This window comes from Dermacentor variabilis, chromosome 4, assembly GCF_050947875.1.
Source record: "Dermacentor variabilis isolate Ectoservices chromosome 4, ASM5094787v1, whole genome shotgun sequence".
In the NCBI taxonomy this organism is placed as follows: Eukaryota; Metazoa; Arthropoda; class Arachnida; order Ixodida; family Ixodidae; genus Dermacentor; species Dermacentor variabilis.
This window is the reverse complement of record NC_134571.1, coordinates 46132982-46693426: the sequence shown is the minus strand read 5'-3', so window position 1 is coordinate 46693426 and position 560445 is coordinate 46132982. Positions and strand designations below refer to the sequence as shown.

Here is a 560445-nt window from a genome sequence, read left to right as displayed (position 1 = left end):
GCTGGCAGGATGATAAGTAAGGGATAGAATCGAGCGATAAGCATCGCTTCCATATACAGATCCAGAACTAACTCATGCGGTGGTGACAATACTGACTCGGACCAGCATAGGGCCGCACAGACGCAGATTTCCAGGGCGTGATTGAATGTACTTTTAAGATGCGTGTTCTGTATTAACACTTTTCCGACGAAGCCATACTTGTCTGAACACGTTTATAAGAGGCCGTATCCAATAAGGATACTTTTCTACTGATTTTATTCATTTGTTATCGCCAGTCACTGCCGAGTGGCTGATACCGGTGGAAGCGAGGGCGGCGCTTCGTGCGAATCAATGACGAAAGGCAAAATGAATAGAAAAATAAAAAAAAACGTTTCAAAATAAAGACCCAACATCAAGGAGGAGGACACAAAGGGGAGGAAAGACAGGGAGGTTAGCCAGTGTAAGTACCGGCTGGCACCCAACATCAAAGTTATAGGAACAATTGAGCGGTGAATCATGTAGTGAGATATGTGTATTAATAGAGAAAAGCTTAGGTCCTGCTTAAATCAGTGCGCTTTAACAGATACCCGACATTGGGCCAGTGTGAGAGGAAGAGAGAATGCAGGCGATGATGATTGTGATGGAGGAGCTCACGAAATAATTCATTTTTGGTGTTTTACGAATGAAAACTAAAGGCATTCCATACTGTCGCACATTCCACTCTGCATGAAAATGAAAGATCCACAATGGCTTTTGTTTCCTAACAAGCACACCGTCTTGTCTGCGAACCTTAATTGACTCAGATGGCCGATTGTCAACCTGCGCGAGTACAGTCCCTGATGACTGACTCTCGCGAGTGAGTGAGTGAGTGAGTGAGTGAGTGAGTGAGTGAGTGAGTGAGTGAGTGAGTGAGTGAGTGAGTGAGTGAGTGAGTGAGTGAGTGAGTGAGTGAGTGAGTGAGTGAGTGAGTGAGTCGACTTTCTGTTCTTTTACTTCCATCAAGTTGAGCGGACTTCCTCGTCAAGATGTCGTTGAGAGATCGAGACAGTTTCAGTAAGTGAGCGGGATAACCTGTGAGTGAGTGAGTGAGTGAGTGAGTGAGTGAGTGAGTGAGTGAGTGAGTGAGTGAGTGAGTGAGTGAGTGAGTGAGTGAGTGAGTGAGTGAGTGAGTGAGTCCACTTCTATTACTTCCTTCAGGTTGAGCGGCACTCCTTGTAATGGGTGTATACCGGAAACACCACGTTCCCCCAAAAAGTGAAGGTGTACCTGCAAGTTCTTGTGGCGCAGAGCTCGGCGGACAGAAAGCCACATGCATACACACGCCCACATGAGAGAGACAGAGAGTCAGTCAAATCAATTAACGACAAATCTCTCGCAGCTCTCGCGGGACGACAGACTCTCCTGACGGCGCAACCATGTCCGTCAATTAAATTAATGATGTCCGCCACTTTGTTACGGCGACGGCTACGCTGAATGAGAAAGAAACATAAAGCAGTGCCCGGGCGAATCGGGCCGGGCAACGCCGATAAACGGTTCACAACACGCAAAAGCTCACCCCGAGCAAAGACAAAAGGAACAGTCGACTGAGAGGCCGGGCGGCAGGGAGGGCGGTGAAGGTATTGCATGAAAAAAAAAAAAAAAACGCTAGCGCAGCAACAGCAGCAGCAACAGCAGTGGCATTTTCGATTTTGCGTTCGCCCTTCTTTTGTTTCAGCGGGCGGCCATTTGGCGAGCGCTGCGAATGTCAAGTCGGTTCATTTCAACGGGAGCTTTTCTTCTGCAGCGCAGTCTGCCTGTCCCCTCAAACTCCTCTCCTCCCCCACACCTCTTCTTCAACCTCCGTACTTATTTTATTTCTCGGTCTCTTGCATCCTTTTCTAGGCGCGAACAAAAGGCTAACGAGGTTCGAATGTTTCCTATCTCTTTATCTCTCCCGGAGACTTCTCGTTTCCTTCTCTCTTCTTTTTACTTTTCTCTCCACTCCGCTGCTAAATGGTCGCAATTAAGAAGAACCCTTAACGCCGTTTCCGCTCGGGACACGCCCACTTCTGCGCCATTTGCGCGATGAAGAACCGACTCGGCGCTCGCAGACCCACTTTGCGTAAGCTTTATCGTAATCTTGCCGCTCTTTGTTGAAAGGATGAGTTCCTTCCGCGCTCGCGAGGACCGCCAGCGCGCCAAGCGTACACCGTAGCATGTAGTCCGATGTCAAAAAAAAAAAAAATCGCTCTCGCTCGCTTGAGTCACATTGTTTCACACTCTCGTGACAAACGACGCGGCGAAAAATAATCTGTTTGCGTGACCCTTTTCTGGAGCTCTGTACTGTAGTATGGTAAGCGCGCCTCTAAGGTCGAGCATTAACGTCCGACCAAGCACGTGACTGCATGCAGCTGCTCCCTAGAGAATACTTTAGAGTACGCGGAATTTCTGAAGCGCACGTGGCTGGGAGGCGACGAGTAATTTGGTTTAAACTAAAACTCTACTTGTGTTATGAAGGTGATTCCATATATACTCAAGAACCTCGTATGCTCCTCCGTTTATCGGCTAGAATTGGGCACGCCACATGAAACTTCTACTTTCGTACAAGTTGCTGTGCCCTGCTAGTCGATTTGCACTTAGATTGCACACTATAACCGCAATAGCGCCAAGCAAGAACCACACTCTGTTTATCCACAGTATATCCTCGTGCGCAATTCCCCATGAGAGCATGATTTTGTGAAGTTGACATTTAACACCAAGACCGCACCGTTCTACTTGCATTGCTCTCTCTAAGTCCGCGCAAGCCAACACGTTTTCCTCTTTTCTTCTTCCTAGCGTCAGTTTTCATGTTTCTACACCCTCACATTCCTGAAGAATAGGCGGGCATCGTGCCCCTTTCTGGAGCTTTTGCCAGCCTGCTTATTCCCTTTTTTGTGAAATGTATATAAGATTTCAAAACTACTACTACTACTACTACTACCACCACCACCATTAATAATAATAATAATAATAATAATAATAATAATAATAATAATAATAATAATAATAATAATAATAATAATAATAATAATAATAATAATAATAATAATAATAATAATAATAATACCGAAATACAGTGGGTGACACAATAGAGAGAGAGATAAAAAAAGAGAGAGAGAGAGAAATGAAATGGGAAAGGCACGGAGGTTAACTCGAAGACAGGCATCTGGTTTGCTACGCTACACTGGAGGAAGGGTAAGAGGTTGAAAGAAAGATGGAAAGAGTAGCGGAGAAATAAAGCGAATGCGCGAAAAAGAATAGAGGAAATGAGGAACGTCTGGGAGAATTATAGTCTATCTAATAGGTCACTGGAACGTCAAAACTTCGATCATGCCTTGACCAACTTCTAGAGTGAGGGCAGTCTAGGCCGGCATCCCGGGATTGTCTCTTCCGAAAGCAGCCAATCGTCAAGACGGGCCTACACGGTCGGGGTCGACATGGCGTCAATAAACAACTGACACTTGATGCACGTGCTGTTGGTGTGGCTTCGCGCCATGACATTGGCGCTTTTCTTTATTTCTGCAAACGTCTTAGCTCGTCAGACGGCAGACCCGGGAAACAAACAAACAAACAAACAAACAAACAAACAAACAGACAAACAAACAGACAAACAAACAAACAAACAAACAAACAAACTAATTAACTAAACAAATGAATTAATTAATTTGGTGTCAGTCAAATCACACTACGAAGCGACAATCAGAAACTGCGGGCATTTTTTTTTTTCAGACTTCTCGCTTTGCGCGTTTTCCACTCAATAGTAGTTTAGCTGCGAACTAGAAGCTGGTGCGCACCGAGAAAGCAGAGAGTAGTGCGACAATAACGCGTCCCGCATTGCCGGGAATCGTGCTTGAGCGGGACGCAGACCACGTTCTGTTCTCGCGTGATGTCTCTGTTGGCAAGCTCTGCCAGAGGGTCATTCGCGAGAGGTCGGTGACGCGGACGGCTTACCGACGCAGGGAGGTCAGTTGCCCGCCGCCACCACCGCTGCCGCTGGATTAGCTGACCGAGGGCCCGAGTGGATGACCATTTTTCATCGGTAGCCCTGATATTGCTCCGGCGCTGCGCCGGTATCTGAAAGCTCCCCAGCATGCACTGCGACGCTGCGCGAAGGACTGTTTGCGATGAGTTTTGTTCTTGCGCACGTACAGCAGCTGCGACCGATCACACGTCCGGCTCCTCTGCGTCGAGAATTCCGCGAGAGGATCGCGCATTCCCTCCGAATCCTGAAAATAAAGGCTGCTACATCTGTTGTTTGGGTCTCGGTGAGGAGGGGTGACTGTGAGACGCAGAGAAAGCGCGTAATTGGTTATTTAGTTCATCAAGCATATGGCTGCGCTATTAAATTTGTTTTAGCGACAAAGCCACGATAGGTAAAACAAACACACAGACACATGGACAGACGTTAACAAAATTTGTTGCTCGGCTTGTTGGCTCACGCTTAACGACTGAATACTGGTAAATGCAATTCCAAGACGGGAAAAAAGAGAGACACGGGAGCACAGGACAAGCGCTAACTCGCAACTAAATTTGATTCCGAAAACTTCGCCTACTTAAGTACACAGCTGACCAGGATCGTACAAGCGCACTGCCCATCAAGTCAACCAATGCATCATATCAAGAAGCATATAGATTACAGAATCATTTCTAGAAACATATTTTCTTTGCTACGCAAGACAAGCAACGTATCGCTGATACAGGACCTTCTTTTTTCTTTCTAATGTAATATGCCTCCATGATTTCTCCGGCCGAACCATTGTCACTCCTGCGTAGAATTCGAATACCGGAGAGAATTGGCTCACAGGGACAGTACGTACAATGCATAGGCAAATGAAAAGAAGCCTTGTTAGCTACAGAGCGCTCATGTTCCCGTCCCCGATCGTTTACGCATCGGCCGGTTTGCCCGATATATACCTTACCGCACGTAAGCGGGATCTCGTACACAACGTCAACGGTGCATGTGACGAACGGCTTGGTATGCTTCTTTCCACAGGCCGGTTTCCTCGGAGGTAGCGAAATGCGTGGGCACAACCCAGCAAGTTTTCGTGGCGCAGAAAACGCAATAGGCACGTCGTATCTTTTTGCCGCATTCCTCAGGTTCTGCGCAACCCTGTGAACGTAGTGCGCCACTTCCGGCTTTCTTGTTCGTATAATCTGCCCGAGGCATTTTTCTACTCTTCCGTTTTTGAACGAGGGTCTCGGACACAGCTGTCAAAATCGAACGAGGGGCGCCAGCCGCCTGTAGGCACTCAATCTGGCAATTGGAACTATCCTGAGCCAAGAGAGCGCAAGACTTCTCCAGCACCGACGCAAGACATTGTGTTGTGTTCGCTCATTTTATCACCTCACTATGTGCTGAATCAAACGGCAACAGTTCCTTGCGAGCTCGCGGAGAATGTTTCCAGCAAATGTGCAGCCCAATAAAAAACATGCTAATATCGAAAAACTGCAAGGTATCTTTGTGAGGAAGTTCATGAGCAAAAACCAAGCATTTTACATGCAGTCTAAAGAGGCTTAAAATGTCATCAACAAAACAGGTACACGTCGGGAAGGTATTAGTGTTTAAAATCACGAGGAAGTCATCTACATATCTAAAAACTCGTAGTACCTTCTCGCTGTATAAAAGGTTATACAAGTCGCGGTCAAAAAAAGCTAAAACGATAATACAAAGAACATGGAAACACACCATCGAATTCAAATACATCTTCGCTGGATATACACATCGTTTTCAAAGGAAACAAAAGTTGAGCACAACTAAAACTCTAGTAAAACTAGGAAATTGTCAACAGAAATCTCTGCACAATTTTTAAAAGCCATCTCGCCATTTTCTTCTATACAAGAGCGTACCGCAGGCAACAAGACCGCATGTGGTACTCAGTAAAACAGGTCTTCAATATCTATGAAAAACGAGAACCTACAAGAATCAAGTCAACCCAGAAAAGTTGTTACTTCTGTAGAATTTCTAACAGCGTATGGGTCATCAATGGCCAGAGCATTCAGGGGTTTTAACAAAAAGTGGATGAGCTGCTGCTGCCAGGTACTCTTCTCACTTACAATGTTCCTAAAAGGCATATTCAATTTATGCGCTTTAACGATAAAAAAATGCCGAAAGTGAAGAAGGCTTTTTAGCGTTAAAACGCATAAATCGGATATGCCTTTTAATATGATTGTGAGCGAGAAGGGTACACCGAAGCAGCAGTTCAGCCACATTTTTGTTAAAACGCCCAAATGCTCTGGTCATTGATGACCCATATATATACGCTGTTAGAAATTCTGCAGAAGCGACAACTTTTTTGGGTTCACTTGATTCTTGTAGGTTCGCGTTTTCTACAGATATTGAAGACCTGTTTTACTCAGTACTACATGTTGTTGCCTTCTATGGAAGAAAATGGCGAGATGGCTTTTCAGAATTCTGCAGGGATTTCTGTTGACAATTTTCTAGTTTTACTGGAGTTTTAGCTATGCTGAACTTTAGCCTCTTTTGAGGACGATGTGTGTATCCAGCGAAAGGGCATTTGCATTCCATAGTGTGCTGCGCATGTCCTTTGTATTACTGTTTTAGCTTCCTTTGACCCCGTCTTGAATAACCTATTAGACGCAGAGAAGGTAATGCGAGTTTTTCGATATGTAGATGACTTTCTCGAGATTTTAAACACTAATACATTCCAGACGAGTACATGTGTTGTTGATGAAATTTTAAGCCTCATTAAGCTGCATGGAAAAGGCTTAGTCTTTATTCATGAAATTCCTGACAATGACACCTTGTAGTTTTTAGATATTAACATGTGTTTTAGTGGGCTGCAATTTGCTGGAAATACTCTCCACGAGCTCGTAACGAACTCTTGCCGTTTGATTCAGAACATAGTAAGGTGATAAAACGAGCGAACGCAACAAAATGAATTGAATCGGTGCTGGCGAAGTCTTGCACTCACTTGGCTCAGGATACATTTTCAATTGACATATTGGCGCCTACAGGTGGCTGGCTTCCCTCGTTCGATTCTGACAGCGGTCCCTCCTTCAGATACTGATGGGTAGAAAAATGCCTCGGCATATTATACGAACAGGAAAGCCGGAAGTGGTGCCCTAAGTTTACAAAGTTGCCCTCAAAAGTTACGACGGGCCTATTGTGTTTTCTGCGCCACGAAAACTTGCTGGGTTGTGCCCAAGCATTTCGCTACCTCCGAGGAAACCGGCCTGTGGAAAGAAGCGTACCAAGCCATACGTCGTATGCGCCGTTGGCGTTGTGTACGAGATCTCGCTTACGTGCGGTGAGGTATATATCACACAAACCGGCCGATGCGTCAACGATCGGGGGCGGGAACATGAGCGCTCTGTAGTTAACAAGGCTTCTTTTCATTTGCCTATGGATTGTACGTACAGTCCCTGTGAGCCAATTCTTTCCGGTAATCGAATTCTACGCACGAGTGGCAATGCTTTGGCCAGAGAAATCATGGAGGCATACTATATTAGAAAGAAAAGAAGGGCATGTATTAGCAATACGTCGGTTGTTTTGCGTAGCAAAGAAAACCAGTTTTTAGAAATGATGCTGTAATTTATACGCTTCTTGATATGGTGCATTGGTTGACTTGATGGGCAGTGCGCTTGCGCGATCCTGGTCTGCTGTGTATTTAAGTATAGGCGAAGTTTTCAGAATAAAATTTAGTTGTGAGTTAGCCCTTTGCCTATGTTTCTGTGTCTATCTTCTGTCCCGTCTTCGAATTGCGCTTACCAGTATAGAGTTGTTGAGACAGACAGACAGACAGACAGACAGACAGACAGACAGACAGACAGACAGACGGACAGACGGACGGACGGACGGACGGACGGACGGACAGACAGACAGACAGACAGACAGACAGACAGACAGACAGACAGACAGACAGACGGACGGACGGACGGACGGACGGACGGACGGACGGACGGACGGACAGACAGACAGACAGACAGACAGACAGACAGACAGACAGACAGACAGACAGACAGACAGACAGACAGACAGACAGACAGACGGACGGACGGACGGACGGACGGACGCGTACGCAAAGGGCAGTGGACCCCTCCCTGTACACGTATCACTTGGGCAACTGGCGACACTTCGAAAGTATACCAGACAATCCCACGGGCTTACACTTCCGTGTATCCACTGCCGCACGCACGCACGCACGCACGCACGCACGCACACACACACGCGCCGGCGCCTGCGCGCGCGCGCGCACGCAAGCACGAACATACACACGCGCACACACTCTCAGGCACATTCCCACACGCAAACACATGCAGGCACGCGTGGACAGAAACACGCCAACGCGCGGACTTGCACCCAAACAAGCAAGCAAACACACACGTAACTGTGTACGTGCAGTGCGGACAAACTGCGCGTCGTTCTTCCCTTTGCCAGTACACGCGCTCGCGTGTCGATAACGAGTTCCGCCAACCCTGAAAGGTTTCGGGCTGCAAAGGAAACAAAGGCGACAGAAAGTAAGACGCCCGACGGTGTACCACCGACTTCTCTCTGGATTGCTTCTTTTTGTCACCGCACTGTACCCTACAGCTTTGTATAGCCAACGCATCCGTGTGAGTGTAGCACGTAGCGCACTAGCGCGCCCCAGCGAATCTCGGCCGCCGCCGCTTCGTTTGCATGATAAGCGCGCCGAGCTATATACGCTATAGCCAACTCGACGGCTTTTGAAGCGCGAGAACAGAAATAAAACTTGCCTACTGTGTAACTGGAGAGCGCGGCGCGTGATGCGGTTTACGCGCGTTTTAGCCGCGCGCGGTGCATGTACGGGCGCCTTTGTTTTTGCCTCGACGTGTACGCCTCTCGCTCGCACCGTTCCCGGCACTTGCGGAGGCGTACGGTGTTTTTGAAAAATCCTGAAAAGAGCAGGACCTTTCGCTCGCGTCGTGCTCTGAGACTGCACGCGGTGGAACGCGGAACGAGTTTGGCACGTGTGTACAGGAAGCACGAGGGAAATGAAAGGATGGAAGGAAGGAAAAGAAAAAAAGCGGCAAGCAAGTAACGGGTTTGTTAATGTTTTCGCCTTCTCGACATCGCATCATTGACACTTCTTTGTTCGTGGAGAGACGGCCCTGCGAGCGTGTCAGCTTGTACCGTTCCGTAAGCATGTAGTAAGATGTAAGAAGCGCGGAGCCGTGGCTGCTCGCGCTAAAAGTGCGAAAAAGAAGAGGGGGAGGGGGTAACTGTCATCATCTCTTGACTGAAAATGCGTTCGCGCTATGTAGTTACGTCTTTAGATTTTCAAAAGTGAAACGCCTAACGCGTGAGTTATATGCGAAAGTAGATGAGTACTTTCCTGACACCGCGAGGTAATTCGAATCGAACTATATAGATGGAAGAGCGTGACCAAAATATTTTCCGGTGGCGACACAAGTTTCATGACTAATATTGAAAGAAAGCGTTTGAGAGGCCCGGGAAAAAAAAATGAAAGGAACGCTTTGTACGTTAGAAAGAGTACGCCGCGTGATATCGAATTCGGAGGAACAAGTAGAAAGACGTATAAACCAGTGCAAAGTTTTAAAGTTTATGCTGATCACGAACCTAGTTATAATGCACTTCTCATGCATCTTACTGCCTAAGGTTATGTTATATTTGTAGACGTCTGGTTCATTTAAATATATTTTTCTTCCTTCTCACCTCTAATATTATATACATCGTATAAGCGAAATGAGTTCATTGAATATGTATCTGTCATCACTGATGATAGATACATATTCACTGAACTCATTTCGCATATACGAGATAGATAATTTTAGAGGTGAGAAGCAGTGATGATAGATACGTATTCAATGAACTCATATCGAATATACGATGTAGATTCATATTAGAGGTGAGAAGGAAGAAAATATATTTGAAGGAACCGGATGTCTACAAGTAGAACATAACTATAGGCTGTAAGATGCATAAGGAAGTGCGTTATATCTAGGTTCGTGATTATCATTAACTTTAAAACTTTACACTCCTTTGTACGTCTTTCTACTTATTCCTCTGAATTCTATAACACGCGGTGTACTCTTTCTAACGTAATAAGACTCATTAATTGCAACGCGAACAATTCCGAAACTGCTGGAATGCATTGTTCCGTTTCCGAGGTCACCAGGATTTGTAAGAATGGTTTCATTCAGACTCCAAATCGTACACATGAGAACACTCCGTGCTTGAAAACCGACTACAGAGCGATTACACGTCGCGCTTCTATGTAATTACGTGCAAAAGGTGTTATGATGAGCTATTTCGTACTGCCGTTCGATTCCTGCTGATCGTATACTGCTGCCGTAATGATCTCGTCTATTGAATTTTATTTGCGGCGACAAAGCTTGATACTCGGCGCGAGTTACGCAGGCGCCGTATGCGAAGGAGAGAGACGGAGAAATAAAAGGTGTCCTGAAGCAAGCGCCAACCAATCTGCGGAAGAGCATACCAATAATTGAAGTACAGCATTGCAATTAAACATAAAAGAGAAATGATGAGGACGTTAGAAGGCGAGCGAAAAAAAAAAAGAGAGAGAGAACATTGTTCCTGGCGGGGCGAGCTGCAGGATCGGCTCCGCCAGCAGGCAACGCCGGCCGAGAGGATTCTACGCAAAAGAACCGAGTCGGGGATCTCGCTGTACCGAGTCAAAGAAATCCGCTCGTTGCCTGGCTTTTATCTCGAGTCTCACACGCCCGTTCCTCGTGCGGCAAATAATGACCGATTATATGACCAGAAGCGCCAGCTCCGCGTGTACATACTCGCTCCCCGTCTCTTAATGCGGCGCTTATTCTTTTGCGACCCCGAGCGCTCGCCAAAGCGGCGGCTGCTGCTGCTGCTGCTACCGCTTTACCGAGCCCTCAGCTACTCCCGTTGCAGTCTCTCTCTCTCTCTCTCTCTCTCTCTCTCTCTCTCTCTATGCATGCTTCGCTGGCAGCCTTTGTTCTTTTTGATTGGCGGCTGGCAGTGTGAAAGCGGGAAGAAATCGAAGAAAAAAGCGGACGATTGAGAGACGGTGGGGCACAGCGGCTTCGCGAAAGGTGTCGTGTAGGGGCGCAGCTCCTCGCATCCCCCTTTGCTTTCCCCGTTCTGTCCCCATTCGCTCCCCTTCGGATGGTGGACGAAACGAGGAAAGAGAAAAGAAATAAAAGAACCAAGAAGAAGTAAGGGGCGCGGCTGGTCACGTGAAGCGTGTGCTCGCGGAGCTAAGCCTGTCTTTTCGACTTCACTAATCTGCGGAGAAACAATGGAACGGCGCGGCGGCCGCCCTTCGCAGAAAGAACACTCAGTTTCAATCTTCGCGCGAAATCGCGAGCTAAAGGGTTCGCGGCCCTTTGAGTCGTGCCAGCCCGGGAAAGCGAGATATGTCGATACCTCGGGAGTCCATATTTGATTTCCATTGTCGAAAGCCTCATTCCGGGATATCTGCCTTGGCCGCCCGACATATAATCGGATGTGAAAAGTCCGCCCTCGTTGCTCGGGCTTAACGAAGAGGGTTCAGCGACTTTCTCGATAGTGATTGCGACGCGCTTCGGGGACAACGCTGCACTTTCTTTTAATCATATTCGCTTTGCGTTTATCTCTGACTGCCGCCGAAACGCGCATTGCGGTACGAGTTCCGATTTTGCTTTAACTAGCTTTTACAAAGAAAGAATGCACATAAGTTTTATGTGACTCAACGCGACACTATGCGTCAGGCGGTGTGGGAAGTTACCTTCCGGTGCCTAGTAATGTTTAAAGTAATGTGTAATGCGATGTCAGTAATGCGTAATAGCACTAAAAAAGAGCTAAATTATGGGGGTTTAGGTGTCAAAAGCACTATCTGATTATGAGGCACGCCGTAGTGGGGGACTCCGAAAATTTGGACCACTTGGGGCTCTTCAACGTGCAGTTAAATCTAAGTGCACGGGTATTTTGGCAGTAATATGTATAATGCAACCCATTGAAACTTCCACGAAGTAGCTGCCGACGACACGGTAACGTGCAACATGGAAGCAAGCGTTTCTAGTCTCTGTGTCCCCATGGTTTTAATCGACACCATACTGGCGTCCGTGCGCCGAAGCACGTCTGTTTGAACAGGCCTTGTCATTACGCTGCTTCTTTCACTCACGCTCTGCAGCACGGAACGTAATTTCATCCTAACCACATTAACAGGCTCATAAGCGTTATTCGTGGAAAGCTTGCGAAAGTGAGAACTTCCAGATATGCGTAACAGGTTGTCGAAGTTTAACGTGGGGTGGCGTTCCTCTCTGTGTCTGTATGGGATGCTCAGACGGAACGCTTTTCGATGTGTATAATTCCAAGCTACGTGACCACCCCCGCAACCACCATACTAGTCGGCAGCTACCGAGCATCTGGTATCAGATGACTGTGATCACCTAAATGTGATAGTGCCTAATTTTTGTCTAAGTATTATTGGAAAACGGTGTATACGGAAGAAAGATGAACGCAAAGGTTAGCTGGCGCGTACAATCACTTGCTCCACGCGCGAGTAGGACTCCTGTGAAAGGTGCAGACAGGCGGGAAGATTATAGGTACGCGTGTCCGCTGGAGGTTAGCGTTTTTTTTTTTGTACCACAGATTTTTAGCTGGAACAGTCATTACACCAGTCCTTATTTGGACATCCACCGTCTGATGACCGTGACCAATGTCTGAAATTTCCTGCGCCTCCGTCTGTAGCGGGTTTCCACCATCTTATCTGGACATGCCCTTGGTCGATGGTGTCCGCAAATATCCAATCAGTGCTGTTAGGTTGTGAATGGAAAAATCTAAAAAACTACCGGCGAAGGCTAATGGACACTACATTTCGTAAATCACGCTTGCGGTATCTTGCATAAACCTGCATTGCGTGTTCTTATTTGGATTTTGCTTTCTTAACACCTAGAAACCAATGCGAAAAGAAAGAAAAACAATTACACCTATAACGGTTTGGGCCAGTTCATCTCAAAAATTTGACATCCATTTCAAATCCAGAGAAAATAGAAACGTTGCCATCTCCAGGAGGCTGTAGCAGCCCCAGAACAAAGCTTTATTTATTGACGAATCTAGCACGCGTCATCTTCCTCCGTAGAGCTGGCGCTTCCTGATGGTGACTGCTGGCGGCTGCAACTTTTGCAACTGTAAGCATGCGAATCAAATGTTGGGAACAAGGCAACCGCGCTGGGTTCGTTCAGTTCCGTCAGTTGGTAAACCACCAACTGTCTCTTGAAGACCGTCCCCATCGCTCGTCGGCCCACAAAGCTGTGAAGGCACTTGTGTCGTTCCTGAGGGCGACTGGCCTATGAGAATGCCTTTGGTTCTATCAGGCCCTCCGTGTGCGTGCGCGAGCTCACCGCAGCTTTCCTCCCCTTTCCCTCCCTCTATATCATCTTTGTATTCCCTCCCTCCCGTCCCCCAGAGCAAGGTAGCCAACCAGACGCATTTCTGGTTAACATCCCCGCCTTCTCTCTTTATTTCCTCCTCCTCCTCCTTATGGATAAAAGAGCAGTGAACTGTATACAGAGATTCTTTTTCTATGTAAATAGCTGTTAGCTAGACTAAAGAGCTTAGACGACTCCTAAAGCTAGCATAGATGCCTGTCAGAGGCGTTCTCGCGTATGCTTAGAACAACCATGGATGTTCTATGGGTGCTTCATGGGCAAGTGCGCATTGGAAACACTTGCGAAAGTGGAAGCATTCTTTACTTCAAATAGCGCTCTAAACAGCTCGCCGTGGAGCTGCACACGCGTCTCCGAGCGAAGCCATGTCAAGCCAAGTCGACGCACTCTCACCATGGCGTGAAAAGGATAAAGAAAGGCGAGAAAAGGAAAGTGTTTTGCCTCTTGCGGAGTGTGCGTGGGGTTCTTGTTCCGTCGTTACTCTCCTGCGCGAGGCGCTTTCCACACGAGGTGCTAAGCCGTTTGGTTCGCTCGCCGTGTGCCATAAGGCCACGGTGCCAGCGAAGCTGCAACCCTGGAACTAGAAACAACATCGCCAGCTTCCTGAACCCGACTGCGCTCGTGCCGTTCAGCTATAACGGCAACCCCGCGCTGTTGCTGCTGTTTCAGCCACTGATTTTGCGCGGGGACCGCGAGGATTGCTGCTGCTGCCTCTGTCGCAAAGCGAAGTAGTCACTGCTTGCCACGGTGTTGCGAGAGCCGCCTGGCGGTGGGGGAAAGCAGTAGCGAAAGAGGAGGGGTGAAGCGTGGACCCGGAAAAACAAAGAGCAACCAGGCCACTTGGGCAAACAAACCAGGCATAGTGGGGAAGGGGGGGGGGGCGGATGGAAGAAAGTGTTGGGAACAATCGTGGGAGGTTTTAGGGGGCGTTCTACTCTTCAGTGGAAAGAGAGATTTTCCCCGAAAGCCTTCCCCGGCGTCACTTGCTGACTTAAAAGGGGAGAAAAGGAAGAAAGAAAAGAGCCGGAGCTTCCCGCTGCTGTTTCGCTGGCAAACGCCGTTTTGATTTTGGGGAAGCCGTCTTTGATTGAGGAGAGAAGCCTTTCAGCATCCCCAGATTTCTTTGATGCCCGCATGTGACTTCCGTTCTTCTTTCTTGTTTTCTTTCTGTTTTCTTGCTTCTCCACGGACTTACTGCTTATCTCAGCTTCCTCTGGTGACTTCGCTACTGCTTGTCTTCCGCCGGCTTGAAATCACTCTTGTATTAAGCGGCGTATAAGAGTGTAATTTAAAATACTTTTTGTTCTAGCCGACTTCACAAAGCTCATGAATGTCGTTTGCCGCGTGCGGCATTTCAGGTTCTTCTCGTACGTGCCAGTGTAAAATAGCTAATTCAATAAATGCTTTGCTGAAGCAGTATGCTATTTATTGTTCTAGAATGAGAACTGACAAGAGCTTTAGTGTAGTGTGTCTGCATTAACACTACAAAATGCCGATTTTCTGCATAGGCTTGATGTAACGAAATATCATTTTTGTCTTTTATATTTATGAAAATATAGAATAATTATATCCTGCATAGCTTTTGCTTTTGTTTGAAACTTTCAGTAAATTGTGGGGGGGGGGGGGGGGAGGCGACGCAGTATCCCAGGTTTTCTCAGGCGTCCCAGATGTGCAGGAACTATTCGCCTTTGTGTAGGAAAAGGACCCCGCAGATGCGCTGAAGCATGTGACGAGAAAGCTGTAGCGTTTTGACCTAAACAATAATTCGCGTCCATAGTATTCACGACTACTTCAGGAAGCAAATGCTGGCTTTAGCTTGGTTATCGTTTGAGACGGCCCTCTGTTAAGCAGCGCTGAAGGAATCGTTAGAATGCGCTTGCAAATATCCTGAACGTAACGCCGTCATCACATGAATTCTTATGGCCCGATTGGTTGTTTTGATCGTTTCTTACTTTGAGTTGTAGTTTTACGCCAAGCAAGAGGGGAAGGACATAATAGAAAGATTTGCTAGCGCACATGCTTGTAACCTACTTAAATTACGCCATTCTTTATTGTCTGGCGCTAAGCGATTAGATTTACTCTGATGACCAAAAAAAATTAATGAAAGAAAGAAACATAGGGTCTACTGTAAGCTTACTCCTGTATTTGCAATTTAACTGCTCGACAAAATATTGTTGTGTATTGTGTTCGTGCACTTTTCATAACAGGCTTGCGAGTTATAGAACAAATATAAAGCTTATCACTACTCTGCTGGGCTACTTGGTTGAAAGCCAGCAAGGGTGCGAAACAATATAGAATTGACCGGAGCGAAAAGAGCGTCATTGGCAACTATGTTTATTCACAGAAGACAAGCACACAGTTTTTAGGGCAGGTGCCAGCGAGCCCAGGCACACTTGCGCCGAAATCATGTGCTTATTCCGTGCTTATTCCAGAATACGCGTATCTAAGAACTGATGTTCATTGCTCCTCGGTCTCACAGACGCATCACTGACGTCCTTTCCTGTCCGGTAGTTTCCTTATATGGTATCACGTCTTTATTTTCCGCCATATTAAATATGAAGCTCAAGACATTCGTATCAGGAGCGCGTGTGCGAAACAAAAACACGCACCTGAAGCACGAAAGTGCACTATCGTTGTCTCCGTGAACATTTAGGATGTCGTTTGTTACAGCAGTTGGAGATAAATATTGTATACGAGTTAAATAAATGCTACGCTCCTTGAGTTTGGAGCGCGTTGGCCATCAAAATAGAACAGATTGAACTTTGATTTAAGTTGAACAGATTGAAGTAGAACAGATTGAGAGACAGCGGAACTTGTGCAAAAGACACATCACACATTGCCGTCCGCAGTGCAGTAAGGAGCAAGTGTCACGACGCCGACGTAACTAAAGAATGTCGCAGTTTCGCCCGATAGGCGAAGCATCGATTGCGATGGCAACTTAATAGAGAGCCATAATAAGTCAGGATTGTAGTTTTATTGCCTGTATAAACTTGTAAACGCTCGCTTACTAACTAAATTAACAAACACGGTGTCAGCACGCACGTACAGGCAAACATGCACGCATCCCACTCGGTGACCGCGGACACTCGCCTTAAAAACGCCGGCGTGTGAAAGCGCGGCAGCAGCAGCGAGCAAAGTGACCTTCGTGCTGTTTATCGCTTTAACGCAAACTGAGCCGCGACAACACAGCAAACTCAAAGCTACGAGCAGTCGGCCAGCCTAGACTCTGTCCCCAAAGCAGATGGCATTCAAAATAAAGCCCGCGCGACCATGCGCAGCCGCGGCATACGCAGTTGCTGCCGCAGTACAACGCTCCCCCCCTCTCTACTTCCCCGCCACTCGGTTCCTTGCGCGCTACGGTAGACGGCGTGCTTCCTCCCTGCTTTCCTCCCTTTCCTAGGCGGATTGGGCCGCAATCGTCGGCTTCCCCTCGTAAGCTTTCACTCCGACACACAGTACACGGCGAGTGGCCACGGTGTTATCGCCCTTGGACTTTCTACGAAACATCACGGCAACGGCAACGGCGACGACGGTAAAAATGTGCCTGGAGTCTCCGTATAATAGCTACCGCAATACAAAAATAAAGTAATAATAGTTAAAGAAAGCTAAAGGCGCGGTGGCAGAGCGTGGACGCTCGCACGCTTGTTCCCGTGGAGACAGTGCGAGCGTAACTATGTTACTCCGCTCCTTCAAAATGGAAGCAGGGACCGTTTCGCCTGCCCTCTCTTGCCGACTCGGGCGGTAAGATAAAAGCACGTCACTGCATTTGGTTAATTCAGTGGGCTTATCACTGGGAGCAGAATTAATCGTACGCTATCGCGTTCAAACTAAACGTGTTTAGTCCATAGGCCAATGGAGTAAAATGGCGTCCATAGGAGTAAAATGGCGCCCATAGGTCAATGTATAGTTTCGCATTAGGACTTTCCAATGCGTTGGAATTTCGCAATACGTTTAATTAAGCGACGTCGAATTAACCTTAGTTGTGCGTGAGTGTATGACCGAAAAAATAGTGCCGCATGAAAAGTGGCACATCTCATGTTCTAATAAATGACCACATCGAGCGTACGCATACAGCACTGCGGCGGTTGTCAAGTCCCGTCCCACACGCTGGGCCTTGCAATACTACAATACAATGCCGCAGTATCGCCCGAAAGGCGAAGCATTGATTGCGATAGCAAATTAGTAGACAACTATACTAAGTAAGGATAGTAGTTTTATCGGCCGTGTAAACTTGTAAACATTCGCTTACTAACTAAGTTAACAAGCAGAGTGTCACACGCGCACAAGCAAACATGAACACATCTCACTAGATGACCGCTGAAACTCGTCAAAACGCTAGCGGGAGGAAATGCGGCAGCAGCAGCGAGCAAATCGACCTTCGTACTTCCTCGCTTAAACTGGAACTAAGCGGCGAAAACACAGAGCGCACGAATCTATCAGCACTCGGCTCTCTGTCCCCATTGCAGGTTGCTCTCAATAAAGCGCCCGCGCGGCCGCGCCGTGCGCAGCAGCCGCCCAAGTAGAACGCCTCCGGCCTCTCTCCCTCATTTCCCACCGGTACCTTGCGCGTGACGGAAGACGGCGCGCTTCGTCCCCGCTTTCCTCCCTTACGCGCGGGATTGAGCCGCCATCGTCCGCTCACCCTTGCGCGCTTTCACTCGCGCGGCGACAATTTTATCGCCCTTGGACTTTATATGGAACACCATGAAGAATGCCACCGGGCAAGTGCGTCTGGAGTGTCCACATAATTACTATCACAATAAAACATATCTCAATCAATGCATCCTTGGGGACGTCATTCTTGCTTGTGATCGGCGACCCCGACGAGTCCGCGCTGTGCTGCTCCTTTTCTTGACATCCGTCTATGCCGAGGAGACGATTGTCGCTTTTCGGTTTATGGCTGTATATCCTTCGTTAGTTGTATTTGGATCATCTGTAACTGTCTGAGCTGTTGATAAGGCTACTAACCTTTTTATGTTGGCTGTGGTTCGCTCAAGACGCTTCTTGATGTTTTTCTTCGGACTGACCGTTGAACAGATGAACAGATGAACGTGATGTGCAAAATGACTTTCAATAAGAGGTCAGTCCTCTCCCGCTTCCAGTAACCAGAAAATTTTGAGAAAGAGAAGCCTCTCTTATTTGATATCTTAATTGTTGTCGTTGAGCACAAAATTCCTTGTAGATGTTCTGCAGTTTCATCGTTGACATTTCCGTGGCTACCATACTTAGACATGGTGTAGTAACAGAGGCGAGATTCTCGCATGATCCCGTACACTGAACTTCCTGATTTACAGGTCACTTTCGCTTCACATCACTTAGGAAATTAACTGTTGGCTTAAACAAATGCACTCCATCTTTGCACCTGAGCTCCATCTTATCTATGGTGGTGCTCTGTTAAACGACAAGCCTATGAATAACAATAAAGAAAGAGCCTCGAAAGCTTGGTTGTGTAGGCTTCTTTTCCCCATGAGGTTTATGAACTGCGATACAATGTCTCGAGTAATAATATATAACAGAAATATAAAACTGATATTATTTAAAATCATAAAATAGAATTAAAGAAAATCTTGAGGTTATACGTGCGAAAAGAACGATCTGATAATGAAGCATGCAGCAGGGGGCACTCCAAATTCATTTTCAACGCCTGGGGCTCATTCAGGTGCACCCAAATCCAAGTACGGGAGCGGCGGGTTGAACATCATCAGCGAGGTTATATACTCTGTAATGAAACTTTAATGATTGCGTATCTCTGTCTCATCGTTTGCCTCGTAAATGAACGTTATTTTTCTTTGTCTTCCTGAACTACCTTCTACCTATAACAAGTGTCAGCAGAAATCACTCTCCAGGCTGAATGTATAGCGTGAACAGAAAACTAGGAATTACGAACCTGACATGCTGATGTTGGCTCGTACTTCGGAGAGCGCGTGTACACACAAATGTCAGCTTGTGTACGACAAATAAATGTTAAAAGATATAACAACAACCAAAGCAAAACCAGTTGTGGTTAAACTACCGAAATGCATTGCGCAAAGTGCAGCGACGGCTTCGCAGGGACCGAAAAGCAAGGCAAGGAAGATACTACGAGACCAGCCGCAGCAAAGCATACGAAGATTAACGACATTTTCGTTCGGGTCTATACGACGACATCCCGCCAGGCTGTGTACTCCATACACCGGGCGGGTATATATATCTATATATCCCGGGGGCGCCTACAGCGGTCTCTCGCTCACCCGCTCGACCATTTAACTTTGCGTTGCGGGCAGGTCTGCTATACTTGTCAGCCCACATCTCCCACATCCCAGCGCTCGAAGCGACACGACACGGTACATATACCTGAAACCGAAAGAAAACAAAACTCCAATCGAAATCTCGGCGTCGACCCGTAGGGGTGTTTCAGAAGAGCAGCGACAGCCTAGAAGCGAAAGCAGCAGGTCGAACGTGATTCATGCTGTGGACGCATTGTTCGAATTCTCGCGTCCTCGCTGTTATTGTTCGGCTCAGGGTTTCGATCCTTGGCAGCAGTTTGTATGCAGTGTTTCTCCCTCTCTCTCTCTATTCTTTCTTGCACTGTCGTTCTCGTGCTCTCTTGGTTTCGTGTATTATTTGGCCGGCAGTTCACAGTGATTGAACGCTTTGTTTTGTTTCACGTTCCAGTTCTCCTCCTTTCAATGCCTTTGCTCCAGCCTCCCTCGCTACCACCTCCACCCCAGTGCAGTCGCGTCCCGTCCGCTTCGCTTTGACAGTCTCTCTTGATTGCGCTTTTATTGCTGTTGCTTTGCGTGTGACTGGTTGCTCGGTTTTTTAGGGGTGGCCAGCCAGACTCGGGAGAAGTTTGTTCTCCACAACGAAGCACGTCCTCTCACCCCCCACCCCCCCCTGCGCCAACCGTCCTCCAATCAGCTCCAACGTATTCTCGTCGGCAATGCCGTGCCCCCGCTAAGCCCTTGTAAATTGGAGGCTAAATCAAGGCTATCCATCAAAATGCAATAAATCTCGCGTGCTTGTCGTCGGGCATCGAATTTCATCGGCAGGAGCGTTTTAACTTTCCTGTCGACTGCTCGCTGCGTTCCTTTCTGCAGCGCGACTTAATTTTTTTTTTTCAGAGCATTCCAGCCTTTCGCGCGCGGGTGCTACGTGTACGAATTCGAGTGCAATATCGTGATAGATTGGATGCTTCGAAAAAAATGAACAGTCGCCTCGAAGAACCCAAAACACGAACGCATAAACAAAAGAAATCGAGAGGATGTGGCTTTTTCTTTCGGCCTTAGCGGAGATATCACTGGATACTCTCATCGCCTGTTGTGCGCTCCTAAATTTGTAGGCGGAGTGAGTGGTCTACTTTTCATCATTCGCTACTGGGAAAACGCAAGAAATGGCTGTCCTAGGAGCCTCCCCATTTAGCAACACTGGCTGCACAAGCAAGGTTCAATGCCTCTAAAAGTGTGCCCAATTATGTAAGATATATTAGATGTTTAGCAGCATGGGACCGAATTCACAATGCTTTTAATTCATTAGCGATCTTTGCCAATGATCGGTCACCTTCACTAATATGTCTAGCGTTAAGAACAATGAAGAGCAATTCAAGCACAGTCGAGTTTTGTGAATAAGGGCCCTGATTTTCTTTGCGGCTTTGTCACGGCAACGGACGTATATATACGCGAGCAAAAACTAAAACCACATTTGCGAGATTCACAGGACCATTTTTGCGCATTTTGACAAATGGAAAAGGTCAGTGGCCACCTTAGCGCCGAATTTTTTAAACATTTGCCATAAATCATTCCAGCCGCGATCAAGTTGGAGATTTGGTTTCATGAAGAAAACAAAGCAAACGCCGACCAAAATGAAGAATTTATTAAAAGCTCGACTTAAAGAGTGTGAGCAAGGCCCCCGTGCGGGTGCCGATACGTCAAGCTTTTAATAACCTTTTAAGCGTGGTGGGTGTCACTTCTGTTTTCTCCAATATTCTTTCCGATTAGAGAAGATTTGGTCAGACTCTCGACTTCATTTAATTTTGTGTAACACTACGTAAAAATTACGTCCCCAGTTGGTACTTGGTTGGGCGTGCTGCGGTGAAGAAATTTAAGAAGCGTTTCCGTGTTATCTTTAGAACTGCATGAAACGCCCTGTTAGGGCCCCAATCATGTGGACTGCATCGCAATAGGAGGGTAATGCTAGATAGTGTAAAAGAGTATCAGTATTAAGACCACTCCTTTTTTTTATTAATGAAGTTCTGTCCGCTATTAGGAATTCTTCATTCCTTCTATATGCCGGAGACTTAAACATTTTAAAGAAAGTTCACACTGTTGATGACTGTCGCATTGTGCAGTCTGACCTGTTTTCTTTTTCTAAATGGCGAAAAGATAACCTTACTTTGATGCTGCTAAGACAAAAGTTATGACTTTCACGCTCAAAACAGCAAGCATTTCTTTTTCTTATTCTGTAGATTCTGTACCATTGTGTAATTTCTGTGAGATCCATGATGTCGGTGTACTTTTTGATGCAACCTTACACTTTTCAGCTTCCATGAAAAGCGTTGCAATGCGGTGTATGCTCTCTATTGGCTCTGTTCGCAAACTATCTAGAAAATTAGAAACTCCGACACCATTCAGCAAGTTGTACACAACAATCTGTCTTCCTCAATTCTAATATGCATCGGTGGTCTGGAATGGCATTTAGAGGTCCAACAATGACATTAGAGATCGGGTTCAGAAAAATTTCTAAGCATATATTAATTATCACCGCTTTGCTAACACGAACAGTTGACCTTTTTCTAACACTGTTGGATTATTAAATGCGTAAGCATTTGTATGCCTACCCAACGAGAAGACCCATCTGTCCGTCCGTCCGTCACGTAAGACGATATCGCCTTCAAGATAGGGCCCGCAGCAGCGAGCGAACTGACCTTCCTGCTGCGCCTCGCTTCAACGCCAACTAAGCGGCGAGAACACAGCGCACACGAAGCTATCAGCTCTAGGCGCACTGTGTCCCCATCGCAGATCTCTTTCAAGGCAGGGCCCGCGCGGCCGCGCCATACGCCGCCGCCGCCGGAGTACGGTTGATCGCGGTTGACAATGATTCGCATCGAGAGGAGGCAGCTTCAGCGACCACGTCTAGGAACGAGGTCTTCCAAACGTGACACTGTTCAATTACATCATGCATGCTACAGCACGCATCGACCAGTGCGCATGTTCAGCGAAGCAGCGGTATCATGCAAAACGCGCCCTCACATAGCATAAGTGAACATTGCTATATATACTATACGCGCCTCTTCTTGCCGACCCGAATCGCTTTCTTTTACATGCGCCTTTGCAAGTGGGTCAGGCCAAGTCAGCCTACTCCGTGAAGTATATGGCTGGCTCAACTCAACGTGATGCTCTGACAGACCGAAGCCTAGCATTTACATGAGTGCGACAGGCAAATATTGGCTCCTCAAGACTATTAGGCCCGCTTTTGTCGGATTCAAGCAAATTAATTAAATGATGCGACGCTGAAGTAAAATATGATACGTGGCGTCAACCATTCAGGAGCGCACGCGGTCGTGCAGATATTTAGACGACCCATGTATTAGGGCATCACAGTGTCGTCTGATAAGTCTCGAGTGCTAGCCGCATTTCCTTGAATGAAACAACGCAGCGCATCGCATTTCCTACCGCAACACCTTAACGCGTCCCGCCATTCGTTCACATGTATTTCCACACCGCTCATGCGACGACGTCGGAAACGAGCTCGAGCATCTTAGCGAGCGCATCATGCTTGGGATTAGAAGATAGCCAGACGCCAAGACTCTTATTATCGCTCTCTTCCTTTTGAAGCGATGCACTAGCCGCTTACATGAATTCGCCATAAAAACGACTTATCCCGTTGAGCAATGTTCCCTGCAGGCAAGAAGAAACACCACCCATTTCCTCCAGATGCAACATCTCTTCCTCTCTTTCCTCCTAAACTAAACCTGTGACTGGCGAATTGAGACGATGTATCTTCCTAGCGCATCATCCCCGTTAACAGGAATGCGACGCGCTACTGTAGCGTTCACGTAAACGCGGCTATACACTGGGGCATATAGAGCGCCGAAGAACGCCTACCAGCTGTAACTCCAACAGCGCGTTACCTTGAAACAGAGTATCCTACAAGAATACTCAGCATAGGTAACCATAACGACAGCCAGGTTAGGCCACACCGCAGGCGCTTCGCAGAAGCTGCAGGAGTGCTATCCGCGTCAGAGAGAGAGAGAGAGAGAAAAAAAAAAGGATTCGGTGCAAGCGGACGACCGCGCGGCGTCATTCCTGTCCCCGCGTGGCCAGTCGCTCGTCCCTCGGACATTCATCACCATCACGCGGGCGGCGCGGAGCGACTGAGTGACGCCGTCGAGACGGCCTGTCACTTGCGGACGGCGACAGAACAGCAGCAAGCGCATGCAGGGATCAGGAAACGCGAGGGAGGGGTGCTGCCCTATAAGCGTCGAGTGCCGCCTTCCACGCGCGCCGACAGAACGCCTGGCCAGACAGCAACAAGAAGAGGGTGGTTGTCGCTGCAGCATTCGGGCGACCCACAATCGCTGTGTGAGGTCCGGAAGGGGACGGCGCGTCACTCAACTGTTTCGAGAGAACGCGGTTGAGTCGCGTATGCGATGAGAGCGCTCAGACCTGAAGGTGAGCGTCATCTTAATGAGGAGACCTTGTTTTGTTTTTTATTCTTGTGTAGATCTACAGGCAGGAAGTGAGAGCGGCGGAATGTGTACCTGCGGCTGTGTACACTTTGACCACAACATGCTGCGCAACGAAGCTTGTTGCGAGCATGTTGCAGAGCTCCACTATCGTAGGTCGGCCTACTGGTGCACTCATGAGCGCATTGACTGATACTCGCTTTACACTGATTTCACAGACGTGGGATAGTGTTAGTGAATAACAAAACGTACGATTTGACGTGGCTATAAACGGGATTGGGTGCCGATGAGCTTGAGTGGACACGAGTACACCCCGTGAACTTAATGGGCACGTGCAATAAATAGGTGAACTCTTATATGTGTGTCCATGCACTCAAATTCACTGTCTCTGACTCTCGTTGATACTGACGTTAACCGACATTCACGCCTCTCCGTGTCTTTTACATTAACTGTATAGTAGCCAGTGCCATTTAGTCACAAGCTTCTCTAGAAAACCTTGTGTTAAAGAAAACAAATAAGGCCTATGTATATCATATCTCATCGCTACGAAGTCAAATTGGATCAGTTTTTCAGGCATCTTATGGAAGAAGGCGATGTACAGGCCCTTTCACTGTTGTGCACACAACGCACAAGCAGGCAGCTTCAATGTATACACTCGCGATGCCTGGCGTAGGCTGCACGGGTTCCAGCCAGCGCGCCCAGCGGCATGCGCAGTCACACAGAGGCGTGGACTGCGTCAGCATCCACGTTTGATCAGCTTCTTGTTTTGCCTAAAGGCCGTTGATGTACGGACGTGCCTTAAATCATGGACGAGCTGCAGTTCTGTCGGAGTGCACAAGGCTCGCGCGCACTGGTAAACAGTGAACCGTGTCTGTACTTTTATACTTACTTCCCATAGATCCATCGTCGTCATGCACAGGTAACGAGTGCGTGAGCCGTATCCCTGCTTTCGTCTTCAGTGTCACGCCTGTAAATGTCTGCGATTACTTGCGTGAATCGGTTCGGAGCATGGAGTAGGCATACGGGTAAGTGCATGGGTGAAAAACGACGCAAGACTTCCGTTTCCTTCCCTTTTTCTATATTTGAGCACAAGTGCTGCGCTCTGCAACTCCGTGGCGGTGTCCGCGTTGTCACGTAGTTTCATAAGCTCATCCCCAGTGGTCCCAATTACTACTAGCCAAATCAACACTGATGTCTTAGTTGGCACGGAGTTCACATAGCCCGTGGCCCGTGATGTCAGAGCATTGGATTTTTCCTTGGCAACGTAACGGCGCCAATATAGACGCATGGAAACTGGAGAAAAAGAAGGACAGCGTTGAATAATAATAAGCGAAATGCTGGGACAAAAAAAAAAGAAAAACGATTTCGCAATTCCCCAAACGTGCACGAGAGCATTCTTTTCCCTTCGCATGAGCACATCTTCTTGAGAACGCTGCGCAACACGGGCAAGAATGTGCTTTCATTTCGCACCGGAGGGATCCGGCTTCATTGTTGCTCTCTCATCGCCATACACATGTGCAAAGGAAGAAGCGACGACGAAACCAGCGGCGGTATCAACATCCAAAGCAAGACGACGCCACCGGGAGATGAGCTACAAGGTCGCCCCGGGGCTGCTCTAGGTGTCTCCGCGAAGAGCTCATAAGATTCGCAGGGGGGGTTTCACGGGGGTTCTCCAGGGATCCCCAGAGGTTGCCACGGGGGTCGGGACATGCTCGCTCTCGTCCTCTTTCTACCTCCGCATCGAGCGCGTCGGCGGATTCGGGATTCGCGTGTGTGCCGGCATATACTATACGCGTGGCACGCGCGCTTTCGCAGACCTGCGGCCGCGTGCTTCCGTGCGTGCGTTCTGCGGGCCTCGCGTTTGGCGGTGCGTTTTCTCCGTGATGGCGGGGGAGTGAGAGAGAGCTCGTGGCAGCGTAGTAGTGGGAGAAGTAGTGGAAGCTCGGAGGGGGGAGGGGGAAAGAGAGACCGAGAAGACGCGGGAAGCGCTCACACCGCCCGAGGCACGGGGAGACGACGGGAGGGGTGGGGTCCTTCTCCTCCTGGCTGCTGCTTTTTCCGGTTAATTTCAGTCGACAGAATGATGAATTGCCCCCGGTGTCCGCGGACAAAAAACGGATTTCAGGTCCGCGCGCTTCACTCATTAATCACTCCGACTGGACCCCTCGCCCTCTTTTTGGCTCTCTTGCGCGCCTCGGGGCTCGCGCGCGCCGCTCGAGTCCCGCGTCTTGGTGCGGTGGTGGAGAGGGGGGGGGGGGGGGTTCCAGGGGCGAGCATAAAACACGGCCCGTCCCTTGTGCCTTCCGACGTGTGCGGCAGCGGGGGTGGCGGGGACTGCCGTTGCTTTGCTGCCCCGCCGCAGCACAGAGAGCGTCGTCGTCGCCGCCGTCTCCGTTCACGTGTGTGCGTGCGGATGTGTGGATGTGTGCGTCCCTTCCTTTGGAGCTTTCGTCCTCGCGGCTCGTTCCTTGCCTTTGCCGAATGATGAATTGCTTCCAAGGGCTACGACTCTTCCGATTCCCTTCGCGTGTTTTCGGGGCACCGGGCCCCGGCCGAGGAGAGAGGGCCGGCCGCGCCGGTGCTTTTATTGCGTGAGGCCTTAATTCTCCGACTGCACTTGCCACGCTACTTCGGCGGGGCGTTGTGCGTTCGGAGGCAATGGAACGCGACACCGCCACGGACCGTGCCGAGAAACGTGCAGCCAAGGCTGTATAGTCTAGGGAAATAGTGGCTGCCATCCTGTCTTCTCGCCCGGCGGAACTCTTCGGTGTTTATTCACTGTTCCTGCTGGCGTCTCTTTCTTTTTTTATGTTCCGGTACGTTTCCCTGATCTCTGCTGACGTCAGGGCGATGGTTTCTCGTGCAGGGCTCGCCTCTTCGGAAAGCGCACCTTGAAAGGATATATACGCGTGCGATCGACTGAAAGCGAGCGGGGCAAAAAAAGGCGGGGGTAAATGCGACCGACGAGGGGCGCTAATGAATGATCGGTTATAGGCTCGGAAAGGATTACGCGGACCATCATCCTGGCAGGAAGAAAAAAAAAAGGATAGTGGAATCGGTGAGAGGTGGGAGAGTTAAGGGGAGGGGGGGAGCGATTTGGCTCTTCGAGGAAACCCCTCGTAGGAGGAAATTTATGCGTGAAAAGCAGTCGCTTTCTAATTACGGAGAGAGTCGGAAAACTTTTGGAAGGGGTGCCGCGTGTCCGGGCAGAAAGTTTTGCCTGGTGTCACCGATTAATGTGCGAGCTTAACGAGGCATCCTACATTTACGGATATGTGGGGGTCACGCAAGCGAATTCAGCTGAGCGTTGCTTCGTGGTCGCTTTATGGGCCATTTTATTTTAACTTTTGTTTTTCTTTGCTTTCTTTTTTTACACGTGCCTTTCACTGACAGAGATCCACCGTCACATGACGTCAATTTCTATGCGCCTGTGTGCTTGTGTGTGTGTGTGTGAGTGTGTGTGAGTGGGGGCATCCGTGGGCGCGCTGCCTCTTCTGCCTTTTGCATCACCGGTTCCGGACTACGAACCGTTAGGTTTGACGTTAACAACTTACCAATATCTTTGATTTGCCACGGCCTAGTTTCGATGTAACATTGATTTTCAAATATAATTTCGCGCTTGAGTTAATATTCCCATACACAATAATAATAACTATAATAATAAAAAAATACAGAAAGCTCAGACCGAAGATCCCATTCTGCGCAATTAGATATTCCAATAGGCGTATCGGCAAATGAAATAGCTTAATTCCCCCAATGAACACCAGAAGGACCCTATCACGCACAAATTACATTCGTCTTTCTAGCTTTTGTGTTTGCAGACTGCTTGATAAAACTATCCATCTTTGCTACATAGCTTAACTAATAGTGTCCATCATCATTTGCTCCTGCCCTGATGCCCATCATTTATCCTCTCTGGCCTGAAGCCGTCTCAAATCAAGGACCCCTTTTCTCGCACCGAAACACAGGAAGGATACTTTCCTTATGCAAAAAAGAGGTGAGGCGTGCAGACAGGACCCAAGAGTAGAGAAGTGGACAACACGAACGACGAATATCAACTGAAGGGAGCACTGAGGCGAAAAAAGAAAGACACAAAACTCATCTGCGCAAGCTCAGGAATGGTATCACCACGTGTCAGTCGCAGATGAGTTTCGTGTCTTCTTTCTTTTTTCGCCTCAATGCTCCTTTCAGTTGATAGTCGGCGTTCGTGTTGTCCATTTCTCTACTCTTGTGTCCTGTCTGCACGCCTCACCTCTTTTTTGCATAATGAATCCTTACCAACTAGCTCGGCCTTCTGTCGTTCTAATACTTTCCTTATTGCTGCTTTTTTATATCAGGGAAGAAAATGTTTTCATGGGATATCACGTGAACTAACTTATGTGATGAAGGCAACCATCTCACATCTACCGCCTAATAGGAGCTAAATTTAGTACCAATTAAAAACCACTTCACTCAGTTTAGCAAATTTCGTCGTTTGATTATTTTTTTTTCATTTATGCTTGTACAGAATTATTATAAGACTGTACGCTTTGATGGGTTTCAGCGAATCTGTTCGTTGTCCACCATCCTACTGCACAAGCATGCAGCTCGTCAGCTCCTTCTCGTCGAATAAATTGGGAGGTAGCAGTTTTTGGTTTGTTTCATCTAGCTTCGCTGAAGCTTTGTGTAGAATCGTAAATGCTTGAACGTGTCTTTATGCACTATTTCACAGCTAAAGTCCCTTTATTGCAAAGGAGCCCTTGTATGTTTACTTCGGTGACACAAAGCGATACCTTAAGAAATTGAGTGCAAAAATCCATAAAGAAAATGTAAAGAAAGGAATTCCAATCAATTTCAACTTCTCAAACCTGCAACCTGCGTAAGTACTTATCAATACATTGAGATAAAAACGCCTGTGAGAATAATTTAGACTAATTAATGAAATGACGCGTACATCCCCCCCCCCCTTTCATAAATTAATCACTTGCATTTCTAACTGCATGCACGTGTTACGCTCTCGTGTTCCATCGTTTCAGGGGCCCGTTTTCATCGTCTTCGGCGCTATCTCAGTGACCTATGCACCGCAAGATTGTTCTCTCAACGTAGAGTATAGCGCCGATTTCGATTCGAGCCTTTATTGAATGACGCCGCTGCGTTCTTCTCTGTTGTGCGCGTTTGCGTTATGTTACCTTTTGCCTTACTTTATCCATGATAAACGCCAGTCACTTTGTCTTCTCCACTGTATTCTAGGGCGTAATTATGACCCATTTTTCCCGGAATGCCACGCGCGCTTCACTTTTCAGTCACTAGATTGTCATCTCTCTACTTCTGTGGTCGCGACTTCCTGTTTGCACGCCCCCTCTTCTTTTCAGACGTAAAGGTAGGGAAGGGGGGCGAGGGTAGGCGTGGGGTCACGCGGCTACCTCTACGTACGTACATCGGCCAGGAAAAGCGGCATGTGCAGAAGCGGCACCATCAGTAGCCGATAATCGGAACATGCTTCGCTCAGCTCCGGACCATGCATGCACGCGCATACCACGGTGCGGACCGAAGACAGCGGCTACGGATGCGAAGCGGTCTGCGAAGCCGCTGTCGGAACAGACGACGACGCGACACCGGAGAACAGACGACACACCGCCTCCGGCGAGGACTCAAAACGAGGACGACGCGAAAGCAGCGCCGCCACCCTGGGAGCAGGGAACAAGAAGAGAGCGTCATCCTGGTGAGCCCACCGCGATTGAAGAGGAGCCGCTCATTTATCAATGTCACACTGCGGAGCCTTGTAAAATCCCATTTGTGACGCTCGGGGACTGATCCAATAGATAGAGAGCGCAAGAGCACGCCGCATGCGTTTTTCGTCCCGTTTCTCTTTCTCTGTGTGTGTGTCTCTCTCTCAGCTTTCTTCCTCTCCTTTGCGCGCACGCTGGATTCTGGTTCGAGTATCAAGCAGACGGATGATCAGTGGCAGGACTCCGCCGTCTGCGACAAAAATGGGGCGCCGGGGTGTCGATTCTCGGGCCCTTTGTTTAAAACTTGGTGCCTAGGGGCAAAAACAAACAAAGATTACACAATGAAGAAAACAGGAAGATTAAACTGGGGCCGCGTTTGTCTCCAAGGGTCGGTTCTTCGCTCTTTTCGCCCCTTTGACTAGGAAACGATGGCTTTTGCCGCCGTATACTTGCTGCTTCGATCGGAGATGTCCTGATGCGATCCTCTTGCCGGCACGACTGAGTGTTTGTTTTGAGTTCGGGATAATCCGACAGCATAGTATGCGATGAACCGCCGTGTGTGGGGCTGTCGTGTAGGCGGCGATTCGGGAAATTCTGTAATCATCGCTCTGCCTTGCCCACTTTCCTTCCTTTTTTTCTTTTTCGTTTCTTTCGTCATGTGATATTCCCATCGCAGTCACCGCGTTGGTTTGACGAGTGCTTTCGTTCCGCGACATGTAATCATCGACACGTAGTAGTGTCGTACCCCCTGGCTTAGTTCTGCAAAGCTACAGCGCTTTCCGTGTTTTTTTTTTTTTTTTTTTTTTGCGTTCTCTATTTCGAGATTGTGTGTTCTGTAAGACATTTGTTCGTTTTGATCTTTACTTAGTTGCGCGATTCCGGCTCGCGACCTAAGTGAAAGTTTTTTTTCCCATCTTTCTCGTGTCTACTTTAGTTATCTTTCTATTCCATTTCTTGTATTTTATTTCATTTTTGTTCAACTGTCATGTTCTTCTGTAGAGACGGGCGAATATTAGAAACTTTGAATACGAGTCGAATAATCAGTGCTATTCGATTGGCATTCGATTCTAAAATTCTTCAGTTGAAATTGTCGAAGGTGCGTTTCTCTTATAACTGCATTTATTGGAGTCTCGAGCGACAAAGACCGATGCAAGTTTGTACTGCTCCGATATATTGTGGTAAAAGTGAGACGTATTTGTTGCGCAGAGGCCAGTTTCTGAGCGAACGCACGGGGCATATGATGATGATGATGATGATGATGAGGATGATGATGAGGATGATGATTTGATTAAATTAAGGGTTGGTCAACAATGGCTCGCCGTTTAACTAGCCTACATACAATTTTTACCTATTTATTTTATTATTCTTATTTATTCAGGTATACAATGTCTGGGATGAAGAAACTACAGGCATATTCACGTTGCCTGACTAAGGTCCGTCGACGCTTACATTGGGTAAAACAATTTATTATTTTACCAGGTCCGCCATGTTTGCATCCCTTTAACAAAGCATGCTGTGTTGCAGTGTCGCATCTTCGTTCATTAAGGGACACAACAGTCTACGCGACTCTGGGGACGTTCTGTTCCCTCACTTCATTATACTGTCGTTTTCACGGTGCACAAGATAACTGAACGCAATTCTGTCTCATTTTCAAGCTGCCCAGTTAACGGGGAGGCTAATTACAAAGGACATTACATATGCACGTGTAAAATAATATAATTAAGCCGTTTTCTTTCTTTTTTTTTTTTTTTTTTGTCAGACAGACACCACCAGATCTTCATATTTCACTGTGTTTAGAAACAACAACATATTCCATATTCGAGTGAGTTGAAAAATTCCACTTTTCGAACAGCCATGCTTTCCTGCCGACTCATGTGTGACTGTTAATTGAAATTTTCTATCGCTTTCTTTCTTAAATTGTAGCTCTTGTAATTCAAATTTAGAGGCCCATCACAGCTTATGTTCCGATGACACATGATTCTTCGCCGTGCGAAAGGGAAGTGGGAAATGCGCCGTGCGCAACGTGTAGGTTCTAAAGTATTCAAATTGCACTAAAAGATACCAATTATGAATTGTATAGTAAACAAAAATTAGTTTTGGGACATTTGCTACTACAGTGTAAAACTTCTGGCGTTACAAAAAAAAAATGTGACCGGCGTTCTAAGCCAAAACGGTTGTCACGCGTCATTTTACCAGTGGGGCGAATAACCTCGCGTCTTATAGTGGCAGTAGTAGTAGTAGTAGTAGTAGTAGTAATAATAATAATAATAATAATAATAATAATAATAATAATAATAATAATAATAATAATAATCCCAACAAATCGAGAGAGTTCAGTCAGAGCCTTACGCCTTAAGCCTTAAGTTAAGGTACTACTTATTAAGAATAACTTAAACCCCACCTCCTCATTCGCTAATCGCCCCCGTCTTGGGTAAGTGCCATATCTTGGGAACAAGAACAAAACAGCGAATGACCGAAGAACGGGAAGGCGGCTCCTCCAACGAAATGAGCGAGTCTTCTGTCCTGGCGTCGTTGGAGGCATGTGACGTTGACGGCTTCCGTCGTGAACTGCAGGCATAACAGCACATGTGCGAGCTAGGAAAGAGACTGCGCCTTCGGGTGGTGCCTTCGTGGGACAGACGATTTGTCACGACAGTCGTTTTCGCCATGACGAATGAGGTTTCAGCAGACTGTCCTGCCTTGTCGCCGAGGCATGCCGCGACAGCGGCTTGCGCGAAGTGTTGCTTATAGGTTTGGTGTAGCTACCAAAAAGTGTGTACTATATATATATATATATATATATATATATATATATATATATATATATATATATATATATATATAATATTTTTAAGCAAATAGTAAAGCATTGGCATTGCACATAATTCAGCATCATCATCAGCATCAACCTACTTTTATGTCCACAGTAACGTAATTAATTTCGTGTGCTTCCTGCGTTCAAGGTGTTGCAGGAAAACAGTGAGAAGAGAAAACATGGAGGATAGGGAGTTGAACAGCAGCGTTCTCCCTGTCCTGTTCTCTTTTTTTTTTTCTTCCATTGGCTGCTTCGTTAATCTTAAGCGCTGGAAATGAATCAAATGTCGAAATTGCAACTAGCCCAACTCGCTGCAATGCATATAATTCAAGTTACGAGTGTACGAAAGTTTACTTGCAAGGGCGAATAAACTGCCGCTGTCCAAGAGAACGCCACTTTCAAGAGATGTACTTGACGAAGAAGAATGAGGAGGAGGAGGAGGAGGAGGAAGAAGAGATGATGATGATGATGATGATGATGATGATGATGATGATGATGATGATGATGATGATCTCAAACAACAGTGCATACCCATTAAGGGAGATTAACCAAGAACGAGTGGCTCTGGCAAAATGAATTAATTGAGCATAGTACATTTAAAGCTCAATATAAGAAAATGAAGGAGAGAAGAAAACAAGGAGTGTGATTGAACAGCCCGGCGCGGATTATAAAATTCCGTGTTTTAATTAAGAAGACAAAAAAACCTACCCAAATGAGACAGCGAAAGAAAAGTATTAGTTGCCGTAAGTCACAAATGAAGTTTTCTATGACATTGCATACATTCCTGTACGTGTGGCCTAGCCTCTTCCAAAAGATAGCAGCACACTAACATTTAAGTGCAGGTCAAGATGACAGCGTCAAATTTCCAACGCACTCCCCGTCAAGAAAAAGTCAGCAAAAATGTTCAATGCACTTGCTACCAGCACCAACGAAAAGGCTCGTCGGCGTCTTATTGACAACGTGCTACCGAAATCACAGACACAGAGTATGAGGTTCTAAATTAAGGCCTCTTTTACCGCGCCTACTTCACACGCGAGCAGTATTTTGCGACTTGTACAATCAAGCCATTATATATCAATCGCAAAGAAAGGCGCCCGTAAGTACAAGACAGCTTATATAATTCGATGTAAGGTACTATTTAATTCAACCACACGTAGATACCCTTCTAAGTATGTGTTTCTTAACGCGAAGCTTTTTTGTGAATGGTATAGTGTATGAACATAACAATTGCACGAAATAAAGTTGTGTGCGGTGCACAACCACATCATCATCATCATCATCATCATCATCATCGTCATCATCATCATCATCCTGATTACGCCTACTGCAGGGCAAACGCCTCTCCCATACTTCTCCAACTACCTCGGTCATGTACTAATTGTGGCCATGTTGTCCCTGCAAACTTCTTAATCTCATCCGTCCGCCTAAGTTTCTGCCGCCCCCTGCTACGCTTCCCTTCTCTTGGAATCCAGTCCGTAACCCTTAATGACCACCGGTTATCTTCCCTCCTCATTACATGTCCTGCCCATGCCCATTTCTTTTTCTTGATTTCAACTAAGATATCAGAAACTCGCGTTTGTTCCCTCACCCAATCTGCTCTCTTCTTATCCCTTAACGGTACACCCATAATTCTTCTTTCCATAGCTCATTGCGTCGTCCTCAATTTAAGTAGAACCCTTTTAGTAAGCCTCAATGTTTCTGCCCCGTAGGTGAGTACTGGTAAGACACAGCTTTTATAGACTTTTTTCTTGAGGGATAATGGCAACCTGCTGTTCATGATCTGAGAATGCCTGCCAAACGTACCCCAGCCCATTCTTATTCTTCTAATTATTTCAGTCTCATGATCCGGATCCGTGGTCACTACCTGTCCTAAGTAGATGTATTCCCTTACCACTTCCAGTGCCTCACTACCTATCGTAAACTGCTGTTCTCTTCCGAGACTGTTAAACATTACTTAAGTTTTCTGCAGACTAATTTTTAGACCCACCCTTCGGCTTTGCCTCTCCAGGTCAGTGAGCATGCATTTCAGTTGGTCCCCTGAGTTGTTAAGCAAGGCAATATCATCAGCGAATCGCAAGTTACTAAGGTATTCTCAATTAACTCTTATCCCGAATTCTTCCCAATCCAGGCCTCTGAATACCTCCTTTAAACATGCTGTGAATAGCATTGGAGAGATCGTATCTCCCTGCCTGACGCCTTTCTTTATTGCGATTTTGTTGCTTTGTTTATGGACGACTACGGTGGCTGTGGAGCCGCTATAGATATCGTTCAGTATTTTTACATACGGCTCGTCTATACACTGATTCCGCAATGCCTCCATGATTGCTGAGGTTTCGACTGAATCAAACGCTTTCTCGTAATCAATGAAAGCTATATGTAAGGGTTGGTTATATTCCGCACATTTCTCTATCACCTGATTGATAGTGTGAATATGGTCTATTGTTGAGTAGCCTTTACGGAATCCTGCCTTGTCCTTTGGTTGACTGAAGTCTAAGGTGTTCCTGATTCTATTTGCAATTACCTTAGTAAATACTTTGTAGGCAACGGACAGTAAGCTGATCGGTCTATAATTTTTCAAGTCTTTGGCGTCCCCTTTCTTATGGATTAGGATTATGTCAGCGTTCTTCCAAGATTCCGGTACGCTCGAGGTTATGAGGCATTGCGTATACAGGGTGGCCAGTGTCTCTAGAACAATCTGCCCACCATCCTTCAACAAATCTGCTGTTACCTGATCTTCCCCAGCTGCCTTCCCCCTTTGCATAGATTCCAAAGCTTTCTTTACTTCTTCCGGCGTTACTTGTGGGATTTCAGATTCCTCTAGACTATTCTCTCTTCCGTTATTGTCGTGGGTGCCACTGGTACTGTATAAATCTCTACAGAACTCCTCAGGCACTTGAACGATCCCATCCATATTAGTAACAATATTCCAGCTTTGTCTCTTAACGCATACATCTGATTCTTGCCAATTCCTAGTTTCTTCTTCACTGCTTTTAGGCTTCCTCAGTTCCTGAGACATTGTTCAATTCTATCCATATTATACTTCCTTATGTCAGCTGTCTTACGCTTGTTGATTAACTTCGGAAGTTCTGCCAGTTCTATTCTAGCTGTAGGGTTAGAGGCTTTCATATATTGGCGTTTCTTGATCAGATCTTTTGTCTCCTGCGATAGCTTACTGGTATCCTGTCTAACGGAGTTACCACCGACCGACTTCTATTGCACACTCCTTAATGATGCCCACAAGATTGTCGTTCATTGCTTCAACACTAAGGTCCTCTTCCTGAGTTAAAGCCGAATACCTGTTCTGTAGCTTGATCTGGAATTCCTCTAGTTTCCCTTTTACCGCTAACTCATTGATTGGCTTCTTATGTACCAGTTTCTTCCATTCCCTCCTCAAGTCAAGGCTAATTCGAGTTCCTACCATCCTATGGTCACTGCAGCGCACCTTGCCTAGCACGTCTACATCTTGTATGATGCCAGGGTTCGCGCAGAGTATGAAGTCGATTTCATTTCTAGTCTTGCCATTCGGGCTCCTCCTCGTCCACTTTCGTCTAACCCGCTTGCGGAAGAAGGTATTCATTATCCGCATATTATTCTGTTCCACAAACTCTACCAATAACTCTCCCCTGCTATTCCTAGTGCCTATGCCATATTCCCCTACTGCCTTGTCTCCAGCCTGCTTCTTGCCTACCTTGGCATTGAAGTCGCCCATCAGTATAGTGTATTTTGTTTTCTCTCTACCCATCGCCGATTCCACGTCTTCATAGAAGCTTTCGACCTCCTGGTCATCATGAGTGGATGTAGGGGCGTAGACCTGTACAACCTTCATTTTGTACCTCTTATTAAGTTTCACAACAAGACCTGCCACCCTCTCGTTAATGCTATAGAATTCCTGTTTGTTACCAGCTATATTCTTATTAATCAGGAATCCGACTCCTAGTTCTCGTCTCTCCGCTATGCCCTGTGTTTGGGATCCGACCGCTGGTACGATCTGTTGGGAACTCGGCGCTGACGCCCGTGGTTGTACCTGGGTCGCAAGCCCCAAGGGTAGCGTTGGCCTGGCGGCCTGGGGTACAACTGGAAGCATCCGAAGGTCCCGGCAAAGCATGAGTCGACTGGTAACAACGAAACAACTTGTTTATTTTAACATCGCAAAGAGTTGGCGGTCAGGTTGACCGAAGTAGAGAGACGGGAGAGCACTTCACTCAACAGAAGAAATCGGAGCCCTCCTTTTGGCGTCCGGGGGCAGCTGTTTTTATACTCTCGCAGTTGAGGGCAAGAAGGAACCCCTCAAAAGACGAGCACGTGAATGTACAATGGGCTAATGGTGACGCACACTGTCGTAGCGCTGCCGTAGCACCATGTTGAGCACGATCTCGTAGCACCCTGTCGTGGCGCTGCCGGTCGGACACAATGACTGTAATGAGAGGGTGGTCCCTGCTTTGGCATCGCCTGTTTCGGGCATAATGACTGGAACGAGATCCCTGCTTTGGCATCGCCTGTTTCGGGCCCAATAACTGGAATGAGATCCCTGCTTTGGCATCGCCTGTTTCGGGCACAATGACTGGAACGAGATCCCTGCTTTGGCATCGCCTGTTTCGGGCCCAATAACTGGAATGAGATCCCTGCTTTGGCATCGCCTGTTTCGGGCACAATGACTGGAATGCGAGGATGATCCCTAGGCGGTCGCATCGCCGCAGTCGCGCCTGGAAACACCTGGCGATGAGTGTTGCGGCGACGACGATCGGGCCAAAATGTCTGCCGCCCCGCCGCAGTCGCGCCGGCAAAACCACGTGTCGCAGGCGAAACGCAACAGACCGCCCCGCCGGGGGAAGGAGATCCCGATGGACAGGGGACTGCATCCGCTGTCCGGAGGGATGTCGCTCGATGATGCTCATAACCGAAGTCGGGCGTCCCTTGACGTTTCTTGAGCGCAGCGCACAGAGAAGGCCTCGTTCTCTCGTTCAGGTTCGCACGGGACACTGCAAAGTGACTTCGGGAGAGTTCACATTTTTGTTCTCGTTCCCGGCAAGCGTTAGAACTACGCTGAAACTCAACCGCTCAGTCAGCAAGCACGGCACAACCCTCACTAAGCCCTGCCAGGCTCTTCCCCCTTTTTATACCACTGCCTAGTTCCTTACAGTAGTCTAGCATCACTCAGAACGCGTCCACAAATTGAAAAATTGCACTAGAAAGCATATCATCACTTTGAAACACTAAACAAAAGCAATATGTTAAAAAAAAATCCTGCCTCAGGAAGAAAACCATCAGTAACAAACAATTTTGAGGCTGATTCCTACGTTAGGGGCTTCGACTTAAGCCATCGGCGTTACCGTTGAGACTCCCCTTTTTGTAACGCACCTCAAAGGAATATTGTTGTAAAGCGAGGCTCCAGCGCAGGAGGCGGCCATTTTTGGGAGAGATGGTCTGCAGCCATTGGAGAGGGCAGTGATCCGTCTCAATGATAAACCTCGAGCCGGCTAGATAGCATGACAATTTCTGAACGGCCCACACGAGACACGCACACTCTTTCTCGGTGGCGCTATACGCCTGCTCACGACTGGTCAGCTTACGACTAGCATACAGGACGGGGTGTTCTACTTCTCCATTTTCCCGTTGGCACAGTACAACGCCCATGCCTCGCTCACTAGCATCGCACTGAACAATGAACCCTTTTGTATAGTCTGGCGATCGTAGCACAGGCTGGCTTGTTAGGGCACTCTTTAGGGCGCTAAAAGCTCTTTCCTTTGTCTCGTCCCAGACGACTGTTTGAGGCTCTGTTTTTCTTAGAGCATCCGTCAGGGGAGCCGCGATATCAGAGTACCTAGGGATGTACCTCTGATAGTAGCCGGCGACACCCAAGAACGACCGAATATCGGTCTTGGTGCGCGGTTGCGGAAAGTCTCGCACAGCGGCCACTTTTATTTCAGAGGGGCGGCGACGACCCTGACCAATCACGTGACCGAGGTAGACAACCTCGGCCTGTGCTAACTGGCACTTAGGAGCCTTGACTGTCAAGCCCGCTTCGCGCAGGCGGGTTAGCACTGCCCGCAAGTGTGTCATATGCTCAGACCAGGATGCGGAGAATATCGCTACGTCGTCTAGATACGGTAAAGCGAATTCTTGCTGTCCCCGCAACACTTTATCCATGAGGCTTGAAAAACAGTATGGCGCGTTCTTCAAACCAAAACTCAACACTTTAGGACGGAATGTTCCCATTGGTGAAATGAACGCCGCATACCTACTAGCCTCTTCTGTAAGTGTAACCTGCCAATAACCCCTGACAAGATCTAGGGTGGAAATAAACTGAGCGCTACTAACTTTCTCAAGGCGCTCCTCGATGTTAGGGATCGGATAAATTTGATCCTTAGTGATGGAATTAAGCCTGCGGTAGTCGACGCAAGGACGAGGTTCCTTGCCCGGTACCTCAACTAAAATCAAAGGGGAGGTATAATCACTCTCACCTGCCTCAATAACACCGAGCTGTAGCATTTTCTTTACCTCAGCCTCCATAATATCGCTCTGGCGGGGTGACACCCGATACGCCTTGGATCGTACTGGCTCTGTGGAGGTAAGTTCTATATCATGAGTAAGTACAGAAGTCCTACCAGGCCTCTCAGAGAACAGACCTTGAAACTCTTGTAATAGCTGGTGTAGTTCGGTTTTCTGCTCAGGCGACAGCGGTGCTTTACTGATAAGGTCACCAATGACTTGACCGGTGTCTTCCCTGTTCGTCCCTGAGCCTAGTCCCGGAAGCTCGACCGGAAGCTCTTCAGGAACGTTTACCATCAGGCACACCACTGCTTCCCTTTGTCTATAAGGTTTGAGCAGATTACAGTGGTAAACTTGCTGTGCTTTCCGCTTTCCTGGCAGACTTACCACGTAGTTAACGTCCGACAGTTTCTGAACAATTCGCGCTGGGCCCTCCCACTGCACGTCTAGTTTGTTGTTTAGCGATGTGCGCAATATCATGACCTCATCGCCAACCTCAAAACGACGGGCCCTGGCTGTCCGATCATAATAAACCTTGGCCCTCTGCTGGGCCTTTGCCATTGCTTCACCTGACAACTCCTGTGCCCTTCTTAAGCGTTCGAGGAGCTTAAGCACGTACTCCACCACGACTGGGTCGTCGCCCCTACCTTCCCACGTTTCTCGAAGCATGCGAAGCGGAGATCGAAGCGAGCGACCGTACACCAGTTCAGCTGGCGAAAACCCCGTAGCCGCATGCGGCGCGGTCCTTAAAGCAAACATCACCCCAGGCAGACACAGCTCCCAGTCAGTTCGATGTTCAAAACACAACGCTCTCAACACGCGCTTCATGACGGAGTGGAGCTTCTCAACGGAATTCGACTGTGGGTGGTACACTGAGCTGTGTAGCAGCTTTACCCCACACCTTTCGAGAAAAGTTGTCGTCAAAGCGCTAGTAAACACTGTGCCCTGATCTGATTGAATTTCTGCAGGAAAACCAACTCGCGCAAATATGGACAGTAGTGCATTAACTATCTCAACTGAGCTGAGTTCTTTAAGCGGCACTGCCTCAGGGAACTTTGTCGCTGGGCAGATCACAGTCAAAATATGTCTGTACCCCGTGGCTGTTACCGGCAGAGGTCCCACAGTATCAATAACGAGCCGTCTAAAAGGCTCCGTAATGATAGGTACCAATTTCAACGGCGCCCTTGATTTGTCCCCTGGTTTGCCCACCCGCTGACAAGTGTCACATGTCCTCACGAAATGGTCTGCGTCCCGAAAACACCCTGGCCAATAGTACTCTTGCAAGAGACGGTCCTTAGTTTTCTTAACTCCTAGGTGTCCGGACCACGAACCCCCATGTGACAAGCGCAACAGATCCTGACGATAGCATTGAGGCACGACCAGCTGATCGAACTCCACTCCTCGGCGGTCTAGATACTTCCGGTACAGGACTCCACCCCTTTCCACAAAACGCGCAGTTTTCCTGGCGATACCTTCTTTGACATTGCAGCGCACGTTTTCCAGGCTGCCATCCTTTTTTTGCTCGGCTATCAAAGCCGACCGGCTGACTTTTAGCAACCTATCAAGTCCGTCTGACGTAGGCGCGATGAGCAAATCAGTAGATAGCTCTTCTAACTTTCCCGTGTCGGGCATTTCCTCTCCAGTATCTGGCGCCTTTAACGTTACAGACTCAAGTTTATTCAGTTCGGGCGTGCTCTGAATATCAGCTTGCTGCGCCTCTGACCCTTTTTCGTTGTTTGATAACGTCGGCCCCGCAACTACCGCCTTTGCAGCGAGCTCCCGAACCTTCGATCTGGTCAAGGCCTGAACACTAGCTTCACCAAACAAAAGCCCCTTCTCGCGCAGGAGGTGATCGGACCTGTTTGAAAATAGGTACGGGTACTGGGGTGGCAGCATAGATGACACTGCCGCCTCTGTCTCAAGCGCTCCGAAAGGTCCTTCAATAAGCACTTTTGCTACCGGCAGACACACGCTATGAGCTTCCACGGCTTGCTTGATCCATGCGCACTCGCCCGTGAACATATGGGGTTCTACATAAGACGGGTGAACTACATCCATTGTAGCTGCGGAATCGCGAAGCACTCGGCACTCTTTCCCGTTCACGAGGAGGTCTCGCATGTAAGGCTCGAGAAGCTTCATGTTCTCGTCAGTGCTGCCTATTGAAAAAAACACAACTTTTGGTGTTGTTTCCGGACACTGCGCCGAAAAGTGACCCGGCTTCTGGCACGTGTAACAAACGCGCGCTCGCCTCATCTCGAACCGCTTTCTGCGTTTGGCTGCCGCCGTCTCTTTACGTTTGGTCGGACTGCTTTCACTCGCATCCTCACTACGCGTGTCCCTTTTTAATCTCATGGGCGTGAACCTCGGCCTCTCAAACTTCGAGCCAAATTCACCCTTTTGACCGTCCTTAGCTCCGCGAGCTCGACGCGTCACAAACTCCTCGGCTAGCTCAGCGGCTCTAGCCACCGTACTCACGTCTGGCCTATCCAAGACCCAGTATCGCACGTTCTCCGGTAACCGACTATAAAACTGTTCTAGCCCGAAACACTGCAGAACTTTATCGTGGTCACCAAACGCTTTCTCTTCTTTGAGCCACTCCTGCATGTTCGACATAAGCCTATACGCAAACTCTGTATATGACTCACTTCTGCCTTTCTCATTTTCCCGAAACTTCCGACGGAACGCCTCCGCAGACAGCCGGTACTTTTTTAGCAGACTCGATTTTACTTTGTCGAAATCCTCTGCTTCCTCTCTATCCAAGCGAGCGACTACGTCGGCCGCCTCGCCGGGTAACAAAGTGAGCAAGCGCTGTGGCCACGTTTCCCGAGAGAACCCCTGCTTCTCGCACGTTCGCTCAAAGTTAACCAGGAACAAACCAATGTCCTCTCCAAGCTTAAACGGCCGCATCAGGTCAGTCATTTTGAACAATACGCGTTCTCCTGCACCGTGTGCCTGACTTCCATTACGAGCGCGTTCCATCTCTACCTCAAGACGCTTCATTTCCAAAGCGTGTTCGCGCTCTTCTTTTTTCTCTTGTTGCTCTCGCTCTTTCTGTTCTTTACGTTCACGCTCTTCTTTTTCTTTCTGTTCTTTACGTTCACGCTCTTCTTTTTCTTTCTGTTCTTTAAGTTCGCGCTCCTGTTTCTCTTTTTGCTCTTTAAGTTCGCGCTCCTGTCTTTTTGACCTCTCCTCAATAGTCTCAAGGCATTCCGACAGCTCGTCATCCTCAGCCTCTAACTCAAGAATAGCCTTTAGCAGTTCAGGTTTTCTTAGTTTGTCTGAGACATCCAGACCCAACTCTCTTGCAAGCTCCAACAATTTCGGTTTGCGCAACGACTTCAAATCCATGGCTGCTCTGAATGCTGCTTTCTCTACTGCTTACTATTGTCTTGCCGCAAACTAACCCGGCAGCAACGACAACCACAATTACCAGCTCTGTTTCTGACACTAACAAAAAGCCTGGCAAAGCTCAGAAGAAGAAAGTCCCGCACTCACCAAACCTCGCAGGCAGGAATTCCGCGCAGTCGTTCCGCTGCAGGCAACCAGTCGTCACACAGGGCTCGTTGCACTGCTCCCGGATCGTCGTTGAGCTGCTCAGCATACAGTCAACTGCATCTCTTCGCTGCTGGCCTCCGTTGTCGCGATCTCACCGCTGGCAGACAGTTGTTTGAAGTCGTAGGCGATCCCACCGCTGCCACCAGTTGTTTGAAGTCGTAGGCGATCTCACCGCTGGCAACCAGATGTTTGGGATCCGACCGCTGGTACGATCTGTTGGGAACTCGGCGCTGACGCCCGTGGTTGTACCTGGGTCGCAAGCCCCAAGGGTAGCGTTGGCCTGGCGGCCTGGGGTACAACTGGAAGCATCCGAAGGTCCCGGCAAAGCATGAGTCGACTGGTAACAACGAAACAACTTGTTTATTTTAACATCGCAAAGAGTTGGCGGTCAGGTTGACCGAAGTAGAGAGACGGGAGAGCACTTCACTCAACAGAAGAAATCGGAGCCCTCCTTTTGGCGTCCGGGGGCAGCTGTTTTTATACTCTCGCAGTTGAGGGCAAGAAGGAACCCCTCAAAAGACGAGCACGTGAATGTACAATGGGCTAATGGTGACGCACACTGTCGTAGCGCTGCCGTAGCACCATGTTGAGCACGATCTCGTAGCACCCTGTCGTGGCGCTGCCGGTCGGACACAATGACTGTAATGAGAGGGTGGTCCCTGCTTTGGCATCGCCTGTTTCGGGCATAATGACTGGAACGAGATCCCTGCTTTGGCATCGCCTGTTTCGGGCCCAATAACTGGAATGAGATCCCTGCTTTGGCATCGTCTGTTTCGGGCACAATGACTGGAACGAGATCCCTGCTTTGGCATCGCCTGTTTCGGGCCCAATAACTGGAATGAGATCCCTGCTTTGGCATCGCCTGTTTCGGGCACAATGACTGGAATGCGAGGATGATCCCTAGGCGGTCGCATCGCCGCAGTCGCGCCTGGAAACACCTGGCGATGAGTGTTGCGGCGACGACGATCGGGCCAAAATGTCTGCCGCCCCGCCGCAGTCGCGCCGGCAAAACCACGTGTCGCAGGCGAAACGCAACACCTGGTAGCACAGGACGTGCCCGCTTTTTAGCACTGTATATGTTTCTTTTGGCCTCCTGACTTCACTGAGCCCTATTATATCCCATTTACTGCCCTCTAATTCCTCCAATAGCACTGCTAGACTCGCCTCACTAGATAACGTTCTAGCGTTCGGATCGGATCGGAAAACATTTATTGGGCTCTAGAAAAGAGATCTTCGCGGCTTCTAGCGTTAAACGTTGCCAGGTTCATATTCCAATGGCGGCCTGTCCGGCCGCCATCGGAATGCATTGGTGCATAACCACAAGGGCGATCAAACGAGATTGCACGTGGCACAGGATGAAAAACACAATTTCACTCATCGCATTTACTTTTATAGCATTTATTTAGGCTGCAATAGTCATTCGATTCACATATATATTCTAACACGCGCGTTGAATCTCATCATGTTTTAAGACTTTATTTAAATTTGCCTTTCTTTCTTTGCGAAGTCGCTTATTTTTTGATACGTGAACCTTGCGACGTTATGAAATTGTTCAGGTACCGTTGCTCATGAGCCTGCGCTCGTCGCACAGAGCGATGGTGACGCGACTTTTAACGTGAAAGTGTGAAAGAACCCGTGTCGCAGAAAATCCGAAGTCGACATCCCGCGTCGGCGTCTAGCGCTTGGCGTTGGTGTCGTATCGGCAAACAGATTTTCGAACCACCCATACCCGGGCCGTCCATGTGACGCAAGAAATTTACTGAACTAATTGAATTTCTCAAGCTAAAATACGTCGAAAACTCGTAAACAACGACCTACACACAGCCTACAGACATGATAGCTGTGGCATTGTAATTTGACTATACGAGAAAACATAATTCTGTTACGCGAAAACTAAAAAAAAAATCCCTTTTCCAGCGTTTCTACAATTCACAGACCGACCGCGGCGTCCTCCATTTCTCGGGGGGCCACGGAGCGGAGCGCCCAGTTCCTTGCAATACCTCCAGCTGGCGCTCGCCTCTGCCGCATTGCGGGCCACGTAAGAGCCCGTGTTTCTACGACAAAGCCGGCCTTCGTGCATAGCGTTCGCGGCCAGCATTTCCTGCTAAACATAATAATAATATTTGGGGTTTTACGTGCCAAAACCACTTTCTGATTATGAGGCACGCCGTAGTGGAGGACTCCGGAAATTTTGACCACCTGGGGTTCTTTAAGGTGCACCTAAATCTAAGCACACGGGTGTTTTCGCATTTCGCCCCCATCGAAATGCGGCCGCCGTGGCCGGGATTCGATCCCGCGACCTCGTGCTCAGCAGCCCAACACCATAGCCTTCCTGCTAAACATTACGGTTACATACGCTCCAGTTGTCGGGAAGCCTGAGAAGGAGTCGGGGATCTTTGAATGCTATCGGCGTTCCACTCTTAATGGTGAAGCTTAAGCGTCCTCCAAATTTTTCAATGGGCTGTTGACACAGAATGTCTTGGTGCTTGGCCAGGGAGCTAGATATCAGTGTATCCTGAATGATCCCGTAAAAGAAGAAAAAAAGGGGAAAAACAGTTTCTTTCTTTCCACCTGTTTATCTTTCCTTTTTTTTCCCTATTTTTCACTTTGTCTTCTCTATGGAGAGTGTGGTAAATGCGAACACGGGCGGGAAAGCCAACTTGTACAGCTATCAGGCGCATGCTCCTAGTTGGATGTCGAACGAACATCGTATCGCGGTGCGGATGCGATCTTCGCGCAGCCTTAATCGTTCATTTCCCTGTGTGTCATCGCTGCAACTTCACGGGGATCAGAAATTTTTTCCCGATAATCCGATTTTACGATAATACGACCGGGCGCAAATATATCGGGTTCGACTTCATAGCACTAATGTAGATGCATGCCCAGTTCTGTCACTCCAGCCTTCGACATTTGCGTGCGCACCTTTTCTCTTGCGCCATATGGAATACGTGTTTGCGTCCGACGGTCCCGCTGACTCGGCCATTCTCGCTAAAGCGATACCGATAAAAAAAAAAACGAACACACAGACGCGGCGACAGCGCGCGGAACCGGATGGACGTGAGGCTGGCGTGTCTCGGAATAGTGTGTCTCGCCAGTAACAGGCAGCAGGTCCGATAGGCGACCCGCAGCGCAAACAGCCGGACGCCTCGCTGGCTGCAGTTGACTTCGGTCAACAATGAGCGCCAGATAGAGTCGGAACAAATGGCGCGTCGACAGCCGTGGCGGCTGCGCTGCGTTGTTGCGTGGCCGAGCCACTTTACTGGGCCAACGCATGACTCTTTGCGAGCGCTGTATCTCGCCCGATCGTGCTTCGCCGCCATCTGTCACACTTGGGAAGGATTGTTGGGGCCCCGTATTGGGGCCCCGTATTCTCGGTCGATCACTGGCGGATATGCTATCGCTTTCGTTCGGCGTAATGGCCAGCGCGCGAAGCCTCGCAGGAGCGACGTGCGTCCTCTCAAAGGCAAAGTGTCGAGAATCCAGCCTCTGACTTGACCCAACTCACGGAACCGCGTGCCTGTCGTAAGGGTTCAGTTACATCGGAGATGTCATTGACTATATATGGCATAAGTAATCACGCTAATATGTTTAATTAGGCTCTTGCTAACTAAAGGAACATTGGCAGTTTCACCGGAATGCGAAGCATTGAAGCGATAGCAAGGTTTACCTTTCGCTCGAGCTCCTCGGGAGGTGCTTTAACAGCGCGTGGTGGCTTTATGTTGGCGCGAATCATCGCGTGTCGAAATGCTGGCAGCTCGATGAGCAACGCATGTGTGTGTGTGTGTGTGTGTGTGTGTGCGTGCGTGCGTGCGTGCGTGCGTGCGTGCGTGCGTGCGTGCGTGCGTGCGTGCGTGCGTGCCCTGCCCTTGCTCCGCTATAGAGACGTCTGAGCGGGGCGGGACGCTGCCTCCATTGAGGTCAGTCGTTCTTGCAGCCAAGCGCGCTGCGTGCCTTTGGAGACCTCCTAAGCCTCCACGCGCGGGCCGCGGCGCATGGCCCGTAGATACCGTGAGTGAGTGAAAGAACTTTATTGGTGGTCTGGCAAAGGGGGCCGCGAACTCGTCGCGCACCCGGCTAGTCCCACGTCGGGACCGGCATGTCTAGCGCACCGGCCCTGTCGCGGGCACGCTGGACAGCCGGAACTTGCTTGTCTAGAGCGGAGCTAGCACAAGCGAGTTCCACTCCTCCTTGCTGAACGTGCGTTATCTCGACCAGCACTACCAGAGCATGTGTGCTAGAGTGGAGGTCTGCCCTCAGGACGGGAGTAAAGACCCTTCTGGACATGTAGAAGAATTTCACAACCTCGTTGTGAGTAGCGGGAGCGTCGCTGTGGTCGTAGGGGGGAAGGGAGTCCGCGCTCCTTATACAGGAAGCGTTGTCGGTGAGGTCGCGGGCAGACTTGAGAGCAGACTCACTGAGATTCGGGGGAGCACCCGCGACCGACCCTACGTGAGCGGGAAACCAGTGAATCGAATGATGCGTGAGAGCATAAGGACTCCAGACGCTAAGAAGACGAGCAGCTTGCTCGGCAATGCAACCCTTATAAAAAGCCCTAACTCGTTTTGGAATCGTTGTAGATCTCGGACCCACGACCGTCTAGCAGGGCGAGGGCGATGGTGCCTTGCTCAGCGACTTCGGGGTCTGAAGTGCGAATCAAGGCGCTATTGGAAATCTTGCCGCTGGAGTCGACTACGACGACGGTAGAGGTCTTCCCAAAGCTGTACTCCGCGGCGTTGACGAAGCTTGCTCTGATGTCTTGTTGCTTGATCTGTTCGAGGATCGCTTCTGCTCTGGCCTTGCGTCTGCCGTCATTATGGACGGGATGGACGTTTCGGGGCCCGGGATCCACTTCGAACTTGTCCCGAATGCACCTAGGGATCTGGGTAATGACCATCGAGAATCCCACAGGGTGGTAACTGAGTTCTTCGCAGATGCGTTTACCTGCCGCTGTAGTGTTCAGGCTAGCGAGATGCGGGCCTTTTTGGGCTTCGGCAATCTCCTCGGTGATGTTATGCACTCCCAGATTGAAGAGATCCTCGGTATGGGTCTTGATGGGTAGCCCGAGAGCCCTTTTGACTACATTGCGGATGAGACCGTTGAGTGGATACGTTGATTTCACTTTGATCACGTTGTTTTCATTTCCAAAAAGGTTGCCAGAGGTGTTGGCATACTAACAAGATTACGTTTCTTTTTACCACGAAACGTTAAAGTGCTACTACAAAATTCGCTATGTTTAACGCATATTAACTATTGCCACCTCGTCTGGGGTAGTACCACCACAAGTAACCTTGCTAAGCTGTTGATATTGGGAGAAAAAAAGAAAAACTGTTCGTGCACTTGATAACGCACCGCGCCTCGCTCACAAAGAACCACTTTTCATCAGCCTTCGAATAACCACCATAAATTCACTCTACTATTACTTACTATTTAAGCGATATATAGGATATGAAATAATTAGAAGAATAAGAATGGGCTGGGGTACGTTTGGCAGGCATTCTCAGATCATGAACAGCAGGTCGCCATTATCCCTCAAGAAAAAAGTCTACAACAGCTGTGTCTTACCAGTACTCACCTACGGGGCAGAAACATTGAGGCTTACTAAAAGGGTTCTACTTAAATTGAGGACGACGCAATGAGCTATGGAAAGAAGAATTATGGGTGTAACGTTAAGGGATAAGAAGAGAGCAGATTGGATGAGGGAACAAACGCGAGTTAATGACATCTTAGTTGAAATCAAGAAAAAGAAATGGGGGGGGGGGGGCATGTGCAGGACATGTAATGAGGTAGGAAGATAACCGGTGGTCATTAAGGGTTACGGACTGGATTCCAAGAGAAGGGAAGCGTAGCAGTGGGCGGCAGAAACTTAGGTGGACGGATGAGATTAGGAAGCTTGCAGGGACAACATGGTCACTATTAGCACATGAACGGGGTAGTTGGAGAAGTATGGGACAGGCCTTTGCCCTGCAGTGGGCGTAGCCAGGCTGATGATGAGGAGGAAGAAGCAGAAACAGGGCATCAGTTCGAGTCAAGAAATATCTAACCTCACAAGAAATACTAACGATTACCATACTCAGCATAACGAAACATGGTACGTTCCGAAAACAGGAACCAACTACGGTGCACAGTCACTAATTTGCAGACTACGATCATTACTTAACTCACTTGACAATGCTATGTTTATTTTCGTATCATTTTCATTTTCTCAAGGTATGCTTCTAGCTTCGGATTGCTGCTTCACATTCCTGTGTAATGCATGCTTGTGAGTGTTGTTTTTGTATTAGTAATCATTGTAATGCCAAATTTCTTTTTCTGTCTCTTCTTATTTTACACAGGTCTGTAGAACTTAACTAGCCTTTATTTAGTTGAACATGGGCCTTTGTCAAGCCGTGCTCTTTCGGCTTTTTGCTTATGTTGCTCACATCGTGTAATCATCGAATAAATTTATCTGTCTGTCTGTCTGTCTGTCTGTCTGTCTGTCTGTCTGTCTGTCTGTCTGTCTGTCTGTCTGTCTGTCTGTCTGTCTGTCTGTCTGTCTGTCTGTCTGTCTGTCTGTCTGTCTGTCTGTCTGTCTGTCTGTCTGTCTGTCTGTCTGTCTGTCTGTCTGTCTGTCTGTCTGTCTGTCTGTCTGTCTGTCTGTCTGTCTGTCTGTCTGTCTGTCTGTCTGTCTGTCTCGGGAAAGACCAGTCATACAGATCTTAAACAGTGTGCGGGAGATGATGGCACCCCGAGGAGTGCCTTGTGCTCCGAGAGGTACATCTTCGGAGCAGAAGTCTCCAATGCGAAGCTTGGCCTTCCTGTCTGTTAGCAAAGAGCTGACGTAGCTGTGGAATCTGGAACCAAGACTCAGGTCCGAAATGGTCTTGACGATGAAGGTGTGGAGCCCGTTGTCGAAAGCCTTCCCGAGGTCCAAACAGAGCAGAGCCTTGACATCTCTGGAATGGCCGTCGACGATCTGAGGCTTGATTAGTTTTATGACATCCTGCATCGACAGTCCGGCACGGAAGCCGATCATGTTGTACGTGTGAACCTTGTTGTCTTCGAGGTACCCGCTGAGCCTATTGAGGACGATGCGCTCCAGGACCTTGGCTACGTAGGATGTTAGAGAAATCAACCTGAGGTTCTCGATGTTTGAGGTCTTGCCGGGCTTGGGAATGAGCACCGTGCAGGCCGTCTTTTATTCTGCAGGAACAACGCCACTCTTACCGTGACAGCACGTCGGCGCGAATACACCCCGAAAGTTCGCACAATTGTTATCACAATGAAAAAATTATGGCATGGCTCACCTTGCGATGACTGTCGATGGTCATGCGATTAGTACTCGGACAATATAGCGACATTGTATTTATGAAGTGACGTTTATTTAGCGTCTGTAGTGGTTCACTCTGAGACTTCCGTTGTTTTGTCTGTACGCGACATACTCCGTTATCGTTCCACTTTGCTATGGCTCTTGCGGCTTAGGTCGCTCATGGCCATGACGGCATGGCTACGACACAGTGACAACCACGGAATGACGAAGAAGGAAAGGACGTTGATTGCGGTATGATAACGACGGTATGATGACTATCTATCTATCTATCTATCTATCTATCTATCTATCTATCTATCTATCTATCTATCTATCTATCTGTCTGTCTGTCTGTCTGTCTGTCTGTCTGTCTGTCTGTCTGTCTGTCTGTCTGTCTGTCTATCTATCTATCTATCTATCTATCTATCTATCTATCTATCTATCTATCTATCTATCTATCTATCTATCCGCCCGATGCCGCAAGTTATCTACCTGCTTGGGGCCCTATAGGTACGCGCCGTAATCCTGTCCTGGTCGTTCCATTATCGTCATTCTTGCTTCCTGATCTGACTCTCGTACGCCTGCTATGCCGACACAGTGGGCCGCGATGTCGAATAGCTTGGACCACTAGCTATGTGCTCGTGGTCGTGATCCCGACGTGGTCGCTGCGTCGTCATCATACCAGGTTTGTCATCCGACTCTCGTCATGCGTTCGTCGTCACGCCATCGTCGTCACGTAGTCGCCGTCATACCAGTGTCGTACGTCATGCCGTTGCCGTGGCGTTTTCGTTCTCACCACTTCGGTAACATCATCTCATTGTCATCATGGAGCTGTCGTAATACCGCCATCACTAATCAATCGCCGTCAAACCTTCGTTATTTTATTGTAATCATGCATGCGATCGTCATTCAATCATGATTGTACCGCCGTTAATTGTCGTGCAATAGTCTCCGTTTAGTCGTCGTCACTTGTCGGACAGTCGCAATCATGCATCCGTTGTCATACTGTCATCCTCATGCCGTCGTGGTCGTGCCATCGTCGTAACTCCACTCCAACTTCGTCATTCGACTCTCGTCAAGTCATATCCTCGTCACACCATCGTCGTCACGTACGCTTCGTGACGCAGTCGTTGTCCTGCCATTGTCAACATACACTTTTCGTCATCTCATTGGCGTCATGCTGTTGTCATGCCATCATCATCATATCGTCGTCGATATGTCATGCCGTCGTCGTCAGGCTATTGTCGTCTAACAGTAACCGTCATACCGTTGCCGTCATGCCCGTCGTAGTGACGCTGTCGCTTTGGCCTCATCAACACTTGAGTAACATCATCCCATTATCGTTATGCTGTCGTCCTCATACCGCCTTCGTTAGATCCATCGACGTCCTTCCTCCATCAATCTATCGTAATCCTGCTGTCGTCACTCAGTCGTGGTTATGTCGCCGCTGTCATGCCGTCGTCCTGAGTGAATCATCGTCAGAAAGTCGCTACCATGCATTCGTTGTCCTACCGTTGTTGTAATGCCGTCGTGGTCATGCCATTGTAGCCATTGCAGCTTCGTCATTCGATTGTCATCGTACCATCGTTTTCATCCCATTTCCCTTGTTAAGAATTGCAAGGGGTCACCACGTGTTTGTTACACCAGTTATTGGAGAACCGACGACACACCGCACAGAGAGAGAGAGCCAGTGAACGGACGACAGAAGCTCGGCTGCCCCGGTGGCTAGGCTTCCGTCCGGCGCCTCGACCCGCAACTTGATCCGTATCGCCGCGCTTTCGGCAAGCCGTCTCATTGCCGCCTGCTGAGTGTAAATTGCCGGAGCCTCCGAGAAAGACCAAAGCGTCGGTGCTGCAAAGTGAACCTTGCATTTTATTTCTTTTATTGCGACATCAATTATATGGACGCTGAAGGCGCATTTCTGCCGTCGCCGTCGCCGTTAGGTTCCGTATAAAGTTCCAAGGGTGATAAAAGCGTCGCCACAAGCCGTGGGCTGTATGTGCGAGTGAAAGCGAGTGAGGGTAAGACGGTGAGTGCGGCTCAATCTAGCGCACGTAAGCGCGGAAAGAAGGGAGGAAGCGCGCCGTCTTCCGTCGCGGGCAAGGATCCGGAAGGAGGGTAAGGAGGGGGCCGCATTCCATTGCGGGCGGCCCGGGCGACCGCGCGTGCGCGCCGGGTCGCTGTACTGAAAGCCATCTGCGACGGGGACAGAGTCTGGCCGCGCGCTGTGTTTTCGCGGCTTAGCTCTCGTTGGGGGGGGGGGGACGCGAGACGCCGCACGAAGGTCAATTCGCTCGCTGGTGCTTCCGCGTTTCCTCGCTCCAGCGTTTTGGCAGCGAGTTTCCGCGGTCATCGAGTGAGATGTATTAATGTTTGCTTGTGCGCCCGTGACACCATGATTGTTAGTCTAGTTAGTACTCCTATGTTTACAACGTTATACGGCCGATAAAGCTACTGTCCTTGCTTCGTATAACTAGCTGCCCACTAATTTGCTATCGCAATCACAACCGCGACTTTTTTCTCTTCCTTTTGTAAATATGTACGTGTGCTTCACCGCCATCCTAAGTCTTTTTGCAAAATAAACCAACGGTATATATATATATATATATATATATATATATATATATATATATATATATATATATATATATATATATATATATATATATATATATATATATATATCACGAGCACCTTATCATCAACTATGTGGTTCGGATGCTTGTTTTGTGCTTCTTCTTTATTGAAATGAGTGCTGTTCTGTATGTCGTATGCTTGATTCCAAAGACTATATGTACTTTTTGCGTCACATCTCATAGTGCTTGAAGCCTGCTTCACCTCCGCTGCAGGTTGGCCCCGTATTGCACTACCGCCGGGATCGGCACACATTTTTACCCAGGGACGACGACACTAAAAATTCCGACCAATTAGAGGCTAACAGCATCGCTGTAGAAAGACAGCAGATGTATGCGACCTTGGAGAATTAGAACCCATTTCCCAGCAAAGCTGTTTCTACCGAACAGTTGCAATAAATTTTTCAGTTCATTATATCGCATACTTTAAAAAGCTGCCCCTATATATATGACTGTTTGGTTCGAAAACTTGCCCACATGCAATGATTTAGAGCACTTCTTGTTGGGACTTTTTCGAAAGCCAGTAATTCAACACACATGTTACATCCCCCATAACATTTATGATGGTGTCTTCCCTCCCCCCCTTGAATTCTCCTCCCCCTCCTTCCCACTCAATTGCCGTTAGATATATCTGTTGAGTTCACAGATCTTCGAGGGCAACGGGATGAATTTATGTTCGCAAAACAGATTCATAAAGCTCCGGTTCGCTTGCATGCGTAGTTTCTACAAATGTCATAATGAGAACCCTGTCTTTGAAATTTACCTACGTATTACCCATAACGTGCCCTTTGTTTTCGCCCAATATAAACAAAATCTCTCGTTTAGTTCACCGAGGACATCGCTGAAACTAAGTCGGAACGTGTTGTGACGCTTGAAAATAAAGAACTACGGCTCAGTAATTATATTTGCAACGCTTCCAACTAGGCTAGGAACGTAGAACTTTTGTCGCACATTGCAGTTACCATGTCCCTACTTCCCTTTCCACAAAATATAAACCTGTTGTAAACTATAGCTATGTCGGGACACTGAGAAGCATAGCTGATAGTGGCCATATATCATACGCTCTAACACGTGTATGAGATTTTTTTTACAGAGGCTGTGTTTAATCCAACCGCATTTAACTTTGCAGAAAGAGTTTCCATAGGGTACCACACATTTTCGCTAAATTTGGTCTTGGCGGCTGGTATAGTTCTACCAGGGCAGCGGGCTCAATTCTTTCTTGCTCATTAGAGACGTTCAAATACTCTAGAGTGCTTGCATACGCCATTTATAGCGAAAGCTCCAACTGCCCATCTATTTTGAACTTCACCTACACATCACCCATTAGCTTAACTTGGCCTTACAGTCACCAAACGTAACGAAGCTACATCCTTTACTTCAGTGAGCACACCAGGCGAAACTAATATATCACGCATGAAAAAGTAAGAAGACAAAAGATGAGGGTCCATTAATTATTCGCAGCGCTTTAAAATAAGCCAGAAACGTTAGAACTATGCGCCACATTGCACTTAAAATGCTGCCTATTCCTTCAAAATATAAAATATTTGAAACGCGGAGTTCTCTTGGGACGTTGGGAATCCTATAGCTAATAGCAGCAGCGTGATACCTTCGAACAATTGTTTACGATTGTTTAACGCTGTATTTGATCAACACGTATTTACCATCGCACATAAACTTTAAGTATTGTTGCCCTTGTGTTCACAAAATTTGACTTCAGTTGTAGTTGTAATTATGTCAGCGCAGCCGTCTAAGTCTTACACCGCTAGTAAAACAGACTAATAACGCCATGGACCACTTGAACACGTTTTCTACTGGAAAACACGCATTGAACACACCCATTCGGTACACTTTGGCCACACCATGCCCCTCACACATTGGCCATAGCGTGCCCCTAATTTTCCCCATATAAATAAGATGCCTTGTTTAGCTCACCGACGCCGGAGAAACAAACTACGAATCAGTAATAAGCACGTAAATACACGAAAAGAACGAGGCTTTAGTATTTATCTGCGATATTTACATTTAATGCAGGAAAGTGAAAACTTCCCAACGCATTAAGCTTAAAGTTTTCCTATTTGCACGGAATTTCACGTCCGTGTCTCGTGCTGTTGTTTTAGGAGCCTGAGAAACATTCAGATTAGCGGTGTGTATGACACCCTGGAACGCTTGAATGAGTAACTTTCTACAAAGGCTGTGATGAACCTACACAGAATAAAAACACATCGCTCGTCCCTCGGGAACATTGTTCCGTACTTCGAATAAATATAAACGCCGTGCTGCGCATATTTTACCGAGGATACGGGGGGAAAACAACTAAATGCCGTTTATAACGTATAAAAATTGGGAGAAAGCGAGTATTCATTAACTGTTTTCAGAGCACATGAGCAACCTACATAATGCAAATTTTTGGTACGCGTCACTAAAGAGTGGTCTTCCTTTTTTTTTTTTTTTTACAAGATACGATATATGTGCTGTTTTTGCTTCTGCTGGGAAACAAGTAATAGTATAGCTCTTCTTCAGAAGCAGCGTGAAAATGAAATCGTCAAAGTCAGAAATGACAGGTGCCTTTAGAAAAAATTTGTCAGTGTTCTATTGGTATTGAAACGGCTCTGCGTTTTCGACCATGACCCGCCGTGGTTGCTCAGTGGCTATGGTGTTAGGCTGCTGAGCACGAGGTCGCGGGATCGAATCCCGGCCACGGCGGCCGCATTTCGATGGGGGCGAAATGCGAAAACACCCGTGTGCTTAGATTTATGTGCGCGTTAAAGAACCCCAGGTGGTCAAAATTTCCGGAGTCCTCCACTACAGCATGCCTCATAATCAGAAAGTGCTTTTTGGCACGTAAAACCCCAAATATTATTATATTATTAGTTTTCGACCATGGTCATTTTCACGAGCATATATCTACGATGAATGGTGATTACGCGATGAAATTCGACAGTTATACGTGTAAGAGGTTTGATTAGATTTTTGATGGTGATAACATACTAAGACCGCATCGCAATCTAGTTTATCTGAAGGCACAGCAGTCGCTGAGCGCGGCTGATTATAATACTTTATCAGGGCCTCCTCCTCACCTGCAGGTTAAATGTAAAAGCTGATTATGTTTTTGAATAACGATATAGCAGTTCCAAAAGAATTGGGCATGATGCAAGCTGCGCAAGATGACAGTTTGTTAGGGCGAGAATTGCCCTGCGCCAGGCGTTTCCCGCAACGCGCGCGTGTATGGCGAATCCCGTGCGTCGTCCGCTACAGGGCGTCCCGAGAAGGCACACAGGGCAATCCTCGTTGTCCTCGCAGGGATATGCGTAATAAAGAAAAGCATTACTTATCTGGTCACTCTATTAAGGAAGAAAATTTAGCGTCGGCTGTACTTTTGTTGGTCGGCGTGCAGCCGGAAGTGCCAGTCCCGGCTATCAAAAGTGTGTGTGCGCGGGGGGGGGGGGGGGGGGGGGGGGGGAATGACATACTTTGCCCTTTTCCCCCACTTTTGACATTATGGAGGCAAGAAAAGAACGTATCAACACTCATTCCAGTTTTCAGCTGTATTCTTTCCAGAGCGGAACAACACGAAACCACACCCGAAGCAGCACGCGCGCACGGAAACCAAAATCCACAACCCGGAAACGCTCGCTTCTCATTTGGAGCAAGAGGTCGCGCGTTGAGATGGGGATGACGCCGCGCGCGGGCCAAAGCGTGTCGTCGAAGACGCGTGTGCGACGCGTGCGATAATTGAAGATGTTTTCGTGGTGTGCGAGAGGGGAGAATGGGAGCCTGAAGCCTCGAGAGGGGTCCGGGAGGAGGTGGTCGTCGTCGTCCACCACTCGACACGCGGCATGATGCGAGCGTCAGCCTCGTTATCACCAGCTACAAATTGCGTCCGTGCTGCGGCTTCTCATTACGCGCAGCGCCAGTGCAACGACGTCAGAGACGCTAGAGCGCTCGCTCGGCGCCGACAGCGCTCACGCACGCATGCACGCGCTGCAAGCTCTCGTCTCGCAACCATTGAGTGGTGTGGCATGGAACCGCATAGCGCCACCTCTCACAATTGCAGTGGCGCGTCGACGAGCGCCACGCTTCTGCACGGGTTCGTTTTGTGCGCTACGCTCTGAGAGAGAGAGAGAGAGAGAGAGAGAGAGAGAGAGAGAGAGAGAGAGTCCTTTTCGCTTTCTGGTGTCGGAAGGCGTGTTGTATAGCGTGCGAGAGACGGCTGTTGCCGCTGAATTGTTTGTCGCCGAAGTCGTTGTCGCCCTGACTTGTTTTGGATACTTTTGTTTCCCATGCGCTCGTTGGAGAACGACGCACCTCTCAGCGCTGGATGAGGGCGGGGCGGCGGGTTGTGTGTCGTTAATGGAAGGCGCCTTCAGCGTATGCCTCACATCCGTACCGCGCGGGTGTCACTCAACGAGACTGCGTTCTTACGCACTTCCGCCTTCGCTCCGTCCTCTTTAGTTACGAACCTTGTGTCGAATAAGCGGAAGCAGCCCGGGGTATCTGTGTAAAAGGACAAGAGCGGACTATGGCGGCAGTTTGATTAGGTATCCAATTTAGCACGCGTCGGATGTTGAGACCGGCCCCGGAAAGTGGGATCAAATCACGTGGAAGAGGATGTGTGATTCTTAGGCCGGTGCTTAACACGCGTTTTAATGGCGTGTGTGATTACCCTGATCGCTTCAGTTCCACTTCGCGTGCAATCGATTCGCACTTTTAAGCTCTTGCATGTCGTCCGTTCATTGGAAGCTCTTTGCGCGAACGGCCGCGCAATGTTTACAAAAAAAAAAAAAAGCAGAACAAACTTTAAAATGTAAAGTTAGCGATGACTAGAAGTTCGATTGTTTACACTTATTGGATATAATTGAAGATTTTTCGCTGCTATCTTGTCCCCGACTTCTTACTAAAAGTAAGTATAGTTAAATGATTAGAAATCATGATAGCAGGAAGTTTAATAAGAGTATTCCAGCTCTGAAGCAAGATCCCCAAATCGCGATTGGTATAGAGGGCTACTTCGTCGTCTTCGCTGGACAGCCGATGTTCTAAGTCTTGTTCCAACCATGAGATTAAAGGCAAAGAAAAGTTCGAGGAAAGAGCGTCAGAGTCCGCTGCTTCGTATCAACAACTTTGCTGTCTCGCGAGCAGACGACAGAGACAAGCGATACAACGGGCATATTCTCAAAGCTTTCTGTTCCTCACGTTCGTCATTCCGATGAAACAACACCTGTACTAACGAACCGCTCTAGCGTACGAGCTATATTGTGAATACGCAACTCTTATTATTCCCCAATTGAAAGTCAGTAATATAAGAGGAAGAGAGAAAGAGAGAGAGACTATTTGGGTCTAAAAACTGAGAGGGACACTAAATGCATATACTAAGTCAACATGGACTGTTAAAAATACCATTCCATAAACCTCTCAGCACTTGTTTCGTGCCAAGAAGAGACTTACAGTTCAAGAAAAAATTGCGTCTGAAGGTTCCGCATGCCTGTAGCGCAATTCAATTCGCCCGCCCTCGAGATGGGAGATGCGAGATGGGAGATGCGGTCGGTGAGTAAAACGGCGCTCGACAGACAGCAATACGTTATTTCTTTTTCTTTTTTTTGCACATAACGCAAACGCGCGGCCGTAGAGGTACCAAGACAAGATAGAGCGTTGGATTCGCCGCTGCGGCTGCTCTTGGTCAAGTGGCGTGGATTGTTCAGGAATCCCGCGACGTCACACGGACGGGGCATTCTCCGATACTTGCACTTTGTGTGAGTTTCTCGAGCTAGCAAAACTAGGGCAGCGTAACACGATAACGAAACCATTGAAGCACAAAAATGCGGGCGGCGCAGAGGGGAGAAAACGAAACCTTTCGCCCGCCTGCGTCGTTGTCACAAGGAAATTCAACGAGTTCTCTTTAAAAAAAAAATCAAATAGAAGTAGCATTTTCTTTCGCCTTATAATGCAATAAAAAGATCTTTTTTATTACGAGTGGTTAAGTACTAGTGAAAGAACTACAATGGGGAGGACTTTCGTCATCAGGCCATTAATGTCCGGGGGAAGTTTCTAATTGTGCCCTTCATTTACCTCTCTTTCTCGATTACTAAAGCTCTGTTCTCTATAATATTGACACCTTAGATATTCTCGGGCACTAATCTATCACTTCAGCTTGACTTGATATTTGCATTTGATGTCTCTTTGAGAGGAAGGTAAGTTACCTCAGTGGGATATGCAATTTTATGGGAACAGATGAATTATCTTCCTCAATATCTACTTCAGCAATTTTAATTACGTTTGTTGCATTTAAAGGCACAATTCAAATTTGACCGACATTTGGGAGCAGATTATGTATTTAGGCCATCAAGGTTTTTGACAAGACTCTCGAAGATCGCAAGATAACCAAAATTGAAGAATCAAGTCTACAGCTGTGCTATTCAGCAATAAAAGAAAAGCGATGCCTGTAAACTCCACCTATTATGATATCTAAAGCGGACAAAATTCTCGCATTATGCAACAATCTGTAATATTCGCCTAAAGTCCGAGAACCACTTTTGTAGTACCCTTGTGAGCATTCTAACAGCTTCACTTAAACGGTGATCTGATATACCGAATTTGTCCGCTTTTTATACCTGTTCTGGTGCCCTGTACAGAACTGCGTTATCTATTTTGGTTGCAGAGTTATGGATTTGTGAGCTTTAGACATGCTTTACTGTTTCGTTCCTTTTCTGCATTTTGTTTTAATTTATCTCTCAACAACGAAATTCATCCTGATCGGATCAGGGGTTGTTTGGTGAGAGCATTTTGGGGTTCAACGTCTATCTGAATAAGAATATTGCAGGCGGCCTCGAGGCAAAGCTTCCTCTTAGCCACACTCCTATGGCACCATTTGCTTTTTGTTTTCTTGTTTTCTGTTACGTAAAACCGGATATTTTGTCTAGAAATGGCAGACCTTTTTCGTGTAACGTGCCACATATTAACGATGATGTCAGACATGCATCCTAATCGTCGTATGATGATACATTTCCTGTTTGAATGGAATCCATTAGAGAAAATAAATGTTATCGGATTTAAATCTTTATTTATTCTTTGGAAGCTTACAGTGCTTCGTTTCTTCGTTTATTTAATGCTTTGTCCTGTTTACGTGTGAGTGGTGCACCCGACGCAGACATCCAGAAAGCATTTTTTTTTTTTCGCATCAGTTGCTTCATTTGCTCTTCAGTGCGATGCTCGAGTAGTTAATACACTATAATGTCGCGCTCCATTGGCATCAAAAGCCAAATTTGAGAACGAATTTCCTCCTAGGCTTTGTCCTAAAACAAAAAGTACCCTAATTGTTACGCCAGTTAATCGCATAAGTATTAACCTTCCTACCCTTCCCTTGTTTTCGCTATACTTATCTGTACACTACATATCGGGTAATTCCACCCACGCGGCATGCGCGCAAACCAAAAGATAACAAACACTCGATGCTTAAGCGCTGAGTAAAGGGCACTCGTGAGTCCTGTCGCGTATAAAAATGCACCGACCGCAAAACCACAGGCGTGCGTCGGCAGATGCCATTAAGGGGAGGAAAAAAAGGAAAAGAGAAAGAAGTACAATAGCAGCAGGCTCTTCATTAAAAAAGAGCAAACGAGAACACACTGACAGCTCACAATGCTGAATCAGCTGTCGTTCTTCCTCCGCTAAGGTTCAAAGAGGCGCGGCGCGGGGGCTTCACACAAACAATCAACCCAGTAAACCCGAGAAGTAGAGAGACAGAGAGGGCGCTCACAAAACATTCTTTGGTGCGCTCTTGTTGTTCCGTCTCTTACAGCAGGCCCCTGTTGTTTGGATGTCATTAAACGAGAACGTCAAAGCCGGTTAACTCGTTCCAGACGCGAGGGGCCATTTGCGAGCCCTCGGGCCGGATTGGATTGTATTGGATTGCCTCGGCTCGTGAGCGGCGGGCACGGTGGTGGTGGTGGTGCCCGTCCGTCGCTTTCCCCTCTCGTTCATCCTCGAGAGTTTTTGTTTGCGACTCGTTCGAAGAGCAGGGAACCGCGAACGACGCGGTGCGCAAGGATGCATGCCCCTTCCCCCCCCCCCCCTCTACTTGGCTTCGCCCCTCTTCCCATCGGGGCCAGGAAACGTTCCTCTCGGGTTAACGCCGTTACACAACGATTGATTTAATTACTAGTTGTCCTTAATTACGAGCAATTAAAAGGCCAGTCGCGGCTAGCACTGCTGCTTTAATCCGATTTATAACGGCGCAGCGCGGTTGTTGCAGAGGGCAGTGCTGCTGTTTGGGGAGTGCGCGCTGGCTGCTGCAGCTGTGAGGCCGAGTCGCCGCGGAATTTTAATAAATAAGGAGAGCCGCGTTGGTGCAGTGACAACAAGAGTTGCCGCGCGCGCTTATTGGGGGCCGACCGCGCTCCCGCCGACCCTCCCATTGCTACGACGTTCGGCGATGGCTTGCACCTACATTCTACGCCGTGTTGTGTTTCCTAAACGCTGGCAGCTTGCAGACCGCGGCGTTGCCAGAGGAGTGGTAATGAAATTTGCGGGTCAGCTTGTTTCCTGCCGGTCGAAAAGGGAGAACGCTTTAACAGGGGCGATGCCGGAGAGAATGTTTGAACGCGTCGAATGGTTTTTTCAGGAGGTGAGCGCACATCGCGTACCACTTGCGGGTGCGGAGCGATAATGAAAGTTTTACGGCGTGTGTATACTGAAAGGGCGCGCTGGGGGTTCGGATTGCAGGTGATGTTGGCGCTTCGTGGGGCTCTTGTTTCGACTAGATTGGTCAGTGTGCGAGAACGGTTTAGGATTCTGGGACCGCGCGGAGTTTAGGCATACGTGAACAATTAAGTTCTGCGACTGCACGATCAGCGAGGCGAAGGAGATGTGAGAATGACATGCAGTGCAATCGATGGTCGACGGGCAGGCCATCATGAGCAGCATTTCCGAAGAGCCGCAGGAGCCCTGGACTTAGGCCTTCCTCCCCGCACAACCAGAAAGACACCTGTCTGACGTTTTCTTTTTTTTCAATAACTGTTTTTCCTCCTCCCCTCCTCCAGCGTCATTCGTTAGAACCAGCGCATGGATTATGGATGCTCAAGCGATTCTGCAAGCGAATTTTCAATAATTCCAACTCTACGTGCGCGCATTTTTGTCAGATCTTCACGTGAGGATGCAAAAGTGAGTCGTTAATTCATTATTCCTTCATCGATTTGGCGCAGTTTGCATATTCATTTTACTTTTCCTCTGCAGAGCATGGTAAGACTTATTTTTCAAGCTTACCGATTTCAACGCTGACGGGCCGGGTCTGTATCTTGGCATAGGGAGCCACTGCGAACTTTCAGCGATTTAGTTACTTTTAAAGCGTTCCGAAGTGTTGGGAGCCGGTCACGTGGTATAGGTAGATGAGACGAGATAGCTTAGAAGAAAGCATAAAAGCATATGTATATATATATATATATATATATATATATATATATATATATATATATATATATATATATATATATATAGTTGCACTTCGCTCCTCGAAGAGGTTGGACGTGTTGAGTGAGCTTCTCCACGACACTTTGCAATGTGGTGAAACCATTTTAAATTATTGATCCGGGACCTAAAAGACGTGCGACGTAATGCTAACGCGTTTTCTCGCATTCACCGATAAATCGCTGCGTAATATTTATTTATTTATTTATTTATTTATTTATTTATTTATTTAAGGCCGCTAATCAACTACAGCTACGATGGAGGCCATTATCGAGTGCTCCGAAAGAATGCTACCATTCTAATCATTTAACGTTCGCGTAAATTAAATCACACAACACGTTATTTTGCTTTATGCCCCCATTGGAACACGGCCATTGCGACCGGGAGTCAGACCCGCGACCCTATGTTCATCAGCAAAGCATAGGGTCGCGTCATAGCGGGCGTGTCAGTATAACATAGCACCCACTAACGCTGCGTTTTCTGATGTGCTGTAGCTGATGCTTCCTCGCGGGAGTTCTTCCGCAGATAATTAGTCGACACACAGCGAAACGCTCTGGCGACAGCGCCCAAAAACTCGCTCATCAGGCCGAACGAAAGGAAGCTATCTTTCAAATCTGCGAAGAGCGGTGTCCATCTCCAAACAAAGACGTACTTTCGACAGCTGGCTTGCCCGAACAGTTGTCGTACCGAGAACGAAAGGTCTACAACGCCCACTTGTGATCGCGACTAAGGCGTTGCACCAAAGGCGCGTAACGTACACACGACAGCAGCGTCCACGCTTAGCTCGAGCTATGGGACACGGGCGCTTCATTCGAAGTTCTGCCCGTTAGAAGAGAGAGGCGGCGAAGAGAACGTCTCGGTGGAGGTGCAAGAGTGGGGACGACGTACGGTGTGGTGGCGCGAACCGTGCTTCTCGGAGCGCATGATGCGACGACGAAAGGGAAGGACCGCGCGCGCGACCGAATCTCCGCAGTGCGCGAGAGAAAACGAAGCTCGTATGCGCAGCAGCATGCGGACTCGTGGCACCACCGTATCGTCTGCGAGGAGCAATGGTTGACCAAACCCGGTGCAGTTCCCGTTATCTCTTCTCGCGGTCCCGGTCGCGCTACTGCATACGCACCGCTGGAAGAAAAGCGTCAGTATAGGGGGTGAAGGGAGACCGGGGGCACGGGCGGGGGCCTAGCAAAAGAGCGACGCGCGGGTTGTCAGGTGATCCCATCTCGGCGCCCAGGCGTCGCGAGAGAGCCGTGCGACGACGAGTGAAAGGGAGCCGAGTCCTTGCGAGGCTGCGCGCGAGCGCTGCCCACCGGGGCGTGAGGCGCTTCTTCGCACGCGGAGGGCCTCGCGCCCGCGAAAGAGCGTCGGCGGGTGATTCTTCTCTCGCTGCGGGGTTCGGGTCGCTGGAACGCGCCCCGGAGTCCCTCTCGCTGCCTTCGCCGGCGCAAGGTAGCTGAAATTAAATCGCTCAACGCTCCGTTGCCGCGGCCGTTCTCTTCTCGTCTCCAGTTGAGTTTCCTCTTTTAATTAAAGATCTCTGCTTCTGGGGCTTAACGCGAACGCGCCGTTTTGTAGTGTTCCGCGGCAAGGAGGGAAGGCGTGCTTCCCCACGTTTGTTGGTAGCTAGGGCCGCCAGTGCTTGGGGCTCGGCGCCGCTTGACCGCGCCCCGCGCGCTTCCCTGCGTTGCGCGAAGTTTTCCTGCGCAGAGAGAGGACGCACGATACTCGACGGGCTGCACTGTTTGCGGTGCCTTCTCCGCAACACCGACGCTTTTCTTTAGAGCGTACGAGCACGGGCGCTCAGAACGACGTGCTTTATTCCCTTTTGACTGCTCATTTCTACGGCGCGCCGTGATCGCGATCACTTCGCTATTCTACAGCAAGACGGATAGCTGGTGTGTTATCACACGCTTGGTTGCAGCTAGAAAAGGCACAGACAGAGACAAGAGCGCAAGACAAGCGCTCGTGTTGTGTTCATGTCTGCACCTACGTCTTTTGTCGCTGCAGCGAAGTCTGTATGCTAGTTCTGTGGTCTTGTCAGAATAGGCTTTCTTTATCCTTTCGAATAGTCGAAACGCGCTCAAATTGGCTTCTTGTTCTAGCTTTGAACTTGGACCTGCGAAATAACGCTTTAAAATGTGTTTAAAAATATGCCGATGTACTCTGAGACGACGCGACCAAATGCATGTTGCTCACTTTTGTACGTAGTGTCTCACAGGATTTTTTTTTATTTTGTTTAATTAGATAACTAGTCAAGATTAATATACCAACTTCTGAAGCAACGAAGCTAGGCGAGAATTCCAATTGGAAAGTTATAGAGCGCTTTGTAAAACGTCAGATACGGCAGTTTCGAACTTTCTATCTATGAAGTATTAGTGATTTTCAGCTTACTGCGGATGTCCGCGAAATGCAAAAGAATACCACGTGACGTGCCCGTTTGCGAGCCGTGATTGCAGCGCTCCCAAACAGTCCACGTATAAACGAACATAGCATCTAGCAGGGCGTGCTGCCGCTTAAAAGGCGCCAGGGCAGTGACGAAGGCGTTGGCTGTGCGATTTATGCCAACGATGTGCTTCCCTCGCGGCGGTTCATGATAGCGATAAGCAGACGCAGTGGCAGCACACCCGGCTAAATGCTATGTTCGTTTGGGCGCGGAATGCTTGGGAGCATGTGCAATCTTTTCCTCTTCATCTCTCTCTCTCTCTCTCTCTCTAGAGTGCTGCTACGAAAGAGCACGGAGACGAAACATGCAAACGCTCACTAACAATAAAACACTTATTGCGCTTCAACAGAAATGTGCAAAAGCACATTGCGCATGTACCATCAGCTAAAATAATGCATACAACAAAGGTGCGTATCCCTGAACAATTATCAATGCAGTTGAACTCTTTATCAAGAAGCGGCAATGGTGGCTGCAGCTTACGAATCTGCAGCGGTATTCTTTGTAATAAGTAATCAGCATTGCTTGCGTGGTCTGGTCCCAGTGCCGGGACGGTGCCGGAACAAAATGGCTGCACGGTTTATTATGGCTTTTTGAGACGCCCCTGCCATACACCTATACTACCTCTGCAGATGTAGTGGTTAACAGTTCCGTTCTCTGCGGGATAATGCTGTGAAACAACAAACGGCAGCCTAAACATCCTCACTGCAACGAGTGTAAGCCGTCAAGCCCGGCGCTTCTTTAACAAATCGAGTATATCTTTCTTTGAAGCGTTCAGATATTCGCTTATATCGAGAATCATCGTTGATGGTTTCTGCGCAATTTCTTTTTCTCCACGTGTCTTCGTCACAGTGCTCTATTTTACCGATGGTTTTGATTTTGCTGTTTACAAACGAGGATGCATGGCGGGCTTCCGTGGTATTTTGCCACGGAAATTGAGCGGCTAAGAAAAAAAAAAGCTAGATTGGTGAACCGCAGTTGTGTGGTGAAACAGAGCTGCGCAGATTTTAAACTACTTTTGCCTCCAGGTAATGATGAAAATACAAAAAAAAATTTGCCCTATAATAAATATAAAATTGAAGTAATATGTGCGTGAAGCAGGATACGCGTTTTTTTTTTTTTTATTCGAAAACGCATAAAGGGGCGTCACCGACGTATACATAGCCCAATTGACGTTCTCTTTTTTTTTTTTTCTCGGCATAATAGAGTATTGGTCTTTAGGTGTTCTCAGCTTGTAGGACACTGGACCGGTAAGTTTCTTGGGGGCCGCAGGCTCATCGCTGCCAAGGTGCGTGCAAAATCTCGCTCTGCCATCTACACTTTACAGCCTATAGCGAAAGTTTAGAAGCCACGGTATTTGAGAAAACGTTTGATTTCCGAGCAGTCTGTGACCGTGTAGCCATTGAAACCGTCGAGGGCCACGTTGTTTGAATATACAAATACAGGCTGCATATCCGAATACAACAGGCGGCGCCACTCGATCCGAGGCTCAGGGCAGATTAGGCTTTTTCGCTGATCCAGCGGTCCGTGAACTTTTGCAGTCGAGTGTATTTTTTCCTCTTTCAGTGTAGTAATAGCACGACAGAATAGGGGCTGATAAAGAAGGCAGTTTCTGGCTGCGAAAGATCGCGCACCGTCTTAGAAACACGTGTATTACCTGGTCGAACACCCTGTCGTGTCCAGCCGCCTTGCAACACCTCCGACCGCCCTTCGATCACCGCATATAGTACATAGCCTCGGCGCTGGGAGTGCAAGCGGCCCGCGGGTTTTGAAACGCGTTTCTTATCGACAGGCCAGAGTCTGCCGCCTAACAGATTGGACGCCCTCGCTTCCTTCGTTCTTTGTGCGTGGCCCAGGCCCCCCGAGAGATTTCTTCGACTAATGGACGTCTTGTAGAGGTGTTCTAGAAGACATAACTCGCATTTCTCTCTCTCTTCTTTCTTTTTTTTTTTGTCTCGCCATTAGGACCAGTTCTTTTTTATTATTATTTATTGAATTCTCCTTTCCTCTTTTCCTTTTTTTCCGACTAACGCTAACGTTTCACATCGCCGGGTGTCACGGGATTATTTTTTTTTCTCGTTTTAACGAAACCCTGTTCGCTGTTCGGATTGGCCGCCAGTGATTCTTGCAATGCTTTCGCTATCCCCGTGTGTTACCCCCCCCCCCCCCCCCCCCCCGCCCACTCCTCCCATCTCCATGCCCCGCCAATCTCCTTACTTTTTTTTTATGCCTTCGTTTCCTCGTGGCCGATTTGTATTGTTTCTGCTGCAAACAAAAAAAGAAACAAAGAAAGAAAAATTACCCGCCCACTTCAACCCCGCGATGTTGGCACTCTTATTTTCCCCCGTGTCTCGAAGCGCAGCCGACTTTTGTTCATATTTGTCTCGGATTGAACAGGAACGCTTTTAACGGCTAGTTATGGTGGCTTAAAAAATCTGGCTTCGACCGTCTCTCCTCCTGCCCTCGTATTTTTTTTTTCTTCTACTCTCAGTCCGCAAGGGACATCACGGGCAAAAAGCAAAATCTCACGCGCCACGGAGCGCTCGTCCTAATCACAGCTGCATCGTCCGTGCGGCCAGCTATATTTGTAGCGAAGAGCTCCGACGTCGGTCGGTTCCTTTACCTTTTTTTTTTCGCTGCGCCTCCTTAAGCTGCTTCAGTGATTAGTGGCAGACAGAGATACGCAAAAATGACGTCTCAGGTGCGTTCGTTCTTGATGGGGGCATTACAAAAAGCAACCCAGATAAGAATCGCGCGAAGAGAAGGACGAGGAAGACGTGTGCGTTTAGAAGAATGCGTTCAACAATTGTTCTTGCTCCCCGCTTTATGACAGTTACCGGAAAGATTTCTTTTTAAAAAAAAGGAAGAGTGAGAGAGGTAGAAAGAGAGATTCCTTTGTGTTCTTCGTCTCTGCCTTTACCTCTGACCGTGTCAGTCTAACGTTTCTTTTTGTTTCTTTGTTTGAACTTCACCGCCTCTATCTGTTTGGAAAAAAAAAATATAAAGGGGGTGTCCTACGATCACGAAAGAAAAAAAAAGGAAAGATGAAACAAAGTGTGTGAAAGTACATAAGCCATAATCCTGCAACTCAATTAGCGTAATGTGCGTCGTATTTATAGCCTTACCCCCGCGTGTTCTCGGGGGTGGAACCGAACCTGAACGAACACAATAAGCGTCTAACATGGAGGAAAGCAAAGCATCTGAGCTGAAGATGGTTGTACGCCTGCGCGTGTGCGTTCAAGTAAGAAACGAATAGAAACACGTGAAAAGCTTTTTGCACCTGTCATTTTTTTGTTCCTTTGTTACTGTGAACAAAAAAAAAATGAAGGCGAATTACGTTCTCACGATTTTGATGCATCGAAGCGAAAAGAGTCTGTAGGGACCTGTCTCTGATGGAAAAAGAAATATTACGAGCAAGGAAGAGAAAAGAAACTAATATAGAAGACAGGAGGAAAGAAAGAAATCAGGCGTAATGGCAACAAATGTGACATGGCTTGCCCAAGAGAGCACGTGAGCATTTCGAACGTAAAAAAGTGGCCTTTACGGCCTCCTCATTAACGATTCTGTCCAGAGATGCGCAGGCAGAAAGGTTCACTAATGAAGCACTAGCTGCAAAGTAGCTTTTCTGCCTTACGCCGAGGCTATAAATCAATAATTAAACGACGAACAAGAGAAGACAACGCTTATCTTCCGAGAGTGACTTTTATCGAAGCCAAGCCGCGGGCTCTAATGGACAATGTTCATGAGTTACCTATTTATTAGTGCAGATACGAAAAAAATTTGATCTTTAATTACCTCAGATACCTAAAAACTAAATAAACAAAATACAAGTAAAGGCGTTTTCATGAAACGCACACATAGGCTTCTCTTGTCGATCACTATCTCCGTTGAGAAGCTCCTTTCTTCTGTGTGTACATCGTACATTTTAGAATTTGTACTTTAATTGTGGTCAGAAGTGACAGTGCAAATTATTTAAATAAGCTTCATTCGCACTTGCTCTGGCTTGCTCGCTAGCTCACGTTCTCACTCACTCACTCACTCACTCACTCACTCACTCACTCACTCACTCACTCACTCACTCACTCACTCACTCACTCACTCACTCACTCACTCACTCACTCACTCACCCACTCACTCACTCACTCACTCACTCACTCACTCACTCACTCAGTTTGCTTATTGACCGATTCGTTAAGTACAGCTGCAGTTCATTTCCCTCTCAGTACCTGCAGCATCTGCATCTAGCACTCGCCCCTATAGCTAAAGAACAAGCAGGAGCACCCTTGTGCTGCGGGAAAGCGCTACCACAGTGGCGACTTTTCCCAACGGCCGGGGGGAAACCGCGCTTTGTTTCGGCGAAGGACAGCGGTCACCTGTCAACAGTGGTAATCATTCCTCGAGGGAAGCGGCTGCCGAGAAAGGGGCCGAGAGGATCTTCTCCCTGTTTTCCTCCAACCTCCTCCTTTTCTCTGCTACACGTTATTTCTCTCTCTGTGCGAATCATCATTATTGTTGTTGTTTCGCCACGTGACGGGGCCCCCTTCAGCCCTCTCGCGTCCGAGCGCCCCTTATTTGGCTGTCAATCTCGGCTCGTCGCTGTCGTGTTTCTTCTTGCAGGCACGCGGAGAGTGGCCAGTTTCTGCCGGACGGTGCGGTTTACCGCGAGTCCGCCTTCTTTTTCTTTCGTCACGCTAATTCAGAGTTCTCTGTTTCCTTTGATCTGCCCGCTCAGCTTGCCAGGGTGGCTACCGGCATATTTGACCTTTCGTCTGTATGAAAATTAAAGAGGGCGTGTTAGCAAAGAGTCCCTATCAAGAAAATTTTTCAATCCGTTCGAAAAAGTTTCGAAATACATAGAGACTTTGAAACATTTGTTTGCATGTAGGCTGTATAGACACAATGGTCGACGTGAAGTTTTAGGCGCTAAGTACAGAGGCTCCTCACAGATAATCTATGAACTTGATGGAAAATTGTCTGTAGAGTTGTTTCTACTCTCTAAGCGTGTATGCATTGGCGTGCATCTTCAAATATTCCCGAATACGTCTGCACTGGTGCGTACATCGGCGCTATAAACGCTAAATCTTTAATTACCACTCCGAGTAGGTGCATTGCTCCTGCTGCTCATTTCAAGAGATTCATCCCTGGAATTTCGCATTTGATTAAATCCACACGTAATTCTTCCTCGTAATTGTCACCTTACTATCTGATAAAGTTGCAAAAGTTTGTACAGTCCGTTGCAGCGTCAACGCGGGACAGAGCTTGGCACCATGATAAAAAGCTGCGCACAGGTTTCTGGCTGTTCCAGCACTGGCACCTCTCCCGAGTGCACCGGTTCCGTTCGAGCAGTCACACCGCGTTCCAACCGAGGTGTCAACGCTGAAAGCCCCATCAACCGGACAACAGCGGTAGTCTCGTGGGACGACGTTCTTTTGCATGACGAGAACACAGCACGTATCTCCCGTCCACCTTTTATCCGTACCACCTTGTTTCTTTTCGTTAATGCCGTGTCACACATATTCTCTTTCTGCTCCTCTACAAGAGAAGTCGATGCGCTGACAAGTGCGAGAGGCACCTCTTCGAAGGCCCTTGCTGCAAGGAACCTCTAATGGCTTCGGATCATTCAGCTCTGCCTCCTGTGTGGCATCATCGTCATTGCCGAGAAAGGAAGGTGTCCGAACGAGATCAGCTGCAAAAAATAAGAAATGGTCCCACGACAGGCGTCCCGTTTGTTTATTTGAACGTGCGCTCTTCATCGTCACGATATCTTTGTCGCCTTCCGCGGCACACGCCGATGGACGTCGTCCGTTAAGCGGCAGCCTGACAAGGAGCCGAATGACCGCGATGATGATGTGGGTCCCTCGTAACGTTGCTATGGATAATGTCACGGGGATGGGCACAACTATATAGCGAGCCACGCCTCGCCTGTCTCGGTGTCCCCGCTAGGAAACACGTGTGTATATGGGCGGACGGTGTTTTACAAGACTCAACCACTCTTGTATCACCGTCTTGTAGCCTGTTACATCTAACGCTAACACCTGCGGTCTTCGAAAGAGAATCTGACAATGTATCAGAAAGCGAGAGAGCTTATTTGAAAGAAGGCAGAGAGGTCGTCCTGAGCTAGCGCGCTCTAGCCTGCAACTCTGCACTGGAAGGGGGGGGCGGGGGACGCATGAAGGTGTGATGAGGGATTACGATGACAGAGAAAGAGGGATGCGCAATGGTGAAAGCAAGTTCATCATTCTGATGATAAACATTCAGAAACGTCATTCATGAAGCCACTGCCGGGTTCCATATCTTGTCTGTAGTCACTATAGTTCAAGTGAACCTTCAGATAAAGGCGCTAAGACGAAGCTGATGTGTGGGCCTCCCGTGCGTGAGCAGCAGAGGGGCCAAGCAAAAGCTTTACAGTTTGTAAAGAGCCGCGATAAGCGGCTCCAGTACGGCGAGCACCTACAGGGCAGGACAATGTAACAATCTGCTGTTACGGTAACTCTGGTATTCCTCATATGTAAAAGGAAATGAAAACTAAAGGGGAGAGAATACCCGAGCCCATCAAGGTATCCGCGGGCCTAAAACGGATGTTAAACAATTGTCAAGCCATGATTAACCAACCTTCGTTAACCAAGCTTGCTTAACCAATGTTGTTAATCAAGCTGCCTTTACAGTATGCAATGCATAATCCTGCACTATTTGTTTGCTTACATGGTTTAGTTCTGCTTTGCCTATAGTCTACATGACCGAATCTCTTATCTCCATAGAAAACGCATCGCGCCCTTATAGAATTGCAATTGTAGGAATCTGCACACAAAAAGAATATCTTTATATTGGTACAATCTAGTGACGGACGAAAAATTAAACGCTGCCAAAAGTGGGTCGATAATTTTTACCTTTTATAGAGCTAACTTATGCCCAGAAATAAAAAAACATAAAGAACGACAGCCCTCAAAGCGCTACGATAACGGAGAATAAGGGCGCCGGCCGTCTAAATCAATCTCATGGATAAAGTCCATCCACCTTTTGTACTTCTGTCTCGGTTCATTCCAGAGTAATCGCCCGTGATTGTGTACATATATACATTCAAGAAGGTACGACCGTATTCGCGGCGTACCCACGCAATCTGATTAAACGTGACTATCTTAACATTGGCGAAAATAGTAAAAAAAAAAGCAATTCGGATACATGTATCGGTGCCTTTGCCGAGCGATAACAAGCTAACAGTGATAAACCGGTGGAAAACGGTCTCCAGACCAAATAAAAACAATGTACAGCAGCGTGGCAATATTTCCGTGCTGTGCATAGGTCCTGCATGCTCAGCTTAGACAAAGAGCACAGTTCCATTTATTAGGCTCGAGTATCAAGTATTTCACCGAGAGCATAACACCTACAAGTCTGCCTCTCTCTGTCTCTCGAGCCTGTATGCGTGTCCAAACAATTGTGGTTCTATCGGATCCGTTTTGCATCCGCGAGGCTTCCGGTCGCGTGTCAGCTATAATGGGAGCCTCGTTAGCAGCTCTGCGCGCAACCGGACTGTCGTGCCTGTGACAAATGCTCCTGCGCTGAGCCTCCGCGGGGAGTGGCGATACCGAAGGCGGTGCTGGGTGAGAAATCGGCGGCCGACGCGGAGGGGACGAAGTGGTTCTCCCGTCGCTGTGTCTAATTAATGTCGGACTGTTTCTCTCCGACGCCGTTGCCCAAAGCGAGCGAGCGGCTTCGTCCCGTGTGGCTGCTGAGGTATTTGGTTTACATGGGTCGTTAAGCGCTTGGCGGTGAGAACTCACCGCTGTACACGGGACGGCTCTAGATCGTTTGTTCTTTTCGAAGTGTTTCTCTGGATTTATATATCACCGTATTGCTCGAGCCTGCTCACTATATATATAGTTGTAATGACTGGATGTCCAAACCGCGTATCGGACAACTGTATCACGCTTGTGAAAACAAAGCACCAGTAGAGAAAGAGAGAGAGAGGGAACGACCCTTGACCGCACTATCACATGCACTAAGCTAGGTGCATCATGTCTACAGTCGGGCACTCAAGTCTGTCGCCTTCACGTATACTGAAGAAGCGCTCGAATGGCTTTTTGGGAAAAGCAATAGACTAAGCCGGTAACCTCTCACTTCTTCTCATTGTTCGTTTGGGATATGAGCCGTCTTCGCCCATGCTTTCCTTGCTCTATTCGGAAGCCTCCTGATGGCACCTCACATTGTAACCATTTCATTCGTTGCTTCGATATTACCAATAACCTACGTTAAGTTGTTCTTAAATTTTACATGTTTCGTATTTACTTTTCCTTAAGAGAGTTGCGTTTTAGAAGGTTATGCATGTTATCTATCGCTTGCCACGCATGTTCATTAAGCACAAGTGTCCCTTCACTCTGTCTGTCTGTCTGTCTGTCTGTCTGTCTGTCTGTCTGTCTGTCTGTCTGTCTGTCTGTCCGTCCGTCCGTCCGTCCGTCCGTCCGTCCGTCCGTCCGTCCGTCCGTCCGTCCGTCCGTTCATACAAACAGCGGGCAAACAACGCGCATACAGGGGTTTGACCACGCGCACAGACAGGTGTTAGGGTTGGCGTCTGACACCACGTGGCGACAGGTCATTCACCCTAACGCCTGAGCCGGAGGCCACGTGCACCGGAGGGGTCATTCAGCCGACCTTCTCTGAACTGGAGCCCACGTGCACCGGAGGGGTCATTCACCCGACCTTCTCCCCGGATTCGTCGATGAGAGGATCGACCTCTCCTTCCCGTGCTTGGTATTGCAGGAGGAGGGGCCCTCTTTCCGTGCCTGTCACGTGTCATCGATGGAAGCAAGATCCCGCCCACACTTGTAGAGAGCTATTTAAGGGACTCCGAAATGTACTTTGATATAGTTCTTACTTGAGACTTCATACTTCATGCTTTTCTTATTTTCTTTCAACTACCTTTGAATAAACCGTGCAAGTTTCGCACTAGCAAATCGTCTCGCCCCTGCTTGGTCGCCATGATCTACCGGATGCCTGCGGCCCGCCGACAACGCCACGCTACCCAATAAGTAATGTCGGTCGAGCTTCGTTAGGCAGGCGCCGCTACTTCTCGGCAGCAGTACGGTACGCTACCCTGGAGTACGCAACACAGGGCACGCGTGCGAACGAATGTGTACGAACACACGTTCGTACACACATTCGATGCCAATGTTCTTACACATGCTGGTGGTGAATCGCGCGTCAATCGACGGAAACCTTGCTCAAGAATCCCTCACCTGACACGCAAGAGGAATTCCAGCGAAGATGAAAAGCATCGATCGTTACCACGTAACCTATACCCGACCACCGGGGAAGTAATCGCGCTGCTATAGAAAGAAATGACTCAACTTTACTCAACGATGAGTTGAATTACGCTGGGGCGCGCTTCGTAGCCAGTTCAAGCCTACTGCTACTACTATAGAGGAGAAGAATCATTTATCAAACGTAAAACTGATAACGGCATAATTTGTTTCCGCCCGTCCTTCGGAAGAAGAAAAGTAAGCGTGAAAAATGAGAGAAAGTGAGGGAAGAACAAAAACAAGAGAGGAAAAGGGGAAGTAGAAACAGACGGCATAACGGCGTAACTACGAAGGGCGCAGTGCACGTGATCAGAAAAAAAAAATGGTCGCGATGAAGCTCGACTTGGTAAGCATGAAGCAGTGGCAACACATCGACCCCCAAAAAAGAGAAGGAACAGGCGTTCCACTCACTCCTCGCACCTTATTTTCGGCGCACGCGCGCGACCGTGCGACGCGAGTTGTGAACGGGAGGCGCGCCGACGACGCCGGCGCCACCGCTAACCCTTTTTAGACATTCCGAAACGCGCGGAAAATTGAGAGGAGGGATTGCGAAACGGGGCGGGAGCGCGCGGCGGCGTCGGAATCATTAATTTTGCATCCCTCTTTTCGAGCGCTGCGAAGGCGCCTTCCGGTTAGCGGACGATTCTTTCCGCCGCAGGAGCTTCATTTGTTTCGCCGCCTTTCGACGTCGGTGGAGCACAGCGCCGGTTGCCATTGGAAATTGCGCTGCATGGCGGAGGATGTGGAGCGGGATAGTCTATTATTCGGGGGTGGCACCCAGGGAACTGAAGTTTAAAACGTCATCTGAAGGGCGCGATGGGCTTGAGACTCGAGAAGCGGCGTGAAGTTGCGGGACTAATTGTATGCCCGTGGAACGGTCCAGAGGCGGAACTGGATGGACAAACAAACAACAACGCGTCCTGATCCCTGTTAGAGCGCCCATCTCAATACAGCCTACGAGCCACGGTGACGATGAAAACATGTCAACAAGCGGGTATGCACCGCTCTAAACGATTGATTGATTGATCGATTGATTGATTGATTGATTGATTGATTGATTGATTGATTGATTGATTGATTGATTGATTGATTGATTGATTGATTGATTGATTGATTGAACCCATTGAAATGTTATACCGTGCCCATTCCCCAGGGCGCACTCGTAACGTTCGCTTATTTCGTGAGCAATCAAGCTACAAGGTCCTCGTTAAACTACAAAGTGAATAATTTGTAGTGGCAGTATAGCGTCACGAAGACAGTCCACGTTTAAGGTGGTTTCTGGGAGAGGTAACGAACTGGCGCTTGTCCTGTGTCGTTCTCCCTCTCGTGACCGTCTTAGTTGGCGCTGTTCCTTCCTTATTCAAGTATGCACCATCTAGCCCAAATTAATGTTGTCCTGAACTATGTAACGAACTGCTTCGTGCATGTCAGCAATTTCCACAACCGTTGATGTTATCTTGTGGTTCACTTTGAATTTTCCCCTCCCCTCTCTCCCCAACATAGGGTAGCAAATCGGATCTGACCTCCCTGCCTTTCCCCTTTCTTCTGTCCATCTCTCTCCACAAATAGACAAGGCTGTAATGATGAAAGCAGCCGCACAGGCGGCTGATGATGTCGATCAGTCAGTGTATAGACATGCACTTAAGAGGCACGTGCTAGATAGGTGCGTGATATTAGCACGAGTTGATGATCTTCTTGATGATGTTCTTGAGCTTTTGCTGACATAAGATACTGAAAGATGCACCAGTGGTCTCGAGAACACCCAAGCTGACATGTTCGAAAATTTATTCGGAGAAGTACGCGTAGAGATATAGTGTTAATGACAAATTACGATCCATGGAAAAAACGCATGATGCATACTCGCATACGGTCGCTACTTTTTGTAACATATATATATATATATATATATATATATATATATATATATATATATATATATATATATATATATATATATATATATATATATGTGTGTGTGTGTGTGTGTGTGTGTGTGTGTGTGTGTGTGTGTGTGTGTGTGTGTGTGTGTGTGTGTGTGTGTGTGTGTGTGTGTTGAAAATCGTGATTCTAAATTTGCCATTATGTACTTAGGAGACGCGGTGTTTGAAAAAGAAATGAAGCAAAACTATTAAACCATGTTTAGTCCTTAAGAATTTTACTTCAACTAGTGCAAACAACAAATTCTTCTGTTCTTCCAAAAATTTGATGATTTTGATAAACTCCTATAGATCGCTGCGCAAGCGCTTGAACAGAACTTCGGCCGCGCATAACTCCAAGCTTTATGCGCGTATGTTTACGGACATAAGAGCCGCGCCTACCTCCTTACTTCCTTTCCAGTTAGCAGGGTGCATGGTTAGGTATGCTCGAACGGCGATTGTTTCAACGCCTGTTACAGCCTGAAGTCGCTAAAATAGTTCGTGTTCAAAATTTCGGCCTACGACGAGGCGAAATGCAAGGTCTAATGACTGATGATCGCAGTGGCTTTAGCGGAGATTAAATGCAAGCACAGTCAAAGCGCAGCCGATAATGCGCACGTGCCTGCGGGTAGGGTGAGGGAAATGAAATGGAGAGGAGGATAGAGAGAGAAATTGAAGCAAATAAACACAACTCCGGAGCCCGGCTATCGAGAAGGTACGAAACCTCGATTTCGCGGTGTCAAGAGCGGTGGCCACGTGTCCGGTCATTTGCCCAGCTTCGCAAACAGCTTAGCGCTTGGTTTCTCGTTGCATAAACGAGTTGGACAGGCTTACGGACACGCAGAGCGCCGGCGTAAGCAGCTTAGGGGGCAGCCGCTGGGGCATTTCAGACTGGCAAACCGCGCCTTGGTTCTCGACTCGTGGCTCGCAAATTAGGAGTGCCGCCCAACTTCGTGCAACCATAAATCACACGACGGTCGCGACGGGGCGGCTTAAAAAATGAACTGCGTGACCAAGGATAACGGGAAGTCAAGGAAAGCCCGCGAAACACGCACTTTTACGGCTGCGAAATCGCGGTGACCGAGATGTTGCTCAAACATTAACGCGATCGGAGTTTTATCAGCGAACTGGCCGCTTACAAACTTGCCCGCGAGCGTGTGTGTGTGTGTGTGTGTTTTAATGCGTGTGCGTGCGCGCATACCTTGTGTGAGTGTTTACGTTTGTGTGCGTGCGCTTGTGTGTTCGTGACTAAGTGACTACGCGTAGAGCGTCGGGAAGTCTGCACTTGAATCGGTAAACGTTATGCGAAGAGAAATGGGAAAAAGAAAACGGCTCTCTCACAGGGCTGCATCAGTGAGCGCTGACTCCCCGTCTGATATAAACGTAAAATTCTCGCAGAAGCATATTCAGCGTTTCTGTTTTCTCCCGGCTGAACAACGGGAAAGAGCTGCGACGCATCTTGCAGGAGTAAGTACAAACAACGAAAGGTTGTTTGTACATACTCAGTGTCATTTGTAAGCTCTTATGGTTGTTACGCGAAATAAAATATATTTAGTTACTTTCATGTCATGCGCCATTTCCGTGAGTGTATACTTCTCACCTGTTTCGTCTAACACCTTGCTTTGCTTGCCGTTCCGCTACGGCCTTTAATCAAGGCTCGTACGATCAGCCATATATACAGGAACGAACAAGAACATGCAGCGCAGCAATAAAATGCTTCGGCATATTCAGCTTTTCTTCTTTCTTTCTCATAACGCCATCTTGAATTCTCTGCTCTTCTTTCTTTTCCTCAACCCTTTTATATCCAGAAACCCATTCTCGTATCTTACATCCACGGGCACGGCACGGCCGGGGAGACGGTAATAAATCATTTCGGGCCTCGGATGAGCGATGTCTCTCCGTACGCTGCTACAATCACCGAAACGGCTGCTGGCCCGGCGCGACCGCGTAGAACCCTTTCTTCGCACCCCGCACGTGCGGCAGCTCAACAGCAGCAGCGGCGGCTACACTACAGGGCCGCTTCATTTCAGAACTTTCCATTTTTGTTTCCCCTATTCCCCATTATTCTCTTCCCCCCTTTTCTTCCCGTTTCACCCCAAAAAAATTCCACGTTCTTCCCTCCTTTTGACTTTCGCCACCTTTCTCTTGCTACGCAGCGGCAGATATCACGCGAAAGCAGCGGCGTATGTAATGGTACCGCGAGGGCGTCGCGTATTTACTGCTATACTTGTTGAACTCGGGTCTCGCGCTCGCGAGAAGAGGCTGATCTGGTAACGGCTAATGCATATTCGAGTGGCGGCGGCGGCGGTGCGTTGAGGCGACGCACGCCCTGCGAGAAGCCACCGCTACCAACGCTGAACGTTACAGCCTTTGGTCGCGCGGGAATCAACCCACCCTCTCCTCCCCGCTGCTTGCCTATACCACTGCGCTCTTGCTAATTCTTCGGGCCACCGCTTTCTACGGGTTTTCCCGCTCGCTCAAACTGTCTGGCGGCTTCGCCGCGCTACTAAGGCCAACTCGTCCCCCTTTGCCTTCAGAGAGGGAAGGAACGTAGGGAGAGAGAGAGAGAGATTCGACAGGAAAGGAAGGGAGAGATCGTAACGCGATGAAAAATGGACGCGTTGTCGGTAATAACGTCTAAAACGAACGCCCGATGTAATTTGAGTTCAATTCGCGCGGTTGGGTTTGAGAGCGTATACAGCTCCATATACCCGGCCACTTTCTACCCTCGCTTGCCAAACCTCTTTGTCTATTCCTTCTTCTTCTACACCCGTCCTATTTCTGAGCTTACGGTGGCTCACTTGCATTCATTCATTTTTTTTTTTTTTGTTAATTTGAAGGGCTCATAAGAGATTTAAAAGAGCTCTCCGTTCACTTCTTTGTGCCGTTTCCTTTTTTTGGTTCTCACTCTGCACCAAGGCGAGAAAGGTTCGGTTTCGTAGTCAGCTCGTCGTGCAACTGCGTTAATTTCCTTTTTATAGCGGGCCGCCGCTTATTCCGCTTCTCTTTCCTCGCTGTTCCCGGCTATGCCCTCCCCCCCCCCCTCCTCGTCTCATGAAAGAGCCGCGGCGGCAACTTCGTTTCCGCTCTTTTGGTCTAAATGGGAGAAAAAAGAGTCGTAAGTGGAAAACGAGAATTAATGATATTTAAATTGTTCTTGTTCTCGCTATAGGGCGTGCGCACCCTTGTGTGTAGGCCTGATTATGCCGTAAGGTTTAGATGTCTTGATTGTCTATTTCTCTCTCTTTTCTCTCTCCCTCTCTTTTGTTACTTAGGCACGGCGGCGTGAAAACGTAATTGATGAGGTTTTCTCCAAGCTCGCGAGTGCCCGCCACATGGCGAAACGACCAGCCAGCAGAAGCACAGCGGGAGCGTGTAAGACGCGGGCTGCAGTGGCTCGGGTGGGCGTTTTCGAAGTTGCGTTGTCTCTAGGATGTCTTCCTTTGTAGCACCTGAAAGACAAGATGAGGCATAGAATTTCATTGTGAAAGCATAGATGTCTGCCTGGCTGCAAGTGTGGCATGATATGCTGCTGAGGACAAGTGGAAGTATAAATTACACACGCACAATAAAGCAGAAAGCTATATAAAGCGTCAGCACTGACAACAAACAATTCTGGTGGGGTAGTCGAGGCTTTAACGAAAACTTTGCCTTTTCAGAGTGGGTCAAAGCCGTATGTTCCGGGAAGGACTCATGAACGCTCTTTCTAAGGAGGTTGTATAAGCAGGTCTATATTGGAGGTGTGTATATGGAGAGGAAGAAAAAGAGACGTAAAAAAGGTTAACCATGACTGAGCCCGGTTCGCTACTCGGCACTGGGAGAAAGGAAAAGGAGAGGGAGTCACAGGGGTCGATGCGCGATGTTGTCATTGACGTAATGGATTTCTCATCGCTCGGTCACACACGGTCTATTTGACCAACTGACCTGAGGAATCGCTGCAGCACTCTTGTGGCCATCTGCACCTCCTCTATAGCAGTATAGTGAGATTATTATCAAAGTTCGCTAGGCTGGCAATCCCTATTTGAGTGTGCTTGTGCTGTCGATCTGCGACTTCGCTTGAACCTCCAGCCATGTGTGGATCTTGCATAACATTCATTCTCTCTCCTGGCAACATATCAAACAAAGGAAGGGTAGAAATGTTAAACACAACAAAAACTACAGTTTGCTGCAGCTTATATAGACTGCGAGGTGTGGGAGGGGGACGTGGCCAGACTGTGTGCACTTGTTTCTTTCTGTCTGTCTTGCTTGAAGATGCTCGTTGGAGTTCTGCATCAGCTGCACAATGAGACGAGTTTTAGCAACGATATCTGAGCATGCAAGTTAGGCAGACAAAGCATGGGAGCCGGGTGGCTCGATATTTGTTAGCCACAGCCATATGAAGCTAACAGACAATGAAACCACGAGATCATAAATTTAGTTAACAGTGGTTTTAATTTAAATGTAGAAATAATAAGGAAAGTACAATTTGTTGTCAGTGGCAGTTGAACCGCATTACGGTTCGGCTCCCATGCATCGGTTTCAAGTTGGGCTTTCGTCCACTTCCATTTTCCTTTCACTGATTATTTTTACGTTTAATTTAATGCCGCAAGTAATTTCTCCTCTGCTTACCTTGGCTTCATTGCCTATTGTCTTCATAAAGTTGATCAGACCTATTAATAACTAGCGTTGTCCTTGCTTATTCCTAGCGTTGGTCAGCGTCTACAGGTTCCAAGCCGCCATAATGCGCATTATGGGAAGTCGCTTGGAATTAAACGGCATTTTCGGTTACCAGCAGATTCAGAACGTACGTTATTATGTTTACACGCGTGGTGTCCTGAAACGCTGACGCATTCAATCATTTCGTGGATGGAAGGGTCTGCGACCGAGAAACAACACCACGTGACCGCGTACGTATTAAGCTCAACTCGGCGACGTGACACTGACCACCTGATGCGAATAAAAAATATTTGGTTCTGTGGTACATTCGCACTGGCCATAAAGTAACTCTCGTGACTCAGTGCGCGCCTTCCACATAGCACTACACTATTGTTACACCCGAGAGGCACGTGTTTTATCACCGCGTGTTCCCATTTGGTGCTCGCGGGCGCAGCCCTAAATTTTCTGACCGCATCGCCTGAAGTTCCAATACTTGTGTAGTGCCGGCTTCAACGCGGCCGGTTCTGAATATCCCAAACCACCGCACCGCTGCTGGGGAAAACAAACGCCAGGCCTACGCTTTTAAATTCAGCCATAAGGTGCTACAACCTGCGCTACGGCAACCGCTCACGCTTATTCACTTATGGCGGGTGCGTAACGCAACACAGAGAGCCTTGTAGGGGAGATTGTTTACTACCTTGTTTGTTGTGAGGGTACGCCCGCCCGGAAACAAGGATGTAAAATTCAGTGGCTCGCGTTGGGGTGAACCTCTGCTTCTTGGGGCGTTGGGGTGAACCTCTGCACCGAGTAAATCTGTTTATCCACACTGGACTTCTCATTGTACTGAGCTCCGCTCACAAAAAGAAAGAAAAAAAAACAGAGAAAAAAAGATAAATGCTACTGATACCTACTTCTCTCGCGACGGCCGCCTGACGGCGTACAAGTAGCGCGTGCGGATAATAAACTGCAGCGTTAGAAAAAGAACAGGGTATACCGCAGTCACGTCGAGAAAAGGAAGCAACACTGCGAACATAGGCGTGCTCGGAGAAACGGCATTGATGTGTTTTACGTGACAACGTTTGTGTTGAAGCTCCTGTAGCGAGTAATCACGTGGCATCATGGTCGCCACATTGTTTTTCCTAATCACAGGTTACACATAGGTATCTACGGCTGGTCATTATCGAGCCCTCTAGGGTGCTCTGGCACGTGACTCAGTAATCAGCTCGTTGAAACGGAGCGCTCGAAACGTGTTCAGCTGGTCCCATCCGTGCGATCGGATCCTGTCGAGAGCGCTCGGAGCCGCTTTGACGAAAGAGTCGGAGCGGCTCTAATTGATCTCGCCAAGCTCCGATCACGTGGCATCCACCACTTCCGTTTGCTGAGCAGCGAAACCGGAAGTCGCCATTTTTCTCCTGTCTGCTGCAGCCGCACTGCGGTCGCATAATTGCGGAAGCTGCCCTGTGGTCCGTTTCCGCCGCACAAGGCATGTCCAGACGAAGGCGCTCTCACTCTGGGTCGGACGGACAGTGGCTCCAGATGTAGCTTCTCCGAGGCATATCCTTGGAGCGACCATCCGAAGGCATCAGGTTGGTCGCTATAGAGATGCGTGAATCGTCATAACGTGTAACGCTTCCCTGTTTGCTGTGCAAAGGACACCGATCTGAAGGTAACCCCTAAGAGATAATCAAACGATTCGTATGCCTCAGAAGTACGAGCTGGAAACGTGGCCTGATCAAATGGGTTAAAAACTTCTTGCATTCCGAAATGCGTTTCGTGGTTACTTTTCACTTCACTGCAAGACACACGGGACTAAGCAGTCTGGAACGAAAGTAGGGCGTTCCGTTTTGTTTGAGTTGTGGTGTGAATTATGGGTGGCCGCGAAGACGCCGGTGAATCTTCTCCCGTAAGAGTGGGTGAATGAGAGAGACCGTGACATGATTGCAGCGCAACGCACTTGGACCAACTCTTAAAATCGCTCTTCTAATTGAATGATAGAGAGACGGCGAGCAAGCGAGCGAGCGAGCAAGGAAGTCGCCATCTTGCATTTAATCTTTGCTCGCGAATAATTTAATCCAAAAACCATTCAGTTCTGCTATATGCTCAATTCAGTTAATTTCTGTACAAGGTTGGTACCTGTTGTAACGCCTCATGCTGCTTTTAATATTATTCCGAACATGGCGTCGCTGCTGCGGTACACGTTTTCATGTGCCGAAGAGTACGGTTTGCATGGCTGCAGTATAAGTTAAAGGATGCGATTACAGCTTATGCGCGGTATCGCATGCAAGAGAATGTTAACGCGATTCCTAATATTCCCGTCGGTATATTTTTTATCTCGTACCTTTGAATCTTCTATACATTTGCGTGCGAACGCTAACTGTCGCCTGGACGCTGTAACCTCTCCTCCCTCCACACCCCCTCATCTCCATCCCACCTTCTTTTTCTCTTGCACCTTAGTCCCTTGAGGTGGCAATAAACACAATGATCTAAAGCTCCTCCCAGTTAACGGGGTCAAGAGGACCTACGCGCGCGAGCCGAGTCTAACAATGGTTAGTTATTTGCCTCCCATTTCCAATGCGCGCTCTGCCCAGACGCAGCGAGCACGTTCAGCGCCCGCTACTGCAGTCTGGCGTGCGCGAACCCTGGTCTGAGCGGGCACGCGATGCTCGCGGTTAACAGCCGCGGGGTCACGTGACGGCGTCGTAAACCGCAGGGTGGGTCTGGGCGCCGAGCCCGCTGCTTTCTTCGCACCACACACACATACACGCCATCATCGCGGCCGTATGCCACAACCGAAGCCGCCACCACGCACCTTGCCCCCCCCCCCCCCCCACCATACGCGCCGAGCGCGAACGAGGGTCCATTCCCGATGCCGCGAGGTCACGTCTGCGCAGCGTCTCCCGCAGCGCTTCGGCTGGCTGTTGCTTCTGCTGGCGCCGCTGCTGCTGCAGCCGCTAATGCAGTTGCTGGCCGGTGGCGGCACTTTACGAGTCTTGCAGGTTTGTTTGCCCGAGGAAAGGTGAAGGTTTCTCCCGTATTGTTTTTAGGGGCGGGCGCGATGCGCGCTTTCCGAGTAGCCGGCGGTTCGGAACGAGCATTGTGTATACCTCTGTGTCTATGTACACACACGCACTGTCGGCGTTTAAAATATGCAACAGGTGGCTGGCCGCTGACGCTGGCCGCCGTTTATGGGGAGCCGATAGCTGGCGCGCAATGCTACCACGCGGCCCGCTCCTTGGTCAGCCCCGAGGCTCTCCCCACCCCCCCCCCTCCTCTTCAATCTTGCACGACCGCAGGCGCAGTGGCCGCCAGAAAAAGGCGCGCACAAAGCGTGCTAGCCGCGCGGTATTGTGCGGTCTTCACAGAATCAAAGGAAGAGCAGTTCATTTTGTGTGACCGCGCAATGGTTGCCGCGTGTTTGTGCGTGTGTGTGCGCATGTTTGCGCATGTGTTTGTCATGCTTGCATGTGTGTGCGTGTTTGCGCTGTGCTTGTGTGGGGTTAAGAAAGCGCGTGCGTGCGTGCGTGCGTGCGTGCGTGCGTGCGTGCGTGCGTGCGTGCGTGCGTGCGTGCGTGCGTTTTGCACTGCTATGCAGAGTATTCTACACAATAGCGTAGACTCTACACTCCTGCATAGTTATATTGTCTTGTATATATTCTACTCTGTTAAAAATACATGACACCCTATTACCCGTAATTTTGTTGCACAGCAATAATCGTCATCAGTCTTGTGCGCACTTCTCGTATGTTTAACCGTCAGCGCTGTAGTACGCTGAGGCAGTCAAGAGGTACCTGACCGGAAAGTACCGAGCGCACAGCGTTTAAGAATGCGAAATGCCCGCAAGATTGATGGCAGTTATTGTTGCGGAACAAAATGACGCCCTGAAGCGTGCGTGATATTACTGAGTGTAAGAACAAAGGGAGCGCCGGCTACACATTGTTGTGGGAGCTAGCAAATGCACGCAGCGCATATTTAACTTGTTTTCTGAAAGATCGCGTACTTTTTCAGGCATAGGGTGTTCACATGGCCTGGCCAGAGTGAATGTACTCCAGTGTGAGCAGTGGAACGCTTCCTGCGACTGAACTAGATTTTCGGAGCCTTTATGATTCATTCCAAAAAAGCAAAGTTCTCTAACTTTACGTCGATAAAGCCAACTTCCTAGCGTCAGTTTCCGTATTGTGCATCGGAACACGAACGCACCTAGCCATCGTTAGTTTCCTGGTGTCTAATGTTTCACGCTCAAGAGTAAGCTTTAGCTCGGGCCCGACTCCGCGGCGCGGCCGATTCAAATACATGTAAAACGCAAAAACGCTTTTCTGAGATTACCCTTGGACTCACTTTAATTACATTTGTCGCATTTGAGAGGCAAATTTAAATTCTAGTGACTGTTGGAAGCGGAATTTCGATGTAGGGCCTGAATGGTGTGAAATGAATTTTCAAAAATTCGAAAGTTCGAAACAAATAGACGCACGAAGTTTATAAATTAATACCTCTGCATCAAGAACATATATCGCGGCTCTGTAAACGGCATCCGTTAGATCATTCAAAGCGGACAAATCCTATTTGTCATTTTATATCTTACGTGAATTCGTTACGTTGTGTACAAGGGTTCTGCAAAAGCTGCATTTCCATATTATTGAATCTTTTTAGATTCCTGCGTGACATGTCAATTTTGTCCGCTTTAGATGTACTATCAGATGCAATTCACAGAATTGTGATCTCATTTGTTCTAGCTGACTTACGGAGTTGTAAACTTGATAGTTTCGTTTTCTGAGAATTCGCGATTTTCGCAAACTTTTAATAAAAGATTGACGACCTAAATCAAAAATTCAAAACAAACTATTTCGCAGGCATCAGCACTAGCGGGAAAACACTAATACCTAATAGATAAAAAGCTAGGAACTGTTTAATCGGACGTTTTGCAAAGCGCTCTACAAATTTCTAATTGGAATTCTTTGCCTAACTTCGTTGATTCAGAAGTTGGCTAATTAATCTTGACTAATTATGCAATTAAGCAGTATATAAAGACTAGTGTGACTTACTTCAAACAATATTCCGCAACATGCATTTGGTCGCGTCGCCTTAGAGCGAATCGGCATATTTTTAAACTCTGGCTAAAGTTAGCTGGGACACCCTCTATATGTTATACAGACGCAGGAACGAAACGGGCAAATAACTGTCAATCTTACCACTCACTTTCACGTCGTATACTTCTCTGTGTACATAAACCTCTCCTCTCGATTCTTACCTGGGCAAACATCAAACATCGCCGTCTTCCTCATGACATCGCTGCGTTCTCGTGTCACAGCGTGCATTTGACATAGCTTGTGAACGGTGTAGGCATAAATGTATGCGTGACATTAAAGTTGTGACCTGCGCGCAGCATAAACGTTGCATGAGATTACACATTACATAGGATGACCATAAAGGCACTTGTAGGCATCGCATTTAGTTCTGTGGCAATTAATTAACGGCCTCACGAAAGCTTCGGCTCACACGGATTCCAACGCAGACGTTGTACCTGCCTGAATCCATCCCCCTCCCCCCTTATCTTTTTAATTATTTAGAATTTCTTGCTGTGACTGGCACGGTCTATACACGTCGCTGGAACGTTTCGCCGATATATGGATAGGTCATGAGTAGAACAAATTCATCCTTATCAGCAGCCTATTTTTATGTCCACTGAAAGGGCGACCGTCTCTCCCAGCGATCTCCATATTACCGCTCTCTTGCGTTTGCTGATTCCAGCTTCCGCCTGCGAATTTCCAAGTATTATCACCCCACCCACTTTTCTGCCGTCCTCGACAGCGCTTCCCTTCCCCTGGCGCCCATTCTGTAAATCTAATGGTCCACCGTTCATCTGCTCTACGCATTATATGACCTGCCGAGCTCCATTTCATTCTCTTAATGTCAACTAGAATATCGCCTATCCCCGTTTGCTCCCTGGTTCACACCGTTCTCTTACTGTCTCTTAACGTTACGCCTAAGATTTTTCATTTCATCCCTCTTTGCACGGTCTTTAACTTGTTCTCGAGCTTCATTGTTAACCCCCAAGTGTCTGCCCCGTACGTTAGCACCGCTAGAACGCAATGATTGTACACTTTCCTTTCTAACGACAGTGGTAAGCTTCCAGTCATGATTTGGTTATGCCTAGCACCTGCACTCGCCCCCCCCCCCAACTCATTTTTATTTCTCTGTAAATTTTATTCTCATGAACAGCGTACCCTGTGAATAATTGACCTAGATAAACGTTCACCTGCACAGGCTCTATAGATGCTGACTGGCGATCATGAATTCTTGCTCCAGTGCCATGATATTGAACGAAGTACATGGTGCAAAATAAACTAATGCATAGTACTAGTGAAACATACGTGAGAAGCACAGTTGCGTTACATGTATGGTATTGCGTACATTTGTCAAGATTACTTTTCTTTATCACAAGCATGTGTCAACCAGCGTGAACACAGGTCTTTAAAAATTAAATTTAAATCATGGGGTTTTACGTGCCAAAACCACCTTCTGATTATAAAGCACGCCGTAGGGGGGACTCTGGAAATTTGGACCACCAGGGGTTCTTTAACGTGCACCTAATTCTAAGTACACGGGTGTTTTCGCATTTCGCCCCCATCGAAATGCGGCCACCGTGGCCGGGATTCGATCCCGCGACCTCGTGCTTAGCAGTCCAACACCATAGCCACTAAGCAACCACGGCGGGTAGCACAGGTCTTTCATCAGAGCTAACACAGAAGCGCAACCCCGCCTTTATGGAGACAGACAGACAGACAGACAGACAGACAGACAGACAGACAGACAGACAGACAGACAGACAGACAGACAGACAGTAGATAGATAGATAGATAGATAGATAGATAGATAGATAGATAGATAGATAGATAGATAGATAGATAGATAGATAGATAGATAGATAGATAGATAGATAGATAGATAGATAGATAGATAGATAGATAGATAGATCTGCCACATGTTGGTTATGTCCGATCATTAACATACGCCAAATCCCAACGTCCTGGAGCAACGTTTCCTGAAAGCCTCGGCGTGCAGTAAGAGCCATGCGTGCGCGCTGCACCCGAAGGTGTATATCCAGGCCGTTGCTCTGCCTAGATACGACTTCTCGTCGGCTTCCGAGTGTTTGTGTTTGGCGCCGAGGCCCAGACCCAGGAGCGCGAAGGGAGAGCGGGATCCGCCCCATAAATCGGTGAGCTGGCCACGCGCGGACCGTTATACTGCGTCGCTCCGTTTCATAAAGAAGCCGGCCGCTAATGGAAGTCGCCGATTTACACGCCTTGCTTTATGGCCGCTGCCCTCTCGCACAGGAGTGAAGAGGAGAGGAGGTGACTCCTTTTGCGGGCTTTTCTCCTTTAGGCGCCCTCACCCGCCACTCCGCGCAGCCATTCCCGACAACAGAGCCGCCGTTCGCTGCGTTTTCTGTTCTCTTCGTTAGGAGGCTCTCGTGTACGCACCGCGAGCCGGCCGGCACGTGGGGTTACCGGATATTAATCTACTTTTATTTGAGTCTCTCGCGACTATGCGATGGGGGAGGGGGTAGCGCCTTATACGACCCTGCTGCACAGGGAACGGCAGCAACACGGCCGAGTTTGCCGAGGCGCAAAGAGTTGTGCCGCGTTTTCACGCACGCCGACGGCAGCGCGGCATTGGCCCTTGGGGTCGCTGTGTGCCGTAACCCGGCTTGCACCGCACCGGAGTTTTACCCTCTCTGGCTAGTTGCTCTTTGCTCGTGGCGACCTCTTCCGAGCTGTTAGGGAAAAGAACCAAGTGGCAGGGTTGCGAAGGAAAGCAAAAAGAATGTGTGGGAAACGTGCCTGGCCACGATGGCCGTGGAGTACTTCGCGAGCGCTGTGTTTGTGGAGGACCGTTTGGCCCCGTGCGCTCTTTCCCTTTCTCTGGGGAACGAGCGCCACCTGCTGTTTCCTTTTGTTTTTCTCGCCCTTGCCCGGGAATTCTCAGCCCAGAGTGGCCGCACTGATTGTTGTTTTCTTCGGTTCCTGCTTTTCTTCTTTCCGTCAGCAGCATGAGGAAGACCGAGCTATAATGTTCGAAAGGAAAACCCAAATTTGCGAAATTTGCCAGGACTGACTGCATAGAACTGGCCCACATAACTTCCGGCAAGTTCTTTTCACTTTAGCGTACTGTGTGAAAGTATGTGCGTTGCGAAAGCCATAAGAATTAGTTTTTAACACGAGGAACGATTTTCGGTTTCACTTCTATATAGAATTCTAGAGCATTACGTGCCAAAACCACCATCATTAACATTAACGTCATTTATATTAAAGAAACAAGCGCAGCATTCGTATACCATCTTATTCTGAAGCACGCTGTAGTAGGTGACTCCTGAGTAACTTTCGCCAGCTGGGGTTCTTTAACGTGCACCTAAGTCTAAGAACACGAGGGCTTTCTTTTTTCATTTTGTCATCAAATTCCAGCCGCCGCGACCGGGATCGAACATACGACCCCGAGCCAGCAACGCAACGTCATAGCCGCTGAGCTACCATGGCGGATCTTTTTTTTTTTTTCGTTCTTTAATGACGTGTTCTGTCTCGCTATTCCTCTACAATAAACCGGTCCTGGGAATGTAGTGACCTAACTTCTAAACAATTTATGCTCTGAAAAATGAAGAATAAAGAGGCTGTGCGAGAAAACAATATTTCCCTCGTCGTTATAATTTTCGTTTGTAAAAATAGCTAGACCGCACGCTTACACGACCCGTTTCAGGGCTGCCACGGCTTGTGACGCGAAATTCTGGAAACAATAATAACCACATTAATCAGAGACTGCAATCCTGTAGTATGATGACGACGTTGCAAAAGAAAGACTGCCCTCATGCAGGCCCCTGCACTACCGATGAGATGAATACCCGAAGCAAGTGAACCTAATACACAAAGTAAGCGCATTAATACAAAGTAGTCATTTAGTTCTTTAGCAAGGATGCTTCATCACTCACTCATGTTCTTTATGATGTTATCGTCTCTCACCTCAATTTCCACGGCCGGCACTTGAGGGTTCTGCAGTACCATAATCCTTGGTTAACCCTGCATCCTAAATCATCACAGTCGCTAACCCGCTTAATACCGGATACTGCCTTGTTACTACTTCTAAATAAACTCTCTCTCTCTCTCTCTCTCTCTCTCTCTCTCTCTCTCTCTCTCTCTCTCTCTATTGCTCATTATGCGAAGCAAGGCATGTTCAACACTTTTTTTTCTGTTTGGACGTAATCACTGATCTCTTGCTCGCAAGGAGCTCGAAAGTGGTCGCGGTGAGTGCGATTGATGACGTTAGGAAGTGTTGACGTTAGCACGAAACGGCACCTGAAACTCAGTACGTATGGCAAGGTGTTTTGGTGAGGTTGAAACAGCTAGTGCTCTGCGCCGTCCTTGCAACCACCAAAGGCTTGCGACACAATCGCTATACGAACCCCTCCCTCATTATTATCTTGACCGATTTGGTACAGTGGGAAACGCTGAATGAATGCTTTCGTACAATCAAAAGGGGAATACTAAAAAGAAAACCGCGGTAGAGGCGAAAATTATGTGGCGCAGAACACCGGGAATGTTTACCTTGCCTTTTCATTTATTATTCACGCCTATGGGGGTAGGCACGAGGACGACGACGACGACGAGAATGAAGGTAGAGTGCGAAGTGCTTGTGCTTTTTAGGAGCAGAAAGGGGGCTTAACCGAGGGGCCCGATTTTTATTTGTCATATCATAAGAAGCCAACAAACACTGACACCAAGGACAACATAAGGGAAATTACTTGTGCTTAATAAGTGGAATGAAGAAACGATAAATTAATGGAAATTAAAGTGGATGGTATTTGGATCCCACCGATGGCATCGGTTGTTGGGAACTCGGCGCTGACGCCCGTGGTTGTACCTGGGTCGCAAGCCCCAAGGGTAGCGTTGGCCTGGCGGCCTGGGGTACAACTGGAAGCATCCGAAGGTCCCGGCAAAGCATGAGTCGACTGGTAACAACAAAACAACTTGTTTATTTTAACATCGCAAAGAGTTGGCGGTCAGGTTGACCGAAGTAGAGAGACGGGAGAGCACTTTACTCAACAGAAGAAATCGGAGCCCTCTTTTTGGCGTCCGGGGGCCGCTGTTTTTATACTCTCGCAGTTGAGGGCAAGAAGGAACCCCTCAATAGACGAGCACGTGATTGTACAATGGGCTAAGGTGACGCACACTGCCGCCGGTCGGGCACAAAGACTGGAAGGAGAGGGTGACCCCTGCTGTCGCATCGCCTGGTTCGGGCACAATGACTGGAAGGAGAGGGTGACCCCTGCTGTCGCATCGCCTGGTTCAGGCACAATGACTGGAAGGAGAGGGTGACCCCTGCTGTCGCATCGCCTGGTTCGGGCACAATGGCACATACACTCCCACACGCACATGAAGACACGTGGCATCGGAACATGCCTGGAAACGCCTGGCGGGGAGCGTTGCGGCGACGCCGCACGGGCCAAAATGTCTGCCGCCCCGCCGCAGTCGCGCCGGCAAAACCGCGTGTCGCAGGCGAAACGCAACAATGGAAAAGGCACCTTGCCGCAGGTGGAATTCGAAGGTGGAATGCCGCAGGTGGAATGCCACAACCTTCGCGAAATGCGAAGGTTGTGGGCCCGTTCCCCACCTGAGCAAGTAGTTTTTTCATTCAGTTTCATTTTCATTAATTTATCGTTTCTTCATTTCATTTGTTAAGCACAAGTAATTTCCCCTATGTTGTCCTTGGTGTGAGTGTTCGTTGGCTTCTTATGACATGCGCTTTATGGTTATTTAAAAACATGTTTGAGGGACACTGGCACCATTGTTCGAACACTGCTTGCTATTTCAAGGCGACACACGTGCATGGTCGATGCCAACCACTTTTCCTTACTTAGTTATGCAAGCAATATATCCTGCAGCCAGACCTTCAATTGGACTTGATACGTCTTAACGCGTGCGTACGCGTGTGCACGTCAAATTCAGGGTCAGCGTTGTTATATCGTTGTTTTTTACTAGTTCGCACACATGTCTAAACATGCTGGCAAGCCAACTTCGGAGCACTGACCTGAGAATTCGCAGTTCATCTCATTATCAGAAAAATCTCTCTTTATTTGTTGTTGTTGTTGTCATGGTAACCAGCTCGGTAAAAAAGAAAGAAAGAACGAAGGTGACGTCGAACACCCAAAACATCACACCGCATTGGCGTTGTCCATCCGACTCATTTACGCTTCTGTCAGTGGCCAGCTTATAATTACTAACACGCACTGAGACAGTCATTCCTGGAAGGTACGGACGAAGCAAACCAGTCAACCCGTTCGTAATTGTCGTGCAATACATCCGAAAAAATTTAACATATACAAATATTTTTAAAAGGGGGGATCATATTAAGTTTACGGAAATTTTTAAAAAAATCCTGAATAACATAATTCGGTCCTTGAGCTGGATTATTCGAAGAGTCGGACATGTACGACAAATCGAAACACATAATCAGCTAATCGTCCAATATTTGTGAATTGCCTACCTAATTCATTAAGTTACAGCACATATTGCAGCTGACGAATTGTGGCCGGTGAGTTTGCAAGGCATATCCAGTTGGAATGACTTTTGACGGTGGCATGGGTTTCCAGATATACGTACGCCATCAAACTGGCGGTAAAAATGCAATGTTGTTCCACTTACTTTTTTAACGAAACGATTTTATAAACATCGAAGCAGTAGAGTAACTGGAATGCCCATGTATCTAGTCTCAAACTTTGGCAATGAATATCTCGAAACTGGTGTCCTCCTGAAAATTCATATAAGCGAATAAGCCTTGCTACATCACTGGCTAAATTCATAAATTACAATATGTGCCGTGGAATAATTAATTAAGAATGTAATTAGTGTCTTTCAATAATTGGTTGAATACGTGTTTCAATTTTTCGGGCAGGCCTGCTTCTTTGAACAATCAAGCTCAAGCACTAGAATTGCTTTCTGCCACAGACGATCTTTAAAAATGTTGTAAAACTTCAAAACTATCAACGCGTATATGACTTGAATCTAGTAGGGTATCTTCGGTTGGCGCAACCATATTATTGAAGACCATGACGGGCTTCCTAATTAAAACATCTGTTTATTGTGCCGGCATTTCGACAGAAGCCAGGCCATTGTTCGGACAACGTAAATATATATAAAAAATACAACAAAATAAAAGAAGAAACGAGAGAGAAAAGCATTTATGTAGACACTCATTGAGCAGTTATTGCAGAAAGTAGAAGAATGAAAAATAACATGTCGGCGGCATGTCAGTCAGTCAGTTCCGAACGGGCGAATCGGTTCACAGCGACAAGTACCGAGCTGCAGTTCAACGAGCGCGTACTTTCAGGTTAGGAGGGCCACGTCTTAGCCTAGGAAGACGGACGCGCCTAGAAGTGATGGCACAATGGTGGCGCGATGGAGTTGTTGTTGTAAACGAAAACTTAGTTTATTTGTGCTAACAGTTTCGAGAGTGGAACGCTTCTTCACCAGGATAAAGTTTCAAAGCTTGTGTGCCCTTTGTGTTCTGCAATCCTTGTATTAATATCTATATATATTCGTAGATCTTCAGACCGTGTTTATTTTTTGCTTCTTTATATTTTGGTCACATACCGTAGCTACGTGACTGGGTCGCACCAAGAGATGATCGCCACTTCGCAGCTAGCGAACCCACGAAGTGCCGAAACAGCCCTCTGGAGGCCTGCAGTACAATGCAGTCCAGTTTTCCGAGCAACCTGTATATAATCCCTCCCCCCCTCCACCCTCCTTCTCGCGGACACCGGTGCACGTGCCTTATGGAGCAACAGACAGGTAGGCACGCACACACAGATGGGTGCGCAGTTCGTGCGCCTTGCCCTTTTTCGTAAATCAAGTTAGGCGTTTCGCGGAAAAAGAAATTCCAGCACCCCCCCCCCTCGCCTCCCTCCCCTCCCCTGGCCACTACACGCGCGAGATGAAGCTCCTTGAACGTGGCCGCGGCGTTTCTCTGCAGCGCGAGTGTTCCCGAAGGCAGAAGCGTCCACGCAGGACTAGAGTATGGTATCGCAGTGGTGTACGTATAGACTACACTTGTGCAGCGGAACCCCCTGCTGGTTGCATCGACACGTGGATGGGAGAAGCTGAGCGCTGCTAATTGTGACAGATCGGAAACTGTTTTCGCATCGTCCGCCTCCCCCATACCTCCTTGTCTTCGTGCGCGCGTCTCTCCAACCTCTTCGTGAAGCTGTGCGGTAGCCGTCGTGGAAGTTGGAGGAAAGGAAGCTTGTATAATAGCGTCGCAATCCCTACTTTTCAGCCTCGCTCCCCGAGGTGCTGTTTTGACCTCGGCGGTGGAGCGTGGGAGAGCCCGCTGGCATGGGCGCGTACACTACACGCTCTGAAAACACGTGGAGAAGGTGAACGTGCCGCCTCCGTTATGATCTTGAAGAATCGGCGGGGGGGGGGGGGGGGTTGTTTGTTTTTGAATAAATGGTTACTTTTATGTTTTTGTTGTTTTGTTCGAATATGTCACATCCTTTCTCAGTTACGTCGGTGGCCTCCTACTTATATGTATACTGCTTAGAGCCCACTTTCTGAAGGAAGGCCAGTCGCTGCTGATCCTCCGCAATCCCATCTTTCACCCACTCCTTCCCCCTCTCCCACCTTTCATTTCCCTACAATTTTTTTCTATATCTATTCTCTATCAACTTTCTGAGCCATAAGCACCTCTCTAAAATAAAGTCACCCTCTCACGTGGAAGCTGTCTCCCCCGTTGAGACAGACAGACAGACAGACAGACAGACAGACAGACAGACAGACAGACAGACAGACAGACAGACAGACAGACAGACAGACACAGACAGACACAGACAGACGGACGGACGGACGGACGGACGGACGGACGGACAGACAGACAGACAGACAGACAGACAGACAGACAGACAGACAGACAGACAGATAGATAGATAGATAGATAGATAGATAGATAGATAGATAGATAGATAGATAGATAGATAGATAGATAGATAGATAGATAGATAGATAGATAGATAGATAGATAGATAGATAGATGCGCCTTTAATGGAAGCTTAAAACTGCGAAATGGTTTGTTGTACGAAGCAATCACCAACGAAAATTTCGTCGTTCGTACTTTCCAAATCAACTAATTTCAAGAAAACAGAAACAAGGCGTCCTTGAAAGAGCGTAGCGGTTGCCATGAGCAGTCATTTCACGCATGACAGGTACCATTAGCTCTCTCTTTCTTCGGTTCTTTCTCTCTGTCATGTGGAAATGAAATCAGAAACAGCGGGACTAATTCCTGCGTTTTGACCGCGGGGGCAACCCGCCCGGATATCCTCGCACACGAGTCCTTCCGCCTGGCTTTATATATGGCATGGTGTGACGCCGCATCTAGTTGCTTTTGCCCGGCCTCTACTCCCCTTTCGTTCTCCCCCGCTGCCTTGTTTTCTTGCGTGTTGCTTCATCGTTCTTCATCAAGCTTCGGGAGAGGTGCATTGTTTCCGCGAAGATTTTTTTTTCTCCCATCACACAACCTCCCCTTCCCCAACCGTGACTCCATTTTTTTTTTTTTTGCCGCCTCTGTCCTCTCATTCATTTTCTTTTTTTATGTAGCTCCGGAATCGTTGATTTTAAGAGGAGCGTTTGTTGCTTTCTCCTTTAGTTCGGCATAGTCCGACAGGCTGAGTTGCTTTGTTTGTCGTTTACTTAAGTTATGTTTGTTTGAGGCAGCGCTGTATGGAAATAAACGAAGGGATGAATAAAAAAAAAAGAAACATAAGAAAATTGATGTTTTTGAAGTGTAGTGTGAGCGGGGTGCGTTGTAACTCGGGTTGTTTATTGTCGCCCTCTAGAGTATTTCATTCAGGGATGGGGCTATGTACAACTGGTCTGATGCGTTGCTCGTTTGATTTCTCGCTTCTTATTTACTTTATGGGTCAGGGCGTAGCCATCAAGGTTAATCGATGCAAAAGAAAGAAAAACACGCATGTACATTTACAAAAAGGGTTTTGCGATGAGGGATATACGTGTGTGAATGGAGCGTGAAGCAAGGATTCTAAAAGGTGGAAGATTTGTGTCAGGCTGGAGGGAGCGGGTTAACAGGGATATGTAGAGAGATGGCAGCAGTATAAGTGTGCATCCTGCTTCACCGGTGAGACAACGTGTGATAAAACCACGATGGCAAACGTGGCAACAGAGAGCAAAGAAAAATTTTGGAAATGGCAGAGTCTATAGCCTGCTACTCTGCGTGCAGGGATTCATGGGTTATGAGTGGTACCGATGTGGACAGAAAGGCGTCAATGGTCTATCAGGTGGCCATGTCACAGCCGAGAGTCATGCCCTGTCTTGGGCCAGGATGAAAGTAATTCCTGGATTGCTCTGCAATTGAACTTACAATTCGGTGTAGGTCTCAGTGGTGCTGTTGTAATTGTGGCAACAAAATTAAACACAAGAGACGCAATCCCGCCCCCCCCCCCCAAAAAAAGAAAAAGAAGTAGAAAAGAAATCACGGGCGCTCTTTGTTTAAATTAATATATTTCTTTATTTGTGCTTGCCCAGTTCCCTGATTTTTATAGGCTATGTATACCGGGCGTTCTTTTTTATAAGGTCCAGAATTAAAAAAAAAAGAAATTTGCCTGTGGCAGAGAGCAGAATTCTAACCCTTGATGTAAATTATTCGATGAGGCTGCCATTGTTTCTACAAAAGTCAAATAACTTAATTTAATAATTAGTACAACTATGCTAATTATTTTCTAAATTAATTACATTAGGCCACGTATTTAAATCTACTAGTTATAGCCGGCGAGTTCGCAAGGCGTATTCAGTTGAAACGAATTCCCTGGACTGCACCAGTTTCGAGATATTAATTTTCAAAGTGTCCGACGAAATGCATTGGCGTTCCAGTTACTTCTTTTAAGAAAACGCTGTTTTATGCAATGTAGCACAAAAGATTCATGCCCAGATGTGGCCAAGCTTACAGAGGTTGCTCTACAAAGGTTGTTGCTCGAAGCGGAGAGCAGTGAAAGAGTGTAAACGTTGTAAACTGCTCTTTTTGCCTGTACTATGCCTGTTTGTTTACAGGCTTGTGCATATACTGCAGCGTTTTCGATGCTTACGCGTCAGGAATGGCACCTAACTCTCAATCGGCATAAAAAAAAAGGGCGCAACACATTGATACCCATTATCGTGTGAAATATACACAAGGGTGAACAGATTAGTTTTAAGAGTAATTAACATACAGTCAGATTCTTTGATGTACGTGCTTGGATGCCTAAAGTCATCTAATTCTCGGCCGACAGTAGGCACGTTCCTGTTTCTGAAGTAATCAACCCCACCACCACCACCACCGTTATTAGAAAGAAGAAGAAGAAGAAGAAGAAGAAGAAGAACAGCCGCAGCGTGTCTTGTCATCATCATTCTCATCAGCACCTACGTACCATGTTTAAGGAGGCCTTCACATCAATGTTAAATTGAGCCTCCCGTCGAGTGTGCGCTGTCTGAATCAAAAGACGTATCAGAGAAGCTCCTCACTAATAGGCTAGCTGTTGGCTAACGCAAGCAGACGAGCCGTTACAAGAGAGCCCCGCCAGAAGCTGCATCCCTTTTGAACGGGCCCTACCGTGGAGCCGTGCCAAATCGCGCCAGAGACAGCGCGCATGGTCGCAAAACCAAACAAACGAACGCTGTGAAAAATGGCGGTGCACTCTTGTGGCCAAAGCTCGCCAAGAGCGACGGCGCGGCGACGGAGACACCGCGTATTTTTCAAGCTGCATGAGGGGAGAGGAGGGGGGAGGGAGGGCGTAAGGGAGGGTTGCGGAGGATGCGGGCAGCCCCCACTGGATCGACGCCGTTGCGACGGAGCGGCTCGAAAAAGAAACGTAATTACCGCGTAATTAAACCCGATGACATTTCTTAATGCCCCCTCGCGTTTATAATTAAAAGCGAGCGAATCAGAAGAAAGAAAAGGGCGTCGCAGTGGCGACGGCGGCGACGTGCGAAATAACGTTCGCGTCGGGCTGCAAGCGCCTCGAGAGGCGCGCACAAACAGAACAACAAACAAACAGACTAACAAAACAAGAAGGCGGAAAAGATTCTTCCGAAAGACTGCAAGGGCGAAGTGTGGAAGCGAACGACATAGAAAGCAGGGAAAAGACTGAAAAACAACAACAATCAAACAGGGCAAATGGGAAGACGAGAGAGATGCGCGAGAACTACATGCACTGTAGTGAGCCAACTAAAATAAGTTTAAACGAATGAAGACAGCAAACTAAACCAAAACAAGACAAAAGGGCTAACGGAAGGTCGGAAGCCGAAGAGTCGGCAGCCCGTCGCAGCGCAGATGGAGGGAATATATTTGCGCGCCGAACTGGAAGCAGCGAAAGCGACCGGCCGAAGCCAGCGCAGCCTGCGGATAAACAAGGCAACTAACGGCACTCCGGAAGCAAGAGAAAAGGATTCGGGGGCGGGGGCGAGGGGGCAATCCTGGCGTCGACAGCGGCGGCGGGTTTTAAACAGATGCGTTCTCGAGGACGCGAGGAACGCGAGCAAATCTCTCTCCGAGGGGTGGAGAACGGCGAAGGATGTTCGCTATTAGAACAGGCCACCACCTCCCGCCGCCGCCTCAGGCAAGCGAATGCATCGGCCCAAAGGAAATAAAGACAAAAGCTACTGCTGCTGTTCGCTATGGCGGCGAGAAGAAAAAGGATAAATCGCGGAATAAATCGCCTTCGCTGCGGGGCTCTCCTGCTTTGCGGCGGAGCCGAGCGTAAAAACAAATGGTTGAGAAAGAAAGAGGGGAAGGACGCGTTGCTGGGAAGAACGAAGCAGCGACGTCGGCATTGTCGTCGTAGCTGCTGTTTAGAATGAGAGGTCGGGTTTCTTCGAGAAGGTTCTAATAACGAGGAGGCTCTAATAAAAGCGTCCGGGAGCGTAAAATGAAAACTAGGCTGCCGAGAAGAAAAGTGAATGTGCGCCTATGGCGGTGGTGGCATAGTAGTAGTAGGATTGGAAGAAGGGTGCTGGGGGTGAGATGGATTTGAAGAGAGAGGGGGTCGCTGCGAAAACAAACGAAAACCCGATGACGAGCAAACGAGGAAGCGGTGAAGGGGGTCTTGAACGCCGACGCGCGAGCTTGAGGGAGAGCGAGAGCCCGAGTACTGGCACCCGGGAATATAAAACGTGGGCACCGTAACTCGTTAGCGCATTCGAAATTAAGACGAAGTGACGAAATTAGAACGGGCCCGACGAGCGCACGTGGGGTGGCCCCACCGAGCGAAAACACAAATACGGGCCTCCTGTAAGAGATGGAGGATAACCCTGGGTGGTAGCAGCTTCCTTTTGTTATTTTGTTTTTGTGTCGCTGGCTTTCGTTTTGTATACGGGAATTGTTTGCTCTCACTTCCTTGTCAACCTAATGAGAATCGTGGACGATACCCGCTGTTTCTCGAGGCCCGCGTCTTCAGTCGCTCGTTGTGGCCCACTCGTATAAACCCGATCGCGTTACCTCGCGTGCGCCGAGATGTAGCGAGCTGACGTGGAAGCTTTTCAGGCCTCTTTTGAAAACAAGTGTCATATGACTCGCCCTTTATAGAAATGCATCTTAAAGCTGGCCTAAGTGATTTGGACTGTTAGTACATTGGCATATCTGTCGGAGGGCGGCAGGGCGTATTGTATTATATATATGTATATATATATATATATATATATATATATATATATATATATATATATATATATATATATATATTGGCAGTATTAAAAATAAAAAGAAGAAAACAAACACAATATTTTGCGCACGTCGCTAGGTTGGTCGCCATAATTTGACTTTAAGAATGTAAACTAAAGCGGGCGTTATTTCCGCCGTCGGTCAACCGGGGTATCATGACGGAGAGCCTGGCAACGCTTGCTTTATGCTGCTCCTTTTCTATGAATGGACACATAAATGTAACGCCTAACTGAACGGAACAAATGCTGACTAGCGAAATGCACTTTATTCTATGTAATTGCGTATGCAACTTGTAACGCTAACAAGCCTGTCTAACTCTAACGTCACTCTGTAAAGCGTGACACGCACCCAGAAACCTGCCGTGGTTGCTCAGTGGCTATGGCGTTGGGCTGCTGAGCACGAGGTCGTGGGATCGAATCCCGGCCACGGCGGCCGCATTTCGATGGGGGCTAAATGCGAAAACACCAGTGTACTTACATTTAGGTGCCCGTTAAAGAACACCAGTGGTCGAAATTTCCGGAGTCCTCCACTACGGCGTGCCTCATAATCAGAAAGTGGTTTTGGCACGTAAAACCCCAAATTTTTTTTAATGCCCCCAGAAGCTCTTATTAGTGTCTGTAGTGACGCATAAACGACGGAACAACTGTACAGCGTTGAAGCGACCACACGGCGACGAGAACACTGGGCCCTACTCGGAAATTCACGCTCAGCAACATCTTTCAGCCGCCTCGCGTATCGCGTTGCGCACCAAAACAGAGAGCCCCCAAAAGAGACACAACGTGAAAAATCGCGCACTTTTATTTATTCGTTTTTTTACCTTTCTCCTTTCCTCCCTTTTCTCTACGCAGCACGCGCGCACCTCCGCCGGGCGTCGTAATTTAATCCGCATGCAAATAACTGCGCCGACGAGCTCCTGCGGTGTCGCGTTGCCGCGTGCGTGTGCGATGCAGATTTATTCCAAACAGCAAATATGGAGGGGGTCCCATATTTTTCATTTGCGCTTGAAAAATCTCACCTTCGGCTCTGCAAAAGCAAGAATGAAAAGCACTAATGAACGCGAGGAATGGGCTCGAGCACGCGTCGTGTTGGCTCGCCAGAGGGCGTACAGCGTGAGTGCGCAGAACCGAGGCCATCGGGACGCCTCGACATTTTAAAACCCGTCGGCTCGTCCAGAGCTTTCGGCGTACCTCCTCATCGGGGATACACTGATACGCATAAGATGGGAAGTGCGCGCTAATGACATGACTTCTTGCGCAATTAAAAGGAATAAGAGTTGAAATTACGTTCAATGTTAGTTGAGGGTTATTTTATCTTTATCTAAGGTTCTCAATAGGAAGTGGAAGTAGGAATTAATTCTTCCTGTGGTTCTTCCGCGCTCGGAAATAGAGAGGTATTCGATGAATTCACTGAGTGAGTGAGTGAGTGAGTGAGTAAGTGAGTGAGTGAGTGATGAGTGAGTGAGTGAGTGAGTGAGTGAGTGAGTGAGTGAGTGAGTGAGTGAGTGAGTGAGTGAGTGAGTGAGTGAGTGAGTGAGTGAGTGAGTGAGTGAGTGAGTGAGTGAGTGAGTGAGTGAGCGAGCGAGCGAGCGAACGAGCGATGTCTATATCGCACGTCCAGAGTAAGTAATCACTGAGGTGCTCGTGGCCTGCCAGCTTTGGAAACAAGTCGCAGCCTTAAACAGGTGTGAAATTATTGCCACTACGTCTCTCAAGTAACCCCTTTCGTTTAGCACTGGCAGCTTTTTTTATTTTCGCTTACGGGCGCGACAACATTTAAGGTCACAGCTTTCAGTCACCATTGATGATACAGCTTTAGTGCGCGTGTGACACCGGTATTGGAGAAGGCGAGTTATAGGCATAAGGCCTGTAAGAGTAGTGAGGGTCAGACATAGGACGAGCGAGAGAAAGAGAAGTGAAGGATAAGAACTGAAAGAAGAAGAAAGGTAATATGGAGTTCCACCAGAAGAGCATCCTATTTGCTACCCGACCCTGGGGGAAAACGAAAGGGGGAATAAAAGGAAAGAAAAGGGAAGAGAGTGCCCCAGACGATTCGTACCAAGAAGAGACTGTCACTCAGACTGGTGAACTTCAATTACTGCAGCGACGTGAGAATTGATTTCAGCGCCAGCAATCGATGTGGTCACGCTCCAAAAATCATCGTCTCTGATAACTCTCTGGAGCCCAGCCAGATTGCTTGCTATGCAAAGGAGACCAAGAAGCTCTTGTTCAAGCTACGAGGTAAGTACTGCGTTCCATTTCCTCGCAAATATGCTTTAGTGACGCCGAAAGTACAAACCATGAAAAAAGAAAAAAAAAACATCAATAGCAAGAAGTAGAAAAAAAACAGAAAGAAACCTTCTCCTTCCTTGCTTTAGGGTACCCTGCCCCCTACCAAAATTTTATATCTGCGTAACACCCCGTAATCATCGTCTTGCACTTGGCTGCTTGCTATCGGCTTGGAAAGTTTGAAAAGTTCAGTTTCGGAAGTGAAAGGCATTGTTACAACGCGAACACAACATAACGTGGCCCGGGGTTGCTCTGAACAGCCTATGCAGTGAAAAACCGTGGCACCGTGAACGCCTTAATCCAATTGTCCGGGCTTCTTGTTGTTCGCCTCCACCGTTTTGTTTGGCGCGAGGAGCGCCCCAGCCGTAGAACGTAGTAGGCCTGTCGAGCACGTCGTCAGCGGGGAAAGTGTTTTTTTTTTTTTATCCTATAATTTCTAGAAAACTCCCATTTTCTCCTCTCCTAAATTGTTCTTCTCTTGAAGAATGACTAAACATTAAGGAGAGTTATTTCCCTATTGTTGTCGCAGCATCGTCTAAGTTTGTTAGTCTTTATCGTTGCTGCTAGTGCTATACCAGCGCGGATAAAAATGCAAGCACTGTCCTGAGTCAAATGGGTGTCTGTAGCGTATGTGTGCTACGAGAAGAACCATGTTTCTGATTGTTGTTGTTACTTGGACGTGTCGTGCATACTCGAAGCCTCCAATATGTAGTGCTCAGGGTGGTATTAAAGGTTTTCACATGCCAAGCATTCGTAAAGCACAGTTACGCATTAGCTGCTGGAGGACGCAACTTATGAGAGATAAAGCTTCAAAACCACGCTGTAAAGTTAAAACAAAGAACAACAACCGATGCCTCCTGGGAATAAAGCAGCAAGATATAGGAGAGAGAACAGCAGCCATAATAAATGACCTTTTTTTTTTTTTGTAGCTCTCTCACAGAATTCTTTTTTTTTTCATTGCTCCGGTTTTTTAGGTTGATCAGTTCGTCTTTTTGTTTTCTCGCCGCGCTTCCTCGCTGATCTTGCTACGTACACGAAGCGAGAATCTTCCTTTGTGAATCAAACAGTAAAAGAAGTGGTAAAGGAAGTGCAAAACAACTAAAGGAAGAATACGGGGAAATAAAGCAAGAAAAAAATAAATATGATTGTTTTATCGCGGGGACCTCGGTAATTGCCTCTATCGCAATTAGCCCGCGGTGGCAACCAGACCGGAGAAACGTTCCCCGTTCGAACACCCAGGACGACCGCATTTGCACAGTGCGAAGGCGTGTTCTCCAAACTAAACTGAAGAAAGGAAAGGAAAATAGAAGGAAAATGAAACTGAAGAAAAAGGAGTCGGATAACTCAAAGGGGGTATACGGGATAGCAGCAGCCCTCCCTACTTCTAGAACTTAAAGCTTCCATCAAGATCCCGGGCTGTGGGCAGTTTGCTTTCCCGCATACACTTCGCCGCAGAGTATACCCGCGTCACCCCAAAGAGCGAGAGTATACGGATAGATTTTATCTTCTTCGCGCTTATTTTCCGAACAGTAATGGCGTGCGGGGTTGCATTACGTACACACTCGTGGAATTGCTGCGCAGACCGCAGATTGCGGTGCCCCATGCTTGGCTAGTGTTACGCTCTGGGTGGTGGGCATCGGCTTCAAGCAATATGATGGCCGAACTGTCTCTTATGGATACCAGGTACTGCGCCGTATTGATGCAAAGTATTCTTTGGCTCTTCTGCTCAGTTTGCGTGGACGGCCGTTCAGCCGAGTTAACGGGGCCGAGCCCGAAGACAATCTAAGCAAAGGTGGTGACTCGGTGGGCCATTCATGATACCGGTGCGCGATATGTGTGACCTCCTAAGAGTTTTAATGTGGCTTGCAGTGCGGAGGCGATCCTGGAGGCATAGTGCCACACACTTGCCCGAAAGCATTTAACCAGCGGAAGCAACCACTGAGATTCCACAGCAGCGTATCTCAGCAGGTCTACCGAGGAGATTTCGCTTGAGTTTGAAAATCGTCCTCCAACGTTTCCTCACTTAAATTTGGTCAACCAAGATTGTTCTTCTACCGACTGGTTCTACGAAGCACACCAAAGTCCCGAAAACCTATACATCTTTGGACAGTGCAGCGTCCATGAATGGAAACTAAACTAGGCAGTCCGACTAGGAGCCGCGCAATTCACATTCAATATCTCGCTTGCAATTAAATGTGATAACTATGCTTTATGTACAGTTTTGATAGGCAGGGGTAAAATGCCCCAGACAGAGCCTGGCCGATGTTTCTGTAGGTGGGCCTACCTTTGTCACAGGCAGCCTAGTCATCTTTGGCGTGTTAGGTTGAATGGTTTAGTAGAGGGACGCCACGTTGAACCGCTGTCAGTGGTAACAGTGCGTTTCTATCTGTCAGCCCGCATCTTGAACAGCTTTACGAGAGTGATTACTGCGCCCTATCCTGGTTACTGCGACTATGGTAGCATCCTCGCGACTTCCTGCTTGCTGAGCCAACGCAGGTTGGTTGTCTTCAGCTCGCCGTGTCCGTCGTTCCGGTGTCACCACGTGGCGATATCAGAAACGCGAAAAGAAGCGCGAGGACGTCCCGTAGGCTTCTGAGCAAGCACGCATGCTTTCTGGAAAAGCGCGCACTCTGTAAAGCTGTGCTGTAATGTTACTCAATGTGCCTTCCTTCGACAGCACTTCAGATGCATGTCAGGATCAGGGAATGAGAGAAAGCAACACAGTGCCCAGTTTGTCTAATAACCTTTTTTTTATTATATTGTTACGTGTAGCTGACGTACGAGTCTACAATATATTTACACGCAGACAAGCGGTGGCAATGATGGCGACGCTATATCAAGCGGTGGCCACGTCGTCTTCCTTCTCCTCAGTGCAGCCACACTGTGGCGGCTGTTCCGTAGCATCACCCCCGGCAGTAGAAGCGCCGTCCCGGTGCTGAATCTACACATCCGCGGCGAAAGGTGTGTGATATGGCTTTAGTCTCGCCACGTGAACGATGTCACTTGCAGCCGACGATGACGCTGACAGGTCGGCGGGGACGACTTCATACGTGACATCGGTCACTTGTCGCACCACACGGTATGGGCCAGTGTAGCGGGACAGCAGCTTTTCGGAAAGGCCCACACGTCGAATGGGGGTCCAGAGAAGCACCAGAGAACCCGGAGTAAACTGTACGTCGCGATGGTGGCAATCATAGAGGCGTCTCTGATGCTCCTGCGAGGCCTCGAGACGGGTGCGGGCGAGCTGGCGCGCGTGGTCGGCGTGTGCGATCGCGTCGCGGGCGTATTCAGTGGTTGAACGTGTGGCCGAGGGCAACAATGTGTCCAAGGGCAACGCGGGTTCTCGGCCATATAGGAGATAGAATGGCGAATAGCCGGCGGTGTCGTGACGCGATGAATTATACGCGAACGTCACATATGGTAAGTGAAGATCCCAGTCGTGGTGGTCGGTCGCGACGTACTTGGATAGCATGTCGGTGATGGTCCGGTTGAGGCGCTCCGTGAGGCCGTTGGTCTGTGGGTGGTAGGACGTGCTGAACTTGTGCTTAGTCGAGCAGGAGTGGAGAATGTCCTCGACGACTGCCGACAGAAAGCTGCGGCCACGGTCAGTGAGTAATTGGCGCGGGGCACCGTGCACTAAAATGATGTCATAGAGCAGAAAGTCAGCAACGTCAGTAGCACAACTTGTCGGGAGGGCTCTGGTGATTGCGTACCGCGTAGCATAATCAGTAGCGACGGCGACCCATTTATTGCCGGAGCCCGAGAGAGGGAACGGTCCAAGAAGGTCTAGACCAACACGGAAAAAGGGTTCCGGTGGGATGTCGATCGGCTGAAGACATCCAGCTGGAGGTGTTGAGGGCTTCTTCCGGCGCTGACAGGGCTCACAAGCGGCAACGTAGCGCCGCACGGAGCGAGCGAGACCCGGCCAAAAGAAGCGACGGCGTACACGGTCGTATGTGCGCGAGACGCCCAAGTGTCCAGCCACGGGAGCGTCGTGAAGTTGTTGGAGGACAGTCGACCGCAAGTGGGATGGAATTACGAGCAGAAGGTCACGGCCGTGTGGATCGAGATTGCGGCGGTATAGTGTCCCTTCCTTAAGGAGAAACATCCGGAGAGAAGCGTCGCCAGGCGTTGACTCCAGATGGTCGATGAGGGCTCGTAAGGAAGGATCGCGGCGTTGCTCATTGCCGATTTCGAGCAACTTGGACACAGAGAAAACGCAAGTGATGGTGTCCGCATCAGCCGGGTCGTCGACGGGGTAGCGGGACAAACAATCGGCATCCTGGTGCAAGCGTCCCGTCTTGTATACCACGGAGAAGGTATATTCTTGCAGGCGTAACGCCCAGCGAGCGAGTCGTCCCGAGGGGTCCTTGAGCGAGGATAGCCAGCAGAGCGCGTGGTGATCAGTGATGACACAGAAGGGGCGTCCGTACAAGTAGGGGCGAAACTTGGCAACAGCCCACACAAGAGCGAGGCACTCGCGCTCTGTGATTGAATAATTGCGCTCGGCGGGTGATAGAAGTCGGCTGGCATAGGCTATAACGCGATCATGTCCACGCTGGTGTTGTGCTAATACTGCTCCTATGCCGTGACCACTGGCATCAGTTCGAACTTCCGTTGAAGCAGACGGGTCAAAATGGGCCAGAATTGGAGGCGTGGTAAGGAGAGTAGTGAGCTGCGAAAAAGATGCGGCATGGTCAGGTCCCCAAGAAAAGAGGGCGTCTTTCTTCAAGAGGTCGGTAAGGGGACGGGCGATGGTCGCAAAATCCTTCACAAAGCGTCGGAAATATGAGCACAGCCCTACGAAACTACGAACGTCCTTGGTAGACTTCGGAACAGGAAAGTTCGTAACGGCGCGAATCTTGTCCGGGTCAGGTCGCACGCCTCTGGCGTCCACGAGGTGTCCAAGGACGGTGATTTGGCGGCGAGCGAAGTGACATTTTGACGAGTTCAACTGGAGACCGGCGCGGCGGAACACGTCAAGAATCGCTGAAAGGCGGTCTAGATGCGTGTCAAATGTGGGTGAGTAAACGATGACGTCGTCCAGATAGCACAAACAGGTGGACCACTTGAACCCCTGAAGCAAAGAGTCCATCATTCGTTCGAAGGTGGCGGGCGCGTTACAGAGACCGAAAGGCATCACCTTGAACTGATAAAGGCCGTCAGGGGTAACAAATGCAGTCTTCTCTCTGTCCATGGCGTCGACGGATATCTGCCAGTATCCGGACCGTAAGTCGATAGAAGAAAAATAAGTGGCACCGTACAGGCAGTCTAGAGCGTCATCAATACGTGGCAAAGGGTACACGTCCTTTTTTGTGATTTTGTTCAGGTGGCGATAATCGACACAAAAACGCCACGTTCCATCCTTCTTTTTGACTAGTACGACGGGAGAAGCCCAGGGATTACAGGAAGGCTCGATAATGTCCTTTGCAAGCATCTTTTTGACTTCCTGTTGGATAACAGCTCGTTCTGACGCAGAAACACGATATGGACGACGGTGAATAGGGTTCGCATCGCCAGTGTTTATGCGATGGGTCACGACGGACGTTTGACCTAAGGGTCGATTGGCAAAGTCAAAAATGTCGCGATAGCCTTCAAGAACGCGGCAAAGGGCTGCAGCTTGAGCAGGTGTAAGGTCAGAGGAGACCATCTTCTTCATGTCGACGTCAGTACTGTGCGATGACGTCACGGTATGGGCTGAGCTGTAACGATCTTCCACTGTGAATGGCTCAACCTCATCATCCTGCAAAGCGCGAATTATAGCCAAGGAGATCCCCTGAGGCAGAACTTGCGCGGTTAGCGCGAAATTGACGAGTGGAAGGCAGGTGCGGTTACCAGTAATTTTCAGCACAGTGTGCGGCACGATAACACCATGTGTAAGCATAACGGCCGGAAGTGGTGCGGCCACGTAATTGCCGTCAGGTACAGCTGGTGAGGACAACAAGTCAACGTGTGTCATAGAGTGAGGTGGTAGGCGAATAAAATCGATGCAGCTCAGATGGCCGGGAGGCGGGTCCACAGGGTCGGCAAGAAGAGGCAAGTCAAGGCGAAGTGAGCCGGCCGAACAGTCAATGAGGGCAGAATGATGGGCAAGAAAATCCAGACCGAGAATGAGTTCGTGAGGGCAATGCTCGATGACGGTGAAGAGAACGACGGTGTGTCTCTCAGCAATGGTGAGTCGGGCAGAGCACATGCCAACAATAGCGACAGTCCCTCCGTCGGCGACTTGTACAAATCGGTTCGGGGCAGGCGTCAGAACTTTCTTGAGCCGACGGCGAAGAGCAGCACTCATAATGGACACATGCGCCCCGGTGTCAATCAACGCGCACACAGGAACATTGTCGACGAGAACGTCCAAAAGATTCTGGTTCGTCGGTAAGGTGAAGCGAGGATTTTGAGCCAATGTCGTCTTTGCAGCTTCACCTCCAGAAGCTGCGCTGTCTAGTTTTCCGGTCGGGGGAGCGGCGAGTAGGTCGGAGAAGAAGCACGGCGAGACGGGGGCGAGCGAGATTGACGACGGGAGGGAGAAGGCGAGCGGGAGTAGCGGGGACGTGTCAAAGGCGTCGCAGGGTCAGATGATGGGGTGGGCATAGAAGGGGCGAAGGAAAAGGACGCACTAGAGGGGCGAGGGTGGTAATTAGGAGAATAGCGTGTGGGGGAAGTCCAGCGGCTGCGGCAGTGGCGAGCGACATGTCCAATGCGTCGGCAGTTAAAACAGATCGGCTTGTCGTCCACGGTTCGCCATTCTGAGGGGTTGCGCTGTCCATAAGAGTAAGAAGGGCGCGGTGGGGCCGTGCGTGGAGAGAGAGGTTCCGAGCATGCGGAACGAATGGAGTGCAGGCCGACGTTGGATAACTCTTGACGGACGATGGCCTGGATCAAGGAGATTGTCACCGGAGAATGATCAGGTGACGGAAAGGAAGGGGCCGCCGGTTGTGCCGCTTCGACCTCACGACGAATAATGCGGGTCAAGTTGTCACATCGCGACGGCTGGTGGAAGAGGTCGTCACAGGATGACGTAGCAGCTGTGTTGGGAAGTCGCGTGATGTGCTGGGATAACCGGCGGCTTTTAGCATGCTCAAGACGGCGGCACTCCTTGAGGATCGTATCGATGCTGGTGACGTTGGTAAACACCAGTAAATTGAAGGCGTCGTCAGCAATCCCTTTGAGGACGTGATTTACCTTATCGTCCTCAGACATGGTCGGGTCAGCCTTGGCACAAAGGGCCAAGACGTCGAGAATGTAGGACACGTAGGACTCGGTCGACGTCTGTACACGTGTGGCTAGGGCTTTCTTGGCAGTGACTTGACGACCGAAGGGATTGCCAAAAAGGTCGCGGAGCTTCTCTTTGAAGAGATCCCAGCTCGAGATCTCTTCTTCGTGAGTCTGGAACCATGCAAGTGGAGCTCCGTCGAGGTAGAAAACAACGTTCGCGAGCATAATAGTCGAATCCCACCTGTGACTGGTGCTGACACGTTCGTATAAGCGGAGCCAGTCGTCAACATCAGGACTGCCGACTCCGTTAAAAACACCAGGATCCCGAGGTGGGGAAATGGCGACGTAGGTCGGGGCTGCAGGCGGAGACGGTTGCGTAGAGGAAGTGCCGCCAGCAGGAGCCGAAGTTGCACTGTCGCCGTTGCGACCGCTGCGAAGCTCCATGACGGGTACGGGGAACGTCCACCTCCACCAAATTAATGTTACGTGTAGCTGACGTACGAGTCTACAATATATTTACACGCAGACAAGCGGTGGCAATGATGGCGACGCTATATCAAGCGGTGGCCACGTCGTCTTCCTTCTCCTCAGTGCAGCCACACTGTGGCGGCTGTTCCGTAGCAATATAAAGTGATGGCGTCGTTCGAACCGTGATCCTCTTATTGATCATTCATCATTATAAGCCTATTTTATGTGCACTGCAGGACGGAAGCCTCTCCCTGCGATATCCACTTACCCCTGTCCTGCGCTAATCAATGGTAACTTGCGCCTGCGAATTTCTTCATCTCCCCATCTAGTCTTCTGCCCACCCCGTCTGCGTTTCCCTTCTCTTGGCACCCATTCTGTAACCCCAATGGTCCACCGGTTATCTAGCATACGCATTACATGAGCTGCCCAACTCCATTTCTTTCTCTTAATGTCAATTAGAATATCGGCTATCCTCTTTTGCTCCCTGATCGACACTGCTCTCATTCTGTATTACGTTATGCATAGCATTCTTCGTCCCATCGCTCTTTGTGTGGTCCTTATCTTGTTCTCGAGCTTCTTTGTCAGTCTCCAAGTTTCTGCCCCATATGTTAACACCGGTAGAAAGCACTGATTGTACACCTTTCTTTTTAATGATAATGGTAAGCTTCCAGTCAGGAGTTCACGTTTTCTGCCGTATGCGATCCAACCCATTTTTATTCTTCTGTGAATTTCCTTCTCATGGTCAGGGTTCCCTGTGATTAGTTGACCTAGGTAAACGTACTCCTTCACAGACTCTAGAGGCTGACTAGCGATCCTGAACTCTTGTTCTCTTGCCCTGCTATTGTTCACTTTGTTTATATTCTGCATATTAATCTTCAACCCCACTCACGCTCTCTGTTAAGGTTCTCAGTCATTTGTTGTAATTCGTTCCCAGCGTTGCTGAACAGGACAATATCATCTGCAAACCGATGGTTGCTGAGATATTCGCCATTGATCCTTACTCCTAAGCCTTCCCAGTTCAATAGCTTGAATACTTCTTCCAAGCATGCAGTGAATAGCATTGAGATTGTGTCTCCTTGTCTGACCCCTTTCTTTATAGTTATCTTCCTACTTTTCTTGTGGAGAATTAAGGTATCTGTGGAATCTCTGTAGATATTTTTCAGGATATTTACGTAAGCCTCCTGTACTCCTTAATTACGTATTGCCTCTATGACTTGTGGTATCTCTACTGAATCAAATGCCGTTTCATGATCTATGAAAGCCATATAGAGAGGCTGATTGTGCTCTGCAGATTTCTCGATTACCTGATTGATTACATGGGTGCGATCCATTGTAGAGTATCCCTTCCTGAAGCTAGCCTGTTCTCTTGGTTGACTGAAGTCAAGTGTTGCCCTTATTCTATTGGAAATTATCATGGTGAATATTTTACACAATACTGGAAGTAAGCTCATGGGCGTATAATTTTTCAATTCTTTAACGTCTCCCTTCTTGTGGATTTGTATAATGTTGGCATTCTTCCAGTTCTCTAGTACTCTTGCAGTAATGGAGCATTTCGTATAAAGGGCCGCAAGCTTTTCAAGCATGATAAAGGTGTACTGATCATACACTATAAAGTAAAATAAAAGAGTACACCCTTGTATACTCGAAGAAGCAGTAAAAACTCGCCACACGTGATGCTTGGTTCTCGCTAATTTTAGTATACAATGATCTAGTTCACAACTGTTTCTACTATTAAAACAGGAATAAAGTATACTAGACTATTCGTTACACAATTTCGCAGCTCCACGTATACTAAATTATTTATTTGTCAATATAGACAGACCCATCAGGCATCATAACAGGAAGGACATCTTCGTAGGATAATTAGTTCGTACAGGCAATATACTTAATGTAAAACAGAAATGATATATATGAAATGTACATTATATAACACTTGGACAAGCCACATAAGTACAAGGTACGCAGCCAGCGTTAATGAAGGGCACGAACAGTCGGAAGACTATAAATACAAATAATTTCAGAAAAATAAAATTAAATACCGGCAGAGTACAAACACTATAGTTCAATATATTTATACTCGAAAACTCTAGCGAAAACCGTTGTCTAAATAGGGTGAAGCATTCATTCATAACAACCTTGGACACCATACATCAGTGGGAACATTGAACAAGAATTTGGCGAGAGAAAAATGCAATGAGAAAAAAATATATACAACACTTGCTATTTACAATTTTGATGCATACAACTCAAGCTCAAGGAGCGATATAAGACCATCCGAGTAGGAATTAAGAGTAGGAAACATATAAGTAGGAACTAATTCAAAACCTAGCTATGATGCTTTGTAGGTGAACCTATATCTGTGTGCGTGGTGCTCTCATTGTATAGTAAATAGCGTGTGAAATATATCAACAGAGAAGGGAGGCTTTTCATAATGAAACTCTGCCTTCCCTCTCACTTTTGCGTGACTTGTTTTACCAGCCGTTTACTTAGCTTATAGTTTCGTATACTAAATGACATGCTTGACAGGGTTTTACTATCGTTCTTAGCAAGTACCGCAATGAATTATTTGGTTTAACTGCTGCTCACATTTGCCATTCTGGTTCAGCGCAGAGTAAACGGACGTCCATGTGTATCATATTGTGTCGACTCGCTCTCCAAGATCCTCGTTGCGGACGGCTATAACTTACGTTTGCTCCACGCATTCTTTCACCAACCGAGGAAACTATTCTAACGCAATAAGTCGCAAAAATTTCTGCTACAGCGAATATGGCCAGAAACTACTGGTGAGACCAGTGACGCTTGTGTGTTTCTTTACCCCCCCATGAAGCTTCTTAACCCTGAACCAATTAGACAATCTTAACTTTGAACGGTCCTTCAGTGCTTTGTCATCTTTCAGTTTTTATGTTTCAATTCAAAGCGTCGCACATTCAAACGCGTATCATTCATGTTGTCCTCATGCACTGACCTTCTGCCTCACTCTCCCTCAGCTTAGATGGTTTCCGCGCATAACGCGCACGCGTTATTGCGAGCACTGCAACACGGACAAGTACAGCGCATGCCGGAAGTACCACCTGCTGCCGCCAGGCTTCTTTCCTCCTCTCCTTTCTTCTCGGCGGCAGCATGGCTCAGTCTGCACCGGCGGCGTCTTGCGCATGTGTATTTCTACTATAGCACTCGCGTTCCGAGCCATTAACTGCACGAAAACGGGTTTTCCAGACTGCGGCAATTATTGTCATTCATTTTTTTTCCACCACACACACGCACGCACTCTCCTTTTTTCCCCCTTGTGCGCTATCTCTGCTTCCATTTCCCGCATGTGACTTTCGACAATGGGCGGAAAGCGAGGAAAGAAGAGGTCTGCTCCCGGCGCAAGCTCGACGCAGCAGCAGCGGCGGCAGCGCGCATTATACGTCGGACGAAGCACATCCACAGACGCACACACACGCATGCTGCACCCCTTTCACTTCGCGAGAGAGCCTAACGCACGCGCTTGCTCGCGCAGCGTTGTGTGTTTTATTTTTTATTTTTTTTAGGGGGGCGTGTGCAGGAGAGCGCTCAGCTACGAGTGCACCCACAGCAGCATCTCTGTATGGTGCACCAGAGCTGGTGCTCGCGCGCGAGTGTATATGTTCTACAGCCGTATATGCCCGCCAGGCAGAGACGCTCTCTTTGGGGAACAGTTTTTTTACGCGCTAATAAACATTTACTGCGCGCAGGCGCGCACACGCACGTACCACCATTCGCGCCGCCCGCTTTTCCTTTTGTTCCTCGTCCTCCTTTCGTCCTCTGCCCACTTTTTCAACTCTTTGTCTACCTTCATTTCCGTTCGTTAGCACTTGCTTTTTTCGGGTAGTTTGGGTTACATCGGCGCAGTATGGAAGCAAGACAGAAAGGGAGCTCGGGCCTCTCTCTCTCGCTCTGTACCGTCTGCGTGCCTGCAGAGCTGCAGCTCCTGACGGTGTGTGAGGGGTTGTTTGGGAATCGCAAGTTTATATCCGTGAGATAGGCTCGAAGCAAAACCCTTTGGGGACCGATTCATCGCCTCCGTCGTACAGGGATGTGCCCAAAGCGTAGATGAACGGCGCTCGTAAGCGTATCTCTTCCGCGCCTACATACAATATGCCCTTGCGAGCTCACATATGCGTGTGTTCAACGGGGGCATACCGTACGTGCTCTCCGACTGTGCTCGGCGCGCGGCACCGCGCTCTGCATACATACACGCCGCCGTTATTGAAAGAAGCTCGATTTATGGCGACGCTCGCCGAGGGGGAAATATCGCGGGATATATATTGAGAGAGCGCGCTTTGGCAGCCTATAAACGGGTTGTTACGGCAGTTCAACCCGTCCGCGCTTCGCATTGTGTCCGTCCGCGCCTAGCGATTGGGACTGCGGCCTCTCGCCCCGTTTCGTGACACCCCCGACCCCGGCCGCGTCCCCGCGGTAACAGGGCGTCGTTACGTTTGCAATCCCGCGTAAGTTACGAGACGGTTTACACTGACCCGGGTTTTGCGTTTCGCCTTTTCAGACCCTTCAGAACGAACGAGTGAGCGTCGCGTTGCTTTTACTTTCGGCAATGTGTACAGGCTGTGTAACTTATCGGTAGAACGCCGAACCTCGGCGTGTGTTTCGTTGGGAAGGTGACTCTCAAAGGAAGCGCTCAGAACAAAAAAAAAAAAAAGAAAGAAAGCATCTTATTTTTTTTTTCCTCTTTTAAGTGTCCGTTGTGCTTGTTGACTTGGTGCCTGCTTCCTTCTTTAGACTGGTGGCGCTTCGTAGTGATGTGGCTTTGCACTCTATATACTCAAGACCCGGATTTCTGCAGCGTACAGCGATACATTCATATTACCCGTGTGACATGGCTTAAAAATCTATAGAACAAGAAGAAACCCTGGCAACACGAACGTCTGTGAGTGACATGGAGATTACACAACGGCAAGTTGCGTAATCGGTCTTCAGGCTAGAGGCTACGGAAAGCTTAGCCTAATCATGTAACACCATGTTTTGACAATCGCTGTAAAATATATATAGCAATGGCTTATCATTTCTTTTCTCAGATTTTTTTTTCTTGTTTAAACAAGCGCATGCCTTAAGGCAAGGAGAAAGAAAGCAGACACGTGGCAGGATGTCCTCTTGCTTAAACTGATTTGTATGAAGCCGCCCGCCTCCTAAGCTACATTTCTCTTTCTTCTTGATAGTTATTTCTGACATCATTTTTTTAAAGGCTGCAGCAGCTGGATCTTGATTCGTATCGCGTTCATTGTGCTTGGCCCTGCGTGCCATCTAAGGTGGTAACTGTTTACTAGATTTTTATTTTACTTTCCCCACGTGTATTTAGCGTAATATTTCCTCATAACGTTCGTAACGTTGGCACAAGCGACCGATAACACTCTTACTTAATTTTATTCATACAACTGCGGTGAAACATGGGCAATAAAACTTAAGATCTTAAGAAGGGCGGTACTGAAGTCATGTGCACCTAAAAACTACACCCGTTAGTTGACGGACTTTAAGTTTGCGCAGCCACATTACTGCAGTTTCTGCAGATTAATGCAGATTTAAAAGCTTTTATTCGATTTTGTTGTATGCCCCATATGATCCTTAAGAAAAACAAAAGAAAACAAATTCAGTTTTAGCTATGAAGCGGTACATTTGTCTCATACGATGGTAGATGTGGGATCGAGTCCCAACGCTGCCGGAAAGTCACATGATTTTAATAACGATGTCCCTCAATCCAGTGCTCGGCTGGTTGTTTTCTCATTTTGGAAGAGAACCCTAGAAAGATTTTCGCGTGTGCCTTTGTTCCGGAGTCGGCAGACTAGAGCGGCTGCCAGCCCTTAGAAAAATAATACACGAAATTAAATTGAATTTGAACAGAGAGTCTACAGAAATAACACAAACTCAATAGAAACTTAACAGAAGTTCACGATGATTTTGGTAAGGACTAGCAGCAGCGCAACGGTACAATAGGCATGGGTGCATTCTTGGCCGGATGCTTACTTAGCCAGGATCTCTCAACAAGCTAACATCGCCACCCTTTTCACATGTTTAGCATTCACGGGACTTCAGCACAGACCTCGCCATTCACTGGCGCACAATGCAGGTGAAGACGCTTTTGCATGTATTAAAATTAGTGAGCCTATATGTGATTGCCTTTCACCTCATGAAGTTTTCCTTATGTACGCCAAGTGTCAAAGAAACATTCTTTTTCACCCTGTCTTCTTTCAGACATATTTATATTTCCTTCTCCTTCTGTGTAAGAAGGAGAATAAACCGGCTATCCCTGACTATCGTGCCAAGGGCACAGAGGGAAAAAATGTTCACCCTGTGTAGGGTAGCCAACCGTGTACTTTTACGATTGGCCTTCCTAGTTTCCTCCGTTCGTATTCTTTCTCTTAAACTTGCAAAGGGCCCGGCATCCCCTAACCCTATATAGAGCTCCCTCACCAATCACATGTTTGGAACGCCACAAGTGGAAGGAAAGGAAGGAAAAAGTGGAGAAGGAAGGCAGGGAGGTTAACCAGTGTAGCCTAATCGGTTTGCTACCCTACACATGGGAGCGGGATGGGGGGGGGGGTGAAAGATGGGAGGAGAGAGAGAGGGAGCACATAACACAGCAAACGCATCGTCCACAAGTGGAAATTACCGAAATGGAAGTGGTACCAAACATTTGCTGTACTTCATAGCATTTTACGTCTTTAACGATCCCTTTGTCGTTTAGTGAACTAAATTTATTTATCTAAACTTAGTAAGAGCAAGCTGTAGGCAGCGTGTGCTATATGACACTATATCTCGATTTTTTTCCTCCTGCTGAAACCTCTTGGGCGTTATGCGTTTCGGCCTATCTCGATGCTACGAATGGTGCTCTGGTTTCGCGCTGGCTTTAAGATTTCCTCACAGCTGAAATTTTTTTACTCATACTTAGTTCATTTTCATCACGAAAAAAAAAATAAGAAGTCATGATCAGGTCTGCGATCACGTATAGCGTGTGCTGGGAAACGGCAGGCCTCCTCTCCTATATATACGCCCCACTGCGATCATCATCCCGACAGAAACGTGCTCGCATTATTTCCCCTCTGACAGCAATTGTGAGCGTTGCCTTTTGTCGGGAGACACTTAGTGACTACGCCTTTCTTTTCTTTCTCACTCACCGTATACCTATTCTTTCCCTTCACACATCAAGCCCACACACGTCCACATGTCACATACTCGAGGGCATTCGAAACTGAACCGACTCTGGTCTGTATATAAGGGACGACTCTACGCTTCCCTCTTGCAGCTTACTCGCGCGGGCGCTTATACCGTGTTTCCTCGAATGCAGTCAGATATGTTAGGGCCGAATGCAAAGCTTTGGAACCGGCCTATACGGAGTCTGAACACCTGCGTGCTTTTTTCTTTCTGATGGCCGTGCGGTTTATACGGGGAGCATGAAGACGACGAGCTAAATGACTTACCACGGGAGAGCTTTTCATGCTCGTGGCACTGACCTCAGAATGGACCATAGGATAATATCAGCCTAAATCCAATGCGTTCTTCCGTTTGCCGACTAACCTGTATTTGTAACAGATGTTTAATGCAAGTTCAGAAATGCACACTTGGTACTACTAACAGGCTGCAGAACGATTACATGTCGCACTTCTATATAATTACGTGCAGAAACTTTCTGATTAGTTATTTCCTGTCCGCCTTTCAATTTGGCGTATGGCACATGGTATGCGACGCGGCGTTCCATGCATGCGACGTGCTACAGCGCGTGTGAAAGGTGGCTGTTCCGACTGCTTAAGCCCGTGGTAATGTGTTGTAACATGTTGTGAGCATGTTCCATATCAAGCACTCGCGCTTACACGTGCCCCAAGCTTCGTGGCATTCCTAAACCGCGGCGGTGTCTTCTCTGTATACCATGCCTACACACACACACACACACACACACACACACACACACACACACACACACACACACACACACACACACACACACACACACACACACACACACACACACATATATATATATATATATATATATATATATATATATATATATATATATATATATATATGTGTGTGTGTGTGTGTGTGTGTGTGTGTGTGTGTGTGTGTATAGAAGCGTCTTCGCAGCAGGCATGGTATACAGAGAGTATACATGCTTCTTATGATATGACTATATATATATATATATATATATATATATATATATATATATATATATATATATATATATATATATATATATATATATATATATATATATATATATATATAGTCATATCATAAGAAGCCAACAAACACTGACACCAAGGACAACATTCACAACTAAAACACAACCTTCGCGAAATGCGAAGGTTGTGGGTTCGGTTCCCACATGCGGCAAGTTTTTTTTTCATCCACTTTAATTTCCATTGATTTGTCGTTTCTTTAGTTCATTTATTAAGCACAAGTAATTTCCCCTATGTTGTCCTTGGTGTCAGTGTTTGTTGGCTTCTTATTATATGACTAATAAAAATCGGGCCCCTCGGTTAACCCCCTAGATATATATATATGTATATATATATATATATATATATATATATATATATATATATATGCTGGCCTCCTGGTTAGCTCCGATAGTAGAGCTACCGCTCCGGAGAGGCGTTGGTCCTCGGTTCGAATCCTGGACCAGGAGGAATTTTTCTTCTACAGCGAAGCCTTCTTTCTGAGAAACCCGCATGGGCTTCCTTTGCAGCCGCGAGCTACATTTGGGTGGATGATAATATTTCCGTTTTATGATACTTCCTCCACCTGGCGGGATTCCGCAGAACTGATTTGCCCTATGTATGCACATTCGTATAGAATGTATTTGGCCACTCATTTCTTGAAGTATAGAAATTTAGCCTAGGAAGAAATAAAATTTCTCTACCTCAACTTGGAAGGACCGAGCTAGCCAGTACTTACTAGGTAACTATATCCCTATTTTTCTGTTTGTTAAATCTAACAGCATGAAGTTTTGACGAGGACATAAGCAGGAAAGATGACGAGGACATAAACATTGTGTTCGCGCACCCACCGTGGTTGCTTAGTGGATATGGCGTTGCGCTGGTAGGCACGATGTTGCGGGATCGAATCCCGGCCGTGGCGACCGCATTTCGAATGGGGCGAAGTGCACAAACGCCCGTGTACTGTGCATTGGGTGCATGTTAATGTTCTCCAGGTAAGTCAAAATTAAAAAAAAAGAGTTCCCCCACTACGGCGTGCCTCATAATCAGATCGTTGTTTTGGCACGTGAAACCTAAAAACTTATTATAACATTTTTTTTAAATTCCCGCATCTACATTTTGAAACATGCAGAAGCAACTAGCCCAAACTTTGACGTTACTTTTTCTTGTTTTTTTTCATTGATTTTACGACCTGCTGATTACATACTCCTACAGGCCCTGCAGACTACAGGCTGCGTATAAATACATTCGGGTAAATACGGTATATATAGCCCTGTTGGGCGGCAAGCTACAGGCGGCTGCGGGACAATGCGAAGGGAACCCGCATTGTCGCAGCGTTTTCTCCTTCTCGACCTTCCTCCTCCCCACGTTTCTCCACGGCCATCAAAGAAAGGTTGGGGGAGGTGGGCACCTTTTTTTCCCTGCCGCACAGCACTACGGTTGTCGCGGCAGCGTCGGGGCAAAAGGGAGGCCGCTACGTCACCGCGACGACGGCGGCGACGACTACGACTGCGTGCAGGAAGCGAGCCATGCCTGCCCAGAAAGATTGGCGTGCCCAATGGCTCCTGAAACGGGCATCCGCCGGTCCCCGCCAGCGCAGTTCTTCGCGCAGTTCTCGACGACTCCCGCGTGCACTCTCGTATAGGTGAAAGGGGAAAAATTAAGGCGCCCCACCCGGCACGTATAATACGATTTGTATGCGAGCGTGGTACCGCGGTAAAGCATCTGCCTACACGGACACCCGGAAAAGGCCAGCTGCAGCTGAACATGTCTTATGCGTGAACGCCGCAGTGCGTATCAAGTAGTGAAGAGTTCTAGAAATGGGGGGTGCGAATGCAACCACCTTAGAGTATACCTATAAGAGTGAAAAGATGGGCTTAGTTGGTTCTGGTTATGGCTGAAACATTGTTTTAGCAGAAAAGCGTCCTTACCTCTCCCTTCCATGATGATGATGATGATGATGATGATGATGATGGTGATGATGATGATGGTGATGATGATGATGTGCCTTTGAAACATGGCACGTACCTACAGTTGGGTAGGCGCCAAGAATCGGGTGGTTATGCGCACAGTGAAATATTTCAGAAAAAAACGTCCTTCAGAAAAACGTTTAGTAGCTAAGAAACCGTGTCAGGAACGTTCAGCGTAATCAGAACTGGAACTGTTCGGGTGTTCTTCTCCACGCTTGTGCGATAGAGATTACTAAATTAGGGCCCACCATTTTTAAAACTCCGAAATGTGTCGGGTGTTGATCTTTCCGCGGTCATAGCACCGCCCGCTGACCGAGCGAAGCTCTCATTGCAACTACTGCTGCAAATGTTATTTGACCATTTGGCTATTAGAATACATGCATGACTATATGATGGCAGCTTAGTGGTGAATTTCACGTGCCGAGGGCCACTTGCAAAACTTGACTATACGCGCTTACACCGTATTCGGCTTAACGTCGCCTTTGGAGCTGCTACTTGTTCAAACTGCAATTGTCGCCATCGGCATCCGTTTAACCTGTGCGATGCATGCGATGACGCTTCTTATGCGCGTCAACGCTGATTGCGCTGTCGAGAACCAGTCTGAAATAGGGGCCTCGATTTCGTAGCGATGCCTTTTCCGATGTCATTCCTTTTCGCGCTGTTCGTGTTTCGTCAGTGGTGAGAGCCACGCTCCGCCAGCGTTATCAATGCGATGAACCGGCCGCGGGCGGTGGATTATGACAGTGGCATAGAATCGAGCGGAAGAGAGAGAGAGAGAATAACATATTTGGATGATAATGCGAAGCCTCTTTTCGGAAGTAGCTATGGGGAAGGGCAATCCAGCAAGGTATGACTTACTGCATGTATGAGACCTTTTTTATGCAAAGCTCCGTTGTGAGATAACTCTTTCTCACGTCAGCCCTCAATCCGACCCAGTCTTCGAAAGACGTCGCTGCTTTGGGCCATTTGTTGTCCCGGAATGTGTTTAATGCAGCAGGCTGCGGTGTTGTAGTGAGCGCCTCGAATGCAACGAAGACGCTGTTTCTCTTTCGCTGATGCAGTTATAATTATATAGCTACCTGTTGGATTGTGTGCTTGTTCTTGACGGGCACACGAACTACCTAATAGTGGGTCATTTCACGTGTCACCATTGTCATCTGGAGTAGCTGGCTAGGCGTATGCAGCCAGACTAACATCTCCCGCTTCTATCGAAGAATGACTCTCTCTGTGTAGCGTTTATTTTTCCAAGATGCACTGGTGCTTTCTTGGCTGGGTCAAATTTCTAAAGATTTCCTGCGTAAGATGGAACAATTCATAGCAGGGTATTTCATAATGCATAACAGGATAATTAACAAAAATCACTGATTAACTGCGTGACTAATTACTTTACGGCACATATCCTATGATGATGATGATGATGATCATGATAATGATGATGATAATCATCATCATCATCATACTTTTTCATGTACAAGTTGTACCCAGCGAGCTTGCAAGGCGATGTAGCCACATGAAACGAATTATAAGGACCACGCAGAATTCGAGGCAATAATTTTCAAAGTGTCCGACAAAATAATTGGCGTTGTGTTTACTTTGGTGCTTCAATGCATAAAACCGCGTTTTATCCAAGACTAGATGGAACAACAGGTTATTTTGAATACAAGTTTGACGGCGCATATCTCGAAACCGGTGCGATCCTCAGAATTCATTTCATGTCCATATGTCTTGCAAGTTCACTAGCTGCAATTCGTAAATCGAAATATGTGCTCTAAATTAATTATTAAGAAACTGAATTAGCGAATTTTGTTAATAAGTCAATTATACATTTCATTGCTTTTGAGTTTCCACCTCCTCGAGTAATTTCGTTTAAGGTTTACAATTGTGTTATCTGACACAGGCGTTTGTGGTACAGGTAAAGAAAGGGGGGAAAAAAACATGTACACCCTATGGTGTCTTTGTTCCACAATATTTCTTGCATTCTTGATTTCGCTTAACGCAGCCGTCATAACGTGAATATTATCAATGAAACGTGTAAGAAGGAAGGAAATAAAGAAAGAAATGGAAACGAAAATTGCCATATCAAATAAAATAATAATTTTTTGCGTGACCTTCCTTATGTATGCGTTCATTGTACTCGGTCGCGTGCTTATCTATCTCTATCTCTCTTTCTGCATATCTATCTCGTACATGTTTATCTCTCCCGTGAAAAGTATTTCGACATTACATAAATTGGAATTACCATGAACGACAGCAGTGGAAGGCGAGGCAATTAGGATTTTTCCGTTACTCAAAGAAAAATGGCGCGAACGAACAGGGACAAGACAGAAAACAAGGACTGCGCTTGTCCGTGTTTGCTGCCTTGTCCCTGTCCGTTTGCGCCAGTCTTCTTTGAGTATATATAGATTAACAACACGTCCAGCAGTAAGTACTTCTTTTCCGTCACCTTGAATAAAAAATCTTGGTTACACGCGTCCTAGAGAAAAATAACTTACGAACGGCTCCTGAAAGCACTTCCCAAAACAACCTATATATATATACCCACTTCCCGCGCACTTTGGACTCGCATTAGCGCGAGAGCTCTCCGCAGTGGTAAGCCCACTCGGGGAAACCATTTAGACTGGAACGCTGGAAAAAATGAGCAAAGCACCAGGAAAACATTAAGCCCTATAGCAAAAAGGTATTGCATGTTTAATTTGAAAATCCACTCTGCTCGTGTGTTCTTTCCTGTTTGTGCGTATTCGTTGAGCATAACCTATAGGTTATGCCCTACGAGTGATCTTCGCTATAGCAAAAGATCACTCACGATAAACAGTCGCATTCCAACGGAGCGTCTATTGAATGCAACGAAAGGTCCTCGTAAGGACAATAGAATTTCTCAAACGGTTTCTGTGGATGCTGTAGTCTCGCCTTTGCGGCACTTAGGCTCCGTAATGAGTAATTATGCAGTCGAGAATCTCAAGTGGCGTTCCTACAGTGTTCGTTGAGTTGAAAATATATTATGGTATATTCTGGGTCCATTTCATGCTCGTCTGTGAACATACAATAAGTGTATGACGGCAGTGTAGTCAGAACAAACGGATAACAACAGTTGATCGCAATCGTTAAGACATGCAGTGCGCATGGATGCGTATATCACGACTTCAGAGGGAATGAGACGGTATACTAAATAAGACCGAAATTCGGAACTTTCGAGCTTTGGCTGAATAAGCAGGGATTTTCTATGTGACTTTTTCTTTTCTTTGCGAAAACTCGAAAATGTGAAGTCTGTAATTAACGTTGAACGTACTTTTTTAATAATTTGTTACATTTCGTTTAGAACGACAAAAAGCTGAGCTAGTTGGTAAGGATTCATTATACAAAAAAGAGGTGAGGCGTGCAGACAGCACACAAGAGCAGAGAAGTGGACAACACGAACGACATTTCATCTCAACATTTCATCTCAACGTTCTTTTTTTTTTTCGTATAACCTTAATGTCTCCTGCATTAGACATGAGTGAAAGTCATTCTATAGGTCGTGATAAATCGGGTTCTTTGGAGAATGAAACTTATACTTCATTTTTTTTTTGTTATATCATTTACTCTGCCTTTTCAATGGCGCAGCAATTAATTTATTCAACTTAGCGTTTCGAATTTGAATTCTTTCGCCTAGTTTTAATCATTGCTCACGACAGTCCCAGTAATTAGATCTGCAACAAAAATATAACATTTCGGCACTAATTAAACTAGAAATTGAGCTTTTTACGTTGGAATCCCAATACGCGAATATCTCTTGAATGAACTCCTTTGAATAACATCGCCTGCCGAAGCGCCATCGTAGTCCAGATAAAATTTTGCTTTTCAGCAGAACTACAACTTAAGAACGGGGCAAATTTCACCTGACTACATTCCCTGGGCCGCAACAGGCTCGTGTAATGGAAAGCAAGGAGGCGAAAGGCACGGAGGTCAAACAGACAAGCGCCCGATTTGCTACCCTACACTGGGGGTGAGGGAAGACGGAATAGAAAGAGCAAGAGAGGAAGAGAGTGAACACAGAGCGCACGTGGAATGATGCACAGGGGCGCTATAAGGGGTCGGTCTTTTAAACCGGTGCACTTCAAATAGCGTATTATTGCGCGGATCGCTTTTTGTGCCATCGACGGTTGTAGCCACGTTCCGAGTAAGAAGAATGGTAAAGGATAGGCAGCGTGCTTCAACTGACGGTGAGCACGTGAAATGTTATAGCCGGCCAGGGAAAGAAGAAAGGAGTACAAATGAGACACCAAAAACGGAGGAAAATGAAAATCCAGTAATGTAGCCGCGAAACTTGCAAAATATAAACAAACAAACGTGTGAAAATGCGTACATAATTTTGCAAAATTGTATAGTCGAATTAAGGAATGGATGGATGGATTGAAAAATTTTATTGAGGTCCATGAGAACGTGCACTGCAGCATGTAGCGGGCCGCTCCCACGTCGGGACAAAGAGACCTAGCCTCTCAGCCACGTCGCGATCCCGTTGGACTGCCCATAGTTGGGATTCGAAATCGGGACGGCGCAGCTAGGGCAGAGCCTCCCACTTGAACGACGCAACGTCTTCGTCGGCCCGTAACGCGGGGCGCCTCGTCAGAATCGGTGGCTCACGTACAAATTTGTATACGACCCTTGTGAGTGGGAGAATGCGGCACGCCTCGTCAGCTTTCGACCGCACTCTGAGGCAGCAAATGGCAGACAGCGTTATTAAACCGGCTCGACCTCGTGCAAGTCCGTTTTCAGAGCTAAATATCCTTTAAATATATCGCCACGAGCGTCGCTCGCGCAGAAAAAGCTGTAAGGGCAATGTGCCAGCTCCTCAACAACTGAAACTTTGTAGACGAATATCGGTGACTGTTCGCATAGACGTAATGCGCACTTCAGGCAGCGCGCATATATAGTTAGTGTCCTATCTCACTCTTCCTATTATTACTCCCTTTTCACTCCCCCTCTTCTATGAAGGGAACCAAACCAAACGTGCGCTTCGTTAACCTTTCCTCGGTTTCCCGTCTACGCCTTGTGGTATATATACATACGTTGTAAGGGCTGTCGGACTTTACTGCCGAACGCGCGCTTACTGTGATATATTCCTGATGGATTTCAATATCAATGCTATTTTCGTAGCATAAAGCAGGTTGACCTTGAAGTGGAACGCCTTTTTACGTCGCTTCCTAATCAAATAGCTGAGAAGCCAAATTTTATAACCTTGTAGTATACGGGGGGATCATTTTTGAGTTTTATGGAACTTTAAGAAATAGCCTGTTACAGATGACATAATTGTGCTCTTCGTGCTGTATTATTCGGATAGGCGGACAGTAATTGCACGAGAAATAGAAACATATATTGAAATGATTAACAGAAATCTAGTAATTATTTTTTGAATTCGTTACTTTACGGCACACATTGAAATTTACGAATTGTAGCTGGTGAGGTTCCGAGGCGTATCTACTTGGAAATAATTTCCAGAATGACGCCAGTTTCGAGATATGCGTCATCAAACTTGCCATAAAAATGCACTGTTGTTCCACCTACCTTTCTTAACAAAACGCTCTTTGACGCATTGAAGCACAAGAAGTAACTGGAATGCCCATGTATTTCGTTCCACACTTAGGGTAATAGTATTTCGAAACTGGTGTCATCCTATAAATTCATTTCAAACGGGTACGTCTTGCAAACTCAGAAGGGTACAATTCGTAAACTGCAGTATGTGCCATAAAATAATTAACTAAGAACCGAATTAGTGAAATTTCGCTATTTCGTCGGATATGTATTTCGATTTGTCGTGCTGGTAATGTCGGCTTCTTCGAATAATCCAGCTAAAGGACAAGAATTATATCTGCTGCCAAATGCGATTTTTAAAAATTTCATAAAACTTAAGATGACCACCCGGTATATCGTTACCGAAAAGTGACCATGAACAGCAGATATGACGTTCATTGCTCAAATTGTCCCCGAGATGTATACTTAATGCACAAGTCCAGAAAAACATGACACTATATTATTGAAGAGATGCTTAAGACCCGTTCACTAATAAGCCAAATGCGCTGGGCGTATTTCCATGTCACTTGGGGTTCGTTGTGGACATCTTGTTGTCTGCTCTTATCAGATCGAGTTCCTTTCTGCACGCGCGCTTCTCTGTAACTAACTTTCACTTCAGTGAGCGCTTATGGGAGGTCTCGGGAAGTTCACTGAACTAAAAATTCGCACTACAGTCGAATAACTTCCGTAAGCAAAAGACAATTTCTGAGTATTTGCCTGTGCAAAATTTATAGTGGCTGTCCTAATTCATTCAGGTCCGTAACTGACCTGATGTTTTAATGCAAAGGCCACAGACGGGAACCTGTCACATGCAGCTGTTCGCGGAGCGTAGGCATTGCTAATTTCCTAAAAAATAAACATACAATCCAGCCACGACGAATTGCTCGCGAATAGCTCTGCAGCCAAGAACGCGTTTCATCGGCACATCCGGTCGCGGTAGCTTCCGCGGGGCGCCATTAGCGACACAACCTTCACGCCCGCCGGCGTGTGCGGCTCGCGCACGTGGGCGCTCCACTTCGATCTCCCGGAAAAAAATAGAGCGCCCATCGCGGTGCCGAAATCAAAACAAACCCCTTTGCACCCCGTGCCGTGGGTGCTCTCTCCGCCGCAGGAAGAGAGCGCGCTTTTGTACGCGAGCGCCATCTCACGGCGCGCACAGCGTTCTCGGTGGCGGTGGCCTGGGGCACCGCAGCCCCGCCCGCCCTTAGCCCTGCCCACCGGACCGGCCCGCGCCGAGATGCCTGCGTCGGGCCACGCCGCCATTGGCTCGCGCGCCCTCGCTCCCCCTGTCCGGACACGGGCTGTCCGGATAAACGGGGGAGAGGGGACATGATGGCGCGCGGAGGAGGTGGGGGTGAAAGCGAAAAAGAGAGGAGAGGTGCGGTAGGGGGGGGGGCTCCGTTCCTCCCCCCCTCAATTCCGACGCCTTCTCGAAGAGCGCCTCGCCGCGGCGGCCGCTGGCGGCGAAGTCCGCGCGGTCTCGGTCGGACGGCACGGAACACGTTCGCGAGACGAGAACGACGCTGCAGCGGCAGCCGGGCCCTGAAGTTGCTGCGCGCGGCACGAGGAGGCCAATGGACGCCGGCTCTCTGGGCAGCTGCAGCAGCGGAGGCGGCACGCCGTCGCCGCCGACGCTCACGTTCGGCTCGCCGGTGGCCACCGCGCACTCGCCGTCGGCCCGCGGCGGCTCCAGCCCCAAGTCGGGCCTCGGCTCGCTAACGCCGACGCGCTCGACACCCGAGAGCCCGCTGGGCGCAACTTTGCCACCGCCCCCGCCGCCACCCAAGCAGACCGGCTACGGCGTGTTGCACGCGCTCAACGGTGGCCGTGCACTGTACGGGAGCATGCGGCCCCCGCCGTCACCGCCGGGCATCCCGTCGGACGCGTCGGCCACCGACTGTCGCCTGATCGACTATCGCGGCGCCAAGGTGGCCGCGTTCCTGGTGAGCGGCGAGTACCTGCTGTGCCTGCCGCAGGCGTTCGAGCTGTTCCTCAAGCACCTCGTGGGCGGACTACACACGGTGTACACCAAGCTCAAGCGGCTCGACATCACGCCCATCGTGTGCAACGTGGAGCAAGTGCGAATCCTGCGCGGACTGGGCGCCATCCAGCCCGGCGTGAACCGGTGCAAGCTGCTGTCGTGCAAGGACTTCGACGCCCTCTACAAGGACTGCACCACTGCCAGGTCAGCGAGGCGTTGTGCGCTTTTCTTTCTTCGGTGTCGGTGCACGCTCGCGAGCTGTGTAGAGAAGCCGCGCGTCGTGCCTCCAGGGCACCACGTGGGGGGAGGGCAGGGGGGCGAGAGCCCGTCCGTCGCGTCCCATAGAAGCGCACCGCTCGATATGCCACGCGACGCCGCATTCGCATACTCGATATCGATCGTTGTCATTGTGAATCATTGGAAGGCGACAAGCTTATGCACCGTAAACATCTGTGATCGGGGTCTTGGGACAAGCGAGTAAGAAATATTGTGCGAATGAAAACGCGAAAATGTAAGCGAGGACACTCCTGTTTTCTCGCTTTAACGTGTGTGCCAGCTGTGTGCCGCCCGAATCCACAATGTATGAGATCAGTGGCAGCCAGGGGCACTACATCTGTTATGTATATTGTGCGATATCGAGAAAGCGGCTCCTGCTGCGAAGCCGTGAACGTTACCATTGTTGCTTCGGCAAGTCTACCGATGTCAACTGCGATGTCTACCCCTGTCTGAGACGTCTATATACCGGGAGGCTCTGCGCCTGTGTGTTCTTCCTTACGATAACGAAGCAACATTCCTGCGGATAATCATGCAAACGTTTGCATCCTTCACTCGAGTACTTATTATTTCACTCCACCATATAAAAATCTCAAAAAGATGTTAACTATACTCATGGCTGGCATCCTGTCAGAAGGCTGAGGAGTGATCAGTCAAAGTGCATAGTGATTTCCCACCTGCACGAAAGCATTCCATGCGATCTGTACATATTGTTTTGTCAAGCACTTGTATGCTTGAAGCGGAAACACCAGCTGTACGCCGTCGCTAACAGGAGGGATCTGCTGGTTACTTTCGCTGTAATTGTAATTGCCTTTCACCAGCTTCAGCTGCGTTGACACTTACGATCTGCCAATAAGCAGCGCACGACTGTTTCGTGCATTAGATGCGTGTCTTATTGTGACGGGCGTTCGAAAGTGATAAGGAGCAAATGCCTGCAGGCGAAGAAACAGAAGGTATTTATGTATACAGGCTGGCACAGTGTAAGTTCTCCGGCGTATATAGCTGTATACGTGGTGAAAACCGTAAAATAAAGAACAATTGGAAAGCAGGACAGCCAAACGCCACTGTGTAGGCTGCTTTTAACACTGCAAACCACAAACACAAGGGAAAAAAAAGAAAAGAAAGAAAATTAACAACAGACAATGTAAGCGCTGACTTTCAGCACACACAACACCTTTATATCGGAAATACCTTGCATGTATATACTATAGTGTGCATGCTTACAAAAGGCATGACAACATCTTTGTGAATAACCGCGGATGGCAACTGTTTCTTTTCTCGCTCCCTGCATAATGTGTGCTTTTAAATATTCACAAACTGCCAATGAGGTGGTCTTGAAACGTAAATGGTTGATTTATTTGCATGAAATTAGAAATGTTGACAACTATTGTGGCGCCGGCTTCCTCTCTGAAAGACCGCGAAACTGCAACATGCGATGCGGAAACTTAAAGTGCTTCAGATTAAAAGTAAGTAGATACGTTACGTGAGTTGTCCCGTATACTTAATATTCAAATGTTTATGGGAAGTACTATTCTATACATTCAGCCTACAATAGTTTATGGCCACAAATCGTGAACGCACCCTTTTTTAGTAATCGAGCACCTTTTATTCCTTTGCCAGTTTGCGTCGCTGTCGCGAACAGCTCTTTGACATCTGATACAGTCACATCTGCTGAATGAATTCACTACTGTACGCTATTTGAAATTCAGTCTGTTCAGTTGTTTACTTGCGAATGGCAGCCTAATTGGGAGATAAAGCGGTAATTCTGCAAGTATTCGTGGATTCAGCACACGAACAGCACATGAAGTGTTGCTGTAACTATATCGTTTCTGCCTCCTTCACGATCTTCAGTTCCTGCTGGAGTCATTGAGAAATCACGTTTTAAACTGCGCTGCGTAATGAGCAACTTCACGCATCTCTGTTGATCAGTGTATTGACCCACTTATGTACAATCCGCGATCATGACCCCGCGAACTCTGGAGAGCAAAATCATACACAACCCAACCAAAACCAGTCGTTGACTATAGATATATATTTATTCAAAACGCTATAAGCTACCGCAAAACGGGAATATGTGGGATTACTTTTGTACCAATTTCACCTGTATAGTCACAGTGTCGAAGAAACACGCGCTACAGTTGGAGCTATAGCTTTATCAAAATTGTTTAGCTCAGTGGTTTTGTTTGCCTAAAGATCGCTTTCTACCAATGTTCCGTATTAGTGGGTAAGTGCCCATCGACCGCATGCAGACAACAACTGCAGCAATATGTATATCTATAGGACTAGCACTGCTAAAAGCTACCCGTCACCGGCTTTACTTATCAGTCCTGTTAGAGTTTAACAGGCTCGGCTTTCTTTCATTTCATTTTATAGATTTGAATCAAGCTGATCACTTTAAATGCAGCACACTATCCGCAGCCTATGCATGTGCACAGCAATCGTATCGAAGAATTCGAATGATGTACGCATGCACGCATCCTCGTCGACATTTTTCTTCCATTTATACTTCTCCTCTATAAAAACGTACTGTAAGTTTGAAGAACAACTTATTTTGCCGCAGAAATGTAGGTGGCAAACGAATCAGCTTGAACTGCGCACAAATATGCGATCGTTGGGCAGTATTGTGACATATGGTATAATGGTATAACCAGCAAACAGTTTGTTATGGTTTACTGTTTGTTTTTTGTTTGTTTGTTCTTCGAACTTGATTTTATTCAGTTATGCAGTATCCGCAGCAAGCTACACGTTTTATAACGAGTGTGTCGTGAGTGAACCATGTATATAGAAAACCTCCGCTTGTCTTTCGTTTCACCACGGATACGTGCGTGACCTCAGTATGCGGCTTTCACCTGAAACGCGTGTCATCTTCGATTATTTTACTCTGAGTCATGCAATTAACTTTGCCGATGGCGTCAGCGTTCCTCTTTTTCTTTTTTTGCCTTCTGCTTGCTTTGCGTCGAAATGCGATGGCCATTAAGAGATGGTTGCAGTAAACGATTATCTGAAATGTAATCAGTTGAAAGTCTATTTACCGAAGGGTATAATAAATATACTATTAATTCAGCAAGAATAAAATACGATTGACAAGAACTGCTCGCTGTATAAACCCAAGATTATGGCTTTGTACCTTCAAGTTGCCTATCTGGCATGCAAACGTAAGTTTAAACAAAGAGCGAGGACACCTAAATATTGTGAGAATAATCGTATCTATTCGAACATTATTTCGACATGGGGCGTACGAAATGTTAAGCTGATGGTCTGCCTATTATTCAGCTAGCATTGTTATATTGTCGTCCATAACAGTACTTGGTGATTTATGACATGCTTCCGTTAGAAATCAAGAGTTCTTTCAACTGTATCGTCATTGTTATCACAATTGTTCGCGCTTATTTTTGTTAGCGTGCAGTTGAATGTCGAACTTGGTCCAATTGACTAGTAAATATTTGTTAAATGTTTACAATTTTATTTATATATATATAGCTTTGTTTACTCATTTTAGTGCACATGTTTTTTGTTGAAGCTTTTCGAAGCCTAATAAGATGAGGCCAGTTTTCCTATGGTTGTCAGCCTTTAAATGAACTGACCAATTACTATAAACAACATAACCAATCTCGGTAAACTGTAAAACGTGTCAGACCATAATGCTCCCGTCCAAATCACTGTACCATTTGTTCCTTTTTATGGATGTGTACGTAAAAGATCTCGATATATATTAAGTGCAGTTCGCGAAGTTTGCCGTTTGCGGGACTTACGAGCGGTCATCGTGTTTATTCGGGAAACGGTTACTTTGAGAAACTTTGCTGCTGCACGCATGTTTCTTTATTCTGGTTTGCGATGTTAATTTGCTTACCGACGTTTATTACTGACACTGTGGTTTATTGCAAGAATGTCTTGACGCCATTTGCTTGTCGCGAATAGGCTTTGTCGCTAAGATTGTATGGCATATATGTTTTCCACGTTGCTTTGTGCAAGCCTCAGCGCTTTTCTGAAAGTATTAAATGTAATTTATATTTTGTTTCTTTCTAATGTATACTTCATGGGGATACGCTTTATCATCTTTATTGATTTGCCTTCCCTCTTTTTTTTCTTTCTTTCATTCTTTGATATCTCTAGTTGTGCTCACATCTGATCAGCTATCTTGGGCAGTTTCGTGTGCTTTTGAAGACAATATAGCAATTCTTGATGTCATGAGGGGGTACTAGCTGACCGTGCGTGATGTTTCTACAAAAATATTCACGTGCCATTAACTTGTAGTAATATTTGTACATCCTGATAATATGCGATAACTGTACATTCGGTTTACGCTCTAAAGTATTCACTGAAAACACGTGAACGCGTGCGCTTAACTATAATGTGCGCTGTCGACTGCGACATCTAATCGAAGATAGTTTGAAACAACCATGCAGCTGCATTTCCCGGCCTTATCCAGTAGCTTCTGCTTACGTTGCATACGTCAAGCCTTCCATCTTGCATTTATTCCTGTATTACTGTGCTTCCTTCAAATACTATAAGTGAACTACCTATGTATACGTGGTTTAGCTAGCTATATAAGTTCAAGCTATACTGCCTCAACCGAGTTTGCGTGGTGGTTCACACATAAGTGCTGTTTATCGCCTGCCTTCTATTTATCTCTTTCCCTCCTCCTATCTTTTATGCGCGGTCATCTGTCTGTACTTCACTTATGGCGCTTTTGAGGTCCCTCGGGTTCAAAACACCTCTGAGTCTTATGCATTTTATTAGGTTTTGTTGGAAATCGCGATCACGTCGCGCTGTCCCGCGAAAAATAACTTCGAGTATATATATATGTGTACGCTCTTCCCCATCTTGTGCACAGCGAAGCGGACACGCAAATGGATAGACGATCAGATGCGTCCTCTGCACAACCGACTCCTTTCCGCGTCCGCGTGAATCTATAGCTCTGGATGGCCATCGAATCAGAGCGGCTCGTCCGCACCACTGCGCAATCAGCGAAGCCGCGGGTGCGCATACCAGGGTGTATATCTCCGCGCCAACTTGAGTCGCCCGCTCGACAGAGCTGGCTGCTTCAGCGAGGCACAACAGCGAAGCATCGCATGCAGACGAACCAAAAAAGGCGTGGACAGCGGGCGCGCACGCACGAGGCTTCGCGCATACGCGTTCGCCGAAGCTATATTGCGAGAGAATAGGCGCGAGCTCCTCGTTCTCGGATTAGTTAAGCTTCGTTTACGAGTCCGCGGGGAGTGTGTGTAATTAATGGAGTTGGCGATTGTTAGTTGTGCCCTCGGCACGTATGTACTAAACCCGCCAACGCCCGCCCGCCTGCCCGCACAACAGGCGCGCTCGCCGAGTCTTTCGCCACCGCATCTCCGGGCCCGACGCCGAGACCCTGCGCGCGTTTCTCTTTGCTCGCGGGGTTTGTCACTTCGCGTGTGCGCGGAGGGCCCGAGCCACCGTAAAGGTTTTAGAGCTCGGCGCCGGCTCGTGCTCGGCGCCGGCGCGAGTGAAGCGATCCGTGAGGACAGATTCGAGATTATACGAGAGATCCATTGTGATGCTCTTTGTTCTGGCGAGACTCGGGTGCGGGCCGGCGAGACTCTCAGTATATACGGGCTCAGTATTACTGCATAGATAGAACGAGGAACGCGAGCTTCCAAAAGTGCGCGTAGCATAGGCCTGCATAGGCCCTGCACGCAGCGCCCTCGCATTGGTGCGCGAGGAAGTTGAGGAGGGAGCGGAGGTTTGATCGCCCCCGTGCGCACCGCTGGACGCTTATCGGATTAGCGGACGACGCTGTCGGTAATGAGGAAGATGGGTTTCGGCGCTCGAGGGGGAGGAGTGTGCTCACAGCCGCACGGTTTTGAGCGCACAGGCGCGCATTTGGAGTGTGAATTGCGCTGGTGTGTTATGCGCTTTATCTTTTCGTGAGTGCGATGGGGGGTATAAAGGAGTGGGGGAGGGAGCGCTGTGCGAGTTGAGAGAGCCGCAGGCATTATCGCGGTTCCACGCGGTCCTGCGGCCACTGTAATGAGCTTCTTTGTGCTCTCATATATACTTGATCGCTCGTCTGGATCGGCAACTATTGCTTGCTGCATGCGCGGGCCAAGATTAAGCCGCCTGAGAAAAAGAAGTAAAAAAGAAAGGTAAAAGGCTGGTTCCACTGCATGCAACATACACTTCTGTTTGGTAGCCGTATAGTACCATATTTACTAATATTCTCGCTTCATTCAACAGAATGAGCAGCGTTTTTCTTCCTCTCTTTTTTGTATGTATGCGCAGATCCGTACCAGGAAGCTCGCATAACCATTGGTCTTGCGTGCACAAAACCAAGTTTTCTTTCTTTTTTTTTTTTGCACCCACTCATGTCTTGTGTGACGGGGAGGTCGCGGGATGATGGCTTCGCGCGTCTACATGTACTATACGAACAACCTCCTATAGCCCTTATGTGATTCAACAGTCCTACAGTATACGTCGGTAGCGCTGTCAACTATCGTCAAGGTACGAATGTTAATAAAGTCTTGGCAAACGTTCCTGTGAGCAACGAAAAGGCACACCTGATTTCCCTCCCGTCAAACCACATTCCTATGTCTTTAATACGGTGGATCACCGGGTCGCATATACCTGTGTGTAGGGAGAATGTGTCAAAAGATACCTGTTTTGCGAGGCCGTGATTTTGGACAAAGCCGAAATTACGTTTAGATTACGGCACGCGAACAAGTCTGCATGATAGCCTTGATAGAACGGAAGCGACGACCGATAAGCGAGAGAGAGAGAGAGAGAGGAGAATTCAGGAAAGGCAGGGATGTTAACCAGTCAATAGTCTGGTTGGCTACCCTACACAGGGGGATGGGAGAAGGGGAAGAGAAAGAAGGGAGAGAGAAGGCGTAGATACGCGTACGGAGAGCACTTCAGTTAGAGTCGCTCGAGCAAACCAGAAGCGAGATGACAGATTAGACATGCAGGGTACATGCATGCGATGGAGGTGCAGGGTGCGCCTCGTGGGTTACGATTCGAAAGTTCCGCGTAATTATCGAGTCGAGCAGCCGACGGACAAGGATATGCGAAGCATCATTTGAGGATGCTCGCGCATCGAACATTATCGACGCGCTTTTGGAACGGCGCCACGTCATTAACTCGCTCGGCGCAGCCTTTTATATATACAGCTCGACAACGTACGCATGGACACATTGCTCTCACGCGCTTGACGCTTCATATGTGTACGTGGTGCGCTCGCTGGTCTTCAAGGGTGAACGCCTGTCTCTCGACCATAGGCGGCTGTCATAGCGCAGCGACAAGGCTCTATCGCAGAAAACTGTTGTCGCCTTCGCACACTTACACGTGCACACGTCCTTTGACGCCTCGCTTCCCACGAAGGCGAGTGCGATTAGAAATACAGCTACGCCTCGTAGATTTAAAAGCATGCAGTGCGGTGCAGGCAAGAGCTGGATTATTCACAGCTACATCAAGAAGTGGTGCGGTTCATTGCGTAATAAATTCCTGGTGAAAGTTTATTTCGAGAATCTATATACGGAAAGGCTATGAACATTTGCCTTGGAAGTACATGTACTGTCTATAAGCAGTTTATACATATAACGTGCCCGTATAGTCTATAACTGTTCGTAGATAATCGATGCATGCAAGTTCACATGCTCATTTACATGTTCACATCATGTAAACACGGCGGCCTATATATGTATATGTGACATTTCCCTTTATTCATTACTTCTCTCCACCTTGCGGGTTTCCGCAGAACTATTACGTCAAACCCTTGCCTATGCTTCGTGTTGTCGACAAATTCGACTTCGCCCTGCCATCTGCTAGCCGCCTGGTTAGCTCAGATGGTAGAGCGGCTGCCCCGGAAAGGCGGTGGTCCCGGGTTCGAGTCCCGGACCAGGACGAATGTTTCTTCAACTATGAGGCTTTTCTTTCGAGGAACCCGTATGGGTTTCCTTTGTAGCAATTGCTACGAACGGGTGGATGCATGATTTTCCCTTTATTTATATGTGACATATAATAACTTCTGGCATCATATAAGCTCGCCGGTCATACGTTGCTGAAGGGCAACCTATTTTACTAAAGCCACATTGTAAAAACTATGTGGCTGAAATGTCAGAGTGAAAAGGACAAGAAACAGCCCCAAAAGCGCAAATATCTACAAAATGATATATTTGTTACTTAGAGGACAAGTCCTCAGGTTGCATATGGTCTCTTTGTAAACCGCCTATTTAATACACTGCCGTATGCCTATCACTTTGAGGCATGAGTTTCACTTGTGCGAGGTGGGTGAACGAGAAAACCCATAGGAAAACGTTTATAGCGCATGATCAACGAGGTATCTGCTGCGGGATAGCTCAGTGGCTATGGCGACGCGCTGCTACACTCGAAGCCGCGGGTTCGATCTCGGCCGTGCACGGTGGCGGAATGCAAAAAAAAAAAAAACAATTTCTGTACTCAGATTTAAGTGCATGTTACATAACACCAAGAGGTCAAAGTTAATACGAAGTCTCCCACCCCACGGCGTGCCTCATAATCAGATCGTGGTTATAGCACTTACGAAACCTAGGGATTTAATTTTCATCCACGAGGCGTCTATGGGTAACTCTTTGAGCTTCCTAATTGTACATTTGTGTACTATATATAGGGAGAGTTTCGTGATTAGAAGATGTGTGGCCTATATGGCATCACTTTGCCGCGGATGTTGTTGCTCGTGAGTGCGTGGACGCAGTCTGGAGAGCCTTCTGTATATACGCGACTTCTCGCATTATTATTTTCCTGTTGTCAACCGCTAACGACCGGCCAATCCTGGTGATAAAACTGGGCAGAGTGCCGCTTCGAACCGCCGACGAGGCACGAAAAGGAAAACGAAATACAATCGTAACATTGCGCAGACCCAGCTCTCGCGCTTCCACTGTAGGCTGTACGGTTTTACAGTGAGCAAAAGTGTGCGAGGAGATTCCGACTGCGTGAGTAAGCAAATGGCTTGCGCACTCGGAATGCGCACCTGCGTTCGTGTTGCGCACGGTAATTCAGCTGGCAGCGCGTGTCACCGAGCGCTGCGGTTACAGCTTCGCGTCGGCAAAAAGGGCGGACAGCGATCACAGCCGCCGCTGACGACAGGCGAGGTCCGTTCGCTTCAGCTCGCTCTCACCGCACTGTCGACATTGACGCGCCCTTCCGGCCTCCTGCGGCAACCGTGGAATGCACATGTGGACGTCAAGACACCGATCTACACGTTCGCGCCAAGTCATGTGTTTTTTTTTCCCTTTCCGACAACCACGTGACGTCACGTTTGGGGGAATTTATAGTCGAGACCAACAGTTTTCTAGTCTGTGACATGTATTCCCAGCGCTGCCGGCCGCAAGGCAACACGTTCTGGAATAGTTTCAATGCGTAAGCGTTCTAGGGCTACTTCTCTCGGAAATCCGTCCGTGCATCCGCCTGTCTGTAACGCGTGACACGGTGCGCTCCATACAGGTATGCATGGGGTACTATGGGGATTTACATCAGAATGCCTTATGACAACGTATATGACTACTGAGATTCGCGTATCATGTTCGCGTTGCATACGTACATATAGTTATATATATGAGATATGACTGGAAAGAATGTTTGCTCACTATCTGACAAGTGCCACTAGGCAGTTTCCGCAGCAGCTTTTACTCGCCAGTTTTAAGGCAATTCTTTCACGCGTTGTTACCACACATGTAACCTTGCGTTAATGTAACGGAAGTTTTGCGAGGTCAACTCTGTAATTGAGTCTTCAATATGCCGCGTTATTTTTTCTCTCCTGGTGAGTAGAATAAGGGTTGTCGGCGGCACATGCTTCGATAGAATATTGCTCGTCTTTGGCGGTGAGTTCGCATTGCTCATCGTTCAAGCCCAAACAACACCGTGGGTGAACCACAGAAGCGCGGAATCTGAGTAGCCGCATTGGCTCAGCGAGTACATAGCGGGATCAATTACTTGCGAAAAAAAGGAGGAGAAGGCGAGTGACCAAGCACGCTCTATAGCCTGCTACTCTGCAGAACGAGATGCGAGAAGGAAGGAAGTGATAAAGATAAATGATGATGATGGCAGACAAAAAAAATTTGCACACTACGCAACTGTAAGCCAAGTCTTAAGGCTCAAATCAAGTGTACAATTCCACTAACACATTATTCAAGATGGCACACAGCGACAACGCCGCACATTTAGGGAGGTGTGAATGGCCCGAGTAATTGTCCTTAAGACATCAGTTGGTTGTTGTTGCATGTCGGAAAGGAGGCCATGCCTCGTAGAGAAATTTATGCTGCCTATATGTTGTACCTATATAGATATCTCGCATGGCGCTTTGACTTTTAAAGACTTGCCCTTGTGGCTTTCATGGATATTCCATGCCATAGACAAAAATTGCTAACAGACCTATATTTCCCTTGTTCTTCTGTGGTCCATATATACTTCAAATTCGACTGCTTGAAGAAAATGTATAGATAATGACACACAAAAACGGCAGGACCTCAAGAGCACATGATATCTGTAGACCCTGAATATACTACAGAGAAAACATGTAGGGCTTTCTATAGACTGACGAAAATATCTTTTCGAGGGGCGCTTGTCCGTATAGCTTCATCCACTCCGTTCCATCATTAAACTTACTCGTGTTCTTGGTGTTGAAATGCTTCTCGATGTAATCTTGCTACCACGACCTTCGCACAGCCTCTGCGCGGTGGACCTGTCCACTGCGGACGCTGCGGCAAAAGCTTTCGGAACCCGATAGGAACGAAAAAAAAAAACATAGTTCAATATAAATACATTTCATCGCGCTTTAGCGTGCGTAGCCTGAAATGCAGGAGTGCAGTGTGGCTGGCACCCTCACGTAGGCTCAACCAATAGAAAGGCATTCAAGAAAATGGGCGCCAATACAGATGACAATATGCATCTTCTCGACACGCTGTAGAACGCCCCCCTGACCGTTAAGTGCATGGCTCGAATAGCTGACAGCAGGTATATCATCATCATCATCATCATCAGCCTAGTTACGCCCACTGCAGGGCAAAGGCCTCTCCCATACTTCTCCAACTACCCCGGTCATGTACTAATTGTGGCCATGTTGTCCCTGCAAACGTCTTAATGTCATCCGCCCACCTAACTTTCTGCCGCCCCCTGCTACGCATCCCTTCCCTTGGAATCCAGTCCGTAACCCTTAGTGACCATCGGTTATCTTCCCTCCTCATTACATGTCCGGCCCATGCCCATTTCTTTTTCTTGATTTCAACTAAGATGTCGTTTACCCGCGTTTGTTGCCTCACCCAATCTGCTCTTTTCTTATCCCTTAATGTCACACCCATCATTCTTCTTTCCATAGCTCGTTGCGTCGTCCTCAATTTCAGCAGAACCCTTTTCGTAAGTCTCCAGGTTTCTGCCCCATATGTGAGTACTGGTAACACACAGCTGTTATACACTTTCCTTTTGAGGGATAGTGGCATCCTGCTGTTCATGATTTGAGAATGCCTGCCAAACGCACCCCAGCCCATTCTTATTCTTCTGGTTATTTCAGTCTCATGATCCGGATCCGTGGTCACTACCTGCCCTAAGTAGATGTAGTCCCTTACCCCTTCCAGTGCTTCGCTACCTATCGTAAACTGCTGTTCTCTTCCGAGCCTGTTAAACATTACTTTAGTTTTCTGCAGATTAATTTTCAGACCCACCCTTCTGCTTTGCCTCTCCAGGTCAGTGAGCATGCATTGCAATTGGTCTCCTGAGTTACTAAGCAAGGCAATATCATCAGCGAATCGCAAGTTGCTAAGGTATTCTCCATCAACTTTTATCCCCAATTCTTCCCACTCCAGGCCTCTGAATACCTCCTGTAAACATGCTGTGAATAGCATTGGAGATATCGTATCTCCCTGTCTGACGCCCTTCTTTATAGGGATTTTGTTGCTTTCTTTGTGGAGGACTACGGTGGCTGTGGAGCCGCTATAGATATCTTCCAGTATCTTTACATATGGCTCATCTACACCCTGATTCCGTAATGCCTCCATGACTGCTGAGGTTTCGACTGAATCAAACGCCTTCTCGTAATCAATGAAAGCTATATATAACGGTTGGTTATATTCTGCACATTTCTCTATCACCTGATTGATAGTGTGAATATGGTCTATTGTTGAGTAGCCTTTACGGAATCCTGCCTGGTCCTTTGGTTGACAGAAGTCTAAGGTGTTCCTGATTCTATTTGCGATTACCTTAGTAAATACTTTGTAGGCAACGGACAGTAAGCTGATCGGTCTATAATTTTTCAAGTCTTTGGCGTCCCCTTTCTTATGGATTAGGATTATGTTAGCGTTCTTCCAAGATTCCGGTACGCTCGAGGTTATGAGGCATTGCGTATACAGGGTGGCCAGTTTCTCTAGAACAATCTGACCACCATCCTTCAACAAATCTGCTGTTACCTGATCCTCCCCAGCTGCCTTCCCCCTTTGCATAGCTCCTAAGGCTTTCTTTACTTCTTCTGGCGTTACCTGTGGGATTTCGAATTCCTCTAGGCTATTCTCTCTTCCACTATCGTCGTGGGTGCCACTGGTACTATATAAATCTCTATAGAACTCCTCAGCCACTTGAACTATCTCATCCATATTAGTAACGATATTGCCGGCTTTGTCTCTTAATGCACACATCTGATTCTTGCCTATTCCTAGTTTCTTCTTCACTGTTTTTAGGCTTCCTCCGTTCCTGAGAGCCTGTTCAATTCTATCCATATTATAGTTCCTGATGTCCGCTGTCTTACGCTTGTTGATTAACTTAGAAAGTTCTGCCAGTTCTATTCTAGCTGTAGGGTCAGAGGCTTTCATACAGTGGCGTTTCTTGATCAGATCTTTCGTCTCCTGCGATAGCTTACTGGTTTCCTGTCTAACGGAGTTACCACCGACTTCTATTGCGCACTCCTTAATGGTTCCCATGAGATAGTCGTTCATTGCTTCAACACTAAGGTCCTCTTCCTGAGTTAAAGCAGGTATATATACAGCCGTAAAACGCGAGTAGCTCCGGCACGTCCCTCCTGTCGTTGCATCTGTAGAAGCCGTGCGGCGAAGCGAGGTTCTCATGCTCGCCGTGATCGCAAACAAATTGCTACGAACCGCGAAGCGGCCCATATCGCTACGTTGTGTGGGGACCCCATCGGTCATCTTTTCTGTGCGGTTAACATTATGCACGACTACTAATGCGTGCGCGGTCCGAAACACATGCTCCGCGCAGGTATATGGAGTTCGTCTCGCCAAGAACGCCGTCCGTATAGAGTCCGTGGCGCGCGTTCTTGGCCATCGCGTCTATACTGTGCGTATGCGACGCGCTCGTGAGTAAGTAAGCGCACCTATACGCGCGTACGTACGCTTTGACTGCGCGCGTCCTCAAAGAGATGTTCAGAGAGGGAGACGGGGGTGAGACGAGAATGGCGAGCACGACTTTGACCCCTGGCGACCTCTAGAGGCGCAGGACACGTATAGGTCATGAAGTTCTCCCAGAGCAACGGAGCTGGCGACGAACAAGAAGAAGAAACGACCTTCTCCGAGCACATCAGCTGCGGTCGCAATAGAATGCGTGCATGTACATTGCCTGGACTGAACGAGTGAGTGTATACGCTTGTTGTACAGCACACCTATAGAGTACAGGCGCTTTTCTCGACGGCTGGAATGGTGTACGCATACCTGTTGCCGAGGACCGTTTCCGATGTTCGGGCTAGCTTCGGGTAGAGCAACGTCGCTCGAGCACGATTCCAATAGAGAATGACCCTGCGGCGTTGATTGAGCACCGCGGGAAATGAAAAAAATAAAATAATACGAAGCGAAGAAAACGCGACTTCGCGCACCAGTTCGTTGCTCGCTGTAAGGCCTGTGTGTAACGCATGTGCTGAGAGACGCTGCGGCCGACCGTGAGAGAACACGCTTCACGAACGAGGAAATTGAATTGACCCGTTCCCACTGATCTTCGTCACGCAGAAACAACGACGAAGCGAACGTGTAGCAAACTTCAGCGGCGAATTAACATGTCACGGTATTATGCCTTGCAGGTGTGTACGTTCAAAGGAGGGTTACGATGGTGGTTGTAGCGCTCGACGCCCGAGATTCGAAATATGTGACTAAAAGAGATAAGCAAAGTAGTTCAGCACTGCTGTCTCTGAATCGATGTGGTGCAACAGCAGAAGGCTCTCTCTTAGCGGTCAACGCTGTCTTCTTAAAAGATAGCATCTTCCTCGCGATGCACACAATGTCGTCCTCAACTGCTACAATATATAGCGTCTCGTGTGTCCTCCGAAATGCACGCACAGATGCTCCCGCTGTCGGAGTCAGTGTGGGGCTCAATACCACACACGAATTACCGAGCGCCAAAGCTGAGCTATAGCGTTGTTCATCCTTTTTCTACACTTTCGTGCCCCTTTGGCGCTTGGTAATTTTTGCGTATACGTACATGCTGCAGCCGCCACATTTGGTGGCCGTGCCGGGCCAAGCATCTAAAGCACCTAAAATTTTTTTCTTGTACAGTTTTGAGGTATTTTGCATTCAATGTACAATTGTTTAGTTTGTTTGTGCTATTTGCTCTCCTGGTCTTCCGTGTATTAGAAGAAAGAAATTATGCCGAACCAACGCACATGGGGAGACCCACGTGATGCAAAAATTTTGTGAATATAGTATGGTACGAAGAACTTTATTCAGGTCCTTCAGGTCGCGCATAGTTTCCTATCCCGAAGCGGGCCGCTCCCACGTCGGCACCGAAAGGTGTAGCCTCTCGGCCGCATCGCGGGCCCGATGGACTGCCCATGGCTGTTATTCTAGTTCGGGGCCTATACGGAGAGCCGCGTCCCAACGCTCTATGGTGTGGTCCTTGTCGCTGCGTAACGTACACCCGTGTTTGTTGTTGCGGTAGCAATTATACGGACACCCAAGGCGCGTTCGCCCCGGCGGTGTAGCCGCCGCCGCTGCCGCCTTCGTGCTGTTACGCTATACCACGGGAGCGGAGATCTCCAGAGACTCGAGAGACGTGCAGCTGCCCTTGGTTGCAAAAACGATGAAGCCACGTGGACGCACTGTCGCGCTCCGCTCAATCGAATCTGCAGCGGGCCGAGGGGGGCAGGGAAGTCTGCCTTCCGCCGATGACGTCAGCGTTGCGTTGCACTAACACTACAGCGGTCCTCCTGAGCAGCTGTGTGCACATACCACACCGTGGTGCGTACACGCAGTGGTCTGAGCGGAACAGACAGTGGACAGACACTTCGAGCTACGAACGCCGACGGTTTTCCGTTGGGCTCATCCCGTGCGTCACCGAGGTGCGACGCCTGCAGCACCGCTGGCGTCGCTCCTCGTGGACGTCTTGCGAGGCGCCTGGTGTACTCGGCGTCAAACTTACTTGGCAGTGGAACCCAGAATTACGAAACTCAAACGCATCCGCTTCTTACGCGCCTCAAAATAGTTCCTCAGTTTCAGTCATAGTTTTGATGTTTCCTTATCGCAATTTACGTACTCTATAGTACATTCGCGGGCAACTTTCTGTAGCACTTAAAGGAAAGGTACGGAGTCCAACTGTGCACAAGCAAGAGATCTCATATAAATAGTTCCACATTCTCGTCTGCGCAAGTTTAAGCTGGGGAACAGAAAACACAAACATCTTATTTACTACATCTAAATAAGACAAAATACAACACCGAATGTTAAGTTCGACTTATTTTTCTGCTTTTCTCTTCCGCGTTTGGGCAAATGCGGAACTGTCGCACGTGGAATGCTGCGCTGGTTCAGTGTCCAGGACTGCCTGAGACGATGCATACGCAACGCTCATTAAATGAAAGCACAGCCTTTGGCAGTCCGGCATTGTCAGGGACGGATAATTGAAGAGCACCCCCCCCCCCCCCTCCCCAGTATCCGTTTCAAGAATGCAAGAGTCCTCTCAAGCTATGTAAAATGCGCAGTAACATAGGAATGTGCAAAAGCTCTGCCCTCGTAGCTTTCCCTTCAATGCCCCAGAAAGTTGTCCACGAGCATAGTGAACTTATTAGAAAATACGCATGAGCACAGGATGTCCGCAATACACGCACTTCGTTGCCATCAGACCGCAGGATGCCTGCATCCTGACAAAAATCGTTTTGGAGATTTAGTCGTGTTTGTATTGACCTTTTGTTGGCTCAACCTTACTTTCTACTGAGATGTAGTTGAATATCGCGCGTGTTCTTTGCATGTGTGGACAAGCTACGCGTGTACTATTCAATGCCATGACTATATACGCCGGGTGTCATATAGCCCATTCAGTCATGGTGTCAACATTTGTGGACACGCGGCAGTGCACCGCGTCGCAATGGAATGAGCCACATTTAAGAAATCCGCGACTGTACTCACTTGATCCAACATTAAGTCTTCGAGCGCCATCACAGCTTCGCCGTAGAGACGCCACGCTTTTATATCGACTTTGGTTGGGCGTTGCCTTTACTAAAGCCTATGCCTTCCGCATAGGGATGACCGACACCCCAACCTGTGACCACTGAGGCCATGAAGAATCAATTGGCCATATTTTGTGCACCTGCCCGCAGTACAGTCCACAGAGGGCATGCCTTAGCCACGAGCTTGACCAACTGGACGAGCAACCGCTATCCGAAAAAAGAATTCTGCAACATCGAAAGGACCTACCGTCACAGAAGAAGGCCGTGAAAGCACTTTTGCGCTTCTTGCGATCTACCGGCCTGTGTGAACGACTCTAACTGGAACGCCTTTTGTGTGTGTGTCTCCATGTGTGCGCGTTCGTTTTTTTTTTTACGTTTTCCTCTATGTCATCTTTCTAACCCCTATCCCCCATACCCAGTGTAGGGTAGCAAACCGGAGACTCATATCTGGTTAACCTCCCTGCCTTTCCTCTTCATTCTCTCTCTCTCTTTGTGGACACGAATTCCGTCTATAGTAGCAAGTAGAAAACCATGAAAACTGAGCTGCAGGTCGATTGATCCCTCTGTTTACACAACGCTGCTGCAGTTCACTTCAGACTGCAGAGAGAGAGATATAGGAAAGGGGAAAGGCAGGGAGGTTAACCAGAGGGGAAGATCCGGTTTGCTACCCTACGCTGGGGAGAGAGGGTAGGGGGACTGCAGAGTTACACTACGCAAACGTCCACTTTACTAAAGGCGCTACCATGTCTGACGGGACGTTTGCCGTACAGCGCTCCGCCCGCAATGGGGAAGTCGTAGTTTTTCGCTCGCCGTTATGCCTGCAGCCAATATTTAAGCGTATACATGTGGTTTGGGCCGACGATTCAAATTGTTTTGTATATACATTTAAAAAAAAAATGCGACAGGGATGAATGTGCACTGAGTCGAAATTTAGTTACTCTCAGTTACGAGGGCTCGTTAGAAAATACAGAAAAAAAAATATTCCTGCCATTTTCGCTTTCATCCAGGAGAGTGTGAAGCACCTTGAAATAAAATTATGTGGTGAAAAAAGATTATATTACTTCGACCCACTTGTCCATCGTATACATACAGTACATTTTGATTACTGACTAATGGGAATAGACTATATACCTATAAACTCCAGAGAATAGCGTTGTAGCAGTCATGCAAACTGGCAACATAAACTTTTCTTTGGGATGGGAGCGATCACGTGGTATGGGGGGAGGGAGGGGGGACAACATTCTGCCGGCCGCAAGGTACGCGCTCCTCCCGACCGGACGGCTGGCTCTCTGTGATTACGCCAGTGGCGTTGCTGGTGGTTCCTTCATCTGCGCAGCGCGGAGGAGGGAGAAAAAAAGGCGCGCTCCATTTATCACTATAGAGAGCCGCGCAGAGCGGAACCACCTTGTCGTTAGCCAGCCGCGCATTGGCGGCCGATCTTATCGACGCCGCAGCCGCCTCTTTGTTTCTCCACCGCGAGGGGCACGCATGCTGGCTGTATGGTACTTGCTCCCTTCGCGGCGCTGCAGGAGAACGTGTCTCTTCGCTGCGTGCCCGCGTCTTGCGAACTCTTTCCATTCAAGGTAGTGCAACGCGCATTGACGAGCTTCGTAAGTCAGCAACCCGGCCCGGCACCAGAACGGCACCAGAACGGCACGAACGACATGCCCAGCGTATAGTAGTCAGATGCGATAAAGAGCCAGTAGCGTTGGGGCGACAATGTTCGTTCGGTGTTCCTTGCCTACTACTGCTCGGTGCATCGTGCTTGCGTGCTTGATTGGTCGAAAGCTTGTCAAGGTTCTGGTCACTCTCAACACTGGTGGTGCTTTGTCGAAGATAGAAATGAAAACGAATATATGAAAGCAGAGATGTTAAGGGCAGAACTATCCGGCTTGCTCCTGCAGCGTCTGCAGGAGGGTGTACGGAGATGGAAAGATATATGTGTGGCACGAAGACGGGGATCGCTACAGCAGGGGCTCAGTTTTCGCGTTTATGAGTGTGACTGGTAACGTCCCAGTATGGTGTGCTTAATTGTTGTTGTTGTTGTGTTGTTGTTATTGTTTTAATGCAGGTCAGTGCGAAACCAGGTTCTCGCAATCAGAACACTGCACGTATTGTAAAACGAAAATGTTTCCTTCAAACCTCTGCAGTGGTATACTTTGGCGTACGTTCGCGTTAAGCGATCTCTTAAAAAAAATGTTTAGTTTGCCACGCTGGACAAGTTCGAAAACCGTCAGCACTCCTGTTGGTCAGCGACGTCGTTCTATAGTGACAGCAGATGTGTGGCACTACTTATTTTATTATTTTTTATGCACTGTGCGACCATGTGCGAATGGCTTTGGCTGTGAACTTTACTAGGTGCCTCACGATGTGTGAGATAGCAGCTTCCGCCTTCCCACCTTGATTTTCTACCCCTTCAATTTTTATGCACACTCTTCTTGCCCAAATGCAAGGTAGCCAAAGTGACATTTGTTCTCGTTAACCTGTCTGTCTGTCTGTCTGTCTGTCTGTCTGTCTGTCTGTCTGTCTGTCTGTCTGTCTGTCTGTCTGTCTGTCTGTCTGTCTGTCGCCACGCTTAATTACATCGCTTAATCAGGCTAATCACAAACATTACGCTTAATTTTTACCGCGACAACGAAGCAAGTAACCACAGAAATATATATCACCTCGTCTATCGCGAACATTATTTCAAAGTAATTCACTCCCAGAGCTTCGTCAGCACAAACTCCCGCGGGATCAAGGAACTGCGAATGGAGGCGACACAAGCTGGCGGATGTCATGGTCGATCCACGGTGTCGCCCGACCATCTCGGCCCGCGGCACATCGGTGCAGTGGCTTTTTTTTTTTTTTCTTCCTTTCTTATTGTGGAGGGGGGGGGGCAGCAGCGGCGAGAGAGAAATAGCGCTGCGGCCATTTCCTCTGCGCAGCCGCCGCGAACGCAGGCCGCGCTGCGATGGCTGCGTTAATTCCGCGAGGCGCTCGCTGCATCCGTTCCCAGGCTTCGTTGCCGAACAAACGAGCGGCCAGTGACAGCGAGGACAGTTCCACTCACGCTTCTCCTCCTCCTCAGCCTCCTTCCCTCTGTGTGCACGTGTGTGTGTGCGCGTGTGTCTCTGCGATACCGCATGTGCAGTTCGTCTGTCGTCGAGGCCCATTCCGCGACCGCCAATCGACCCCCGCCGGCGCTCAGCGCGACGCCAATATTCACTCTTCCTCATATACGAGGGCCTACTCGCAAACACACACGCACGTGAGCCGCACCGAGCGGAGCGGGATGCTCGCGGAGCACAGGCCAAGCGTGTACTCCGGCGCATGCGTACTCCGAGGCCCGTCTGCTTCTGTTTACATCCTGCGCATCTCTGCTGCCTTCATTGGCGAGCCATAACTCCCCTCTTCCCGTGTGCCTTTCGTTCCTCGCTAATGCTAGCTGGCGGCGCATGCGCGGGATATCGGCTCAGTATAGTGCGTGTGGCGCGTATTGACCTGTGTATATATAAGGGTTGAAGACCGCGCATATGGCGTGCTCGTCATGTCTGGGACGATCTGTAATGCGGCCTGCGTATATAGACTGTGTTTCGCTGTTCGAGAATATTGAGAATCTGCGGTTAATCTAGTATAAGCGGAGTCAACGAACGATGGAGGACGAGCTTCCGTGTCGTGGAGCCGGAAGTGATTAGACGGACAGCAATGAACTCATTATGGCTGGAAATTTTAAAAAACTTATTACGTTAAATCTAGTTAAAATACATGTATTTTTTTTTTCACACGCAGGGCTCTGAACAGTCTGTGGATTTCTGGTGTAACGTGCGTACAAGCTTGTGAATATAGCATGCTCTTACGTTCGTACTAGTGCATTTAGTTTTCTTCTTTCAGTGCGTCTGCTCGTTTGCAGTATAAAGGCTCAGCTTACACTGCAACGAAGGCTAAGGATAAAACTTTCGGAGCCTCAAATCAGCGCTACAGCGCTTAACTATTTCGACGTCACTTGATACTGGGCAGACACAGCAAGCGCATGCAAACGGAGCCACACGAAAGATCGCGCATCTTCGCGTACGTGTCGAGAGTCTTTCTGAACAAAGTAAATGTGCAGTTTGCTTTTGCTGTGACATATTTACTAGCGCTAACAAGACTAACGGAAAGAAAGTTGGGACAGGACAGAGCGCTACCGCTCTGTCCTGTCCCAACTATTTAGTAACTATATGTCACAGCAAATGCATCAACACCAGCTAGCCCAACATTCTGCGTTAATTACTCTGCAGTTTGTTGGCTGCAGTCGAAGGTCCGGATGCAGCTTTAAACGTTTGAAGGTGTGTTCGATATAACACTGCCTCGACGCTGCAGCGCAGGTTTCTCCACTGCTTGTTCTTGAAATGGCGTTTCGCTGCTCCATCCCTTATGGGCTTTCGGTTCCTAGTTCTTTATGCGAGCCTGCCTTGCTCGTCGTTTTCTCCGAGCACCGGCATGCTCGATTTTAAAACAAAGTCGTCGTAGCGAGTGTGCCTGCGCTATCCACTCGACGTATGCTCTTTAAGCTCCCACAGTGCAGTCACATTGAGCGATGCTCTGAGAAGCGAGAGGGTTTGATGTTCGATTCATGATGATGCACATTTATTTACATAGTCTCCTTTGCTACAACAACGACGCGGTGATTGCTCTCCGAAAGAACGCCCCGTAATAGTTTTTTTTCTCTCACTTGCATTTGCCTTTTCTTGTGTGCGTGTGTGCGTGTGTGTGTGTGTGTGCGTGCGTGCGTGCGTGCGTGCGTGCGTGCGTGCGTGCGTGTGTGTGTGTGTGTGTGTGTGTGTGTGTGTGTGTGTGTGTGTGTGTGTGTGTGTGTGTGTGTGTGTGTGTGTGTGTGTGTGTGTGTGTGTGTGTGTGTGTGCGTGCGTGCGTGCGTGCGTGCGTGCGTGCGTGCGTGCGTGCGTGCGTGCGTGCGTGCGTGCGTGCGTGCGTGCGTGCGTGCGTGCGTGCGTGCGTGCGTGCGTGCGTGCGTGCGTGCGTGCGTGCGTGCGTGCGTGCGTGTGTGTGTGTGTGTGTGTGTGTGTGTGTGTGTGTGTGTGTGTGTGTGTGTGTGTGTGTGTGCGTGTGTGTGCGTGCGTGTGTGTGTGTGTGTGTGTGTGTGTGTGTGTGTGTGTGTGTGTGCGTGCGTGCGTGCGTGCGTGCGTGCGTGCGTGCGTGCGTGCGTGCGTGCGTGCGTGCGTGCGTGCGTGCGTGCGTGCGTGCGTGCGTGCGTGCGTGCGTGCGTGCGTGCGTGCGTGCGTGCGTGCGTGTGTGTGTGTGTGTGTGTGTGTGTGTGTGTGTGTGTGTGTGTGTGTGTGTGTGTGTGTGTGTGTGTGTGTGTGTGTGTGTGTGTGTGTGTGTGTGTGTGTGTGTGTGTGTGTGTGTGTGTGTGTGTGTGTTTTGAGAAGTATTCAGGTACTATTAGATATACCCTCGGGAGAAAAGTTTAGACACCACAGCATCCGCAAAAAAGTTTACGTTACTTCTAGCGCAGCCGTGCAACGAGAATTGTCTCAGTCCACTGTATTGGTCAAACAGATATACTTGGATGTTGCCACATGATTTCCGCCTGCGTGCCTAAGCTGCGAAGAAGAATTTCCGAAAAAAAGAATTTTTTTTTTCGCTGCATCTATGGTTTCCGTGTTTTTGCTCGCTACTGTAAATACACGCAGTCCCTCTTCTTTTCAACTTTGGATGGCACCAGAGTTAAAGCAGCCCGTACGTGCAGCCCAGCATACAGCAATGCAGTCGCTAGCAGTAAAACGGTGTCATTTATTCACTAAATAGCGACACCGCAGGTGGCTTCACTGCAGCGCCATAACAGACGCCCGAAACATCGGGTGCAGCTTTGTACCTTTCCACAGCGAACCGGACTCAACATTGACAAGCGCCATCTTAATGCTTCGCGCATGCGAAAAGCAGGGGGTATCAGCCGGACGGTTTTCGTTCGCGTCGGTGGCACGATCGAAGCTACCCGTGATTCGAGGTGACTGGCCAAACATGCCCTCTCTCGGCGCGCCGTTTGCCAAGTGGGCCGTGAGTTATCGCTTCAAAGAGGCTCGGCTTTTAACGGTAACCAAGGCAACGCCTCGGCGGCACGCACCTCTATGCCCCCGCAAAGAAGACAACAAACAGCGAGACGCGAAGGTATATAGGTATAGATAGATAGGAGAAAGCAATAGTAATTGCCACGGCGGGCCCCAGCCGCTCGTTAGGTCGAGGATGGGGGCGTCTCTCCTCCTCCCCTCTCCTTACCTCCTTGCCCCGAGATTCCTTTCTCTCACCATCGACGAAGCCCAGTGCGCGCGCGCTTTGTACCCCCTCTCGCGCGTCACGCCACCTCCTCTCTACAGTGCCCCTCGGCTTGACCTTCTCCCCTCTAGAACTTTGCATATGCGTTGCTTTCATCCCTTCCTCGATTTCTTTAGTGTTATTTTATTTTTCATTGCGCTTCCTTATTTTAGCCTGCCCTCCAGGCCCGGCCGGCGAGCTCGAAGCGCGCAGAAAGGGTTAAGCGAGCGACCTCTGCAAACCGTGTTTCCGACCTGCGGGCGGGTGCCAAGTTTTGCGCGCTCGCAACTGACAACACCCCTATTTAGAGCTGCGTGAACGAATTTCCGTCCCGCATCTCTCTTCACCCCCTGCTCTGTTCGGCCTAGGTCGCATTCGTAATGCCGTATTTCCTCTTCTTCAGTTTTCTGTTTGCGAAGAGGACAGGCGCTTCCGCGTGTCTGTTTGTTTTCCCCAGGCGTCGATGGATGACCACGGGCGTACGGTTGATAGAGGGGCTGGGCGGTAAAGAGCGAGACCGTGCAGTCAAGCCTGTAACCAAAGCTAACGAGAACGCGGAAAGCTTGAGACTGCTGCTTGCGCCGTGTTGTATACCTCCTCCAAGTGGTAAGCCGCGTAGCGCCGGCCGTCCCAGCGGGTTGGCTGCTTCGTTCATAAGAAGGCGAAGAAAAAAAGTGCACGAGGGCTGGGAGCGCAGTCTGCCGTATGAGAGGTGCGTTAATTATAATAGCGCACTGCGTACTACGTGAGCTCGATTAAATCTTACAGCGATTGCAGGTGTATTCGCATTGTGGTCATCGGCGTTTCACGCGCTATTGCATGCTAGGGCCCTGCAGAACTGTATGGTAGAAAATGACGTTATTTCTTATCGTAGGCTTTACTTCGCAAATGGCGTTATTTTTTATTCATAGGCTTTACTTCGCAAACTATGAAGAGCATAACTTCGCAAGGCGGTTTTTGGCCTTGTCTAGTGAAGGTCGCGAGTGGAGGACTGTGCTGTTTAGCAACAATGAGAAGGGGAAGCGCTTTTGCGATAACAACGCCACCTCAACAGCTTTTCATATTACTCTGCCGAAATTAGAGGCCTTCGTAAGCTACCATTACGCACCATTTATAACAAAAAAAGAAAAAAAATAAAGTGTGCAGCCCCTCTAGTGCGGTATCACTAGAGTGTCATCCATGCCGATCATCGCCGGGGCTCTAATTCATTATCGGTGTTGTTGCACGTATGGAAAGACGCGCCAAACTTTTACGCCAAATGAGGCACCTCTATCCGCGCGCGAAGCGCTTTCGCCGCGCCAAGCATCTGTGCTGTCACGCCGCATAAATGCAACCGCACGGGGCATCGCGAAACGGGAGCACGTGCTCGGCAAAGAGCGGGCGCGCGCGCGCGCGACCGCTTACGTCAGAGACGGCGCGGCGCTCAGCACCGGCAGGGGGTTTCCCCGGCCTTCGCATTCAATCGGCGTCTACGACTGCGTCTGTGAGTCTGTCTCTCCGTCTGTACGTCTGTCTGTGCATTTCCACTGCCGACGGGCGCGGGAGAAAAGCCCCCGTGTCGCCGCCGTCTCCCGAGCGCGCGAGTCGTTCTCGCGCCGCGCGGAGGTGGAAGAGCAGGAGCGAGGAGGCGGGGGGAGTGCAGGGGTGGAGGGGGGGGGGTAGTGTAGAGGCCACACAGAGGGAATGACGACGGCTCGCGAGCAACACGTGGTTTCCTCCCGACCACAGCGCTGAGCCCCGGGGCTCGAAACCCAGGGAGAGGAGGAGGCAAGGGGATGGGGGGAGGGGGTGGCGCAGAGTGGGAGTAAGGCTTCTTCTCCCCAGGCGACCGTGGAGCAGCGGGGGGAGATTTCCGTCTGAATCACACGCTGCTGCCCGTATATCGACCGGACGAGACTCGGAATGGGATTTGGAGACCGCCGCTAAACGGTTTTCGTTTCCTTTCCCCCCCTACCGCGGAGACATCCCGCCTCAGCTCCGTCCCTCCCTCCAGAGGGTTCTGCCTGAGCGCAGCGTCTCCTCTTCGCTGTGAGTGTGGCGAGAGAGAGCTCCGACTGAAGCTCTCACTGTATTTCGATTTGGGGATCCCCGACCGCGCTCGCGACTCTCCTTTGTGGCTGCGAGAAATGACGAATGGAGGGGAAGTGTGCTGCTTAAAACCAGACCAAGAGCTTGTCGCGAGTATTTGTGCGACTTGTTTGGTAGACCATACTGCTAGTTTTGTTGATTCATTTGAGAAAAAAAAAAACACTTCATTGTGGAATCCTGGACCACTTGCTGTTCATGCGCGCAGACCGTGCTAAACGTGCTAAAGGACCCTCGAATCATATTGGAAGACACATCCGTGTCTTCTTGTCACACGCTAACTGTGTAACCTCTTTTCACTGTTTGACAAAATTTTCCCTTTGTAAGTGCCCATACCGCAGCTATCGCTTTTAACTATTAATTCGTACGGAAAATTTAGGGTGCAAGTGTCGTCATTTGCACATATATGCAAGCTGAATAGCCTGTACGTCCCCAAGTTGAATGTACGCGTCAGGCCACAAATGAACTAGAAAACCTGCCTGGAAAAAAAGGGCATGATCTAATTAATAAATGTGCATTGGGACCATTCATTTGCCGAGCGAGCCCCAAACGAAGAGCGTTACTACTGCCTTACAGCCACGCACAAGTGTCGCATCGCTGCGACATGCGTCCACTCCACTGTGGCAAAGCGCGCCTCGCAGGAGACGGGAGTGGAAAGATGGAGGGAGGATATTGCAGACAGAGTCAAGTAGCAGAATACGGTTGTGGGAAATGGACTCGGTTCCTTTCCGCCTCCATGATTGCATTTGTCTCTGCTTTTACACACTTTCTTTTGTTCCCTTTTGAGAAGGGCGGCCTGCCCCCCCCCCCCCCCGTTCTTTTTTTCCTTTTTTTTTCCTCTTTACTTTCTCGACGACATTCACTGCAGTTTGTCGCGCAGTGGTCTGGAGTATATTTATGAGGATGGAGAAAAAAAGAAATAAAATAAAGGAAGCAAATGGGAACTTAGTCGGCAGACGAAAAAGGAACGAAACCTTTGGTAGAGAAAAGAAGGTCAGTGGGCTAAAACGATAAGAGCTTTCTCTCTCTCTCTGTCTTTCTCTCTGGCCATAGTTGGATTTCTGTACTTCGCGCATTTCTTCTTCTGTGTGCGTTTGCTTGATGTTCGGCTGCTGTGCAAATGCTCTTTTACTTGGCTACTTCCGTTCACTTCCTTAGTTCGACGAGCCAGGATTTGTGCAACGCGACTAGGTCAAACTTGGAAACTATCTTGCTATCGAGACTAACGAAGCGAATAAACAACGCGATCTATAGAGCTTAAACCGCGCCTTCCGCATTCTTAAATTCGCGGTTTCTGAGTTGCAGAATTCCGATCTTTACTCGCAGTTTTCTTCTTTTTTTTTTTGTAGGGCGTAAATGTTCGAAACGTCACCTTTTAGCAATTAAGCGACTTCTGCAGGAGAAACACGGTTTGCACTGATTGCGCTGCGATCATTTTCTTGAAAAGTAAGGTATGTCTTCTTGCGGTACGCTATGTGATTCAGTGGTCCACTCTTTTGCGAAACACTGTGACCCTATTTGTATGTTCTCGGAACCTTTTCAGTATATGTTCACTCGTTTACCAAACTGCTCATGTATGTAGGTCTTCTATTCTATCTTATGCCATCCTTGAACCGTGTGTAGAACTTTCTTTGTGTCTGATTTATTAGACTGTATTCAGCGTGTTTTTACCTGTTCATTTCTCTCTATTTCCTGCATTTATTTTAAACATGCGACGAGGAATTGCCGGTGACACCTAAAGGCGCCAACCTCTCCTTTAAAATCACATAATTAAAGAAAGACAAATGAGCGCAAGACGATTTCGCACGAGTGAAGACAATGGGTCGCCACTGTCTGAAAACAAGGCTGGGACATTGGCCTCACCAATCATCGCGGCAGTGTGCAGTGTGCTCCGGCAAGCGCCGGCGCTATATGCAGCCGGCTGTGAAAGTGTAATATGGCTTCTCGTCTCTAAGGGCGCCATTACATCTTTCTTTCTTTCTTTCTTTTTTATTTCCTGCTCGCTTGTTTTTCTCTGAAGCTGCCACGCTCCTGCCCACTCCTCGTTGTCTCCGGTTCAGTACACCTACCGTGACTTAACTGTTCCAACAGTGCTCCGCCTTTTTTGAGCAAGTCACGCCTTTGTCACAGTAAGTTTGCTAACGACATTTACGTAAGAAACCCGTACGTGATGGTTCCGCCGCATTTGGAGCAGCCTTTATTGCGGTTGTGTAGTTTCCGTCTCCTATAATTACGCTGGGAAAAAAGCCGTGTTTGTATGAATCGGAACGCGTATATAGGAGAGCAGACGTGGGAACAGAAAATAACAAGTTTGGAATGAAACTACACCCCATGCAATCTCGTGCAATATGGTCATCTCTTAAGGGCAACATCCAGCCCGGTACTTTGGTATCGATAACATGCATACCGTATTTGTTTGCGTAGACTTAATTCTATCCGAGGCTTCCCGTGAGAGCGCCTTAGTCTTAGTTCAATATGATTTGAAGCACTGCTGCATGCAGCTATTATGTTCACTTTTTGTCCGTTACTTTCTTTCACACTATATTCTTTACGTTTCTTGTACGTTTTCTGTCCCTCCTCTCTATAAATTCTCTTATTTCGTGTCTTCCCCATGGCCTCGGGATAGTTAATAGTACCCAGTGAAAAGACATTTACAGTGCCCGCGTGTACTTTCTTTTTCCTTGTCGCTTTGACTCGTGTTACTATAAGTTACCGCTGTACGCCTGCTCTCACGGCTGATAAGAACGCCGCACCGCCTGTAGTGCTCGAGCAAGACCGGCTCCGGTCCTCCTCCACACTGCAGCGCATTCACTCAAACTGGATCGTTCAAATTCGAACCTTTCATCCGGCCTGCGTCCAGTCGCGCAAACCGCGACGTTTCGCCTTCCCGTCCCCGCGCAGGTCAGATTACGCAAGCTGCCCGCATCTCGTTACGTCATTCATTCGTTGGCGCAACACGGCGACAATATACCTGGGGTTGCGCGCAGAGCTGTATATGCCGTGGACACGACGTACTCATTCAACGCTGCGCGACTCTGTGGGTGCACCGCGGCATAGCGTGCAGGTCACGTGGGGGAGCACTCCGCGGCCGCGCATCTCATGTATGCCAAATGTATGCGGCCCCCGCCGCTCTTCATGCTCGTTGCTCGTCCATTATTGGTCCGAAGTCGCGGTGCGCAAACGCATAAGAACGCGGCGCGGGCGCCGAGGCAACGCACTCGCTCGAAGCCACGTCCGGTTGCGGCTGCGTGAGCGTGTCATTACGGAGTGCCACGCAACGGGGCAGAGTCCGCCTCGCCGTGTCTATTGGCGAAGCGCTCTGATGGCGGAGAGAAAGCGCTGCGGCACGACCTGGCGCAAGTGCGTGGGGCGCCATTTCATTCCCGCGCCTTGCCGGCTCGTTTCTGTTGCAGCAGCTGGCCGCCCTTCAGAGATGAACCGCTTGTAAAGCTGCTTTGCCCTTGAGAATGTCTCCGCCGTGCAGTGAGCTTGCTTCGAATTGCTCGTTGCCGTTTTATAGAAATGCACGGTTGAGGGATGTAGGACAAGACCCGCCGTGGCGGCTTAACGGCTGTATGTATAGCGTTGCGCTGTTAAGCACGAGCGCTGTGTGTGTCTCGTGTCTGTCTTCGTCTCAAGGTGCGCCTGTTCGATGCCAAAAGCTACGTAAACAGGTTTTCCTGTATAGCAGTCACAGCTGGCCATATAGATGTGCGATTAAACCTGGCAAATGTTCCAAAAGTTCCGAAGTACTGCTATTGGCTTGCCCCCATACGAAAGATACCGTGTGTGTTATACCTAACATATCTGGTAATATTCGAGTATACAGGATGTCCCACGTATCTTTAGCCAAAAGTTAAATACATGCAAATGCTACGTAGCTCGACAGAATCAAAGAATGTTGTTGCCCTCGTTCGAATATACTCAGATTACTTTTTTTTCTATTCCGCCTAATTACATAATTGGTCTTAATTAATTGGCTTCTAAAATGTTATAATTAGATAAAAAGTGTCAATGAGAAAATATTAAAGCGACATGAAAAGCTCCCGATACAGCTTTCTGTTGCTCGATACGTGCTACAGAAAAGTGTGTTTCCGAGTATGAAAGAAGCCCGCGACTGGCCGCTCGAAGCCCTTGTGTGTATTGCTGTTTTGGAGCCACTTTGTTCCTCATTTGTCAACTATGGTGAAATGACGGAAGAGGCTTCGTTGTAGACATGTCGCTGTATCACGAATTTCTGACAGGGCCATTTCTGCGACAATCTGTTTTGCGTGCGTGCCAAGCAGTGATGATTTCGCACGCTACGGTATCGCCGAAAGATTCCACTAATTTTGGCAAGGATAACTGACAATAGATCGATTACGCGAGACAGCAAAGCGATACATTGTAACGAAGCTAAAATTATACCTGCACGTTACGTAATATAGGCCAGTACCCGTCAATACAGCGAATAAGTGTACGTATACAGCGAGCATAACCATAGAAGAACATACAGTGTGCACAGTGAGTAGGACACGTGTTCTGTGTCTGGTGCTTCTTGTGTCTGCTGTGTGTACTTCTCTATGCATGAACTTGTTTCACATTATAGCTCTGTAGCTATCCACCTAGTCGTGAAAATTCATACAGCTGAGTGATCCGCCCTCACACCATGTGCTATAGAAGCCTATCTGGTGAAGCTTCTTCGTTTGAAGGATATAGTCATACTTCTGTCACGAGATTGACTTCCCCTGCTGTCTATGTACAAAAATACAAAATTTGTCGTTAGCTTAAAGGTTCACCTTTCGTGAATGGGTACCCGTCATCGCTATACCATGTAGCTTTTAGTTTTTTGCTTGCATTGGAGAGAGAGGGCGGCAGGGACACAAGTCAGCAAGAGTAAAAGCGTGCATTGATCCGGGCCAATATTCATTAAGTGCCTTCCGTAAGCATCCGACAACACAAAACAAGTGCAACGGCAACTGCTGCACAGAACGCGTGCGCCTCGGACGGTGTACAGCGGCGTGCCTCCGGCATTCTTGGGCTTCCCTCGATCGTCATATTGACGCTGTTGTGCCCGCTCATTTCCCTGCTCCACCGAGATAGCGAGCCCGGAAAGGGGAGGGAATACCTAGTGTGTCCGAAAGGAGGGGACGAGGTTCTCTAGAGGAGAGACGAGAATCGCAAATGAGCAAACAAGGAGGCGCCGCGTATGTAGTAGTGTTCCAGCCATGGCTGCCGCTATACAGCAACATCAGCAAGCAGCCAACTCTTCTGCTGCGTCATGCGGCGACACGCAGGCGTGGGATTCACTTTCGGCACAAGCATTTCTCTCTCTCTTTCACTCTTCCCCTTCCACCTCTGGCTTCTATCCGAAACATAAGCTGGTGGCAGCGATGGCGCGCATCGCTGGGAGCTGCTCTTTTCAATTTCGCGTTCGGGTGTCTTTTTCCTCTTCGAGCCGAGCAACATGGCGCTTGAAACAAAGTGGCGGAGAGTAAGCACGCACGGTTCCCTCTGACGGTCTGTGCTCGCCAGGCTCCTTCCCCCTCTCCCTTTTTCCTGAGTTCTGTTTCCAGTCGGCGCGAGTTGTTTGTCGCCTGCCTGCGCGCAGCTTTGGAGGAAGAGAGCCGTTTCCGCTTTGTTTCTTTTCCCTCGAATGAGGGAAGATTTATTTGTTTGCGCCGGCTTTGGCACGAAAGCGAAAGATAGTGCGGGGTTGGAGTGGGGAGCGCCAAAAGGGGTTGCGTGGCGTCGAGTTAAGAGTAAACAATGGAGAAGGGGAAAATGCGGTGAGGCTTGACGAGTGTTTGCGACTCCCCAAAAGTCGACGACGTGCTTTCCCTTTTTTTCTTGTTGTTGTTGTTGTCTTCCTTATTCTTTTGCGGAACAGAAGGGTTGAGTCATATTTGACGGGCAAAGCCCTTGCGGCGGGTGTCGTCTCTGCTAAGGGGACAAGCGAATGCGACGACGACAAGTCGGGCTCAAAGAGAGATGGAGATGTCATCCCAGTGAAATAGGAGAAGGGTGCAGGGTATACACAACGCAACTGTTGCCCGGAGTGATTCCTGTAGCTTTTTTTTTTTTCCTTGACAGTTAAAGTGATTGGAGTTGAAGACGTGGTAACGAGGTTTTTCGCAGCTTTCGCGTTTTCTTTCCGTTCTATACAACTCACAGCCCACTATGTTCGCTCGAAAGAGGGAGAATTGCCTGTCGAGGCTTATCTTTCAGACACGCAATGCGGCTCACGGGAACGGGTCCTTTGTAATACATCAGAACAGGGACCCTTGTACGACTTTGCAACGACGCGTATGTTGGGTGCTTGTTTGATTTGCCGCAATTAGAGTGTCTGCTAAAAAATAGGAGAAAGAGAAAGGGGGGATACGGAGATTGTAAATAAATTAAAAAAAGAAATAATTAACGAAGAGAAAGTATGGACTTATGTTCCTTCTCAGCAAGTTCTTGCAGTGAAGCCAAAGCACCTCTGCGAGCTATATCACGCTGACCAGTTTGCGAGAGATGTGTAAGTTCGCCATATAGATCAATTGGCTAGGAAACATTTACCACGCACCTGTATAGCAATCATGGAGCGCAAGCACGAATTATCTTGCGAGGGTTTTCGGTTCCGCAATTGTTTCGAGCCTCTGTGAACGAATTTCCCGTTCTGAGCAGCTGGTCCGGCCACGAATGCTGAATGATTGGAGACTGTGCCTACTCCCATGAAGGATCGTTGCTGCCTTTATGGCAGCTGAGTGTGTACCCTCGTCCCCATCGTTAAATTATTGAAACGACATGCAGATTTTGATGAATTGTGCGAGATTTATCCGTCTGATTATGCGAACTGGGGATATGCGAAGCAGTTTTGTTTTTCTTCCGTCGATTGTCTTAGGCTGCACTATTAGCTGGAATCCATCTGCAGACGGCCTGAAGCAACGTATACACACAGAGAGAGGATAGTATATTCGGAAAATGACAGAATGCCGACCTGTGATGTCATAGTCGTCTAGCCGGCTACTCTGCTCAAAGGGAAGGGGAGAAAGGCAGGGGTATGAAGAGTGATGATGAGTATAGGCAGTATCGGAATGAACGGAAGAGTCCATTTTGGGAACGTGAAAGGCAGTGGCTATGAGACAGACTGAGGACAGTGGTGAAACCGCCTTTGTTTTTTAGTTCTTTCTTCAATGTACAAGAGCGTGAGTCTCTTGAGTTACATTTGTTTCTATGTTTAGTTAACGGTTTACACAGTGGTTATGTTCATGGTTTCCACATGATTTGGCGTTTTCCTTTCTTTCTTTATTTTCTTTTGTATCCAACCGGAAAACGAACTCGCAGATCTTTCATTTCGTTAGCGCTCTTTGCCGCTGGCTGTCCACATTCGCTAATCGAACGTCCAGCATTACGATTGGTTGACATCTGCTTTTACGAACCCTTGCATATATACAGCGCAAGAGCTTTCTTTTTTATGAATGCGGTCCGAAATATCTGCCTGCCGTTTAACCTCCCTGCCTTTCCCATCTCATTTCTCTCTCTCTCTCTCTCTCTCTCTCTACATGTCTAGAAGAAGAATCCTCAATTGTTCTAGCTGAATTCAAGTTACCCGGTATAGTGACGTGTACTTATGCACCTCTCCCTTTCCTCAACTTCGAAAGAAGTGGAGCGGCAACATTGTTTACGAAAAAAATAAAAACGACTGCCTTCGCTACTCTCGCGAAATGTGAGACAGCTTAGCCGAAGAAGACTTCGTCAAGAGAGCGGCGTATCGATTCCCTCGGCACGTGCAGGAGGCACGGAAATGCGATGCCAGCGTTTCATCCTCGCGCCGATCGGGAATGGGCCTGTGCGAATGTGCGCAGCCGGGAGGAAAACACTTATGATTTATCTCGGTTACCTGACCGCCGCGGCGCGCCTGAAACTCTTATTTCGCTTCGTTAATTGGTGGTGTGTTGACCCCGAGGCAGCATATAAACAGCGCGCCTTCGCGTAAATCAAGACGAAATTTTAGTAGGAATGTGCGAGCGGGATAAGAAGTCATACTGTCTGATTATATGGCGCTGCGTGGCATAATGGCCCTCAGTTTGCTTTATAGCAGCATTTTGTTTCCCCTAAAGCGGCACTGGAAATCGCCGTTACGTGAGCTTTGCTTGTATAGCCGTCGCAGGGTGGTATCGATGATATCATCGAGCAGGCGGGCTGGCACGATGTGTTGACTGTTTGGCGGCGCGAACGGCGTGCGGCTAAATGCGTGGATGTTATTGATGTGCGAGAGCTATAGGCACGATCCCATGTGTCGACGATTCATGCATGTAGCCTGAACCTTTCAACGTGACGGCTTCAATTTGCAAACTTTTCGCAAACACTTCAGAGCGATGCGTCGGTGTGTACCGTTTCCGGAAGATCAGTGCGAACGCGAATTCGAAACACCTTTTGAAGGTTCCACGCCGGTTGCGGGCCTAGCGGAGCACGCGAGCGACTGGACGCCTGAGGATGTAATATTAGGGCAAGACATTTTATTTGTGGGCTCGTTCTTGCGTTCTCCTCGAAGGTGTGTCCGTCAATGTCGTTTTAAACACGAATGTATGCGACGTGTCTTGCGTTAAGTTTGCGGAAAAGTATAACTGCAGTTTCATTATCCCTGAAGATGCCCCATTTCTCTGTGACGCATGTAGTCACGCTGCTATGTGTAAAGCAGGACGCAAAGATATGTGAGCAGCGGTAACTCTGATAATGCTGGCAGAAGCTTTTTGAGACAAATGCCAGTCGCGTCTCCTTGTCGAACTGAGCGGGTGGTGTCGACTGCCGAGTCCGGCTGGATGAGATCAACTGGGAGGCGCAGACAGTCTGAACACGAGCCTCGCAACAGAGTGAGTTAAACGTGGAGTGAACGGGCCGGCGGCCAAAATAGCCGGGAATGCAACGGAGAAGTCTGCGTGGGCGCACTGCTTCATTTGCATATCGACATCGGCACGGGCTGCTGTTGTGATTGCCGTTTGTTTCTTTGATTGGTAACTGATTTAAGCATGCATAAAGCCAGCTGTCCTGCTTTAACATAAACCCAAGTCTCTGAGATCGCTGTTGGTCATGCAAATGATGTCAATAAGGGCTGTTTCCCTACAACTTTTGCATCGACCTACTCGCGTCGGGTTCGTAGAAAAGATGCTATAATAGACAACTGCAAAAGTGTGCAAGCATTTGAAAAACGCAGTTAGGTTTCAGCAAGTGTGACAATGACTAGATCTCAGTGTACAAGGAAGTCTCGGACGTGCAGTTCCGTCCTTCTCATATAGGGCAAACAGCTAGGAAATAATAAAAAAGGAAGCTTGGAACAAGAGGCGGAATAATAAGGAGCGATTAAGAAGAGCGCGCCCGTAGATAGTAGTGGGCGTGGCCCCTTTGTGACGTACCCTCCATCTACGTCCAATCACAAGAGGTGCCGAAAGAACAACCGATCTGCTAATGACAGGCGCCTCAGGAAAGAGAATCAAACAAAATTAAGAAAATAATGATTGCGAGAATAGGAAGTCCCGCGACTGATTGGTGCGCACATTTATTAATTTGATGTTCGAAGAACGAAAGAAAAGTGAGAAGCCGAGTGAAGATGGATGCTATGGCCGTTCAAACCAGCGGATGTGCCCGACTCGGAGCGCGCAAGTTGGACGCTAATTAGTACGGAATTAATTAGCTCCAATTAATTGCCTCGCCGTTGGAAACAGTCGCCGTGGAGGAAATTGGAGTAAAGCTGAGTCGAGCTGACTGTTCGAGAAGCTTTAAATTGGCCTTTGAGGAGTCGCAACGGACCAAATAAGTTTCATCAATAGAAAAACAAAACAAAGCAAAGAAAGGAAGAGAGACACGAAGCAAATATTCAATAGAAAACAAAGCTGCACTCTTCTGAGAAAGAAAGAATGAAAGAAAGAATACTGTAATGCTAATATCCAACGCAACGCCACTTAGCCTATAGAAACTACCTTTTCCTCGCGCACTTTTGCTTTAATTTTGTTGTTGGCAGAGTGTGCGTCGCAACTAATTCATCGAAGTTACTGCCTGATGAATTTACCCACGACCCTGCTGCAAGATGACCTAAATATCGAAACATTGTAGGGCCGTTATGCAGCAAAGGCTCGAAGTTTCAAGAGGAGCACGCGAACTGAGGTAAAGAAATAGAAGGAAAAAGAGAAGCGAAAGAAACAAGTCGGGCGCTACATTTGAAATTTTGTTTTGCTGCTGTCTCTGACAAGGCGCAACGTCAGATGAGTTCCTGTTGCTTTTTATACGCATTAATCTTGGTCGTTCAGCTTGTGTTTGTTCCGAGCTCAGGAAGAAAAAAAGAAGACAATAGCTGACACCGACAAAATAATGTTCGAGACAATGGGAGACTAAAGCTATACTTTATCGATCTGATTCTCAGAAGATGAGCGCAAAAAAAAAAAAAGTGTGCTCAGAAAAGAAAAACATTATAGCCGTAGCACCGACATCCAAGCTCATGGGAGGACATTGAAAACACACGCGAGAGAATTAATACTTTTTTTTTTTCATACACAGTCTTACTTTTGCGCTTCTTTCGAAGACTTTTAATGTGCTTTCTTTTCTTTGATTTCTTTCTTTCATAACGAACTCTTCAATTGGGAGCGCTGGCTGCACTCCTCCGCCTTACTCTGATTGGAACCGAGTGTATTATTTCGTTTATTTCGCTCGCTTCTTTGTTATTGTTGTTTTCGCGCGCCTGTTCTTCAACATTCATTTCGCGCTTCGGGAAGCCGCGCTGATACGCGCGGTCGTGTTTGTACGTGTGCGCGCGCGATTGGCGACAGTGGGAAATGGAGCGCGAGTGCGCGCCATATTTTTTTTCTCGCGGCGATTGTTTCTTCCAACCTTTCTTCTTTTGATTCTCGCCTTTCCTTTCTGTTTTGTTCTTGCGCATATCTTTTTTTTTTCTAAAGCCCTTGGGCGTATAGCGAGCCGCGTGTTTCGCCGGCGGCAATTTGCGCCAGTCATCGCAGTCGCTATACGCGCATGCGCGTGACCGGCTGGCTGGCAGGCTGCGCAAGGCTAGTCAGCCCGTGTGCGACGTCGCGAACTGCGTTTCCATTTGTCAAAGGCGTGTTTTACCGCGCGGACCTTCGGCTTGGTCCGGGCGTGTTGGCGCGGTTCGCGCGCGGCGCCGGACCGGAAAGCTCTTGAGTCCAGCTGTTGATGCGGTTCGCCTCTGTGTGTGCTCGCCCTGCGGGAGAGGAAATGAGTTTAATTACTCGAACGGAGAGGGAGAAGGTGAGCCAGAGGGACGATGCGAGGGATAGAGGCGTGGGGTGGGGTGAATCGCGTAATGGCAACGAACCAACGCACGAAGCTCCGTATAATATACGCATATGCGATGTCGTTGTCGGGTTGTTGCTTTTTCGGTTAGCGCAGCGTGGTAATTTCCTTTTTGCTTGAACTTTTTTTTTCTTTCGTTAGTCTCGCGATATGTTGGTTTTAATTAGTACGTGGAGAATTGAAAGTGAATAATGTGCTAACACGCCGGGCGGTAATAGGACGTAGAACCAACGTGCATACGGTATCTGCTGCCTCCCGGCTTTCTTATTCTTTTTTAATGTGTATATATATATATATATATATATATATATATATATATATATATATATATATATATATGTGTGTGTGTGTGTGTGTGTGTGTGTGTGTGTGTGTGTGTGTGTGTGTGTGTGTGTGTGTGTGTGTGTGTGTGTGTGTGCGCGCGTGTGTGTGTGCGCGCGCATAGCCTATATATGTCGTAGCGGTTATTGTAGAGTGCACGATCACCGATCAATCGAAAAGAGGTCATACGACGTATTAACGTGCAGGGATGGTCAGTCTTTTTCCGGAGTGGTGTCACGCATCTTTTCGAAGTCGCGTAAAGCGTGACGGTCCTTTTCATTTGCGCTTACTTGTTAAAGTGCTTGATAAGCCAGGTACACTTATTTGATGGACAGCGATTTTAGTATCTATACTGTGGTACATAACGACGCTATAAGCGCCAAGCCAAGGGAAAGTTAAAACAGCCCCGCATGGTAGAACGCATTGATTGCATACTTTTCAAAGCTAACGTTAAGCTGCAATGCAGGAATCGACAAAGCCTGAATCCACATGTGCGCTCTAACACATTTCTCATTCGCTCTCGGTGCATGTAAAGGACGCCGGATGGTCAAAAATCAGTCCGGAACACTTTACGATGACGTCGAGCATGCGTAGTTCCTGCGTTGTATAACGTATCAGTTTGGACTTGGCGATCCATTCGAGCAGTAGAGTGTTTGCGAACAAGGACAAAAGAAATCACATGACATGGGACCCTATATACAGGGTAAAAATATTTCGATATGTTTTTATTCCAATCTCCTGAGGTCATACTTACGTAACCACCGACGCACGCAGCGTGTGGTGAGCCGCAGCGTTGCCTGAACCGCCCAATCAAATACTCTGTTCGTTTAAAGGAGGTCGCTTTTGTTCGGTTTCAAAACGAATAACGGTGCCTACATTGAGCGGTTTTCCTTATCTTATTGGCTGACAATAGGCGAGGATCACGCTCAAGTGGAGAGGGTTGGTGGGGCCGAGCCACCGCAGTGAATATAGAGAAACGGATGAAAAGGGTGGCGGTGGCGTCTGCGATTGGTCCGCTTCCCCTTAGCTTGCAGTAGCTGGTCGAAAATCGCGGCGGCGTGCTACTGAAGGTTACGAATGCCGCTAATACGGATCCTCACCAAAGAAAATTTGGCAAGACGACGTCGTAAACGTGCCGAAAGCGTTCGATAATGTTATATGGCCATGGAAAAGCTTTATTATACGCAAACAAACCCATGCTTTCCGGCAGGTGCGAGTAGCCAGTGCCATAGTGGTCGGTAGGCAGCAATCTTCTACTCCCTTCAGAACGGGGCACTCAGTCTACGGCTATTCAGAAAGAAATTCAGTTTTGTTCGGCATATTAATGCAGTTAGCTCCCGTTCAATCAATTGTTTACTTTAGCGTAACGTTGCTGTTCTCATATGGTTGCCATTTCCCTCGACTGCGCATGCGCTGTCGGCGACGCTCACTGTCGGATGGTAACGATGCGGAAATACTCTCAAGAAAGTCGGTAACAAGCCGTTCGTTTTCACGGGGTTCTCACAACTGCTCGTCGGGGCGATGCAATTGGAACGGCCGATTTCGAGATCAATATCCGAGCAGTGCCGATCGGCGTGCTGTCGCGTGCGCCTCGCAGGAGCGCTCGATGCGCCCTGCACGCAGCTGCAGCGCAGCGCGCGAGCCCCGCCTCCGGCGCGCCGTCGATCCGTCGTGTCTCCGCCTTTGTCCGTCTCTACAGCTATGCGACTGTGCGAGAGTCGGACTGCGCGCGCGCGCACGCACGCGGTTTCGTTTCCGATTGCCGCTCACGCCTTGGCCGCCGCGGCTCCGGGGCCGGGCCCCGGGGCCTGGCTCTCGTGGGAGCTGGGCGGCTCCTCGCGGCGCGAGACACTCCTGCTGGGCCACCTCCGCCCTCCTTACGATTCTCCTTACGTCGTGCTCCGTCTCCTCAACCGCCGCGTTGGAACGGCAGAATAGTTTCGGGCCAGAGTAGAGGTTTAGGCTAATTTTGTTGATGACAGTTATGTGGCGCTGCGCGATTAGTAGTCTGAGGGCACAAGAAGAGACGGGAAGAGTTAAACGCAAAACTACCCGATTAAGGAGCTCTCTACGCTGGCGTTATACAGCTAGGTGTGTTTGATTTTATTGGGGTTGCAATTATACCAACGCTCAAGGAGCGTTCGCGCTGTCGGTGCCATCGTGCTGTCACAGTATCGACAGGACATGAGCGGCTCACAAAGTTAGGAAACATGTGCTCACGGCTTTTTCGTTAGTGAGGCGGTTCCAGTGTATCGTCATTGCCCTCATTGTTTACGCGTTGTCATTATACTCAGCGTTAAGACATTTGCCGGTCCCGAAGTTGCGAGTTCAGCACACAGCCGTGGTAGCAGCATCTCTCAGAAACATATCCGCACGGTCAAATCAACCCACTTAATTGGTCGCCGCTTCCTCATCTCCCCACGCGTGTAGCTTTGTGGCTTAGTTTCACGAATTATCGATAATTCGATCCTTTATTAAGCAGCTGCATATGTCAGTTAAGCGGCATATGCGCTTTCTCATGATAACGACAACCTCTCTTTCAACACGTAAGGGTTTTGGATGGCAGCGGCTGGCAGTGACTATGGTGTCCGGCCAATCGGAATTGCAAAGCGGCCCTCGGCTCTTTGTTAACCGACAGCGTACGAAGCAAGGGCGAGCGCATCAACCATTACGTCGCGAGACAAACCGTATGTCCAGAGCTCCAATAACATTTCCTCTCGCTTTCCCTCTCACCTCTCTTTGTAAGGGTATACTCTGCAGATGGTCTAGCCAGTTGGCTAGTAAACCGACGGGTGCTTAAACTCGTACAACACAAGTTAACCACGTCTGAATAGAAAGAGTCGCTCGGGCTCCGAAAGAGATCCTGCCACAGCCATTCTCTCTTTCGGCTCGCGCTTCTACGGCCGACAGCGTATGCGCGACCATGGAGCGAGACGCAGCGAGAGAGAGAGAGAGAGATCTGCATCCACGCGCGCTCAAGGTGCAGTCACCTCTCGTGTAGACGCGCTGCCTCTCTCTCTCCTGGCGCGGGTCGTTATGGCCGAGTATGCACAATGCGTCGGGAAGAAGTGCTGCCCGGCTTAAGGCGCGCATCTCCGCACTGCATGCATGCACAGCGAGCTCTCTCGTACGGAGACAGACAATGGCGCTGTACCCTCCCACAGAGCCAGCCGCATATTCGGGGCTGGAGCAGAGTCATCTTTCGGCTGGTGGAGTGTCTGTTTCCTTCGCAGAGAGAGAGAGAGAGAGAGAGGATCTGGCGCGCCTTGCACGCGTTATAATAATAACCGCGCTCGGAGCAAAACAATCCGCGCTACGGTGCCGGAAATAGAAGCGCGTCGTTCTCCTCGTTATCTTTGCCGCGCGCTCTTCTTCTTCTCCTCCTCTTCTTCCTCTCTCTCTCTCTCTCTCTCTCTTCTTCTTGTTTCATTGTTTCATGTCGCTGAGCCTTCTTGTTTCACATTGCTTTTTCGCCGGTGTTCCTGACCGCGTCGCGGCGGCTCGGAAAGTGTTTCTTCTTTGCCTCGCGCGAGGCGTTGTCGTCGCCGTGCAGTGTTTCTGAAGCGCTCTGTATCGCTCTGCGGATGTGCAGAATAGGATGGCGAATAAGGACGATGAAGCGGGGGGGCCTCTTGGCTTGCGCTGCGGCGTCTGCGTTATGCGTATAGGACGCCACGCAGCACGCGACCACGCTGTTTACTCGCTCAGCCGGCCGTCCGGCGCCGGCAACCAGCGCACGTTCGCTAATTGGAGAAACACGGGTGCTAGATGCAAATACGCCTGTTTCGCCTCTGTCTTTCGGTCGTTCGCCACTTTCCCCCTTTTCTTCCTTCCTTTTCTTTCTTCTTCCTTTTTTTTTCTTCATTTGTTCTTTTATTCACCCGTCGTGTGTCTTTCTGACTCTGCGCGCACACGCATTGCGTCGCTTTCCTTGCATACCTATATCTTCCTGTTTATGCAGTGGCGCGCGCGCGTGCTTGCGTGAACGCAATTACTCCACGGCGGCAAGGAGTGCACGGAGCCCTCGTGTGCCTCAGTGATTGCGTTGTACGGTGTAGTTTTCTTGTTAACGCGCCCAGGGCGGCATTGACGCCGCCGCGCAGCCACCGCCTTGGCGTGTGGCTGATTGTTTTTCGCGTCTGCGTGCGTTAAGCGTCTTCGCACCTTCAGCCGCGTTTGCCCCGCGTTACATCCATTCATCTCTCGGCTGCCTTTGCTGTCTCGCGATGACTGACCCCTCGTTACATTAGCGGCAGTATAGGGGGCATGGCAGGCGCATTCGTTGCGCCAGAAGGAGCGTCTCCTACTCAATCTCGCACGAATTTGCGTTGAGGGGCTTACTACCGTATTGTATGTGCTTAATATATATATATATATATATATATATATATATGTATGTATTTGTATAAAGCCAGTGTAGTGCAAGCTTAGCAATGACACTACAGAAAATACATGGACGTGAAGGACGGGACGAGGCAATTGTCCTATACTTCGTGTCCGTCTATTTTGTGCCGTGCCGTGCTTAAAATTGTGTTGCGTACCAACCAGCCTAACAGAAAGATTCAATCCATTGTAGTATACAAGGGTGTTGTTCCTTGAACGAAAGAGTTGAGTTACCGAAATAGCAAGACTAGTTAGTCATGTGTGACAGAGAGAAGCAGAGGCGAGAAAAAAATTAGCGATAGCCAGAGACATACGTCACGTGTGCTACGTGGCCTTGCTATGTCGAGAACCCGAAGCTGGTCGCAATGTTTAGTTGAGATTGACTGTGACCACGTGACTGTACTAACAACATATTAATAGTATGTGTTATAGCATGTAATGTATATCTGTCTGCTTGACTGTCGCGGAAGAAGTTTAGCTGTAAAGATCAGTATATAAAATCGGTGTTCCTTGGATGAAAGAGCCAAGTGATTAAATGGTTCTGATAAAATGCGGAGTGGGAGTTGCATTACGTCATTATACGGAAGAGGGCGGTTTCACAGGACCAACTGTGACGTCTTCGAGTGGCCTGTGCCTCGCCCCGTCTGTCAAAGGCCGCGCAAATATATGAACTGCTCGGCCGTGTCAAGAACAGGAACAATGTCCCCGAGGTGGGCTCTGCGACCACCTCTACTACTCGCAGTTTCTTGCTTTTCGTCTTTGTGATCTCTATTCCCCCTCCCCCTACCTAGACCAGCGAACCTTATAAGTATAGTTTTGGTTAAACCCCTAGGCCTTTTTCTTTTTCTCTTCCTTTCGCATTCTCTGAAACGGGCGGACCATATACCGCGCATGATGAACGCGAGTTCTTCTGGAGCAAGCCAGTCGAGCGGAAGTTAAGCGAAAGAAGACATTGACGACGTGGCTGCAATCCTTTATATGCCTATAGCTACGAGCATGCACCTGTCTCTCCGCGTGCGTTTTCGACTATAAATTCAGCATGATCAGTGACGCCCTTGAAGTACTCATTTCCACGAGTGTCCATGATAATAATGTCAGGTGGCGATATATATTCAGTGTGTTTAAGAGTGATCGTTAACCTTAACGAAGCAGTAACGCGTGACAGCCGGGCACGGCTGATGCATGTTTCGTTCTTGATTAATTTTCCTGATATCTATATATTGCGCACCCCTCCCCCTTCCCCCCTTCTTTTTTTGCACTAGGAAATGATTTAGCATCTGCAACAATAAAGGCTGGTTCTGTCTTTGTCAGAATCTACGATAGGCATGATCTGAGCAACGAATGTGCGATGCCAATCAGGTGAACTCTCCCGGTTGAGCCAGTCTATATACAGGCGAGCAAAGGCGCGGTCGTCGTTCATCGCTTCAAATGTGTTTTGGCGCAATAAAAAGTAGATGGAACTTTTGGATGAAACTGAATACGACTGTGCAGTCTTGCAAGTCACGTGAACTTGATATTTTGACTCACGGAGAAAGAAATGCAGCTCTCGGATCCTTGACGAATGTTTTACGAAGATTACTGAACTAGTTTACGTTAATATCGGAGCATCATGCATCCACGCAACATGTACCACACATTTGCCCTGTATTTGTTATACCTACGTAATAGGCCGGTTTGTGATAACTGAAGGTGACTTCCTGGTCAGATGCTGCGCAGAAATTCCCTCTCCTGTCACGAATAATTGTTCAGAGTGTCCAGTGCAATCCTGAGTCGCTTTCATGTGGCAATTGTATGGACTCTTCATAAATAACCTGTGAATTTACAAAGCATTACGGCCAGATGTAATGGCATCTGGTTTTGTCTGCAGCAGTGTTTGCCATTTTAGCGATTTTTTACCCTATATTTAGCGTCTTGTCTGTTTAGCGACAAAATGTTCAATTTAGCTACCAGCGACTTCTTTAGCGACGTGACAGAACCATTGGCGATATTTTAGAGGCTTCAACGTTAAGAATGTTGCTTAAAAACAACTTTTTGAAACGCCCTTCCATATTCGAAAGCTACTTCTGAGTGGCCGAAATTGGCTGTAGGTCGCGTAGGCTCTGTGAATATGGGGAAGCACTGGCGACCTTTAAAGGATTCAGCGTGCTCTCAAAATGGAAGTTTTCTTTTATTCTTCACGAAACTAATTATAATAGGTCTTAACGCTCCTGATTCAGCACTTTCACTAAATTCGTTCAATTGGTGTGCTTTTACAAACTTTATGTTGCGATCTCCAATGCAGCAGGTGAATAATAAGATAGATCTGCTGTAGAACAGCGTATCTATTGGCGACTCCAACTAAATTCCCTCCCCTTAGCGGCCACCCCGAGAAGCGACACATCCAGTTCCAGCTTGAAGCGAAAGACGGCCTGCGATCGCGGCGTGCGCTGAATGACTCGTGGTTCTCAAATCGTCGTGATGTCGATCGCCGCGCACATGCCCGAAAATTTTGTACGGAATGCGGATGTCGAAAGACTTGTTGTGTACCATTGTGCGTGCCATCGCGGTGAAAAGAGAGCAGTGTGGAATTTCATCTTTTCGCGGTGGAATCAGACGACGCGCATCGGAGGGCGACTTGGATAAGAAGTTTCACATTGGGAAAAGATGACGACTGATACAATGCCGGTTTATTCGAAACACTTCACTGGGGGTTCTTTCTTCCCGGGGAGCAGAACGTTGCCTTTAATATCTTGCTGGCGTTACGAATCGCGGAGTGTGCTTTGTTTAGGCAGGCGCTTTAAGAAATAATATGATGACGTACATTTAAGCTTCATTTGGTTTTGTTCGTTTATAGCTGTATGTCCCAGCATTAGTGTTATTAATGCTTTAAGCAGCAGGAAATATTCTCGCTAATCTACTTTTGTCTGCAGGCACGGTAGCAGGAATGATAACTGCCTCAGGAGGTCTGAAGTTGATAGGCTGCGCAGCGACATATCGTTTTAATAGCATGCTCTATTTTGTCGGTACAAGCGAAAGATGCTGTTTTCTCATTCAACGCCATCAGTTGTCATTTTTATTTGCTCCCAATAAATTTGAAAGCAACTGCAAACAGTGCTTGCTTAAGCTTTGGAGCATTCGGCCTGCGCACATGTGACGCTAGTTTGCTTTCTGACACTGTGCACGCACCTAAATTCTATTACGGCTGGTTCAGTTCGTGTCCAATTCATGCATTTTCATTAATACACAATAACTCAAGTACTGTCGGAGCACGTCTCTATGCCTTCTCTCTTCCCCTTCTCCCTTCCCATAGGGTAGCCAACCAGACTCTTGACTGGTTGACATCCCTGCCTTCCTTATATTCCCCCCCTCTCTCTCTCTCTTCACTAATACAAGTGACTTTGCCCAAAAGAAAACCTTTGCTAAACTTTGGAAGCCTGTCCGAAGAAACTCAACTTGGTCCGATTAGTTTTTATTCGCTTCTCGCGTTTCACTATAGAGTTTGAGAATTTCCACGGGCGGCGAGTGTCGACTGCATTCGCAAGCCCCTCGAACCCTGCATACTGCAAGCATGAACAAGCACCAGTCATCGGACGCAGACGAGCTTATCACACGTATCAGCTAACTGTAAAAGGAAAGGTTCGGCCCCGACTCACAAACGGAACTTCATTTGTTTTTATCCCAAGACACAGTGACCAAGTAACGCTACACTTTTTTAACCTGAGTACAGAATATCCGTATTTAGATTCTGAAAACAAGACAGACGTCACTACCTAAATATTGTGATATGCTTTATGTGATGTGCTACAACACGAGACGCAGTGCGGAGTTGCCTACGAAGGTGGAAAACAGTCATGTATCGTATACCTGTGCCAGTGGAGCAACATCGCGAACAAGCGCTTGTACTCCTTTCGGATGCCCGCTATATACGCACACACACCTTCCTTTTTCAAACATCCGGCTCGCTTGAAAGGCTCTTTGTCTTAAAAAAAAAAATATATGATGCGGCTCGCTGGGCAGGCCGGACGTTTTCATAGGCAGTGCAACGATTTCCTCTGTTTCGTCGCTCGAATCCTTGAGACCGATCAAAATAAGGTAATCGGCAGCAAGGACCCTTTGAGCTTCGATGCAACACCTCGATTCGACACCACGAACGAGAAACGCTTGAGCGCAGAACCGAGCCAAAGAACTACCGCAAACCTGGATGCCGTAGCTATCTTTGTTTATTTGGACCGTGTTGCCAGCACAAGGAAAGGATTCTGGAGTTGCCAATGGAAGCAACTGGGCTTGTTCACGTGAGCCTGAATAGATCTGCTTCCTTATTCGATAGATTTTTGACAAAAAATGACTGCAAAGAGCCTTCAAATAGACCAAGCCGCGGAAGCGTAGTGTTTTACCTACATAAAGGTCACATGCGACCTTGTGCGTCTCGCACAATCTTGCCATCCTTTCAGGAGCGCCGAGAACTGGGAAAATTTCAGAGTTGATGCTGACCGATTTTTTATGCGTGCTAGGGAAATGAGATTGTTTGTGTTCTTTTGAATATTGCTGCATTTGGAACCTCATAATCTGAGGGTGAACTGTCGTCATCGTCTACTGTGTAACTAAATAGTAAAGTAAAAGCCAACCACACTGCTTGTAAACTAAATGTTTATTCCTCAAGGACCCTAGAAGAACGGGACGCCTTTCGGTAAATTATATTTACGCCATGCTTAGTGCATGTCAAACTGTACCAAAACGGCTATATTGCCTAAAATTAGAGACACTGCTGAAAAATTTAGCGTAAATTTAGCGTAATTTTTGTCAAACTTTAGCTACACGGCTCAACGAATTATGCAACCCCGCCCGCAGTATTGCGATGTGCTCTCGAAAGAAGCCTTGGGGAAGGAAAGGGGAAGGAAATCGCGAAAGCAATCTTTGTCCTTACATAAGTCGTTAACAAAATTATGTTGCTTTTCTGTTTATTTTTGTTGCCTTCGATAGACTTTTCGTCGAAATGCAACTGAATGCCATGCATGATTTTTGCAAGGATACGCCTGTTGATTGTCTTCTTCCGAGGCACCAAATTGATGGACGTTCGGTGAAACTCCTGTGCTAAAAAACTTAATAGGTGCTCAGCCAGAACAATAGGCCAAGCACGCCAGGCTGACTCCGCCTGTTGCAACCCCAACATCTTCACCACCACACCACCGTACGCGTTTTGGAGAATAATGTCTGTGGGCGTTTCGCGAGCAAGCCCGTTTAGATGTTATTAGACCACAATATTTCAAAGGAAATATTTGGGAATGACGAATGGTCTATAGACAACATGCGATTTTTATACAACGAAAACAACTATGTTTACATAGAGGCAAAGCATTCTGCAACAAATCGATGGGCACCCGGAGCGGTGGCTTGTAGTAGCTACATGGCATTCTGCCGCCGAGCACAAGGTCGAAGGTTCAATGGAAGCGAAATGCAAGAATGCTCGCGTACTTATATTTAGGTGCGCGTTAAAAGTCGAAATTATTCCGTCTCACATAATCCATACTTTATGTTTGAGACGCTAAACTCCGTAATTTGATTTTTTATTAACCATAAATCAATAGGCAATCTGTGGACTGTGTGAATGTATTTTCATAAAAATCAGCCCGTGCATTCGCTTGGTACTTCTGCTATACCGAGTTTCCTGCCGCGGTCAACGATATAATTACCGCCCCCTGTATCCAAACCGTGCCCCGACGAATCGCGCTACGCGTCCAAAGTTAACTCACATTCTCCACCTGTTCCCAAACAAAAGCCGACAGGCCTCGCCGAGCCGCCCGCGGCTCACGTCTTCTGACCGGCCACAGCTGTAACAGAAGGACAAAGCAAGAGGAAAGGCGAGGGTGTGTGGGGGCCCTAATAGATTCTTTCTGCGCAGAAATTGCGCCCGCAAACGAATGCATGCGCCTGCAGCGTCCGGCCGAGTGTTTCCTCGAGGTGGCGTAATAGAACGCAGAGTCGTCGCGGGAACACGGAATTAAGCATGTTGGCGCCTCGCTCCGAGTTTCCTGGCTGTATTTATTTTGTTATTTTTTTTCCCACTCGCTTCCTTCTCTCGGTTTCCTCCGCGCAGTTTCCTCGTGAGAAGCAGGCATGTTGATTCACTCGCTCGGCTCTCTTACTTTGGTCGTCGTTATCTCTATCGTTTCTCTCTCTCTTTTCTTTCCTATTCGACTCGACTCCTCGTGACGATGTGGGCACACGACGCAGGCTTGCACACCCTGGCTGCTTCACCTGCGGCGGCCTCATCTTTTGCACGCGCTGAGTTCATTAGGCCGCTTTAGGCGCAGGAACGAGTTGTCTCTGGGAAGCTGATTAATGATGGCGTCCTTGTTCTTGGTTGGACCGGCAAGCTCTATTCTCTTTCTCTTCGCGTTTCACTTTCCGCATCTCGCGCGTTGAGGAGCCGTCTGTCTGCGCGGCGGAAAACATAAGGAGAAAAGAAAGGAGACGACCATCAGGAGAGAGGGTCGTTTCAATACTATGCATGCCGTTTCTGTGACTTTTCAGTCGGGCCTAATAGCTTTATTGTCTGCAGTTGCAGGGTCTACGCGTCCCTCGCGATTTCATATCGTGGAACAATAGCAGTCCATCATTCACGTCCACGGCTTTTCTCTCTCCTTTTTCTGTCATCTGGCTTGCTGGCTCATTTTTAATCCTTCAACGATAGACGGTGCGGTATACAGAAGTAGTTGCTTTCAACGGCGACATCGCAGAAACTCTGGCCCTGGCAAGACCAGCGCATTTCTGCTCAGTATATAGACAGACGCTTCGCCGTTGGTTACTCAGGTTAAGCTTAACAGATCACATTACATATAGTTGACTACTCCAGCGTCAAAGACAAACCTGCCTCATATGTGCGGTAGTTTCGTCAATGCTGTAACCTGTATAGGTTGCCTTCTGCCCTCTCGCGAGAGCGACAACGCAGAATATGGCTTTGTCGAATATGGCTAGGGGTGACCTTCACCAAGTCTTTTGCTTTCCGAATCGGATGGGCCGAAGATGCCTCGTGTGATGACTGTGGTAACGAGGAGAATCTTCAACACCTTCTCTGTGACTGTCCTCGCTATAATTTACAGAGACGATCGCTCGCAATCGCGATAGCGCGCTTTGACCGGAGACCTCTAACAGAGGAACTTATTTTAAAATGCCGCCATCACAAGCCATCGCAGCAGAGGGCGACGAGGGCACTGTTGCAGTTTTTAAGGGCAACAGAATTGGACAAGCGGCTGTAGCCTGTACAGATGTTTATAATGCTGCGAGTGCTACTGTGCTGTGCAGTGACAGTATGCGGCAACAGTGAACAACTATGATGATGATGATGATGATGATGATGATGATGATGAAACTTTAGGCATATGAAACATTTGGCGAACGTCACGCTGTTTATATTCCTGCCTTACACATGTCTTGCATTTTGCATTTCAGTGTCGTAGGACTGCAGCTTTGCACAATAACGAAATTTAAGATGATGTGTTAGGTCATATCCTGCAGGTGATGAGACTTTGCTGTTTAATTACCCTCACACGTCGTAATTTTTTTTCTTTTTGATTAGTACCCGCCGTGGTTGCTCAGTGGCTATGGTGTTGGGCTGCTGAGCACGAGGTCGCGGGATCGAATCCCGGCCACGGCGGCCGCATTTCGATGGGGGCGAAATGCGAAAACACCCGTGTGCTTAGATTTAGGTGCACGTTTAAAGAACCCCAGGTGGTCAAAATTTCCGGAGTCCTCCACTACGGCGTGCCTCATAATTAGAAAGTAGTTTTGGCACGTAAAACCCCAAATATTATTATTACTTTTTGATTAGTGCTGTCCGCGAAGTGTGTCATATTGGCAAGATGCAGTTACGCCTAATTAGATGAATGTACGGTATTGCATCATGCTTGCCTTTTTCTCTGACAACCTTTCCTTGCTCATGCTGCATTAACACAATCGTTCCAGCAACAAAGCTATACACCTTCATAAGTGAAACCCTAGCCTACACTCGCCAACATTCTACAGATACGCTCTTCCGGTCATTAACTGAGCAGATCTTAGTGCAACTTTTTTGTTATTTTTATTCACTCTTGCTTCGACCTTGCTCCTAACTTTTGCTACTGAGTTTTCTTCTTGCACGGGAGTGGTGGCAAAAATTTTATAACCCCCCCCCCCCCCCCTTGCAATCGCGTATGAGTACAGCTGTGATTAAAGCAGTGAGTCGCTGTCTCCACTTGCCTACTGTCACGCGGCAACTTGTACTTACAGTGCACTTCATTGCTTTTCATTTATTTATCTTAATGCGATGACAGTTAAAAATCTAATGAATACATTGTTGCGCTAACAGGAAAATAAAGGCTAAGGAGTGCAAGTAAGAAACGATAGGTCGAGCGCTGATCTTGCAACGATTTCAAGTTCTTTAAAAGAAACTGGCTAAATAGCTGCTACCACGAACCTTTCAGGCTTACGATGGCACGCAACGGAATTCTTTCCTTGTGCGATTTTTCTGTGAGAAATACTCTTAATGAAACACCTTTACATTCACTTACTGCCGTGAGTAACTTCGAAAGGTTAAGCTCTCTGCAAAGTGCTGTAGCTTGTTTCTTGAATCTTGTTGCCTTTTCGTTCACTGGGACACAGTTCTTTTCTACAGCTTGTTGTGCCTTGTCATTAAACACATCTCCTGAGAAAACCACGAAGCGTCCTTCCTTGTCAGACTGAAGAAGCTGGAGATCATTTTCTTTCAAAAAAGTTACGACGGTCCTTGTAGGGTGTCTGAACTTTGCGGACCCCACCTTTTTGGGAGCCCTACCAAGGGCATCAACACCTTCCAGCAGGCATCTCTCCTGGTCTGCACTTGTGGCTTTCTTTTATATGCGTCTATTGAAGGCCAACAGTTTATGGGATGGTTTACGTGGCTCATGGCTATACTTCGGCCCTTTGTCTAGGACACGCCGGGTGACGCTTTCTGGAATCGCAATATGGTGTTCAGGCGCCATTATTTTCCTGTTAGCGCCACAATGTATTCATGAGATCTCAGCCAACTCGCCCAGCAACAAGTTCTACTCGACAGTTAAAGGCTCGATAGCTGGTTCGACGTCCCTGTCCGCAGCCTTCCAGCTGGACTGTTCATCGCTTCGTCCCCGCCATTGGCAAGTTGTCGTCGTTACTGCGTCGCAAGGCCACTGTCCTCATCCTCAAATTCAGCCTCTCCATACGGGGAATGCGAATAAAACTTTATAGACGGCCATCACTGGGGATCGAGCTCATTCCGCTGCGCCGATGTATCCGGACGAACATAGAGAACACGAGTCGCGTTGGCTCAGTGGCTATCCGGCGTTGCACCGCTGAACACAATGTCACGTGTTCGCCTCCCGCTCGCGGCAGCCGCCTTTTGATGAGGGCTGAGTGAGAAAAAAAAAAAAAACTTCGTGTACTGTGCTCTGGGCGCGTAGTTAAGAGAACCCGGGGTGTTAAGAATTCATCCGGAGCCCACAGCGTTACGGCAACCGCCATAGTCCACTGTGCCGCTTAGAGATGCTTAAACCCCCAAATGTAATTTTAAACATTCAGATACAAACGCTCAACCAGAAAAGGGGCTTGCAGGTACACACATACAGGTATACAGAAGGCGGGGACAAGTTGCACCACGCACAATGCCGAATCAGACTGGCGTGAAAGAAACAAATAACCAGGTGTAACCAGGTGTAATAATAACCAGCTCCGGGGTATATATAGCCTTGCTTCCCGCATCCCGATTCCGTAATGAACTACACACTAGGAAGTAAACAAACAAGTAATCAACAAACTACAACAAGTAAAATGAACAGAGGAACCAACTAGCCAGCGAACGAATCAACAAACGAAACATCGGAGATATGAAAACAGAATAATTAAAAAAAAGGAGGAAAAGATAGAAATAAAAGGCTCAGAGCGGAGAGGGGAGTTGGAGAACAAGTGGCGCAGAAATGGTGCGTACGCAGGCACACCACCACCACGACCACCTGTTCCGCGCCCGACGGCGCTCTGCATATGTGTGCCACGCATTTGGGCGCGCGTATTTGCGAGCCCACATTCGTCCCCGAGTCCCTTTCCGGCGGCGCGAGCCCGCTCTCCTTGTCTCCGATTAGCTTCTCGCGGGGGCTGCCGCCTCGCAAGGGGCCGCGGCTCTTCGGCGGTGGCGGCGGCGTCCATTTATCAGTGGGCGTTCCGGTCGAGATCGTTTTGACCCGTCCGACCGTGGCGGGCGCACACCACTGCAAACGTGTTCCTCCGGAGGGGAGACCTTCGTGCGTGGCGAGCCCTTAGGGGGCCGAGTGTGGTTCGCCCCCTCTTCTTCTAGAATGCTGCACTCCTGGTGGCACTGCATTGCCACTATACGATCGCGCCTCTGCTGTTGAATATCGGCTGCCAAGCAAAGTGCACTGAAAGGCCGGCTATCGCAAAATTTTGTGACAGCCGGGCCAAGTTCTCACGTATAGAGTGTGCGAATTAGGTTCCGCATGCGTGCGGTATAGATGCCATTGCGTGTAATTATTTTTTTTTTCTTCCCTCGGTGTTTATTCTAAGTCTATATAAGTAGACTCGTTTTGTTAGTATATTGTCGCTTCCGTCCCTTCGCTCTCTGCATTTCTTTTTGCTCTTCGCGAATATTTTTTTTTCTAATGTTTCGACGTAACCACCTCCTTACTGACGATACTTCGTATATTGAGTCTGGCCGATAAGTTGAAAGGACTTTTCAATGCAGCCGTCTGACTACTGCAGCTTGGTTCATTGACGCTTCATTTATGCACTTGCGTCGAATTGAGAGCTACTGCCCCATCCTCCTGTACAGAATAGCGAACCAGACAATCAATCTGGTTAGCCCTTCCAACTTCATGATTCTCTCTCTCTCTCTCGCTCAAAAAAAAAAAAAAATTAGGATGGATGGCGTATGTGTGGTTGCGTATGGGCTGCATGTCGCTTTGGACTTCACGCGACCAAAACCGTTCATCTAGGTCTGAAATCTTTCGCAGGTTATAATTATACACTTGTCTAAACGTCTTACGAAATACGAGTGTCCACATATATAGCAGGTGCGGCGAGAACGGGATGGTAGCGCTGGAAAAACACTCGCATGTCAGTTAATTGGTTCGCAGGAACTCATACACGGAAAGCGCGATCGCCTCCGAATGCCAACGAGAGACAACGCGCACTGTACCGTACACCCGGAGACATCGCCGGAGGCGTGCCGATTGCTGAGCTCTCCCTTACCTCTGGGCGGAACGGGCACTTACACATTCGTGTGCGCGCCCGCGCAGCGTTGGGTGTTGGCTCGCCGTGGTATCGAAATGTGCCGCACGCCGAGGGAGCGCGGAACGCCGGATGTAATTGCGAGATGCGAGTGGCAGGCGCCTTACTTGCAACTGTCGACCAGCTACACAAAGCTATGTAAGCGCCGCGTTAGGGGCCGTAAATCTGCCGAGACCGAGGATGGCGCGGTGCGCATTTTCCCGAGCATGACGCGCGATACGTGCGTGTGTGTATACGACCTTCGCGAGCATCGAGAGGAAGACCGCACAGGAAGAGAGCTTGCCCACAGAAGACGATCTGCGTTGGAGCACTGTACTCAACCGCCCGTGTAAAATGCACTGCCATTTGCACGCCCCTCGATGGCGCCGCACACGCGTATACCGCGTGCATGCGTGCTTGCGTATATGTATACGAAACTTGGGGCCTCCTAAATGTGCACGCTGCAGTGGGATGCAAAACGGACTCGCTCGCATTGCTGCGATGAACGTTGATGCCGTCGATATATGTAGGTACGCAGCACCCAGTGGCTGGCCCGTAACTTCCGGCCGCGCTGTTCCTCGCGCCTGTGTATTCGTGCTTCTCAGAGAGAGAGAGAGATGGATGCAAATGCGTGCCGTTTGCCAGTTCTTAACTCTTCCGCGGATAGATCTGCGCGTGTATCAGCTCTCTTGCGCTGCCCTCTTATTGCCTCAGCACGATAATAGGGGCCGACATGCATGCAGTTCAATGGCGGCGTTCGTTAGGTTAGATTTATACGTCTCGTGCTCCGCTCCTGACAGCCATTGTGCGGCGTCGTTTCGTTGCTGCGTTTTGATCCTGTTGTTGCTTTTGAGGCCCAAGCGGCGACGTAAAGTCCTATAGCATAGCCGTTTAGTGAAGAAGCGTATAGCGGGCGCGCGTGCCTTTGTTGCTTATAGATTTGAGTATTTTGTTCCTTCTTGCACACAGTAAATGTGTTTACTCTGTTTATACCCTTAAGCGGACTTGTTTGTCTCATGGCTAACCCTTTTAGCTTCAAACTCGTAAAAAACATAATTTACTAAATGGCAGCGAATGCAAACTACGTGAGCTATATATGAGAGAAGGCTTGTTTGAAAGCTATGTGTATTAAATATGACTACCTCATGTGAACCGAGATATTTGACACGAGAAAGTGACAGTATAATAGCTATGGATGTTTACTTCATGCAGTTTTCATGTCGTAATGTCTACTCGCCACAAAAAGTCACGAAAAAAGAACACTTCATTTGTTACTATCAAAGGTTCGATCTTTAAACGAATATCCGCGCATATGAGGAACCTGCTGGTCACGCCAGTATGTAACAGTGCTTTACAGTGCGTGAAAAAATATTTACGTTTATCAGGCCTGTTATTGATTGATGTTCCACATTCAGCGAGTATATAAAGGGCTATGTCGAGGTCTTAAATAAATGCAGAGTTGTTTCAGCACTTCCAGGCTGTCTTGTCTCAGAACGCTGCTTCATTCGCAACGTGTACGTTCTTTGTGACCGATAGAGGTTTTGCGGCCGTTTCAGCCGTCGCTAAAATAATAAGACGACACATGTCGCGTTATGAGTCATATATACTGCAGGCGCGAACATAAGCGCAATCGGTTTTCACGATGCGCGATTTAGATTAAAGCGGCAAATGTATGGAACGAATTCTCCGACGTGTATACATCTGGCGCCTCGTCGCACGGCGTCGGCGCGTATACTGCATCTGCTCAACAACGTTACTTTTGTCTCGGTCCAAGAGGTGTTCCGTGAACTCATGTATCTTACGTCACGCGGAGCAGGTACTCCACGGTACGCACTTCGACCATGCAGGACACAGTCCCATACAACGGTCACATAAAGCTGGGCAACACAAGCCCAACTTTGAACCACATTGGTACTACACATTGGATAACGTTGGCCCGACATAAACCCAACATAAGCCCGACATAAGTATTATAACGGTGCGGCTTGGAGACGCGATTATCACGCCAACGACGAGGGGCGTGCGGTTCAAACCACGGCAGGGATACGTTCTTTGAAGCATCCACTAAAGGTTCGGTTGCGCGCGATGACATCGCTTGTATGTACTGCAGCCAGCATACGCGTCTCCTATGCATAGCTCCAGCAGAGGACCGCGAAACGGGCATCGGTCGATGGGCGACGGGCTGAGCGCAGGTTTCCATTTGGACGCAGAACGTTGAACCACGGATCCATTTGTCCGATTAGTCCGTTTCCGCCCCCACTGACCACCCTGATGTGCCCGTGCTATACTGCTTCTTGCACGGCGGGTGCTCTTTGGCACCGGCGCAAATAACAATTACACGGAAGCGGTTTCGGTGCGAGGTTGTGCGTTGAGCCGCGGTTAGAAAAGTACCCGTGCGCCCTCGCGTCACCCTAACTCCAGGCCTGCGAACAACACACGTGCTGGCGTGCGACCGTTGATTTGGACCGCAGATACAGGAACCTCGTTGGACAGCAGGTTCGTGACTGGGGTTTATCTCTATACGCGGCTTCAGAACGTGACGTATGTGCGCTTCCTGCTCATGGCATTGCTAATGAACTCGCTCTTTTGGATTTAATTCTGTTAAGGGACGCATTGGTGATGTGCGCCAGTGCCAACACTGGACGGCGTTAACTGCGCTATTAACTGCACTTAACCGTGCGTCGTTGACAACCGGTGTTAATCCAGGAAGAAATTTATTTCACATCGCCAGAAAATGCTCGTGTGTTGCTAGGATTGTCACAAAAGAAAAGAATTGTTAGCACTTGCGTCAACAGCTCTGCAGAGCTTGTGACGCAAATGCTAACAATTCTATGTAGTACTTGTATGCAACACGTACATGTACTTGTGTTGTAAATAGAAATTACTCTTGGTAAAACTAAGTATAACCGCTGATCTAAAAGATTGTTAAACTATGTATGCACTCTAACGACGCAGTAGCACCATGTGTTTGTGGGACAGTAAACAATATGTTTTCATTGCAAGTGATCAAGTTAGCAGGCATATACAGAGAAGTTATTGAGTTGTACTGTTAAAAAAAAAAGAAAACTTTAAAAACCTTCATTCTTTTCTCTCAAAACCAACTTTTCTATGTGGTCATCATTCTGCAAGGCCGAAAAAATATTCAAGATTTCAATATATATAGATAACTATATAACTAAATAAATAAATAAATAAATAAATAAGATTTAACGCGTGCTATCGTTCGCACTCCAGTTTTCCTGCAGATCGACAACCATGAAGCAATAAGTGAACGTAACGTATAGCGACAGTACGTTTGCTTGGCATTTAGAGGTGAGAGCGACCATTCTACTGAAATAAGACTACAATCCCCCCGGTCCCCTCCCAGCTCAGTCATTTCAATGAGCCCCTCTCAAAGAAACACCGCCTGTCCAGAAATAATTTTCAACTGCCCAGTATACCGGGCTTATTTGAAGCCGCCTATCGTCGGCGCGTTCATCGTCACTGGACGGCACAACCAGGTGTATTTCCAGAGCAGATAGCAGACGCGCCGTCACTAGCGCGAGGGTCTCGCGGGATATAAATGGTCCGGATCTCGACATGTTTGTTTTGCAGCGAAGGGGAAAACAAACAAACAAACGAACAACACAAAGTGCTGCCCTCGTGCGTGATCCGGTTTTGCCGCGCATCTCACGTCTCGCCGTTGTGCTCCCCTTTCCGCCAGTCGCGGAAGATGTATTGTTTCGGATGCGTTTCCGCGATAACTGCAGTCATGCTCGTGTTGACGCTTCGCACGCAAAAGCGCACGCACGTACGCCGGCCGCAGCCGTGGCGAGGCCTCGGTGATTACACTCCCAGCCGCGCGCTTTAACAATGCACGGCGCGTTGCTGAGGCGACGTATAAGTACGCGCCGCGGCGCTGCGAGCGCGACGGCGTGCTTTTTCCCACACGCTGCCGACGCCCTCGTCGGGCCGTTCCGGTGGCTGGCTTTGAAATGGTAAAACAAGCAATACCTCGAGCCTTCCGGAACCAGAATGTAGACGTATATATATATGGCATCGTTCGAGCCCAGTGGACGTGATTTCGATGGCCACCGATAGGCGTGACAGTACGCTGAGCAGCGCACGTATCCGGATTCACTTAACCTCGTTTTGATCAGCGGAAATCACAAATGCTTGAGCGTGAAATAGGGGGGAAAAAGTGAAAAAAGAAAGAAGCATTGTTGACCAGCAGATGCAATGCTAAGGTATGTTCTAAATACAGGGAGAAGTCTAGCTGGTGATCTCTCTCTCTCTCTCTCTCTCTCTCTCTCTCTCTCTCTCTCTCTCTCTCTCCTTTTTTTTTTTTTTACTAGCGCCGGACAGGGTTCGCGCTTACTAATAACGTCTAATTTGCTTTGATTAAAGCAAGACAGAACGAGGTGCGAATACAAATATAAGTTCTTATTGAGGTGGTACGATTCTTTCGGTAGCCACCTTGATTGGTCGTGCCTGGTTATGCGGCTCGCGTCCAGCGATCGGGAGCATCATACTGAACTCTGGTCTCTTGTTTTCAACACTTTTCCACAACCTAATCACCTATGTACCTTGCGAAAGTGAACCAAATACCGATTGCTATCATGAATGGCAAGGGCCTGAGCGCTGGCCAATGAAGAAACGCTATTACGAGTAGCAGAATTCTTGTGACCTGTGGTCTAGGGTGCTATAAGCAGGGAGCGTTACCTAACAAATGTGAAGCTAGAAGAGTTGACCCAATACGTGATTATTTCGCGTTGAAATGTCTTCCACCGCGGCACTACAGCTGCGCTCAGCTCATGCTCTTCGTAAAAGACAACGAATGAGACAGCATAGCACGCGCACGTTGCAAAGAAGGCGATAAATATACACTGCAATACTAAATGACCGGTTGACTCTTGGTATGTTGAATAAAATTCATGTCGCGTAGTAACTTCGTTATTGTTTTGTATGCCTACTGTCTTCGTTCGCGGTTCTTTCGTGACTTTCTGTGCATAGTTAGCCGAATCTGAACCATCACGTTGTCCCTGGTAAGCGTAATTATTATGTACTATGAAAAATAAATGTGACAACCTAAAATACGATTGTCGTTCTTTTTTTGCTTGGTTGTTGTTTAGCTTATGCTTTTACAATGGCATCGGTATAATATGACAGTGGAAATGGAGCTTATAAACAAACAGTCCCCACTATACTTGCTGGTAATTATAATGCTATTATGTTGGTATATAGCGGTTATTGTGCTTTGTAATTGGTAAATGAGAGCATTGTAACGGTTGCGATCCTTTTAAGCGAGTAAAATTACTCAATTACGAGCTGCATCTCACTGCCTAGGGGTTCAATATTGTGACAAACATTGCTACTTTAAATTTAGTAACTACGACCACCTTTCTCTTTTTCTAAGATTACAGCGCAGCTGCGAGCTCGGTGACTGTGCCGAAAGATATATATAAGAAAGAAAATATAGATATGCTACTTTGACGGAAAGCTTGAGACGCTTGCCTGGTTGACAGTTTAGTTTGGCATGCTACCCCGGGGTTATAGGCGCGAAATATGATATACACAATGATGAAGATGCACGCAGACGGCGAGCTAACGACAATTTGTAAGTGAAATAAATCGTTAGTGGCTATGCCATTTTGAGCACAAAGTGACGGACTGGGTCCCTGGCAGCAGCACGTATTCCTATGGCCACAAAATTAAATAAGGAAAAAAGGAAAGAAACGATCTGGTACGGAGGTTTACAGGGCACACGTAAAAGGTCACAGTCGCGCAGTATGAACCCTGATACCCTCATGTACGTGGCGTCCCTCAGAACACATTTTTATCTTTGGGACATAAAACTCAATAGCACTATCTATCTATCTATCTATCTATCTATCTATCTATCTATCTATCTATCTATCTATCTATCTATCTATCTATCTATCTATCTATCTATCTATCTATCTATCTATCTATCTATCTATCTATCTATCTATCTATCTATCTATCTATCTATCTATCTATCTATCTATCTATCTATCTATCTATCTAATAATAAAAAGCCAAACAAACAAGGACATGAAGGATAACATTGGGGAAATTACTTTCCTTATTACTTACTTTTGAGTTACTTACCAATTGAGTTAAGTGATGAATTAAGGGGGATGATAGTGGATGGAAGAATAACTGGCCGCAGGTGGGATACGAACACACGTCTTCGCATTACGCGTGCGATGATATATATATATATATATATATATATATGTATGTATGTATGTATGTATGTAATACGTGCTTAGGTCGCTTGTAGAGATGGGGCGGGGTCTGCATGGCACAGCTCCAAGCAATTCCCCCTGACTCTCTTTCGTACCGAGAGCGTCTGAAGCTCTCAGCCCTGACGGAGGACCTCATTTTTCACCCGCTGTCATGGCTGCGAAAAAGTGCACGTTCCTCGAAACGAAAACACGACTTCCAAGTGAAACTCGATATCGTCTCCCAACGCGAAATGAGCGACTGAAAGTGGGACGGCTAACCGCGGCGGAGGGCTCGCGCACTGATAAAATGCAGGTGTACATACGATATACACGCACGTCTGTCGCATTCGAAAAAGAACGTCGCGCTTAAAGAACGCCTTCGCTGTTCTCGAGAGTCCTATAGAGGGCGCTGTGCCCCGAATGCGGCACGGAGGCAGATCGGCTCTCCCAGCTGCCGCCGGAGCAGAGGCCAGCTGGTCACGCGCGAGTTGCATGGGGATGAATTTATGGAGAAAAAGGCGCCAGCTAATTCTCGGGAAGCGGCTACGGGATCGCGAGAAAAAATAAAGTGAAAGAACGGGAAATTTTTCACTGCATCTCACGTTTGTGTGAAGACCCGTCCTCGAGCCTTGTGTGTTTCATTTGTGCATGAATATACTACACGTGCATGAGTGTGTGTGTTAGTGCATGGGGGTTGCGTACGCGTACAGCGGTGCGCTTACACTCGCCCCCCTTACACAGTCTGACTATAGATTACATCTGGTTATAAATATTTAATTTGCAATCTATAAGTTGTCTATAGAATTCGTGTAGCTGGCATGTCCTTCGTCAGACTTGTCCTTCTGTCTATAGAAATTATGCAGACCTTACATGCATGGACTGAGGTCATCGACAAGATTCTATTTATTTCTTTTTCGTGTATTTGTACTCGAGAGATGTTCAAAAGGAGTTTTTGCGGAAAGTGTACTGACGCAATGTGACTTGTATTGTGATGCCGTGCTTTACACGTTGTCTATACCCACGTTGCATCGACTCTGTAGTAAGATCTCTACAGCCCGTCTGTACACTTGCCAAATTAATTTCTGACGCTGTGCACACCGCTACTTGACTTTATGTTTCGAAGTTCGGAGAATAGTGTGAATTTGCAGGTATGCTCAACTGTTACATTTCCAAAAATGGGACTCTATTTAAATTTGTTTGTAGGAAACCGATAAATGTATTAACAGCAGTTATCATTCATTTTGCTTGTTTTACAATAGTTTCTCGTCCATCTGTGTGTCTGTGTTATATCGATATTCCTACCTGTAATATTCCCTTACGCAATATTCTTGCGATTGATTACTTTCTGGCAATTCAAACAGCCACTTTTCTGGCACTTCCTGTGGTGTTTCTTGCCGATTCATAATATTTCTTCTCTCTGCTCTTCTAGCCTTAATGCGCGGCCTCTGTAAGTGCAAAGGAAGCTAACACACTGCTACATATCTATCATTCCGATTCTACCACGACTGCATCCACGCGATTCATTTTTCCCATCTTGTTTCGGGCGCTGCAAAGAAAAGAAATTGAACAAAGCGGAGCGAATCCTATGCATAGAGAACGGCGAGCAATATGGTTCTGTTCCCCCAGCGCGTCCTTCTCCATCCACTCTGGACAGGGTACCGTCCGTCTTGGAAAAGGAAAAAGACAGGCTCGCAGCAAAGACTACGCATGCCTACCCCCTTCTTCGTGCATACTGCGAGTGGGTTGCGCCGCCGCTATTATTTCGGAAGAAGATGGGCACGCTCGACGCTGTATATACCGTCCGCGTGGAACCCGCGGTTCTTCTCGCACACAGCATGCAGACACGCGCATATACACACACATTTAGTGAGCAGCCGCATCGTCATCCGAGCCTCTCTCTCTTTCTCGAGCCTGCAGCGCACGCGGCTGGTCCTGGTCCCCCTCCTCTTACAGGGGGCATAAAACACGGCCCGAGCATTGTACTGCGCGCGCGTGCGCGCGCGCTCGGCGCCAGGACTGCGGCCGTCCCGTATGCAACCCCTTCTCTCTGGCCGGGAGAGATGTTTATGTCTGACGTCGGTGGAATATATGTTCGCCATGTGAAACGAGACCGCCCTCGCGTCTGCTGCTGCATCAACGTCGAGATGGCGCGCGGCGAAGCGCACGCGGGACGCTTTCTCTGTCTTCCTTCCTGCCTTGCTGCCGCTCGGTGCGCGCCATGCTGCTAGAGAAACGTGCCAGACAAGAGCTTGCGCACGCAGTGCTCTTGCGGGCTGGCTGCCTCTTCGCCTGGAACGAATGCGAGTAATTGAAGAACAGCTATAAAGGCGGCGAGGGAGGCGCGCCGAGAATGGGCCTCGAGGAAGAAACAGCTCGCTTTGAGAGTGCGACATTCCCGCGGAAACAAAAAGGGGCTGCGCGTCTGGTTTAGACCTCGGTATAGAGGAGACCGATGTTCGTGGACAGCTCTGGCGCGAACTGTTAGATTTGAAGGAGCTAAAGAGAGAAGGGTTGATTGCTTGAAAAAATCTTGAACAAACAAAACAGCCGCAATGTATTTTCATATTCCGGTGTTTTAGACTGGCTGTAATAGCAGTATCAAACGTGGTCATGCGAATAAATGGCGAGTGGCTGCTCTTTGAAAGCTTGGAAACCAGTTGGAAGTGACGTGACATCGAGAGAATAGGGAATGCGTAGGTTACGTGCCAGTTTCCCCAAATGTCTGTCGCGGCCAAGTCAAGAATTGATGCGCTGATCTAATCAGCATGTGTGCTGGGCGCTGGTGGTTAAACATCCCGAATTAGACTCACCAGGCGAACAGTTAACAACAACAACGACATTGAAGTGAGGGTTTTGGTATTAAATATTTTCCATTTGCATCTATATTCCATAAAAAGGACGTGGTAGTATTGAAAGGAAAACAAGGCATTTTTGGCATATGGTTAAACAGAGCATATCTGGAGAATTCTGCAGAGAGCACATCAATCCACGAGCTACAGTATTCAGATTATCCCGCAGAGGTTACCGCAAAGCGATGCCACGCGGCAGGGTCCAGACGTCCAGTCTAGCGTGTTCGTAAACGGGCGAGTCAAAACTGCGAGTTCCGGTTTTCATTTGCCGCTCAAATTAAAAACCACCCTCGCGGAAACGAGGCATGCACCCGCGAGGGAACGTGAAATCAGCGGCGGTGATCCGCTAGTTAAAAAAGGAAAAGAAAAAAAAAAGAATACACCGCACAATGCTTCGTTCGCATCAGCGAAACCTTTGAATACGCAAGCGTTTCCTGCTCAGATGACTCCAAGCAAGTAAACGGGAGTGCTCGGCCTCTTTCCACCCGTCTCTTCTCCTTCTTCATTTCAGCGCGTTCATTTCGGCAGGGCCCTCACACGTCATAGCCGATCTTAACTGGCAAGAAAAAAAAAAGCGTCGGAGCTGCCTGGAACTTGACGCAGAGGAAACGTATATACACTATACACACCCTGTGCATGCGGGATGCGTGCGTATCGCGCATTCACTGATGCGGAGCAACTTAGATGCACGCGCATGGATGCGCAATCAGTGACGCCCGCGTCGCACTCCCGTTCGTGCGCCTCGGACTCCGCGTGGCGCAGCGCGTCGCCTGGACGGCTCTTTCTTGGCGCGCCGAGGAGCAGCCATCCGCGCGTCGGTAATGAGCGAAAGAGAAAGTGTAGAGCAGGGAGATAACGCGGGGTTCGATGGCTGCACGGCCCCGGCCTGCGCAGCGTGAAAATTCCGCCGTCTATAGCTCGTACCGATGCGGGCGTATAGTTGTTTACCAGTTAAACGCAGCTAATCAACTTTCTTTAATTTTTGTTTAGATGGCGACGCCCGGGAAGGTATAGGTTACGTCAAAGCTGCAGATGCCAAAATCGCAAATTCGTTGCTCGAGGGAAAATAAAACAGGGAACTAAAGAAGAAGATATCAAAAAGGTACGATACGCACGCCAGTACGAGCACACAGAGTAATAGTATTCGTTCTAAAACTCGCTATCTTTATTTTTCGGGAACCGTCACCTACGGCGTATACAGATATTTGCGTAAATAAAATCTGGGAGACTCCCCCTAACACCGGAATTGCAGCAGTGGTTTAGCGAACTTACTGTCTATAATGCCAACGACTACATAACTGTCTACTCGATCCGTTCGTAGATTGGCAGCCTTTCTCGAGTGGCTCTCGTCCCTGGGCAGAGCCACAACATGTGGTGAATGTTCGCTGTATGGAAGCTGCAGGGGCAGAACCCGTTGATCAGTTCACTGAGTCTTCGGATGACCTTGCACTGAGCTCTGGCTGTTCTGTTCGAAAAAAGAAAAACAGCTCAAATTTCTTGTCTTTTCTTTAGTTTTGCTTGGTCGAATACATGCAGTGTCATTAGGCGGTGTTTAGAATACGAAAAGTAAGATATCGCCATTTGTTGGCAGTGGCGCTGCAACAAGCACGGTCGGCCTGCCTGGCTTCAACGGCAAAAAAAATCATCACCGTGTCTTGCCCGTTTGAGACGAAGAACCCGGAGACCGGAACTCTTGATCGTTTGTGCATCACTGGGAGAAAAAAAAAAAGAAAAGAAACGCAGAGCCTCTGTTCGGCTACACGGTTACGCGAACATTTATGTTCGCATGCAGGCGCGCCCTTAGCCACGGTGTTTGTAAAGATTACAACCACCCCCAGTATTTTTGCTGAAATATTCCCCCTTTAGCATGTATAACACGCGCAAACTTGATGTTATGACCTCGACGAAACACCGGCGGTTTCGACGGATACGACGTGTATGTTGCGCATGTCCAAATGAGCAGCCGGAGTCGTCAATCATGCCATAAGAGATACCATTTTATCTAATATTAACGTGTCTGCTAGCTATACTCTTCCATCCCTTATCATATCCGCAAGTAATACCCATAATCACAATTCATGAAGTTTTAGGGCCGGCAGCAACACTTGCAGGTGTTGGGGCCAATTGGAAGGGTATAGAGGTAAATCTTAGTCACTTGTACGATTCTTTGAACGCGCTTCTACTCTGTTCACGTAAGATTATGATCTTCGTGGTCAGGCATCGAACTCGCAGCCTTTTTCTCAGCAGCACGACGTCATACTGGCGCTGAGCCACCGCGGTTGTTCAGGCGCAAGTCAAAGAAAGCCTCAGTATTTCTGTAGCTCACTCGCTCCGAGAAGATTTATAAATGTGACGAAGGAACGAAATCGAGTCAACATGGAAATAAGGACCACGAAGGAAAAGATACCACGAGCCCGAACCCATCTGCAACTGTTGGTGGCGCACGCTTTATCTCGTCCGCGAGCCGTGAAGCATCCCTCGAATGTGATGATTAATGAGCGTATACGGCTATCTCTTTCGCGTACCTCCCTCCCTCCTTGCCCTTTTTGGCATTCCTCCCCGCTTTTCCGACTGCGGAACTTTCTAGAATATCGGCCATGGATTCGAGAAAGAGGAACTGCGACGATGATGACGCCATTAATATTTCCCTCTCTCCCTCCCTTTGAGTGGTTGGCGGTGCGCGGGTCTTATCGGCCCTCACGGTTTTCATTCAAAACCACTTCTCCCTCGACCGCGCACGGCGCTTGAGCTTTCCGGTGTCGTAATTTACAGCTGTCTTTGTTCTCCCCTCCTCCTGTCGAAGTGGCTCTTGCGATGCGCAATTTCTTGGCTATCGTGGAACGAGGAGAGGGAGTGTTGGAGGCTTGGGAGAGCACGACTTTCTGTGTACACTTTATGTGTGACGTCTGTGTACATCATTTATCTGTATTACGCTTGACATTTGTACATGTGATGTGTGTGATTGAGACATGCGTATATGCACCATCTCTACATATCTTGCAGAAAATAGCGCTAGCCTTTTCTCCTTCCCCACAAGAACCACTTCTCTCTCTCTACATATCTTTCTCCGTGATAATCGGTTGGTGAAACAATTATATAACATAAAAGAAGGCAGAGGCCTTTGAAAAATACAAAAGTCAGAGGTCCTGGCGAACTCTGTTACTGCTGATAACGTTGGTGGCGCGCTATCTTCAGCCATTCGTTAAAGTGGGGCGAAAGCCAGCTTCTCAATACAGAAGCACAATTTTCGCATAGCTTTTCAGCCAAGATGTTGTATTGCCCGGTTGAATTGCCATGTCAAGATGTTTTCACCAAGTGACTTTGCCTTACTTACAAGGACACCCTTCCATCTAACGAAGACGAGTTGTTGATTCTGAAATATTGAGAATAACTGTGATTTATCTGGAAATCACTCGGTCAGTGAACGCTTGTTTCGGCTTAACCGTGTGAAATTGTCGTGCGCTCGTCATATAGAACACGCATGCACGAGTGAACTGTGTGAGCAGTTATCATTAGAGGCCCTTAAATTAGGCGCGAGATTCTTTCCGGATCTCGCGGTGCTTTCAACATCCTATTAATCACTCTCGTCGCTGCTTTGTGGTGCTCCTCCGGCGGTAACATAAAAGATCACTATAATGTCACTTCACTGGCGCACCCGAAAGCGGGAAGAAATTGTATCACACGGCTTTCCGCTGGCGTAACGATGAAGTGAGCGCAAGCACCTGATCGGACGAGTCTGTCCCTTTGCCGCAGCCATAGAGTCTCGCTAGAGTCACAGGCAGCGCGAGAAGCAACACGGATGCCCACAGCATCCGCAGGGAGTGTTCCGTATGTCTCGAAGGTCCGGTATATACTGCAGAGACGCTCTAAGTACACGTTGTCGAGAGTGCGAAGTCAACGACACGGAGAGGTAGTGGTGGTGCCCGCAGTATGATATGTATACTGTCTATGGCGAAGAGGCTTCGGAACTTTTATGGCGGGGCAGTCAGGCCGACGACGGGCGCATTGCTCGCTCGCGCAATGCGCCCGGCTTGGAACTGTTTGCCGCGCTCGCCTACAATCGGCATGGGAGTGGCAGTCGGTCGGGTCTGCGTATCTGCGCGGCGCAGCTGTGGGCGAAACGAGCCGCTCGCGCTGCCGGCCGAGCCCCCGAGTGTGGACTGGAATACTGACACGGCCGCTACAGCGGTTGCTTCGTTAGTGGGCGGTGCTGAACAGTTTGAGACGGGCGAAGCTGCTGCGGCACTTTGCGCACGCGCCATCTTGCTCCAAGCATTTGAAGTCATGAATGGCGAGAATGGATTTATGCAGTAGCGATCCGCGAGGCGTCTTCAGGCGACCCTGGTATCGCGCTACGCATCCTACCTATTCGGCAGCCCGTGTCTCGAGCATTTAGTTGGTCCGGGGCACCTGTTCGAGAGAGCATGTTTGCCTTGCACTGATGCCGTATCAGCGGTGATTGAGCGTTAGTAACACTTTGGAACCACAATTCAAGGAACCCGCAAAGCGGACCGCGGTGGATGTCGAAATATTGACTCACGTTTATACAACCGATACATGTTCCGAGACTTTCCGACGTTGAGCAGAATTCACAAGAGCTTTCCTGCGCATGCGCTGTGGCTGCAATGCTGTGTGATGAGCCCAACTGTTACCCGATTCACTGTTAATCATGGATTTTTACGGTCAGCTATGTACTACGTTGCGGAAGATCTGGCATTCTTGTTCACCACTTAGTATATAGAGCGACTGCCCGCCTTTCTAAAAACACTGAAAAAAAAAGACAAAGAAAAATCATTTGGAAGTCATTCCACTCTGTGAAGGTGGATGACCATGAGAGCTGTATATAGCTACAAATAAAATAAAATATAAAACAACAAAACAATGTGACACGAATGTGCACGTTGTTATGTTTATTTGTATTTACGTTTATCTCGCGTTCACAGTAATCATGGCTTTATGGTCGCTATGATAGACGGCCATGGGTTCTGTGACGACACTAGAGATCTCCTTAACGAACGTCAGGTCTATGCACGACCGATGGCGTGTAGTGGAGACATTGGTCGTGGTGTAACATTGATGGCCGAACCATTCCAAGAGAAACGCCAAGAACCACTTTCCGTCGGGACGAGACACATCGACGTCATAGTCACACCACAATGACAATGGGATTGGGGTCCACCCAAATGTGTCGATCATAAAGTCGCCAAGGTCCTTCTTTAACGTTCCGGGATGAACGTATACGGTGGCGACAACGATTCCATTCCCGGTATGAACGGCGCACACGTCGGCACATTCCACGCCAAGGATCTTGCCCGTCGTCGGTATAAGGCACAGGGTGCAACGGCCGCGCTATCGTTGTTTACATAGATCGCAACGCATCAAACTATCACCCATCTTCCATCACTGGCTTTGACACATCTTGCCTCAGACGCAGCTGGGACACATACGCTGATACGATTTTTCCTTATGCTTAAGTTATTTTAGTAGGTTTATAGACGCCGCCATCGTTTTCGCCTACGCATGTCACGAAACGCTGGAAACTAGTCTACGACAGCTCCGCTGGAAAAAAAAAAAAAAAAAAAAAAGAAAGAAAGAGGAGGGGGGGGGGGTGGCACTAACAGGAATTTTTAAGGCATATTACTCCTATGCAAGGTCAAACACATAACGAGTGTTCGTCATCCTTTTTAAGTGTTCGTCTCTTTCATCGCGAATTCACCTAAACAATTAAATCTAAGGACGCGCACGTTTGTGCATTCCACCCCCATCGACATGTATAGCTGCGGCAGGGAATTGAACCGTCGTGCTCGGCAGTAGAACGCAATGTCCGCCGAATTATTTTTCATTGTTCAGGTCATTCTTCTTTTTATTTTCATCCCTCGCTGTTAACCAGCTTTCTCAGGGTGTATGTACAAACTGGATTACGCCACTTGTTTTTGCTAGTCCCGCCTACTGGTGGCAATAAAAAAAAAATACGTTGAGCTTCGGCCAAACAGAGCAATAAATTCCTATGTACTCAATGTGGGGGCCCCATTTTACTTAAGTGCACCGAGTATTGTTGCAGACGACCATGTTATGCTGAAGGCGTCCAACGCCGGGACGTTGAACATGACCGACGTTCCGTCAGAAATTGCGAAAAAAATACCGTTCTCGCATTGTTTGCGATTATTAAATACTGTATGGGCTCTGAGCCGGAGATTCGATTATTTTTCTTAAAAAACAAAACCTACCATATCGCGAGCAGTAAACAGCGCTAAACAACAGGACAAAGAGAGGGACACAGACAAACAGCGCTGCGTCCCTCTCTCTGTCCTGTGGTTTAGAACTGCTTACTGCTCGTGAGGATGAACCAACCAGCCCAAATGCGTACTGTTTTAACATATTGCTCAGCAAATAGGTATTTCATCATTCTGTAAATATGGGGGCTCACTCGTAGGAGGAAGAAATGGACAAAGCATCAATTCTGCTCCCTTTGACTTTCTTTCATTGCGGGCCTTCAGCACCTTTGGAGTGCAATTATTAAATGTTTTCACATCTTTTTCGACAGCCCGTTATAATTCGTGACTAAAGGCGATATACGCGCAGCGGGGACATCAAAGAAGGCTGCGGCGCGGGGCATATCGCAACACAACAGAGAATACGAATTCACGAACAGAAGAAAGCCGATTCGTCCGGTGAGGGGACGCGTACGCATGGATATATAGCTGAGTGAAGTCTTCTTCTTCTTGTTCCTCCCACGTCCTTTTTTTTTTTCTCGCGAGAAGTGAAAAGAAAGAGACGGATTTTCGAGAACGGAGGAAACCGAAGAGCGCTAATTAGCGGCTTGTGCGCCAGAGCGGACCGGATTTGGAAGGCACATCCATCAGCGGATCCAGCTCGCTCCCAGAAGCGTGCGGTGTGGTGTGCATTCCCCCACCCCCCAACCTACCTTTCCTCCTTTTGTCTTACTATTATTTGCTTTTCCACCCTTAAAAATCTCACCTTCCATTTCTGCCATACTGCGCGCCATTAAAACGGTGCAGTATACACGACAGCTGAGATATGCGCAAAAAACGGTTACGTTATGAAATGGGAAGCTAAAGAATTAGGGTGCGCGTTTGGAAGGCGCTGTGGCACGCCTATTTCGATGTTTTACGACTGGTTAAAATTATTAATAAAATAACTGTGTTTAGGGTCACCTGCATGTCAGCTCCAGTGCGGGTCATGACTGACGCGCGTATAGTGGGGTTCTCTGGAGTAATTTCGACCGCCTGGGGTCCTTTAACGTGCACTACAAGTGCTGTACGCGAAGGCTTCCTTTTTTCTATTCCGCCCACCCGAATGCGGCAGCCTTAGCTGGAAATCGAAGCCGAGACCTTGTGCTCAGCCAGTGCAACACCAGAGGCCATTGAAAAGCGGTCAGATTTATATTTTAAAAAATTTTCCAGATGTGATTCCCCCACCGAACTTATAGAAATTAACAACCTTGAACCACTCGAACTTAGAAGAAAAAAAAAACAGGCTTGAATGCCTTAAACTGCTTCACACCAACAATTTATCCCTTGACCCATCTGAACATTTATCGCAGTTGTCGACCAGAACTACACGCCACCGCAGACATGGTGCATTAACCCCTTACTTTGGAAGAAAAAACGCATATAAGTTTTCTTTTTTTTTTTTCGAATTGTAACCGAATGGAATTGTAGAATTGAATCCACTTCCTAATCTTGTAATTTCATGGTTCTGTTTGCTTTGGCAATCTGATTTTCATTGTATGTACCATGTGTCGCCCTCCGTGCTTGGACCATGTGTCCGCAGTATCGAATAAATAAAATAAAATAAATAAATAAACCACAGCGGAGGATGTCACCTGTTCCGTACGTCATCTCAACCGAGTGATAGCAGGGTACCGTGCCGCGTGCTATGGGGGCTTCCGTGTGGTGCGAATGCCGGCGAACTTGCTTTATATAGTGTCTTTGTTCGAATGTAACGGTGCATTTGTTACTGCAGAGTGAAGTTACGCCGTTTCTACGCACTCTTCAAGTTATTTGTGCTACGGCGAGAGCTGTGGGCAGCATATAGCTAAACGACGACCATCATGTACATCTCGCCCTGCGCTTTATGTCCTCTAATAAGGATGGGAAGTAGTCTTATGGCTACCGCGTGGTACGATTTGTCACGCAGTGCATTCATTGCGTGGCGCTACGAAGTCCACTGCTGAACCCGACGATGCAGTTAGGAGGCGTTATCTCATAGCATCTCCAGCACGTTCAACTGCCTCCGACTGCGAGCAAAGCGTCTGTTTCAGCGCACAAAGAGTCAACCAAAATGCGGACGCAATTAGATGGGAAGCAACCGTGTGCGGGAAAGACGTAATGGCAGGCCCTCCTCTCCGAAGAACACCCGTCTTTTTTTCTGGCGGCAAAGAGTTGACCTCGGCGGCAGGCGAGCAGTGTGCCACACATAAGTGCTCACTAAATGCATGCAGCGCTGTGGAACGTATCGTGTGTGCTGCGGCGATTGACAAGCAAATAAATACTGCTTCGTGTGAAGAGCCTGATTAAACTTGAAGGAGGTCACCTGTGACTTAACTGGTCTGAAGGTATAAGCTGCTTTAAGTACAGTTTAATACTGGGAAACGACATAGAAATGATATGTATCGCTCCAGCTCGTATTCTTCAGCTGTTCCGTAGTCTTTAAAACAGTTACGCTGAAGAAGCGGCTACTGCGATGTCACAACACTGGCCGGCGGCACACGTTGATGTGTAGCTCGACGTTTCCACATTGCTTCAGAAATTGTAAATTTCTTGCCAAGCACGCCTAACTGCATCGAATTCGCATCGCTTTATTAGTTCTTTCTTACATTTTATTTTAGGAACGCCTGCTTTCTCTTCACGGCAGCACACGGCGCGAAGGGGAACGTGCGCGTACCACCGGTGGAGTATAGGCTGCACTAAAACACTCTCGGTCTCCCGTTGCTCGTCGACGGTTCTCTCCCGTGCAACGCTGCACCGATTTTAACGACCCCGAGTGCATGCAGCAGAGACGCGCCGTCGCCTTATCTGACGCCCGGAAGCCAGACGGCGCGCTCCGCTGAACAGGTTATCGGGCGAGATTACATCCGTGTTCCTGCGATTTCCGCTCCGCAACACACAGCGCGTTTGCCGAGCGTCTGTCTGCGCGCTTGCCACCGAGCACGGCGCACCGAGAACGTGAGCGGGACGTCCGAGAGAAGCACGTGGCCCGTCGCTCGGAGGAGCGGTGCGCTGCGCTCCTGCTCGACATGCGCGCACGAACGTCCGGTCTCCGTCTCTCGCGTAGGCGTATGCGCATCTCAATTTTCTCCGCTTGGAAACAACCTGGCGTAAGTCCTGGCGAGAATTCGCGCGGCGGTTTCTTTACATGTAGTGCGTATACAGCAGGATTAGATTACTGCGCCAGGCACAGGCATTAAGAGTGAGATCGATCATGTGAAAAAAAGAAATAAGATAAGCACTGTCCAGGGTGAGATAAGGGTTGGCCCGAAAGCAGCTGTATGGCGGTAACAGCGGCCGTTAACATTACTCTTGAGACAAGGTGACGCTTCGGGACACGTCATGAAAACTGTTCGGCAAGAGTCGCATCTGAGTGAAGATTGTTATCATCACTGAGTTAAGATTATCATCCGTTGAAAAGTGGTCCTTCAGTGATGTTCGGGAGCAGTCCAGTTAATAAAATTTTCTGCGGAGATGTTCCATTCTTGTTATAGGATGCATGAGAGGCACGTACGTATTAAGCGAACCATTCAGAAACAAAAACTTTCGTGCCTTATGGGTTCCAGTTGTCGTCAGAAATTAGGGACCAAAAAAAGTGCATGATAGTGCATGTGCACGTCAAACAGTTGATGAAAATGGAATAAAAATAACGCACGTTAAGATATTCGTGTTACTTTTGTCAAGGGTAAGTCACGCTTAAAGTATTTCGCTATGCAACTTTGTGCCTGTGCTTAGCTTGAAGCGTCAGACGCATTATACTGCCGCGTTCGTAACTGCTGTCGTTAGACACGTAATGAGTGATCCTGCAAGAGCCTCATGTGCGCCTTGAAATCGTCTTGCGCGTGACTGACACAGCGCAGCTAGGAGCTGCCCCATATGATGCAGGAGCCTCTTGATCACCGCCTAAACAGACGTAACCCATTCTCGCCGATTCTCACGTCACGACGCAAAGAAAGCGCTTTTTAGGGCGCTACAGGGCGCGTCCAATTGCTGGAAATTACGGGATAATTTATGTCATGTCTCACAGATCCCCGATCCACCCCCTTCGGGCCTCCGTCCGTTAAAAGAAGTCTGTACCATCTGCTGCGCTCAAAGCCGAGCGGTGTTCTAGATCTCCCCGTCTTCTTTGCTCCCATTATTCTCAGCGTGTAAACACATGTCAACAGGCTGCAGACGAGCGGCTCGCATACGCAGCGATAAATTGAAGCGAATCCTTAATCGATGGCCTGGTGAACACAGAATGTGTGGTGTGCAGCCCGGTCACGATTGCTACAGCTGTGCAGTTCTCGTGGTCTACGATGCATATAGTAGATGACAGCGCGGGAAAGACCCGTTGACGGTACTTTGCACTTGCCCAAATTTATTTTCTATTTCTTCACGTTTTATTTCCTCTTCTATTTTCTCAGATTACTTATCGCCGTGTTATTTGTGTCGGTGTTATTGCACCCAACTGCCCTATTTATCCTTTGTCGCTAAACAAAACCAATTGGCGAAATATCAAAGCCTGGCTAAGGTTTCATCTGCGAGCGCTATTGGGGTCACGTCTCGTGAACACTTATTAATCCCGCCATATATACAACAGTCGCCTCTCTCTGGCACGTTATTTTTCTATTCCAGTGCAATCTTTTTCGTGATAGGCCATATCTCAGACATAGTCCAGACATCTCTTCTGCCGGTAATCTTGTGAGCTCTCTCGTCAAGCATGATCGACGAGAACTCACTGGGACTCTTTCTGAACAAAAATTGAGTACTGGGCGATTTGGAACAGATTCACTTTGTACAGCGCAAAAAGGAAAAAGAAACAGCCTGTGTTCTTCGTACACAGACTTGTGCCGTCCCTACTTTTCCTTGTCTGTGTTCTTTTCGTTATTTCTTTTTTTCCCTGTATATCATGATGACTCTGACCATGCGAATATGACGTGTTAGTGGGCAATTATTAACGTGTACGCAAACCGCGACGCGAGCTTCCACAGAAGCCGCCACGCAAGCCGCAAGCAGCTTTCGTGCACTCAATTGAATATTGGGTGCTCTTCTACACTCTTTTGCTTCTGGTGCACGGTCACTAAATGTCCACAAAGAATCTAGTGTCTCGAGTCCGAGCCCAGCAGCATAAATGTCTGATGTCGCCGTTCGTCGTGTGTAATATGCCTGAAATCCGGGCTAATCGATGATACGCGAAATTCCGCAAGCCGGCTCTTCCGCGCACAGACCTTTCCTATATAGCGAACGTGAGCAACGTGTTATAGTAACACTCGTGAAGCTAGGAGGCGCGTCTTGAAAACTTCGATGGTGGGAGGAATGAAGGACAGCAGGGCTGGCCGCCACATTTCGCACTGTGGCACGTTGTTTACGTCCGAAGCGAGGTGTGTGGAAAAGCGCACTTGCGGGTTTAGCATATCGCGTATTTGCGTGCATTCATGTTATAAGAACGCAGCGCCACAGACGCAGACTACAATATAGGTAGGCAGACATCGGTTATATGCATGCCCACACCGCCTCTTCCTTGCCTGCGCGTCTATTCGTTTCCGCAGACTCCTCCGCGCTCGTCTAACACTATAGAAGCCGACATTCGGGAGGTCGAGGGCGCGTATCCATACGCACGCGCGGCGACTTGACTGCGTGCCTTCGGAATTCCATTCCTCTCTTTCATTTTCTTTCTCTGTTTCTTTGTGTCACTCGCTCGCTTCCACACACACGCGCGCGCTCGCGCAGTTTCGTCAGTAAACTGTTTACCCGTCGGTGCTGCTTCTTTGTTCTGCTTTTCTGTGTGTGTGCGTGCGTGCGTGTGTGCAGCTTCCTTCCTTCCGCAGTCGCTCGCTGAGGTCTTCCTAACGAGAAACACCGAGGCTCTAGAACGGTTCCTTAAACGCGGGGCGGTGTAGTCGAGCCTCTCTCGCTTCCTCACTCTGCAGGTGTGCGCGCAATGCGTATACCTGTCGGCCGGTGGCTGTGTACGTGCATCCACTGCTGGAGGAAGAACGAAAGGAGCGCGTTCCGCGGGACGCAGACCGCGCCCCGTGACAACTGTCAATTAGCCTAATGCCAGTGATCGGGCCCGGCGGAGGGAAAACTGTTTTTGTGTGATAATGGGTACGTGGACGAGTTTTTTTTTTTTTTTTTTTTTTTTTAACGCTGACGATCGCGAAACTGAGGTATTCTCCCTTGTTCTGCCTTCTTATTCTTTTTGGCTCTGAATGAGCGAGTTTTGCTCTTTTATACCATATTTTTTTTTTTCTTGGACTGTCCTCCAGGGCGCGCGATGCTAGGGATAAGCCAGGGGTAAACGAGCGAATGTAAAACGAAAGGAAAAGCGGAACTAAGCGTAGACAACGTTGGGTTGATTGTTTTGCCCGGGGGTGTATATTGCACGCGTGCCTGAGGGCTCGTTTATCTTCCCGTGTTAGGTGCTAGAAATGAATGAAAAAAAAAAAGCCAAACGCCTTCTTCCACGCCTTTCACCATCACTCGGACATCATCGCCTGCTTCACGCGAAGGCATGGGAAAGATGCAAACGATGAGTGTTTCATTAAATTTAGTTGGAAGCAATCAAACGTTTCTTTCTTTTGTCTTTTTTTTTTTCAGTGCGGCCATAATACGTAACAGTGTTCTTAAAGTGGGGCGTAAGCTTGCCTCGCTATTGAATTATTATTATATTTTTTGTACATGGTCACATGTAGACGTACTATAGACGGTACATTATGGATAATCATGCGAAATCAAACAATACGTTGACGGACCACATGTATCTATACTGTGCGTGAACAGTACATACCGTATCGGAATTTACTTACTGATAGTAGAATAGATATATAGTAAATAGTAGACATCCTATAGAATGACGAAACAATTTTTGTGCAGATTTTTAATGACTGAACGGTGTGCTTATCTGCACTGTCAGGGCTTCAGAAGAGAAGCTGCTGCTGCCGGTGGCAGAATCCGCGGAGCTAGCCTCAAGGCGAAGCATCCTAACAACGACGAAGTGGGTGATGATTTTGTTTATCTCCGAAATCAGCGAAAGCGAAAAAGTTTGTGGTGGCGGCTTCGACAAGTGGAGCAAGTCAATCCGCCACCGCTTAGGAAGAAAATGAATAATTGCGAAGCGGTCAGGCACGCTAAACACAGACCAACTCCAGACATTTTAAATCGATAGCCACATTTGGCGCTTTCGAGGTCGGTCGACTTCTAACCGTTTAACGCAAGCCTCTCACTGGAGGAGAGATGTGGAGTGGGTGGCGGACTGCGAAGCGTGTGTCGCAGAGTCAGCAGAGTGTTTAAAACATTTGCATGTCTTTGTGGCCTGGCTGGCATTCGTTACGCTGCAAAATCCACTGCGCAATACGAACAGGCATACGCGTCCCGCGCAACCAGATGACACAAAGCTTCAGCGATGGGAGAAAAATGTGAACTGTTGCTTGCGCGTACATAGAAATAGAGTAAAATTGAGCTAATCACGTATTTTCTTGCACAGAATCGAACTGCAATATTTCAAGAAAGCTTCGTTTAACGTCGATTTTAACAAGCGCGTTGGAACCGCCGTAAATTTACGTGCGCGTTCAAGGCTAAATGTTTCGTTACAGTATAGTAACGCCACCGGCATTCTATTCATACAAAGGCGTAGTGTATGTGGAGCAGATCGCGACTCACTAAACAGGAAGGTGCGCTCAGTGCTTCCGAGCCGTTGTTCGTCTGCGCAGGAGGAGGCTAAATGATATCAATAAAAAAAAAAAAACGAACTAGCAGATAGGGAAAGAAACGAAAACGGACTAGCAGCGACGCCGGAACGACCCGATGTGGAGAGAGGGAGGCCTATACGGGGAAACGTGTTTGCGGTGCGTCACCTGGTCGTTGTTGGGCAAACACAGCTGTCCGCCGCTCCAAGAGGCCTCGTACGACGTGTCGCCGCGCCCCCATCTCCTCCCCCCTGTTCTCGACCGGCGTCGCAGCTGCCCTGCGCTGATAAGCGAGGCGCACTTACTGCTGCTGCTGCCGCTATAGTGGCACTGCTGCTTCGCGTCGCGACTCGCTGTGCGGCGACGTTCCCCGTGCGCAAATCTCGAAATACGAGACGGGCTGACTACATGGATGCCGTATACCGTGTAGTTACACACGCGCGCTCGGGCGACGCGGCTGACGTTCGCGCTCCGGCAAACGGTGGCGGCAAACGGTCCTTGGTGGCGCCTTGTGCGTTGTCGCTCTAGAATACACTTGGCTTGGCAGCTTTCCGAATCGGTTTATTCGAGGGTGCGACTCGCATCTGTTGCGTCTCTTGCTCTCTTTTACGCAAGACCGCCCGCGTTATACTGGCACGCGCGCTGTGACGTTTTTACGACGAGGCTTTGTTGGCTGCGCGGATTTCGTAAGGAGGGGGAGAGCAACAAAAGAAAACGACCGACTTGGGATATGTCCGGCTTCCACGGCGAAGCGATCGGCGTCTGACCCGCGTTCAGCGGCTGAGACGTTTGAGCCACCACTATACACGGAAAAGCATTTTCTTTTTCTTTTCTTTTCTCTTTTTCTTCGTGATTGACACTATGGATAAACAGTGCGGGTTCTATAACACCTTCAAATTGAAAGTGAAATCTAAATCTTCGATCATGTTTATACGTGTATCGGCGAGTCCTGTGTTAGACACTACTGCACAATAATGGGACGTTGCGCCAGTCATTTTTCATGCGTACAAAGCCATCTCGCCGCAGTGTATCCTCTTACACAGTATGACCTCAGCATAGTTTCGGAAGACAATAAATGTCAGAAAAAACGTGAGCCTAGCCGCATTTGGCTTGAAAACAGGATCACAAAGCGTCCCCAACCTGTAGTGTGGTAGCAACTTCTTCCGTGGTAGTCGCATTGCCACAAAGCAGTGGATATACTGGATAAAAGAGACAGAGAGGAACCTTTCCATGTCTCAGGTCTGGGGCTGAGGGACATGCAGACAGCGTAAGGAGCTCAAGAGCGCACTTAAGGGGTCACCGTGTACCTGGTTCGCAGAACCAAAGAGGTATATACATGCGCAGCGACCGCGTAATACATCGCTTATTCTTCCGCAATTGCGGCTCAGGACAAACGACGCCGTAATCACTCGGGGACAAAGTTCGCGGACACTCTTGCGAAGCTGTTCGCGACAATTAGGCGTTCATTACGACGTGAGACGCTTAATTCATTTGTAGTCACCCCTCCCGCAGTCATCTGTTGTGCGGCGATTTTCATTGATAAATTACTGGCCGCTGCCAGCGGTGCAACAGTGACGTTCGCATACCCCTCAGGCGTCGTATGCGCGCAGCGCAGCCTGCAGCACGTCGAGTGTTTAATGAAATTGCCGTCGTGTTTAGTATAAGGACGGTTCTTACGTGACGTTCATCACTGTCATTGGTCCGCGAAATAGTTCCGCGGGCAGAGTTTCGCATTTAGAAAATTGCGCCTAAGTTCGTCGCAGTTCCTATCGCGCCTGTCATCAAATATTTACGTGGCACGTATCATCGCTGTTTCCACGCGTTTTGCATTCCTTCTCAGTTTTGCGTAGAATTCAGGAGGGAATGTGCATGGCGAGCATGCTGAAGTTCCCAGGAAAGGTTGCATTTCTTTCAAGTCTTAGTGGTCGTAGTTAGGGGTCGAAGTTGTAATATATTATACCCTGGATTACTTTTGGCTGCTTGGGTTCCGTTCGCACTTTGTCGGTGGCGATTTGAAGTATAAGCCGTTCAAGGATAGTGTTTCCTTTATAACGAATGAAAGTGCGAGCAAGCCGGTACGGATTCATGGTACTGAAAAGCAGGCGCCCAATCATGGACGCGTGAGTTGTATTTCTCGTTCTACTTGTGTGCACGCCTACACCTTCCCGTACAGCACGAAAATGTTTCTCTCTTCTTCTTCCGCATAACGTCGTACAAATCCGCGGCACCGTTGTTTCGTTTTCACTGCTATTGATATAAAAATAAACGAAAGAAATGTACTCGTCTTATAATGGTCGTTTCTCGTTGTGTAGCGTCTGGGTCTGCACTGCCCCAGCCACGGCGGCCGCAGCTAACCGTGTCACTGCTATGTATCTGTGCGCCCATTGCGACCACGTATCTCCGTAGCTTTTCAGTTCACGCCGCCGCCTCATTGCGCCCCGTTTGGGCCGGGAATCCGTGCGCAGGTTTTTTTTTCGTCGGCAAGAGCCGAGCAAGCGCGGAGTTAGTGGCCCCGGCGGTGCAGCCAACGTTGTAGCCTCTTCGGATGCTCGCAGAGGAGGCACCCCGGCGGCGTAATTACAGTGTTTACCGGCCAGAGGGGGAGGGAGCCGTGGGGCGTGTCTCGCTGATCGTTCTCTTACTCTCCGTGTCACGTGTTTGGCCCCGGGGCTTCGCCCGCTTTTCGGCACACTGCTGCACCCCCCCTCCTCTTTTTCTTTCTCTGCTTCCCGAATCTTCGCCCGTTGCCAAAAGCGCGGCCCTGCGGCTCCGGCCGCTTCATAGTACAGCAGCTCGTTCGACTTTAACGTCTCCCGTTTGTTGGCTTTTCGCGCGTTCGCAACTGCTCACCTCTATACACGGTCACTCCTCGGTGGCATGCAACTAGCTCGTCCACCTCCGCGCTTTTTTTCTCTCTTTCTTTTTCTTGATCGAAATCCACCGAAATTCCTGGAAAGCACGAGGCTATTGTTTAAAGCGAGTTTCGGGTGGTCACCGGAGATAGCGAACCGGATATATTCGTTTGGCGGTATTCGCAGAGTTGCACTGCTGCGTCGGTATTTAGTCTTCGTATATCTCTCTCCTTGTTTCTTTTGTTGGTTTTTTTGTTGTGGTTCCAAGGCAACATTTTTCGCCAACAGCAATCCTGCACGTGTTTCAGCTGCGCCGATTTTGTATTTGCGACCTCAGAAACCACCTGTGCGGAAGTAACTGTAAGGCTAGGGTTGAGGATTGGGCGAGTTGGTATTGCATTCTAAAACTGGTTCAGCGCTCTGTTCCTGTATCTGGCCGGCTCGGCTTGTTTCTTCCTTTCTATGTTGCGCTGTACCAGTTTTATAAGACGATATCAGTTGGACTGGTGATGTCTGCCCTTTATATAGTGATCTTTAAACAGGTTAAAACCAGGGGTTTACTAGCAAACCGTTATCGCGTGGTGTAGTATGGGGCTTCGCGCATAGTACCCGTCCGTGTCGACGAGGCATGCATTGGGCGACGTGGAAGCGCTTGCCTGCAAAATCGCGCCATGTTAGGGGATGAGTCGAAGGCGCTGAAGCGAACAGAATTAAGAATGAAGAACCTGTATTCTCGTTGAAGGTCAGATTAATAGCTTCGCGGCTCGGCCTTGTTTTTGGGTGTACAGTCCTCCTCGCGAGTCTCACAGCATTTATTATTAATACAACGAAAAATGGAATGTGGGATCTGTGGAGCTGGCTATCACAAAGCTTCAAATACTCGGCTCAGAAAAATAAAATAAAGTGAGAAATGAAGGTGAAATTAACAACGAAACCTGTACACAACAACGCGAAACGTGTACGGAAACATTACTTTATTACGGGCACCAGCAGCGGAAACACGACTCTGGTTGTTTGTTACAGTCACAGCATGCCTCACATGGTTATTCAGATTGTATCGGATATATATGGAAAAAATGCAAGGTATGCTTCCTTAGGGCCGCTTATTCCAAAATCCCAAATAGACTACTCAGGCAAAATTGATGAAGAAAGAAAAATAAAGAAAAACTCTGAACACGCACTAGACGCTCAAACACAAGTCACAAGACTAATAAAAATCGGGTCCTCGGTTTCCTATCTTCTCGTTCAGCCCCCAACTAGTGTCACTATATATGGGCATCATAGCACCGGTAGCATAGTCCACTACTTGAGGCTAGCTACCTCAGTGACCGTATCTGAGAAATCCGTGATGATGTGATATGAACGAAGTACGAATGTGACACCGGAACATTTACATTTTGACAAAGAGTCACACGTAGTGGCAGTCAGTGTCAAACGCGAAGCCACGGCGCTTCGAGAGACAAAAAAAGGACATGGCTATGCGATCAGCGCATCCCATCCTAGATGCGCATCAACGTCGCCCGTATATGTTTATTGGTGGCGGTGACTTTCTCCCTCCAGCTCTGAAGTCTGTCAGCCGAGACGGGAAGCACGAACGCGTCTCCAAATGGTCGGGCGGCCGCGGTCAACCGAGCGGTCAGACCCAGCTCACTGCGAAAGACTGGTGGGAGGGAAAGCGAGGGGCTGCGAAAGGCACGGGGGGCGGGGAGAGATTGGGGTAATGCAGTGTCCAGGGGTCGGCTGTGAGCCAGAGGTTGGCAGCAGCGACCGGAGCAGAGGAATCTGGAAGATTCGGACCCTGACAAATGGGGATATGATTGCGTCCGCGGCCGTGGGTGGCCGAAAGTGGGACGTGTGGTGTGGATCAGGTGAAAGAAAGACAGACCGCGCCACGCATCAGAATGACCCACCACGGGTCTCTGGCCGGGGCTCTGGGCTCCATGGAGAGAGCGATGTATATAGAGAGCGATGGCCTGGGAAGCAATAAATAAACAAAAAACAACAACAAGAAAGAAACACAAAAAGGAAAAAGAAGTACTAGATGCGTACTCATTGTTGTTGCAGTCCATTTCGTTCCCGGCTCTGGTGTGCGGTCGTCCGATGCCTCCTCGCCGTTCTGGAGCCTGGGATCTCATCCATACTTGCTTTCTTCCACTTGCTCTGACGTCGCGAAATGACGGCTTCACCTTATGACAGCTAGTGCGCGGGTGGACGAGTGCACGAACATCACACGCGTACCTGCAGTTGTTTCATTGTGGTCCGAGACAGACAGTTGATGGAGCGAGCGGTGTTTCCACGGGCGCTGCTGTCCCTTCTTGTTTGTGTCTTTTTATCACTTGTAGTCACTTTTCGCGTTTGTCGCTGTTTTACTTTTCTGCAGTCATTCCTCCCTAGTGGGTCTGTGCCAAATCAAGTTCTCCTGTCATTGTTTCAACTTATATCTTCTTTTTAGTTGTGTTTCTTTTTGAAGTGTTTAGTTTTGAACCCCATCCCCCTTTTGAACAAATAAAAATATTTCCCTACTACTACAATCTCCCTCGTAGCCAAACAACGACAACACTTTGATAAGATTTGTGTTGGATTCTCCCAGTGTAATGTAGCGGTGACTGCGCCAAATAGCTAGACCATGCTTCCGGTGAATACGCCCGCCATAAGACAGTAGCTGAGTGCTTGAAAGTTGTGTTATAATGTGTGTAGTGTTTGTTATTATGATGCGCCTTCTTTTTTACTTCTTTCTTTAAACTGGAGCTCTAATACAAAAAGGAAACACCAACAAATTTAGCACTCTTTGTAGCGCCCACTTTTTATACCGGTTAATAAAATTAATAGGAGACTTGCAATTTCTTTCCTGTTTCTAACAGATCTGCGAGTCGACTGTGGAACGCTGCCTCTCTCATGGGCGCTGGCTCTAGTCCTGCAAATGCCAGGTGAGTCACATACGCTTTCTATTTTCGACATTGATGCACTGGCTGTGCAAGAAGTACAGGCGAGTCGTCTTTCATGGCGGCGATCTTGCGCGTCACTTCTATGAGCGAGCGTATTAAAAACTAAACTCATCGAGACTTGCGCAATGAAGCGCAGTGAACCTCCAACATTCTGAAGGGCGGACGTGTCAAGTCCTGGAATATGAGACGACCGCGCAAAAGCCTTTCTTTTTTCCTTTATTTCTTCTTCTCGCTTTCTTCTGGTTTTCCCGGATCAAATTCCTCGCGTTATTGAAACACGCATGCCTATCATATGGTCTACTTCATACTGGAAACATAATATATCGAAATTCACTTTTGTTAGCGCAGTTTTTCCACATGACCTGGGTTACTTGAAAAGGCGGACATTGCCGTTTCATTGCAAATTATAGCGTGACGTAAAGTATTCACTAACATCTAGCTTCATCCTCCTGGTTAGAGTAAAAACGCAAGAAAAGACGTAACGATAGGAAGCATGCATTGAGAAGTGTTTATTTTTTCTGGAACATGCCAACAACGTATACGGAACAAAACGACGGCTTTTTGGCTATACATTGTAATAAATGCGGACATTCAATAGCGGGCGACAACCCGCTATCGAAATAATGAAGCTCAAGTAATGAAAGTCATCATACATTTCTTAAACAGAAAACAAAGGTTATGAACAAATAGTTCTCAGGCTATTGACGTCTACCGTATGTATACTGTCGATCGCGCTGCGTCTATAGGGACAGGCTACCGGGCCGATTAGTACGCTGGAGCAGACCGGCGGCTTAAATGCGACACCCGATCTCTCATGCTGGCAGCTGCAAACGATGCGAACGAGGATCTCTGTAACGGGGGGGGGGGGGGGGGGAGAAGAAGACTAAGCTTAAACGCACGAAAGTGAACGCGCCCACAGACGATATCCATGTTCGCGGTATGTATGACGAGACGTTTATGCACTCCCTGGGACGAGGGAAACTGAAACTCGATTCACAGACTGGCGTTGCCGATGTTCGGTGAAACACAAGCGTCGGTGCCAATAGCGTTTTATGTCGCTTTCGCCCACCCGTCTCTCCCGCCTAGCTAGACCTCCTTCTTACCACGCCAGCTATGCACCTCCAGCGGCTAACTCCCTTTCCCTCGGTTTCCCCTCGACGCTCCGAACCGCGCGCGTTCTGCTGCCAGATCTCGGTCTGCATGCAAGACCGGGGCAGATGCTCCTCCGGTGGGCAGACACACGACCCCGCGCGCGTATTAAACGTCACCCGTGCCCTATCGTACATTACGCATTATGCAATATGCACCACTGGGGTGAAGGGAGAGGGGTAGGAAAGGGGGGGGAGGCCACAGGCCAGCGGCGTCGCGTACCGCGCTTCCCCCCTCCCTGCCACACCCTCGTAACCGACCCCAGTAGAGAGAGACGGTCCCAGAATCATAAAGGAAAAGCGACGCCTGCTGCTCCAACGAACAGAGACAGAAGATCCCCGAGAGAGAGTGGACTGAACAGGGGAAAAAAAATGAGGAAACGAAAAGAAAGATAAGAAATAAAGAGAAAAGGAAGCTGAGAATGGAGAAAGCAAGAACCACCGCCATGTGTGCGTGCGTGTGGTGTTTTTAACGTACACAGACAGATACACGCGCACTACAGAGGCGGCATGTGGCGTGTATGAAAGTCGCCATCGGTCTTTCCTCTCGACTTTCATATTTTCCGATGCGTGCCTTTTCCTCCAACGAGATTTTTTTTTTCTCCCTTTCTTTTCTTTTTTCTCTTTCCAATAGTTTGACTGTTGTGTCGTGCGTGTGAGACTCTCTCGCCCACGATCGCGCGCTCGCGGCTTTGTTAGCGCGTCATTATTATCATTCTGATGAGACCCGTTCACGCAACGCGCATGATTCAGCCGTGGCTCCGCACTCGTCGCCACCGCCGCTGCCGTCGATTACGCCCGTCGGTCCAGGTGCAATTCCGGTGCGGGGGGCCCAGCCAGCCGTCGTCGCCGGGCACGCTGGTTGGCTCTCGACGCGAGACCAATCGTGCTTGCGCGAGGTCGTCTCGTTTCTGGCGCACATGTGATACAAATCCTGAACGAGGAGCTTTGCGAACCATACAGTATATAGGCGAGCTCATTTCCAGCGGAGATATACCCGAAAACCAAGTGAATTCGACCTGTTTCTGGCGGCAGAATTGATTCGCGTATGGATATGAATTCAAAGGAAAGGGTTGGAGTTTTCGGTGGCGCCGGCTACTCCCCCTCGCAAGGAAAACAAAACTAAAAGCATGAAGATAGATGGATAAAATTTATTGACAGGAAAGACAGAGAGGTCAACCTGAGCTAGCGTGGAACAAAAGAAACTGTAAAAACACTGAAGACAGTAAAATATCACGAACATTTGCGAAGTTTCGCATACGACCAAAAGAAGGTACAGAAGAGAGTAACAGGACACTCAGAGGCACACACGCAGTTCTACAAAGGAGTGAAACCATGCTCACATTTCGGGAGTTGGACAAAGAGCCATGAGGTTTGACAACAAGGCGAAAGACACAAAGCAGGCTAGCCAGTAAAGTCGCTGCAACAGCAGTTACAAGCTTGAAACTATATAGGGTTGGGATGTTGTAATGATTCTGTAACGATTTGACGTAGCCTGTTAGGAATTTGTCACTGGTCTAAACGGCACTTTTTTAAGTTTAATTATCACCGGGATCGGCTGGTCGTGAGTGGTGGAGACGATAAGAAAGAAATAGAATCAAGCGATAGAACTCGTTAGGTCATTCCAGCCTTTACTCCGTTTCATTCTTGGCAGGCAACGCTGTTGAACCGATATATGCGCAAGTAGTACTGTTGTATACTATAGTTTGACAGTGCAGTTTATTCTAATCTGCGACGTTTTCTACCGAATAACTACTTAATGTGTCACCACTACAACTTGTGGAGGTAAAGTACGTCAAATCACGTCTTATTTGTGCCCAGTTGCGCTTTCAGTATGGGACTCGTTATGTTTTAACGCGATAGCGTTAAGGGCACCATGTCGCAAAAAATCCGACGTCGTCGTCGGCGCCGGTGGAGTTTTCCGTGAGCGAAAATTTACAAATCTTCTTAGGTACATGTACACGGCACGCCTTGCTATATGACATGCAATATATGCGGGTTATATTGTCATACGATTCTATCACTAAAGTTGCTCATACCTTGTCTTACATTCTTGACAAAGTTATTATTGTTCGAAGTTTTGAGAATGGCAGCCCACAAACAGATGTCAAGAAACAAAACACCGACAGAGCATGCGTTTATGCTAAATCTTCTCTGACTTAACTATTAAAAATGCGAAAGAGCAACAGAAACCTCAAAAATGATATGATGTAATATTTTCTTCTTTCTTTGGGGGGGGGAGGGGGGGAGGGAAGCTTTTCACGACCTTCGGGATCGGCCTACGCAGGAGGCCGCGTTTCTACCAGAAAGTTCGCCTTCGTGCATAGCGCTCGCGGCCAGCGTTTCCCGGTAAACATTACGGTTACATGCCCTCTAGTTGCCGGGAACCGTGAGACGCAGTCAGGGATCTTTGAATGCCATCGCGTTCCACTCTTAAAGGCGTAGCTTAAGCGTCCTCCGAATTGATTGGTCGCGAGCGCAAATGCTGCGCTACGACTGCTGGTCGCAGAAACGTCTCACTCTGCTCGCTCGGTGGTAAAAAAAAAAAAAGAAGGTTCATATTTGCGTTGCCTTACATATCAAAGTTATACGTGATATTTCGTAATATAGAAGTATGATACTTAATCTTACATGGAAATATGTGACGCATACATATATATACATCTTTCTTTTCTATGTGACGCACTATTTCCTCCTCCTTCTTTTTCTTTTTATTCATAGCGAATGTTAGCAGCGAGATAAGTCTCTTTGGCCTTCGCAGCGTTGCCCTCCATGCACGAAACGGAATCCGTTCTTTCATTCGCCGCGCAATGAGCCTCACACGGTTATTCGCAATGCCCGTACACTGTCGCGCCGAGCCGCGGTGCACGAGAGCAAAGGCACGAGGAGGATGAGCAGACGACAACGCGGTATACGGCCACGTCTTCACGTGGCTAGTCCGGGCTGTGCCAACACCGGCCATGCAGGCACAGACTTTTGTTTGCCTCTTTTCCCTTCCCCCAGTGTAGGGTAGCAAACCGGACGCTCGTCTGGTTGACCTCCCTGCCTTCCCTCTCTTTGCTATCTCTCTCTCTCTCTTTCGCTGGTACGGTGGTCAAGAACAACAATAGCCAGCGCATGTGCTGCGCTTCCCAGAGCATAAATCGAATTTCCCACAGCGACATGAGTCTTCTTCTTTCTTGCAAAATTCGCCGAGAAACAATGGGTGGTGAGGCTATGGATAGGCAGGGTCGTGACCCCACCGATGAGGAGGATTATGTGCAATTACAGAAAGTGGCAGCGGGAAGTTCATTTAAGAAGAATAAAAAAGCGCGAACTGAACAGAGCATATAAAGAGACACTCGTGCGTATGGGCTATGTCTACGCTTGTGTAAAGCTTTTTTTTTTTATTATTTTCAGCGCACCGGTTGTAGAATTTTCGGCAGTCATATTAAGCAAATAAAAATTTTGTTGTATGCTTATCTTACGTGTTACGCTCTCTTATGTGTTACTATACGATTAACGCGTTCAAATTTACGGGGCATATGAAACGCTGCATAAGTTGGGCTGAAAAGCATGTTTTTCTTGTAAGCTTGCAAGAAGTCGAAGCAATATGTCAAAAGCCACGCAGCAATATGTCTTCCTATACAGTCCGGTACATTTTTTAATATTATTCACACCGCACGTGCATTGCCATACATTTGCCCTGAGGGAAATGTGCAAAAATGAAGTGAGGTATTGATAGTTCAGACATTGAATATTCATTATTACGAACATCGGCGAATGAATTTCCTTACCTGCGTTTGTAATGTTCATAAAGTCGGGCATATTTAAGTGTTTGAAGAACTGCTTCATGCATAAAACACGCCACATATAGCTGAGATACACTGTTATTACCTGTCGCACATTACAGCTGACAACTTACCCCATTTTCTTTTATGTTCTAGTGATAAAGCATCAGGTAGGGCATGTACTGGGGCGTTTCCGCCTCTCCCCTCGAAATTCTCCCGTGGCACTGTCAGGTACGCGAGTGTAACAAGCTACATAACGCACTGCATAACGCAAATGCATTAGCACGGAATTAATTTGTACTTATTCATCTTTAATTATCTATGTAATCGCAGTACCGCTTCCATGCGACTCAATATGTCAAGTAATAAAAGTGACGTGTTGCCGCAGACTTGTCACAACGGGCTATATAGAACACGTTTCCGTGCCCCTCCGCTTCGCTCGCGATCCTCCTCCGGACAGCCATCTTGGTTCACTACGCGCGTCGCCTAGAGGTCTCGGGCATCGCGAATAAGCCCTCGCAGCTATCGTTTTCAGATCGCCGCGTCGGACGCCCGCCCGGAACAAACTCCCGCAGGGCAGGGAGGTGGACGGGGGCATCACATCGGGCCCATGCTCGCTCGCGAGCATGCTTTCGTGGTTTCGCGTGCTCTCTGCGCACACGGTTCTTTCCCAGCACTCGCGAAAAACGTGCCGAAAGGCCCGCGAGCCGAGTGATGAAGGGCGCGCGCTTCCGCGAAAATGCGCCGCGCTTCTTGCTGCGGGTTACCGCTCGGGCGCGAGATGTACTGCTCCGCGAGCGCCCTTCGAGCGGAAAAAGAAAGTTCCGATTTCCCGAGGCCGCCGCAGATGTGGATGCGTTGGCTCGCGCGAAATGGACGTCGTTTCGCGGCGCGAGCGAACTCGGCCTGCCTGCCTGTCCGCTTTGCAGTACGTAGAGCTGCGTGGACCACCACAGATGGCCTCGGCCGCGGACCGTGCGTCTATATTTCTTTCTCCTTCCGCTTCGTTCGTTTCGATGCGCTGTCTTTCCCCCCCCCTCTCTTCCGTTTATTTTGATCACTTGTTCGTCGTCTTTTCGCAGTTCTTTTCTCTGTCTCTCTGTTGCCCTTCGCTTGCCTACCTTTCCTTCTTATCCTTCACCGAGTGAACGGTTGGCTATCCCTCAAACACACACACACAAAAAAAGTTTGCTTGCCTAAATTGATTCTTCCCGCTGTAAATCTCTCACCCTCCGCGTAACGCGACACCGCGTGCAACTAGACCACGCAGCGCGATAATTGTTGTTATTTGATTTGAAGACATATCTTCAAACAGATAGAACGAAATGGAGTGGAAGTAACAGGGTGGCGCCTACCACCAGAAAGGGCACAGCGCTTGTCTGCGTTTCGGGAAGCGGTAGAAAAACAGAAATAAATTACACAATGAAGGTAAGGAAAAAGGTAATAAAGAAAAAGGTGGTGGATCACGATGACCTAAATACAACAACGACAAAGAATAGAGCGGCGACCGCTAAAGAAAAAGAAATCACCGCAGGTCGCACTAATTCAAGAACGATGAGAGGAAATAAAAAAAGAAGAAAAAGAAAAAAAAGTAAAGAGAGGCTTGCGAAAAATTTATAGGCGTATTCTTTTTTTTTTCACCAAGATTCGGGGAGAACGCTTGCAGAGACGAAATAAAAGGGGAGCGATAAAGATTAAAAGATACGCGTTTTTTTTTCTTTCGCTATAACAGTAAAGTGTGTCCCGTTCGTTTCGCTGTGAGACGAATTAACGGGGTCTTCGTTATAGACGGCAGCGTGAGCTCCTTAATTTATGTCTTTCCCCATCACACCGTCACGCCACAACAAATCAGCCAAGGCGACCTGCTTGCAGCTCCTCGCGCGCGCCTCCGGTAGTCACGACTGCAGCGCAGAACGATTGTGTAGGCATAGCGTTTAGAGTGTATTATACGCTTTTGTGTGCGCGAATACAGAAAGAGGGCGTTGTCTTCCTGTCTGTCGCAATGTTTCCTTAATTTCATCCGCTTCCTCGACAGACAGCCATCTTCGCCCGGAGCGAAAAGCTTATGAACTTCGAGAAAGAGGAAAACTATCAGAAAATATATAGAAAAAATTAAAAAGAAGGACCGAAAAGGTACAAACGAAAGGAGGTTTTCTCCTTCTATTCTCCATCCTGCACGAAACGAAATAGAAGTTGCTCTCGCTTGTATACTACATAGTGGCACCACTTGCATCACAGCGCGACGAGATGCGCATGCGCAAAGCGAAGCGTGACTTTCCGCACGCTTGGGCATTTGGCAACAACACAGCGCGGTGCGCTCCAAATGCGGGTGACACGGGCGCCGTAAATCAGCTGCACTCCCTCCCCTTTCTTTTTCCCCCTTTCCCACCTTGGTCGTCGACGCCGATTCATTGCCGCCTATAGCGCTTCTATACGTGTTGTCGGGAAGGTCGGTTGAACGCTCGTGGGCAAGCAAACGGAGGTGCAAGCAGGCATGAAAGGATAAAGAGACGGATGCATGCAATGCTCCTCGTGAAACTCAGCGAGTATACTGTTTACTGGGCTTCTCACAACACCCTGCATATCGTCCGCACGTTCCAAGTCGTAGAAAAGACGTTCGGCTTTTCCTTTGTCTTGTTGTGTGGGCGCGCCGCTCTTTAGAGTGTGCCTACAAGGACGGCATGTTCTTTATCTATAGCGTGCTCCGGACGAAGTGTTCGTTTCTCTAAAGGGCAGTAGAGCAAGGATGACCAACCGGCGTTGAGATTGCGCGTGCGATCGTGGCCCCTCTTCCGGTGGCTCGGTCTCACTGACCACCTGCCATTGCTATACTGCTGGCTGCCGCTTGCTGAGTGCGGCTGTTGCGATGGCCTCAGGTTGGAGCGGTGCCCGGCACTGTGCCGCTTAATCAGCAAGAATCTGCGAACTAGAAAGAGAGAAAAAAAAGAGTATGAGAAATAACTGCTGCTTGGAATAGAAATGCTGTTTGGATAGAAAGGAGCCGCGGGTAATTAAACGGCGCCCAAGGCGTAAAACATTTGCACGTTAAACTCTTTCGGATGCATAATTCCAGCTGCAGTTTTCAGTATCCCCGGCAGTTAAGCGGTGTGTTGCTCAGAAAACGTGGACGGTCGTTGGGGCGAATTTTAGCTCCTTGCTTTATATTGTCTTCATGGAGAAAGAGAGAGAAGTCGGAAAGGAAGTAAAGGATGAAAAATCAAAGGAAAGCACGTTCATATGCGCATTCACTCACGTTATTTCCAAGGCCAACAGTTTTCCGGAAACCTTCGCAACGCACGACTGCTGTCTGATATAGCAGTGCCCTCTCCTCCTTTCAAATGCGTTGACCGACTGTTTGGTTTTCCTCGAGCGGGTCGCCTTTTGACGTGCCGTCCCTTCCGTCTGTCCAAAGGCTTGACAGACGCATTGTGGTCGGAGACTTCCCTAAACGACAGGCGAGCTTTATTGTTGCTTCTTGTGCGGTCCCAGCCGGAGCTGGTGGGCCGTGTCTCCTTTTGACGTTATTCTTGCGCTCTGCTGAGCGTCCGTATAAACAGAAAAAAAAATGCAGTATGTGTGCTGAGGCCAATAGAGTTCAGAGTTTCGGGCGCATTGGGACATCTTACGTATACAGGGCAGGGCCGGGTTCTTCCTTTCCAGCTGTTTTCGGGATCTCTGCCACCAGTCCCCGCCTTGCATCGTTCTCTTTTTCGTTTTTTTTTTAACAAGAGGTGGTGCGATCCCGAAGTGTTTAACGTTGTAAGGACACGTGCAAGAGCGCGTTCTAAGAACGCACACGATGACACAAGGGCTGCTTTGGAGAAAGGTGAAAGCTTCACGGAAGACACGGCCGGGAGGAAGCATGACGTGGTGCAAGGTTTGAGGGAGGTCGAACCGTCTTGGTTCTTTTCATTCCGTCAAAAGCCGCCCTGTGCCCGTGTGTCGACGTTCGCAAGGAGCGGCTGCACGTATTGAACGGTGGAAGAGATGCGTGACTGTCGCCACCTCGCGTTTTGACGCTCCAGCGGTCTCGACGTCGTGTTTCCCCGACATTGCCCGCCGTACATACCTGGCTGGTCGATTGCCTCACGTCGCAACGTGTGTTACTTTTTTTCTTTCTGTTAACTGCTCAAATGCACAGGAAAGGAAGTAGTGAACTATCTCAGCATTTCTTCCTTTCTTTCGTTCTTTTTGTTAACTTTTTCCCACGGCTACAAGCAACCATGTTTTCAAGTGTCACGAAGTATCACTAGCTTTCCACTGTCGGAAGTTTTGGGACCTGCGCTATAGTGTTTATAGATTGAATATCTGACCGTTGCAAGCTATCGAATGAGTGGCGTGCCACTCTCTGTCCTACCGGCATTTGGAGGTGCGCAACTAAGACTGTTTTTCAATTAAGTGCGCCATACGTTGAGTGTGTTCGTTAAAGGTACGGTTCCTCTCAAGCACAAATATACACTTGAGGACTCAGCCTTGCCAATCCGTCCGCGCAGAATAATGGCTCGTAAGTATAAACACAGGAGGCAAACACAAGGCAAATTGCTATAGCAGACGCGCTAACATACAGCGAGGACAACGGCGAATAGCGAGCAATTCTTACACAGGGAAAGCTGTGTATGTCCGATTCAAGAGGTAGAGTTTGACCAGGCGTTTTCTTTCTTTTTTTTTCATCGCCCTGAGTTTTCTTGGCACGCTTCAGGTACAATTTTAAGAAACCTAAAAAAAGAAAGGAAGTAATAAAAAATAGGTAAGCATCTTATCCAGTACGCACGCGCTGCGTGAGCGTATCCGCATGCTAACACGGTAATGACAGCAGCGAGCGACAACAGCGTATGACAGCTGGCCAACCCGATCGATCTAGAAATAAACTGCGTATGCGTGGACAAATTTAGAAGCCACTAACTGCGTGCGCTAGAGAGATCTTTCTTTCTTTCTTTCTTTCTTTCTTTCTTTCTTTCTTTCTTTCTTTCTTTCTTTCTTTCTTTCTCTTGACGCATGCCCCAAGAAAACAAGGCATCCGAAGCTCCTTCTTTCGGAAAATGACGAGTTTCGTTTGGTCTGAAAGTGGCAGCTTAATTTGCGCTCACGTTATCGACGCGGCTGAGGTGCAAACGATGGATACATCTCCGTTGTCAGGACCTAGCGCAATTTGTTTCACTTTCCTATTGAGAATACACTTTGGACAGCCATCCGTTCTTTGAGCAGACTGTCGTAGTGTCTTCTTGGTAACGAGCGGCACTTACATTGTAAGCATCGAAAACGCTTTACTTTGCCTTTTTAGAAAGTGCTCAAGATTGACAGACTGCAGACGTGTGTACGTTGCACGTTCCTCACGCATGTGTTTACATTGCTTCGGTCTTTCCTCCTTTGTGTTCCCATTCTGTATCGCATATATACAGGGCAACCAACAGAAAATTTCTCAGGTTAGCATCCCTGCTTGTCCTCTTTCTATATAGCATGCGACATCCGTTCGTGCTCTGCGACTACATAACGCAGGCGACACCATTACCTACATGCAGCTAATGAGAGACGACAACTGGCTACAAGACTTGTACAGAGATAAAACGAAAGAATGCCGTTGTTTTCTGTCTTAGTCAAACGTGAGCGGGCGCCGTCGCTTACGATATAGTAATTGAGCTGCGAAAACTTGCGTCAACAAGTGCAAGTTTGTTCAGTTAACGCCTCCATCTTTGCTTCCATAAGAATTTTCAAAAGTTGAGAAAGAATCGTTCCTTGATTGTGCGAGCCATCTTCGAAAGCAAACTCAAGTGACCGAATGCTCAATGATTGATGTTATATACAGGCAGAAAGAGTAGGAAAAGTATGAAATACGTTTTTATTATTATTTTTATTTGTACCTACCTTCTTTAGCACCTACAATTGTATTGTTTAGCACTTATTTTTCAAAGTGGCAAACACCATTGGTATGTCTTACAGGAGAAAAGAAAAACAAAACAACAAGAAACAAAACAAAAAGATCCCTAGCAAAAGTTCCTATCACACATAACCCACATATCCAATAATCTCATATGATCATATGATAACGCATATAAAACAGATGTGTTCTTATGCGATTATTGTACTTGCGGTATATGTTTGATGTGATGGTTTTCGACATGGAATAGACAAACAAACAAAACCCGGCCCCTCAGACTAGAGTTTCTTTTTGAACCCTAAATCAATCACTGAAAACAGCATTTTCTAGCTAAGCATATACAAATCCGTTAATATTGCCCGTATTTCGCTTGAACCGGCAGTTCATAGTAAGCGGGGGCGTATCGACAGATTTAAAGAACGATAAAAATCTGTGATTGGGCTCTAGAGTAGAGGAAGCGCGTCACTGCCTCCGCCTTTGTAGTACTTTTCAGCCCTCCCACTGTATCTGCATACATAAAACGAACAGAGGTGGCTCGCTTGTGATCCGGTTTCATGCTCTGCTCTCCACCATATCGCCGCACTGCGGCGACAGATGGGACCGGCCTTATCGCTGTACATCCGGTCTCCATGGGCTAAGCTCTCTCTCTCTCTCTCTCTCTCTCTCTCTCTCTCTAATACTATGAAGAAACGATGTTCCCGACAGCGACGGCTCTCCAGAGTTTTTGATATCCGAAATATCGCTTTGTTTTGAACCCTTCGCCCGGGACCGCCTATACGAACTTGCTTGTTTCTGACATTTGGCTTTGCGGGTTCAAGCGTTCCAGCTACTTCTTTCTCTTCCTCTGCATGTACTCATTCAAAGGAAGAAAAATACTTTGTGGAACTGCTCGCAAGAAATGTTCCGGCGGAATGACTGCAACCACGTCATGTGTGTGGTTGAATGTATGTGTTGTGATCGTGCGAGGAGAGGGAGAGTTGTGCTTATAGCAGTGAAACTACCGCCGCTTTTAAAGAATTTCGAAATCTTACTGCTGTATATGAAAGGTATGTGCAACTGGAAAATAACATTCGTGAGATGCACTTAATACACTAGCCGTATTTCCTGGATAGTTGGTGAATCGTCTCTGACGGTGATGGTGAATGTGGCCTGATGCATGCTGGATGATGCGTACATTCTTGGAGCGCATACCAACAAATTACCGGCCGCGAATGGAAGCACTTGGCCACCGTCGGCGTGACAAGCACCCCCACTGCCTACCCCCTTTTTTTTTCTACCGAAATTTTGACGACATATTTCCTTCCAATGCTAAACTCCTGCCAACTAGATATCCAAGCGGATTATTACAAACTCGCTTAGCACAACTCAAAATCGGTGATGTAATAGCGACGAATGCATCAATGTGTGAAGGGAAAGCGGGTGTAGGCATCTTTTTTTTTCTGAGGCGCTATCCTGGTCGTATTCAATGCGACTTCCTGATTTTACACCTAAGATATCAAGAAGAATTATTAGCTCTTCGAAAACTTCCTGCACATTCTTCGGCAGCTGTAATAGTGACCGATTCGTTGTCAGTGTGCACAGACATCACCTCATATTCAGACAGTACAGTTTTGAATGAACTACACTCTAAGAAGAAAAGGAGGAAATGGGGTATTGAGGTTACTCCTTTAGGGGAGCAACTGATCTGCCACAACCATTCCTCCCTTTAGGGGGTAAGTGCGAGGGGACGAACTGTTACTCCCCATGCCGTTACTCCTCCGAGGACTAACAGTTGCTCTTTTCCGTTGCTCCTGAAGGGAGTAACGGTCATTATTTCCGATGCTCCGCAAAGGTGGAAATAATGAAATTAGGCATTTATACCCTAATAAAAAAGATTACTGAGCTGAAAAAAAAAAAGAAAGAAAAGGTGCCCGAAAGTAGGATTCGAACTCACATCCTCGCGTTCCCAGGTCAGCTACTCTAACCACTGAACCACGGCAGATTGTTTTTCTTTATTGCATGGAATTATGGTTACTGTCAAACCGATGCAGTTACATTACATACGATCATACAAGAGAAACAAATTCACAGAAAGTATACAGTCCAATGACAGTTCAAAATTCTGGTAAACAAACACAAGCGTCCAGACGCGAAATCCATTCAGGGACGGGATGATATGTAGCCACTACACTCCTGACTTGAGCAGTCTCTTCTCGGAAGATAGACCTTGTCGAGCGAGGTGGCTCGGCATGTCTGTCGATCATTCGACTTCTCCATAATGAATAAAGTCCTAATAACATAAACAAATCATATGGTGTATTACTGGCTGTCTTTTTGAAAGGAAGGAACCGGATACCATAACATGTGAGAGGAAAGTCTTTTTTGATAGTTCGTTGTAAAATGTCCCAAAAAAGAAATGCGTCACGGCAAAGTATAAAGCAATGTTCTATTGTCTCGGGTTGATTGCAAAGCCTACAATTTGTATTCCAGGGTACATACAGTCCTTTTTCCTGAAGCCACGTTTTAACTGGCAGTGTGGAGGTGTGCAGCTTAAAGAAAAACGTTTTCGCTGCTGGCGCAATGCACATTCTACGGACACGGCAAAGAACATCTTGACCAAATAGAGACAGATACGGCTTTCGGTACAGAGGTTCAGGGAAAAGGTTATCTATAAGTGCTGCATTTAGCGACGTGCGATTAACGGTAAACAAATATTCAAGGTTGAATCTGGCTTTTAAGAATGAAATAGTGTCGACAAGTTCCTTTAAGAAGCCCCATAACGGTAGTTCTGATTGTTGACGGGGATAGGAAATTGAGACAGGTTAAGCATCGGAATGCAGGTGCGGCAATGTAAAGGCGACTCCGCATATTTTGTATGATGTGCGGGGAGAATGTAACGTGTAGTGTACTTGCAACCATAAGCGAGTGCGAAAAGAAATCTGCGTGAGTATTCTTAGGGTGCTTTAAGCTGAGGCACTACGCGATGTAAACGTGTAGCAAGCTCAAACGGGGCACCTAAGACGACAGAGACGCACAATTGCTCTGTCGCTTAGTGTGTCCCGTTTGAGCTACGCATCGCTTCAGTTAAGTTCGTAATCTCCTTGGAACGGAAAGAACTCAGGCACTATTGACCAGCAAAATCTGGCAGTTTATCAATTACTTGCGCGTTTAATGTGTATCGCTCACTTATGGTGTGCGCACGAAGGGCATATGGCTCTTCACATTCCAACTATAAATTTCACGCAATTTTCTCGGGAAGAGGCAAAGTGCTGCTTTGCATGTAGTTCAATAGACAGTGCACGAACTTCGAACTATTCGCGATTTATAGACAATACAGTTTTCGCTGCATCCCTCCACGACACAGACGAAAACAGCGGAGCGCATGGGGAGTAACTGTTGCCGTTCGTCCTCCCGTTGCTCTCTTTCCGACCAGGGACTAAACACTTACTCTCCAAAATTTGCACACGGCACGCACATCCATGCAGTTACTCCCTTGAGGGACGAAAGCGCCCTTTTTGGGACTAACTGCGCAGTTACTCCCGTTTTCCCCGGAATTCTTCTTAGAGTGTAGAAGCATCAATCCCTTCCAACTTACGTCTGGTGCGCTTAGTATGGGTACCAGGTCACCGCGGTTTCTTTTTATATGAAATCGCCGACGGACTTGCACGCACGTTCCTACATGGACCAGTCATGTATTCAGAAAACTATCTCTTTTAAAGTATACTGCAAAACTGACATTCCAAATAACAGACTTAAACCGTCTGCTTTACCTTTGGGACAATCAATGGTGTCCCACACGTAAATTGGAAATCTCCCTCACAAAATTACGATCCCGTATTCCACCCCTAAGTATTTACCTACGCAAGTCTGGTCTGGCGATGTCGCCTCTATATCATTTCTCCAAAGAGGCTGAAACCGTTGATCATTTTTTATTAACCTGCCACCGATTCGCAATCCAAAGAAACAAAAACTTCGAAATTCCATTCCGAAAATTAGGCATTAATTGCTATAGACACTGAAAACATTATCTTCTTTCGGGCAACAGATTGAGTTTAAGCCACAGGAACGCATGCAAGACCGTATGCGAGTTTCTTGGTGGCACAAGGAGAATACCTACTTAATTTACTGATTTATTATTTATTAATTTACAAAATTCCAGTTACATTGATTAAAATTTGTTACCTTCTATCTCGCTCTTCTTTCAAAAACGCACGTTTTCCTGTAACCGTTTTCCGTTTAACCACCGGCTTCTTGGCCAATGCCCCCTAGTGGTGGTACGCGCCATGGTTTATTAGGACACAAGCAAGCAAGCAATGACGTATGCGGCTGATCATTCCAGGTGGTCCTTGCAATGCTACTGAGGTTGTGCGAGATAGGTGTAAAGTTGCATTGCATGAATAAAGTGGTCGGGCATTCTGCACAGTACCGAACCTATCCATATCGCCGAAGTCCACCATGCTTGCGTTTTGAGCCAATCAGGCAGGGCGTAGCCATCATGTGAACCAATCAGAGATGAATTATGGCGGGATTTTTGCAGTGTCGACAAGGTGTTGGACCTCGTTTCGGCTGGCATAGTAAAGCTTAGTTCCTGTGTTGCGGCAGAAGTTCTTGATCTGCTCTAGAAGCACACTGACTCTGAAACGACCCGCCGAATATGCGATGAGAGCGTTAAAATTCCCAAGCATGCAAGGCCAGGGGAAAGGCGCTCATGAATTATTTCTTGCCGCAGAGACCAAATCCCTTTATTTCTTTATCTGCGTGCCATTACGATTTGACGGCCATACTGAGAACGGAAACTCAGATAGAAAGTTGCAACAAAGGTGCTTCGCGGACGTCTAAATCGTGCCCGAAAGCAGTTGCGGTGGCGGCAGCCAATGGGCAAAAGCCGAAGGAGGTGACTTCAGTAAAAATGCAGTGGGCACGAAACATCTCCCCCCGCGGTGATAAATGTTCCTCCGCGCTTCCCTAGTGTATACCGACGGAAAATTAGAGAGAAAGAAAGGAAATAACAATAAACGAAGCAAGCGAAAGCGTTGGAGAGATGAGGGGAGGTGAGCTCACGTCGCAATCACACGAGCGAGGCAGGCGACTCTCGTCCGCGGCCCAAATGGCAGCGTCACGACTTGGCTCGGGCCGAGCACGCCATTGGCGGCGAACGTGCGGGCCTTAATGGTGGCTAGCGCGATTCGTCGTCGTCGTCGACGACGCCGTATCCGTTCCTACGTGCACGAGGAAGCGCCAGGCCCTGCGTGGCGAAGCCCCGGTGAGCTCGGAGCACGTCCTCGAAGAGGAGCGGCGGTAGCGCGACTGCCACACTCATCCACGACGTCACCCCACTCGGGCCTCAACCTCGCAAGTTTCGTAGAATGTCTTGTGAAACACTGGTCGTCGCCAGTTACACCCCTTTCCCTCCGTTAGTTAAACAGAATAGTAACGAATAAGGTTAGTGCAAGAAAAAAAAATACGTCGCAAGACTTCAGTTATTCTTCCGTTTGTGAAAAACTTCGGCAGCAGGAGACTCTTTTGAAGCAGACACACGCCATCTCGGCAAGAGCAATTTCTTCTTTTTGATGCGCATGCTGCCATCTTCGTCCACCCGATGTCGACTGCGAAACACGTGTGCAGACGCCACCGCTACCGCAGAGTCTTCGTGGCACACATTGGATTGGATTGGAGTAACTTTATTGATGCCTGCAGTTGGGCGCTCGCGCGCCCCGACGAGGGCCTACGTCATCCTCGAAGGTGCCGTTACTCGGCGCGGGTCTCCGCTCGCCGTTGCCGGCTCGCTGGGTCCGTGCCTTTCGAGCGCCTCGAGGACCTGCGGGACGGCCCAGAGCTGATCGTCTCGGTCGTAGCTCTTCGCGGCTGCCTCGAGCCGCGGTGGGAGTGTTCTTGAGTTAGCGTCTTCTGGATATTTAATGCAGTCCCACAAGATGTGTGTGTAGTCTGCGGACTCCCTCCGGCAGACTCTGCACATATCTGTCGGATATGTCTCGGGGTACATGCGATTCAACAGTTGCGGGCTCGGTAGCGATCCGGTCTGGAGCTGTCTCAGTACTACCGCCTCCGCTCGACTCAGTCTCGGGTGCGGGGGTGGAAGAGTCCTGCGAGCCAAGCGGTAGGCCTTCGTGATTTCATTGTAATCCGTCATGCGGTCCTTGGTTCCGAACCACGTCGGACGGTCTGTCGCCGGGGCACACAAAAACACCGCAGTATGCGCGCCAACTCAGTGGTTAGTGCGTCCGGCCTTTGCACAATATCGCAGTTTGATTTTGCCGTTGGCGGTGGTGGGCCATGCTTTTGTTTTTCTTCTCCTTGTGCATACGATGGTTAAGCCGAGGATATGGCGAGGTGGTTTGACGACGGCAGTGACATGGCGACGACGTGCCGGAAAGCGCGCATAAATACAGCAACCCCCCTCCCCTCCTCTCTCTTTCTCTCTCTCAGCTGTTTTCGCGTTAAGGAAAGAAAACAAATGAAAAGACAGAAGTGGTGGTGTGGAGATTGACACTTTGCATTGCCACCGGAAGATCGCGAATAGAACGCGAATTGCGAGCGTTTACAGAATGCAATTTCCCTATAAGAGACGAGGCATGGAATAACTGTAGTGGATTTGACGACCCTCTGGCCATTGTCCTCGCTACATCAATGGCCCTTCTATTCGTCAATTTCAGCAGCCCTCTAGTAATGTATATTACCGAAACGCTCGTCGGTTCCTTGACGAGATGTCGCGGTTCCCGAACGCGATGGGCCATCTTGCGCGTTCTTACGACTCATGGCCGGGACACAGCGGCCGGGACTCGTACGTGCGTAACCAGAGCATTAATTTTCTGGACGCGGCTCACGAAATGCCGGTTTATCAAGAGCAAGTGAGGCTCAAAATAACGGGTTTGAACCTGCGCCACCGTAATGCATCTCGTGAATGGCGATTAGAAAAGAAACTGCCGTGCTTCCACTCTATGCAAGCTGGTCTCCGTCAGCCATACAGTCGCATCGTGAGTCCCGATCGCAGCCGCTCGCGGTGCGGCCAACGGAAACGCGGCGCGGCATAAGCTCGGCGGCCAGCAAATGACGAATCCCTCTCCTCGTCGCCGCACGGGGAAAAACGTGCCCGGGAGGAGGCAACGCACAGTCGGTGAAACAATCACACGCGCGCATTCGGGCACGCTCACGGACACACCGCGCGGCACGTATACCGCGAGCACATATGTATACTCGTACATATAGTAGACGGGGGGCGAGGGCTGCAGGCACGGCCTGCTTTCGAGGGATCCGCCGCGCGGCGGACGCGACGCATTGGGCTGGGTCGTCCAATGCTCATGCGCATGTCGGCTCGCTTCGTCGTGATGGCTCATGCGCCGGCCGGGCGTTTCAGCTGGGCGCGCGGTCGTGCGCAACCCGTAATTTTCACTCCCACGGAACTATTACCTTCTCTTTCCCTCGCCTCGTCTGGGAAAAACGGCTCTTGAAAATCCTTCTCTCACTCTCGCCAGCCATTTGGAAACGGTCGGCCCGACGAGCTGCGCGAAGTCATTTCGAAACTGTCTTTCTCTCTCTCGAACTGCTTCTCCTCTTGTGTGTACCTCTGATTCTTTCATTTCTTTCTCGCCTAGTTTTTGCGGTGCGCTGGCTCTTCAGCCATTCGTTCTTTCGTTCCTTCTTCCTTTCTTGCTTTGGTCCCGCGCGGTCGGAAATACTCGCGTTTATTGCTTTCCTTTCTCTGTATAACGAGTCTTGCTGTTTAACGCGCCACATATGGCTTTGTCTTTCTCTCAGTTCAATTCTCTCTCTCTCTCTCTCTCTCTCTCTCTCTCTCTCTCTCTCTCTCTCTCTCTCGTTTGCGGCTGCGTAGCACGTGAACCTCTTTCGTTATATGCTCATTTCATACCTGGCCAGATCACGATCGTCGTGGACGAGAGGTGCGCCATCGAGAGACCGCCGCCGCTGCGTATATATACTGCCGTGCCCGCTGAGATACGCGTTCAGCCGGCGTTTGGTGGGTTGTTTTCTCTTTCCACTGCGAAATGTCTTGTGTTACTATATTGCCGTCGGGCGAGGGCACCCATGCTCGCGATAAAGGCGCGATTCCCGTGGATATGTTTATATGTGGCTCGGATGGTTGTTCGTGAGTAGTTACTATAGACACACTACCTCCTGCTGTGTGCCGCCTTTCGTTCTTGTAGTTTAATATTCGCGTAGATTTCTGCGAGAAGTGTACGTGAAGTGCAACATGACTGTATATCGTATAAATTCGTGTGATAACCACGCTCTCAGCATAGTCGTACGCGCAACTTGGATTATCTTTTTTCAGGAATTTTGTTCGTCAATAAACCATGCCCAGGCATTAAAGCGGAATGATCGAGCTATCTTCCTGTAAACAATTTTAATTAATTCGACGATTTGAGAATAGCCATAAAGTCTAGTCATGGCCACTCGCAGCCACACACGTTCTCTGTCGTTACTTACTGACAGTTTTTATTGTCGTTACCACTCCGGTGCTCGCTGCCATCCTGTGAATGAAAATAACTTTGGTTTCATGAAGACGAAATTTAATTGAAAGAAAGCTTCGCGTTTTCCTTACTTTTATGTCTTCATTTCTTTATTTTTGTGCGTGTGTGGGGAACGAGGGAAATTTCAACATAATTACCGAATAGCGTCATTTCGAGCTAAATGGCAAAAGTAGCTGGAGAGGCCATTGAACAGTTTTACAGCCAGTTCACGCAATAGGGCACACCGGCTTATCGCTTGACTCGAACGAATACTGGTGAGTTTACATGTATTCGTAGCCACCTATAGGCAGCACTGCTGTGGACTTACACCATTTCAGTTTTCGTATAGCTCGCTCCTGGTGTCGTGAATATACTTGCTTGTTAACGTGCTCAATGTTGTGGTTGATTCTGTTCGCGAGACATTCGCGCAAGGAAAGTATTACTGTGCATCTAAAGGTGGCAATCGTTTCCTTGGCGCGAATATGTAAAATGCCAGCGCCAGTTTCGCTGCGATATGCGGTTACTCGCGTACAGCACTGATCGCTCCGCCGAGCGAAGAGCGCGGGAACGAGGTCTTGCGTGTCGTTTCCGACGGCCCTCTTTTGTTTTCCCACCGCGCTGCTCCTCGAGCACGTACGTATAACGCCGAGGAGTAACAGAACGAGAAAGCGAAACAAAGCTCGAAGGTGCGGCGCGGAGAGTTTTACGACCGGCTTGTGTTCGAAGGCGTCGCTGTTTCAGCGGATACTCGCAGAGCACGCGACGCAGGCCGAACTGCGCGCGCCTCGACGTCATGTCCCCTTAAAATTGTCCTCCCGCCCTGCCTTCTTCTTTTACGGCGCTCTTCGGCGCAAATAATACTTTCTTTTACGACTGCGGTTGTCATCGTCACTGCGGCTCTTAGCTTAACGCTTTCCAGTTCCGTTCTCGCTGCTTCTCTGTGCATAAAAAGGAGCCCTCTGCGTTTAACGTGTGTGCGTACGTGTGTGCGCGCGTGTGTGCGTGTGTGTGTGTGTGTGTGTGTGTGTGTGTGTGTGTGTGTGTGTGTGTGTGTGTGTGTGTGTGTGTGTGTGTGTGTGTGTGTGTGTGTGTGTGTGTGTGTGTGTGTGTGTGTGTGTGTGTGTGTGTGTGTGTGTGTGTGTGTGTGTGTGTGTGTGTGTGTGTGTGTGTGTGTGTGTGTGTGTGTGTGTGTGTGTGTGGAAAACTGTGAGAGGACGCTGCATGGGGGGCAGGCGTAGTTTAAGTTGAACGTTGCAAGCTGTGAGTTCTTCCATTCTCTCTGCCGGATGGGGCGTTCGAACCATCTCCGACGCTTGCGTAAGCTCGGAGGGGTCCTGGTTTAATAGTCGCTAATGCCGGCCGTTCATTTGCGTGACGTTCTGCGGTTCCGTGCACACATAAAAGGCGAGGGCGTTTTTGAGGTTGGTGGAGCCTGGATTTTTTGTCCGACTAAATTATATTAATAATAATAAAGAACAAGAAGAAGAATTAGCATAAGCATCGACACTCGAGAAGGCTTCTTGACTCATTCCCCATCACCTTCAAGTTTTATTCCTCCAAGAAAATCTGATATTATTGTTGTGAAAGCTCGCACTTTTGTATAAAATAGTTCCCCCCGCGATAAAGAAGTAAAATGCGTCGTACTAGCGAGTAATTCAGGAAAGTTTGCCTTCTTCTGATCCCGTGTTACGTATATATATATATATATATATATATATATATATATATATATATATATATATATATATATATATATATATATATATATATACAGTATCCAGTTTTTTAATGTCCCGGTCCCTGTATTATATTGCCATAGACTCCGTGAGAACTCGGATAAAGAAAGAGCCTTCTCGACGGTTCTGCACGCACAGTTCTTTGAGTCGAGAGATAGAGGGAGGAAAAGAAAGTTTTATGGAGCCTTCATTTGTGCCGCGTTTAACAAAAGAATTCCGCGGCCGCAGGCGGGCCTGTTTTGAGCCGCGCGAGGCGATTCTTCATTTCGGAAGCGACGACGGAGCCACCGGGCGAGGCCCGGTGGTCTCGGTCTGGACGCCGCCCGCTTTGTCGAAATGGGCTATAAAGCCCCGGCCACATGCACGGCGGCCTGTCTGATGCTTGTGCTGCTGCAGCGTTGAGCCGTGGGGTCATTTAATGGTCGCTGCAGAGAGATGAAAAGGGGGGCATCGAAGGTATAGAGGAAGCAAGAGAAAACAATTTGAGTCCCTCTACTGAGCAGCAAACGGTGCACACACATTAATTACCTTCTTCGGGTTGTGGTGCTCTCGCTATTAGTAGTTGTCTTTTTTCTGCTCCTTCTCTTTTTCGCTTTCGTTTACGGCTTCTGGCTCGTTCCGCATTGCAGATGCCAATTTAATAACCTCGACCCGGACTCACGGCGTCTAATCGTTCATCGCATAGAAAGTTAGGCTTGTGACGCGATTCTTGAAATTGGAAACGCCGTGAAAAGGAAGAGTTCGCATCGTACCTGAAAGGAGCAGAAAGATATATAAGGAAGTACGTGCGGATGACTGAGAAAAAAAAAACAAAAAATCTATTGATTTCATTGTTGAAGAGAAATTCTTCCTGGTCATGGTAACTAACACGGTGATAAAGACTTTCGATAGTCTCTATATAGCTACTGAGCAAATCTGGAGGACGAGGGCGAAGTAATCGATAACTTGAAGCGACGCTACTTTGAATCAACATGTGAACAGCTCGGTTGGTTAATCACAAATGCCACTGGAAACCCTGGATGCCGTCGTTCTCGCATTGGATGTATTGTTGTGAAACGTACACGTTAAGTACTGCGCCAAGAATTATGCTGCTTTTACTTTGCTTTTTACGAAGATACTTGGCAAGTTCAAGTTCCACTACAACTATCCGCACCACCCTCACCCGAGACAGGCCTGCTAATGATCAACTGCATCATTTAATCTATCTATCTATCTATCTATCTATCTATCTATCTATCTATCTATCTATCTATCTATCTATCTATCTATCTATCTATCTATCTATCTATCTATCTATCTATCTATCTATCTATCTATCTATCTATCTATCTATCTATCTATCTATCTATCTATCTATCTATCTATCTATCTATCTATCTATCTATCTATCTATCAAAAATTACGATGTTTTACGTGCCAAAATTAAGATCTGATTGTGAGGCACGCCGTAGGGGGCGACTTCGGAAATTTGGACCACCTAGGTATCTTTAACGTGCACCTAAATCGAAGTACACGGGTTTTTTAGCATTTCGTCCCCATCTAAATGCGGCTGCCGTGGCCGGTATTCGATCTCGTGACCTCGTGCTTAGCAGTTTAACACCATAGCCACTAAGCAACCATGGCGGGTCTTTCTTGCTTCCTTTCTTTGTATCTATCATTTACGTTCTCATTGCCATTCGGAGAATATAGTGGGATATGACATTATTCACTGCCAACTGCCATGTAGTGCAACAACCATACTATTACGTGATAACAATGTACAGCCGTCCCCGCTCGAATTCGCACTTGCCTTCTCAGGCTGGGTACCAATATTTGATGCTAAAATCTAAAAATAAATTTTCTAGTCGGTTTAGCTTATCATTACCATTACCGTTACCTTACCATTAAAGGGTACGGCGGTGGTTAACGGTACTCGATATGTACGGTAATGACATATAAGCTACACACTCATCCAGGATGGTGAGAAAGTGACGCAGCAGCGATGAAGAGAGCGGATCGCCTTATCACGTCGGCCAGCTGCTCTAAGCGCGCCTACAGATCCGACATGCGACAGCTGATCTAAGAAGCCCATCTGTACAGCCTGTACCCAAGCGAGTCAGTGTTGCTACTTCAGAAAAATCTCAGGCCCATTCATTGCGCCATCAGGAGCGATCAGTGGGCCGTAAACGGGGCACCAGATAGCCTGTATGCCTTTCCGATCGCCGCTGTAAAAAGTCGACGAATGTCGGCGCTTTTCCCGAATTGCTAAGCTGCATTCTTCGGTGTATATTTCGTCACCAGTGCGAAGCGGGCTCTCGCATACGGCTATACATGTAAAATAAAAATAATAATCACACAACAATGTGTTGAATGTGGTGCCCCTTATATGCACGCATGATAAGCTTTCCTGAGTCCCGTGCTCACGTTTTCTTTCCTTGTTGTTTTCTTTTTTTTTTCAATTATGTTGCGGTGCGTTTCATGTCGCTGCGAAATCCGGTTCTCAGGAACATGTGTTGCGATGGCTTGCGAGTGGTAACACTATTCTTCGAAGTGTTTTCTGGTAATAACGCGGTAAAAGAAAAGAGAAAAGAAAGCTAAAGTACGTTAAAAAATAATGAACAAAAAATCTCGAACCGGAGAATGGCACCCACGGCGGATTTCGAGGCGATCATGTGGAAGCGCCAAACACGATTTGCCGTCCGCCCCGCACACCGCCTCTTTGTGGCATGTAACAAACTCGGCGTGCCTTTCTTGATCTCTGCGTCTTTTTCTGGAGTTGATTCCTTTTTCGGACGCACCGTACGACGATCTCGGGGGGGGGGGGGGGGGGTTAAGTACGCAAAAAAGAAAAAAAAGAAGGAAAGTAGGCTAAAAATTTAGAAACGTGTGCACGTTGGTGACCTTCCTTTTATCGATACGATAGACATTTCGTTTATCCGCTATTGCGCCGAACATTTCAAGAAAAGGAGGACGGTGAGAGCAAGTCATCCGAATGTGCGGTTCTTTTCGTTTACTCCTGTTACCGAGCTTTTACGTTTCTTTTTCCTCGCAAAGCGCAATGCGACGATGAAAAGGAGAGAAAGTCGAAGTAGCGATATCGACAGTCAGGGAGTGTGAACCGAACGTACAAGTGAAAAAAAAAAAAAGGAAAATAGAGAGAGAGAAAAAGTGAGCGGGGATAAACTCACGGAAAGAAGAAGATCGAAAAAAGAATAATCGACGGGAATGGGATTTCTGAAATCGAATAAAACGCATGAGAGAGCACACAAGTTTTCTACCGCACGCCAGCAGGGTACGGCGCGGTGGCGACGGCGGCGACGGGTGCCGGTGGGGGGGGGGGGGGGGGGGCGCCATTGCCCGCTCGGCATTCGATGTCAAGCGTTTTCTCCCCGGCACCGAGCTGCTGCGTTGCATCCCGAAGGCAATGCGGACGCACTGGTGGCCATTTGTGTGGGACTCGAAAGGTGGGGTCATCCGTGACCGAGAGAGACTGCCGCACATTGACCAGGTGCGTCCTCGAATGCGCCATGTTTCGGGCCTCATGAAAGTGCCCTACTGAGTCGGTTTCTATGATCATAGATTTCTGTGTTGAGGGTACTTGATCCAGTTTTAGTGGCGAGTAGTTTGCGCGCGCCTTGTCGAGTGCTTTTGCGGGCTTCGTTCAGGCACGGAAGAAAAAAAAAGAAAACTTTTATGTAGCCTTGCATAGAGCCACACACAGAAAGATGGGTCGGAAACTTCTTATGATGGCCTACGGTTTTCAGATTGACGCTATTGCTCCGATCATAATGTTTGAGAAGTTAGTAATGAATAATAATTGATCATGCGAAATGCGTACCAAAAGAAAAAGAAAGCCTGACTTGCTCCATGCGATGGCAAACAGCTTAGCCTTGGCTCTGTCCAGCTACGTGGCACTTGCATATATTTTGCTTTCTCTTCTTAACTTGGGACAAAGGTGACGTGGGGCACCCTGTATATGTAAAGTCACAATTATATGTGACTTAGGAAAACCGGTTCCCTATGACCCTCTTCGTCTCGTTCGCTAAACATACATACATACATACATACATACATACATACATACATACATACATACATACATACATACATACATACATACATACATACATACATACATACATACATACATACATACATACATACATACATACATACATACATACATACATACATACATACATACATACATACATACATACATACATACATACATACATACATACATACATACATACATACATACATACATACATACATACATACATACATACATACATACATACATACATACATACATACATACATATATAAGGTTAACTAGAGGCCAACTAGAGTATCTCTGGTGCGAGGCCAACATAATATGAGAATTTCTACAGCTTGTTCTGTGGCGCCACCTGAATAGTTCTGTCGCGGGCATCCTTTGTACAAGCGAGCGGTAGCATGGGTGCGCCTTCACCAAGCATTTACAACAAAGCAAGAAGTAGATACGTAGATGTCGAGTTTACGGCACCAACACAAAGCGCAGTACACGGCCTCCTTTAAAGACGAGTGGAAACAAAATTCGTGAATAAACGTTAAAGAAATTTCCCAGGAAACAGACGGTCGCCTGCAGCACACTGCAGAAGGAGGGTGGGGGTGACACGCACACGTTAGTTACATCGCCGCATGTAACGATTCCGCTTCAATTGGACTGAAACCGCAGCGCTGCCATGTTCACTTCTCAGGTATACCTTTGTGTGAGCTCCAACGGAGCGCAGTTGTTCGCCCGAGTCGCCCTTTTCTTTTATCTCGATCCGTTTTTCAAGAGCCACGTCCGGGGCAGCCTCTCGCGTTCGTTCAACAGCACTGCATCTATCGTGGTTTTCCTTTTTCTGCCCCCACAAAACTTTGTCACCACTCAGACCTCGCTCGCATCCGATGGTCGGCATCGGCATTGTGCGTTTTGTCGAACGTGTTCTTGGTTTCACGAAGTAAAGCCGCGTGCGGCACAAAGCCGACAAGCTCGACTGGCAACCTTGACTCGCGCATGCGCGCATCGCGGTCGTCTCCGCGTAGCTCCCGCGGTGGTCCAATGGCTGCCACGCATTGACGCTCAAGATGGCGTGAAATCGCTTGTGATCTGCCTCCGCGTGGGTTCTTCGCGTATGCCCTGAAACCGCGAGCGATACTGAGGGGGTGCCCCCTTTCCTTCATATTTTTTTGCGGTTGTACTAGTCCTGCCCCAACTCCCCACTCCTCCCACAAAAACTTCCCTCCTATGCGAAACCGTTCCGATGTCGCGTCTCGTGGTTTCTTTTTGAGGGAGAAGAACAGCCGAGCATGAGCTACAGTTCCGCTCGAAGCGTTGCGTGGCACTGCGTAGGACGGGGCAGGTTGGCGATCTCTCCAATCAACAATGCCCGGGCGATGAACAAAGGTGGAACACCCCCCTGTATCCGCCGACGTTTCTCTCTCGGCACAGAATGAGGCCAGTCGCAACAGTTGCCGCTGCGCGTGACACGCTCGGCTGGACGCCAAAGATGGCGTCGCCACCGTCGTTCCCTCCCGCGTAACTTTCACAAGAGATGTTGTCCCCCCCCCCCCCCCTCTCCTATACAGAGGGAATGAAGCTCGCGGAACGGACTTAACTAATCCCTAATCCAACCTCCGGATTAACTGGGACTTCATGGAGAGCGAGCAGTGAATGGTTCTCGGCCATTGTGGCGCGGATGTGAATGGCCGCGTGACGCCTGTAATGAAGTGCTGCCCGGCTGGCTCTGTTCTCGACTTGGGTTCTCTGCTCGAGGTGCGGGCTCAATTAAACGGTTTCAGTTATCAAGCGGGCCTTTCTTTTTTTATCTCAATATTTTTTTCTTCAGGGTAGGAAATATTAGTGGCCCACGTCGTGTGTTGGAGTCTGCTGGCGCGACAAAGCTATCGTATAAAGCCGCAGTTCGTTTCTCTTTCTCTCGTTTTTCTTTTTTTCTCTCTTTTCTTCCCATAGCCTCTATCTCTCTCTCTTTTGTTTATGCTTATGCAATATGCTTCACTCGCGTATGTACCTTGACGCTACCAATCACGGAGTTATTGCTGTACCACCTGCGTTGTCTGCCCAAGGCTTTTTTGTCCCGAGATCGCGGTGTACTTGTATTCAGGCTCTCCAAAGGCTCGCTCGCCGCTTTTTAAGTCACAAGAAGGTAGTATTGGGGCAGTGATTTATTGTTGAGTGCACCTTCTTCATCATTACAGATACGACTTATTCTTAAAGAAAATAAATACCTGCTCTAACGCGTGAAAAAAAAAATCACCAAAGCGGTATCAAAGGGGACAACAGAAAGAACATAAGAGGAGCACACAACTACGGTTCACGAGTCTTCACTAACAAAGGACTTAATTTCCAAGCGCGTGTTCCCGAGCATGTCTCTTCCACGCATCACGAGTTTCAGTCTGAACTTTGCAGACACGCTATATACTTCGAGCTTAGAGTACAATGACCTCGTTATTAATAATCCTAAAACGCACATATGTGGTTCGCGTTTCGTCGGAGAGATAAAGAGGAATATGTGGGACGCGGTTTCTTCCGTAGGAAGGTTGTAAAACAATTTTAAATGTTGTCTCAGGCTCCTTTTCTCGGTAACTCGCTGCCCGTGTCGGTGTCCCAAAGGTCCCTCACAAATGTCTTATACAGTCTCTCTGCCTATGCGTACCGAGGGAAATTTTATCGTCACTCAGCGCAGTGTAAAGCTAGGCGAAGTACATACGGCCTCTCGAAGCTGCACCTGACTTGCCCAAGAATCGGTCATAACTTCGTTAAAGTTGGCTGCGGAAATAGCTTACAGGCAGGTTTACGTGCCCCTTCGACGGACGCTTTAGTTGATGACTACACTTCTTTAGTGCTTGGGATATACGTTTCGTGCAAAACGATTCAGTGCCGACTGCGTCCCAAGTAACGACGTGTGACGGTATATGAGACGACTTACGCGGAGCGGTAAAAGACGAGTTCCGCGGCCAAACAAATGAGAGAAATAATAAAACGTCGTAAACAGGTCGCGTGAAGAACTATACTGCAGGTCAAAGGCGATACAAGGAAGAGAGCGAAATGAAATCGCAAGGAGACCGCGCGGGGAATGTGGCTGCTGCTTTAACATCCGGTTCGACGGATCGCTCTGCCGTTGCGGCAACTCCTGGCACGGCGGCCTTTGAACATTTTTACGACCTCGAGCGCACACGTTCGTGGTAACTGGGAGCCTTCGCCGACTTCAATGTAGAGCTTGAGTGCCGGTCGCTCAGAGACATTAAGGGTTTTCGGGTAGCCTTAATTTCTCTATTCGTATATATCCTGTAGTGCAGGCCGATGCCATGTGTCTCTTTATATACGTCAGTCAGAATCTGGCGTTGCAACTTCTTCACGCGGGAAACCCCTGGAAAAAGCGTCTCCAGTAGTGCAGCCAAGCGACGCTCCCGTGTATTGAGCGAGAATTCCGGGCCAGCAAGTCGCACTGTACCAGAATGCAACTGGGCAAGTTACACGCATGTGTAAGCATGGACTGCGTCCCTGACGCTGACTGAAAAAAGGGAAAATGTTTCTGGATGCGCATGTTTGGAGGAATAGGTAGCTGTGATCATGCGGCCAACACGGGCACGTGATTGTTGTATCAGCTTTTATATTTATTTTTGTGTGTCATGCCTATGCTATATATTTCGTACACTTCCGGAAATGAACGTATAGTTGTAAGTCAGTGCACATATGTGTCGCTTTCTCGTGCTCGTCACTTCGGGCTTTTATTTGTTCGCTATGAATCAGAACCAACAAGCTTTAACAAAGCTGGCAACCTCTTATTTGTCATGATGAACGTATACGCAGCACGAACAGACCAGGGACCAAACACGACGACGATATACACGCGCACGGCTATGTACATGGGCCACGACTCAAAACCAACTAAACCACAAACAAGCCGCTGCTTTCATTGTCTCACACAGGAATTCAGTGCGGTATATATAGTATAGATGGCCAGTTATTGTTGCATATACGAGCGTTATCGCTATGTCGCCGTTTCGGTCTACCTTGTTTTTCTTTGGTGTTCCTTTTCCTTTTCCTTACATTATTATTATTATTATTACTATTTTTGCGTCGAGGAAGTGAGAATCATAGGCATAGTAAGCAAGACCATACATACTGAGGAGAGATAAGTGAATTGTAAAAGTACTTGCGGGCGCGCTTAAGTTTCATATTGTAGAGAGAAGGGAAGTTATAGCTGTCGCGTCGCCCAAAAACGATGCGTCGAACTATCGCGCATGGCGCATGTCCAGGCAGCGTTGAACGCATCGATAACGCCTACTATTCCTGCAGATAAACGTGCATAATGTCACGTTTATTCACGCTCAAAGACGAGTCGTGTGTATATACTGCACGTACGCAAAGGCAAACGCACAAACAAATGCGACAACGTGCATTTAACATCCGACGCGCCATCCTCACTCCGTCTGTATCGTGCCCGCCATAGCGCCATTGCCACGTAGAAAAAAGTTACGGAGAGACTTAGGTGTTTACACTCGGGCCTACGTATAGTGGTACGTCGAGATACGTTCAGCTGGAAAAGAAATAAGAAAGAAAGAAAGAAAGAAAGAAAGAAAGAAAGAAAGAAAGAAAGAAAGAAAGAAAGAAAGACTGGCAAAATGCACTGAAGTATTAGAAAAAGAGAAGTCGCCGACCGATGAGTCCTTTCGCCGCAGCCGGACGGGACAGCACTAATTAACGGCGCCAGTATTCGGGGCCAGGAGGGACGCTTAATGTCCCATTTTATCTACGTGCTGCGTTGCCGGCTGTGCAGTTTCGCGGGTTGTTACATTGGGGGCCAACAGCAACCATCTCGTTCTACCACGTGTATAAGTAAGTACCCGCCGGTCTTCGAGCGCGCGGCGCGGTCTCCCCCACGACTCGACAAATGTTCCTGTTCTCCATGCCAGAGTGCTCATTGGCGAAATATCATCCGACTTAAGTGCAGGGCAGGAACGAACAGATAACGTTTATTTTTACGTACTGAGACTAAAACTCTAAGACTAAAACTCTAATTCGCGAACGCGCGAGAAATTGAAAGGGCTCAAATCCTGAGTCTGCAGCTGGCTGCTCAGAGCTATGGATTTGCTTTTATTACGCGAGTCATGCTGTTTAGATTAGTTTGAGTTATCGATTCCGCATTATTGCAGGGCAGCTTTTCTTTTATCTTTTTCTTTAATTTCAGAAAGGCCGCTACTGCACTTTGAAATTCCGCTGATTAATGACTAGCGCTGTTTATTGGTTGACACTTCGTCAGTCAAATAACGATCCTGCAAAAGGCCACAGTAAGGCTGCATGCTTGTTTTGTACACTTGACTACGTCTGACTACGTGGAGATGGGAAAGGTAAAAATAGTTAAAAAAATAGAAAATATTTTTATTTTCCAATACCTTTAAGAGTAAGGCCATCCCTTTGGCATGTGGCTTACCAAACTTATGACAATGACTCATCATTGCCCATTACATCTGTGGGATGGTATCGGGACTATTTGGTTTTATTTTCCTACTTTTTCCTTGCACTGTAGTACATTTGTTTACAAGCTTATTGAGTTGTTTAAGTTGTTCTAATGTACAACTGCATGTCGTTAATGTTTCTGTAATTTTTAAGGTGTGCATCTGGCTGGTGTTGTTTCTTTTTTACCTTGATATTGTCACGAGTTTGCCACTTTTTATGTGTGTACTTGGTTCTATGCCCCCCTTACTCAATGCCCCATCTAGGGGCATTGAGTAAGGTAAGGTATCTTAAAAATAATAAATAATAATATCCTGTCCCTCAGTCTGGGCTGAACTCAGGATTGCTGATAGATCAGTGGAGCTCCGTACAATGCACGTTAAAATGAGTCTTGGCTCTTATCGTATTAGCTGATCGATTAGCGAGACACTTCACAGTAGTCTGGGCTCCAACACTCATTGTGACAGTTGAAGAGTGAGACACTGCTTGCTCTATTGTTCAAGTTGGAATTCATTTGCTTTGCCTATTATGCATTTGCATGCAAACGTTTAGATAAATAAACATTTGTTGTCCATGTAGTCTACCTCACTTCCTGTCTGCGTTTTATCATCTCTGTCGATCATCGTCCGAGAAACTTCACGTTCCAACGAAGAACGGAGGCACTAGAACAAGAACCGACATAAAACATTACTGTCACTCTCAGCAGTTCGCGCCATAATCATAATTTTTGTGTTTTGTTTATTATTATTCTTTTGTATTTTCATGTAGGAACCGCGATAGCTTTCGTGGTACCGCAGGCTAGCTTAAATGTCCACCTGTGGGTCACCGCCATCCCCAGAATGCAGCTTTAGACGTTGGAAACACTCCGGTGAAGCATCATTGTCAAACCAGAGATGCATAAGGTACCTCGAAGCCTTATATGGCGGGACGGGTTACGCGCCCACGCACCTTGTTGTTTTCTTGTTGAGTCTGGTTACAGATCCTTTCCATTAGGCAATGCTAAGAGCCGCTCAAGGAATATACAGAGTGAGCAAACGGTTCAGTTCTTGGGTCCTGTCCCATACGGGAACGCGCTGAAGACGCGATCACTTGAGGCGTGGGCATCCGAAAACCGCTGCCGTCGCGACAGGACGTCGAGTTGATTCTACGTTTTTTTTTTCTTTCTTTTATTTTCTCTTCAAACAGCGCGCTCAAACGTCAGGCGCACGCGTGGTAGCGACGCGCGGTTTCTCTTACGGCCGGGCAAATTAGACTTGGCGGCGGCGATTGATGCCTCGACCGCGCCCACGTCGCTTCCACGCTCCACCGCGGGACTCATCTGCGAGATTGTCGGCGTAGAAGTGTCGAGCTCAGCGCTGGCTCCACGCCCGAGAACTCCGAGACGAGCGCGCGTGATGGCTCTGCTGACAGCTGATGCTTCCAGAACACGTAATGAGAAGGCTTGGCCTCACTCGCTCGCTCTCTCTCGCCTGCTCGGGACTAGCATTCGTACGTTTTAAACGGAGTTAAAGAAGAAAAGAAACCAAAGAAAACTAAGGTAGCGGGAGAGAGAAGAAACGGTACGAGTCTCGCCAACGCATTTTCACTGCGCGGCGAATCGCCGCCGCTGCCTCCTGCGGTACCGTCAGAGCATCAGAAATCCCAATTTAGAAGCGTGTCATCTCTCTGTTTCGCCAGCCTTGGCAGCGGCGCATTTCAAAACCGCGTTGCCCGCCCTTCTTTTCTTTCTTTTTTTCCCGCGGAAAGGCAGCTTCTCCTGCCGCCGATACAGACCACCGTCACCGCTCTCGCTCTGTCATGAGGAGAAGCGGTCTTGCCAGTGTCTTGCTGCCACCGCACCACCGTTTCGGCGCAATCGGAGAGGAGGAAGCAGGGGATCGGGTCAAAGCGCTCGCTTCGCGCTCGTCATACTGGCTACGAAGAAACAGGCACGGAGTACGGAGGCGGGTATATGTCGAGACTGAGAGAGAAAGCGAAAATAAAAGGAATGAAACAAAAAGGTCGTGATTTGGGGAAAAAGAAAAATAAGGGATAGGCCGCTTCAAACGAAACGGCGTCAATTTCGGGCTCGCGGACCCTCCCTCACCCCGCAGTCTCTCTGGTTCTTCAAGCGACCGCGAGGTGCCGCCAGTCCCCACTATTCTCTCTCTTCGCTCACGTCCCCTCTCTTGTCTTCGCCTTCTGCTGTTATCCCCCTCACCCTTTGCTTCTCGCACTTGCGGTCAGTGCTGCTTCGTTTCGCCAATTCTTGTCTGTTTCAGCGGCGCTCTTCTCGCGGTATTTGCCGCCGATCTTTTTTCCTGGTTTGTGTCCGGCGACTGCTACACTCCGCGCTGTTGCTGCGATGATGCTCTGCGACGCTCAACGCCATCTGTGGGGAGTGGGCAACAGTTCGCGGACAGGGGGCATTTTAAAGGGCGCTTCACAGTTTGCTAGTGTTGCTTCACGGTGTGTGACCGCGTGCACTTTTCATCGAGTTCTTACCTCATCACTCCGAGCCTAATGATGGACCAGCGCCTCTCTCTCTCTCTCTCTCACTTTGTTGACATTGTCCTGCTTGCACGCCTTGTTTGTTTGCTTGCATGCCTGCATGTATACGTGCGTCTCTCTCTAACCGGTCCCTCTGCCGAAACGTCAGTAGAGGACTTCATGACGTACGTCGCTCCTTCTATTTTGTTTTCTTATATATATATATATATATATATATATATATATATATATATATATATATATATATATATATATATATATATATATATATAACTGGGATTACAAGCACCGCTCGTCTTCGCTCATCCGAGCACTGACCGCTGGATCACTCGCCTTAAATCGGATCCTTCAGTGCGAGCGGCGAATTTTATTTGCGGGCCACGCTGCGCCTCTCTTGACTGACGCCACCTGCCTGCTCGGCCTCCTGAGCGCGCCATCGCGGTGCTTCTGTTGCGAGGCGTTCACGCCCCTCAGAGCGCACGGAAATCAGACACACACCGCGCCACGTCGCTGTCAGGGTGAACGAAGCCCGTGTGCAGCGCGCGTAGGTTTAATTGGAAACTCGGGCCGTTGCCAATCACGACCACTTCGCCGCCCGTCTCGCTGACGCACCGGCGCGCCGTTGTCGTTGCACACGGCAGCGACTGCTACTGACTCGAGCGAGGCTGCCAGGCGCAACGATTAGGCTTGTCGTGTGCTTGTACTTGCTTCACTCCGTAGTAGCAGTTTGCGTTCTTCGCGTTTTCATTTAAGTTATTCCGCCTTCGTTGCGAAGTTGCGGGTGTCGTTTCGCTCGCTCTTGGTGAAATTACTTATATACGCTTGTCACTCGTCGTGGGCTGACTATTTGCGTGCTTGCGAAAACTGCTCGTGTATTTCCACGCCTGTTTTGTTTCCCGTCAGACGTTCTTATATTCTGAGCGCCGTTCCAGATATATATCTGGCCTTTTCCGCAGGTGATTCTGGCTGCGTTGTCAAGCGTCAAGAACGGCTACGCCAACGAAAAAAATAAACCTACAATTTTGATGCATATCATCTGGCAGCGCTGACTGTCCCTGTTAAAAAAAATAAGAATAAAAGACGGAAGTGCCCATAAGCTAGATTGTTCTGTTGCGGCGATCATTAGCTTGCTTTGGTTTGGTGGAACGCCTTTTTAATTACGTATATTCATGGCGGTATTGACGCCTCTTGTATGTACTAGCTCTCTAGTCGTATTCTCCGACGCGTGACAATTATTAAGATAAGAAATACTGAGCGAAGAATGAAAGTGCGACTAAGGAGAAGCCCTTAAGGGCTTGTTCATGCGAATAGCTTGCAAACTGCCATGCTCACAAAGCTTAACTGCTAAACGCGTAGACAGGGGCGCCTAAATTTAGTGTACACTGCAAGAGTTTTCTTAAACGAATTCGCAAGTATAGTGCAACAGCTTGCGCCGATGTGTCGCTAACATCGAAACTATTCCAAAGTTGCGCCTTATAACAAATGCACGGTATTCTCTATGCTATTCGTATTAAAAAAGAACTTCGACCGCGCGCTGTTCGTATAAGAGACAACAAGTGAGCAGTCTGAAACGATGAACATGAAGAAAAAGTAAAAAATATCTCGAAGTTACCACCACTGTGGAGTTACTACAATAGTTACTACGGCCATGTGGAGTGCAGCGCAGCAGACAACAGATTAAAATGAAACAGGCGCCACCGTCAATTTCGTTTACACCCACAAACGGACGCGTCTCTTCCGCGCTGGTTCCCTTTGCCAGCATATAACGCGCTCTCTCTGGCGCCTCTTTACGGCTTCGAGCTTTACGGTGCCGTATCTGTCGCGCAAGAGTCCAGCCAGGTGCTACCGCTTGTACGGCCCCGTCCCTATCGCTGCTGGAACACGGTTCCTTTGACGCCGATAGTCATTGTTTCTACCGCTGAACATTTTCTTTGCACTCTCCTTGTTTCGTTTCTTTGCGCGCTCGTTATTTCTCCATACTTTTTTTTTGCTTTTTTTTTGCACTGGCGTATAACTGCCATCACGCTTATTTGTTGCCTGCATGGCCGGCGCGCTGCAAGCGTACATTCGATGCCATCAAGTGCTTGCGCTGCCAATTTTACGAGCAACTCAGCGAGCTCGTTCTGCCGAGCTGTTGGACTCGACGATCTATTTGCCGCTGCTGTGTTCTTTGGCCGCGCTTTACGGCCGCGCTGGCTGTCAGGGACGTTGGTGGGACGATTCTAATGGAGGCCGAGTTTCTTTCCTTCTTTCAACTTCTCGGTTGTATATAGCCTCCTTGGTCGCTCCGGAGTTTTGTCAAAATTAGGCATAGCGTATTGCGAATTGGAGAAGTAATTATGTAGGCAGCGAGGTTAACTGAGACTGAGTCCGATTTGCAACCTTGCCCAGTAAAGGTTGCGCAGATGATCAGGTGAGGAAATGAGAGAGGTGGGAATGCGCGGTCGCCGATGTGCTGCCGAGTCCGCAGATATTGATAAGTATATGTATATATCTAGTGGTATATGCAGGTCTACGGAGAAGTTTAAGACCTTTGGGTCTTTTTTTGGATCTCACGATTTCTAGAAATCTGGAATATCGAAAATTATTTTTAGATAGCTCTTGTTTGAATATCGTGCAACCCGCCAAATATGCAGGCGTTTCTGTCTCTGGCTGATGAGACCGTTTTTTTGCCCGCACAAGCAATTTCAATATCCAATGATTCTAATCAGTCTTCGTGGATGACCTTTTCACTGTCGTTTTTTTTTTCTTTTGTATTTCAAGTTAACGTACCTCTAGGATTAAGCAGACCGCAGGGCAGAAGTTGTCTGATGAATGATGGAATAATGTGAGCCACTAGCTTAGTTCACTACCATCTAAGCGCCTCATTTGCATTTTTTCTTTTTTGCCATGTGATCTCCCGAAGTCATGCGTGCTATAGGTCATACGCATGTGAAGAATTCCAGCGACAGGGCTGAAATTTGAATCTCTTGCAAATTTGTGCTCATACAAACTTAGTGAAACAAAATTTTCCCTTCATTACGGCAAGCACACTTTATTGAAAAAATCAAAATAAAGTATATTTCAAATGACGATATTGCGAACGCCAGACAAGTCGCAGCCAAGCACGTAGCATCGGCCTTGCCCTTTATTTTCCGACCTTTAAATTACAAGAACGCTAGGCACCGAATGCAAGCGCAGATAGATATCAGACCGGATTGTAGCGCAACAGATATCCCGTAACCCAGCCTGTAATAATCTTCGTCCGAGCTGCGTCTGTAAGTGTGCCGGTCGATCTCAAGTTTCAAGCTCTATACAGTATAGCACAGCGGCGGCCATTGTCCGGCCATCTGGGCTATAGGCCCTCGCTCGCAGCTATGCTGTACTCCGGCGAGTATTAGCCGGGGATAAATCAAACATCGGCGACGACCGAGACAGAGAGAGAAAGGAGCTGGCCGTGGGGGACTCGTACATGGCCGTTCCCCTAAGGCGCACGAAACACGGCGACGTATACGTGTACGCGCATGCCTTCTTCCTCGGCGGGGCCCTTTTATTGGCCATTCCGAAGGACTGGGCTGCGCACTCCTTTGTTACAGCGGCGGCACTTTTTACGATCTCATCGAAAGATTGTAGACCGGGACACGGCGGTGTTAAAGCGCCCATTTTCGATTTGCCCATTGTTTGCGAGTCGGCCCGCCGAGCGAGCCTAGCTCTGCGCGGTATATATACCTACACACACGGCCGAGGCTGTGTCGTTCGCGTGTGTTTGGGGAGAACGCTCAGGCGTTCGCCCTCGTCACCGCTTGCTCAACGCAGCACGGCGGCTTAGCCACGTATTGAGACAGCGAGGAGAGACAGAGAGAGAGCGCTTTGGTTTTACTAGCTTCCTTCGCGTGGGAGGCTGTAAAGGAATTCCTGCCGTCCGTCCGCGTACGTATACGTCGGTCCAGGTCTACAATGGTTTCTTAATGCCAGCTGTTTTATGATTGGTGCGTCTGTTCCCTTCGGCTCTCCTTTTTCTATTACGAGGCTGGGCTTTGGCTCCTTCTCCCATGGCTTTCGGTATTTGCTTGGCTGTACAGTCAGGGTACGCGCACGCGCAGGCAAGCTGGTTCGAAGCTTCGGTCTTTTGTGTATCTGGGCGCGATCTCCAGCCTGGGATTTCCTGTTATTTGAGGGCCCGCGCGGGATATTGAGTAACGCTCCCGCGGTGCAGCGGATCAGTCCGGTGAGCGGCCGAGGGGCTTTCGATGGATCCCCGGAGAACGACGGGTCGCCGTCTCGTGCGGAGACGGCCGAGCGCGCGAGCCGGATGCGACGGGCCTCGATCCGGTGTCCGGGCCCGTTACGTCGACGGCAATTATTTCAGCGCAGTTCCCGTGGACTGAAGTTTTAACGACGACTACTCGGTGGTTTAGGAAAAAGCCTCAGACGTGTTCGCTGCGGCAACCTAAATAGGCGAACGCTGCCAGCTAATAAAAGAGAAATAAATTATGCGCACAATTTCGAGAAGACGAACGGCAGGCCATGCATCGTAACGGCCGAAGAAAGAAGCCGTCTCAGCTGCTTTATATACGGTATACTCTACCTGCATCAAAACTTAGTGAGTGAGTGAGTGAGTGAGTGAGTGAGTGAGTGAGTGAGTGAGTGAGTGAGTGAGTGAGTGAGTGAGTGAGTGAGTGAGTGAGTGAGTGAGTGAGTGAGTGAGTGAGTGAGTGAGTGAGTGAGTGAGTGAGTGAGTGAGTGAGTGAGTGAGTGAGTGAGTGAATAAACGTTTATTTGGTCCAGCAAAACACGATAAAGTAAATAAGGTTACTGAAAGGAAAGCAACGTTGGCTAACCAATGAAGCGAGTAAAATGCTTAAAATATTATCCTGTAAATGTCAGTAATGGCAGGCAGCGTTTTGGAGCTGCAGCTAACGTGAAGTAATCATGGTGCGAATTCGTGACAACAGTTCATTGTAGCCCCTGGCTGGCACCCGTGCACCGAGAGGGAGAGAGATAGCAAAGAGAGGAAAGGCAGGGAGGTCAGCCAGACCAGCGTCCGGTTTGCTACCCTACACTGGAAATGAGGGAACGGAAGAAGAAAAGAAGGAAGTTGTTGACTTTGTCTGTAGTGAAGCACCGTGACACCAAAGTGGAGTTCCATAGCTGGTCATCTGCGTTGATCACATCTGTGTCGACCAAAGGACCAGTGGTCGTTGCGCGAATAGGAGGCTGCGGCTGGGCTATGGGGCTTACTCGAGAGCACTGGATTAAGAGCATCCATTACTTGCACTGCGCTTCGGGCTGACGGAGTATGCAACTTGCTGAAAAGTACACGAAGGGTATTTCTGAAGGACTGAAGCCTCACAACCGCTTGCTGGTCTTTGGACAATTTATCGGGAGTTGGCGCTGTGTGGAGTTATGGCGAAGCCATCAACGGCTGGCTTAACTATAGAATAGGCAAGTCAGCGCTGGAGATGGAGACGTCCACGTCCTAGATTACACCAGTAGTGGTGTCACTCTCCAGCGGAATATACGAGCGTACCTTCATGCCGCCAAGTTCCGTAAGTTTGCTCAAAGTTCGCAGCGCAGTCTCATGTACAACGCCAATAGCCAAGACATTTTTTCGTGTGTTGACTCTGACGTCCGCGACTTGGTTTGGCGTCACTGCTTCAAGAAGCACCGAGACAGACTGTCTGTTCAGTCGCCTCAGGTTGCCGGTAGCGAGTTTTGGTACGAATAGAATTTTACTGACTGAAGTATTCGGAGTTGGCCCCGTAGTCGACATGCTTGAAGACAGGTAGGCCCTGGTGTTCCTTCGTTTCGCCTTGCGGCTCCTCGCAAGCTGGAAGTCGTCATCGGACAAGTCCTCACTGCTGAGCGTGTAGACATTGGTATCGTCGCGGTCGGAGTCGCTCTGGAGGCCAGTCCGCTTCCTAGACGCAGCCACCACTGAAGTCGCCATTCCCGGCAGAGCTGCGGGGACGTCAAGTTGCATCCGTTCCACAACCCGTGGCGGCTCCCCCGGGACATACACAGAAATCAGGCGAAAATAGCTGAGCTAGGAGAATAGTGTCCTGGCTTGCAGTCACTTCGTCTTCGTCATCCCATTCACCGACTAATAAAGAAACCCGATAAAGATAGTAGTATAATAGCCAGTCCGCCGGCCGATTACAAACGGGGCTCATGAGTGTGAATTTCATGCAGCAAAAGGTAAATACCAATCATAGCTTCTAAATTTGTCACGCTGTAATGTCAGCATGACGTTTGGTCTAACGTAAACCCCACCACGCCTGACACCTTTAAGTAAGTACAGTTACAGAGAATCAGGACATATGAGGTTGCGATGCGTTCTGAGATATGTGCACGCGCACAAATAAGCATGATGCAACGATGAGATAATTTCTTCTTTTCTGTATATATTCACTCTTTGGCTGTCGTTACTGCATGTTCAATCTTATAGTGGTTAGTCTCCGACGAAGGCCAAGCCCACATTCCGACCTTGCAGATGGCGACAGAACTATTATAATCAAAACTTTCATTACTGCACAAGAAGCTTTACATAGGTAACGCTGTAGAAAGGCAGAGGCATGTGACGAGTCGCTTAACTCGGAGCTCAATTTGTTATCAGGAAGAGGCCGCACCCAAGTATGACGTTGATGCCCAATGGATTCAGCCGTAGAAGCACGTTACGCCAGACTGCACCGCACGATGAAATTTTCGGCTTTGTTTCTTGCTCCCGTGTGGTTCACGAACTCCACAATCACACATATATTAGAGGAAATAATATATTTCTAGCGCTCTACCTCCACGCTCGGGAGTTCAGCAGCGTTCCGAGCACGACGGGAGCGAAAGACGAATAACAGGAATTGCGCAAACGGTGGCCCGCAGATTTTGTATAGTGATTCAGACGCCTATAAATTCACCGAACAATAATGAACAAAAAAATTAGAAAGAAAAGATCGCGCTCGAAAGTCGGGCTGCTCGCGGAAGACGCGAGTGGGCGCCTGCGCGCGCTCTGGTCGTAGCACGAAGGCCGCAGTCGCAGACCCGCGAATTAGGAGAGGCTATACCGTGGGAGAAAAGGACCATTGTGGCTCAGCGAGAAAGCGACCGCTCGCGCAGCGCGCAAAATGGGGCAATGCGCACAAGTACAGAATACGGCCACCGGGGCGATAAATACTCGCATCTCTGGTTTCTGTCCCCCTGAGTGTACGACGACGACCAAGACGACGACGCTGCCTTGCCAAGCGCCGCTCCGCCGAATGGGTGGCATTCGTAAATCAAGCGGTCTCCCTTTTATGCCGGCGAGGGAGGACTCCGCTCATAGTGCCTCGCCTGGCGAGTTCTGCGAGCCTTACCGGAATCATCGCTGCAACGGAACGCGACCGAAAGAGAGAAGAGAACGAAACCAGACGTATGTAGAACGGTGAGAGGGTGAACGAGAGAACCTTACGCCAGACGCACTGGCGAACACACGCACGCACACCGCCGCAGGCACAAAGGAAAGCCATGGCCGCGCGTCCCCCCGCTGCCGAACCTCAAAAACACTCCCTCGGCCGTCCTCTCCTCGGGCGAATCTCGCAATGTGGCAGACCGCGTCGCGGCATCGCGCACAAACACACAGACAGGACCAGTGGTCCTCCCCCCCGGCGTCAATATATTACCTTTATCTCTAATCGCTTTCTAAAAGAAGCTTTCTATTCGAGCCTTCACAACCGTCGCCGTGTCGCGTCTTTTCTCTTTTGAGGCCCGGGCGCAAATATATAGTGTCCTCGCTGCAACCGCAACGAGTGACAGAAAAAAAATGTAAAAAACAAATAAAATCACTCGCGGAAGCGGCGCCGCGATGCAGGAATGAAAAGTGCCCAGAACGTATGGCGCGCATATCGGACGCGGCGTCTCTTTCTGGTCGCGCAGATAGGAAGGAGCGCAGCGCGACGGGGCCTGTGTTACTGCCTGCCTTGGGAGGACGCTGCCTTGGGGCTCGGATCCTCACCTCGTGTTCTGCCGCCGCGATGCGATTACTTGGCGACTTTGGGCCCCGAGCGTTAGCCGCAGGAAGCAGAAACGGAGAGTGAGCGCCTCTTTCGCTCTATCTCTTCCTCTGTGTCCTCTTCGCTCGCTCACACTTTCCTCTCCTACGCTCGCTCGTCTCGTTGCTTCTTTTGACTCTTGAGGCTTCGCAAGCGCCGCAGCGCCTGCCGCAGGATATTTTCTTTCTTTTTTGCTGCCGCGGGAAAAAAAGTCTCTTACTGACGTGGGGCTGTTGTATCGCATGTGTGGGGGGACGAGTATTTATGTAAAGTGACGTCGGGGTGCCGAAGGCAGGCCTCGAGGCTTTTAAGCCCCGGGGCTCGGACTCTTTCCCGGCTTCTTGCTTTCTTTTTCTTTCTCGGTCTTATTTCTCTTACAGCGTCTTTTAAGGTGCGGCGTTTAAGAGGAGGCGCAAAAGAAAATGGAGCACACGCGGCCTCTATCGCGTCGTGTTGTGCAAAAAAAAAAAAAACGAAAAAAAAAAGACAAAGAAACGACGCCGTCTGCGTTGCCTTGATCTCTGACGGTGGTTTCCAAAGTTATGGTTCCTCGATGGTATTGGAGTTGAAGCACAGCGGGTAGGGCTGTCGGAGTGAAAGAAACCACGAATTCGAACAGAATCTCTGAAGCGGAAGAGAACCTGCAGACCAATACGTGACTTCCGTGAGAAGCGGCATAGAACGTCAAGCTAAAGCCAACGCATGCGGGGTAGGGCCATGAGTGAACAGTAACGTGCTGTATATTTGCGGTGCAGCGAATACAAGAAAAAACACTGATATGCCAGATTTGTAACTCGCGTTTATAGCGTCTGCAACAGCAAAGGCAGCGCATGAGTAATAGAAGTAAGCCTCGTGCGCAGTTCTCCATGAAAGCATCATACCGCGAAATTGGCACTTAACACCATGATCGCATGGTTTTTGCTCTAGCTGACTTGTTAATGTCATTGCCTCTCTCTCTCTCTCATCTTCCGCTTTCCCTGTGGGAGGCAGCCAATGGGTTGCTTTTCAATCTTCGCAATTTCTTCCTCTCTATTAAAAACAAAATCATTGGCCAGTGCACTCATTGTTGCTGCGAAGTACTGCAGATTACTTCCTCGAGTAAAATGAACGGGAAGAACAACCAAATTACTTTCCAAAAGACCGTATTGGCTCAATGTACATACACCGCATAACGTTTTCTTTTTTTTTTTAATGAGAATAAATCTTTGGCTGTAAATATATATATCTAGCCACGTATGAAACTGCCACACATAGCGAGTAATCGCTGCTTAAATTTGTGCGCCGTGGCCTATTGCTCACGAGTGTACGTGCATTTATTATCGCGTCAATCGCTACTTAGATGTAGACTCGCGCTACACAGCCTCCAACGAAATGACGCCTGCTGATAGGTGCCACGTAATATTTCTTGGAGTTAATCATTTAAACACAAGCCATGTAGGGGACTTCCCTGCTTACCCATTGACCTATGGGCAAGGCCGTTCAGCTCTTGCTTCTTCTAGTATTCAAGGTGGGGATGTAAGACGCATATGCTATACCGCATATATACGTTTAGTACCCAGATGAAGCGCAATTAAGTTGCCGCTAAGAAATACTTATACAACAGCGCTCATGGTGAGGCGTGCGACTAAATTACGCACTTATGATGCGTGTCACGTTCAGTGATGGCGAACAAACCTGAAACATTTGTATTGTGCAGTGATCGACATTAGCCGATGTGAAAAGAAGTTTTGCTATTTACTTGTTGATATCACTTTAATCACGCGATATTGAAATTGTCCGAAATTGGCTCCGCGGCAGAGCCTTGAGAAAAGCCCAGACTCGACTTCGTTTATTTATTTATATGTTCCTTTAGCGAAGTTTTCTTTGGCTCTCGCTTCCATTTTGCTTGGCGACTATCTGACCGAATGAACTCGGCTGATCTTGGAGGTAGTGCAATCCAAAGTGTAAACCAAGTGGGTGACTTGGTGGGCCGATTCCGATACACTAGGACACGATATTTGTGCCCTCGCAGTTGTTTTAATGTGCTTTGTGACGTAGGCTGCAGACGCAGTGCAACATCACAGTACGCACGTTCGCCTCTTAGCATAGCCAACCGATGAATTTCCGGAGCAGAAAAAGGGTCTTTAGATGGGCTTGTAGGTGCATATTAACTTTTGGGTGAACTGCGCGAGGACGTCCTCGCGCAGTCCAGAGCAGTGTATCTCAGCAAGTCTACGGATACGCCCTTGCTTCACTTTGACAACCGCTCTCCGACGGTGTCTGCCTAACTTTTCCTATCTTCGTGTATGGCGGCAAAAAAGAGAAGGAGCGGTTAGGAGAGAGAGAAAAGCTGCATTTAATGAAAGCATGCAGAAAGATATATATATATATATATATATATATATATATATAGAGAGAGAGAGAGAGAGAGAGAGAGAGAGAGAGGGAGGGAGGGAGGGGAGGGAGGGAGGCGGAGAGGCTAACCAGATGCGAGTTTCCAGTTTGCTACCCTGCATTGAAGTGGGAAAATAGGGGTTGAAAAAAGAGCAGAGAGAGATAGCGAGAGAAACAACAACAACAGGAACAGCTAACAGGAAAGGCGTTCCAATTACAGGCGTTCACATAGGCCGGTCGATCTCGAGAAACGCAGTAGCGCTTTGCACGGCCTTCTAATGCGATGTATAAGTCCTGCCGATGTTGTAAAATTGTTTCTTCCGACAAAGAGGCTCGTCGTCCAACTGGTTGAGCACGACGGAGAACGGTCGTTCCCGCACGCTGCACTGCGGTCACTTGTGTAGAACGTGACGAATTGTTTCGTTGTTGCCGCAATCGCCACTTACTGCCGTGTCGGCCATCCCTATGCAGAACGCGTAGACATTGGTATAAACGCGACACCCAACCATAGCCCACGCAAGTGGGAAGCCTTGGTGGAAGTCGAAGGCGCATAAGGTTGGATCCAAGGTGTATAATCGAGCATGCATAAAATCGTTTTGGCAAAATGAAAGCTGGAGATGTTTGCCTGGTTGACGGCCTGGCATGCTACTGCAGATGTTGGATGGAAGTTACGAACTTATCATGCGCACAGGGAATCAGACAAACACACAAACGGCCACATAAATACACAGATATTCACACACGTCCAACCTGCTTGTAATGTCCCATTAAGGCCGTTGATGCTCAAGCGCTCTTTCGCCAGGGGCAGTAATGTCTCTCACCTTTAAGCTAGAGTCATGTTGTGACGACAGCAAGGCATCCTTCAAAGGCTGATGCATATATCGACAGCAGTCACATGCATGCTTCAAGATAAAGAGGAGGGACTTCACTATAGCGGATGCTATAGCAGAAGCAAAGGCTGCATCAACTGTCCTGCGCTAGACCAACTCAGTGTAATCGCGCAACCGTTCGTCTACATGTGTTGTGCATCAGCGACTGCCCTGCACAGTCCAGCTCGGCGCTTTTCATTCGCGTTCACCCAAAGCCCCTGCGGCCTGCGAGCGTCCGCTTATTCAACAGTCCCAATGGAAGGGGCGTGAGGAGGGACGTTAAGCCGCGTTTTGTGTCACCTTGCGAAACGCGCAAATGTTTTCCCAGTGTGTACCGGAGGCTTAGAGTTACACAAAGCGGGACTCGGATATCGAACATGGCCGCTCAGAAAACAAGTCATATGCACCGATAGACGTGAGAATGCGTCGGTGTTGAGTGTCGCGCGCGTTTGCATGTGCGACTCGGCCGGGCCTCGCGGCCACCTCTGACGTGCGTGTTTGTGTGCGCGCACGCCTGCGCCGAGAACAATGAAACGCGGCAGGAGCGAAAGCAAAACGTTTTAAGCAGTGCGCGCGGCATTCAGACTCGCGAGGGATCATTTGTCGGATCGCCCGGTGTATCCCGACACCTCCTTTCAACCCACGTGTTGCGCGAGCACAAAAAGTCTGTCAGTCAAGTCGGAGTCCCCTCCGCAATCCCCGACCTCCGGCCGTTTCTAATGTTATCCCGGCTTTCCCTTGCTGGGAAGAGGGAGGGTTTCCGTATTCCTTTCCTCGCGAATGTGATTCTCTGTTCGGTTCCTTCTCGCGCGCTCGCGCGATCTTCAAATGCTCTCAAAATCGAATAAAGCACGCCCCGAAGGTTCTCGGGGAAAGCACGCCTGAGGATTTGAAGCAGAAGTAGCGGCAGCAACACCAATGCGCCGAAGGAGGGTGCGGCATTAAGAAGGAAGGACGCAGCAAGGGAATACAAAAAAAAAAGCAGGGCAGAAGCATAAGACGGAACGCGAACTAAACGTTGTCGAAGAAAAGAGACCGACTCGCCGTGGAAAACGCGGGCGACGCCGCTGCGATTGTGGCAGCGGTGTCGGCGCTTTGCTCAGTTGTCAGACGTGACACAATGCGCTTACACGATTCGGGACGTCCCGCGAGTCCCTAATTCCGACAGCTTTTCCCTCAAAACACCGCACGCACACACGCACGCACGGACGCCGACGCTCCACGCCACCTCGTCTGTTTTCCTCTGCAGTAGTCACCCTCGTTCACCTTCTTCGTCTGCACGCACAAAGAGCACGTCTGTTCCGCCGTTATGCCCCCCCCCCTCTCCTCCCTTTCAGGATAGGAAAAGGAAAGAAAGGAAGAAGAGCCATAGGAAGGTGCAGCTTACTAGTCCTCCTCGAGCGGAGGCGAGAAGCAAAACGGGCTGCTCAATGCGTTAAGTCCTATAAATGCCCCGATGATCGTTCCCGCTTTTCAATCCTCGAGCTTCGGGAAATACGTCTCCCGCTGTTTCTGCTGCTGCTGCTTCCGCGGCGTCGCGGGACTCGACGCAGTCGTTCATCTCCGCAGACCGCCTGCTTCTTTTCGGCGCCTCGCGTTCGTCTGTTGCGCAGTTCTTCCCGATGTGTGCGTGCCGGAGTGTGTGTGTGTGTGTGTGTGTGTTGCTCGTATTTCTTTGCTGGGAGAGTCCTTTCCACGAGAGCAGGATTGGAGAGAAGAAATACGCGGTGCAGTGTAGTCGTCGCGGGGAGGCGATTATATAGAATAGCGCGCCTCCCCGTGTACACGCCGCCCGCCCGCTCGCCCGCCCGCGCGTTTTGTTTGGTGGCGCCTCCAGCGCGTGGCACCCTTATGATCGCAGGCAGCTTTAAGGAGCTTAAGAAACAGCTGTAACGCATTTCCTTTTTACTTTTCACATTTCACGATGGAGAAAGAACGACAATATAGAACGAGCGAAGTCGTAAATTAAAAAAAAAAAAAAAACGTGGGATCCCTGACACAGGTCCGAATGTCTGTGAGGCGATATTATTTACGGGCTTCTGTCAGGCTTGGATTTTACCCAAGTCGTCTTAGTCATCTTAGCGGACGCCTGTCTTAATTGTTCAGCACAGTGGTTCGCACTGGTATCTGTATGTGGTGCCCTACTGGAAAACAAGCACCAGCAGTGAGCAGTGTCATTTGCCTTGCCCTTGCGCGTCAAGAACAAGTAATCGTCGGAACATCGTTATAACCTCTGCTTTCAATGACCATGTTTTACGTGTGTCTCCCAGCCAACGCACGTGATTTAAGTGTATGCGAAACACATCAACTAAGCTTTGATAATAACGGTGGGAGGCTTGCCGGCGTGAGCATTAGTCAGACAGTAAATATCACTTTTCGTGTGCTAGCCGTTACTGGGGCGATCATTTAGAAATGGGATTGGGCCGATCCCTAAAGCATCACGTGTTGGCGTAGGAGGAGGAAATAAAGAGAGAAGGTAGAGATGCTAGCCTGAAATGCGTCTGGTTGGCTACCCTACTCTGGGAGACGGGACATACGTTAGAGTGGGGCAAATATAAAGGAAGAATAAAATAATAAATAAATAAATAAAGATAATGACAATAATAAGAAAAGAAAAAGAAAAAAGAGGAAAAATAATGAGCCCCTCCCGTGCCACTAAGTATAACGGGATTTAAAAATTAAAAAAGTAATAATAAAGAAAAGTAGAGAAATAGGTAAGGAAAGGAGGAAGTAAAGAAAAAGAAAAAAGAAAGGGAGAGAGAGAAAAGAAAAAAAAGGAGAGAGAGAAAGATAAAAGGGGTAGAGCTACCATCCGGCTGGCCACGACCAAGGGAACGGGCAAGGAAATCAGGGGCGTTTATTGAATATCATTTGATAGGGGAGACGGGACAGATGGAATAGAAAGATGGCATAGAGGGAGGGGAGGGAGAGCTGCGGTGGGCCTGGGCGAAACAAAGGCGTTCACATAGGCCAGTCGCCCTCAAGAAAGTCATAAGTGCCTTCACAGCTTTGTGCGCGGACGAGGTCTTCAAGCAGCACCTGCACAGACAACGGCCGATCGTCCAGCCATCGCAATGCGATAGATAATGTTTGTCTTCCCGACTGAAATCTATGAAATTGGCACAACAAACGTTCGACGTTCTCTTCGACGCCGCAGTGGTCGCATGCAGCACTTTCGGTCAGTCCAATCAAAGTAGTATACGCCTTCGTGAAAACCGCTCCCAGCCACGGCTGGTACAGCTAGAAGCGACGCCTCACGTCGGTGAAGCCCGAGTGGAGGTCGGAGTTGGAGCGACGGGTTCAGTTCGTGCAACATGGTGCGTCTTATATTTGGGGTGTTCCACTCTGCTAAAGAGAGCTGGCGCGCCATGGGATGAAGCTGCCTCGCACCGTCTGTCCTGGAAAGAGGAATGCGAACGCTGTGTTGGTCTTGATGTGACTCTCGGGCAGCTTCCTCTGCTTAATCATTTCCACTGATTCTGCAATGGCCAGGTAGCCATTGGAAAATAATTTCGTGGCCTTTTTGTTTGACATCAATGACGTAAATGTTTGTTGGCGTAAATTGCGCTCGTATAGATAAACGTGAACGAATGAATTGATTGTAGTGTTTTGCGTGCCAAAACCACGATTTGAATATAAGACGCGCCGTAGTGGGGGACTACGGATTAATTTTGAGCACCGGGGAGTCTTTCACGTGCCCCCAGAGCACGGGACACGGGCGTTTTTGCATTTAGCCCCCGTCGAAATGTGGCCGCCGCGGCCGGAATTCGATCCATATCCACTAAGCCACCGCGGCGGGTTATAGCTAAACGTCGAACTTCTCGACAATATGGTTAGTGCACCGCTTAAAATACCATTGCATTGCGCTACTCTACGCAGTAAACTGACTCATGACATTATTTTTGGTTAGCGGTGTTTGTGTTTACTGTTCGGAACATTTAAAAGTAAGTCGCATCTGCATATGGATACACCATTACCGAAAGCGTTAAAACTTTGAGAGATAAGAAGAAAAAGTATTGTCGAGGCAAGAAATGAAAGCAATGTAAAAATTACAAGAAATATGTATATAATAGAAAGTTTACAAAAGCCGAGTTTCCAGTGTCGTTAAAGCTTCATGTTGGTAGTTTAAATTTCGAGAGAACTTGTGAATTCCTTTGCACTTTGTTTGTTTGTATGTTGTTTGTCTTTTTGTTATTCATCTCCTGGTAGATGATAGTAAGGACACACAGGCACGTGACGGCAGCGTGCTTTTTTCAACTTATTGCTTTTCGGTCTGGCCGTTTTCTAAAGCCACTCGGAAAGATAGTGGACCAAGGACAAAGGGGTGTGGGAGGACGCGGTGGGTGCGTAAATTTAGCCTGCATTCTAGTGTGTGTGCGCGCGTGTGTGCGTGCGTGCGTCTGTGTGTGTTTGTTTGTTTGTGTGTGTCTTTGTGCCATCCAAGTGACTCTCGTGCGATGCACATCTTGATCCTCGTATTTCTTTCTCTGTGTTTTCGTAGCTATCCGTTCCTGTCACAAGAGAAGAGGTACCCTGGAGAGGATGCATCTATCCAGTCTCGGTCTAGAAAGTATGATGTTTTTTTCTTCTATGCTTCATTTGGCATATCGCTTAGCGTATCAGCACGCTTGATTTTATTATATTATACCTGCTATAGTAGTCTTCAATGAATGCGATACACAGTCAGGGGCTAAAGTCTAGAGGCCTTGATATCAGGAAAAATCCTAATTTTTTTTCTAGCCCATATCTACAACGTGGAATTATTCCCAAGCATTACGTTGGCCGAACAGGATCGCGTAGACTGAATAACGCGTGATTTCAGCCTGCATGCCACGGCTGCGATTAGAAACAAAGCTTTAGCGGCTTCTGCAGTATCGTGAACTTAGCTCGTGACCGTCCTTATGTACGCGATGTGATCTTTTGCAATTACTTGTTTCCCACCGAACTATCCCTCATCGAACGGTGAACGTGATCCTGTACGGATGCCTTTTTTTTGTCCCCCTGTCCTTTGTCAGTGGATGGAAATGATCTAAAGAGGCTGCGTCATCAACTGCGCGAAGCGTGTACTTTAGAATATGATCTTCTTTTGTGTGTTGTTGAGAAATGTGTGCTGTACATGTAGCAAAAGGAAGCGTGAAATAGATCGTACGTTTTTTAATTGCTGGCCCCCGTTTTCCCTGTCATAAGTGCTCTATTTCCTATAATGCGCGCTGCAGTGAAACCAGGGTTAATTCCGACCCAACGACTGGTTTTCTGACATACACGCACATCCGCGTGTAACAGTGCTTTTTTTTCCTTTTTTTCTACATTCCACACCTTTCGGAATGCGGTCGGCACGGTCGGGAAACGAACCCGCGACCTACTGCTCAGCGACAGAACGCAACCGTGGCGGCAAGACCTGAAGACAGTTTTCCCGTTTTTGCTCATTTGGGGACTAGCGTGTTACTGCCACTTTGTCAAGCGTTATTCGGCGTGAATGAAGCAAGAGGAAGTGCTAAAACAGTGTGACAACTGCAAGCAGTGTGGCATCTAATATACAGCGGCAAGTGAAAAGGCCAGGACTTGCGTCAAATACCAGGCTGTGTGTTTTTTTTTTCTCCTGTGTGCGTATGCGTCGTGCAACCTTGTCTTCGCACATTGGCCTCTCAATTATGTATTAAATTTTCACACCCGTGTGCAAAGCTAGCCTGAATAACTTTACGTGTAGTGGGTGGTATCAAGAAAATTTCGAGACTATAGCTCTGATTTCAAGAAAGTAATGTATTAACGTTCATTCAAACACTGTCACCTTCGATATAGTTCCATTGCTGAGCAATACGACGTTGCAAGTGTTCTTGCCATCTTGCGAACATGTCCTGGAAGCCTTTTTTTTTTTTTTTTCATGTAGAAGCCGTGCACTTTCTGCGATTCATGCTTGATTTCAGCAGTCGTTTTAAAACGTCGACCTTTGAACTGGGTGTGTATAGTTTTAGTTTTTTTTTTTTTAAGAAAGAAGAACTATACACCGCGGTGAAGCGCACAGACAGAAACTGTGAGACTCAAGTGGGCGCACACTTCTCAATCGACCAGTGGGTGCGTAGTTAAGTTCAGCGTTATCTCTGCAGGCGGGACATAGAAACCTTTTATTCCCGAGTGTATACGTTTGCAGCGAATCACACTGCGGCAGAAGCTGTAACGTGCGCGTCTTTGACAGATTGAACAAGTTGCTAAAAGTACAGCTTCATTATAAAAAATGTCTGACAAAACTAAAGAAGTTCCACGTTTTGGTTTTTAGACATCGTACCACAAACAGTCGCGGCGTTTCAAAAAAAAATAAAAAATATTGAGGATGGCCACCATGGTGCCAGCTCCTTCTGGCAACAACCCAAGCGCCGTGCCGTGGCTATCTTTGTCACAAGCAGACTGTTTTAGCGACGGTAATTAGCGGGCTCTACTATCGGACCGAAGCGTCTTGCCCGACCTTCTACGCGTCTGCAGGCTTCTCGTGAGCACAACCGCGCCGAAAAGGCTGAAGTAAGCAAACAGGCAGAGAAGAGAGGAAAAAAAATGAAGATAGAAAGAAAGCTATAAAACGATTGTGAGCGCACAACTTCGCATCTGCTCGTCGCGGACAGACGCTGACTCCGGTATTGCCACTCCTCGGTGTTAGAAAGACGAGGGGGGAACGAAAATAAAAGATCATCGAACACCTCCGGGTGTTGCATCTCAAGGCCGTGGCGAGCGCAGACTATTTGCGGCCGAGCGCTCCTTATTTTGAGACGAGCGGGAGGCTTAGAAGAAGGCAACGCAGGGGCTTCCATCGGCCAGTGCAAGAAAGTGGGAGGGGGGGACATTAAACAAACATTAAACGCTTTTTTTTTTTTTCACAAAGGGAGAACCGGGACGCAATGGGGACGCCGTCTGTCTGTCTGCCTGGCGGGAGCAGCAGCGCGCTCTGTCGGACTCTTAACGGCTGGCGTGTTTATATAAATCGTGGACCGGCATTGTGATGATAATTTCTGGTCACCCCACGGGGAACCCGCGCTGCACCGGCGTGTCTCGCGTTTCAGCTCCTTTGTCGAACACGCTGATGCCTCGGTGGGTCGGTCGGCGGTGGCTTCGAACGCCGGCGGAGCCGTCGTGCTCGACCACTTGGAAGATTTGCTTTCTGTACGGAACCGACCGCGGCAGTCACCGGCACCGTCACCGCGGAAGCCGACAAACTGCATCGGAGTGGAAAAAAAGAAGGGAGAGAGAGAGAGAGGTTTGTTTAATCAACGCCACCCAGAATTCTAAGAACTTAAACAGTTGTAGAGGTTCTAAATAGACCCAAGCCCTTTGCCAGTCGCCACGTCGCGCTGTTAACAGAGCTCCTGCCAGCTTCTGGTTTCTCCCACAAATTCTGCGCCACAAATGAGTACGTTGTGAAATGTAAGCTCCCACCGCAAATCTACGCAACGCAGATTTGCGGCACAGAATTTGTGGGAGAAACCAGAAGGTATATATATATATATATATATATATATATATATATATATATATATATATATATATATATATATATATATATATATAAACCAGAACGGAAATAGCGTGAAGACAGCTTGTATAGCATAGCCAACTAAGCGAGCATAGTTCATTGAGCTTCCGCTTAGCCTCGCAAAAATGGAAACAATGTATGCTTCTATAATTTATCTTTATCTTATCTTCTATAATTAACGTCTTAAAAAGCGACATCTACAAGTTTACATAGAAAAGCATTGTTTGATCAGCACTTCCAATTTATTTTTAATTGATCCGCTTATTGAGTTTAATATTAATCTTGCCTTGTGAAGAAATGTGCAAACTATTATTATGAAATTGCGGGTTATTTCCGCTTACACCAAGCACTTTTTCAAGCGTAGTATTGGGTGCGCTGAGAGCCCACGGTGCGGCTTCAGCCATGAACACAAAGATGTACCCATATGTCGTACTGTTTTTGTATGCCCTCGTCATGGAGATACCAAGGCATTGACTGAAATTGTCACTAATGGCACTAGGTCGAAGTACTAGATCGACACTAAATCGACACTTGATCGACACTAGACCGATAGTAGATCGATATTAGATCGACAGACGGACACAAGCGCTAGAGCTTATGTCCGTCTGTAGTTTGTTTAAAGGAAATTATTTGGACAGTGGCCAACAAATGCGATGGCATAGTTCAGCGCCACTAGCGGATCTACGTGCACCACAGGGTCCTTTAATAAATAAATAAATAAATAAATAAATAAATAAATAAATAAATAAATAAATAAATAGAAATAAAAGACTTCCTCGTGTGTGCGTTTGGAATTTACTGTCATCTGAAGCTTTGTGTATGATAAGTGGTATTCTTTAATGTTGCACTGTTGTATTGAGAGTTTCTTTGGGATTTTGTTTTGTATGTACTGTTATGTGGAAGACATCATGTTATGTACGTATGCAGTGTTATACGTATGTCATCTATTTACGGTATGCTACACATGTTTCTTGTATATTCATGTCATATATATGCAGTACGTCTTGTGTACATGTTACATATACAGGACTATCAGAATGTATAGCGCCATATATGAAGAACACCAAATACTTATAAGACAAGGTACATCCGGTGCCGCGTACCATCTCCTGTTTATCATGCCAACAAAAACACGCTTAACTCTTAATAAGGCGAACACAACAGCAAGAGTTCTTTATCGAAATAACGGAGGATCTTACATGCAGCGTCAGAAGGTATTTTTGTAAATAAACGCAGTCTGCTGGCCTTCTGGTCGCATCTCGGTTGCAATCGATTTCGGAGCGCTAACCATCATGTTCCTTTATGGGGTGGAGCGTATTGTACGTTCCGTAATGAATGAGCTAAAGACGAAGACACAATATTTCTAAGTTTTCGGATTTAAGTAAGCAAAGAAAACCGGACTTCGAGGATCTCAAGTACCGCTCCGTATAAGCATTACCAGACACGCCGCAATAAGCCCCCCGCACGAAATATGCATGCCCCGTCGCCGTCGTCGTCGATTCATTCGCGCGAGCAATCGACGTGGAACAAAAATCAGTGTTATAAATGCTGCGCTCACACACCGTTTCTTCATATCGCGGGAAGGCTCACTTTGCAAATTGAATCATTTTTCACGCTCTAACGAAGAAAGAATATCGTCGACGGTGGCGCGGTCTCACGTTCTTGCTACCTGTGCATATATATATATATATATATATATATATATATCTTTCGTTTCTCTCTGGTTTATTCTTACGTCGCTCGTTACTGCGAAAGGGCTCGAGACATTTGCTCGCGGGCCATTAGAGCTCATGAAGAAATCGCCAGTCTAGCATGAACCGCGTGTAAGGAAATCTTAGCGGATTCGAACAAACCGCACGCACCGTGAAAGCATTTGCCTCGGCACTCGGAACGGAAAAGATTTGATTAGAAGCTCGACCGCAATGGGCGGTTTCGTGCGCTCGACTGCGCCCGTATGTTATAATACGCGCGTGTGCTATTAGTCGAGCTCGTCTTTTTAAGCGGACGGGATGTTAGTGTGGAGGAGATGCGTGTCGCAGTTAACGTACAGATTGAGCACTACTTCCGCGTTGACCAGTGTGAAACGCAGTATCTTTTTTTTTTCTTTCCATCTTGCGCCAATGAAGGAATATTGCAGCAGGCACGCCTACAGCTTTCCTTGGGGTTAAATTATTGCCGTATGGAGGGGGGGGGGAAGGGATCAACACTGTTTATGCAAATCTCAGCAAGGATGGAACGTACCTCTTAACATTATAAGTCTAGCAGTTATTTTATTTTTTGTGGACGTTGTAGGTGAATGCTCATAAAATTAGCGTCACTTGATTTTTCTTTACTTGTTGCTGAGCTAGTCGGTTCATACTGTACTATGGACCATAGCAACTATGGCCACTTAGCGCAAATCACCAAAAATAAGGGGAGGATGGGACAAGGTCAGCTCGAACTCTCGACTGTTTATTGTGCACGCAGGTACATCGACTTTATACCAAAATATCCTTCAAATCGTGCATAACAAACGCGCATTACAGCACCGGCTTTTTTTTTATCGCACATGAATACGTGACTGTTTGCGTTTGTTTTCGCATTTATGGCGACAGTGTATCAGTTTACTGTAGTGTGATTGTTCTCATTTGCTTTAATATTTATACTGTAACACATAAGTTGATTATAACGCGTATAGCTAAGCTGCGTGGTTGCTTAGTGACTATGGTGTTGGGGTGCTGTGCACGAGGTCGCGAGATCGAATCCCGGCCACGGCAGCCTTATTTTGATGGGGGGCGAAATGCGAAAACACCCATGTACGTAGATTTAGGCGTAGGCTAAAGAACCGCAAGTGATCCAAATTTCCGGAGTTCCCCCACTACGGCGTGCCTCATAATTACATCGTGGGTTTGGCACGTAAGACCCCATAACTTAACGCGAATAGCTCTAAGCGCACGGATTACAAAACTCGTCCCAACGAAGCATTCGAATGCGGCTTGACGTCACAGCACCGTCGTCATGGCTTGAGAGAGAGGACTCGTGAAAGTCGTAAGCCCGCATTTAAAACGAAGTGTGATAAAACATCATTGAGCAAGATATGTATTATTATTTTCATAATTTCTCGCTATATTCTTGAGCGATATCGCTGTTTGCATGTACAAAGAAAAATGTATAGCCCCAGAAATTACTTCACATTTACTAGTCAAAGCACACAAAGTGACTTGATGGTTGCTTTTAGGCAGCGCACAAGCTTTACCCCTTTTTCGAGGCTCTGCATCTTCTTTTTTTAATATATAGGTCTCCTTAGGTACAATAAACGGAGCTCGGCGGCTCGCGCTAATCGGCGCCGACCGCTTTGCCGAGTGACAAATGTTTCGCGCTCGCGTTCCCCTCATTCCCCGCGAGCCTGCAGGCGAAGCTCATTACACTTTTAAGTCGCCCGTCATTTCTCGACTTTCCCATCTGCATATACTACATAGATACCACGTCCGCTTCTTCGCCTTCCGGCTTTCTCGTTCTGCGTTTCGCGTTTCTAATCCTTTCTTTTTCTCGCGCGCGAAGAAAATCGCGCGCACCGCGTGTGCGTGGCTCCTCTCATATTTGCCGCTGGTATCTGTGCGACCCGCTCACGCGAGCCAGCCGGAGCGTTAAATGTCGGCGGCGTGGATTTTTCCGCGGTGACAAATGTTCCGGGCCGAAGATCCTGGCTCCGCACAGCGGCCCCTCTTCCACGTTTCCGTCGTCTCTGGCTTGGCTCGGCTCGCGAAGCTCGTCTCTAAAGGTTTTTTTTTTTTTTCCTGGCCCTTGAATGAGCCCCGCAGACTCGCATGCGCCCTGAAGAGAGAAAGGGAAAAATGGAAGGGGAGAAAAAATAAAATAAGCACCGGGCACATCTCTTCGGTGAACTAGCATTAGGCCAGCGAGTACTAGCAGAGTACTAGTTGTACTAGTGGTCTACTAGTTCGACAAGTAGTAGAACTAGTAGCAGGCCGGACACACGTTGCTCCGGCCAGAAAATGCACGAACTTGCTGCCGTGCATAGGCCAAGGATCTAGTGGTAGTGGGAAAACGGGAATGATCGATAAATATACAAAGAAAATAGAAAAAAACACACAAAAAAAAATAAAAGAATGTGGGAGTGCAGACATCTTTCCGATTTTTTTTTTTTTGCTATTCTTTCTTTTCTCCTTTTCGAACGGATAAGTTCTGTGTCCCAATTCCCAACACGCATTTCTCTGTCTTTTTGTGGCGTTTGGGATAATAATATTATAGCAATAATATTAAATTAAACGTTAGAGTATCTTAATTTGGTTTCACATTGCTCGCTATAGTAATGCCAGCGCGCGATAGCGTTGCTTCGTAATATTTATTTTTCTTTCTTTTCACAGAAATATAAGAGAGGAAGCTTTTTTTTTTTCGGCGTTCTCAAGGTATGGGCAGCGCCACGCAGGCAAACCATGCGCAGAAACCTTAAACACGCAACCTTAGGCAAGAATAAAATGTCTGGCCTTCGAGTTATTTAGTTACCTGAAAGACTCTCGAAGCGGGCATCCCCGGTTTCTTTCTGAAAACCCAAATACCGCATTTCCAGTTGCTCGCTTTCCTCGCGTTTGGCTCGTTCGCTTGTTCTTCTCAGGAAACACGAGTTCCCTGCGCCGCCTCACAACTGCGTCTGCCAAGCCCGAAGACACGGCCAGATGCAACTGTAATGAAGCGAGTCCACAGAACTCGAATCACTCGCTTGTTCTCGTCTTGAAGAATTTTTTTTTTCTTTTCGCCTCGCCTTTCTTTGGAGATATTGCAGAGACGGGAGGTCGCTGCGTCAACAAGCGGCTGGCCGCGCGCATGCGGCGGTCCCAGTCTGAGGGTGTGGGCGGGAGCGAGGCGTGGACGGGCCATGCATCACGTCACGTGACCAGCAGCGTTTTCGAGAATGAGGCATAACTGCGATGTTCACAGAACAAGGGCCGGAATGAGTGAGCAGTTTTGAATGCAGTAGTATACAGTCCATGCCTCGCCCGACGCAGTTCTGTTCTTGATTTGCCTTACGGAGAACAATTTGGTGCAACAAGCAGGAAAGGACTTAAAACGTGAATAGTTACTCTCCTGTTGAAGCGAATAAGTTTTCATTGTCAAAGGTCCATGTATTAACGCAGTCTTTGAAAATAACGAAATTCAGATTGTTTCCGTGTTTGTAGATTTATGAGACGGTGGTAGCTTTAGCGGAAGAAAGATGAAGTGAAGGCCGTTGGGGCAGGAATGTTAATAGACTTTGGTTTGTTGGCTAATCTGCTTGTGGAGAGGAGACTGGTGCAGTGAAAGTTTGAGGAAGAGAGTTACAGAGTATTCAAGAGTTTCGGGAATACACACGCACTCAATCGTCCACATTTAGAGACCTCAAAGTAACAGATCCAAGCGCCCGATTAGACACGCCGTGCTTCGTGGTGCTAGTTATATGTCCTTACGTGATCATCGCACGGCGCACGTTCTGTACTGGTTCTATGACGAACCGATTTGCTTGTCATCTTGACGATCATTTCTAATGCACCTTCTGATGATTATGTGTAGTTTCGCTTCAATTACGGATTTGCTTAGTTCTTTATAAGTATATAAAGCAACAACGGCAATGGACAAACAAAGTAAATTATTCCTGAATGCATTGACTACAATTTACCAATGCGGTAACCGCAATTACTGTGGCCGGTGTGCTCCATTTAGGCCCGTGCCATCGCTAAGAAACCATTTCGTAAATGAAGCTAAACCTTTGTTGTCAGTCTGAACATCTCTGTTGGCGGCGGACGCAGACGCTGTAGCTTTTGGTTCTCGACCAAATAGAATCGTTACAATCACGGGCCAGAGCTCGCAATTAAGCAGCCTATTGTACTGCACATTTTTCTGAGCGCGCACTGTACACATAGGCCGCCGCGCCTTTCGAGAGCAGCATTAATTACACCGGGGCGGTGCGGCGTAGCTCAGGCGCAGATGAGCGTTAACCTTCGGACGCCGACTGGAAACAATATTGCTCGCATCCGCAAACGCACAGGGTGTGTAGTAAAAGAAAAGAAACGAGGGAGGGCCGGGACTGACACGGACAAGAAACAATCAGAACACGGGGAGAGAGAAAGAGTGAAGAAGAACGCACGAAGCGACAGGCTTCTTCAACACCACCTAGCTCTGCGCGCACCCTTGACTGGGGCGTTCCTCGCTCTTTCTCTTGAAGCGGCTGTTCATTTCCAGTCCGGGTTTCGTTTGCCGGTGCGAATTGTCTGGCTCGCGCGCGCGTGGTTTTCCGTTTGCTCTGGGTTATACGTTCGAGTGGGCGGACAGCCGGGAAAGTTCTTAGGCGCTGTGTCTGTCTGTCGGTGTGGCGGTGGCCCTGGAGCTCCGGGTCTCGTCTCGGGCAGCAGATCCGGGGAGTAACCCCTCCTTCCCCCCCTCTGTATGTGTACGTATACGATTCCTGCGTGCTCGCTCGCTCGGTTGTGGTGGGTCTAAGTTTCAACCGCGGTACGGCAGGATTCCCATCTCGGCTTGCCGAACGAAGCGTGTATACGCGTGCGGATCGCTCGGTCCTTCCTGCGGCGTTCTTTTCGGCTCGCTCACTCGCGCGAGCGCTTCCTTCTGCAGTGGGCGAGACCACCTGTTAATTTCCGCTTGTCGGTCTGGGGATTCCGCGCGTGGCCGACACACCTCCCGCTTTCGCAGCGAGAGCGTACCTTTGCACTGTCTTTGCTTTTCTGGTTGCTGGCGAGGCGCGCGTGCCGGCGAGTATGACCGTTTCGCCGAACGCGTAAGACGTGTATGCTGTCCCAGTCGTTTTTCTGTTGCCAATGTGTCTGCGTGAGCGGGCTTGGGTTCTAGTCCAGGCTCGAGTGGATTGAGGGCAGAGGGAGGGGAAGTAACGCGGCATGTTAAAGCAAATGCGCGAAACATTTGACCTGGTGGGTCAGAATTGTGGCTGTTTCCCGCTGTTGCTTTCTTTCCGCTCTCTGAGCCCACGACACGCAGTGCACTCCCAGCGGCTGAGTCCACCTGTGCTTCCAGTAAAGACAGCGCATTTCGGCGCTGTAACCTTCACAAGGAGTTGTATGCGTGTGCTAGTCGAAGTCGTGCAGTAGCAGCGGAAAGAAAGAAGCAATGTAAAAATGTGGCTATGTAAACTGAATAATTAGGCCCACTTCACAGGCGCCCACCGCCGCTTTCATGACAAAGTATTTATGACAAAGTGCCTGAGTCGTAAGAGAACGCTCTGACGCTTACTTTAAAGTTTATTATAATACTATTGCCCCACAGAGCGACTTGCTCTCTGTTTTTCCCTATGTATTTAGATTTATTTACACGCTGCTTCATTTGTGTCGTGTTGCTCTCGGTAGTTGCGGTTCTCGCTTGTAATGAATCGCTCACTACATTGGAAAGCATTAACCACGTGGAATAAAAAGGCAGCGATGATAAAACATGAAATGTAGAACAAATGTGTACACCTACGGATGCCGCTCAAAAATTTTCCTTGTTTAGCAATCAATCCATTCAGTTCACACATATGGTTGGAGCTGACAAAGCAGCGCGGGTCGATCTTGAAGCATTGTTATATATAACACAAAGTGCTGACTCGAAGCGAAGTGCGCCGAACAGGGCATGCGCCTAACGAAAAGAACATCCGGTTTCGTACCTCGGACTTCGTTTGCAGCCTGCACCACGTTTGCTGTTTTATACCAAACTGCGAGCTTCCAACAGTCCACTAAACTTTTCCTCAGCACGCGGCCCACGGCATCCGTTGCAGCTGCCACCGCCAAACGTTTAATACTCCGCTCGTCAACACACAGAGACAGACCTCACAACGTGCTCTCCGCGCCCGCTTTACGCAATTCGAAGAACGGAATGGGCCGCGTGGCTGCGTACGGTGGCCAGAGCGAAGGCGATTGCTCGCTCTTGAGTGACGTTTTCATCTGGTTCCGTCAATCACGACGCTTCAAGCGCGTACGCACGCACTGCTTCTTCGTGACTGACTGACTGCGCTCTTGGTGCGTTTTCGGGGAAACCTGCTTTGGAAAAGCCGACAGGACCGGTGCGTTTGCTGCGTGCATATCTATAGTATAATGTGGCAACTTCTCGCTTCGTTTCTTATCTACGGTGGTTCTGCACTCGTATTTTGCAATGTTGTTTTCGTTACCTAGCTTCTCTCTCTCTCTCTCTCTCTCTCTCTCTCTCTCTCTCTTTCTTGACTCGCTGCACTGAATTCGTGTTTACCGGGCCTCTCTTCTGCCCGACCCATGCCGTGCCGCCAGATACTGCGTAGAGCTGGCGCGGGAAAGGGCAATGGGTTCGGCCGCAAGGTTTTGGTTTAAACGGCGCGTACGCCGCAGGCCTGCGTTGTGCCTGCCTCCCCGGCAGCCTCATCCGACTTGACGTGACGCTGGCAGCGGAAACGGTCGCAGGTGGGGCAGGAGACCTTTCCCACGCTCGGGGTCTCCGCTCGCGCCGCTCCGTGCAGCATATATGCGTATATACGTGTGCCGCGTGCGCCCTGTCGTTTGTTGTCTCACGTATATATCTGCCGCGTGTTTGTGCTGCGACTCCGAAGTGACTGGCAGGGCTCTGGTTCGTACGCCACTTGTATGCGTGCGTTTCTGACTGCGTGGCGGTGCCGTGCGGCCGAGAGTGAACGTGGCGCGTAACATGTGTGGTCGCTATAGCTCTATAGGTTATTTCGCGTGGCCTCCTTTTGATTAAACACCGACGCGTAGCTTCATCCTCTATAGTGTATATTACGACTGTCACATTGCCGCCGTGCTGAGATCACGTCGTCTATAGCTTCATCGCTCAGAGGGACGCATTGTAGTGCTGTTTATAAGAAAACTATGCATGCTCTCCTCATCACCCATCGCATAATAAGAGAATAACGATAAGGCTGTGAGCTTAGCTGGAGTCTGCATTTGTTCTCACATGGGGGCCGGTGTGTTGCAGACAACATCGTGAGCCGAATGGGAAGTGGCCTCGAGAGCAAGGTTTGGTATTGATTGATTGAGAACGTTGTCTATCTTATCGACTGCACACGGTGATTTGGTGCATTGATGTTTATGACTAGGTGTTCCTTAAATCCGTGGCGAAACGGCGACAGGAATATGTGGCGCGCGCTCGCGTATGCCTGCTGCATCCGGCCGTTCTTCATTATCGGCCTCAGAACCCCCTACACCGCTTCACTCCTTTTCGTGACAAAATTCTTCCCACAGAGCGCTTTATTTGCGAAATCGTAACTTGTAGCGCTAATCACATATAATCCATGGGTACAGTTATCGAAAATGCTGCTTGACATTCTGCGTTATACATGACCTTTCCTTGTGACAAACGCCGAAGGTATAAGTTCTGCATTTATCTTGAAGGAGGAAAAAAGCAATCATAGCCCCCATATATACGAGCGATAAAGCATTAAAAAAGCAAATAGAGTCATGGTCCACACGCGTTTACTTTCGGGAGGGCGAGTCGCTGCTTGATATTTATTTCGCTGAAAACGAAGCATAGCTCAGCCCATTGCTACACCGAGACTGCTAAAGCGACCGCGGAAGAGGCGAGGCATTCTGCCAGACAGAATACGTCAAATGAATCTAAGAAACAAATTGAATGAAGTGCAGCGAATTGCGATACCGGGAGGACTACTGCAGAAATCTCTGGCCATGTCCCACCAGCTCGAGGCGGCGTCGGGCTGCGGCACCTCGGCCCGGCGCGCTTTCTCAGGCCCGGCTGCACACAATGAATCAATCAATCGCACTCGGGGTCCCCGCGCAACTTTCTCTTGTCAGATACACGAGCGCTCGCTCGCGCGCTCAAGTGGCCCATAGCGGCGATGCCAACCTGCCGCGCGGACAACGGAAGGGAGAAGCTGCTCTTTCGAGTGGGCAAGCGCTTATGCGCGCGGGAAGAAAAAGAAAACGAAGAAGGAAGATGAAAATAAACGAGGCGAGGACACGACGAAGCACAAAAGCTGCGGTGCCGGAGGCCGGTGCATCGCAGCCCTTTGCGAAGAGGCCGCTCGAAGGGTGGAGGAGGGGGGGGGGGGGGTGTATGGACGACCAGCGGTGGCCGGGCGGCGGCGTATACGCGCTTGACCCCCAGCGCGATCGGTCTTGACCGGACCCGACCTCCAGCTGCGCCATTCACAGCCGTGCTGACAGTAGAGTGAGAAACGCGCTCTGCAGGCGCAGCAATAGCCGAAAAAAGGGCGCCGTTTTGACACTTGTTTTTTTCTCTGGCGGCCACCGATTCGCGTACCACGTGTACTGGAAGGCGACGGCTCGAGATCGCGTACGTCTTACGAACTGAGCTTCAGGACGTGTAAAGGTGTAATGCGGGAGTTTCATCAGCGTTGGTACTGACATTGAGGGGAGAGATTGAGAGGTTGGCCTTACGGCGAGAAGCTGGAGAGAAAGAGAGAAAGCAATCGAAGCGGGGAGGTTAACCAGACGCACGTTCTGTTTGCTACCCTGCACTGGGGGAAGGGGATATAGGGAGAGATAGAGATAGAGAGGACTATAGGAAGGCAGGGATGTTAACCAGTCAAGGGTCTGGTTGGCCACTCTACGCTGGGGGAAAGGAGAAGGAGAGGAGAGAGAAGGGAGAGAAAGGTGTAGATACGTGTACGGACAGTACTGGAGTTAAAGCCGCTCTCGCAAACCAGACGTTCTGAGAAAGCACAAAAGTGCATTCACCGCCTTCTGAGCCGATGATCGGTGGGGATAGTGCTCTAGTAATGTCTGTTCACTCAGAAGACGATCATCGAATTTCCTGAATGCGTTGGACAAAGATTGTCCTTGTGTTTGAAATTGAGGACAATGGCACAATAAGTGGTCAATGTTCTCCTCGCATCCGCAAACATCACACGTAGGGCTATGAGTCATTCTAATTAGTGCTGAGTAGGCATTCGTGAAGGCAACTCCAAGCCACATCCGACACAGAAGAGACGCTTCGCGTCGGTGCAGACCGGCCGGAGGTCTCAGTTGAAGTGACGGGTTTAGCCTGTGCAGTCTTGTGCGCCTTGCATGTGCGCTATTCCACTCTGCTAAGGAGATCTTGCGAGCTAGATTGCGAAGTTGTCTCGTGGCGTCGGTCCTTGAGAGAGCAATGGAGACGCAGCGGTCTTCTTGGTTTGACATCCGAGTTGCTTTATCTGCCTCACCATTTCCTATGATACCGCAATGACCTGGTATCCACTGAAAAGATATATCATGGTCTTTTTCTCCTAAATGATGGACAAGTTCTACGGTTTCGTACGTGAGCTGATTGGGAGTTCTATGTCGGAGAAACTACTGCACACATTGCAAGGCCGTCATTGAATCGCAGAAGGCTGCCCATTTCCTAGCTCTTTCAGCACTTATCACATGAAGCGCGTCGCGGAGAGCCGCGAACTCTGCAGCTGTAGACGTAGTGACATGGGAAGTCTTGAACCGCTGGGTTATTCTCATTGTTGGTATAACTACAGCGCCACCGGAACTAGTTGATGTAGTTGATCCATCAGTATAGATGTGTGTGCAGTCGCTGTATTTCTCGTACAAAAGAAGTAAAGTTAGTTGCTTTAGTGCTGATGACGGCAAGCCCGACTTTTTCTGAAGGCTTGAGATTGTAAGATTTACTTGAGTACGGCGCACACACCATGGAGGAATGGAAGGTCTTGCCGGAGGTGTGCAACCTGACCTGACAGAAGCACGGTGCGCGAAGACAGTCGCACTGAATGTCGTGTGGGGCCTCTCTACTGGGAGACTTGCGAGGTGGTGGTAGGGGTCCGGGCGAAGTGTGTTACGTGTACACGCATTGTTTCAATGCTAATGTGCGTTCTAAGAGTGAAATCATGAGCGGCTGCAATAACTTCAGTCGTTGACGCACTCCGCGGTAGGCCAAGGCATATCTTGAAGGCTTCGGCTTGGGTGCTTTGGATTATATTCAGGTTAGTTCTGCAGGTGTTGGACATGACCGGTAGGCTGTACCGCAGTGAGAGAGAAAGAGAGAGTAGAATTCAGGAAGGCAGGGATGTTAACCAGTCAATAGTCTGGTTGGCTACCCTACACTGCTGTACCGCAGGAATCCGATAAAGAGGACACTGTACAGTTGCAGCATAGAGTGTATTGGCACTCCCCGGGTCTTTCCTGCTAGGAACTTAAACATATGGCAAATTCCTGTCAGGCGTTTTCTCACATAATTCACATGAGGAGTCAAGGAGAGATTTCTGTCAATGACCACCCCCAAAAATCTGTGACTCGTGCTGTACGAGATCAATTATCCGTCGACGGATATCACGTATGGAGACATTGATTTCCTGGTAAACGCCACCACTGCACACTTTTCATATGATATATCAAGTCGTTGCTTTTGAAGGTAAGATGATGGTTAAGTGGATGCCTGCAGGGACACACACACACAACGAGAGAGGTGGAGAGAACGAGGAGCATAGTGCTGCGCAACCGTGAATGTGCGCACCAGGACTCTAAACAATCGCACGTACTTATCGTGTTGAAGTACCGCGTTTCCTGCGCCATTGACATGCGCGGCCACAGTCCAAGGACTTCGCTTCGAAAGCGGACCCTTATTCACAAAAAGGCCATTATGCTATAGTTGTTCATAAGAGCAAATTTTAGATAATCCTGATGATGGAGATATTATTAAAGCGGGTGGACAGCCTATAACATAGAGCATATACGAACGAAAATCTTCGTGAATTCAGCCTATATAATCTTAGGAAACCAGAGTTAATTGTTAGTTGTGGCTAGCAGACATTGTATACTCTAGCTGTGCGGTGAAATAAAAGGTAGAACACAGCGTGAGCGTGCAAATTGCATAGCTGGCACGTTCACATATACAGTCACATACAAATTTAACGGGGTTTACCGGCTGTCATTGATTGACGTAGTCCTCATGCAGACGATACACCTTCATTGTGTATCGCAACGCGCAAGCGGTGTTTTTTCGCTAACCTGGAGGACAACATTCACGCGTACAAGAACGCCAACGAACTCTTGTCTTTCCTTGGAGAGTGCGTAAAGTGGAGTAAATACCTTCCCATTGTTCAGCCTGTCCCTGTAAAAAAAGAAAAGCAGCTGCCACACATTAGTGCTGTATGTCGCATGCCAGTTGCGCGTAAAATTCTAAGCTTTATTAATTATGCACCTTGTCTGCTAGTGAACTACTTGTTAGGCACATTCATGCTAGATGCATACCGTCTCTTGCATTTAGTATTTAGTTATATGCGCCTTCACTGTCGCCTGACATCGCGTGCTCGCTGTCTTTTCCCATGTGTTTTCGTGCGTGCGTGCTCGTTGGCGAACTGTGGAAGTATTTTGTTTCCTACATTAATGGCGCACATTTTCAGTGCTGAAGGTAAACGAAATAGCCGCAGAAGCGGGCGGAAGAGCAAGAAAGTATGTCCCTTATATTATCTGCTTTCTTTCGTTGCGTGGTAATATCAGCGCCTCTCGCACGTGAAAGGCTCACAGGTGCCACCGCTTTCTGAGCGACAAAATACAGAGCAGCATTGTTGACTGCATCTCGCCGAGTACCTACACTTCTTGCGATACACATTATCACTTGTGGCGAGCGCCATATCGCAAACCTCTCGCACCGTGGAGCGAAAACAGGTATAAAGAAAGAGATACGGCAGGCGAGCTGCGTCATATTACGATTCAATTTCGAAGCAAACAGCGGCGTGCCCCGCGCGTCGTGCCCGTTCATCCACCCGAGAACACCGACCGCTCGACGGGCGCGTACGCGGGAGAACAGCGCTCCTCTCTCCCGCAGCGCTTCCCACAACGAGAGGCCCGCGTTACCCCTGTCCTCGTCACAACCCCTACTACACCGTCGGGTGCCGTCCACACCTACACCCCGCACTCTCTCGTCCGCGCGGACGATGCACCGCGGGAGACGGGCGCTGCAGGCGCGCTCATATTATGTGTCGTCGTCCCTCGAAAATGAGATCGGCTACTTGGACCGACGCCGCTGCATTGCGGAGAAGCGAACGCGCGCGAGGGGGGCCGTGCCACCGCGAAGCTCGGGAGAGAAGCCCAACCTGCGGACTGTTGCCCGCACGAGGCGTGCGCCTGTCAAATTGAAATGGCCACCGCCGCCACGTCGCAGCGGCGTTGTTGTTGTCGTTCGAGCGCACAGCGCTTCGTGGAAGCGAGGGTGAGCCGTGCGAAGGGCTACGTATCAAGAATGAGATGGTTACCGAGCACCCGTCCTCTGGACACGGGGCAAATTGGATGGAAAGGCGGAGAAGGCTCGGCGGCGGGAGCAGCGATGACGCTACAGCCCGCAGCGAACCGGCCAACCGCTTTTATACCGGCGCACTTTCGCGGGCGCACCGCGGCACCCAAAGTGGATTTTTGAAGCTTGATTGCGTAGCGCGCCCCGGGGACGAGGAACCTCTGGTTTTGCGGTTGCACTCGCAGCCGTTTTATGCTCGCTTCTATTTTTCTTTTCTTTTCTTTTCCTAACTGTCACATTTTTCTCGTACGTCTGCTCTCCACGCCTGTTTGTCGCTGAACTCGAACGCTGCATTTGCGCAGAAACTTATATAGAGAGTGTTGGGCATGCTTCGTTGTCTACATACCGCCGTGTTGTTGACGAGCGTGCGTAATGGAGCGTGGGTGTTGTGCTTTGCGAAAGAGCGCTTTGTCTTTTTCAGCGGCGACGCTATGCAAGTTGAGAGTAGAAAAGGTGGATTACACCGTCTAAAAGCCACCCCGAGGTGGGGGAAAACGCTTCCCTTAGGCGCCAACGGCAGCCGTAACGTGGTTTTCCTTTCGATTTCGCCGCGTTCAACACCGCCTGCTGAAATCTCGAATGCTGATGGAATAAGGCTGTTCTTCGAAAATTCTGTTCCCGGCCCTCCTGAACACCGTGAAATGTAATGTTGGTGACATTGTCAAAAGGGGAGCTGGGGCGACGTGCACTATATAGTCCGAAGTTGTTGCCGCTGTAGCGGGAGATAAGCAAGCTTCATGTGACCAATGTGCTGTGAGAAACCACGTTGTCGGTCCCCGTCAGGAGCAAGGATCCCCAGACTGCGTTAAAAGATTCCCGGTGTGTCGGATATTCGCCGACAGTTCCACCTTGATAATGCGTAGCATAAATATTTTAGGTTGACGGCCGTTTGCTTTGTGTGTTTCAGAAGACATAGTTCTTTTTTTTTTTGCGATTTGCTGGTCTTTTTGATATACTGCTCCTTCAATCCACTGCTATCTTCGTTTTGCAGTAATCCTCATTTCTCACGTAGTACACCTGTCTCTCCCGCCTCTTGTCTCAGTCCTCATTTTATGGCAATGACACTGAATGTAAGCTTTGGAACTGTATTCACAAAATTGTTCTTACGCTAAAACTGTTCGTAAAAGCAGGGGTTAGCCAATCGTAATGCTGGGCACATTATTAGTGAAAGGAACCGGCCGATGACAAAGAGCACTTACGAACTGAAAGATTCCCCAATTTGGCCCCTGTGTCAGAACTCTGTGCTTTCCTGTTCCCTTTTTTGTTTCTTTTTTTTTGCGTGTGTCGTTCCCGCAAGGTTTCCGATCAAGAAGTCAATGTTTCGTGCTTCATCCTTTTCATTTTGCAGCCAAGCCCGGCCGCCCAAGCGTTCCTCGATGATGTCGATGAGCCCGAGCAATGGGAGTCCGCTGGGCATGATGAGCAAGAAGGGCCGCCTGGACGACTATCCGGGATACGAGAACGGACACTTGGCAGGTCGGTGTGCATGAAGAGAGACGCAGCAGTCTTTCTGCCGCAGTGCTATTTGTGTACTCAAAATGCTATCCTGTATGTGTGGCCCCTGTAGCAAGCTACCAAGCTGCTTCACAAGTCACGACACGGCTGTTTCCTGTCATTATCGATGCGACAATATACTGACCACACTGCTTTGCCTCCCTCAAATTTTTTTTCGCCTCTGCATAACCTCTATATATAGTACGGACAATAGTTAAAAGTCTAACGACATATGTGGATATAAATTAGAACATGACAGAGGTACGCAGAAAGAAGTTGACACAAAATGATCAACAGCAGTCGAACAAGGAATGTCGCTGGAGCCAGCGTTTCGACCAGGGCACTTGTCTTTGTCAGAGCCCTGAAGAAGGCAAGTGTTCTTGTAGAAACATTGGCTTCAGCGAGATACCTTGTTCAAGTGCTGTTCATCTCATGAGTGAATAAGTTATTTATGGTCAAAGCGCTTCCGCCTTTCCCTTACCCCTGCAGTGACACGGTGACACACACACAGCAAAGAGGACGCTCGTCGAGTTGAACTCTTTGCCTTTCCTCACCTTGTTTTTTTCTCTCTGTGCTCACCTCATAGACTGACCACACCACCCTTGCTCCTTCATCGGGATTAATCGTCAGAATTGTCTGTTGTTTGCGGTTGTCGTTCTCTGCCTGTCGAGTTCAATGTCATGTCTTCCTTATCTCTCCTTCAGTCACCTGTGACTTTTGTTAGATATATCTTGTGAAACTAGGCTTCTCCTGCCACTCGTCTTCATAATCAATAAAGATTCTGATTCTGATTCTGACTTCAACCACACTGAACATTGTGAAAGTGAAAATGCGAGTCATGTCTGAAAAATATACTTTGTTATTTCATTTCTTCTTTTCTTTCGCTAAGAGGGCTCAAGATTTCTTTACGCGGGTATTGCTCACTAAAATTCCGGGCCCTGTAGCAATAATTCCGGAAGAAATAGGTATGCTGAAGATGGACGAAAAATGTTACGGAGAGAGAAAAAAAATAGAGAGAGAGAGAAAGAAAAGTTTACTGAATAATCATGGTTATAGTAACGGTCAAGGTTTTTCAAACCAAAAGCCCGCGGTTCGCTAGCATCTTTGCCGATTCTGTGGTAGCGACCAGGTACAAGTTGATCGCATGTGGATGTGGGCTGAGTCATACACATGAAAAAAAAAAAAAGTCACACGAAGTTATCTGAGCTGGTGCCTTCAAACATGACTGAGTTAGCTGCAAGACCAGAAAGAATCGTGAATAGCGAACGTTTATTGACGAGAAACAACGATTCCGCATCCACCATCAATTCGGTTGAGATATACACTCGCGCGGTGTTCATACTGCATGCGCAATTTGGCTTCTCAGCGAGAGTATTTCTTAGCGACTTTCATGGTTCGCACGCATGGGACGGCAAGGTTTTCGACAGCGTGTGCGTCACGCGTGCACAGAACTTCGCTCAACAGTAACGCGCGAAAAAAGTAACAAAGCGGGTCTAGACAGCAACGGGAGAAACTGGCCTTACGTCGGCGCGAAGTGAAGCAGAAAAAAAAAAAAAAGGATAGAAGGAAGGACGCCGAGTGATGGAGACGGCCTCTGCTCGAACGCAATCGTAAAGTCGCCGCGTTCTCAACCAACACCGCGGAGCCTCTCCGCCACCGAACGCTCGCTCACTCGGTCGCTCGCTCCACGGCGCGTTTTATTTCCCCGTGCCCGCCCGTGGCCCGAAGTCTGCGAACTATCTTTCAACTCTCTCGGCGCCTCGGACTGGGGAAATTTATTATTTCTGGAAAAGCGCGCTTCGGCGGCGTCAGCACTGGGACTGTGCCTGACGTCGCTGTTCTGTCAATGCCCTCACTCTCTACACACACACACACACTCATCCTCGCCGCTCTGTCTGTATCTTTCTTTCTTTTGATATCACATCGAACCTTGGTTGAACCAGCTATCTATGTTGCTTGCCACGTCGATTTAGGTCTTCTCTCTGTGCTTTTCGTTCCCTTAGCGCCTTTGCTTCGTGTTCTCCGGTTCCCATGCCCTCAGTCCTTCTCCCGCCAGGCCTACCCGGCCTTTTCGCGTCGTCACGAGCATAGCGTGCCCGTGCTTTCGCCAGTGCTTCGGAGCCGGCAGAATGAAATTCAAATTAGAGCGAGAGAGCTTCAACCGGAGCTATATACGTTGTATACACTCTCGGGGGGGGGGGGGGGGGGGGGAAGGCGAGCCATCGCTGGAGATGCGCGCAAGTTGTTTCCTCTGCAGCGACTGCCTATCTGCCATTGGAGGCTCCTTAAAATGGAAGGCTACCCACACTTCGCCGCTGGTTGAAGATGCAAGCGGCGGAACATGCAGCAAGCGAGACAGGGGAGCGCGGGTTTTTTTATTGGTTACACCACGTGCACGACGTTCCGTCTCGATTTCTCTCTCTCCCCCATTTGATAGAAGAAGCAGAGTGAGAAGCGGTGGCAGCAGCAGTAGTGGCAAAGAGGGGACAGGGGAGGGGAGGGGCATTTATATACAGGACAGCTCACGCTTTTATTGGCCTGATATAGTTTTACGATTACTTCGCTTTTATTAACCGCCGAGCACGCGCGGGGCCGTAAAAATTCTTCCCCGGCGCCGTCGTCGTCGTCTTCGTCCTCGTCGGGAGGAACAAACGCGGTGCGCTCGCGAACAAAAACGGCCGCCGGAACTGCGCGGCCGAGACAAGATGTCGAATGTTCCCCGATCACCGCGCCTCGCATTCCGCCTATTTTTTTTTTTTTCATTTATTCCTTTCAACCTCGTTGCCTCCCGGTCTCGTATGTCGTTCATTTACATGTGGAAGCTTGCGTATGCTCGCCGGACTCGTGTATATACTGCGGTATTTGATCTTTCCCAAGCCTTTCCTTTATCTTTTTTATTTTTTATTTTATTATTATTATTTTTTTTTGTCTACACGCGTAGTTTACGTAGTCCGCAGCGCGCCAGTCGAACGCGCTCGTTTTTACAGGCTCGGAGGAAAACAGAAGCGCGCTTCGACAATCGAGAAGTTAACACGCCGTTCTGGTCGTAAACGGAAAAAGACGATCGGGCTGCAGAAGATTCGGAGGAATCGGAAAGTGGGAGTAAGGTGGGTTTATAAGGGGCGGCGCGCTTTGCTCCGAGCCAGTGCTGCCTGGTCGGGTTGAAAAACCTCGCAACTGCGGTCCTGATGAAGCTGCGTTTGAAAGCGGCCCAGCCTCGTGCGAACGTTTATTCCATGTCGTAGCATTCACACGCACTCTGATACTCGTTGAGACCCCGATGTTACGCCCGACGTCGAGGACTGATAAGACGCAGAGGCGACATTTTACGAAGTCGTATATCGCGTGCGCTCGAGCGAATAAACGAGAAAATGTATTGATCTCTATCTGCCTATAGGCGATGGGTACACTATTGAATGTTGCGTGTGTTTGCGATGTGGACGGGTTACCAGGAGCCGTAAAGTAGTTGTAGCTGCGAACCTGCTGTTTTGTAGTGGCGGATTCGATGCTGAAGGGCGAGAACTAGTTTGTGAAAATAGAGTTGTTGGAACTCGAAAGGTGTAACCATCTGGCAAATGCGAGGTTCTCAAGAAATAAATAATATTGTCTGAACGTGTGGCTACAACATAGGCACATATGATTTCTATTTAGTCTGTGTTTTGTTATAGCAGGATTCATATTCGGCGCAACATAAAAAAAGATGTGTCCGAGTAATTTATTTATTCTATTTTATTCATCTATGAATAGAGCAAGCTCAAAGAAATCATAACAGGCTGGTGCACAGCAAATTATTACATTGAATAAGGCACAAAATAAATACATTTATGTAGAGATGGACAAATAACATTCAGTATTGCGCGTGACACTTTTCCTAATTCCCAAGTGGGCTTCTCTGCATTGCACGTTTGCCCAACTAATTGGGACACCGATCATGCCTCAAATAGAAAGGAATGCTAGCTCCAATCGCTGGGGATTTTCTTTTTAGCATGATGTGATCACGAGAGCCAGATCCACATTTTCCATGTCATAATACAAACAAACTTTTTCTAAATTTTGGGGGTTTTACGTGCATGCCAAAAGCACGATTTAATTATGAGGCACGCTGTATTGGAGAACCTTGGAAATTTGTGTCACCTGAGGTTCTTTAAGGTGCACCTAAATCTAAGCACATGGGTGTCCTCGCATTTTGCCCCCACCGAAATGCGGCCGCCGTGGCCGGTATTCGATCCCGCGACCTCGTGCTTAGCAGCCCAACACCATCGCCACTACGTAAAGACGGCGGGTGACAATCGAACTGTGTTTGTGCGAACTGACTGAAAATTATGAAAAGTGTCTGCAATCTGAAGCGCTTTCACGAACCAGCTTTATATGAAAACTTCGGTGGCGATTTCAAGCTATCATTGAACTCCCATTTAAGCTTCTACAGTTCTTTTTTTTTGCCGGAAGAGAAGGGCATAGAAATTGGAGCATCAACTCGACCTTCCACATGGAAAAATTGAGGCATGGACTTGCAATTCCACGCCGAATAATCTGCCTCAACTAGCGTCGCTGCCTCGAAAACAAACTGGCGCAACATGGCATTTCTTGGTGACGGAGTCATATATGCAGCAATAGCGCACATGAAATAGCAACAAGCCAATCGCGTACAGAATACTCTGACTCCGCTGATACTGTATTCGACGGGACATGAGGCAAGCACAAACGCATGTGTTTGAGTGCATAATCACCTGCTTCTGATGTTCCCCGCTGGCAGAACCTTAATGCTTATCGATCGAATCGAAGAAGAGAGACTCAGCTGTTCAGCCACGGACAGACCCGTACGCTATAGCCCGGGCTGAAACAGCGGCTCGAGCTCGCATTGGCGCATGCAATATTTATGCGCGGAGCCCATTCTTAAGATAAAGGAACGCAGCGCGCTGCGGAAGGGTGCGGCGAGGAAATGCGCATACGAACTGCGCGAGCCGGGCCCCGGGCCGAGGAAATAGACGGCAGCGAGATGCAATGCGCTAAAGAGAGCAACGCAAAGAATGATGGAGGACGTCTCGGGCGACAGGCCGTCGACGAAGAAGCACGCGGAATGCGAGAACATAAAAAGATACCGCGAGACACAGAAAGTAAAAGAAAGGCACGAGAATGAGCAAGAAGGGAGAGAAACAAACCCCCCCAAAAATATTTCGGGAGAGCGACGCCAGAAGATTGACTGGAAAACAAACGAAACAGTGATAATACGAGACCGGTTCGAGTCAGGAAGTGCGGCGGTTGGAGGAGGGAGAGAAGGGTTTGGTAGTGAAGGAAAACAGTGCCTTGCGCGTGTGCGTGCAAGAGGATGATAGGCAAAGGGAGGAAGGGGAGGAGGGTTGAGTAGGAGGGAGAAAGGCATTTGGGAGTGCTCGAGCTTTAGGGAAACAACGGAAGGAAAGGAGAGAGGAACGAAGGAAGAAAAAGGAAGAGTGAAGGAGTGCAGAAACAAGAGAAGGGAAAGAAGGGAGCGCGGGAAATCGCCAGCCACGCGCTTCGATATTCAGTTTCTGGGAAATTTACTCCGCGCGCCCGAAGATTCAGAAAGGCTTTCTGACAGAGACTGACGATGATCGGAAGCCGCGGGACGAGATGGCTGCGTCGCTCTTTCGGTTTCCTTCCCTCGTGTTGTATTCTGCCGATTTTCTGCTACTGTGTTTTTGGATACACCGGCGACTTCGTCTTGTCATTTCCCTGTTCTCTTCAGCTCCGTTTCGGGTGCTGCTCACGTTTTGGATCGCTTTTCCCTCTATCTTATCTTTAACTACAGCGGCCATAGTGCCACACGTTTCCTTCGTGTGAGTAGGGCCTAAATCTCATCTTCTGTGATAACGTAAAAACGTATAGACAAGCGCAGCGGTCAGAATTTGGCGCGTGTTAACTGCACCGTTAGCCGTGACAAGTCATATATGATTTACGAGTAGAATTTTCCTCATTTTACGGGAACGCACAGAAGACAGCTCCGCTATGAATGTTGCGCGAAAATATAGACGAACAATGAGAGATAGAGAGAGAGAGAGAGAGAAGAAAAAAAAATGGGAGACGAAGCTTGATTTTTACACAGGTAACGGTGCGGGCTCCTTCGTCGATCCGCCTTTTACTGTGGCAAGCATCATGTTTTGTAGAGAAAGAAAGAAAACGATTTGGACTTGCCCACATCTCTGTGTGCTCCCTTTCTTTTTTTTTTTGCCTCCGCTTGCTTGCTAAAGTGTATGTCATGCAAGCACATATGGCAACGCATGCACGTATCATTTTGACTACAGTAACTGACTAGCTAGTGGTAGGAATACCTGCATACTTGATATTACATGAATCCGAGACTGCAGTGACGAATACACGCAATCACATGCATGTTTGTCATTTTGGCTGAGCAGAGTGGCCGGCACTTGTAACGGTTACCTTCACAGCGCCAAGTGATTGTCTATTGCCGAGGCCTTGACTATCGTTTCTTTATAATAATAATAATAATAATAATAATAATAATAATAATAATAATAATAATAATAATAATAATAATAATAATAATAATAATAATAATAATAATAATCAGCAGCAGCATCACCATCATCATTGTTGTCGTCGTGGTCGCCTTTCATGTGCATTCTAGGACGAACGCCTCTCCCAGAGATGTCCAATCACTCCTGTCTGTCGCCAACTGATACTGCAGCCTATGCATGCGACTGCAAATTTAATGACACCTCATGGTTTTCTGTCTTCCTAGACTGTGCTTCCCTTCCCTGGGCACCCGTTCTGTACCTCTAATAGACCACAAATAACATACCACTGCCATAAGCATTACATGGACTTATCCGTTATTATGTGGCAGATTTTAGAGGAAAGCTACAGCATTACCGTCGTACGTATTGATGTTACCGTTACGTGCGATGGCGCGTCGGTGTGAACAGCGAGATGCGGAAGACACCTTATGGCCGTTTTTGAAATTTGAATTTGTTATAAGCATGCTTCTGTTGTTAGTCTCGCATCCTTAAAACGAACTTGCCAAAATAGGCTTTCATGAAAATCACGTCGCTGCCCACACCTTAACGCCAGGTGTTAAACAGAACGTTGTCACTATGCTGGTGGCTTACGGCGACGGAGACAATGGCCATGGTAATACGTGTTGGCCCAGATTGAAACTCAACCTGAACGTTTAGCCGCGTAATTCCGGTGCTGTCTCAATGCGGCGGTGTATAAATCTAATGTGCTCGTAGCTGAAGCTTGAACTATTTTCACGCGCATTTCCTATCTATTTCATATCTATATTTCCTTTCTGAACGCAGCTGAACCAGAGAAGGTTTAACTCGCGATCTAGGATATTTTAGCGCAGTACGACCCACAAAAAACAAGACAATTCAGGAAATCCACTGAGAGCCCTTAGGTGTTCTCCTTCGAATTAAGTCTGTAGATTGTCTTTTGACAGACTGTCGGACTTATTTTTGTTTACTAATGTCGAAAGACCTCCTTACAGGCCGTTGGGTACAGTAAAACGGCAGAGGAAATATACATGTTTAAGACTTCTGTCTATAAACAGTGAATGTAATTTGTATGGTCAAAAGGACACGTGTATACGAAGGTGAAGTGATCTACAAATATCGTCGCTAATGTTTAAGATATATCCATATTCATTTTATAATGGCTAACCGCAGAGCCGGCGCTGAGGGTGTTTTTACGCCCGCAAAAACAATGTGTATAAACTGGTGGGTGAAAAACCTAAGCAGCTGAGATCATTTTACTTCTAGAAGCGCAAAAAAAAAAGTATCAGACACAGTGTGCAAAGAAAGTCATTCGGGCCGCTCCAGGAATGATCAGATTTATACGTTTCAACGTTCGTTTCCCCGATACAGACCATCGGCTCTACGCTGCGCTTGCGATGTTTACAAAAGAAGCCAGCTCGCTCTGCGAGAAGGTGGAGCCTTTTGTTTAGCTCTCCGCGGTTCACGCCTTCTACGACTCATTTATAACCGTCTCAGTTTTCTTTGCAGTTTTCGCCGGTGCTTCTTTCGTGGCTTAGAGTCTGTCGCAAGATGGGTGCAGTATTGTGAGAGCTACAAGGATGCTGGTGCCAACTCACTGGGGCTTTATAACATGCATGATTAGCGCCTAACCAGAACCTTGGTTGTTGCATCTCTACGCAGTGTTTATCCTCAGCACCGGAGGCGGCTACCGTTAATATTATGTTTCCCGGTATAGGGAGGCTCCGGAAACACTCGTTCATGAAGTCTACAAACCGTGTAGACACAATTTTCTTAGTCTGAACATAAGGGCAGTAGTGGTTAAGGCTGGCTTAGCGGAAGAAACGAAGCCGGCGACAGGTCTTCCTGAGTGACGCCCGAGCAAATATTTCATAGAAAGTCTACCAACACTCTGTTGACTACGAGTCTATATTAGGTGACAGGAATCGACAGACATCTAACTTCTCGTACATATAAAGGCATATACTCAAATCGAACTTCGACAAGTTATATACGCCCTAGCTTCACAGCGTTCAAAATACGTCTACATATCGTATATAAATAGCCTACAGACTTAAGCAGCTTTTGTTTGGTGAAATAGTGCCTGCATTACCCCTCTAGGATATGCACAAACAAAAGCATAATTCTACAAATGAGCAGAGAAGTACATAGGCTGTTCATATACTATCCATAAAACATCCCAGTCAAGCTTTATAAGCGTGACTGCGTACCGCTCGTGTTCTCAGGGAGCTTTGTGACTTTCGCCCCCGGCGAGGCTAATGCCTTCTCCAACTTTCGCAACACGTTTTTATTAAGCAGATATATATATATATATATATATATATATATATATATATATATATATATATATATATATATATATATATATATATATATATATATATATATATATATATATATATATATATATATAAGCGCCGAAGTTCTTCGCTGCAATTTCGGCCGTCGCTTATTTCGTCGCTTAACTGCGCGCACCTGTGCATCTTTGGCGCGTGCTGCTGCTTCTGCCGCCGATGCCCGCTGCGCGCATCCAGCCGCAAGAACAACAAACCGGCGGCCGCTCTCTCGCCCAGCGGAGGCGTTATTTGGGAGAGGGCGACGCCTTCGCGGGCTCGCGTTCGCGCGCTTATACGGGAGAACGAACCGATCAGGGGTGCTCTTCGAGCTGCAGGCGTGGAAGGCGCCGCGGCCACCACCCTTTTCTTTGGCCGATTATAGCAGCAGCAGCAGCAGCAGCAGCGCGCGCACGCGTGTCGGGCGGTCGGTTGGCTTGGCGCGCGCACGGAGGGCGTCAGCCCCTGGCTAGCATCGCGGGCCCGACCCGGGAAATCGTCAGGTTCACTCCGAATCTACGCGATTGACGGGAAACACTCGCCGATACGGTTTTCTTGCTTTGTGTTTCGTGGTTGACTTGTTTTCAGGTTTCGCTCTCGCCGCTCTTCGCAGTCCTTGAAGGGCGCCGCGCGCGCGTAACCCGTACCCTCACCGAAAGCAGCCGCGTCGAATCAAAAAACTGCGGACACAAAGGGAGCGCTATGCGTTGGGAAAATGCGATGGTGCACCGTAACGCACGTGCGTCTGACGTGCGCGATTTATTTATTTTTATTCTCTATGTACGTGGCACTCCAGAGGAGAACCTGGGCTGGAGTCTGCGGTTCTGCCGCAGCGATATATACGCTATATATAAGGGGTCGGCCAGTGTGTTCATCGGGCGTTCGCAGTCCTCGTTGTTTGTTCATTTTGGTATCCCTTTTCGCGTCCCTTTCGCGTGCCCGGAGTGTGCATATGCAGGGCGAGGGAAGTGACTTTCACGTGCTCCTGGAGATTTTAACCCGCCTCGCAGGAGACGCCGTGCGCGAGGAATGATGGAAGACCGCGGGGCTGTTTTTAGCACGGTGGCGTCGCCTGAGATCACCCGCCACCGGGCAACGCCGCGTCTCGATCTCATAACAGAGGATGCGTGGAATCGCGCATTTGTGCAGTTCGCGCATGTTTTGCAAGACAAACCTGCGTCTATATGCGTCCCCGCCTCTTGCTCGCTATTACATTGCTCGCGCTTTCTCTCCTGTCTTCTTCCTTTATTTTCTTTTGTTTTCATATAAAGAAAGAAACAGAAACTTCTGAATTCTGGCCGGGCAAAGCGCTCCAGTTTAGTATAATACTAGCACATGTTGCATGAATTATACAGGAAAGAATCATCTGCTAGGGGAAATTATACAAACCAGCCGTGGTACCATAGTGGTTATGGCGTTGTGATGATAAGCTGCTAAGCACAAGGTCGCAGGATCGAATCCGTTAGCGGCGGCCGCACTACGATGAGAGCGAAATGGGAAATCGCCCATGTACCGTCTATTGGTTGCACGTTAGAGAACGTCAGGTGGCCAAAATTAATCGGGGGTCCCCCACTACGGCGTGCCTCATAATCATATCGTGGTTCTGGCACGTAAAACTCCAGATCTCTTGCTCATCAGTGCAAACGCCATAGGCGCTGAGCTACAGCGGCTGGTCACATGATTATACATAGTGCGTTCGTTAGAATTTGAAAATCTGGGCTACAGGAGCAAAGCCTTGTTGGAGGTTTTCGAACGTGCTTTAGCCTTTGCATGCAAACGCGAAAACGTTACAACCTGCTTTACTTCGCATCGATGCTTCCAGCCTTTCTGAAAGTGCACGATGCCAACAGCGAAAAAAAGAAAAGATAAAGAAAACGAAACGAAATGAACGCGGAAAACGAGAGAAACAAATGGAAAACCCAAATGGGCGGTAAGGTCGAAAAAAAAGTCGCGGAGACCTCGGAGACGCGCTTAGCGCACTCCAGTCTTGAAACTTTAAGAAGGCCAATTCCCACTCCGTGCTCGGGCGCATACGAGATTCGATGGAAATCTCGCGTGTTGACGGCGCACACCGTCATCGGCGGCGAAGTGTTTCTCGCTCGCTGCGCCGCGGGGGGGGGGGGGGGGCAGGGGGGGGGGGAGGGAGAATCGCGCAGACTCGCGCTGTACCACTTTTGCCAGGCACAACCGGGGTCGCACACATCTCGTCGGGGCCGAACAGATGCACCGCGCGAACGAGACCGTGCCGCATGCCGTTTCGCGAGGAAAGAATATCGCCTCCGGCCCCAGGAGGGGTGACGGAGTTGTGCGAGCGTCTCCGCAAACGTATTCCTTTTCTCCCCGCGCTTTCGGGGAACAAAGTCTGGGAGAGCGAGAGCGCTGTTGAATGCGCGACCGTCCGCGCGATTCGGGATCGCTCTCTCGGAGAAGAAGGGAGCGGAGCCGAAGGTGCCGCGGTGGGCGGATCTTGGTGCTCCGTTTTGCCTCTTCCCGGTGGTGTCTCCTTTCCTGTTCCTCGGCCTCTTGTTCGCGCTTGCGCGTATATGTATGTATGGCCGGTTGGTATGGGTGCCCGAACAATCCGTCAAAACTGTCCCGCTGTGGCGTGTTTTCCGTGTGGCGTTCCGTGCGCCTTCGGTTTCCAACTGTCTCACTCGCACTCTCTCTCTTATTTTGTTTTCTATATCTGCCCTCTTTCTTGTCGCGTATTTCATATGAAACGCCAGACGTGGCAGTTTCGCGCGTGCTTTGATTCTTGCAGCCGGACCGCGTAGGAGCGCCCCTCTTTGTGCTAATGCGAAAGTGTGAACTTACGCCGCGAGGGAGAAAAGTGGCATTTACATTGTATGCAAATAGTGACTCGGATTTTCGGTGTTAGCGACCTGTGTCCTTTGCATTCTTACGACGAGTAGAGAACGACAGCTCAAAACACGCGATCTTGTTGCCACCCTCAATGCCAAAGGTACTCCTCGTCCCCCACCCACTCCACCACCCCTTTCCCTTTTCCGCATGTTGTATCTTTGAAGTTAGTAATTTTTCATTGCTCTTTCACTTTTCTTTGTTTTTTCTTTCTTATCCAACCTTAGACTCCGAAAGGGCAAGTTTCCTCTTCGTGTCCTCTTTCGAAAGTTGACTTCTGATATCGCCCGTCCCATGTTCTGTCAATCGCAATGGAAATGTCCTTTCATATTTCTTAACTACATTGGAGCTTCCAACACATCATCTCCACCAGGATAACGGCAGAAACTAACACTCGATCTTGACAGATCAACAACAAAAGAAAACAGCAAATAATTCTTCACTAAGTTTTCTCTGAATACGATCGCTTCTGTGATTGTGACACCACTGACACCTACCTCCTTCTTCTCACAACAATATATGTCAGGAACACCTTCGCAAGTCACCCGTGAACACAATAATTTTCTTCACAAACTTCATAAAACGTGAAATTGAATTTCCAGTTTCACACTTTCGCGAACAAGCGTTTGTGCGTCCCTGTCACTCTGGAAACTTCCTGTCAAGCATATGTATAAGTCACGGCAGGTCGAGAAACAGCCTTTATCTGTGCGCACCGCGAGATTTCACGCAAGCGCAATTTGCTTTGCTCTTCGCTCTGCTATGTCGCTGAGTGAGTTGAGAAACCCCGGTCATCCGGGGTTCCTCAAAAATGAATGGATGAATCGTGACAGGAACGGGTTATGCTTTCAGGATCTGGGAATAATAGCGAGTACGGAGACAGACGCTAAAAGCACGGAGCCAAGTTGTCGTGCAGAGCCGAGTAGGAAGTAAAAAAGATAAATAATAATAAAGCTGTAAAGCATGAAAATAGGAGAGAAGGCAAGAAATTTACGTTCGTGCGAGAGGGAGTCAAAAGTCAAAGCAGAAAGAACCGCTCTAAAGAAAAACAATGAAGAATTTCCTGCCGCCCCCCCCCCCTCCTTTTCTCTTCTTTTTCTTTGTCCTTCCTTTATGAAGCGAGACGCGGAGGGCATCAGCTTCGCTGTACGGCTCTCAAATATGGACGGCCGCGGAAATGGTGTGTGCTTGCAGAGCACTCGACGGCGCTTAATGCGGGAGCCAGGGAAGGGATCCAAAAATTATTACGAGAATCAAGCGCACGGAGGAGTGGGATAACAGTACGCAGAGCAAGAGAAAAAGAAAAGGAGTCAAATACAGATAGAAAGAGAGAAAACAAAAGAAATGAAAGGAGTGCCGTGTGACAAGGCAGCCAGCGCTGCGAGCAACGAAGAAATTACTCCCGCGCGCTTCACTCCGCGCGCACTCCTTTCGATCAGTATTAGCCGAGAGGCAGCGCAGTATGCATTTTGACTGGAGGAACTTCTCAAGAAACCTAATTTGTGCGGCGAGCAGCACTCTTCTTGCGTTGGGCCCTTTGGCGAGAGATGCGCTGCACCCCCTCCCCCCCTCCCTCTACGGAGTCCATCGGCCCGGCGGCGGAGAAGTACGGCGCGGCGATTCCCCCACCCACCGGCAACGGCTGCCTGATGTTCGCCCGGCCTCGTGCATATTCCAACGCTGCGCTAATTCCATCTCTCCCTGGTTTCCGAGGTCTCTATCCACCGGCGCGGGTGGTTTTGCCGTCCGAAAAACGCGCTCCTTGTTCTCGTTGTTCTTACTTTCGCTGATGGAACGCGAGTGCCTGCCTGTACGCAAGAAGAACGGATATTCTCCTACTCCGCATGGTTTCGAGCTTCATTTTCTTCGTTTCTTCTTATCCTTTGTTGGAGACAATATTGCGTTACGCGCTCACTCCCTTGACTTTCGTTTCCCTTGCCAGAGGCGCACCCTGCTTGCTGCATTGTCTCAACGCTTCTCGTGTTTCCAGCACTTTTGTGTTCTTTGCGTGTCATTACGTGTCCTTGTGTGTCTGTCGCTCTGTAATCGCATTCGTGAGTACACATTTTAGTGCGTGCGTGCGTGTGCGTGCGTGCGCGTTAGCGGATGTGAGCGAGTGGTGCGTGCAGAGTGGGGAACGCTTGCGCACGCCTTGTCGTCAGTATAATTCAACCTGCGGAACATGCTTCACCCTCCAGACATTTCTCCTCTTTATCTCTCCTGCCGTCGCATGCCATTCCTGGATTCATCTATGTATTTGAGGCTTAGTGCCGGTTTCACAGACAGTCGTTTCGCGAGCACTTCGCATTTCATCACCTCTGGACGGCGGTGTTCCACGACAGCGTATACACTGCCTGCAATCATTCCTCTTCATTATTAACCAGGATATTTTTAAAAATAATTTCTTCACTTTGGGCATCGTCAGTTCTGTTTTCTACACTAGTCTTCCCGCTTAGAGAAGATCACTTCAGACTGTCGACTTCATTCCCGGTTTTCCTGTGTCACTGCCAGGGGACTATAGCTAGCAGATAACTATGCAGTTAGCTGCGGAATAACTTTATTTCTCAGCCTCCATATATAATCACTTTGGTTCCTCCTACATGCGCATATGAAGTAGGACGTGTAGGTGGAATGCTGAAATGGCTCCGCAGCCATGAGCTATCCCTCCGCTTTATCCCTCTTTCAATAACATACCGGCTACGACGCTGCAGCAAGTCATTGCTACTATATTGCTCCGGATTCACATTTATGTTTGCTGTTTCTGTCAATGGCGTTGTTCGAAAACTTGCGTTCTCCCCATCAGAGTGAGCCAGGAGGCTTGAAATGTGGTCCTAATTGCGCATAAACGGGGAAGCACAATGCGAACAAATGACACCACATGAGGTTTGGTGTTACTTCTCCTTGATAAACGCAAACATATTGGTGTCCGTCGTTGTTTTATTTCTTGCGTGTCTTCCTTCGTTTTGTGCTGCTCAACGAACAAGTTGATGTCATCTCAGATGCATCGCGCCCGTTCACGTGTTCAGACTGACTCTTGCTGTCGACAGGTTTGTATTTCTTCGAGTGACGACAACTCCTTCTTTTTTTCCTCCTGTTCGATTCTGATCGCCCAGCCGAACAAGCGGACAAGCCTCACCACGGCGGCGGCGGGGGCGCCCTGCTGCCCAACGGGTTCAGCCCGCAGCAGGCGGCGGCAGCGGCGGCCGCGGCGCACCTGAACGCCACGCTGCCCTTCCTCGCCCTGGGCTCGCACCCGCACCCGGGCGGGCTGCTGAGCGCCGCCATGGGGATCCCTCTGCCGGGAGCCACGCCGCACCACCCGCTGGGAGGCGCAGCGCCCTCGCGCACCGACCACCACCTCGCCAAGGCCGCGCCGCCTCAGCTGGACCCGCAGGCCGCCCTCAGGTACGCGTGAGTGGCGTTTCTCGTTTTCACAACTGCGTGACCTGCGGCCGGTGTTATCACGAGACCGCTTAGCTGTCAGCACAAGGACTTTTGCTTGCGCGAGCAAGTAGTTAGTTGAACTACTTAGTTAGATGAACCAACTAGCCCTCATAAAGATCTTACTAAAGTAGTTGGTGTTTGCACGTGGTTCGCGTATTCTTGTTCGAATCCTCTTGTGTGTCATATGTGCCTCCGAGCTGTGTAATTGAGCAAAATTTCATTTGCAAATGCAAGTTATGCTTCGAGTGTGTACTAGTTCGCGTCATTTCGTCTGAAGCCTTTTGTCGGTCATGTGTCAGATCACGAAACGAGCGTATAAAAAGCTAAACAAAGGCTGGAAGAAACTGTAAGGCATGACCTAAAGCTCAGAGGTGTTAATCCATCATTCGCCGAGCGCTGGCTCGATGGCGCCACAAAACCACCGCCGCAAAGTCCCAGAGCCTTCACAAAGGTGCACAGTTTCAGTGCCTTGGTCGCGATAGTTCCTTCAACGTGCTCGGAAATGGCCTTACGAGCAAGAGCGCGTGCATGTCCAGGGATTTGGGACATTCTCCCTTCCAAAATCTCTTGAAGTTCAACGCACTACACACGCTTAATGGACAACGTTTTCAAATAAAAAAAAAATATTCCAGGAGATTGGCCCAGTTTCAAGAAGCTTCAATTAGCTGCGTCGAAAGAGTACATTTCCTTCTAATAACATTCGCCTATAACTTAACTTCGTTTTTACTTAATAGCAATGTTTTGGTTAGGACCAAAACACTGATAATGCCGCACTAAATCCCGACTAAGTGTCATAATTGCCTATGTTATTAGATGCAATTACTCTCTTGACGTTGCAAAGAGAAACTTGTTGAAACTAGGTTTGTATGTTGAAATATAATTTTTAGAAGTGCTATCCATTGCATTACGCTGGTGTCTTGTGCCGAAGCTCAACAGATTGCGAAGGAGCAATGTCCGAAATTCCTGAGTATGCGTCAGCTGCGCTATGCGCAAGGGAGACGTGATCGCCAAACCTTTTGGTTGCATTTCTATACGAAGAACATCTAGCTTATTGTTTAATGCTTTAAGTAAGCCCATACGGAAGACCTTACGCTTGAGTAAACGGCTGTTTTGCAGTTCTCATAACCACCTTAACTAGATTGTTGCGTTATTTATCAACAACAGTTAAAATAAGCAAGTAAGCATAGCCTTATAAGAGCGGGCATTTCTGACTTGCACTCCTGGATTTTCAAATATTTGAGCTGCCGCTCGCCCGCACCCATTGTCTTCTGCCGCGCGCCTGAATGTTGTTTTCTGTACCGGTGCACTCTTTCAAACACTCGATACCCTATCTAGCTTGTGGAGCAGCCAACTAGCTCCCACTATGTTTGCCTGGTTCACCTTCCTGCTTCTGTGGTCTATCGTGTAGCGTATATGGTAAACCGTTTCTCTTGAGAGAAAATGCTCATGAGTAATAAATTTTCGGCGTTCTTCTAGTACCTACGACAGAGAGAAAAAGAAAGACAGGGAAGGCATGGATGTTAATCATAAGAACGTCTTGTCGGTTATTGTACACTGGGACAGTGTACTGAGGAACAAAGTATATAGATAGATAGGAAGGAAGGGAAGGACCCGCCGTGGTTGCTCAGTGGTTATGGTGTTGGGCTGCTGAGCACGAGGTCGCGGGATTGAATCCCGGCCACGGCGGCCGCTTTTCGATGGGGGCGAAATGCGAAAACACCCGTGTGCTTAGATTTAGGCGCACGTTAAAGAACCCGAGGTGGACGAAATTTCCGGAGCCCTCCACTACGGTGTGCCTCATAATCAGAAAGTGGTTTTGGCACGTAAAACCCCATAATTTAATTTTTTTTTAAGGGAAGCAGGATGCAATGGCATGCAAATAGTGCCACGCAGCCCCAGGCGTTGGTACAGGCCAGTCGCCAAGGTCGCAGTCGTTCTCAAGCGAAAGCAAATATGGATGTTCACGAGACACGGGATGACTTAATAAATACACGCATGCACTACGTCTTCTCCGAGATAAAGAAACTGGCGCGATATGAACGCGTAAGAGATTGGATTCAAGTATCCTCGTCCTCGTGACCTCTCTCTCCCTTGTGCGACACTGAAGTTGAAGTGGTTTCGTTTCTTCTCTGTTGCGGCCCTGTTTGCAAAGCTGATTGATGGGTGGATGGATAGGAGGAGGGGCCAGAAACCAAGAGCTGAAAGCGGGTCGGGAAAAGGCGTCCTCTGGTGGGCCGTTCAGGCACTCAATAGGCCCTAGACTGACGGGACCTCCACCGCGGTGGAACACGGTCTATAATCAAGACAACATCGCAGCTCTTCAGAAAAGAGGAGGATGTTATAGAAAAATAAAGTTTGAAAGCGCTGACTCTCTCGTCGAACTCACTGGTTGTGCGTCGCTGCATCGGTACGTGTATGGGATATTTTTCTCTACCTATATATGTATATTTTTTTTAGAAACAGTGAACTGTTCGAGTTTCATGCGCCGTTTCGAGCATACGAAAGCAGTCTCCACAGTTGCCGCATGTCCGGGAGGATACCATGGCGGCGTTGAAGTGGTTGCGTTTTCGGTTGAAGTGGAGCTGGGAATATGGCCCGAAATTTTTGTGGATATTTGTAGTCGCTTTCACTATGCATCTGGCATTTAAAACTGTATCTCCCTATACTCGATAGCAATCATGAAGCAGGACAGATTCTGTCATCTATACAGGTCTTACCCCTTTTCATTTTTTTTTCTCTACGTCTTATCGCAGAGTTTATGCGCCGTAGTGACATACAAAGGACAGTTTGTTGAGGAAGAATGAGCAGCAAATAATGACATCTATGACGGAGTCATTTAGCGTGAAGTCATTTAAGCTCAGTCTGGAATAAAAATAACATAGCTGAAGCAAGGATCGCCACATATTCACGTTGTTGGTTGGCAACGTCCGAGTGCGGAGCTCCAGGGTGACTTGAGGGATTCCAACAACTTCCACAAAATGTAACGAGATTTAATTAACAGCACGAGCTCTCTCGCGGTCACCGCACGAGTCGTCGCCGTCATCGAGCTGCCACAATATATATATATATATATATATATATATATATATATATATAGAGAGAGAGAGAGAGAGAGAGAGAGGAGTTGGACTTTGAGCTGAGGCAGAGCATGCGTCTTGCGCGTCGTCTGCAAATCGAATTTCGTAATTGATGTCCCAGTCGCTACAACTTGTTTCAAAAGACGCGGAATCAGATGCCCAGGCCGGTGTTCTCCTTTTCAGATCATTTCATTCGTTGCTGGGATACCACGAACCACGAAACAAATGCTAACTCAAGGCAGAGATGTATCTCGCGAAGCATCTATCGAACTTCGCGAGTTACGTCTTAATCGAGTAAAAGGCGAGCAACCGACGTCAAACCGCGGTCGTTGTTTGTCGCGCTGATAAGTCTTAATTATTTCACTCCGCTTCCGGCGAGTGCGCAACAGAACCGAGAGCAAACAGTAATGCGTAAGACGAGTTGCCGCGTCGGCATTTTGTGCCACGTGCCCTCCTGGCAAGAGAAAGACGACTACATATAGACACTACCTATGTTTTGTTTTTTTTTGTTTTTTCGTCATCGCCCTTCCTCGATCTAAATGGCAGTATCAATCTTCCGCACGAGAATGTCACTCCTAGGAAGGGGCACAATTTCTGAACAAGAGCGCGTTTTTCTTTTACGAGGAACAAGACTGAGGGGAGAGCCTCGTATGTAACCTGTACACCTGTTATTCTCATAAAAAGCGCGGCGCATCATCGGTACCTTCAGAATTCAAGCAACGAGACATTCCCATTAGGAGACACTAAACAAACGAACGCCACGGAGACGGTGACAGCCGAGGTGAGGTGACCGAGGAAACGGTTGCGAAGCGGATCGCGCGCTCCCTTGTCTGCACCGCGCGCGTGTGCATCTCGAACGGAAATCGGAAAGTAACAAGGCCCCCGGTCCACGCGACGCGTTCGCCTTCTCCTTCTGGCGTGCGCTTGCTCGGCCTATGCGGTGCGCTCTTTAACGCTGGCGCGGCGCAGGGAAAACGCTCCTCCGACCGGCTCATCAATCAAGCGAGCCCTTTCCCGCCAACTCTCCGGAATTGGCCTGTCGCTCGCATCTGTTATCTCCTAACTTTTCCATTTCTGCGCGCGCGCGCGCAGGGCCGCGTGGCTTTGGTTACGTGAACGATGCTCGCCTCTCTGCTTCCTTCCCTGCGCTGTCTGTATCGACTTCCCATTCCGGTCGCGCTCTTCTTTGTTTCTCGCTCGAAAGCCGAAAGCCCTCGCCCTTCAATCGTTCTCTCGCAACTTTTCTCATCTACGATGCGATCACCGTTTCTTGTTCTTTTTTTTTTTTTCCTTTATTACCTGTCTCGCTTGCCCCCACCTCCCTTCACTTTCTTTTATTTCGGCGCAGTGATTAGACTTCGCATTCGAAGCTACCTCTGCAGCCTGTCGTTATTTCCTTTGTTTTGTTTTACATTTGCATGCTTACATAAACTCTGTTTGCGAGCGCCCATGTACACTCGCTTGAAACGCGAAGATGCCATTATGGGCTTCAGTGTATTTTGATCAATGGTTAAGTACCTTTAAGTGTTTGTTTCCATTTGGGTCCTTTTGTTTCCCTACCGATCGTCATGTTCGCTGTTGTGTCTCGTACGGTGATCGTTCATTTGCATTGATTCCATTGCGCTCGCTTAGGTTTTGCCACATTTAGCCCAAAGATTTCGGGATTGCACAGACAAACAAAAAAGAAAGAACAAGCTCTCGAAAAATATCAAGAAAGCTATGTAGTAGAAAAGTACTTTTATTCGCGGATGCGTTTTCTTTTTTCCAACTTACATAGCGTGTATCATGTTCTGGATGGAGCACTGGCTACAAATACAGCTCAGTGAGCAATTGCTGGAACGTGGGCGTATTTGTGGATATTCCTGTGGCTGCACGATACTTGTGTCGCGCATCTATTAATTTGCTAAACTCATTCGTCAAAATCAGACAGGCACAGTGTCACGCGACCACGTGAGCTTCATTATGTGCACACTGACGTTGTCCTGTCACTGCATGCCCCCTCTCTCCGCGTTGACATTTAACAGTAACACTCGACGACTGATCGATTACCAGTGCGCAAGCAAAAACATTTTTTTTTTGTACCTCGATGTACACGCGGCAAACATTAGCGTTTCACTGTCGTGATTTTTCGGGCATAAAAATGAACAAATAGAATAAAAGAAATATTGAGCGGCGGTATTCTTCTGTTATTCGTCTTATCGGTAATATATGCCACCGTCTAAGCTGAAGTGCTTTAACCTTTGTTATTCTCAATTATATGCTTCTTTTCGAAGCCATGTGTTACTCGATCAATAGCTTTCACATATCATTTTTATCTTTCTGGAAGGAACTCTGCATATATGAGTGACCGGATAGTAGCTGCATTTAAGCGGTCGATCCGTAAATGCATTGGATCTGTGTTTGGTACAGACTGCAGTTAAAAAGTGATACGCTATAATGGGGAATGTAATTACACTTAGTGACGATGGAAGTAGCTCTTCAGAAACCATTCTGCTAGTTCCGAGAACTTCACTGTGTGCAGAAAACATATGGTAGATCTTGAATAAAGGTTGAACTGAAAGAGAGTGGAAAAAGAAAAGAGAAAAAAAAAAGCTCTCGTTCTAGATGGCGTTTACTTGCTGTAACATGAGTAACGACTTACGAGACGAACATGAAAGTGTACGCGGTCTATGAACGGAATCAAACGACGGGTTCGGAATTCGTCGCGACGTCCTGGGAGGGGCTCTAATTGTGGAACGCCGACGGAAAGCTTTCTTACTTTTGACGCGAGTACGACCGCAAACGTGCATTTCATTATGACGTGTGCGTGCGAAACTCCCCGGCCCAAGCCCATTAACTGAAACCAGATGCTCTTATTCCCTGTCGCGCTGCACAATGACGGGCACGAAATGTGACTCCGAGAAGATCGTCAAGTCGCCACTGAGAGGGCACGGCATAGGTTTAAGAAGAGATAAAACAAAACGCTATATCGAATTATGAACCCCTCCAGGCTCGCTGTTGTGCAGCGTGCAGAAATCCACCTTCGTTCCCCCTTTACTCTGGATAGTTGGTGTCAGATTCGCTTTCGATCTCATTTCTGCTAATATCACCTGACTCCGTGCTGCGGCAGCGCGTCAATGCAAAAGGGAATCGAGTAACCTCGTCAGCCGTTGTTCTATAGCTGCTCCGCATGTCGCATGGAAGGGTTTGTTCCTTAAGAATATTCATTTTTCGTGCTTGCTGCGCCGTGAGTTGCAAGTACGTTGCTGCATTTCGTCGTCCACGTACGCGGGCCCATTAAGACAGGTGTAACCGGAGCAAGCGAGCCTTCTCCTCATTTCTGCGTGTATACGGCCGATCGAGGAAAGTAAGGCGAATCCTATAGAACAAAGACGAAACACAAGCATAGCAAGTAAGATCTTCGTTGCAGAAACGAGGCTTTGTTCTCGAGTCTGTACATGAAGACAGTTATTCCTGCAGAAGCTGACGCTGACGCCGAGCTGGTTGTTCAGCTTTAGCTTAGTGGCGCGGCGACTTTTGCGTCTTCCAGGGCGCGTTGCGACATTTGGGAGGCGCGTATGCACTTGGATTATACTTAACGGTCCGGGAGAGAAGAGGGCGGTGCCTTGCAATTCCTCTTCGTCTTTTTGTACTTTTCTTTTAAAACGTTCGCAGATTGACAGCGAATGCCCAACATCCATCAAACAGGGAGCGGGGAGGGACCCCCCCGCGAAAAACAACTGTGCATTCAGTTCTCTCGGATTACCGCTATAGGCGCCGTATTCGTCGCCCTTTCTCCGGCCTCGCGGCTAGACGTCGATTTTCCGGCGAGCCTTGTTTTCTCTACCGAACCGCCCATGAGCGAAGTGGGATGGGATTTCGTATAGCCATTCTGCTGGTGTCGTTTTATTTGTTTTACTTTTATTTTTCCTTTCTTTTCGTGGCGCGGGCTTCTCTCGGCTCGTGTTAGCTTCCAATAATACCCAGAGCTGGAGTCAAACAGGAAGGCCATTGAGAAAGTCAAAACCGTGGCGGCAAAATCTGATCGATGCGCGTGAGTGCGAGTCATGTGTTGAGAGAGCAAAGCCACGCACGCCTCTCCGCGCGTATATTCAGCGCTTTTGACCAATTCTCCCTTCCTGCCGTATTCGGTTCTTTATCGAAACTCGCACGCTCTTACTGAGCTACGCGCCGCTGCAATAGGGCGCGATGGATCAATGAGACGGAACGGGGCCTCGGCATATACGAGGATTATTTCCTTGGCTTTTCACGCTGCTTGACAGATTCTTTCTGAGAGCGTTTCGCGCGGTTTTTGAGCTCGCTCGGCTTGGCGCCTTGAATGATCGCGCTGGGATCACCTGGCATCGCGCTGGGATCGCAGGGTCACCTGTACGGAACCTGCACTCGGCTGTTTTTATTGGATGTCTCATTGCCTGGACCAGCGTAAAGCAAAAAGAAAATTCCCAAATCGGATTTACCGTTTTTCCCCCGATAAACGGCCAGCCCCATAACTGAAAGGCCCTGCATCTTCACCGTGACGTTCTGAGCAAAACGTTTCATCTTCATTGTCCGAGAAACCGCTACCACACCACGCGTACGTTTTTAGCTTGTTGGCAGTGACCGTTTTGCACCGGATTGTCACAGTTATCGGTTTCTCCCTTGGCGCAAAACGCCGTTATTGAACCAAGTCCCCTGCAGAGACACGAAAAGCGATTCGTGCACTATAGTACACTACTTGAAGTACACCGGCTTAAGAGACCGTTTATAGTGGCCCTGTGCATCCTCCCACACGCACTCAGTGCTCCCTCTCTTCCTCTTTCTATTCCCTTTTCCCCTACCCCAAGTGTAGGGTAGCAAACCGGGTGCTCGTCTAGTCGACCTCCCTGCCTTCCTGTCCTTGCCCTCTCTATCTATCTATCTATCTATCTATCTATCTATCTATCTATCTATCTATCTATCTATCTATCTATCTATCTATCTATCTATCTATCTATCTATCTATCTATCTATCTATCTATCTATCTATCTATCTATCTATCTATCTATCTATCTATCTATCTATCTATCTATCTATCTATCTATCTATCTATCTATCTATCTATCTATCTATCTATCTATCTATCTATCTATCTATCTATCTATCTATCTATCTATCTATCTATCTATCTATCTATCTATCTATCTCGGATACCTGCGTTGCAACTTTTTTCAAGCAGAGGTTGCAGTTTTGAGTAGCGAAAGAAAAAGAACGTTATGGTCTGTGCATCACTTTTTCAAATGGAACGTTGCACTTCGCACATGAAGGGGCGGGGGTATTCTGTAAGTATCTACTTAGTGGAGTGTCCGTTTCAAATGAAATTATGGGGCTTTACATGCCATAACCACGATCTGATAATGAGGCACGCCATAGTGGGGGACTTCGGAAATTCGGACCACATGGGCTTCTTTAGAGTGAATCTAAGTGCACGGGTGTTTTCGCATTTCGCCCCCATCGAAATGCGGCCGCCATGGCGCGGATTCAATCCCGCCACCTCGCGCTTAGCAGCCCAACACCACAGCCACTAAGCAACCATGGTGGGTAACATGTCCGTTTCGTATACTGTTGAAATGCTGATTGGCTGAAGACGTTTCTCTCCTTCTGCATAGCCCATCGGATAGAACAACAGCTGTTCAGGTCAAGTATACTTCACCTAAGACGCTGGAAAAGAAAATTGTGCAGGTAAAAATGTACGGATTCGTCTCGCACTATATTATACCTTTCTTATACGCACTCACGATTGCATTATTCTGGTTATCACGTATGCGGAGCGCTGTTCTGGCCATATTGACGAATCACGAAAAGGAAAATAATTGGAATCGAAACTATATAGATATCCCGACTTTGGTCTTGCTGGTAATTGAATACTGTGCCTTTCGCACTTATTTGAAGCATGAAAGTCAAACACGTCTGTTTCTTCAGTGCAGTCATTCTCGCTGCCCAAACGGAACATTGCAAGGTGGTTGACATGCTTACAGGAAGAAAGGGGTTGTATTGAGAGAGAGGGAGAGAGAGAGAACAAGCATTTAATAAAGCGAATCAGTGAGAAAGAGTTCTTTCTTAACCCAAGGCGGGTGGCCTCCTCAGTCCAGATAGCCATTGGCCCTTGCTGCTTCCCTGCCCTGCAGCAAGGCTCACCAGCTTTCGCTGGTCCTGCAAGTCCGGGCTCGCAAGCATGGCCTCCCACGATTCTTGGCGGTCTTCTTCTGTGCTTTTGTTTTCGGTTCTTGATTGAGCTTCTTGGATAGCAAAGAAAAAAAAAAAGACGTACTGTGGCTTTCACAGGGAAAAGAAAGACAAAATTATTGTGCGCTATTTGGTGTCGTTGCATAAAGTTGCACCTGTTTCTTCCTGGACAAGACGTATTATTACATTGGTTACTCTGCACAGCCAACGTACGTTATCCAGGCCGTGGAAATATACCCGTGGATATACTCTGAACACGCCACCAAAGACAGTATAGGTCTGCGGGTGTTCAACACGCCACATTTTCGACAGGACGCAACCCCCTTTTCGCTTTCTTTCTTTCTTGCTTCCTCTCGGACAGCTTGGATGCTTGCGTGACGGCTCTGGTATACCAGAATCGCGACAAGGTCACGCTCGTCCAAATCCTGGACACGCGACGGGCCACTGGCATTACGCGCACCGTATACACTCTGCTATATACGCTCGCCTCAGCATCTTCCACCACAGCGGAGGTCCATTTGTCAGGTTGGGCGCGCTGCGGCGGACCAGCGACGGGTCAGGGCCCGCAGTCATCAATCTTTCTCGCCCTCCTCGAGGAGTAGTAGCCCCCGCGAAAGTCGCGCAGGTCGACTTTTTGACTTCCACGAGGAAGGGGGGACGCAACGCGGGGTCGAGCCACTCGCTCGCCTCAGTACGGACTCGTGTTTCCGCGCCGAAAAACCACGTACCGCGGTACGTGTATAGCGAGCGACAGGAACGCCACCTCGCGTTTCTCCACGGAACTTTTGGCTATGCGAACGCTGCTCCGCGCTTCCGTTAGGAGCTGCGCAGCCGATGCGCGTTCGACCATCGCCCTGTCTGGGGCGGAATTTAAAGCGATTGAGGGACTGTCTATACGCGCGCGCTCTGTCTCGCAGAAGAGAAGGAATCTCCAAAGCGACGTGCGCGCGTCCTCTTTCCTCTTCGTTTGACGCGGAGCGCTCGCGCCGCAGCCGCGATTTGGGCGGAAGTGTGTACTCACCCGGCACGTTTCTTCTCTCTTTTTTTTTTTTCTCCGGGGCGAGGGCTGATAAATTGTCTCGATGTGAAGTGGAGAGCGCCGCGGGAAAAAACAAAACAAAAAGAAAACAAAGCGAAAGGACAAGAAAACGGAAGGCTGAGAGTTTGACAAACGCTTCCGCGATTTGAGCCTCTTGCGGGTCCAGCCGGCGAGTCCTTGCCTCGATGGCATCCGGACGTCTCAGCATAGTTCCAAGTGCTCGCGGACGTGCCTCTTTTCCGCTTTATTATAACTTTTTTCTTCAGCAGCGATCGTGCTTAAGAAAAGATGCGGTAGGTTCTCGTTGCTGAGGAAAGAGAAAAAAAAATGCGTCGAGAAAAATCATCTGACGGCTAAAAGAGAGATAGGGGGAGAGGGAGATACGGGCCGAGAAAGCTAGGTATACCTTGCGGCTCCGAACCTTCTTGTCGGGGTGGTCCTGCGCGACATCAAGCCCGCCGCAGCGCATCACGGCGGCGGCGGCAGAATCTGCGAATGCTCAAAGCAACGGCGCTTTTTCTTCCCATTTTGGCACGGTGGATAAGAAAGCGACTCGGTCCGAGGGTTTGTGCCGCACCCGCTTCTAGCTGGTTGAAGATAAGAACGAAGGAGAACCATTAGGAACTCGGCTTCGTTTCTTCTCTGCATGCATCCCCTTCCTGGAAACGATACTCTTCGGGTATATATACAAGTGTGCGTCCAGACTCCGCGGAGCAAACTCCTCGATGAAAGACAGCATCCCTCGCGATTATATCGCTCCTTGCTTTCTTTCTTTGGTTCTTTCTTTCTTTCTTTCTTTTCTTAGCCGCTGCTAATGCCTTGCCTTACTTAAACATAAGTTCAGCCGTGGGCTCGTACACTTGATCGTGCATCTCCCGGCAAAACACTCTTCATGCTAGCGAGAGAGGAAAGAAACCGCGCGAAATGGTGCGGCGCTCGAGATTTCGATTATGCAAGCGTCACTATACAGAGGCGCGTGTTTGTTTACAGCCACCACCCCTCCCCCTCCCCAGACTCCGGCATCATTTGTTCAGGCTATAGCTTTGACGTGCTTTATTCTTTCATTTCATTTCCCAACCGTCCGCCCCATTAGACACCCCCCTCGGGTTTCACAGAGCGCAATCAAATCGAACAGCTAGTCCTTGTTTTCCATTCATTTCTTCCTCTAGAGAAGTGCCGTGCCCGCCGCTTCTCTCTCTTCGCATTCCCGATCGGCATCCTTTTAACCCGAGCTTTCTTCGCTCCTTGTTATCAGCGCCGAGTGAATTACTTTCCTTCTTTCCTTTCTTTTTCTTCTCACTCAGTGCGTTCAGTTGTCGTGAGCAGTCGGCTTTGCGCGTCGCGTTTTGTCCGCTGCAGTATATGCTGCTGTTGTTGCTGTTGCCGTTTTTGCTACAGTGCTTCTTATTTTGTCATGCTTTCGCTCATCCTGGCACGATCACGCGCTCGCCTCGCTGAGTCCTCGTCGCGGGAGCAAAACCGATTTATTAATGTCCTCCAGGGCGGACCGACGCTATTCTTCTTTTCTTTTTCTTTTCACTCATTTCGAGTAATCATAATGCGGTCCCGTTTGTCCTGTCCGTCCCATCCGCTACCCAGGACCGTGTCGGAAGACCCTTTTGTTTGTCCGCCCGTGCGGAATTGGACAGAGCACTAGAGGAGATGTGGGCTGAGGATAAGAAAGAAGAGGTTGCACAGGGGGTTGAGGGGGGTGACACTCTAATTACTCTCACGCACCGAGTGTGTCGCTGAGATGAAACGAAAATTGTCGAAGCAAAAGGGGCGTCTGGGACGAACGATCACTTTTTGTTCTTGAAAGCGAGAAAGTGCACAGCGCGAGCTCTCGCGTTGCAAGCGAAAGCCTGATTTGAGCAAATAAGCCCCTCGGTCTGACAGTTCTCTCGCCTGCGAGTCTTTTTTTTTTTTTTTTTTGGTGCGCTGAAATCGTCGCGCGTCGCGTATGTTTATCGTGCACGCCCTGTTTGGGGCTTATTCCTCGTACTTATTCCTGGTATATAGCGCATACGGCTCGTTTCCTTGCTAATTAGCTGGAATTGATGAAATCTAGAAGTTCCCGGTCAAGAGAGATCTTGTTATCGCGGCATATGTAAGCCTGTTCGCAAGGTGAGTAAATTCCTGAAGTGTAAATTCCTGAGTAAATTCCTGAAGTGCATATGCAAGTTCGTGGGGACCAGAAAGCATCTGTATTGAATATGTATCTGTTCGGTTTTGGAAAACAAAACTAATTGGAAAGAACATTTGCGTTGTTCGCCAGTGCCATTTGGAATAAACGTATATGCTAGTACAACCCTTACGTATGCTTTAAACGCGAGCACATTGAGGAGCCTTATGATACATGCGACTCAAAGAACTTGTGTTTATGTTTGAAAACGCGAATGTGGAAAACATTAGAGTCTTCAGCTTCGTAGCTTCTAAGGATGGAAAGTTCGGTGACGGAATGGATTGGCTATCTAAATCACTCATCTAATAAAAAAACAAGAACAAAAAATAGGTAACAAAAGAACAAGATGCCATAGAAAACAAAGACATGTACTAACAAGAAACAGATGTGAAATGAAGAGAAAGAAAACGATAAGAATCGCCTGCGCAGCACTCAAGACGCTAGCATCTAATTCGCGTTCAGTCAGCGAACTAAAGAGTAGTTCGGCACTCGTCCTGCAAGGTTATGGCACAAGAACAACGTTGCCACCGACAACATGAACAAGAAGAAAAAAAGGCATATGTACTATACTGCTTACAATGAAATAATTACGTCATTGTCCAATGGAGAATCCCGTAGAGCTTTGACAGCTAATATCCGTTTAGTGGTACCCTACCATTACTTAGGTGCTTTCTACGTATAAGAAAGGATGCCACTTTAGTGCTTTGAAGGCGATTGCGAAATGATTCCTCACAGCTGATTATATTGTGGGCGATACGATAGCGTGTCGTATCGCGGCATTTGACACTGAAGCATAAGCCACGGTTCCCGTAACGTTTGCCAACGCTCTCTTTTAACGTACCTATCTCGAAAGAACAAGGCTCCTATCCGCACACACATAAAACAGGAAAGTTATTGCCCTAGCACTGTTCTTAAGAGTAGGTGCCAGCAGATCGTGATGACGGACATTTTATTAGCAAATGTGGCCTGCCAATGACAAAGGATACTCGTGAATTAACAGAAAAGCTATGTGAATTCGGCCCCAGATAAAGCACCACGCATGCGCAGTAAAAAGAACGCCGTTTTTAACCTATGCACAGTCTTACGCTCGCTTGCATACGTACGCTATTATAGAAGTATCTATAGTTGGCAGGCAGCTTCCTCGCTCTCGGCGGCAAGGAAGCTGCTGCGGCAAACCGAAATGTATGGTGCCTTCCCGCGCATTTTGTCGTTCCCGCGTGTCTATAGTGTTGGCGGTGGCGTAATCTCAAGTTTCCGAGACACGGTACGAAGCGCTCGCTCGTGTTGTGAGTGAGAGTTCGTGGTTGTCGAGTGAGACCTGTTAATGTTCGCCTCAGAGCGCATGTTTACATCAATAAAACTACGAAACTTAATTCGTGTGTAGTCTCTTTGCTGTCGCCATCAATGCTCCACCTTTTTGGTGAAACTGACTTTTCTTATGTTTTTTTGGATCAGGATCAATATCCGTACTTCTTACACGTTTGTCTTTAATTTGTGGGCGCCGGCTGTAGCTGACCGGCTAGGTGCGGTCAGCTATGGCGTCCAAGATTTACGGCGACGCAACACAAGCAAATATCGGACGCCGTGAGCCACGTCGATGCGTTGCTCTCGGTGCGATCTGCACTTCACGCGCTGGCCCCCACCACCGCGCTAACATGGCCCGACCTTCTTGCGATTTGTTTATCCGTGCTTACTAACACGATATTATCCACCCGAAATGCTATGCCAATTTTTGAAGTAGTTTTCTTTTAGTGCTGGAACTTTGAAACCTCGAATTAACGAAATTCGCGATTTAACGAAACTTTTCGCTCCAAGGTTCTGCTGTACTGACAAGTGATTAAAAAAAATTGAATAAAGCAAGAGCATAGACGAGTATTTGTGACGCAGAGATGCTCCTATTATGACGGAAAGCACTGAGAGACGGCTATGTAATGCGCGCGCACGCCAAGCGTGAAGTATGTAACGTGGTATAATATAGGATGTGAAACTAAACAAGAAGTACGGCGCGAAGGATTATACTCTTGACCGAAGAAAGAAAAGCACCCGTTGCTCTTGCTTCCGCATGAAACTACAGAAAATACCAGGTACGCAACCGTAACTACGCGCATAATTAAAAAAGGTAAGCAAAGTTTTTAGCAAGAAATCCTGAAGGACGGTAGAAGTCAGAAGGAGTGACGGTGGATTAACAAATCGCACGCACGTTTTATGCTCACGCTTTTGTATATCTTTTTTCGTCGTCCCCATAGTGCACCTTTCTTATTCTTAATCTTCTCTTTTTTCCTTCTTCTTCAAGCTCGCTGCTTTTCTGGGTGGTTTCGCTTTGACGCGCCGACGTCCTCGCTGAGAGATATGGGCGCAATTACGGGACAACAAAAGGGCCAGTTCACACTGCAAACAATCAACGAGGGGAAAAAAAGAAAGAAAAGGAAGAAGGTAGTGCGAGGGTCGTAAAAAAAACGTGACTGCAAGAACTCCCGGACAAAGGGATCTTTGCGACACCTCCCAAAACAATGGCATTAAGTGCAGCGCAGCGTAAATCTGAATCTGTCATAGCTGTCTCCTTTTCGTTGTCTTTTTTTTTCTTTCTCCTTTTATTTCTTATTATTGTGCCCGGGTTCCTTTCATTTATGTCTTCTTTCTAGCTTGAGTGGTAAGCTGTTGCGAGCGCTATACGCCTCTACGAGCATTGTTCTTTTCTTACCAATATGTTTCGTTTTTGCCGCCTCCACTAGCAAGACAAAGAACGCGAGGCACAACAGAATGCGTGGATGACTGAATGCGAGATCTGCCCGGCTGTCCATTAGGCTTTGCCTCTCATATACCGTGAGCTCCTGTTAGCTTAGCGACGTCCGATGAGCCCCTGGCTTGGAAGTTTGGTTTGTTGTGAACGCGGCGCTGAAAAAACAAATTAACGTAATTTGTATAACATGAGGCGCTGTCGGGAACCTGTCTGCTACACGTCACCGCATACGGCATGGGAATGGGACGGGGGACAGCTCTGCGGGAGGATAAGGCGTGTGGTATGGAAACGTCAGTCTGGTAAGCCAGCTCGGCTTCATTATGCGTGAACTATACGCGAGCGCATTGGCTCTGTTAACATGCCGTCGTAATGCCTTGGTGTCTTTTGCTTGATTCGCGAACGTGCTGTTGTCGAGTGGCGAAAACCGAACTTGCATCATTAAACGAGGGAACACTGGAAGGTTTTAATTGAAGTATGGGACATATTACTGCGCGTTGGTGCCGAAGGGGGGGGGGGGAAGGAGCAGGGGGAGGGAGGGACGGAGGGAGGGAGGAAGATGGAGAAATGAAGAGAGATAGATAAATGAGGTGGGAGTGTGGGAGGAACCTGAGGTAACCCTCAAATTGCGACGAATGTGTTCGTCTCACCTGATGACTACTGAAGTATTCGGAGCATTTTTAATTGTGTTGCATTCATATTAGATGTTACTATTCCACTCCACTGACATTCCGCTCGATTTTAGTCGCTAACCACACGTTTTATGCACCGCAGAGCTTTAGAACGCTATTTTTCACTACTCGGACAAAAAACTGATTGCAACTTTCTTTTTCTTTAGTTTTCTTTTGTCTATACGTTTACGGCTTCTGGAAACAATTTCAGATTAGCTGCTGTGTAAACTAACGACCGAATTTAAATCATAGTTAACACTCACAAACGGCTATGTCAGAATTGTTCATTCCAATACTTTTCTTAATTTCGTTATTTTATGCATCGTTCATGCAGTTCAACGTCATTGAAGCCGCATGACCTTAGCAAATGTCTTTCCTTTTTATTCTGTTCTTTTTTTTTGTACTTGAAAACTTTGAAGAAGTTAGGGGATAATTGCTGCAAATTATAATGACAAAGGAAATTTCATCTGGTGTGCCGGAGTTGCGAATTACCCCATATTGCTGCACTGGTAGTCTCACTGGAAGGCGGTAATACAACGTATTGGCGGTAAACTTGATTAAAAACGTTACCTTGCAAAGCTGGAAATGGAGAGCGAGCGGAATTGAGGCTCATAGAAATGAAGCACGTGCTCTTCAGTCCTTTCATCGGCTTCAACTCCGAAAGCTTTATTATGTGCAAACTTTATAAGCGAACGATATAAAAAAATGAAGCTTAGAAGTTACTGGGTAAAAAAAAACATTATGTGAAGATATGTATTCCACATCACATTGTGATACCAGAGCAGCAATACACACATACACAAAGACAAAAAAGAAAAGTTGAGCCGACATAGCAGTAAAAAAATTCTCATTGCGGTTTATTCCCCGGACAAGTATGCAAATTGGATCACTAAAGAAAAAATCTGGGCCTCTCCGATACGCATCGGTTGGCGCGGTGCAATTTTGATCATTTCCTGTTGTATTCTTAATTATGCGTGCTTTCTTTCTTCCACTTTAATTTTTTTCCCTTTCGGTTCCCAAGAACAAAAGACTCGTTTGGCTTCGTGTCCGCGACGGGCTTTTCTCAGCTTTCGGTCCATTCCGGTTTGAATTAAAATGGAAATGACGCGAGGGGGCCCATGACTGTACGGCCTCTACATTCCTGTACCTTTGAGCGGTGCTTCAGGTCCAATTTTTCATCAATCTTGCGGGCTCTTGTTTCATCCGCGCCCCTATATAACACGACGCTGCTAATGCCCCAAAAGTCCATGGCGCTTGGAAAAGAGGGGGGGGGGGGGCGACATGCCGGTGGGCCGAGTAGGAACGTCCAGAGCGGTCTTTTACTGAATTCAGAGCTTGTACGGCGCTGAGGGTTGGCCAGGGGGCACTGCGAGGGTGCATAAAGTTTCCTCAATTATAATTTTGTTCTTTGTAACGTACGAACTCTCGCGCGCATGTATAAGGTTCGGAGACACTTTATAAACGGTCGCTTTTATTTTTAAGGCACGCACCGTACTCTTCTATCGGACGCCAGCAGGTTCCCACGAAGACAAGATATCATGCTGTTTGTTCGTGCCTCGTTCCGGGCTATGACCGCTGTCTACGAAAATAGTTCTTTTCTTTTTTCAATGAAAGTGGCAACACAGTTCTGTGGAATCCTGCAAGGTTGAGGTAGTTTGATGGAAGGTAAAATTGTGGTCGACTCGAATGCACCACGAAGCTACAAAAGACGACATTTACTACTTGCCACTCGAATGCGGCACCGAAGACAGCGAAGCTCAGCCGCCTATAGTAGCGATGTTCTGGCTTGGCTTTGCATACACCTAACGTACGCTAAAGACACCTCCAGTGTCGTCACAGAGTCCATGACCGTCTGCCATAGCGATCATAAAGAAATAATTACTGTGGTCACGAGATAAACGTAAATACAAATAAACGTAAAAAGTGCACACTTATGCAGTGTTGTTTTGTTGTTTTATTTTATTTCATTTCATTTTATTCTATTTTATTTATTGTTCGATACAGCTGCGCTGGCCATCGACCTTCACAGAGGGGAATGGTTCGGCATTTGTTGGCTTTAATATACACGTTGCTGGGCTACATGGATCATACGTAGTTTATATTGTGGTGTAAAAGGCGCGAAATTATTTAAAGACGAAGCAAAAAAAGGAGGGGGAGCGGAGGGGAAGAATACAGGACCTATCCTGTCGTTCTTGCTTTTTTTGTTTTTCTCAAAACTTTCGACGGGTTATTTACTGCGTTAACAATTTTTCTTGACAGGACCACTGATTGCTCTCGGTCTGTTTCATTCCCAAAGTGACCTTGATTGTTCTTTTCCTGCAGGTTGCGAGACGACGGCGGCAGCGTTAGGGACCGGAACTTTTCGTCCTACGATGGAAGCCGGCTCAAGGATTCGGCTGCTTTTGTCAATGGTGAGGAGTACGTCGTGCTCATTTGAACACCGGTGGTGATAGAAGCGTACGTGATGGAGACATTGCAGTACACAGACACACCTACTTGTGGCAACCAGAGTCGGCGGTTGGCATTGATTTCCCGCCCGCCCAAATTAGTGTGGTTTGGTGAAGCGACAAAACATGTTCCATATGAATGCCAAGTTTTAGTGTCATTCGAACGCAGCAGAAGCGAATGAGGTGAATAATTGAATAATAAAGTGCGATAATTACGTGGCACAATAGCTAACATGTATAGTATACTACTAGCTATATCATGTAACTTCGGAATCTCCCCCTCCTTCGAGTACTTGATGTAGTACTTGCAATCGATTTATTTCGATGAGAGGTTCACGTACAAGGACGAGGACATGAATAATTTTGTGGAAAGCGATTGAGTTCAAAAAAAAAAAAAAACTCCAGCTACATTTTATTCCCTTTACTGAAAGAAAGGATAGACCAAGAGAGCAAAAAAAAAAAAAAACGTAGGGAGGTTAATCAGAGCAATGCATCCGATTTACTATCTTACAATGAAGAAAGGGAGCTAGAAAGGTCAGAAAGAAATGGAAAGAGGCAGAGATAGATCTAGGGAGAGCCCAGTAACATCGATCGTGCCCTCAATTTAGTATAAAGCGGTCGCAGAACGTTTCTTGTGCTCCGCTCCGCTCAACCACCAAGCGGAGGTGTGCCGACCGCCCGGCCATGCCGTCCGCTCAGCCGCGAGCGCGTGAGCGAGCAGAGCGTGCAGGCGCAGCTAGTGCGACGGACGACAGAGAGAGAAATAGAAGAGAGGGAGGGTAGGGAGGTTAACCAGACGCACGTCCGGCTTGCTACGCTGCACAGGCGGAATGGTTGTAGAAAAGAGAAAGATATATATATATATATATATATATATATATATATATATATATATATATATATATATATATATATATATATATATATATATATATATATATATATATATATATATATATAGAGAGAGAGAGAGAGAGAGAGAGAGAGAGAGCAGTTTCGCGCACATTTGAAGGTTCGATCGCACCTAGAAAAATGCAAAACGGCTGCCTCCACTGCCGAAGGTCTGCGTTTCTGCTCCGTAGACGCTTTGAACCTTTAAAGCTGCGCCTAAAAAAAAAAAAAGAAACGACGTTTGGGCAAAGGCTTCGTACCAAAAGCGCGGTAGCGAATATTACGATTTGTTGACTAGGGCACCAATGGTGTGCCAAGCACCTTCAACTTGCCTATTCTCGTGCAGCTTCGGCTATTCGCGTTCTGACTCGCAGCTGCGTGTAACAATACACCCGCGTTTCGTATATGTAGATAAAAAAACGAAAAGAAAAGAAACAGAAACACTGTTTGGCACCGATAAACTATGAACAGGCTATATACTTTTTGCTGTTGTCGGATCTTCCGCCAGCAGTTTGCTCAATAAGGTGGGCGCCCGCGGCGCACTCGTCGAACTCTCAGCTATAACCAGTGGCTGAAACTGATTCTTCCTCCGCTCAACCGCTGGGTCGAAGTGGGCGTACGCGAGTGTAGCGGGCACCAGAAAGCGTTCTGCTAAATATGCCTAATTTGTCCACGCACGGCGCCCGAATATGCCTGGCCGTGCGCTGTAGTGTGCACCAGATGTGTCTACAGAAAATCTCTAAAGTGTGTTAGAGCTAGCCGCAAATAGTATCTGCTTGTTTGGAAAGAAAGCAGCAAAAAAAAAAAAAAAGATGTACAAAACATAACGCTGGCTTACAATGCTGCGTCTGTCTCTGCTGGTCCAGTATCTTTTTTTCTCTTATTATTTTTGCGCTGCTTCCGTTCCAAACTATAGCCCAACAGCGAATTTCATTGAAGTATCTGCTCGCTTTCGCAAAGTATACATGGCGTGATGGTCAGAATGCTCGGCTCGAAAACGCGATATTGTTGGTTGAATTGCCGGGTCGGATTTAATTTTTGAAGTAATGTCGAGTAGCGGCCGAACGAGAACGTGCCGGTCACTGAACACAATCTGTCCATTACCATTCCCTAAAATAAAATGAAATTAGCCCATTTCCTCCTACATACCGCAAATACAGATGGCAGGACTACACAGATAAAAGCTGCACCTGTGCAGCATGACGAGCGGTAGAGCATCTCCCCCAGTCAGCATCGGAGGCCAGAAGAGACGCACGCAGCGAAGTGTATATACTCCCCAAGCATATCTACAAAATTTTATTCTTTTCCACCAAATGCTCGCTGTACTACAACTTCCCCGACGCGAAACTTGGCGCTCGGCCAGAACTGCCATTGGCGGCAACACGTACGTGTGCGGTGTGCTCGACCGCAGGCGGCCTTCCGGTGCCGGAGTCCAACGGACACGGGCCTCCGGTGCTGAACCTGTCGCAACACGGCCATCGCAACAGCGCGCCGCGGGACTACCACGACGGCGCGGCGGCCGACGCCGAAGACGACACCGAGGACGACACGGACGACAGGGACCCCGGTGCGTCTCTCCCTCTCTCCCCGTGTGAGAAAGGAAATCGCTCGGCACGTGTCTGCATCGTCACGGCAGGCATACGCCGCCGAGGACGGCGTCAGCTTTATAGGAGCGAACCCCCTATAAATGCCAGCAAGCTTTTCCAAACACGATCTTTAGCTAATGCTGTAGAGTCTTCACAGTTTCCCGCTCAGGCATGCGAAAGTTAGCTTGACGACCGGGCTCTCAGCCGCCTGCCGCGATGCCCGCACGCTCTGCCAATGTTTAGTGATTATTCTGATTATTCTATCAATAAAGCTTACTATAAAGTTAGCCTATGCCAATGTTTATAGGAACTTTAGTAATTTATTGCCGGTTTAAGAACGTCATACCATGCAGGCACTCTTTGAAGAATGCAGAAGTATGTAAGACGAGGCCTACTGACAATCTGACATATGTTTCACTTGGATACCTGTGCTCAGCTGCTTGTCAGGATTCCTTGCGAGTTAGTCTGCGAGCATAGGTATATAACCTCCGATGAAGCCCGGAGTGGTACGTCATTCGATGGTATGTTGATCCGACTGAACCCGGCAGAGGAGGCCATGACAAAGTGTCGATGAGCTTTTATAGCGGGAGCTGTTAAAAGTTGTGCTGCGCTCTGGCTATATGCTTACTCGCCGCTAAAATATCGTTTACTCATTGTTGCTCTCAAAAGTCGCGCCATGGAAGGGTGGTGCCACAGCGCTAATGCGACGCCTACGTGGAAAGTTCTTCCTATGTATTCTCGGCCCGGTGTCGCCTAGTGTTTGCGTGTCGTTTTCACCATGCGCAATGATATCACTGGTGTCGGCGCATATACCACGGCGGAAAACACATGAAATGCGTTTCGGCGGTATAAAAGTACAGCCGCCTGATCTGGGGGATTTCATGCCCAAAATACGTCGCAACTTCTCCATGCCGTCGCCATTACTACATGTCGTTGCCGCTTAGGTAGTAGCATAGAGAAAGAGCCGATTTGGCAAGCAACTGCCATAAGTACCTTCGCGCTTAGAACACTTCACTTTGGCCAGTGAACAGCCAGTCTGATGGTAGTATATTGGCGATATGGTGATAATTAGCGACTACCATAAGTGCCCCTTTCGTAACCGCTATGCCATACTCTCGCACAAGCTTTCGGTAATGATAAAGGTATTCTACGTATCCTAAGTATCCTGTCGGGCAGAATCGTTGTCCGAAGTGCACAATCTGGTTTCCACGCAGTGTTTTACGCTGTGCGGCTACCGCACAGCGAGACCTAGCAACACATATAGCTGCCTTGATCGCGCGATCTAGAGTCGCAGACATTCCGCGACTATACGCATCTTTTAAAATCTCCAAGGTGAATGCGCATCTTTTCATTGATCTGTCGTTCGTTGCTTTTTTTTCTTTTCTTCCTAAATGCTCGGTGTTAACAGAGCTTAGCGGCGCCGAAGGTAGCAGCAGCCCCGAGCCCCACGGTGGCGGTGGAGGCCAGGGCGGGCCCAGCATGGACGAGCGCTACGCCATGGATGCGGCACTGGGTCTCGGCGCCGTGTCTTCGATCGAGACGCTCCTGCGTAACATACAAGGCCTGCTCAAGGTGGCCGCGGACAACGCCAGGCACCAGGACAGGCAGATCAGCATCGAGAAAGGTGAGCGTGGTCGAGATATATACCTATCCACGAATGCTTGTCCTGGTCAGGTGGCACATCGGTTCAGGAAAGTTTGCGGCCACGAAGAGAGAAGTCGATTGTCTTTCACAGTATGCGGCTTCGTTGTTTAAACTGGAAAGAGGAGCCATATCAATTCGCAGTCGCGTCGTTAGCTACCCGTCCCCTTTCAATGTGGATAAAGAGAATGTACATTGCTATAATTGGTACACGTATTGAATAAGAAACTGGATGAAACGACAACTACTCTGTTGAGAGGCTCGCCGATGTAATCTGTCAGCTTAATTTTATTCAATGTCGATAAGGCACAAGTCCAGATTTCGAAAGAAAAATAGATAAACATCTTATTGAACCAGAAACTGTCGATGCGTCAACAGCCCCCCTAATGTTCAGAGGCCCGCTGGTGCGGATCCACCATGCTGAACGAAGTTTATGCTTCACCAGGTATCGACAGAAGCCGGCAGGTGTACTAACTCGTGTCTTAGCGTCCACACGCCTTTCATTATTAAACCGGAGAACCACTCGCGATGGCCCTAAGGCTGTGGCGTTTCCGCTGCTAAGTGGGGCACGACGTTATAGCGCGACCTGTGGCTGCCTTTGCGTGAAGTATAGAGCCGAGAGAAAGCGTAGGCTTAGGTTTCAGCACGTGTGGAAGAAACCGAGGTTATCAAAATACTCGAGCCCGGGGACTTACCCAGCGGCGTCGTTTAAGTGTCGTCTCGCTGCAACTCGATCTGGGGAGCAGAATGAAAGCTAAGATCGATCAATCCGTTAACCGATCAATAGCTCTGCTGAGTGATCGATCAATCTGTGCATGAATAAATCAGTCCCTATTCGAATGATCTGGTAAATGGACGATGGAAATGGTCGTGGGCACTGATCTCGAAAAGAAAAGTGCGTGCTGTTGGTCCATTCGAGTGATGTTTTGAACGCCGACATACCGAATTAACGAAACAATGAGAAAGCCGACTGAGTGAAAAACTAAAGTTTAGATCCGCGAAGCTATGCAAGCAGACGACCGATCGTCCTGCCTGCCGCGGCAACGACTGCGCTCCCGGCTTCAGGCTAGTGCGAGGGCGAATCAGAAAGTCCTTGCCCCTGTTTTATTATTAGCCAAAATAAGGCGCATACAGGTAATCACATATATACGTGCTATTCTACGTACCTTACAGTATTTTCCCGCATAGTTCCCACACCGGTTCATACATTTGTCCCGTCGCAGCAGTAAACTTGAGATGTCGCAGTTGTCAGTCAGCGAAGCACGCGGCCTGCCCGAACACTCATCGTCGTGCAAGTCTTTACGGCCTTTTGCGAACTTACAACACCACCACCTCACACTTCTCAAAGCGAGACACCTTTCCCCATAGGTGGGCTGCATTACCCTGGTGATTTCGATGGGCATTGGTCCCTTGCCTTACAGAAAACGAATCACACTTCGTTGCTCGTACGCCGTGGACGTGTGAAGCACAACCGCCATCTTCAACAATTGACAGCAGCGCCGTGCCGCGTAGCTACCCAGCATATAAGGCCGAGCCCGTCTAAGAAACGTCTACTGCTGGGAATGGATACCTCGCATTTACAGCCGTATTGTGGCTAAAAAAAAAGATAGGTGCAACGACTTTCTGATTCACCCTCGTATATAACCCTGCAGCACGTCGCTTTGCTGTTGCACGTGCACATGTCAAGCACAAACAATCAGAGCTTCTCAAGTCCATCCATGGCGCCCATCCATGGCGCATACAGTCCGAACGAAAAGTGACACTATTTAAATTACGCTTACACTGTCATTTCTAAGCGTTCCTGTCCTCAGTGCTACGTCTTTTTTTGTTTTGTTTTCGTTGTGTCACAGGAGAGGACGTGTGTTCAACTACGATATGACAGGAATGCGTCTTCTGACTAATGGCGCGCACGTTCGTCGAGCGGCGCTGAACAAGTCACGTTTCAAACTTTTTCGTATAGCCTGCAAATCGCTCATAAGGCGGCGACAAGCAGAGGTGTCTCCTTGCGCGGGCTTATAGTGCTCGAGATACGCGTCCGCACAGGGCGCGTTCTGCCGCCAGCACATTTCTCGGTGTCCCGGAGGGAGAGAAAGGAAATGTCGAAAGCGATCAAGAAGCGTACACTGAGGGCACAAGTCGCGACCGTCCATCTTTTCTTTCTTTTCCTCTTTAGCCCCTCTCGGTCTGCGGGACTTAGCACCACGTTTCCGCCAATAAAGCCTCGATTTGCATACTGCATAAAGCGGGGACACGCTCCGCACTCTGAAAGTCCGTGCAGTGCTAGCTGAGCCTCGTCTAATGACCGCTGTCCCGCACGGCCTCTTAGTTCTCGCGCCGCTTCCCTTTTCTCGCGTCTCCCTCGTTGCTCTGTCTCCTTCTTTCCTTTTCAAATTTTCCCTTCATCACTTTTTGACCTTCTTGCCTGATGCCCGCTCGACACGCTCTGCTGGTGGTGCTGGTGTATATGTGCCTTTCGTGTCTCGTTTTTTATGTTTAAGTTTTCGCGCTCAGAAATTCGCAAAGTGTGCGCGCGGAAACGGACTGGCCGGATGACGCCATATTGGCGAGCAACAATATATATATATATATATATATATATATATATATATATATATATATATATATATATATATATATATATATATATATATATATATATATATATACATATATACGCTTGGAGGAAGGCGAGTTGGAGATAGACAGGGAGCTAAAGCAGATATATACATATAGATATATATATATATATATATATATATATATATATATATATATATATATATATATATATATCCGCTTTAGCTCCCTGTCTATCTCCGACTCGCCTTCCTCCAAGCGTTTTATTTCGCTTCCTGACAGCTACGCAACCTCCGCAAAGCCTCATATTTACGTCGAATCGTGTTCAATTTTCTTTTCTTTCTTTCTTTCTTTCTTTCTTTCTTTCTTTCTTTCTTTCTTTCTTTCTCACACTCTTCTTTTGAGCAGTATTCATCTTTCCTTTCTGTATTTCCTTTTTTCTTCTTTCTTTTTCGTCTTCATTTCGTGGTGCGACCGTGTCAAGAAGCCAAAGCACCCACGAGCCGGGGCGGAAATGACGTGGGGCGAATTTACGAGCCACTGCGGGGGGTGAATCTGGCAAAGGCCAGCGGCGCCTTCCGGAAATGAAATGGGCTTAGCCGCTCTGTCCCCCGACGCGACCGCTATTTGTCGCGTCACTTCCGGTGTCAATCACTATTTCAGCGCCCCCTTGTTTCGGACCTCTGTCTCGGCGGCGGGCGTATATAGGGTCCGCCTAAATGCTCTCAATGTCGGTCTGTTTGTGAGCAAACTGTCGCGGTTCTTTCTTTGAGAATGTTCTTCTCTAAATGCGTGGCGCTTCGCAGAATGTCGGCATCTCGTCTACCCTTCGGCGGGAAGTTTTCGTGTGTGTATGTGTGTGTGTGTGTGTGTGTGTGCGTGTGTGCGAGGACTTGTAGTACCCTGGAACTCATCGAACTTCTGCTCTGAGGGCATCTGTTCTTGTTACGAACATGCTCTGTGCCACCGACGCTTAACAGGCGAAAATGAAAGGCACGCATGTGCAACTCTGCTGCACTCAATTAAACTGAAAAAAAAAAATAGAAGGCTTTGACACGGCAGCACAATTAGCGTTTCGACTGCATTTAGTTTCGATTTCCCCTTTTAAAGATATTAATCCTATGACGCTTATAGGGAGAGCCATCTACTCCTTGTCACCTCAAATGAGTAAAACGAATAAACGCCGACCGTATCGCTTCTAAACGCGCAGTTGAAAGGGCGTTGTTATTTGTATGGTGCTGTAAACAAAAGGTTTACATATGTATCAGCACGAAGATGCAAATACATACGTAAACAAAAAGTGTTGCTCTTACGGCTTTAAATAAGGGAGGTCGTCTTCAGAAAGCAGTAGGTGGGAAGAACCAAGGCTCGGTAAACGGAACTTTTGTTTGCCATTTCAGGCGACTACTCGAGGATCCGCAAGCTTATGCAGGGGATATTCAAGCGCAGTTTCTTTACGTGCAGGAACTGGAAGGCAACACTGCCCTCCACGACAACCAAACGAAATAAGTTAGCAGAATCCTTGCGAGAACGAATTAGAGAAACCATGAACAGCACGCTTTGACCACTGGCCGGCAGTCAGAAACCGATCATTGTGAATAATAATAATAATAATAATAATAATAATAATAATAATAATAATAATAATAATAATAATAATAATAATAATAATAATAATAATAATAATAATGCGCAAGAAAGGGAAGGAAGACGGAAACAACGATCACCACGAGCAAGAAAGAAGTTAAGCAGTTGAACGTAAAGGCCAGGAATTCGGTCATTCCTGTGTGTGCACGCTTCTCCGATCGCTTCCGGCCTTTTCGCCGCCGGTCTCGCCATGGGAGACGAGGAAGGCCTGCCTTCGATCAGCAGGAACAAACATTGCTGCGTTTTTTTTTTTTTAAAGGATGGCGCGGTTCCGGCGCGTCTGTTTGTGAGCCACTCCCAGCACGATCACCGACGCCCCGCTCTAGTCCCTTGTGGAACGGGGCACGTCATCTGACTCTCCCCTGCACCTCAGCGTGCCGGTTGTTGCCTCGCTATCCGGCTTCTATCTTTGTCCTCAAGGCCTAGTTTTCTTCCTTCCATCTCTGCTTCTTCTTCCCCTCTCTCATGAAGGAGTGCTCACACGACGTTTTCGACTTTGCAACTTCTATATTTAGTTCAAAGTTCTCAACCTCGACGCCCTAGGAAAAAAAAAATACCCGGCAGTTCTCAGATTGCCCTAAATAATTTACTGTATTATCTTCTCTACAATCAGTGTGGGCGTCGTTTGCAGGGATGTTATATGGATCGTTTAGTAAAGCAATGAACGGGGCTAGTCGGTGGACGGTGGCGTAACACTAAGCGCAATGCAATCATGAATGTATGGATTGCGACATCAGGACTCAGAAGGTGGTCGCGTGGGAGCAAAATATCACGACTTTTTGGCACCCACTCCTGCGGCTCGCTTGATCGCTCGTTACACTGCTACATCTGCATGGTCACGCAAGGAGTTGAAGCAGCATATCAGACGGCCAAGCGAGCAGGAGCGAGTGCCAATCCTCCTGCTCTCACGTGGCCACATTCTCTGTCATGACGTCACAACACATACATCTCCCGAGAAACGAAACCGAAAATGGTTGTAGAGAAGTAATTATAATAAATATTTAGGGCGCCCTGAGGTCGGCCAGTGTTGATTCTCTGGTGTTGAGGTTGAGCTCTCTCAGTTAAAACGAAAGTAACTAAATAAATAAAATGACGAAGGTTACGTGTTACTATCCCTTAAAAATTGCAGTTCGTACTGGGCAACGGCAGCCAAGTCGGCGGAAAACAGCTGCGAAAGTTTTCGGCTTCATCTACAGGCGTATTTTGAAACGATCTATATTTCTTTTTCCGTTCTCATATTCTTTTACTTCGCGCCCAGTGGCTCATGCCCGCGATAGCAGCGCCGCCCAAGCAAATGACGAAGCGCAAACTAAAATGAAAAATCAAATGGAATTGTTAAAAAATACGGACACTTGCAAAATAAATGTGCTGTATTATCGAGCAGGAACGACGTAGTTGACCTTATTGCCTTTCATTTTCTAGTATGTATAGGAAAAAAATGTAGCCTTCCGTAAAATACAGAGGTTGGATTAATTAATTAATTACCTTCTTTCTTGTTGCGATTGTTTGTCTTCATTTTTAGCCGTTTCAGATTCTTGCGGCACAGAGCATACTATCGGTAGTATACGGTTCGAAGTTTGGTCTAAAGTTACGTACATATAAGCTGTGAGCTTTTTGTCAGTTACGTACACATAAGTTGTGATGCACCGTTGCACAGTAGCTTACTTCAAAAAATCTTATCCGGAATAGCGACGCGTACGGGTGGTTATTCGCCATGGTCAAGCTGTATGTTCCTAACCAACCACGCACATATTTAGCGCAGGCAAAAAAAAAAAGGTCAGGCAACTTCGTTGACGCTTCTCTTCTTCGCTCAAGGCGCAGCTTCGAACAGCAATCTTCGCAACCTAACTTCGGTAAAGATGGCCACATCTACTTACCTTGCCTGCCGCGAGGATTCACGCCCGGGGGAGGTTGGTCAATATGCATATATATTTTTTGCCACGCGATGCGAGACGGCAGAAGCTCCAAATCTCCATGGCGTGGTGTTGTGCAGCTTAGAATTCATGCTAATGGCGCTATAATTCGCTATAGGACGGCGAATCGCCAATGAATGCGCCAGGAGAGTGTAGTTTGAGTCGTGGTAAGTGCATGCAAGCGCTGGAGTATCGCGTTGAAGGGAAGAGGGAAAGCCAGACAGCTCTCGGCGCGTGCTCTTCAATGCCCACCGTCGAAACGTACTCGGCAGAAGCACGTTACGGCTTCTAATGGAGGGAGGGGGGGGGGGGTCTCCACATGTAAATGCTGTCGCACTTCTTTACTCTGATGAGCAAAGAAATGCGATACGCTACGGTCGCATTCATGTAAACGCGGCTAGTGGCTTCTGTATCGCGACCTCCGCGGTGGCACCTCCACAGCGTGGAAATCCATGTCACCTCGAACCGTCGTCGTCTCCGCGAAATGGAACAAGTGCGCGCGTCACACGAAAAGGACTCCGGGGTCTCTTTCCAACCCCCTAATTACGGTGCTCGCTCGGCTCACCTAAATCCTGACTGATAATCAGCGCAGGCACGGGGAAAGCCCTCTAGGGTAATACGCGGGAACGGAAAGAGAATGCGAACACCGCCGCTGCTGAAGCCCCCTCGAGCGCTCTTCCAGGCCCCACAAGCTAGCTGTACAAGCCTCTCTCTTTCTATGTGGATTCAAGGGAGGCATTACCGCAAAGGGCGCGAAGTGGTTGTGCGGTTCGCGCCCTAGTAATAGGACGATCTTGTCTTTGCTGGCGCGCGCTAGCGCAGAGACACACGGAAGAGGAACTCGAATGAGCACCAACGCCTTCCGTCGCGCGGTCAACGACGCCTCCTCCGCAAATAAATGTAATTCCAAGGGGGGTCCCAGAGAAGAGGAGCAAAAGGATTTGGGAGGTGTCGGGTTTGCGTGCTTCGTCTTCAAAACGAGCTACGCGTGCTCCTCGGATAGTGAGTGCGGCAAACAAGATAGCGTGGCCGGGGCGCCTTGAACCGAGCGCGTCCTTTCTTCTTCGTCCTCTTCCTGTTCAGGCTGCGCGCGACCTCGTGGTTTACGACTTTTAATAAAGGGGTCCGAGGTTTCTCCTCTTTCGCGCCGCGCCGTCTTCTGCTCGTATTTAACGCGACACCCACCCACCCACCGACCGACCGTCCGGTCGGCCGCCTCTGGGTGCAGTGTGACAGGGCTTCGCGCTTTGGGGAGGGTCGTGGCGAGAGAGAGAGAGAGAGCGTCGGGGCTCGGGCGCGACGTGGCTTGGTCGTCTTCGTCGTCTTTTATGGGCTGCACGCGCTGTCGTTTTTCTTTTGGGGGCGGGGGGGGGGGGGGATGCGCGCGCGGCTCGCCACTCGAGATTTTTCCTGATGAGGGTGGCTGCGCTCAGCGCGCTCGTTATAAGCGTCAAGCGGAAAGCTCCGCCGGTGTGCGGTCACCGAAGACTCGGAAGAGGACTTCTTATTTTTCCTTCTCGTTTGGGCTGGCCTCCCGTGCAGCGCTTCTCAAGTATTCAAGGAGGAGCGCTCGTAGGACCGTGCTCGTGTGCAGCTGGCCCCTGACGCGTGCTTCTTGTATGGAGCGCCGAATTTCTCTCCACCTCCGCTGGTCGTCAGTTTGAACTTGAACGGAGGGCGTACACGCGGAAGCGCGTTCCTCACTAGCGTTTAGCGTGCGGTTCGGCTCCCGTTACTTCGGACGCCGCCCTCCACGACGAAGTTTCACTTGGGCGCGTTGTTTCATTCGGGTTGAACGGAATTGAAGAGTGATAGATGCCGAGAGCGAGGAAAGAGCGTCGTAAATTGTATGCACTGCCGTCGTTCCGGTGAGTGATGCGTTCGCAGGTTGCTGAAATCGAGAGTTGCTGCTGCGGAGGATTAAGGCGCTGATGATAGATGAAGGGGTTATAGTGGAGCACCTCGTCTCGTCATGCAAATACATTGTAGCAATAATTACACCTCGTCAGAAAACAAGAAAGCGACGTGATCGACGTTAACACGCTTTAATGAACACTAGTGAACAAGGTATCCGTAGGGACACGAAAAGATAATTTCATTGTCTGTTTTTTTTTATGGTCAGTGACAATAATTAGGGCTCCTACAAAGCTTATGACAGCGCTGGTTAAATACTACATTAAATTATCTGGTTGAAACTGCATTAGGAACCAAGGCGATATGCGGCATCTCATGTCAAGTCGGCGTCAAGCCGAAGAGCTCTCGTAGTGGCATTTTTGTTGATCTCTAATAAAATGGCTTTCAAGGGGTGAAGCAGAAATGCTCCCCGCAAAAGATTGAGCTTGCGCAGTACAACGCATATGTGTCACCGCCCAAGCATGACTTCCGACTAGACTTCTGGTGGCTTCACTACGACGCGTGGTTTCGCGACTGCTGTGTTTCAATTTCTCAATTTCGCGGTGAACACTACGTTGAAGGATCAAAAATTTAATTAGCGATCTTTTAAAATTAGTTACGTGGACAATGCGACTTGTTGTGCAAGTAATGTCCGCCTCTTCAGCTATTCACCTAAACACGTCGAATTGCTCTCCATACTTCATGCGATTTTCTTTTTAGTTCTGAAGTAAAAAACACGCACGCACGCTTACGCGTAGGATATATTTCACAATTTGAGTATCAGAAATGTTAAGATCATTATTCACCATTTTATTGATTCTAAGATAACGCATATAAAAATAATATAGCCTCTTCTTCAGTCAATACAGTCAATTTTCCCAGTCACAGGTTAATCGAACAAGGACAAACGGCTCACAACTGACAGAGCAGTGTGGATTAGGCACGTATGCATTACGCAGAAACAACGCAATTAGCCTCCTGTTTCGCACGAACGATTTAAATAATCACTCACATGTGCGGAGGGCGCGCGCTTCATTCACTTAGCGCATGTATTGCCGAATCCTCGTTATAGGTACGTGGCTGTCACCGCTCCCCAAAAAGGTCAGCGACTTTCCCTCGAAAGAAATAATCCTCCCTCACGCAAGACGGGTTTTGCTATGCGCGAGGGCTCGCCGTATGACTCGAGACCTGAACAATGTCCTGCGAAGCAGAAAAATCCTGGCAGCTGTCTTGGCTTACTTGCTTTTTTTTCCGCCTTTATAGTTCACCGTTTGCGTGTCTGTTAACATTTGCTTGGCATCCCGATGACTTCCTCGGTTTCTCTTACGATCCTTTTCGCTGCCTTCCGATGAACCACGTGGGTCTCGCTTCATTCGTAATTTCGTTAAAAGCGATAGCGAGCCACCCCCTCCTCATATGGCTTCCCGTACCGATCTCCCAGTGATTTTCTTTCTTTCTTTCTTTTTATTTTTCTTCTTTGCTGTATCGCTGTCGTCTCGTAACACGGCTGGTCTGCTTCCCAATGTTTAATTCGTTCCGGAGAGGCGCAGTCTGAAGGCGGAATGATCGCGACTTAACTAAATTTCTGACCTCGCTCGCTCCGCAGATGAAATCAAGCACTTGCCCTTTCCCCTCCCGTTTCTCTTTCTTGCTCGGCCCCAAAATTACGCTCATTAGATTAATAAGCCAGTCGCTCAAGCACGAAAAGTCTCGTGCCTGCTATACCAGACGGCAGCCGCGTGGTTGCCAGGAGGTTATACGTACTCGAGAACGCACGCACAGACTGCAACGTGTTCGTCTGCCGCAGCAGACGTCTGTCTGTTCGTTCGTCTGTCTCAGCTTTCGGCGCGCAGCCGTGCTTCTTAATGCCTGCCTCCGTTATCTTTAGTTCCCTTCTATATTTTATTACGTCTGTTTTTTTTTTTATTATTCTGCTCGTGTCCTGCTACGTCGATGCTCAGTAGTAATATTTACTATCGCAAATCACGTGTGTATAGATCAGCGTAAGCGGTGCGATCGCCCACGTTTTCTTTGCGGGGCTGGCATGGCGCGGTCGCTGCGTCTTTTACTGGCGCTTCTGTTCCGCGTGTGTTGCTCTGCCTCCTTTTGGTTCCTCCTTTTTCGCCCTCTCTGCAGCGATTTGTGCTCTTTCCGAGTCCGCGCCTGATGTGGCTTGCGCTCGGAGCGCGGCCAGCTCAAACGGAGCTGCTAAATCACGCGGAGCGGCCCGAGGTTAACTGCGGAACTTCTGAGCACCCCCCGCGCAGCGCGAGAGATATGGAGAGATGTGTGTACGTTCTTACGCGTCTGTGCATGGCTAAGCGTTCCGCGTACGCTGCGGAGCGGAGCCGATTCGTGCCCAATGTTGTTAGCCGTAATGAGCCGATTTAGGTCGCCTGTGCCGCGCAAGATTTGCGTCGTTGGTGCTGCTGCTGCCGCCGTCGAACGAGCGCGCGTTCTGTTCGGCACATTTGTACTGCGTAATAATATTTGCGGTGCGAGCGCCCTCTCACTGCCACTACTGCGTCCTGATGGCACGGGCTCCGTGCAGACGGTTGGTAATGCGAGCTGGCCTCGCTGCTATGGTGCTCTGCCTATATATATATATATATATATATATATATATATATATATATATATATATATATATATATATATATATATATATATATATATATATATATATATATATATAGGCATTCTGCGGTGCTTTTTCCATGAAACCCGTTCAGCTATACCGGGATTCGACCCGAATCTCTGCATCGTTGCATGTCCGTCGTTTTGTTATTCTGTGTGTGTAGCACGATACAAACAATGCTTCATTGAAGACAGCGTATGATTTAAAAGCAGAAGTATGGTTTCGCCTTTAGTAATAGACCGCGTGCGTTTAGAAACAATGTTTTCTAGCGGTATGTCCTCAAGAAACGGTAGGCTGGGGTGAGCTTGAGTCGTCTCAAAAAAAGAAGATAAAAAAGAAATACAGGAAATTGGGCGAGTTGGTGAAAGCTCACGTCTAGATAGTATCCTCGCATCGCAGGCGGTCCCTGATCATTTTACGGGACAAGACCAACGCAAGTTCAGCTCTGCGACAGATGATATTGGCGATTCATGAACATTTGCTTAATTATTCGTTCTTTATTGAAAGGTGTTGCTGAAAACGCCGATCTAATGAAGCGCACAATTTCTGTAACTGTCTCATTATAGCGATCTCTATGCTGCAGAAATGGGGAAAGGAGGGAGAAGGGCTATGATGTACTGAAAAATAATGTTTCTTGTCCATGGAGATCAGCACTTCGTGTCAAGATATTTGAAGGGTATCAATGGTAAAGGTAACAATTTGTGACCATATGGAAGAAGCTCTCGTTATTATCGCCTCTTTATGGTCATTTTGGATCCTACAAGGCTAGTTTGAGACTGTCGCTTGGAGAAGCTTTTACGGTCATCGGCAGTGTTGCAATACATCTCGTTGTTGCAGAAAAATAAATTTCGATGGTTATCTAAACCAAAGCTTAGAATATTGGTAGTTCTTAACGCACTAACATACTGAGGAACCAAACAGCTTAGGCTGGCGTTCTACTCGGTTCGTTGCCAACAATGCATCGCTTTCTGTGCGGCAGCAGCCCTCTTCAATTAGGATCCAACGATGCCAAGATTGATGGAATTCATCGAAGCATCACCCGTTCATTAACTATAGAACTGTGTTGCAACAACACCGCTGACGTGTTTCTCGTACGTACAAGCTACGCAACGCAGAGATTGCATGCCTGCCTCTCTCTTCTCTTTCTTTTTTCTTTCAACAAGGGATTCGGTTGTTTGCGAAGCATTCATTGCCAGTCTTCAGTCCATGTCGTATAACAAAGCGCGTAGCTATAACTCCACACTCAAGAGATCACGCTTGAGACAAAAGCTAGCACGAGGAAGAACTTATAAGACAGACTGCACGCATTCTTTTTTTCGTTCTTAGACACCCCCCAACCGCGTACGGCCATCAGGGGCGTGTCATCTATGTTCGCCCACAAGACCATTGTGTTGGACAGCCGCGGATACACGGAAAATCTTTACGCGGAGACGTGAACTGATTTCGGTCGTGCAGCACGGACCCGCGGAGTGTCCCAAGGACAAGACGTGCGTCCATTGTGTTTTTGCGCCGTACGCCGCTACTATCAAGATCGTCGAGGCGTTCTATTGGCTTCGACGACTGCGTCACGTACCGTGGGCGCTGTCAGACATGACGCGTTGCGAGCCACGGTTCGAGAGCGGCGTATATCAGCAGTAGCTTGCTGCCTCGGATCTGACGTGCGTGCCGCCCGTTCAGACCGCCATTCTTTTACGTTTCAATATTGTTCGGCGGCGCCATCGGTTCCTGCATCTCGCGGGTCCCGGCTTTGCCCGCGCTCGAAGGCGCACTGGAGCGATACACAAGTATTCTATTCCATGCCCACCCTTGTAAACGTGCTTTCGTGCGCGCGCGATGGCAGTGACGCTGTACGAGGAAGCGCCCTCGTGCTATAGTCTACGTAGCCACCTGTATAGCCGGCTTCTGCAGCTGTGCAAGAAAAGGCCTTTAATTGGGTGAATGTGTGGTCATCAAACTAAGCCCATGTATACTGTTCCGTTGTTTTTTTCCTCACTTGGTTTGTTACGCAGCATAACGAAAAAAATATATAAAAGAGCATATACGTGAGCTACTTGAGCCCTAGGAAACACACAATACTCCCAAGAATGAAGCCGTCAAGAGAGAAAGAAAGGATGTACAGAAAGGCAGAAAGATAACCACAGATGGTTATGGTTGACTACCCTGCACGGGGGAAAGGGGGTACAGGTATATAAAAAGAAAACGAGAGCGGTATGGCAGGTAAAAAAGAAAGACGTAGTGTAGCGCATGCCATGTAACTTATTTCACTCCAGAAAGTCTTGTCATTCACTTGAGACTCTTCGAAAGCTTCTCCTGGTCACGTTTTTTTGTTTCGATCTATACGCTGATCGCAACGTTATTACGTATAATAAAGATTTCTTTTTTTTTTGGGGGGGTTCTATCTGTTATCGACATTTCAATGAACATTCAGCGGGCGGGCACGGTCACAACCTGTAGCCTCTCAACTTCGCCCATAAATCTTTGCGCGAACGACAGCCTTCCTTTCAGCGAGATCATCGAGGCGCCACATACATGCGCCACGATCTGTCCGTTCTCCGTTGGTACGCGTCCGCGAACTACGTGGGACCGATCGCGACGCGCGTATCTCAACCGTGCACGCAGCAGTCGATCGAGCAACCCGGGCCGATGAGGAACAAAAAAAAAAAAAAGCAAGCGTTCGCCGTTTGCCCTTATCTCGGGCGTGGTACTGCATATGCGCACAGCGCACGGACCGTTCGTTCGTTTTCTCGCAATTACGGTTATTGGTCCACAGAGGGACCCGTACGCGTGCTGTGGCGAGCTCGGGGCTTCGGCCCGAGACGCCGGCAGTTCATTGTTTCGATTGAAAAGGGCAGGTCCCAGTCGACGGTGGTGCAGGGGTGGGAGTTTGCGTGCGACGAATGCATTTGGGAAGGAACTCGGCGGTCCGCCTGCAGCGCACGCCATGCACCGACGACGTTCTCGCAGTCTCGCACACGAGCCGCAGCTCGCGGCGCCCTGAGCCGCGCTCGTAACTGATTCCTCGGCGCTCATCCGTTGGCCCCACAGGAATGGTCTTTCATTCCCCGCGCCCCCCCCCCTCCCTCCCTTCTATATATTCACCTCAGCTGCTTTTTCCTGTTCTTTATGTGCGCCTGTGCATCGGTTTGTCTTCATTTCAGCTGGCGATCCCCGTCGAAGACGTCCTCCGGGTCGATCTGTTTTATGGCCTGTAACTGTTTTCGCAGTGGCGCTGTGGGGGACCGAGAGACAGAGGCCCGGCGCGGCACTCTCGCGCGCGCGCGATATTGAAAACACGGGAAAGCGATGATGATGGACTCCCCCCTTTCGGACGTGGCTAAGCCGATTGCGTGAAAGGCGTGATTCGCAGTCGTTTGGGATTTCGTGCGGCCGCTTGGCCGACCCTGTCATGCCATATTTTTTTTTTCGTTCCTGTTTTTGTTCTTGTGTGCGTGCAGGGTCTAAAGGCGTGCGCTAGGGAATGGTCTTCGCGCGATGGTCGCCGCAGTCGAGATCTCACCGGAGAATCATTTATGAGAGGAGGATAAGACCGGCGACATTCTGCCTTTAGCTACTGAACTATGCATTCCTCTATGGAAACGAACAGCTGTGCTTTGATTTATTTAGAGACGTGAATTTCTTGCGGCGTATAGAGCGGGCACCAAATGAAACATGATCACAGGCGATTAATGATAGCGTTTCCAATAATTTCTCTTATATATTTGTTAGATCTTTTTTTCATGTAGCCTGGCGTACCAGTGGCGCAATTTGCTTCATCTCTAGGACGTCAATATACAGTTCGGTGTGACCCAGGATTCCTCCCACCCTATAACCACGTCTCGTAAACCTTAACGCACTCATAATTCACAGAAGGGCTATGCACTGTGCGCGACTCTTTGTAAGCTGATGTAATTGCGTTTCATACTCTGCACGCTATGTTTATATTTACATCATGGAATAAGAACGCATTCCGTAGGCGGTAATGAGCTTTAATCATGAATCGTTTGTCGGAAAACCGCTTGCGTTGCACCAAAGCCTACGTTGGTAGTGCCGCTGATTGATTGATTGATTGATTGATTGATTGATTGATTGATTGATTTTAACATCTCAAAGCAATACAGGGACTCGGAGAGATCCCGTAGTGTTGGTTTCCGGGTTAACTTGGATCACTTGGTGTTATTTGACCTGCACCCTAAGCGAGGCATGAAAGCGTTGTGTCACTCTGCTCCCATTGTAATGCTGCCGCCGTGATCGCTAATTGAATCCACGACCTCGTAATAGCAACAAAATCCTATAACCATTTAGTCACCGTGGTGGGTGACGGACATGAATAATAACAGCCACAATAACCGTATTTCTGATAGGAGCACTTGTCTTGCTGTTCTCTATTAGCTTACTTAAATTGGGGTAATGATGATGGCGTACGCTGTTGTCGCTGTAACTGTACGTTTGTAGCATTGTGTATAGCATAATTATAGAACTGAACTTCACCTCGCAGGATCATGACAATCCCGACAACCATGTCTGTCTTTTTCTTTTCTTTCTTCGCCTTCCTCCTCCCTCATTCCCCCTCTCTGTCTCGTAGCCGAGCTCAAGATGGAAGTGCTGCGAGAACGAGGTCTGCGGGAAAGCCTCGAGAAGCAGCTGACCGAGGAGCAGAGGACGAGAGGTGAGCGGAGTTTGTTTTATTCGAGTACGCATTTGTTTTTACAAAAAGGTCCATCAATCAAGTATGGAGCTGTCAAATCACATCAGTTAAAAACAGGGCCATTTGTACAAAAAAGCACGATATCGTTGGATTTTGTTCCAGCGACAAATATACCAAAAGACGTCAGCTGTGAGAAAACCGTTCTTTAAAGCGTGTTAAAATTGCTTGAAAACACTAGAAAAAATAACTGCAAGGGATAAGCAAACAAACAAAAAAGTGGGGTGCGTAGGAGGGGACATGTTTCAGCAATTCACAGAAAACAGTGAAAAAAGAAAGAAAAGAAAGCTCCTGGTTATCTTAACAAAACATTTTACCCTTATAGGCAAAATTTTTTGCTGCCCGTATACTCAGAACACACGAGCGTCCCCGTGATTAGACAGTTATTAGACAAACTTTCTATCTGTTCCCTGGTGCTAATCTAAGTGCGTGTCCTGGGGCGGCTTGCACGCACATTTAATAACGAAAATAATAACGAATTTAAGAACGCGCTCTTAAATGTACCATAGACAACGCCTAGCCCGCACAATAACGGGTTTTTAAATTCGTTATTATTTTCTTTATTAATTGTTTGTGCAAGCCACCCCTGGTCGAGCTGTAAAGATTGAAGGTTGAATAGTGTCATTCAACCCCTCAGCATGGTAAAGCGTTTGCGAAGCAATGAAAACAAGCAGAACTAGAAAAAAAATTACGTAGAATCTCCTCAGGGATTTATCTGAACGATGCGTAAGCGTATCGTAGTAACGACGTGGTGTTGAGTGATCTTGCGCCGGCGTGTTTGGTATAATTGCGAGAACGACCGGGAAGGAATCGTGAAACGGAGAAGCGCGGTTTCAGCACCGAACTGTTAAGTGAGACCTGCACGAGACGACGTAGAAGAGGCGAGTAGAAGCAATGTTCACCCGTGTTACAGAGAGGCCGCAGCGGATGTGGACGGGGGGCGAAATGACGAGGGAGATGCAGGAAATGACGCAAATGTGTGCTGCTTTCCCTGGGACGTCGGTATCGGGCGGCGTCGAGACGGCGTCGTTCCTCTTGTTTGTTGCCTTCGGCAGCCTGTTGCTGTAGTTTCGCGCTTTGCGCAGCGTCGTTCATTTGTTTCTGGCGTAATCTGTATTCACGCTCGAATAGCGTTCCCGCGTTTCCGTTCTTCTTTACTAAGCGCATGCGTTCGTCTTGGCGCCGTTACGGAAATGCGACAGCGCTGCGGCGACACGAACAGCTGCGGAAGGCGACGCAAAGTGAACTGCTGAGGCAAGCAAACTACAGCAAACTACTGCAGGTGGCGGCGCCAGGTGCGCTGATGACGTTTCGATCCGAAGCCACGGCTGCTCCACACTTCTGTTGCGTGCCACGTGGTGTCACGTGGTCACGGAGACGCGCTCGTGCCACTGCTCGCGCGATCGTAGTCGTCTTCTTCAACAGCTGGCTGGCTCTATATTGAAAGCAATAGTCTTACGCGATGGAGGGACGGACGGACAGTTTTCTCGTTGGGTAACCATAGAAACGCTTACGCATTTAAAAGAAAAGGGGAAAAAAAGTCTGTGAGCAGATGGGCTTGCAACTTGACATCGCGAAGTAAACGTTACAGGAGCATGCGCACACCTTTGTCGTTAGGTAGCCCGCGCACCAATCCGTGAAAACGTCGCGCGAAGTGTTGTGCAGTAGCGAAAGAAAGAAAAAAGAACGAGGAAGAGAAAGCAAAGAGACCTTTTTCTCTCTCTCTTTTGTTTTTATCTATGAGCCACACTACGGCTCCAAGTGAGTCCTTATACTATATACAGGTCCTCTCCAGCGGGGAATGAAAAATGGTTTCTCTCTGCTCCAACACATCCGTCTTGAAGCGGCAGTGGCGGTGATATGCTTTCTGCGCCGCCAGCGAAGCCGTCGTCTCGGAGTGCAAATACGGGATTTCCTCACTCAGCCAAATATTTTTTATCACTATCCAGAAAGCCCCCTCCCCCCTCCCTCCCCTGGTTTTTCCCCCTGGACGCCCTCCCCCCACCCCTAGATACCCCGTTGCGCTTTCATTCACTCATTCACTCGCTTCGCGAAAACGTACTCTTGTGGAAGCAATGCGCAAAAAGAAGAAGCAAAAAAAAAATCATTATCTTTTTCAAGCCGTTTCACCCCTTTTGGTGTGACGCGCTGGTGGTTTTTTATTTTACAACACTTTCGGATTCGGTGTGTTCCGGGCCGTTGCTGCAGCTACTCTTGGCTTACTGCAGCGTACGCTCGCGTGCCACAGGAAGAGACTCGGAATTTCTCTGTCCTCCCCCCTCAGAGCTCTCTCTTTTTCTCGGCGTTCATCTTTCATTCCACGGTGTTAGTGTTTCCGGATGGAAGAACCCCGCCGTACATATAGAGCCTCGGAAGGCACAGCCGCGGCGGCGACGGGCGGCCAAGTGCTTCTTACTCCGAGCCGAGGCCATACAGCAGCGGTCGGTCGAGAAAAGGGGCTTATTTGATTTCGCGCTTCGCGCCTCGCCGAGGACGGGGCGTGGATGGAGACTTTAGCCCGCAGTTTGTCATTTCCGATGGCGGGCGCTGGAGACGGATGTATCGCTCCGGAAAAGCGCTTGCTCGCTCCCCCGCGCTTTCCTCTGTGACCAATGCGCGTGAGTTTTTTAGCGATGCTTGGGAGACGATGCAGATTTCCTTTGTTTTTGTTTTTCTAAGCCGTAACTCAGTAACTGTGGTCGTTGAGAGCTGAACCCGAGCACGCAGCACCTATCTCGATGTCCTCGGCAAGCTTTCGCGAGCGATTTTCTTGCGAGAACACATGCTAGGTGCACTGAAACGAGAGCGAGAGAAAGAAATGCCTTTTTAAAGGATGCACGCTACACATTTCACCCTCGAGGGCGTGAAAAGAGAGTTTCTGCGTTTACGTTCCCTATTACACTCTTTTAGCGCCCATTTTACTCAAACACCTCACAATAAGCGCGTGTTCCAGGGCAGGGCATTATAAATTTAGTTTGTCGATCAGGTGGATATGTTTGTGGCATGCAGGCTTTATGCTCCTTGTTTTCACCTAGGCTAGGAATGATGAAAATTTAAAAAAAAAAGAAATTTGGTTAACACTGAGAAACAAGTAAAGAGAAACAAATGGGGAACGACGTAATGTTGCACTTGAGATGCTAGTTACTGAAAGCTGAATATATCTTTGCTGACTGCTCGGCTAGCATTCTGCTACACATGATAACAATGACGTATACGATACGCGCTGCGGTAACGTTCTGATGGGTGCGTAATGCAAATACGCTGGTGTACTGTGCACTGGGTGCAAATTAATGTATCCCAGAGAGTCAAAACTAATCGGGATTCCCCCGCTACGGCGTGCCCAATAATCAAATCAAGATTTTGGCAAGTGAGCGCCCAGAATTTAATTTTAACGACATACCAAACCACTTCTGCGAGCGAAAAACGCCGCAAAATTACCGGCTGCAATTTCTACAATTACAATATGTGATATAATTAGTTAAAAACCTAATTAGTCCAGTTTTGTAAATGAATCGACTAGCCGTTTTGATTTCTTGTACAAGTAACGTCCGCCTCTTCGAGTAACACAGTTCAAGGATTAGAGTTGTGCTATCTTCCACAGGTGATTCTTTTAACACTGTTTACAGTTTTTGTAAAGTGAAAGTATACTTTCTATATTGTCCTGGCGCTTAGATATGAAATGTCGTCACCGCGCCTCTTTATACGCACAACCTAAAGCACATTTGATGCCATCCGCCAGCTTAGTCCTCGTTTTTATACCAAGACAAATGAACGATCCCTTAGGCTTGGCCCTTCCCCCTCCTCATAAACACGCGCACACCGATACAGTCTCATTTCTCTGGACACCGAGACCGCGCGGTAAACATGACAGCTAAATTGCGAGCAAAGTAACTCGATGGTGGCAGAGGAGACGCCGCGAACAAAGCTCGACGAACGCATATTCGGCGGTCTTCCAAGGCCTCTCTCTCTGCACCCGCATGCGCGCGCGCACACACGTGCAGACACACGCTCTGGAGAGTGAGCGAGAGCGCGTCGTGCGAGCATCTGTCACGCCGCCGTGGTTGTTGGCCGCCGCGGCAACGGAGTCGTGTTACACGTGGGTGCACGGAGATAGCGCGCGGTTTCCCGCTCGGGCCTCCCGCGAACACGCTTCACTCGCGGAAAACAAATCGACGCAAGAGAAAGAATCCGCCAAACGGTTAGAAAGCAGCTTTCTTTTTAAAGTGTTTGTTATCTTTATTCGAAATTCGCGGTTGCACAAGGCGACCGGGCGGGGGCGCTGTAAAAGGAGAGGGTGTTCGGAAAAAGAGAGCGACACCACTACTGCCCTTGTGAGAGGAAGCAACGATAAACGAGAACGTGACAGGAACAAGACCTGCGACATTGGACAGCTTTCCGATGTGAACGAGAAAAAAATAACATTGAGACAAGAACAAAAATTGGCGTTGGCGCACAAGCGGAGACGTGAGAGTACATGACTGGGAGAGGGGAATGAAGGGAGGGGGGAGATGGTTGGAGGGGTGTTGGGGGTGTTGCGCGTAGGAGGGGTGTTATCGGGGGTGTCACTCGTGGAAGGTGGCGGCCGATATTCCGTTCTTCCTAGACTCGAGTATCGCGTTTCGCTATTTGTCAAAAAAAAAAAAGAAAAGTTTGTACCCACATATCGTGGGTCCAAGGAACTGCGTTTGCTGGCGAGCCTAGAGAGGGAGCTGCCCTTGGCTGGCCCTTGGTGTCGGTGTCCCGTCGCGTCTTGCGCTTCCGCCACCGCTACCGCCGCGAGGCTTTATGGCATTGGCTGGAGTCCCATGTCCCGCAGCGCGCCGAGAGGAACGATCCCGCGACCTCTCCCGATACATAGCTACTAGTTGCTTTGCGGAGAAGGAGACCGGCGCGTTTATTCGCCCTGCGGTGCAATAACGTTTACGTCTGCGCATCTGTGCGGTTGTCGACGTTATGCCACGAAGCGCCCCCGCATTACAGCGAGAGGGGAAACGGAAAGAAGCAAAGAGGCGCAGGGAGTAGACTTGAGAGAGTGGGGAGTGGGAGGGAGGACATCGATGTAGTACGTGCGCGTTCGAGGAGGCAAAAAAGAAAAAGAAGAGAAAAACTTATTCGCATGGAAATGATGGTTGGCGGTCGCGGGAGCATGGGCCATGTGTTGGGACGATTCGCTCGGTCGAAGCTGTGCAGCGGCAGTGCTGGTGGGAGATCCGCGCGGGCGATCGCACGGAAAATGCGCGCGATTATGGAGGAACCCGCCGCTCGTGCGCGATACAGATTTGGCGCGGATATGTATGCGCGCTCATCTCATATTCTATCCTGCTCTTTTATCACTTCCTTTCCTCTTTTTTTTCGGGCTTTCTTTCCTCTTTATTCCTTTTTCCACCTCACTTTCGGCGAGCAGTCGCAAGACCGCGAACAAGCGCTGAGTGAGTAGGATTCGTCTGCTTCTATTTTCACTTTCTTCCAGTCGTTGTGGCAGCGCGATTTCTGATGGCGCCGCACGCACAGACGAGTGTGCCGATCGCACGACCGTCATCATCATCACCGTCGGCCATCTGCCACGGAAGCGAGCGGGCGCGCCATGAGCTTTCTGCTGCGCCCTTCATCTGCATTCTGTCGTCTCGAAAACAAGAGCCACGCTGGTGAACCGAGCGTATGCGAAAGGGGATCCGATCGTCGATGTTCGAAGTTTCCCGAACGTAATTTGCAGCAGTTGTAAACTTGGTCCCGCCTCTCTCGCGCGAGATTTAAGGGCAGCTATAATTGAGCGCTACTCTCCGCGTATACGCCTCTATAAATCGCAAGAGAAGTTTGAGCACGTTGGTATTCCGTTAGGAATAACGTAAAAGAGAAAAATTGCCATCCATGTGGCATGAAGCTATATATAGAGAAATCCCGATACAGATGTCTCAGGAATATTATGGCTTCATGGTATATTTGGGTGGATGACAATAGTTCCTTTCATGAACCTTTCTACATCTTGCGGTCTTCCGGAGAACTGATGTGTCATATAAAGTATAAGTGCGTGCGTGCGCGTATGTGCGCGCGAGCGCGCGCGCCTTTTCTGTCTGCGTTAAGTTTCTCACGCTACCTTGCGCTGCCTCTATACAAGCAATCGCAGCTGTTTAAGAAAGAGCATATTGCCAGTAAAAACTGACAGCGACCCGACTTTCTGCATCTTTCCTAGTCCACATTTTTTTCATCCGCTTGCTCCAGTTCTGTTGTTATAGTTCACGCGCCGACTAGGCCTACAAATAAAGTTCAAGCATATAGCTGGTGCATGCAAGCTGTAGCGTTAGTTTCGACCTTGGTAAAGACTATACTACAGGTAAGCGAGCTCCTAATGTGACGGGGCATAAACAACGCTTAGATTTGTAATGACCGCGCAGAATTTACGGCTGTGCCGTGATTAAGGTTCTTTTAACGCAGTCCTTGATGAGTGAGCCTTCGTATATCTGGTCCGTTATCGGGGTACATACGTTGCCGTGCCGCCTTTGTGCCCGCAGTGCATATAGTCGTACGTAGTGTGTTCGTTGGCAAACAGTTTCGGTTGCGTAACGAGTTCGTGCAAGCGCGTTCCTTACCTGCGCCCCGCCCACCTATACCGCGATGTGCGATTGCAGTTTTGCCCGCTAATTGCCATTTCTTTTCGTCCACGGACTTCGCGTGGGTCCGCTTTTAATCAGCGTCTGTTTTCCAGGTCATCACGGCAAATGGCGCTGACGTGCCTCAGTTATCGAATGGCTTAAGAGATAGCGCGGCCGCTGAGTGCGTGCGATGGAGAGCTTGCGTTTGCAGCATGCACTCGGACTTCCCCGTGAGGTCGGAGTCTATATACGCGTTTCGCGCGTCAACGTCCCAGCACATGCCAGCTTTGCCGAGGCGCAAACGAGGCTGCTGAGACCTTGCGACTGGGTAATCAGTGATGACAGAAACGTTAAAGCAAGGTTTCATGCAAACCAGTGAGTGATGACGCTGGATCTGGCCTACTGACTATAAACGATAGCTATCAAGCGCTGCAACGCAGAGCTTAATTGAATGCTAATTGAAATAACGTAAGAAAAAGAAAAGATGCTAATGTGCCAGAGAAGCGCGACATGTTTGCAATGTCTAAAGAGAAAGCTTGTTATTTCAAGTCTAGTATTGTTCTGCTATATGTTCATTAAATTTAGCCTATCAAGCAAAATGTACCTAAAATTGGCGCTCCCCATTCATGTTGTATGTGTCGCAGGTAACGGCTTTTCGAAAACTAACTGTGCAATGGAAGTGGCGGTCTAAAAATTAGCAGTTTTATTTGCGGCAGTGCAGTGATCACTATAGGATATGCTGAAAGTAAAATGTCCATCACCGGCTTGAAGACGTGCCTGCAGACAACGATGCATATTGTTAAACACTTAGTTGAAGGTTGCCGGAATTATTTGTGCAGTGTTCTATGTAATGGCTGTACATATATTCTGCAGCGTGTGAGGATTTGTCTCGTACTGCTGTCGTTTGAGTGCGCAGCCCACTGATGTTATGAGCTACAGGCCTTGCGCTTTCATATCATATCGCACGTCAGAATGAGGTGTCATTCACAATCACCATAATTTTTTTTCCCCATTGCAGAGTAAATTTTCGGACACCCTGTGTATGAATAAAAATATAGTTCTGTTTCTGGATTCGTGACCAGCGGAATAATTTTGCGATAGCGACACATGTTGTTCGAGAACTTTTGTAAGAGTTATCTATCTGCGGCGCATATACTTAAAAAAGACGGATTCACATTTTTCGATTTCATTTTCATCGTTCCGTCTCCCATTACATCTTCTCCAGTGCAGCGTAGGAAACGGGATGTTTGTCTTCCAGTTAAATTGTCTCTGCTTTTCGCATCTCACTTACGTCGCTAAAAAGCTGATAGTTCAGCTGGTTCTTGATAAAGATAGGTTTCTTAGACAAGAGTATATTACAACAATTATTACATGTCACGTTTGTTAACTTCTTGAATTGCAACTACTGTTGGAATGCAGGCTTCTTGGTAGGACCTAATGGAATGCTAATGTAGCGCATTCATAAGAGCGTGACACAGGAAGGCACACGTAACATACAGACGCGGTGCTTTCGAATGGCTTTCGGAAGTAGCGTTACATTTAGTCTTTTATCGCTAATTATTACACTTGCTTTGTACTTCCTCTTATTAGTTAAAAGAACTACTCTTTCATGGTCACCTGATACTGTAATTAAAAAGATATATTTTTGTATTTTCTTAGTAGTTAATATAATATGTACGCAGGGCACGCGCTGTATGACAATAACAATTTACTTCGCCAACTTTCACGCGATGAATTGCACGTTACCGAAATTACGGATAACCGATCGAGTAGCCTCCGCTCACAGCATCGTTAAAGTTTCCCCCACCTGTAATTGGACGCCGTTCTTCACTTGACCGAAGGCGCCATCTGCAGTGAACGAAGCCAACAATGGTGTAGGCTACTATTGATTTCTTTGCCGCCTTTTTTAACTCCTGCGCTATGCTCGGATATCTTTATTTCTTTGCTATGCAAGTCGATAGCAACCGTTCTGGGGCTGAATTCACCAAGCTTTTCGTTGGTAAGAGCTTTTTGTCGTTGGCTGGCCGCATTCGCTAAATATACGTCCAGCGTGGGCTTTGGCTGGAATTTGCTCTTACGAACAATCCTAGCGTAAAAGCTTTCTGTTAATACAGGCCTGATCGAGTTCTACGTAGTTCCACATGTGCTAGCTAACAGCGCTCGAATGTTATTAGTTACTAACTTTACTTTTGATTACAATGCGCTATTTTATTTATTATTTTTTATTTTCAATGTGTACTACGACCGTTTCTTTCTGATTTCGTTTTAAAGCGAAACAGGGGCCAAATCGCAAAGTTTATCGTTCCCTGATTGTTCCCAAGTGGTGCTTGTGATTGGCCGGCCGCCTTCGCTAATTATATGTCTTGACTAGCTGGGATCTTCTTTTACAAACAGTTCTAGCGTAAAGCCTTTTCTGTGAATACGGACCCACGCACATCAAAGCCCGTATTCACAAGAACCTCTTGCGCTAGAATTGTTCGTGAGAATTTCAGCTGATACTCAATGGAGTATCGTACACGTGTAATTAACGACCGGCGCAAGGTCAAGGACAATTACGGACGAGAAGCTTTGTGATTTCGGTCCCAGGAACATTCCAGTCAGTTTCCTCTCTCTCTCTCTCTCTCTATCTCTCTCTGTTCGCTACAGACGAAAGCGATAGACGCTAATAAATCCAGTTGTTCTTGGAGGATGTGTCCGCATTAGTTTTGCACTTTTGTTTTCATGCGAAGTTGCGTCGATATCACCGCAGGATTTATGTGCCTTGTCCTCTTCGATTGAGATGGATAGAAAGCGCGTGATGCGGCTTGCGCGACAATCATGAAACAGTGGCTGGTTGAGGGTTGACAGCGTCTTGTCCCGGCGACGCAAATTAGGCCAGCTCTGGCGTAGGGGCACGCTGTGTGTTTACATCGGGCAACATTTCATACGTACCGCATGTATATATGCCGAGAGGAGAAACTAATGCAGTGTGTACCTTATGTGACGCCCGTGTACGACGCGCTCGGAGAAAGCGCTGTCTCTGTGCGCATGGGAACGCTTTCCGAACGAATGACATGATGAGTGTTTCGGTCGGCGCGGAAAGTTCGACTGGCGCCCCACGCGGAGCCCATAAATTTTGTCTCGCGGGCCAACCGCCGCCACAAGCCCGGCGGAAATCCGAACCCACCGATCCAAGCCAAGTTCGCGAGTAAGGATAGATGCGCGCTAAGCATAACAGCGCGCGCAACGCTTCTGCTTGTATGACCGCGAACACTTTGTGCCGCAGTGTCCCCGCCGGCGTACAGCGCATCCGAAGAACGAACGACGTCTCGAAACATGCCGCGCGTGGCTCACTCGTTGACGCGCGGTGACGTCGGTGCGTGTTTACGCTGCGGCTGCGCGAGGTGACAGTGACGAACAGCAAATCATTCGGCCGGTCGTAACTCAGCGGCCGTTTTTCGAATCGAGGCCCCGGTTTCGGGGAGCGCACGCGCTGTAAATCACCGAGCGGTGGTTCGGCGTCGTCGGCCTCGATGGGCTGTCTGGAAGTCGTCTCGACTGTCGAGCTCTGTTACGACTTGACCGTGGCTTCGAACGGCGTTTTCTTATGGTCCTGCGATTACGACTACGCGCGCCTCTTGGCATTCCCACGTTGCCCTTTGGCTTTTCCTGTGGACTGCGCAATATTGGCTTTGTTTATGTAAACTCATTGTGGTGTGACTTGCCTTTGCCTTTTATATCTATACGTTCGTGCGTGTATGGGATTGTCTGCTGTGGATCTTTGGCCCGATGGCGATGTTTCTTTTCCTTTTCTTACGACATGTATTTTTTATATTGTTGTTCTGGCTATGCGAGAAGGAGTAGTACCGTCAGCATTATGGGGTGATTAGATCGCTTTCATTTATTTTCATTTCGATAAAGAGACAGAGCAAAATTCACATCTAATATTCGTATTAGGAGCCACAATATCTGCCCCAAGACCTGCTGCAGCGCAGTTACAACGTATGAACGAGTTTCCACCTGCCGCGTTGACTCAGTGGCTGGTGCTGGACATGTGAGACAGGGCTCGATTTCCGGCGGCGGCGGCCACGTGGTGTTGGTAACACAATGCAATAAGGCTTGTATGTTCAATTTACGGTTTATATTTAAAAAAAATGCTAGTTGGTCAAAATTCATTCGGAACGTCCTACTATGCCATTCCTCATACCATACTGGAATCTTTGAGACGTCAACATCTGAATTAGTGACCGAGGTTTCGCGAATCGCACCAAATTTAATACTCCTTTGGGTAGTAATAGAGACGGATGCATATTTTGTGATGGTTCAGTGTGCGTCTCCGAAAGGATGCTAGGAAAAAGAGAGTAGGGGATGGAGCGAAAGGTGACTGAACTCTAACACGAAACGACTTTGTCGAAGACGACGTTTGACGGTTACACTGTAGTCGTCGCATTCCCGTTGCAACAGCCTTCCTTTTCTGCCTCAGTCATTCAGAGTCCAATGTTTGCTTTGAGCAAGGACTCGCTGGGAGGAAAATGCAATGAAGAAAAAAAAAAGAAGCAGTGACTGAAGGCGGTGACTCTGAGATTCGGCGCGATCGTTCAGCTTCCTCCAAGGCTCGAGTCATCGCAATGACAATAACGAGAGATCGACGTACGCGGCGCGCCGACTATGCCTCTGGGGGAGCGAGACGGATCGACGTTCCCGGCTTTGGGAGCGCGAGGTGTTCCATCAAACCCCATAATAAAACACGGCTCCCTCTAATCAGACCGAGTTCCTTTGAAATTCATAATACGAGTTAATCATATCAGTCAGGCTTCCCTTTCCCCGTGTTCTCCCTTTCCTCGTCGTTTGTTCCGAACGCTGCCTTGGCGTTACGTCTAGCTGCGCGAGATCCCACGTTCTCAGTTTTGGTTTTGAACTTACCACTTTGATCCACGGGTGAGAGAGGGAGAGAGTGAGGTGTTGCAGGGAAAGAGGGGGAGGAGGTGGGAAGCGCGTGCTTACGAGCCATCGACTACTTTCGGGAACCACTGTGCCTTTGTAGGAGAGGCGCTAAAATCGGACTTTTTTGTGGTGTCTCTGCAACCGGCGCGACGAGCCAGAGCGAGAGACCGTGCCGAAAGGAAAAAGAACCACGACGTCGAGGGAGGGAGAAAGGAGAAAGCGCGTCGGTCCAAATCGATCCGTCATTGGGCTTGTGACGGATCAAGCTTTACCGAGCGCCCATGACGTCATCGAGGGCGATATGGGGCAATCCGTCAAAGTCAGTGCTCGTTCCAAGTCGGATTCGGGTGCTCTTTTAATCTCGGTATTCTGGCCGCGCACGGGTCCGCATTGTTCGCCCAGTCGGCCGGGTTTGCTCTGCACTGTCGCTGCGTTTGCTGGAAGCCGCTCCTGTCTTTTCGGGCCCTCTGCTCTACTGTCCTTCCTTTCCTTTCCTTCTTTCTCCGCTGTCGCGCGAAGCGTGTCCCCCAGTTGGTGTCGCTCGTAGATTGGACCAGTTTTTCTTTTGCCGCCATTTCTGTGCACGAGCACATGCATTTCCGAGCGCCGGTTGACTGCGTGTGTGCGTGAGTTTGGCTTAAACCTGCTCGATAGCCGTGGAACACTCACGAGCACTAGCTATAGGAAAAGGATGTGGCTAACGCTGCGGCTGAATGCAGCTTTCGTCGGTCTTTCATTATTTGTTTATTCATTATTTATTTTTTTTATTTCTGGTGCATATTTAAGATTGGCACTGTTTCTCTTCCCCGCTGACGTCATGGGTGAAGGAGAGCGAAAGCTACCATAATATTCTGACTTTGTCAGTAGCCCCCTTCACATTAGCGAGGTGCGCTGAACATGCATGTCCCTTGGGCTTCCCGTTTTCGCGTCTAATTACTCTTACAGCGAAGCGGTGTATTAGATTCTTAGTTGGGAAGAGAACTCGTTGTGATGAGATGGGTTTATCACTGAGACATTCATTTCTATTATATAGTTTAAGCTAAAGTTTAATCTGCAGCGCGCTATATGCTTGCTTACTTTTTAGAGTTTTGTGAGATGCAGCCTCCATTCGAGGCGCTCAGATCACCAGCGTATCTTCATCTCATTCTAAATAGTCGTGAACGATACACGGAGCACTTCCACCGCAAGGGGCTCGATTTGGTGCTTGATATATATCATAGCATGGCCTGAAGCTGTGCGTCCATTTCGACTCGGAAGTCGGAAAGTTGCATGCGGAGCTCGGAAGGCCGTAACGCATCTCGCATAATGGTCTTGAACTGTAGCATCGAGCGCGGGGACACCGCTTCTTTATGCGACAGCGTTGAATATTGCGACTGCCCACGCAACGCTGTGTTGGGTCAATCGCGTGCGCATTGGGAATTCTCGTGCCTCGCGATATTGTCGCCGCCGTTTCTTGCGAGAAACCTTCGTCGGTATACCGTATACCGGCAGCTTGCACTTGGCGCTGTAGCGAGGATAAAAGGTGCACGTAGCGCCAGATCGCACCGCACTGCCGCGTCATCAGCCGAAAAAAAGAAAGAAGGAAACAGAAAGCGGGCGAACAGATGGGCTCGACAAGTCGCCGGCCAAGTGGCTGACGTTGATGGAGCAGTCGCGAGGGCCTCAATGGCCGCATTGGAAACGCGTCGTCCCTCACCCTCGCTCCTTCTTCTTCTTCTTTCTCTCCCAAGTGAGGAGCAGAGAGCTCCCTTCGGCTGGCCTTCCCGCTTCTACGAGTGCGCAAGAAGCACGGCTGGCTTCTTTCGCGCACCCTGCAGATACGAACGCGCTTACCGGAACCGTCTGTGGTGTAACGTTTGCGCGGACAGACAGACGCGCGCGTCCTTGCAGCTTGTCGCGAAGCGGAGGGAGAGGGAAGTTGCCCCGAACATTGGGCGCTTATATGCTAATGCCGCGAGACTCCTCCGAACACAGTGTCGAATTGGTCGCGAAGTCCTCCTGCTGCTGTACTGTGGTGCTGGGCGCCCGCCGTTGACGCTTGCGTCTGCGTGTTCCCGCGAGAGAGACTGTTTAGCGACGCGCACTCTCTCAAAGTGTCTTCTCGGTGGGTGTACCCGGGTTGGGGCCGGCGCTTGGCTGCCTCCTCTTCGATCTTTCAGCTGCAGGGTCGCTGTTACGGATCCACTGTTGTTGTAGCAGTAGTGAATGGTGGCGAGAGAGGGAGAGGACTGACAAAGGAACGCAGAAGAGGGAGAGAGAGAGTGCATTAAAAGAAGCCCGGGAACGAAAGCGATGATAGAGCACGTTGCGGGGTCTTGTCGAGTCTTCTCATTCGCACTCGGTTCCTCGGACTTGTGCCATTTCTTCTTATTCTTGTTTTATTCTTGCTCTAAAGGGAGTTGAGTGTAGAAATTCGGAGGTCCTCGAGGCGGTCACTTTGATTCGTGACGGATGCGCGTTGTTCCTTTCGAAATGCCTGGGTCTCTGAGGGCAGTACATCTGACTACCGCATTGTTGCGGAATGCAAGGTCTCAGACATGGTGAAGCCCTACACCAGTGCTCAGGGCTTGTCGCACTTGAATTTCGCGTGCGTGACGAGCTCGTTACAACCCTGCGAGGCAGATATCAGTTCTATGTAACAAATGATCGACGGGGTTTCAGCTTCTATAAAGGAAACTGACAATCAAGCGCGCTCTAGTAGAGAAGCATTGGGTTAATTTACACCACTTTCTATAACCTGACGTCAGTCTAAATAAACGAGAGTTCTTGTATTCCGCCCCGATTGGAATGCGGAGGCCAAACACGCGGCAATCGAACACGTGACCTTGTGCTCAGCAGCTCAACGCCAGAATGACTGAGCTACGGAGGCGGGCTTTATAAAGCAAGCGGTGACATTTTGAAGGTGAACACGACTCACTTCGCATGTTTGATTATATGAGCTGTTGACTGAAAATAAGCACATTGAGTGCTGGAGAAGCAAACAGTTCCAGAGAACTGGAGATGCTTCCGTCGTTTCATAACTATAGACGCATTAACTACAGCCCCATTTAATACGGGTAGTGGTTGCTCCTTTTGCTGTATCTTTTTCTGTTTTGTCACTACCTAATGATGCGCCGGCTACGAGACGAGTTGGCCATTGCACTATATATCTATTCTTTGTTTGCTGCATATGCTATAAAATGTAATAACGATAATATACGTGAGGCCTGTCACCACAAGTTGGTTATATAAAACCAAGCCAGTAACGTTGAAATATGATTTTATATGTTATTCTATTATTCCTACTAAATAACACCGTGCGTTGTACGAGCACGTCTAATGTTGCATTTACAAGAGTGAAAGACCGGATTTAGCGCTTAGATCTGTGCCGCATTCTAAAATAAATCCCACGTTGCAGCGACTTTTGTTGCGTAATGCGCGTTGTTATTCAGTATATACAACAGTTTATCTACTGCAGCAGTGGGACATAAAGAGAAACCGAAAAAATGCGTATCGCCTATTTTTTTTATAAATTGTGTTTATCACTTAGTAAACTATCTTACTGGGGATACAGCTCAAGTTTAGCATACTGCGCGCTTCCTGCCTATGGTGCGCAACTTACATACGATGCTTGTACCGCGCCATCGTAATATCTGCGTCTAAAATAAATGATTGGGGTTTAAGGTTCCTGAACTGTGCGATATGTCATAATGGTTGTTGTCGTCCGCGCCTCACTAGTTCAGCGTATAAATTGGGGTTTCTGTTGACCGCGCGCTTTGCGCATGCGCTGAGAGCGTGTTGCCTGTAACAGTTGAAATTGGCGCTGGACAAGATGCGCCGAAACAACTATATTTATTTATTTATTTATTTATTTATTTATTTATTTATTTATTTATTGGAAATGTTGGCAACAAGTACAATATGTCACTGGCTTCTTCACCGCCTTAAATTGTTAAATATAAATCAACGTTAATCGGTGATGTGAAACATTTCAGTTGCAAACAAATCTACGAACAAGAGCAATATATATACATATATATATATATATATATATATATATATAACAGTATGTCACATTCCTTGTCCTCTTTACCACACCTCGTACAAGTGATGTGCCTGCCTCTCGAGAGAAAAACGAACCTCAAGTAGCGCCCAGCTCCTGTTCCCGATGCCTTCGCTAATACCTCGCAATAAGAGCGCCGTCACCTGAATGGTCGAGAAACCGCGCATAACGAGCTGTTTTCCACTCGGCGCGCCCGAGGACCCCCCGGCGCGCGCTTCTTGCCGATCAAGGCGTCGCCGTGTAGCGTGCCGCGGTGAGGCAGGCTGGCAGGCGGAGTTCGTTATACGGGTGTCCGCGGCCAAAGCCGCGAATGACGGGCTGCGCGGCGCGTTTCGTGGACGTGACCGTTCGCCGTAATGATCGTCCGCCTCGGCGATGGGTGCTGCCCTTAACGAAGGCACCGACGTTGTGGAAGAAAAGGCCAAGTGCCACCGCCGTCGTCTTCCGAGATTTTCTCCCTGACCATTATGAGGGGATTTTCGCCTGCGCGCTCCTGAAGAGTGCGGAAAAGCATGCCCGACACTTGCTCGTTTTTTTTTTTCTTTTTTTCAGCAAAAGACGATTTAACTGCTGTCAAGGGCGAATTTAAATTGAAGCTTTTATTACGTGATCCGTATTTTAGGGTGACGGCGTTGAGTGTTGAAAAGTAATACGTCTGTTAACGTTCATTGCGATTGTTTTATATTTTGTGTCAGTAGCGGCTGACGCCGCTGAGCTGTATTCGGTTGGAAATATCGCTGAAGAGGGGGGCGAACGTTGCCGAGGGTGGTGTCCTTGTGTCAATATGAAACAACGTGATTGATTGATTGATTGATTGATTGATTGATTTAGTGAGTGAGTGAGTGAGTGAGTGAGTGAGTGAGTGAGTGAGTGAGTGAGTGAGTGAGTGAGTGAGTGAGTGAGTGAGTGAGTGAGTGAGTGAGTGAGTGAGTGAGTGAGTGTACAAAATATTACGGCAAACCGGAGCTCTTCATAAAGTAAGCTAGTGTCAACATACGTGCACTTATCTAGTCTGTGACAATACACGGAAAGTCGTGATGAATTTCTTTTTCTATGTGCTTGTGTCCTACTACGTCTGTCACTCACCATACCATCTCGTCCCTTTGTGTTTTTCAGTGTTGTACCAAAAGCGTCTGAAGAAGGAGCGCCGATGTCGGCGGCGCATCCAGGATCAGCTGGAGCTTGAACAGAAGAAGCGCTCGCAGTACGAGGAAGTTCTACGGAACAGCATCGCCGCCGACCACCGGTCACCACCCGCGCAACCACAGCCGCAGCAGCAGCCACAGCCACAGCCGACACATTCGCAGTCGACGCAACAACTAACGCCGCCTGGTGAGCACATGACCGCCTCCTTCTCACTGACGGCTTAGCTAATCGCAGCTGTTATCAGAGATGTCTAAAACATTTCTTTTTATTTTTTCGTTCATTTGTTCTTAATTGATGTGCGGATTTTTCTTTTTATCACGACAAAAAACGTCTATCCATGCGCACGGGCATGTAAGAAAGTGTACCGATCACATTTAACTATGTGCATATCAGAATCAGCAATGTTACGCATTTGGTGCTCATAAAAGTGTTTGCGGGAAAGATTTTATAGAAATCATAGCACATAATTTTAACTATTCCTAATAAGACGCAGGTGTAGCGAGCAATGCTGACACCGTTAACATCGGCTAATTCGCGCTAGTTCAAGACACGCTGTCAACTGCTGGCATGTATGGCGATTTATTTGCAACGTTTACGCGTAAAGAGAAGTAATGAGGCTATCCTACGTGCAATACGGATACTGGTGGTTGCACTGTATGCAGTATGCGTGCGCTGTATGCAGCCATATTCTGTGATCCTCGCTATACAGCGTAGTATGTCGCGTACAGTACGACGTATCACAGTTGAGAGCAGAGTGCATATAGCGTACAGTGTAGGCAAAGTCATTTTTATCGGTCATATGTCTGCTCTTGCAGGCACACCTTACCTCTTGGCCTTCTGACGAAAAGAATAAATAAAGAATATTGACTACGCCGATAGCAACCACATTCTCTAGATGAAACAGTAAAGAATGCGCTGCAAGCTAATAAAAGCCGGGACCCCGTCAGAATTCAGAAGGAGTCTTCTCCTTTTGCGTTAAAGCCAAGCAAAATAAGCTAATCAAGGGCCGTGGGAGTGCATTTTAGAAGGCACCAAAATGTTCTCGCCAGAAATTTTAGCGGTCAGTGCATTTTAAACCACGCAGCACTATTGAAACTGTAGCCAACGGCACCCAGGGACTGACCGTATTGGCAGAAGCTTTTCTCGTGTCGCTAAGGTAATCAGTCGATTGGCACCGTTCGCTTGCTAAACATGTGAACAACGGTACGACCCGGAAAGAGAGAGAGAGAGAGAGAGAGAGAGAGAGAGAGAGAGAGAGAGAGAGAGAGAGAGAGAGTCAAACTATTTATTAAAGCGCTTGGGTTTTCAGAGTCCTTCACTCCAGAGCCTCGCAGGAGAATCTCTTCACAGCTCTCCGGTACTTTTTACTTCCGGTGTGGTTGGCTAAAGTCAGTCGCACGACATTTGGTAGAAGAGTGAGGTGGCAGTTAGGTGGAGGGGAGTTCGGGCGATGGGCCTCGGTCTCATAATATGGGCTGCATGTCAGGTATGTTATACGCCGTATGTGCATTCTGCTGGGGGGGGGGGGGGAGGGGGGCGGAGAGGCCACTGGCAATGCCCCGCGTCAGATGCAGTCGAGCCAGTGTTGGTAAAGTGTTTGCGCCGGTATCGACCAGTCACGAACACTTCTCGCGTCCCAAGTGTTTCGCTATTGCATTAAGACGGCTTAGTAGCAATTCAGACCGACCCTAGCTTCCATAACGGCACGCTGCATTGCGAGACAGCGTATGCGGGCTGAGAGGGAAACAGTGAGGGGCCACGCGGCGCGCAAAGCGCACACGTTAACATGTTGCCGCGAAGCTCTCTTTCCCGGAGCCTGGAACCGTGGAGGCCTTTGAGTCAACTCGAGAGGAAAGAAAGGTGAAAGCAAAAAAAATGGGGGGATGGGGTTCTGCAGTGCATTCCGCCAGTCAGAAAGGGCGCGAGAGAAGAAAAAAAGAAAGGCTCGGACGTAACAGCTGTTCGTTTCCGAAGATCCATTAGCAAGATGCTTAAGGGGATATTAAAATAAGCCTGCGTTTCCTCGACGCGCTCTGTGCTCGCGTTTTCTTTCGCTTTCCCTGCGCATCTGCGTCACTGCCGTTTCCGCGACTTTGTTTCAGAGGAAGCTGGGAAGGGAGGGGAGAATCATTTTTGCTTCTGCCTCGGCGTGCCCGCCTGCAACCTTGTTGCAAGCTCCGTTTAGCCTCACAGCCCCGGGAAAACGCGTTGCCTGCTATACGACTGCGTCTCCCACCCTTTCATTCGGAAGAGAGCGGTAATTTGCGATGTACGCGGGTCGCTAAGCATTGCTTTCTACTTATCCGGAGTGTGGCAGTCTTGGAACGGCCGCCTTTGATTTTAGGTCTGCAGGCGTACGCCGCCGCTGGGAGTGTTTTTCGATGCTCGATGCACTTGCGATGCACGTGCTCTCTTTGATTGACTGTTTTACTCGGGTAGCGTCTGTTCATTGAAATTCAATACAGGAATCAATTCGCAAATAGACTAAGTGGTGGAGGCGTCTGGTCGCGGCTGAAGCGAAGGAAGGGAACAGCTAATGCGACAATTGTTTGTGTTAGTTGTCTTGTTAGTCGCTGGCCCAGTTGACACTTCGTGAATACACTGACCTCTTACGCCTCTTGGCCAATATACGAACTGTCCGAACAAACCTTCATCATGATCTTGTGCTTTTGTTTAGGGTCTGTGTCTAGATAAATGTATATTCTGTTTGGGAGAAATGGTCACCAAAAGTAAATCTTTATGTACTTAGCTGACGGCTTATAATGTAGCTTCAGAATAAATTGTCTGAAATTTATGTAGAAACTTGCACCTTTAAAAGAAAGGCCTACATCACAAAAAATGAAATAAATTTCAGTTATCGCAACTTAAGAACGCCTCAATTAAGCAAGGAAAGCAAACTAAGATGATGTCGTAAATCTTTTCTGACAGTAAGCGCGGATCGTGATGATTTTGACAGTAAGCTTCGTCTAAAGCAATTGGCCGCGCTTTTCGTATAGGCGGAAAAATCGCTCCCCCCGCCCCCGATCGATTTAGTTCCTTAGCCTTAATAAGCGCACAATCAGCTACAACCCAAATCAATAACAGATGTTATCGACAGCACTTGCAACTATACTTAAAGTGTTCGGGAAAGCAACTGTATCCCAGCTATCTAGCTTATCTTTACCGTAAATGCAACTGTTAAAACCTCTGCGGGAATCTGTGCTAAGACTTGTATGACTCAAAGTTAAAGGGAAGCTGAAGAGTCTGTCGAATTCAATAAGATGCTCATATACGAATGCGGGAACCTTATAAACCATGTAGGTCAAATTTGGGTTTTTTTTTTCAAATAGGAGCGACGTAATCGTCGGTTGAAATTGCGCTGTAGCTCCGCCCCCCGTCGAATGCCGCGCGCTGCTGCTGACGCTGACGATGCGAGCGGAGACCGGAAACCGCGGTGTTGTGACGTCAACTTTAGTGTTTTGCCCCTTCGCAGCCTGCGCGACCGTGCCTGACCGTGCTTGTTTCTGCGTGCGTGCCGTCGTAATCTGCTTCGATCGACCCTGCATTTCTTTGTTGGTGCGTCTGTGTGTATGTAGAGGGGTGGTCAACGTGCGCAGCATCAACTGATGTGGTGGGCCGATCATGCCGTCTTTCTGTGCAGCCTACAGTTGCACGAACCCCAGCGGCCGCGACGATGTTGTCTTCCATTGCTTCCCACAAGACAAGAAGCTTTTAAGTGGGAGGCTGCTGTAAAGCGAAAGAATTTCAAGCCCTCAAGAACAACACTGCTGTGCTCCAACCACTTCCGTGACGACGATTATCACCAGAATTTCCACTAGCAGGCTTTCTAAACGCAGCGCGAAAAGATCGGAGCAACGAAAACAAAGACGGCACGAGTGCGGACTGACTGATGATAACTGGTGTTGGAAGGCCTTATGAATACACGAACTCGCCCAAACCTGGATTTTGATTTACTGCGAGCTCCTTCATGTTAGCACGCTGAACGGAAGGTGCATGTTTATTTCCCGCCCTCGACGCAGGTTTCGTCGCAAAGCGCCGCGAATTTTCTATTTGCACGTGTGTTGTAAAACAGCCTGCACGCAGCTACCATAACGCAGTGCAAATGTAGAGTTTGCATGTGCTGGAAAGCCGGCGCACGCCAGGACGCTACGCTCCCCCCCCCCCCCCCCCCGTCTCTCGCGCACAGCGAGAAACCGACCGTCTCACGTAGCCGACGGAATTCGCCGCCTTTACGACTTCGGTTACGAGTAGTGTGCGGATGGCGCGCAGATGAAGGTCACTACACGTACTGCATGAACCGGGAAGCTTTTCACGCGTTTGAACCGTCTTTGTACGTTGCCGACAGCTTTGGACAGCGCACAAATGCCGACGATCGCATCCCCGCTTACGTTCCACGAGGAGGCATGCAGGAACACAACACTGCAGTTGTTTGACCGGAAACGAGCTCACTAGATCGGCGAAAGATCGGCGAGATCACTAGATCGCTTTGCAAAAAGCATACTCACCAAAGAGCATTTCCAACACGAGGAGATCCCAAGACATCGCTTTCGTTCTCGTCGAAAGCGCTGCTCGCACCAGCATCGTTTGCTTCTTCGAGAGGCCGGCTCTTTGCAATCGGCTCGTACATGTAGGGAGCAACGCCGAACTCTTCAGAAAAACGCAGTCTCTCTAAATTTTCTATTACCTCTTAATTTTCCATTACGGCACCAAACTACCTGGCACCGCGCTTCATGTGGAGCGGCAGCGGTCGGTCGCTAAAGTTGACGTCACGGGTCGCCCGACCAATCACAGGCGGAAACGAGACGCGCGAGCTGGGCGTGTCCGCTGCTGCACTTTTCGTCGAAATAAAATATATTTGCGCTTTCTTTCGCTCAATTTCGATACGATATTCGAATTCGGAGGGTTGAAAACCATTATGTACACATGTTCACTCATTTTTTCTGGAAAACCTTTCAGCTTCCCTTTAAGGATTACGTCTTGGCGCTAAGGACGTGTCGTTCTCTCTTTCTCTATCTGTCTTTCCCTTTCAGGCTCATTTCCAATTCAACTTCTGTCACCGTTTCCCCTTTACTGTCCTCATTTACGTTTTTTTTTTTCCTTTTTCTATTCCTGTTTTTTTTTCTCTGATCTCCCACCGCAAATGTCGAGGCGGTGGCTTTGACGACGACTGCTTCGACATCTTGTTCACGGGAATTCGTTGGCCCAGTGGGACGACGGAGCATTTGCATGGGGTTCCGATCGTTTTCCCCCGGAACGGATTGAAGCTCGTTTAAATAAGGGATATCCTCTTCCCTTTGCGCCCAGAATGCGGGAGAAGGGACATTTATTGTTTTTGTTTCCGCTTCTTTCCATCTGTGCAATTCTTTGTTTCGTTCCCTTTGTTCCCAATCTCACTCCACGTGCTCGCCTTCTGTTTATATTCGATCAGTTATTTTTTGTCTCTCTCTCTCTGTGTATGTGCGCGCGCTTCTCCCGTTTGTTTGATTTTCGAAGCTGCGTAAATCTTTCGCCAGAGTTCACTCCTGGCGCCATGTGGGGCGACAGTTTTGTTCTTCAGATGTACCTAACGATTCGCTGAGATTTGTGTATTCGCTTCCTGGAACTGTGCTTTCGCTTGTCTTCTCAAAAGTAAATCACAAAAATAGTGCGTAGTAAAACAAATGGTGGGGAATTTTTCTTTTTTTTTTTTACACAGTTGGTAAGTTTTGTAGCCCTGCAGGCTGAAAAGAATACGGAACGCAAGGAAAGAAAGCGTCGACAGCTGTTTCACTGTATCGTTGCAAGAACCTCAAACATGTGTATTTGCTTTAGAAACGTACATTTGCGCGTTGTTTTTGTCCTGCTGGCATAAACAAATCCTAAAAAAAGAACATGCCTTATTTTGCATTGCTTTATTTCTTAGAGAGAAAAAAATAGTCCCTTTGTTTATATCCTGGCGAAATGTGAGCGTTTCTATATCTCTTCCTTCTGTAAATGGATAAAGGTTGTAGAATTCCTTCCGCGCCTTCGTGGTAACAGGTACTGCCATGGCCCTTTCTTTCTTTTTTTTTTTTTGTAATTGATATGGTATAAGAAGATGTCGACGCACGATTCAAGGCTCCGGCTACTCCTTAGCTCTTGAATGGGTCTAGCCTACAACATATGCAGGGTTCAAGATTACATATCAAATAACCTTTTCATACAAGCACCAGAAAATGTCAAGCAGCGCTTTAACAGTAACACTGCGGCTTAAGAAGGTCATTCACACAAAAAACAAACAAACAAAAGAAAGCAATCTAATTCGTGTCGTAGGTGCGTAGGGATGAAAAAGAAAACATGGTCTGAAGTATCGAATGGTTTCGACTTTTTAACGTCTCCCGCATGTACATACACACACGCGCTGCTGCGCAACGTAGCAGATACACAGGCAAAGGAAGCGCTTATACGCACAGAACAGATACAGAGAATGATTGTTTTGCGTGTGGGTTTCTTTCGCATGCTACGCGTTACAATATGTTAATAGGCTTTATTAGATTTTCTATAGTCAATGTCATTGGAGCGCACGCACGTAAGCGTTATTAACTCCGTTGGGTACTCGAAATATCGCGACCTGAAATATTTTCCTGAGAAATACAAGCTGGGCGAGTGCTGGTCAGATAAGTCAGTGGAGGTCTGAACGTCAATTGTGTGCATGAGTGCGTCTTTCCTTCTTTCTTTCAGAACATGTGGCATCACCTGACGTAGAAACAGAGCGTCACAGCAGACAAGAATCCGAGAAAAAAGGTCTGTTTGTTTGCTTGTTTGTTTGTTTGAATCTTTCACTACGTATTCGTGGTCTCTGGCGTTGTTACTTCCTATTCAGAGCGGCTTCTGTAGTCCTTTTCTCTATAAGCGAGCGTGGCTATATACTGTGCTTTAATGGGTTCGAACTTTAACACGTCACTTGCTATCACTTGCACATCGTGGCGCACTCGCCACATATAAATTGCGGCCCCGTAGATTCTACCCGTCTCATGTGGCCGCTTCTTATTACCGCTTTCTTGTTAGACAAGCTGACGAATGAAGCAGTAAAGTAGCGAACGTTTCCGCGCATGTGGCACTTAAGCTAGAACGCAGTCTGCCCTTAAATACGAAACCACAACCCGCAAGTGAGGTTTCTTGTCCGCTCTTGATTCGGTGATCCGTTCTTCGTTGGAACGCGAAGTCTCTCGTTTGATGATCGGCAGCGATAAACTAGAAGCGATGTAGGCCAGATGGACAACGAATGTTTATATATGTAAACGTCTACATGCAGATACGTCACAGGTGAACTAAATTAATTTAAAATTGAACAATCGAGCGAGCTGTATCTCACTCTTCGACTGTCTCAGTGATTGTCAGAGCCCAGATTACGGTATAGTGTCTCGCTGATCGATCTGCAAATCTGATTACAGCCCAGACGCCCTTTAACTTACATAGCTTCGGTGGTCTACCAGCAATCCTGATTTCAGCACAGTCTGAGGGACAGGATGTCTTCCTGATTAATATAGCTCAAACAAACGAGCAAACAAACAAACAAACAAACAAACAAACAAACAAACAAACAAACAAACAAAAAGGGTGTAGCGCCGTTGGGCCGTCCCTCTGATGCAGTTGCCACTGAGAATAGAAAGTTTGGTAGTCCACAACCCACAGAAATGGGCCTACTCTTGAAGTATAGATATTGGAAAACAAAACTATTTTCTCTCTTTCTACAACTACGTTACCCATTGTCACGTAGTCGGTCAAGGCATCAGCGAGCAACGCTAGGCACGCACAACCTGTTGCCAGGTCAATGTGAACATCGGCGACGTCCTTGTCAAGCAAAGAGTTCGGGAGACGGCGTCACAACACCGCGTGCACCAGTCTCACTCGGGGTTTGCTCGTGGGGACAAATTATGACCGTCGGTGCAACCCGAAGCCGGAGTTTTCAGGACCACCTTCTCCGAATACGTTTTGCGCGTCATTACGGAACACCCACGGCGTGCACTGTCAGCCGTCACTCGACACCACGCGAGCTCTCCGACCACTGAAAAAGAAATATATCCATGTGGTTGTTGTCCGGACGAGCAGGGGAGTGCGCCCCGGCCTCGTACACATAACGCGCGGGCAACTCGCGACGCTGTGAAAGTATACGTAGCAAGCCTGCGGCCTTAAACCGCAGAATAAACCTTTGCGCCTTATATATGCGGATAACTACCTAAAATGTATTATAGTCTTTCCCCACAAAGTGGAACTTTTAGAAGGCATGCCCATTTCAATATGCCAATGAAATGGTTTCCTTGCCAGTGCATGAGCTTGGAAATTAGTTGCCGAACTAATGAGAGAAAGGGTGAAACAAGGAAAAATAGGGAGGTTTATTAGGGATTGATCCAGTCTGCTACCCTGCACAGGGGCAGACAAAGAAGGGACGATATGAAAAGGGAATACAAATCATGCGTAAAGGACTTAGTGCTCGAACACACAGTGCTGTCACAGCCTCACATCTTGAACGATCAAGCATGTTACACAGAGGCCTTGCATCACCGCCCTGTGGTTACTGGGTGCACGGGCTTAAGACGTAAATGCGTGATGATTTGGGGTTCTGACCGATGCCTTTATTTCTTGCCTCAGTAGCGATGCGCAGAGGTCAACGACCCAGCCTTCTTCTTGCTTCTCACTTGTCTATATCTTCCCACTCGTCTATAGCTGGCGTTATATAGGCAGCCTTTCAGCAAGCAGAGGGGCACGCTCGCATAGCATCACGAAGTCAACGACGCCAGTCTTATAACGGGTCATCCATAGCGCACGGGAAAGACAAGCAGGTTCACACGGGGCGACGCTTCAAGCTCGCCGTTTACGACGAGTAATCGTGTGAGCAAAGCGCGCCACGTCCGGACATTATGGGCGCTCGGCGTTTCTCATTCTTTTTGCGCGTTTTCCTCGCGAGCTACCTGGCTTGCGCCTTTGTATCTTTGCCGACGCTCGCGACGAACCACGGTGCGCTGTACGGCTAGTCGAGGCGGCACGCATAGCAGCGCCAGAGCTCGTCGCAGCCAGGTGGGCGGTGCGGGAATCTAATTAGCGGCGCCAACAGTTAATCAAAGGAGGGCGCCGTATACCGGGGCCCCCGCAGAAGGAGCGCGTCTTCCCACGCGACCCTTGCTTGCCAAGCGACCCCGTTGTTCCCAGGCGTCGTCCTGCGGCCAGATTCACAGACGCTGCCTGCTGCTGGTTCGCAAATTTCCGCGCTCGAAAACTGTCCCGTTATTCTGGTTGCCCTCATTTACTTTAGTTTTAGATATTTGTTTTTATTTCTGTATATGCTTATTCTCGTGCTCGTTTATTGTCGTTTCTTCCTGCGTCCGTAGAATATGCGGGTGGCGAATTTTTTTCTTCGGGGAGATTCGTTGTTACTAGAGGACTTGTGTAAACCTGCCCGACACCCCTATGCCCACTGTTAATAATTTGCTTACCCGCCGCGGTTGTTTAGTGGCTATGCTGTTGGGCTGCTGAGCACGAGGTCGCGGGATCGAATCCCGGCCACGGCGGCCGCATTTCGATGGGGGCGAAATGCGAAAACACCAGTGTACTTACATTTAGGTCGACGTTAAAGAACACCAGGTGGTCAAAATTTCCGGAGTCCCCCACTACGGCGTGCCTCAAAATCAGATTGTGGTTTTGGCGCGTAAAACCCCAAATTTAATTAATAATAATTTGCTTGCACTCTGCTGACAAGACGTCAGCGCGGAACTACGAAATAAAGCATGGCGGCGTTATTCATTTCCTTACACCCAGCACATATACGCAAGTATCCCTTTCTTGTCGAAAAGATGGGGCTAAGGGTGTTTTCCACCTTAGAGCTGACTCATCGTTGGCCTACTGCGGACTGACTGATTACGGGGAGGAATTTAGCACTTTTTCAGCCCCAGTTTATTGGGCTGGTACAGTAAGATAGGTAGCTCTGTTTGCCGAGTGGCCCTGCGTGCTAGAAAGCACCAAACGCCAGCTCTACGGGAGTTCAGCAAAAGTTAGTCGCAACGCTTAATGTATGAAATGAGACTATACATCCCCCAGAAGTTTTTCGTCGACTCCTCCTCATAGCAGGAGGTTCAAGAACTTTTGCTTCCTGAGCATCATGCATGCAGGGTTTGCCATGGCAGCTCCGCAGGACTACTTTGACACCCTCCTTTCGTTTCCCGCCCTGTAAACAGAACGATACACGAGACCTTCCTTCTGGTCCCTTCCTCCATCGGGCGCCAGCACGGCTGTGTGTGTGTGTGTGCGGGATTGGGAGGGGGGGGGGAGAAATCGCGAAGCGCGTCGCTAAAGGCGGCTTTGGTCCAACGCCGTCCCGCAAACTGCTTTATGAATAAACATGAACTCTTTCGCGTGGGCCCATCGCGCTAAGCTCCTGCCAGTATCGCCGCAGTTTAGGCAGCGTCCTCCCCAGCTTCTCCGCGCGTTGGCGAGAGACGTCAACAAAAACAACTGAGTCAACAAGTCCGCGAGGAGCGCGCATCGCATCGCGCCACCGTTGCGTCGGTCGCGCCGCGGCGTCGCATCGCGCGGGGCCTTGTTTATCGAGCAGTCACCGGCCGTTTGTCGCGTTCAGCGCACCTCCGCTGCCTCTCCCCATCCGCCACACACACACACGCACTCCTGTTTGCCCAGGTCCTGCGCGAAGCCCGGTCACAAGCACGCGCTTTGGCGAGTGTGTGCACGCACTCTTGCTGCATAGCGCCGACGAGCACGACGCGGACGCGCGTTTTGTCTCTTGCGAGCGCGACGCCCCAAATGGCGCGGATGCGCCCGGGCCTCTGCATCCACTATAGCTGGTGATGGATTCGAAGACGTGCCGATATGCAAATGCTAGGCACGCGATGCACGCGCAGCGGTGGGGGGGAACGTATCGCGCAGACCAATCTCTGGAATAATTGGCTGCGCTTATCACCGCTGTTCACGTCGCCGAAAACTCTCGCCACCGCGTCGCGTCGTGCGCTGGAAGCTACAATAAAAGAGGCTCGGCCGAGGAAAGAAACTCGGGTTGGCCTTCTCTCCTCGTTGCTGGTGCTGCCTGGGGCACTCGTCGTATGAACGATGGCGATGTGTGTTTTTTTACCTGGCGCTATCGGCCGTGTTATTAGCGCGCCCGGAGCTAAAAGGCAAGCCACGGCTGCTCGAGACGCGCCGCTGCTGGGCGCCTGCTATCACGCGCGTGGAACAGTATGGCGCGCCCGATGTGTTATACGAAGGAGGCATTATCGCGCGCTCTGCTTTTGTTTGACTGAAGCCGGGTCTCTTGCTGCTTCGACAAACTCGCCCTTAAAGGACCATCGTAGCCACTGTATTCTGTCGGGCTTGTTTTTTAATCATGTACCGTGAGAAGGAATTTACGTCGACTCTGGCCCACGTCGTGGGCCATCGTCTTCTGTATCACCCTCTCCTTTATGCTCTCTCTCTCTCTCTCTCTGTTCGTTCTTTTCTTTTTTTTTCTTGGTCCGAAATGAAAGCGCCTCTAGCGAGTGTTGTCGTTAATACCTTGTATGGTTGCTGTGCCGTTTCTCTCAGTGGATCGCTCGTCGTCAGAGGTAGTCCTGCGATCCTTAGCGCATTAGTATTCCGTGTTGTTTTTGGTATGCACGTGGCCAAGCTGTGTCGCCAGGTGGTTTCGGGAATCTTCAGTATCTTCTCTTGCAAATTTCCGCTAACGCCATCACACACCAGTGAGCAGACGATAAAGGGGTCGCCTAATTCACAAAGGCAGATCATATGGCGGAGTTACATGTAAATAGATACGAAATAACCTACCCCAGTTTCACATGTCCGGATGACAGGTCAGCCTGACTGACGCGTTTTTACAGCGGGCTCATTCCTATTTGGATACAGTGTGCAAGCAAGCCGCCGCAACCCTCCGTTTAATGTGCGCCCTGCTGCGCAGCGCGTTCGTTGCTCGTTAAAGCCACGCAACGAAGGTCGCTGCAGTCGTCGCTTCAACGCAGCGGGCGCCGCCATTTCTAGTTTATGCGTCCGTTTTATAGCACGAGAACGACGCTATTACGAGGCTACCGCTGGAAGGGGCAAAGCGGCGTGTACACGCGCAGCTATGTGAAAGGGGCAGCTACACAAACTCGCACAGCCAAGCCACGCAGGGAAAGACAAAAGCGTCCGAGACAGCGGCGTAGTTGGAGCCATCTGGTGCGATTCGCACGCAATTACGAAAACATCCAGCCCTCGCTCTTCATATGGGGACGCCTAGCTCGTTTGCCTCTTCGGGGCATGGCTGGCTTGCCCCGGCGCTCTCGTTCCTGCGCGTCCTTCTTTATTGTTTCTTTTTTTTTTTCACCACTAGCTACGGCCGCTCATTTCCTCTCGCTGTCCATATTCCATCGCCCGCCGTGGCCTCTGAAATACGCTCTCCAGATTGGAATCCATTAACTTCGGAAACCCAAGAGCGCCTCCCTTTTACCCTGCTCGCTTGCCCGTTTGTGAGCGTGTGCTCCGGCACCCTGCCAGGCAAACATTCGACGCCGCCGACGCTGGCGAGCTTGCGGAACGGGCGTGGCGCGCGTCTCCGGTGCTCATCGACGGCTTTCCCGCACTCCAAGATGGGAGAACTCTGTTTTGACAGACCCACTACGAGAAACAGTCTTCGAACGAGGACGTACTTAAATCGAATGATAAATTGCAATTTTTCTTCGGCGAGCGCATGGGCTTGACGAGGCGATACCTTACGAGCGCGGGGGATGCGTTTGATGTCGATTTGTGCCTGCCGCCGGCGGCAAAGTGTTGCGCCTTAAATTGGACCGAACGAAGCTGACGAATTCGAGCATGAATTTAAATGACCCAGCTATATTTAATCAAGGAAATCAATAAGTATATGTGCAGTTTGCGTATTTCTGGGCGACCTGCATTAGCTATTGCGGTGCTCTGGTACTGTACTTGTGTTGAGTTCTTAAAGCTAACTCTTAACGCGCGTTCCTGAAAATATGAAGATGCCCTGCAAGAGTCCACCATTGGCCGTGGCTTTTATTTGACTTTCGAGTCTCTCCTGCAACAGCTAGCCCTAGTAGTGATACATTATCAAAAAATAAAGAGAAGTTAAATTTGTCATTGCCATTTAGTCCTTAAGTAAAAGAACACAAATTCGGTCACGTTATATTAGATGGCTCCATTACAAGTCTTATTGCGATTTTTTTAACATCTCATGCCACTGAAAGCAAGCTGACCTCAGTCACCGACTGCAGTTTTGATGTGTATCTGGAGAATGCGCCGGCACAATCATTGTCCTCTCTCCTTTCTTTCTTTCTTTCTTTCTTTCTTTTATTAAATGTATTTCCTCTTCTCTTACGGGGTAGTTATCGTCAGAAAGCTGTCAACAATCACCAAACTAGACAAATAAACACATGAACGAACATTCACGTACTAAGTCTCAGTACTGCAATATAAATAAATGTTCCCGCAACAGAACAGTTCAAATAGCATAAATACAACACCGAAATGTACACACGCAACACATGAGTTCACACAGCATAAATGTTCACAAAACCATGTTCACACAGAAGATGTTGGACACGTGAATGCCGCACTCTAAATGCAACAAATACAAATGCGACATGAACACGAAGACACAATGAAAATGTGATTAAGGGTGCCTGTTAATAATAACAAAGCGAGCTATGACTATTGTATGACAGTATTTTTGTGATATTTTTCATTCCTGCAAAATTGTACTAAGGCGCGCGCATTGATGGTCTGAAGTTTTTCTATTGACTGTACCTCAATTTTTTTTTTTTAGCATAGTGGCCGTCTAGCCAAGCCATGTAGGTTTTTCTAGAGGTTCTTGCGGGGAGCATCGTGATTTTTACAGTGTAGAAGAAGGTGCTGTATGTCTTCTTCAGCCTCTTCACATGATCATGTAGCACTATCAGTTTTTCTTATCCTATGCAGGAAACTTTTAGTACAGGCAGTGCCTAGTCGAAGCCTATGAACTGTTGTTTCAACAGATCGACTAATTCTAAACTGAATATTGAATTCTATTCAAGGGTCTATTTATGTAATTGAGAGTTGTGCGCAACATTTATCAACCAAGTTTCCTAGTTTCCTAGTCTGTGCAATATACATCGCGCATCAATCGCCCCTAGAGGAAGCAGTGATAATTCATTCTCTTTATGTGCTGCACGTGCCGTGTGATCAGCTGTTACATTTACTAAGATTTCACATTGACTTGGAATCCACTGGAAAGTAATGTTGTGTCGTAGATCTTTTTTTTTTCTCGCTATGGCGTATGTCTTCTATATTTCGTATGTCAATGTACTGTTTGCTTTTCTTAAACTGATTTTATTTAAGCAGATCAATGAGGCTTGCGAGTCACTCAGGATTACCCAGTGAAGTGGTTCTGGCTGCTGACATATGTAACGTAAAGCAGAAAGTATTGCGTAAAGTTCTGTAGTTGTGGACGTTGTAAATTGCCAAAGCTTCTAAGGTCTTTTCTATTGATATGCAGATATATAAAACGCAGATCTGGAGCTTTGTTTCCAGTATGATCCATCGGTATGCATGTGAATGCGATCTCCGAACTTAGTGTAAAAATGTGGTAAAGGATTGCTTTATCGCAACTACGGGCATATCACATTTGCGACCTACTCCATGAATTGAAATGACAATTCCTTTATTTATTTATTTATTTATTTATTTATTTATTTATTTATTTATTTATTTATCTATTTATTTATTTATTGATTTATTCATTTATTTATTTATTTATTTTCATCCCTTAATACCCTTTCCTCTATGCTGCGTAGCAGACAGGATGGGCTGTCTGGTTGACCTCCCTAGCTTTCCTTCCCCTTTATCACTCTCTTGGTTATTCTTTAATTCTATGTGGCTCTTTCTTTTTTTGCGCTTCAACACTTCGAGGACTTTTATTTGAAATAAGATAAATGCGTATCTCGATGCGATCATGTAATGAAAGAGTAACATTTTTTTGCATAACAGCTGAAAATAGAGGTCATGTGCCCTATAGCGGTCACTCCTGGGAGCTGCCACGTAATTAGAACGCGCCAGGTTGATCTCCCTTCGTTTTGTAAAGTGATGCCTATTTGCGGAGAAATAATTTACTGTCTTTTCAACTTGAAGCCCTGTTTACATTGCTTTGCTGACCACTCGTTTAATTCGATTGTTTGTCCACGCAGGCTTTCTTTGATGCTTGAAGGCATCAAAGGAGGAAGACGAAGTGATTCTTTGATAGAACGCTTCTACGTTTGTCTCCACTTTTTCGCTTTGTTTTCCTGCATTTCTGGGAGCTGCCGCTCCCTCCTTGCGGCAATGGATGAAGAAATCTCCGAGGACTTTCCTGATGTGCAGCCGTCAGGTCGGCTAGCGTCCAGGAAACGTGGAAGTGCGTCAAGCGCTACAGACAGCGAGGCCACTGAGATATGTTCGGACAGCTATGACTCATCGGACGATGACTTCCAGGTCGTGATGAGTAGATCAGCGAAAAGAAGACTACTGCAGGCATCTTCGTCGCCAAGTGCTTCTACCGTGAAGAGTGCACCGCTGCGCTGGCCGCACACTGTGCTCTTCATGCCCGTGGACCCGGCGACCAATTTGCGGCTCCTCAACAGGCAGGTCCTCTCTTCCTTACTTGAGAGAATCGCACCAAATGAGATTAAAGACGTGCGAATAAACTCGCGGAAGAATGTCCTGGCAGTTGATGTTTTACATCGCAGCGCCCTACAACACCTACGTAATATAACTGATATCGACAATGTAAAGGTGCGATCAATGATCCCCACAGGCGGCGATGGTACTGCGGGCGTCATTTATGACGTCGACGTTGCCATTTCTAATGACGACTTGCCAACGTTGATAAAGCCAACGACAGAAGGCACTTTCATTACCAGGATTTCCAGATTGGGAAACACACGCTGTGTGAAGATTTTGTTTGAAGGAGACAGCCTTCCTTCCCACGTCAAAGTAGGACATGTCCGCCATCCAGTACGACCATTCGTACCGAAGCCCCTCCAGTGTTTCAAATGTTGCAAGATTGGCCACGTGAAGGGTGTCTGTGTGAACAACGTCGTGTGCCCGCGGTGCTCTGAGTCTCATTCAGAAGACGCCTGCAACGCACATGTTCTAAAATGCCCTAACTGCAGTGGTCCTCACAAGGCCTCATCAAAGGATTGCCCGCGGATGCGGACGGAATTCACCATTCTAAAACGAATGGTGCGGGACAATTCAACGCATCGAGAGGCTGCTACCGCTGTACGGCGACGTCGGCATCGACACAGAAAACGTTCGCGACATTCCGAAACTGCAGATAGGTACACGCCAGCTACCGTCAGAAGGACTGCCGCATCACCACACTGCGCCACCAAGACAGATACAAGGAAAGAAAACAAAGCGGGGAGGCTCGCCCGTTCTGAAGAATGGCCTGAGCTACCGAGCGCACATCTCCCTGCTAAGTTACCTCAAAATGCACCGACTTCCACGGCTTCTGCACCTGTTGAAGCGACGCTGATTGATGATCTCCAGGTCATCAACATTCTGCGGTCGCTCATGAATGCCATTCGCGTTATACTTACCAACATGAAGTCTTCGTCTGCGCAAAGCGCACTACAGGTGCTGGACACTTTGAGTCCAGTACTTGCAGCTCTTGGTTAAAATCATGGCTCTCCAGAAGCCGTCGTTTCGTGACGAAGTCCGAAACGCGTCGATATTTCAGTGGAACGCCAGAGGACTGAAGTCACGCATGTCGGACTTTCGACAGTTTGTGTTCACGAATAAGTTCCCAATCATCGTCATCTGCGAGCCCTTATCAGATAACATCAGACTGTCCGGGTATGAGTGTTTCATGTCAGCCACCCACGGAGAATGCAGCAAGATCATCGTATTCATGCGACGTGATCTTACGTATGTCCATCACCCAGTGTCGCCTGACCAAGAAAACCAATACGTATGTCTGACAGTAAAGAAAGGCAAGCTCACTTTCACATTAATTGGAGCCTACATATCGCCCTCAAGTCGGCTGGACTGCGAGAGATTACGGCGAATCACGACGGCGACTCCGCAGCCTTTGGTGATTACTGGAGATTTTAATGCCCACCACCATCTCTGGGGAAGTTCTAAGATAAACTCGAGAGGCAGAAAATTAGTGTCATTCGCCTCCGCACAAGAACTGTGCTTGTTAAATGATGGAAGCCCCACCTTCCTGCGTGGAACTGCCTACTGTAGCTGCCTGGACCTGACCTTTGTTTCACGCTCTTTCACTAGAAAGGTCAGGTGGTTTCCGGATATTGAAACGCGGGGAAGTGACCACCTACCCACTTATCTTAGGGTTGAAGGGTTGACGGACTCCAGGTTAGCCGGCGTCACACAATGTATCGACTGGCCAATGTTCAAGTCAATTGTCGAAGACGGCTATCGTGATGACTTGTCCTCTAGCCTAGAGGACATCATAAAAGGTGCCCTAGAGGTTGCGAAACATTCGCTTCTGAGAACGTATACACGCACCGAATACGACATCGAGCTAGAGAAGCTTCGTGCAATTCGTCGTCGTGCAGAGCGAAGATACAGGCGCACGAAGTCTGTACATGACTTGAGGTTGGCCAGAAGAACTCAAAAGAAGATTCAGCGTCGCATGGACAAACTCGCATCGCAAAGATGGAAATCATTCTGCGAATCTTTGGATCCACGCAAACCTTTGTCTCACATATGGAGAACTGTTCGTGGTCTCCGTGGAACCCCTCAGCAGCGCCACCCTTTTAAGTCTTTGGCCCTTCACCAACAATGCAGCGAGATTGACGTAGCGGAAGCTTTCTGCAGGAGGATTGCTGGCGAAACTAGTTCCGCTGGAACATCGACGCTCCACCACTCACCGGTTTCACGCGACCCCCGCATGGATAGTCCTTTCTCCATGGACGAGCTCGAAGCTGCACTGGCCTTGTGCAAGCGTTCATCTTCACCAGGACCCGACGGTATAACCTACCGTGCCCTATGTAATCTTGGCGAAGAGGCTCGAAAAGAGCTCCTGCTCTTGTTCAACAGCTCCTGGCAGACAGGTACGGTTCCGCAGGAATGGAAGACCAGTCGCCTAATTCCACTACTCAAGCCTGGCAAGTCGCCTGTAGACATCGCATCATACCGACCTATTGCGCTTGCCAGTTGCATCGGAAAACTAATGGAGAGGATGGTTCTAGCACGGCTAGAATGGTACCTCGAACATTACCAGGTATATCCAGATGCAGTGGCCGGCTTCAGGCGTGGCCGTTCTTCCATAGACAACGTTATCGACTTAGTGACGTACGTCGAGCACCAGAAGTCCTGCAAAAGATTATCTGCTGCCCTGTTTCTGGATGTTAAAGGAGCGTACGATAACGTAACGCACGAAGCGATTTTCAACGCGTTAGAGGCAGTAGGACTTGGCGGCAAAGTCTATCTCTGGATAAGTAGCTATCTACGTAAGAGATCCTTTTTCGTGCTTACCGAGGATGGCCCGACCTCACAGCATTACAGTAACCGTGGGGTGCCTCAGGGCGGAGTACTCAGCCCAACGCTCTTCAGTCTAACACTCATTGGACTCTCCGACATCCTGCCAGGCACCGTTAGGCTTTCCATCTATGCCGACGACATTTGCATTTGGACGTCGGCTGTGACGCGACTGCAGCTTCGCGCACGGCTTCAAAAGTCAGCCACTTTAACATCATCCTACCTTAGAGAACAAGGACTTCGTATATCATACGAAAAGTGCGCAGCGGTGGCATTTACCAGGAAATCAATGTCTCCATACATGATATCCGTCGACAGACACATGATCTCGTACAACACGAGTCACAGATTTTTGGGGGTGGTCCTTGATAAAAATCTCTCCTGGACCCCTCATGTGAATTATGTGAAAAAGCGCCTGACAGGAATTTGTCATATGTTTAAGTTCCTTGCAGGAAAGACCTGGGGAGTACCAATACACTCTATGCTGCAACTGTACAGGGTCCTCTTTATTGGATTCCTACGGTACAGTCTACCGGTCATGTCCAACACCTGCAGAACTAACCTGAATATAATTCAAAGCATCCAAGCCCAAGCCCTCAAGATATGTCTCGGTCTACCGCGGAGTGCGTCAACGACTGAGGTTATTGCAGTCGCTCAAGATTTCACTATTAAAACGCACATTATCATTGAAACAATGCGTGTGCACATACGACACTTTGCCCGGACCCCTACCCACCACCTAGCAAGTCTCCCAGTTGATAGGCCCCACACGACATTCAGTGCGACTGTCTTCGCGCACTGTGCCTCTTTCAGGTCAGGTTACACACCTGCGGCAAGGCCTTCCATTCCTCCATGGTGTACGCGCCGTACTCAAGTGAACCTTACAATCCCAGGCCTTCAGAAGAAGTCGGACTTGCCATCATCAGCGCTCAAGCAACTAACTTTACTTCTATTGTACGAGAAATACAGCGACTGCACACACGTCTACACTGATGGATCAACTACATCAACCAGTTCCGGCGGCGCTCTAGTTATACCAGCAATGAGAATTACCAAGCGGTTCAAGACTTCCCATGTCACTACGTCCACAGCTGCAGAGCTCGCGGCTCTCCGCGACGCGCTTCAAGTGATAAACGCTGAAAGTCCTAGAAAATGGGCCGTCTTCTGCGATTCAAGGCCGGCCTTGCAATGTGTGCAGTCGTTTCTCCGACATGGAACTCACGATCAGCTCACGTGCGAAATCGCGGAACTTGTTCATCACTTAATAGCAAAAGGACATGATATCTCTTTTCAGTGGATACCAGGTCATTGCGGTATCCTTGGAAATGATGACGCCGATAAGGCAGCTCGGACGTCAAACCAAGAAGACCGCTGCGTCCCCATTCCTCTCTCAAGGACCGACGCCGCGAGGCAACTTGGCATTCTAGCACGCACGATCTCCTTGGCAGAGTGGAACACCGCACATACAAGGCGCACAGGACTGCACAGACTAAACCCGTCACTTCAACTCAAACCTCCAACGGGTCTACACCGACGTGAAGCGTCTCTTCTGTGTCGGTTATGGCTTGGAGTTGCCTTCACGAATGCCTACTCAGCACTAATTGGAATGGCTAATACTCCTGCATGTGATGTTTGCGGATGCGAGGAGAACATTGACCACTTATTGTGCCATTGTCCACAATTTCAAGCACAAAGACAGTCTTTGTCCAACACATTGAGGCAACTAGACGATCGTCCTCTGAGTGAACAGACCATATTAGAGCACCGTCCCGACCGATCATCGGCTCAGAAGGCAGTGAAGGCACTTTTGTGTTTTCTCAGAACTTCTGGTTTGCTCGAGCGACTCTAACTGAAGTGCTGTCCGTACGCGTATCTACGCCTTCTCTCTCCCTTCTTTCTCTTCCCCTTCTCCCATCCCCCAGTGTAGGGTAGCCAACCAGACTATTGACTGGTTAACATCCCTGCCTTTCCTGAATTCTCCTCTCTCTCTCTCTCTCTTGAAGGCAAAAGGGAAACTTTAGTCCTTCAACCTGTCTATACCAATAGCTACATAAGCGCACAATTGAGTGTTTTTGTTATCTGCACAATTCGGAACTCTCTACACTTTTTGTGCGCTACATGCGGCGTAAAATATGGAGGAAGCGTAAGCTTCGCCTTTAAGAGTGGAACGCGACAGCATTCAAAGATCCCTGACTACTTTTCACGCTTCCCGGCAACTGCAGCTTATGTTTACCAAGAAACGCTGTCGGCAAACGCTATGCACGACGGTGAGCTTTCTGGTCGAAATCAGGCCTCTGGCGTGGGCCGCTATGCGGCGAAGGCGAGCGCCATCTGGGTGCGTTGCAAGAAACCGTGCGCGACGCTTCATGGCCTTTGAGATTTGCGCGCGCCATCATAGAGCGGCCATGCCGCTCTATGATGTGTTTGTGTTTTTAGTTTCCGCGTAACTGAATTATGTTTTCACGTATATTCAAACTACAGACAGACGCTATCGTGTTTGTATGTTGTGCGTAAGCCGTACCTTACGATTTTTCTGACGTATTTTCCTTGAGAAATTCAATTATTTCGGTAACTTCCTGGCGCTACATGGAGGGCTTGCGTATGCGTGGTTCGAAATTATTTTTGCCGGAACGGTGGTTGACGCCGGACGCGGGGCCCTTAACGCTGTCGCGTTAATATTGTCTGCATGTACCAAAATTATTGTATGCTACTAAAGGGTGTTGTTTTTTTTCTTTTTTTAGCTGCACCAAATTTTTTAAATATTGCCTATGGCAGATAGCACAATTCTAACCCTAGATCTAAATTACTCGATGAGGCAGTCATTACTTCTACGAGAAATCAAAATTTTCAATTCAATGAATAGGGTAATTACGCTGATTACATTTTTAATTTATTACTTCACCCCACATATTTCAATCTACGAATTATAGCCGCTGAGTTTGCACGGAGTATCCACGTGGAACGAATTCCGTGGTATTAATTTTCAAAGTGCCCAGCGAAATGCATTGGCGCTCCAGTTCTTTATGAAACGGCTGTTTTATGCATTGAAGCACAAAAGTAACTGGAACACCAATGCATTTCGACGGACATTTTGAAAATTAATATATCGGAACTGGCGATGTCCAGATAGTTCATTCCAAGGGGATACGCCGTGCGAACTCAGCGGCTAGAATTCGTAGATTGAAATATGTGGCGTAAAGTATTACTTAAAAAGTAAATTAGCTTAATTACGTTAATTATTCAAATGAACATTATGATTTCTCGTAGAAGTAATGGCCGCCTCATCGAGTAATATGAATATCAAGGGTCAGATTTGCGCTATTTGCCATAGGCAGTGTTAAAAAAAATTGGTGCAGCTAAAAATGAAACGCCCTGTAGAATGCTATGGTTGGATGTGATTTCGTCATTTTATAACCGACTCCAATTTAATCATCTGATACCTTTTTATAAAGTTCTTACATAAGCGCAGTTATCACATGCACATTTATTGCTGTGTTCAACCGGCATAGCATCGGAGTGCTGGCAAACAGTCTTTCCGCCGCTGAAAAATGTTAATGATGGCTTCGCCTGTTGCATTGGTGTGCAAGGAGAAGCACGCTTTCCGGTAGCATGCAGTTTCGAATATAAATGTCGTGCGGATCATTTCCGTTACTAAACAATACAATGAAACACGAAGCAATTGATGTTGGTTCTCTATTTCTGTAGCGTGTTGTGCGTTGTTAGACACTACAGGTATAACACTACGTCTTGCAGTGTTCAACCGTACGCTGTGGGCCTGTGCATTCAACGGCGCAGTCACTTAATTTCGCACTTAATCTCGGATTCCGCACTGGAGTCGAACCTCGTACGTATTATACGAACTTTGCGAAACTAAGCACACGAGTTCGTAATAGATGTCCTTGTCCCGTGCTGGTAAAGACGCACCCGCATTAAAATAGAAAGCAATGTGCCGTTCGGTCTCCTATTGGCAAGCATGCTAATCGTAGTTCACCTTCAAGAATGAAATATTATTCACAGAGTAATTGTGAATCACTGACAGTGCTCCCTGTGGGAAGTTAAAACGATAGTCTTAAAACAAAAAACTAAAAGCTATCGCTCTCTTCAAAAACTAGCATCCGTGTTTGTTGATGATGTAAAATGTAAGCGAGTGTACTAAATGCGATATCATTACGCGCTGGCCAAATCCCTTCGAGCAAATTTATGTGAAAGAAATCAGTGCAAAAAAAAAAACAGTTTTCCACAGAAGGGTTTCTCTCCGTATTTCGTCATTTATCAAGACCCGTTGTCTTGGGTACTGTACAGAGAGAGAGAGAGAGAGCAAATGATAAAGGAAAGATAGGAAGGTTAACCAGGACTGAGCCTGGTTGGCTACCCTACACTGGGGAAAGGGAAAAGGGGACGGAAAGATTAAAAGAAGAAAAGAAAGTCTATTGGCTATATCGTTCGGTCACTCAGTCCAGATCACAGACGCTGATTCAATCCAGTAGCCTTAGAGGTGTACAAGTATGTACACCTCTAACGAGGTATCTTTCGTAAATGTAATGGCGGTAGACGAGTTGTTCAACTCTCTGGCTGTTGATGAGAATGTTAAATCTCGATGAGATGGAACGTGTGCTTCTCTTTAGAGCCTCTCGCGTTTTAACTTACACACACCCTCGGCGAACCACGAAGAGCTATTTCTCTGTTTCGAAGTACTTTGCCAGCAATTCACGCTGCTGTGACAGTGAAGAAAAGTACCAAGTGTCAAATAAAGGTGTGAAAGGAAGTCTTCACCACTTTCGTGCGCCCTCTGTTCGGGAAAAAATCTGATCCCGTTGCTCCCGGGAAACTTCACCTCAGTTTTCACACTCCTCGCTTGCGCCTTGCACGCTCGCGCACGACTTTTCCCTAATGTATTCCCACTCCTGTGCCATGGTACTGAGCTTCCGAGACGTACAAAATAAAGGGAAGAAAAGGAGAAAGAAAACGAATAAATAAAAGGGAGAGGTAGAGAGAGTTTCGACTCCCACTGCCGCCACCGAACCAAGTTTCCTTCCCTTAATATGAGACTCCTTCCACGTATTTTCCTGTCCCCGCATAACGCGCCCATCCGCTGGCTGGCTCGCTCGCTGTAGACTGCGTGCCTTTGCTTCTCGCGCGCTCTCCTTGCCTTTCTCATCCTTGGCGCACGCGCGCGCCGGTCGCGCTTTCGTTTCTCATTTCTTTTGCGCGTGTGGTTCTAGCCGCCTTCGCGTGCTGGCTGTTTTGGCCGGTCCCTGTTCTGCATAGAGCTGTTCGGCTGAAAGTGCGCGCGAGGGAGGGTGCCGGGCGGAAGAGAGATCCTACGGCGTCTGTGCAGCGCGGAGCCCATTTCCCGCTGTTCGATCACTCGAGCGATCATTAATCATTCGCCCAGCCAGGGACGGAAAAGGAAAAAAGGAGAGAAAAAAAGGAGTGGAAAACTGGGAAAGCGGAGTGCATGCGTGTGGGTGTACTGCGCACAAACAAAGGGTGAAAGACTAAGAAAAAACAGAGAAAGACCACCGCCGACGACCGAAATGAGTGCGGACGAAAAGGAAAGAAAAAGCAAGAAGCGGGAGGCTGGCGTCGTCGGCGTTAGCGTCGGAAGCGTCAACACGGCCAGACGCACACACATTAAGCGTAAAGGAAGGGTGGTATGCCCGACTGAGGAAAGGGAGCGATTTGGAGCGACTAAACAGGAAAAAGGAAAATAAATTATAAAAAAAAGAGTGAAAGGTTCGCGACGAGGAATTCGCTTGCGCCTATTCTCCTTTTGTCCTGCTCTTTTAGTTTTGCGTTTTCCTTATGTGGCTCCTGGCTGCAGAAACGTCTTCCGTTCTCGTCTCTTGCGCCACGGAGACTTGTTTGGGCGCGTTGCGTCACCGACGGCTGTTTCTTGTTTGCTGATGCTGACAAAAGCACGAGAAAGGAAAACGATCGAAAACAAGCCGGGGAAGAGTAGAGTATACTGCTGTTGTTGGAGAAAGGCGGTGCTGGCGCTTAGAGGCGCGCGAATGTCGTTTAGCCTGAGGGGGTGTTTGGTTTTCAAGTTCATGACGTTTCGCCATATTTCCTTGCTCCGTTGGGCTTGTTGTCTTGCATACTCTATTAAATTGCGACACTCGAAATGTAGGTGCGGAAAGTCCCATTTGTGGGCACAAAATTCATTTTTCGGAGTTGCAGCAATAAAGGCTTAATATTATAGGTGTAATATTAGCGACAGCTCTACTTTGTGTGCAGCAAAGCTAAGGCAGCAGCAGGAAGAAATTCGAGAAATCATTTATGTACTTTGAGAAATGCTCGTTTAATGGCTACTTTTCAGGATGAAAGACTTGTTGTATTGCATAGCTTCGCAGCTGGTGGATTCCCGGCGCTTAATTATTGAAAGTGAGCTGTAGAGAGAAAGAAACAGAACGATAAGTAAGGATAGGTGCCCTACATTGCGGCTGAGAGAAGCGGGAAGAAAAGAAAAAAAAAGGAAAGAGGCTAAGAAGTCATGTACGAGCACACACAACAGCGTTTACTATACAATCAAAGGCAGTCGCAAAGCCCAGTCGCCTTCAACAGTGCAGGAGGATTCTAGAGGCTTTATCAGGTGACGACCGAGTCTATGGTCCTAATACTTTATCTTTTGTGAGCGCTCTGTCGTTCAATCGACTTAAAGCAGTACTCAGAGTACTCAGTACTCAGTGTTTTGTCATCAAAAGAAGGACTTTAGGTGTGGACGTCTACTAATGTCTCGACGTAATTGTGAAAGTTGCACATGTCTTCATCCATTATGCTAATGCGAAAACAATTATCGCTTGTAAAGGCGACGCCCTGCCGGAAGCGACGCAGCAACGTGGCGTCGCGTTAAGGTAGACTAGCCGGTAGTCGAATGCGCAATGAAGGGTCATGAGAGTTGCAGTCCGTCACTAGTAAGTACACTCTGCTTAATTCAGTTCATTTCGTTTCGTTTCATTTTATTACTTTAAAGGCCCCAATAAATGGACTGTTACATAAGAGGTGGCAAGAATAAAAATACATTGTCACAATAACAGGAAGGTTTTTACATTTTCGACGAAAGTCGATGGGCACATTATGACAGCAACGTCGTCAGGAAGGCCGTTCCAGTCTGCAGCTGTGCGAAGAAAAAAAGAATTTGAAAACGTAACAGTGCGTGAGCGCGGACGGGCAATTTGTAGCTGATGGCTGGTGCGGTGAGATATGTGTAGGGGGAAGGATATAAGGTGCGATGCGCAATGTTATAATGTTGAGTAACTAAAGAATGTACACGGAAACGCTTGAAGCTAGTGCGAAATGTATCAAAACGCGTTTAACACAATGTCGCCACGAAGAAAAGCAGGCCACAATAATTGTAATGCTAGTAGCATCTTGTCCTTAATATTTTTCCTCATTATGTCCACTCGCAATACGGCACAGGAGTAAAGTGAGTGGAGACGTGGACTCTTTCGTCATTGGTTATGCGTCCAGCGATGAAAGTTTGGTGGTCGGCTATAGTGGAAGACCATGCGGCGAAGATGGCGGGTACGATTCGTGGGAAGGCCCGAACAAGTTCAGATAATTCTGCTTCCAGAACTGTGCTGAGATAGAAAGGGCAGTGGTCTGGAGGCCTTTGTGAAAGCTCATCCATCGCGGATAGCTGATGTAACAGTGGTATTCACAAAAATGCTCCGGGGGTATCACTGCTGTGACCTTAAGAAGCCCTATAGGGACTTGCTATCTGTGATATCTTACAAGTGAGTTAGCCCTATCTGAAATCGCATCCATGAACAAGGATCTTGCAGCCCAAGTGCAGGCCGCACAATTTTTTTTCCGTGCTTACTGTACTCTCCTCGTTGCAATCGAACATCGCATTCATAGTTAAGTTGTCGAGGCGATGGAGCTGTTCATTCTGGAATACGCTTGTGCTAACTTGTGGAGGGCATCTAGCACGAGGCAGCATGCGCATGAGTTAGGAATATCTACCAGATGAGTAAGCAGAACGACAGAGCTCACACAGGTCGCATCTCAGAGATGACACCCACTCCCGTAGGTGATATAGAACTGCGTACAGATAAGGCGTGCCTTCGTTTCACGGCTGACAACTGTCGAGGTTTGCGGTGACTCGCAGTGCTGTGGAAACGGAGATGCTGTGCAGGGTTGTACAGTAAACAGCGGCAGTGTTAGCTGTGTGGTGGTGCGCCAATCTTTCAGCACGTGCTTTCACGCAAGCTCTCAAACTACAGCGGCCTCTGGCATGTGATGCACCGGGGCACACTGTTCCCGTGCTCCAGACGAATGTGACTGGGTCTGGGCACATGGTAAAAATCGTTTTCCTTTTCCACAGTCATTTTGATTAACTGCTACCTGCGTTTTGCGCTTCAGTGTGCGCGCCTGCTTGATTCTGTACGCGCAGTAAGGCGTCAAGGGACCATTAGTCCCGTGCAGTTACGCTGTTTCAGCTTTTCATTTTGATTCTGCCATTATTGACTAGATGCAAAAAAGGTCTCTTCGCTCGTTTCGAAAGACAGCCAAAGCCTCCGGGGGCTAAGCTTGCGTTAGACTGGGAAGGGTGCTCACGCATGCAGTGCCATCACCGGCGGGCCCCACTCGAAGGCCCTATAGGCCTGTGCCCTATAGCCTAGGAAAGAGGTCCTGGCGGCGAGATAAACTCGGCCGAGAGAGGGCGACACCTCCGCTGTCCCCCGTGATGAATGGGTTGATGGATGGCGCGCTCGACGGAGAAGCCGAACCGCCGCTGACTTGCTCAGTGTTGCCAGCAGCGACGATCAAGAGGTTTTCTCTTTCTGAAACGAAACGAACCTGACCCGAGAAAAGTGCAGATGCAAAGAACAAAAGCGCACCTCTATTGCGCCTGCATGCCTGCTAGCTGTGCGGGAGGGTGCGCCGTCAGGAGCGCTCAGGGAGATTATGACCTGAGAGCGAATACAGAGCGCGCATGCGCAAAGTTTTGTGTCCGGGTTTCGGTGAGCGGAGAGTCACTGAAGCACAGAGGGGGGTAAATGCACCGAATGAAGAAAATAAGTGTGCAGCTCGCCTTTTCGGATCCTTGCATGGCAATGAGATGATGCATTGCGGATTCCTGTCCCCTCTCTGTTTTCGTTTATGGACGGAATAAAATGAGAGCGAACTGTTCGAACAAGCGTCCGGGTGAAAGAAGCTTCGTTCGTGGGCACGTGACAGTGTGAACACACGTGAACCCACTATTTACTCAACAAAATTTGGCCTAGACAGCTATGAAACGGCAGTAAGGTGATTTTGTTTTTAGGGTCCGCTTTGCTGTCGCCTGTGCAGCGAAAGCCAGAGAAGAAGATATAAAGAATTGAAACCAGGACTGGATCCTGTTTGATACCCTACATAAGAGGAGGAGGAGAAAGGGGCGTCATAAAACCTAACAAAATTGCTAGGCTATATAGCGTATACGAAGCGCTGTCACATATAGTAAAGCGACCATCTCGAGGCCGTCTTACTGGCTACCGTGTACTCTAAATAAAAGACTCGAAGGATCTCCTTTGTATTTCAACTGTATACCACCCTTAATTGTATATCCTATATAGGATCACTTACGTTTCTCAAATAAATCTACCGCGAAAAAAACTTCTAGTCTCCTAGTCCTTGCAATGTAGCTAGCAGATTTTCTTTAATGCAATTTCAGCCTCCACTTAGCTTTTACTTGTCTTCGTTGGAGCACGCTCAGCGTTACGTACAAATAAAGCACTTTGACTCGAGTGCATTGGTGTAGCGTTTGCCCTCCGGCTATCAACGCAGTCGCTCCTAAGAAGAGCGTTAACAGCGTCGCTCGTAACTCGTCGGGTAACCAGATTGGGTGCACTAAAGCGAGCGTGGAGGAGCCACACGCGCCGCCACCGCGTCAAGCTCTCGGTATTGTGTGCTCGATATTGTGCGCCCGGAATCCGCGCGAGATGCGTATACCGAATTTCCTTTTGTCTTGGCGAGGCCGTCGACGCCAACGCATTTTTCTTCCAGATGCGCTCAGCTGGGTCTGGTACACGACACGCGCAAAGCGAGCGCTGATAGAAAACAAGGGTGAAGAGAGAGTGAGTGGAAAAAAAAAAAACGAAGACTGAGGCCTAACAGGGAGCCGAGAAAACAAAATCGTCTGCTCCTCCAAGCGTTCCGGAGTAAATTGCCCAAGCAGACGACGCAGCCTGGGCTTTCGCTAAAACAAAAGAAGGCCCCCCTCCCACCGTTTTGGGGAGCAAAAAGAACTTCTCGGCACGCTACACCCGCCACCCCTCGCTGGCGCGGCCGCTGTGTGCGGGGCATTAAGTCTTTCCTAACGATGACGCCGTCGAAATAGCAGAAGCGCGTGGATAACTGCGCGTTAAGCAGCTGCGGAAATGCACGCTGGCGGCGGCGGAGAGCGTGGCGGAAAGTGGAACAGCAAAAGCAAAAAAACGAAATAATAAAAAAAGGACGTGGAGGAGTCGGACGTAAGCGCATATAGGCCGCCGGTTTCGAGCTAATTGTTTTGTTTCCCCCGTAACACAATCGCTAATTGTGTTTTTAAGAAGGGTGCTGAGGGGAGGAGGAGGGGGGGCAGAGCAGAAGCGCCCCGGAAAGTCGCGGCAACGGCCGCGCTTGAATTGGAAAAGGAGAAACGAAGAAGAAGCAAACAGAATTGCGCGGGGCGTGCGCTCGAGCAAGATGAAGAACTGCAGCGTGCAGGGCATCGTCGTTTCAATACGCATGACGTAGCAGCTCGGTTAGTTTATTTATGTGCATATTCTTTTGTGCGCGTTTGCTTTGGGCCGATGTTTAGAGAGAGTACGAAGGCAGGCCTTCGGGCACGAACACGGTCATGCGTGAAGTGGTTGTTACCGCTTTTGATTGTTTTAGCTGTCCTCTCTAAATCGAATTAATAGTCCCTAATTGGGGCTCGTGGAAACGCTTGGTACAAAGGGGACTTTCTACTGCTGCTGCTGTTAAAAACGGACGACATTGTCGGACTACTAGCTGTTCGGCAAGCGCTTTGCCTTATGGTTATGCCTTTAATGTGGCGGTGCTACAGGGACAACGAAACAGCGGCATTGTATCGTTTCTGAATAGGTACGCGTGCCGAAGCTATAGCGTGACAATGACGCAGTGTACAGTAATGTAATACACACTAGACTGTTAAGGAGAGCTGTTACTGTAACTCCTGATCAGCTACGGTCTTCTGCAATCAGCAACTCTATATTATAATGTCGCACCAATTAATGAATGGTATCAGCACAATACTGAATAGTTGGCGTCAAGCACTGGCATTTCAGTACGTTCCCAACTACGGCAATGGACTTGGACACGTGCAAACTTAAGATTGCGACGCCTGCCCAGCTTCCGACGTTCTGAAAGCGTGCAAATTCAAGACATTTCCAACTCGTTTGGAATGTGCGGAGTCATTAATTCTAAAAGAAGCCCCAACGCAAGCACCAACGACGGCTCTAATCACAAGCAATGTAGCTTTCAGGATTCAAACTCAGAATACACATTTCATGAAGTTTAGACACCGGATGGTTACCGCCCTTTGGTAATCCCCACCCGTTCACAACAGCGCCATCTCATTTCTTCAAGTTAACCATCGCGAGAGCTATGGCTTCAGGTTTTCGGGAGAGCACATGCTTGTCTACAAGCCGTTCTCTCGGACGACCAAAATGGGCGTCCGCTCTGCTTGAGATACCTGCCTGCGCTTCTGGCTGGGGAAACGTTCACGCGGAACCGCTATGAATTTGGGTTTATACGACGCATCTCTGTGTAAACGGTTTCAATGGCTCTCGGTCCCAGGTCTCGATGGCCGGCAGATTTTCTCGCACCAACTGTGAATCACTGCTGCTCACCCCGCTCCCTCCCCTAATGGGACGGCACGCACGCATACGTGGCGAATGCTGCGCCGGGAAGGATTTTTTCGCGCCAAAACTCGCCGAATCGGCGCCGCAGAACGGGCGTGTTTGTAACGACGCTGAGATTGGAAAGCGATCCCCCGCGCTTTTCGCGCCATATAGCCCGCGCGCCCACATCGCCTGCGAAGAAATCGCGCGCGCTCCACACGAACCACTCTTCAAAACGACTGGCGCTGCCAGCATCGACGACGGTGCGCGGCTCTTACCTGCAGGTTTAATGGCACTCGCCGTTGGATTAAGAGAGCCGCCATGTTTCTGACGGCTAATTACGAGAAATGCATCGTTCGGGTTCACCGGGAGTCTCCCGCTTTCTGCAAAACAGCTCGCTGACTGCTGGCGGCGGCTTCGCTTCGAAAGTGGTTTAAAAAGCGCGGGTTCTTTTGCGGTGAACTGCCGGCGTTTCGCGGCATTTTTTTCCCCCGCCCCCTCCGTCGACATCGTAAAGAGTGCCTGGCGTGGTCAGTGGCCAGTGAAAGACGCATTTTTCACGTTTTACTCGCGGTCCCCATACGCGAACACGTCGTTGTATTTATAAACTCATTACGGGCAGTCTGCTCAAAATGCCTTTATTCTCCAAATGATGTGGTGTGCCATGTTTTGCACTTGCTAGCGGTATTCCGTTTCTTTTTTTTTTTTCTATCCTTAATTACTGTCTGCTGCGCGTATTCCGTGCATCCGAAATTGCTCAGAACGAAAAAGTTTCGGAGGAAACAAATTACCCATGGCTACCGAGGTATCCGCTTTATCTAGATATGAAATTTACAGTTTTGGTACTTGTTCAGAATCTGAAGGTTTATCATCATGGCGCCTCAGAATGAGTAAGATGCTTGCAATATTCTACAGTTATTGTTCAACAAAAAATTTATGAAAGCAGGAAAATTCGGGGGGCTAGGAGCATCCCCTGCATTCAGTATTCGCTCTATGTTGACTTGCTCTTTTAGTCGCAGCGGATTTCATCAAAGTAATTGCGCAGCAGCCGCACATATCAATACAATAATCTGCTTGCATAGCCCCGTGCTATCTACCCCATGACGAACACCTCATCGGGCTGTTCAACACCCTACCGTGTTCTGTGTACTGCTGTTCCTGAACACAATAGAGCTCAGTGACTGATTGTATAGTCTATCTGTGTGTACCTCCGTATGGACGCGCCCTACGTATTTCTTTCTTTCTTTCTGTCTTTCTTCCTTTCTTTCTTTCTTTCTTTCTTTCTTTCTTTCTTTCTTTCTTTCTTTCTTTCTTTCTTTCTTTCTTTCTTTCTTTCTTTCTTTCTTTCTTTCTTTCTTTAGATCTCTTGACCTCATTCCGCCTGCGTTGCAAACTGGATGTGCTTCTGGCTGTCCTCTCTCGTTGAGCTCTCCGGCTCTTCTTCCCTTCTCTCACTCTATCTCTTATTTGTGGTATAACCACTTGATTAGAAATCTGAATGCTTTCACTGACAGAGCGATGTTATATTACCCGAACTAACCCGTCTCTCTCTGTTTGTTTTATCCCCTTTCCCTGCAGCCGAGTCCACGACGCCCATCGGCTAGACCGAGGTCACCTTTGCCTCCCCCTGCGCGCGTCATCTCTTTTCCCTTCTCGCATCTCTCCGAGACCTGCAGTCCCCGAACCCGCCCTGACCGGAGCCCGGTCAAGTCCCGCGAACTCCCACACGCAGCCAGCGAGAGGGCGCCACCGGAACACTCGAGCTGTGTGCGGTGACTGCGCTTAACAGGCCGTTCACATAGCTCTGCGGTGCCGCGTGTGCTTCGGGAACGTGCGTCGACGAACGAACGCTGCGTCAACGTTTGCGGTCACCCTGTCCACCTCAGGCTGGCTTAATGAACGAGCAGCGCCGTGGTGCGGCGGTGGTCCTTGCGTGTACATACAGTGCCACCACGTCACTACTCGGAGCTACCCTGTGTGTTGTCTCCCCTGGTCGAGTCATGAACTGTTTTATTCCCTGGCACTGCGTTTTTGTCATGCTTCATTTTTTTCTTTATTATTGAGCCTCTTTCTTCTTTTTTTTAACGGATTTCTCGATCATGCCGTTTCTGCAAACCTCCACTGCAGGTGATCTCTCGTGACAGTTTCTCTTTAAGCACTTGGTCATAAGGGTTATTTAATTCAGGCTAGCCCCTCACTGTGCAAGGAGCACGCACGTGTATCGGTTCTGCAATATCTATTCTGAAGTTCGTATGACTACTCACAGAGGGCGCGACAGCTTGCAAACTAGGAAAATTTTCGACAAATCGTGCCGGTACTGCAAAGTGGAGCTTACGAAAGGTTTTGCAAAAGTCACATACATAAAAAAAAACCTTCTCTTCATCTTCTTCACTCATCGAGTCGACGAAATGACAGCTCCACGCCCTCCTTGACACATAACTTTTTGTTGTATTCAACCTTGTCATTCATATGTGGACACCATATATCTCACTTCTGACTTTGGCTCTATGGTGTTTCGTCCTTCGCCTTTCAAAAGCGCTTGCGTTCCGCGTTATTTATGTTTGGTGTTAACCGATATATTGAAAGAGAAAGCGTTGTCACACTGTTTATGAAGTTTTCGCGTGTGTGTTTATGTGCGTGCGCGAGTGTTGTGCGGTGTGCCCGGTTGAGAAGAAAAAGAATTGTACGCTATCATCTCCTCCTCGTCGTTTTCAGATCAGGCAGGAGGTGCCGGTTTTACGAATCGAACGACTGAGTGTGTGTTCTTCCCCCTCCCAACTTCCTTCCCTTTCTTTTTGTTTTTCGTGGATGCGCTGGTGTCGGAAGATCCGGCTCACCCGTGTGTCCGACTCATGCGCGTTTGTAAACAGAAGGAAACTAAGACCCCTTACGAAACCTCGAAGTCTGTTGGTAGATAAACGACAGGCAATGAAATACATAAATCGTTGCGGTACCGCAGACCTGCTTTCGCGGAGCTCGAGCCAGTTCTCACTGTTTCACCAGAGCAAAGCCGCCACGCCCACCCCCGGTGTCATCGCTTTTTTTTAATTTTTTGCGGAGTAGAGCGCAATTGTACGACACCGTACGTAATGCGACAAGCTAGCGTTACTGAGGACTTGTACATTCTGCTCATGTTGACGTGTTCGAGGAACTGTGTGATTACGTCGCGTGGAACACTGTTGTTGTAGCGGCTTACCTAGTTGTGTTCAACTGTGTGAACAGCACCCACGTTCTTTTTTTTTCATATCTGAGCAAATGTGATGCTTTTATGGACATGTCTGTGGGCCGGTGTACACTTTCCTTACTTCTTTTGAAACTTTCTTCGCGGTAAAATCCACGCTTGCTCAAAGAACCCAGAAGCAGCTCTTTCGACGCACTTGTATGACATCAGGAGTGCACGGCAATTCCTGCAACCATAACAACGCTACAAGCGTCATTTTAAGTACGTCGCTTCTCTTCTCTTTCTTTTTTGGTAAAGCAGGCTGAACATCGCGCGGTAAATATGTAAAGGCCTTAATGGAGCACTCCAGCCCAAGTTCGTCAGACCGACGGCTGCCAGCTTTCGTTGGCGGCAAGATTACCATACAACGCTTCACATAATACGAAAGTAAATTTCAGAGTCTCGAAATAGAAAAAAAAAGTGTATGTATACGGAGCGAATAAAAAGAGCACCATATTTTCCGCCATATAAGCCAAAAAGCCCCTAAACTCCTACGTTAGCTACGTGAAGCGAATTTGGCGGCTCGATAATTCGAAGCGAAACCTCGCATTACACATGTGCTGTATTTCACGGTTACGTTTACACATCACACGTGCACAAAGGCACAAAAGCTGACACTCTCGAAGATATATTTTATCCAGATCTGCATGTGTTGCGCAAACGAAGGCAAAGGAGCGAGTACTGTGGCGCCACCTAGTGAGCTTAGCTGACACTGGAACGACGTTTCGGATTTCCGCGAGAGAACCTTCACACTTCGATCGGTTTCAAAAACGTTGCGCCATCTATCGCTATCAGGGTTCAACACGGGCAATTGACGTTTGCTTTTGTGCGTCTGTCGATTGCACGCCCTGAGCAGTTTCTGAAGTGTGGAAGTGCCGTGAAACGACACTTGATTTTGCATGCAAGCCGATTACTGGTCCTATCAGCTCTAAACCCAGACATTAAAAGGCTCCATCATTAATTTTATTTATTGTTCTCTCTTTTTAATCAATAATGTGCAAGAAGTGTTAGGCAGTTCATCGCTTGCTACTGCGTTTGTCTGATGCCAGTTATGGTCGGCAATTATTGAATGACTTTTTTTTATGCTAATCGTAAGTTCAAATGAAGTGCGTTGCCTACTATAACTTCATATCTCCATTTGCTGTTTGATTCAAGGTTATGTTGCCGCCTATGCTTGCTCTGACCCGACCATAAGGTAAACGTATGCGCGTCGTACATGAATCTCTACTGCCATAGCTTCATTAACGCAAAATGCCCACACCGAGGTAAAACGGTTGAAGGAAATATGTCTTAACTGGTCTGTGTCTCTGTGATTGCTACACATTTATCCAAATGGAAGCAGCTTTCAGTATTTTTAAAACTCTTGGACTTGACGTCGCGTCTAGCGCTTCAAGAGACGATTGCGTTTTGTGACCTGCGGTGCACTGAGTGCGAGAAATCATCAATTGGCGTTCGGAACGCACAGCAAATCGAACTTATTGTGTTCTTCTTCTCCCACGCCTTCTGAATACATGTTCTTTAGCATACTTGTCGTTGTTGACAATTATTATCGCTATTATTCATTACAAGCCGTCATCGACAATTCCTCGCGTACTCGGCTCACTCCATGTTGCTTCCAACCAATACCAACAACGGCGGAGTCAGCTAGGCCTCGTCGTTTTCCTGTGTCAATGTGCGGGTGAGGTTTGTGTGCCATGATAAAGACCAAAACGCTGTGTTGTTCCCTTCCGCGCTAGGAGCGCTCGAGGTTATCGTATGGTCTCAAGATAAATAAAACACAAATGGTTTGAAGGAGTGTAATCACATAATAAGATGTATTTAAATGACATCGCGTGTGCGTGTGTGCGTGAGAGAGAAAGATTGCATTATGTATACTCGCCTTAAGTAGCGTCTTGTTAATGGCGTGTTACGCGGTAACGGAGTCGTTGAAAGCTTGAGAGGCGACAAAAGATACAAAGAAAGATGTGAAAAATTATTGAATATGTGTTTATTTCATTTTTCTTTCTCGAGTTCAAATATAACATCATTTTAAAACACTGCTTGGCGAGTGCGTTGTCTTTCCTCGAAGGTGTTGCTGCTGTCACGGGGACACGAATAAATGTTTGGACAGACTAGAACTGGAACATTGAGTCATTCGTATATTTACCGCGAATGCGTCTTGTACTCGTCAGGTAAGGGGCAACAAACGCCCAAACTCATTGCTGCTGTACCTGCATTAAACAGGGCCGCATGCGTTTATTTGATGCCCCTTTTTCTTCAATTCCCTAACTACCAATGCCCTGCGGTATAACGGTATAATGCTTTCGCATTCCCACACTTAAGCAGACTTAAGTGTCTATGCCGAATGTTTTATCGTTATTCGTTGTCTTTTGCTGTATAACACAAATAAATGGAGTAGCCGAGGTACTCTATGCCTCGATAACTCCACAGTAGCTCATATATATATACGGACAGATTTTCGGGGAAACAGTCCTAGAATGCTTGGGCATTAAAACAATAGAGAGAGAAAGGGATCACCAAGAACGGACATAACAAAATAACTAAGAAGGAAAGACGCGATCAAGTCAAACGTGAGGGCTATGTAAAGAAACAATAAAGAAGCATGGAGCACCTCCTCATTTATAGGTATTGCAGTATAGGGGCTTAGCAATATCATCGTCCGTGAGCCAACGCTTACAATTGCCTGTTCGATCCGTTCGTATATCTTGGTAGCTCTCAGTATCCTTTCTCGAGTTGCCGTCGTTTCTGGGCAGACCCACAACAGGCGGTGACCGTCCGCCGTAGATGCTGGACTAGACTTTGGATATAGACTTCGGAGACACTTCACGGGGACTTCATGCGTCGGAGCCCAGGCCGAGGTGACGGTAAGTGCGAGTACCACCCCAGCGCATATTCTCCGAAGGGAGGTTTCCTACGCCCGGACACCGATATGCCACAATACAAGCTCCACCAAGAAAAGCTGCGAGTGATGGAGAAGCGTTGGTTCAGCTTGTGCTCGACGGTAGCCTACAAGAGCAGACAGAAACGCAGTTGAAAACAGAGCAAGCTCACAAAGCGGCAAGAACGACTTAAATGAGTTGAGTCCATAAATACTGAGGAAAATATTCTTAGCGAAATGTACTAAACACTAGGTCCCGCTGCTAGCGACCTACAAGACGATGACAGCGATGCCGCACGAGAACGATGGTGTAAAATGGAGGACGGGTGGACACGGTAAACCCAGTTTCAAGCACTTAATCATATTTGCTATTTAAAAAACTCAGTGCCATTCCGCTCTGTGAAGAAGGATGGCCAGTGAAGCTGCGTATGTGGGCCCCTTAATGGTGAACTGCGGGAGTGGCGAACGGCCCACGTATGGGGAGTGTTCCCTTCTTGCTTCCCTGCTTCCCTTCCGCCGCGGGTCGGCCCGGCATTGCACAATCTCCGGGATCGGCCCACGTATACGGGGAGTTTTTTGTTTACGACACGAAAATTTCCTTAGACGGCAGAGGTATACACGTTGGCTGTAAAAATGCAAGCGTGTCACCTTTATGAGACGAGAGTGTATGCTATTTTTGATTCGTCTCTTGAAAGTGACTATCTGCGTAGGGTCTGTGATCACTTAGTAGACGGGTTTCTGCAGTCCACGCATCACACTATGAGATATGTGACATAAATTATCCGACTTGCATTTTACCAAATCTTTCTCAGAAAGAACATTAGCAAATAGAGTTGGAAGATTGGAGAAATGCGCCTTCGAGCAAAATAATAGGACACTGGTTGACGACTGCACGTCAGAAAAGGGTTGACATTATCTTAAAAGATTTTTTTGAGGAAACATGATTATATACCCTGTACCCTTTGTTTTTGTTTTAGCAACTTCAAGTGTTTAAAGATTGCCTGTGGCAGATTGCACAATGCTAACTCTTCAGCTAAATTACTCAATGCTGGGGCCATTTACTTTTATGACACATCAATAAGTAAGAGAAAATAAAGTAAGTCAAAGAAGCTGTTGAATGTAATGGCGATATTCCATTTGGAGGTGTGTGTGCTTTAGGGACATACTTGTATGCGTTGCAAAAAAAGAAAAGTAATCGATTACGATTGGACATGTCTTTCAAAAATATAATCGATTTCAGTTACTAATTACTGCATGCCCCGTGATAATAATTGAGCAATTATTCTGAAAAAAGTAACTGATTACATTAACGTTACGTAGCTCCCTAGTTTTATTACCCCCCCCCCTCCCCCATTGCACAAATGCAGTAAATAGAACGAGCTGGCCTGGCTCTTCCAATGCGTCCTCTGCAACCCTTCGCTCGTTGTTTATCTTCACTAAGAATTGCTTTTTAAAATGTTTCTTCGGTATTCGTCCCTCGTTTCCTTCTAAAAACGTCTGCAGCGACACCGCAAACTCGCTCAGTGTGTGCTCTCGAAACGAGGGCTGCATTGTAAAGGGGCGTGGACAAAGTCCGGCGTTTCCAGCGTGCCATGGCAGCAGCCGGCGAAGTCGGATACGTCATGCGGGCGACGCCAGGATTTGGATGACAGGCGTTCGGCGCGTTGAATGTGAGCCGTAGCAGCGCGGCGATCCGCTTGTTACTGCGAAGAATTCGCTCAAGTGCGCGGCGAGCGGCCTTTTGTACGTTTGGTGAAGGCGATAAGAGCGCGCCGAACTCCGCCGGTCACGCCGATTGCGTCGTGACGCTATAAGGCTCACATGGCGCGATTTTCAGTCAGCGACACAGCGAATTCCGTCGCTCAGGGACCGCCGCGACGTCGTGGGCTCTCCGCGACTGGATTCCAACAAGTTGGTCGCGCCGTCGCTGAGTCGCAGCGATCGGCGCGATGTGGGAGGGGCAATGCGTGTGACGAAACAAAGCGCCATCAAAATAGGCGCTTTCCTGCTTTACCACGAGTTGGTAGCGGCTGCGGCTGAGGAGCTTCATAAAATTTTACTTTTCTTCCGCTTACACAATTCGTTTAAAAGGAGAAGCTGCACGCCATCCACGTCGGGGAGAAGGGCGCCTCTTCAACATAAGGCACGTACCCACTCGATCGCAGCCGTCATGAACCTCTTCGTCGCTACAAATTGCGCTAACTGCTTATACATGTACACTCAATGGTAGCTTGTTCTTCTGCAAAAGCAAATACTCATCTAGGAAAAAAAGTTGTGGCTTCCATAGTAACAACGAAACTAGAGTACTAAACAGAACCACCCCACCGACGCCGCACAAGCGGTACGCTCATATATACATTCGGTGTTGCGCAGCGCCTCACCCCACCGCGGCTCGAGGCAGCCGCGAAGAGCTACGACCGAGACGATCAGCTCTGGGCCGTCCAGCAGGTCCTCGAGGCGCTCGAAAGGCACGGACCCAGCGAGCCGGCAACGGCGAGCGGAGATCCGCGCCGCGTAACGGCAACTTCGAGGATGACGTAGGCCCTCGTCGGGGCGCGCGAGCGCCCAACTGCAGGCATAAATAAAGTTTCTCCAATCCAATCCAATCACCGTATCTGCAAGCTGTCGTAAGGTCTCAACGCTTTTAAACGTTAAAAGTGGTGTACTTATTGTATTATCGAATAATAATAATAATAATAATAATAATAATAATAATAATAATAATAATAATAATAATAATAATAATAATAATAATAATAATAAGAAGAAGAAGAAGAAGAAGAAGAAGAAGAAGAAGAAGAAGAAGAAGAAGAAGAAGAAAATTCGAATATTTTACTAGTTTCCATGTTGTTATTATTTAACGATGCAGGCATGGATCCCATGGATACTTCGTGAGCAGGGGGCAACCTTGCACATCGCTACAACGGAAATCGCGCGGCCGCAAACGCATGTGAAAGCTGCCAGCGAAAATCGCTCTGCGATGTGCGCGGCAGAACGATTTTTTTCGCCCCAATCGCGCCATGTGAAACAGCCTATAGTCTATGGAGGGTCCACGTTTCGCCAACGCAGCGTCCGCGTCGCGCGTGGCGCGCATCCGCGTTACTGTACCGCGCCTTCACGTACGTACGAACACCTTGTGCACAAGATTGCGCTTACTCAATGCCGCAGCGCTCGGCTCTAGGTTTTCTTTGAAGCGTGGAGAGAGAGAGGGAGAGAGAGAGAGAGAGAGAGAGAGAGAGAGAGAGAGAGAGAGAGAGAGAGAGAAACGAGGTGGGAAGGGCAAGGAGGTTTACCAGAAGAGATTCTGGTTTGCTACCCTGCACTGGGGAAGAGTAAGGGGAAATGAAAGATGGGAGTAATAGCAAGCAATAAAGCAAGGACATGTAAAAAAATTAATAGAATAGGTCGGGAACGTCTGTGAGAACATAGGTGACTGGAACGCTAAAACTTGAAGAGTCCCTTGACCGACTTGTGATGTGACGACTGTATAGGCTGGCGTTCCATGACTGTCTCCTCCGAAAGCGGCCGGTCGTCAAGACGGGCCAGCGTGGTCGCGAGTGACTGCCTACGTGCGCTGTATTGGGGACAACGGCAAAAAACATGTTCCTCGCTGCTGCAGTGCTTTGAAGCGTAGCGCATCACTGCGATAGTCTCTGGAATCAACGTCCGAAATCGCCATCGCTATCGAGCCTTGTATAGAAACGCCGTTTAATTTTGTCGAACAGCTGGTGGACCTCCACCTGACGCCTTCACTCGTTCGCCATTTGGACTTAAACGACTGAATGTAACGGACGCCAGCAAACGTTCACCTTCCCCGAAAAGGTAAGCAGCAATTTAATATAAAGCTTCATAATGTTCAGGCCTAAATATACTCGTGCGTTACAATCACTAAAATAGGTCTGTATGAGTCACGTAATATCAAAGAGATATAGACATGTGCGTTTAACGGCCAGAAGCTTCTCTCTGTATCATAGAAGTCATTGACTGCACAAAGGAAAGAATTGATTAGGAGCCCTTACCGCTTACGAATGCCTCTTAGAAGCACTTCCAGGAGAGGTAGAGAGAAACTTACCATTGCGACAGCAATTATACCGACACTCCAGACGAATTCTTGCCATGGGCGTCGGCGTTGTAACGAGGCTCTGCATATATTTAGGTATATGTATGCTATACGATATGCTATATGGTATACAGCATGTCAAGGGGACAACAATTCATGATCGCCAGTCAGTCTCTAGAATCTGGCCAGGAGTACGTTTATCTAGGTCAGTTGCTCACAGTGGACAGTGATCATGAGAAGGATACTTATAGAAGAATAAAAATAGGTTGTAGCGCATACGGCAGGCATAAATAAATCCTGACTCGGAGCTTACCGTTGTCGTTGAAAAGAAAAGTGTTCAATCATTGCATTCTACTGGTGCTAACATATATATAGACTAGAAACTTGGAGGTTTACAAATAAGCTCGAGAACAAGTTAAGGACCGCGCAAAGATCAATGCAAGGAAGAATTTTAAGTGTAACATTAAGAGATGGGAAGTTAGCGGCGTGGATCAGAGAACAAACGGGGATAACCGATATTCAAGTTTACGTTTAAAAAAACACTGATAATTAAGATACTCCTTGGTGCAAAATTTGAGCGCAGCTCTACACGTATTTTCATTTCGCTATATATTGGCTGGCACGGACAATACGTCTCGTGCGGTCTGCTGAAAACGGAACGAAGTCTGGCGAGACTGCCTCGCTAATTGGGAGATCGCGAGAGGCAGTGCGTGGGTGGTGCGCGTGCGTGATTCACAGCAGCCGCCGCAGACAGGCCTCCACTCACGTAGCGCTTTGTTTCCATATATGGTATCGATGGTGTCATCGGTGAACAGACGACACGTGCTACTCAGACGCCATTTCGTAGCCATCGTCGCCGCAGAACTCGTCTTGCGCTGCACTACGCTTTTCTTCTCACGCTTTCACCATATCCTCTTCCTCCACTTTCTGCCTCACTGTTCCACTGCGCCCTCCTCCTTCACTTTCCTCCTCGCGCTTTCTTCGCTATCGCTGTCTTTCATCGTCCGCTGCGCCCCGCGTTCGCTGCTTCATCTTTCGCTGAGCTCGTTCGTTCGGTTATGAGGGACGCCGACGCCGACGATCGTCGCAGGAACGGGCGCCTAAGAGGGAGAGAGAGACAAAAGGGAAGGAAAGACAGGGAGGTTAGCTAGTGTAAATACCAGCTGGCTACCCTGTGCTGGGGAAAGGGGTAAAGGGAATAAAAGGAGAAGGAAGAGAGAGAAAAAAACAAGAAAAATGCACACAGTAACGCGATGTTAGGCGCAACGATAGTCAAAGGCGGTTGCACAACTAACATGTACTTAAGAACTTGAGCAAAGCCATTAAGGCCTTGAGTGCCGAAGAGCAGCGCTATATGGAGCTGGGCAGGCCTTGTAATGCGTAAGGCAGATAACCGCTGGACCACTAGTATTACAGAGCGGGCGCCAAGGGAGGGGAAGCGCAGTCGAGAACCACGGGAAATTAAGAGGGAAAATAAAAAGAAAGCTTGGGAGATGCTTGAGCTTCGTGTTTAAAAGTGAAACGTGATAGCATTTAAGAGTACAACGCTAAGCGACAACTGCAGCTTATGCAAACGTAATCTTTACCGGGAAACGCTTGCGACGAGCGGTATGCACAAAGGCGAGCTTTCTGGTTCTTTTTTTTTCTTTGCCATGCTTGGCTGGTGCCGGCGCTGTCGCTGATGCGCGGAGGTAGTGCTGCAAGCAACACCATCTTGTGGTGCTGCAAGGAACCGATCGCCGCTCTGTGATTGGCAGAAACGCGGCGCGCCGCGCTATGTTTGGTAGAAAACTGTCGCTCACTGTCAACTCACGAACAACGCCGACGACACCGCATTTTCTCGGCCACGGGGCCAGTGAGGAAATTTGCAGGCGCAAGTTGGAATCAACTAGTTCAAGACATGGGTAATTGAAGGTTGTTGGAGAGGCTTTCGTCCTACACTGGACATTAACAAAAAATACTCTGATGATTATGCTATATGCTTATCCATGCTGTCTGTGCAAGTTATCTTGCTACACTATTCAATCCCTTAAGTTGCTGATGTCAGGTATTGCGTTCTTGATTAAATTATTCCTCAGAATTTTGAGAATAGCAGCCTACAAACAAATATCATGAGAAATAACATTCACAGCGCATGCATTTTATCTTAAATCTTCTACAACTATTAAATAATAAATGTTCAAAACAATATAAGTGCCTTATAAGAGAAAAGCTCAGGGGTGGGGCTTCAAAGAAGGCTGTACAAATCTGGAAACTACCTGCCGTGGTTGCTTAGAGGCTATGTTGTTGGGCTGCTAAGCACGAGGTCGCGAGATCGAATGCCGGTCCCGGCGCCGGCATTTCGATGGAGGCGAAATGCGAAAACTCCCGTGTACTTTGGTTTAGGTTCGCGTTAAAGAAACCGAGGTGGTACAAATTTTTGGAGACCCCAACTACGGCGTGCCTCGTATCAGATGGTGGCTTTGGCACGTAAAACTCGATAATCTATTTTTTTTTTATCTGCAAGCCTGCCATGTTTAGGTGATCGAGGCGTAGCTGCCGGACGTTGATTTGGGGAGTTAGCTAACCCGAATTATCGAACAGGGTGCCATTGGAATCTGAACTTGGCAACGTTTAACACTAGAACGTTATCTAGTGAGGCGAGTCTAGCAGTGCTATTGGAGGAATTAGAGGGCAATAAATGGGATATAATAGGGCTCAGTGAAGTTAGGAGGACAAAAGAAGCATATACAGTGCTAAAAGCGGGTACGTCCTGTGCTACCGGGGCTTAGCGGAGAGACGAGAACTAGGAGTTGGATTCCTGATTAATAAGGATATAGCTGGTAACATACAGAAATTCTATAGCATTAACGAGAGGGTGGCGGGTATTGTTGTGAAACTTAATGAGAGGTACAACTTGAAGGTCGTACAGGTCTACGCCCTTACATCCAGACATGATGACCAGGAAGTCGACAGCTTCTACGAAGACGTGAAATTGGCGATGGGTGAAGTCAAAAGAAAATACACTATACTGATGGGCGACATCAATGCCAGGTGTTACGTTTCGCCTACGACGCGCGGTTTAGCCGGCGCGGATGCAACGGACGCCGAGGCTTCGTTCAAAGCGGCAGACATTTTGGCCCGTTCGGCGCCGCCGCTACGCCTCCCTGCCAAGCGCGTCCAGGCATGTTCCAATGCCACGTGTCTTCATGTGCGTGTATGAGTGTATGTGCATATTGGTGCCCACGCTTGTCGAAGCGCGGCAGCCGGGGAGAGGAGCTCCCAACAACTGTGAAGCAAGGGGGTCCGAGCGGCGCCGACACGACGGCTGCTCCTCCTTCTCTTCCCATTGTGCCCACGCTTGTCGAAGCGCGGCAGCCGGGGAGAGGAGCTCCCAACAACTGTGAAGCAAGGGGGGTCCGAGTGGCGCCGACACGACGCTGCGCCACCTTATCCCATTGTGCCCGAGCGGCACCGTCACGTGCTCGTCTATAGAGGGGTTCCTTCTTGCCCTCAACTGCGAGAGTATAAAAGCAGCTGCCCCCGGACGCCAAAGGAGGGCTCCGATTTCTTCTGTTGAGTAAAGTGCACTCCCGTCTCTCTACTTCGGTCAACCTGACCGCCAACTCTTTGCGATGTTAGAATAAACAAGTTGTTTTGTTATTACCAGTCGACTCATGCTTTGCCGGGACCTTCGGACGCTTCCAGTTGCACCCCAGGCCGCCAGGCCAACGCTACCCTTGGGGCTTGCGACCCAGGTGCAACAACGGGCGTCAGCGCCGAGTTCCCAACAACTCGTACCAGCGGTGCGAATTACAACACAGGGTAGGCAAGAAGCAGGCTGGAGACAAATCAGTGGGGCAATATGGCATAGGGTCTAAGAATAGCAGGGGAGAGTTCTTAGTAGTGTCTCCAGAACAGAATGATATGCGGATAATGAATACCTTCTTCCGCAAGCGGCATAGCTGAAAGTGGACGTGGAGGAGCCCGAATAGTGAGACTAGGAATGAAATAGACTTTATACTCTGCGCTAACCCTGGCATCATATACAAGATGTGGACGTGCTGGGCAAGGTGCGCTGCAGTGACCCTAGGATGGTAAGAATTCGAATCAGAAACTGGCGCATAAGAAGCCGATCAAGCAGTTATCGGTAAGAGGGAAAATAGAGGAATTCCGGATCAAGCTACAGAACAGGTATTCGGCTTTACTTCAAGAAGAGGACCTAAGTGTTGAAGCAATGAACGACAATCTTATGGGCATCATTAAGGAGTGTGCAATAGAAGTCGGCGGTAACTCCGTTAGACAAGATACCGGTAAGCTATCGCAGGAGACTAAAGATCTGATCAAGAAACGTCAATGTATGAAAGCATCTAACCTTACAGCTAGAATAGAACTGGCAGACCTTTCAAAGTTACTCAACAAGCGTAAGACAGCTGACACAAGGAAGTATAATATGGATAGAATTGAACATGCTCTCATGAACGGAGGAAGCCTAAAAGCAGTGAAGAAGAAACTAGGAATAGGCAAGAATCAGATGTATGCGTTAAGAGACAAAGCCGGCAATATCATTACTAATATGGACGAGATCGTTCAAGTGGCTGATGTGTAATAGTACACATAAATACCCAAGAAAGTGGATGGGGAAACAGCGCCGCGGTAGCTCAATTAGTAGAGCCTAGCACGCGAAATGCGAAGGTTGTGGGTTCGGTTCCCACTTGCGGCAAGTTGTTTTTTCATCCACTTTAATTTCCATTAATTTATCGTTTCTTCATGTCATTTATTAAGCACAAGTAATTTCCCCTATGTTGTCCTTGGTTTCAGTGTTTGTTGGCTTCTCATGATATGACTATAATAAAAATCGGGCCCCTCGGTTAACCCCCTTTCTTGTCGTTCACATATATATATATATATATATATATATATATATATATATATATATATATATATATATATATATATATACATATATATATATATATATATATATATATATATATATATATATATATATATATATATATATATATATATATATATATATATATATATACGTAATGCACATACGTAATGTGCTGATGTTTGGTTGCAAACGCTATTCTAAAGTTCTCTAATAAAAGAAGACAAAGAACGCTAGAAGGTAAAGCGCATAAGAAGGCACGGAAGCCATTGTCGAGTTCCTCGAAATGGAGAGCAATTTCAAAACACTGGTTTATTAGGCGGTGGAGCTCGCGCTTTAGTGCTACTGAGAACCAGTGAAAGCTGAGCAAGTTGTAGGGATTCATTCTGCCGAAAGGCAGGCGTACAAAACACGGACACAAGAAGAACGAGAAGGAGAACACAAACGCTGACTACCAACTGAAAGATCGCAGAGAGTAGGAAAAAAAAGAAAAAAAAACTTGGCCACAGCTTTCACCGCTAGCTCTCTTAAGTATGCGATAATGTACTTAGAATTCGATAATTGTGCCATCTCGGCAGCTCCGCACGCGTGCGTCACGTGCGACCCCGCACGCTCTCATTTACAGTCAAACGCCTTTATAACGAAGCGCTCCGGACCTCCTTAATTCTTCGTTACACAGGTTACTTCGTTCTAAAGATCAGACGGCGCGCCGCGACACGCAGAGCAGGTTAATCACGTCCAACAAAATTAGACCTTTGTATCAAATGAATTCAAGAGATGCTTAGTGAAACAAGTCGCTAATTTTCTTCTACCCACTTCCTCTGACGGAGTGCGCGAGAGCGGCCGACCCTCTGTGATCGAGGTTCCCACACTCTCCTCGGCAAGATCCGGGTGCGATGCATGCATTGTACGGCTACACAGCGTCAAATGCCGCTGTTGCCACTATTGTAGTTTTTGATAAAGTGATTATTTTAGCTTAAAATAGAAGGATCTTCATCAATGTTGCCTTCCTAGATTTCGGCCTCTTTCCCGTTCATGTTGGCTCCGACGACATCGCCTGTCGTCAGTTCCGAGCGACTCGCGTCGTCGTAGACGTCAGGGTACTTGTAAGCCGTCACACTCGCTGCTGCGTCGCAACAAGCAATGTACGAGTTGAGCTGAGCGATTCCTGGAGCTGGTGCTGCAGGTCTAACTACTAGCTGTGATTGGCACGCTCGTCAAGCACGTCGCTAGTTCCAACGCTGATCGCAGCTCATTGGATTGGATTGGAGAAACTTTATTTATGTCTGCAGTTGGGCGCTCGCGCGCCCCGACGAGGGCCTACGTCATCCTCGAAGGTGCCGTTACTCGGCGCGGGTCTCCGCTCGCCGTTGCCGGCTCGCTGGGTCCGTGCCTTTCGAGCGCCTCGAGGACCTGCTGGACAGCCCAGAGCTGATCGTCTCGGTCGTAGCTCTTCGCAGCTGCCTCGAGCCGCGGTGGGAGTATTCTTGAGTTAGCGTCTTCTGGATATTTAATGCAGTCCCACAAGATGTGCGTGTAGTCTGCGGTCTCCCTCCGGCAGACTCTGCACATATCTGTCGGATATGTCTCGGGGTACATGTGATTCAACAGGTTCGGGCTCGGTAGCGATCCGGTCTGGAGCTGTCTCAGTACTACCGCCTCCGCTCGACTCAGTCTCGGGTGCGGGGGTGGAAGAGTCCTGCGAGCCAAGCGGTAGGCCTTCGTGATTTCATTGTAATCCGTCATGCGGTCCTTGGTTCCGAACCACGTCGGACGGTCTGTCGCCGGGGCGCGGTTGGTTAGCGCTCGCGCCGCGGCGTGTGCCGTCTCGTTATGGTTCTCATTGCGTTCCGACGCGTCGCCCGCGTGCGCCGGGAACCACTTGAGTCATACTTTTCGTTCGTCTAGTTTTACCGCTCGCAGTACGCGCTCGGCCTCCCTGCAGATTTGCCCTTTGGCGAAGTTTCGCACCGCCTGTCTTGAGTCACTCAGCACCGTGTGGCAGTCTGCGTCGGCGATGGCCAGGGCGATGGCTACCTCCTCCGCTTGCTCCGCTTCGGTGCTTCTCACGCTCGCTGCCGTCCTCGTGGCGCCGGTTGACGCCTCTATGACGACCGCTGCGAAGGCGTTCCGTTGGTATTCGGCCGCGTCCACGTACCGTACGTGTTCGTCGTTGGCATGCTGGTCGATGAGAGCCTTGGCCCTCGCCGCTCTTCTTCCCTTGTTGAACTCGGGATTCATGTTCCTCGGTATGGGGTCGATTCTGGTCTGGCGTCGGACCTCTTCGGGGACGGGGAGCTTCATCTCCACCTCGTTCGAGCGTCTTATTCCCAGATCGTCCAGTATCTTCCTCCCGGCTTTGGTCATGGACAGCCGCTCCAGTTGAGAGGTCCGTTGCGCTTCGGCTATTTCTTCGAGCGTATTGTGTAGCCCGAGTTGTAACAAGCGGGTCGTGTTTGTGGACTCGAACAGGCCCAGCGCTGTCTTGTACGCTCTTCTGATGAGCACGTTGATTTTGTTTCGTTCGTGTTGCAGCCATCTGTGGTAGGCTGCAACGTACGCGACGTGGCCGATGATGAAAGATTGGACGAGCCTAATTAGGCTCTCCTCTCTCATGCCAGCCTTTCGGGAAGTGACTGATCGCAGCTCAGCGGTGGCTGCACAAAGCAGTGGCGGCACAGCTATTTGCATTCGTTGGACAACAATAATGTATCCGCCGGGGATTTCTAAATTTCTTCGTTGTACAGATGGATTCGTTGTAGCAGTCCTCGCGGTACAGGTGTTCAGAATACACGCGAAAGATAGGAATTTGCTGGGAAATAAGGAATACTTCGTTTTACGGACTATTTCGTTGTAGAAGCGTTTTGCTTATCAAACTGACGCTTCTATACCTCGTATCTCTTAGAAACTTACAATTTCTTGCAAACTGTGACGAGCTCGCGCACGTTCCACACACCTCGCGTTTTATGTTTGATACCTCCGAAATGGGTGAAGTGCGCCTATAATGCTATAAATAAATGCGTGACCGATGGTGGGATCGAACCTCCGTCTGGCCAGCACAGCAAACTCTAACCATTGGGCTGCGATCGTAGGAATGTTTCTCACGTGGCAAAGTCGCTCTTTGAAAGTCATTGCGCGCAAGTCACGTGCCAGTTTCTTGCATTCTTTTCTCGTGACATATAGCGCTTTGGAACGCTGTGCTATAAACGGCCCTTCCATCGGGATCAACGCCTATGTTTCGTAAGACTAGCAGGTCTACAAAGTGGGCGAGGTCCTCCTGCAATCCTAATCACACTAAGAAGAGGTGAAAAGCAAAAAAATCGGTCGAGTCACTTAAGACTGCCTACGTCTGGGAATGCGAAAGCATTAGAGTCCGTTTGGTGAAACCTTTTCGATTGACCTTTTCGACATGCATTAAAGTTATTTCTGCTGATTCAGTGCGCGTGTTTGCCCATATGATGGCCACAGACTGGCTCATTTTATGCACTCATGACGCGGCGTGGACAGTCCATCGTAGTAGACACAGCGCCGATTAAATCCGAAGAGCAAGTGATGCGCGGCAATCAGCACGCTCATTTTATACGCTCAAGACATGGCACCACCTCCTCTCCCCGTTAGCTGCGCCGTCACGTGCCCGGTGACGCAGGCACTAGGTCACACCTTTCGTCAGCCAGAACCCTGGAGCCGCCGTAGCATTGGTGTAGCGTGCTTGTCTCGCACGCTGAAGGCTGGGATTCCATTCCCACCGAAATATAAAAAAAAAATTATTTTCGAAGCCATCGATTTACTTCGTTTACAGGAACCTCTCTGAGGAATTTAACGTCATTGCGAGCATTTGTTATGTGTTTTTACTCTTTGCGCCTTTTGGCCATTTTTGGTACCATCTTTCGTTCACGACGACGACGCCGACGGATTTTCGCGTAATGGGGCATATAATGCTCTCGCATTAAAATGTCGGGCACGTGTTCATGGGAATACAGCGCCAACGAGTCAATCGCGAACATGTGTGGCCGCTCGCGAAATATAACGGTCTAAAGGCTTGAAGACGTATCGTTGCGCAAAGACAGACGGTGACCTGTCTTAAGCACGTACTACCACGCTATTACTGATATACCACGTATCAACAATGCATGCATTCCCATAAGTACGCGCAAGCATTCTTATTATTGTTGCTGTTGATTAAAATCATGGGTGCTTACCCGCACGATGGGGACTGGCCACACTGGAAGAAAAACTATTACAAAAGATCAATAAGGCAACATTGCGTAGCTCCCCACGCTTCTGTATATATATATATATATATATATATATAAAACAATAACCTAAGATTTGACTTTTGAAAGGATACACTTTCAGCCGGCGTTTGTGTAGTCCTCGTTTTTTCTTGCGATCGTGTTTTGCACATTCTTCCTTTTCGAACCATAAAATCACTTCAGCTCATGCGACATCTATACCACGACTGTTGTAGTAAATTAGTTCAAAACGAGTGGAGACGCTGAAGCGTGCTCCTTTATTTTTCTTTCTTTTTTTTCTCTTTAGGACAAGGGGGAACGTTCGGTATTTTGATATGGCATTCGAGGTACCTTTCTGAAATATTTGCATTCAATTTTATCTGAAAATTTCGCTATCCCAACATTCCTAACAGAAAGGCGCAGTAAGTGTCAGCAGGTTTTTTGTTACTAGAATAGGTTTAGTGACAATGGCTCCGAATAGAGCGCAGATGTTATTCTGTGAAGCGCCTTATGGTTTAATTAACACGAAATGCAGCGCATGTGAATTCATTATGCAGTCTTTCGGTTGGCTTTAAAAAAATGAAAATAAAAGAAACGAGATGAGGATGAACTCTAGAAAGTAACACGAGAAGGTAAGGTTACCATTGTCACGTTTCTCGGAATAATAGCTAGTTCACAACACTGGTTTATGAAGTATGCGAACTCTTGTTTTACTTCAGCTGACGCAACATCTACACTAGTTTCTGTAAATGAATTACCTACACTTTGCTTTTTTTGCATATCTAAGACGCGTGACACGCTGAGGCCCATTATACGCCGTACTTGTCTGACGCAAGTATACCTAAAGGTATAGCGCGCCAGAAGCTGCACTAAAGCAGATTTGTTAGAAAAATGGTGCAATGCACTCTGTAACCCCAGCGATAGGTTACACGAATGAGCCAACAAACATAATAATACCAGAGTGTTGCGCCGGACCATAGAGGACGCGTAAGCTGATATAGCAACTTATCAGGCGACCTTCCATGGTAACGCGGGTAGCGTTGCTGTAGCCCACGCGACATAACGACAGGCTTCGCTATATCAGAGCTTGTGAGTAGATGATTTTAGATGCGGTCGTGCCAGGAGATATTTTGACGTACAATCGTGCTAGCTAGTGCGTCGTGTTGTCATAATTTTATTGAATAGAATCGCCTTCTAAATTGGCATGTTTTCAACTAATTATTTAGGAATCTTCTCGTGAAAGTTTGTTGATCATCAAATTCACACTTCCCATCTGTTGCACCAATTGTGTCTGCCTCTCCAAACTACCCTGGCGCAAAGGCACAATGGAACTATGTCACATAGGATTTTTGCCTTCAGTCTGCTAGGAATTAGGAGAAGAGAAATGGCTGACGGCCACTAAAAGCAGGGTTTAAAGAGACACGTCTGCTTCTCAACCCGTTAAGAAGGCACGTTTGCCACTACTAGCCCTGAATTAATTTTCTGTTCTAAAGAAGTCCAATTCAATGACCGCCTACACATGTACACATACGGTTTCACCAGTTGCAACAGTTCTACCGGAGAAGTGGTTGTCCCATCGGACGCAGTTTCTGTGCACTTCAAACTGTTTGACCAATTGCGATTCAAAGGCAGCCCTATAAGTGTTGCAGTTTGCCCTACGTCAGGTTTCACACGAGCAACCAGTGTACGAAAAAAGCAATAAGAAAAATCGTTTGAACACTTTGCTAATGCATGAGACGCTCAAAGAACCCACAAAAGCAAGCGCTATGAATCACGTAATTGCATTTCAGTGGATACCCGGGCACTGCAATATCACTGGTAATATTGCAGTGGACGCAGCCGCGAATCGGGCGCACAATAAGGCAGAAACTATACCAATCTTCCCCTTTTACGCAGTGAAGTCCGTCTGCTCCTGAGACAGATTTTCTGTCGTCTCAGCAAAACTACCTGGTTGGACCAGCAATCTAAGAACTCGCGCTTATACTTTACAGAAGCATGTATAAACCTATCAATTTTGGAAAATCTAAAAGAAAACAGAAAATTTGAAATATTGGTGCACCCCCAGCGGCTTGGTATTGCTTTTATGAGGCACTTCTTATACAGATGCGGCATCGAAGAAAATATCGACCACCTGCTGTGCCACTGTCCACGATATGCCCTACAAAGACAAGAACTTACCAAAGCTCTCCAAAAACTGAACGATCGGCCGCTTTCTGTGCAGGTGCTGCTGGAACACCGCCTCCATCGCTCGTCGGCCCATAAAGCGGTAAAGGCACTTTTGTGCTTCTCGAGGACGACGGGATTGTGCGACCATCTGGGACTATTAATGCAATTTCTATAAGACCACACATGTCAGCGAACTCACCACTAATTTCCTTCTTCCCTTCCCTCCTCTGTCTCCCTGTCATATTTGTTTTCCCCTTTCCCATTTTTCCGGTGTAGGGTAGCCAACCGGACGTTATTCTGGTTAACTTCCCTACTTCTGCTTTTCTCTGTTCCTCCTCCTCTTATACAAGATAAAACGTGGCTCTAGTCCGCACTGTTCTTGTGACGATCCAGACGAAGATGTGCATGATCTCTCCTCGAGCGCACTAAATGCGATCCACAACGAAGGGTATCGCAAGTAAATTTGTTGCTTTTAGACAGAAGCATGTTCACTCTAAAAAAGATACCTGGTCCATGGCCAACTGCGGGCCTTCAGAAAAAAGCACTGCTTGCTTTGAAGAAGTTTTTCGGGGACACCAACATTTGGGGGAAATACTAAGTTTCACTTGATCCTAATAAGCTAATTGAGTGAGATAAATGTTCTGGGTTCAAAATTGATCCATGTGGGGATCGTAATTTTTACGCAAAGTGTAATTACTTGTGTTCTGGGCTTGCAATATAGTTACATGTGTAGTGTGTTTTGGCTATTCAAAATGTCTGAGTTTATATATGCGTATGTGTACTGAACTCACGCACAAAACTGTGCGATTCATGTACTGTTGGACTGTATAGTTTTTATTCATCTGGTGTTCTACTGAGTGCCACATTTTGTGACATTATTCTCCCGTTTTGCGCATATTTGTTTCCTTTTCTAAGTGACAAGGAGTAGCTGGTGCCGGCATAAAGGACCCAACCTCTGCTAATATTCATTTCAATTAAAATAAAAGGAAAAATGCACGCTCCCTATCACATTCTGTTTCAGTGGTTGTCGAGCCACTGCGGAATCGCCGGCAACGACAACGAAGATGAAGCCGCGCGATCGGCTCATCAACAAGATCGGCGGGTGTCTGTACTGCTAACAGGAACGAATGTTGTACAGCAACTTCATTCACTTATCCACCACAACACTTCTACAATGTAATTCATCAAGTTTCACAAACTCGCGCTTGTATTCTCTCGAGTAGAGCGACTTCGCCTGCCAGCTGGACTCTCCCGTCGCGCAACAACTTTATAGAGTTGTAGATGGTTTGGCGTCGCATTTAGTAATTGTTGTTAATTCCTCCTCGAAGTATACAAGAGTGTCGCACGTCATTTTTTGTGAGCGTGACAAGACACTAGAGCACCTCCTGCGCCACTGCCAATCCTTCGAAGCTCACCAATATGCTCTGCGAGCTACTCTCAGCCGCTTGAAGGAGAGACTGCGCACGGAGGAAAAGATTCTGGGACATTGGCCTAAGAACTGTTAACTGCACGCACATGGCCACAAATGCCTTATTGCGCATCTTGAAGGCGACTGAATTGTCCGAACGCTTGTAAGTATCGGCGAACATTCCTCTAGGTGTCTGTTCACACGGACGGCCTCTTTATAGTTTTGATAGTTTTATTTTTCATTTTTATATATTTCTTCCTTTCCGCTTTCTTTAGTGTAGGGTAGTCAACCGGTCACGGCCTTGGTTAACCTCATTGCCTTTCTTTTTTCTTCTTCTTCGCCTCGGCGGATATATTGGTGGACATATATGCGAAGATTATTTGTGCGGCGGATGCAAGCATGCAAACTTCCCAAGCTCAACTCATGGCTCCTTTAGAATCCAATCTAGTTTTCCTTTATCGATAAAGGAATAACTAAGCGCGGGAAGACGCTATCAAAATCTCTGACGTCATGGCCAGCCAGTGCGGGAACTTCCATGTAGCCATCCATGACGTAGCCATCCGCCTTTTGTCCTTGCGTCTTTTCTGGTTTACCAAACCTCCCCGTGCGGTAAGGGTGGCTTCCTTTTTCTTATTATTCTTTTTTCATTGTATAGCCGTAATTTACTAATACAGCTTAAATCATCTTTCTACTTAGTGTCCCCCTAAGTGCCACTAAATGTGCCAATAGCTGACGTGAGGATGATCCCCAGACCACATGCGCAGTAGTTCCGTATGCGAATACCGTAATAAAGGAACTTGTACTACGTAACCTACAAATTGCAGTTCATGCTCCGGCGCAAGACACCAAATATAGGCGGTGAAGCTTTATTCTGTAGCGCGTTCTATACGTCGTGCCTTCAAGAGCGCATGCTTCTTCAACGTATAACAGAAAATTGAGAAGCCTCAATATAGCCTGTTTTGTTTGCCTTTATTTTTGTTCTGTACAGTATTAAAAAAAAAGCACCCCGTTCTCCTCCCCTACTTTTGCGAGATCCCCCTCTCTTTCTTTCTTTCTTTCTTTCTTTCTTTCTTTCTTTCTTTCTTTCTTTCTTTCCTTGTTTTTATTTTCTGTTTTCTTTTTTCTGAGCACTGAGTCGTAAGTCGCACTCATTTTCGAGGGGTATTTTTTCTTGACACATTGCAGCTATCCCGTTGCTCAACTTATTTTGTCAGCAACGAACAGCTGCAGAGTTACTAAGCTCTGTATCTTGACCATGTTAAGCAAAGGCGTGTAGTTTCTTTTTTTCTTTCTTTCTTTGCATTGGATAGGAATGCATGCTGCGACAATCATAACGCGTAACACTTCAGTGCGTGCTGAAAGGCAACTCGTAGCCAGGTGCTTTGCAGTTGGAGTAAACCGCTCTCTCTCTCTCTCTCTCTCTCTCTCTCTCTCTCTCTCTCTCTCTCTCAAGCTTCTCGCATCTTTAAGCTTTCCTCGAGCTTAGGCATTGTTCCATAAGTAGCCTTGCTTTCATCGCGACGATTGCAACGCTCGTGTCCGTAATCTAGCACACGTGGAGCGAGAACGTTTCGAGTTAATTGTGGCACTAGGGTCAGAGTCGTCGAGTACGTATCAGAGGCGCTGTCCTTCCTCCTTCTTCACTCCTCCAGACTGACGTAAGCTCGCTACGGCTAACCGGTGAAGGATGCGCAGCGGATGCGCTCTACGATCTGCGTGACAGATGAGTCGCTCTTATGCGCGAGCATAATAGCGTACAGTGGCGCGTGCGATTACGACTCGAGCAGGCGGCGGCAGCATCGCATACAAACTACGCTTTCGCGGCGCTAAAGCTGCACGCGGAGGGAGGTAACAGAGAGAGAGAGAGAGCGAAAGAGATTGAAATCTGCCGAGGGCCACAGGAGCTTCCTCGGAATACGAGTATAGGTATACGTGCACACCTACGACCCGGTATAGACAAACACGAGTACAGAGAAACAGACCGGCAATGGCGCATCGCAGGTGAGAGCGGCGAGGCCGGCGCGATGGCCGCGCCACCTGTGATTCGGAGCCGTTGGCGAGAAAGCGAACTGCGCTCATGTATACCATACCATATATATATACACACACGTGCATATGGGTGTGTCCGGCAGACGGAATGCCCAGAGGCCACGCCTCGCCGCCGGGACCAGCCTGCAATTACGCAGCCACCCGAACAGGATGCGCGTAGGCTTACTCACATACTAAGCACTGTGGACGCCGCGCGCTCTGTCACTCCCCCTTGCCCGCCGCTTGTTTCTCGTTCTCCTCCTCTTGTTCTTGCTTTGGACTCGCACCCTCTCCGAACAACAGCGCAGCGGTGCGTTTCCAACAGTGCGTTACCCGGGAGAACTTCGGTTGCCGTCCGTTTGTTGTACGCCACACACAACCTCGCCGCGACCGAGCGCTTTGTCGTTAGCGCGGTTTCGCTCCGCAGGTTTGCCCGTCTTTTTTGCTTCTTTTGTTGAATGGCTCTGTAAGTGTGTGCAAGGCGCGCTTGTCCGTAATGTAAAGCTTTTGGCTTCGTGAATGTATGAGTCTAATGAGCGCCCTTCAATTTAAAAAGCAGTAAGACGAGGCGTGATCGGCGTGATATTAATGACTGCCCCTTCTTCTAAACAGCTCGGAGAGTTCTGGAGAATGGACTCTGTGATCTGAGGGTTAACTCGAAGCCCCCACGTCAGACGAGTGGCTCTGTGGCGAGCAGTGTTAAATAGAGGGATGGGACATGCATATGTCGGCGTATGTTGACAGCCTTATTTATTTTTCATACGTCGCTGCAGAAATATTGCAGCGATTACGCAGTTTGCGAGGAAAAAAACGTTTAAAGTAAAAAAAAAAAGACGACCTACGATTTACCGTCAAAAAGAAAGCTATACGACAGTTTGACACCAATTGTGAAAGAACGAAAAGGTGAATGCAGAAGCCACTCAGTACTTCCAAAGTGTCTCAAGGTAAAACTAATATCCAGGTATGAGTTCGGCGATAAAAGGTGCCTTAAATTGTATTTAAATGCGAGTAAAGGTTTGCCGACGGCGATGAGATATTATAGATTCTGACAGAGTACCTGCAAAAGCTTTTGTAATAAGATAAGAATATTCGGCATAGAAGCGGACATGAAAAACAAATTTATGAAAACGCGAAGCCGTAGCATATACATGCATCGAAAACAACGTCAGGTCAGAGTGAAACCCTAAACGGCCGCAAGAAATTTTGCAAATGCAATCTTTATAGACACTGCAGTCCTCACAGAGATCGCTGGAATCTCCACAAGCTTGCATGGATACTGTGAAGTACTTTTTAAAGGCCCTCCACAGGCTTGTATATGTAGTGTTCGGACTTCATCTGTTCTTCAACTGATTGTTGTGTTTGTTCTGCGTCGTTGACCAGCTATTGAAAAAATAAAAGAAAAAAGAAGGTTATCCCTTTGGATTATTTACGTGCTACACGTAGACGAGTTACATCGTGATCCTGTAGAGTATTGTCATGCAAATGCGCAAAATGCACTGTTTGTCACCAGGAAGGTGAGCCTCCTCAGACATCGATCCTTTTAGCCTTGCCCCTGAGGTGGCGATGTATGCTGTACGACGTTGAATGCAAAGATGAAACTCAGTATAGAGGTAAATGCTACCGCGGCGCCTTTCCAGTCTTCAAAGATTCACGGAATCAAGGTGAGTATTACGAGCTTGAGAATTTCACCAGCCACTGTTTTCGGGTCGCGCTGATATGTACACGAGGTCTACTTGGTTCCCGCAACGCTTTACCTCAATAGTCTTTTAGTATATATGTCTGTTAAAAACTTGCGCCCGTTCGAAATTTACCCGCAGGATCACATATAGTGTATAAAGGTGAATAGCGCTGTTATGCAAAGCAGATGGTTCATACGTAGCCAACCCGCATATAAGAGGACAGGATATCCCTTAAAAGCTGACGCTTTAAGCGGTTGTAGGAAGAGGCAGCTGTTGCGAGGACAGTAGTAAACAGGCAAATGGTATAATGAAGAAGCAAGACATTGGTGAGATCTGTGTATTATCATTTGTTTATATGCTCATCACAGTCCACATCACGGCCGCTTGCGAGTGTTTGCGACTTTGCTTACAAGCTCACTGTGGTGCGATTTGCCTTTGCCTTTTATATTTATATGTTCATGCGTGTATAGGGCTGTGTGCTGTGGACTTCTGGCCCTATGACGTGATTTATGTTCATTTTCTTACTACATATATTTCTTTTATGTTGTTTCTACTATGCGAAAAGGAGTAGCCGTCCCCACTACACATATCTTTCTTTTATTTTCATTTCAGTAAAAATAAAAGAAAAAAAGTAAGATAGGCGCTTGTAACAGAGAAGTCTATGTACTCGACACCCGCCGTGGTGACGCTGTGGCCATGGCGTTATACTGTAGGTCACGAGGGCGCGGGTTAGATAAATCAATAATTAAAGAAATAATAAAAAATATTATGTAGATCCAACGCAACCTTAGGAATATATATGTGAGGCGAAGCATTAGTGATGCGGTTTGTAGAATTCTATGCAACTAAATACAATGCGCACGTAAAATTGTGTGTTTTTTTTAAATCTTATGCAACATGAGCATAAAAAGTATAGTCCTTGAGCAGATGGTTGTGCTCGCAGTGAAAGACCGCGGATGTGGCAGTGAATTAGTTCCCAGCTTAAGGGTTCGCTGAAGTGTGCTAGTTTTTCTTGTCCTGCCCTTACTCGCCCAGCTTCTAGTAACCAACAAAAACAATTTAGTAAGATAGTAACCGGAAATGAACAATCCCTTAATAACCCGCGACATGCTCGATGGGCTTTTGAGAGCAAACAACGCCCAAAAAAAAAAAGAAAGAGACAGAACGGGACACAAAACAGCGTCCCACTTGTGTCCTCTTGTTCTATTACATTGTGTTGTTGCTTGAGCGAGTCGTACACTGCGCCAGCCGAGTCGAGAGCAGAAGTTTAACTCTCTTTATTGATGATGAGCAAGACGAGAACAAAGTAAAAGTAGGAGCCAACGTTTCGACAAGTGGACTTCTCTTCTTCAAGACGACATATATCGTCTTGAATTTCCATCTCCCGCCTTCCCCGTGTTTTCTATTCATTAAGGATATATAGATTCAAAACCTGTCACTTAGGTGGCGCGTACTGTTGGTTAGTTTGAAAGACGTCGTATAGATGGAAGGAAAAGAGGAAGCAATGTGCATGTATAACAGTTCCGTGTCCCGTATTTAGCCCTGTTTGCTCCCAAAACACGTACTAAATCGCGTACTTAGGTGTGACAATAACTAAGGACCTAAGTTAGAATTCTCATGTCTCTAATGTATGTGCTCCATCATTTCGCGAACTCTAAATTTTGCGTCATAAACGAAAACAAGCAATCCTGGAAACTAAACTTCACGCATACAGATAACTCATTAGGCCGAAACTGGAATATGCATTCATCGTCTGAGGTACACATAATAAACACCGTTTTAATGCGCTAGAAATGATCCAGCGGAAAAAAGTTTGGTTTATTTTTCTAAGTACCGTATAACCGACTCGCCAACTATACTATCACGCACATTAATCATGGTATACGGACATTACAGCTACGGCGGAAAATAATCCTAAGGCTTAAAATTTCTTTTTCTCCTCAAAAATAACAAACTGCACATCCATCCTGCTCTATATGCGCGCCCATTAACTGCAAGACTAACCAGACATCACCAATCTGAATCCATAACTCCCTATCAAACAAGAACCAACGCCTTCAAATTTTCCTTTTTCACCCGTACTATTGAAAAATGGAATGCACTGCCATTATCATTGTTAAACAGCACAGACTTAATTGATCTGGTTACTTTTTGATCTGTTAATTTCGCAACAGAGATGTGACCGTTTTTTTTTTTTTTTCTGAACGCACGTATGATTATTTTTTGTAATTTTACCACTCCTGCTCGGGCCCGCATGGACCTGTAGTATTCTGTAAATAAATAAATAAATAAATAAATAAATAAATAAATAAATAAATAAATAAATAAATAAACCGGCGTTCTTGTTTGTATTATTGCGTTACGACGTATTATTATTCGCGAGGCTTCCGTTTCAATTGCGCATGCTATGCGTAACCGTGTGCGGCATGAATCATGCACATACTGGCGGGCTCCTTAATTACGTGGACTCTGTTCCCACTGTGTACGGTTTTCGCTGAAGAATATCGCCTGTGCCGCGATGTGTTATTATTATTTTCTCTCCTGGCAGCAAGTCGAAGCTAGAAATACAGCAGCATCCACGTTGACGCTCTACAAATGTTTTTAATTCGCACCAACGTGTACAGTAGCGAGCAACAGGATGTATTAAAACCACTGCATCAGCAAAAAAAAAAAAAAAAAGACAATTTCAGCACCTGAAAGTTTCCGGAGTTGAAAGCAACGAATACAGTTTCGCTTCAATACATTGTGTTGATCGAATACAACCACGTAGGCTGTGCCACTTTATTTCGTTCAGCATGACTCCATGGTGCTAAGAGGAAAAAAAAATGTCTTAGCCTTCAAATATTTGTTTGCTATGGTGTATTTTCGAATTCGTTCTTCTTCTTATTTTTATTATTATCATGACGTTAGTTCTCATCAAGTGCAAAATATCAGGGATTACGCCACCATATATTGAGCAAGACATCTATGTTGATATTTCTTGTTTAATAAGAAAGAAACCGAGGAAATATGACAGGAGCTAACCAATTGCAGCATTTGCTATAGCTGCACCGCCGTTTCAACAGCAAAGAAATTATCACTCGTCTGAAAAACAGCCTGCGCTAAATCCTCCTACTTTCCTTCTTACCGCGAATATGTGTGCCTGAGGTGACGTAAGTTCTATCGCATATTATTACAGTATTTGTCAGGATATTACGCGATAACCGGCACATAGACAGCGTTTGCGCTAAGCTTGAAGCAGATTGAATTTGATAAAGTGATATCATACTCTTTTAAAGGCAGTGTGTTGGCTATGCTTGCGTTGCTCTGTGCAATTTGGGCACGGCTAGAAAGATAATATGGAATCACGTTGGGCGCTCTCATTGTAAAATTAAAACAATTCTTCATGTATAACAAAACGGGTTATGAAATGAATTGTCTATCCCCGGTTGGATTGCAGAAACCCTTTAAACTACTTTGTAGTCATCCCCAAGATGTTCTCTTTTTCTTCTCAGAAAGCAAGCGTCGCTAAAGGGATGGTAAAATGACAGGAGATGAATGGCACGTTCTTGGATTATAGATCTAAACTCCTGTTAAATAGAAAGACGTCTGACTTAAAAGCAAGAAAAGTGTTTGTTAGCGGTTAGGAGCATATGCCACTTTAGCAGGTATTATTGTGAGCAACGGAACGCACCGGCGCGATTTGGCGAGGATTCCGCAAAATGAAGTGCGCTGATTCCATTTCGTTAAGCTCCTCACAATGAAGGATGTATGTGGGCCAGTCTCTTTTCCTGGAATAGCTGAGCACAAGGTCACGAGCTCGATTCCCGATCACGGCAACAACGCCCAGATAGAGACGGGCTGAAAAGCCATCTTTGCACCCATATTCTGGCGTTCTTTGAGAAATAACAAGGTTTGAGTTGCGGCCTCGTTGGTATACGACGGGGAGGACTGGTGCTTAGAACGAAAACCCCGAGGCTTGTATGCCAGTTTATTTTTTTTTTTTGTCGTTAACTGTGTCATGGTTTTTGCGATTAACACCTGTTCTCGTCTCATTTCATCTTTGCTAGGAATTTTTACCTGTAAGGGTCATGAAACTCGTCATTATGTTTTCATTAGGGAACCCGATAGACTTCCCCATAAACTTTTTTTTGTGTGTGCGTCTTTTCCGTTCCCGAAAAGTTAAATGGGGTATACTCAAGAGTCTTACCTGCAACATCCTCCTCGCAAACACTTCTACAACTTTGCGCTGGCTTCTTTTGTTTCACAATAACTTCGTCGATGATCTGGAGGGAAGGTTTATCGAAGTGATCATGAAATGAGACATTAAACGAAAACAAAAATGAACGAAGTACATGTTAACGTAGTGAAACTATATAGAGAAAACCCGTTACTATTTTTGAGCCATTTCGTAACCAACCAGCCGCGGTGGCTCCGTTCACAACTTCACACCAGCGACTCCTCGCCCCCTCCCCCCCCCCCCTTTACATACACACACCTTCCCTTTACCACCTGATGGCAGCACGCGAAAAAAGCAACACCGACAAAAGATTCCCGTTTCGGTATCGCTGCCTTAACGCAGGAGCAACCCTATCCACTTACGCCAGCGCCTGCGACCGCCTCTTCGGGCAGGACGCGTGGGCGAGCAGCGAATTGCCGGCTTCGATCGCCGGTAATGGCAAGCGCACATACGCGCACATATGCGAGATGACCGTTCCGGTCAGATAATACGCAGCTCGTGAACCCGTCTTGGGACCCGAGCGAGCGCATGTGTGTGTATGTGTGCATACGTATATCGCACGGGTCGGAGGGCGAGAAGACGCAGGCTGGCACTGCGCTGGCCCACCGACGAGTAGAGAGAGAGAGAGAGAGAGAGAGAGAGAGAGAGAGAGAGAGAGAGAGAGAGAGAGAGAGAGAGAGAGAGAGAGCCTCGGCTGGCGACGCGCGGCCAATGCGTTTAATGTCGCTTCAATTGGCTCTCATTTATCTCCGGGAAATGAAGGGCGCGCAGCGCCGCGGCTGGCTGCCCGCGCTGAAAACACTCGTCGTAAATACAAGGCGTGCAGGTTGCCCTGCGAATGTGTGCGTGCGTGTTGCTGCGAGGGAGAGCCTCGTTCGGTGCGAGTTGCCTTTTGCATTTTTTCTCCAAATTGGTTGGCGAGGAGGAGCAACCGAAGACCGCACCTTACCGCGAGCTTCGCTGCTGCAGCGGCAGCAGTAGTAATAGTAGTTGAAGAAGAAGTATTGGACAGACTGCAGCGGTCTCTCTCTTTCTTTCCGATGCCGCGAGCTGCGTATATGCGAGACGGATGCGCTCGCTCGGTAATGCGCCGACCGGGGAACTCGAAACGGAATGAAAATTGGCCCCACCCTGGAGCGCATTCGCGCAATTAGGCGCCTCGATCCCGACATTGGTCTCTCTTCTACCTGCGCGTTGCAGCCTGCTCGCCATACCTGCCCCCGACCTCGGCTTCTAAGTGCGCGTGTGTCTGTCTGTCGGTCGGTCGGTCGGTGCGAGTTTCTGGGCATGCTAGTTTATCGGCCATCGGTATTTTCTGTCGACTTACGGGCACATCGCTCTCTGCGAAACATTATTAGAGATTCCATTTATTGGCCTCGCATATGTATGCGAAATTCGCAGGCGGCATGCATGCGATGGTTGTTGGTTCTACGGCGAACGCTCGTTCACGGAACGGAGGAAGGGTGGAGATGCGCACCAAAGGCGGGAACCGAAGAAACTGCATGTGCACGCGAGACATTACGTTTAGCCGGTCTTGGAGCCAGTCACGCAAGTCCTGCGCTTCTGGGAACCACGCAAGGACGTTGAGGTCATGCAGGTTGCAGTACGGGGCTGTGAATTTAGGCGTTTTGTTTCCTTTTGTTCGTGAATTCCATACGCTTCGGGCTGCTAACAGTCGTTACTGCATGAAATCTTAATATGTACACGCTTACCAACCTGCCTGCATAAAAAATGTGCAGCGGAAGCGAACAGTAGCTACTGTAATACCTATTTGACCGTGCGTGCTCGTGGAAGAACACATTTTTCTTTCTTAGGATATTTATCTACATTCATGTCGCATTCTTTCTGACAGATCATCATCATCATCATCATCATCATCATCATCATTATTATTATTATTATTATTATTATTATTATTATTATTATTATTATTATTATTATTATTATTATTATTATTATTATTATTATTATTATTATTATTATTATTATTATTATTATTATTATTATTATTATTATTTGAAATCGTATATACACATGGTATGAAAGGGAAAAGCGAGGAGCAGGCTGGCAACTGCCACCGGAAGGGGCACGACGCCTGCCTAGTCTTCAGAATGGAGGAGACAGAAACTCTGAAATGAAAGATAGGAAGAAGGGGAGGAAAGAGGGAAGAAAGAGCCGATGACAAATCTCAAAGAATTAAGCAAAACGCACACAGTACACTTCACACACAGTAGGGCCAGTCACTGCAGGTTACGCAACTAAAGAATATCTAAACAGATGAAATAGTCTTGACACAAAGCTATAAGTCTTCATGCAGCAGAAAAAAAAAAAATAAATAAATAAGATACTCAACTGTCAGCCTCCGTGAACTTTATCGATAAGTCACAAACGCAATGCGCTGCACTGATGTGGGTTGTTTTCAATGTTCCTTTCCAATGCACGCTTTTGTGAACACGCAGTATATCCAGTTAACTATTCGCGCAGTATATCCAGTTAACTATTCGCTTCAAGCTGTGCGTATATGTGTGACCTAAATTCGGGCTTTGGGATGTAGAACAATTACAGCACAGGTGACAATGAGAGCGAATGTCAAGTAGTCAAAAATGTTAATATACTACATTGAGCATAACATGACAGTGAAATTACAGGAGCCTCGCTGGGATTCATATAAGCCACTCACTACCAAACAACCAGACTCTTCGCTTTATCGCGCCTACCTTACTGTATTCATGCAAACAGTTTCCGAAGCAATCCGAATTCCAATCCGCAATCGTCTACTTATCCAAAGTAAAACGGTGTATAGGACCAGTGCTAGATCAGAGTTGTCTGATTTAGAGCCTAGGTGGACCAGCACTGGGCCAATGTTTCCTGAACTAGGGAAAATGGGGATCAATCCTGGGCCAAAGTTGTCTGACTTCAAAGCAAGTGTTGCTCCACGCTGGGTGAAAGTTGTCTGATGTATACGGCCAATGTGGGCCCAGTAATGGACCAGTGCTCCCTTAGGCACTGACTATGGAAACCGATTCTGGGGACAGCGTAGGTACTCGGGGGGCCAAGCTTTCCAGGTATAAACACAATGGGAACCAGAGTTCAGCATTCAATCTTCATTTTTGCGCTGTGGCGGATGTGACGAAATAAACCACGACAGAATTTCTCGTAAGTTGAACCTATACTCTCTCTTTAAAAAAACGCGCAGCGTCGGGAAAGAAAAACGTGGTGACACAGAAGTGATGCAAGGTTGACATCAGCTGACACTAAGTCTACACGCTTCACGATGCTACACTGTTAAACAAAATTACATCCTTTGGGTCGTATCTTGCCACACTACAATAATCGTCATCTGTCTTGTCCGCATTTCCTTTCTTTAACGCTGCGAGCCCGTTACTTACACGTCACGAACGGCATGCGCGTTATCAGCATGAAAGAGCATTCTTGACAAGAAAGTAACAAGCGCAGTGTTTTCAAGAAAGGAAACGCAAGCAGCAAAACATATGACGCTTATTGTTAATAATTATGGGTTTTACGTGCCAAAACCTTATTGTTGTATGGCAAATATGCACCCCAAAGGGTGTACATTTGTTTACTAGTGTACTTGCACGTAAGTACAATTCGTGGTGGTCTGAGAACTTGAAGCCAGCGATACGGGGATCAGGGTGCCGCTAAATTGTGAACGAGAAACACAAGAAAGGATCCTTTTCTGTCTCGAAAAACTTATTTCGCCATTCTGCAGAAAGACGGCATACATTAATTGGGCAACGTTTATAACGTTTATGGCGCATCGTAGCCTCACTTGCTTTTGCGCCATACAAACCCTGCATAGCTATATCTCCCGTTTATAATGACCCGGACAAACGAATATAGGCACTCAGATACGATCCTAAGCTCCCATATTTTCATGACAGTCAGAGACACCTTAAGGCCCCTAAAGCCCTAAAAGTGCGTAGAGTCTATGAACCGACAATAGCAGGAGCCTACACAGATTCGCGAACTTATATCTAAAACGACTGTGCATTTAGTCCCTGCGGCTGCTCTAAATATATAAAACAATATTAAGTACTATTGCTTCTTCAACTTGTGCGTTAACTAGAACGTGAAGTATATAGAAAATAACGCTATACATGACTGAATAAAGGACAGCAAGGAGGCCAGTATCGAGCGATACTTTTCCTTGCATCCAAATCCGGCCGCCGTGGCCTCCGTGACTATGCTATGGAGGTTGCAAAACCTTCGAACGTCGTAATCTCTTCTAACAGGGACGGAGTGAAGCGTAATTGCGCCAGCACGGGCGGCCGGCTGCAACGCAGTCCTCCTCAGAACAACAGAGCTTCTTCCCATCAGCCGCGACGTCTCAAGGAAGTGAAATTACATGGAGCCAAGGCAGCGAGGGAGAAAGAAGGACAGAGAGAGGAAGAGACGAGTAAGACGTCGGCCGGGCGGCGCAGCCCCGTCGTTCAATACTGCGGGTCCTGCCGCGTCCGAATGGCGACGGAGGGAGGCGAGCGTGAGGCGCGTCTTGACAGCTGCTACGACGACGAACCGACGGCTCAAGATGGCCGCCGACGCGACTCGCACACATGCCAGAGCCCAGCCCCAGGTTGGACCCCCCTGCCGCCACCCCGGGGTTGCAGGCGCCAAGATGGCGTGCAAGCCTCCCTCCTTCCTGTGCCTCCCCCCCCCCCTCCCCCTTCCAGCCTTCCGCGCTTCTTTGCGAGCCCGGGTGCCATTGCTTCTCGGGAATGCCTCCTGGTCGAAAACAGGCCCGCCCCGGGCGTACGAATCCGTCTGCGGAGCCCGGACCGAAAGAGAAACGGAAACCCAAGTCCGCCCGCGAGGAGTGAGGCAGCCAATGGGGAGGCTCGGTCGGAGTCTCATTTCGATTGCAGCATTCGCAGTTCTCCCGCCCCCCACGGGCCCAATGGGAATGCAGTGCAATTGGACGGAGACATCCAGCTGGCCGAGAGAGCAAACGCAACTCGGCGGCGGCGCAACTCGGCGCCGAGAGACGCACTCTCTCGGCCGCTCTCTCCATCTTCTCCGAGGAGCGAGGAGAGAAGAAATCCCTCGCGAGGAGCTGCGCGAGACGATGGAGCGGCCGTTGCATTCGGTGCCTCCGGTCGATACGAGCGCTCTTTCCGAGGTTCTCGCGTTTCTTCTTTGCGCGAGAAAGCAAGCGCGTATAGGGTCCCGAACGTAAGCTTGCTCGAAACTCTGGTTCGAAAGTAACCAAGCTGAACGGGATGAGATAACGTGTCTTTTCACTGCTACGACGTCTAGTTGTGATAAAAGAAGATTAATTAATGAATTATTTGGAATTTGTAGAAAATGGCAAAATAATATATTAACGAAGTTTTGTTCACTGAACGAAGCCGGGCCCGTATTTGTAAGAACTATTTGTAAGAGCAGATGAGAGCCAGCGGGAAGTCGGACTACGAGCGAAAGCTGCCGGCTAATGGCAACCAGCACGTACGAACAATAACTATTTGAATTCAGCCACAGATTCTTAAACATATGCAACAAAGCGCATTCAAGAAAGAGCCGACGAACTTCTTCCGCTTGTTCTTTCTTCTTTCTTAGTAGCCCTCTTTCGCTTTTTTTTTCTTCTTCTGCATAGCTCTCGAAGGCTATGCGTGAACTGCGTCCCAAAGCGTAACTGGAGACGATACTGTGTAAGTTCCTGCTGTATTCCCAAACACTGGAATAGAAGACCTCTGGTAACGACGCCTATTGAAGGCTCATTAGTTATGATGGTTTTATCCTCTTTCACCACACTGGGACATAATCTTGCTATACAGCTTGTCTCTACAGGTGTACGTGGGCTGCGCGAGCTTGATATCAATATATTTCTATCTACTGCTATCAGGTCAGCTTGACTACGTACCACATGAACGCGAATAAGTTTTTACGCGCCCCGGGAAACAAGATGCGCATTTATCACTAAAATGGGAATGACGGAAGCATTAAAAGAGCGTGTAAACATGTTGACGGTACAAACTCAGTTTCAATGAAAAGCAACAATAAATGACTCGAGGAAACATCACATGGAGGTAGGCTAAAGTGTAATGGAAAGCCCTAACGTGGAGGGATGGGGGGGCGCTCTTTTAATTCCTTTCTTTCATACCTCACTTAACCCGTGCCAAGCCTGCACACTTAGATAACCTATCTAGTTACCATGAAACATTTTTTCTTCTCTTGCGGTACTTGTTCAAGTAACTGCAATACTGGTGACTATTAAATGGTGTATTAAACTGGCTGTGTATTGGTGGAAAAGGTCAAGCTAGTTTTAATTGGCAGCAGAAATTTTGGCTTCGCATGCTTATGCGGAATCCCCCTGGTAATCGAGCTCAAACGAGCGAATATGTGTGTGAATATGTGCGATTCAACGCGATACTTTTCTACATCACCAGCAAGTATTGTGAATGTAAACGATTGGAGGGAAAAAACGGTAATAAATACCACGACCTATCAGCAACAACATCCTACAGGGCGGAAGTCGGAAGTCAGAGGCAGCTATTCAGTTTCGCGCATGAGCCCGATATACGTAAAGTCAGGACCTTCCTTCGCTAGAGTAACAACTCAATATCAATAATGCAATAGAAAAATAGGTTTGATTCAGAGAAAAGCAGAGAGCTTGGCCTGTTACTGTAAACCGGCTGAAGGGGAAAGCGGCAAAGAAAGTGGTGGGTAGGGATGACGACAAAGAGCGGTAATATATGCTTGCATTCAACGCTGTGGCGTCCTTTAAAGACTTTGTGTTATAAGAAGAATTATAGAAGACCGGAAATCCAGTTTCGGTCACTAAGCCCCAATGAGCGACACAACACACAGGTTAAACAACTAAAACGCAGAGTGAATGCTTCGCCTGCTATTGAGAATTGGCCCAGTGCAGAGACCGTACCCCAATCCACGCAGTCAGTGTGGTCTCAACATCGTTAGGTATGTATTTCGCGCGTCCGCTTCTGTTGATCAAATTTCGTGTGCCTGCATTTGCGTGTGTTTCGCGCTGAGCTCCCACGCATAACGGTGCAGGGCGTTCACAGTGTCAAGATCCCGGTCTTCGCAAAGACGAGACGGAAGCCGCTCCACTTCGAGGCGAGCGCGCTGCTACCGGCGCCCCGCATTCGGTTCGCTCGGAAAGGGAAAGGACATCGCCTGGAGACCAGAAGGCGGAGGAACTGCAAAGCGACTCGGCTGCTGCTGCCGGTGGCGAAGAGGAAGACGAGAGAGAGCGTGCCCTCGCACTCGTCGGGCGAGGCGACGGCTGCTGCTAGCGCTGCCGCAGTCGTTCCGCCGTCGACGACGACGACGGTGAGCAATGAGAGAGAGCGAGTGAGTTCTCCAGAGCGAAGAGAACGCTCGCGTGCGGCACACACACAGACACGCTCGCTCGCTCGCGGAGCTCACTGGTTTTTTATTTCCGCTGTCTCTTTTCCTCCCACTGCGGCAAAGATTGCAGTCGAAAACCCCCGCGGAGTCGGGTCCCCATTGGCCCACTCCGATCACGTGATTGCCCCTGCCGAGTTTCGGCCGCCCCGTGCCCGCTGCTTTTGCTGCATGCGAGAAGAACCCTGGGCCCATTTCCATTCGCGTTGCGTTGGGCGTCGAAGGGGAAAGGGGGTCCGGGGCTGTTTGAGGGGGTGGTGGGGAGAGGGGCGAAGCACGTTCCCGACGCAGCTATTGTTTGAGCAGCGGCTGCGGCAGCCAGTGTATAGTTCCTTGGTCTCGTCTCAGCTGCCAGCGCTCGACACAGCGACACGTACAGGAGCCCTCATATGGCCATCGTTTGAATATCTCCCTTCGCCACTTGCTTGCCTCCTTTCTTTCTTACTTTCTTTCTCTACTTGCCTTTTTTTTCTTTTCTTTTCCGGCACCCCCGTCCTAATTATCCTCCACCGTTTTTGGGTACGTTGCGAATAGCAACCGCTAATACACACAGTGCCGAGGAAAGAGATGGAGCCAGTCGAAATATTCAGCGCGCTTTACTTATATTTTCGAGCGCGTATCTAAAGACGAAGAGAAAGGCTTGTTGGAAAGCGTTGTTGTTGACTCAGTCTCTATTCCTCTCTCTCTCTCTCTCTCTCTCTCTCTCTCTCTCTCTCTCTCTCTCTCTCTCTCTTTACTAGCCATTTTTAATCCCTTCAACTTTTGTTTGCTCTTTTTTCCGCTTCTTTATTATTCTGCTTGATACCCATCACTTTGGCGGGCACTCGTAGCTGTCGATAGCACTGCATTATCCCTTGTAAACAAACTACAGAGAGGACGCCGCCGCAACGAAACCACGCCCGTGATGTTGGTAAACCTTCGAAAAGTTCAGGTTACAAAATAAGACGCTTCACGTTCAGTCCTCAAAACTGAAAGCGGTAGATGTTAAACAAACAAAGAACGAGGGCACACACATTGCAGTAAATTAATTAAGCACTTAACATATACGCTCGCTTTATTTGCTTTAGTTATCACGCAGTGTTATTTTTTATTTATTTGAGATTTCTGACAGGTGCGTGCTCTCTTCTTCGTTTCCTACATAGGGGCACACCCACGAATACATAAAAATGCACTGCAACGTAATATCCCGCTGTCAACGACTGCCAGTTTTCGCCACTTTGGATCACTGAAAATAATTATTTTCTTTGTCTTTTCGTATGCCTCACGTCGCCCAGCATGCCGCATAGGAGCGGCGTTTAATGCAAAGCGCTGCTTTTCATCAATCCTTGCAAGCGCATAGCCTCGAGCAGCCGCCGTCAGATTAAAGCGCCATTAAAAAACCGTTTATCTCGGCCTGCGCTGCAGCCTCTGCCGCGGCGTTCATTTACGCGGGCATCTTCTTCGCTCGCTGAGCACCTGAGCAATACGCGGTATACCGCGGGACTAGGAAATATTTGGCGTCGAGGCGACAACGCGGGTTGGGAGGTGCGTCGCAATGCGGAATTGTGGCGCATTGTTGAGTAAGTGAAAGGTTATTGCTTGCCTCCCCCCCTTCTTTGCTTTTTCTTTCTCTTTCTTTCTTGCATTGTTGCAAATAATATGGTTTTGAAAAGATATAGCTAAGTAATTGAAAGCTGTAAAGCAAGAAAAGAAATGTGAGGAATGGAATAAGGGAAAGAAACTTCACGATGTCAATTGACAAAACGGAAAAATGGTAACCATGAGAATCTATCTATCTATCTATCTATCTATCTATCTATCTATCTATCTATCTATCTATCTATCTATCTATCTATCTATCTATCTATCTATCTATCTATCTATCTATCTATCTATCTATCTATCTATCTATCTATCTATCTATCTATCTATCTATAACGTACGAAGTGAATGAAAAGAAATCAACATTGTCATACGAGGCAGAAGTGGTTTAGTCACATACGGCTTTCACTACCCATCGGTTACGGCTCGGTGTTCCGTACGCAATTAAGCCGCGACACCTTCACAGATTGGACGTGTGCTGCCTGCTGCGTCCGCCGCACTCCAGAGACAACATCTCGCATAATGCGCGTGAGCCCTCAACATACAACCGAGTGAATTAAGGGCCCTCAATGATACGCAGTGCACCATTTGGACTACCGTTATGGAGACACGTTGAGCATGACCAACGGGAGCATAGAATCACCCAGACTGGCTTGGACGGTCGTCTTTAGAAGACACGTGACGTCAATCCGAATGTGCAGAATGAGTTTCCGCAGACACTATTTGTGTGGACGCTTTGGTTCCGCATGTCGCGCGTGTGCAGTGGACGTCATATTGCATCGTGACATGTCGTCATCATTTCCCTTTCCTCTGTCTCTCCCTTTTGACCTTACACTGGTTAGGAGCAGCAAGAAGGAATTAAGATGTTCTAATTCACCCGCAAGCATTTTTTTTCTTTTGCCGTTGGGGAGGCTGCTTTCGTCATCAAGTGTGCAGACGCGCGTGTTAACTTAGGCATGCTTAAGATAGGTTAGGTTAGATTAGTTTCGAAGCAAGCCTGAGGCAAGCTCTTCGACAAGCTATCCTCCTTCCTGCCAATTAACCCCTCTCTTTCTCTCTCTCAGACATGGCACTTTTTAAACTGCACGTATATGCACTTCGCGAGATTTTCTAATATGGACCTATCTAATATGCAGACTCATAATTAAAGTAAAAGTTTATTTTGTTTGCGTGAATTTTGCAAAGTCGTATTCACCGACAATTACTTTTCAGAGTGGCGTATAATATCTGAATAATGCGTTCTTTATGTGCCTTCATAGATGCGGCTTACTGGATTATACGATATCTGTTTCTCTTGCCGGTTTAACAGTTGTAAAATTGTTGCATAGTCTATTGTTCATTCCATTATTTCCAACCACTTACTGTATCGTTTTCTTATTTCTTTCTTTAACTGATAGCCGGAAATCAATATTCTGCAGTGGACATTTATTACAGAATTCGAGTTCTCCTTTAGATGCAAAGCATTTTAATCATAAGGTTCTATCACTGGCATAATAGGAGCATTATTAATTACACATTTTTTATTATAGGGAAAGAGAGAAATATTTCTTTTGAAGCGCAGAAATGCACACTTGGGTTAAACAATACTGAATGATTGTTTTTCTTTCTTTGATCTTTGAGTGGTCGCCGACGGTGCTGCAGAATACTGTGTGCGTGTGCGTGCGTGCGTGTCCATGTGTCCATGTCCGTGTGTGTCCGTGTCCGTGTGTGTCCGTGTCCGTGTGTGTCCGTGTGTGTGCCGGTGTGTGTCCGTGCGTGTCCGTGTGTGTCCGTATGTGTGTCCGTGTGTTTGTGTGTGCGCCTGCGTGCATGCGCGCGCGTGTGTGTGTGTGTGTGTGTGTGTGTGTGTGTGTGTGTGTGTGTGTGTGTGTGTGTGTGTGTGTGTGTGTGTGTGTGTGAGAGAGAGAGAGAGAGAGATCATCTAAGCTGCCTATATTTTGAGGACGAGCCATTCATTATCATGTAGGCTTTATTATACGCGGTGGAGCCGGCTGCGGTTTTGCCCCCCCTTACCACAGCACAAGTTTAGCCAACTGGCCTATGTACTGGCTAATCTCCCTATTTTACCCTCTTCCCCTCCTTCGCCTCGCAATAGAGCTTTAGTTTCGAAACGCTCCATAGACGATCTCTGCAGCGCTTCTGGAGCCCTCCGAAGCGACCAGTTTCAATCGCAATTAGTGTGGAACAGGCTGTTGTAGTTTTACAGCTTTAGACAAGCGACATTTTCGTCTATATGGCTTCTCATTAGGTCAAATACAGCGAGTTATCTATATTTTACTTGAAATCAACTATAGAAGTGCGACGCGAAGAAACATGTACGAGGAAGCACACATCAACATGGCCAGCGTTATTTCGCAATGCTTGTTTCTTGATCCACGTTTTTCTTCTTCTTCTTCTTCTTCTTCTTCTTCTTATTATTATTATTATTATTATTATCGTTGTTGTTGTTGTTGTTGTTGTTGTTGTTGTTGTTGTTGTTGTTGTTGTTGTTGTTGTTGTTGTTGTTGTTGTTGTTGTTGTTGTTGTTGTCGTCGTCGTCGTCGTCGTCGTCGTCGTCGTCGTCGTCATCGTCGTCGTCGTCGTCGTCGTCGTCCATACAATATTCGTTGTTTCAGCGTGTCTCAACAACTTTCTCAAGCGATAATTCTACTGTTTGCTTTACACTTCATAAGTTCTGCGGCCGCCGAACAGCCTGTATACGTTATACGTTGTATTGTAGCGTCCAACACGCCGCATGTGGACACAAAGGCGACAGCCATCGACGGAAAGGAACCCGTAATTTGTTCCCCTGCGTCGACTGCGCGAACAAACTCGCCCTATCGTGCATCGAATTAGCGGTTGCGCCCGTCGCGCCGAAACCACGCGCGCAAGCGCGTTCTCTCGATCCTTGGTAAGAAGCCCACGCGCAGGCGGCTGCCGCCAAGCGGCGGATAAATGATGGGAGGAAGCCGGAATAATCATAGACGCGCTCGTATAAGCAGCACTCGTTCGGCAAAAAGAAAAGAACGGGAGAAAGAAAGACAGAGAACAGCGCAGGGTGCAGCACCGAACGGTGCCTGGAAATGCTGCCTCGAATCCATCACCTGCTGGCTTTCCGAGATGCATGCACGCAGAGTACGTGTGCGCGCAATAGTGCACGTATGCAGTCTGCAGCCGCCGCCATTTCCGTTGGCGCTTTGTATATATATATATATATATATATATATAGGTGTGTGTGTGTGTGTGTGTGTGTGAAACTTGTGAAATCAGATGCTATGCAAATTCTTTTAAGCGGGCTTTCTCGCATATCTGATTTGCCCATAACCAAGATAGTCGCGTTCCCGCAAGTGTAGCACCGTTAAAACGAGGGCGCGTGTTTTGAAAACTTGGACGGAGCGGGGAACGTCGGGCGGCAGGAATTATGACACCAGCTCGCATGTTGACGCCTTAATTGCGATTTTCCTTACCTTTTATTTTTTTTCCAGATGTAGAAACATGGGAATGTGGGCAACGTTAGAGTCGGCTATCCGAAAATTCCAGATTGTTTACTTAAGTAAAGCTGCATAAGGGAAAGCAAGACACACACGCACACACACAAAAAAAAGAAAGTTTCTACAAAGCACCAGCCCCGAAAGCACAGTCCAGTACCTACAGGAGGGTCACCCTTTATCAAACAGGAAGGAAATAGTCCAGAGAAATCTTTACATGTACGCAAGAAGAAGAATGACAGAGCCGCGACAACAGTCCGGGAAGAAAGGCGCGCAATGTCTACATCGAAGACAAAACTAGTAAAGTCACGTATAGGGATTCCCTAAAGTTCTAAGAGCAGGTCCGCCATCTTGGTTAGGTGAAACAAGAAGTATGGAAGAGTGCACTTGCAGGTTTTGAATATAGTTCTCGTTTGAGACTGACTAGATAGGCATTTTGTCAAGAGAGGAAGGCAGGGAGAATGACTGGGTAAATATCCAGTTGACAAGCCTATACAGGGGAAGGGGAGGAAGATATATCTGAAAGAGAGAAAAAGATCGTTCTCTCGACGCACGTGTACACAAGGAAAACGTCATCTGATGAAATCCGATCACGCAGTTTCGCCGATATTAAAAAAAAGAAGAAGAAAAGAAATTAATAGCGCTTTTGAAAGGCTCCTGCATCGACGATGAACGGTATGGTCGGTGTTCCAATGTATACATAATCGCAAAGTTAGGTAAGCGAGGATTTATCATTAACTTGTGCGTTCACGGTAGCTTGGAGGAACGCGCCTGGCAGTGGAAATTTTAACTGGCACGTAGCTTGCTAAAATAATTGATTTTGCGTTCGCATCTCGTTCACGGTATCCATTATGTCATTCCTCAACCGACACCTGAATCGGCGTACCATGTGCTATCAGCCGGGTTAACACATTCCGCTTCTCCTTAACGCCATGCATCTCTCAGTGAAGCCGAACGTAGTTTCTTTACACCCATGTTGGCGCTAGTCGGCTCTGAAGCAATGCAATCTATAGGCGTACCGACACTTATAGTTGTCCCACTTTATTTCAATGAAACCAATCACGAGGCATTACATTTATTTGCAAAATATGGAACCGTTCTGATCTACGGTTACCCAAAACAAGAGATAGATGTTCACAGGGAGATGGATGCTTGAAGTGATTGGCAGTGGTATGACTATAGAAATGCCGCTGAAGACAAGGTTTCGGCTAGAGGACTTATGTACGTCAGAGATTTAAGACGAATCTTGATTAATAACGTTCGTATTCGCCACTGTTCGACTCCCAGACCTATATGTCGCGCGCCAGTGTGGACAAAAGCCGAAAACTCTCGAGTACCGTTCTTTGGTTGCGAGCTAAAAAGCATCCAAATGTTCTAAATCTGCCCTGAGCCTTCTACTGCTGCCTTTCATAGGCCACCATGTTACTTTGGAGCGTTAAAGGGCAACTCCGGCGTTTCTTTAAACCATTTTAGGATATTGTCATTTTCAAATCGCATTGACACTCATATATGACCAGTAGGGTGATTCAATTTGCTTAGAAATTCATCAATGATTTTAAATAATCAATAAACGAGATACCGAAACTGAAACGAGTAGCGGGTTCGTGTTACGTCACGATGAGTCGATAACGTCAGCTTTATACACTAGCATAATGTAAACACGCAGTACACGTAGCGCTAACGTCAAAGAAGCGAAGCTGATGATGTGTCCTGATGACACAGGGAGCTTTTACAGATCTTCCGAACCAGACAGCGGCGATTTCAGCGACTCTTTCAACGGTCAGTGGCGTTGCATGTAGTCTCTGACGTCACAAACACAGGGTGGCTAGTAAAAAGTCATTACTCCGGAATGCAACCAATCTTTAAAATTCATCTTCAGGAAAACTGAATGACTTGCAACCATATCGTTTGGCGCAGGTAATCAGAGTGCAAAAGAGATCGTATATTCAAACCTTTATTAAGATCAGTGGACATCGAAAAATCGCCGGAGTTGCCCTTTTACTTAATTTTCACGGATATTCCTTATCGAAAACAATGCATTAAACGATAACCGCAAGATTGCTCCGTCGTTCGACGAACCTCGCCAACGTACTCGCCATGCTGTATTCTATATATGGCACATCACCTACTATACATGTTCACGATGCTTATACGATATATAAGTGAGCGCGGCGCCTTTCTCACTCGATGTCACCGCGCAGGAACTGCGATCGGTCAGTATACGATTACATGCAAATTTAATATTTACGCTCCTCGCGCATTATAAAACGTTCGCGACGCTCCGCGGCTTCCATCTCGAGCAACGCGAAACGTCCTTGGTGGTCTCCGTAAATCGTTCATGACGTAGTATAATTGAACGCGATTATATCTCGCGGTGAGCGCGGCCCTGTGCGTATACGATAGCGCTCCGCGCAGCATGATCGAAAAGAAGCGCGCGGGCGTGCGTGACTGTTGCGCTGATGAGTATTGCAGTATGCGTTTAACGCGCATGGGAGAACGACGGACTCGGCTTCGTCAATTGCACCCTGTCGGAAGACGGATGCTCTGCTTTCGGCCGCTTGCACGTGTATTGTGCCACGCTGCGTGCGGAGAAAACGGTGCAGCGCTACCGAAGCGATCCAAAAGCCCACGGGCCTTCGCTGCGCGTACATAGGAAGCAGCAGAAAGGATAAAGCGCTTTCTTACAGCACTTATGGGGATGCTCGCGGATGAATATTACTCTTCTGTCACCTGTACGATCAATTAGTGCGTGACGCCGCAATTTCTTTTTTTTTTTTTATTAGCCTCTTCCAAATCACTGCGTCGCTTCTTACCCATATTGTCACAGTTGCCATAGGCAACGGCAACTGCCCCGGCAGAACCTTGCCGTTAAGCTCTATCTCGATGTGTACACAGCAACTGCGCTAAGCAAACATGCATCGGGAAAATAACAGCGCACCTTTACTACTCTGTGCAGCAATCATAGTAGAAGCTACAGAAAGGGTTCCTGTAAAAAGACGTAGACTTAAGGCGATCAAAATGAGAAAACAAGGCACTTGTATCGTTGCCAAGATGAAGATAATATGGCGATAAGTTTCCTCCTGCATACGTTGGCTCCAGGTGAAAGAAACCCTTATAGTTTTTTTTTTCTCGCCTAATTAAGGCACACGCTATAGTTCTTCAGGTACATAGCGGAGCTTAACCTTCCTGCCTTCTGCTTTTCTCTTTCCTGCCTTGTGGAACGCATTGATCAAGGCTTCCGTCAGTCCCCACTGTAGTATTCTCTTGTACGGTAAAGGAAAAGGTGCCACTGCGGCTACGTGAGCCGTCACATAGGAACACTACACATCGCGTTGATTTACACTTCCATGATTGACTGAATCCAGCACTATAGAGCTTCTGCGCTGCTGTACAGTACTAGCGGTGCGTAGGCTATATATCTAAGAGCTCGTTCATTCTACAGACTTCTTTCACATCTCTCTCTCTCTCTTTGCGCTCTTAGACGAGCACATTGGCGTAAGCTCAAGAGTAGAGAACTTCGAAGCTCGAAATTTCGTATCTGAACATCCGCTCTGGAGCACTGTACACAACGATTGCGGTTGCCTTGAAAATAGTGCGTACGCGTTGTACTCTGCCATGCGGTTTTTCGAGCTGACGTAGTAATTTTGATTAATCGAATCCTGTCCGGATGATTGGACTCGTTATTCGACGCGTGACCTTGCTCGGTAAACAAGCAGCGTACGTTCGGCCACCTTGCACCCCATCGCCAACTGATATATATATATATATATATATATATATATATATATATATATATATATATATATATATATATATATATATGTATGTGTGTGTGTGTGTGTGTGTGTGTGTGTGTGTGTGTGTGTGTGTGTGTGTGTGTGTGTGTGTGTGTGTGTGTGTGTGTGTGTTCTTCACTCGCTAAAGGCGAAATTTCGTTTGCGCGTATCTTCATGGAGGAGGTCAATGCGCAGCTACTTTTTTAACACAAAAATGTGCGCACCTTCAGTTACTTCGTTGGCACACGGAGGTACGCGCTTTGTGCACTGTTCTCACGGTCGCCTTCATCAGAAGCGAACATGCTTACAGTTTCGTACAATTTCAAATGAGGCGTTCCACACACATATTCTCTCAGGTGATATTGATCTTTCTAATGAACAAAAATGACCAAAGCAACGAGACCTGTGCTCTATAAGCTCTTAATATCAAGGTTAAAGTGGCCTTGCTTCAAAGTTGGTAAAAGTTGGTCCAATATTGTTACAGCCCCCAGAGGGTGGGACTTGAGGTTTATAATTTTTTAGGGCGCGTCCTTCAATCAAGAACTTCAATATTCGCAGAATCCCCATAAAGAAGGCTTTGTTAAAGAGTTAATTGGTAGGGAAAAGAAAAGACCACCTACTGCCTTGTATGGAACCTAGCTTAATTTCGCGAAAGACAAACTGGTTCGACCCTGCGTGTGTGGGCTTCACAGCAAAGCGCTGAGAGCAAAGGGAAAGACAATACTCTGTCCTTGCTCTAATTAAAACGGTGCAGCGTAATAGAAGCTTAGAGATAGCTCCAACTAATCAGGATGAAGAGCCAGCGCCGGAGTTCCGCGCCTGTCCTGTGTGTTTCCTTCTTTGTCCTTTGTTGTTTGCGCGGGTACATGATGCATTCCAATCCACTGCCTTCGTCAGCAGTCCTCGTATTCGCTGCCACTTCATCGGATGTCGACATGAGCCCCAACAGTATACGCCGAGAAATTCTCGCACTCTTTCTCAAGGTATACTGGTCTGTGCATTGTTTAAATACATCGACTGACAATTGATTGATTGACTGATTGATTGATTCGGTGACCAATCGATCGATCAACCAATTGACTGGCGAGCCGTGTTCCATGTTTACTTATTGCAGTTCTGTCTTCGATTACCTTTTCCATCTTGCTCTTATTCCCATCAGTAACGAATTATAATTGACTGTCGACAAATGTGTTAAATTTTAATAATTTTACGCCAAGGTCCTGCAGATTCCATGGAAAGAAAGTCAAGGTTTGTAGAATTACTCTGTGTAATTTATAGTGAGTCATCATAAAACAGAGTAATTAAGTATCTATTTAGTGCAGATTCAGTCATGCTACGTTTCTTCATAAAAATAATTGAATCACCGACTCGAATTAGATGCAAACGGTAATCTTTAGCTGCAAGCATTACTAAATTGGGGAAAAAAAAAGAACGCTTTCGCAGTTGCTACCGAAACGCCACACGTCTAATTTTTCGTTAACCATGGTAGTGCCATCACCAAAGTGGTTGTCTGTAGAGATATATTCAACTCGGAAGTAATACTCAGAAGAAGTAATGTTGCGTATAACTGGCTAAAGTAGGTTAGTGAAGGGGTTATCAGCTACTCAACCTTTCCTCAACCTTTAGGCGCAGATCTTCCTCGATAGTTTGCGTCCACCCCTAGATAGAAAAAAAAGAAGAAAAAAATGAACGTAGTTAACTGCTTCCACCTCATCTCCAACCTTCGCGACTTTGATCGTTCATAGAGTGTAGGCGTTCCATTGTTGTTGTTTTCTCGCCACTGCACGCATACTTCAGGAAGGCTGACGGTTGGGCTAGTAAGTCTTGCATTATAATTATGGTATATCAGCGCAAATCATGGCACAAATGAATACAAACGACACGTGCGTCTCGGCGAGTGCTTGGTTGACCGATTTTAATGCCACGCAGCTACACCGCATAGTCATGAGGCACGCCGAATAGGACACGAGTACAGATTAATTTCGGTCACCGTGGGTTCGATTCCCTGCTTCCAGAGCAACCTTTGTACGGATCCGAGACCCTGCGAGCGATTGGACACCATCGTGCAAAGACAGCCTACTGTACAACATTGGATCGCCGGTCGTGGACACATCGCTGCACACATCTATAGACCGAAGAAGGATGTAGCGTTCGAACGCGATTGCAGAAGCAGCCCACATAGCTGCTGCTGCTGCAGCAGCTGAAGCAGTGTTCGCTCAATGTGTGCCATTGTTCGCGTTCACGGGATTCGCACGATCGGCAGCGTTGATCTTTCTTATGTCCGCGCCGACGGGGCGGCCCTTTTCGTGGAGGCGAGCGGGGTTTTATTTCGCTCTGCTAATGCACACAAGCGCGTCGCGATCGCGTAATTAAGACACCGAAGGGCAATTAAGCCGAGCACACAGACTGGCCGGGGCCTGGTCCGACACTGGCCACGCAGTGAAGCAAGGAGGCAAAAGACAGAGAAAGAGAGAGCTTGTTTTCTTTTTTTTTCAGGGCGGTAAAAGAAAGAAAGCACAGCAGCAGAACATGGCGCTTATATAGAGCTTGCAACGAAAGGCAAGTTGGAGAGATAAAGCGGGAAAAAAGAAACGAAACAAAGGGGAAAAAACGGGATACAAAGAGTGAGAAGAGCTGCTGATCTTTCTTTTTTCTTTTTTTGCTGCTCGTTTTTTTGCCGGAGGTCGTCGATGTGTGTATATAGATATATGCGAACGGCGTCTGGCCTGGCGGGAGGCACTTCGAAAAAGCGATTCCTTTGTAGCGTCTTTCTTCTGCGGCTGGCGCGGACTCGCTCGCTCGCAGGCGCGCTTCTTCTTATTCTCAAGTCGCCAGCGAGCGGCGGCGAAGAAAAGCTCGAAGCGATGCGCGAGTCTGAGCCCCAGCGTACGCGCTGTGGCGCTGCATAAAGGCTTTGATCTCTCGCGGGAGAAGAATATTCTTCTCTCCTCTGCCCTTTCATCTCACAGTGTGTTCATGTGTGTGCGCGCGCGCGTGCGCGCGCTGGGGCAGCGCGGAATTGACGCCAGCCGCGAATATGGGGACAAAGGAAAGAACAGCTGAAAGAAAACAAAAACAAAACGAAACAAGGTGAAAGAAAAGGCGACCGAGAAAGAAACGAGGAAAAAAAAAACAATGATGATTCTCAGAAGAGCTGGGTGGAAGACGACGATGAAGGCGACGACGGCGACGACGACGCAGAAAGGGAAGAATAAGAAGGCTGCTTCCATTTCGCGCGCTCCTATAGTGCCTATAACCGCGCCGCCTTATACGGGGTTCAATTTCCGAACTTGGTGCGCACACACGGGAAAACGAAGTGCCGGCTCGAACGTGGGCCAGCGCTTGGCCTCACTCGCCTAACCTATACCCCGGAGATTCCAGCCGTTGCATTTCTTTTTCTTGCTATCTTTTCTTTCTTTCCTTCCTTTATTCTTTTCTGTCATCTTTTTTTCCTGCTGATTGCTTTCTTTCGACATCCCGAATTGGGGCTTCTCGGTGTATATATAGTGGCAAATGGCTGAGACTCTCCGCTGGTCGAGGCAAATATAGTTAAGGTTACAGATCGCACAGAAAATTATGCAGATCCCACGTACATTTTGGAAATCTGAAGTGAAGTTTTAATGAAGCGGTTATTTAAATACTATAAAACGGTTCGCGTTTAGCAACGCGCTTTCCGACATAGTGATTACGTACCTGCCCGGCAAATCAACAAGGCGAGGAAAAACACCACTGCCGTGTGACCCACGTGATCCACGTAAACCAGAGATTACACCGCGCGCCTCCGGAATCAGCTCAGTTTGCTATCGCGCTATCTCTAGGACCGGTCAACCTTATACTCGGCAAGAAACTGGCCGAGCAGGTGCTCTAAAATCCGGGAACGAGAGCATAGAAGTATTCGCTTTAATAAATAAATTATGCGCTTAAAAGCGTATAATTATTGCTGCGAGAATGTTAGGTATACGCTTTGTAGCTTAATTTCGTAAACAGCTAACAAAGGCGGCCGCCGGCAATTCTACAGTGGCAGTGCGCAGATGGGGCTACATGTAAACCAATTAGTCATATAAGCATTATATAAGTGCTGTCCAGTCTGAGCTGTCCCGTGGCTTCGGCGGCAGCAGAAGCAACAGCAACTGTTGACTCGCATCTAGGACAGCGAAGAGCCGTCGTCACACAGGTATACACGCTGAAACCCGCGTCGCCACGCGCCGTAACTCATTAAAAACACCCGAGCACCAGGGCTCGCAAACCAGGCGTGTCTTGCGTGCCTTAGTTGCCAACGAACATAGCTTTAGACGGCACACGTCTGCCGAAGCGATGCTGAATGCTGTTCTCATTGCGGAGGAGAGATAACTTATTTGAAGGAAGACAGCATAGTCGGCCCGAGTTGGCACGCTCTGGCCTGCTACTTTTCACAGGAGAACATGGAACATAACTTTTGTCTAGGAGCCGTTCAGGCGGCCATTCTGGAGTTCTCTAAACGTCTTCCTGGAGTACAAGGCGGTTCTACTCAGTATCACGTAAGGAGTCGCTGTAGAAGTATAGAAGCACTTACATAGAAACGTCGCGGGCTCGTGGCTCCGGTTCGGAGTATTAAGCTGAATGAATCAAGGAGTCACATGGAGTACTCAGCTTCTTGCTTTTTCTTGGTGTCCTTCCACGCAGCATGTCGCTTCGATGCCTTCCTGTAAATCCCTTTCTTTCTGAACAAAAGTTTCAGTCATTCTTTTTTCTTGTACGCTCTTCACATGTCCTGTTTCCGTTTTCCCCTTCACCTTTCGGCCACAAAATGCATTTACTTGCCTCTCTCGAGCGAAACTTCTTCCCGAAAGCAATGTGGCGGCGATAGGCGTAGTGACGGTGACATTGAATTGCATGAAAGCGACGTGAAGTAACCCTCAGAGGCTATCGCTGTGAAAATCATTGTCTATGTGTGCGAACCAATTCAGAGGTTGCAACGCGAACAAGCGTCTGCAGAACAATGACGAACGCAGCCAGCACACGTAGCTCGTACAACGTCAACTCGCATCATGCATTCCACGTGCATGTTACGTTTCCCCACGTTTGAACATCTGCTCATCTACAATCGTACTCCGTCTGTGCATCACTATACTATTCGAAATCATCCGCTGACATATGAGATCACCCCTCGTGTGGTAGCTTTTTATTAGGGGCATTTTAAGGCATTCGAATTAAATAAATTGATTGATTCATTGGGATTAATGAGGGGTCCTCGTATTTCGCGACCCCATTTTAATGCTTCCGCCATGGCCGGGAATGAAACCCGCGACCACGGGTGTAGCAGTGCCATGACGTAGTCACTGAGGCACCGGAGCGGGTACCTCAGGGTATAAAAACAAGAACAATATGCTGGAGATCGCTAGAATTATATCACGCCTAGCATTTCAGGCGTACAAGTAGTGAACAAAGAATAAATGAATAAAGATGACACAAGCAAGAAACGAAAGGCAATAGGCGAGCCTCGTGAGAAACGAGAGAACAGCGCCCAGAGCGAAACATTCATTACTTTTTCCGCCTTCGAAAACGAACATTTGCTTCTTGTTTCAATGTTCGCCGCACTTACGCGGTGTTTCTACTTTCTTTTTCTAGTATCATTTTATCCATGCTTACGTGAGACTCCAGGCGCTCTATCGCTCTAATATCTGGAGACTTCCGCGCGCTTTTTAGCGTAATGCGAGTGTCGTTCGCCGGCGTGGGCTCGAGAACCTTATTGGGCGCTGCCGCATACACGTATACGGAGAGGCGTGCTGCTGTTTGCCGTCGCCGAGCCATTTGTCTTCATAAGAGCGCTTCGGAATTTGCGAAGGAGTCTCGTGCTCGTTTGTTGCGATCGTCGTCTCCTTCTTCCTCGTTCTTTTTCCTTGGTTAAGCTAGCTCTTGTCAAGATCTGCGTACTATTTCTTTTTCTTTTTCTAGTTCGTTGCTTAATCGCATCCGGCGTTTTTACGTGTATCAGATACATTCTCCGCTCTGTTAAGTTCCGTTTTTATGAGTAAGTAATTCTTATCAAGATCGCTGCGTGTAATCACAACTTCTCTTTGCTAAGTTCTGTCGGCTGTATGCGTGGTGTCTAGAAGAATGGCAGCCATGACGTCACCGTTTCGTTATGCGCAGTACTCCAAAAGCAAGGGCTTCGAGATTTGCTTTCGAAACGCTGATGGAGCCACCGGGGAGGGAGTGCGATCTGTACACCAAAGATATTTTCTTTATGACTCAATAGAGTGCATGAAGAGCTGACACTCGAACACAAACTAATCAGAAAACAAACTTCCGTGAAACAAATGCGAGTCTTCGTTTCTTTTCTCTCTTTTTCCCCCTTTCTGATCGTTTTTTTTCCCTTCTTGTCGTGTCTGGAGGTCTTGCATAATATAAGCTGTTACAAGCTGTGAATAATACAGGTAAACGTCTATTTCAACAACATGGTAGCAAGGAAGAAGACAGCTAAATTTTGGTTCCATAAGTGTGGCTGTGATGGTTCAGGTGAGGCCGTACCGAGGCCATGATTTTGGTGAGCGAATCAAGGTTTGTTGGCTTGAAGGTATCGCGACTACGTACTAGTTTCTGGGGTAGAGAAGGTGTACTGCCAGTTGACACCCTCTTGCAAACCGTATGATCAGCATGGACGCAAAAAATTACGGCGTCACAATTCAATGTTCATTGAGGGAGGGCTAGTTTGCTGCACTAAGACAAAATTGGGAAGTAGGGCCGGCAAATATTGAAAACTATCGATGTTGTAGGCAGTGGGACGGAGATATAAAATACAAAGGTTGAAGATGAAGCAAGAAAAATATATTTTAAAAACAACATTTGACAGCAGCTGCATACTATTTACACACTTAGGGGAAACGCGTGATAAGAGTTACTGAAACAAGAGAAAGAAGCAGTAAGAGTTCCTTTTAAACCGTATAATGTAAATGTAAACAGAAACTGCCCTTGTCCATTCTTTCAAACAAACTTCCGCAGAAGCATAGCAGCTTAAATTGCACCGGCTTCGATCATTTCGTTAACCTTCGAAGTTTGCCCGTCGTATATACACCCGTGTCGATTTGCTGCAAAGAGCATCCGGCGTCGAAAGCCGCACGCCTTGTGCTTATATTAATTACGAAGACAGACACGAAGCTTCCAGCCAGCCAATGCTCAAGTGTGACTGGCTGGTATACGTTCGATCACGAGCGCATATACAATAATATGCACGCGCAAAAAAAGTGCCCCTCTGTTTGTCACGGTTTTGAATGCCTCGTCCGTGTCCGTTTTCCTTTATATTTATTTGTTTTCGCAGTCTTCGCCTCGAGGACGGAATGGATTCATTAGGAACGGGGGCCTTTATCTGGCCTTAACAACCTCCGCGCAACCGGCCCTCGGGTCCGGACTCGGTCATCCATCAGGGGCGAAAATCGCGCAGCCCGCCGGCCACTCCCAGCGCTGTCCCGTCACCGCCGGTCAGAACGTGTCCGGTGATATCGCTGCCACCAAGCGTGCACACCACTAACCGCCAGAATTCGCTTTTTTTTTTCTTTCTGTCTCGCTCTCTTCTTTTTCTTCATTTGCTGTAATCTTTCTCGCGTCAGGGGCTTTGTAATATCTCTTTCCCCCTTACCTGCTTTTCTACTGTTGTTTTTTCTCTCGTTTATTATGGCTTTTCTTGCTTCGGCGATGGTTTAAGTTGTGTAAGCGGCCTGGGCTGTTTTCCGATTACCGGCGACTCGTAATTTATTCGAAGGAATTGACTGCCCCCTCCGCATGTGCGAGCCGGAGCCAGATTAGCGCTAGCACTGCGGACGGGGCGCAGGTCTGTGCATAACACGTATGCCCAAACGGAAACAAAATAAGCTCGGGAAGGCCATTATTAAAGAACATGTTGTCATAATAGAGCTATTTACTGTGTAGGGTTAGGTGGGCTCTCCGCGGTGTTAATTGAACAGTGTGACGTAGCTATTATTTACCAAGCTGACATTAAAATGAAATCTTCTTCGTTTACGTAGCCACCTTCTGTGACGCCGTAAAGGCAGCTAAAACGTTAATTTTTTCCTTTGTTCGTTTTGCGAACTAATGCTGTCGTCAACTAATGTTAATGTAGTAATGTTAGAGCTAACGAAACCAAAGCAAACTACGCATTTCAAAATATGCAACTGTAGCGGATTTCCTTGGCACCTCAGGTGCGGAGAAATGGCCGACAGCGCTGCACGGGATGGGCACGTGTAGCGAGGAGGACCATCGAACATGTTTCGTGCGAATGTCCCGTTTCGTACCCCTTCGCTTAATTCTGCCTTTTTTTTTTTTTTACTATGTACTTTAGATTTCGCATCTCTCTGACGAAGCGACCAGAGGAGGAGTAGCAAGATCAACGAAAGTAACGAAGGTATACAATCATGACCATACGAAGCCGAGGGAAGCATCAAGTATACAATGTTGATTATAAGAAGAAGCTAGAAGAAGCATTCTAGGACAATAAAGATCTTTTAAGGGACGGGGATCTATCGATATCAGGTAATGTATTCCAGCACGTATTCCTGATGAAGAAAAATTCTGATTCATCTGGTGCAAGCAGAAAATATCGGTAAGTTTAGTAGATATCGTTGCTTCTGGTAACTGACTGTTTGGAAAGTGACACGTACAGCTATTTGAAGATACGTAGTAGTGTGACTTGAACAGAGAATGCAGAGCCTTAAGGGACTCAGCTTGACGCCAGTGGGAAAATAGAGTCAGGCCAAGAGTTTGGCAGGAAGTAATAAGGGCAGGCGTTCCTATCACGTGCACTTGTTGAATTGTTGTTGTTGTTTTTGTTGTTGTTTTACTAATTTTTTTTACAGAATTTGCATACATTGTTTCGTGTTTTGATTTGCTGTACATGTCCGAAGTGCAGCTCCAACTTTAGGCCAAGTCAGGAGACAGATAGCCTCGTTCTGCCTCTCTTCAGGGCATTTCTCATACTGTCCGAATAAAAATTAGAGAAATCTGAAACATTGAAATGATAACCACGATTAATGAAACGAATGGCTCTCTTATTATGAAAAGATGTCGTCTTTCTGCCGTCGAAAATTGATCATAGGTTCCAACGCCCAATCCGTAACGCCTATTCAAGAATCGGCCTTACCACTGGTCGCCTTAACGACATCCGCGCGAAGCTTTTTAACCACGGGTATAAAATCCCTTGTGCAAACAGCCTCTTGATTTCTGCAGGCGACTGCACAGAAGCATCTGAGAAAAAAGCAGTCAAGAGGTTAAGTGCCAAGGGAAAACACGGTGGATTTATGTAGCTGCCGTGCGAGCCTCCGCCAGCGCGCCCTCGCTTCGCAGTTCGCTTCGCCGTCTTCGCTTCGCCTACGCTTCGTAGGCGAAACAGCGCACGCTTCCGAGCCAGGCAGTACGGGAGGCACGGTGACCAGGGGGCACTCAACGCCGCCGCGCAGGCGCCGCAGGAAGCGCCAGCGAGCAACGGCATCGGCGGCACAGCGAGCCCCATAACAAACTGCCGAACTCGGCGCCAGCTCGTACGTCAGCCGCGCCAGCGAATAAACCACGAGGCCCAGCCTCCGTTCCGAGTCTACAGCTGCGAATCTCTTCTTTTGATTTACAACCGTCGTGCGGAGCGCAAACGTGCCTGCCTGCCTGCCGATGCGCGTCTCTTCTCTCAGCGGTGTGCTCTGTTCCTACCCTCGCCACCTGTCACACCCCTCTCTTTCTCCTATGTTCCTTTTCGATCCCTCTCTGTTTTTTTCTCCCTTCGTGATCCGATTCCTTTATCTATCATTCCGTTCACTTCCTCCCCCTCTACTATCTCTCTTGGCTAGTCACCTCCCCAGCCGTCTTTCATTCGGTTCGTAAATCGAGCTGAAGGCCTGGAGGACGTTATATGTCAGCCATCTGTTAAAACAATCCTTGCCCGAGCAAGCGACGCTGCGAGAATCGAGACTCCTTGCCATATTTGTCGTGCTCCCTCGCTGGCCCGACGTATCGCAGAATTTACGTAACGTTCTCAACGGCGCTGTCTGACAAATAACTCAAGGACTACTTAGGGGAACCAAGGGGCTGGATCTTTTTGTTAGTAACAAGCATAGAAAGCCAACATACGATTGAGAAGTTAAACTGCGTTCACCATAAGAAAAATTAAATGTTTATTTCTTTTTTTGGTTGCAGTGTAGAACTAATAAGGAAAAGTCAAATGATAGTGGAAGAAAAAACAGCATTCCGCCCGTGGGAGCCGAACCCATAACCTTCACATGACGCATGCCGATATGCTTTACCAACTGAGCTACAACGACGTCTGTGCCCTGTACACTATCTTGAGTAAGGATGCATACGTACCTAACCTAGTTCTGGGAGTGTTAGCCAGCGCCCTTTGCGACTTTCTAGATTTCCGTGAGCGCAGACACCTAATGCGTAGCAGTCTGCATGGACAGACGACGCACAAACGCGGTCGCCTAAACCAGAAAAACGAGGTTGCTTGAACATTAAAAAAGTGGAGCTAAGAGCGGTACCACCGCAGGACGCGTCACTAACGGTGCTTCCTTCAGCTTGCGACCTTCCGACGTAACCCGTTATGATCGTTCACGAGAACGACGCCAGCATTCAGGAAGGTACAATCTACTCCCGTTAAGCCAACGTCAGTTGATTTGACCTGACTTGTAAGTGGGCCATCTACAGAAATCCCAAAGATGAGTCTATACACCTTAATCTCTATACTTAAATTTGATTGTATAATAGGACGGTCGAATTACCAAGAGTCAAGTGCATATTGCGATTTAGTTTGACAGCATTATTTCAGTTTCAACTGGCGGGCTTGTTAAAGATATATAAAGCTGCAGAAAGCCCGGGAGATGTTCTCGAAACTTTCGTACTTCTATATTCGTCCCAGACTCGAACGGTGGAATATGTAGGAGCATAATTTTCTTGCGGACACGATGACCCAGAATAAACGAGAACATGACTGAAGTTTGCGCGCCATGTCACACTTTGCTGTGGTTCACGCCTGTACTACTAGAAAGCCAAAAGCGTAACGCGCAGAGCAGAATTGCAACATGCTGCAGTCTCTTGTATATTACTTTCCGACTTCACGCATGCCAAGTCCGCGCATGCACGCCTGTTCTGAATGCGTACGCTGCGCATGTGGCGCTTCTGTCTTGGCTTGCAGGCTCCATATACGTAGTATATCAAACGCGATTAAGAAAGAAAGCACAGAAAGTTTAAGACAAGGAACAGCGCCACATATCATTTCTGGCTGCCACGCGGCCGCATCGTCAGTCGATATACAAGCGGGTATGAGACAGTGGCGGGTGTCTGAAAATTTGTTCGGCGCAACGCGGGGCAGATGACTCGAGGGAAAAAAACACACACAGAGAAACGAAAGGAAGGGGGGGGGGGGATGTCTCGGCGACGGAGTTACGACGGCGCGAACAGCAGCTCCTCACACGCGCGCGCATGCAGTTCGTGCTCGCGTGGTTCCGCCACTGTGTTTTGGAAACGTTGTTTCCACCGGTTAGTCTGTGTTTCGTCTGTCGTCGCAACGCACGTCTGTGATACGCGTATCTGCTCGGACTTGGTTCCACGGAAATCTGCGAGTTTATTTCGGATTCATGCTACAGGGCACTTCGGCGGAGAGCGGGCGCCAGCGTTGAAGCTCCGTGAATCGGGACCCCTGACGCGGCAGAGGCCAGCTTGGTTTGTTTTGAGACGCTAGCACAGCTTCGATGGGTGTCGAGAAAGAAAGAAAGAAAGCCTGCGCTTGAATTTATATATATATATATATATATATATATATATATATATATATATATATATATATATATATATATATATATATATATATATATATATAAAACTGTTCTTAGTAGCCTCACAACACCGACTCCATTTTGTTTATCGCACTTTATTCTCTTTGCTCCCGGCCCCTGCCCTTTGTTTCAACTTCTTCTATTTGCAGGCCGTCATAGGATTGCTTCAGTATATATATATATATATATATATATATCACGTTATGTATGATATATATTATATGTATTACCGTTAGCCGCCAGTACACTGCGATTCCGCGAACATCGCGTAGCCATCTATAGTTACCTGCAACTAGCATAATTTGATACATAACGTAGAAAAATGGTATAGTCGAGGTACTCGTTACTCGGTACCCGTCACAGCAACCTGTAAAACAGAACAGCAACGGACTATATACCCGGTACCATCTTGCAGAGGAATTCAGACTAACTAATGAACCACGAACCGCAATAGATTTAAGCAGCTCGCCCCGTCTTCTAAAGTTCTGGCAACGCCTCGGCACCTTTTCCGTATAAGGGGAACTGTGGCTATATCATCATTTGAACTATACGTGCACTCTGTGAGGACGTTATGGCGAACATAAATATACTCGCACACCCTAATAATATACACGAGGTAGGCGCCTCCTTAACCCTTCAGTCCATACGTGCCTGTCAGCTATCCGATCTTTCTCGCGGTCTTTAAGGGACCTTCGTTTGCATACTGCAAAAGCTTGAGAACACTCGTCCCGTTACACAGCTGCTGGCTTTGTCATGCAGATGCACCCGAGCGTAAGCGCGGCTAATAGCTGCGCGAACAAGAAGCTCAGACGAAAGCCCGACAACCTCGAGAGAGCTATAGTCGCACCGGTCCCCGAGCACACACGACGATCGAGCGTTCGTCTCAAAAGACAGCGCATGTCCGAGAGCTTAACGACCCGTCGTCGTCCCGCCTTCTGTGGGCAGAGAAAATATTTGGCCGCGCGCTCACCCGTAAAGGTTTCGTCTGGGTCAGTCCCGGCTGCTTGCAGCCGGCAACGGTGCGCGCTTATTCGAAAAAAGAAAAAAAAAAAGAAAAACTGCGGACACTTCCCACCGCGTCGCGACCGCGTAACTCCATCGGCGCGCCTTTGTTATGCGCATGTCCTCAATGGACCGGCTTGCTGTGTCTCGTTCCGAGCCGATTCGCAGGTCCTTGTGCCGTAGGCAAACACTCGTCGATTTCTTTGTACATACGCTCGGGAAATGAAACAAAAGATGAATAATTGCGCCGAGCTTCCGAAGCGAGGGCCGCGTCAGCAACAACCGCTCCTCGCTTGCCGCCTTCCCGTGCTCGTTATACTGCGCGCTGTCGCGGGGCGAAGTATTCCGACAGGCTGTCGTCCTTGCGGAGCCGCCTATAGTTCACTCTGACAACGCCACGGGCTGCCTTGATTTGCGTTTTCTTGGAACCTTGGTAGCGGCACGCTGAACGTGAATGCCGAGTGACCTGTGCGTAAGCTATACATAGACGAGGAAACAGGATTTAGCGACGGCAGTGAAATTGCAGGGTGTTCGAGGAAATAAATAGGCTCCACTGTTCACATGACAATGTTAACGAACAATTAAACTCTGGGGTTTTACTTACCAAAACCAGGATCTCATGATGAGGCTCGGACAATGTTCAGAGGTCTCCATATAAGAAAACATTAGGAGCTACACCTACAAACAGAACAGATCCACCTGTTTTTTCATCCCATCAGCAGTCTTCCGAATGAAAAAAGAAAATATAATTAAATAACAGTTTCGTTCACAGTGCGAGTTAGATTCTGACCTAAACAGTGCTTTAACTCAACGAAAAGAGTTACTGCTAAGTGCCGTAAATATGTATTTAGTAAATGGGCACGCCCTCTCGGCGTTGCTAACTCGAGGTTGTTGAACTTCGGGTGGCCTTCCGAAATATCACTTTTATTTTTTAAATGCTGCCCATTGAGATAAGCTGCTTCCTTCCGGGGAAGTTCGACAGCAATCCGAATGGGCAGTGTAAAAACCTTCTGGACGTTTCAGCGGTAGGAATGGGAAAAGCGAGAACAACCCGCACTTTTCTGAAAAGGTATCAGGTATCACGGTAGAGCTTTGCTTAGAAAAGGTGCACCTAGACGGTTCACTTATGAGTTCAACAGTATGTCTTTAGAACTAGGAACAAACGCAGGTGCGTATATCCCGGCAGGGATAAAGTGGGGGAGAGGTAGTGAGCTTAGCAAAAGCCATTTGAGGAAATTGTTAGCGCAGTTTAGTATCTATTTAGGTACGTCACTGAAAAAGTGACTGAGAAAGTCGCTAGGACGGCAAGAAGGCTTGCGTTAGGGTGTCTAAACAGTCGTGAAAATTAGCGATAGAAATTATGGGGTTTTACATGCCAAAACCACGATCTGATTATGAGGCACGCCGTAGAGGGGGACTCCGGATGAATTCTGACCACCTGGGGTTCTTTAATGTGCACCTAAATCTAAATACGCGGGTGTTTTTGCATTTCACCCACATCGAAATGTGGCCGCCGTGGCCGGGATTTGATCCCACGACCTCATCCTTAGCAGCGCAACACCAAAGCCGCTAAGCAACCACGACGGGTAAACGACGGGTAAAAAAGTGAGCGGCCGCGGCTCTAGGTATCGTCTCCACACAGGGTCAGCATCTTTGGCGGTGGCACACGGAAAGGAAGCGAGCGCGGTTGTCCCTGATAAGCGATAGGCTCGATGGACGCACGCAGCTTCCCGGCGAGACATACATGAATACAGATGAAGGAAAGGAAGGGTCAAGATAATGCTCACAGTATCTATATATATATATATATATATATATATATATATATATATATATATATATATATATATATATATATATATATATATGTGTGTGTGTGTGTGTGTGTGTGTGCGTGTGTGTGTGTGTGTGTGTGTGTGTGTGTGTGTGTGTGTGTGTGTGTGTGTTTCGCCGGGAACTTCAACGTGCATCACCAGCTATGAACCACCAAGTTTCATGGCAGCCTAACGTATCGACGGAGCACTTGCTTTGACTTAACTGATTTCCAATCACTTTGCTGCGTGCAGAGATAGTGGTCCCTCTATCCCGCTTTCCTTTCTGTTCCCCCTTTCCCTTCCCCCATTGTAGGGTAGCAAACCGGATGCTCGTCTGGCTGACCTCCCTGCCTTTTCTCTCTTTGCTATCTCTTTCTCTCTCTCACCGGGAAGCTGCGTGCGTCCATCAACCCTTTTCTCGGTGACTTCACAGCGGTCATTCGGTGTGCCAAAAATCTGCCGAAGCTGGTGTCTGAACGCCACCCAGGCCGGCAAGGCGCTCTCGTGGTTAAGAAACCAAGTCTTAGAAATGTTAGTGAGGTAGAATGCGACCTTTCGAAGCTTGGGATAATCGCCCTACCTATTAAACTCACTCCCTCGGTCATAATTGTCCAGACAATCTGCAGCATCGTCATCACAGAGGCCAGCGATCATGACAGGGTCACGCTGCCGCGTGCTGACGATCCATGAGAGAGTGGCCGGTTGGGCAGAGATGGTGACGGCGGAGGAAACCGCCGTGTGACAACCGTTTTGTTGGTCTGATTCATCGCAATTTCATTGCAATCGGAGTATCAAGATGTAAGCTTGGCACTTCATTTTCTTCCCGGTCTTTGGCAAGTTGTGCAAAAGGCAGTTGACGGCATGAATAAATATCCTGCGAACATTACGTATAAGGCTAGACATTTTCGTATAGATAAGCTCAACAAAGCTCGCAAGGTCAATTCTGTGGGCGTCGAATAACACGACCTCTTGATTTCCATACATATATATAAGAACCTCCGAGATAAAAATATTTCTCTGAAAAAGGCGGCATTATACCGTTCTCTGCCCTTCGCTTGTGTGGTCTCAACTCGTGCAGCGGTCTGTGGAGCATGTAGGGCAATTTCTCGCCGCTTTTATCAGCGCTACAAACCAGGCTTTTCGCGTCCGTGTTGCGTTTCATTTTCCGAAGCACTGCATTCGCCAGCTCATCCTCAATTAGGCCGTAAATATTACTCTGCTCTCTCGCACATTTACAACTTTACTTTCTCGTTCGTTCATCTTTCTTTTTATTCTTCCCATTTACCAGGTTTTCTTCTTTCGCCCCCCCCCCCTCCTTTTCCTATACTCCTCCTCCATTTATTATAGATATTTCGCGCCAGGAAATGTTAAATGGTGCTTTGCTTCCGGACATTACGCCGTAAATCGTGCCAGTCGTCCATTCTCACAGGTATGTGTGCCTCATCAAAGCACGCTCCCAAGCAAGACGCTCTTCGTGCGGCGCTCGTCGCAACGACCCCGACGGAGCGAGGCGGGCAAAGCTGCCCGAGCATTACCGTCGTGGCAACTGGACGTGTTGCGCCATCTGTCGGGTTCCATCAAAAGCTATAAAGCCCTAGTTTCTTTTTTTTATTTTTGGATATTTTTCTTTCGGGAAGTAGGAAAAAAAAATTAAAAGCGTCGACTTTTTTTTTTTTTTCCGACGTTACTGGTGCAGTGTGACGAGGGCATTGTGCTAACCAGTTTCTATACCGTCGCTGAAATTAGGCTGCCCGATAGAAGCCGGAACTTTTATTCTGAGATGATTTGTCTCATTTTCCATTCTGTTTGCTCTTCCTGTTCGCCTTGACCAAGCTGTACTCCCGCTTTTGCTACGGGTCGGTCAGCCCACGAGTGGTGCTGGTGCTGATGGTGTTTCAGGCGGGGTTAGCCCGGCAGACCTATTGAATTCTATTCTCAGCATTCTCAAGTTTCTCTATATCGTCTAATTCGCCATCTTCTCAATCCTGATTGGCTCGCAGGGCTGTTATGACCTTTCTGATTGGATCGAGACGCCAACATGGCGACATTTCATAGCGTCCAAAATAGCGCACCTGGCAGGTTCGAAATTGCTCAACCCGGGCTTGTTTTCCATGCCACCGGTATCTGTCACCAAAAGACGATTAATTCAATTTCACGTAGAAATGTGAGCAGAATGCGCAACATTTTCTTGCAAGCAATCCATGGTCTTTAAGTGATAACTCTTTTGCACATTCGCGGGGAGACTTTTTATTATATAATTTTCAGAAGCCTGTTCCTTTCTACCTATGATAAGAAATTAATATATTCGAACGAAAAGAATCCTTGCAAAATATGGCCCCTGACATCGGTTCTCCACACCTAGAGAAAAAAATTGCGGCAGAACTCATCTCACAAAGACTGCCGATCTTAAGTCGATGATCATTCGAGCATTTTGGTGGCCCTCCGTTTTCCTGAAGTCGCCTTATTTTCATCTGTAGCGGTCATTGTGACACTTCAGTTGCGTCTGCTATATGCGACATACACCGGCGTCGTGCAACTTTGCTATTGCATTCACTTGTTAAGGTTGCCGATGAGCGTGGCGGCATGACTACGACTGTAAGACGCCGACGCAGTGACTACGATGGAGTGAGGAAGGAATGATATCGATGGAATGACAAAGGCGGTATGACGAAACTATGAGGACAGTGAGATAAAGGTCCTTAAACAATGACACTGGCGTAGCAACGACAGCGTGACTGTGATACGAGAAAAATGGGATAAAGACAAGTACACGGCGTCGACGACGTGACGAGTATACGACAACAACCGGACGACAAAGCTGGAATGAGGGCGGTGGTATGAAAACGCACGCATGATAGCGACTGTTTGACGACGACGCAATGACGACGATGGCATGACAACGGTGCATAATCCCGATTGAATGACGGCAGAACAATTAAGATAGAATGAAGAAGGGGCAATGACGCCCATGGATCGATGAAGGCGGTCTGACGACGATGGCATAAGAGGACGTTACTGAAGCAATGGCGATTGCAGGACAGTATGACGACGACTGCATGGCGATAATGGTCTGACGACGACGGCAGGACGAGAGTCGGGTGACTGACTTAGAATCAAGATGACGGAGCGGCCGCGATGGCATCACGATGGCGGTATGACAATGAATGCGTGGCGATGACTGTATGATGACGACTGTATGACGACGACTGTATGATGATAATGACATGACAACGGTATAAGGACAACGGGAGAAAAGCGGGTGTGTGGCGACAATGGCGTGATCACAACTTTATCCCGAAGCCTGTATGACAGCGATGGCGTGACGACGACGGCATGACGACAGTTGGATGATGAAGCTAGAGTGACGACCATGGAACGACTGCGATTGCATCACGACGGCCATGTGAGTGAGTGAGTGAGCGAAATAACTTTATTGGAGGCCCGGCGAGAATACGAACTCGTCCCCACGTCGGGACCGGAAGGCCTAGCCCACCGGCCCGGTCGCGGGCACCCTCGACCGACCCTACGTGAGCGCAAAACTAGTGAATCGAAGGATGCGTGAGAGCATATGGACTCGAGACGCAAAGAAGACGAACTGGTTGCTCGGTGATGCAACCCTTCTGAAAAGCCGTAACTGCCGTTTTGGAATCGCTATACATCTCGGACCCACGATCCTCTAGCAGGGTGATGACGATGGCGGCTGACTCGGCGACTTCGGGGTCTGAAGTGCGAATGGGGGCGCTATTGGAAATCTTGTCTCTGTAGTCAACCACGACGACGGAAAAGGTCTTCCCATCGCTGTACTCCGCGGCGTCGACGAAGCCTGCTCAGATGTTTTGTTGCTTGATCTGGTTGAGGATCAAAAGTCCATGTGACAACAAATGCATGACGACTTTATGACAGCGATGGCGTGACGACAACGGCATGAGGAGAGTCGGATGAGAAAGCTGGAATGACAACAATGCAACGACTCTTACGGCATCCTGACCCCGAGCACGTACCTATTGGCCTAATTAAAGGGACACTAAAGCGAAACAATAAGGCAGTTTGGACTAATGAAGCATTGTTTGAGAACCCTGCAGGCAGTCATTTCAAAGTAATAGTTTGCTTATTAGGTGAGAAAATGAAGGTCCAAGTATAAGTATTGGTATTTCACGCCGAAACCCCAGCGCCGGTGCGTCAGCGTGACTTTAGGGATTCCAAAGTGTGTTTTCGCATTTGGGCCGCATTGGCTGAGCAAAGGTTCCCGAAATTTGCCATGTGTAATGTTTGATTCCTTTAAAACACGATGTAGTCCATCTGTACCGCTATGTAATTAAGTACGCCCTGAAAGATGCCATCAAAATACAAGACCTACGTCACAGCCACCAGGTGCGGGAACTTCAAGGAGGCGTCGCCACCCGTCTTTCGTTCTTACGCTTTTTCTGGCTTACCAAGCGTCTTATCGTTGTAAGAGTCGTGTTTTTTGGTGTTGTAGAAAGGTAATTTACTGATGCAGAAGAAATCATTTTTCACTTTAGAGTCCCTTTAAGCTATAAGAGAACCGGACCTCCAATAGAGTTATTTCACTGACTCGTTCGCTCACTAAGTCGGCATAGGATGGTGATAGATAGATAGATAGATAGATAGATAGATAGATAGATAGATAGATAGATAGATAGATAGATAGATAGATAGATAGATAGATAGATAGATAGATAGATAGATAGATAGATAGATAGATAGATAGATAGATAGATAGATAGATAGATAGATAGATAGATAGATCCAGAATGCCTGAAGTTCGTTATTATTATTATTATTACCCGCCGTGGTTGCTCAGTGGCTATGGTGTTAGGCTGCTGAGCACGAGGTCGCGGGATCGAATCCCGGCCACGGCGGCCGCATTTCGATGGGGGCGAAATGCGAAAACACCCGTGTGCTTAGATTTATGTGCACGTTAAAGAACCCTAGGTGGTCAAAATTTCCGGAGTCCTCCACTACGGCGTGCCTCATAATCAGAAAGTGGTTTTGGCACGTAAAACCCCAAATATAATATATATTATTATTATTATTATTATTATTATTATTATTATTATTATTATTATTATTATTATTATTATTATTATTATTATTTCAACAATATTCTGAACTCTTGTGGCAATGTACTAGACCTATGCCTTAGTAACACAGAAGCTGTGAATGTATCCTTTGGCGACTTTCCTCTTGTTAAGCCAGATAAATATCATCCCCCGCTTCACAATTCATTACAGTTTGCGATACCTATAGTAGCAGGAGACTAAATGACACAGCAACACCTCGGTCTTTTAATTTCTCAAGCGGAGATTACGTGGATCTACTACTATCTTAATAAGGTGGACTGGTCTGAATTCAGTAGTAAAACTAACAGATTTTAATGACCAAGTCACGGCATTCACGAATATTATTCACGATGGAATGAAGAACCTTATACCATTAAGGGGTGCCAGACGCTCTAAATTTCCCCACTGGTTTTCTGTTGAACTCAAAACAACTTCGAAGCTAAAAGACCGTGCTCACAGGAAGCCACAGCGTACAAATCAGGAACACTGGCATATAGATTTTAAAATGTACAGGGCACTCTCTAAACGTCGTTACAATCGTGATAGTTTCATCTACATAGCACATGTGGAAGCTAGTACTTCTAAAAATTCAAAGTCTTCTTGGAGGCACGTTCGTGAAAAGTCAACCAACAATAATAAACAAGATATTTCACTACTTAGTGGCGATAGCCAACCTGTCTCAGATGTCGCGGGCGCTTTCGCCCTATACGCTTCGGTTCTGTGTGCGGTGAAGGGTACAATGACGGAGTTAGTGAGCTTTCCGATCCCCCTTCCCTGGATTCAAGTCTGTCGGTCTCAGATGAACTTGTGCTTAAGAACATCAAACGCTTAAAGCCGCCTTTTTAGTGTGGTCCTTATGACATTCTACCTGCTTTGATTAAGACATGCGGGTCCTTGCTTGTTCCAGTGCTTACCTGTATTTTTAATTCTGCTTTAAAGACGAACACATTTCCAAAGGCTTGGAAAACAGCGCGGGTCGTTCCCGTCTTTAAGTAAGGGGCAAAAAACTGCTGCGACTAACTACGGGCCTATTTCTCTCCTATGCGCAGCATCTAAATTATTCGAGTCAACTCTGCACTCAATAATTTGATCCTCTATTAAAGATACTATCATTCCTCAGCAGCATGGATTCATATCTGGACGCTCCACAACTACAAACCTCGTTAGCTTCATGATGCATGCCTCTCAGGCAGTGCATAAAATAGGAGAGCTGGATGTTATATATTTTAACCTCAGTAAGGCGTTTGATGTCGTATGCCACAAATCACAGCGCTGGTAAGAAGCTACCTACACGACCGGTACTGCTACGTTAGCGTATATATATATATATATATATATATATATATATATATATATATATATATATATATATATATATATATATATATATATATATATATATATATATATATATCGGTTTGAACCAATGATAACTAGCATTACTCGTTCTCGAAGCAACTTTCTTGCAGTGCTTTTTACAAATTACCCTTACTCTCTATAATTATAAACGCAAGACGTGTTATGCATGTAAACAGCCGACTTCCTTCCATGCAGTGGGTGGCACAAGGTAAAGAGCCGTCGCGGGGACCTCCTATATAGAAGCCTACGTGACTGTCCAGCGCTTGAGTTTACTTCATTCTGTTTTTTTTTCCTTTCAGAATTTATGTTCGGGAAACGCTTATTGCATTAAAAAGGCATCCGCGTCGACACAAAGTTGCATGCAGTGACTGTACACGTACCTTGTGCTTTCCGTTTTCTTTTTTTGCTTTTGTGTCGGTTCATCACTGTGATGTCAGGAAATTAATTCTCATGCTCGTATTAAAGGATGGCTGAATGATACCACACGCGGGGCGCCACACTTTAACCTGGCGCCCATAAAACATGCGACGTGAAACTCGCGGTCACGCTCGTGAAGTCGAGATTTTGCTTGAAATTTTTGTTTCCCGCCCGCCGGCGCTACGGCCTATAGGCCAGAGTCGACGTCCATTAAAGGTGAGTTGTTTATTGCAGCTATGGGTTTAATGCTCGGCTGAGCACTGCATTAGCACGCTAAGAAGTCACGACTTCGGGTAGCCTCGCATGTTGAAAGCATAATTTTTGAAACAGGTTGTGAGTGATGAACTGCGAAAAGCGCTTGTGCGGGCCGGATATTATGCGAAAAGCCACCGAGTCGAGTATTGGGGCCTCACTATATAACAACGCTCAATGTAGAACAAATTCAATAGAGAAAGAAAGAAGTGCACCAAGAAAGAATGGGGGATCGACTGGCGACCTTATGGGTACGACTTCATTGCAATCTAACACCCAGTCGAACAGCAGTCAGAAGCCTGAAGACCGAACACCGCATATGTCCTATCTTGTGTATTAACCATTGTATCAAACACCATCTTAAATTGTATCTTGAATTTTTTTTCTTTTTATCATTTCTTTCTATCAACAGGTTGGCTTACGTCGGCTAGGACATACGGCACATTGCCCAGGTTACCTTTCTATAATAGCAACCTTACAGACACAGCTGTGTAAACGAAAATCAAAGTATTACGTCTTGATAGTCGTTATTTTCTTTTAAAAGCGATCCTCGCCGGGTTTTCGTGACCGTCGGTGCTGCGTGGCTGTTATCTTGACGAATGGGCCAACCAATCACAGCGGAGGGCGCGCTCGACGTCACCGCCGCTGTGTTTCTTGCACCAGATGGCGCTCGGCTTCGCGCATCCGCGGCAGCGGTGGCCGCTTTTTATATTGTAGTTCACACACCTACATTGTTCAATTTATACTGTCCAATTTAGCTTGACCAAATTCTATAGAGTGCTAACTTTTTCTATAGTCGCCAAGAAATGGCACTCGAGCAGAACTGTATGTGGGCCCACATTGGTCCTGTAAGTCAGGTCCTGTGTGCCAATGTATGGCCAATATAGGCCCTCCGTTGGACTATAGTCCAACGGAGGGCCTATATTGGCCCCACTTTCTGTTCTGCTCAGCCACTTCAGCAGCGCATACGAAGCGTCGTCCTACAAAACTCCTTCTCCTAGAACGAAGTTCTATGAGTTTTAATCGTTATCTATAAATAACTTTATTAATCAACTTTACTAAAACCACATTTCACTATTAAAGGACTTCTTAAACAAAAATATTTCAATCAAACTAGCGTTAATCTGGTGCTTTCTTGCAGCACATTATTGTCAGTTTTTGTGGAAGGTGCTTGAAGCAGCGCTTTTCGTGACCAACAATATTACCTATAGCACATGGAAGAGGTGTCTTATCCCAGACATGCGGAGTTTTGTTGTTAACTTTGTTTAGCGGTCGTTCTCTGCGCATATGAATAACACCTAAAGCACTAGTTACTACTGCTCACGCTGTTGTCGTTCGCTTATCGTGTGCGTGTCATGTTGCACTCGTCACACTTCAAATAACGAAACTAGATCTGCTATATACAAGCGATTCAGTTACGAGGGCTTCGCCGTGGAGGTCAGAAGCAGTTACCATTCAGACGGTGACCTTAGCACTTTCTTTTTCTCTTTCAAGCTGGCAAGCTGAGTGTTACAATAAAAACTTAGAGCTCTAAAAACACTAAAGACATAGCAGAAAGAACACACACCACACGCACGTGTGGAGTGTGTTTCTTCTTCTACGCCCTTTGTGTTTTTAGCACTCTTAAGTTCTTATTACAATGCATTACCAACTAGCCAACCTACCCTTCCTTAAGCTGAGTGTCTTCTAACATTCTTCACCGACGTCAATACACACGCATACATGCATTTCTTAAATAAGCAAAGGTATAAATAACTGAAAGCATGCGATGGTATTGTTTAAGAGTGTAAACAACAACAACAACAACAACGACGACGACGACGACAACAACAGAACCTTTTATTTCGGTTCACAGTGCACACTGCAAACCGAGGAAGATTGGGCTAAAGGCGTTTGGCAACACCTGACAAAGGGCCAGCCTCCCCTCGGTAACTTAAGCATTTAAGCACATGCTGTCGCTGCATAACTTTTACAAAATGTTACATAAAACGTTTGCATGGTCACTAAGTGCAATTAAAGCATGTTCCATGTCACATGTAGTAATAACAAAGAGTGCAAAAAGAACATGTACGAAGCTAAAATACATTTCACCAATGCAAATCATTGTGTAGCGTACAAAACAATACTTTTAAAAAATCAGTCATTGGTAGTAGCAAAGCATTTATTGTCGGATGAAAAAATATAACAAGGTCACTGAAGAAGAAAACAAGACAAATGATACGATACTGGTATTACTGGTATACATCTCTCCTAATAGTAATATGTTTAAACGATTTGGAGGGAGGTTTGATTTCTGGAGTAATCAAAATTTCATAAGATCACGAAGAAATAGGAAGATTAGATATAAATCGAATATTCGAGAGTCCATTAACATTCACATCCCCCGAAGAGGGCATACATCTTATAGGGAAAATTCCAAGAGGAAGGAGAAGCGAATTCGGGATGAATAAATAAAATAAAATAGCAAATCATATCCGCGCGCTGGTAGTAAAAGCAAAGCTGTGAACTAGACACACTGTTGCGCAGCGCTAAACACTGCGAATGTTTAATTTGAAAGAAGGCGCTGTTACTATACTGTACTATGCGCGCCGTTTATAAGTATGCGTCGTTGCGTAAAGTACACAAAAAGGGTGAGCAGTGTGTCGAGTGCGTAATGGCAGTGGCGTAGCAATAGGGGGGGCCGGGGGGCCGTGGGCCCCGGGTGCAAGGGGCCTGTGGATGGGGGGGGGGGGGGGTGTCATATACGGCTGAAGACACCCCTCTTTCCGCCGGCTACACCCGGGGGGGGGGGGGGGTGACAGAAGAGCTATGGGCCCCGGGTGCCAGACGACCTAGCTACGCCACTGCGTAATGGACCTAACTTGGCGGGGCTTGAAGGGAACGTCACGGACACAAGTTAGTTCTCTCGAAATTAATTGGCTTAAAAACAATGAGTTGACCCCCGACAGGGTTCAATGTGTCCTCAAGAATTCATGACGAACTACGAATGCAATTACGTTGCCAAGATGGTAGCACCGAACCACGTATCTTAGAGCACTGCCAGATGGATACTAAGCTGTGCCCTCAGGAGAGGAGACTTGTAATATAGGCAAGGGACAGCAAGTCCCTTTTCGTGCCCGTTGCCTTCCTCGCACCACCCATACTACCCGTCATCTCTTGCCGATCTAAGGACTAGAAACGCCATCTGTCGCAGGTCGAGCGAGAAACGCCTGTGTTGACCGTGCCCGTAGCGAAGTGCTTCACTGTCGAATTTCTGAGCAGCAGAAGGCAGAGGGCGCGATGGCAAGAGAAAGCATCGCAGGAAAAACGCTCTTCGCTGACGCCCGCTGGAGAGTCCGCCCTCGGAGGTCAATTTTCTCTCTTATGCATCATCACGGTCTGTGAAGCAAAAAATGCACAACAGCCTTTGTCGAATTGCTTTCCACTCTCGTAGAAGGAACGAACGACGGAGGGAGGGGGGGGGGGGTTACAAGTGCAGCAGCAGGCACAAAACTTGCACTCGACGCCACCACCGTCCTACCGGTTGGGGGCACTGGCTCCCAAAACCTGCGTTCTCTGTTGTACTTCGGCTGCAGCATCGACCAATGGAGGCCGTCTCGCTGCGGTCCTTTCGTTCTCTCTCCGAGCACGTTTGTTACATAAAACTCTGTGATTATCTCTTCCCTCTTTCGCCCCCCTCTTCTGCTCACCGGCCTCTTGTTCTCCTTCATCACTGCCCTCCCCCTCTCTTCCGACCGCTCCTCTTCCCCTACCTCGTCGGCGCATTCGGCGATATCACGCGCGCGCGGGCGCCTGTTTCGGCCATTTCGTGTGTCTCGCAGGCGGACGTAGAAGAGAGAGCCCTCGCTTCGGAGCTATGCGTGTGCATTCGTCGCTGATGGGGGTGGAATGGGAGGGCGGCGGAGGAGCAGAGGGGGGGGGGGAGGGGGGGGCTCGGCTCCTTTTTTCGGGCCTCACTGCTGCTTCTCCCTTCGTCTCTTCTCCTTCTTCTCTCTCTCCTCTGTCGTTCCTCTCTTCTTTCCCGCGTCAGAGCTCATTTGGAAAGCTCGAAACAGTGATAGAAGAGGGCCGAGGGAGTGTCTCGTGACGTCAGCGACGATGTCTTTCCCTGCGCGCAGCTGCCATTGGAGGACGGAGTCGAATGGAACCAATGGCGCCGCCGCGCAAACGAAACGAAGAAGAGTGCGCTGAATTATATATACATCCCAAAACGCGCCGTAGGAAAGAGGTCGGAAAAGGGGGGAGAAGGGGGGGGGCGAGTTTCGCTGGCGCTAGCGCTCTGAAAGGTGGCCTCTGAATGCGGCGCTGCCGGCTCGCTAGCCTCTCTCTGAGGAGCTGCATTATATCTCGGAAAAGATATTTGCGCGAGGAATGCAGAGAGGCCCGCGGCTGCCGCCGCTGCCTAAAAAGGCTCTTCTTGCCTGTATGTATGCTCGGGGTGGACGAGGAGGAGGAAACCTGGAAGGAAGCGTGGAAAGGGACGAATAAAGGGCAAGAAACGAAGCGAGGAATTCTCGTTCATCGTACTCCGCGAAGCCTAGGGGAAATGCAGATGGGGAAAGGGAAAAGAGGATGAGGATGCGAAAGAGGCGGACGAATCTTCCTACGGAACCAGCTTCGCCGCCGACGATTGATCGCAACCTCTCCGCTTGCTCGTGCGCTCTAGGCTGCCGCAAATGCGAGATAAAACGAAGATAAGCTCTAGTAACGTTTTCTTCTCTCTAACCTTTTCTCCGTGCTCGAGAATCTTCGCAAGTGCGCCCTTGTTTCCACGTCTTGACCTTTGTAGCATCTCGTTCTTTTCAGACTGACGAACAAAGAATCACTGCAATTCCTCTTCTGCTTTTGTTTTTGAAAGTCATTTTTATCTCTGCGCGCAGGCTGTGCAGTCTCAGGTTACAAATAACGATGACTGCACTATATCCACCTTTCCTCCAGCAAGGGTGCCTCTCGCACGTCTTGGTGATCGTGAGCTGACTTCCCCGTTTCGAACATTGCGTGAAGTTACGATATTTCTTGCTGCCTTTAATGTACGCACAGCATAGTGGATCAATATATCTTGGTTTTAACGTGTATCTAAGCATTCTTTTAAATTAAACTTTGAGGACCTAAAGAGTATGTTATTGGCAGAGCAAAAGTGAGAGGAGAGACTCCTGCGCTTATGTATGAGCGAATGCCCCAGAACTGCTGCAGTACTCAGCATTTCCGGAAGTGCTGTCGAGCCATTCAGGCAACCTTCGCCTGTTACGTGGCGATCAGCATGAAGCATTCATCAACAGTAACCGAACAAAGCGAACTGCCTCTTGTTGCGCAAAATGCATACTGGCGGATGGGCAGATCCGTGGGGTAAGCTTGAGGGAAACAATAGAACGTGCGAAGAGGTGGCTCTCCGAGGTCTCGCCGATCACACGCGCGAGACACGCAGACACACACAGACCGCAAGGCAAGCGGGAACGGCGAGGGCGGCGCACCGAAAGCCGTAAGCGTGCGGTGATGAACGCCAAAAGCGCTTTTGTTTTCAAACCGCTCCAAGCGAGAGCGGAAGAGAAAGAAGGGGAATAAAAAAAGACAGCCAGTGGGGAATCATTAGAAGTGGACTCCGAGAGGCAAAGGTATGGAGTTACGCAGTGGTGTGAGGGCTTGAGATGGCCAGCGCCGATAAAAGGTGAGCGAGCTTCGAGAAGGTGAGGGGGGGGGGGGGGCGAGGCATTGCAGCCGCTGCCTCCGAAGGCGGCATGCATCGTCCGGGGAGCGCAAGCAAGTGCGCGCGCACGCACGCACAAACACTGAAGGCTTCTGCCGGCCGCGAATGCAGGCGACCGGCGAAAGCTTGGCGGCGGCAGCAAACAGCAGCAGCAGCAAGAACGTGTGCTGCTGGAAGAGAACCGATGAGGACTGCCGCGTGGGCCCGAGAAGCAAGAGAAAGGAAAGCTCGCGCTCCACTGCTGCGCGGCAAACTTCCACCTTTTGTAATGGGAAACCTGCGGAGGAGGGCTGGATCATTTTTCAGGGGCGGCCTCCGCCTTCGCCGAAGGAACCTCCTGTTCTGTCCGAGAGAGCCACGGAACCTCTTTGTTGTCCGCGCTCGCTCGCGCGCGCGCACGGGCGTTGCGGCAACGCCAAGGCTGTTTTGTTTTCGCCCGGTTGTGTGCGTGCGTGCGCTCGCGTTCTGGCGGCCAGGGCCCTCCTCGCCCTCTCTGCCCACACGCGCCGCGCCCGCCGAGTTCAGCCATCGCCGGCTGTGGTGGCAATGAAGGCGCGCGCTTTCTTCTGCACGTGCCTCGCTGCCCGCTTTGCTCCCGGTATTTAGCTGTGTTCGCGCCGGTGGCCGTCTCCGAGGCTGACTTCTGTCGGCTGCGTGAAACTTCTTTGCTCCCATTTTCGAGGATGCGTGGCCAGTTTAGCTAAGTACGTTACTCCCAGTGCAGAGAAAGGGGTGAGAGAGATACGGGTGCAAAGGCTGGTTTTGCGAGCGGAGGGGCGTTGAATAAGGAGAACACGTATGCAGACATGTTCCTCTTAATAACCTTCTGTGTTGCGCAGCGGCTCTTGCTTTTCCGGACGCGTTCTGCGGCTGCTACAGTAGGCGCCGCGCTGACTGCCGGAATACGTGAGCTGAGCGCGCAAAAGAAAATCGGCCTTTCCCTTTTTTCCCTTCTTTCTTTTTCCTTCTTTTTTGTCAATTTTGCGAGTCACGCCTGTCCAGCGATGCTTCCGTCGTATAACGACCGTCTGCATGGGTGCTTACGCAAATCTCTTCATCACGGTCCTCTGGGCCGTCATATTTTCTCTTTGAAGGACGATAATTGAACCAAATCAGCCGGCGTTTCGGAAACCTTTAGTCAATTACATTTCACTTGAAATTTGGTTCTGTAGTGCGCAAGGCATCAACGCTGCGCAATATGCAGCGGTTTCTGCATCTCGTGCTCACAGTTTCACACAGCAGGACACCAGGAGAGGCGCATATGCCAACCCCAGCTCCCGGTACATTTCAACCAGAAACAAAACATCTACTAGTCAGCTGACCGGAGAAAAAAAAAAAGAGAAAGGCGTTGAAGAGGGGGCAATGTTGAATGAACATTGCGGCTCTGGCGGCTGTTCCCGGAGGCTGTACTGCCATCGGGTCGATCAAAGCGGGCGAGCCTGCGGTGAACTACCGCCATCTGTCGGTCTCGCGTCGAGGCCCGTTGGCCATGTTTTTCAGGGCGCGCTGCAGAAACGGAGCAGCTTAGCGCGTCCCTGATAGTAAAATGCTTTAGCTGGCCCGGTGTTTCAAGTCGGAGGAGACAAAATACTAAATTGAGCTCAATTAAGTTGTACCCATTTACGAATATACGTTCCGAGATTCCTAATATTTAGCGAATTTAATTGATTGCGAAATTCGTTGTCTGAAAAAAAAAAAAAAAGATTCTGACCTTCAGAGAATTTATGAAAATTACTGCGTCATATAAATTTACTATAGCGGTTAGTACTATGAATTGAAGCTCTCACAACGTTTCTCCATCGCAACTCCTTTGCATCCAAACTTCTGCCACCATATATCAGAAGGTTAGTAGGGAGTTTTAGAATAGGGGCCCCAATAGTTTGGGGCCCCAAAGAGCTTTGCGGGTGTTAGAGTTGGGGCACGTAGGAGTGAAGAGCTTTAGAATAGGATTTGACGTTTGCGGATAGCGTCTTGCACTGACAGCGCCACTACGGCGTCAAAGAAAAACTATTAGAAATAATTAAATAAAATATACCATTTTATGATAGGAATAATAATTTTTACTTGCGTGTATTCGCGTTTAAGTACAATTTAGAGGTTATTCTCTGTAAGCAGTAAACGATTAGTTGCGCTTAGTTTTGAGCAAACCAACTTTACTAGCCTTCACCAGCCAAGCTTAGCCGTGTTAGGCCTACGAGCCATAAAATCCCCAATCGAATTCAAAATCAGCGGCGTCTAATGAGTCAATCTTCATAACACACGCTAGTTGAGAGAAAGCGATAACCGCACTCACTTCTCCTAGCTTGGGAACTTCAGGCGTTACCGCGAATCGAACCCAGTTTTGTGCTAGGTTAGAGCCGTCGCTTCGATGGGTGCCGCCATGTTTGCCGACGCAAAGCTTTTGGGGCCGCTATTTGGGCTCCCGCTAAATCGGTGAAATAGCGTTCCCAACGCAAAACCCAAACGGAGTTTGCGTCTTACGCATGCGCAGTGGCTTCGACGCTATTTCTTTGGGGCCCCAAAACGTTTGGGGCACCTATTCTAAAACTCTCTAGTATCACAGTCCAATAAGTCAATTTGCTTCGATTCACTTCATCGGTCAGGCCATTATGCTCACCATAGTATTTCACCCATTTTCCTACACCTGTGATCTGACTGTGTTATAGCGCCCCAGGTGGCTGTTCTCCTCAATTTTCTTTTTAATTCGAATTTCAACAAACAGTTCAAGCGCACCACAGACAGGATGACCAGGCTGAACCTTACAGTTCTGTCCAGGAAAACCAGGAAATATGTGGCGTTGAATCTGCCACATAACCTCAATTCATTAAAAAGGAAAGCAAGCTTTCGCTCTTGCGAACACTTTAGCGTAATAAATTTCTGTGAGCGACAGGAATACAGTGCTCGCACACTTGTCTGCTAAATATCGTATATATTTTTCCGTCGGTGATCCCAAGTGTTGGTTAGTCTCTGGCTTTATCTAAAGCCCCTCCATACACGCTTCCGCCGACCAAGCGGCGGTGGCGCGTGGATGGAGTGGCTTTAGCTTTACCTACGACGCTGCACTGATAGAACATTGGCGCGTACGCGCATTCGTTCCCATGAATGGCAAGCCAATCACAGGAAGATATTCTTACAACAAGAAGTTGGCGCCATGCGTTGTCGTATGCTTCGTCTGTCCTTGCCCTTTAAGCGCTCGTCATGGCCAAAATTAACAAAGATTTTTCGTTCGTAAGGGCTCTTTACTATCGGTTGGCCACTTTTACTAATTCCGACATCAGGTTTGGCTGTATATTTTTTTAACAAAGAATTCTAGCTTCACAGCTTTTTTTTTTTTTTTTAAGGGGCCTAGTCTGAATATTTTGACGTGCCTAATGTGTTGCGTATATCCGTGGAGCTACAATGTAAAGCTATTTTATTCTGATTTTATCCCTATCTCGTGGCGTCCGATTTGCGTAACCCCCAACACAAGCGCATTGCTTATCGTGGCAGTTTTTTTTTTATCTAGTTTGATGACGGGAGGCGAGGAGCGCGTAAAAGTGGAGAGAGGTCCGGCGGGGCTAAGCTAGTACAGTGTAAATAAATAACAGCGTCATGCAGCTTCACCAATTGGTCCGCTTCCCCTTGCTTCGCTTCCGGTGGCTCGTCGACGATCGCGGCGGTGTGCAAAGGGACGATGAAAATAATGCGAAAACGGACCCTCAGTGAAGAAGACTTGACAGAGCTAAGTCGCATACGTGCCGAGAGGGCTCGAAAACCTTATGTAATGCCAGGTAATTTTTTTCGTTATACACTAAAAAAAAATTCAATCTCGCCGATTTCTCCTAGTAGCTAGTGCAAAAGCCATCGGCGGGCAGCCGTCTTTCTTTTTCTCCCTTCCGGCGCGGCACAGTTTCTGGCTATTAAAAAAAAGAAACATTCTTGTTCGGCATAATAATGCATTTTTAGTGTGTACACGTCAGTTTGACGTGGTCAGTTTAGGGGTTTTGTGAAGTGGGCGCGACATAATTTAGCCCAATGGCGGAGTGCAAACAGCAACAACGGTATACAGTCGAAAATATTTTTTTTCTTTTGTTCGGCCTCATCGTGCATAATCAGTGTGGATACATTATTTTGAGAAGGACGGTTTATCACGGCTTTCGTGGCGTAGCGTGACAAACAGACAAGTGGCCCTGGCTCGAAAATTTTCGACCAATCACGGAGGGCTAATGAAAGAAATGGAATATAAACAGTTTGGCATAGCTTTATGGTATAGCGTCCCTGCTGAATGGTTTGCAATGGTCGCGGCGATACATGTGATAATACGTATATGAGACCCGCCATGGTTTAAGCGTGATCGCCAGTCCGGCGCCGACTGCTGGAGCACGGCTTGCCCACACGGGGAGTGCTTATGGCTAGTCATGCCACCACTACGGATGCAGCCAGCCAGTCCTGTTCGAAGGGAATCCGCCGCGTGCTTCTGCGACGACTGCCTGGCAAAATATTACTCATAGGAAATTTGAGTCACAATGATAATTTTACTAACCAACCTTCATATAGCTGCGGTGGACATAAGCATTTGCGCAACAGCCACCAATGTAACTATTAACAACCAAATATAAGGATTAACGTTCTAATAAATTACCCTAGTGGGCATGTGATTGGAGAGTTTCATTGTGTCAGCGAGTGCTCGATGCATAACTTTTTGTTAGGAACTTCGTACCTAGCCCAAATTTCGGGAAACATGGACTCAAAATTTGTCGCGATATGCATCGCGTTCCAGTTGCCAGTTTTTCATACTGCATCTTTCCGCAATACGGTAACATATTATTTGGAAGAGCGATGCGTTTGCTGCAAATTTTGAGCAGTTATTTCTCGAAACAGAGTACTTATAATAAAGGGCTATGCTTTAAGCACTGCCTTATATAAGTTCTGCATGTACACCATATCCCCTGAAGTCAATAATTAGATTTTAATTGTGAAATTTTGTTAATAAATAAATATTAAGATGTGGCGTTCCAGAACTGCTTAGAATGTTATGAGGTGTATTAATATACAATCGTAATGACAATTATCGCCGAAATACTGACATCCACCGCTTCTATGCAGCTCGGTCGCTAAAAATTATTTTGTCACGAGTCTATTGTCATCCCACTGTTGCAATCTCAGCATGTAGAATTGAGATGCGCGACCATACTTGCTCTCGGTGAAGCTCTGAGATCCCGCCCAGACCTAACTCTCTTTATTGCGTGCACAAGCCTCGCGCTAGCGGGGCGCCACCAAACGGCTACATATATGTGTAACACTAGCATAATATTTTCAATAATCTGAGACAGTTGTCGCAGTAGCACGTGGTATAACTCTGCTCTCACGACTGAGTAAGTATACTTTAAGATAAACTTTACTTTGCAGGAACTGTATGCGATGTTGTTACGTTATGTGCCTTAATTACAACGTGTACTTAATACTGTTTTAGCACAGAATTTACAAAAATCACAGTGGGACACGAACGGGACAGGCCCTAACTTCCAACGAACGTTTATTGCGAGATGTGGTGAATATATAAGCAGAAGAATAGACAAAAAGAAAGAGAAACAGACAATAGAGAACATAACTAATCATTTGATAGTACCGTCTCACATGTGTGCGTCATTAAGCGCTTGTCACCAACTGCCCTCAAAAAAATTTATTTCTTTGGCAGATGACAAAAGAGACGGTGAGCTGACGCACTCATAAACATCGCTACTCATTACTGCAGCCCCCACGATCTCGCGCGTGCACCGATCTTTGTTTCTAAACAAGACTGCAGTGTTGTCAAGATATGGCGTACACTCAGTGTAACACCAGGTGTCCCTGTCCTCCTCTGTCACGTTCCTGTCGTGCTCTCCTAAACGCTCGCTTAGGCAGCGTTCCGCTATCTCTACGTACGTGTTTCCACACGATAGAGGTATCCGATAGACACCATCTTCGGCACATGTGTCGAATTCTTCCTTGTGCTTACTTTGCCCCCCTTCTTTTGGCTTCTCACCGGCGGTGTCATTTTGCACAGCTTGGTCAATTTGTGCGGGGATGACATGACGACTTTCCCGCCTGCATTTTCCCCAATCATCTTGAGGCGATGAGGCGTCATGTGCACATAAAGGATCACGGCCACCTTCTTTCAATCAGATTTTTTATTTCCGTGCACCTGATCAGTCATGCGTACTTGCTTCGTCTTGCGCAGTAGAGCCTCAGCCGCCGCAACTGTGAAGTGTTTAGGATAAACTGTCGAAGCTAGGAACTGTATTTGTATTTCGAAGCTATCGTTTACACAATGCACGCACGACTTATTAAGTGCATTATGCACGCACATCTGAGCGATTCCCCCTTTTACCAGCTTTGTGTGAGCCGACAGAAACGGCAACAGGAGTTTCTCGCTCTGCGGTTCGTATGTCCAGCAGACATGGCTTAGGAAAAGAAAACTAGCTTTAGATCAAGAAACCTGAGCATGTGGTTTTCAGGCTCCTCGAGTGTGATTTGCAGAGGCTGAGGCACCTTTCAAATGTGAGGACAACGTTCGCCACGTCGTTGTCGAAGTTCTCTTCGTCACCTCTAATCAACACAAGGAAATCATTCACAAACCTGAAAATTCTTATGACCTTGGAACAGGACAACTCTACGTTTAGCTTTCTGTCAAGAGAAGCGAAATAAGGTCGCTGAGCACTGGCGCTATGCATATGCGCAATCCCGTTTTCTGCAGGAACAACTGACCATCCCATTGCACATAGGTACAAGTCATGTACAAGAACAGTAAATCAAAAAACCGCTTTGGGGCCATCTTGCATTTGTCTTGAAAAGCCATTGACCAGTGTTCAAAGATTTTGTCGTCGACACATTTCAAAAGCTGGTCGTGAGGTAGGGAGTAGCATAAATCCTTAACCTCCACGGAAAGGCGTACAAGCATGCAGTGGCGCGATCATTCAGGAAATCGATCACTTGCTCCGAGTGTTCTGTGGCAAAGGTGTCATCGACCTCCAGCAGGTTAAGGCCATGCTGTAGGAATTGTGCTACACTTTCTTGCCAGGCGTGTCTCTCAGAAATAATTACTCTAAACGGTGTGTCGACCTTGCGGGTTCTGGCGCTGAAAAACATTTCAAGGCCTAGCTTACTGCTACTCCCAATCTTGTTGAGCAGATTGGAGAGATTCAGCTGCTCACACAGCTCCTTTGCTCTAGCCTTGACATGATTCAGGTTAACTTTGGCACACTTGTTGAACACCGATTCTATAGCCTCACACGCTTTGTTGCGGAATAGTTCATGAGAAAAAAACACGAAATCCGCCTTCTTTATCAGCAGGTACAACACACAGCTTGTTTGCCTTTTGGTAGAAGGCTACTCTCCTGATTGGTAACCGAGCATTAGTTGTCTTATGCCGCCACAGAGCATCTATATCTTGTGAAGCACATCTAGCCTTCTCGAAATCAGGAGCAATACTGGAAATCCGCCCTACCATGGGCAGCAGGATTGGCTTCCGCGGCTTGGGCTCCGTTGCACATATTGGACCGTGACTTAGAGTGTGCCGAACAAATCCTGGGAGAACAATGTCTTCTGCTGTATGAAAAAGTCTGATCAAAAGAAGGTGGCCGTCATTTCATATCTGCGCACGACGCCACATCGTCTCAAGAAGATTGGGGAAAATGCAGGCGTGAAAGTCGTCATGCCAGCCCCGGACAAATTGACCAAGTTGTGCAGAATGATATCGTCGGTGAAAAGCCAAAAGAAGGGGTGCAAAGTAAAGCTCAAGGGAATTTTTTTTTTTTTGCATTGACGAAACTGTAACTGCATGCAATATCTTGACAACACCGCAGTCTTGTTTCGAGACAAAAATCGGTGCACGCGCGAGATCGTGGAAGCTGCAGCAATGAGTAGTGATGTTTATGAGGGCGTCAGCTCACCGTCTCTTTTATTATCTGCCAAGTAGCAGTAGTAGTAGTAAACTTTACTTTGTCCGAGATGGGGTTTAGGGAGGAGGGTAGTGTGAGGACCCTTACACTTCTTCCTCAGGCGGCGGCCAAGCCTTGCGCTTTGGCGCCGTCTTCGGCCATCTGGACGACACGGAGTTAGAGATCCCGGCCTGAGCTGAGCAGTGCAGTATCCCACTGCTCCAGGGTGGCGATGGGAGGGCTGGTAATGAGCTGGTGCCTTATCAGGGAGCACGTCCGCATGCTTTGGTGAAGATCGGCTCTGAGAAATAATTTTTTTAGGGCAGTTGGTGACAAGCGCTTTAATAATAATATTTGCGGTTTTACGTGCCAAAACCACTTTCTGATTATGAGGCACGCCGTAGTGGAGGACTCCGAAAATTTTGACCACCTGGGGTTCTTTAACGTGCACCTACATCTAAGCACACGGGTGTTTTCGCATTTCGCCCCCATCGAAATGCGGCCGCCGTGGCCGGGATTCGATCCCGCGACCTCGCGCTCAGCAGCCCAACACCATAGCCAGACAAGCGCTTTGTAACACACACATGTTAGACGGTACGATAAAATCATCAGTTCTCTCTCTCTCTCTCTCTGTTGTTTTTTTTTTGTCTGTTTTTCTGTGTAGATGCACGACATCTGTCATTAAACGATAGGTGGAAGTTAGCGCCTGTCCCGTTCGTGTCCGTCTGGGGTTTTTGTAAATTCTGCGCTAAAACAGTATTAAGTATGGATTGCCAACTAGCCCGAACCAACGCTTTGCTCTGTTACAAATGTAACCTGACACTTTCATGCAGGTTAGAAATTACAGGTCTTCAACCTCAGTACCTAAGGTATGTTGCTGTCGTTGTTCTCTTCGTCTTCTTAATGCTTACGCTTGATGCTGCTATGAAGCTATATTGTTGTTGAAATAGGGAACCGAACGTTTTGAGTACTACAATTTTTCGAAATGGATAGTGAAGCAAATATCTAAAATATAGATTTTTCAAACATAAGCCGCTTCTAGTTTAAAATGTCTTTCCACGTGGAACAGCCTTGTTTCAAATGATACTAGTCGTCGTTTCCTGTACTATAATTTATGGCACATTATTTGCTTTTTGAAGATTCGACTAAAATTTGTTCAGATGATTACTGGCTACGTATCTATAACAGATAGGCTCATTCGTGCAAGTCGTCTGCAAATCATCCGTGATAAATCAAAGAAACATGACCTTGCAATATGGCGGTCGTTATCTTCAACTACTTCCCTCCCTGCATGCTTTTCGCTATCCGCCTTGACTGCTAAGGTCAACGGCTGTCACCAGATGACAGCACTACAGGTATATCAATCACCTGTACTTTCTGGCGTGATGTATGCATTGTCAGTGTTGAAAGTGCCGCCTAGTTTGATGTCTCAATTGGAACGGGACCATCTTGTTGCCCTCCGAATTATTCTTGGCTTACCTCGTGAGGCGCAGTCTGTTCCATTACTCCCTGAAGCACACAAGCTGCCCCTGAGGCTGCAAGCAGACCAGAGAGCGTCATATCATGCTGAGCGTCTGCGTCGAGCATCAGATGGACAAGCACTTATTAACCGGCTGATTCAGCGACGGTTCTTACGCATGGGGCAAATGGCGGCGTTGTTCGTTGCCATTGTTGGCAGTTCCGGAGATGCTACTTCACTGACGACTCCGAAGCAACACAACAAATGCCTCTTCCCTATTAATTTTGCGATTCCCGAGATACACAAAAAATCTGACCAGCCTGTTTCGGCACTATTCCAGTTGGCCCAGTTTCACTTATTAGAAAAACATGGAGACCATTTTAAAGTATTTACGGACGCATCGGTGAGTAGCGACGCTCAAGGCGCTGCAGCAGCTTTCTTCTGCCCTTCGACTCACATAAGAAGGGTGTTTTGAATACCTCATCCATCCTCATCAAGAACTGCGGAGCTGGCAGCGATTGATGTTGCTCTGAGGTACGTACAGGAAGAAGTAAGCACATCGAAGGTCGTCATCCTTACAGACTCCCGTGCTGCCCTTAGCAGGCTGTTGTGAAAGGATGTCAATAGTCCAATTCTACGCAGTATATTAGAGTCTGCCGACAAAATTACTTCTCGGGAGGTGTCCCTCATTAACCAGTGGACACCTTCGCACATGGATCACCTCGCTTCAATTTGTGCTCATAACGGGAGTGACTACCTAGAAATTTTTTGTGTGATTGACAACGCCCGTGTGTTAATCCGCCGATACCTCCTAAAGCAGCATCCAGACCACCGTGTTGCAAACGGCTTGTTCCCTCCCCGTGTTCGTGGTCGTGGCTTGCCTCGTATAGTGCTATATGGCACTGTTAGTGAAATTAGGATTTGGCTCTGTGTTGGTGCGCGAACGCTTGTATCGTCAAGGACGTGTGGATAGTCCGTAGTGTACGTCCTGCGGCTCCTGTGAGACACTTGAAGACCTTATATTGGAGTGTCCCGCTTTCGTCGCACAACGCGCACTGATAATTAAGGAATATGGACGGATTGCACTCAAGTGTACGAACCTTGACGATTGCCCGTTTCCGAGAAGAAGTGCTGCTCAACGCGGCCAGGCCCATAGAGCCTTGCCAACTTTCATGCAGAAAATTTATTTGGCCTCCAGTTTATAGACATTGTTTCCGTGTTCCTAGTTTCCATATCAAATAATAATAATAATAATAATAATAATAATAATAATAATAATAATAATAATAATAATAATAATAATAATAATAATAATAATAATAATAATAATAATAATAATTTGCGTATAGCCTTCCTCGAATGATTTCTTTTGGTATGCGGCCCGTTCAACTGCCACCGGCTGATCCTTCCGTAATCCTTCTATATTATTACTGGTGTCATTCGTGCGCAGGAGGATTAGCGGTGGAAGTTCGTCAAGCCCTTTTGTTTATCGTTCCTTGTTGGCTGACACGACCGTAGCTTTCGCCACACTGCACGGAGTTCCTCAGACAGAGCACATCAACAAAAGTGATCCATGGGGTTGGATGGCGAAACGCGTCAATCAGTGAGCGCACTGTATCTGTGTGTACGAGTCACTTCAGGGCGCTTCAGCTACCTTTCACAAGCACCTCCACCCCTCCACCCCCCTCTCGCCCTCCCTAAATACAACAACACACTCCTGGAGATTGAACCGTCAGGTCAGGCTATACCTTTCGGACACAGAACAACCTCATTTCTCTGAGTGCTGAACAACGCAGCGGTATACGGACTTTGAGCACGTGGCGGGACTTTGTGATTACGCCTGCTCTACAGGAGCGACAAAAGTTGGCAGAGTTTGAATGCCCGAAGCTACAGCAGACTCGCCTATAGGGCTCACTGACGGCTCGCTCTAGGCACGCCCACTCTTCATGTGAGGCCGTAATCTTTCATCTGCTCTGAAAGCTGGCCGAAAGAGACACACGCCGGTCCGTGCACGATGCATATTTTTGCTCTTGGGCCCACTGCATGCACGGAGCTCGTGAGCACGTGAAGTGGGTTGCCGACGGCAACGACAGGTTTGCCGAGCAGGCCTCGCCCGGTGAACTTCGTAAACGAAAATGGGACGCGAGAAACTATTGATAGATCGATTCGTAGGATTTAAAGAGCAACACTACAGCTATGAGAGACGCCGTAGTGAATTGCCCCTGAAAGTTTTTTACAACCTGCTGTTGTTTTAACGTGCGCCCAAATGTAAGTACACGAATGTTGCGTTTCACGCCAATCGAGATGCGGCCGCAGCGGTCGATAATCGAACCCACGACATCTGTTTAGCGGTGTAGGACTCCATAGCACTTGCGTTACCGCGGTGAGTCATGAGAACCTGTGAACGTGAGCTGTATTAATCGCACAAGACTGCATTCTCATATCAAATGCTGCACGCAGAACAACGTGTATATTGGTGGGGTCTCGGGGTTGGATTAGGCGAAAGAATAAACCGTAAAGACGATAGCAATAATATAGCACTCTCTCGTTCATTGGATTGTATTTATTTATTTATATTTTAGATGAACAATTATTCTTGATTTCCAGCATTATCAAGAACGCTCACACGAAGAAAGAACGCTATGGACTTCTTCGTTTACAATGGCTATCGATACGATAACTATCGACATACAAATTAGATGTTTGCCTTTGGAAGCAAGAATGCAACCAGTTGGCTATTACAAATTCTCTGCTGCCATGCAGACCTGCAAAAGCACCGGGATTCTTCTTTATGTGTCACACCTAAATGAAATGAGTGCAGTGGTTCATTAAAGCTCAATATATCAGGCACGGGAGAAGTCGGGGGACTTAGACGTACTTTTTCTAAGCGCCGTGCGTCAGCCTGGCGAACTATAGCCTCCTTAAGACCAAGGCTTCCATTAAATCTTAAGCAAGAAGTCCTCATACCACTCTATTATGTTTTTATGACGATGCACACATCATAACTATAGGAAGAAATCGTTCAACTGGAATAGTATCGTTATTTAGGAAATCTATTGCCACCCACGCAGATGCACCAATACGCGGTGGAATCATCTTTACGTATCAAAAGATGGTTTTTAAAGGCGTTTACGTTAATACGAAACTCCGAACAACTCTTTCTCTTTTTTTGTCGTGGCTTCTGTCTTCTTCTATTGAGTGTGGGGTAGCAAATCGGTAGAATGGACCACGAGCGTCTTATACCGGCTATACGGCGGTCCTCGTCAGATCCTTCACCAAAAAATTACTTAGACATTTTATATACGTTTGCTTGTGAAGCCTATGTGTTTCCTGCGGACATCATTTGGACTTCCAGCCATAGTTTTTTATCGACAGCTCTGCGCAGCCGATCACAATATATAAGCGAAAAGACTTTTGCCTATGTATATATATAGTTGTATGTTTTTTTATGGTCAAAAGGACAAGCATATACGAAGGCAAAGTAAAACAATAACACCCTCTCGTCCTTGTCTGTTTTTGGCGCAGGGTCTTTCTTCTGCATCCGACTTTTATTGGCGCAGTAGCCGTTACGGCTATAATGCGCTATGAACATGTTTATTGTGCTCTTGAATAGAAATGCTGGTAATCAAGTGTGACAAGTGTAAGGTTTCTCCGTTTGTCAACGGAGGTAAGAACGCCTAAAAATGATTTAATATTCTCATGGCTTGCAGAAATTTGAAAGTGTTTTCTACTGGAACTAAAGTTTCATCCACCTATAGTAATCTGTAGATAATATAGGCCACCTAAGGAAAAATAAGTTTTGTAGCGGATGCAGCCCAGTTGATCTCCCCTCTCGGTAGGAAGACCACTTGGGAACCCTGAGTGTTGATGGCTCCCCCTGTACCGCAAAATTTCAATTGAATATAATTCGGTTCGTGTTCGAAAATCTCGATAGTTTCCTGGCTAAAAGCCGTTTGTGCAGCTTGACAGCAAGTTTTGGTGTTAGCTTTAACGACACGGTTGCGGTGCTCGAGGCAGGAGGTGCCCCACAATCCCCCCCCCCTCCCCCCGCCTCCTAACTTTTCCTTCTCGTCATAATCGCCATCAAACCTCCCCGCTCCTCATTAAGCACGATATATTTTTTTCATCTTTATAACGTCTCAACCTTTCTATCTTTTTCTTTCTCTCCTTACCGCTCTTCTATTTTCCCTGCAACATAGTATATAGAATAGCCACTGAGGCACGGCGGTAGGTCTGTGTCGACATCGTTTATGTCAGTTCGTCGGCATTTTTAAATTATAACCTAACAGCCAGTATAGAGTGCGCGTGAGTTAGGCTTCCAACCTCCCTCTTTCTCTCTCTCCCTCGTTGGCGGGCTTCAACCCATCCAGTCTAGTCGTATAGGCCTTGGCTACTGCGGCAAGCCACACGATAGACGCGGTTTTGCTAACGTTAAAGAAATAATAAAGAAGTTCCTGCGCCCTTGAAGATGCAGACGAAAGAGCGGTCTTGTTTGAACGGGCAACTCCTTACACCAGACTATTTGGCGCCGCATGCTGCTATGTTACGATGCCGGTGTGCTTGTTGGATGGAGAGTAGACATGTATAATGCAGCGAACTCGATCTAAATGAAAATTTGGTACAAACTCCAGCACTCTGGCGACGAGCGTGTTCTTCAGTTTCGTATTCGATTCAACGCAATTTCCCTCATGCAAGGACAGTAGCTGATAAAATTCATTTAAATATGTAACAGAAAGCGTGCATATAAACAAGGGCATCCTATGCTATGTTTATGGTAAGCAAAAAAAGAATTGTTGATATTCAAATCAATTTCCTTAGTTTAACATCGCATGGGTATGTGTAGACGTTCGTAAAGTAAAAAAAAAAACAATAAATAAATGACCAATCTGAGCATGCCATCAGAAATATTGAGTCAGTTCGTAAAAATTTGTCTGCTAACAATTCGAGAAGTTCAAGTGGCACGAGCGCATCAAATTATGGCGCACAAATTTAAAAGGACGCAGAACGTCGACATTATATGTCTGACAATCACGGATTAAAAGAAACAAAAATCTCGTGTGAAGTAACAATGACGTCAAAGGGTGCTCTTCTCGCCAAGTCATGTCAAAGGTTCATTAAGGGTGCACATCGAAGCAAAAGAAAAAAAATATACATAATGCCATGCGTGCACGAACGACGAAGAGGATTCCGGATTGGGGGTCCATATTCTTTTCGTCCTACCTGCAGACAACACACTGATTATGATTCGCAATATCACCGGCGTCGGTTCTTTAATTCATCTTTAATCCGGCCCGCGGTACGTATACACACGTCTGCCAGTGGCAGGGTGGAGCTTTGTGCGGAGGGCGTCAACCCTCGGTGCCTGACACCAACGCGGTTTGCGGGCGAACGAAACATTTTCCCGAGCAAAAGTCATTAGCACTAATGATCGAATCGCTCGCTTCAGAACAGCCCAGCTATAGTGGCTGCGGGTGGGGGGGAGGGGGGTAGAGCACTCTGCAGGACGCATGCGCGACTCATTAACATTCTCACGTGATTCGGTTGCCGCAGCGCGCGCGCGTCACTCGTTGCTGATGGCGTGCCACGCGCTGTGGCACCGCGCCATGCGATGCCTCTCCTCGTTCATTGTTCATGCATGCAGGCAAGCAGGCAAGCAAGCGCGAGCACGGACGGCGCGAGCCGGGCACCGCGTGCACCAGCACGACGCCTGCATGCGAGTCACTTCTCCTCAACTTTCTCCTTCAACGGTGCCTCGACTTTCAAATACCGTGAGATTCGCGCTGGTTTGCACTGGCTAAGGAAAAATAACATAAAATAAAAAAAAACACCGGCATTCGTTTGTCCTGAAAGGGTTGAATTCAAAACTCTCAAACTCTGGTGGCGCAGCAACCACCGACGTTTTTGTGTCGCTCACTTCCGTAAGTCCGAAGACTATTTTGCTCGAGTATTGCTGCTTGAGTAACTGTGTCAACACGTTTGACTTCATTTTCGAAAGCGCACGTTCTCCACAGCGAAGTACGTTCACTCTTATTCTGCTCGAACGGAGTAGAGAGAGAAAGAAAAAAAGTAAGAGATCAAAGGCAGAGAGGTTAAGCAGGGTAACTGGCCGGTCGGCTATATACTCTGCATGGGGTAAATAAAAGAAAAGCCGAAAATATAAGAAGAAAAGAAGAGAAGAAAAGAAGAGAAGATATAAAAGAACATGTTCGCACAAGAACGAGGAAGGCGCCTGACAACGAGTACAGTCTTTCATGCAGTCCCGATGCTTTAATAAACACGAACACGCGCGCGCGCGTTCTTTTAGAATGAGTCGACCTGATCGACGTAGGCTGGGACAAACGAATTCTGTTTCCCGTAAGGGGACGGTTGTGATTTTCTGCTTTTTTTCCACGGGAACGATGACAGAAAGTGGGTAATTGCCACTTTGCATCCACGAGCTTTCCGTTCGGCCCTTCTCGCTATTCCGACGAGGAAGGAATAGGCACTTGTGAATGCTACTCCAAGTCATATAGACGACAAATGAGAGTTACGTCGCGACGCATGCTAAGCCATGGGGAAAGTGGGGCTTTAGCCGGGGATCTAGGGAGCAAAAGGAGTTGGTCTGTAAAATCCGCCAAATTTATTTCGGCCAATGTAAGCTCTCGCGCAAACGCTCGGAGCTCTCCCACAAATAAACGTGCGCCCAACACACGGGATTACCAGAACTTGGGAAAACAACATTAAGCGCGGGACAATCATTTACTCCCGCATAAAGGAGCCCCCAGCACTACACTGTATATTAGAGTGCATAAATAATGAGATTCAAAGGAGTGCCGGGAAATCCATTTGCGTAAGTGCTCGCCTCGCATTTAACTACATATTCGAGAGCGCTCTCCTATAGTCCCTACAGAAGCAAGTGGCTCTTGTGATGGACTACGTTCCGCTGCTTGTGCCAATATACAATGAAGATAATCTATCCGGATGTATTATGATAAAGACAGTTTACTCCCTCAAATACACGCATAGTGTCTATTTATTTAATGCCTCCCTCCTAATGCTCTAATTCGAAACCTCTTTATGACTATAGTTGCAGATGTATGTCTACTGAGAGCAGAGGTAATCTTATAACTGTTCGCGGCCAGTGATTAATACGAGAGAGATGCGAAGATCAATTGTAAGGGTAACACTGTTTCATTTCCAGTATGCCTTGAAAAAGAAACAGTCCGACAATGACATCATAGCGCTTAGCATGCTTCAGCTTGCCATTTAGATTTGCTCATCGATAGAGCAGCGAGCTGGCTGATAAAATTAGGGCGAAAATAAATTATTAAAACGCTTGTTTCTTAATGCTGACATCGTATTGCTGAGTGGGCTGAAATTTATGCGATAAGTAATAGAAAAGAGTGTTTGCTTGTTTTGCTTTCTAAGTACACCCGTATTTTCGCCAGCTACTTCCCACAAAAAACAGCTATGGAAAATCTTGGCACGCATATCAGCGAAATCATGAGACAATCTACCGATAACAAGGGCTTAATTCTGCAGACCACCTGCGGACTTAGGGCCTTGCGCCATTTTTTGCCTATTGACAATCGAATTGTAGGAAACGACCCATTAGGAAGTCTTCGCACCGTAGTAGACCGAATAAAACCAACTTTTATCGGTATGACAGTATGTGTACTTTATGAAGAAAAATACAACTCGACAAAAAAGAAAATTCATCTACTTTAATCTATCGAAATTAATTTTAGTAATTTGTATAGCATATATAGTTTTGATGAAGCATCATTTATAGGCAGAGCAGAGAAAACGGTTCTACTCGTTTTACCTATAACACTTACATAAACGAAACGTTCGCACAGAATATGAATAGGGATTCTGGGCCCTATTGAGTTCCCTCAATTAGTATTCTTGTTCAGGACTGTCGCCGGCAGTCCTGAATAGGTCATCGAGTTGCTTTGAAATTATTGTGTGTATGTCACAGATAGCGGACGAGCAACGGACTACGAGCAACTACGATCGCCTGTTTCTGTTCACATATTTTTTATTAATTGAATGCGCGCAAACCGAGATGAAGGCGTCTTTGAGATGACGTCGGCTAGTCCATGTAACGTAAACGAAATGTCGGAATATAATCACAGTTCACTTAGGCTGTTCATAAAGAACTCATATTTCGGTACATGTAACACACACTGCTGGCTCGATTGAGAGGGTTGAAGTTCAACTTGGGCAGGCACATAATAGGTATCTCAAGAAATATATAGGTTCAAGCATGGTGAGGAGAATAGTAATCAGCAGAGAAGGGTCCCACATTTATATCCGGTGTTGCCTGACCACCATTTCTCGTGGAGCAAATACTTAAAAGGCGATTTCATTCTACAGCTCCGACATTGCAGGGCGATAAAAAGGCGAGGTAGCAGATGCTATTCTCGAGAAATGACACTCAGGTTCATGTCATGGAAGATGTCAATGCCCACCCAAATTTGATAGAACGACATTTTTAGCAAAATATGGGGTATGGCTGGAACAAGAAATCTCGGAGCGTACTTCAGAAAAAGGAAGTTGGCAGCTTGTGCATCGGTGTATAGTGGCCACCTTCCTTTCCAATAAAAAATAAAGGTGTCAATTTTCACAGGTGGGGCACACTTAAGTGACATCGTAGACGTAACGTGAGTGCACAGAGTACGTCGCTTTGAAAACGAACACCTAATCGGTACTCGAATTACGATTAATATTTGTATGGCGACCGTACACATATATACTTGAGCAAGTAATAGATATGCATATAGGCAACTAATGCTTGTTTCCTGTGAAATAACAGGCCCCTTTGTGTACGTTATTTCAGGGCAAAAACAAGGACAGTTTATGATCCTGAGCGCCAATAATGTGCTCTCATTTATATTGTTCCACACTTTATATGCGTATATTCGACGTTTTTTGCAGACATGAATTACACTTGTAAGCAGCGGATTCGATTAGTTCAACGCCGACAACTTTCGCCTGCCCTATTTGCGTGCCTGTAACGTTCGTGCCACATGAATTCGCTGTTACTGAACTTTCCTTTTCTATCTGATCTTTATTTACTTGATATCACAGTCAAATGAGCTATGTGCGTTCCGAATGAAGACGAGTTATTCCTTAACTGCGAAGCATTGTTTCTTAGGGAGGCGTATTAAGCACCACTTTGTTTTATGTGACCCTCAATGGCCTAGCTGAAGTTATGCCGAAGGCTCAGAGTTTACCATAGCCTTTACATATATGTAGATGCATGAAATTTGCCTCTGCACTACTGTGGCTACTTGCGTTCAGGTGCGTGCGCGATCGCAGAGGGGAGCAACCTTGACATGTCAACCTACATTCGAACTTAAGGCTTGACTGTATCCACCGAGAAATACGCGTTGATCGCCTTCATACGCAAACGCATGACGCCATACCTGCAGAGAGACACCATACCCATATCCATGTCTGTCTGAGTTTCTTTAACGCGAATAAGACGGGACACAAGAAGGCACGCAGGACACACACGACGCCGTGTGTGTCCTGTTTGTCTTCTTGTGTCCAATCTTATTCGCGTTAAAAGACTCAGATCAAGATGCATGCCACACCCAGTCCCAATAATGGTCACGTTATCACTTATGAAGAAAAAAAAACTTCGATTCTTGGGTGTAATAATCGACAAAGGCGTTTCGTGGAGCCTCCATTCCGCCTTCTGAAAAGAGAACGTCGCTGATTGCTCATGTATACTGAGATTCATATGTGGGAAAACACGGGAAACACCTGCATACTTTCCATGCTTCGGTTATACAAAGCTCTATTTCTAGGGTTTCTACGCTAAAGCCCTCCAATACTGTCCAACGCATGCAAGTCGAATGTTCGCTCATCGGTGAGCCTTCAGCGCCAAGCAGTGCGCACGTATTTAAGACTTCATCATTGTGCTTCAACGTCTGTAACAATCGGGCTCGCCAAATAACATCCTATCCAAACATACGTCACTGTGGATTGTGTCAGGGCGCACATTCGTAATCTTTTTCCGCGTACTCGATCATCACATGGCCCTCCTGTCCTCGCAGAGACCTTGGGCCACATTTTCGGAAGTTATAGCCACCCGTCAAGGCCTTCTTCCATTGGGATGCACACAAACAGCAAGGCATTCATTTTCATTGTGGTGCTTCCAACAGCCTCAGGTGCCGCAAATCAATCCGGGTGTAACGAAGAAGGTCAATCACCCAAAAATAGCATTGAAACAAATGACGCTGCTTTGTTGAATGAGACATACGAGGACCGAATGTACATCTATACCGATGGGTTTGTCTCATATACCAGCTCTACAGGAATCGTTGTCATTCTGGCTACTCTATGTACAATCCCATTCAAACTATCACATATGGCAACATCAAAAGCGGCAGAGATTGCCACCCTGCGTGCTGCTGTGAAATACTTCCTGCAAGAGAAACCTCGTATTAAATGGGTCATATTTTGCGATTCTAAGGCAGCACTTCAGAGTTTGTCATTTGCCATATATCACAGCACTAACGGCTGGTATATGAGATAATGGAGGAGTACCATCAAGCGCTTGATAAAGTGCATGAAATCATTTCTCAGTGGCTGCCTAGACACAACGGCATTGCTTTTCTGTAACAATACTTCGTGCAGTACATTGTAGAAAATTTATTCGTAGTCAATGTAGTGGCAATAACACTGTGGCTGATAAGAATAATGTATGTATGTATGTATGTATGTATGTATGTATGTATGTATGTATGTATGTATGTATGTATGTATGTATGTATGTATGTATGTATGTATGTATGTATGTATGTATGTATGTATGTATGTATGTATGTATGTATGTATGTATGTATGTATGTATGTATCAATGACGTGCGTGTTCTTGCAAATGAGACGGTACTGCGACACATGTTGACAAACTTGCGCTATATAGTAAAGCGCAGATACACTACATGACTTGGTGAAGCTCCGCGTTTCCTGCAGTGCATATTCTATATTGCGGCGACATATAACATGCCTTTGGCAAATGATGGTTTTCATCTCCGATATTTGGCACACACTTCTGAGTGTCTTCCTTCATTCGTTTTTATTTATTTTGCCGCTAAGCTATTTAAGGATAGGGCTCCGTGAATTTTTCGTGTCCGTCAACAAACCTGTGTGATCAAAAACTACCATCATCAGCAATGGCTCGTGCCAGTTTCTCGCGTGTTCTGTCATCGCCTTCTATAGACCACAGCTGGCTCATTGGCGCCCCTCGGCGTAACCGCACGAACGCGCTCGTGCCACTGCTAGCGCGTTCGTCGCCACAGCGTCCTTTACAGCTGGCTCCGTTGGCGCTCATCGTGCCAGCGTTCCCATATTGCCCCTCACTCTGCGAAGGCGCTGGCGGCACTGGCCCACTGCCAGTCGTTGGGGTTGTGAAGGAATACTCGCGCCGATGGAATTACTGCCCCTCTTGAACGACTGTTTTTCTGCGCGTTAACTAAGCTGCACGGAGTCGGCTGCGGACGCAGGAGCCACAAAGGAAAGAACTTCACTCGCTGGGATCCGTTTCGAGGACGGTTTATTTTACGAAAGAAGGGAAGAAGGGATGGAAGGGAAGAGAAAAGGAAGAGAAAAGAAAACACAAAATCCAAGTTCTCCGTTGGCCGCACGAACACCTTCGTCCCTCTCGGAGGCGCCGGCGATTCGCACTCAGCAGGAGGTCCGCCAAAAACCCGGTGGCACGGATCAGGTTGCGGGTCGAGGCGCCGGCCGGGACGCTAGCCCAGCGGGGTGGCCCGCATCAGTTCGCCGGCTCCCTCTCTCTTGCATCGTCGGGTCTCCAACCACGGGTGCAGCAAACGTGTGCCGATCGCTTGCGATGCTCAACAGTGGTGATTTTCGGTCTAAAATTGTTGTTGTTGTTGTTGTTGTTGTTGTTGTTGTTGTTGTTGTTGTTGTTGTTGTTGTTGTTGTTGTTGTTGTTGTTGTTGTTGTTGTTGTTGTTGTTGTTGTTGTTGTTGTCGTCGTCGTCGTCGTCTCAACAACAAGGACAATTCCTTGCCTCACTCTGTTGCTCCCGCCTTCGTCGCCGTCATCTTCCACAGCTGGCTCCGATGACACTCATCATGTTAGCGTTCCCATACTACCCTCCCTCCGCTCCCCTCTGCAAGAGTGCTGATGGCACTGGCCTTCTGCTATGTATATAACGAATGTATAACACGAATGAACGCGGATGTATATAAATAAATGTGTGTCCGTGCATTTCATCACGATGACCACAAATCAATACAATACATGTGTCTGTACCTCTGTTCAAAATTCCGTGTCCCTGCTTTGTCATGTGCTACACAGCTTCGCTGGTCATGCACCTTCCCAGAGTGGAATTTATTTTTTTGCTTTTTGTGAGACGAGGCGTGTGATACACAGTCATGTGTAGTCTACAGACTACATGAGGCGAATCAGTTCAAGCACCAACTAAAACCAGCTATCGCCAGTCAAATTTCGCGTGATCATACACCTCGGAGACACATATGACACAAGAAGTTTCGGACAAGAAGCCCAATGAAGCGGCGCAAACACTGAGTACAGCAGACTATAACGCAAGCAAAAAAACGCCGAACGAAGGTTAAAGTATGGGGGTGGGCGCACGAGAAGACATTTGAGGAAGAGTTCATGTGTTACCCCGCTACGGTGGTCCAGGGGAAATGGCGTTGCCCTGCTGAACACGAGGTCGCGGGCTCAATTCCCCACTGTGGCGGCCACATATTTATGAAGGCTGAATGCAAAAACACTCCTGTTCCAAGCTTAGGTGGAAAATTAAATAACCCCGGGTGGTCAAATAATCCGGAGCGCTGAATTTCATTCGATTGCACGTTGTTATATCTCCACTTACATCATTACACGTAAAGCTGCTAAAGCATAATGAGAGCGCGTTAGATAGAGAAGACAAAAATAATAAAGCCCGGCAACCACCATTAATACTTCCCTTCTCTCCACAATTATAGCTATCCACCTAACGATCCCCAAGCAGATACAAAGAAGACAAAGCGAATGACGAGAGAGAAAAGACGGAGAGAAACATGGGTAATTACGCTGGCCCCTTGCAGTTAACCACACATTCGTTCGCAGGGAAATCCGGCCATTTTTGTCGACAGAGAATAACATCATAGAGTTAACATCGCGTTTTGCTACGGCCCAAGCGTAATTGAGAAAGAGACAAAGTGCGAAACATGTTCTCTGGCGTTTATTTTTCGCGTGGCAACGCACTTTAAGCGCACGTCTAGAAGAGCCAGCCTCCCCGTCATTACTCGCGAACTTCAGCCACTACCTCCAAGCCACTGCCTCGGCTGCGAGGAGGATAGAGCGATATGGTAAGTAAGCGCCTTGCATTAAAGCGACGCCCACTGAGTAAAGCAAACAGTAACAAAAACAAGAAAGAAAACCTTACACTTGTACGCTTTGGCGCACGCATCATTGTTCGCGCGCATTCCATGAAGACGACCGTGTCCCGAACCAATGTCTCCTCCTCGCGAACCGGAGAGACAGCCGTGGTCATCGCACCATAGACGACTCCACCGGCCGCTCAGGCCCTGTCGGAGAAGACCACTCGCTTAATTTATTTCTTTTTCCTTCCCTGCGCATAGAGAGTCGCTTATTTCAGAGTCGTTCGCTCCGGCCGGTGCATGCAGACACAAGTGGCCCGCTCGCACTGCCTTCGGCTCGTCCATCGGTGCCCGGGAAAAAGCATCCTACGGTCCAGTCCCACCTTTAATTACCAGCTTATCTCGCAGAGGAACGTCGGGCGCATAAAGAGCGCTGCGATGGTTGCCACTTAATGCTCTCTCTTTCTCTCTCGCTGCTTCTTCCTTTCTTTCTTTTGGCCAGCCTGCTCACAGAGCGTTCCGTGGCTCAAGCAGGACCGGTAATTAACAGGTCCGCAGAAGAAGAAGCAGCAACAGCAGCAGCCGAGAAACGACGACATTCCTATAGGAGCGTGGCCGCGCGAGCAGAGGCGGCAGCATTGGCGCTGTGTATAGTTCTCTGTACGCGTCCGCCGTCGTCCGGCCGGCCGCGCACACACGTGTCGGTCTGCGAGTTAAGACAACACTCGGCAACCGGAGAGAGAACGCGCGTTGCTGCTCGCGTGTTTCTTTTGTTTGGCGGCGATGCCCCGCCCCTTTTCTCGAGAAAGATTAATTGTCCAGCGCCGCTCGAGCGAAGGCGGCGCGGGAACTGCGAAACACAAGAGCGCCGTGCACCGTGTGTATATGTACACTGGCGCGCACTATACTGCCTCCACCGCCGCCGCCGCCGAGTGTCCGTCCGTGCTGTTCAACTGTATCTCGTTTCCTCCAGTTTCCGACGCCACCGTATATTATAGACGTGCGTATCACAATGCCACATGGCGTAGCAGTCTTCCACGTCTTCAAATTTTGGTCGCCGCGGAAGGACCTTGGCACTATATATAGCGGGTTCAGTAGTGGGCAGTGGGCTGGTTCTGTACTTTCCATACCTCCCGTTGCGGTCGTTGTCGTCCCAGGAAGGAGCCCAAAACTTGGGGTCCGTACCTAAATTCGGCTGGCACGGTGTATGTACTCTGATGTAAGCTCCTGTGCGGGGCTGACGTTCCTGCTTCTTGGAGGGGTATGTTGTAGATATAGGTCATTGTCGCGTATTCAAGTTCAAGGCAATGTTGAATCTTCAAACGTTATAAAGCACTGCACAGAGCCTATGCGTCACCGCATGGTGTGAAGATTATTCGTCTCTATCTTAGCCAGACAAAGCTCTGCCACACCATGTGGCTATGTGGCTACACCATGTGGCTTGACCGAACACGCGGCTTGCAGCCACGTGTTCGGTCAAGCAGTCCCTGACGTCCATTCCAATCTAAACATACGTATAGTGTTGTGCTGCCCATTTACGAACGAACTGCTGTTTCTTCTCGGTGATAGTTTCAGAATGCAGTGACAATAAGCACACCTTCTATGTTTTAACTGTAGCATGCATGAAAGGTGAATTACACATAAAGAAGGAAGATGCAAGCGCTGACTTAATAGTATTTGGGGTTTTACGTGCCAAAACCACTTTCTGATTATGAGGCACGCCGTAGTGGAGGACTCCGGAAATTTTGACCACCTGGGGTTCTTTCACGTGCACCTAAATCTAAGTACACGGGTGTTTTCGCATTTCGCCCCCATCGAAATGCGGCCGCCGTGGCCGGGATTCGATCCCGCGACCTCGTGCTCAGCAGCCCAACACCATAGCCACTGAGCAACCACGGCGGGTCAAGCGCTGACTTACCACTCAGTTTATTTTGGAAGAATATCACGCATAAATACAACAGTTGGTTATAATGTGCATGGGCAGGTCAGCGCTTAATCACTGAACGTGTCTCTCATCTTTGGTGTCCGTTGCAGTTCAAGAATGATTGAATACCAAATAGCTTTCAGTTCTAAGGCGAGTGCAGCGCTGTCCAACTCGAAAAGAATTTGTACAGCTGAGCAGCCAGTCACGTTCGCTCGTTTCGGTAACATGAGGAGGCGCACACCTTTCAATATTGGCGTCTCTGGAAACTACAAGCGCTTTCAAACGCCGAGACGCAAGGGGCAGGTGCAGTACCGTATTGCGAGCGGAGCTTGTATTGAACTTGGGTCGGTCATCGAGTTTAGTGATAGCTTTCACCAACTTATGCCGGCTGCTGTTCACGAAAACTAGACCAGTTCTTCTTAGCATGAAAGAACAAATATAGCCAAACGGCAATATGTTACGCTGAAATCAGGAACTTCCACGCTTTGGCGCTGCTCGTGAAGCAACACGGTGAGATCTTTAGTGCACTTTTAATATGTCTGTCAGACCGTCCCTGATATAGACTAACTACGGTTCATACGTAACGTGAGACCCGCTGTCTGACGTACGCCAGGTTAGCCACCGATGACTGCTGTGCACTTCAAACCGACTCGAACTATATGTGCCGTAATCAACAAAACCGTAAGGTAAACTCGTCTCGTCGATTTCATTGCTTTCTCTTTAACTGTTGAGGCAGTTTAAATCAACATCGTGCAGCTTGACCAGCCTGTTCAACGGGCTAATCAATCAATAAAGAAAGAGAGAAATAAATAAAGAGTAAACGGATTCCAGTGCAAGAAAACCCAGAGGCTTACAGCGTGGTGCCACGCTATTTGCCGCACAGGCTTCAAAACAGAGGCTGTATTTCGCAACAAGTCATTCCATTGTCTATTATGCAATTGGCTCGCAATGAAGGTACACGATATATCAGCCCCGCAATCGCCAAGATGGGCCACTCGTATGGATGGATGATAAGGAATGAGTAGAGCTCGACCAAAATAATGCTTACGAAGCATACGGTCGATTCACATCATTTACGATTCATTTCTTATCACCGATCGCGTTGACTGGCCAATCCCGGTGATCACGGTAACATGGCGGTGTCTGATCCTATGGCGAATGGGGAAAAAATATTCAGAAACTAGAACGCTGGAACAGTGAAGAACGGAGCAAGAAGACACACATTCAAACGCTCTCTCACCATTGAATCTTTGCTGAGCACAAGAAAAAAAATATGTACGCATATAGATTGCTCAAACATTCCCCCTTCGGCCATCTGTAGAACTCCACCGCAATGCAGATGTGTAGCTCATAGGGCAGTAGTTTAAAGAAATATATGTATTTCAAAAGATCGACCAAATTTCAACAACTTTCAGTTGGCAACGTCCAGAAAGTACTCCCTTCTAATAACATGCGAATTTCGCAACTTAGCCGTACCTTTCCTGCTACGTTATAGCAGTATTTTACACCTGACCAACACGCTGCTTTAAAGGAGCGGGGAAGTCACGACCAAGTGCCGTATGTGCTTTTGACATTTTGCTAACTGAAAGTTTTCTAAATTCGGCAAATCTACTGAAATGTTATTTTTCCTAAGAATGCTGCCCATTGAGTTACACTGATGCATTGCAGTGAGGTTCAACACATGGCCGAAGGGGTAACGTCCAAAATTCCTGGACATGACATGAGAGCTAAAACAAACAACAAAGACACGTGTCCAACAATGATGATCCGTGTAGTTGAACCCTTTATCCTGAAGTGGACAAGACTGGCTGGCTCACGCGTATAGAACGGCGTTTGATATGTCTGCGAGATTTCTCGCGTTGTCATGGTCAGGGTGCTGCAGGTAAAAAATGGTTGTACGTTCCAATATTGAACGGCACTGGCATGATTTGCTACGGAACGCAAGATTAGATAATGGCCGGCTGTTTTGTGAGTTTCGGTGTTTCCTTAGACGTACATTGGCAAAACGGGGTGTTTCTTTAATGCACATATGTCCGCAGGAAAGATGAATTTTGTACACGACTCCCGAACTGCACGCGCCAAAATGCTTTGAACGCTTCCGGCGGGACATACCGCTGCCCACTGAGGTGCGCTCTGCCCTTCTGTGCAAAGTGGAGCAAATGCGGCTGAATTTGTGGAGCGCAGAAAACATACCTTGAACATGAGTAACACTTGTCCCTACCTTTAAGACCACGGGACATCCTTTACGTGAATATAGTGGACAACTACCGAATTTCTGTTTCCCACAGTTTGCACTGAAGGACGATGCCCGCCTTTTTTTTCTTTACAATCTCTAGGAGCCTGTCACAAACTGATGCAATGAAGTGATCGGGATATCCAGTAGCTTTTGAATGATCAACCTAGCTCTTACTCACAGCCTCGTTTCTTGTGTGCATCTGAATGTTCGGGTGAAACATGCAAAATGTGACATTGTGCATGGTTAAAACAAAACTCAGCGCTAAGACAAGAGACAAAGGAAGAAGCGCACGACCTGATCGTTGACACGGCACAGCGCTTGTATCGTGCACTTATTTATTCGTCCCTTGTCTTAGCGCTGAGTTTTGTTAGTAAGTATGAATCCTATCCAAGTAGCCCAATTTGCACCTAAGTTACATTGTGCGTGTTGCTAATGTGCACGCCACAAGGAGTATGAGTGCAAAGCATGCGGTAACCTTTATTAGACAGTGTTTTGCGTACGTGTCTGTGTGTGTGCGCGCGTGTGTGTGCGCGTCAATGAGGAACCACAGCATAAGAAAAGCACGCGTGTGCGCACACACACGCGAATGCCGAAATTCCCTTTCCAGAAATTTCACACGCCAAGCGGCCTTGAAATACAGCTGGAAACAATGGGGTACACGTATCCATCGTGACAGCACCAGGCACCTCTGTGGGACGCTTTGGCGCACACAGACGTCCCACGTTCACCTAGCTAGATGAGTGCCCGTCATAATTAGACACCATAAAGTCGTCGACGCAGGCATTAAACAACGAATCTAAGTGAAACAACGCGTGAAACAATGAACGCTCTGGGGCTAAGCTATGGGTGAGAATAAGGGAACATACTTTTGGGGTAAGTGCGATAATACGCAGGCAAGTATGCGTTCCCCTCTCACTCTTTATTTCTTTATTATTATTATTTCATCTTAATTTTAATTTTTTTTAATTTTTGCAGTGAAAAGTGCAAGCCCGCCTTACGCGCGACGATTGCAAGGCGTGCGGAATGTGGAGGTTGTTGGTTCGCATCCCACCGGTGGGACATTATTTTTTCATCCGCTTTCATTTCCCTTTACCTTATCATTTCACCATTTCCATTAAAAATACAAATAAATTCCCGTATGTTTTTCTTGACTTCGTTATTTAGTGGCTTCGTATGGTTGTGATTAACGAAAATCGGTCCCCTGCCTTTTCCCCCGCACATCTGTAATTGCAACGACCCTATGTTCTGCACATCTGCAGGTGCAAAGCCGCTGGCAGCAACAATCCAAACCTTCCGTATACCAAGAATTTTCGTCATGCCACGGCACCCGTTGAGGACTTCGCATAGACGGGGGCGTCAAAGTTCAGTCTATAGATGTAGTAAACCGGGAAAGCCTACGTCCATCCACAGAAGCTTTCAGAAACAATATTTCGAAACCGTCCAAACGGCATGCGCGTACAGGTTTTATAGAACACATATCGTATCGAGGCAAAACAGAAAAGAAAGTGACTTGCGTGCGCGACATCATCGCGAAGTGGAACAAAAACCTAGTAGACCTGAATCGTCCCTGAGAAAGCGCCGCATCGGCTGACGTGACACGGAAACAAGGACATCGAAATGACCTGCCGAATAATTTTTTGTTGGGCTGCTTGGTGAAACGTAGCTATTATAGGGGTGCACATGTGGAGAGAGAGAGAGAGAGAAGGGAAGACGGAAAGGCAGGGAGGTTAACCAGACAGTGCACATGTGCATGCTGTTACGACTTTGAGGTGGTCCCGTAGCGCTCGTCACCCGTTTCGTGACAGAGCGTTGGTAGCGAAGACTCCGAGTCAGGCGTCGGTGAGAATAACGAAAGGGACTTTATACACTATATACAGGTCATTATACAGGACAAGATCGGATCGGCACGGGGGCCGAGAGCTCACAGCAAACGCGACTGTTCCCGCTCGGCGACGTCCGGTGAGACTGCAACGCGTGACACATCTCACTCCACTCGAGAGCGGCACTCGGCTCCCGGTGAGTCGGTGGATCCGGTTTTCCAGGCGGCGGCGTCGGGACTTATAAAGCCCCGAGAAACGATTGTTTCTCAAACGGCCCAATACAAAGCCAGCACTCGACGGTCGTCCGAGAGGTCAAACCAGCGACCGCGCTGGCCACCCGCTTCCAAGTTGCCGTGCGCGGTGACCTCCAGAGAAAAGGAAATACGGCGCCGGGCTGTCTAGCACTTTGTTGCACGTTTGGACATGTCGCTTGCCGATGCTTCTCCGGGGACGCCGCTGCCTGACGGCTCAGCATCTTGACTTGTCAAGGGAGAATTAGGGCGCTGTACCTTTCGGCGCAGCCCCGGGTTTGTCCAAAGGGCGTTCGCAGGATAAATTCTGCATCTTGTAGATTCGGAATCCGGGCTGGTGGTAATGGCACAACAATGCTCACACAGAGAAGAGTAGACAAGACGGGAGCCAACAGGGGGCACCCGCCTTGACTGTCTTTCTATGCGCATGTGTGTCAATTTGCTCCCTTCTTCTAAAAGCTAACCGAAAAGAAAATAAGAAAGCTCAGCTTTTGTCTCTGCAAGTGTCGTCCGCTGAATTAAGAAAGCGCGGATAAGAACAGACCTCCTTTTTTATAGTTTATTTGTTATTTATTTATTGCCTTAATTTTATTTTTTGCCCTGCGTCTACTGGTGAGAACATCTCAGTCTAAGACAACTTATTTCTTCCTTTCCTGTCTTTTTCCCCGAGCGTCCAAGAAAAAAAAGAAATGAACTCACGCGGCCAGCAATATGTCGAGGCATGCGAGAGGGGCTTGTACGTATAAGTGACAGGCCTCGCGGAGATTTGCCGTCAAGGCATGTCGCAGGGCCACGTTCAGGAGACGAGAAAAAGAATGCGAGAGGCGAGCGATGGAGCGCGCAACAGCAGAGGCGAATTAGGATCGAGTCTTAAACGCGAGCATGAAGCAGCAGCGGCAGCAGCAGCACACTGCGCGTCTTCTTGTCCCGAGCCCTAATTAAAAGGCAAGTTCTGACGAGGCATGCTCTTTGCTGCATACCCTCCGCGCGCCCCCTGGTGGCCTCCCCTGGCACCACTTTCTCTCTCTTTCGACCGAATCCCTTCGTCCGCACGTCTCTGTCCGGCCCGATGATGAAGTGGCCGGAGGGCAACGCTCTGCGCGCCTCGAGCGTGCTCACAGCTTCGGAGCACGTATAAGCGCGGCGTTTGTTTGAAAGCCTATAAAAGAAATCGCGCCGCGCACGTGTAGCATTAACGAAGGCCCAGAAGGAACGGCTCAACATCCTCCTCGCTCTTCGACGACGAGTTCTTCTTGCCCACCTGCATAGAGCGAAGAAGCGCGAGCATAGAAGTGAGACGGGCAGCTCGCCCGCTGTATCGGCCAAGCTAGACGCACAAAAACAAAAACGCATGTAATTCGGCTGCTGTTGCCGAGTCTTGAAACTTGTCAGAACTTGAGCGAGAGGATGGGCGGCAGCGGACATGTGACGTTCTTGAGAAACGTAACACGGGGAGCTCTTATATAGACCGCCTACGGCGGTAACGGTGGATGCGTTGGGAGAGGGGTGGGTTTCTCTTCTCGGATTTCGTTTGAAACAAAATAAACTGACATAAAAAATAACGTTTGCGATCGGCAATAAGTGTATCGCGGTGCTGAGGCCCTCGCTGTAAATAAACACTGAAAATATTCAACCTCGACGTTCACGACGAGTGCAAGGCTGGTTGTGTATAAGCTGAACTGGAGATCACCAACGCACACATCTGCCTACTGCCATAAGTATTTCAGCTGATGGCGTGCATTCGTGCTACCTCTTATTTATTTTTTTTTGCCTATACAAGAAGCTCAAGCCTACAGGGGCCACATTAGCAAAGTTTTTTCTCTCTTAAGTGCTGTATTTCATTGGCCAGGCGCTTTGGCTAATGATGTATATCCAACATAACAGTTGGCTGGCACTCCTCTTGCGAACAATTTTAGCATACAGGAATTATTTTTCTGAGTATAAGTCCTGGTTTCCGTTCAGTTTATCGCAGTATTATCATAATCATCAGACTATGCTTATGTCCACTGCAGGGTGATCGTTATACTGTACTATGACACAAAATGCAGGAATCAAATAGTGGAGAAAGTATAGATATTACCCTATAGCATCTTCAAATGAGGAGAAACACTATATATAACCACGAGATAAACAGGATCAAATTCTAAGCTCTAATCTCCCCGTCAGAGCGAAATGCGAAGTATAGCATGCTGCCTTCAATTTACAGTGCTACTTTATTTCGAGAGATTTGCATACGAGCTGACTATAACGGCACAAAAGCGATTGTGTATAATGGGCAAAATCTAGCGCGCACGCCAAAACAAAAATGGCTTACTGGGCGGCACGCTGAAAGCTAAAGAAACGCCAGGGATTTTTTTTTTCTTTCTCGATTGTAGTGGGGCATCTTCGAAAAGCGAGCGCCAAAGAAAAGTATGCGCAAGAAAGAAAGGAAGGAAAGGCCGAAGAAAAAAAAGGCCGATTCAATAAGGGTCCGCCTCGGAGGGTATCGGGAGAAGGGGCGAGGCGATATCCGTACGCAGACGAGCCTAGCCGTGCCCGATAGAATTCATCAGCGCGAGCGACTTTAATTACACACTGCTTGGCTTGCGCTGAAAACGCAATCAGTCGCCTCTTTCTAATTACCGTCCTGTTTTCAGGTGCGTTCTCAGCTTCGCAACCCAAAATCACTGGCACAGGCATTGTACTTGCACTGAGGACGACCGCCCCTTCTATCACCCCACCCCCCCTCTATAGCTCCCTTCTACGTCGTTACGTTCTTCTTTGCGGCGTGCGGGCTCAGCAAGCTGAGCTGCGAGCGCGTCTTCTGGTAACATCGCTCACCGCGCGAATTCCGCGAAAGCCTCGCAATTTAGAGCGCCGCTGCGCGAGCACAGCTTTCGGCCGCGAGGGAACGTGAATGTGTGTGTGCACTCGCACTCGGGAATAAATGAAAAAGAGAGACTCGAAACGAACCCACGAACCCTCGCACTCGTTTTCAATCTCTCTCTCGCGGCAGCAGCAGCGCATTTTGTTATTATTATTATTATTTATTTCACCTTCGCACGTTTCTTTATTTCCTTGTCTTGTTGGTTTTGCAGCGGCGGGTGTGCGTGCGCCGGATATTTGAGCTTTTGGCTTCCTTCGCTCGCACTCGCTGGTACAACGTGGCCGGGTTTCTCGTGCTGGCTTGGCAATGTTCCGGCCCGCGAACTGCTGCTGCGTTCGCGCTTCGTCTCCGAGAAGGGTGTTTGCGAAGCACAGCGACGTTCGCAACACCTCTCCGAGCCCCCGACCCCCTCTTCCAACGCTCCCGATACCCCTCGCTTTCCCGCCATCGACGTCGTTTTAGTTGATGCTTTCTTCGGTATGCGTGGTCAGCGGATGGAGATCAGATGGCTGTGTCGGCTCTGTTTCGACGCGTTCGGACTGAGCGAACAACAAAACCTCGCGGGTACACGGCTTAACCCTGACGCCCTTTCTCACTTCTCGGCATCCCTCTCTCCTCGCTCTTCGACCCTGTGCTTTCTCCGTCGCAGCATCTCTTTCGAACGCAGGCTTCTGGAGCTCCCTCCTTTCGTCTGTCTCAGTGCCCTTGGACGCGAAGCAGCCGCGCGCCGACCTCAAACAAAAAGAGAGAAAGACGATGGTTTAAAAAAAACAAAATACAACTCGATGGGGGGTTGGGCGGAAGAAAGAATAGTAGACGCGGTCCCGAGAAAAAAACGGTCAGTGTGAAGACGAAATAACACGGTGTTTAGGGAGCGCGGTAATAGCAAAGCGAGCTAAACGAGAGGCGTCGCTCGTTGAGACGTTTTGCCGGCGGTGGGAGGAGTCCGCGGGTTTCTTTTCTTTCCTCCCCACAGACCTCTCTTGCGCGCGTTTTCGAAGGGGAGGTTGGGGGGCCTCCTCGGATGTGCACGAGCGACGGCCGATGCCCGAGAGAAGCTCGCCTCACGATTCCCGGCTCGGATTTCTCGCGCACTGCCCCGCTCAGATGGATGATGGAAGTTAACACTCCTCGCGTAAGCGTGGCGCGGATCGCCGCATTTCCTTTGTTTCCAGGCGGCACAGGTGCGCGCCTGCGTGTAGCATTTCGGGACTCCTCAGTAGGGTCGGTTTCTCAGGGCACTGCATCCATTGTTGCTTCTCTTAGGTCTTATGACCCTGTGTTTCTTTTAAACCTCTTTTTTTATTATTACTCTTTCCTTTTCTTTCCTTTCCCTATCTCTCCTTTTCTTTTTCTTCCGCTGCGCTTCGTACTTCACGAACGGGTCCCCACGAGTTACACGGAATGCGCTCGCATTCTTGAGTTCATTAAGGAGAGAAGGGGGGGTTTCCGGCGGTGCTGCCGTGGCGGAATTGTCTTTATAATTGCAGGTTTGGGCGAGGTGGCTACTGCATTCGCACGATGATCGCGTACCCAGAACTGTACCCTGAAAGCGTACCGAGACAGCTGCGTGGTGATCTCCAGCACAGTCCCTGTCACTGCGTCACATCCGGAACAGCGTTGCAAATAGGGTCAATCCTGGCAAATTAGTCAATCCTAATGTAAACCATTACATGACAGGGGTGTGCGAATATTTGAACATTTAGAATAACGGATCGAATAGTGTCCTATTAGATTCGGTCCTCGAATCAATAGTCAACATTTGTAAATGTGAATGTTTTTCGAATATTTAAGAACGTCACCTTCGCCCAAAAGACTTTTAGCAAGAGGACTATGCATATGTATGGGAGTTTCACGAGCGACTTCCAGATGTTTTGTAACAGCTGAGGCTCGCCAATCAATGCTTTCAGTTTTGAGAACTACAGAAACATGCCTACATTATTTCCGTCTTCAAACACAGCATAAAAGCCACCCATTGGCTCTATACGCAATGAAGCGAGATAAAAGTTATGTTGATAAAGAAATTCGAGAAAATCTTCATGTATTGCCAAGAAATGAATTTTAGAGCTCAGACGTTGAGTATCTTCCATGGCTGCTTACAATTCCAAAAATCGAATTGTGCAGTAGACGGCATATTCAGAAAAGGAGACATGTTCATTCAAGCTGCTCAACTACTAGCACTTTACCAGATATATATGCGGTATTCAGGATACAGACGCGTCTATACATATGGCTCCAGTACAGCAACCTCTTCAACTTCAGCATTCATCATATCGCACCTCAACAAACAAAAATCATTTAAGTTATCTCGTGTGACTTCGTCCACGACATCTGAACTGTTCGCAATCCTATGTGCGATAAAATTTATATTCTCAGTAAGAGACGCGCAAGAATGGGTAATTTTCTGCAATTCACAGGCGGCTCTAACATCACTCTGCAGATCAAAAGGGGAAACATTCAGTGATAGTATAATATACGAAACACTTAAAGACCTCACAAAGGCAAGCCAAGCGAAACATGAAATAGCATTCCAGTGGATACCAGGGCATTGTAAAAATCCTGGTAACACAGCAGCCGATATAGCAGCATGACAAGCACACCTCAAAGATAATGTGGTTCCGCTCCCAATATCAAAGAATGAATTATGCTGCATTATGCAGACAACGTCTTTCAAAATGTGCAGAAATACGTGGTTTGATCAGAATTCTAACAGACTGGATTTGTATCATATTGATCCGATTATTGAATTCAAATTTCCATTGTCATTAGACAGAAATATGGAAACCCTTATTCATCGATTAAGGCTAGGCTCTGCCTACACAAAACATTTCTTACAAAGAATTGGCCATGCGGAAATCCCCGAATGTGATTGTGGATTTGTAGACGAAGATATACATTAACTCCTTCTAGACTGTCCACATCACGACACACCAAGACGCCGACTTAAACCAACCCTAACTACACTAGACCGCAGACCTTTCAGTTTAAAGAAACTTTTGGGTCCTTGGCCAACAATGTCCTTGTAGAAGGGCGCTTTAAAAGCACTAGATACTTTTCTCGAAGACAGCGGCATTGTTGGCAGTTATTATTGTTGCTTTCATTCCAGTGTCGCTGTATATATGCATGTGTTTGTGGATTATGTTATGTTGACTGTTCTGTTGTGACTATATGTGATAATGCATTTACACGATGTACGTACCACCGCTGACTAGAGATTGTGTTATTAGGCGACAGTATATCTTGCGTATTTTTGAGACTTCTTTCTACAGGACGGTGGAGTCATTTAATTTGTATATTGTATGTACCATGTGGTTCTTACGTCATAGTATTACTGTGAAAACGTTCCTTGACAAGTCCTGGTGCCTGTATGAAAAGGTTATTTGATATGTAATCTTGAACCCTGTGTGTTGCAAGCTATATACCCATTCAAGAGTTAAGTATTAGCCGGCGCCTTAAATTATGCGTCAATATCTCCTTATATCATATCAATAAAAGAAAAATCGGAGCAAGGGTGCGATAAATGTTACCCCCCTCCCCCGTCGGCATAGTATAGACATAGGACATGAAAATTTGCGTAGTGAAGCAGGCTACGTCATTTACCTAGCCATGCTTTACAGGCGGTTCAGCGATCATTCGCGCTCTTTAAAGAGCCCTGTGCATGCGAAGATACTTGTCTGCTCCTAGTGCTTCATTTGTGCTTTTAATAAACGCTTCATAACGTACGATGTAGTGATAGAAACTTGCTAACTTGGGAATATTGGGATGTGAAAGTCGTTTTATATTAGTTGTAATAACGACTATTCATTCTTCGAAAACTATTGGAAAAGTATTCGATATTCGATTCCTGTCGCTTCTGGTACTATTCGATTCGTTTTGAAAGATCACAATTCGCGGCCATTAGCCAATGCTGGGCCTATAGTGGCATTACGCGTTGCGTTCCTATACATCACACTCCGCGTACAGGCTTACGTCTCTGAGCATTCACAGATCGTTGTATCGAGTGTATAAGGATCTGTTGAGCACCGATGCTATAATGTCAAAATGTGGAAGCTTCTTGTTGCCAAGAATTGACAGCTTCAGCATTCTGGACAATGCCAGCCGAATTCGTGCCTATTTTGATATCAATAATGCCAGCGAATCCTTGGCCGACGCAGAGGTTTTGAAGTTCTCTCAGGCACAAAACTGACTGGCACATTCTTTTTTTTTTGCGGTCTACAAACTTGAAGAAATATTTCGATAAGTGTTCGGAAGTATGAACGAATTGAGCGAATATCGACACCTGCATTAATCACGGTCACGCGCTTCCTCATACGCCATACTTCTGTCGTGCCAAAGATAACAACAGCGCTTTCAGACGATTAGTACGTGCATCACGACTCAAAACACATAGCAACAATATGCTTTAAAAATTCGGGCAGAACTCATACGATAACTGTGACAGTATGAGACAGACAGACAGACAGACAGAGAGAGAGAGAAAGGAAAGGAAGATGGGTGAACGAGACCAGCGTCCGGTTCAAGTATGCGAATAGTCTAAACGCGTCATGTATGAGGCGTGTACTAAAGCCTGGTTCCTCTCTCGTGCTGCCCTCTGCACACCCTGTGCCAACTAGCAGCGCGCCCGCGAAGTCCCGGAATGACCTCCGAGATGCGTGGCGCTCCAAAGTGTGCGAACACTGAGAATTAACCCGTCCCTCTCCTTGGGCATTCCTGGCGCCATGCACTAAAACGACGGCTGTTCTGCTTGAGAAAAATCTGTCAGGCCAGGACCGGATAAATTCCCGGGCACTGCCTTCGGGATCGACCCACATTTTTAGACCACTATCTTCGGGATCGGCTCATGAAAACGGTTAGCTAGGTTGAGAGCCGAAATAAAAAAATGCTGGCCTGACAATTCCAAGAATGCTATTCGCATTAAGATCAAAGACACGGGCAGCGTGAATTCTTCCATTAGGCCATGGATAGACGCACGCTAGAACGCATGAATTGTCAACGCCGTATCGTCGACCCAGCTCTTAACGGAACATGTAATGTTTCTTGGCCGGAGAAGTGCAACAAATAAGTCGTCATGCCATCGCCGTGTCTTCGCTGCTATTCGTCACACCACAATCTCGCGTCACACACATTTTTTCACCTTACACGAACATGTTGTTCCTTCTGGTAACACTTTGCAGGACCCTAAATGATGCTGCATAGAGCGAGCGGTACAAGCTTTAATAATCACCCGCCGTGGTTGCTCAGTGGCTATGGTGTTGGGCTGCTGAGCACGAGGTCGCGGGATCAAATCCCAGCCACGGCGGCCGCATTTCGATGGGGGCGAAATGCGAAAACACCCGTGTGCTTAGATTTAGGTGCACGTTAAAGAACCCCAGGTGGTCAAAATTTCCGGAGTCCTCCACTACGGCGTGCCTCATAATCAGAAAGTGGTTTTGGCACGTAAAACCCCAAATATTATTATTAAGCTTTAATAATCGCCTGGCATGCTACTTCAAGTACAGGGTGATAACTATATGACATACACAGCGATCACATAAATACAAAAACAGTATACACAGTCGCACATGCATTCATACGCAATGTACATATTTACAACGTTTCGTTAGGACTTAAGGACCTCAGGAACATCAGCAGCGCCTTCGTGTCTCGTAACGCGCAGGTGACGCTTTAGGGCTGTGAATGCGTAAAGCGCATGCAAATGTCGCCACGTGAATAATTTCAGCTTACGTCGCAATGGGAAATGCAGCTTATGCATTTGCACTTATGCTGTCCAACGACTTTCACAGCGTGGATTGTAGACCACCTTTTTTTTTTGTATATAAGGGCAGAGGGCAGTATCAATTCGTTATCATTTGCTGTGAGGGTTACTCGGATTGTATTTCGGACTTCTGTCGCAGGTGTCATAGGGAGGATTATCGTCATGCGTTATTATCAATGCGCAAATGGCACAGTAACAAATAAGTCTTTATTAGTTATTTTATCGTTTATAATGTTGATTGGTTGATATCTTGACTCACTCACTCACTCACTCACTCACTCACTCACTCACTCACTCACTCACTCACTCACTCACTCACTCACTCACTCACTCACTCACTCACTCACTCACTCACTCACTCACTCACTCAAGGGGTGCTTTGTACGAAAGCAACACTGAAGCTATACAGACAAAAGGTATTAATGAGCTCCGAAATAATTTGGACTACGTGACTCTAACTTGTATGTAAATCTAAGAACAGGAGAATTTTTGCATTCCGCCTTAATCGGCATGCGTCCTCTGCGGCCGAGAATTAAAGCAGCACGTTCTTGTTAAGCAGCAAGGCGTCACAACAACTGAACCATTGCGAGGAACAGCACAAATGTGTTTTGACAACTAACGGACGTGTGCATGTACGCAGTGATTTGAGATAAATGTTGTCCATTCTTTTCTCACGTTATTAAGTGAAACTGCCTTTGCGACCTTTGACTTGTCTACAATTACCTTTGACTTCTCTACTATTTACCCAGAACCACACAGGAAGAACACGTACGCTTCTCGAGAAGCGGCCGATTTTGCGTGCTCGCATCACGCGATTCGAATCACACCGAGTTTCGTAAAGTACTCACGTTTTCTCACGAAAACGTGGTTGCGCACTCGTTTTGTTTCCATGGCCCGGTGCGCATTATGAATAACCTCGGCCTCTCCACGTCCTCTGCCGTTCGTGTATGCAAGGCGCCGCGATCACCTCGGACATCGGTGATGGAGCGGAGATCGTGCGTGCGCGCTCTTCTCGATGGCGGAATTGCATATCGAGGCGGGTCTTTCGTGCATAGGCGCGGTCTGACGATTGAAACCCCAACAGTCGCGGGCCCTGTAGGAAGGTACTGCAGGGAGGGAGCAAATGGAGGGAGGTTGAGGGGGGTGGGTTAGCAAAGAGGGAGGCAGGACTCGAAATTGCGCAGGCCATCTTCCTCGCGTTTTCGCTCTCTTGCAGCGGGTGGTACAGCGATGGTGGGGCTCTCCGTCAACCGCCCATAATTGTAATTGGGACCGTCTCTCTAGGTCCGTTCCTTCTTTCTGTGTTGTTCTTTTTTTTTTCCTTCCATTTTCGAAACGAGAGAGCCGAACCCGGCAATTCTGGTTTCCCATTCGTGGCGGGCGAAAAGCTGTCATTAAGTGTTTAACTTCGGTTTCTCGCGGCCGCAGCGGCTGGCTGTGCGGTTTGAAAACGGACGCGCGTTCTGCGTTGCAGGGTCGCGAGCTCAATAGTTGCGTGTCCACTTCCCAGCACCGCGGCCACCAACGGCATTTGAGCGTTCCTATTCATTACTCCACGCTCGATTGCAGGAACACGAATAAGGGGGGAAAGGGGAGATTCGAAGAGGTAGAAGGGGGAGAAGCCTGCTAACGACATTGACATTTCTTCTCGGGGTCGCTTGCGTGCCGCCATGCAGCCTTGGACTGTGCGGGAGCCTGGGCCTGGCGTTTCGCGAGCGCGTAGAAAGAGAACCAACCGCGGGCGGCGATTAGGAGAGTAAATTGAGACAAAGATGGACTCCTCCTTCCACTTATACATACCTCTGCCCCGAAGGGAGAACTTCGCGGCGCAAAGGTCGGAATTGCTCGGGCCAAATAGCCCTCTCGAAGAAGCGCGCCCATGGACTTCATCGGCGTCATCGGCAAAACACAAAATGCCGCAGCGAGTTCTGCACTGCAGTTGTTCGGGCAGGGTTCGTGAAACAGACAAAGAACAAAAAAAGCGAGAGAGGCAGGGCAGGGTTCGCTGGCTTCGCTTCTCCTCTTCTGACCGCGACTGCTCAGTGGTGGCCGGAATGATTTTGTGGCCTACCACGTAATGCGCGGTTCGCAGCCTCTTAGAGGTTTATTTTCTTTCTTTTCGAGAGCGGCTGCACCCAGGACTTGTCACTAGTGGCGGGGGCAAATTGTTTCTTGTCCCGAACGCGCGCTCTCTGCTGGGGCTGCTCGAAGCTGCTGCTGCTCTCGTATGCCGCGCGGCCGCTCTTGGCGTGCGGGCGTTGGTCGAGGTGAGATCTTGATAGGTTCTCCAGTTTGGGTGTGGCTCGCGTCGCCCTGTTTATGAATTTGACGCCGGTCGTTCGCTCGCTGTGCCTGCTTGGTGCTGGCAGGCTGTGTTTCTGTGCTCTACTGCTGCGCGGTGTTGTGCGCAGCATTGATGTTCTTTTTGTTGTCCACGGTAGCGGCTGCCGCTTGCAGCGCGCTCGGTGGTTGTGCGTGGGTGCGGAGCACGGGGGGGGGGGAGGGGGGCGCCACCTCTTAGACCAGTTTGCGTATGCAGTGAGCGCACCCGTGAGACGTGAAGCGACGTACGGTAGCAGTTCTTGCGATGGCTACCGCGGAACGGCTTCATCGCTTCGAAGCGCCGTCATTATGGTGGCGCTCCCCCTGAAGAGTCTCCATGTGATGCGCATTTGAGTCGACTCGAGTTTACTGACGCATCGGCCTATAATGGCAACATAATGCCTCGTGAGTAGTAAATTCGGGCTCTAATCTTTCATCTAGATTGCCACTGGTCGACAGCGCAAAGTACGCAATATTGAATTTCTCGCGCAACCGGTTCGCTCGTTCGACAAAGTGAACTTTACCCATTAACCTTTCGACCCTCACCCGCCCCTCTGTCACCATTCCTGCGCCCAGTGCTTCACCAGGTTAGCTAAACCGCGTTAGTTAATCCGACTCATTGTTTCCGCTATCATTTCAGAACTCTGCTTTGATGATTGGATTTAGAAAAGAAAAGAGGAGAGTAATGAACATTCGTACAGTGCTCACATGAGAATGATTGTGTTGGCCAAAGTTTCCTCTTTTGTTTTCATTATCAGAACCGGTTTGCCGATCCTATTTCTAATATTAATTCATATAAATACTAATTCAAATAAAGAATTATACATGAAAGGGGATGAAAAAACAACTTGACGCATATGGGGAACGATCGCGCGTCCATGCGTTACGCGTGCGATGCTCTAACCAATTGAGACCGCGGCGCCGTCTTCCCATCCACTTTCTGGGGTATTTTTGGGTTACTACTAGAACTAAGCCTGGAAGTGTTAGCCAGCGCCACCACTCGCAAACCTTGGCGGCGGATGTGGAACACCTTTTCTGCCGCAGGCTTCACGACTACGTGATCTTTTTGGGTGAAGGCAACTGGCCAATAAACACGCACGTGCTACCTGGAGGCATCAACGTTCCCGAATTCGAGACCCTCGTTATGTAATGAACGAGAGGAGAAGAGGTTAACCGAGGGGCCCTACGTTTATTAATCATATCATAAGAAGCCAACAAACAGACACACCAAGGACAGCACAATGTAAATAACTGGTACAGAGTAATTCAAATAAAGAAATTATACGTTAATTGAAAGGGGATGAGAAAACAACTTGACGCATGTGGGAAACGATCCCACGTCTCCGCGTTACGCGTGCGATGCTCTAACCAACTGAGACCTCGGCGCCGTCTTCACATCTACTTTCTGGGGTATTTATGTGTTACTACTAGAACTAGGCCTGGGAGTGTTAGCCAGCGCCACCAGTCACAAACCTTGGCGGCGGATGTGGAATATCCATGTTCTGCCGCAGGCGTAGTGTATATATATATATATATATATATATATATATATATATATATATATATATATATATATATATATATATATATATATATATATATATATATTATTCATATCATGAGAAGCCAACAAACACTGACACCAAGGACAACATAGGGGAAATTACTTGTGCTGAATAAATGAAATAAAGAAACGATAAATTAGTGGAAATTAAAGTGGATGGGGAAACGCCGCCGCGGTAGTTCAATTGGTAGAGCATCGCACGCGAAATGCGAAGGTTGTGGGTTCGACTCCCACCTGCGGAAAGTTGTTTTTTCATCCACTTTAATTTCCACTAATTTATCGTTTCTTTATTTCATTTATTCAGCACAAGTTATTTCCCCTATGTTGTGCTTGGTGTCAGTGTTTGTTGGCTTCTCAAGATATGACTAATAAAAATCGGGCCCCTCGGGTGAGCCCCTTTCTTCTCGTTTATATATATATATATATATATATATATATATATATATATATATATATATATATATATATATATATATATATATATATACCGGCACGTATATCATAATACAGACATTATAGCATATCATTCAAGTGTAAACTATAAAGGAAAGCAATACAACAGAGCACCCCAAAATTTCACGTTGTTTATATGTTTTAGGCGATGGCTTCGCGTGAAACATCTTAAGGCTGTGTACTACTCCCCACTTCAGTAGGCAACAAAATAAGAAACACGCTGCGCGCTACTTATGAAATCCACATCGTCGATTCACCATGAGGGTTACGACGTCCCACATGGCCGCTCATGCGTGCTGAATCTTCGATTAAGTACAGACCGGAATTCCTATCACGGGCCTAAATGCATACACACGTTTTCACCTCCCTTCCACATGGGCATGCTATTCCGAACACAGCCTTCTTTTTCGTTTCTTTAGTTTTTACGCAGATGAATCTTGCGAATCTCGTCAACCGATCCGTTGATCTCGGAGCGGCGCATTCAACCTTGGGCTTCACATTTGGAGAAACCCGATGTGGAAGGGCCGCGTACATGGCAGGGAGAGGGTCAGTCTTTGGGTGACGCCCCTAAAGTGACGACGAACGAAAATAAGCGAACGGCCTACTACAGAGAGCGCGTTCGGACGTCGAAACAAACTCGCTAAACAACAGCGTCGAGAACAACCAGAAGTTTCGGGCAGAGGAAGCCGATGGCGAACGGGAGGCCAAGCCTCGCTTGACGAACGTGTCGTGACTGCTGCAGACTCGTCTCGAGAAGCGCGGCACGCGGCAATTCCTGAGCATGCCAGAGAGAGAGAGAGAGAGAGAGAGAGAGAGAGAGAGAGAGAGAGCGTCGCCCCGGGAGAAGAAGAACTGACTTTGAAGACTCAGAAAAAGAACAACGGCTGCATGCTGTAGATGCGAGCGCGTCTTGATGGCTGCTCGAGCGGTGGATGACCTAAAGATTGAGGGCGCACGGCGGCGGCTCAAGCTCTGCCATCTCTCTTTTTAATTTAATAAAGACGGTGGCTATACGAGCGCCGGGATCGTTTTTGAGACCCATGGGGTCTTCTTCTTCTTCTTCTTCTTCTTCTTCTTTTCTTTTTTTTTTAAGGTATACTCGCATTTCAGCTCATCTAGCACGCCAGTCATTTTCGTTTCGGCCGCTCTTGTTGTCCAGAACACGCCTCCCAAACTGAGCGACGTGTTGAGATTTGACCCTCTTACGAATGTCTTTATACTTCGTTACAGGGAAGCACTGTTGACACCGTCATTTGTTGCCTAGCTTTATTTTTGTCATTTTTTTTTTCAACCAATTCTTGTTCTGCGCTGAAGTCCTCGCGCAACTGCTAATGAAATCCCAACTGTAGAAGAATGGAAAATTAGGCGATATCATTTGGACATCCACGCAAGTACACGCAAGGACCCCCTCCGTTTACAAAGCTGGCATCTGTCGGAAGACATATATGCACCGTTCGGCAGTATAACACGCACGTATATATATATGTATAATCAAGAAAGAGAGATTATACTCCGGTGATTACGAGCGATTCAGAGACCTTGCCTTGTTTTCTCTCAGGTCCATGATTGTTCCCATATCTCTCTATGCGTCCATATAATTGTTCCTCACGATACGAAAGTGCCTCCACCATACATCCATTGTGTCTCTGTGTCACCACGCCAGCTCCACGACAACAGAGACAGGTACCGGGGAATAAGCGTTACCTTAGACGTTGTAAATAAAGTCTCACTCAGACCACCGTGCTCGCGGCGAGATCACTATCTTCCACAGCACAGCGACATTCGTCGCCGCTCGAAGCCGAAGGCTCGCCAGATAAGGCAAAAGAAACGTGGGCATTGCAAGTTCGTCTCTGAAGTGCTCGAAGCCTTGCAGCCCTGGCGCCTGCAAGGCGTCGCCGGGGCTGGTCATTAAACCGAGCCACGTCCGCCTAATTGCGCTGGCTCGCGGATGCGAGCTAGAAGTCCAGTCGGCCACGTAAGGCCTCTAATTAATATTCTTAATTGCGCCCTATGGCTGTGCCGTTTGCTGTACAGGCAGCGGAACAGGCATGCAAAAAAAAAAAACGAATGGAAAGAAATTCAGCGGACCATGCGCGAGCACTCTTCCAAGCGCTTGCACATTTAATGGCTGCGCAATTGAGTGCGCAAGCTACTTATAGTAGCAGTAAATATGTATGTATGTATGTATGTATGTATGTATGTATGTATGTATGTATGTATGTATGTATGTATGTATGTATGTATGTATGTATGTATTATGTATGTATGTATGTATGTATGTCTCCTTATTGTCTATAAAGCTTGCAAAAATAACCGTTTTTGATACTGAAACTAAAAAACACCGCGTATATATATATAAATATGGAGAAGAAGTTCCGTCGTTTTATTGCTTCAGGGATAAGAAGCGGTCGGTGGGCCGACCTCCTTCAACGCCTGTAGTAATTTCTCGCAACATAGCCTCGTGATGTACGTAGTTGAAGAGGGCGAGAGAGAAAGAAAAGCGTGAAAGAAAGTGGCGGGCTAAAGAGGTTTCCTCCGTGGTTGCACGGACAGAGCATTCGCGGAGTCGCGCCGCTCATAATCGGCAGTGTTTGGGATCGTTTATACCCGTTTCCCAAGACGTGCGTCATGGGTTCGGGAAATGAGTGGGATAAGAAGAATTAGGAGGACGCTTAAGCTTCGACTTTAAGAGTGGAACGCGCTAGCATTCAAAGATCCCTTACTGCTTCTCACGCTTCCCGGCAACTGCGGCTTATGCAACCGAAATGTTTACTGGGAAACACTGGCAGCCAACGCTATGCATGAAGGCGAGCTTTCTGGTAGAAACGCGGCCTCTTGTGTGGGCCGCGGATGCGTGGAGGCGAGCGCCGTCTGGATAGCGTTGCAAGGAACCGCGCGGGCCGCGTTATAAATGGTAGAAACGCTGGAAAATAGGTTTTGTGTGAATTCCCGCGTAACAAAATTGTGTTTTCTCGGATATTAAAATTACAGTACAACACTATCGTTTCTGTAGGTTGTGTGTAAGCCGCATACTTTGCGATTTTGCTGACGCAGATTACTTTGAGAAATTTAATTATTTCAGTAACTCCTTTGCGTTACGCGGAGGGCCTGCGTGGTTGGGTATGCGTGGCTTAGAATGGTTTTTCGCTCACAAGGCTAGACACGGGCCCCGGGACACGAGGCCCTTAACGCTTGAAATACGGCATGTGTGCTAGTAGGTGGCCATATATATATATATATATATATATATATATATATATATATATATATATATATAGCAAACCTCACCAGGATCTATCTATCTATCTATCTATCTATCTATCTATTCGTCTGTCCACATCTGTAGGGGGAAACGTAAATTCAGCGCTGAGTCCTTCTCAGTACCAGCCCATCGCCCTCCGTGTTGGTTCCTTCGGTGTAGTCTACATTAGACTGCGATCGTGGTAGTTACTGGTGAAGGTGGTTGCGTTGTTGCTGCGGGCGCTGTAAGCCCTGCATTCAGGGCCGGTAATTGCTCCTCTCTGTCTTTCCATTTTTCTTGGTGTGCCCACTATCAAGCTCCGCTGAGCGTCCCTCTCCAGAGCACTATAAATGCGGTACTGCTGGAACTTTGTTAAATTTAGGCTACCTGTAGTCAGTCTGTAGAAAGTATAAAATTAAAATTAATTTATGGGGTTTTACGTGCAAAAAACACGATCTAATTATGAGGCACGCCGTATTGGCGGACTCTAGATTAAGTTTGACCACCTGGGGTTCTTTCACGTGAACCTATATCTAAGTACCCGGGTGTTTGCATTTCGCCCCCATCGTGTAGAAGGTGCAGGTGCAGCGGTGGCGTAGAGGTAGAACACCCGCCTCGCGTGCAAGAGGTCCGTGGTTCGAATCGCGGTGCCGCGCAATTTTCCACCGGATTAAAACAAAAATCCGCGTGTTGATAAAATTGCATAAACAGGCCTGGAGTGTGGCCTGATCCCGGTGACCAGAACCGGTAACACACTCCCTCACCAGAGCAGGATTGGCCACCCTGGTGCAGTACTAGGCCACAACCTCCTATATGAACACAACAATCAAACCCCGGCCCTCAGTCCCCAGTAGCTGCGAAGCAACTGACCACGGCGGTGGTAAGACCTGCGACGCAGCAGAGGGTGCTAAGAATCCCTGGCTCCGGACAGGCCGCCATTGGAATATGAACCTGGCAACGCTTAACGCTAGAACGTTATCTATAGTGAGGCGAGTCTAGCAGTGCTATTGGAGGAACTAGAGGGCAGTAAATGGGATATAATAGGGCTCAGTGAAGTTAGGAGGCCAAAAGAAGCATACACAGTGCTAAAAAGTGGGCACGTCCTGTGCTACCGGGGCTTACCGGAGAGACGAGAACTAGGAGTCGGATTCCTGATTGTTAAGAATATAGCTGGTAATATACAGCAATTCTATAGCGTTAACGAGAGGGTGACAGGTCTTGTTGTGAAACTTAATAAGAGGTACAAAATGAAGATTGTACAGGCTACGCCCCTACATTCAGTCATGATGACCAGGAAGTCGAAAGCTTCTATGAAGACGTGGAATCAGCGATGGGTAAAGTCAAAATACACTATACTGATAAGCGACTTCAATGCCAAGCTAGGCAAGAAGCAGGCTGGAGACAAGGCAGTGGGGGAATATGGCATAGGCACTAGGAGTAGCAGGGGAAAGGTATTAGTAGAGTTTGCGGAACAGAATAATATGCGGATAATGAATACCTTCTTCTGCAAGCGGGATAGATGAAAGTGGACGTGGAGGGGCCCGAACTGCGAGGCTAGAAATGAAATTGTGCCCGAAACAGGCGATGCCAAAGCAGGGATCTCATTCCAGTCATTGTGCCCGAAACAGGCGATGCCAAAGCAGGGATCTCATTCCAGTCATTGTGCCCGAAACAGGCGATGCCAAAGCAGGGACCATCCTCTCATTACAGTCATTGTGTCCGACCGGCAGCGCCACGACAGGGTGCTACGAGATCGTGCTCGACATGGTGCTACGGCATCGCTACGACAGTGTGCGTCACCATTAGCCCATTGTACATTCACGTGCTCGTCTTTTGAGGGGTTCCTTCTTGCCCTCAACTGCGAGAGTATAAAAACAGCTGCCCCCGGACGCCAAAAGGAGGGCTCCGATTTCTTCTGTTGAGTGAAGTGCTCTCCCGTCTCTCTACTTCGGTCAAACCTGACCGCCAACTCTTTGCGATGTTAAAATAAACAAGTTGTTTCGTTGTTACCAGTCGACTCATGCTTTGCCGGGACCTTCGGATGCTTCCAGTTGTACCCCAGGCCGCCAGGCCAACGCTACCCTTGGGGCTTGCGACCCAGGTACAACCACGGGCGTCAGCGCCGAGTTCCCAACAGATCGTACCAGCGGTCAGATCCAAACATCTGGTTGGCAGCGGTGAGATCGCCTACGACTTCAAACAACTGTCTGCCAGCGGCGAGATCGCGACAACGGAGGCCAGCAGCAAAGAGATGCAGTTGACAGTATGCTGAGCAGCTCAACGACGATCCGGGAGCAGTGCAACGAGCCCTGTGTGACGACTGGTTGCCTGCAGCGGAACGACTGCGCGGAATTCCTGCCTGCGAGGTTAGGTGAGTGCGGGACTTTCTTCTTCTGAGCTTTGCCAGGCTTTTGTTAGTGTCAGAAACAGAGCTGGTAATTGTGGTTGTCGTTGCTGCCGGGTTAGTTTGCGGCAAGACAATAATAGGCAGTAGAGAAAGCAGCATTCAGAGCAGCCATGGATTTGAAGTCGTTGCGCAAACCGAAATTGTTGGAGCTTGCAAGAGAGTTGGGTCTGGATGTCTCAGACAAACTAAGAAAACCAGAACTGATAAAGGCTATTCTTGAGTTAGAGGCTGAGGATGACGAGCTGTCGGAATGCCTTGAGACCATTGAAGAGAGAGAGACTGCAAAAAGACAGGAGCGCGAACGTAAAGAACAAAAAGAAAAAGAAGAGCATGAACGTAAAGAACAGAAAGAGCGAGAGCAACAAGAGCGTGACCGTCAACACGCTTTGGAAATGAAGCGTCTTGAGGTAGAGATGGAACGCGCTCGTAATGGAAGTCAGGCACACGGTGCAGGAGAACGCGTATTGTTCAAAATGACTGACCTGATGCGGCCGTTTAAGCTTGGAGAGGACATTGGTTTGTTCCTGGTTAACTTTGAGCGAACGTGCGAGAAGCAGGGGTTCTCTCGGGAAACGTGGCCACAGCGCTTGCTCACTTTGTTACCCGGCGAGGCGGCCGACGTAGTCGCTCGCTTGGATAGAGAGGAAGCAGAGGATTTCGACAAAGTAAAATCGAGTCTGCTAAAAAAGTACCGGCTGTCTGCGGAGGCGTTCCGTCGGAAGTTTCGGGAAAATGAGAAAGGCAAAAGTGAGTCATATACAGAGTTTGCGTATAGGCTTATGTCGAACATGCAGGAGTGGCTCAAAGAAGAGAAAGCGTTTGGTGACCACGATAAAGTTCTGCAGTGTTTCGGGCTAGAACAGTTTTATAGTCGGTTACCGGAGAACGTGCGATACTGGGTCTTGGATAGGCCAGACGTTTGTACGGTGGCTAAAGCCGCTGAGCTAGCCGAGGAGTTTGTGACGCGTCGGGCTCGCGGAGCTAAGGACGGTCAAAAGGGTGAATTTGGCTCGAAGTTTGAGAGGCCGAAATTCACGCCCATGAGATTAAAGGGGGACACGCGTAGTGAGGATGCGAGTGAAAGCAGTCCGACCAAACGTAAAGAGACGGCGGCAGCCAAACGCAGAAAGCGGTTCGAGATGAGGCGAGCGGGCGTTTGTTATACGTGCCAGAAGCCGGGTCACTTTTCGGCGCAGTGTCCGGAAACAACACCAAAAGTTGTGTTTTTTTCAATAGGCAGCACTGACGAGAACATGAAGCTTCTCGAGCCTTACATGCGAGACCTCCTCGTGAACGGGAAAGAGTGCCGAGTGCTTCGCGATTCCGCAGCAACGATGGATGTAGTTCACCCGTCTTATGTAGAACCCCATATGTTCACGGGCGAGTGCGCATGGATCAAGCAAGCCGTGGAAGCTCATAGCGTGTGTCTGCCGGTAGCAAAAGTGCTTATTGAAGGACCTTTCGGAGCGCTTGAGACGGAGGCGGCAGTGTCATCTATGCTGCCACCCCAGTACCCGTACCTATTTTCAAACAGGTCCGATCACCTCCTGCGCGAGAAGGGGCTTTTGTTTGGTGAAGCTAGTGTTCAGGCCTTAACCAGATCGAAGGTTCGGGAGCTCGCTGCAAAGGCGGTAGTTGCGGGGCCGACGTTATCAAACAACGAAAAAGGGTCAGAGGCGCAGCAAGCTGATATTCCGAGCACGCCCGAACTGAATAAAATTGAGTCTGTAGCGTTGAAGGCGCCAGATACTGGAGAGGAAATGCCCGACACGGGAAAGTTAGAAGAGCTATCTACTGATTTGCTCATCGCGCCTACGTCAGACGGACTTGATAGGTTGCTAAAAGTCAGCCGGTCGGCTTTGATAGCCGAGCAAAAAAAGGATGGCAGCCTGGAAAACGTGCGCTGCAATGTCAAAGAAGGTATCGCCAGGAAAACTGCGCGTTTTGTGGAAAGAGGTGGAGTCCTGTACCGGAAGTATCTAGACAGAAGAGGAGTGGAGTTCGATCAGCTGGTCGTGCCTCAATGCTATCGTCAGGATCTGTTGCGCTTGTCACACGGGGGTTCGTGGTCCGGACACCTAGGAGTTAAGAAAACTAAGGACCGTCTCTTGCAAGAGTACTATTGGCCAGGGTGTTTTCGGGACGCAGACCATTTCGTGAGGACATGTGACACTTGTCAGCGGGTGGGCAAACCAGGGGACAAATCGAGGGCGCCGTTGAAATTGGTACCTATCATTACGGAGCCTTTTAGACGGCTCGTTATTGATACTGTGGGACCTCTGCCGGTAACAGCCACGGGGTACAGACACATTTTGACTGTGATCTGCCCAGCGACAAAGTTCCCTGAAGCAGTGCCGCTTAAAGAACTCAGCTCAGTTGAGATAGTCAATGCACTACTGTCCATATTTGCGCGAGTTGGTTTTCCTGCAGAAATTCAATCAGATCAGGGCACAGTGTTTACTAGCGCTTTGACGACAACTTTTCTCGAAAGGTGTGGGGTAAAGCTGTTACACAGCTCAGTGTACCACCCACAGTCGAATTCCGTTGAGAAGCTCCACTCCGTCATGAAGCGCGTGTTGAGAGCCTTGTGTTTTGAACATCAAACTGACTGGGAGCTGTGTCTGCCTGGGGTGATGTTTGCTTTAAGAACCGCGCCGCATGCAGCTACGGGGTTTTCGCCAGCTGAACTGGTGTACGGTCGCTCGCTTCGGTCTCCGCTTCGCATGCTTCGAGAATCATGGGAAGGCAGGGGCGACGACCCAGTCGTGGTGGAGTACGTGCTTAAGCTCCTCGAACGCTTAAGAAGGGCACAGGAGTTGTCAGGTGAAGCAATGGCAAAGGCACAGCAGAGGGCCAAGGTTTATTATGATCGGACAGCCAGGGCCCGTCGTTTTGAGGTTGGCGATGAGGTCATGATATTGCGCACATCGCTAAACAACAAACTAGACGTGCAGTGGGAGGGCCCAGCACGAATTGTTCAGAAACTGTCGGACGTTAACTACGTGGTAAGTCTGCCAGGAAAGCGGAAAGCACAGCAAGTTTACCACTGTAATCTGCTCAAACCTTATAGACAAAGGGAAGCAGTGGTGTGCATGATGGTAAACGTTCCTGAAGAGCTTCCGGTCGAGCTTCCAGGACTAGGCTCAGTGACGAACAGGGAAGACACCGGTCAAGTCATTAGTGACCTTATCAGTAAAGCACCGCTGTCGCCCGAGCAGAAAACCGAACTACACCAGCTATTACAAGAGTTTCAAGGTCTGTTCTCTGAGAGGCCTGGTAGGACTTCTGTACTTACTCATGATATTGAACTTACCTCCCCAGAGCCAGTACGATCCAAGGCGTATCGGGTGTCACCCCGCCAGAGCGATATTATGGAGGCTGAGGTACAGAAAATGCTACAGCTCGGTGTTATTGAGGCAGGTGAGAGTGATTATACCTCCCCTTTGATTTTAGTTGAGGTACCGGGCAAGGAACCTCGTCCTTGCGTCGACTACCGCAGGCTTAATTCCATCACTAAGGATCAAATTTATCCGATCCCTAACATCGAGGAGCGCCTTGAGAAAGTTAGTAGCGCTCAGTTTATTTCCACCCTAGATCTTGTCAGGGGTTATTGGCAGGTTCCACTTACAGAAGAGGCTAGTAGGTATGCGGCGTTCATTTCACCAATGGGAACATTCCGTCCTAAAGTGTTGAGTTTTGGTTTGAAGAACGCGCCATACTGTTTTTCAAGCCTCATGGATAAAGTGTTGCGGGGACAGCAAGAATTCGCTTTACCGTATCTAGACGACGTAGCGATATTCTCCGCATCCTGGTCTGAGCATATGACACACTTGCGGGCAGTGCTAACCCGCCTGCGCGAAGCAGGCTTGACAGTCAAGGCTCCTAAGTGCCAGTTAGCACAGGCCGAGGTTGTCTACCTCGGTCACGTGATTGGTCAGGGTCGTCGCCGCCTTTCTGAAATAAAAGTGGCCGCTGTGCGAGACTTTCCGCAACCGCGCACCAAGACCGATATTCGGTCGTTCTTGGGTGTCGCCGGCTACTATCAGAGGTACATCCCTAGGTACTCTGATATCGCGGCTCCCCTGACGGATGCTCTAAGAAAAACAGAGCCTCAAACAGTCGTCTGGGACGAGACACAGGAAAGAGCTTTTAGCGCCCTAAAGAGTGCCCTAACAAGCCAGCCTGTGCTACGATCGCCAGACTATACAAAAGGGTTCATTGTTCAGTGCGATGCTAGTGAGCGAGGCATGGGCGTTGTACTGTGCCAACGGGAAAATGGAGAAGTAGAACACCCCGTCCTGTATGCTAGTCGTAAGCTGACCAGTCGTGAGCAGGCGTATAGCGCCACCGAGAAAGAGTGTGCGTGTCTCGTGTGGGCCGTTCAGAAATTGTCATGCTATCTAGCCGGCTCGAGGTTTATCATTGAGACGGATCACTGCCCTCTCCAATGGCTGCAGACCATCTCTCCCAAAAATGGCCGCCTCCTGCGCTGGAGCCTCGCTTTACAACAATATTCCTTTGAGGTGCGTTACAAAAAGGGGAGTCTCAACGGTAACGCCGATGGCTTAAGTCGAAGCCCCTAACGTAGGAATCAGCCTCAAAATTGTTTGTTACTGATGTTTTTCTTCCTGAGGCAGGATTTTTTTTTAACATATTGCTTTTGTTTAGTGTTTCAAAGTGATGATATGCTTTCTAGTGCAATTTTTCAATTTGTGGACGCGTTCTGAGTGATGCTAGACTACTGTAAGGAACTAGGCAGTGGTATAACAAGGGGAAAGAGCCTGGCAGGGCTTAGTGAGGGTTGTGCCGTGCTTGCTGACTGAGCGGTTGAGTTTCAGCGTAGTTCTAACGCTTGCCGGGAACGAGAACAAAAATGTGAACTCTCCCGAAGTCACTTTGCAGTGTCCCGTGCGAACCTGAACGAGAGAACGAGGCCTTCTCTGTGCGCTGCGCTCAAGAAACGTCGAGGGACGCCCGACTTCGGTTATGAGCATCATCGAGCGACATCCCTCCGGACAGCGGATGCAGTCCCCTGTCCATCGGGATCTCCTTCCCCCGGCGGGGCGGTCTGTTGCGTTTCGCCTGCGACACGTGGTTTTGCCGGCGCGACTGCGGCGGGGCGGCAGACATTTTGGCCCGATCGTCGTCGCCGCAACACTCATCGCCAGGTGTTTCCAGGCGCGACTGCGGCGATGCGACCGCCTGGGGATCATCCTCGCATTCCAGTCATTGTGCCCGAAACAGGCGATGCCAAAGCAGGGATCTCATTCCAGTCATTGTGCCCGAAACAGGCGATGCCAAAGCAGGGATCTCGTTCCAGTCATTGTGCCCGAAACAGGCGATGCCAAAGCAGGGACCATCCTCTCATTACAGTCATTGTGTCCGACCGGCAGCGCCACGACAGGGTGCTACGAGATCGTGCTCGACATGGTGCTACGGCATCGCTACGACAGTGTGCGTCACCATTAGCCCATTGTACATTCACGTGCTCGTCTTTTGAGGGGTTCCTTCTTGCCCTCAACTGCGAGAGTATAAAAACAGCTGCCCCCGGACGCCAAAAGGGGGGCTCCGATTTCTTCTGTTGAGTGAAGTGCTCTCCCGTCTCTCTACTTCGGTCAAACCTGACCGCCAACTCTTTGCGATGTTAAAATAAACAAGTTGTTTTGTTGTTACCTGTCGACTCATGCTTTGCCGGGACCTTCGGATGCTTCCAGTTGTACCCCAGGCCGCCAGGCCAACGCTACCCTTGGGGCTTGCGACCCAGGTACAACCACGGGCGTCAGCGCCGAGTTCCCAACAGATCGTACCAGCAAGTCCGATCCAAACACCTGGCATCAGAAAGGCGTCAGGCAGGGAGATACGATCTCTCCAATGCTATCCACAGCGTGTTTACAGGAGGTATTCGGAGACCTGGATTGGGAAGAATTGGGGATAAGAGTTAATGGAGAATGCCTTAGTAACTTGCGATTCGCTGATGATATTGCCTTGCTTAGTAACTCAGGGGACCAACTGCAATGCATGCTCACTGACCTGGAGAGGCAAAGCTGAAGGGTGGGTCTAAAAATTAATCTGCAGAAAACTAAAGTAATGTTTAGCAGTCTCGGAAGAGAACAGCAGTTTACGATAGGTAGTGAGGCACTGGAAGTGGTAAGGGAATACATCTACTTAGGACAGATAGTGACTGCGGATCCGGATCATGAGACTGAAATAATCAGACGAATAAGAATGGGCTGGGGTGCGTTTGGCAGGCATTCTCAGATCATTAACAGCAGGTTGCCATTATCCCTCAAGAGAAAAGTTTATAACAGCTGTGTATTACCAGTAATCACGTACGGGGCAGAAACCTGGAGGCTTGCGAAAAGGGTTCTACTTAAATTCAGGACGACGCAACGAGCTATGGAAAGAAGAATGATAGGCGTAACGTTAAGGGATAAGAAAAGAGCAGATTGAGTGAGGGAACAAACGCGAGTTAATGATATCTTAGTTGAAATCAAGAAAAGGAAATGGGCATGGGCAGGACACGTAATGAGGAGGGAAGATAACCGATGGTCATAAAGAGTTACGGAATGGATTCCAAGGGATGGGAAGCGTAGCAGAGGGCGGCAGAAAGTTAGGTGGGCGGATGAGATTAAGAAGTTTGCGGAGACAACATGGCCACAATTAGTACGTGACCGGGGTAGTTGGAGAAGTATGGGAGAGGCCTTTGCCCTGCAGTGGGCGTAACCAGACTCATGATGATGATGATGATGATGTGTAGAAAGTATAAACATTTTTCGTGAAGTTTATATGTATATTGTCTGTGAAAGCCTCTAGACTTTTGGTCGTGCGCTTTTTGTCAACCTAATGTCTGCGTATAGAGTTTCTGCCTAACAAACAGTTGAGAAGCCTACAGATCAGAGTATATCAAAGGAAATATGCCAACGACTCTTCCATACATAAGGTAATATAGATTTCACATTAGAAGACAAAGTGGCCTACAAGAGGATCTCATGACAATCTATGGGCTATCTAAAGCTTCAGAGCGAAAGCTCTACTCCTCGAGGTACGACTCCCAAGGTCAATCTCGGCGCGCGTTTGACCTTCAGCCGCCGGAATGCAAATGTGAAGGTGTGCGAATGTGTGAGATCACCTCACGCGATCCGCTGCGGAGAGGCGTCGCAGCTGCGCCCGCTCGAGCCTCGCCGCTGTGTACCACGTGACTAGGCGAACAGCTGCGCTTGGTCGCTCAGTCTCGCCATGGATGAAGCACGCGCCCGTGCGAGCGCGTCAACTCTTCGCCGCAGGCGCCAGGCTGAGTCTGAGCACCCTGCGGATACAGCTCGTCGGGAACAAGCATTGAAGAACCGTGCCTAGCCATGCTTAACAGAGCTTTCGCTCGTATACCTAAGTTTATTTGTTTATTTATTTACAGTACCCTCAGGGCCCAGAAGGGCGTTACAGGGGTGGGTGGGTACAATAATCAATAAAAATAGAACACGTTCAAACAATTATTAGTATTTAGAGTGATAAACTCAACATATAGTCAGTTATTGCATTCTCGAAATATGATGCCTCCTAGATGCAGGCGATGGAGCGGGGAAGGCGGTTCCACTCGGCACTGGTTTTAGGGAGAAATGAATCGGAGAAAACATTTGTGCGACAGAAAGGAATGAACACTTTAAACCGATGATCAAGACGCGACGACATGTACGAAGGCTCTGAAATGGATTCTTGTTTAAGTGAGTTATATTGGTGAAGGATTTTTCGAAAAAGGCGGAAACGCGAAATCTTTCTTCGAAGCTGCAAATTAGTAAGGTCAAGGTTTGACTTTATTAATGAAATGCTAGCTGTGCGGGAATAATTTGAAAGGATGAAATGTTCTGACCTGTTCTGAACTTACTCAATGGTGTCTACTATATTTTTATGACCAGGGTCCCAGACCGATGACGCATACTTCATTCAATTCAGTCAATTCAGGTTCTAAGAACAGCCCGGTGGATGCGAAAGAAGATACAACGCCGCATGTATAAACTAGAGGCTCAGCGGTGGTCGAAATTTTGTGCGTCGCTAGATCCCCGCAAACCGATACCTCAAATATGGAGAACTGTGCGAGGTCTACGTTCTCTTCCGGTACAGCGTTTCCCGTTTAAGGCCTTAGCACTATTCCAGCGCCGACAAGACATTGATGTGGCGGAAGACTTCTGTGCCATGATTGCGGGCCAGCCAACTCGCACAGGTTCGCTTGCATTGAACCGTATTCCAGATTCACGAGACTCACGCATGGATCTGCCTTTCACGACGCAAGAGCTTGACGCCGCGCTCGCCCTATGTAATCGGTCGTCGTTGCCTGGTCCGGATGACATATCTTGCCGTATGTTATGTCACCTTGGTGAACGGGCACGACGTGCGCTCCTTAATATCTATAACGACTCCTGGCAGGAGGGCAAAGTTCCTCAAGATTGGAAGATCAGCCGCCTGGTACCGCTTCTTAAGCCTGGCAAGTCTCCCTTAGAGATTACTTCGTACCGACCGATTGCGCTGGCAAGTTGCGTTGGGAAAGTAATGGAGCGAATGATCCTCGCCAGACTTGAGTGGTACCTTGAACATTACGAAATCTACCCGGACACCATGGCTGGTTTTCGACGTCACCGATGTTCTATCGACAACGTTATCGATCTGGTAACCTATGTTCAACACCAAAAGACGTGCACGAAGTTATCTGTCGCAATGTTCTTAGATATAAAGGGAGCCTACGACAACGTTCTTCATGACGCCATACTTGAAGCATTGGAATCGGTGGGCCTAGGCAGTCCATTGTATCGTCGGACACGCAGTTATTTACATAGGCGGTCTCTATTTCTTAACACTGAAGCTGGCCCAGCCTCGCAATGCTATACGCACCATGGAGTTCCACAAGGCGGTGTATTGAGTCCCACGCTTTTCAACCTTGTGCTCATTAGTCTCGTGAAACGACTTCCGAACACAGTTAAAATATCAATGTATGCCGACGACATCTGCGTCTGGGCATCTGGTGTGACACGGCCGCAAGTACGCGCCAGGCTTCAAAAAGCTACCACGTCAACATCGGTGTACTTAAATGAACAAGGCCTCAAGATCTCGCCAGAAAAATGCGTATTGGTCGCGTTTAGCCGAAAGCCAATGAGATCATACGATGTTTCTATCGACGGTCAAAGCATACCTTATGTCAGCACGCACCGATTCTTAGGCGTAATCATTGATCGTGACCTCTGCTGGAGTCCTCATGTGGCCTATCTAAAGAAGCGCCTGACGGATATCTCTAATGTGTTTAAGTTTCTTGGAGGAAATGTCTGGGGTACTTCAGTACATGCAATGATGCAACTGTACAGGACTCTCTTTCTTGGGTATTTGTGATGCAGCTTGCCTGTGCTGACCAACACCTGCAGGAGTAATATCCGTACACTCGAAAGCGTCCAGACCCAGGCACTTAGAGTGCGTCTTGGATTGCCGCGGTGCTCGTCAACGGTGGAAACAATTGCTATTGCACACGATTTCCCAGCCAAGACCCATATAGCAATGGAAGCGCTCAGAACACACATAAGACACCCTGCTCGAGCCCCTGCCCATCATCTAGCCTCACTGCCAGAGGATCGAGCACGTGCTTCCTTTTGTGAAACAGTCCTGCCCTATCGTGCATACCTTCCATCAGGTTATACAGCTCCAGCGAAAGTTCTGTTTCCACCATGGTGCTTGGCTCAAGCAAAGGTTCGACTGATGGTACCAGGAATACGAACAAAAGCCGAACTCTCGTCTCCAGCACTCAAGCAGCTTTCACTGCGCTTGCTGTACGAGACGCACAACGAGCATCATCATCTATATACTGACGCTTCTACCACAATGAATAGGTCTGCAGCATCGGTTATCTTTCCAGCAAAACCTCCCACCATAAAGATTAGACTATCTCACCAGACTGCATCAACTGCAGCGGAGCTTGCTGCTATTCATTGTGCGCTTCGTGTAATTTCTGAAGAACTACCCAAAAAATGGAGCGTGTTCACTGACTCCAAGGTTGCTCTTCATTGTTTGGTTTCTGCCTTACGCCGAGGACCCCACGAACAACTAGTTCTAGAAATCAGACTGCTGCTTCACCACCTCGTCGAGCAAGGACACGACATCCCGTTACAGTGGATTCCAAGCCACTGTGGCATAATGGGCAATGAACATGCCGACGCAGCAGCACGATCTGCACACGAGGAGGGCTTGCAAGACTCCATTCCATTCTCAAGAACAGACGCTGCAATGAAAATTCGTGTGCTTGCAAATGAAGCCATCAAAACTTTGTGGAACACACCAAGCTTGAAGCATACACGTCTACACCGACTGGACCCATCCCTTCGACTTCGACCCCCCATCTGGACTCTCTCGACTCGAAACAGCAGTACTTTTCCGACTGTGGCTTGGTGTCGCCTAAACAAGATCTTTCGCCTTCCGAGTCGGTATGGACGACAGCGCGGCTTGCAGTCACTGCGGCGGCGAGGAGACTATCGAACACGTACTTTGCCGGTGTCCTCAACACAGCGCGCACCGGCTGTCACTAGCGACCGCGTTGGCACGCCTTGACGACAGGCCACTTTTAGAGCAATAAGTTTTGTAATGCCGATATGGACTGTCGTCGCAGCGAAAGTCGGTTAAGGCTTTGCTGACCTTTTTACGTGACAGTGGCCTATTTGGCCTATTAGAAAGACTATAATGACCCCCATTCCGTCCCTTTTCATATTTTTTCTCATGCTTTTATTTTTGTCACGCTCTTCTTTCCGTCTGTAATTCCCCTTTCCCTTCCCCTAGTGCAGGGTGGCAAACCGGAGGTTTTAAGTCTGGTTAACCTCCCTGGCTCTCTCTTATTTGCATCTCTCTCTCTCTCTCTCTAGCTTCGGTCTAATTAGTGTTTTGTAGAGCAGTAACTTCAAATGGAATGGGGCTTCAGAAAAATTCCTGCGAATGTAGCCAAGGCTGGGGTTCAAGCCACGTTGAACCCCAGCCGTTGTTGTTTTTTTTTATGTATATAAGGGCAGTGCGCAATATCAGTTCGTTATAGTTCTATACAGGAGTTACTTCGCTCGGATTTCAAGGCTTCTCTGGCAGGAGCAGTGATGAGGTTTATCATCATCATGCTTCTTCGGCTGAAGAAGTCAGGTGGAAACGAAACTCCTACCTGTCCACCACCATAATTACTGAAATGAGTGAGTCGTCTGGCCGTCATCGTGCCGTCGCCGCAGTCGTCACTGTCTTCGTCATTGTCAACGGGCCACCAATCACTGTTCTGAGCGGCCTCTGTGGTTTCCTTTGAACAGGCCCTGCCCAATTTTATGCGCATTATCTGCATGCTTACCTCCTGTGACCTTCTGCCAGCCGACTGGTCCTCCATTGCGCCCTCATCGGCGTACATACATTGATTGTAATGTTGGTCGTAGAAATCGAAGCCGTTTTTTTAATTCATCATGCTCTTTCCTCCGTGAAGAGTAACAAACCGGATGGACATCCGCTTTACCTCTTTAATATTCCTTGTTTTCTCCCTCTCCCTCTTTTTTCGCTACAGTGGTTTGTAAATACACGGGCACATATAACGCTAGCTAAGACACCTGGCCAATGACGAAGAGTTCCCACGAACAAAAGTTTTGTCAATTCTCATTGGCGTAATTTTACGTTCGTAAGGGATATTCTTCAATGGCCATGATATCGCTGCCATCTTGTTCCATATTTCGGCCTGACCACCGTACTCACGAACCCTTGTTGCGCACCGGGGGCTTAGTCAATATAAACTCGGTATACCACATGCTCCAACTGAAGCGTTCGTATATGGTATAGGGTGATTTGTAAGGGCGGGCACCACGACAAATTGCTCTAGCGAACGAGATGAAAGAGTAGTTGTTGATCAATGACGAACTGTTGCCACGTGAATTGTGAGCCAACCACCATTTTGCCAAAGCTCTTATGACGTAGAACCAGTTCGCTTAAAGGCGCTACATTGCTTTTTTTTTGTTATTTGTCTGATCAGCGCAGTGACGCCGGTTAATTACAGTTGGTTCTTAGTGTGAACAGTGCACCGTTGAACAAGATAAACACGATGAAAAGATTTATCGATGTTTAGGTTCCCGACTTCATTCATTCATTCGTTCATTCATTCATTCATTCATTCATTCATTCATTCATTCATTCATTCATTCAAATACTACTGCGAAGCGCGGGGGTTCAACCAGGACGAGCTTACTAAGGATTGCAGGAACATGCGTGTAGGTACAATGGCACGCAAAATTGATGCATGTAATTTGATGCACCAAAATGAGGAGAACTTCACACTGCATGTTCAGTTAGGTTAAAAATTCCTGATAAGTATGCCGAATATAAATGGAATAATTTTACTCGGACGGGCATATAAAACAAACTCAATAAGGAAGAAATGGGTGACAAGGAATTCCAATCAGCTATCGTTCTTGAGAAAAATTAGCCTTTGTACACATTTGCATGCGCAAATACAGGCTTAACGTTCAAACTGTGCTTTTGACGCGAGGCCCCAGTTGCGTTTCTAACTTTAAGATCTTCAGTACAGATGCCTGATTCCGAGGAAGTTTAGCCCGGCAGCTTTTCTTCGCTCCGACAAGAGCACTCAAGTATGGCCGATGCCAGCCAAAGCGGCTTCGCGCGAGCGGCGCTTGCGTAACTTTTATTCACTCAGCAAAAACCAGCCGCAATGGCAGGTATTCGCCGACTGTTGGAGTTGGCGCTTCACTATCGGAGCACCGCATTGCGCAGCTGCAGGCCCGCGGGAGGGGCGGTAGACTTGACGTCGCTTCACACTGAATGTGCACCTGTTGCTCTTCAGTCTTGTCTATTAGGAGTTCGGGAAACATTGCTGATGTCACTAATCTTAAAATATTCCTTCGCACACATAATTTCGGGCTTATATGTGCTATAGAGTATAGGTTTGAGCAGTTTGTATATACGAGCGGATGCAGACCAATCCTGGTAGTGGACCCCATATCGAAGGCGCCTGGCTAATGACAAATATTTATTACTATAAAGGAAATCCTGGTGAATTTGGACGTTACCCTTTAACGCTGCTCGCGTTAATTTTACAGCCTGACAGCATCGGCAAAAAACGCGGCCCTTTTGCACTGCATGCAAATGGAAACACACACAAAAAGAAAGCGAGAGCACGGAGATCTTGCGTGGCCGAACTTGCATGACATTTTGTTCTTGACATTTCTGTTCTGAAAAGTAAACTTACTGGAATGTTATCCATGGTTCTACGCGTTGTCTGTTGTCACCGAAGCTTATGTAATACGAATGTATACGCGACGCGAATGCGTAATACTTCCTGAAAGACACGTCGGTACCAGCGATTACTCTGGAAACTTCGATCACTTGTGTATAAAAGCCGACGCGCTAAACTGACCGACAGATCAGATTTTCGACGATTGCCGACGGTGTTCGGCCCTATCGTTGTGCTTTGAGCGTAGCCTGTTTTTATGGGCACAGGTTCGCCCAATAAAGAGTTAGTTTCGCCAATTACTGTTTTGCTACTGTGTTCTTGACCGTCACTACCACATGACAACATGGTCATAGGCGCATCTACCTGGGGGCGAGGGAAGGGGGGGTCAGAAGGGGCACTTGCCCCCCCCCACACTCGCTGGCGTTGGGGGAGGGGGACAAAGTCGGTCATTTGCCCCCCTCCCCAATTTTGAAATCCGTGAATACGGCTCCTGGAGTCTCGACCAAGGTCAGTCGAGTCTACATAAAGCTGCTTGAAGCCCCGATAAGGGAGATCTGGCCTCTCCATCAGCTGCACGTAGAGTCTATAGGGCCACAATGGTTCACTGCAGTCATCTCCGGTATGTGTACGCACACGGGGTCTACTCGGTTCCAGCTGGTAGATTTCCCAACCTCTACACGTCTGCAGTGGTCTTTCAAGACTTGATATCAAGGCATTTATTCGGGCTGTTTGGTCTGTCATGCTACGAACCTCAATAGTGCAATTGAGGTTCCCAGTACTTTCTGCAAGCAGCGCAAGCTCAAGCACTCAGAGTTTGTCTTGGTTTGCCGAGATGCACGTCAACTGAGGCAACTATTGCGATTGCTCGGGACCATCCAATGCAGACTCACATCACGGTGGAAACCCTGAGAACGCATATCAGACATTTGGCACGGGCCCCCTATCACCACCTTGCAACCCTACCTTCAGACAGGCACCAAGCATCATTCTCAAAAACTATTGTCAAGTACAACGACAAACTTCCCTCGGGCTTCACCGCTGCATCTAAACCGTCGATGCCCCCTTGGTGCCTTGTCAGCCCCACAGTCCATCTCAACGTGCCAGGAATCGGGAAAAAGTCTGAGCTGTCGTCGCCTGTGCTGAAACAACTGTCTCTGCTTCTTCTGCACGAGCGGTACGCAGACCGTGCACATATTTATACTGACGGTTCCACAAACATCCAGTGTTCGTCCGGTGCTGTAGTCGTCCCAGAAAGAGGTATTACCATCAGCTTTAGGACTGACCACCCAACGACTTCTACATCTGCGGAACTAGCTGCTCTTCGAGCTGCACTTTGTTTTGTCAATCGGGAACCACCTCGACAATGGTCAATCTTCAGCGACTCAAAGGCAGCCCCACAATCTGTACTATCAGCTCTGCGTCGCGGGCCATTCGAACAGCTCGTATTCGATATTAGATGCCTACTTCATACATCACATGAGAAAGGACATCACGTGACGTTTCAGTGGCTGCCAAGTCACTGCGGCGTCATCGGAAATGAAGACGCCGATAAAGCCGCTCGGACAGCTCTTGAAGACACACAGGAAGAGGCCATACCACTTTCACGGTCCGACGCAGCCAGCAGACTTCAAGTGCTTGCACGGGAGATCACGCTCCCTCTATGGTGCACACCCAGCAGCCAGACCAACCGCAGCAATCATCAACACGACCTGCCCTCCTTGATGCATCTATGTATGCCAACCGGACTCCGCCGAAGTGAGGCCACCCTGCTTTATCGCTTATGGCTAGGGGTGGCCTTCACGAAATCTTACTCGTTTCGCATTGGAATGGCCGACAACGCTCTCTGCAATGCCTGTCTTTGCGAGGAGACGCTGGAACACATTCTGTGCGACAGTCCTGAATATAATGTTCAGAGACAGTCCATGGCGTCCGTTCTAGCGCACCTTGACAATAGACCATTGTCAGTTGCAACCATTTTCACATATCGCCGACTGAAGTCATCGCAGCTGAAGGCGACGAAGGGACTACTTCGGTTTATGAAGGATACGGGCTTGGACAAGCGGCTGTGACAGTGATGTCACGTACCGCACAAGAGTGACAGACTGTAACCAACGATGTGTGTGCCGTGTGATGTGCCCTCTATCTCTTCTCCCCATCTTTCATCCCCCCCATCCCGCTCCCATGTGTAGGGTAGCAAACCGGTTAGGCAAAACTGGTTAACATCCCTGCCTTCCTTCTCCACTTTTTCCTTCCTTCCTTCCAGTACTTTCAAAGCTGCTTTCATGTATCTGGCCGTGAAGGTGTTCTTGCGGTAAAACTGAAGCAGCACGAAGCGTTCACTTCTCGCCGCCAGCGCTCTTCATCACCCCAGCGTTGTGACAGCGAGTGCTCGTGGTTATCGAGTGAGATGAGTTTATATTTAACTGCGCGTGCGTGACACCATGCTTGTCACATATAGGCGTATTTACCGGTTCGGGGGAAGTCATGCTCCACTCACCCCCCCCCCCACCCCACATTCAGAATTTAATGGGAGAAATAGGGCATTTGCCCCCCCCCCTAAACACTCACGCTTCTAAAAGCGGGCACTGTCAGCTGCACACTGACAAATCCAACAAAAGAACAGCTGATGTCAAATTTTCTCTAAGAATTGCACCCTCATAGGTAGGATTTCTTTATTACATATCCCCTGCTTGGGCAGCTAGGATTGTTTTTCGCCGCCACGCGCTGTATAGCAGATGATGCTCGACCGGCAACGCTAAGCAGATAAGGAGGGTTACAGCACTTTGCGGTCCGAGACGCCTGCGGAACGTGCCTTGCAAGCTGGAATTGCTGAGAAAGCTGTCGCCGGGAGTCCAAAACAAGTTCATTCTACCAACCCTTGTTTGTCGGAGCCGCCTAACTTAACCATTTTCGAAAACACACAATCAGATTTGCTTCTCACAATTTACCGGTATTTAATTAGTGTTGCTACTTTAGCGATTTTGTCACTACGTATAGTAACATTTGTCTGTTTACAGCAAAGAGAGACAGAGAGAGAGAGAGAGAGAGAGAGAGAGAGAGAGAAATAATGCAGAGAAAGGCAGGGAGGTTAACCAGAGATAGTTCCGGCTGGCTACCCTGCGCAGGGGGAAGGGTTAAGGGGGATAAAAAGAGAAATAGAGTGGAAGGGGGAGATAGAAAGAAAGGGAGACAAGCACGAACAAAGCGCGTACACTACAGAGCGGTAGGGGGCGGCATTCTTAGAGTCTGGATTGAAGCCCCGTAGACCGCAAGAACCTTTTTCTATACAGCAATCAGCAATTTTTAGTGACTTAAATGAACAATTGGCGATATTTTAACGACTTATAAGTAAAAAAGGTTGCTTGAAGACTGGCCTTCTAGAACGCAGTTTAATACTCAAAATGTACATGTAAGCGGCCGAAACCCGCTGTGCGACGCATAGGCTCGGTGACAAACGGTTCCCTACACATTGCGGTAGCCTTCACATTGTGATTGTGTATCAGAGCACAGTGGTCATCATGGCCATCATAGTGCTCATACAACTGAAGTTTCTTTACAATATACAAAACCTCTCTGAATGTGTTTAAACGCTGCGGGTTCACTGGTGCCACCAAATCCATTCGATTGGTAGACGTGCGCCAGACTGTTAGATACCTAATTTACGAAAACCAATTGAAATCAATTTTGTGTTCAGATTTAGAACACAGCAGATGAATAAGACATATCGACTGAGTAAAAAAAAAAAAGCGTAAGTATCGGAACTGCTGAGCTCGTTCGTGCGCGTCTGAACAAATCGCTTCCGTACTCCCCCGGCTTTCGGACCAATCAGTACTTCACGGCGGCATTCAGGTTGATCAAGGGCGAAAATGTAGTATTTGACTCGTACAAAGCTCGGGTAATTGTCATCGCCACGTTAACTAGACGAGGCCAAGCGCGTTTCGTGGAACTTAGTTCTGCTGCCACGAACGTCGAGAGTGAGCGAGTTAGTAAAAACTCCATTGAATTTGTCCGGCGATTTGGGAGGGGTGGGGCCACCAGCACCCCGGCCTAAGTCCTCGGACACGGGCGGCTTCCTCGGCGCGCGCCGGACGGCCCACTGTTGACCCTCGAGAAGCACAAGAAATTTAGGCATAATATGCAGACTAAGGGCATTTTAATGCTAGGAAAACTACGTTGTTTGTGTTCTTTTGAATCGTGCTGTATATTTAACCTTCCAATCTGAAGGTAATGAAAAATTTAAGCTGTCATAATCCGTTATGTAAATATTAGGGGTGGGCGATCGAATATCGGCTTTTCTAATACGAATCGAATATGAAAAATAAGTATTGAATATAGAATAGAACATCGAATAGATAAACGCATACACACTTATTTACAGCAGGAATATTTATTTTCATATAATTAGGAACACGATTCTACTGAATAGACAGTCGACTATCACGGACAATTAGGAACACTTTCAACACTATATTACTACAACCGGCATGAAAAGAACTGTACGAATAGCCGCTTGACACCTTTAGAGCCTGGTGGCAAACAAGATTTCATATAACGACAGCCTGCCGTAGGAATAACTTCCCAAAAACCCAAAATAAGTAGTTGTTGAAAAAAAATATCAGAAATCACGGAGAAGAAAAATCAAATGAAGTAATTGTGTGCCCTAGACACAGCAAAATGCCTGTTACAAGGAAAACATCACTGGTTGTAACGCAAAAGATCAAACTGCTACATGGCTAGACAGCAGTACTAATTCATAGGCACAAGCAAAAATAGCGGGTTGTCATTCATTGGACGAAAAGAAGGGGAACAGAGGGGCCCGGTTTTGTAAGAATGCTCGCACATATTTGTTAGCCAGAACATTATGAAACGAACAGACAATGAAGAAAAAGAAAGCATAGGGGAAATTATTTGCAGTTTTTAACTGAAGTGTAAAAACGATGAATTAAAGGGAAATGGAAGAAAAAACAACTTTCTTACGGTGACAACTGAGCCCACAACCTCCGCATTACGCGCGTTGCATTACCAGTTGTGCTACAGCGACGACGGCAGTTCCCACGCCCATGCATTCTTGGGTATTTATGTAAGTGCGTAAAAATCTATAAACGGAGGAGTGTTAACCAACGCCACACTTCAACTGCGAAACTGAAAACAAAACTTGCATTACTGATCTTGTTTCTGTACTGAGTTAAAAACTTTGTCGCTGTATTAGTCAATAATTTTAGTTTTACTTCTGATAGCTATAATTTACGATACTGAGTTCAGCAGGTGAAGAAGAGCATAGCAGCTTAATCTGTCGGTGGTTGCTTAGCATTTGGTTAGTTCTGATATTCGAAAGCACCGAATAGCTCAAGTATTACACACCATTTATTTGTATTCAAAACTTGAAATATTCTCCAACCCTATAATAAGTACATTAGTAAAGCTAAAGCCATCTATACTCTACTAGTAAATTCACTGTTTTCCTTCAACCACACGAACATTAGACTAGCACGACAAGTCTAGGTAAATGATTTACTTCCCATTAGCTTATGTTAGAGTGTTTCCGAATATTTGCGTTCCTAAAATCCACTTTACAGTTATATCGACAATTTCAGCGACTTCTTTGTCACACTTCAGCGGCGCACTTCAGAAAACATTGGCAACACTAGACTGTAATAGTTTATAATGTGCGATCTAAAACCACACTTGCAAATGACAAAAATAACTTTCACTGGCGCATTTTTCAGCCGTTTCTATTGCAAGGCAAATCGGGTAATCCGCAAGGGAGGCGATCTTCACAGCACGTGCTACCTGAGCCCTCACTCAGTATATATGCTTCGCTCAGTCGTGAGCATGAACTTCTGTATAACATTCAATGAATATTTACAATAAACCAACATGAAATTAACACATTAAATTAAAGAACGCGTCATTGCTTATTGGTCTGCGACCACTAAAGTAGTATATACCCAACCACCCTCCTACACGCGCTGCACACCGCGGCTTGCTCCACTGCCCTTGGCAGAAGCCCTCCGTGTCAGGCTTTGTGGTAATGCTCACGAAAGACGAACATGTGCTGCAGAAGTCAAAGGGGAGACTATGTACAGGTATATGTTCGTGCAGCTTCCATTGTTGGCGTGGTGTCCGTGCGACAGGAATACGGCGGCAGAACGGTCTCAGGTGGCACGTACTGCAAAGATAACTTTCCAATCCACAAAGTCTCTCTCTCTCTCTCTCTCTCTCTCTCTCTATATATATATATATATATATATATATATATATATATATACACTGAAAGAGAGAGATGGCTTACCCTCCCGCCCACACACACACACTATAAATAGTTTGTACGCCACTGAATATGCCCTGAATACGGTACCATGCGAGTCGACAAGCATGCCAACTCAATAGCTCGGCACACGCGTTTTGGCTTTCCTACAGGACGTTGCGTAATGCCATCTGAAACGTGATCACGTGATCGCGTACACACGTGCCACTTATATCAATTTCGCACAACTGCGCACGTTCGTGGAGTCCGAGTCAGAGATGCAACAAGTACGTAGACTCGCACTCGAACACATATACACAACCGACATCGCGCCTCGATCGCAAGACCCACGGGCATCGCTCGAGGATTCCAAATCGGATGACGCGCTCAAGCCCTCTTCCGCGTGCATGCATGCATACGTATACGTACGCGTACACGCGGTTGGTGACTGCCGAATTCATACATGTACGGCGATACGCAAGCGTGCCTAATTGTAACGTACGAGCCGTCGTTATTAACGACGAGAACCGAGACGTAGCGCCACCCACCGACTGCGAGCCGGACTGGCGGGCGAAGCGGCCTCTGTTGTGTTTACGTAATGAGGCACCGCGTGAGATACAGGCGCGCGAGCGAGCGCTGCCGCATGCAAATGCGCGACGGCGTATGCGATATGCCGGGAGCCAAGCCAAGCCAACGCTGGGCAGCATTGCCAGGCTCCACTTAAGTCGTTTATTTCTCCGGGGGTGAGCATTCGCGGAGCACAAGGAAATGTCAATGTCTCGCGCGAGATCTCGCGATGTACACCGGCAGGGAGGCGGTCGACGTGCCTCGTCAGCGTATTATATTTATCGTGCCAAGACCAGATATGGCGCGATAAATTTGCTTGTGTCCTTATAAAACTTTCTTGAGCTGTATGGTATTGTCATGAGCTTAACTGCATACACGCATATCGACGCTTCTATATAAGCTACAGTAATTAACGGCTGTAGCTAATGGAAGCCTCCCATCTTTGCCAGCCGCTTGCTTGATATTACTTAATCAATTGCGTGATTTGAATGCAATTGTGACACACTTGGTCTTTCAGAACGAGGTGCCGACGGCACAGCGAATGCACATAAACCTGAATGCAACATACAAACATTTTATGTAAGAAAAATTTACAGTCCGTATCGTGGCGATTGGGGCAGGCAGGTATAGTTCAAATTATTGCTTAGTTTACGTAAATGACACTAAGCATTGCTTTTCATGCAAAAAAGAACAGAGTGGTCAAGTTATGAAGGTTCTGAAGGTATACAGAAGGTGTGTTAGTCACAGTCATACGAAATGACAGACAATGAAGCCAGAGAAAGACATATGGGAAAGTAATTGTTATGATGAACTGAAATATATAACTAAAAGAAACATCTGTAATGGCTTGGCAGTAAACGCGAGATAAATGCGTTAGCATTGCGTCGCACCTCTTTGAGGTACCGGATCCATAATTTAAACTGCGTTTACCACACTGCAAAGTGAAGTGTTGTTCAGGGAGCACTCGACACGCGTCCTGCCTCTTCGAGGACGGAAGTCGTCGAACTGACGGTGGTCCGGAGCAGACCACCCCTCGGCTCCTCATTTTCGTCTCTCACAGAAGATAGGAGAAGGAGAAGAAAGTAGCGTCCTTTTTATATGACATTTACGTACGAAACCTTCGAAAATATTTGCTTCATTTATAAATGCGATTAGTATTTCTAGAATACTTCACGCACTTTCCGGGACGTTTCTATGTTTCGGTGTTTCTGTAACCGCTGTCCTGCCAACTTGGGGCCACTGCACGGGTATACAGTCGCAGTGGGTGTAGCATCAGATTGAGGGAACCGTGTTAGAAACCGACCGTTGGCCCAACTTGGGTGACGGAGGTTGACGTACTGGGTGCGTGCCGCGCTCTTCGATGAATGTCTTTCGTGCCAACTTGGGTGAGTGAGTGTGTGCCCCTGTGTGTGTGTGCCGCATTTCAGTGAATCTCCCCCTTCCGCTCTCCTTCTCTTTTTATCCCCCTTCACCCTATCCCACGTGCAGGGTAGCCAACCGGAACTGCCTCCGGTTAACCTCCGTGCCTTTCTATGCACCCTTTCTCTCTCTCTTCTTTGAAGGCCGACTTGGGTAACTGCTAATGAGTGTGTGCCATTCTTCAATGGCAAAAACAAAAATGTGATCTAGAAGCAGAATTTTGATTTATTGCCTCGTAATAGTTTACGAGAAGCACTGAGAATCATAAGCAAGCTTTAAAAATGTTGAAGCATGAAGTTTACAAATCCGTAACTCTGCACCAAAAACAGATATTGAAATTCTGTAAACTGCATACATTAGATCACCTGAAGCGGACAAAGTTGTTGCAGGAGTTTATAGCCAACGTGACATCGATGCAGTATTTACGAGAGTTTTACAAAAGCCCTATCTCACTAGTTAGCGGTGTATAATACACCAATTTCGTCCGCTTTGTATATCCGAAGAAGAGCATCATAAACAAATGTGATATATTTTTTTTCTGGCTCACTAACAATGCCCCAGTATATTTCTTGCGATATACAATTTATTTCGAACAAAATTGATGACGTAAATAAAAAAATCTGCTCCTCACAATCAGTAGATTTTAATATTTTCTTTCTATTGCAATGAGCTTTATCAAGTTCGGTGCAGTAGATGCTAAATAAAACGGTTTCCACTTTTGTTCTCGTACTTAAAGAGCTCAGGAAAGTAGAGGTTTCTCTTAACAAATCCCGATTCTCTCATCTTGCTTATTTCTCGAATCTCTCTTATCAAGTATGACAAATTACTGCGTATTGCAATGTTGTCAGCTTCTCTTTTTTTTCTTTTTTGCTACTTCAACATTCCTATGTCCACCACGTCAAGTCAGGACAAGCCAAGCAGCCCAATTCTGCTTTTATATGGTGATGAGCCTCTGAAGGACTCACGGTACACGTTTTAATGCGGAAGCATTATATGCCCCATTACGCGAAAATCCGGCGGCGGCGTCGGTGGCGTGACCGAGAAAAACTTGTCAGAAATACTCAGATGGACGTATAATTTGTCAGGAAGGTTCCTGTAAATAAAGTAAATTAATGGCATTGAAAAAAAAATGGTACATTTCTGTCTGGATGCGAGTACAGCGGGATGCGAGTACGGCTGCTCCGCGCTTCTGGATGTCTAAAAGTGTGGCCTAGTGCGTGCGTCATTGGGCACGTGACCGCGCAGCCAATGGGAATGAGGTGGCGCCACGTCATTAGCGTATAAAATGAGCACACTGCTTCCAGATCGACGACATCAATCGGAAGCGTTTCACTAAAGGGACTCTAATGCTTCTGCTTTCCCATACTTAGGCAGTCTTAGGTGTCTCCGCCGATTTCTTTTCTTTTTTTCTGTTCTGAAGTATATGAGCAGCGTGTAACTTGAACTTACTATACGAAACTGTGCATATAGTAGTTAAGCCTGTGTCTTCGTCGACCCAAACTTTTTCAAAGAGTGAGGGCACCTCACGTGACTATGCTCTTTCCGTCCCCTCGCCACGCTCTCTGTCGTACTTTTCGGGAAAGGTTTATTCACGCGTGCAACCAGAAAAGGTGAGAACGTTCACCACGCTTCGAAGCGCCGACACGCATCACGTTTTCCAAAGTTGCGAAACGTACAGGACCTTCGAAGTTAAGGGAACAATGATTTTAATTAAATCAGTACATGCTGCTACGCAGAATCTGCATGCACAGCTGGTCCCCGCGCTGTGGCGCACACAGTTCTTGCGCCAAAATAGTGACGTACCAAACACATGATTAACAAAAATTCGTACTTAATCTCTTTACTATAACAATTATCGTACATGATCCTACTTGAAATGCTAAAACAATTGTATCTAAAGGCAACTGCGCTTTGTTTGATTCTCCTGCTTCTGTTCCGAGATATTCATAATTGAAACTCAGTTGATTTCGCATTCAAGCGCGTGAACCTCACCACAATGTCAAACAGCTATTATGACGTGTATATAGCTTATTTGGTGCGGCGCATCGTTTGCAAGCTGGGCGATGCTGATAACAGTTGCGATCTTGCTCTTGGCTGCCGAAAACAAGCGACGACTGACTTTATCTCCTTCCTTCACGTTAACAATCTCTTACTACGGCTTGGCGTTGTGTCTAGATCCACGGTGCCTGAATGCCAGATTAGCTGAATGAGTGTCAAATTTGATTATGAATATCTAAATACAGGAGCGGTCAAGGAGAATCAAACAAGGGGAACTTGCCTTCAAATACGATTAGCTGCACGATTCAATAATAACAATAGACCATAATCGTGATAACACAAAAGTTAAGGAAGATGTATTTTTTTTTGCTAATTATGCTTATGATAACTCTAATTTCACGCGCAAGTTGTGTCCGCCAAACCGCATAAACCGTATGTGCAAGCAGAGTTTTTATAAAAAATTATTTATAATGTTTTTTTTTATTAAAATTAGAGGTGGTTCACCTTTGTAGAACCATACCAACCAAAGACAGCGATTGCGCTCAGTCATGCAGAGCTAAGGGCCTAGTCAGGTGACTTGCTGTTTCCTCTTGCCTCGGCAATATGACAACAATCTTATGTGAAATAAGTACACTATAAAACTATAAATAATATATAAATAAACTATAGATACAATAGAGATTAACAACAAACTTTCTTTCTTTCTTTCTTTCTTTCTTTCTTTCTTTCTTTCTTTCTTTCTTTCTTTCTTTCTTTCTTTCTTTCTTTCTTTCTTTCTTTCTTTCTTTCTTTCTTTCTTTATGGATAGCAATAGGCGGACCACTGGTCGGTCAGCGAGGGAACAGACACGGAACAAAGAAGACGAGCCACCCGCCCTCGTTGACCTCTGTGCGCACGGCACTGCGCAGGTATATAGCAGCGGACACAGCGATTCGCACGTTTTCTGCAACCGGGTGGACATTTGTCAGCCGCTGGACCACAGTTTCCCGTCACGCATGACGGCGCTGCAGAACCGACGTGGTCGGCCTGCGCAACGACACGGACAAAAGACGATGCACAGAAAGGGAACAACAACAATAATAAAAAAGAGCAATAATAACGTGCCGCAGAATACTGGCCGAAAGCGAAGTAGTTTGACTCAAGTGGATGGGAAGTTCTCGTGTTTCGTATGAAGTGGTCTGACGCAGATGCGGGAACGGTGCAGAATCGAGATCCGTATTCCACACAGATACACAGACGCACAGACACACAAACAAACACACACACACACACATAAAATTGTTTCTCACGCTATAGAAGTGTTTGTAAGAGAGGTCTCACCCGATCGGTTGTGAATATTCGAAATATTTAATAACTCGAAAACTTGGTATTCGATAATGGCCGAATATGGTGGTTACTGCATACGATTGTAAAAGTGTGCGTGCCATGACAGCGGCAAATGTTAGCCTACGCAGGCCTCCTCATTCCTGAGAAAATCAGCAACTGGGACGTCCTCCTCACCATCGTCTTCAAAAGAAGAAGAAAGCAAGAGAAAAAACTAAAAAAGAAGTTTTGGTCAACAAGAATAACACTGTTTTATTCGTCTTCATCTGTAAACAGCGCTGAAGCTCGGCATGAAAGGCTGCCAAACAAAGCTTAGACTTAGCTTTGTTTAGCGATATCGAGTTAGTTTTAATTCATCGAACGAGTACTGACATGAACGCTGTCGTTGAAAATTCGTTCCCCCACCGCGGTGGCTCTGTTCCTATGTAGCGTTGCGCTGATGAGTACGAAGTCATGTGTTCGGTCCCTGCCACGGCGGTCGCATTATGATGGGGGGCGGAATTCATAAACAGTCGAGTACTGTACATTGGGGGCACGTTAAAAAACACCGGGTGGTCAAAATTAATTAGGAGCCCTCCACTATCCAACGTGCTTCATATATAAAACACTAGGGAATTTCGGGACGTTAAACCGTCGCAACGTTTTAGCGAAGGCTAGACTTGTAGCATAAGTTACACTACTGTTTTATGTTCTTCACATTGTGCTTCCTTTTTCAACGAGCTTCTCTCACGGTCCTGTTGTCCTTATGTATGTATGAGAAGACTTGTGTGGGCTTCTTCACTCCTGTGCCATGGGTGACCGTCCTATGGGTGACTGGGCTGTACTTTCGGTGCTAGTGCTCGCATTCTTAGTGCGCCTGTGTCTACACATGTGTATCGTACTTTTTGATATTTTATTCTTTCTTTTGCCTTTCTATTGTTGCTTGAGTAACGAATTTGGGATTTCGGGATAGCCGGCCCCGACGTAGCCTGCCTTCCCATAGATCTACATTAAAAAGCACACACACAATTAATTTTTTTTTTTTTTGTAATTCGTTCAGTATTAGCGCCGTTTATATTTTTATTGCTATGTACAAGCAACCTCAAATATTCTGGCCTATAAGGTACCCTTTCCTCCGTTAGCCTTTCTTTCTTTCTCTCTTTCTTTTTTTGCTCCTCGCCCGGAAAGTCCATCTGCTCGCTGCCGAGAGGTCACAACGCCAGAGTTCAGCGCCCACTCGTAGCAACACACCGTCGCTACAGTACCGCATTAGGTACCTCAACTCCACATCCCATACTCCACTGGCTCACGTGCCATATGTGGCCCGGCACGGAAGCAGACGTTGTACGCGTGTCTCTCTGGCGGTGGGCGCTGGGACCAACGTATACGTGTTCGGCGGCAAATGACACCGGTGTCCCCGCGGTGTCGTGCAGCGCGGCTCCGACCGTGGACCACGAAGCCTGAGCGTATACTGCCGACGATAAGAGCAATATAGCAAAAGAAGTGTATGGCCGGCTCGACTGCTCCTCAAAATGGACTTCCTCTCGGACGGCTGGTCCGCTATGCTATAGAACAGCGCCTGGCAATTTGCACGATTAGAAGCGTGCTGAATCTGGCCCCACCGGGCTGGCTTCTGTGTTTCGCTTAATTTATCGTGTCGTTTGCCTTGTATGTTTAAATAGCCGGCTGCTGCCTTTGCGCTTCTATAAGGGTGTGCGTGAAATTGGGTGGAGGCAGAGAGAGTAACATAAACATCAAAGGACGATCCACGGGCTGTAGGTATGTGTCGCCACTGATGGTTATGGCCGGAATGAGTGTCGTTATGCAGGTTGATGCACGTGCCTAGAATATTAAAGACTGCCTTCTTCATTCGTTCGTATTTTCTTTTCGCACTGCTCGAGGATATTTTATCGCGATAACGGTGTTATATTCGGTTGAACATGTCGATTTGCCAGCTCTTCGCTGGCCGTGGTATAGTATAGTATTGCCGTCGCTCTCTACCTTGCTCTAATCGCTGTAACACGTCGTTTATTAACGCCTTCGTCCACTAAATTGGTACGTAGATGGTTTGTACACTCTGTCTTGCGCCGCGCTATAGTATGAACAAGTAAACCAGAACCCCTATATCAAACGTGCGTTTTTCCGCCCACGTCGGAAGCGCCAAATACTTTGTGCAAAGAATTCCATTGACGTCCGTCCGAAATGGCATACATTTCTCAGACCACGCTTTAACAACGGGCCACTCTATAGAGCACACCTATGACTGTGTTACTATTTTGCCACCCACTTGGAAATTTGTCCTCCCACGTTAGAGTTATAGATGAGTGCTAAATCGAAATTTAAAAGACAGAGATAACAGTATTGACAAATTTATGGAAACGCCACGAGCGGGACGTTATAGTGCCCCTTTTCTTTCCTTTCTTTTTTTTTTTTTTTTTGTCGCGGCAGACGAACCAGACCATCTCTGCTAGAGCACAATGAGGTGACTCTAAACGACAAACTGAATTTGATGAAAATTGAAGACCGAACTCAAAACTGAAACCTGAAGCAATACCAGAGCTTGGGAGGTATTCGATAAGAGTCCACCTAGTGGACATTGCGTTCCCTCTGCTGCCGAAGGGCTGATTAGTTGTGGCGCCTCGCTGCTGCGGACGCGCCGCCCAGCACAGGTAATGAGAACTTCAACAGCAGACGAAATGGACATGCCCAATAGGTGGACTCTTATAGAAAAGCTCCCCTGAACACATAATCATGCGATGAGCATTTGAATTATATATATATATATATATATATATATATATATATATATATATATATATATATATATATATATATATATATATATATATATATACATGGAGACATGTTTACTGCCTATCGCATTTGAATGGCACTGATGTGCCACAATGCATTCGAAGGACGGGATGGCCAGCTTCTTTCTTCGTGGGCCCTGTGTCGCCCCCTTGAGATCCCGCGTATAGTACTTTCTCTCGACTCGCTGCATTTCAGGTTATATACGCAAGAATGCGACGCGCAGGCTCCGAATTTTAATTTAATATGCAGCCTGGACAGCCGCCATAATATTTTCATCACTTGTCGTGATGGATCCGTGCGAGCAGGACGCAAGCCTCTCATTTTCGGCGGGTGCAATTCGTGCCCCTCCTCGCATACCTACGGGGACGCCGTCGGTCGACCTCTCTGCTTCGGGCAGAGCGTGTGACACGCCACGGCTTCGCGTGGCCAGGTAAGACAAAGGGGGCGGGGGGGGGGAAGTAAAATAAAAGTGCAGGGGGAGGTGGCAGAAAGACACGCGCACATGCAACTACCTACAAACGCAGCGCCTCGAAATACAACCAAACGACTCTGAGAGACGCAAAAAGAAAGCGACATGGAGACAGAAGCACTCCTCTCGAAAGTTCCAGCAGCAAGAAACCGAGAGAGCGCGCAGCGAAAATGGTGGAGGACCCGAATAAGCGGGCACGGAAACGGGCGGAGAGAAAGCAGAGAGAAGCGGCGATGAGGTGACGTCGTAGAAGTGGCGCGTTGTCTTTTGCTTCTCGGATGGCATGCTCGGCAGCGATTGGTCGGGGCCTGGGTGGAGTCACACATTACTCTCTCTTTCCCACCTCCTCTCAAGCGAACCCGACTCATTCGCCCCCCCCCCCCCCTCATCCCCCCACTTCTTGGTTGCGCTCTCTCGTCGTCGTCGGCTTTGACGTGTCGTCCATTACGTCTGTGCGCAATTAATGCCCATCTGCCCTCCCATCTGCGATTCAGCGGAGGCGTGCGCTGGGGCCGGCCGGACACACACGCACGTTCGGCGGCCCCTGTCCCCCCAGCCGTCGTCTGGGCCGAGCTGTGCCGGTCACGCCCCTCCGCAGTGGCGGACGCCCGGAATGACCAGTCGAGATGAAAATGCACTCGGCTCCACGGCTGGCCGGCCCAGCCAGAAGAGGGAGAAAGGGGGAGAGGGGGGGTAGCTGGCTTCCCGCTCCTTGATGCCTCCTGCCTGTCTGCTTGGTCTCTGCTGCTGCTTGCTGGCTGGTTGAATAGCTATACGCTTCCAGCGCGGGGTCATTTCGCGCTCTCGACTCTCGCCACCCATGGCATGCCCAGGAAATCGATGCGAACAGCGACCTCCCCTCTCCGAATGGCCCTACAGTGGACCCGTGGACTACGACGAAGACGAGTTTTTGAGACCTGGATGAACGGATTTGCACACGCTTCCCCCTTTACGATTCTTTACAGCGGGTTTGTTTCTATTTGCGTAATTCGTGGTCTGTTTCTGTAGCGCCGAGAGGATGAAAGCAAGATAAGTCCCTTATATCACCTTCGAAACATATACCTTAACGCGGTATCGACTTGAGCGAGCGAGTTGGAATAGCGAATACACGGCAAACAAACAGCGCAACAAACGACACTAACCACACTGAGAGGAGACGTAGTCGCAGTGTTGTGTCTAAGCCTCTTTTCAGTGCGGTTAGTGTCTTTTTTTCGCGCTGGTTACCTGCCGTGGGAATACCGTGAAAGACCACGGCCACGGAGAGATCAGAAACACTGCAGGAATTTGGCAGGAATTCGCTTTTTAACATTCGTCAACGACAAAGCGAAAAAGATTGGTGCGCCGCGCGACCGCGTGTGCAAAACAAGGTGTTTTCCTAACGAAAATGGATCCGAACTTCCAAAGCTCTTGGCATGCAAGCAGGGTGTGTGACGTTACAACAAGCACCTGTTTGTCGTGAAAACAGCGCCACGATAGCGAACGGGCGAACGGTTTTCACAAAATGACGAACAATTTTCACGAATGGAAAACATTTGTTAGTTCGGCATCAGATATTGTAAAGCGTATACAAAAAAGTTTGTTTTGATATTCAGGAAACTGTCCAGAACGTCGGACAGCTTTTGGCTGCGTTTCCTACAGGCATTTGATAAGAATCTCTTTACCAAAGCACGCGCGACTGCAAACTAATTAATGCAACCGTAATGAGTGAGTGAGAGAGAGAGAGAGAGATAAGTCATAAAAAAAAGGCAGGGAGATTAACCAGGCTGAGCCCAGTGTCCTTGCACTGGAGAAGGGGAATGAGAATCACAAAAAGTGTACGCACTTTCTGTGCGTAGGCCTTGATCGCGGGACTGCAGAACGAATATTTTCTAATTGACGAAGCTCCCATTGCAAGAAAACAACCCCGCTCCTCTTACAACATTATCATTTAATTATATGTTCCTTAATTTTTTTTTCATTGCCTTTCAAGAATGTATATACGTGGGAAAAACGTAGCCTGCAACGGGGAAGAAGTTATTTTTCATCCTTCGTGTTCTTGCTTTCTTTTTGTTTGTTCGGGAGCAATTTAAGTGAACAGCAATCAACAGAACTCATTAATTTCTACTTTAATATTTTGCCAGAAACAACACTTTTGGTTAAGTTGTATAAAAATTGTGAAACCGAAAAGAAAACAGTAAAGATGTGTGACACTAAAATTGGTATGCTTTTTCTCTTTATGTTCCTTACAACCTATTTCCTACAGTATATAATATACCTTTCTTGTTTAGAACGGCGATTAGACAAGGAAAAATATCTGGACCGATAACCATGGATATGGCAAGCAGGGTCCGTAGCTTAAATAAATCGCCGCATTTCGGGTGTTTCTTTGATTTGCTCGATCAATAAGTGATAAGAATGCTTTCCTGCTTGACACTGGTATGATTGCATCAAATAATGGCTCTGCCTTGGTTCATGTGAAATTACATGGAAACTCAAACAGCACTCCTGGCCGATATATATATATATATATATATATATATATATATATATATATATATATTTGGCATACAGCTTTGTGAGCCTCGCATCGAATGGAATCTCGAACGTTCGGAAACAGAAAATCAGTAAGTGCCGTTCGGGAAAGGTCAAGCTGCTGGAACTTGCTCAGCAAATCAGGCCGACAACTGTTGAAAGTTGGGCACTGGCACTGGGACGAACCTTCGTAATTTAAGGAAGGTTCGTAGTTTTCGCTCGACGAAAGTTACTATAGTTGAAATAGAAATAGCCTGTTCTTTTTATTCCTTTGTTCACAGGTACTTCTCAGAATGTACAATTTTGTATATATGCTACAGAGTGCTAGACCTCTTTTCGAACCGTATTTTGCGGAGTTAAGGTAATATCTTCGTTTTTATTATTTACGAATTACTTCTTCCTTCTCTGCAAATGTGATTGAGTGGTCATTTCATTGGCAGAAACTTGGCAACGTTAAAACGTGTTTCCTCCTCGCTCCAAACGCCACTTTTACAATTCCGTATATATGGCTGTTCACCAAGGACTATATTTGTACGCGTAATAGTTACCCGCGAACTGAGTAAAACTCGACTCGATCACCTTGAAGTACTTCCTTTTGGCAACTAAAATTGCGAAGATAACTGACACAACTGGTCTTAAGTGTACCTGCTCTGAGACGTTAAATTACGCAGGTAGAGTAATGATTATTTAATAGCGCATTACTTATGCGCGGTGTGTAAAGTACTGGCCACATATATAGTGTGAATCGACTGCATATTATTGATACTGTACGTATAGTGTATGTAAACTTCTTCGTGGGCTCTGCGCATTTTGTGTATATTTACGCCGTTATCATTATACTTTATTCATTTTGTTACAACTACTTACAGCTGTAGTTACCCGGCTTTAATAAGTTTTTGTTTTTGCCTAACTAATTTGCATGCTGACCCTGCCAACGCACGCCTGTTTCAGGAGCACCGCGAGTAGAACATAAATATAACCTCGAGGTTTACCGCTAGCCGAAAACAGGAAACTTCTTCGACGTTGACTTTATTAATATCGCTAATATGCTTACCCCACAGCTCACGCCCCACGGCAAGCCAAATCAGATAAATATATTTCATGGACATTTAAAACAGCTTTACTTATCGTATATGCACATTTAACTGATGCGCACACTTCCTTGTAAAGCTAGCAAGTTCATACATGTTTTTTAACGTTGGGAGCAGTTGGAAGAAAACTTCTAGTTATCGAAAAATTAAATATGACGCATTTGTTTGTTTCCTTTTCTTTTTAAAGCAGTGTGACCTTTTTTTTTTTATCAGAGCTATTCACCCGCCTCGTCCTGAGGTAGGCAACATTTATGACATCAAAGAAAGCTGTTTAAAAAATGTGAAGGAGGTCTTGACGCTCGTGAGTTCATCTATATCTTTAGCGTTCTTTCTGGCGTGCTAAGCCTGCGTTCATGCATGGTAACACTGCATGGTCTTCGCAATGATAAAAGTATAATCAACCAACCTATCTTGACTGAGGCTCCCATTATCGACTGAGCGTATAAATAAGTATCGTGTGGAAATACTTCAATAAAGCCGATTTGGACACCTAATTGTAACGGTCACGGCTGCTCATTTTCACACAGGAGTACCGCGATGACACGAATATTAGAAAACAAGAAGAAAAGTCCCAGGCTCATTATGAACATCGAACGTGAATAGAGTTATACAGCAATATATATATATATATATATATATATATATATATATATATATATATATATATATATATATATACACGTCCGCCGCCAAGGTCTGTGTGTGGTGGCGCTGGCTAACACTCCCAGGGTTCTACTAGGACACATAAATACCCAAGAAAGTGGATGGGAAAACAGCGCCGCTGTAGCTCAATTGGTAGAGCATCGCACGCGAAATGCGAAGGTTGTGGGTTCGGTTCCCACCTGCGGCAAGTTGTTTTTTCATCGACTTTATTTTCCATTAATTCTTCGTTTCTTTATTTCATTTATTAAGCACAAGTAATTTCCCCTATGTTGTCCTTGGTGTCAATGTTTGTTGGCTTCTTATGATATGACTATATATATATATATATATATATATATATATATATATATATATATATATATATATATATATATATCTGGACTCCTACCTGAGATACAAAAAACTGAAAAGACACATGGACTTCCAATCCGGACACACGTTCTCAGGCGCCCAGTCGAAATTTATAGACAACTGATACAACACGCATATGCTGACACAAAACGGGAAAGCGGTCTGCACCATGTATAGTACGTGTGCGCGCTGCCACCATCGAGGCCGTTATGTTGCTGCACAACCTGTAAACTTGCGCTTTATCCGCTTATATCTATGAGCAGCCTCGTGGAAGATGTGAATATGACAACAAAGTGGCGTTCACGTGAGGTGACACACGTGAGAATGAGATACGGACGAGATAATGCGCTAGTGTTACTTCTTTTCTCCCCGTGAACGGCACTACATGCCCACGAGTTCGCGCATGCATATGCGAACGTGATATTGGCCACATCGCAATGTGCGCAGCGGCTTCGCAACCATTTCCTGCGCACGAACGAACTACGCGTGTACCCTCTTTCGCCTCGCGCACGTGCAAACTATAATGGAAGCGGATCGCAACATATGGCTTGAAGGGAAGAGCACGCTTTCTGCTGTACACATGAGTGGTCCCGTGCAGTGGGGCGGTCGTGGAAGCAGGCGGGACGTCCCATCGAAGGCATACGTACGCGAGGCGCGTTTCCGCTCGCGCATGCATCGCCCCTCGTTGTTTCTCGTGTGGGAAATGGCGTTGCGCAAGGCACGGACAGCCAGCGAGTATACATGTTGCTTTCCTATATAGCGCACTTCCTTTTTCTGACAGATGTCGGCGAGCGATCGGGGCAGACAACTTAATTGGCCACTGCGGTCGAAGTGCACGACGACCGACCGACGCTTCGACGGCCGCGTTGTTCGAAAACGCAGCAGCAGCGTCCTATAGATGTTGTTCAGGAAGCTGCGATCGTGATTCTGCGCTTGGCGATTATTTATACCTCCATTTTAAGGCAATCGTTTTGTGGTCAAACGAGAAGAGCGCGCGCCGGTGCAAATTAGACACTGTGGAAGCGGTGCATATGGAGTGGGCGCAGTGCTATTAAGTACCCTTGTTCTTCCGGGCACTGTCGGAAGCGGAAGGAATTGGCGGCCTCCGTACGCTACGACGCAGCGTTTCGGGGCCGCGGCTGGCGAGCGGGCGCTGTTATTGAAAGACAGAGAGATAGAGACCTGGATAAAGTGACTGGCGAACAGCGTGGACGTCTGCTGGCCGTCGCTTCACCTGTGCGCAACAAAGCTAACGATAAAACGGCAGTTTTTGAGTGCATTTTTTGAAATCTACAGACAAACCACTTTTTGAGATCTCGGCACGCACTTTAAGCAAAGCCAAATAAGCGTTCTTTTCAATTAGCAATTTTTTTTTGGTCAAGTTGGACCATTTCAAGCGATGAGGGACGAGGAGTTTCGTGTTACTGTTCGCTATAGTGGCGTGTCTATCAAATAACCTCCCCGCAGGAAATTTCGCCAGCATTCCCGAACTTTGAAGCACAGTTTTCACAACTAACACGATTGTGCGAATTCTGGTTTCAACATGCGCACTGTAGATAGGTTACCTCTGCTATGCATTCAGGTTACCTTTAAAATACGGCTCTAATGCGGTCTCCCAAGAAGTTATTGTGCCGTCTCATCGCTCCGAAACAACTACTCGAAGACTCATCAGACAAGACCTTGCATGCAGCCGTCCTTGAGGCGAGTGCCAATACTGTGAGGAAAGTGTCTATACGGACGTGTCAATGCGCGCGGCTCAGTTGGTGATGACTATAATTGACTCATACACGTTCTGCAGTGAGACAGCCGACGTGGACGCGAACACAGTGTATACGGCCCACCATTTGCTTAGTCATGCGCCTGGTCGACGACAGTTGCTCATTGTTCCGTTGCATACAGGATGTGAGAATCACGGCTTTGGAGTTTGTCCAAATACTCCTCGTTTTTGTAAGCGAGTAGATTATAACTGAAAAGCTTCCTGCAAGTAGCCCGTCAAACGCACGCCTTGTGTATGCGCATGCCAGCTAATATAAGCGACTCGTCTTTCATCGATGCACGTACATATGAAAGGCCGAGTAATTGAATGCCGTGGTAACCGCCGGAGTGGCACGATGATGAAAGAGTTTTCTTATTAGGTTTTCAACAAGTACCAATGAACAGTTATTAAGTCGAAAGTGTCCAAGGAATTGAGGCGCTTGAATAATTAAGATATGTTTACCTATACCGAAGCTGCCGACAGTCGGCGATACCATGTAGTGTTGATAATGCTATATATATATCATCTGCCTGGTTACGCCCACTGCAGCTCAAAGGCCTCTTCCATACTTCTCCAACTACCCCGGTCATGTGCTAATTGTGGCCATATATATATTATTTGTAAGCTAGGTCGGTGGCAGCTTCTCAATTTGTTTTCGTCAGTGCTTTGCAGAAATAAAAAAGAACGTATGTAGAACGAAAATACAAAGTGCTACTGGCATGACTCAAATCCGCAGCATCCACGTGACGCACGTACATTCGTGTCGTAAACACTCTGAGCCTGAAGTTGTTTGTGTCAAAAAAACAACAACAACAATTTGTTGTTTTGTTTCAAGCGAAGAGACTTATCGTTTTTTTTCTTACGTTTTCCAAAATGGCGTACGGCAAAATAATGCAATAATCCGCTCGTAATTGGTATGAACAACATCTACGTAATTAACAAGGTGGAGTTGCCTTACTGTGCTACTTTTATGAAACATAAACTGTTATTTATATGTTTGCGCGTCGAAGCCGCGTGGTTTTCTTTGAGCAATTCACAAGGAAACAATAAGCAAGCAAAGTTAATACAAAAACAATTACATTTCTGACCCTTTATTTGCACATATGTGTGTCAGAACTGGTGCATTCATTGAGTAGCTTGTAAAAATCGGTGAAATAGTGAAGGTGATTTCGCTCTAAATTTAGCGTGTTTAGTTAGTGCTTGTAAGTTATTACCAAGTAACCATTGCTTCGCAAAATGAAACTTCTATAAATAAGTAGACACTAATGTCAAACTAAAAGTATAGGTTCTAAATTCTGAATATTTTCTTCTTAATTACGTATTTAGTTCCCAGTTTATTTATTTGAATATATTCAGTACCAGAAGGCATTGGAGAGAGAGAGCGATGACGAGAAAGAAAATATGATTTACTGCATTTTTGCTTTTAAGCAACGGAGACGGGAAGACAACTCTATTCGCTCACGGGTCAAATATATATACCGGGGTCTTTCTTGGCAGTGACTGCATGCTTGTCAACGGCTGGCTGCCATTGTTAATATTGTGTTCAATATAACAAGAGAAGCCCGTCCTTGCGAACCACGCTAGAGCACAAACGGCTTTGAAGATGCGGGAACTGGCTTGCATGAGACGTTCGTGCGCGAGGATGAACCCTATACTAGGTGCGCGCGAATAATCGAAACGTTGATTCGCACCTCGAATCGAATAGTCGCCAACTACAAATCCTTCTTTTTTTCATTTTTTTTTTCAAATAGCTTTAGAATGTTTCCCAACATGAACTGCCAGTACATGATTGAGCATAAAACTCCAGTAAGAACGCTAGAACTTTCATTTCACGGATATATAGCGGACATAAAGCGCGAAAAGTTACGTTATAGAACAGCCTGCCTCAAGGAGACAGAAGTTTTTGGCGAAACCGCCATCAGTCCTGCTCAAACTTCACTCATACATGCCTTTCGGCAGCATGTGTTGTTCGAAATTATTTATGGATGCTAGCTGCTCCTGAATGTTCTCCTTGAATCTAATCTGAAAAGGTTTCGTTACATCACTCTTTTAATAGTTGCACCATCTGCCGCCAGCCGTACGTTTCAAGTATAGAGAAAGGTCTCGTTCTGGGGGGGGGGAGGCGGTTACAGTAGACGACGCTCATTTCCGGTTCCCTCTCGACGGTATGCACATATGCTAAGTGACGCACAAGACTGCCGCCTTTTTAATATTCGTCCTGATAATTTACGACCACGCACACGTGTTCCTATAAGAACCCTGAGTATTAAAACAAAGCTGTTTCTATAACGCTCCATTTGTGCTTTCGATAAACAATGCCTCATATAATGCGCAGTATATAGAGAGAGTGACTTGCTGCCGTTGTGGATACTGTAGGGTGTGAACTAGTTTTATATTAACCGTGAGAAAAGACGTTCATTATTCGAAAACTATTTGTAGAGGGTTCGATGTTTGATTCCATTCACTTCCGGCACTATTCGATTCGTGTTCTACTCGGCCTCCAAATTACTATTCGCACATCACCAGACTTGTTAGAAACCTTCTATAACTTTGTCATCGTCATCAGCCTTTTCTCTCAATTTCTTTTCCCTCCTCTGATCCCTTACCCTTGAGTGCAATAGCAAGCCAGAGACAAAGATCCTCCGGCCAACCTTAGTGCTTTTCTTCCACTAAGAAAAAAAAGTTGACTCTTTCTACCATCTTACATTTCCTACACTCCTTAAACAAGTACACGGTAGCCATCTGGTCTTACATTGGGTAAGCTCCTCTTTTCCCTCTCCTTTTCCTTCTCCTCCACCATCGCGAGATCACATCCCTCTGAACTGTTGGGCGTATAGGTATAAAGCACATGTGCTGCCGCTCTGCCTTGCACATTTTAGCAGGCACTCGTGCTGGCTCACACCAGTACAGAGGGCATTATGGCGACGGCCAGGTAGCTTTCGTTGGAAAGGTCTGCAAGAGCAGGCAGCGGCGAGTCGCAGTTTGGTGAGATGCTGTACTACATTCTTCAGAATTTAACCTAACCTTTAGAAAAGAAGCACGCATTTACAGCTTTGTACGCTTATAAATGAAATGTTACAGTCAACGTGCATATATATATATATATATATATATAAGGTATAATGTAACCTTTAGACCGGAAAAATAAAGAAAGCATGAGCTACGCAAAATACTGCATTGCAACATCAATTCAGAAGTCACAGATCAGTGGTGACCATGAAATTACACCGAATAACAATACGAAAACTTATGTCATTAAAAGGGTAATCGCGATAAGAGCTAAGATGGTGGCCCATGAAAAAAAAAGCGGACGCTCGGACGGAATCTTCGTGAATCGGACACTGGAGTGGTGCGAGCAAGGCTTCCTCCGCCCTTGGAGACTGCCCCCGAGGCTGAGCAGACGCAGAGACACTCGCATTCGCGCGATTTCGCGCCTGCAGTGGAAACAGTGGAGGCAGCGCCAGCCGCTTCCACTGTTTCATCACTGTGAAACAGAGTACAGGAACACAATGCTGTTCCCTGCGCGCTTCACAGTGCTTCATATACATTTTCAAAACCATATAAGGCCGGGCATAGTATAGGGCATCTCATAGTACAGGGTTACAAAGAAAGTGACGGCAGAAAATAACAGAACAGTATAGGGTCTATAGTATACTGTTCCGATTGTTTTCTGCTATCAGCATTTTTTTTTTCTCTGCCGATTGAGAAAAAAGGAGCAGCCATAGTTTCGTACTCGTCGTATACCGTCTGCGAAGCGCCAAGTCAAGGAGAGATCCGATCTCCCGGCGTCCGTTGTTCTTCGCGAACCGCTCGCGCACGTTGCTCAGTGAAGCGGACACAGACGCATGCAAGGCGGTTCCCGCGGGACGCCAACTGCTGCTGCTACGGCGAAATCGTCTTCGTAGTTGCGCGTTCTCGGTTCCCGCCTCCGCGCGCGCATGGTTGCGCCGGCCGGCCCCCACGACAGCAGCAGCAGCAGCAGCAAGGGCGAACCAAGTTGTTTCCAAGTCGACCTGGTAAGGTTACGCGAAACCGGAGATGTCGAGAGGTGGGCCCAGAGCAACACTCCAATCTCCCCCCTCCCGCCTCTTTCTATCTGCGCTCGCGCAACTCACGCTGTAGCATCTCATCGGACGAGAGCGGCAGTTGTTTCGCTCGAATCGTGACCGGACCGTCCCCTCCCGAAACTCTGTGTGGATGTGTTTGCGTGTGCGTTTGTGAGTGTGGCGCACGCTAGCGAGCGAGTGAGCGAGCGATTCGCCATCGCAAGAGTGGTCCCGCGCACGTTCGTGACAAGCGCGCCGAGTTTTCGTGAGAGACAAAGAAACGAAACAAGACAAAAAAACTAAAACCGAGAGACCGGACTCTGCATAGAAGACAGACAGACGCGCGCGGCGTTTCGCAGTATTTCCTGTCCCCTCCCCCCCTCCCCCCTCTCATTTCTCGCGCAGTCATTGATCGTGTTTTCTGTTTGCTTCTGCCGGGCGGACGCGTGCGTGCCACGCAACACACACAGCCGCACGCGAGCTCAGCGTTCGGGTGACGCGCGCAGAGAGAGCTCGGAGAAGAGAGCTCGGCAGCCGCGGTGCCGGTGGCGGCCTGTTTCGTTCGTTCGCCCGCCTGCTTGCTTGCCTGCCAGCCTTTCCCGTAGCCTGACTGCCCACACGAAACGGCGTTGGGCCGTCTCTCCAGACGTTTGCACGGCTCCGGCTCTGAAGCCGATGCGTGGCAAATTGCGAGCTGGACGGGAAAATGCCGTCTCGTCAGCTGAGACGTGCGCGCAGACGAAGGTGCACGCGGCCGTACACCTCGCTTTCCGCGAATGAGCGAACGAGTCGGGACCGAGATGACGTTGACGACGACGCGAGCGTGAGACCGAGTTTCTTCCTTTTAACTCGGCGCTCCATGTGCGTGCGGCGTGGCTTTTGTTGGGGAGAGAATTGCCGGAGACCACGCTTGTGTGAGTGACCCGAGGTGATCTCAGCTAAAGCCACGAGGCCACGTGGCGTGCGTTCGTGTCCGTCTGCGAGCATAAATAATAGAGAAGCCAGTCATCGCACGAACGTGGTCGGCGGTGCGCAGGCTTTGTAGACACATTGTTAAAGCTCGTTTTCTTTTTTAGTTTTTTTATTTGATTCTTTGTTTGCTCAGGAGCAGCACACTGCCAGTCAGATAAACTCAGCTTCAACACACAGGCAGCCGTGTAGCAAAAACCACCAGGAAACCGGAGTTGAAAGTTCACCGAGCCTCAGCAGAAGCACTTGACGGGTCCGCAGGTTTCTGCCGCCCGCTGCTGCAATTTTTTTTACTGAAGTCCTGGAATCAAAGAAGAAAGCACGCGGAAGTAATTGTTTTCTTTCTTTTTCTTCCGTTTATACGCTACGTCTGGCTCCTGGTGCTCCTTAAAATGTCATATAAAATAAGCTTCCCCACCAACCTAAGCATCCAAGACAGTGTTGTCTTCCAAAACCCTCGAGAAAGGAAAGCGTATGGGGGGGGGGGGGGGGGGGGGGGGTCCGGCCAGCATGGACGTATTGAAGAAAGTGTGGCGGAAGTGACGTGCCCTTTTTCGCAAAGAAGCACTGGGACTGGTAACCGAAACGTCTACGTTGCCGTTGCAACCACTCTCCTGAAGCTCTCGCTCTGAAAAGTGAGATAAGTTCTTTCGGCCCGCTGTCTGCGAGACAAGCTGACTCTGGAGCGCGGAGCGTAAGCTTGAAAGTTGTGTTTTCGGTCTGTGACTGTGAGTGTCAGTCAGCAACAAACACACTCAATTAATTACGGCGCGGTTCCTCGTCGTCTTCTTCGACTTGCCACGGAAAAGCACAGGAGCGCGTCTGCTTCGCTAAAACTGTTACGGAAGTTTCGTAGACTTTGTTCTGACGCGCTTTAACAGCACACGCTTCCGGCGGCTCGTAGTAATGCAAGTTCAAAGTTAGCGCCTATCTGCTCCGACGAGCTGAGAGCTGACATGCGCAAGGGAGATGGCAGACTAACATGGCTGCATTTCCGGCTTCAAAAACGCGCACGTACTGGTGGGCGAGTTGGTTATGCATGATTACAACGAAGGCGCCAAATGAAACAACGGACGAAGGAAGGAGACACCTACGTGGTTGTCTTGTGTCTCCTTCCTTCGTCCGTTGTTTTATTTGGCGCCTTCGTTGTATTCAAAAAAGAGACGTCAGGGCCTCTCCTATTTTGTTTCTTTCCTCCATGTCTAAAGCAGAAGCATGCAAGTTTGATGAAATGGCCTAACCTCGCGCAAAAAATTTGCAAAAAGCCACTGAGATGAGTCATTTCAGTAATCACTACTACGAAGAGTGACAGTGACAAGAACTTTATTAGAGTGTCCTAAGGAACTCGATTGGGGAGAACCGAAGGCTCCCCGATCAAGTTGGTGGCTCCGCCCAGACGGGACAGGGAGGTGGTGACTCTCCGCGACGTCGCGGGCCCTCTGGGCGGCCTGTAGTTGGCTTGTGAAATCCGAGCTCTTCAGCAAGGCGTCCCACTTGGACTTATTACGAAAGTCGGAGCCCGCTTTGTACGGGCACAGCTAGAGCATGCGGTCGAAGGAGCAGCACGCGTGACCGCATTTGGAGCACGATTGCGGGAAGTTGGGGTCTATCGATCCAACTAAGCGCTCTCGGGGTGACGTAGGATCTCGTCTGTAAAAGCCTGAAAGTAACAGCCTGAACCCTGTTCAATTTCGGGCTGGGAGCAGGGAATTTCCTCCTGCTGTGTCTGTAGTGTGACGTAATTTCGTGAAAGGTCGTAAGATTATCTTTGAAGGGGGCAATCCTGCGGGAGAGCCGGACCGTTAGCTCGGGCGCGGTTCGTGAATTCACTACTACGAAGAGCGATAAAAAAAAAAGAACTTCACAGAAGCGAAATGGCGTAACCGGAAGCAGGCTGCTTCCAACCTCCTTTTCCTCTTCATGCCAATTCAAACATCGCGTTTGAAGTAGCAAGCGCAGCATATATATAGCAACGCTGACATCTTCAGCTTCCATTTAACACGCGCTCTTTCGCTCCAACCTGTCTATCCAGTTCTCCAGTTAATTCCCAACCATAATACTTTCACACTGTTGAGGGACGGGTGTCTTCGTGTATTCGTGCCGTTCCTTTCGTGGTATCGCGAATAGGCTTCAAGCGTGTCGGCCCTTCGGTTATCCTGAATTGACGGTGTAGGGCGGCATCGTTTTATGGTTTAGCAGGTTGCGTTAGGCGCGCATCCGCAGTACGCCACTATAGCTCACCCCACTTCAGTGACCCGTTCCGTGTATACAGTTATGCTTAGGGTACATACGGGGCGTTTCAGCGAGCACTTTCGAAATCTTTAAAGGTTGCCTGCGGTAGATACCACAATTCCATTTCATGAGCTGGACTACTCGAAGCGGCGGGCAATACCTGTACAAAAAATTGAGATGCAAAATCTACTAATTCATAAACATTCACTAATGAAGTTTTTGACTCATTACATTATAGCTCATATTGCAATTTACAAATTATTGCCGTGGAGTCCGCAAGGCGGATTCACTTGGAACGAATTTTCAAGATGACACCATCGAGACATATATTCCCGAACTTTGCGGAGATATGCATTGGCGTTCCAGGTAATGTGTTAACAAAACGTCGTTTCATGCACTGAAGCACACAAGCAACTGGAACGCCAATACATTTCTCCACAAAGTATACTCTAGATATATCTAAAGTATATGTACATCTACAGTGTATATATATATATATATATATATATATATATATATATATATATATATATATATATATATATATATATATATATATATATATATATATATACACTTGCTAAATTTTGTTTCGACATTTAACATTGTACATAAAGTCAAGCCATTAGGAAGGAAAGAGCTCTATAATGAGAAGTCTACGAAGCAGACGCCGTCAAAATCCACGACGTCATTGCGCGCTGGTGCGGGATAAACTTCGAGGCGACGTCGTCACACGTCTCTCACTTTCGCGTCTTTTCTAGCTTATAGCAAGCCTCTTCTTGCGGTAAGAGTATTCTTTTTTTTTCGGTATTGCAAAAGGGTAGCTTCCTAATACGGCTCAAGTTATTTTTGCTTTCTTAGTGCCCCTATAAGAACAGGCAAACTGGTGGCGCATAATCAACGCAGACCTACGCATCGCTATAGAACGCAGATATGGGACGAAAGAATTGCAAACTCGTAGCGTTTTTGTCTTGCGTATATATATATATATATATATATATATATATATATATATATATATATATATATATATATATATATATATATATATATATATATATAGGTACACTTCTCAGATGAGCCGGTGCGCCAATTCTCTGCGGGCTGATTTAGTCGTGAAGTTGAGAATTCACAGTTTTGGTGATGTACTTAAGACGTCGCCTTACGGCAACTGATTCATCGCGTCATAATAGCATCCGTTAACGACAGTGCTATTTATGTGAACCGTGTAATTACAGGAGCTAGATGACTCATAAACAATTATGATGAAATAAGATTCATTTTAGATGCTATACTACACTGCAATTGCATAAATAAATTTCCAACTTTCTCTGGCCTGCAGACTTGTAAAGTCAAAGTCACGGTTTGCGATCCATTGCTGTACCGGAGAATACATATATTCTATCACTGAATAAAACAAATGGAAAATAGTTATCTTAAAGCACAAACAGAAAAAGAAGATGCTGGCGCTCTCCCAGTTACCGCATTACGCTAACGCAAGCTCCGGGAACATACGTTTGCTTTGCAAACCATTTTCTGTTTTGTAGCGTTGCTGCTTACGAAAAATGTATCCTTCCATGGGTTGATTCGTATACATATAAATTTTAACAGCGCAAACACATGCAACCACAAAGTAACAAGGACGAGACACAAGCGTCCTTGTTCCTTTGTGGTTGCATGTGTTTGAGCTGTTACAATTTTTATGTCAAGTATGCACCAGCTCGCCCAGAAAGAAGTTTTAATGATTCGTATACCTTAATTTCAGTTCACGTTGCGCATTTCTCGAGCTCCTATAACTTTTCGCGCAGGCCAGTGTTTTAGCTTATCCTGCGCCAAGTATGCTCTTCACTTTAGCGGTGGCGAATCGGTGCCAGCTTAATTCTTAATGCTACAAGCAGTTGCTGCTCAATGCGTTGCTGGGAATATTTATGCTCTTAGGGTATCGTAGCGTGATTCCATAGGAACAAGACACTCTTACTGGTTAATTAAAAGGGCAGCAGAAAGATAGGGAAAAGCATAAAAGTTATCTATATGTACGGTAGACTACCCATCACAGGGAATAAAAGACGGAAGGAAGATGAAACAGCACAGACAAAGGCAAATGTGTGCGATGCATTAGGCAGAGCATTGGGAATGGAGGCACGCATTCGTGACCGTTTAAGGACCCGCACAGTCCCACTTTGAGTGCACAACAAAGTGACTGCGTGCACTGTTTGCGCGAGTGCAATGTATGCTGTAATATTATTAAGTATAGTCCTCAGATTCAGTTGCCTCGAAGCACTTCCACGTACCTGTAGCTACCAGCCCTGCCTACGCTGAATAACTAAGATGTATATCCCACCTCCCAGATCTACTCCCCACCCCCTTCCCTCCGCCCTTTTTTTTCTCCCCTTTTTCTTTCATTAGGTCTGAAACCTAATGCATATTATGCTACGCCGCGTCTATTTGTTCTTACGCGCTTCTGTCAGCGGCGAGCTGGGTTGAAGCCCAAAAGGTCGACAGCTGCCGAGCAAAGCGAAGGGCATGGCTGTATATCATCGCTCATGCCTTAAATTAATGCAGCATTCAAAACAGAGCGGCCGAAACAAAGAAACATCGATAGCCGTGCGAGCGCGCTTTCAATCGTTCATTACGAAGGCCGAACGCTAAGTGAGATGTAGCCCGCCGATGACTTTCAAGCACGCTGGTGCTGCGTGCTTCTCCGGCACTGCGCTGCGATAGAACTATGAATACACGCGCCAACAACCCGCCGTTGTGTATGAGGGCACGCACTTCTACACGAGAAAGCCCGGCACTGCTGGATGCTTCTGTTGCATCCCCTGGGTGTATATAGATGAAATCGGAGAGAGATCGCACGGTGGACGACGCGATTGTGCTGTCTTCCTTCTTGCGGTTGTTGTTTGTGGCGCCTCAGTGTAAGCTGGCATAAGTGTACGAAGCATTTAGCCCAGCAGCAACGCCGATACAGTCGTGTATAGGGCCGGACCACGCGCTCATCTCCATAGGCGCCCCAAAGCCACGGACGGCGCTGCGGCTGCAGCCGACAAGATAAGGTGAGTCTACCGGGGCGAGGGTGAGATATACGCGACGCCCATCTGATGGATGCCGGGTATAATTACAAAGCAGCAGCAGCAGAATACCACGCGAGTGTTTTCTTTCCATCGGTTCGGAGTGCATGCACGCAGAGAGACGCACCAAACCGTTGGCACGAACATCACGCCGCTTGCATCCAGCGCGGTTCTGGCTCACACGCCTTCGACGCATGCTACTTGAGAGATGGCAACGCGTGCGCGGAGAGCTTCGTCTTCGCACGCCTCGCATTCAAGCGCTGTGCGAACGCACGGGGCACTTTTGTGCATGCGGCGCGTTGCGTGCAATCACCTCCATCCAACAGCAGCGGTAGCATGACTGAGTCAGGAGCGGTCATCTTTCCTCTCCCCCCCACCTTCCCCCCGTGCATTGGTTGATGCCCTCGTGCCCCCTTGCGAGAGAGCACGTCCCTTTTCTAGATCTTTCCGTCCCTCCCCTTCTACCCCTTTCTCATTGCTGCTTTTAACGAACAGCTCGAAAGAAAGCCGAAAACAGCATGCGCGTGTTGGCAGAGTATACGACTTTGTGATTGGAGGGAGAAAGAAGCCAGTCAGTATTTTTCATCTCGTTCTTGCTCCCTCTTAGGGTTGGGCACACTGTTTTTGCTGCGTATCTCTTCTCGTTTTTTTTTTTTTGCTCTCTCTCTCTCTCTCTCTGACACACGCTTTCTTTCTCTCTCCGGACGTCACGGCGGGTGCGTCAGAGAATAAAAAAAGAAGAGAAAGAGCGATGAGGATTTCCAGTGGAGGGCAGGACAGGAATGGACGAAAGCACTCCGACGGAGGAAGAAATGTCTAGCGGCAAGGAATGTGCGGCGAAGAAACTAAAGCGACAAACAAGAGTGTCACACAAACACACACACAAACACACACACACACACACACACACACACACACACACACACACACACACACACACACACACACACACACACACACACACACACACACACACACACACACACACACACACACGTACGGACACACACGCACACACATATGCACATCCACGCACGCACGCACACACACACGCACGCACACACACACACACTCCTTAACGACCTTCTCATTCTCTATTCGGGAGATCAAGCTCTCTTCTCATTCGCCACCGTGTTCACGCACTTGCCGGCATTGCCCTGTCCGTCTCTTCTTTCTTTCTTTCTTTCTTTCTTTCTTTCTTTCTTTCTTTCTTTCTTTCATACTGGTCTCGAGCGGGAGACGAAGCGTCCGTCCGCGGGCGGCTTTGGGAACGCGATCGAATTAATGGCACTTTCGAGAGTCTAATTACTTCTCCGTTTTCGCGAAGGCGTTCCCGCACCCGTCTCTCGGCGCTTTCGGGAAACGTATAAACAGTTCCGTGAACTCAAACACAACCAAAGGCCCTCCACAGAAGCGATCTAAAAAAAGATGCACAAACAGATCACGCTGGCTTTCGATGCAGCGTCAAGGACCTCCTTCTCGTTCTTCGTTCTCCTTGCTTCTTTCGTTTCTTCTTTCATTATAGATGAAGAGTGTCAAGCGTTGAGCAGTAATGGACCCCACTGTATATGGCCTCGGCGAGCTGCAATACTTACGCGCGCAATCTCGCAGTCGGCGAAGTCACTGTCGAACTTCTGAGAACCACCGCTGTGCCCGAGGCGTAAATGCGCAATGAGCCGCCTTGTCGCAGGTCGCAGGCCGAATAATGCTGCGGGAACCTGTTTCGATATCGGCCCTTCCCGAGAGAGCGCTTTCGCAACGTCCTTCCGAATCAAGCGAGGACGATGCTCTGCTCGTAGTAAAACTTCCCTTTGTTGTGTTGATTGCTCGTACAAACACAAACTACATAGAGATTGAAGCACAAAATAAAAGCAGATGATTATCTCGTGTTATGCTTTTTTTTCCTTAACTTGGCACGTATACCCACCCTTTGAGTTAAAGCGGCACGCATGCATGCAATCGTGCCCAAACTCTGCACGTATAAGCCATCACAGCTCCGCTGCCTTTACTGCTGATACAAAAGCAACGGAGCACCGTCTGTGCCGGTGAGAAGTGGACGCTAATGCCACGGCAAACTGCAGCTTCCTGAAGCGTCGTATAGATGGCGAGGCAATTTGAAGCTCACTTCCTACACAGCAGACGCGAAAGCGCGCCCTGCGCGTGTCGCGGGCTGTCGGCTTTTGTTGGCTTCTTGCCTTTGTCGAAAGGCAGGGCGCACATTCAGCACTCATAAACGAGCGGGGGTGAACAGCGCGGGTAAGTGGGCGAAAACGAGAGCAGAAGGCGCGGATTATAGCCGGAAGCATCACGTGACCTCTAAGAGTGCATTGAAGAAGAGATCACGAGGTGCCGAAATGCGCTCCTGTGCACGACTCCGCCGACTTGAATGCGTCGAGACTTTCACGATTTTTACAAGCAAGTGCAACTTAGTAGCAGTTATGCAGGCTATCATCGTAGTATAAAGCTATAGCGAGCTCTGTCTTCTCTTGGGTCCCGACTTGATGGCGCACGCAAGAACATCTCAGTTAACAGCTAGAAGGGAAGGAGGCAGAAAGCTAGGGGGGGGGGGGGGGGAGGGAGGGAGACTAGCTTCACGATTCGAGGAGAAACTGATTGAGAGATAGGGCATCTACTCGAAAACTGCGTTCTTGCTATAGCGAGCGCCATCATTACCCAAGACAAACAGTTGGACAAAGCCCCGCGCCGTTTTTTTTACATTGCGTACTGATGTCGGAGCGCAGTTAAAAAACGACGCCTCCATCGCAAGCAGGCATCGCTGTGCACTGTTGCGAGCTCCCCTCAAGAAAAGCGCGCGAAATATTCGCAAGCATAAAGCGAAGTCCCTCTTTTTGCTCGTGTCCACAGGGGACCTCACTTTTTACCTCCGAATATGTTTCGCGTGCTTTTCCTGGAAATAGATCGCGACAGAGCGCAAGGGTTCCTGTTGGCGATGAAGACTTCGTTTTTACATGCAGTTTTCACGTAACGTCACGAACGCAGCTTCTCATCGTGCTAGTATATACCCAAACATGGCGGACACGATGTTATCAGTCAATGCATTATGCATACGTATTAGTACACGTAGATTGTTCCGCTTTTTGACCGTGACCGTTTTTCAACGGGTTATCACTGCTATCGATTCGTTGTCCGGCACATGACGCATCCATCGTGCTGTCACATTTCTTGTTAACGCATGCTTCTCGGCGTGCTGTATATAGTACGCCGAGAAGCGGCCACGATGACGTCAATGCAAACCTATTATACTTCGTTGTTCAGTAGTAAATCTGCAGCGTATTGAGCAAACGTAGGCGAGCGATACCTATGTTACTTGCCCTTACACTACAGCGCAAAAACTATTATAAAATGCCTGCACTCGGCAACAGGCATTTAGTTTGACACAGCCGCATCGATGCCTGGAAAGCACCGTCGGCGCCACGTAAAAACATTTATCGTTGCAAAATACGGGAGAATGGTGCCTCGTACGCAATATGAATGAAACCAGCGAATGCTGACCGTTAGTCTGTTCTACAAACTACCAGTACATGTTTGCTGTCGAATAGCAATGATTAAAAACTTTCACGAGTGGTCGTTTCTTCTTTACGGTACTCAAAAGCAGGTCCAATATCGATTACCGAAATGAAGGTCCCGCAAAACTATATGCCGCAGAACTGTTCAAAGATGCTTGTGACATGTGCCTGGAATTCTGCGAACCGCGGTTTCCAGAAATGAGGCTGAAAACCTGGTGTCCTGGTCTCGATACCTATCTTCATAACAGTGACCGTGCCATGAAAACTATAACACTGCAGCCGCCACGCGTGCCAAATCGAAAAAAGAAAGTTATTTCTTATTTGCCAACATGTTATAGAGTGCAGCTGCATATCTGTATATAAGGGGGCGAGATAAGCGGCGCTTCACGTGATCCCAGTGATAGCTAAACATTAGGCAATTACACCCTGATGCACCTGCTGCAGAAGTATAGTTCACCCTATAGTCATTCTCCTCCCTCCATCCTTGCTTGCTACAGCACTTTTAGAAACACGCGGCAGTACGTATAATTTTTATTCAATAGATATACACTGTATATGCCGAAAGATATTACAGAGGTGACTGTTAGGTGCCCATTATTTAGTTTTTTGCGGTACCTATTGAAGGTTTTCGTGGTACAGGATCGAAATGTCACCTAAGAATAAATCTCAATATGTGCCATCCAGGATTCCATCCTAGCTATCAACGTGGTATAGGCGTTGTGCTATAGTTGTCATGACGTCGGCGTCGCCATACAAGCCTCGCGTCGTCGTCCAGTCATCGTGCCGTCGTCATGCCATCATCCTATTCGTGGCATCGTTGTACGCAAGCCACCATCGTCGTCGTGCCGTCGCCCCGTGGAACAACCGTTTTTGGTGGAACCCTTATAGAAAGTGCAAATCTTTATTCTTTTTAACAAACTATAATCTACACTGTTCCTATTCACCTCTTATTTAGCGTTTCTGCGGAGCCAGCGATAAATAAATAAATGAAAATTACGCGGAAGGATTTCGAGTGCATCGCAGAAGCCGAGCGCATCGTTTCTTTGTCCAGGACAAAATACATCGGTATAAGACACAAGAAGCTGCATGAATGTAATCCTCAATAAGAACGAGCGTATGTCAAGGGCAGTTCTTTCAGGTGGCCCATACAGTACAGTTCTGGTGGATACAGTCGATCGTTAGGAAACAAACAACAAAGATCGAATTATGCACACGTGTCAGCGCAAAGAACGAACACGCGACCACCTCGAAACCCCCCCCCCCCCCCCCCCCCTCTGGGTGTAGAACATTCGAGATAATTGACTTCTTAGACTCATACCCTGAGTTGTTCCATGGTCTTCATTGTGTTGCACCAATTTTTCCTCATCACAAACAAATGCGAGACTGCAATCCATTTGGTCCTGATTTGTTTTACAAATTATGCTTGGCTTTTCGCGCAGAAAAAAGCCGACGTTAGTCGTCATTACGGGAAAGCAGCTCACAAAATACATCTACAGGTTGTCCTGAAAGACGGCGCTTGTACATTAGATTTCTTTTAATAATTAAAGAGAAGTGTAAGCCATTTTAGTGAAACCAATTTTACTGTGTGTATGGATGAAGAAACGCTGGTGCACATGTTAGAGTCCCAGGTGGTAAAAATTAATCTAGAAAAATCCTCCACACCGCTGTGCTTCTAGCTGCTGCCGGTGGTGTTTTAGGAAGGTAATACCCCAGCGGCTAACATAATCGATGTATTGCAAGCTTCCTCCCCCCCATATGCGGTGGAACGCTCGAGGCACTTTCTGAGGCTCATACCGTGAGTTTTTCCATGGTCTTCTGCGTGATTCAACGAATTGCTGTTCCATTGCTGCAAGACTCGTCGGCTCAAATCAGAGCCACGGCACATCAAACCAAGGAGATAATTTGAGTGATTTTACGTATACGGTCAAGCCATTGCTTCTTACCTCCTCTTTCATTTAATTCGACAGTTTGCCCTGCGGCGTAAATCAGTCCGCTTTCTGCCTGAAATGGCGCCGTCGGTCGCTGTTGACTACACGCATGCTGTTTCCTCTATGGCGAAGAAGTTCTCGGTTCCCCTCGTCCTTAATAAAGTTCACATCACTAAAATGATCGCGTGATTGTCGATGTTATAAGGAAGTTACTATAGGCACTGACTTTCTGGATCATCTCAATAAAGTTGAAAACAACAGACCGAGGAGAAAGTTCGCGGAATTTTCCTTGAAGCAAACAAGGGACAGCCGGAACATTGTATGTCTCGCGAACATATCAATGAACAAACAAAATATTTTCCGTTATTAATTATTAAGACACAGGGTCACCGCAGACTGATGCAATGCTCCGCACGCAACGCCACATGTTTCTTAAACCCAGAGACAGCTGTTTCGGAACTGATAGCGACCTCTGCCCTCTCGCGGTGACTTTCAATCTTCCCCCAGCTATAGAGAAGTGCCCCGTTAAAGATGTGCGCCAGGAAGACGATGTACGCGCAATAACTTTTTTTTTTCTACCGGGACGGCACACTCTTCAGTCACTCTATGGTCAATCCAAAAGCACTTGACTAGCGCGACTGTCACGCAAACTTCTCCCAAGCAAGGCATGACAACGGTACGTCGCCGATCAAACCATCCTTCTCCCCCATCGTCGAGCCTCTTTCGTCCTTCGAGCGAGTGCGGTGCGGGCGGTGAAGCCATAATTTCCTCGGCCGAATTCATGAGGTCCACACACGCAAACGAGCGCTCCGGACGAATCAAGCGTCGCCAGTGGGAAGGCGCCGCATAAAGCGCGCCAAAAGCGCGGGACGCACGACCATGTAGTTCCCTTCGGCTGGCGTGCGCGCGACCATCGCGGGACACGGATAGGGCGTCTGATGGCCGCGCCGCCTGGCGTTACCGTACTGCACTCTCGCACCGCCTTCCGCGACCCGGCGGTTCCTCTGAGCGAGTTAAGAGGGCGCCTTCCTTGGAGGCGCACTTAGTTTGCGAGTGCAATATTAATGACGGTGCGGTTTTCTGGTTTTGTACTCTTGAGGCGCGGTGGCAGAGGGCGCACCGTAAACAGGAAATTTCGCGCTTCGGCTCTGCATAATGAAGATCGTTTTCCGACGACGAGGGCAACGTAACGACGTGAAGAGGCCTCTGCTCGATCGCTTTATGTCTTTGAGGAACCATTTAAATGCACCTCTTCTTTATATACTCTTCAAAAAGTTTGCACCCTTTGGTGTTTATCTTGTCCCAAAATAATAATCGCTGCATTGCTTGCGTTTCCTTTCTTGAAAACTCCTCACTCGCTACTTTCCTGTCGAGAATGCTATGTCACACTGATATCGTGCATGCCGTTCGGGACCTGGAAATACCTAGCTTGCAGCTTTAGAGAAAGGAAATGCGGGCAAGATAGATGACGATTATCGTTTGGGACAAGATACGCCCGAAAGCATGCAATTTTTTTAAATGTGTAGGGGCTCGTGTATATGCATATATAGGGTTCATGGTGGGGCCGACCCCTTCGAAATGTCGGTGCGGCGGCCGCATTCCGAGGTATACGATGGAGGGGGGGGGGGATACGAAAACGCTCCCGTATACTATATGTTTAGATGCACGTTAAACAACACCATATGAGGGCGGGAGGGGATTAATCTGAAGCCCTCTACTGCGGTGCCTCCCAGGGCGCCAACGTTGCTTTCAGAAGTCGAACCCCACGAACCACACAACCGACATTAGCAACGCATCTCGGACAACGCGACAACTGCACTCGCTCGAACATATGACACGTCAGCACATCAGTGGCAACGTGTCAAGTAGTTCCTATACGCAGCAGTGGCTTCGGCGCTAGAGACGCGAGATTATAATCACCCGCCATTTCACCTCTCTATACAGTATATATGCTGGGGGTAAAATAGCGACGCGTGGAAAGACATGACTAATATGCGAGCGAACAGGATATGTGGACTTGTCACGCGAGCCGCACCACAAAAACCAACGCCCTGACACGTTCGAGCAGTTTCGGCAACTGACTCCTGCGTGCGCTGCCGCTTTTTTGAATCCACACATTGCGATTATGTGACGACGTCCTTGGTCTATACATGGCCTCGGCTCCCAGCGCATAACCTTCGTAGAGAACCATTCTTAGAGAGCAAAAGACAAGGGAACGCACAGCTTGCAGCTTCGGGCACAAGAGTATCGAATAAACAAAGGCGGGGCAACGAAAGAAACACAGCGTCTGAGGGATTACGAGTATGATAGCATTCGTGAGCTGCGCGAGCATGTTCCGATCGATGCAAACGTCGACAACAAGATACAGCCACACAGACTATTGTGAGACGCTTTATCGGTACAGGCAAATCAATGGGCACCGGTGTCTGTTCCGAACGTTAAGTAAACGATCGTTTGTTCTCTGTGTTGGAGCCAAGTCCTCGCAGATGCAACCAGCCAAATAAAATTACGTGGATCCTTGTCGTAGCGCATGCCGAGTCCTTATATAGCTGGATGTGGCCGTGAAGCTAATGAGAGTGTGCATATACAGGTGCTGTATCCGATAGACTATATAGGTACACAGCTATAGACTATAGGTATAGACTGTAGACTACAAAAACGGCTACGAAAGGCTAGAAGAAGCTATACAGAAGGGCTCCCGTATTACACTGAACAACCAGGTGCGGCCTTGCGGAATCGGGTACGTAAGTTTATAAATAAACGCCAGAACAATTCTGTCTCATGCGGAAGGTGGTTGTCTGCCGGATTACACTGATATGTGAAAAAGTGTATATTGGGCGTCCGAGAAGGTGTGTCAACGACAGTTTACGAGCGCACAACGAAAATATCAGGAAATATCGCGATGGCCACCCTTCCTGCAGCATGCCATGATCGCGGCTCCAAAGCATGCAATGTTGACGGAGGCGACAGGGACAAGAAGGTGGCGTGAAATAACCGTAACTAACTTTTATCGGAATAGCCGAATCGAACTGAATTGAATTCTGGGGTTTTACGTGCCAAAACCACGATTTTGATTATGGCACACGCCGTAGGGGGGCACTCCGGATTAATTTTGACCACCACGCAGGAGATCTTTAAGGTGCCCCCAATGCACGAGACACGGGTGCCTTTGCATTTCGAATAGCCGAATGTATAGCCATGTGTCCCTGCTGCCTAGAATAAACCGCCGCCGAAAGAGATCGCCATCTAAAGCGTGGGGGACAATATTAACCATTTGAGAAGAAAAAGGCGTACTATAACGATTAAATACGTGCACTTCTTAGACTGTAAGCTTGAAGTGTGCCGTGGTGACTTCCTTGTCTCAAGCTTATGTGTTCTCGCCCTATGCGCCGAAAAGTTTTTCATGTTTCAGAGCCAAATCCAGCGCGGTCGATGAACACTGCTGCGCCCATACGAATACGCTAAATATCCACCGTATACAATTTATTTTTGAGTATTGTAGTGATCGCCAACCAATTACAGAACGCAACGAGCGTTTACAATACGCTGCGCTAGCTATACCATCATCATCCCATCCAATCCTCCGTCGCCCGTAACTGCAGTTCTCTTCTGTTAGGTGGCATTTCTCTATCCCTCGTCTTTTTATGCCGTCCTCTTTTTTAACCTGTGTAGGGTGGCCAACCGTACGCTATTCCGGCTAACGTCCTTACCCTTCGCTCTTTATCTATTTTCTCATGAAACGCCACCTAGCAAAATGCTCTGGGTGGCGTTTGAAATTGAAACATGATACAACTGCTTTTGATCTCAATTTATGCAGAAGTCTTTCAAATCTTTGTCTCTACAGCTATAGCTTATCGATCTTTTCCACTTTGCCTGTTTACTCAGCAATGTATATTCAGTCAGCTTGGAAGTGCAGTAGCTGCTATCGCTACGTTACCGCAATAACAGGCTAACGCAATAGCCATCGAGAGAAAAAAAAAAATTGCCGACGATTACGTTACTTCCTAATGCGAAATTTGAGCGCAGCAAATAAGCTGTTTCACCTTTTCGATAGATTGAGGCAAAGAAATCGAGCAACACATGTATGCGCTATCACAGAATTTTTTTTTATTTTTCACACGTATTCCTTTAACAAAGACTCCACTAACAGTTCTTGACAGTCATGAAGGAAGCTTTGTGGTCGGAGAAATAGACTGATATATGTTCGACTTGGTACACCAATGCTTGATTCTCAAAGACGAGATCTATACAAGTGCCTCGCGAGGTTGTCACAGCCGTGGGACGCGTTACGAGCGAGAGGAACGGGATGTTCTCCCGCATAAGTGTTAGGAAATTGCTGTTTGTCTTTATGTCAAGCCGCCACCGATCTGGCTCTCTGATTGCCACCGCACAGGGCGAACGGCAGCGGCAATTTCGGCTCGGGCGGTGCACATATACAGATCCGCCGCCACCGATCTGGCTCTCTGATTGCCACCGCACAGGGGTTGCATTGGAGGAGGAGCGAAGAAAGGAATTAAGTTCGAGCCGGCGCTTTGACAACCGGAGACTCGCAGGAAGAGGGGGGAGGGGGGCGGCGTGTACACCCAGCGGCAAACGATGGGGGCAGAAGCGCGCGCAGCAAGCGGACAACACGATAAAGGGAGGAGGGAAGAGATAGCAGCGACTGACTGATGCCGCTGACGCCGATAGTGAGTCAACCCCAGCTGCGGAGTTGGTTTCAGGGACAACGAATAACCGGCGCGTCGGCAACTGAAGAGCACCCTATCCGCCACACAAGAACAGGGGGGGGGGGCCTTTCCTCCTCTTTCTGCATGGCGGCGACGGTGTTCTATGCAGTCACGTTATCTTGACTCTCTAGCGGCGTCAGCGGCATCCAGCGGTATCAGTCGGTCGCTGCTAGCGCTGGGGGGATGAAAGGGGGGCGGAGCTGGTTACGAGGCCGACGACGACGCCGACGCGAAACCCAGGAACGGACGCCAAAGAGCTGCGCTCTAAAACAGAATTCAGCTGACTTCAGCCACTCATTCGGCCCTGAACACCTTTGCTGCGACAGCAGCATTCTCTTATAGTAAAGACTGTATGCCATCTTATTTTCGCTTTCCTGCTTTTTTCCTCAAATGACTGTGGGTGCTAGTATACGCCGCGTTTTGGCTAACGCACGCGGCAGTAGAAAAAATGGTAGTAGGCAATGCAAACGTAAGGCGAATGTGGTTGCATACTAGACGAATCATGGCGCCATGAAACATGATGCTGAATTAAATGAACGAATGACCGACCGACCGAATGAATGGATGAATATGAATGAATGAATGAATGAATGAATGAATGTCATAAATACGCACCATTAGCAGGCTGAAAACGGAGAAGATTTATTGTACGCGTCCAGGCACCTACAGAAGGGCCTCACACGTATTCTTACGGGATGAGTGGGGTGTTGCGGAAAAGAAGGTAACCAGGACGGAACTAGCAATGTGGAGAGAGTGAAGAGGATGAGCGTTCGCGAGCGCTCATTGGATGGCAGCGGCGTTTGTTGGCTGTAAGCACTAGCGGCACGCGGTTCTAACAAGCCGTGTCACACTTTGTGCAACGACCGTGCACATACATGTACGTTGTCAGCCCCACTGCAGTCATCTACGTATTTCAAAGAACAGCGAAGCTATTCTCGCACTCGCTGGGACCGACGGCCGTGATTCCTTTCTCTCTTTTCTTTCTTTTTCCGCGTTAAAGCTGTTCTCGGTGTTCCTGTTTAAATATGAGCGGTCATTTATAACTGTGGAATTACGCTGCCGAGCTCCGGCAATTAAAGCAATTTCCGCAGCCCCCCAGCACGCTCAACGTCCCTGACAAGCAGCACGCTCAAAATAATACCGCGGCCTCAAAGTAATGCCCACACTTAGCCGCCCGAAACGGCAGGAAACAAGACGTATCCATGGCTTGTTATAAGAAACACGTGAAGACACCCTGCTGGCGAGACCACAACTCATGCGCAGACTTTGTATTCCTTTACGCATATTATGTGAAGTTAAGTGCCGGCGTGGATGCTGCAGCTGACGTGAAAGTAAGCGATACTTCTTTTTTTTTTTTCGTGTAAGTTTGCTAGCATACCGTAAAAGTCTACAGCAGGGGTCTTTGACTGACACGAGTTCTTTGAACATCTCCGACAGTGCTTACTTCGCCGCGCATCTGGCACTGGAGCAGAGAACTGATAAAATTAGCAGCATACAACAAGAAGCCTTGCAAGAAATGGTTCAAGAATAGCTTTCAAGGAAGCAACATCTGCACATCATTTCATCATCAAAACCGTCTGTCCGCAGCTCTTTGTTCCGAAACCTGCTTTGGTGCGGGCCTGCTGTAAGATGCCATCATCATCATTACCATCGCATGAAGTCTACTTCAAGAAGAAGGGCTCTTCAAGAGGTCTTCAACTGACCCTGCCTGCAGCGTCACCCGAGCCCGATCCTATGCTTGAAAATGTCCTAATAATGCCCCGCTTTTCGTCGGTTATATATACTAATAACAGACTTATCTAAGATAAATAGATCCCGAGGACTAAACATCTATGTCATGTCACGTCGAAGAAGGCGCCTACGTACAGCACAAAAAGGTCAATATAAGAAACTTCGATCGCATTGTGACGGCGTAGAGGCAGAAGTACGATATAGTTTAACAAGAAAATGGAAGCATTCATCCTTTTACTGTGCTAACATCCATCCAAAAAGCAAAGCCGAGCTCAGGTGGTCTTCGAATCGAATCACACTGCTCAAGCCTGTCTACTGTTTTACATGCGCCATCGTACATTTCAGAGCAGTCAGTGGTGCTCGCACAGATTCGAAAACGTAATTAAGTCGAACCTGAATATAAAGAACCAGGCTAAAGTGAATCATTCTCTCCAACGAGCACCCGAAACTTACTCGCCGATATACTCATGTATACGTTTAGTCCCCCATGATAAACTAGACATTGAATATATAGAATTCGGCGCGTACGCTGCCAGTCCCTTAAAGCCGCTTGCGCGCCGCGAATTATACGAATACATAGTATACGAGTATATACTGTACCGTCATTGAGGGAAACGGACTGGAGCAGGGGCACTAACTATGCTGCTGGACATTGTTGACGTCCGCCATATTGTCAGCTATGACTGACCCACCGGGCGGTTAACGGCGTCTCTGCTTGGCCCAAACTGTCACCATTACAAAATCTGACAATATGGCTGGATTTCCATAAAATTGCAGCCCAGGTGTCTCGCGCCGAGAACGCCATTGTTAGTGACGCAGAAAAAAAGAGAGCTTTAGCTTATGGGGACGCAAGCGTTGGCGCCAGCTGGCGCTTGGGACGACAGTACTGCGCATGCGCAGTAACATGTCCTCAAGCGTTAACGCGCCCCAACGCTTGCGTCCCCCTAATCTAAAGCTCTCCAAAAACAGTAAGGCACACGCAAAATCTACCCCATGACGGCAGGTTCTGCGCACAAACTAAGATTCCGCGGTGAACGCCAAGCATCCGAACCACGCGACAAGATAATCGGGGCTGCAGAAATTAATCGCGTGGGAATACTCTGCGTCAGTGCTGCGTCAAAAGCGTTGGCACAAAAAGACATTATGTTCGAGAGGTCCGCAGGGGCGTAGCCGGGGCTCGGCACACCGCGCGCTTGCCGATTGTACGTCATATCACGTCATTATATGAACTTCAGCCAGCTAACCAATAAGATTCAGTTGGAAGTGTGGGCTTGTGTCTGTCTCTTCACGTAATTTTGTCCACACCCTCCCCGTTAACGAAAAGAAAGAAAGAAAGAAAGAAGGAAAACAAAAAGCAGATCACAGATACCAACTCGCTCAAATCAGTGCCATACTGGCCCACTTCTTCTCCTTCTTCTTCTTCTTCTTCTTCTTCTTCTTCTTCATCATCATCATCATCATCATCAGCAGCAGCAGCAGCAGCATCCAATTTCATGTCCACTGTAAGACGAAGGCCTCTCCCTGCTATCTCCAATTACCCCTGTCCTGCGCCAACCGATTCCAACTATAGCGCCCACGAATTTCCTAATTTCATCACCCCACCTAGTCTTCTGCCATCCTCGACTGCGCTTCCCTTCTCTTGGTACCCATTCGGTAACCCTAATGCCCCAACAGTTATCTAACCTGAGCAATACATGACCTGCTCAGCTCAATATTTTTCTCTTAATGTCAATAAGAACATCGACTATACCCGTTTGTTCTATGATCCAAACCGCTCTGTCTCTTAACCTTATGCCTAGCATTATTCGTTCCATCGCTCTTTGTGCGATCCTCAACTTATCCTCATGCTTCTTTGTCAGTCTCCAAGTCTCTGCCCTATATGTCAGCACCGTAAAATGCACTGCTTGTTCACCTTCCTTTTCAATGACAATGGTAAGCTTCCAGTCAGGAGCTGACAATGTCTGCCGTATGCGATCCAACCCATTTTTATTCTTCTATGAATTTCCTTCTCTTGATCAAGGTTCCCTGTGATAAATTGACCTAGATAAACGTACTCCTCCACCCACTCAAATAGTTGACTGGAAAACCTGAACTCTTGTTCCCTTTCCCGGCTATTCATGATTGTCATAGTATTTTGCATATTAATATTCAACCCCACTCTTGCACTCTCTCTGTTAAGGTCCTCAATCATTTGTCGTAATTCGTCTCCAGTATTGCTGAATAGAACAATTTTATCGGCAAACCGAAGGTTGCGGAGATATTCGCCGTTGATCCTTACTCCTAAGCCTTCCCAGTTTAATAGCTTAAATACTTCTTCCAATCACGCAGTGAATAGCATTGGAGAAATTGTGTTTCCTTGTCTGACACCTTTCTTTATAGGTATCTTCCTACTTTTCTTGTGCGGAATTAAGGTAGCTGTGGAATCTCTGTAGATATTTTCCGAGATATTTACGTAGGCGGCTTGTACTCCTCGATTACGTAATGTCTCTATGACTGCCGGTATCTGTACTGAATCAAATGTATTTTCGTAATCTATGAAAGCCATATAGAGAGACTTATTGTACTCTGCCGATTTCTCGATAACCTGAATAATGACATGGATGTGATCCATCGTAGAGTATCCCTTCCTGAAGCCAGCCTGTTCCCTTGGTTGACTAATGTCCAGTGTTGCCCTTATTCTATTGAAGATTATTTATGGTAAGTATTTTATACAATACTGGGAGTAAGCTAATCGGCCTATAATTTTTCAATTCTTTAACGTTTCCTTTTTTGTGGATTAGTAAAATGTTTGCATTCTTCCAGTTTTCTGGGACCCTTGCAGTCAATAGACAATAGATATGCGACATTAAAATGCGCTACGAAATGCGGCGGCGTTTCAGTTAATAGCTTAAAAAACAAGCATGCTTCCTAAGAGCTCGGGATGATCCTAACGGAAACGCCGAGGCCTCTTTCTAGCAGATTTTGGAGACATACCTCGAAAGTGCTTCTAGTCTTAGGAGTTCTGCCAAGCTGACATGACAACTATTTCCATACTTCAATTGCACGGTTACAGCATGTGCTATAAAGTTAGTAATTAGAGCATTAATTCGTATATTTAGCTAATTAGAGAAATTATCGCTTAATCTCTGCCTAGCCACGTGGCCTATCTGCAAAAACGTCAGAGGTCTAGATAGAAATATTTTAAAGCATTCTGCATAAAAAGAAACAAGTAACTGACAGTACCATTTTGACAATAAATGTCGAACGTCGTTGAAAAAGAAAACTAAGAAAAAAAAAAAACGGACGAACAAGAAAGGCATCGTGTCAACACTGATCTATCCGTCGAACCAGCATATCGTAAAAAGCGACCGGTCGGTTACTTGAAAGCTGGTTTTACCGCATACACACATAGACTGCAGCGAAGTTTATTGTTATAACAATGGTATCTCTATAAATCGCAGCTCCCGATTAGCCGTTTACTCATGTCTTACATTCAAGCAGCTGGCAACTTGCGAATAGGCCTGTCAGTTAATGTGCGTTTTTCGTTTTAATTCGTCGCTAAAAAAAAATAAAATAAAATAAAAATCCAGCGTTCGATTACTACAGCACACCAGCCTTCACGTACAAAATCAGCTGTTGAACACGCTGCAATTTTTTAGCTCGCAGCAGCGTTATTGTAGACAATTTTAAAAGCTATAAATCTACTAACAATAATATGACAATAATATTACTATTTCCAGTTAACCCCCATACGTCTCGTATAAAGCGCGGTTGCCTTGTTTATATACATATACAGTGCGACCGACTTCCAGCACAAGTTTAACCGTGACGTCGATGAACTAGTGTCCCACATTTGCGTTGTTATGAATGTGACATAACCCAAACGCAGTCGACGGTATCTCCGTCAAAACACGTTTTTTTTTTTTTTGCGACACCTTATAGCTACGCCGCGCTGCTTCGAAGTTCGCGACTACGAAGTCGGGATAGCGAAAATTCCGGATGACATATAGATATTCGAAAAAGGGCGTAGAATATTCAGTCGAATAGCGATTTTTTCCTTCAAATTCTAAAGGCAAAAGAAAGAAAGAAAGAAAGAAAGAAAGAAAGAAAGAAAGAAAGAAAGAAAGAAAGAAAGAAAGAAAGAAAAACGAACTTTCGGAAAGGAAATTCGTTAAAGAAGAAAATTGTATAGTATATTAGAGAGTTTAATAACCCGGATATACACGATGGGTTACAAGGGACACCGCAGCAGAAAGCTCCAGATTAATCTTCACCCCGTGGGGTGTTTTTTAACTTTGTCACAAGGAACGGTACACAAGCGTTATTGATACTCGCCGTCAAAGGAAGGTGACCGCGCCGCATATTCGTTAGCAAGCAAAAAAAAAAAAAAAGTCAAAGTACAATTATAGTCCAGCTTACCATGGGTAGTTGAAGCGACCAAGGGAGCATACGAACCGAATGTGAATTCGAAACAAAACTATTATATTTGAAATTTCGATTATTCGCGCACCTTTGCGAAGTTTACTAGCAGCTAGTGCCACCTGGAGGGTTTGAAGGAAATTTTTGCCTACTGCCGCACGACGCAGCAATAGCACAATATTCCATTTCGCGACAGACGTTTCTTCTTTGTTTTAGTCAGAGATCGTAGCAAACATCCTGCTAAGTAATAACCAGTATGGGGAAATACTATGCAAATGTACCTGAAAACATCCTGTAGTAAAATGATCCCTCATATTATATGCCTATGTAGGGTATTGGTTTAGGCAAGTTGGTGGCATTCCATGACGGCAGGCTTTTTCGCGCAAGCTGTCGTACGAAGACAGGTGACTGAACACGGGCGGCGCCTGTGTTTGTCCAGTCTTCCGTTTTCGTCCTCTAGTCTGAACGCAAAAACCTACTGTCATAAAACTCCAATAAAAAAACTGCAAGAAAGGTCAGAACCAATAGGAGCTGTCGAAAAACGGAAACTTGTGTTGATGGTTCACTTCGCCAAATCAATAAAAATAGTACTTTCGTAAATTCTCATTTCCTTTCACCGCAATACATTGTGTTTGCTTCACTGCGTTACATAGGTGCAATGGTGAAGCCATTAAAAAGTGCATACAAGACTTGTCGTTTGTATAAACGTAGTGGTGCGCGGGAAATGAAACGCAATATGTCTACAAGTTACGGCACAAGCAGGAGTGTTCCTGTTTTGCAAAGAGCTGGAACAGCGAGAGCTAGCTATCGGAAATGTGGCTCCATACACACTCCTTGTACCACAATAATTCACTGCAGGTCTAGCACATTTTATTCCTACAGGCAACTCAGCTGACACTTCAGACGCAGTCTTTGTTAAAAGTTTTGATGCTAATGCACCACTGTACCCTTTCTTCGTCCACAAATTGGGGCCCCTGGAAACCAGGGATCCCACAGGCACCATGTCACAGATGGGTATGCTTAAAACATGCTGTCCATTGCAGTCCACTAACCTTAAAACTTGCACTTCCTGTGTATACTGGACAATAGGGCAACACAGGACCAAACCTAAATGGTCCTACACATCTTTGAGGGTGCTTTAATGTCAAAAAGGGAAGAACATGTTAACATAATGTAACAACACTGCCACAAATATGCAAGCCAAATAAATATATATTCTTTTGCATGAGACAAAAGTGCACAATCTTGCACAAAACCTCATACACTCCTGCAGCTTTCAAGACCCCTCTATAATGCCCTACTTATGATGAGACCCGCACAGCAGCTCATAGAGACCAGCCACTGAGCGATTGCTCATAATCGCGAGTTACACACGGGCCCTCGTATACATATGCACACCCTTCCGATTCTTTAGCAAACGAGGCAGCCGTGGTGGTGGTTAATGCATCCCATCCATTTTGTCACTGTTGCTTCATCAATCTCAAGGCATCTTTGTCGGACGCCAACCTTGAAGAATAGTATTATTCAACAAAAGGAAAAGAAAATATGTATGATCCGTATGTGATGCAACAGGAAGAAATATCACAGAAGCATGCAGATTTGAACAGCTGTCTTAACTATGCTAATTAAGCGGTGTGCTGTTCCATGACTCTTTAAAGCAGGGGTTCCCAAACTGGGCTCTGCAAACAGCATGTTAGGGTTTCACGAGTGGTCAAAACAATCTAACCCTATCCCCCCTTGGGTGAACCTTTACATTAGAGTTTCAATTTAGCAGCAGCAGCAGCAGCAACAACAAAAAAAAAGGGACGAATTTGTACCTTGGTAGTCTTTGGAACAAAGAAACAATCATCGTAAGACTGTAGATAAGGACATCGATGGCGAAAAAAAATAGGGGCAGGGGGGTTCTGCAGCACTCTGGAAAGGCAGGTGGGGTTCCCTAAGGCCAGAAAGCTTGGGCACCCCTGCTTTACAGTATGAAACAGTGAGGCTGTTTTTGGCAGTGCTGATGGAGACACCGCCATCTGGTGCAGGCTAACAATGCAATGGCTACGTTGAATAGCAGTGCCTTCATGACAGTTGTACCTCTCAGGGTTGCCCAGAAACTTCCGACACAGACTGCACCTCTGGGATATAGGCTGAACCAACATTGGAGCATGACTCGTGCTCTGAAGCTCAGCAGCCCTACTCAAGGCCTAATGACAATGTTTGTCACTCTTGGAATGGATTCGAAAATGTTTGACAAAGAACACGTGTCACTGAGTATGATAGATGATTGATTGATTAATGGGTTTTTGTGGCGCAAGGGCCAGTTCTGGTCAAAGAGTGCCAAAGATATGGTTCGATGAGTTGACAATATACATGATAGGGA

The 560445-nt window shown here is 47.8% G+C and overlaps 1 protein-coding gene across 1 annotated transcript; it reads left to right on the top strand.

Moving 5' to 3' along the window:
• The first annotated feature begins 126150 nt into the window (after positions 1-126150).
• Positions 126151-378815, top strand: LOC142579052 (dachshund homolog 1-like). The gene is made up of 12 exons (XM_075688875.1): positions 126151-126850; positions 207597-207662; positions 256401-256469; positions 274990-275117; positions 289929-290220; positions 308490-308578; positions 310917-311072; positions 312500-312715; positions 327983-328066; positions 344774-344989; positions 351503-351565; positions 376678-378815. Exons 1-12 carry the CDS (start codon positions 126240-126242, stop codon positions 376701-376703), a joined length of 2016 nt encoding a protein of 671 aa, XP_075544990.1. The 5' UTR covers positions 126151-126239; the 3' UTR covers positions 376704-378815.
• The last annotated feature ends 181630 nt before the right edge of the window (positions 378816-560445 follow it).

Bases quoted from the DNA above. Each gene is read 5' to 3' on its own strand.
- LOC142579052 (XM_075688875.1), top strand. From the start codon at position 126,240: ATGGACGCCGGCTCTCTGGGCAGCTGCAGCAGCGGAGGCGGCACGCCG. The intron at 328,067-344,773 runs GTGAGCGGAGTT...TGTGTTTTTCAG, and splicing joins CGAGGAGCAGAGGACGAGAG to TGTTGTACCAAAAGCGTCTG. The intron at 351,566-376,677 runs GTCTGTTTGTTT...CTTTCCCTGCAG, and splicing joins ACAAGAATCCGAGAAAAAAG to CCGAGTCCACGACGCCCATC.